This window comes from Schistocerca nitens, chromosome 5 (assembly GCF_023898315.1).
Source record: "Schistocerca nitens isolate TAMUIC-IGC-003100 chromosome 5, iqSchNite1.1, whole genome shotgun sequence".
NCBI classification, from domain to species: Eukaryota; Metazoa; Arthropoda; class Insecta; order Orthoptera; family Acrididae; genus Schistocerca; species Schistocerca nitens.
Window position 1 is genome coordinate 804172711 of NC_064618.1, and position 576716 is coordinate 804749426.

The 576716-nt window shown below is 42.7% G+C and overlaps 1 protein-coding gene and 3 non-coding genes across 4 annotated transcripts; 3 read left to right on the forward strand and 1 right to left on the reverse strand.

Annotated features, from left to right (window-relative positions):
• Positions 1 to 58912: 58912 nt before the first annotated feature.
• On the reverse strand, positions 58913 to 58987 carry Trnat-ugu (transfer RNA threonine (anticodon UGU)). The gene has a single exon. It is a non-coding gene; the product is annotated as a tRNA-Thr (tRNA).
• Positions 58988 to 62174: 3187 nt separating this feature from the next.
• LOC126260729 (JNK-interacting protein 1) lies at positions 62175 to 442326 on the forward strand. The gene is made up of 8 exons (XM_049958067.1): positions 62175 to 62324; positions 303018 to 303331; positions 318399 to 318551; positions 342289 to 342405; positions 352058 to 352237; positions 395341 to 395624; positions 418380 to 418558; positions 441868 to 442326. The coding sequence occupies exons 1-8, from the start codon at positions 62242 to 62244 to the stop codon at positions 441938 to 441940; spliced, it is 1383 nt and encodes a 460-aa protein (XP_049814024.1). The 5' UTR covers positions 62175 to 62241; the 3' UTR covers positions 441941 to 442326.
• On the forward strand, positions 354600 to 354672 carry Trnav-cac (transfer RNA valine (anticodon CAC)). The gene has a single exon. It is a non-coding gene; the product is annotated as a tRNA-Val (tRNA).
• Trnav-aac (transfer RNA valine (anticodon AAC)) lies at positions 354831 to 354903 on the forward strand. Its single transcript has one exon. It is a non-coding gene; the product is annotated as a tRNA-Val (tRNA).
• Positions 442327 to 576716: the final 134390 nt, after the last annotated feature.

The window sequence follows — 576716 nt, forward strand, 5'->3', positions numbered from 1 at the left end:
CCGCATTATCTGCAAATAGTGAGGGTGCGATATGGTCCTCCATGTGCAGAGGTAGGTTTTCGGCCTGGTTGAGTCTATTTTGAAAAAGTGGCGTTAGATTGGGGTGTAGGCGAAATTATATTCTCTCTCAGGACACGACCACGTGCACCCACTGCCACCCGCACTGCTTTGTGCGAGGGTTGGGGAGGGGGAGGTAAATTATGCTTCTAAGTTAGTCGTGTGAGATAATTTTTAACGTTTTGCTTCCTTATTTGCAGAAAAATTGGTCAGATGCGAGTTGGACTCGTGCACCGAGGATTCCGTACAAAATTAATTATGAATATAGACAGTTCATTCATTCCCGTAATCGTAAGTCTTTCCTGTGATATAATAAAAAATAGTAGTATTCGGATTTCTTCCTTCGGTTTTACTGTAAAAGGTTGCTTCATGCCAAATTACATGATTCTAGGCCAAAGGGAAGTACACTATAGATTTTGACAAGCGAGTTCGCGAGTGTTAAAGTATGTGACCTAAATCTCCATATCTTTTGGTTGCATTCACTTAGAAGCTTACATTTATTACACCGTCAAGGGCCTATAGACCGTAGTAAAAATGGTTCAAATGACTCTGAGCACTATGGGACTTAACATCGGAGGTCATCAGTCCCCTAGAACTTAGAACTACTTAAACCTAACTAATCTAAGGACTGATAATTAAATAGACACCCTAGCTGCAAGCAGGCGTTGATACAATGAAGTGTATCAACGCCTGCTTGCAGCTAGGGTGTCTATTTAATTATCATTTCATTTCGAGCAAAGCTGCATGGTCATCGACGGTGACTGTTCTTTCGGGAACAGATACTACCGTCATATATAGTTAATCTAAGGACATCACACACATCCAACCCCTAGGCAGGATTCGAACCTGCGACCGTATCGGTCGCGCGGTTTCAGACTGAAGCGCCTAGAACCACTCGGCCACAACGGCCGGCCAGACCGTAGTATGTGATACAAATTTGAACATGATAGGTCTAGCCATTCCTGAGAAAAAGAGGTTTTACCAGACAGACGAACACTCGGTCAGGTGAGAAATGACAAAATTTTTTTTTTCGAATGACATAATTACAGATTTACAGTATTAGGATTTTTTCCTTTTGTTGTATTGCTAAATTTTGCTTTTTTTTTACAAATTTCGTGATTCTAGTCCAAAGGAAAGTACCCTGTGGGTTTTGATGAGTGAGTTTGCGAATATCAAAATATGTAACCTAAATGGCAGTATCTTATGACTGCATTGACTTAGAAGCTTCAGTTTTTTATCTCGCCAAGGGTCCCTAGACCTTAGTATGTGACGTACATTTCATCGTGATATACCTAGCCATTTCTGATTTAAGGGGTCGTGACAGGCGGACAGACGACACAGTCGGATAAATGACAAAAAATTGTTTTCGTGTGTTGTAATTAAAATTTGCAGTATGCTGATTTTTTTCCTCTGGTTGTACTATGAAACGTTCCTTTTTGACGAATTTCGTGGTTATAGGCCAAAGGGAAGTACCCGAAACGCAGTTGCGAGCATTAAAATATACGACATAAATTGAGTTAGAAGCTTCAATGTTTTACGCTGTCAAGGGACCGTAGGCCTCAGCGTGTGACATAAAATTGAACTTAATACGTCTATCCGTTCCTCAGAAAAATGGTTTTTAGCAGTGGCATAGACAGACAGACGGACGGACAACAAAGCGGGATAACAGTCCCGTTTTTATGGAGTGAGATACGTAACTCTAATTAAAGCATTTATCCTTGAGATGGACACTCTCTATTTAGAACTAACGTAAAAGATGGTTCGGGCATTGAGAGAGGACGGACCGAAAGAGATAAACGAAATAAGTACAAAAGGCGAATGTAAGTGGGACAGTTGGAAGTGGGCGACCTCAGAACATGTGGCTCAATAAGACTGCAGATTTTTTAGCAAAGGCCAGCTTAGGAGTTCCCTAATTAAATTAATAACAATGTACCGACCAACATAAAGTTTTAACAAGTTGGTCCTCAAAAGAGAAATTTCAATCGTTGTTCTGTTGGTATTTGACTCTGTTCACTAACGAGTTTGCCGACCACTGCACTAGGTCATTTATACAGTGTGTTTCAAATAAGGGGTTAAACTAATAAGTGAACGGAACTTTTATTTACACTACTGGCCATTAAAATTGCTGCACCACGAAGATGACGTGCTACAGACGCGAAATTTAACCGACACAAGGTTGGCGCCGGTGTCGACATCTACAACATGCTGACATGAGGAACGTTTCCAACCGATTTCTCATACACAAACAGCAGTTGACCGGCGTTGCCTGGTGAAACGTTGTTGTGATGCCTCGTGTAAGGAGGAGAAATGCGTACCATCTGGTTTCCGACTTTGATAAAGATCGGATTGTAGCCTGTCGCGATTGCGGTTTATCGTATCGCGACATTGCTGCACGCGTTGGTCGAGGTCCGATGACTGTTAGCAGAATATGGAATCGGTGGGTTCAGGAGGGTAATACGGAACGCCGTGCTGGCTCCCAGCGACCTCGTATCACTAGTAGTCGAGATGACAGGCATCTTATCCACATGGCTGTAACGGATCGTGCAGCCACGTCTCGATCCCTGAGTCAACAAATGGGGACGTTTGCAACACAACAACCATCTGCACGAACAGTTCGACCACGTTTGCAGCAGCATGGACTATCAGGTCGGAGACCATGGCTGCGGTTACCCTTGACACTGCATCACAGACAGGAGCGCCTGCGATGGTGTACTCAACGACGAACCTGGGGACACGAATGGCAAAACGTCATTTTTTCGGATGAATCCAGGTTCCGTTTACAGCATGATGATGGTCGCATCCGTGTTTGGCGACATCGCGGTGAACGCACATTGGAAGCGTGTATTCGTCATCGCCATCCTGGCGTATCACCCGGCGTGATGGTAAGGAGTGCCACTGGTTACACGTCTCGGTCATCTCTTGTTCGCATTGACAGCACTCTGAACAGTGGACGTTACATTTCAGATGTGTTACGACCCGTGGCTCTACCCTTCATTCGATCCCTGCGAAACCCTACATTTCAGCAGGATAATGCACGACCGCGTGTTGCAGGTCCTGTACGGACCTTTCTGGATACAGAAAATGTTCGACTGCTGCCTTGGCCAGCACATTCTCCAGATCTCTCACCAACTGAAAACGTCTGGTCAATGGTGGTCAAGCAACTGGCTCGTCACAACATTCCAGTCACTACTCTTGATGATGTGTGGTGTCGTGTTGAAGCTGCATGGGCAGCTGTACCTGTACACGCCATCCAAGCTCTGTTTGACTGAATGCCCAGGCGTATCAAGGCCGTTATTAAGGCCAGAGGTGGTTGTTCTGGTTACTGATTTCTCAGGATCTATGCACCCAAACAGCGTGAAAATGTAATCACATGTCAGTTCTAGTATATCTGTACTATGAATACACGTTTATCATGTGCAATTCTTCTTGGTGTAGCAATTTTAATGGCCAGTAGTGTATATAGGTAAGCGTAAGAAACATCGCTGTTTCTGCGCAGCTATGAACACATTTATTTTACAGATAGTTATAACGAGTTATACTTTTTTTAATAGAATATTATTTTTTACTTTTTGGCCGATGAATTTAAACGAAGTGAAACTTCCTGGAAGAAAAAGAAAGCTGTGTGCCGGACCGAGACTCGAACTCGGATTGTTTGCCTTTCGCGGGCAAGTGTTCTACAAATCAATTTAAAACATATTTCTATGAATTTTAGTTATGGAGCAAGAAACGGTCAAAGTTTTAGTGGTGGATGCAACATACTCAACATAACTGGATGAGTTGAAATGAATATTCTGGCGGCGGAATGTTCATTTAAGTGGGCATGTCGGACGAGTAGCCATTTTACTAAATGCACAACTCAATACGCCTTCTAAACGACCTGCGGACATGTTGTAAATTTACTGGTATCACGGAGCGATGTCATTTAGGACTGTGGGTTGAGTGATATTAAACAATTCCCTAGATATTTGCACACGATTGCGTGTGACGATGGAAGCCATTCGTCAGGACTACAGCCTTCTAAATATCTTCCAGGAAATCAATGTTTAGTTCTTGCACGACACCATGTGCTGTACGATTGACGTGCTGCATCCCCGTACGGCCTCTGATAGCTAGACTGACATTGTCAAGGCTAGTACCTAGACTGTCGACTTTAATTATCGACGGTCCATCCGCAGGAAGTAACTTTTAGATTGGAATCGTTCCAATTAAGCTCCTGTGTTTGTGACAGGCGGTACGTTTGACGCTTTTGACCGTATACTATTCGCCACATGGATGCAAGCCTGATACCAATGACTGCAGCAAATTATCGTAAGCTGACACAAGGATCGTATTGTATTGCAGCCAAAACAAACAACCATGTCTTCACTTCTTGCTTGTCTTCGCATATTACTACACGACTTCTCAAACTACTTGTTTCCGGAAATTGTTCAGCACTGAAGGATGTACTGGCTGATGGACCTGTTCGACTAGTATATCTCACAGCATAAGCCTTGGCTGCTTTAGTGCCATCGTGTCAGCATTCGCCGAACATCAGTGTAATCGTTGGATGTGTGCGTCATATTGATTCCACTTCATAATCCGTCACATACCAAACCTCGTTTGTGCAGTCCGACCTTTCCTATATACGATAGAGTAAGGACACTTTCTACGATATAAACGAACACACTTCAGACGGTGCGTCGAGGAAGCTTTTTCCGTGATATCATCAACTTTACCTCGCTTCTGTAGATTGGCTCTGAGTACTATGGGACTTAACATCTGAGGTCATCAGTACCCTAGAACTTAGAACTACTTAAACCTAACTAATCTAAGGACATCACACACATCCATGCCCGAAGCAGGATTCGAACCTGCGACCGTAGCGGCCGCCCGGTTCCAGATGAAGCGCCTAGAACCGCTCTGCCACAGCGGCCGGCTTCTGTAGATTGTTTAGAAGCTGCACTAAGTTGTGCATTCAGGAAAATGGACACTCTTGCCCATCTCATTTAAATGAAAATTCAGCCACCAAAACATCCATCTTAAAATACCCAATCGTGTACAGTATTTTGCATCCACCCCCCGAAACTTTGAACGTTTCTAGTTTCTTCCTTTATTGTATGATTATATGATAGCGGAACAAACACTGGTAGCAGTTACTTCTGTAAAATATCTGGGAGTATGCGTGCGGAACGATTTGAAGTGGAATGATCATATAAAATTAATTGTTGGTAAGGCGGGTACCAGGTTGAGATTCATTGGGAGAGTGCTTAGAAAATGCAGTCCATCAACAAAGGAGGTGGCTTACAAAACACTCGTTCGACCTATACTTGAGTATTGCTCATCAGTGTGGGATCCGTACCAGATCGGGTTGACGGAAGAGATAGAGAAGATCCAAAAAAGAGTGGCGCATTTCGTCACAGGGTTATTTGGTAACCGTGATAGCGTTACGGAGATGTTTAGCAAACTCAAGTGGCAGACTCTGCAAGAGAGGCGCTCTGCATCGCGGTGTAGCTTGCTCGCCAGGTTTCGAGAGGGTGCGTTTCTGGATGAGGTATCGAATATATTGCTTCCCCCTACTTATACCTCCCGAGGTGATCACGAATGTAAAATTAGAGAGATTAGAGCGCGCACGGAGGCTTTCAGACAGTCGTTCTTCCCGCGAACCATACGCGACTGGAACAGGAAATGGAGGTAATAACAGTGGCACGTAAAGTGCCCTCCGCCACACACCATTGGGTGGCTTGCGGAGTATAAATGTGGATGTAGATGTAGATGTAAAGTGATGGAAACTTGTTTCATATTTATTTATACATAGTTTGAATCGTCTTCTACAAGACTAAAAAGTTATGTTCTATTTCAAAAATTTTAAGTCGTTGCTGTAGCTCTCTGGAAAATAAACAAATAGACTATGTTAAATATTCCACAGAAAGTGTAAAGTTTCATACGTTTACCGATCTAAATAAATATTCGCTTCACCTTATCTGAAACACTCTGGGGTTAATAATGACGTGCTGTGCTCCGTTTACTAGGAACTTTTCAATCGAATCACGAAGATTGCGCCGATATCTTCTTATTTCTAGATCTCGCGGACATGTTCGTTGTCCAGAAACGTTCAAAAATGGCTCTGAGCACTATGGGACTTAACATCTTAGGTCATCAGTCCCCTAGAACTTAGAACTAGTTAAACCTAACCAACCTAAGGACATCACACACATCCATGCCCGAGGCAGGATTCGAACCTGCGACCGCAGCAGTCGCGCGGTTCCGGACTGCGCGCCTAGAACCGCGAGACCACCGCGGCCGGCTGTCCAGAAACGTCATAATACGCGTGCGTAAAATGTGTTCTAAAGTTCTGCAACAGATTGACGTAAGCGGTGCAGACCTATGATTGTGTGTGTTTGTTCGACGATCTTTCGTGAAAATGAGGAAGACCTGCGCAGTTTTTCTAATCACTGGGAACGCTCCGTTCCTCCAGCCTAAGGTAGACTACTACCAGAAGAGAAGAAAGTTCTTTTGCATACTCAGTATAGAATCGTATTGCTTTCCCATCAGATCCAGTCGTCCTTCCTGTTTTAAGCGATGTTAGTTGTTTTTCTATATCGCGGTCATTTACTTCGAAAGATATCATTTTGACGTCCAGACGACGATTGAAAGGCGGTACAGTCTTCCTCAGTGAAACGATTTCGGAAAAAGGACCCCTCTGTCATCATCCGTTTCGATGTCATTATGAAAAAAAGGAAGATGAGAGTTTAACGTCCCGTCGACATCGAGGTCTTTAGAGACGGAGTACAAGCTCGGTTTAGCGAAGGATCGGGAAGGAAATCGGCCGTGCCCTTTCAGAGTAAACACACCGGAATTTGCCTGGAGCGATTTAGGGAAATCACGGAAAACCTAAATCTGGAGGGTCAGATGCGTGTTTGAACAATCGTCCACCAAACTGCAAGTCCACTTTGCTAACTACTGCGCTACCTTGTTCGGTGAGGTCGTTATTGTCACAGAGTCTGGACATCCGTTTGTTGATTGAACGTAAGACCAAAACTTCTTACGATTTTCTGTCAAATCGGTAAATAGAGTTTCATTTTCGAATTCTTTGAATGCTTCGCACCTGATTCTAGTTACATTAATTTTGTCTACTCGGTTCTGGCATCTTTTAAATCTGCGGGGAAACTCTCTGTACTTCTGAAGCAGCCTTCTAGCACGGCTGTCGATCCACCGTAGTTCTTTCCCGTCCCTCACAGTTTTTCTCTGCACATATGTATCGACATTGTATTGCTCACTGCTCTTAAACTTTGTCCATTTATACTCAAAACTTTCATTCGCACATATTTTGACTGCTCAGGTAACCATAATATATTTCTTGCCACGCTAAGCAGAAACATCTTCCTACATTCTTTACATTTCTATTTACAACTGCAGTCAGTGGGGCTATGTACATCTACATACATGCTCCGCATGCCACTGTGTGGTGAGTGGCGGAGGATACATTGTACCACTACTAGTTACTTCCTTTCTTGTTCTGCTCGCAAACAGAGCGAAGGAAAAACGACCGTCTCCAAACGAGGTCCTTACGCTGAGTGTACTTTGGCGGCAGTAAAATCATTCTGCTCTCAGCTTCAAATGCCTGTTCTCTGGTTTTCTTTTTCAATGGGGTTCCTCGAAAAGAACGTCGCCTTCCCTCCGGAACCGAGCGAGGTGGCGCAGTGGTTCGACACTGGACTCGCATTCGGGAGGACGACGGTTCAATCCCGCGTCCGGCCTTCCTGATTTAGGTTTTCCGTGATTTCCCTAAATCATTCCAGGCAAATGCCGGGATGGTTCCTCTGAAAGGGCACGGCCGACTTCCTTCCCCATCCTTCCCTAATCCGATGAGACCGATGACCACGCTGTCTGGTCTCCTTCCCCAAACAACCAACCAACCAGCCATCCCTCCAGAATTCCCACGTGAGTAACCGCAGCACCTCGGTAATATCTGTTGATCGAACCCACTGGTGACAAACCTAGCAGCCCGACTCTGAACAGCTTCGATGTCTGCCTTTTATCCCACCTGGCGCGGATTCCAACACACAAGCAGTACTGAAGAATGGGTCGCACTAGTGTTCTACACACGGTCTCGTATACAGATGAACCACGCCTTTCTAAAGTTCTCCTAATGAACCGAAGTCGACCATTCCCCTTCTCGACTACAATCCTTACATGCTCGTTCCATTTCATATCGCTTTGCAACGTTGTGCTTAGATACGAGGGTGAGTCAAATGAAAACCTTAAATTTGTAATAACAAATCGAAATTTCGCGCCGTTATCCTGTAACTTGGTAAGCGTGCTACAAACAGCGTGCAGAATGGCCTGTAAGTGGCAGCATAGTGCAGATGCACACATACCGTCGCAGTATCAGAATAAAGATGGCCGCCCCACTTGCGACTTGCACCAGGGAAGAACAGCGTTCTGTTATTCGGTTTTTGCATAGTGAAAGTGTGAAACCTACTGAAATTCATCGACGAATGAAAGGTTCAGTATGGTGATACATGTTTGTCACAGCAACAAGTCTGCGAATGGAGCAGGAAGTTCGCAAGTGATGTGACTACAGTGGAAGATGCTCCTCGTCCAGGTCAGGCACAACGAGTTGTGACTCCACAAAACATTGCAGCACTTAAAGCCATAGTGAAGGAAAACCGCAGAGTGACACTGAATGACATTGCAGCATGTTTACAGATTAGTCGTGGGCCAGCGCACCACATTCTGCGTGATGTGCTCCATTTTCACAAAGTGTCTGCAAGATGGGTGCCACGGCAGCTGACTCCTGAAATGAGAGAACGACGTGTTGATGCTTGTGAAGAACTTCTTTGGCGCTTTGAACGAAAAGGTGATGGCTTCCTTGCAAGAATCGTTACTGGGGACGAAACCTGGGTTCACTTCCACCAACCGGAGAGCGAGCAAGGAATGGCGCCATTCCTCATCACCAAAACCAAAGAAGTTTCGAACAGAACCATCAGCAGGGAAGGTTATGCTGACTCTCTTTTGGGAAGAAGAAGGCGTCATTTTGGAGCATTACATGCCTAGAGGGACCACTGTCACCAGTGCATCATACACAGATCTAAAGAATCATCTGCGGCCTGCAATCAAGTTAAAGCGACGTGGATTGCTGTCAGCAGGTGTCCTTTTGCAACATGACAATGCAAGGCCCCACACTGCCCGTACAACAGTTGCAACAATCACAGATCCGCATTTTGAGTGTCTTTCTCATCCACCATACTCACAAGACCTCGCCCCAAGTGATTTCCGTATGTCTGGACCACTCAAAGACGCAATGGGAGGAAAGAAGTTCCGTTCTGATGAAGAAGTACGCCGCGCGATGCATGAGTGGTTGCGCGGACTACCAAAAGAATTTTTTTCTAGAGGAATTTATGCACTTTGTAAGCGCTGGAGGACTTGCATTGAGCGTGTGGGAGATTAGGTTGAAAAGTGATACAGCTTTGTACCACTTCTGCACAATAAATATTATTTAAGAACATATTTAATGTTTTCATTTGACTCACCCTCGTATTTAATCGACCTGACTGTGTCAAGCCGCACTCTTATAATGCTGTGTTAGAACATTATGGAATTTTTCCCTTCTCATCCGCATTAGCTTACATTTTTCTACATTTAGAGCTAGCTGTCATTCATCGCACCAACAAGAAATTTTGTCCGTCGGGGAAAGTATCTGCTTTCGAACGAACATATCTGTATGGAATTTTCGTAACAGAGCCATTATGTACCTTTCAATGTGCTGTTGCGTGTCCTTTTCCTGTAAGACTTTGCTAAAGTGCTCTAGATGTCGCTGTAGAGGCCAAACGCAATGCAAATATCGTAAATATAAACTCGGGTGAGGACATTCATTAAAATGCTCAAAGCACTATGAATGACTACAAAATACACAGTGAAGAAAAGGAAGCAGGTCACATGTCACAAATGCACATGTATAACATCAGTGCTGAACGCCACGTCAATTTACATTTTCTTAGCTGTTCATAGGTTCATCAGTATCTTAGCCGGCGTTCTGCCACGTGTAACGAAGCACTGGTCCATATACTTCCGCAGAAAATTAATGGATTGTAAATGACAGGATGTATTTTCATGATAAAGAATCCGTCAGGCGATTTCGGTTGCATTTTCCTCGAACGTAGTTGAAGAAAAAATGGTTCAAATGGCTCTGAGCACTATGGGACTCAACTGCTGAGGTCATTAGTCCCCTAGAACTTAGAACTAGTTAAACCTAACTAACCTAAGGACATCACAAACATCCATGCCCGAGGCAGGATTCGAACCTGCGACCGTAGCGGCCTTGCGGTTCCAGACTGCAGCGCCTTTAACCGCACGGCCACTTCGGCCGGCAGTTGAAGAAAGCCTGTTATTCTTTTGGCATACATTTTATATTGGCTGGAGAAATACACAACCAGAGTTTGTGAATATTTTGCAATTCTAGGTGGAATGATTTTTAAAACTGCATCTTTTCCTCCCGAGGCTTCTAGTAGCACTTGTTCAACCTTATGTTCGGACCAGGGCTCACCAAGTAGTATTGACTTTGTCGGATGATATGTATTCAAAACTGATAGAAAATACGTCTTTAGATGTTCTTACGTCATGTTCCCGATCACACTTGCATCTAGGAAAACAATTGGAGGACATTGTTTTTCTGTTTCCCTCGGTACCAGGGTACAGACTTCCATTTGTTTCTTCGAAGTATATATAGCGTATGTATGCCAATCGCCTATCTATTGATCTAACAACATCGATCATGTAGCTGGTGTTGCACTGTTAACTGACTGCCACGTCGAAGCAGAGTTTCTTTCCCCTTTCATGAATAGCGTTCTTTCGCAAGGAAGCTCATACTTGTCCCGTTTAGATGTTTTCTGTCGTGAAAAGCGCATTGACGTCAGCAACAAATGTCTGAGTTCTTTTAATCATCTCTTCACCGTCGTTCATATCTTTCGTGGTTGGAGCATTGTTATACGGTGCTATATTATTCCAAGATCCTTTTCCAAATTATTAATAAATAGCAGTGACGCTGTAAAGTTTGTACATCCGAGATTTCTGGTCACTCCTAATGGCCAAAGCCATTACACGTTGCTTGATATTGCACTGCAGCTTACGATTACCTTCGAAAACTGTATTGCTATCTACATTGAATCGCCAAAGAAACTGATATAGGCATGCGTATTCAAATACAGAGATATGTAAACAGGCAGAATGCGGCGCTACGGTCGGCAACGCCTATATAAGACAAGTGTCTGGCGCAGTTGTTACATCGGTTACTGCTGCTACAATGGCAGGTTATCAAGATTTAAGTGAGTTTCAACGTGGTGTTACCGTTGGCGCACGAGCGCTGATACACGGCATCTCCGAGGTAGCGATAAAGTGGGCATCTTCCCGTACGACCATTTCACGAGTATTCAGTGAATATCAGGAATCCGCTAAAACATAAAATCACCGACATCGCTGCAGCTGGAAAAGGACCCTGCGAGAACGGAACGAACGACGACTGAAGAGAATCGTTCAACGTGACAGAAGTGCAACCCTACCGCAAATTGCTGCAGATTTCAATGCTGGGCCAACTATTGTCAGCTTGCGAACCATTCAACTAAACATCATCGATATGGGCTTTCGCGAGCCGAAGGCCCACTCGTGCACCCCTGGTGACTGCACGACACAGAGCTTTTCACCTCGCCTGGGCCCGTCAACACCAACATTGGACTATTGATGACTAGAAACATGTTGCCTGGTCGGACGAGTCTCGTTTCAAATTGCATCGAGCGGATTGATGTGTACGGGTATGGAGACAACATCATGGATCCTGCATGTCAGCAGGGGACTGTTGAAGATGATGGAGGCTCTGTAATGGTGTGGGGCATGTGCAGTTGGAGTGATATGGGACCTCTGATACGTCTAGATACGACTCTGACACCCTGTCTGATCTTCTGTATCCATTCGTGTCCATTGTGCATTCCGGCGGACTTGGGCAATTCCAGCAGGACAATGCGACGTGTCCAGAATTGCTACAGTTTGGCTCTAGGAACACTCTTCTGAGTTTAAACAGTTCCGCTGGCCACCAAACTTCCCAGACATGAACATAATTGAGTGTATCTGGAATGCCTTGCAATATGCTGTTCAAAAGATATCTCCACCTCCACGTACACTTACGGGTCTATGGACACCCTGCAGAATTCATGGTGTCAGTTCCCTCCAGCACTACTTCAGACAATACTCGAGCCCATGGTACGTCGTGTTGCGGCACTTCTGCTTGCTTGCGGGGGCTCTACAAGATATTAGACAGGTGTACCAGTTTCTTTGGCTCTTCAGTGTATTTTCTTTGCTACATAAACCGGTACACTTTCAATACTGCCTTTAGCCTACGGTTTATGGTATCTTCCCTCTCTCTAACAAGGGAACCTCCCCATCGCACCCCCCTCAGATTTAGTTGTAAGTTGGCACAGGGATAGGCCTTGAAAAACTGAACACAGATCAATCGAGAAAACACGAAGAAATTGTGTGGAACTATGAAAAAATAAGCAAAATATACAAACTGAGTAGTCCATGCGCAAGATATGCAACATCAAGGACAATGTGAGCTGAGGAGTGCCATGGTCCCGTGGTTAGAGTGAGCAGCTGTGAAACGTGAGGTCCTTGGTTCAAGACATCCCTCGATTGAAAATTTTACTTTCTTTATTTTTGCAAAGTTATGATCTGTCCGTTCGTTCATTGACGTCTCTGTTCACTGTAATAAGTTTAGTGTCTGTGTTTTGTGACCGCACCGCAAAACCGTGCGATTAGTAGACGAAAGGACGTGCCTCTCCAATAGGAACCGAAAACATTCGATCGCAAGGTCATAGGTCAACCGATTCCTCCACAGGAAAACACGTCTGATATATTCTATACGACACTGGTGACGGCATGTGCGTCACATGACAGGAATTTGTTGTCGACCCATCTAACTTGCGCACTTGGCGAATGGGTAAAAAGATTCTTCTACCTTGCCCGATTTAGGTTTTCTTGTGGATGTGATAATCACTTCCAAAAAAGTGATGAAAACATAAGAGTTTGTCACATAAACTGCAACAAATGAATGCAACAGTTTCACAGTCGCACAGTTTTCCCTGTGCTCTGTCAAAACATATGTTTTTTACGTTTTCAAATGTTTCCGTGTGTAGACCGTCAAATCCTGCATATGTCCAAGCAAATATGAAAATGTCCTGGAATTTTGGAGAGCCAAGTTGATTATGTGTGAGTGCCTGAACTTTGACAATTGTCTGAAAATAAAAAATTAAACTTTTCAATCGAGAGAAGATTTGAACCAAGGACCTCTCATTCCGCAGCTGCTCACGCTAACCACGGGACCACGGCGCTCGTAAGCTCGCACGTTCCTTGATGTTGCCTACGTTGCACATGAACTACTCAGTTTGTATATTTTGTTTATTTTTTTCGTAGTTCCACACTAAATTCTTCCTGTTTTCTCGATTGATCTGTGTTCAGTTTTTCAAGGCCTATCCCTGTGCCAAAATATAACTAAATCTGAGGGGGGTGCGATGGGGAGGTTCCCTTGTAAGTTGTTGTCAAGCACCGTGATGACACTTTCGACTTCAGACTTGTTATCAGTCAGGAGAAGGATGGAATTCACATACACTGCTTCCATCGCCTCGTGAAACGCCAAACTTAGGCTGCCTCGGCTACGGAAGCAGCCACCATACGTGTACCAACAATTTGGCCACGTTAAAATTCACTTACGTTCGACACACTGCAGTCACAACTACGCAGAACACTGTTCTCACCAACACTGGCTGTATTGCGCAGGTGCCGTTTGTGGTCAAATACCGCAACGGAACCTGCTAGCTCGGCTAGCATCTTATGATTTCTCTCGATGTTTCCATATTTTTGTCCAAATCCTGATGTAACATTCGTTCGGCCATACAACAAGAATTGTAAGAATAAACCAAGAAGTTGCTAGATGAAATCTAAGTATTGCTGCTACGGTCCTCTGACGTTATCTGAGTGTAGATCTAATGTTCATTACTGTACATTTCGTCTGAAAACATCTATAGCATGGTCGCGCGGAGTCACCGCGCGGTAAGAAGCGCCATATCACGGATTGCGCGGCCACTCCCGCCGGAGGTTTTGTTCTTAGCAAAAGTTAGTTTAATAGTTTAAGCAGTGTGTAAGTCTAGGCACCGAAGACCTCAGCAGTTTGGTCCCTTAGGAACTGACACACGTTTGAACATTTGAGCCTATAGCATGTGCTATACAGGGTGTTTCACAATTCCTCTTACTCGATTTGAGCGGTTGTAGATGGGACTTAGTAGGTGAAGTGCTGATAAGGAATCCATATCCGAAAATGTAAGTTGGAAGATCGGATCACATTTAAATCTCCCACTTCACGGTACGCACACAGGAGAGACAATGAGCTCTAACCTCTGTGCCCAATAGGAGCCCATAGCGTGGACAAAGTTTCAAGCACCCGTCCTCGGATTATCTTCTACGTGACGAAGGATCTAGTCTTTAAAGTCGCGAGTGCGGCGTGTTCGTGGAGTAACACCGCCAATCTTCCTAGTTACAAACGTAGCGGTTTATCGCAGCTGTTATTGTAGTCGGGCAAAATGGTGTGTAATGTCGTAGATACAACAGGGATTGACGAAGGCTTCCTCTTTGTCAGTTTGTGTGCGTACCGTGAAGCGGGAAATTTGAAAGTGATTTGATCCTCGAACTTATTTTATATCTAAACGGCACATTTCCGAACATGGGTTCCTTATCAACACTTTATTTACTGATGCCCCCCCCCCCCACCATCCTAAAGCCTTTAGGAACCTGCAATAGGAATTATGAAACACCGTGTAAAGGTAAACCGCGGCACCGCTTTGTGTACACAAAGCTTAATTATACTTTCTTTCGCTTACGCCATAGTCCCGCGGCGATCGCAGGGTCGGCGTGCTTAGAAGGGATGTGGCAAGGTTAGTTTTAAGGGCGCCTGGATGCCCTTCCTAACGCCACCCCGTACCCCCAGGGATGGAATCAGTGCACCCCAGCTGTCTGCATCTAGTGTAAATCGTGAAATAGTGCGAACGTGTTTCAAATGTCTGCGACGCGTGTAACTGAGGCAGAACGTAGGGACCAGCCCGGTATTCACCTAGCGGGATGTGGAAAACCGCCTAAAAACCACATCCAGGCTGGCCGGCGCGCCTACCCGAGTCCGGGAAGCTGCGCGTTAGTGCTCTCAGCTACCCTGGCGGGTTACAAAGTTTACTTCTATCTGGTGTCCAAAATTAAAGCAGAAACTGCTATTTCCCCTTCCTGTGTCTAATTCACGATATAATCATACAAACTGTCAAACAGATGTCCGTTCGATCGTGTTCTGCACGGAAGATGGCGTTCCGCTTAACGGATAACGGTGCCAACGATGACGTCAGGGCACCTGTGAAACGAGGTAGCGTTTGCCGGATAGCCCCACATCCACAATCGCTGTGTACACAGTCACAGACGGTGCAGTATGGCACAGAGAAGATGCCTACGAGACTCTCTGCGGTGGAAGGCCTTAGAAAGAAAGAAGCAGGGCAGTCGCAAACTGATTTGGCCCGATGGTTTAACGTGAATCTTTCTGTTGTTTCTCGGATGTGGCGACAGTTTATAGAGACCGAAACTGATCCCGAAGACAAGGGCAGGGCCGACCAAGTGTTATGTCAGAAGAGAGGACCGTTATTTGGTTGTAAGTGCACTACATGGCAACTGGCACGTCAGCTCGCAGCATCTACAGCACATGTTATATCGAGGCAAACGGTGTGCAGAAGGCTTCAGCAGAGTGGCCTTTGTCAGAGTCATTCTGTATGTCTGCCTCTGATACGTCTTCACAGAAGGGAATCGGCATGCGACCTGGGCGGTCGAGCAGTGGGCCTTTTCTCCTTTTTTTCTTCACAGACGAGTCTCGGTTTAGTCTGGAGAGTGACTCGATAGATGCGCATCTGGAAGGAACGTGGAACACAATTTCGGAACCTAAATATTGTGGAAAGAGACCGAGATCGAAGAGGAGCCCTAATGGTGTGTGCAGGGATTATGTTTATAACTCAAACCTCTCTTCATGAAATTGTATCCGTGAATCGATAAGGTTTAACTGCTGTCAGGCTCCGCGACGAGATCTTGGGACGTTATCTGCTGTTGCGAGGTGCTGTGGGCCCAGACTTTGTATTGATGGGCGACTATGCTCGACATCACAGAAACGGAAGATACTGCACGCATGGCGTAGCCTGCTCGCTCTCCCAACTTGAATCCCATAGAGCAGGCTGTTCCAGCTCGTCGGCTCCGTTGTGAGCCGCGGAGCGCTCCCTGCTCCAGGGAGCCGTGTCTCTCGCTGTGACCATTCAAATGGGCCGGCATGCCGGCACGTGGCACGGCTGGCTGAGGCAGGCGGCAAGGCAAGCGTTTTGATGTACCAGCTGCGTCTTACAAGATCGACAACCTCATACATTAGCTGCTAAGACGTGGTGACATGCTGCACCAGGAAATACGATGTTCAGGAAATAAATAAAGACTGCAAGCCCAGCATGTGCGGTGCTTTCGTCAAGCGCTAGCGAAAATGCAACAAAGCTCTGCGCCTTTTTCGTGAGCTGTGTCTCTAAATCCACTGCCATGTCCAGGATTCGACAAGACATTGTTTGCTTTGACAAGCAAACCCCTTCAGTTGCCTGCACCTCCCTTGAAAACAAACATTCTACAACTGCTGCCATTCAAGATTTTACGAGTGGTCCCGCCGAAAACGTCTTGCCACTTGTCGCAATGATGTGAGCGACCCTGTAGCTTGCTTGAATTGCAGATTCAGTAGTGTTTTCTCCGCTCTCGTTCACCTGAAAATTATAAACGCATTACAGAACACGAATTATGTTGCTTGTTTTGATACATGTGAGCGACCCTGTAGCTTGCTTGAATTGCAGATTCAGTAGTGTTTTCTCCGCTCTCGTTCACCTGAAAATTATAAACGCATTACAGAACACGAATTATGTTGCTTGTTTTGATACATGTGAGCGACCCTGTAGCTTGCTTGAATTGCAGATTCAGTAGTGTTTTCTCCGCTCTCGTTCACCTGGAAATTATAAACGCATTACAGAACACGAATTATGTTGCTTGTTTTGATACCCTCCGTATTACGAAACCGTTTTTAAACTTAGGTATCCTGGTATGTCGTTCTTAAGCCTGGCTACCAGTTCTCTGCGTGCAACGCCTTCTAACTGACCGTAGTGCGCTGCGTGAAGACGTGTATAATGTCGTTGTATATTGTACCTCTTCGCAGAATTAAATACTTTATAACATACAAGACACTGCGGACGACCATACCTCACAGTGAATAGAAAGGTATGCTCGAATAGAGGTACAGGGCTCCCGCGGCTAGTCATAGCTGTCATTGAACAAGGATTATTGCGTCACTTGCGGCTGCATGCGGCCAGGGGGCAGTGAGTACGCTTTCCCCCTCCACGCGGGCTCCGAGCTGCCGCAGTGAGCGCTCCGGAGCGCTCCGGCTCCATGGAGCTCGGTTGGAACAGCCTGCCATAGAGTATGTCTGGGATGCACTAGGGAAACGGCTTGCATGACGCCAGCATCCACCAGCCACTTTCCAAGACTGCGAGCAGCTCTGCGGGAAGAATGGGCGTTACTGCCTCAGCATGAGACTGATGACATCATTCACAGCATGCTCCGTCGTCGCCAGGCCTTTATTCCTGCCAGAGGTGGTCACACCCCATAATGAGCAAATTAACCAGTTGTCAGAATGCAGAATGTGTGTTCAATTCCGTGAAGCTGGAAAAAAAACGAAGAACATTTTTATCTACCGTTATGCCTGTTGAAGTCGTTTGCGTTCTGTATCCTTTATATTGTTTATGCTTGTAATGGTACTTGAACTACGTAACCATTACGGCACCTCAGATCAACCTCTCGATACCAGCAATATTCTACTGTGTTTCTGTAAAGTAGTTAACATATTTCTGAGGCAACATTCAGATTTGATTTCATTAATGTAGAGGTACTTTGATACACCGATATGTTTATATTGCAATGATATTATTCTTATGTGTATTCTTTCTTTTGTCACTATGATCTTTGTCGTACTTGTAACTCTGATTTTTGGGCGCGTAAGCGGTTATTAGAGAGTCGGACCTTTGGAGAGTCAAGTTTTGGACGTCATGTTGAAAAGACGCAAATTGTCAGTTTATAAAATGTAAACTTTAACATGAGGAAGTTGTTTTCAAGTATGTATTGTATTGTGAAGTGATGTTTTGTGACTTACGTGATACTGCAATAAAAGCAATAAAAGAGAAGTACTGATTACTTTTTTTACATCACCATTGTGCTAACTTTCAAAGGTTTAATCTTCAAGAATGGTTTGTGAAACACATCTATAAAACTTTTGAATATCGCAGAATAAAACCTAGGCCTCTTTGCATCCGAGCTTGGAATCATCACCACCTAGATTTTCGACGATTGAGCCACGAGTTTACAACGAGACCAGCGTGGGAAACACGAAAAGATGAGTGCCTAGTTTATCCATTATTTCATGAAATGACTTTATTAACTGAGCTCTAATAACACCTGCCACATAATATAACTTTGTTGTTGCCAGAAAATGCAGTATTTAGCAGCGTGAGCAACACCACAATCTTAATTATTTTTTATCTTCCTTGCGGTAGGGTTGTTAGATGCTTTACTGTCTCCTGTTTACACTGTTTTCTGGTAAAATAAACGCAGCCTTGTAAAATTTCCTTTTGTTGCTTTAATTCTGAACACCAGTGTACGTAGACACTCTTACGGAAAAGGTTTTAAACTACCTGGATTTACAGGAGAATGCGCTAGAATATATCGCTGCAGCGGCCAAAATTTGCGAATGACCATATAGTTTCTTATGCAGAGTTCGACAGAAAGGATTTCAAACCAACAACTATCTTGTTTTAAGGGAAAACTGTCACATACCAAATTAATGGGCTTCGTCTAAACTTTATACCAGAAAAACAAATTGTAAATTACTCTACAGAAGAAATTTTGTGGCAGTGAATAAATGCACCTGATGCAAGGCTCTGACAATTTGATGAAAATTTTAAAACCGGCGCGGATCCAAGGAAGGGAGAGTAGGTGAAAGGCAAGGGTGTCATGACGCTCCCCCCAATCCGCCAAAGAACATTTTGCTACAAATATTTACAATTTGTAGGTATATGAGTTCCCAACTTAATTAGATAATGGTAGCAAAACAAAGAAGCTTGGAGACAGTCTAAAAGGGCAAGGGATTCTAGAAAATTAAAACCTATGTTTAATACGGGAGACTTTCCATTTGCTCGCTTTGGAACTAGCTTGCAGACTTACCGGCTGCAAAGAGCATTCAGGGCAACCAATCACATGCTGCTCACACCTGTTGTCAACAATAAATCAGACACAATTCGATAGCCCACAGGTAGAACAGGCAAACTACAGCAATTGGAGTAAGGCAAGACAAAAAGTCAACGTCCTCCATGAACGAAAAAAAAAAAGCAGAAACACTGACTTTCCTAACAGTAGGAGTAAACGACTGAAAGAGACGACATTCACCTCATTTACAAACTCGTATTGCCCAAGTATGCAGAAATGTGAAGTGGAATATTGATAATGCATATTTCTATTTTATATCGTATAAATTATTATTCCTCTAAGTCAAGATAAAGTTTTAATGTGTGGAAGTTGTTATTACCATTTTATCAAAACCTTTTGTACACGTTCTTGTTATTATTGTTATTAAATCCTAGGCAACTGTGGTATGTTAAAAGCCAAGGTGGCAGCGAACTACACTCCTGGAAATGGAAAAAAGAACACATTGACACCGGTGTGTCAGACCCACCATACTTGCTCCGGACACTGCGAGAGGGCTGTACAAGCAATGATCACACGCACGGCACAGCGGACACACCAGGACCCGCGGTGTTGGCCGTCGAATGAAGCTAGCTGCGCAGCATTTGTGCACCGCCGCCGTCAGTGTCAGCCAGTTTGCCGTGGCATACGGAGCTCCATCGCAGTCTTTAACACTGGTAGCATGCCGCGACAGCGTGGACGTGAACCGAATGTGCAGTTGACGGACTTTGAGCGAGGGCGTATAGTGGGCATGCGGGAGGCCGGGTGGACGTACCGCCGAATTGCCAAACACGTGGGGCGCGAGGTCTCCCACAGTACATCGATGTTGTCGCCAGTGGTCGGCGGAAGGTGCACGTGCCCGTCGACCTGGTACCGGACCGCAGCGACGCACGGATGCACGCCAAGACCGTAGGATCCTACGCAGTGCCGTAGGGGACCGCACCGCCACTTCCCAGCAAATTAGGGACACTGTTGCTCCTGGGGTATCGGCGAGGACCATTCGCAACCGTCTCCATGAAGCTGGGCTACGGTCACGCACACCGTTAGGCCGTCTTCCGCTCACGCCCCAACATCGTGCAGCCCGCCTCCAGTGGTGTCGCGACAGGCGTGAATGGAGGGACGAATGGAGACGTGTCGTCTTCAGCGATGAGAGTCGCTTCTGCCTTGGTGCCAATGATGGTCGTATGCGTGTTTGGCGCCGTGCAGGTGAGCGCCACAATCAGGACTGCATACGACCGAGGCACACAGGGCCAACACCCGGCATCATGGTGTGGGGAGCGATCTCCTACACTGGCCGTACACCACTGGTGATCGTCGAGGGCACACTGAATAGTGCACGGTACATCCAAACCGTCATCGAACCCATCGTTCTACCATTCCTAGACCAGCAAGGGAACTTGCTGTTCCAACAGGACAATGCACGTCCGCATGTATCCCGTGCCACCCAACGTGCTCTAGAAGGTGTAAGTCAACTACCCTGGCCAGCAAGATCTCCGGATCTGTCCCCCATTGAGCATGTTTGGGACTGGATGAAGCGTCGTCTCACGCGGTCTGCACGTCCAGCACGAACGCTGGTCCAACTGAGGCGCCAGGTGGAAATGGCATGGCAAGCCGTTCCACAGGACTACATCCAGCATCTCTACGATCGTCTCCATGGGAGAATAGCAGCCTGCATTGCTGCGAAAGGTGGATATACACTGTACTAGTGCCGACATTGTGCATGCTCTGTTGCCTGTGTCTATGTGCCTGTGGTTCTGTCAGTGTGATCATGTGATGTATCTGACCCCAGGAATGTGTCAATAAAGTTTCCCCTTCCCGGGACAATGAATTCACGGTGTTCTTATTTCAATTTCCAGGAGTGTATATTAGGTTGAGGAGAAAATAGCGTAAGAAGCTGTGACCCACAGAATTATAATTATCGCCAACAACTGTGGTAATACAAATCTTCTGAATTAAAACAAGTGGGGGCTTATGTACAATTCAAAACCGTATGATAGCTGACATCGTCAGTCTCACGATCCGGCTACATCCGCTTATGAAATGTCAGTGAAACAGAATAATGTAATATCACCTGCGTATAACAAACAAAATAACTTGACTTCTTTCAGACACAACATTAATAAGTTTCAGGATATTCGAACTTGGTCATATGGGCTATAAGTTGTGAAGAAAACTGCCAGCCCAAATTTTCAGTGAACGTCTTTAAGACTACTTTTCCTGATTTTTGAATTTGTCACAGACAGGCACAAAGAAAAATTAATTGCTTACCGTACCAATTTGTCACACACAGAAAAGGAGCGGCGAAACAGAATTAATGGATTAAGTAAACTGGAATACCACATGAAAGTGTGCATGAAGCAGTGAAAGTGAACTTAAAAGGGGATTCTGACGGCTAACAAAACTATAGTTATTATGCTAATCAATGTACATTTAAGCTCTTGTCCTAATGGATGTGTCTAGAAAAAACAGCACCATATGGTCATTGTGTGTCAGTGGATATTTTACAGATAAAGAATAAAAAAATGCTCAGAGTATTAATCAATTTTTTTAACATATACATATATTGTAGTTCAGAGCAGTCTCTCCCAGAGATATACAGCTTTCCATTTAATTTTCATCGCAGGTATTGATAAGAGTGTATATTCTGAACTTACTTTTGGAATGGACTGAGAAGCTATTTTTAAACAATTGCAACATATTTCTGCTTATAATTTTGCTTCAGTGGTAAATAAGTTTCTACCTAGAAAGTGATATTCATAAACGTCCGCAAATGGACGGGGGTTGTCGGGAGCTGGGGGGGGGGGGGGGGGGGGAGCATTTCACATATCCTAGAATCTGAAGCAGATATTTTCTTCATTACAGAATTCTCACGCGTTTCTAGAAATAACTGTCTACGGTGCTATTAAACTTCAGAGTTGGCATTGCAAATCGCAACGAGAAATGTTGTGGTTTTATTTATCGCTATGTTAATGTGTTTGCTTGGTTATCAGGTTGTTCACGAGGAACTGCATCATTCTTTGATGTGGTGGCGTTTATAGCGATGTCCTGCGATATGGCGGATGTCAACGTTTGCAGAACATTGGAGAAATAAAGACTCCCAACCTTTACCCTTTCGCTGCCTCGTACAGCTCTTAACGATCTGCAGAAAGGGACATTTTCTTCAATTTTTAGGCCAGTCGACGTAAAAAAGCATTAAAACAATGCACTAAATCCAGTAACGTGATTTGACGTTAAGTTTTTTGATAGCATCGCAATTAAATAAACATTTTTTTAAAGTTTATTTCTCGTTTTCCCCCTCTGAAAAGTGTTCATCAATGGCATAATTAATGGCTGCTTTTGTTGCTATGAAGTAGGGTTTTCCTCAATCACTCTGACCTTTGTTCCGTTACAGATTTTTAATGTTCATTGTGAACCTAACATTACTGGTACATAAATAAAAACATATTTAGCAAATATTTTCTTGCTTTGTTTCCCAAATCGTTGGAAACACTGGATTTAATCAGATGAACATCTTATTTCAGATCATTAAATCGAGTAGGTAGTATCAATATTCATATTAATACTGTCCCTCTTTTCAATCGCAGGATTGAAAAGCAGCTACAATCGTTTAGTAGTGGAAAGGCTTCAGGACCATATGAGATACCTACAAGAATGTATAAAGATTATGCGAAAGAAGTTGCTCCCTTTCTAGCAGTAATTTATCGTGGATCGCATGAACAACGAAAGGTACCTAACGATCTGAAAAAAGCGCAGGTCATTCCTGTTTTTAAGAAAGGCCGTAAGACAGATCCACACAATTATAGACCTATATCGTTGACGTCAGTCTGTTGTAGAATTAGGGAACATGTTGCGAAACTCAGCTCGCTCTGTTTCTCCATGAGACCCACAGCGCAGTGGACAACGGCGCTCAGGCTGATGCTGTGGTCCATGATTCCAGTACAGCATTTGACACCGACCAGCATTGCCGTTTACTGAAAAAAAGAGCTTACAGAGTATCGGAGCAGACCTGTGATTGGATTCAAGACTTTGTGGAGATAGAACATCAAGACATCGCTCTTAACGGATCTAAATCGACAGATGTGAAGGTACCACAGGGAAGTGTGATAGGACCGTTGCTGTTTACAATATACACTCCTGGAAATTGAAATAAGAGCACCGTGAATTCATTGTCCCAGGAAGGGGAAACTTTATTGACACATTCCTGGGGTCAGATACATCACATGATCACACTGACAGAACCACAGGCACATAGACACAGGCAACAGAGCATGCACAATGTCGGCACTAGTACAGTGTATATCCACCTTTCGCAGCAATGCAGGCTGCTATTCTCCCATGGAGACGATCGTAGAGATGCTGGATGTAGTCCTGTGGAACGGCTTGCCATGCCATTTCCACCTGGCGCCTCAGTTGGACCAGCGTTCGTGCTGGACGTGCAGACCGCGTGAGACGACGCTTCATCCAGTCCCAGACATGCTCAATGGGGGACAGATCCGGAGATCTTGCTGGCCAGGGTAGTTGACTTACACCTTCTAGAGCACGTTGGGTGGCACGGGATACATGCGGACGTGCATTGTCCTGTTGGAACAGCATGTTCCCTTGCCGGTCTAGGAATGGTAGAACGATGGGTTCGATGACGGTTTGGATGTACCGTGCACTATTCAGTGTGCCCTCGACGATCACCAGTGGTGTACGGCCAGTGTAGGAGATCGCTCCCCACACCATGATGCCGGGTGTTGGCCCTGTGTGCCTCGGTCGTATGCAGTCCTGATTGTGGCGCTCACCTGCACGGCGCCAAACACGCATACGACCATCATTGGCACCAAGGCAGAAGCGACTCTCATCGCTGAAGACGACACGTCTCCATTCATCCCTCCATTCACGCCTGTCGCGACACCACTGGAGGCGGGCTGCACGATGTTGGGGCGTGAGCGGAAGACGGCCTAACGGTGTGCGGGACCGTAGCCCAGCTTCATGGAGACGGTTGCGAATGGTCCTCGCCGATACCCCAGGAGCAACAGTGTCCCTAATTTGCTGGTAAGTCGCGGTGCGGTCCCCTACGGCACTGCGTAGGATCCTACGGTCTTGGCGTGCATCCGTGCGTCGCTGCGGTCCGGTCCCAGGTCGACGGGCACGTGCACCTTCCGCCGACCACTGGCGACAACATCGATGTACTGTGGAGACCTCACGCCCCACGTGTTGAGCAATTCGGCGGTACGTCCACCCGGCCTCCCGCATGCCCACTATACGCCCTCGCTCAAAGTCCGTCAACTGCACATACGGTTCACGTCCACGCTGTCGCGGCATGCTACCAGTGTTAAAGACTGCGATGGAGCTCCGTATGCCACGGCAAACTGGCTGACACTGACGGCGGCGGTGCACAAATGCTGCGCAGCTAGCGCCATTCGACGGCCAACACCGCGGTTCCTGGTGTGTCCGCTATGCCGTGCGTGTGATCATTGCTTGTACAGCCCTCTCGCAGTGTCCGGAGCAAGTATGGTGGGTCTGACACACCGGTGTCAATGTGTTCTTTTTTCCATTTCCAGGAGTGTACATAAATGATCTAGTAGAAAGCGTCGGATGCTCTTTAAGCCTATTCGCAGATGATTCAGTTGTTGATACCAAAGTAGCAACGCCAGAAGATAGTAAGAATTTGCAGAACGACCTGCAGAGAATTTATGAATGGTGCAGACTCTGGCAGTTGACCTTGAACGTAAATAAATGTAACATATTGCGCATACACAGGAAAACAAATGCACTACTGTACTGCTACACTACTGTTGACAAACAGCTGGAGATAGCGTCTGCCGTAAAACATCTAGGCGTAACTCTCCAGAGCGACCTTAAGAAGAATGACCATATAAAAAAGATAATGGGAAAAGCAGACACCAGATTCATATTCATCGGAAGAACCTTAAGGAAACGTAATTGTTCCACGAAAGTAGTGACTTATAAGGTGCTTGTTCGCCCGATTCTCGAGTATTGTTCATGTATCTGGCATCCCTATCAGGCAGAACTGATGAGATACAGAAGATCCAACGAAGAGCGGCGCGTTGCGTCACGGGATCGTTTAGCTGGCGAGAGACCTCGGCCTCGGTTGGTTGGTTGGTTGGTTTGGGGAAGGAGACCAGACAGCGAGGTCATCGGTCTCATCGGATTAGGGAAGGATGGGGAAGGAAGTCGGCCGTGCCCTTTGAAAGGAACCATCCCGGCATTTGCCTGGAGCGATTTAGGGAAATCACGGAAAACCTAAATCAGGATGGCCGGACGCGGGATTGAACCGTCGTCCTCCCGAATGCGAGTCCAGTGTCTAACCACTGCGCCACCTCGCTCGGTAGCTGGCGAGAGAGCGTTAGATGTTAAACAAACTCCACTGGCAGACGTTACAAGAGAGACATTGTGCATCGCGGAGAGATTTACTACTGAAATTTCGGAACAGCTCTTTTCAGGAGGGCCGGCCGCGGTGGTCTCGCGGTTCTAGGCGCGCAGTCCGGAACCGTGCGACTGCTACGGTCGCAGGTTCGAATCCTGCCTCGGGCATGGATGTGTGTGATGTCCTTAGGTTAGTTAGGTTTAAGTAGTTCTAAGTTCTAGGGGACTAATGACCACAGCAGTTGAATCCCATAGTGCTCAGAGCCATTTTTCAGGAGGAGTCAGACAACATATTACTTCCTCCCCCCCCCCCCCCCCCCCCCCCCCACATACAACTCGCGTATTGCAAGAGGAGAAAATTCGAGGAATTAGAGCCAATACGAGGCTTACCGACAATCATTCTTCCCACACACTATTCGCGAGTGGAACAGGCTTGGAGGGATCAGATGGTGGTACCGAAAGTACCCTCCGTCACACACTATTAGGTGGCTTGCAGAGTATGATGTAGATGCAGATGATGAAAGTTCGATAATATCAATTAAGGAATTGCTAATGAAATAAGTAATTGTTTTCCTGCGAAAAGTTACCTACCTTTCAAAAAACTGAATTTGGCAGGTAACTATCAGTACTTTGAGACATAATAAAGTTTGTTTACGCCTTGTCAATTTTTTTTGAAGGAGCATGGGACATACACAAACTCACCGAATGAGTTACATCAAAAATGCCAGTTTTAGGACTTAGATTTATTTTTGCCGACTTCCTTGTGCATCACCGATATTTGTAAGGTATATTTCAGTTTTTTTTTAAGTATCTGTTGTCTTCAGTGGCGATTGGTTCTATTTTCATATTTTTCAAGTCTACTTTTTCGCAGGACAGTAGGTGATTTTACGTGATTATGTTAACTTCCAGAGAGTCGTATTAACTGCAAAATTGAAGAGCTGCTGAGGTACCCCAAACCGTCCTGGATACAATTAAAATAAGGCTTGTTGTCAGAGAAACGTTGTGTTGAAATTAACAGATTTGGATTAAAAAACCTTTCTAAAAAGAATAAAGTACAAATTTATACTCGAAAATTTATGTAAGCTACGCTTAAATGTTCCAGAAAGGACGCATCTTGAAAGAAATAGTTCTATTCTTCATTCGCCATATATTCGTCCTCCCAAATGAAATGAGTTTGAAATCTGAGTTAATGACTACAGTTTTCAATTTTTAATTCCAAATTACTTTGAAATTATAAAGTTTACAGCTATTTATTCGAAACTACCTTCCAATATCTATTTAAAAATATTATATGCGATTTATGCTGCTTATGATGAGTACTAAACAATAACAATAGTTAACAATTCCAAAGGTTTGTCATGTGTGAGTTGTCGTTTGCTGTCAGCATTTGTGAAAATATTGTTTGCGATGTACGCAGCTTCTTACGACAACGTCAAATAACAGTTAAGAGTTGAAAAATTTGTGTTGTGTGAACTGCCATTTTCTGCCATTTGTCATAAAAATTTGTTTAATACTTTGTTAAAGGACATCTTCCTGAATATCATGAGCTGCATGTAAAAATATTTAATTGCCAGACCTGTATTTAGACATATAGTCCATCATAAGTGGCATATATTGCGTACGTCTATATGAAATGATGCCCGTGTCAGGTATGAATATTCAGGATGTTAAAATTGGCATGGATGTCTGTGATACACAGGTTACCGTGTGTGTGTAAGTCATACAGGTATCAAACGCTAAACGTTCACTTCTTGGTCGTATTGGACGCTACTGTCAAGGATTTTAAAATCAACGAAGTTCTAGTTGTTGACTGGGACATACTCTGCGAGGTTATAATAGTGACGTTACACTACGGTTAAAAGTTATTTGTTAGTAGTTAGGTGAAAGTAAAAATATATCCATTGAAGCTGCCATATTCGTAAAATGAGTTGTGTTCGCAGCAACTACAGTTGGTTTGCTTTAATATTTTTCCTGTTATTTTTGACAGAGGATCCTCAAAGACAACGGTAAATCACATCACCCCTTGTTCTATTCATTACAAGCGTACGGAGCACGACGGCTCAGATTTTGTAACGTTGCATTAGTATACTAGAACGTAACAGCAGTGTAGTATCAGGCAGCTCTCACAATAAAATGCAGTATGAAAATGAAACTGACAGAAAGTGAACGACGATATGGACTTTGCTATCTAGCTCCCCAGTAATGGTATATTCAGTTGTCTAGTAGAGATATGGTAGCCTTCTGGTCTTTTTAAATGCTCATAATTAAGGATACTCTATGAAATTTAAACAAATAATGTACGATTATGAATATTATCACGAAGCTAAAAAAGCTTTGATTTATGACTAAATGTCTGCTACATTCCATTAACAACAATTACAACAATACTCACTTTTCCCTCCTATAAAGACTTCTCTTAGACACAGAAACCCGATTTAAAAAAATATATAATAAAAAATAAACGAAATTGAGGCCGATTTTTTTCTAATAGCCGATCCACCTCATGCAGCGGCCTGTAACGGAAAAAATTACATACGAACATAAAATAGTTCAAAACATATGCCGACGACAGTCAGTTATCTCTGCCAAACAAGTTAAGTTTCCCAGTGAATACAAAGAGGTTTACAAATTCGCTTTCCGACAGTTACCTTTTGCTAAAATTTTGCAGAAGAGGACATGACTCGTAAATGTAAAAAGCGGTATTATTTCGTAAAAACTTCTAAACATCACAAAGGTTCAGAGGTCTGAGGTCTGACAAATGTTTATCTTTGATGAAGTGCATCAAGGAGTATGATCGTACGCCTGCTATATAGTGCGCGAATAGTAAACTACAAGCAACAAAAAATGACCGCACTAATATTTACGTCTCATTTCGTACTCAGCCACAAAATTTCAGTTCACAGCACTAAATTACAAACTCAGTCTCGACAGTCATCCATACGATAACTCGTACATTGAAGAAAAAAATATCGCAACACAAAAAAAAAATGTAAAGAAATTTCAGGAATACATTTGTCTGCCTAACAGATTTAAGTAATTAACATTGCAAGATCACAGGTTAACGTAACAATGAGACAAGTCATTGAAAATGTAAAATGCTGGTACACTAATAACATGTGAGCGCCAGAATGCTGAATGCAGCATGTAAAGGTGAATGGGTTGCACTTGGTCGGTCAACACAGGGACGACTAATGCTGGTTGTGGATGACGCTCGAGTTATCGTACGATGATGTCCCATAAGTGCTCAGGTGGAGACAGATCTGGTGATCGAGGAGGCCAAGACTACATGTCGATAACTCTATAGGGCATGTTCGGTTACAACAGCGGTATGTGGGCAAGCGTTATCCTGTCGGAAAAGACCCCGTGCAATGTTGTCCGTGAATGGTAGCATAACAGGTCGAATCACTAGACTGACATACAAATTTGCAGTCAAGGTGCGTGGGATAACCACTAGAGTGCTCCTAATGTCATACGAAATCGCACCCCAGACAGGTTGGTTGCAGGGCTTTATCTGCCCTCTTTCTAAACAACACAGGGTCATCGCTGGCACTGAAACGGAACCAGCTTTCATCAGAAATCACAATGGATTTCCTTTCTGCCCTACAGTGAGCTCTCGCTTGACAACACTGAAATGGCGGTGGTTTGGGGTCAGTGGATTGCATGCTACAGGGCGTCTGGCTTGGGGCTGTCACTCAAGAAACAGATTTGTAACAGTTCGTTGTGTCAGTGTGGTGCCAACTGCTGCTCAGATTGGTACTGCACATGCAGTACGTCGCGCCAGAGCCATACACCAAACACATTGGTCTTATCTCTCGGTAGTGCCACGTAGTTGTACGGAGCCTGCTCTTCTCACGACCCCATTTTCCCCGTGACCATCACTGCCAGCAGTCACGTACAGTGGCTGCATGCCTGCCAGTCTTCCAACAGTACCGCAGAAAGAACATTAGCTTCTCGTAGCCCTATTACACGACATCGTTCAAACTCAGTGAGGTGTCATTGTCGCTTTAAAGGCATCAACTGACTACGTGCAGTATCAAAGGTGACTAACGCTCACGACCGTGTGTTTAAAGCAAACCTGATTTGCATCCTCATAGTGGCGCACCTGGTTTAGATTAGATTAGACTCAGTTTTCGTACCGGAGACCGAAAAAATGAGATGATTCTCGTGGGTGTGGAACATGTCAGAAAATATAACATGAAAAACATAAAACATTTGAATATACTACTTACTACCCTGATAATTTTTCAGGAGATTGACAAAATAGGTGAATACTTTACAGTAAACTGGAACTGCTAATATTTACAGGATTAATACCCTGTCAGAATGAAACACTGTTGTTGTTGTTGTTGTTGTGGTCTTCAGTCCCGAGACTGGTTTGATGCAGCTCTCCATGCTACTCTATCCTGTGCAAGCTTCTTCATCTCCCAGTATCCACTGCAACCTACATCCTTCTGAATTTGCTTAGTGTATTGATCTCTTGGTCTCCCTCTACGATTTTTACCCTCCACGCTGCCCTCCAATGCTAAATTTGTGATCCCTTGATGCCTCAAAACATGTCCTACCAACCGATCCCTTCTTCTGGTCAAGCTGTGCCACAAACTTCTCTTCTCCCCAATCCTATTCAATACTTCCTCATTAGTTATGTGATCTACCCATCTAATCTTCAGCATTCTTCTGTAGCACCACATTTCGAAAGCTTCTATTCTCTTCTTGTCCAAACTATTTACCGTCCAAGTTTCACTTCCATACATGGCTACACTCCATACAAATACTTTCAGAAACGACTTCCTGACTCTTAAATCTATACTCGATGTTAACAAATTTCTCTTCTTCAGAAACGCTTTCCTTGCCATTGCCAGTCTACATTTTATATCCTCTCTACTTCGACCATCATCAGTTATTTTGCTCCCTAAATAGCAAAACTCCTTTACTACTTTAAGTGTCTCATTTCCTAATCTAATCCCCTCAGCATCACCCGATTTAATTTGACTACATTCCATTATCCTCGTTTTGCTTTTGTTGATGTTCATCTTATATCCTCCTATCAAGACACTGTCCATTCCGTTCAACTGCTCTTCCAAGTCCTTTGCTGTCTCTGACAGAATTACAATGTCATCGGCGAACCTCAAAGTTTTTACTTCTTCTCCACGAATTTTAATACCTACTCCGAATTTTTCTTTTGTTTCCGTTACTGCTTGCTCAATATACAGATTGAATTAACATCGGGGAGAGGCTACAACCCTGTCTCACTCCTTTCCCAACCACTGATCCCTTTCATGCCCCTCGACTCTTATAACTGCCATCTGGTTTCTGTACAAATTGTAAATAGCCTTTCGCTCCCTGTATTTTACCCCTGCCACCTTCAGAATTTGAAAGGGAGTATTCCAGTTAACGTTGTCAAAAGCTTTCTCTAAGTCTACAAATGCTAGAAACGTAGGTTTGCCTTTTCTTAATCTTTCTTCTAAGATAAGTCGTAAGGTTAGTATTGCCTCACGTGTTCCAACATTTCTACGGAATCCAAACTGATCTTCCCCGAGGTCCTCTTCTACCAGTTTTTCCATTCGTCTGTAAAGAATTCGCGTTAGTATTTTGCAGCTGTGACTTATTAAACTGATAGTTCGGTAATTTTCACATCTGGCAACACCTGCTTACTTTGCGTTTGGAATTATTATATTCTTCTTGAAGTCTGTGGGTATTTCGCCTGTCTCATACATCTTGCTCACCAGATGGCAGAGTTTTGTCATGACTGGCTCTCCCAAGGCCATCAGTAGTTCTAATGGAATGTTGTCTACTCCCGGGGCCTTGTTTCGACTCAGGTCTTTCAGTGCTCTGTCAAACTCTTCACGCAGTATGTTATCTCCCATTTCATCTTCATCTACATCCTCTTCCCTTTCCATAATATTGTCCTCAAGTACATCGCCCTTGTATAAACCCTCTATATACTCCTTCCACCTTTCTGCCTTCCCTTCTTTGCTTAGAACTGGGTTGCCATCTGAGCTCTTGATATTCATACAAGTGGTTCTCTTCTCTCCAAAGGTCTCTTTAATTTTCCTGTAGGCAGTATCTATCTTACCCCTAGTGAGACAAGCCTCTACATCCTTACATTTGTCCTCTAGCCATCCCTGCTTAGCCATTTTGCACTTCCTGTCGATCTCATTTTTGAGACGTTTGTATTCCTTTTTGCCTGCTTCATTTACTGCATTTTTATATTTTCTCCTTTCATCAATTAAATTCAATATTTCTTCTGTTACCCAAGGATTTCTATTAGCCCTCGTCTTTTTACCTACTTGATCCTCTGCTGCCTTCACTACTTCATCCCTCAGAGCAACCCATTCTTCTTCTACTGTATTTCTTTCCCCCATTCCTGTCAATTGTTCCCTTATGCTCTCCCTGAAACTCTCTACAACCTCTGGTTCTTTCAGTTTATCCAGGTCCCATCTCCTTAAATTCCCACCTTTTTGCAGTTTCTTCAGTTTCAATCTGCAGTTTGTAACCAGTAGATTATGGTCAGAATCCACATCTGCCCCTGGAAATGTCTTACAATTTAAAACTTGGTTCCTAAATCTCTGTCTTACCGTTATATAATCTATCTGATACCTTTTGGTATATCCAGGATTCTTCCAGGTATACAACCTTCTTTTATGATTCTTGAACCAAGTGTTAGCTATGATTAAGTTATGCTCTGTGCAAAATTCTACAAGGCGGCTTCCTCTTTCATTTCTTCCCCCCAATCCATATTCACCTACTATGTTTCCTTCTCTCCCTTTTCCTACTGACGAATTCCAGTCACCCATGACTATTAAATTTTCGTCTCCCTTCACTACCTGAATAATTTCCTTTATCTCGTCATACATTTCATCAATTTCTTCATCATCTGCAGAGCTAGTTGGCATATAAACTTGTACTACTGTAGTAGGCATTGGCTTTGTGTCTATCTTGGCCACAATAATGCGTTCACTATGCTGTTTGTAGTAGCTAACCCGCACTCCTATTTTTTTATTCATTATTAAACCTACTCCTGCATTACCCCTATTTGATTTTGTATTTATAACCCTGTAATCACCTGACCAAAAGTCTTGTTCCTCCTGCCACCGAACTTCACTAATTCCCACTATATCTAACTTTAACCTATCCATTTCCCTTTTTAAATTTTCTAACCTACCTGCCCGATTAAGGGATCTGACATTCCACGCTCCGATCCGTAGAATGCCAGTTTTCTTTCTCCTGATAACGACGTCCTCTTGAGTAGTCCTCGCCCGGAGATCCGAATGGGGGACTATTTTACCTCCGGAATATTTTACCCAAGAGGACGCCATCATCATTTAATCATACAGTAAAGCTGCATGTCCTCGGGAAAAATTACGGCTGTAGTTTCCCCTTGCTTTCAGCCGTTCGCAGTACCAGCACAGCAAGGCCGTTTTGGTTAATGTTACAAGGCCAGATCAGTCAATCATCCAGACTGTTGCCCCTGCAACTACTGAAAAGGCTGCTGCCCCTCTTCAGGAACCACATGTTTGTCTGGTTTCTCAACATATACCCCTCCGTTGTGGTTGCACCTACGGTACGGCCATCTGTATCGCTGAGGCACGCAAGCCTCCCCACCAACGGCAAGGTTCATGGTTCATGGACGCACTTTTAATAAATTTAACACACACAAAACACCTAATCATGACTGTTGTGACCATGTGTCCTCAAAACCGAAATCTGACAGATATTTTTACTTAAGCTGGGCTAACAGTACCTGTTAAGATATTCATCTATAGAGTAGAAGGAGTTGCCCATTAAAAATGTTTTTCAAACTCTGTTTAAACTGTGCTTTATCTGTACCCAAGTGTTTAATGGTTGCTGGCAGTTTATTGAAAATATGTGTTCCTGAATATTGGAGCCCTGTTTCGACCAAGGTAAGTGAGTTTAGGACTTTCTGCAGATTGTTCTTACTCCTAATGTTGACACTATGTGTTGAGCTATTGGTTGGAAATAGAGATATATTGCTTGCAACAAATTTCATTAAGGAATAAACATACTGAGAAGCAGTGGTTAGAATACAAAATTCCCTAAACAGCTTTCTACATCATGTTCTAGAATTTACACCACAAATGATTCTTATTACATGCTTTTGCATGCTAGAAACTTTTGCTCAGTTCGATGAGTTACCCCAGAATATGATCCTGTATGACATAATAGAATGAAAGTAAGCAAGTTTCTTTATACTTATATCTCCTACATCTGACATCATTCTCACTGCAAATACAATCTCATTTAGGTGCTTCAGCAATTCTGAAGTATGCACTTCCCAACTGAATTTATTATCGAGTTGTAATCCCAGAAATTTAACACTTCCAACCTCTTTGATCTGCATGCCTTCATATACATTCTAGAAGGAAATCTCTTGCCTGTTCTGAACAGCATATAGTGGATCTTATCAAAGTTTAACGACAGTGAATTAGCTTTAACCCACTTATTAATGTCAGTGAAAATTTGATTAACAGCTATTTCTAAATCTGTACTTGACCTGAAACTTATTGCAATGTTTGTATCATCTGCAAACAAAACAAACTTAGCATGTGGCAGTTTAACAGACGAAAGGTCATTAATGTACACAAGAAAAAGCAATGGACCTAAGATGAAACCTTAGTGAACACCACAGGTATTTAATTACCAATCAGATGAAGACTGACTGCATACTGCACAAATATTTCGCGCCGACACCCTTTGTTTCCTGTTAGTTATATAAGACTCAAACCATTTCTCAACGTTGCCGGTAACGGCATAATGTTCTAATTTACTTAAGAGAATTCTGTGGTTCACGCAGACAAAGGCTTTTGACAGTCACATAAAATGCCCAGAAATCCAAATTGTGACTTCGACAATATATTATTTGCTTTCAGTGGCTTCAGGAGATGCTTGAACACAGCCTTTCCAAATATTTTCGAAAAAGCTGCAAAAGTGAAACTGGTCGATAATTTGATGGTATTTCTTTATCCCCCTTCTTGTAAATAGGCTTAACTTCAGCATATTTTAGCCACTCTGGAAATATTCTGCTGATAAGAGATTGATTAAACAAATAACTTAAGATAGAATTCAACTTGTATGAGCACTCTTTGATTAACTTTGTTGATACGTTATCATACCCTACTAGAATACTTAGGTTTCAAGGATTTTATGATGGATGCTACTTCTTTGGGAGATGTGTCATTTCCATTTTACTGAAGTTATTTTTAAAGACTGGTCTCAGATACTCCATTGCACTGTTCACCTAACCCGATAAACCCAAGATGTCAGTTAAGAAAATAAAGTATTTTTAAGAGTTTTGCAACACTACATGCACTTTTTACCAATGTCCCATTTATTTTTAGAGCAATCTGTTCCACTTCCTTTTTGATCCCACCTGTCTCTGTCTTCACTGTATCCCATACAGTTTTTATTTTGTTGCCTGATGCAGTTATCTTTTCTCATAATTAAAGCTGCTTAGATTTCTGGATTACTTGCTTCAATGTTTTGCAGTATTCTTTGTAATGCATTACAACGCTAACATCACAGCAGTTCATAGATAGTAGATACAGTCTCATTTTTGTCTCACGTGATATCTTCATTCCTTGTGTAATCCATGGTTTATTGTTTGACTGCTGTGTGATTCGAGTTACGTTTATATTTAGGGGAAAACAATTTTCAAAATTGGAAGTAACTTTATTAATGAATGCTTTGTATTTTCCATTTGAGACAGAAGTATTGTAAACATCTATCCAGTTCGTGTCTTTGAGCAATTCCCTGAATTTCTCAGTTTTGGACTGATTTATTATACTACTGTATTCAGATTTAATAGATTTTTTATCCTGACAGTTTTCAACATTTAACTCAAGATGCTGCATGTCATGATCAGATAGCCAATTACTATTGGTTTTGGGATCTGACTTTTTTCTCCAGATTTGTCTACCAAGATATTATCAATAGCAGCCTCAGAGCATTTACATATCCTACTTGCGAAGTTCACAGTAGGAAGTAAATTGAATGACAGTGTTCCTGATTGCAATTGTTCACTGACAGAGATTTTCAATAAATCCACTATAAAATCACTAGTAACCACTATTTCCTTGTTTTTTACTGTGAGATGGGACAACTGTGGTTTCAGATTTTTTATGAATGTGTTATAATTTCCTGAAGGCGATGTGTATATACTTACTACTATAAAGAACTTATCACGAAATACTAGTTCTGTTGCCCATGCTTCAATATTATTGAAATCAAAACAGTTTCTGACAAATGTGGCAACTCCTACTTTCTCTACACAAGCAAGAAGCTAACTTCAATCCTGTAACATTTAACGTATCTATACCAGTGGTCACATGATAGTCAGAGAGGCAGATTATATCAACTGGTTTGCTCAACTCTAATTCTTAAACACAAATAAGCAACTCATTAAGCTTAGTCCTCAGATATTCTAATGTAATAAGGATGACTGATTTTGTGCACTGGCTATATTACAACTGGATGACCTAATTTTCCTGTCAGTTTTTGAATATCTCTAGTTTCAATCAGAGGCTGTCTGCATGAATTGTGTACATTAAAATTTGCTTTCTGGCTGCCTGTTTTAGCAATGTGAATGTAATTTTCAGCCTGTCCTCTGAACATCTTTTGTTTCTGCCATCCCTACCAAAAAAACCTGCTGTTTTGTCACTTGCAACCACTGGTACTTTACCACTGGTGATAGTGCCCCGGTTCCAGGCGCTTCAGTCTGGAACCCCACGACCACTACGGTCGCAGGTTCGAATCCTGCCTCGGGCATGGATGTGTGTGATGTCCTTAGGTTAGTTAGGTTTAAGTAGTTTTAAGTTCTAGGGGACTCACGACCTCAGATGTTGAGTCCCATGGTGCTCAGAGCCATTTGATAGTGCCCCCCAGCCCTAATTTAGTTGCTATTAGCTCCACTCTTATGCGACTGGCGCGAAATTTGAAAAGACAACATCTTTCATATGTAGAAACACGCCTACCAGCTTTCATTTATGTCGCACAACTCCTTCTTGATGTTGCGATAATTTTTTAGTAAGTATATTTAGGACATAGCACTTCAGGTCAGTTTTTTGTGTTTTGTATTGTATTTGTGTAGCTGTCAGTTTGACGATAATTCTTATTTCTACGGCCAACTTGCGTTAAAGACCAGGTGTATTGGGAAGAGCGCATAATGCTTCGAAGATCTAGACGTGTGGTTATCTGTTTAACGCAATTTTGTTTTTACTCAAGCATTTAATAAAAATTAGCTTCATAGATCCAGGATATGATTCTCAAACAGGGAATCTCTATAACAGTAGCAGTCAACCTACTCCCTACCGCCCACTAATGGGTGTTGCAGCTTTCATGGTGGGCGGTAGGGGTTTTAAAAACATTTTCGTTAAGGTTTCATAAAATTTTGACATAAAGTATTTGTACTTAATGCTTTAACTTGATGTAACATTAACTGATAAAATTTGTGAGGTAAATTTGTTTTCCCACTTTATTAATTACCATTACTGTGGAACCGGTGGGTGATTAGAATGTTTTATTACTAACATTGATAGAAACAAATGCGTGAGGTAGGTTTAAACTGTTGACTACCCGTGCTCTGTAATATTGCTACTGTTATTGTCTTCAGAACGAAGGCTGATTTGATAGAGCTTCTGACACTATAATGATGGTTTTATGCTTCCTGTTAAAATTAACCGCTGTTTAAACGCCTTTTTTGCCCCACACAGAGGATACTAAAATATGTAACACTATCACAGCAGAAAGGGGAATAAACGTTCGAAACATCGTCTGCTACAATATGTATAAGGGGGCGCACTGTGATGCTACGTATGATAGTGCGTCCGCCCCCTACTTCTTGTAACTGAATTGTAGCCAATTTGCTTACCTCGCGCCTCGTAGATGTTGCTCTAATTGGTTTCTTCTCCATCGGTCGCATGCTCTAACGCTTGTAGAATAAACCGTGCATAACAATGTGACAATTGGGTTAGGTATAAATGCTAAGCGTAATAAGAACCGTAAAATGTTAGGATGCCAACTAATTTTGTTTTATTTCACAATCGCAAAATTAGCTATTCTATCGTTAACATTCATAACAAAATTCCCGGTTATTAATCATTAATTCCTGAGCACCGCAAAAGTCACAAAAATTGTTCACTCTGTCCTAGAATCAACGTGAGATCGCCCAAATATGTTTTGCGAGACAACTTTAGCAATTAATTCCACCATACTTCGCACACTAGCTCGCGTTTTCCCCCCTGAAAATCCCATCGTAGGTTCCCTTGGATTAACACAATCTTGCATAAGTAGTCATCCGAGGTAATTTTTTTTAACAATCTGTTCCGTTCTTACACGAAATCGGATATTATACACGGATTCACGTAATACCTCCTCGGAAACCGATCGTTGACTAGTCCTGAGCTGCTTCAGCAGTTTAGCGCCTGCCCCTCAGGGCGCACTCCATTCTCTCTATCAATTCTAATTATTATTTCCTGACGAATTGAGTAATATTGAAATTATTGTACAAGTTCTCAGTGCAGAGCTGTATATTAATATTTAATCAGTAAATATAAATAATAAGATTCGCTACGTGGCGCCCAGTGTTGTAAGTGAATCCCCACTGTCTCTTTGTGCCCCAGGACGATGCGGCTCTTGCTCGTCCGACCGTTCTCAGAGCTACGTCATCATCTGGCGCGTCGCTCGATACGTCTGCCATGTGATCCTACCTACTTGCTAGCCTACCGTAACACTATCTTCCTGTACTACACATTAAACAACAGCAACAAAAATGTAATAAACGTGGGCATGGACGTGGCATAAACGTCACAAGCTGTCCAAGCTAGTCCATTCTGTGCATGTTTCTTAATCTCGGCGAACTACTACACCAAAACGACTCGAACCTGCTTACTGGATTCAAGGCTTTGTCTCCCTTGACAGTTTTACTCGTTACGCTTCCTTACCAAACTCAACCGATCCCTTCTTTTACTCAAGTTGTCACAAATTTCGTTTTTTTCCCCGAGGCGATTCAGTAACTTTCCATTACTTGTTCGATCTACCTAAGTGATATTCAGCTTTCTTCTGTTGCAACACATCTCAAAAGCTCCTTGTTCCTTCTTGTCTCACCTATGTTTCACTTCCGTACATGTTGAAACGTCCCCTTAGAAAAATTATATAAGACTGTGCTTAAACTGACACACTATATTTTTAGCGCAACGCAATCTGACTTTCAAAAATCCCTACAAAAGAATGGCCCTGACTAACATTAACCTATACCTTTCACAAATCACTTACCTCACCAAAAATCTTCGTTACTCGAACTACTGCAATACAGCGAGCGCCACTAATGCCAGCTAAATAAAAGATTCAAACTACTGAAGGCACTAACTACTGATAGGCATAGTTAGCAAATGAAAGATTTTGATAGAGAACAAACAATGTATTTACCTTACTAGTGTTCAAAAGTCGTAATATATATAGCAGTTCATGACATCCAGTCTTACAAATTTCAAAACTCCGCCATTTCTCTCCCCACATCCACCACTGCTGGCGGCTCACCTCCAACTGCGCAACGCTACGCGCTGTTAACAGCCAACTGCCCAACACTAGAATGGCGAATATTAAAACAATGCCACCCAGCCACAGACTGCACACAGCACAGCCAGTGATTTTCATATAGAGCGCTACATGGCGTTACCAATATAAAAATCTAAACAGCCTACTTACATAGCCCCCATGGTCCCCCCAAAAAATTTTACAAATTGTTTTGGGCACTGGCCAATACATATTTGTTAAAATTTTTGCACAATTACAATAACAGAGAAATCAAATGCACACACTTATTGATACAATGTTGGTCAAAAGCTAAAATTTTCTCGCAGTCCATAAAGACAGTCCTGATCGTTCATCACAGTAACATAGCATTGTTTTTCTCAAAGTCTGAGCGGTAAAAGAAAATACACACGGAAGTAGTGGATTTCCATGCAGTCTTGAAGAAGTAGTGTTGTCCTTCTAACGGAAAGACAGTGCTGACTCTTGACATGCAGGCAGGTAATGGGCCACAACAGAGCAAACCCACAGCAGAGTCAGTCGAAGTTTTGAAGAATGTTGGTAGGTAGGTCATCACAGAGAAGACCCACTGCAGTCCTGGTAGAGATTATGGTATTGGTGGGCCATCAGAGGTGCAGACCTACTGCGGTTCTTGTAGAAATAATGGTATTGGTTGGCCATCAAAGATGCAGACCCACTGTAGTCCTTGTAGAGACGGCCAGCAACCATCTATTGCGACTGTGCAGGTGCACAATCACCATCGAAGAGTCTTGTGGACAATATAGCAAGTCCATAAACCACCACTTGTGTACTCACAAAATTTTTTGGAATGTCTTTAGAACCAGCAATGCTGTTATCCAGTCCCTTGCTGAATAATCAACACACGTGCAAACACTAACAGTCCCTACTTCTCACATATTGTCCATACACTATGATCAACAGAAATGTGTGCAGTGAAATGTAACTTACAAGTTACTTAATTTGATGAACTGGTGTCAATTACAATTTTATAACATAAGAATACAATAATAAAGGTACAAAATACATCATTAAAGAACATAACAATACAGATAACATTTGTGGTAATGCAGGCTTTACAGAAGAATAGAAATAAACATGTACATCAGTGTTACAAGAATTATGATATAAGTACATACATAAAAGATCAGAATAACATTTGAAACATCAACTTCACACATGAGCATTAAAACAAAACAGAATAAATAATGTCTAAACATCAGAAAAATTCTACAACGTAAATCTAATTAGCTAAACACATAAAGACAGAAAAAACACAAATTCACATAGCATAATAACACAAAGGTACAGGACAGAGTTTGTTTTCAGTGTGACATTTGGTACTGCAGTCCAAACCAAAACTTCATTCTGTAGAACTTTCCTCTTATTTCAACATTTGTTTCCACCAAAAAAATCCAATCCAAGCTTGCTTTCTGTATTTATATGTTCACATATTTCTTACCTCATTATTTATTTTCCATTATCTTACCTCATCATTTATGTCCAAGAATATCCTACCTAAATCTGTTGTCCCTAAACCCTACTTTTTTTATCATGTCCTCTTTCAAAATACTTTTTGGCCAAACCATTTTCTTATAGCTTCTCAATGCATTTCTTCCAATTCATCACAACTCGTTCTCTTATATAGCCTACCCCATCTTAAGCTAATTTAAATCTACTGAGCTCAGATGCTAAACTAAGGGACGAGGCAATGCAGCAGCACAAAACAATTAATACAAACAGCAATGAAAAAAATGGAAATTGTCAAAGCAAGCAGCAGTAAATGTAAATTACCAAAGCAATTGCAATATTACAACTAATATAAGGCAATGTGCAGCAAACAAGAAAAATAAATCTGTAGTAAAACTGGCTTAACAGAGTAATACAAAGTCAAATTCAGTAACACTATGCCTGGCAAACAGCAGCAGCAAATGCTATAACTTATACCTAAACATGACAAAGCTCAAGCAGAAAAAATATTACACTAAAGATGGCCATGTCTAATACCTATGTCACATCTTAATGTCTATGTAATTAAAATGGTGCACCACAACAACTTATTGTAAAAAAATATTACCATGTACTTGAAAAGAAAATTACGTATGCAGTTACTGTTATTAGTCCATTCTTATTGTTCTTTCCTTTCCAAGTGCTCCTTTTTTGAAGAATGTGGATCATAAATTTATTATCTAACAGATCTGTTGATAGAAAGTGTTCACATTAGCAAATGCACTTAATTTTATTTTATAACACCAATGCTGCAACATAGCTGTAAAACAGATATCAAATGAAATAACCAACTATGTAAATCAAAGCATAACAATATCATTCAATAGTCATGTGGCATTTCATAAGTAGTAAAAAAAATCTCTCATCTAGAAAGACAGTAGTCATAATTGGGTGTGTAGACATAAACTATTTCTCGTCTTTTCATTAGGCATTTCAGTAAGTACGATATATTTCCAAGTAATGAGCATGTCGTATTTGCAATACTTTCTACAAAGGAATGCCAGTAGCGAGGATAATGGCCTCCTTTTTTTTTTTTACCTAATAGCTTTCTTTTTTCAGACGTCTATCTCTCAGCAGGGCGCCCAAAACGCATTACATCAAGGTCACTTACGTTTCTTAACGAAATATTTACGACAGCAGTTTCCACTACAGTGACAGTCTCATATAAAATTTTCACAGGTCGAGAATTTGCGTTACAAATGTGTAGAAACAAAATCCTGTAAATATAACAGAGTCCAAAAAATTTTTGCTGGCATTGTGATACATTCACGCATTTACACACATTTTATAACTCTTAAAGTACGATTCTTGGTTTCCAACATCCTTTTTCACAAACCAGAGTCCTTAACCACTACTCATTATTCCTTACTTTATTGCACATAAACATGTTCGTTGACACTTCTTCAATATTTCATCATAATAAATACGTAGCATAATCAAATTCCTCATATAGCATCAGCTTATTGATCATAAACATACCTCAACAGCATAATACACATTGTAATTGTAATAATAACATCATAAAAACTCAGCCAAATCTCAAAAACGTCGTAGCTTTCTGCAATAGTTTCAAAATCTAAAAAAAGTCTCTGCTCATTTCAATAGTGTCATCTACCTCAATCGTACTTCAAAAATCGTCATCCCATACCAAATATATCATTCAAAGCTCTCATAATATCACAATGGTTCCGAAAAAATATGAACAGTTCACACAGTGCAGACAAAATACAATTTCATAAGTGTGAAGTTATCCAACTGTGTAATTGTGTAAACATGTGTCACTGATGTAGTAAAAAGATGTTTGTTTCTCTGTCAAATAATCAGATAGCTGTGTAATTCTGTTTTAGAGGAATATGGTACCGATGTGTAAAGTTGTATAAGCAAATACTATATTAGCTAGGGCTCCTTGTGTTTGCCACACACATGGTACACAAAGTAAGCGTGTACCCCACTGAGGATTAATGTAATTATACCCTCAGGTATTACAGATTACAGCAATGGAATGAAATGTATCACAGAAAACCTTTGTATCATTGTACTTCAAATATCTTTAAAAATAAATGTTTTAAGTACAAAATTAATCACTCAGATACGTGTACTGTAGCGCTAAACTGTGCATCTTGTTGTAATCTCTGTGGAAGTGTCGTAGTTATCGTCCTCCAAAAGCTAAGTTCTGCAGAAGTCAATGTACTTACCTCATGATAAACAAAAGTGAAATGTTTTACGTATAGATATCTTAGTTATTACGCTTCTTGCCGTAATGAAGAAAGTACTGTGCTGTAACGTATTGTTGTGCTATAGAAAAGGCTGTCTCCTTGTAGCTATACCACAAAAGTTACTACTAAAACATGTTTTACTTTCCAGAAGAATTCAGAAAAACTGTGCAGATATAAAACAGATACACCGCAAAAGCAACATTGTAAATTGTCACTCATTAGTAGCGTCGTGATAAAATCGTGTAACTGTCACATAAACTAACCACTGTGTCATCTGGTATCTCACAGAAAGTACTTTAAATCCAGAATGTATTTTCAAGTAAACCAAAATGTTGCATTAAAATCTCATTAGCAGTACTGGTAAATGTTCTAAGTATGTGAGCCTTATAGTCGTTACGTAATCGTGCAACTAACAAGCAAGAATGTACACACACAATAACACTGTGTCGTCTGTTCACAATAACAATGCATTCGTAATTTCTGTTTAAATAATTTCTCTTGGTTCTTGACTGGATATTTAACTTCAAACATTGTTGCATGTTAACAGATTCTAAGTCTGACAAAGCATACTAGTAATGTAAAGTGAAAAGTTATATGGCAAAGACAAAGTTAAAAAGCAGATTATCTCTCAATAAATGGTTTTACATGTGAAATGTGGTGCCATCCTTTACTCTTCCTAGTGCGCAGAGGTTCAACTTGAACGCAATTATCATGCGGTATACGTCGGTAAGGAATGCTAAAATTTTTCTCAAAGGTTAGCGTCTATGTTATTTTTCTCTGAGCCAGCCGGCGCAGGTGGCTGCCTGCGGTGCAAGTCATTGTCTGTCTCTTTGTTGGCGCGCGTCGTTCTTGGGATTTGGAGACCTAACTTCTACAAATTCACTTTGTCGAGAGGGACCAGCCCTGTTTGAATCCCGCCAGTTCTGATGAAATTCAGGTCTGTCGTCATGTCGGTAGTTGCTGTACTTTCTTTCTTGACGGTTAAGTGGTGAAGAATTTCTCCCTGAATTATCGCTGCACGGTGGACCGTTGCGTCTGAAGTTATTCTGTCTCCCGTGATAATAATAGTTCTGGTTGCCATATTGTCTGTTTCTATGATAGTCTCTGTCATATTCATTACTACGGAAATGCGATCTTTTTCTGTAACTATTACTCTGCCAGTGGTTGTCATATGGGTGGTGTCTGTTTTGTTCACGATTCGCGTTGTAAGAATAGCCTTGTCGTGTCCAGTTATTATTTCTTTCATCGCGGAATTGCGACGGATGTGACCTGTAATTGTTGTGTTCCTGTTTTCGCGTTCCGCGATTGTCAGTGACAATTTCCAATTCTTGTAACAGTCCCTGAAAAGATTCAATGTCGTCTTTGCAACGTCCTGCTAAAATAATATGTCGTAAATGTTCAGGTAGTTCGATTAAGCAAATGTGAATGAGTTCTGAGGGGCTGTATGGGTTTGACAGGTACTGATTCTTGTGCAACATGTCTTCAAAATATTTCACAAGACTGGAAAATTCAGATTGTTCGAAATGTTTCATCATTATGATGCTATATTTTACTCGGTCTTGTGTAGCTTGAGACCAATATGCTGAGAGGAAGGCATGATAAAATTCTCCTTCACTGTGACAATCGTGAATGACCGATCGCATTCTTTCAGCTGGTTCATTCTCTAAGTAGCCACACATAAATTCTAATCTGTGCTCTAATGACCAGTTGGGAGGAAAACAATGAGAGAATTGATGGAGCCACGCTTGTGGATGAATGTCGTTGCTAGAATTCTTAAATGTTTTGAATTTACGTGCAGTAATGAACAGCTTATAGTCAAAATCATCATGTCGGCGAGTAGCATATCGGTCACTGTTACGTCGTGTCGGCGGTTCCATTTCAAAATTCGGTGCACCTTGCCAATTTATTTCATAATTTCCGAAATGCCCTGTGTTATTATTTTGCGGCTTTTCCGTATTTCTAAGCCCCTCTTCCAGTGTTGGAGCGCGAGTGTCCTCTGAAATACGTAATTCTTGTATTACCTGTGTCAGCTGATCTACTTTCCGGATTTCTCTTTGGTATTGCGTATTGATTTGATTTTGTTTGAATTTCCTAATTTGTTTGTACTCTTCTGTGTCATTAAAGACTACCGGTCTTGCGTCATTCAGATTACCATCTACCTTCGTGGATAAATTATTTAGCTGATCCGAAAGTTCGACTACTTTCTCTGATAATGAACTAATTTCCTCCATGTGTCTTTCTGAACCAATTTTCAGAGTATCTACTGTGTCCTTTAAGTTTTCCTGAGTTTTTGCAGGTAGCGTAACCGAATCGGTAGATGCAACTGAGTCAATTTTAGCCCACAAGGTCTCATGATTTTCATGAACAATGGTTTGCAGTTTTTTGTGGCTGCTTCGTGATTCTGTAATGCATTTTCATGCCGCGAAAAAAAAAGGTTGAAAATGGTAACAAATTTGTGTTTTTGCGTCATTACAGACTTTTTGACATTTCGATTCAATGTTATGTAACTCAGTAGTTAAATCTTCACGTGTTTGTTCAAGTGTGGTGTCTAACTTCCGAAGATTTTGTTCCATTATGTCTAACTGTTGCTGTGTTTGTCTCTGGTGTTCCATTGTGTCTAACTTTTGAAGATTTTGTTCCATTGTGTCTAACTTTTGAAAATTTTGTCCCATTTGTTTCTGATTTTGTTCAAGCGTTGTGTCTAACTTTTGTAGCCTCTGTCCCATTTGTTGCAGTAACTGTAATAACAGTGCACTGGTGTCTGAAACATGTTCGTCAGTGCCATTCGGCAGTGCATTTGAACTGGCAATACTCGCATTTTGAAAAGCAGAAAATGTGTCTTGATTTATTTGAGAAAACGGTGAGGACGCAAAACCTGAATCTACAGTATTTGCAAGATTGTGTCCTGTCATTTCGGAATCCTGAGGCGAGCTGTTGCTGACCTATCGATCGATAATGCTTCCATGTTCACTAATTGTTTCACTGCCTACACCATTATTTGCAGATCGCTCCATTTCCCTATGCACAATTACCAAATTACTACTTTGAACATTAGTTTATTCATTACATGGTGGCGCTAACACACTGCTTTCGTCTTCACTGTCATTTCTCAGTTTACTTTGGAGCCTAGTATTACGTTTTTCATACACCATTATTGTCACAATATTTCATACAACAACATATATAAACACAATTTGAAGAGCAAAAATAACAGAACACATTAACATAGCACTGAAAATAATATCTAGTTAATTGCAAGTGCAGCTGCGAAATACTTGGTGCAAATTTACATGCGTGCCACACCCGTTTTAATGTACAACAATGAAAGACTGCAACTACAAAGGAGATTCTCTCTACAATTACGCGCTAGCAATAAACAAAAGCTACACTAATTGCACAAACTACAAGAAAAAATCAGAAGATTCCAGTGAGGTATCCTGGCCGGGTCGCCATATGAAACGTCCCCTTAGAAAAATTATACAAGACTGTGCTTAAACTGACACACTATATTTTTAGCGCAACGCAATCTGACTTTCAAAAATCCCTACAAAAGAATGGCCCTGACTAACATTAACCTATACCTTTCACAAATCACTTACCTCACCAAAAATCTTCGTTACTCGAACTACTGCAATACAGGGAGCGCCACTACTGCCAGCTAAATAAAAGATTCAAACTACTGAAGGCACTAACTACTGATAGGCATAGTTAGCAAATGAAAGATTTTGATAGAGAACAAACAATGTATTTACCTTACTAGTGTTCAAAAGTCATAATATATATATAGCAGTTCATGACATCCAGTCTTACAAATTTCAAAACTCCGCCATTTCTCTCCCCACATCCACCACTGCTGGCGGCTCACCTCCAACTGCGCAACGCTACGTGCTGTTAACAGCCAACTGCCCAACACTAGAATGGCGAATATTACAACTATGCCACCCAGCCACAGACTGCACACAGCACAGCCAGTGATTTTCATATAGAGCGCTACATGGCGTTACCAATATAAAAACCTAAACAGCCTACTTAGAATGTCTACGATCCAGCATAATACGAGTATCATATTCTGTGTTAAATGAAGCGTGTCATGCATCCTTGCTCATGAAAGTTTCCTTTGTGTCATCCCAGAAAGTTTCCTTGTGTTATCCCAGAATTTTACGATTTTTTTTTCAGTTGGAGTGTGCTATAGACTGTTATTTAACCTCATCAGATTATGGCCTTCAGGCCCTCTCTTACGTCTGACTTTGGTTTTAATATATAATACCTTTCAGACCACAGTTGCTTTAAGAATGATAGTAATTTTAATATGGTACACGAAATGACAGTAATAGAAATAAAAATGGTTCAAATAGCTCTAAGCACTATGTGGCTTAACATCTGAGGTCATGAGTTCCCTAGACTTAGAACTACTTAAACCTACTTAACCTAAGAACACTACACACATCCATGCCCGAGGCAGGATTCTAACCTGCGACCAGAACAGCAGCGCGGTTCCGGACTGACCGCCTAGAACCGCTCGGCCACAGCGGCCGGCAGAAATAAAATGATTTAGAATAAAACTTGGATCGAGCTACTGTCATTTGGAACAATAGGACTACCAGCTAATAACAATAATATTATCTATACTAATAATAGCTAATAGCCAACAATAATAACAATAATGACAACCGAATATACACTGAAGAGCCAAAGAAACTGATACATCTGCCTAATATCGTGTAGGGCCCCCGAGAACGCGCAGAGGTGCCGCAACACGACGTGGCATGCACTGGACTAATGTCTGAAGTAGTGCTGGAGGGAATTGAAACCATGAATCCTGCAGGGCTGTCCATAAATCCGTAAGAATACGATGGGGTGGAGGTCTGCCAGATACGCTCAATAACGTTCATGTCTATGGAGTCTGGTGGCCAGCGGAAATGTTTACTCAGGAGAATGTTCCAGGAGCCACTCCGTAGCAATTCTGGATGTGTGGGATGTCGCATTGTCCTGCTGGAATTGCCCACGTTAATCGAAATGCACAGTGGACATGAATGGATGCAGGTGATCGAACGGGATGCTTATGTACGTGTCACCTGTCAGAGTCGAATCTAGATATATCAGGAATCCCTTATCACTCCCAACTGCACACATCCCACACCATTACGGAGCCTCCACCAGCTTAGTCCCCTGCTGACACGCAGGGTCAATGCATCCATGGCTTGTCTCCATGCCCGTACATGTCCGTCCACTCGATACAATTTGAAACGACACTCGTCCGACAAGGCAACATGATTCCAGTCATCAACAGTCCAATGTCGGCGTTCACGGGCCCAGGCGAGACGTAAAACTTCGTGTCGTGCAACCATCAAGGGTACACGAGTGCGCCTTCGACTCCGAAAGCCCATATCGATGATGTTCCGTTGGATGGTTCACACGCTGACACTTTTTGATGGCCCAGCATTGAAATCTGCAGCTATTTGTGGAAGGGTTGCACTTCTGTCACGTAGCACGATTCTCGTCAGTCGTCGTTGGTCCCGTTCTAGCAGGATCTTTTTCCGGCAGCAGCGAAGTCGGAGATTTGTTGTTTTATCGGATTCCTGATATTCACGGTATACTCGTGAAATGGTGGTGCGGGAAATTCCCCACTTCATCGCTACCTAGGAGATGCTGTGTCCCATAGCTCGTGCGTCGACTGTAAGAGCACGTTCAAACTTACTAAATTCTTGATAACCTACATTGTAGCAGGAGTAATTAATCTAACAACTGCGCCAGACACTTGTCTTATATAGGCATTGCCGATCGCAGTGCCATATTCTGCTTGTTTACATATCTCTCTAATTGAATATGCAGTCCTATACCGGTTTCATTGGCGCTTCAGCGTATTTTCATTAGTTTTGCAACATAATTTTATTCTTTCGCTTGCGTTTGGTTGGGATTATTTAGAGGAAATTAGACGGGTGGGTATTATACCTACTTATGAAGATTTGTAAAGACACCTGGGTTAAGTGAACTACTCTGAATTTAACGTAAATTTACTTTTTTCAGTAACAATATTTTTGTAACCAAAGTATATCTAATCGTGTTAATGTTATAAACACAAAATTTTTGGAGATGCTGAATACTGAACGAATTTGGATGGAACTTTACAGTAATATAGCTTATACATCAGAGTAGAACAAAGAGAAAATATGTCATTCCTGTGGGTAGTTCGAATAACGTGGGAGTAGCTGCGGGGTGGAAAGCTTATAATACTTACATGGTATCATGATGAAACGTTTATTCTCTAACCCATTTTTAATTCAACGTTTTTATTTATCAGATTATTTTTTAAGTAATAGTTTGCGAATACTTTGCTTTACTTCGAATACTGTGTTTCCAATACAAACCTCCCCTATTTTTGTTACCTACTAACTAAATTATTTGAGTCTTACAAATTTCATGTAGCTATTTTTGTAAAATTGTTTTGGTAGTATATTTAATGATTCCAACTCGAAAGTAAAAGGGTAAAAGCATTATTGAGCCTGGCCTGGATTTCAGTTAATTACACCTACTTAATACTTTTTAGCGAAGCAGAGTAAGAAGAGCAAACAACCAGCTAAAAATAGTAGTGGCAAAACTGATAGCAGCGACAAGGGCCGAAGTAGAAAAACATATCAATTAATAGCGATGGTGCCAGTTCCTGTTTCCACTGCAACTGTGTCAAGTGAACTTGTGCTGCCATCTGGATCTGGTGCACAGATCAAATCTACTGTCATCATGACAAGGGACAATAGTTAATTAGAAATTCTTGAAATTAAAAAGCAGATGTGTGTATCCTCATGCCTATTGTTAATGAGCAAACACAATTAAATTATTCACCTCTTTTGGATGATATCACAACTCCTACCTCGGCCGTTTATCCATGAGTAGATAAAAAGCTCTAGGCTGATGCATAACTTTATTCCTAGGTATGTTTAGTCATGTTAGTGTAATTGCTCATTGGTATAATTCCATATGTAATTTGTCAAAAATGGTCATTGAAGTAATTTTACATTATGCAAAGGACTGATACAATAAGAGGTTGTTTATCTTTGCCTAGTTATCGTATTTATCTTTGCTTTATCATCTTTGGAATCAGTATTGCACTAAAAAATGGACGTACGACCCGAAATCTAGGTTGTGCAGTAACCATAACACATTTTGTGAACCAAGGCGAAATAGTCTATGTTTAGTTAGTTAGTAATTTCAACTGTGATGTTCTGTGGTACACATGACCTACCTCTAAGGGACAAAGACTTAAATGAAGGTGGTTTTGTAGACCTTATAGAACTTAAAATTGAACCTGGTGACCAAATTATGAAAGAACACACAGAAAGCTGTGCAAAAATGTCACATACTGCATCGATGATTTCAGCCGTAAATAGAAATATTAAAAAAAGTAGGAAGAATTTTCTGTTTAGCAAAAGTGACAAAAAACAGATTTCAGAGTACTTTACGGCTCAACACAAAAGTTTTGTCTCAAGTACAGATAGTGTTGAGGATCAGTGGACAAAGTTCAAAACCATCGTACAATATGCATTAGATGAGTATGTGCCAAGCAAGATCGTAAGAGGTGGTAAAGACCCACCGTGGTACAACAACCGATATAGAAAACTGCTGCGGAAGCAAAGAGAACTTCACAGCAAACATAAACAAAGTCAAAGCCTTGCAGACAAACAAAAACTACACGAGGCGAAATGTAGTGTGAGGAGGGCTATGCGAGAGGCGTTCAATGAATTCGAAAGTAAAGTTCTATGTACTGACTTGGCAGAAAATCCTAAGAAATTTTGGTCTTATGACAAAGCTGTAGGTGGATCAAAAAAAAAAAAAAAAAGTCCAGACACTCTGTGACCAAAATGGTACTGAAACAGAGGATGACAGACTAAAGGCCGAAACACTAAATGTCTTTTTCCAAAGCTGTTTCACAGAGGAAGACTGCACTGTAGTTCCTTCTCTTGATAATCGCACAGATGACAAAATGGTAGATATCGAAATAGATGACAGAGGGATAGAAAAACAATTAAAATCGCTCAAAAGAGGAAAGGCCGTTGGACCTGATGGGATACCAATTCGATTTTACACAGAGTACGTGAAGGGACTTGCCCCTCTTCTTGCAGCGGTGTACTGTAGGTCTCTAGAAGAGCGTAGCGTTCCAAAGGATTGGAAAAAGGCACAGGTCATCCCCGTTTTCTAGAAGGGATGTCGAACAGATGTGCAGAACTATAGACCTATTTCTCTAACGTCGATCAGTTGTAGAATTTTCGAACACGTATTATATTCGAGTATAATGACTTTTCTGGAGACTAGAAATCTACTCTGTAGGAATCAGCATAGGTTTCGAAAAAAGACGATCGTGTGAAACCCAGCTCGCGCTATTCGTCCACAAGACTCAGAGGGCCATAGACTCGGGTTCCCAGGTAGATGCCGTGTTTCTTGACTTCCGCAAGGCGTTCGATACAGTTCCCCACAGTCGTTTAATGAACAAAGTAAGAGCATATGGACTACCAGACCAACTGTGTGATTGGATTGACGAGTTCCTAGATAACAGAACGCAGCATGTCATTCTCAATGGAGAGAAATGTTCCGAAGTAAGAGTGATTTCAGGTGCGCCGCAGCGGAGTGTCGTAGGACCGTTGCTATTCACAATATACATAAATGACCTTGTAGACAACATCGGAAGTTCACTGAGGCTTTTTGCGAATGATGCTGTAGTATATCGAGAGGTTGTAACAATGGAAAATTGCACTGAAATGCAGGCGGATCTGCAACGAACTGAAGCATGGTGCAGGGAATGGCAATTGAATCTCAATGTAGACAAGTGTAATGTGCTGCGAATACATAGAAAGAAAGATACTTTATCATTTCGCTACAATATAGCAGGTCAGAAACTGGAAGCAGTTAATTCCATAAATTATCTGGGAGTAGGCATTAGGAGTGATTTAAAATGGAATGACCATATAAAATTAATCGTTGGTAAAGCAGATGTCAGACTGAGGTTCACTGGAAGCATCCTAAGGAAATGCAATCCAATAACAAAGGAAGTAGATTACAGTACACTTGTTCGCCCACTGCTTGAATACTGCTCACCAGTATGGGATCCGTACCAGATAGGGTTGATAAAAGAGTTGGAGAAGATCCAACGGAGAGCAGCGCGCTTCGTTACGGGATCATTTAGTAATCGCGAAAGCGTTACGGAGATGATAGATACACTCCAGTGGAAGACTCTGCAAGAAACACGCTCAATAGCTCGGTACGGGCTTTTGTTGAAGTTTCGAGAACGTACCTTCAAAGAGGAGTCAAACAGTATATTGCTCCCTCCTACGTATATCTCGCGAAGAGACCATGAGGATATAATCAGAGAGAATAGAGCCCACACAGAGGCATACCAGCAATCTTTCTTTCCACGAACAATACGAGAGTGGGATAGAAGGGAGAACCGATAGAGGTACTCAAAGTACCCTCCGCCACGCACTGTCAGGTGGCTTGCGGAGTGTGGATGTAGATGTAGATACACGTCACGAAAAATTCAGAATGAAATAATTAATTTATGCGGAGATGTCATTAGAGACGATATCACTGCAGACGTATAGGACGCACTTCCCTATATTGTCTTGGCAGACGAGAGCTGTGACGAATCAGGAAACGATCAACTTTCCCTTGGTGTTTTTGATGAGGAAAAGATGGTGGTTAGTGAAGAGTTTCTTGCTTTTGTGGAGTTGAGTGCAATGGATGCGAAATCTGCAGCCTCGAGCATTGACGATTTTATACTTAACATAGGTATAGATCCCGAAAATTGCGTAGGACAAGGGTGTATTGAATGTCTGACTACGTCAGGAAAGGGTGGTGGTGTTCGGAAAATTAAATGAGAGAAATATAAAAAAAGCGCTGTTCTTTCACTGCACTATTCAAACTGAACTTAGCTGTGCATGACTTACACTAAATACCAGTAACACGAAGTACACAGTAAGAAAAAATCCTTTGAGAGTCGACCCTTCGTCGAAAATGTGTACCTAATATTCCAATGCTCTGCGAAACCAAATGGTCCCAGAAATATAAAAGTATCATTACTTTCAAAGAGAATTACGTCCAGGTGGTCATGGCGCTTTTGACACTGTCGAAAGACAGTAACAGAAAATCCGCTTCTCAGTTGCATTGCACCGCTGTAAATTCTGAATTTATTGTTAGTGTTTGCCTCGTAGCAAAATATTCTATACTGCTGCAACCAATAGCAAATGCTCTGCAGTCGAAAAGGATGGTTCAAAAATGGTTCAAATGGCTCTGAGCACTATGGGTCTTAATATCTGTGGTCATCAGTCCCCTAGAACTTAGAACTACTTAAACCTAACTAACCTAAGGACATCACACACATCCATGCCCGAGGCAGGATTCGAACCTGCGACCGTAGCGGTCACGCGGTTCCAGACTGAAGCGCCTAGAACCACACGGCCACACCGGCCGGCCGAAAAGGATGGATATGCTTCAATGTCCATAACATATCAGAAGAATAACTGATATTTTGAGGAAACATCGTGAAAGTGCCGATGTTCAAAGCGAGAGTTTAACAGCCGAATCAGAGACAATCGCCAACGATCTTGAGATTAATTTTAGAATGTCACGGATCATATTAGCAGCCACATCGTGCCAATCCTGCGGCATAGACTGCTAGCGAGTTTTGGAAGAGTCCTTAGCCTAGATTCTTTCATTACGTCTCTAGAACTACGTTTTTACGAGGATAATTTTCCTGCGTACTCATTGCTTGCACAACAGCCTCAAGTAACGCTTCAAACAGTATATCAAAGCTTTTTGAGAAAAATAGAACATACTTGTAGTTATTACAAAATTGGTTCAAATGGATCTAAGCACTATGGGACTTAACATCTGGGGTCATCAGTCCCCTAGACTTAGAAGTACTTAAACCTAACTAACGTAAGGACATCACGCACATCAATGCCCGAGGCAGGATTCGAACCTGCGACCGTAACAGCAGCGCGCTTCCGGCCTGAAGCGCCTAGAACCGCTCGGAGTTATTTCAGTTTAAGTCGTTTTCTTGATGTGACTGAACTGTGGCACAATATGTGAGAACAAAAATCTGTGGCACAGAGCGAACTGAAGGAAATAAAGCTTGTTGCGCAAGTTAAAGAAACGTAACTGTTTTACCGTTCCATAAAACAGGCGCTTCACATTTCACTTGCGCAGCCCTGCACATGTACAGGGCTATTACAAATGATTGAAGCGATTTCATAAATTCACTGTAGCTCCATTCATTGACATATGGTCACGACACACTACAGATACGTAGAAAAACTCATAAAGTTTTGTTCGGCCGCACTTCAGGTTTCTGCCGCCAGAGCGCTCGAGAGCGCAGTGAGACAAAATGGGGACAGGAGCCGAGAAAGCGTATGTCGTGCTTGAAATGCACTCACATCAGTCAGTCATAACAGTGCAACGACACTTCAGGACGAAGTTCAACAAAGATCCACCAACTGCTAACTCCATTCGGCGATGGTATGCGCAGTTTAAAGCTTCTGGATGCCTCTGTAAGGGGAAATCAACGGGTCGCCCTGCAGTGAGCGAAGAAACGGTTGAACGCGTGCGGGCTAGTTTCACGCGTAGCCCGCGGAAGTCGACGAATAAAGCAAGCAGGGAGCTAAACGTACCACAGCCGATGGTTTGGAAAATCTTACGGTAAAGGCTAAAGCAGAAGCGTTACCGTTTACAATTGCTACAAGCCCTGACACCCGATGACAAAGTCAAACGCTTTGAATTTTCGGCGCGGTTGCAACAGCTCATGGAAGAGGATGCGTTCAGTGCGAAACTTGTTTTCAGTGATAAAGCAACATTTTTTCTTAATGGTGAAGTGAACAGACACAATGTGCGAATCTGGGCGGTAGAGAATCCTCACGCATTCGTGCAGCAAATTCGCAGTTCACCAAAAGTTAACGTGTTTTGTGCAATCTCACGGTTTAAAGTTTACGGCCCCTTTTTCTTCTGCGAAAAAAACGTTACAGGACACATGTATCTGGACATGCTGGAAAATTGGCTCATGCCACAACTGGAGACCGACAGCGCCGACTTCATCTTTCAACAGGATGGTGCTCCACCGCACTTCCATCACGATGTTCGGCATTTCTTAAATAGGAGATTGGAAAACCGATGGATCGGTCGTGGTGGAGATCATGATCAGCAATTCATGTCATGGCCTCCACGCTCTCCCGACTTAACCCCATGCGATTTCTTTCTGTGGGGTTATGTGAAAGATTCAGTGTTTAAACCTCCTCTACCAAGAAACGTGCCAGAACTGCGAGCTCGCATCAACGATGCTTTCGAACTCATTGATGGGGACATGCTGCGCCGAGTGTGGGAGGAACTTGATTATCGGCTTGATGTCTGCCGAATCACTAAAGGGGCACATATCGAACATTTGTGAATGCCTAAAAAAACTTTTTGAGTTTTTGTATGTGTGTGCAAAGCATTGTGAAAATATCTCAAATAATAAAGTTATTGTAGAGCTGTGAAATCGCTTCAATCATTTGTAATAACCCCGTACTATCGAAAGATCATGCAGTACTTTACGATGAGTCAAAACTTGGTTAGTTCGACAAAGACAGAAATCGTATTGTCGGCCTCTGCATGATGAGTATCCATATAAAGAAGGTTCTGGAAGCACAATAAAAATTTGAAAGTGGGATCTTAATCAGTTTTTGCCAGAAACCTCGTAGCTTATTGTTGAAGCAAAACTATAACTTAAATGAATAAATATTTTTTAATTCCTACAAATTATCGAGTTTTCATAATTTTGCCCCACCCCTAGGCAAACGGAAGGCACGCCCACGTCCGTAACCCCTGTCTACTATCAAATGTTGTTATGCAGGTTGATAGTTACGTTAGGTTTTATCAGTTGTTGCAGTTCATGTTTTCGCAGTCGCCTTCACAGTCGAGTTTTAATTTGTAACCATGGCAGATGTGAGAGGCCATAATTACATTGTAGAACGACAGCACACAGGGCAGACAATGAAAAGGAAGGGAAGGAAGATTGGGTTTAACGTCCCGTCGACATCGAAGTCGTTAGAGACGGAACACAAGCTCGGATTGTGTCAAGGATGAGGAAGGAAATCGGCCGCGCCTTTTCAAGGGAACCATCCCGGCATTTGCCTGGAGCGATTTGTGGATACCACGGAAAACCCAAGTCCGCATCTCGTGATCGTGCGGTAGCGTTCTCGCTTCCCGCGCCCGGGTTCCCGGGTTCGATTCCCGGCGGGGTCAGGGATTTTCTCTGCCTCGTGATGACTGGGTGTTGTGTGATGTCCTTAGGTTAGTTAGGTTTAAGTAGTTCTAAGTTCTAGGGGACTGATGACCATGGATGTTGAGTCCCATACTGCTCAGAGCCATTTGAACCATCTGAACGGAAAACCCAAGTCTGCATGGCCGGACGCAGGTTTGAACCGTCGTCCTCCCCAATGCGATTCCAGTGTGCTAACCACTGCGAAACCCCACTCGGTCGGCAGACAAGAGACAGATTATGGGAGTATTCAAGGAAGATTTAATAAGGCTCCACCGCTAAAGGCAACACTTTCTGGGTTGGAAAGGACGTGCTTTTGCTTTGGGCAGACAGGCCTAGGAGTGGAAGGAAGAAGACAGGAGAAGAAACGTGTGCCAGAGTCTCTGCTTCGATTGAACGATCTCCTATGAAGTGGACACGTAAATGTGCTTCGCAACTCCGTATACCGAGGACAACAATGCGAGATCACATAGAAAAAGATCTTAACGTCAGACATTTCCAACCGACGCTCGTAAACGAGTTGTCGGATACAGACCGGAATGAGTGCATTTTAGCAGCAGTGCTTTGTTATCTCAATTTCCAAATTCATTGAACCATGCCAAGGTTACGTTTTCAGATGCATGTGTCATTTATCGCAGCTCAAGTGCTAGAAACATTGGGCCATAGAGAATCCTCATTACATAGCTGAGTTAGAAAGGAACTCGCCTCCGTAATGATATGGGCGGCGGTGACACAACATACAGGGTGAAAAGTATTTAAACCGACAAACTCTGGGAGGTTGTAGGGGACATCAAAACAAATATTTTTCCCTTATGTCATTTTTTCCTATGAGGATTATTTAAACCGGTGGAGACCGTATTACGCTCTTCAGCTGTTAGAGGCCGTATTACGATCTTCAGTTGTTAGAGGGCGTATTACTATCTTCAGTTGTTAGAGGCCGTATTACGATCTTCAGTTGTTAGAGGGCGTATTACGCTCTTCAGTTGTAGGCAACTGCTGTCCACCAGTGTAACAGTGCATTGTCTCTGTTTAAAAAGTGGTTCAAATGGCTCTGAGCACTATGGGACTTAACATCTGTGGTCACCAGTCCCCTAGAACTTAGAACTACTTAAACCTAACTAACCTAAGGACATCACACACATCCATGCCCGAGGCAGGATTCGAACCTGCGACCGTAGCGATCGCGCAGTTCCAGACTGAAGCGCTTAGAACCGCTCGACCACTCTGGCCGGCTGTCACCGTTTACTAATGGAGCAATACACCTGGAGTGAGCACACTGACATGCTTGGTGCGTACTACGCCGCGCACCACGACGGACGAGCTGCACAGCGGGTTTATCAACAACAATATCCTAATCGCCGTATCCTGCATCATGCGACCTTTGCTGCTGTGTACCAACGTCTGGGTGAGACAGGGTCATTTGGCATATTACCTGGACAGGGACGCCGTCGCACGGTAAGAACGCTGCGATTTGAGGAAGCTGTCTTGCAGCATGGGGAGCGGGATCCTACAATCAGCACTCGTGCAATTGTACGTAACATAGGGACGAATCAGACGAATGTAAGAACAGTCCTTCGAGAGCAATTGTTCACTTACAGCGTGTCCACAACCTGGAACCAGTTGATTATCCACCCAGAGGCCGGCCGAAGTGGCCGTGCGGTTAAAGGCGCTGCAGTCTGGAACCGCAAGACCGCTACGGTCGCAGGTTCGAATCCTGCCTCGGGCATGGATGTTTGTGATGTCCTTAGGTTAGTTAGGTTTAACTAGTTCTAAGTTCTAGGGGACTAATAACCTCAGCAGTTGAGTCCCATAGTGCTCAGAGCCATTTGAACCATTTTTATCCACCCAGAGCACAGTTTTCTCAGTGGTACTTGGAACAGTGTGAAATGCATCCTACATTTCCATCCTCTGTATTGTTCACCGATGAAACAACGTTCGGGCGTGATGGAGTCTTCAACATGGACAATTCGCATGTTCGGAGTGAGGATAACCCACATGCCACAGTTACTAGCGCTCATCATGTGCGGTTCTTCGTTAATGTGTGGGTCGGTGTTGTTGGGGACTGTTTAATTGAGCCGTATCTGCTACCTATGCCGTTAAATGGCAGGCACTATTACAATTTTCTCGCTAGAGCATTGCTAGAATTGCCGGAAAACGCCCCGCTCCCTACAAGACAACGCATGTGGTTCCAACATGACGGGGCGCCGACACATTTCAGTCGTCGTGTGCGTCGATTCCTGGACCGACGGTTCCCAGAAACGTGGACTGGCAGAGGTGGTCCTGTACCATGGCCTGCTCAATCCCCGGATATGTCCCCTCTGGACTTTTTTGTTGGTTTAACTAATTTGTCGCCAGAGAAATCTTCCTCTACCGGTTTAAATACTCCTCATAGAAAAAAATGACATTAGGAAAAATAACTATATATGACGGTAGTATCTGTTCCCGAAAGAACAGTTACCGTGGATGACCATGCAGCTTTGCTAGAAATGAAATGATAATTAAATGAACACCCTAGCTGCAAGCAGGCGTTGATACACTTCATTGGGGACATGTTGAAAATGTGTGCCCCGACCGGGACTCGAACCCGGGATCTCCTGCTTACATGGCAGACGCTCTATCCATCTGAGCCACCGCGGGCACAGAGGATAGTGCGTCTGCAGGGATACCCGGGATCTCCTGCTTCTGCAGACGCACTATCCTCTGTGCCCGCGGTGGCTCAGATGGATAGAGCGTCTGCCATGTAAGCAGGAGATCCCGGGTTCGAGTCCCGGTCGGTGCACACATTTTCAACATGTCCCCAATGAAGTGTATCAACGCCTGCTTGCAGCTAGGGTGTTCATTTAATTATCATTTCATTTCTAGCAAAGCTGCATGGTCATCCACGGTAACTGTTCTTTCGGGAACAGATACTACCGTCATACATAGTTAAAAATATGGGTTCCCGGCCTTTGACCTTCTTGTGCGAACGCACACGCTATGCCCGAACTCGTGCGGGACTTGGTAGGTTAATCTTCCACGAGTAATGAGTATGATGGGCAAACATCTATTAGGCGCACTACGAATGTAATGTTGTGGACATGTTGGGAATGTGGATCTCACGGGGAGCGTGCAAGGGATAAGTCCCTGCAGACGCACTATCCTCTCTGCCCGCGGTGGCTCAGATGGATAGAGCGTCTGCCATGTAAGCAGGAGATCCCGGGTTCGAGTCCCGGTCGGTGCACACATTTTCAACATGTCCCCAATGAAGTGTATCAACGCCTGCTTGCAGCTGGGGTGTTCATTTAATTATCATTTCATTAGGAAAAATATTTGTTTTGATGTCCCCTACAACCTCCCAGAGTTTGTCGGTTTAAATACTTTTCACCCTGTATACTGGACAGTACTTTTTTGGAGGGACTGTGAATGGCCCAAATGTTTTACGGATATTACAAACATGGTATACTTCAGCTTGAGGAAAGGGGCCTCACAGAAATCATATGGTTGCAGTGAGGAGCGCCTTGCAGTGCGTCAGTTCCTAGATAAACACCCTCCTGTGGAGAGGTCGTGGTTCACCAGCAAACCTCACCATGCGTGACAACTTGTTATGAGGAGTCATTAAGGCGGATGTATCTGGACCTTATTACGCTACGAACGAAGAACTGCGCAATGCTATTGAGAATGCATTTCACACTGTAACAACTCACATGCTCAAAAATTTGTCGAGAAGAATATGAAAGGGGGTTGGGAACCTGTGTACAGCGTGATGGGGAACATACTAATATACTGGACACTTAATACGTAAGTAAGTACTTGTGCTAAAAGGAATCAAACGAATTAGCATTCGGTGCTAGGGAGTAATGCAACTTCTCGTCCACCGTGTACTTACACTACTGGCCCTTAAAATTGCTACACCAAGAAGAAATGCAGATGATAAACGGGTATTCATTGGACAAATATATTATACTAGAACTGACATGTGACTGCATTTTCACGCGATTTGGGTGCATAGATCCTGTGAAATCAGTACCCAGAACAACCACCACTGGCCGTAATAACGACTCAAAAATGGTTCAAATGGCTCTGAGCACTATGGGACTCAACATCTTTGGTCATAAGTCCCCTAGAACTTAGAACTACTTAAACCTAACTAACCTAAGGACATCACACACACCCATGCCCGAGGCAGGATTCGAACCTGCGACCGTAGCAGTCCCGCGGTTCCGGACTGCAGCGCCAGAACCGCGCGGCCACCGCGGCCGGCGTAATAACGGCCTTGATACGCCTGGGCATTGAGTCCAACAGAGCTTGGATGGCGTGTACATGTACAGCTGCCCATGCAGCTTCAACATGATACCACAGTTCAACAAGGGTAGTGACTGGCGTACTGTGAGGAGCCAGTTGCTCGTCCACCATTGAACAGACGTATTCAATTGGTGAGAGATCTGGAGAATGTGCTGGCCAGGGCAGCAGTCGAACATTTTCTGTATCCAGAAAGTCCCGTACAGGACCTGCAACATGCGGTCGTGCATTATCCTGCTGAAATGTAGGGTTTCGAAGGGATCGAATGAAGGGTAGAGCCACGCGTCGTAACACATCTGAAATGTAACGTCCACTATTCAAAGTGCCGTCAATTAGAACAAGAGGTGACCGATACGTGTAACCAGTGGCACCCCATACCATCACGCCGGGTGATACGGCAGGATGGCGATGACGAATACAGGCTTCCAATGTGCGTTCACCGCGATGTCGCCAAACAAGGATGCGACCATCATGATGCTGTAAACAGAACCTGGATTCGTCCGAAAAAATGACGTTTTGCCATTCGTGCACCCTGGTTCCTCGTTGAGAACACCATCACAGGCGCTCCTGTCTGTGATGCAGCGTCAAGACTAACCGCAGCCATGGTCTCCGAGCTGATAGCCCATGCTGCTGGAAATGTCGTTAATTTGTTCGTGCAGATGGTTGTTGTCTTGCAAACGTCCCCATCTGTTGACTCAGGGATCGAGACGTGGCTGTAAGATCCGTTACAGCCATGCGGATAAGATGCCTGTCATCTCGACTGCTAGTGATACGAGGCCGTTGGGATCCAGCACGGCGTTCCGTATTACCCTCCACAACCCACCGATTCCATATTTTGCTAACAGTCATTGGATCTCGACCAACGCGGGCAGCAATGTCGCGATACGATAAACCGCAATCGTGATAGGCTACAATCCGACCTTTATCAAAGTCGGAAACGTGATGGTACGCATTTATCCTCCTTACACGAGGCATCACAACAACGTTCCACCAGGCAACGCCGGTTAACTGCCGTCCGTGTATGAGAAATCGGTTGGAAACTTTCCTCATGTCAGCACGTTGTAGGTGTCGGCACCGGCGCCAACCTTGTGTGAATGCTCTGAAAAGCTAATCATTTTCATATCACAGTATCTTCTTCCTGTCGGTTAAATTTCGCGTCATCTTCGTGGTGTAGCGATTTTAATGGCCAGTAGTGTACTTAATGTACTGCGATCGCTGTAGAAGTGAACTACTGGCTGAAAGCTGCCATGGCGCAGCACATGTTTTACTGTGCGCAGTTACAGTCCGCTGCCCTTGTGTAAACAGCGCCGTGCAGTTGCAGCGAAGAGAACCGTCGCACTCGCGCATCGCCTGCATTGTCGGAAGATAAAGGTGAGACAGGGAAATGCCCGTAAGCGCAGCGACAGAGAATCGATAAAGTTCGGGCTGGGGCGCGCAACTTCGAGAGTCGACCGCGCAGTCGACTGCGGCGCCGCGGAGGCGTCGTCGGCAGTGGCGGCAGCAGCGGCGCCGACGGTGGCGCCGAATCAATACGCGAAAGACGGCGGGCGGTTACGGCGGGCGCAGGCGGGCCAGTGGAACGGCAGCCAGGGCTGCGTGCCACCGCAGCCGAAGATGGCCGACACAGAGTTTGAGGAGTTCCGCCACGCCTTCGAGCGGCTGCCGCAGCACATCAAAGCCCCGGCGCAGAGCTACACGTGAGTAGGGACGCTGGCCGCCGCTGCTGTCAGCTGCCGTGCCGAGCCGTGTCCGCCTAACGCTGACGTCGACTGCTCGTGCCTCCCCCCCCCCCCCCTACCACCGCCACCTTCTCGACCCACATCTTGGCTCCCACTGCCCGCCTCCCCCCACCTTGCGTTTTTGCCCTTACCACCTTGCCGATGCACCGCCGCTGCATTTCTTCTGCTTCTGTTGCTGTCACTTTCAGTAAATAAGCGTATTACCGTCGCAACGTAGTGTCTGTACATACGTAGTGCGCGGAAGTTCTCTGTGAATGTAGTGATATCTCTCTCAAAACGTTCAGTACACCGCTTGTCAAACGAAAGAAACCACTCGGAGGTTTGAAAGGAATCATGCTCTGCACTGTTGCGGTTCAGGTACCGGCTTAACCACAACGATCCACCTGTACAGGAAACGGAGTTCGAGTTTTGCTCTTTGCTAACATGCCAGGCTTTCTCTCTTAACCTTGCCGAGTTCTAGGAAGTGTTCTCTTTCCATAGCGTTCTCGACGTCATTGCAAGGTCAGCAGCTGAAAAAAATCTATTGGCTGACAATTCGATACAATTATCTACACTGGTGTTCTTGTTCGCATTCCAGAATGCTACTGTTAAATTCCCGAAATTTCGATACGCGGTTTTTACCCTTGTCATTCCATCTGATGGCTGTCATTCTGAACGTACTGGTGCAGACGATTGTTAGTTCGTTAGGAAAGGTGATCATTTGCGTCAGGGAACATTCGTAAGAGAATTCAATGTGAAAATCAACTGTAGCACACTGAGAAAAGAAAACCTAACTTCGAAGTCTAGAAACGATATGTCAGAAACGATCAAATTTACTAACCTTCGTTGCGTTGCAAAGACAGAAATATTGAGGCCCAGATGTTATATCACCTGTGGCGAACCACGTTCCGTTGACAGCAAAGTAACTGGTTGTCACGCAAAAGGGCGCAAAGTACAGAAATTCGTCTGCAGCGACACAGGAATGACGTAAATCATAGAGACCGCAGATGGGTTGTAACTGTTTTCCCTGCAGTTCCGTATTATTGCACCATTGCATTAGCTATGGACGAAGCGTGCTTGCAGCCTCAAGGCATGTGAGCGTGGAGACCACTTGCAGACCCCCCCTCCCCCCCAAATAAAATTGCATTCTGCTTCAGACTTTCATTCCATGACACTGTTACGCGAAAGTAACAAAAGGCATAGACCTAGGTAAAACAGCACACGCTATGGGGCACGAATGTAAGACAGAGAAGTAGCTGAATTCCTTTCAGATTACGGTAGGGTCGCAGGAAGCGAAATATCGTAATGTATCAACAGAAATAAATGATGACTGATAGCGATTTTCGTAGGTGCCTGTTTTGGTTCAAAATGGTTCAAATGGCTCTGAGCACTATGGGACTTAACTTCTAAGGTCATCAGTCCCCTAGAACTTAGAACTACTTAAACCTAACTAACCTAAGGACGTCACACACATCCATGCCCGAGGCAGGATTCTAACCTGCGACCGTAGCGGTCGCGCGGTTCCAGACTGTAGCGCCTTTAACCGCTTGGCCATCCCGGCCGGCGGTGCCTGTTTTCCTCCATTTAACTGTCTGAAATAAACTGGAAATGTTCTGTGTTAATTGCAACAGATGTCTGCTTCAACCCACCCGTGGTGAGCAAATAGACAACGTTGTTGTGCTAATTACGAAGAATATTTCTGTTGAAGTACCCCTTGAGCGATACACAATGCACAGCTATGGAACGGTAATTTAACCCCTTCCTCCTTCGTACGACTGGTTGCAGTTGGTTTCTGAACTTTAGTTAAAGGAAAGCATTCTGTAGGAAATGACCTATCACAGTAGGGGGTATGAATGTATAGCTCAGGAAGTTATGTCCATAATTCCTTGAATTTTGTATTGGAGATAGCGACTCTTTCCCTCTACAGTTCGTGTTTAGAACAGCATTCCGGACCAGAGAAGCTAGAAAAATTACCGGGGAGTAGATGCCAGAACGACCGCTGCGTGTGTGCGCTCAGGGAGTGGGGGATGTTTGTAGCAGGCAGGTATTCAGGGGAGAGGCGCGACACCGGAGATCGATAGCCATCAGGTGACTCCGTGGCTGACTCTGCCTGCCCACACCGCCGCGTTCTCGACTGAATTCCGTTCCCTTGCTGTCTCTTATCTACATAAAAAAACGAACTCTCGAAGTCGTCATAGCCTGTGGACAACTGTCAATGGGGAAGCTACATGACAAAAATGTGGCACGTGTCCAGGGGTAGCATGTAATGTAACTACAGTCCCACTTTCAGGACTTCAGCTGACTTCTGAAGGATCTTTGTTGCACTGTCAGAATGACAGAAATTACGTGGAATTTATGTACTTATCATCCATCTATGACTGTATTTAAGCTTTTCTCCATCTGACACCGCCATTAGCTTCTTCTTCAGCTTCCCTCCCTTCCCACCCTCTCTCTCTCTCTCTCTCTCTCTCTCTCTCTCTGTGTGTGTGTGTCCTGACAGTCACTCAGCACGTCATCAACAAATTGTAAACAACAGATGTTTTTCTGACTTGGAAAAAAAATCATTAATGGAGTTCCTCAATGTTTAACAAGGTTAGGACCACTGTCGTTTCTCATTTATGTAAATGATCTTCCATTTAATGCACATCGCTCAGACACACACACATATATTTCCATCAGTCCCAATAAACATAGAACAACTGCGAAAACTGCAAATAATGCCTTTAACAGAAGTATTGACTGGTTTTTACAAGTACATTCTCTCTTAATTATCTAAAAATATCGCATGTTCAATTCTACAAAAGGTATAATTTCAGTGATAAATTTAAATAATGGGGAACAGTTAGTAATATAGCTAGCATCTTTAAAATTTTTGATTTTATGGACTGATTGCGTTTAAAATGGATAAAAACCCATTTTAGATTTTCTTAAACAATCCAGTTCATCTGTTTTGCACCTCATATTATTGCAAGTTTTGGAGACCAAGAACTGACCAGTTCAACATACTTTGTGTAATTCGATTCAGTAATGCCGGAAAAATTGTACGGCTGCGTAACATATCTTCAGAAAAAGCTTTCATCGCACGAAAGTGTTTGTGGCTCTCATCCATGATCGCCAAGTGGACAACTGTACCTAGAAAACGTAACTACGTTTTCTCCACCAACGTTTGTCGTAAATAGCACTTCGGCGTTCAAAAGAAAACAAGCTGTCATAATTACAATACAATATTTACTTTTCATTAATATAAACTTTATCACGAAAAGGCGTGAATATTGCTGCTGCTAAAAACGTTGACAACAGCCCCCCAGTGCAGCAGATGACTGACGGAAAACAAAGTCAAATTTCAAAGTATTCTGAGAAATTACTTCTATTCCAAAGAAAAAATTTTACTTGCAAACTTGTAGCTTATTAAGTATTACATACATTCACCCGTTCCAATTGGTAACGATAAACACACAGACAAACACACACTGACATTCACATGCACGCACAAGTGCCCTCGCGCTTTTTGTGTTCTATTCATAGCGAAGATTAATAGGACGTCCCAGGAGGAAAAGTCACCCTTCTGAAAAGCTATACGACTGGTCACATAGAGCAAAGAATGTGCTGGTCACTTAGAGCAAAGAATGTGCCGCAGACATAAGCTCTAATTTGAATGGTTACCGAAATAAGTGCTTGTGAATGTGTGTTCCCGTTTTTAAGATGGCTTTATTTCATTATTGATCCGATCATTGTTAATTTCATACTTATCGAGTTAGAAATATAGAACAGTGAATAACATTTTTGCTATAGTTCATGAACAGTTCCCAAAATGCTGCAGTTTTGTACCTTTAGTGTTCTACTAGGACTCGCAATATAAGAAGTTCCCTACGTTCTATCAGCAGTATCAGTTATTAGTAGTTCACCTCAGGTATCCATTTTTCTTCTGTATACTTCTGTCTCCATTTAGTCACATAATGAAAAATATGGGTTAGCGACAGGTGTGAGTATTACTGAACCATCAATTCAACAATTCGTGGTTGCAAAATATTGGCACAAATCATACTCAGAACGTCGTGTAAAAGTCACCTATGACTTATCTTAGAAGAGAGGCTAAAGAAATGGAGATTTAGGAAATGGTTTTGACACTGTTGACTTGAATACACTCTCTGGCATTCAGGAGTTATCAGGGATAAAATATAGATAGTGAAAAGGCTGTCTACAAGTTCTGCTGCAGTTATAAGATTCGAAGAATATGAGAGGGGTGAGACAGGGTTGCTGTTTACCTTTCATATTGTACAATATGCACGTAGAGCTAGCAGTAAAGGAAACCAAGGAGAAATTTGAAAAGGGAATTGAGAGAAGAAGAATAAATGAGTGTTAGAGTATCGATTTGTGCGTCAGAGACAGTCGAATTAACTGATGCGATAGTATGCAACTGCTGATAAACACCACTCCATACTTCACGATGTAAATCGTCGCCGTCTCCAGTCATTTGAGATACAAGCCCGCTTCTAGACCTTTTGATATTACCGTGTTCAACGATATACGTCCTGCATTTTTCTGATGTCATCAACCTATGTCTTGCGTCTCTGTTCAACGTCTTTGAATTCAGGAAAGGGCTTCCTTGCTCCATCTACTTTCAATTTGTCTGGCTACATGTCCCACCCATTTCCACTGAAATTTCACCACATTCATAATTACGTCCTCCACTCCACTCTACTCCCCTAATCCATTTGTTTGTTTACCTGCATCTCTCAATAATTCCCAACCCTCTTCTCACCCTTATTTGGGATACTGACAGTTATTGATTGGCTCTCGCATTAAGAGTCAATGTCTCACAGCCGTAAATCAAAACTTGCAATACATACTAATTGTAAATTTTCCTCTTCAGACAATTTTGTTTATTAGAAACGTTCCTGGTCATTCTTACTACTATTCCTATCACTTGTGTTGTATATGTAGGCATTTTCCTCAGCTTGCCATAAAGACAGGTACAAACCTCAGCAGGTTCTGTGATCTAGTTGTTAACTTGTACAGATTATTTGTGATATGTTGGTTATACATTATCAACCTAGTTTCAAACTTCCTTTGTTAAGTTTCTCCTTCGTTGCTGAAGATTATCTGCACTAGAGGCAAACAGCAAAACGTCATCAGAAAGAAAGGGGTTGGATCACACATATCCCATTAACACACATTTCTGCTTTCTTACCAATATTTGTACTTGAAAACTAGCCCCATAACTGTAGATGGTAGTTTTGGTGATATGAATTCTCCTTGCCCGAGTCCTATCTCCATTTTAAATTTATCTTTTTCCTTATGAAGGCTAATGACAGCTTCAGCATTAACGTACTTTATTCTTCACCATAATAATATGTTGAATCAATGCCTCGTTCCATCACACGTATCATTACATTTTTTTTAATGTATAAGCGTTGACAAAGAGACGACTTCCACTCGTTGCTCCGTTCTAGTTTTCTTTGCGGCTTGCAAATGATCCTTTGTGCCATACTGGCTTTTAAGGTGAGCTTGTTCCTTTACCTGAATAACCTCTAACGTTATTTTCGTGCAGTTGGTGGTAATTTTAGTGAAAAACTCGTTCATTACATGTAGGAGGGTGAAAGGTCTGTAGTTTGTCTTCTCTGACCTATTTAGTTTTTGTGAATTGCTTTCGTCCGCATACATTCTAACCACAGTTTACCGGTTTCCTGTTGTATAACTTTTTCACCAGCTTCTACCATGTCTATTGAAACAAATGATCTCCAGGAGCTTTTCCTTTCTTCATTCCTAGAATAACGTGACATTTCCTCCAGCACTTATTCTCTAACGTAAATATTTCCTTTAAATGTAAATATTTTAGGTTAGGCTTGACCGTGACGAATATCAACGGAATGTACAAACTGCTGCAAGCAGTCACATTGATTACGTTAAACTTCCTACTACGTGTTTTCGAGGCTTTTAACTCCATCAGTTGGTCGATTTATGTCAGTTACTATGCCATGGATTTATTGTACGTATGTACGACTTTTGCCTAATATGCAGAGCTGTCTTTCAGTGCTGAAAGACTACTTGTCCAGTCGTATTTACATGACATTCCATACAAAGCCACAGGTTACTCCAGAATAGAACGTACGTCACACTCTGCCTCATAATCGCTTTGTGGAAAGTATAACATAATAAATATGACTGATTACTGCAGCTTGTATGAGCAGTTGGAAAAATACTCATTATTAACTGTTTCTGCTTGTAATTTATCACTTGATCTACACAAACATGTAAATTCTGTAAACCTTGCACAGTTTCTCATTGTTATTAATACGGTGTTCATACGATTTTAAGTTAAGGAATGTGAGGTCTACTCAACGAAACCTTTTTCTTCTTGTTCATACTCACATGGTTTCCAATTGATTCTCTTACAAAACATTCATTGCATATACCTACACTCTCTCGAAGATGTTTCCTTGTGGTTTCAATCATTTCAGCATAAAACAATCGTCCTCTTGGTATCGATTTATCGATACCGTCATATTCTCTTTAACAGATGCCTTGTGCCGGTTCGTTTTCCGTATCTTTGCACAAGTATCTTTGTTAAGTTACTGCCTGTTACCCCTATAGCTCTGTAACCTAACTTTATTTCCTCAGATGCTAAAGTTTTTGCTTAATCTAACGTGTTACATATTCTGAAATAAATTTTCGTAATCTGTGTTTCTGACCTTTGAAAATTTATTGTTTTCTTATTTTTACTAATTTCCAGGGTTCTGGGAGGCATGACGACAGCAATTGTGTTGTTTTCCAAATTATGTAATAAAGTTCAGACAAGAGTGCAAGTTACAATATTAATTTTCTTTATTACTTCAAGACTAGTTTCGAGCCTACGTTTATTATCAAATCATCTACTAAGCTATGCAGTAACAATCATTTTCTTTTTAGCTTTTCATCTATTGTTATTCTGCATCCATCGAGCCTATGATCACTCGCAGTTCGAAAGTAGGGTCGTCACAATCTTGCCATTTTCTTCATTTTTATATTAAATGTAGTCAATTTAAGATGTAGTTCGATTTGAACTTTGTCAAATCAATTTTTTGTTTATTTTCGTCTGGGAGCCGGAGTTCCCGGCTTATTCGTCTAACATATGACCTTAGTCGTTTCCGATACCTTCTCAAGTTTCTCATTGTAGAGTCTTTCTGTAATTTCTCTCCCACTTTAGCATTATAGTTTGCCTTCATGATTTTGTGATGGAATTTTTGTCATCGATAAGTTTCTGCATCTGTTGGTAGCGGTATTATACATCCTCGGTAGAACATGATAACATTGGTGTATAGATCTGAATGATATTCAGAGAAATTCTCATAATAAAACGATTTGATTTGTCTACCATTTATTCTTCCCCGCGCTTATGACAGTGGAAGGATACAAACATCAATTCTGTACCTGGCGGATCGAATCTACCGTGACGCTTCTTTGCTGCAGTGCAGCGGCATCGCTGACGGGGATTTCACATAGTTCTCGAAGGAACAGGTTGGAGCCTGGAAATCGTTTGGCGTGAAGGAGTGAGTCAGTCTCGCCAGAGCCATCAAGCAGGTAGGACGCGTATGTATATGAGAAAAGCGAACATGGTTAAAAAAATAATTTTGAAGCACAATATGAGTTCCGTATCGGGAGAGTTGTTATATAATTAAAAGGCGATTGCATTGTAAGGAATCGGCAATGGTAAACTTACACAAGCTCGTGATAGATGAGTGACTGTAATTGTAGTGCGAGTGCGATTTGAACAGTAGGGATGTGATACTTGAAGTTAAAGGGAAATAAATTAAGTATGTCGTGCAAAAGTGTTCACATATTGCAAGCTTTTAAGTATTATTAGAACATTTTTGAAAAGTACTGATTTACAGAATAGTGTGGGAGAATAGGCAGGGCATGCGTCATGGACTTACGGTTGGAATATAACTTGTCACTGCTTGTACCTTCGGAGTAGGTCCGCACTTCAAAACTGGCTACTTCTGAATGTCCGGTGACCCAGCTAGACTACACAAAGTAATGATCAAATATAAATCAATAAATAATACAGAGTATCGTCTTACGACAGTTATATACCATCCTGTTTGATACTAATTAATTTTCTCTTCCATCTTCACTAATCCATCTTAAAGTCTTCGCTTCTGTAATTTATTGCCGTCAAATACCTGTTATCATATATAAATTGCTCAACACGTGTTCACCATCTTCGTGACTCCTATAGTCTGTTCTTTTTCACGGCAAAAGCTCTTTCCTGACAATCCTTTGTTCACAATAAATCGCTATGTACATCCACCTGTTAAATAAATGTGCATTCTCAGTGGAGCTCGGTAGATTGTGCGGTGTGTCTAATCGCGACCGAGCGAGGTGGCGCAGTGGTTAGACACTGGACTCGCATTCGGGAGGACGACGGTTCAATTCCGCGTCCGGCCATCCTGATTTAGGTTTTCCGTGATTTCCCTAAGTCGCTCCAGGCAAATGCCGGGATGGTTCCTTTCAAAAGGTCACGGCCGACTTCCTTCCCCGTCCTTCCCTAATCCGATGAGACCGATGACCTCGCTGTCTGGTCTCCTTGCCCAAACCAACCAACCAATCTAATCCCGAACGGTGAATTGCCGCTCGTGTACAGCGTTCAGACTGTCAACACAGGAACTCATTCGCCAAACTGGCACACACCGTAATGGCGTCTTCCCATCTATAACCCTCTACTGTGAGGTGAAAACCACTGGAGACCTGCTTTCTAGTGGACAGCCGCGGTCGCAACCACGTAGCTACAGATTATCATTCGTAGGTTCTCCGAGGTGAATGAAACAGAAGGCGGCTGGGTGGGTTGTGTCGCCCCGGCCAGCACACGATCGTCTCCATAATGTGAATTTAGCCTCTAGGTTAGGGTGGATGAGTGGGGTGACACGAAAGGGTAGACTAAGGAATGAGTACATCGGGGGAACAGTGAAAGTGGGGCCCATAGGGAAGAAGATCCAAGAAAGTAGGCTCCGATGGTATGGACATGTGCAGAGAATAGGGGAGTACTACGTGGGGAGAAGAGTTGAAGACCTAGAAATCGAAGTATCAAGGAGAAGAGGAAGACCGAAACTTAGATGGAAAGACAATGTAGCAGGGGACCTATGGGAGAAAAGATGGCTCAGAGAAGAAGCACTGGATAGGCATTTATGGAAGAGAAGGATCCAGCAAAGCAACGCCGACCCCACATGACATGGGAAAAGGTTGAGATGATGGATGGATGGATGGTGTCCATTAGGACTAAGAGTAGAACACCATCCCTCCCCCCCCCCCCCTCCTTTCCCAGCACCGTCTTATGCTAAGGAGGTGGGTACGGAAACACTGTAATGGATTTTGGATCAGTGGCATTATTTTCTCTTCTGAGACGAGTGCGGCATTTGTCTTATGCCTGACGGTCGTCGTAGAATGTGTGGAGGCTGACAATCATAACGTCTCAGACCTGCAGTGTCACGTGTTCTGGAGGGAGGTGGGCTGGACACGGGTTGAACTGCTATCTTGTATGGGATCAGACGCCTCTCGTCGCTGTCGAGACTAATTTGAGAGTTGTGCAGAAAAGTGACAGGGTCCAGCAAGCTCCTGTTCAGCAATCAGTCAACATATAGACCATGGGTCTGCCACCTAAGACGATAACACACGAAGACACTGGGCTGACCTTTCTCCAAGTGACATGAATCTAGAGAATGGAGTGGCCTGAGATGTACGCTGATCTGAACCCCTTCGAGCGTGCTCGGGACCAGTTGGAACTTGCAATGTTTCATGCTGGAACACTCTTCACGCTCCATATGACTTCAGGAGGACTGCGCCTTCTGGACAACGCGTGAGGGTCCAAGACCGTTACAGAGCACACGGTGGAGCAACACCGAGCGAGGTGGAGCTGTGGTCAGCACACTGGACTCGGATTCGATAGGATGGCAGTTTAAATCCCTGTTCGTCGATCCAGATTGAGCTTCTCCATGGTTTCCCTAAATCGCTCGCGGTAATAGCCTAGATGGTTCCTTTGAAAGGGCACGACCTATTTACTACCCCGTCCTTCCGTATTCCGACCTTGTGCTCCGTCTCTAGTGACCGTATTGTCGGCGGGATGTTTGCCGAGCGGTTCTAGGCGCTTCAGTCCAGAACCGCGCTGCTGCTACGGTCGCAGGTTGGAATCCTGGCTCGGGCATGGATGTGTGTGATGTCCTTAGCTGAGTTAGGTTTAAGTAGTTCTAAGTCTAGGGGACTGATGACCTCAGATGTTAAGTCCCATAGTGCTTAGAGCCATTTGAACCATTTTTTAACTGTATGTGTCTATTTGGCTGCAATTTTATTAAATAAAATCTTAAGAGGTAGCACAATAAAGTGATAAACTTCCTATGTTTATTGTTGGACAGCCACGCTACGGCTCATGTCGAAGGGTACCAGCACCACTATCTTTTTACTCTTCTGACACACTTACGAAATGAGTTACGGGGTAAAGGCAAGCGCTGGCACGCCAGCCGGAAACTATAGAGCAGAGAAGGCTGTGAGAAGAAGTCAGCCAATCGCATACTGACCGGACCTGCCTTCAGGACGACGACGCGACAGCAGTGGCCCCTATCTGAAGAGGACATGAACGCCACAACCGACTGCAGACGGCCCAGTTTAATAGCAGCGTGAACTCTAGTCACTTTGCCTGTACTCTGTATGTAGCGCAGACTTGTGGTTGTTTATACTGAAAAAGGTCGATTATTTTGTATGTCGCCCTTTGCTTACGACACATCTGTGTAATTGTGAAAGTTAAGTACTGTAGCTTTTCTTATTGTAATAAAACTCATTAATACGACTTTTCCAATGTTTGTCTAGCGAACTGAGTATTCAGGCTTCCTAGACAACACAAACTGTGTACGGGATGAATTACTACCGTTCTGTCTCCAATTTCTTTGATATTACAGTCATATGGGTTAGAGGAACTAACACATTCTTTGACTCTTCCACAAGCTGCGACATCGTCGCGAAAAAACACAGTGACCCGTATATGTAATAAGTTTGTTTAATTTAGGTCTGTGGTCACAATCTTTTTTGTTTAACAGATTACCGGTTTCGGTCTTTAATGACCATCATCAGATCTGTTTCGTAAAAACAAACTCCTAATGTACTGCAGCCATAGTGGCATCGTCAAATGGCTGCAGTACTTTAGGACTTTGTTTTTATGAAACAGATCTGATGATGGTCATTAAAGACCGAAACCGGTAATCTGTTAAAATAAAAGATTGTGACCATAGACCTAAATTAAAGAAACTTTGACTCTTCTTATACTGTCGACATTGTGGCAGTGAGGCTTTCCGTGACGCACAATGCCTCATCTGTAGCGTCTGCCGTCACATGACGGGTCGTTTCTGTGAATCTCACACACTGATCAGGCGAACTCTTGAAGGAACGCACAAATATAATTTGAATCTGCGCCTGGCTACACTCCCATCGAACGACAAAAGAAACTTCCTTCTTAGACGAATACATTTTCGTATGAAAGTTCCCAGGAATCTGAGTTTCGATACTTTTAGTCTCACATGGTCGTTTTACCCATCAGTCTCTCCATGTGCGTACTCCTGTATTTCGGAACTAACAGTTTCCAGTGGTTGATCGCTCACATTATAATGAAAGTTGTGAAATTAATTTGAGTTATCTGTGCGCCACTAGTCCCTGCCCCAAAGTTCAATCTTCTTCAAGTGATTCCGTATTTCGTTACGATTTTCTGGCATTGTGAATTCCTTAGATTTAATGGCAACAACCACAAACAGCCTAATGGAGCTTGCACCACGTTACATCGGAACTGTTAAAGCTTAAAGTTGGTAACTGGAAACAGATGCCGGCCAGGGTGGTCGAGCGGTTCTAGGCGCTACAGTCTGGAACCGCGCGACTGCTGCGGTCGCAGGTTCGAATCCTGCCTCGGGCATGGATGTGTGTGATGTCCTTAGGTTAGTTAGGTTTAAGTAGTTCTAAGTTCTAGGGGACTGATGACCTCACAAGTTAAGTCCCATCGTGCTCAGAGCCTTTTTTTTTTTTTTTGGTGGCTGATCGTGCCAAAATCTCTCGCTAGCAATGTGAAACCAAGAGCTTTTAAATTCCTATTAGAATGTCGCCCTTCTATTCTTATGTAGAATAACATAATGCAGGCTGAGTTGGCATCCCTTCGCTCCCAGCGTCAGGCAGTGTTGGCTTCGGTCACACAGCTTGAGGCTGTTGCCAATGGGCATCACTGTGGGGGTCCGGATGGGGGTTTGTCGGGGACGGCCAGCTCGTCCCACGCATCCCCCGATCGGACTACGACTGTGGTTGCCCGGGATACTGCCCGCATTGAGGCTGATCCCTCACCTGTGGTAGAGTGGGAGGTCGCCTCAAGGTGTGGCAGGGGGCGAAAGACATTCCGGAGGGCTGAACGGAAGGCCTCTCCAGTTTGTCTGACGAACTGGTTTCAGGCTCTGTCTCAGGCTGATACTGATCTTCGGCCTGACATGGCTGCTTGTCCTGTTCCAGAGGTTGCCCCTCAGTCTGCAAGAGCCGGGCGGTCGCAGAGGGTGGGCTTACTGGTAGTTGGGAGCTCCAACGTCAGGCGCGTAATGGGGCCCCTTAGGGAAATGGCAGCAAGAGAGGGGAAGAAAACCAATGTGCACTCCGTGTGCATACCGGGGGGAGTCATTCCAGATGTGGAAAGGGTCCTTCCGGATGCCATGAAGGGTACAGGGTGCACCCATCTGCAGGTGGTCGCTCATGTCGGCACCAATGATGTGTGTCGCTATGGATCGGAGGAAATTCTCTCTGGCTTCCGGCGGCTATCTGATTTGGTGAAGACTGCCACTCTCGCTAGCGGGATGAATGCAGAGCTCACCATCTGCAGCATCATCGACAGGACTGACTGCGGACCTTTGGTACAGAGCCGAGTGGAGGGTCTGAATCAGAGGCTGAGACGGTTCTGCGACCATGTGGGCTGCAGATTCCTCGACTTGCGCCATAGGGTGGTGGGGCTTCGGGTTCCGCTGGATAGGTCAGGAGTCCACTACACGCAACATGCGGCTATACGGGTAGCAGGGGTTGTGTGGCGTGGGCTGGGCGGTTTTTTAGGTTAGACGGCCTTGGGCAAGTACAGAAAGGGCAACAGCCTCAACGGGTGCGGGGCAAAGTCAGGATATGTGGGGACCAAGCAGCAATCGGTATTGTAATTGTCAACTGTCGAAGCTGCGTTGGTAAAGTACCGGAACTTCAAGCGCTGATAGAAAGCACCGAAGCTGAAATCGTTATAGGTAAAGAAAGCTGGCTGAAGCCAGAGATAAATTCTGCCGAAATTTTTACAAGGGTACAGACGGTGTTTAGAAAGGATAGATTGCATGCAACCGGTGGTGGAGTGTTCGTCGCTGTTAGTAGTAGTTTATCCTGTAGTGAAGTAGAAGTGGATAGTTCCTGTGAATTATTATGGGTGGAGGTTACACTCAACAACCGAGCTAGGTTAATAATTGGCTCCTTTTACCGACCTCCCGACTCAGCAGCATTAGTGGCAGAACAACTGAGAGAAAATTTGGAATATATTTCACATAAATTTTCTCAGCATGTTATAGTCTTAGGTGGAGATTTCAATTTACCAGATATAGACTGGGACACTCAGATGTTTAGGACGGGTGGTAGGGACAGAGCATCGAGTGACATTATACTGAGTGCACTATCCGAAAATTACCTCGAGCAATTAAACAGAGAACTGACTCGTGGAGATAACATCTTGGACCTACTGATAACAAACAGACCCGAACTTTTCGACTCTGTATGTGCAGAACAGGGAATCAGTGATCATAAGGCCGTTGCAGCATCCCTGAATATGGAAGTTAATAGGAATATAAAAAAAGGGAGGAAGGTTTATCTGTTTAGCAAGAGTAATAGAAGGCAGATTTCATCCTACCTAACAGATCAAAACGGAAATTTCTGTTCCGACACTGAAAATGTTGAGTGTTTATGGAAAAAGTTCAAGGCAATCGTAAAATGCGTTTTAGACAGGTACGTGCCGAGTAAAACTGTGAGGGACGGGAAAAACCCACCGTGGTACAACAACAAAGTTAGGAAACTACTGCGAAAGCAAAGAGAGCTTCACTCCAAGTTTAAACGCAGCCAAAACCTCTCCGACAAACAGAAGCTAAACGATGTCAAAGTTAGCGTAAGGAGGGCTATGCGTGAAGCGTTCAGTGAATTCGAAAGTAAAATTCTATGTACCGACTTGACAGAAAATCCTAGGAAGTTCTGGTCTTACGTTAAATCTGTAAGTGGCTCGAAACAGCATATCCAGACACTCCGGGATGATGATGGCATTGAAACAGAGGGTGACACGCGTAAAGCTGAAATACTAAACACCTTTTTCCAAAGCTGTTTCACAGAGGAAGACCGCACTGCAGTTCTTTCTCTAAATCCTCGCACAAACGAAAAAATGGCTGACATAGAAATAAGTGTCCAAGGAATAGAAAAGCAACTGGAATCACTCAACAGAGGAAAGTCCACTGGACCTGACGGGATACCAATTCGATTCTACACAGAGTACGCGAAAGAACTTGCCCCGCTTCTAACAGCCGTGTACCGCAAGTCTCTAGAGGAACGGAGGGTTCCAAATGATTGGAAAAGAGCACAGGTAGTCCCAGTCTTCAAGAAGAGTCGTCGAGCAGATGCGCGAAACTATAGACCTATATCTCTGACGTCGATCTGTTGTAGAATTTTAGAACATGTTTTTTGCTCGAGTATCATGTCGTTTTTGGAAACCCAGAATCTACTATGTACGAATCAACATGGATTCCGGAAACAGCGATCGTGTGAGACCCAACTCGCTTTATTTGTTCATGAGGCCCAGAAAATATTAGATACAGGCTCCCAGGTAGATGCGATTTTTCTTGATTTCCGGAAGGCGTTCGATACAGTTCCGCACTGTCGCCTGATAAACAAAGTAAGAGCCTACGGAATATCAGACCAGCTGTGTGGCTGGATTGAAGAGTTTTTAGCAAACAGAACACAGCATGTTGTTATCAATGGAGAGACGTCTACAGACGTTAAAGTAACCTCTGGCGTGCCACAGGGGATTGTTATGGGACCATTGCTTTTCACAATATATATAAATGACCTAGTAGATAGGGTCGGAAGTTCCATGCGGCTTTTCGCGGATGATGCTGTAGTATACAGAGAAGTTGCAGCATTAGAAAATTGTAGCGAAATGCAGGAAGATCTGCAGCGGATAGGCACTTGGTGCAGGGATTGGCAACTGTCCCTGAACATAGACAAATGTAACGTATTGCGAATACATAGAAAGAAGGATCCTTTATTGTATGATTATATGATAGCGGAACAAACACTGGTAGCAGTTACTTCTGTAAAATGTCTGGGAGTATGCGTGCGGAACGATTTGAAGTGGAATGATCATATAAAATTAATTGTTGGTAAGGCGGGTACCAGGTTGAGATTCATTGGGAGAGTGCTTAGAAAATGTAGTCCATCAACAAAGGAGATGGCTTGCAAAACACTCGTTCGACCTATACTTGAGTATTGCTCATCAGTGTGGGATCCGAACCAGATCGGGTTGACAGAGGAGATAGAGAAGATCCAAAGAAGAGCGGCGCGTTTCGTCACAGGGTTATTTGGCAACCGAGATAGCGTTACGGAGATGTTTAGCAAACTCAAGTGGCAGACTCTGCAAGAGAGGCGCTCTGCATCGCGGTGTAGCTTGCTCGCCAGGTTTCGAGAGGGTGCGTTTCTGGATGAGGTATCGAATATATTGCTTCCCCCTACTTATACCTCCCGAGGAGATCACGAATGTAAAATTAGAGAGATTAGAGCGCGCACGGAGGCCTTCAGATAGTCGTTCTTCCCGCGAACCATACGCGGCTGGAACAGGAAAGGGAGGTAGTGACAGTGGCACGTAAAGTGCCCTCCGCCACACACCGTTGGGTGGCTTGCGGAGTATAAATGTAGATGTAGATGTAGATGTAGAACATTAGCTACCCTAGTTTTGATCATGAAGATTAACTGTGTGAATTGCTTTCAAAGTGTGTGAATTACTTTCAAAGTGTGTGACACCAATTAATCGCAACTGAATCTGACTGTTTTTAAATGAAACTGGATATAAAGAATGGTTATCAATAACGTACAGAATGTATTCCTCATCAAACACAACCTGTGACCTATTAATATTGTGACCTGTTGGAAAAACGCAGCTACTGAGTTATACGAAACTTTTTCCAATGAATGCAGTTCCTAATTTCATCAGAGGAAGTTACTTTGGGTTCTACAATTGTTTCTTACCTTAGGAACGGGTAACTCAGCTCTGCTCTGCCTTTTTTACCTGTAAAGAAGTGCTGAACTACGTGTACCTGAAATAAACCACTACGCCGCTATTTTCCTCATCTTACTTTACGCTGCTTTTGCAAATGAGAATTTTGTTATATTTCCAAAATGCAACTAGCTGTCTACGCAACAGCGTAAATCGGACCGTGCACTAAACTTATACGTTTCACACCAATAGCGAGGCTAAGTTTCAGTGGAATGTTTGCAAACGAATAAAGGAGGGTTTTGGAACTATATCAAAGTCCTTTTAATGACACAGAAGTGACTCGTACTAACATGAACTACGATTTTTTTCTTGGCGTTGTCAAACACCATAAAAAGTAACTCATACAAATACTATTTAAACTGCATAAAATTTTCTCTTTGCATTTCTGATGAAACACTTTGAACTGAAGGTGGAAGGTGAAGAATAATTATTAAGACTTGGAATACATGACTGATAGTTCGTCGTGGGGCGTGGGCACGAGAACGTAGATATTGTTAAACACAATGTAATCTTTACTCTACAATAATTACTCCGCTAGGGCTTGTGGCAAATAAAACTTAATGCGTATTGCCTTTTTCCAAAATTACCTCAAAAATTCATCCACTAATTCAATCACATCAGGGAGCATCTCAAATAAAATTCATTCTCTGTACGGCACGTCCGCCATCAAAGCTCCTCTTCGGCTTTTCCTCCTCTCTCTCTCTCTCTCTCTCTCTCTCTCTCTCTCTCTCTCTCCCTCTCGCTCGTGCTCTGCTCCTAATACAACATATGTCAGCCAAGAAACACGCGTCGCTCATGTGTTCAGGCATCCAAAGGCGCTCACGTTGGTAAACAATTCAAACAAACTGCTATTTCTCATTATATACACACCTTACGACTTAAACACGACGTGAAGAGTAACGTATCTACAGCAATTCATGAGGGAGTGTCCGAAGCTACTTTTATAATTGGCGACTTCTTTAATTGCAAACGAGAACTATTTGCTAGAAAGTTTTCTGTTACAGTCACAAAGCTGGTAAGATATTCATTAAGTCTGTGCCTTATTCAGCAGCGACAGTATGGATCCGTATCGAACGCAGAGCGCTTCATCCTAGGCGCCACTGCCCGCTACCCTCTAGGCCTCACAGAGAACCGAGCGTGTTCACTTTCACACGCTTATGAAATCCGTATTGATTTCTACAGAGGAGATTTATGGTCTCTAAGAAAGGAATAACACGCGAACATAATACATTTTCCGTAATTCTAAACGCACTGGGGGGCAATGTAGGCTACGCTCATCTGCCTAACGACCGTTCTTCAAAACGGGAATGACCTACACCGGGTGGGATGCGTCGTTGTTCTACTGATCGTCGGTAAAGTGCTATTTAACATAATGTGCACTGTAATGGCTCCTAGAGTTCACCGTTGAATCCTACCTTCTGCGTTATGTCTCCACATCAAAGACAAGCTGTGCACCGCTGACGACCACGCAGAAATCTCTGCGAACGGAGTGAAAAATCGTTCGCTGAAGGCGAAAGCGCTGTGTCAGTTCTTCGATGGAAAAAGAGAGAGCACAGGCGTCGTTCTGTGGCCATCAGGAGTTGTAACATGAGTATGTCCTATATAGTCGGATCTACTTTGCGTCACGTGAGTGTAGGGGAGTCGAAACCAGTAGTGACCCATGACGCCATATCAACTTGAGATTTTTTTTATACATGTCATTCATTTCTAAATTTTATTGATTATTTACTGAGTAAAGAATTTAATTATATACAACATTTATCAGGAGAAAGAAAACTGGCATTCTACGGATCGGAGCGTGGAATGTCAGATCCCTTAATCGGGCAGGTAGGTTAGAAAATTTAAAAAGGGAAATGGATAGGTTAAAGTTAGATATAGTGGGAATTAGTGAAGTTCGGTGGCAGGGGGAACAAGACTTTTGGTCAGGTGATTACAGGGTTATAAATACAAAATCAAATAGGGGTAATGCAGGAGTAGGTTTAATAATGAATAAAAAATAGGAGTGCGGGTTAGCTACTACAAACAGCATAGTGAACGCATTATTGTGGCCAAGATAGACACAAAGCCCATGCCTACTACAGTAGTACAAGTTTATATGCCAACTAGCTCTGCAGATGATGAAGAAATTGATGAAATGTATGACGAGATAAAAGAAATTATTCAGGTAGTGAAGGGAGACGAAAATTTAATAGTCATGGGTGACTGGAATTCGTCAGTAGGAAAAGGGAGAGAAGGAAACATAGTAGGTGAATATGGAGTGGGGGGAAGAAATGAAAGAGGAAGCCGCCTTGTAGAATTTTGCACAGAGCATAACTTAATCATAGCTAACACTTGGTTCAAGAATCATAAAAGAAGGTTGTATACGTGGAAGAATCCTGGAGATACTAATAGGTATCAGATAGATTATATAATGGTAAGACAGAGATTTAGGAACCAGGTTTTAAATTGTAAGACATTTCCAGGGGCAGATGTGGATTCTGACCACAATCTATTGGTTATGAACTGCAGATTGAAACTGAAGAAACTCCAAAAAGGTGGGAATTTAAGGAGATGGGACCTGGATAAACTGAAAGAACCAGAGGTTGTAGAGAGTTTCAGGGAGAGCATAAGGGAACAATTGACAGGAATGGGGGAAAGAAATACAGTAGAAGAAGAATGGGTAGCTCTGAGGGATGAAGTAGTGAAGGCAGCAGAGGATCAAGTAGGTAAAAAGACGAGGGCTAATAGAAATCCTTGGGTAACAGAAGAAATATTGAATTTAATTGATGAAAGGAGAAAATATAAAAATGCAGTAAATGAAGCAGGCAAAAGGGAATACAAACGTCTCAAAAATGAGATCGACAGGAAGTGCAAAATGGCTAAGCAGGGATGGCTAGAGGACAAATGTAAGGATGTAGAGGCTTGTCTCACTAGGGGTAAGATAGATACTGCCTACAGGAAAATTAAAGAGACCTTTGGAGAGAAGAGAACCATTTGTATGAATATCAAGAGCTCAGATGGCAACCCAGTTCTAAGCAAAGAAGGGAAGGCAGAAAGGTGGAAGGAGTATATAGAGGGTTTATACAAGGGCCATGTACTTGAGGACAGTATTATGGAAATGGAAGAGGATGTAGATGAAGATGAAATGGGAGATAAGATACTGCGTGAAGAGTTTGACAGAGCACTGAAAGACCTGAGTCGAAACAAGGCCCCCGGAGTAGACAACATTCCATTAGAACTACTGATGGCCTTGGGAGAGCCAGTCATGACAAAACTCTACCATCTGGTGAGCAAGATGTATGAGACAGGCGAAATACCCACAGACTTCAAGAAGAATATAATAATTCCAATACCAAAGAAAGCAGGTGTTGACAGATGTGAAAATTACCGAACTATCAGTTTAATAAGTCACAGCTGCAAAATACTAACGCGAATTCTTTACAGACGAATGGAAAAACTGGTAGAAGCGGACCTCGGGGAAGATCAGTTTGGATTCCGTAGAAATGATGGAACACGTGAGGCAATACTAACCTTACGACTTATCTTAGAAGAAAGATTAAGAAAAGGCAAACCTACGTTTCTAGCATTTGTAGACTTAGAGAAAGCTTTTGACAACGTTAACTGGAATACTCTCTTTCAAATTCTGAAGGTGGCAGGGGTAAAATACAGGGAGCGAAAGGCTATTTACAATTTGTACAGAAACCAGATGGCAGTTATAAGAGTCGAGGGGCATGAAAGGGAAGCAGTGGTTGGGAAAGGAGTGAGACAGGGTTGTAGCCTCTCCCCGATGTTATTCAATCTGTATATTGAGCAAGCAGTAAAGGAAACAAAAGAAAAATTCGGAGTAGGTATTAAAATTCATGGAAAAGAAGTAAAAACTTTGAGGTTCGCCGATGACATTGTAATTCTGTCAGAGACAGCAAAGGACTTGGAAGAGCAGTTGAACGGAATGGACAGTGTCTTGAAAGGAGGATATAAGATGAACATCAACAAAAGCAAAACGAGGATAATGGAATGTAGTCAGATTAAATCGGGTGATGCTGAGGGGATTAGATTAGGAAATGAGACACTTAAAGTAGTAAAGGAGTTTTGCTATTTAGGGAGTAAAATAACTGATGATGGTCGAAGTAGAGAGGATATAAAATGTAGACTGGCAATGGCAAGGAAATCGTTTCTGAAGAAGAGAAATTTGTTAACATCGAGTATAGATTTAAGTGTCAGGAAGTCGTTTCTGAAAGTATTTGTATGGAGTGTAGCCATGTATGGAAGTGAAACATGGACGATAACCAGTTTTGACAAGAAGAGAATAGAAGCTTTCGAAATGTGGTGCTACAGAAGAATGCTGAAGATAAGGTGGGTAGATCACGTAACTAATGAGGAGGTATTGAATAGGATTGGGGAGAAGAGAAGTTTGTGGCACAACTTGACTAGAAGAAGGGATCGGTTGGTAGGACATGTTTTGAGGCATCAAGGGATCACAAATTTAGCATTGGAGGGCAGCGTGGAGGGTAAAAATCGTAGAGGGAGACCAAGAGATGAATACACTAAGCAGATTCAGAAGGATGTAGGTTGCAGTAGGTACTGGGAGATGAAGAAGCTTGCACAGGATAGAGTAGCATGGAGAGCTGCATCAAACCAGTCTCAGGACTGAAGACAACAACAACAACAACATTTAATAGGTAATGAGTTTTAATGAGATAGATATAAATATGTTTTAGTAAAGAATTTAATTATATACAACATTTAACAGGTAATGAGTTTTAATGAGATAGATATAAATATGTTTTGACATAGCAAATAACCTTGTTGCATTATGCATGATATGTTTTCTCTTTGTAAGAAAACATTTCCGTGTTGCTCGTGTGCGCGATCAAGTAGTCGTAAAGTGCGAATCTGCTGTAACTTTCATGAATGGGCATAGAATTGTTAATTTACAACCCGCACTTGATTTAAAAATTATTCTAGGGAACCACGGCCCGACTCTGGTGCAATAAAAAATCGCGCGCGAATTCTCAAATATCGGCGCGGAGGTTAAGATACGCGGCTGCATGTCGGGCGTTATCGTCGCGTGTGTGATTCAGTTACATTAACCGCAATTTACGGACATTAGCTTGATAATAACTATTAAAGACTTATATGAGCGGCATAGTAATCGTCTTGATGCTTAAAGCACGCGAGAAGTGATTTACTGTCTGGATACGACAAATATTAATCATTGCATTGTCAGCTTGTTGATACGATGCTTAGCAACTCATAAACGGACAGTGATAGAATTACTGAAACGATCTTTTAAGTACCGTTGACCACTACACACACATCAGTAACTAATTACTCTGTGAGTGACTTCTGGATGGGACGAGTTTTTTTTTTTATTTCAACTAATTGGTATTAATAAACTTCTATCGAGGTTGAAGCTTCATCAGTGGTGTCGTACTCATTCAGTTTAGTAGAAAGATAGTCTTAGCTACGCTACTATTTATAGTTTTAAAAGAAAAGAGAGTACTTACCTGTTTTTCTTTTGAGAAATGTTCGTACTTCAGTCGTCAGTGTTCTCAAACCAGAGGCACGAGCGACGCTCCCTCACAGCACTGCGATATCGTGAACCACCACACACATGTGGCCCCTTCTCACTACATTTCTACATTGAAAAACCTGAGATACAGCCCCGGTACGAAGAAGTAAGAAAGGAGAGGAAAGATCAGCGAAAGAAGCGGAGCAAAGAGAGAAGGGGAAGTCACAAAGTGTCACCAGCAAGATTCACGAGGACGAGAGGATGACATTTCTCTCCATTTTCAAGATTTGCGTTAATTGCACAATGAGTTCGGTCTAGTGAAGCAGGGGATACAACCCGTCGGCTTTGAACAATGACGTCATTCCTTAGTCATAGATAGTAATGTCTTCACTTCGAGGCATAGATAATAAAGCAGTTCTGTGTTCTAATAAGCGGTATCATTAAAATAATTGAATGTGAATCTAAAAGCGATCGTTTATCTATATTTCACTATTTTACCATATTTCACTTTCTTATTCCACCAATATGCTTCAGTAGCTGATAAGTGTTTTTTGGCTTATTAAAAAAAAAAATCTCACGAGATAGAATAAACTGATCCTAAGATACAGATGCTTCAGTAGCTGATAAGTGTTTTTTGGCATTTAAAAAAAAAATCTCACGAGATAGAATAAACTGATCCTACGTCATTAAGCAATCAATAAAGAAACTAAACTAAAACATAACAGCTTTTGCTGCTATGTTTTAGTTTAGTTTCTTTATTGATTGCTTAATGAAGTAGGATCAGTTTATTCTATCTCGTGAGATTTTTTTTTAAAAAAGCCAAAAAACACTTATCAGCTACTGAAGGGAGCTACAACACTAAGAAGAATCGCTTCTCGGCTTTTGACAAGATCAATGTTTATCTCTCTCGCATTCCTTTGTTTCTCAACATTCTCCTCAGCTCTTTCATCTTTGAAATACATGCTCTCTGGCGACTTGTGACGTCATTGTTCAAAGCCGACGGGTTGTATCCCCTGCTACACTAGACCCATGAGTTCAGGCTATGTTGGTATCTTATTTGGTGAAAATGTAGGCTTGATTGGCAGAACAGTCAGGGCGTCCCGCTGCCACGTGAAGAACCTCACTTCAGTTCCTACTACCGATATGTATTTTTCTTTGTTTGGGGGAGTGGAAGGGTGGCCACTCAACCTCGCGAGGCCGGTTAAGGAGATCCTGGAGTGACGGCTCAAAATTCCACAAAACTGACAACTGCTGGAAGAAAGCTAATATGTTCATGTATCGCTCCATGTTGTTTTTGTTGCTGTTGTTGTCTTCAGTCCTAACACTGATTTCACACAGGGCTCCATGCTAGTCCATCCTGTGCAAGCTAAAACTCGAAGTGGAAAGCTCTGGTATATTTAGCGAGTTGTGGAACGTGTATCAAAAAGACAGATTGGAGGTCGTAAGAGTGCGAGTGTTCATTGCCGTTCATAAAAATATTGTCTCTATTCAGGCCGAGGTTGGGTGTAACAGTAAATTCATCTGGTCTGGTGTAAGTGAAACCTAATTAATTCTTTTAGCGGCCACCCGATTCCGCTGTGACAGTTCTAGAGTCATTCAAAGGAAGTCTACGGTCAGTAGTCCGAAAATACTCAGATCACGCAATACTAGTTGGAGGCAACTTTAACTTACCGATTGTAGAGTGTGATGTCTATGGATTTATTGCGGGGGTGTACTGGCAAACAGTCATGCGAAATACTTCTGAACACGTTTTCTGAGGACTGTCTTAAACAGTTAGTAGCTCTGCAGTCCACACAATGGAAATATCTTACACCTTTTAGCTATAAATAGGCCAGACCTTCTCGAAAATGTCGGTGTAGAAACGGGGATTAATGATCATGATGCAATTACAGCAATTATAGTTAAGAAAGTTAATAAATCAGTCAAGAAGGATAGGTGAATATTTCTGCTAGATAGAGCAGATAAGTAGATGTTAGCGTCTCCCTTAGATAGTGAACTGACATAACTTAGTTCCAGTAAGATGGACGTGATGCAATTACAGCAATTATAGTTAAGAAAGTTAATAAATCAGTCAAGAAGGATAGGTGAATATTTCTGCTAGATAGAGCAGATAAGTAGATGTTAGCGTCTCCCTTAGATAGTGAACTGACATAACTTAGTTCCAGTAAGATGGACGTGATGCAATTACAGCAATTATAGTTAAGAAAGTTAATAAATCAGTCAAGAAGGATAGGTGAATATTTCTGCTAGATAGAGCAGATAAGTAGATGTTAGCGTCTCCCTTAGATAGTGAACTGACATAACTTAGTTCCAGTAAGATGGACGTGATGCAATTACAGCAATTATAGTTAAGAAAGTTAATAAATCAGTCAAGAAGGATAGGTGAATATTTCTGCTAGATAGAGCAGATAAGTAGATGTTAGCGTCTCCCTTAGATAGTGAACTGACATAACTTAGTTCCAGTAAGATGGACGTAGAGGAATTATGGTCAAAGTTTAAGCAGATTGTAAATCGTGGTGTGCAGATTTATGTGCCTAGTAAGTGGATAAAGGATGGAAAAGACCCACCATCGCTTAATAACGAAATTCGGAAGATGCTGAGGAAGCAGAGGCTGCTGCATTCTCGATTAAAAAGAGAACGCAACGACAAGCAAAGGTTAGTGGAGATTCGTGCATCTGTGAATAGGTCTACGAGCGAAGCATACAACAGTTACCACTGTCACACCTTAGCAAAAGATCTGGCAGTGGACCCTAGAAAATTCTGGTCCCACGTAAAATAGCTAAGCGGGGCTAAGGCTTCCATTCGGTCTCTTGTTGACCAGTCTGGTGTGATCGTTGAAAGTAGCAAAACGAAAGCCGAAGTTTTAAATTTCACGTTCAAGAAATCATTCACGCAGGACAAGCGTACAAACATACCGTCAGTTGACTATCGGACATGCTCCCGTATGGAGGACGTAGAAATAACCAAATCTGCCGTAGAGAAGTAACTTAATGATTAGAAAACAAATAAATCACCAGTTCAGGATGGAATCCCAGTTCGATTTTGCAAAGTGTACTCTACGGCACTGGCTCCTTACCAAGCTCGCATTTAACGTGAATCTCTCGCCCAGCAATAAGTTCCAAGCGACTGAAGAAAGCGCAGGTTACTCCAGTAGATAAGAAAGGTAAAAGAACGGACCCACAAAATTACAGACCAATACCCCTGACTTCTGTTTGCTACAGAATCCTTCAATACATTTTCAGTTCGAATATGATAAACTTTGTTGAGGCTAAGCAGCTTATGTACACGAATCAGCAGGGTTTTAGACAACATCGCTCTTGCGAAACTCAGCTTGCCCTTTTCCCTCATGATATACTGTGAACTATGGATGAAGGGCAACAGGCGCATTCCACATTTCTAGATTTCCGGAAAGCGTTTGAAACGGTGCCCCATTGCAGGCTGTTAACGAAGGTACGAACATATGGAATAAGTTCACAGATATGTGAGTGGCTCGAGGACTTCGTAAGTAATAGAACCCAGTAAGTTGTCTTCGACGGCGAGTATTCGTCAGAGACAAGGATATCGACGGGAGTGACCCAGGGAAGTGCGACAGGACCAATGTTGTTTTCTATATACATAAATGATTTGGCGGACAGGATAGGCAGCAATCTGCGGTTGTTTGATGATGATGCTGTGGTGTACGGTAAGGTGTCGAAGTTGAATTACTGTAGGAAGAAACAAGACAACTTAGACAAAATTTCTAGTTGATGTGTTCAATGGCAGCTAGCTCTAAATGTGGAGAACTGTAAGTTAACGAGGATGAGTAGGAAGAACAAACCAGTAATATTCGGATGCGGTATTACTAGTGTCCTGATTGACACAATCACGTCGTTTATATATCTAACCGTAACGTTGCAGAGCGATATGAAATGGAACTAGCATTTGAGAACTGTGGTAGGTTAGGGCCAATGGTCGACTTTGGTTTATTGGGAGAATTTTAAGAAAGAGTGGTTCACCTGTAAAGAAGACCTCGTATGGGACGCTGGTGCGATCTATTCTTGAGTACTACTCGCGTGTTTGGGATCAGTACCAGGTCGGATTGAAGGATGACATCGAAGCAATTCAGAGACGAATTGCTAGATTTGTTGCCGGTAGGTTCGAACAATACGTAAGTCTTACGGAGATGTTTCGGGGACTCAAATGGGAATCCCTGGAGGAAGGGTGACGTTCTTTTCGAGAAACACTATTGAGAAAATTTAGAGAACGAGCATTTGAAGCTGACTGCCGAACTGTTGTATTGTCGCCAACATACACTGCGCGTAAGGACGACAAAGATAAGGTACGAGAAATTTTGGCGTATACGGAGGCATATAGACAGTCATTTTTCCCTCGCTGTATTTCCAAGTGTAACAGGAAAGGAAATAACTAGTAGTATTAAAGGGTGTCCTCTGCCACGCACCGTATGGTGGCTTGCGGAAATCTATGTAGATGCAGAAGCTTCTTTATCTCCGTATAACTACTGCAACCTACATTCATCTGTACCTGCTTACTTTATTCAAACCCTGGTCTCCCATTAAATTACCCCCGCCTCCCCCACCCCGCCCCTGCAAACACACACACACACACACACACACACACACACACACACACACACACACACACACACGCACACACGCATCCACGCACACATCCCTCCAATGCTAAACTGTGAATTCCTTGGTGCTTCAGAATGCGTCCTGTCAATCGATTCCTTCTTTTAATCAAATTGTACCACCATTTTTTGCCAAATTAGGTTCAGAACCTCCTCATGAGTTACTCAACCCGTGTATCTAATCTTCAGCATTCTTTCTGCATCACGATTTTTCAAAAGCTTTCGTTCTCCCCTTGTTTGAACGGTTTACCGTCCACGTTTCATTTTCGTATAAAGTTACACTGCAGACAAACACCTCCAGGGAACATTTCCTAACACTGAAATTTATATTAGATGTTTGGAAATTCCTCATCCCCAGAAATGCTGTTTTTGCTTTGGCAAAAAAAATGGTTCAAATGGCTCTGAGCACTATGGGACTCAACTTCTGAGGTCATTGGTCCCCTAGAACTTAGAACTAGTTAAACCTAACTAACCTAAGGACATTACACACATCCATGCCCGAGGCAGGATTCGAACCTGCGACCGTAGCGGTCTCGCGGTTCCAAACTGCAGCGCTTAGAACCGCACGGCCACTTCGGCCGGCTTTGCTTTGGCCAGAGCGGTTTTTATACCCTTTCTACTTTGGTCATCAAAAGTTATGTAGCAGGTCATCTGTGGCTTTTAGTGTCTTATTCCTAATATAACTCCCTCAGCGTCATCTGATTTAATTCGACATTGCGTTACCCTCCTTTTACTTATATCGATGTTCAGCTTATAACCTCTTTTCAGAATAGTATCCATTACATTAGAATGCTCTTCTAAGACTTTGCTGTCTTCTGCAGAACGACAATGTCATCGGTAAACTGTAAGCTCTTACACTACTGGCCATGAAAATTGCTACACCAAGAAGAAATGCAGATGATAAACGGATATTGATTGGACAAATATATTATCCTAGAACTGACATGTGGTTATATTTTCACTCAATTTCGGTCCATAGATCCTGAGAAATCAGTACCCAGAATAACCACCTCTGGCCGTAATAACGGCCCTGATACGCCTGAGCATTGAGTTAAACAGAGCTTGGATGGCGTGTACAGATACAGCTGCTCATGCGGCTTCAACACGATGTCACAGTTCATCAAGAGTAGTGACTGGCGTATTGTGACGAGCCAGTTGCTCGGCCCACCATTGACCAGATGACTTCAGTTGGTGAGAGATCTGGAGAATGTGCTGTCCAGGCCAGCACTCGAACATTTTCTGTACCCAGAAAGGCCCGTACAGGACCTGCAACATGCGGTCGTGCATTATCCTGCTGAAATGTAGGGTTCCGCAGGGATCGAATGAAGGGTAGAGCCACGGGTCGTAACACATCTGAAATGTAACGTCCACTGTTCAAAGTGCCGTCAATACGAACAATAGGTGACAGAGACGTGTAACCAATGGCACCCCATACCATCACGCCGGATGATACGCCAGTCCATACACGCTTCCAATGTGCGTTCACCGCGATGTCGCCAAACACGGATGCGACCATCATGATGCTGTAAACAGATCCTGGATTCATCCGAAAAAATGACGTTTTGCCATTCGTACACCGAGGTTCGTCGTTGAGTACACCATCGCAGGCGCTCCTGTCTGTGATGCAGCGTCAAGGGTAACCGCAGCCATGGTCTCCGAGCTGATAGTCCATGCCGCTGTAAACGTCGTCGAACTGTTCGTGCAGATGGTTGTTCTCTTGCAAACGTCCCCATCTGTTGACTCAGGGATCGAGACGTGGATGCACGATCCGTTAGAGCCATGTGGATAAGATGCCGCCGGCCGTGGTGGTCTAGCGGTTCTAGGCGCTCAGTCCGGAACCGCGCGACTGCTACGGTCGCAGGTTCGATCCTGCCTCGGGCATGGATGTGTGTGATGTCCTTAGGTTAGTTAGGTTTAAGTAATTCTAAGTTCTAGGGGACTGATGCCACAGATGTTAAGTCCCATAGTGCTCAGAGCCATTTGATAAGATGCCTGTCATCTCGACTGCTAGTGATACGAGGCTGTTGGGATCCAGCATGGCGTTCCGTTTTACCCTCCTGAACCCACCGATTACATATTCTGCTAACGGTTATTAGATCTCGACCAACGCGAGCAGCAATGTCGCGATACGATAAACCGCAATAGCGATAAGCTTCAATCCGGCCTTTATCAAAGTCGGAAACGTGATGGTACGCATTTCTCCTCCTTACACGAGGCATCATAACAACGTTCCACCAGGCAACTCCGGTCAACTGCTGTTTGTGTATGAGAAATCAGTTGGAAACTTTACTTGTGTCAGCACGTTGTAGGTGTTGCCACCGGCGCAAACCTTGTGTGTAAAGCAAATCATCTGGATACCACAGCATCTTCTTCATGTCGGTTAAATTTCGCGTCTGTAGCAAGCCATCTTCGTGGTGTAGCAATTTTAATGGCCAGTTGTGTATTTCTTAATCTACATAAACACACGTACTCAGAAAGCCATCGCACAGTGCATGGCGGAGGGTACATTGTACTGCTCCTAGCCGTTTCCTTTCCTCTTACACTCGCAAATATAGCGATGGAAAAGTGACTATCTATATCTCTTCGTAAGAGCCCTAATTTGTATTATCTTCGTAGTCCTTACGCGAAATGTACGTTGGCAGCAGTAGAATCGTTCTGCAGTGAGCTTCAAATGACGGTTCTCTAATTTTTTTTCAATAGTGACGCTCGAAAGCAATGTCGCCTTCCGTTCAGGGATTCTACCGGTAACAAATCTAGCTGCACACTTCTGAACTGCTTCGGTGTCTGCGACCTGGTGGGGATCCCAGACACTCGAGAAGTATTCGAGAAGAGGTCGCACTAGTATTCTTAATGTAGTCTCCTCTACAGTTCAGCCACAATTTCCTAAAATTATCCCAATAAACCGAAGTCGATCATTCGCCTTCTTTACCACCGTCATTACGTTCTCATTCCATTTCATATCGCTTTGCAACGTTACGTCTAATTATTTAATATACGTGACACTGTTAGTCAATAAACTGCTGATGCTATATTTGAAGATTAAGAGATTTTTGTTCTCTTATACTCATATCAATTAACTTACACTTTCCTACATTTAGTGGAAGTTGCCATCATCAGACAAACTAGTCGTTTTCTATCCTCCCACAATCACTCAGTAACGACACCTTCCCGTATACCACAGCGTCTATACCACATCCGCAGATTGCTGGTTATCCTGTCCGTCAGATCGTTTACACACCTAGAGAACATGAAGGGCCCATCAGACTTTCCGCAGGCTCTCCTGACGGTACCCTTGTGGCTGATGAACACTCGCCGTGGCGGACAATATACTGGCTTCTAATACTGAAAAATTCTTAGAGCCACTCACGAATCAGGGAATCTGTTGCATATGCTCGTATCTTTGTGAACAGTCTGCAGTGTGGTATGATGTCGAATTATTTTCCGAAATCTAGAAATATCAAATCTGCCTGTCGCCCTCCATCCATAGTTCGCAGTGTGTGACAAAAGGTCAAGCTGAGTTTCGCACGAGCGATGCTTTCTAAAACCGTGCTGATTTGCGCACAGAAGCTTCTGTGTCTCCTGAAAACTTATGTATTCGGCTTTACGATGGCGTGTCGAAAAGTAACACCTCTGAATTTTTATTTTTATTCAAAATGAAATTCTTCCAGCTATTCTTAAGATTTTATATTTACTTCGCTACTAGTTTCGATGTTGCGTCAACGCCATCTTCAGGCCCGTACACTTTGATGAAATCAGTTGTGTGTGGCTCAGTCTACAAATCCGCGGTGAGACCAACACGTGCTCCACATGGATGGCGGACAGTTACTAGTTATCCTATTATGTTTAATGGTCAGTGAAGAGTTGCGTTCCATTTAAAAGGCAAAGTGAATCGCCTCAGCGTAAGAATTTAGGGACCACAATAAAAAATGGTTCAAATGGCTCTGAGCACTATGGGACTTAACATCTGAGGTCATCACTCCCCTAGAACTTAGAACTACTTAAACCTAATTAACCCAAGGACATCACACACATCCGTGCCCGAGGCAGGATTCGAAACTGCGACCGTAGCGGTCGCGCGGTTCCAGACTGTAGCGCCTAGAACCGCTCGTCCACGAACGGCCGGCGGACCACAATCCCCTCATAGCATAGTCTAACACGAGGGAGACTCTCCAAAAGCTTCATCTACATTTCGACGTTTCTCGAGTAAGGATTTACGGTCCTTTCTTGTCGTGGGAAAGACAGCTATAGAAACTACGAGGTGTGGCTAGAAAAAAACCGGACTAGTACTGGTGAAACAATAAAACGAATGCAATAAGGCTGAAAGTCGCGTGGCCTGTCACGTGACTCTCGCTCCGCCTACTGCTCGAGTTTCATCTGCCTCCTGCACTCAGTCTGCCCGTGGCGTCTGTTTTAAGTAGTTGACGTTTTGTCTGTGCGTCGGAAAATGTTGAGTGTACAGAAAGAACAGCGTGTTAACATCAAATTTTGTTTCAAACTAGGAAAATCTGGAAGTGAAACGTTTGTAATGTTACAACAAGTGTACGGCGATGATTGTTTATCGCGAACACAAGTGTTTGAGTGGTTTAAACGATTTAAAGATGACCGCGAAGACACCAGTGATGACACTCGCACTGGCAGACCATTGTCAGCAAAAACTGATGCAAACATTGAAAAAATCGGTAAACTTGTTCGACAAGATCGCCGTTTAACAATCAGAGCAGTGTCTGAGTTAACAGGAGTTGACAAGGAAAGTGTTAGGCAGATTCTTCATGAAAGTTTCAACATGAACAAAGTGTGTTCAAAAATGGTTCCAAAGTGTCTCACAATTGAACAGAAGGTACGCCGAAGAATGATTTGTTCTGACATCCTGGAAAACATTGAAAGTGATCCCACGTTCTTACAAAATGTTATTACTTGCGATGAATCGTGGTTTTTTACTTACGATCCCGAAACTAAACGCCAATCGATGCATTGGAAAACTCCTGGTTCTCCACGACAAAAAAAAGCACGGATGCCAAAATCGAAATTCAAGGGAATGATGATTGTTTTTTTTTTGACATCAAAGGGATTGTGCACATTGATTGGGTACCAGAGGGACAAACAGTGAATCAGCATTACTACATTAGCGTCCTGGCTACCCTACGTGAGCGAGTACGGAGAAAACGGAACGATTTGTGGAGAAAAAAGTCATGGATCCTTCACCAAGACAATGCCCCAGCTCACAGTGCGTTGTCAGTGAAGACGTTTTTGGCAAAACACAACATTCCCATCTTAGATCATCCACCCTACTCACCTGATTTGGCCCCCTGTGACTTTTTTCTTTTCCCTAAAGTCAAGTCAGCTTTGAAAGGAACTAGATTTGAGACTGTTGAAGCAGTAAAAGAAAAAGCGACGGAAGTAATGTATGGACTTACCGAAAATGATCTGCAGCATTGCTATGAACAGTGGAAAATTCGTATGGAGCGGTGTAGAGACCGAGGAGGAGAGTACATTGAAGGAGATAACATGAAATTGTAAATAATTGTAAATAAATGTTTTTTCCAGCATCAGTCCGGTTTTTTTCTAGCCGCACCTCGTATGTAGTTGTCTGTCTTACAGAGCGTCAGCAGCGCGGAGTGGACGGAAGGGCACCATAAACATGCGCTGTATAACAGGCGACTTGAGGTGGGATAGCATTCGCCGAAGGCTGCTGCGAGCACTGTGGAGGTAGGGAGATGCCTCTGGAGAGACGAGACAATACGCAGCGGAGGGCAGTCCTTATCCCGAACCGGCAGGTGTTGGAGAAATTCTATACGGCCTGACCGTCGTTCGCACGTCCTGAAAATTTTTATAGAAATGTTTGTTATATGTTTCGCCTAGCAAGCAACAACAGGCTCTGTGTAGAAACGCAGAAGGACAACGGCGCCAGTCTCTCAACAGGAAGAGAATGCCTTTGTGAAAGCAACAGGGAGAGGTGGGAAGGCATTTACGACCCTACGCCCTCGGCAGAACACGCCATGTTAGAAGCGAGGTTTCCATAAAGTGTGAGACTGACTTCCTCGTCCCAAAATACTTGCAGTCGGGCACTCTTGAAAAAAGCCTACATGCATCTTAGAAGGTTTGGGGAAACATGCTGTTACGTTGAATAATAGGCTCATTTGAATCACCGACAGGGCAGAGGTGAAATACACTACTGGCCATTAAAATTGCTACACCACGAAGATGACGTGCTACAGACGCGAAATTTAACCGACAGGAAGAAGATGCTGTGAAATGCAAACGATTAGATTTTCAGAGCATTCACACAAGGTTGCCGCCGGTGGCGACACCTACAACGTGCTAACATGAGGAAAGTTTTCAACCGATTTATCATACACAAACAGCAGTTGACCGGCGTTGCCTGGTGACACGTTGTTGTGATGCCTCGTGTAAGGAGGAGAAATGCGTACCATCACGTTTCCGACTTTGATAAAGGTCGGATTGTAGCCTATCGCGATTGCGGTTTATCGTATCGCGACATTGCTAGTCGCGTTGGTCGAGATCCAATTACCGTTAGCAGAATATGGAATCGGTGGGTTCAGGAGGGTAATACGGAACGCCGTGCTGGATCCCAGCGGCCTCGTATCACTAGCAGTCGAGATGACAGGCATCTTATCCGCATGGCTGTAACGGATCGTGCAGCCACGTCTCGATCCCTGAGTCAAAAGACGGGGACGTTTGCAAGACAACAACCATCTGCACGAACAGTTCGACGACGATTGCAGCAGCATGGACCTATCAGCTCGGAGACCATGGCTGCGGTTACCCTGCATCACAGAGAGGAGCGCCTGCGATGGTGTACTCAACGACGAACCTGGGTGCACGAATGGCAAAACGTCATTTTGTCGAATGAATCCAGGTTCTGTTTACGCACATTGGAGGCGTGTATTCGTAATCGCCATATTGGCGTATCACCCGGCGTGATAGTATAGGGTGCCATTGGTTACACGTCTCGGTCACCTCTTGTTCGTATTGACGGCACTTTGAACAGTGGACGTTACATTTCAGATGTATTACGACCCGTGGCTCTACCCTTCATTCGATCCCTGCGAAACTCTACATTTCAGCAGGATAATGCACGACCGCATGTCGCAAGTCCTGTACGGACCTTTCTGGATACAGAAAATGTTCGAGTGCTGCCCTGGCCAGCACATTCTCCAGATCTCTCACCAATTGTAAACGTCTGATCAATGGTAGCTAAGCCACTGGCTCGTCACAATACGCCAGTCACTACTCTTGATGAACTGTGGTATCGTGTGGAAGCTGCAAGGGCAGCTGTACCTGTACACGCCATCCAAGCTCTGTTTGAGTCAACGCCCAGGCGTATCAAGGCCGTTATTACGGCCAGAGGTGGTTGTTCTGGGTACTGATTTGTCAGGATCTATGCACCCAAATTGCGTGAAAATGTAATCACATGTCAGTTCTAGTAAAATATATCTGTCCAATGAATACCCGTTTATCATCTGTATTTCTTCTTGGTGTAGCAATTTTAATGGTCATTAGTGTATTTTCCTTGCGTTAGTTGGAATCACGTAGCCCCCTGGGCGCGAAAATACGGGAATTTCATTGGACAGACTGCTGTGACGCAGAATTTTTTACAAAAGAAGTGGAGGACGTTCTCCAGCTGGATTCGCAGGCAGTTTTTTTTCTTATTGTGTGGGAGGACGCTCTAGCAAAATTGATCATCGTCACTGAATAACTGCTTGTAAGGTTTTTTTAATTTCTACGAAGGACGAGACGAGGCGCTAAGGAGCCACTTCAGCCTGTGCGTGCAGGAGAAATACTTCGAATTCTGCTCGTTGACTTCGGTTTCCGGCTTCAGAGTGAATAGTAGTTACTTCAGTTGCAGTTTCAACTGAAGCAAAATGTAAATTTTTGGGCTATGTAGCGTTTTGAGTTTCACAGGCATCGGATTCGACAGAGTCACAGCCTGGAGCAGAGCTCCGATGTTGCACTGGCCACGCTTATGCCAGCGCACCTGACGAGTCAAGAGCAGTATTGGCGGTCAACAAAACAACGCAGTTAAAAATGGTGGGCTCTGCAATCGGCTTCCGCTGGTGTAGGAAGTGAGTGTGCTCACTGAACTCAGTTTTTCATGAGTTGGATGAATACACCTTTCTAGCGTGCATATCATTAGAAACTCAGATTTATGGCAATGACTGTCGTCGGATTGCGGTAACGGATCGGTCCTGCTATGAGTTCCTGATCTCGAAGCCCCGCCTTGTAATTGTTTCATGTCCGTTGGAAAAACTTTGTAAATGCAAAGGATAAATAAAGATGTTCACTGCAACTACTGCACACTTTTATTTCAGGTTTTGTCATAAACAATAGAATATCTGGTGACCTTGGCTTTCATTACGCGAGAATCTTACCTGACCACAAAATTAAATAGTAGTGTCACTATTCCCTGAAGTATGTAAAGCAATATTTTACCGTTAATTAAATATCCTTGCTTAACAACTGATAATTAAGTCTTCATTGGGTATCCACATGCATATTCAGGCTACATATATAAAGCTACAGTCGGTGGAGTAGTACAGACTCAGTCTATATGTCTCCGTTTCCAACAATTACGTGTGCACAGTAAGAAGAGTGAATGCAGTAAGTCCACACTTGCAAAAGTATGGGACGGGTTTGACTGGCGGGTACGTACAGGGTGGTTATAATTTAACTTTCGTTACTTGACCCAGCGTAGACGGAAACCTATTTAGCGTATTGGTACCCAGCTTTATGGATATGGTGGTCAGACTGGCGCTGAAGGATCTGCGTTATTAGTAGAGTACCGTTAGGGGTAGTTATTGATACGGCGACGTAGTGCGTCAGTGCTCTTTCTGTGGTGTCACCGCCAGACACCACACTTGCTAGGTGGTAGCCTTTAAATCGGCCGCGGTCCGCTAGTATACGTCGGACCCGCGTGTCGCCACTGTCAGTGATTGCAGACCGAGCTCCGCCACACGGCAGGTCTAGAGAGACTTCCTAGCACTCGCCCAGTTGTACAGACGACTTTGCTAGCGATTCTACACTGACAAATACGCTCTTATTTGCCGAGACGATAGTTTAGCCTAGCCTTCAGCTACGTCATTTGCTACGACCTAGCAAGGCGCCATTACCAGTTTATATTGAGATTGTAATTATGTACCATCAAGAGCGATGTTCTCCAATTATGGATTAAAGTTAAGTATTCAAGCAACTCCGTACTTTATTTAGCAGACTCAACTCCTTTAATTGTTCCAGACCTCACGCCAGTCAGCGTGAGCTTAAACGCGTGCATTTCGGCCTCCTCTAGCAACACGGTGTTGGCTCTTCTGCCAACACATCACTTTCAGCTGCAGACAGACACATGGGTCTGTTCAAATGTTCAAATGTGTGTGAAATCTTATGGGACTTAACTGCTAAGGTCATCAGTCCATAAGCTTACACACTACTTAACCTAAATTATCCTAAGCACAAACACACACACCCATGCCCGAGGGAGGACTCGAACCTCCGCCGGGATCAGCCGCACAGTCCATGACTGCAGCACCTGAGACCGCTCGGCTAATCCCGCCCGGCTCACGTGGATCTGGAGAAGGTGAGCAGTGCGTTAGTCGTAATGCAGTTTTATCAATACAATAGCAATAGTGTTGCTGTTCTTCGCGAGAATTGACACATTAAACATGTTTCGGGAGTCCGAATTAAGCAGGGATTTGGGACTTGCTCTTGGAAGAGACCGATGGTCAATTGCGCCACAAGGTACTGTTGCAATGATTCAGAAGGCTGGACGCAATGTGCGATCTTAAAGCAATACACGATCTGTTTCACAAGAGCTGAACATTCCATGGTCCACAAATCGAAAAGTGCTGCGAACGATTGTCCTGCAGTCTCTTCAATGTTTACTGCTTTTCCAGGCTGTTGTGGTTGCAGACTATCGCTTTCGTAACCTAGAACGTAAACATGGTACCCAATTAACAAATGTTATCCCCTCTTATATAAATTAAAATGTGTTTCTTTCAATGATTTATTCGTAATTTTTCTCCCGCACGTCCTCACAAATATTTTCACAAAGTTTCATTGTCCCACGATCAATTGCTTGTCATGGGGGCCTTCTCAAGTTTCCACTGGAGGGCATATTGATCGTCTGTGATCGAAAGCGTGGAAACTGTCTAAGCCTGTAACTGCAATGTTCCTTTACCCGATTCACCTCTAAGGATTTTTTTTTCCTACATAGCTGGTGATAATTTTAGTGCATACCACGTGCCTTACGTGTTGGTACCTGACGGGTCTCTATTTTGTCGTGGCCCCTCTATCTCATTTCTTGCAATCTGGAATGCGTAATAATTTGCTCCCAGCAACAGTTTATCGGGAGTAACTGAAGCAATATAGTGTTCCAATGAATTGCAAAGAAAGCAGGGCATTCCTGTTTACAACGAGGAATGTCAACGCAGTTGATATCCGTTTGAACTACGGCAGCGCTATCTAGCAGGCCAACCATAGCGCCATCTGGTTTCCCCCTTCAAGATAGACGAGTTTCGTTTTTTGTAGTTTTTCGTTTGATGCTTATTTCGTGAGATATTTGGCCCGGTCACTATCAATGGACCACCTTGTATAACACGTTTTAAGCTCGTGCACTACGACCTTTCTTTTTCTTTTTTTCTTTCCCACGAGGCCGGATAGCAATAGTTAGCGGCACTGTTTGGTGTCTTGTTCCTTGTATTCCGGAAGGCGTTTGATGCAGTTCCGCACGGATGGCAAGCGAACAAAACACGAACTCACGGGGTATCGGACCGGCCTTGTCACGGAATTGAGGACTTCCTCTTAGACAGAAGTGTGTCGTTCTAACGAGGTGAAATCGTCAGGCTTAGCAGCTTCTGCAGTACCGGAAGGACGTGTTCCAGGAGCGTTACAGCTGCCGATTTACCTAACTTCGGAAGGTCCAAGAGGCGGTCCGCGGGTAACTCTTTTGTGAATAGCAACACCCTACAACGCCATGAAGTTGTAGCAAAATTCACGAAGACCGAGAGAGATATGATACTAGAGTACTGGCAGTTGAACCTTGCATTGTGCATTACGAGAGATTTTAAAGTGGAGTGACTACGTTAAAAGATGTCTAATTTCACTGGGATCCGTGTGCACCACGACTGTATTATTGTCGACATATTTTGGATAAATGGCAGCATCGATCGTAAATGTTGAAGCACTTTATTTTACAGGTCGATTTCGGTCGCTCTGTGACTATCTTCAGTGCAAATTATTTGAACATTGTAGGGCCATGTCATAATAAAATGTTCGAATGTGTGTGAAATCTTATGGGACTTAACTGCTAAGGTCATCAGTCCCTTAGCTTACACACTACTTAACCTAAATTATCCTAAGGACAAACACACAGATCCATGCCCGAGGGAGGACTCGAACCTCCGCCGGGATCAGCCACACAGTCCATGACTGCAGCGCCTTAAACCGCTCGGCTAATCCCGCGCGGCATGTCATAATAGCACAACAACTTTCTATGAGGTGTAACATGTACTGTGATGATTACTTCCAACCGATATCTTCTCTTTTATTGCATACAAAGTTACAGAAGAGCCTATCTTGTAACCTTAACAGTTAACCTTTAGCGGATGTCGATCCAACGTACAGACTGTACGTTGTGCTGTTATGATATGGGCCAACAAGTTTCGAATAATTTGCACTGAAGATGGTCACACTGTTATCGAGATCGATATGTAAATAAAGGATTTGTATGAAACTCCCTGGCAGATTGAAACTGTGTGCCGGATCGAGACTCGGAGACCTTTGCCTTTCGCTGGCAAGTGCTCTACCACCTGAGCTACCCAAGCACGACAGACGCGCCGTCCTCACAGCTTTACTTTTGCCAGCTGTGAGGAAGGGGCGTGAGTCGTGCTTGGGTAACTCAGATGGTAGAGCACTTGGCCGCGAGTCTCGGTCCGGCACACAGTTTCAATCTTTCAGGAAGTTTCATATCAGCGCACATTCCGCTGCAGAGTGAAAATTTCATTCTGGAAAGGATTTGTATATTTATGACCGATGCTGCCATTTATCCAAAATATATTTACGTTAAAAGAACTGCGGTAGATGCAGCTTGAAGGACTGTGGCAATCCGACGGATGGGATTGCCTTTAGCGAATGCCATCATGTGTAGAGTCAACAGTGACGTACGGATAAGGTGGTGTTACTTTATGGTGGAGTTTTTCGTGGTTAGGGTAGAGTTCCGTTTTTGCGCTTGACGAAGGAGTTAGCTTGATTCGTTCGTCTAGTGAATATTACAGCTTAGTCAGAGAGAGAGAGAGAAAGAAAGAAAGAAGAGGGGGGGGGGCAGAGAAAGACGAAGGGGAGAGACTTAAATGAGCAACTGTTTTCGTTGCGGCTTTGTCAAATGGTTCAAATGGCTCTGAGCACTATGGGACTTAACTTCTGAGGTTATCAGTCCCCTAGAGCTTAGAACTACTTAAACCTAACTAACCTAAGGACATCACACACATCCCTGCACGAGGCAGGATTCGAAACTGAGACCGTAGCGGCGGCTTTGTCCCATAGGAGCAAAAACATCACTGACATTCTCGCTCTAGGTTACTAGAGAAGCAATGTGGCTTACATAGCTTAATTACAAATTCCGAGAACGTAGGTCAAAAGAAGAATAAGGAACCATACACTAACTGGTCAAAAGTATCCGGACACCCCTATGTGATGCGGAATTGACCTCTATATGTCGCGATAGACGGGCCCGACAGTATAAAAGTAGGCAGGGAGTAACCAACCCTCAACACAACCGGCTCCCTTCCCTGCTCTGTACGAGTAAATGTGTATCAGGCACTTATACTGCCGGAGTACGCATGCCCTGTCTGGGGATATGCGGTGAAGTAGCATCTGAACAAACTCCTCAGGCTGCAGAACCGCTCCCTCAGGAGAACACTGCATTTACCTCTGCGATTCCCCACTGACGATCTGCACGCCGCAGCTGAAATCCCCTTCCTGAACGAGCGTTTCCAACAACTGGCAAGGGCCTTCTATAAGAGCTCTTCCAGATGTGGGATTGACCTCATGCGCTCCCTAGGTCGGTATGACAAGTCCTGCGACAAGCACAAACGCCCAATGACGATCTTCGACCACTAAGTCGAAGAGAAAATCCCTATCTCCAGTTCCTAATCCTGTTCCCTCCCCCGTAAAATCAATTACCTCACCAATCTCAGGCAAGTACCAGACACACACAGAACGTTCATCACGTTACACAGACATCAAAAAATCATAGAAAACAATCACACACACACAAGCAAACAAGCGGTGTAAAAGCCAAAAGGCTAAAAACACACTTCCTCATAGAGGCGAAAGTATCAGATGAGAGTGAGAGAGTGTTTGTCAGCAGAGAAGAAGTAACAGCAGAATGGGTCTGTCAGGAGAGCTCACTGACTTCGAATGTGGGCTAGTCGTTGGATGTGACTTGAGTAACGAATGAAATGCATCAGGTTCGTTTCAGACTTTCTAAGGCTGCCGAAGTCGACTGCTGGAGGTGTCCTTGCGAAGTGGAAACGCGAAGGAACAGCCAAAGCTAAAGCAAGACCAAGCGCACCTTATGTGATGACGGCCAGGGACCGTCGAGCATTGTGGACGGTGGTTGTAAGAAATCGTGCGAAATCGACCGACGGAATACTAGTGGGTTCCTAAATGCTAACAGCAAGCAAGCTAAGTGACTGTGCGTAGGGAGTTAAGAAGACCGAGCAGCTCCACATAAGCCACACACTTCTGTGGTCAGTGTTAAGCGGCGGCGCGGGAATAGCCAAGCGGTCTGATGGCGCTGCAGTCATGGACTGTGCGGCTGGTCCCGGCGGAGGTTCGAGTCCTCCCTCGGGCATGGGTGTATGTGTTTGTCCTTAGGATAATTTAGGTTAAGTAGTGTGTAAGCTTAGGGACTGTCACGTAAGTCGCATAAGATTTCACACACATTTGAACTTTTTTTATTTTTTGATAAGCGGCACTTCAGGTAACGTCACGTGTGACGCCACTGCACAATGGGTGACTGGAAACGACTGGTTTGGAATGATGAAACACGCTACACCCTGTGGCAATCAATCCGATGGATGCGTTTGGGTGTAGCGAATGCCATCGTGTGTAGTGTGAAACAGTGAAGTACAGAGGAGATAGTGTTACGGTCCGGAGGCGTTTCCTGTGGTTCGTGTAGGGTCCCGTTTTTGTGCTCAAGGAAACGCTAAATGTGGAAGTATTTGAACACGTTTCACAGCATTGTGGATTGCGTATAGCAGAGCAACAGTTCGGAGACGCATATTGTTTACATACGCATGACAACCCCCCCCCCCCCATCCCCCTCCCCGTCATAAAGCAGCATTGTGAGGAAATGATTTGCGGACAAAAACATTCCTGAAATGGACTGAACAGCCCAGAGCTTCGGCCTGAACCCAATGGAACACCTTTGGGATGAGTCAGAACGAGGACTTCTCCCCAGACCCCAGCGTTCGTCACTACCGTCTCTGCTTTAGTCTGTTGAGGAAGTCTGGGCTGGCATTCTTCTACACACATTCGGACACCTCGTTGAAAGTATCTCCAGCAGGCTTCAGGCTGTCCACTATTAAGTGTCTTGACTGTAGTTCTGGAAGCAGTATTGGTATGTCTGTTGTGTGGTGATTGTTTCCGCGGAAATACCTACGGCCATTAATATAAAATGCAAGACTTTGTAGTCCGGGCAGCCACAGCCTTGATATACATTTTGAAAATAAAATTGCTTCAGCTGTAACTCATTTATTTCCAAGCACGACAGTTTTTTAGTACTGAAGCTGCAAAACAGATGCAATAAAATTAAGTCATGTTCTGATCAGAAAAGTTAATGGGATGACACCACGTTCATACTCAGCACTTATCTACTTATCGAAAAAAATTGCTGACTAGGAATACTGGGTCATCCCATCCTCATTTCTGATCAGAACATGACGATTTTATTGCACTTGACGATGCACGATGCAGCTAAAATGACGCGAAACCGGTCGTGCTTATAAATAAAGTACTCAATGTAAAACGGTTTTATGATCAAAACAGTATAGGAGACATCTTCGATAAACATGAACAAAGTAAGAGCATATGGACTATCAGACCAATTGTGTGATTAGATTGAAGAGTTCCTAGATAACAGAACGCAGCATGTCATTCTCAATGGAGAGAAGTCTTCCGAAGTAAGAGTGATTTCAGGTGTGTCGCAGGGGAGTGTCGTAGGACTGTTGCTATTCACAGTATATATAAATGACCTTGTGGATAATATCTGAAGTTCACTGAGGCTTTTTGCGGATGATGCTGTGGTATATCGAGAGTTTGTAACAATGGGAAATTGTACTGAAATGCAGGATGATCTGCTACGAATTGACGCACGGTGCGGGGAATGGCAATTGAATCTCAATGTAGACAAGTGTAATGTGCTGCGAATACATAGAAAGAAAGATCCTTTATCATTTAGCTACAATGTAGCAGGTCAGCAACTGGAAGCAGTTAATTCCATAAATTATCTGGGAGTAGGCATTACGAGTGATTTAAAATGGAATGACCATATAAAATTAATCGTTGGTAAAGCAGATGCCAGACTGAGATTCATTGGAAGAATCCTAAGGAAATGCAGTCACAAAACAAAGGAAGTATGTTACAGTACACTTTTTCGCCCACTGCTTGAGTATTGCTCACCGGTGTCGGATCCGTACCAGATAGGGTTGATAGAAGAGATAGAGCAGATCCAACGGAGAGCAGCGATCTTCGTTACAGGATCATTTAGTAATAGCGAAAGCGTTACGAGGATAATAGATAAACTCTAGTGTGCAAGAGAGACGCTCAGTAGCGCGGTACGGGCTTTTGTTGAAGTTTCGAGAACACACCTTCACCGAGGAGTCAAGCAGTATATTGCTCCCTCCTACGTATATCTCGCGAAGAGACCATGAGAATAAAATCAGAGAGATTATAGCCCACACAGAGGCCTACCGATAATCTTTCTTTGCACGAACAATACGAGAGTGGAATAGAAGGGAGAACCGATAGAGGTACTCAAGGTACCCTCCGCCACACACCGTCAGGTGGCTTGCGGAGTGTGGATGTAGATGTAGATGTAGTGCACTCTCAGATATTTCATTCTGTTGTACAGAAGGATTCCCTTCTTTCACCAGGGCGCGATCTTACATGAATGATGTGTCTTATCTTCCCACGCAGCTACGAATGCCTCCAAATTTTATGGAGTAGCACAATCAGGACTTAAAAGTTCTTTCCCGGCTGCCAGCTTCTCACAGTTTGTACCGAACGGGACTTCAGTGGGAAATCTTCGTTAATGGCTGCTGAGTTACTCCTCCGCCACGACCCTTCAGCAGCTGTAGGAAACGCTCCGGACAGTAAACGTCGAGATGCCTAGTGGCTATCTAAGAGGACTCCGCAGAATCTCTTTGGGTGAATGTAGCTGCTGCGTAGGCGGCGAACGGTGATTACCACGGCAAATGTAGGGTACTAATATTAAGCGACTCGACAGCCCAAGGGCCTTTAATGTAACTGGAACCGGTAGCAAATTAAAACTGATGTTGTAATATAATTCTGTTGATTTCTCCGCTCATTTCCTCGTTTATATCGATCTCAGGCACTGTCTATATCTAATCGGTTACTTCCTTCGTCAGAAGATAAATTTTCGCGTAATATACACACAAAAGAAAAACCGCGACGCACCACGAAGGAATTATCCGAATAGGACGGAAATCGGTAAATGTGATGTACTTGTATAGATACACATGATTACAAGTTCAGAAAAAATTGGATGATTTAGTCAAAAGAAAGTTTCACAGATAGAGCTAGTGTAATGTATTGCGAATACATAGAAAGAAGGATCCATTATTGTATGATTATATGATAGCGGAACAAACACTGGTAGCTGTTACGTCTGTAAAATATCTGGGAGTATGCGTGCGGAACGATTTGAAGCGGAATGATCATATAAAATTAATTGTTGGTAAGGCGGGTACCAGGTTGAGATTCATTGGGAGAGTCCGTAGAAAATGTAGTCCATCAACAAAGGAGGTGACTTACAAAACACTCGTTCGACCTATACTTGAGTATTGCTTATCAGTGTGGGATCCGTACCAGGTCGGGTTGACAGAGGAGATAGACAAGATCCAAAGAAGAGTGGCGCGTTTCGTCACAGGGTTATTTGGTAACCGTGATAGCGTTACGGAGATGTTTAGCACTCTCAAGTGGCAGACTCTGCAAGAGAGGCGCTCTGCATCGCGGGGTAGCTTGCTGTCCAGGTTTCGAGAGGGTGCGTTTCTGGATGAGGTATCGAATATATTGTTTCCCCCTAGTTATACCTCCCGAGGAGATCACGAATGTAAAATTAGAGAGATTCGAGCGCCCACGGAGGCTTTCCGGCAGTCGTTCTTCCCGCGAACCATACGCGACTGCTACAGAAAAGGGAGGTAATGACAGTGGCACGTAAAGTGCCCTCCGCAACACACCGTTGGGTGGCTTGCGGAGTATAAATGTAGATGTAGTCAATAACACGTCGGTCCACCTCTGGCGCTTATGCAAGCAGTTTTTCAACTTGGTACTGACTGACAGAGTTGTTGGCAGTCTTCCTGAGAGGTACCGTGCCAAATGTGCAATTGGCGCGTTACATCGTCAAAATCCCGAGATGGTTGGAGGACCCACTCCATAATGTTCCAAATATTCTCAGCTGGGGAGAGATCCGGTTACCTTGCTGGCCAACGTTGGTTTTGGCTAGCACAGACAAACAGTAGAAACTCTCGCCGCTTGCGGGCATTACCTTGCTGAAATATAGGCCCAGGATGGTTTGTCGTGAGGGGCAACAGAACGGGGCGTAGGATATCGTCGACTTACTGCTGTCTTCTAAGGGCACCATAGGTGGCAACCAAAGGGGTCTTGCTAAGAAAAGCAGTGGCTCCCCATGCCAACATCCTGATTGTCGAGCCGTATGGAGGGAGATAGGTTGGTAACCCACCACTCTCTGGGGCATTTCCAGACACATCTTCGGCCTGGAATCTCATTAACTAGAGTAGAATTGCCTTCAGTGATGAGTCCCGCTTCCGAACGAGCCCCGATGAGCAGTGAGGACGTGTCTGGAGACACCCCAGCCTGCCGGCCAGGGTGGCCGAGCGGTTCTAGGCGCTACAGTCTGGAACCGCGCGACCGCTACGGTCGCAGGTTCGAATCCTGCCTCGGGCATGAATGTTTGTGATGTCCTTAGGTTAGTTAGGTTTAATTAGTTCTGAGTTCTAGTGGACTGATGACCACAGAAATAAAGTCCCATAGTGCTCAGAGCCATTTTTGAACACCCCAGCCAGCGGTGGGATACCAATGTGACTATCCGCCCGCCATACGGCGCGACAACCTGAAGTGATGGTCTATTGGTTTTCATCCACGGCATCCTTACCGCCCCGTTTTGTTGCCCTTCGTGGTAGTTTCAGTAATATTATGCTCGTCCACACATGGCGAGGGTTCCTACTACTTACATTCGTGCTTGCCAAGCCCTACCTAGGCCAGCAAGGTCGCAGGATCTCTCCCGAATTGAGAAAGTTTGGAGCATTACCAGCAGGGCCCTCCAGCCATCTCGGGGTTCTGACGATCTAAAGCGCCAATTGGACAGAATTTGGCACGAAATCCCTCTGGAGGACATCCAACAACTCTATCAACCAGTGCCAAGGCGAATAACTGCTTGCATAAGCGCCAGAGGTGGGTCAATGCGTTATTAACTTGCTCTATTTCTGAAACTCTTTCTCTTGAACGAATTATCCAGTTTTTCTGGTAGGAATTTGAATCTTTTGTTTGTCTGTACATTTAAATCACATCTACCGATTACCATTCGTATAATTCCTTCGTGATGCGTCTTTTTTTTTGCCTTAGAGCGTAACGTGATTCTAATGTAATATAACACACACTTTCGCCTACAACATGTAACTGCATGAAATTATTCGTCCCTTTTCATAGGCTACTAGACGTTTTTCTTACAATCGCTCTATTAGTTCATTGTGTGACCGAGTTTTCGTTCTTGATTTGTTGGTTTTGCGAGGGACAGCTTCCAGGAAATAATCACTTCAAGCCTGATGCGAGAAATCTGCATAACATATTTTGTGACAGTTCAAAAAAGCGTTTTAAGGCAACTAAAGAGTCGAAGTTTAAGCACTGTCAGTCGAGGTCAAACTACGTAGATTCAGACATCTTTTTGCACCTAAAAAACGATGTTTCAATTGCAGTTAATTATGACATCGATAACTTTCAAAATGCTGTGCCCTGAGGAAATCAGACTTCGGAATCATTCGATGTGCGTAACAACATTCTATTCAGTTTTTACTTTGGCATTTTAGTCACTTTTTTGTACATTTTTTAGCCTTTGTATTCTCGTGTCAATCCAGATAAATCACCGTATTATAAATATGAGAACGGCAACGTTTGAGGGGCTCCGATTTTTGTTCCGATGCACTGAGTTTGATACTGAAGGCTAATATTAAATATTAGTCTTCAGTATCATATGAAATTGTATGAAAGATAATTTGAATTAAATGTCTTGTAAGTCTATGACAAATAGCTTGGTTCTCACTGAAACAATGACGTTGCATGCAACCTTTAAAATGATCTCCCTTGGCTGATAAGGGTCGGTGTTTGCAGAGCGAGGGCCAGTGGTAGGTAGTGGTTAGGCCGACAGCAACAGGGAAGCTTAATACATACTGTACCGCACTTGAGATGCGCTGCATTTTCGTCTTGAATAATTTTATGGAGGAATGAAAGGTGGCAGCCATACTGGAGCGATACATATTCATTTTTTTTGTTTGTGCTGGAAATTAATAATAAAAAAACATCTTAGAATGTTGTTGTTTGTTATCCAAGTATCAGTTTTCACCTCATACACCAAAGGAAGACATAGTACCTGTTACTTAAGACATCAACTAAGATAATATCCACGGAAGTTCTGAATCTGGGTATCTGCTAGTAGAGACTTGGTTAAATACTGGAAATTAAACCTAGGTAGATCTCAGTGTCATGTGTAGCAGAGGTCTGCTCATCGTAGCTCTCGCAAGCTCTTACCCTGAGTTGTGAAAATCTCCATTGCTTCTGTAACACAGCGAGTACTTCTTACAAGGGAACCTCCCCATCGCAGCCCCCTCAGATTTAGTTATAAGTTGGCAGAGTGGATAGGCCTTGAAAAACTGAACACAGATCAATCGAGAAAACAGGAAGAAGTTGTGTGGAACTATGAAAAAAATTAGCAAAATATACGAACTGAGTAGTCCATGTGCTATATGCAACTTCAAGTGCAATACGCAGTCAGGTGCGCCGTGGTCCTGTGGTTAGTGTGAGGAGCTGTGGAGTGGGAGGTCCTTGGTTCAAATCTTCCCTCGACTAAAAATTTTAATTTTTTGTTTTCAGACAATTATTATCTGTCCGTTTGTCCGTCCGATGCGATCACTTTTTTGGGAGTGATAATCACATCCACAAGAAAACCTAAATCGGGCAAGGTAGAAGAATCTTTTTACCCATTCGCCAAGTGTACAAGTTAGGTGGGTCGACAACATATTACTGTCATGTGACTCACATGCCGTCAACAGTATCGTATAGAATATATCAGACGTGTTTTCCTGTGGAGGAATCGGTTGACCAATGACCTTGCGATGAAATGTTTTCTGTTCCCTTTGGAGAGGCACGTCCTTTCGTCTACTAATCGCACGGTTTTGCGGTGCGGTCGCAAAACACAGACACTAAACTTATTACAGTCAACAGAGACGTCAATGAACGAACGGACAGATAATAACTTTGCTAAAAAAAAAGAAAGTAAATTAATTGCTCGGAGTAGGACTTGAACCATGCACTTCTGAGTCCGCAGCTGCTCACGCTAACCACAGGACCACGCCGCTCCTGACTACACAATACCCTGGAAGTTGCATATGTTACACGTGGACTACTCTGTTCGTATATTTTGCTAATTTTTTTCATAGTTCCACACAACTTCTTCCTGTTTTCTCGATTGATCTGTGTTAAGTTTTTCAAGGCCTATCCACTGTTCCAACTTGTAGCTAAATCTGAGGGGGGTGCGATGGGGAGGTTCCCTTGTTAGCAGTTTCTGAATTGTCAGCAGGTGCCACCATAGCTCATTCCACAAGAAGAGCGAATTTAGGATTTTAGGATACTTTTTCCGTCAGATCGAGTACTTATTGGCTTCGGTTTATCAACATGAACTTTGCAGTATTCAAAACGAATAGAAGCCAGATCCAAGTTCTAGGTTGCAAAGATGTTTGTAAAATGTGGAGCAAAATTTCGCCTTCTATTGAACCAGTTCCTCTCTATATCCCTATTCATAAAAATAATCGTGTCGCAATATTTTGAGATAATTAAGACAAAAGTGATTAAATTGTGACAGACGGAAAAAATTTACTATTTACAAGAGGACATCAAAAATTAAGTTATTCACTATTACAGCACGGCAAGTAATTTTTATTGAGTACAGCACAGCAAAGTGGCACCGGTGCATGACACTAGTCTTCAAAGTCGTCACCAGCGTTCGGAACGTTGAACCAGTCGTTCAGTTCCCCGACGAAGGAAATCCGCTCCGTGGTCACTGACAAGGGGAGGCCGCCAATTGTGAAATTCAGATTCGATTCATACTGCGCATAATAAAAGATCATGGCCAGAGGTGTAATGTGGCAAAGCACCAAGATGCACTTCTCAGCCGTTGTCGAGAAAATCGACAGTTAAAAGAAACTGTTGCGGTGAAATACTCTCTACGATTATTAATTTTCTACAGCGTCGTGACGCAGCGGTAAGCGCTCGTGTTCGTAATCCGAAGGTCGCCGGATCGAATCTCCCGCCATGCAATTTTTTTTAGTTATTGTTTTTTGTAAAATATATATATATATATATATATATATATATATATATATATATATATATATATATATATATATATATATATATATATACTAGGATCGTAATTCCCTGACGGCCATTTTTTGCAGTCACTTTCCCGTGCTTTAATTTGGTCGTTACAATTTGTTTTGAAATTTCATTGCGACTTAGTCGAAGGGTACGAACCAAAGGAAACATTTTTGTTGTGAGTTTGCGTGCCAAATCTACATTGGTATGGCAGTTATCGGTACATAATGTATGCCCTTCACTGAACACATCTTGACACAAATTCTTTACTACATTGGTTCGTGTGGTATTTTCAAGTTCTTTGCCAGTGTAAGCTCGACAACTCCACCAGTATTCACTATCGCGGAACAGTTTAAACATACTGATGCCATATTTGTTTCTCTTTTGTTTCAAATATTGCCTGAATATAATTCGCTCTCGGAATGGTGTTAGAAACTCGTAGATACATGCTATTTCTGCAGAATCAATATATATTTTTTTAAATTTTTGTTCATCTCGTCGATGATGAATCGAACCTTTGAAAGACAATCTAAAACATTAACTTCTGTATTGTCTGCGAAGTGCAGCAATCTCAACACTATTTCGATACGATCCCTAATCATTACCTTTTGTGAGTATGCTTGAATAAACTGTGAATCCTGGGACAAAATTAAATGTATTGATGGAAGTTTCACCACTAAAGTCTACAAAGTAGGTGCAAACAGCCGCTTTATTTCATGCTAGTTTGATGCTTCCCATTGATTCAAACCGTTGTCGTTCGTGTAGCATAAGTATTCGTTTGTTCACTGATGTGATCAGATATTACATCTGTGACAAAAAATGCATAAAAATTTTCGGCTTTGGTACCCTTTTCACATTTTCATCACTCACTCTCGCACCATGGGCACTCGTAAAATGTGCAATATTCGGTTGGTTTCCTCGAGGATCAACCACGTACTTTGATCACTTATTGAACCATCAGACGAATTCTAACTTTCGGATTATGGCAATCACATTGCACAGCGCGGTTTGCGTAATTCAAATAACTCATTCGATGATTCAGTGTCTTCTGCTCGCGATATTTGTGCTTCTAAGGGCAACAAAGTTTTTTGAAAATAATTGCGCTCTTTACACAACTGTGGGTTTCTCTAAGTGGTCGATTTCTTACCATACCACTCCCGTTTATACAGCAACTCAACAACCGGCAGGTGAGATACTTATATTTTGTTTACTTACCAAGATTGACGGCAGTTGCAGAGTGAATTTTCCCACGATAACGCCTGTGTGTTATGTGGCAAGCACTGCACGGCCGTCTGATGGGTTGCCGGCCCGCAGGCGCACCAATAATGCCTGTTGAACTCAACACACATCAGGTGGTCGCCGGCACACGGGACTGGCGCTTCTACGGATCGGCTCCGAGCTCAATGTATTAAGGAAAATGTTCCAGAGTAAACTGTGAAGACAAGGCTTTGCAATCATATGAATCTTCGGCTCGCCTAACTCTACCAAATATGACGTTGTGGCTTGAAGAAATAACAATGGTTATGTAATACTTGAAACTGCAGCCGTCATTATCCTCTTGAGCACATTTACCGCAGCCACAGAAACGCACACGTTATATTAATTTCTAGGTTCGCCAGAGACGGGTGTGGCTCCAGTAGACGTTAAAAAACTACGTAACTTGGCACTAGCTGTTCACAAAGCATTCAACTTTGGCTGAATATGGAACCCTTTATAATGAAACTGCTTTGATACTCAGGCACTCAAAAACATTATTAATGAGATTATCCACTTCTACAATTCACAAATCACCTTATGTTACGTGGCTGAGGGTACCTCTGTTACCAAAATCATTATGCCCCTCCCCAGTGTCATTCGTAAATCGTGCGTGGGCAGCTCTAAATTCGATGATTTTCTCGCCGTGTTGATTTCACGAGACGAATATGGGAGGATGTAAAATGTTTCCCGACTGTTCTTAGGATGCACACTTTCGGAATTCCAGCAGTAACCCTCTCCATGGTACACATATCTCTTGTAGCACTGGAGTTTATTAAGCATCTCCACACTGCTCTCGCGACTTCTAAACGATTCCAGACGCCGCTTCGTTGTAATGTCTCTATCTCTTCTGTTAAAACTACTTGAAAAGAGTATCAGACTGATCAACAGTTCCCAAGAATCGATCTAACAAGTGTTTTACGAGTCACTTCTTTCGTGGATGGATTACATTTCCTCCCTTAAGATTCTCGCAATGAATCTCAGCCTGGTGTCTGCTTTTCCCACAATTTGTTTAATGTGCTCATCTCACTTAAGATCACTCATAGGTATTTTACGGTGGCTACTGTTTCCAATGAAATTATTTAAGAACGACGTATTACATTTATTTATGTTTAGGGTCAATTGCCAATTGCTGTACCAATCAACGATCTTTCGCAGGTCTTTCTGCATCTACACCTACATCTACATCTAACTCTACATCAATTTTCCACAAGGCACCTGAAGGCGTGCGGCAGAGAATACTTTTGCTACTACCAACTGCTCCACTCACGAAAAGCGCTTAGAAAGTATGACTGTCGGTAAGCCTCTATATTAGGCTACGAAGTCTTTCGCGACGTATTTCTTGAATAAAAATCTCTCGGTGTACATGCCGCGTCAATTCTGGATGAAACTCCAAGCTTTCGACCACTACCTCCATGGTCGTCGTCAGGGCTAAAACTGACTGTCGTGAACTAGCGAGGTTCCCACTTTTATATGCCAAGGACGGCTTCTGATTGGCTGGAATACGTCATAGCAACAGCGATATGGCGCGTAGTGAAGTGGTGCCATCTACTTCCATAGATGTAGTTTCTATGCTGCGTTGCTTGCAGCGCCATCCCTTGAATCAGGAGGTAAAGTGCGGGAAGTTTTTCTCTGCGATTTTTCTTTATCCAGTGCACTCTTCCAAGTGTTGCTAATGCACTTTAGCCCTGACGACGACCATGGAGGTAGTGGTCGAAAGCTTGGAGTTTCATCCAGAATTGACGCGGCATGTACACCGAGAGATTTTTATTCAGCCTCTATATTAGCTTCCATTTTTCTAATTTTCTCATCTTGGTCATTTCGAGCAATGTATGTTGGAAGAAGTAATAAGTTTTCCGACTCTTCCCGGAAAGTGCTGTTTCTAAATTTCAGTGGTAAGCCTCTCCGTGACGCACAACGCCTCTCTTGTAGCGCCTGCCGCTGGAGTTTGTTGAGACTGTCTGTAACGCTCTCGTGCCTACTGGGCGATTCCGTGACGAAACGTGCTGCTCTTCTTTCGATCTTCTCTCTCTCTTCTATCTGTCTTTATATGGTAAGCGTCCCAGGTTGATGAACGATTTCAAGAAGGGGTCGAACAAGCGCTTTGAAAGCCACTTCTTTCGTGGATGACTTACATTTCCTTAAGTGTCTTCCTTTGAATCTCAGTCTGGCTTCTGCTTTCCTTACTATCTGTGTCAGGCGGCCATTCCACTTCGGGTCGCTTTGAATACTTACTCCTAGATATTTTACCGTGGATACTGTTTCCAGCAATTAGTTATCATTAGTGTAGTTGTACAGTTGTGGATTTGTTTTCCTATGCCTGGACAGTATATTACATTTATTTATGTTCAGAGTGAACTGCCAGAGCCTGCACCATTTATCAGTCCTCTGTAGGTCATTTTGCACATCTATACGGTCTTCTGGCGTTGCTACTTTCTTATATACACAGCATAATCTGCGAATAGTCTTAAATAGCTTCCGACGTTTTCTACTAGATGATTTATGAACATTGTAAACAGTAAACATCCTGTTACACTTTCTTGGAATACTTGCGAAATTACGTTACATCTGTCGATTTTATTCCGTTATGAGCGACATGGTGAGTTCTGTCTGCAAGGAAGCCTTGAATCCAGTCACAAATCTGGTCCAATACTCGGTAAGCACGTATTTTCTTCACAGTGCGGGACAGTGTCAGATGCCTTTCTGTAGTCAAAGAATGTGGAATTAACCTGAGCATTGTTGTGTACAGCGATATGGATCTCATGGAGGGACAGGGGGAGCTGAGTTTAGCGAAATCTCTGTTTACCGAATCCATGTTGGTTTTTGTAGAGGATTATATGAATGCGTGGTGTCTGTACTTTCGGACATAACCGACGCATCTGTCAGCGGTGATCCCCTCCCTTTCCTTTTCTTTCTTCCCCTCTCCATCTTCAATTTACATATAATTTTTTATAGAGGAAATTTTTGTTCTCCAGATAAGTCATAATCCGTAAGCATAAAACATGGTCCATAATTCAACAACAGATTGATGTCGATGATATAGGCCTATAATTAGCACATCAGTTCGACGACCCGCATTGAAAACTGGAATAACCTGTGTTTTCTTTTTTCAATCGACTGGTAAACTTTATTATTCTAGCTATCTAAGATAAACTACTGCTAGAAGTGGAGCTAGTTCTTTCGCACAATATCTGTAGAAACTCAGTTATCTCATCGGGTGCAGATGCCATTCCACTACTGAACACACTGTTGATTTTATGTTCTGCGATCACTTTTTTCAGTATCTGACATCTCTGCTTTTGTCTGATGACTGAGAAGAGAGAACGTATTACGATCTTCCGCGGTGAAATAATTTTGAAATACTGAATTCACTACTTCGATCTTCTCTCTGTCATAATTAGTTTGGGTGAGCGACTGAATAGATGATGTAGTCCCGTTTGCTGGTTTTACTTATCACTGAATGCATTTAGAAAACTAAACATGGAAACTACATAACGTGTGCATCAAATAGATTGCAAGAGGCTGCTAATTTGCGTGCGCGGATTCAGCTGGTGAATACCAGGCAGCGACCACATTCTGCCTAATGAGGAAGCTAATAGTTCGTATTTTTTATCGCCAGAACGGTCGCTTCTACTTCCCTTCCAAAAGAGATTACATATTTACAATATTTTAATTACTGTTACTCATAAAAATTAAAGAGTGACACTAAGCACTTACACATACGTATTTAAAAGACAAAGATAAATGAAAAGTATTACAAACTACTGGCAGGTGATCATCGCAACGTTCTGTCCCATGTCGTGATTTTTGTGAATAAGTGCAAAGAATTCCGAGCCATATGATTTTGTGATTCTATGTTGTAGTTTTCAGTGTTACCTATACAGGGTGAGAGAGGAGGAAAGGTATGTGCCTTGAGGGGTGATAATATCAGTGATTAATGAACAGAAAACTTCATATCCTCGTACGCCTTATTCCGAATGGTTTCCGGCATGGAACACATTTAAAGGACATTGTTATTTATCTTCTGTATTATTAAGACATTTCCATTGTTTACAAAGTACCACAACAGTGTAGAGGAAGTTAAGGGGAACAATTAGGTACAGGAAAAAATATTTGTGGTTGTCAAGCCGGGAAACCACCTCAAATTGGCCTACAAAAATTACCTGAGCTGCAGCGCATGCGCGTCGCGCGAAATTTTTCAGTATTCTCGCGCCCTCTTCGCGCAAACTAGCAGTCCTACAGAAAAAAAAGTTGCAGGACTTTTTTTGTAGGAAACCCAATATAGTTCAGTCTTGTACTGCTACACATTTTCGCCGGAGGGTGCTGTTTTTAAGCTATTCCAGAAAAACATACAGAAATGGTATTAAGTTTGTTCTACCTCGGAAACTATTCGGAATACGGCATATGTCCGTTTCAAGTTCTTTGTTCAACATCACTAATACTATCACCACTAAGAGCATGTACCTTATCTCCTGGACTCACCCTCTATAATGGTTGGCTACATTTCTATGTAATTGTCGCTAAGGTAACCTATTTCTTTTTAAAGTTAATCCCTAGTTCCTAGAGTAATTGCACAGAATGAAGATATGTATACGAAATTTCGCCAACAGTTTTTACATGTTATTGTGGTTTTTGCTGAAGATAGCTCTATAATCACGTACTGTGCGCATTGTAGAAACACACATGCCGAAAACTACCTATGTATGTTGTTGTTGTTGTTGTGGTCTTCAGTCCTGAGACTGGTTTGATGCAGCTCTCCATGCTACTCTATCCTGTGCAAGCTTCTTCATCTCCCAGTACCTACTGCAGCCTACATCCGTCTGAATCTGCTTAGTGTATTCGTCTCTTGGTCTCCCTCTACGATTTTTACCTTCCACGCTGCCCTCCAGTACCAAATTGGTGATCCCTTGATGCCTCAGAACATGTCCTACCAACCGCTCCCTTCTTCTAGTCAAGTTGTGCCACAAACTCCTCCTCTCCCCAGTTATATTCAATACCTCCTCATTAGTTATGTGATCTACCCATCTAATCTTCAGCATTCTTCTGTAGCACCACATTTCAAAAGCTTCTATTCTCTTCTTGTCCAAACTATTTATCGCCCACGTTTCACTTCCATACATGGCTACACTCCATACAAATACTTTCAGAAACGACTTCCTGACACTTAAATCAATACTCGATGTTAACAAATTTCTCTTCTTCAGAAACGCTTTCCTTGCAATTGCCAGTCTACATTTTATATCCTCTCTACTTCGACCATCATCAGTTATTTTGCTTCCCAAATAGCAAAACTCCTTTACTACTTTAAGTGTCTCATTTCCTAATCTAATTCCCTTAGCATCACCCGACTTAATTCGACTACAGTCCATTATCCTCGTTTTGTTTTTGTTGATGTTCATCTTATACCCTCCTTCCAAGATACTGTCCATTCCGTTCAACTGCTCTTCCAAGTCCTATGGTGGGCGTACAGTGTCCTTTCGGTTTATCCTACAAAATATTTTACAAGGTTAGTATTGTTCGTAGGAATCGATAAGCATGAGCCAAAGAATTTAAAACAAACCATCAAGACTACAAGGAACAAACTACCTTAATATTTAATTATGAAGACACCATATTTAGACTACGATCATCTATTTACATAAAAAAATGGTTCAAATGGCTCTGAGCACTATGGGACTTAACATCTGAGGTCATCAGTCCCCTAGAACTTAGAACTACTTAAACCTAACTAACCGAAGGACATCACACACATCCATGCCAGAGGCAGGATTCAATCCTGCGACCGTCGCAGTCAGACGGTTCCAGACTGTAGTGCCTAGAACCGCTCGGCCACTCCGGCTGGCGCGTACGTTTTACTTATTGTGTATGGTCTCTTTCGAAATATTCTCCTCCACAATTGATACACCTCTCGCAGCGCCGTGTCCACTTCCGCATGCAGTCTTTGTATGCCTTTGCTGGATTGCGTGAAGCACCGTCTGTGAATTTTCCTTTTTCTCGTCTATCGTCGCAAATCTTGGTCCTTTCAAGGGGGTATTCAACTTTGGAAACAAATGAGTCCGAAGGGGCCAAATGAGTCTCTTAAGGAACATCTCGTTCTCATTCGCGCGATTCAAAGGCTCTTTACAGATTGTGGACCGGAGGTCTTACCGGCCTCGACTTGTGAGCCGTGGGACGCACTTGGCGGCAATACGATGCATTCCAAGATGCAGAGTCAGGATTTCATGACATGCTCCAATCTGAAATTTTACATTCTTCTGTAATCTCTGAGACAGTCAGTCTTCGACAGGCACGCACAGTTTTATTGACGTTCCTGACATAAGCTTCGTCGGTAGACGTCGAAGGGCGTCCTGAACGAGACTCATCCTCGACTTCCGTCGGGGCATTTTTAAACAGTGTGAACCACTCGTAACAGCGAGTACGACTTAGGGGGGTAGGACGTCAAACGGGCCGGCTTGGAGCAGGAGAGGCACCACAAGACATTTTAATTTCCACTGTCTATACTTTTACAAATAAATTCATAAAACTTTAACAGCATGACCAGGAAGGATTCAGGATTCACACTCGTAGCAGTGGAAGTGCAAAAACATAACAAAATACATTTTTTTTACATGTGAAATTTCATCATTTTTTCACTTACTACTGGCTGCATTTGTTGCTATAGGTACACTTTTCTTCCTAAGTAAGAGAGATTCCTCGATGACTTTTGCACAGCATACAAACCACAGTTACAGCTATATGAAACTCTAGAATTAATTTAATTTATGAAAAAATGAATGAACTGTTACATTTTAAACTTCATATTTAGAAAAAAATTCAAGTTTTCTAGTTAATTATCTCAATTTTTTCCACAGTTTTTTAATAGATTTGAAAAATTCGAGAGTTTCATACACCTGTAACTACTGTTTGTATGCTATGAAAAATTCATCGAAGAATGTCTCTTACTTAGGAAGAAAAGTGTACCTATAGCAACAAATGCAGCCAGTAATAAGTGAAAAAAAATGATCAAATTTCACGTGTACAAAAAGGTATTTTGCTACGTTTTTGAACTTCCACTGCGATGAGTGTGAGTCCTCAATCCTTCCTGGTCATGGTGACAACGTTTTATGAATTTATTTGTAAACGAATAGACAGTAGAAATTAAAATGTCCTGTGGTGACTCTCCTGCTCCAAGTCGGAGCGTTTGACGTCCTACCCCCCTTAACCACTCATCACCGTAGACTTCCTTTATCATTTGGTGTGTCTGTGTAAAAGCTTTCTTGAATTTCACCCAAAATTTAAAGCAGATCCGTTGCTCTTTTAGCTCTGCCATCTCGGAATTCGTAGACTGTGCGAAACAGCGTTCTACACAGTACGGCAGTTAACAACAACTAACAGACAGACAACAATCAAACTTACGGCAGTTACACATTAAACACAGACGTGTGCAGGGATGCCAACCGCATTTCGCCCCAAAACATCAGTGGCGCGAAATTACGAATGTTCCGGAAGTTTTCGAACAGACCTCGTATGGCAATGTAAGCCTCTGGCCCACCAGCGGTGAAACTGTCCCATCTAGCTCCAGTACACGATTTATCGCGCTCGTGTGACCGATTCGCTTAAAGATGCGTTGTCCAAGACGCGACGCATACTAGCGACTGCGACGGGTCGCTACGTGACGTCAGAAGTTGCCTGCTGGCGCATGCGCAGTTCGAGTTTGGGATGCAACGCGCGACTGTTGCGGCAGCTGCCGCAGCACTGCACCAGTGAGCAGTGTTGCGACGGAAGTCGCACGACACAAAGACGTACGGCTGCCAGAAAGATATCGAGCCAGTCAAGGAAAACTGAAATGAGCCACTCACAGGATGTGATGCTCTGTGAGCTGGTCTCGCAACATCCTTGCCTTTACGATTTGAAGAACCCTAAATATAGAGACACTATGTTCAGAGACAGAATTTGGGAAGAAATTGGTGCACAGTTGAAACTGGCAGGTGAGTGAAATATATAATATTTTCCCATTAATGTAAATTTTTCAGGCGTGTTATGAAAATCAGTATAATCCATGCAGATGTAGAATTAGAATGATGAAGATGAACTTGAAGGTCAATTTTCGCATTACTCTTTTTTGTGACAATAAAAATTGAAAACGGCAAGTACATTATAAAATGAGCAATCTAAAGTAGAACGAGAAAGTTACATTTTACAATACCTTCACTTTGAAAGTAAACGGTAGATTGGTGTCTTGATGATACCTTCTAGTTGTGAAAAACCACCACCAGATTGTTGTACAGCTTTCTGTAATCAATAGATGTTCGTTTTTGAGGAAGGCGTTTCTCAACAGATTGCGCAAACAGTATGCTGCAATAAGTAATTTGTCACATTCACTTCAATTCATTGGTAGAAGACGGTGCTCAGAAAACTTGTGCCAAAAGTGCACTACTGTTTTACAAGGCCATTCTGGTCTGACACAGTTCACAATTGAAATTCGTCTTTTGTAAATCCTGGAGTCATCTTTTGAGTGCAGCTTGGCAAGATTAAATGTTCATGTCATCCGTAACGATGTATGCTGTCAGAATATAAGAACATGGAAGTTCATTTGGATGGGAATAAAGATTCAGTCGGCTATGAAAGTTGCCTTAGCTTGTTCCAAAAGTTTCTGCATGGGAGAAACTGACAAGTATAATTTGGAGAAATTTTGTGAACAAGCACGGATATTATTTCTTCCACATTTCTGCCAGTGTATGCTGTAGACGTTCAGAATCAAAATTCTAGAAATGTTTAAGGTGTAACCCTATCTTGTTGTCAAGAACTTGAAACAATGCAATGACGCTAGCGTGCGCTTATTGTTAATAAACTTATCTTTCATTGGAATTTTAGGTGAAATGTGCAAAAACAGATGGAGGAATATTCGGGACTCGTATCAGAGAAATAAACGAGAAAGAAAGCTTGGAACAGGTTCAGATGCCTCAGCAAAATCAAGAAAATGGGTTCTGCTTGATCACTTGGCTTTAAGAAACCTACATTTCGTGGCATTTTAAATGAAATTGTCAAGAGCATATGGAGAAATATTAGTAACTCATACCGGAGAAATATGACATAAAATGGTTTCATTAGGTCCAAATGTGTCAGCGAAACAAAACAAATGCATTCTGTATCGTGTGATGACCACACGATTCTCGTTGCGCGTCGACAGAACTGGCGGGTAGTCGCGACGCTCCCGGAGATATATGAGCCCAAATCTCGGAATCGGAGATCGATATCATTGTGATCTCAACTTTAAAAATAATTTCGATATGTTAGCTTCTTTTCATCGGCAACGATGTATGACCTAACGTCAACCATACGTAAAGTAGCCAGCGACCACATTTTTCACTGTACACAATTCAAATTTTATGCAGTAGGTTACTTGTAAATTAAGTATCGGAATAACTGTGACGAATATCGGAAAAATAGACACCTCATTATCAAGCTGTGATGTGAAACTGTAAGATACGCAAACATCAATTTTTTGTGCCTTTTACTTTCCTCATAATTAATAGAGAAGTAATATACAGCGAAAAAAACACGCAAAACCGGAAGAGATACTTTTCAATTTTTTAAAGTAAAAGGAGAATCTGTATCGAAAAACTAACTCTGGGAGCCGATGTAACTTTGTTGCATTAACATACAGTATTTTTTACAGGAAGAAAATCGGAATTCTTATTTTTCTTATGTATTTGAATCCGCCGCCGCCGACCGGAGCTTGGGAAACAGCGACGACTCCAGTCGTGTTGCGGCCGTGTCGCCGTCTGCCAGGGTGGGAAAACAGGAGGGGGCAGCGTCGCAGTCGCAGCCAACTGTCGCGTCTTGCACAACGTAACTTAAGTCGGTGAAGCACCAGCTGCCTGTTTGGGGGCGGAAGATAAACACATTCCCGTAAATTACGCAAAGACGGAATAAGACAAACTATCGAGCTTCGCCTTGCACGGGCCATCTTCCACACGGTGTGTAAGAGTTGTCTTAGATAAAACTGAACAGTGTCACGTGCCCTTTCTCTTTGATAAACTACGGACATGTCTGAAATGTATCCAAATTCAATCCACGAGATTGACGCAGAGTCTGATGATCAGCAACTATACGCCACGACTTCTCCTACTCTTGCCAGCCAAATACTGGCGGTGGAAATTTCTACCGGTATCGGGATTCGAAGTGGCTACCTTTGAGTCAGGCGTGCGTTAGCGACCACGGCTACTGCTTTTACTCACTTTCAGTAATCTAATACGCTTATACAGCACTTAGCGAACAATGGCACTAAACTGGTAGCCAAGAGAAATTTCCCAAGCATTAACTTAAGATATCATTCTCATTAAGAAATTCAGCACGTCACTCGACGTATTTCCTGTAATTCCTAATACAAACTGATAAACTAGCTTTTCTTGTCATTTTCCCAGTCCCCAAGACCCAAGCTCAGATAATCAAAATATCCACAGGTGTGCTGCCGGTCTATAGTGTCCAACGGGCACAATATTTCGGCGATCATACATGTCGCCATCATCAGCTAACTGACGGACTGAGCTCCTGTGAACGTGCCGGCACGGAGATCCGTACGCTATGGCTGCTCAGAGGGAACTGGGTTTGGTCGCGGCGGCGGCCGATTTAAATACCCTCCGGCCGCGGCGCGCTCCCTCCGCCGTCCGCGCCCCGCGCCACGGTCGCGCGGTGGAACTGATTGCGACGGCGTCTGAGATGACGTCGGTGTGATGGCTCTGTCCGCCGTGGTCGTCACAACTATACGTTTGCTCGATTTACTCTTGATTAATCCAATCGCTGGTTCCCAAGCCTTGCTAAGATTATAGCCACAGTCACGGTTTATGAGGTCGTCATTGGTGCGAATTTCGATGGCCTCTCTAACAACGCTGTCCCAGTATCTCGACGTCTGTACCAGAATCCTCGTGCGGTCATACTCCATGGCGTGATTTTCCGACAAACAATGTTCAGCGACCGCCGACTTGCTCGGATACATCAGTCGAGTGTGCCTCTGGTGTTCACGGCATCGATCCTCGACGGAACGCATCGCCTGACCAATATATGACTTGCCACATTGACACGGAATCTGGTACACGCCGGCCTTCCTCAAACCGAGGTCATCTTTGGCGCTCCCCACCAGTGCACGAGTTTTATTTGGAGGACAAAACACAGTTCCGACCCGGTGTTTCTTCAGAATGCGGGCGATTTTCCCCGAGAGTGCGCCTGTGTATGGGATAAATGCAGTGCCTACCTCCTCCCTCGTGACTTCATCCATCTCAACAGGTTGTGCTGCAGTGGTTGGGCGGAGAGCACGTTGAATCTGCCACTCTGAGTACCCATTTTTTCGAAATACAGTTCTCAGATGTTCCAATTCCTGGGGTAGGCTCTCTGCGTCAGAGATAGTGCGCGCCCTATGTACTAGAGTTTTCAGTACCCCATTCCTCTGTGAAGGGTGGTGGCAGCTGTCTGCGTGCAGATACAGATCAGTGTGCGTTGTCTTCCGATACACTCCATGACCTAGGGTGCCATCAGCCCTTCTCTTGACCAAGACGTCAAGGAAAAGTAATTTACCCTCCAGCTCAGTCCGTCAGTTCACCTGATGATGGCGACATGTATGATCGCCGAAATATTGTGCCCGTTGGACACTATAGACCGGCAGCACACCCGTGGATATTTTGATTACCAAATACGCCGGGAGAAACTCAAGAATCACACCAAGCTCAGATGTTTCGTCATATGTCATACGACGCGTGAAGCGATTTGTCTACGTAAACTGATGGCGCTCTTCGGCGACCGACACGTCAGTCAGCAAGATCCTGTGAAACCAGGAGAACCTCTGAAGACGTCCAACGCACCTCTTGACGGAACGTTAGGAACGAAAAGGGTTCATGCACGACGACCTCACAAACGCTAAAGTTCACTTACAGGACGCTTGTTCTACCGATTCTTGAGTGTTGTTCATCAGTCTGAGATTGTTATGAAGTTGGATTAATAGAATAGGTAGAGAAGACTGAACAAAGAGCAGCGCGTTTCGTCACGAAATCGTTGACGAAGAAGACGCTGGAAGAGAGGCGTTATGCATCACGGAAATTCGAGTGTACGTTCACAGAAGAGTCTGGCAACATACAACTTCCTACGACATGCGTCTAACCAAACGATCGCTTAAAGAAAATCAGAGAAATTGGAAGACATACGAAGACTTGTCGACAGTCTTCCTTTCACCCACCATTCGCTACGCAAAAGGAGTACCGCAACTACCCTCCACCACGCAGCATAAGTTGGCGTGTGGAGTATAGATGCGGTTTGTAGAATACTGCAAAGTATTAAGGATACGTCCGGCTTCTGTGGATTTAAATTCTTATGACTGGTAGGCACTTGTTGAGCAAACTTAGAACATTTGCCATAAGTTTTGCGTTGCGGTTGATGGAGCAGCACGTTGGACATACGCTAAATTAATTTTGAGAGGAGTAATAACCCTATATCTCGAATAATGTACCACGGAGATAGAAAGGCAGAATTGCGACATCTAGGTGGGGTGTGATATAAATTACCATTTACAAAACTACCAATAGTGATATCCATTTAAATTTTTTTTTTAAAATTCAGGTTTTCCTCTCGTTAATAGCTCATAACATGGAGAAGAGTCCTGTGATTTTATTTGTTAAGGCACGTAGTCCTTATTAGCAACACATACGATCTACGGATGTGAACCCTTTTGTTGGTCCATCGATAACATGCACAAATTTTAAATAACTTCATTAGCAAAGAATATTATGGATCTTACATACTCCTCCAATGGCACTTTAACCAAAGTCGATTCCCTTCTAAATAGCTCAAAAGTCTGTTTTTTCTTGTGTTTAGAAAGTTCTGATATCTGCTTCTTTATCATTTTCTGTGTAATACAACCACGTTTTATACCGTATCAGAGAACGTAATCTTTAACAACATAACTTATCAGATGGGCAGTTTCTTTTAGCAGAATGTCCTGTTATCAACACTAGCTTCCTGAGAGGCGCCAATCTCGTTGGGACTCTGCGCAGTTCGTCTTTGTTCACCATTCTCGAACACCGCCCGGCGCGATCCTCGTTTCGATTTTCAGATACTCGATTCTCTCCGCCCTCGCCGTAGTTTCCGATAACGAGAAGTGAGCTGGGCTGTAACGGGCTCTATTTCGCCACGAAACGAGCTGGCGCAGCTGAAATCCAGCGGCGGAATATGGAGCGTTTGTCCGTAGCCATCACTGTTCTCCTATTCATTCTGGCAAACGCCTCGCACTGATGTGTTGTTTGCTTTTGTAATCTGGTACAATGAGAAAAACGCGGCGGTATTTTTGCACTTATACACCAAGCATGTAGTGTAAAGTCATTATCAAATGTTTTCACGCATCGGATCCTGATGCACAACACCCAAGCAGTTTAAAGCTCACCCGCTTAATACCGCTATTATTTCTTATCTGCTTCTAATTTAGGACCTTTTAAAAACAAGATTATTTTGTTCAGCCACATCTTTGGAATATGTCACCAATGTTTATTGTTCAATTATTTCCTTCTATGTACAACTGTGGTAATTTGTCTGTAGTTCACTAGTTAATGTGTCACACATTTTATATTAATTAAATAACCTTACATCGTATTTACACTTGTTTTATCCCTAATTCTAACATTAACATTTTTCTTCCCTGGAAACAGAGATACTCTTTAGATGCACTAGTTTAAAAACCCTTGTTCCAACAAAATATCACTGCACCACATACTTATGTCTATACCTGATGATGGCGTAACAGTCGAAAACCGGTTCGTGGACCAAATAATGAATACTGTAGGATATTACACCAGTGTTGTGTGTATTTCATTCATAATACACTCCTGGAAATTGAAATAAGAACACCGTGAATTCATTGTCCCAGGAAGGGGAAACTTTATTGACACATTCCTGGGGTCAGATACATCACATGATCACACTGACAGAACCACAGGTACATAGACACAGGCAACAGAGCATGCACAATGTCGGCACTAGTACAGTGTATATCCACCTTTCGCAGCAATGCAGGCTGCTATTCTCCCATGGAGACGATCGTACAGATGCTGGATGTAGTCCTGTGGAACGGCTTGCCATGCCATTTCCACCTGGCGCCTCAGTTGGACCAGCGTTCGTGCTGGACGTGCAGACCGCGTGAGACGACGCTTCATTCAGTCCCAAACATGCTCAATGGGGGACAGATCCGGAGATCTTGCTGGCCAGGGTAGTTGACTTACACCTTCTAGAGCACGTTGGGTGGCACGGGATACATGCGGACGTGCATTGTCCTGTTGGAACAGCAAGTTCCCTTGCCGGTCTAGGAATGGTGGAACGATGGGTTCGATGACGGTTTGGATGTACCGTGCACTATTCAGTGTCCCCTCGACGATCACCAGTGGTGTATTGCCAGTGTAGGAGATCGCTCCCCACACCATGATGCCGGGTGTTGGCCCTGTGTGCCTCCGTCGTATGGAGTCCTGATTGTGGCGCTCACCTGCACGGCGCCAAACACGCATACGACCATCATTGGCACCAAGGCAGAAGCGACTCTCATCGCTGAAGACGACACGTCTCCATTCGTCCCTCCATTCACGCCTGTCGCGACACCACTGGAGGCGGGCTGCACGATGTTGGGGCGTGAGCGGAAGACGGCCTAACGGTGTGCGGGACCGTAGCCCAGCTTCATGGAGACGGTTGCGAATGGTCCTCGCCGATACCCCAGGAGCAACAGTGTCCCTAATTTGCTGGGAAGTGGCGGTGCGGTCCCCTACGGCACTGCGTAGGATCCTACGGTCTTGGCGTGCATCCGTGCGTCGCTGCGGTCCGGTCCCAGGTCGACGGGCACGTGCACCTTCCGCCGACCACTGGCGACAACATCGATGTACTGTGGAGACCTCACGCCCCACGTGTTGAGCAATTCGGCGGTACGTCCACCCGGCCTCCCGCATGCCCACTATACGCCCTCGCTCAAAGTCCGTCAACTGCACATACGGTTCACGTCCACGTTGTCGCGGCATGCTACCAGTGTTAAAGACTGCGATGGAGCTCCGTATGCCACGGCAAACTGGCTGACACTGACGGCGGCGGTGCACAAATGCTGCGCAGCTAGCGCCATTCGACGGCCAATACCGCGGTTCCTGGTGTGTCCGCTGTGCCGTGCGTGTGATCATTGCTTGTACAGCCCTCTCGCAGTGTCAGGAGCAAGTATGGTGGGTCTGACACACCGGTGTCAATGTGTTCTTTTTTCCATTTCCAGGAGTGTATAAAACATAAAGAACACAGAGAGTAGTTTTTTCTACTCTTTCGTCTGCGCTTGGACGATATTACTAAACGTGCGCAATATTCTTTCAGGGACTTTGGCTTCGTGAAGATCATATATGGCATGCCCATAACAAGAGAAAAAAACGGTATAGCGCTACATTTTTAGATTAGTGATAAACATCTGAAGCCCGCCCCGTCGTTTATCACTACGAAGTGATACAAATGGAACGAACGCTTAAATTATTAGTACAGAAGGGGAACGGAAGAGAGAGGTTTGTCAGAAGCGCTCTGCTAAAGTACAGTGCATCTGTAAAGAGGAAAAACCGCAGATGAGGAGTAGTTTTGTAGTACTGCTCGAGCATTTGAAGTCCTTAGAAAGTAGGCATGGAGCGATTTCAGAAATGCATTGTTACAATTGTGACGGGCCAGTATTTTCAGTAGTGTAGGCTGGAGGTTACAAATTACAAGGGCACGGTTTACACACACACACACACACACACACACACAACTGCGTAGAACAACATATTGGCCGGCCGCGGTGGTCTAGCGGTAATGGCGCTGCAGTCCGGAACCGCGGGACTGCTACGGTCGCAGGTTCGAATCCTGCCTCGGGCATGGGTGTGTGTGATGTCCTTAGGTTAGTTAGGTTTAAGTAGTTCTAAGTTCTAGGGGACTTATGACCTAAGATGTTGAGTCCCATAGTGCTCAGAGCCATTTGAACCATTTGAAGAACAACATATTCAAGAAATTAAGTGGATCATCTCAAAATATGAACGACAAGGAGAAAATTAATCTGGTAAGTAAAAACATAACAACATATTCAATCCCTTAAAGATCTTTTATTGTACCATTTTCAAAAATGGAGTAGTAAAGTATTTCCAGAAATTATCTTTTAGAAAACTGCCAATTTACAGACCCAGCTAAAATGAAAATTGATCCATCATTACGTTCTTCACATTGCTTACCAAAATTGCTCCGCATACATCTACATCTACATCCATACTCCGCAAGCCACCTGACGGTGTGTGGCGGAGGGTACTTTGAGTATCTCTATCGGTTCTCCCTTCTATTCCAGTCTCGTATTGTTTGTGGAAAGAAAGATTGTCGGTATGCCTCTGTGTGGGCTCTAATCTCTCTGATTTTATCCTCATGGTCTCTTCACGAGATATACGTAGGAGGGAGCAATATACTGCTTGACTCCTCCGTGAAGGTATGTTCTCGAAACTTCAACAAAAGCCCGTACCGAGCTACTGAGCGTCTCTCCTGCAGAGTCTTCCACTGGAGTTTATCTATCATCTCCGTAACGCTTACGCGATTGCTAAATGAATCTGTAACGAAACGCGCTGCTCTGCGTTGGATCTTCTCTATCTCTTCTATCAACCCTGTCTGGTACGGATCCGACACCGGTGAGCAATACTCAAGCAGTGGGCGAAAAAGTGTACTGTAACCTACTTCCTTTGTTTTGTGACTGCATTTCCTTAGGATTCTTCCAATGAATCTCAGTCCGGCATCTGCTTTACCGACGATTAATTTTATATGGTCATTCCATTTTAAATCACTCCTGATGCCTACTCCCAGATAATTTATGGAATTAACTGCTTCCAGTTGCTGACCTGCTACATTGTAGCTAAATGATAATGGATCTTTCTTTCTATGTATTCGCAGCACATTACACTTGTCTATATTGAGATTCAATTGCCATTCCCTGCACCATCCGTCAATTCGTTGCAGTTCCTCCTGCATTTGAGTACAATTTCCCATTGTTACAACCTCTCGATACACCACAGCATCATCCGCAAAAAGCCTCAGTGAACTTCAGATGTTATCCACAAGGGCAATTATGTATATTGTGAATAGCAACGGTCCTACGACACTCCCCTGCGGCACACCTGAAATCACTCTTACTTCGGAAGACTTCTCTCAATTGAGAATGACATGCTGCGTTCTGTTATTTGGGAACTCTTCAATACAATCACACAATTGGTCTGATAGTCCATATGCTCTTACTTTGTTCATTAAACGACTGTGGGGAACTGTATCGAACGCCTTGCGGAAGTGAAAAAACACGGCATCTACCTGGGAACCCATGTCTATGGCCCTCTGATCTAGTGGACGAATAGCGCGAGCTGGGTTTCACACGATCGTCGTTTTTGAAACCCATGCTTATTCCTACAGAGTAGATTTCTAGTCTCCAGAAGAGTCATTATACTCAAACATAATACGTGTTCCAAAACTCTACAACTGATCGACGTTAGAAATATAGGTCTATAGTTCTGCACATCTGTTCGACATCCCTTCTTGGAAACGGGGATGACCTGTGCCCTTTTCCAATCCTTTGGAACGCTACGCTCTTCTAGGGACCTACGGTACACCGCTGCCTGCACCCGTTCAAGTCCAATTATCGATAATGTGTCTTCAGTTTCATTGCGGTATCTGTTACAAACAAAGTTACGCAAATTGACACAGGCTTTTGAAATATCTACAGAAAAATCAGGATCCAAGTTCAAAGATCTTCGAAAAATTCTTCATTTGTTGCTCAATATTCCGAAGCTACATTCTTCATAGGCTCGAGCTCTGGAAGGACGGTCACCTGACACTCTCTTTGCAACTGTCAGCATATTCCCTCCATATGGTCGAAGAATATGTCAATGCAATTTAAAAGCCTCACAGCCCAGGGAAAATAAGGTATCTCGGGGCCCCCTTCAGTTGCACATGTATTAACAGATTGTTGATACACTACTGTACTGTACTGAAAGAATTTCTCTGGATCGCTATGGAGTTTTTGAAATAGTACTCGAAACGCAGCACTTTTGTTCTTTTAAATGAACTGAATGAATACCCTGTATTCTGTTTCTCCTCCTTTCTAGCCGGTGGTAACCTAAAACCCTTGCAAACATTTGTTCACGTCCGATTTGGGTGGGACTGTGCTGAGGGATTGGGATGCAAGAAAACGAAAGGAGCTGTGATGCCGAGCCGTCCCGCGCATAACAAGAACCTGGTAGATGTGAAACCGCCACAGCGGTATGCCGCACACACGGTGCCGTTTAGGCGCTACTGGTCAAGTGTGAAACGGGCCAACAAGGTGTTGTCGCATTTCGACATCTTAAGGTGTCTTTAGATGGGCCATATTTTACGACAATGTTTGGGCACAATAAGTTTGCCGACAACGTTGAGGAAATGTGGCTGCAATACACGGCAGTTTTACGGTATGGCTGGGCAATGCTATTGATGTTGCAGGCAGTTGTCGATGTATTGCCGAGGGTCTGCCGGTATTGTCCACCATGGGTGGAGAGTAATTCGTATTGCAGCACAAAAAAATGGTTCAAATGGCTCTGAGCACTATGGGACTTAACATCTGAGGTCTCAGTCCCCTAGAACTTAGAACTACTTAAACCTAACTAACCTAACGACATCACACACATCCATGCCCGAGGCAGGATTCGAACCTCCGACCGTAGCAGTCGCGCTGTTCCGGACTGAGGCGCCTAGAACCGTTCGGTCACAACGGCCGGCTATGGCAGGACAGTATCTCTCTCTGTCAGTCTGTAAGTACGAGGGTCACTCCAAAAGAAATGTACACTATTTTTTTTAAAAAATCCATCCTTTATTCTACATGTTTCAAAGTTTTACAGTATGTAGATACATCCTTTAGGAACAATATTTTGATTTCTCTATATAATTTCCATCCCTCACAACTGCCTTACGCCATCTTGGAACCAGCGCCTGTATACCCGCACGGTAAAATTCTGGAACAACCTGTTTGAGCCACTGTTTGGCAGCGTGCACAAGGGTGTCATCATCTTCAAACCTTATTCCACGAAGAGAGTCTTTCAGTTTCCCAAAGAGATGATAGTCACATGGAGCCAGGTCAGGACTGTAAGGCGGGTGTTTCAGTGTTGTCCATCCGAGTTTTGTGATCGCTTCCATGGTTTTTTTACTGACATGTGGCCATGCTTTTCGTGCAACAGCAAAACATCCTGCTTTTTCCGATGTGGTCGAACACGACTCAGTCGAGCTTGAAGTTTCTTCAGCGTCGTCACATATGCATCAGAATTTATGGTGGTTCCACTTGGCATGATGTCCACAAGCAAGAGTCCTTCGGAATCGAAACACACCGTAGCCATAACTTTTCCAGCAGAAGGTGTGGTTTTGAATTTTTTTTTCTTGGGTGAATTTGCATGATGCCACTCCATTGGTTGCCTCTTCGTCTTTGGTGAAAAATGATGGAGCCATGTTTCATCACCTGTCAAAATTCTTCCAAGAAATTCATCTCCACCATTCGCGTACTGTTCCAAAAGTTCGCTGCATACCGTTTTTCTTGTTTCTTTATGAGCCACTGTCAACATCCTGGGAACGCACCTGGCACAAACCTTTTTTAACGCCAACAGTTTCAGTATTCTGCAAACACTTCCTTCCCCTATCCCAACGTAGCGTGACAATTCGTTCACTGTGATGCGTCTGTCGGCAGTCACCAATTCGTTAACTCTCTGCACATTGTCTGGAGTGTGTGCAGTACGAGGCCTGCCGCTGCGAGGACAATCCTCAATATTGCCGTGCCCGCTTTCATCACGTAACCTGCTTGCCCACCGACTAACTGTACTGCGATCGACAGCAGCATGTCCATACACCTTTTTCAACCTCTTGTCGATGTTTCCCACTGTCTCGTTTTCACAGCACAGGAATTCTATGACAGCACGTTGCTTGTGACGAACGTCAAGTGTAGCAGCCATCTTGAAGACATGCTTATGACGGCGCCACTCACGGGAACAGGTTGAACTAAATCTGAAAACAAGCGGGAAGGATATATCTACACACTGTAAGACTTTCACAGATGCAGAATGAAAACTGTATTTTTACAAAAATAGTGTGCATTTCTTTTGGAGTGACCCTCGTATTTCCCTCTCGCTCTCACCTTTGTTTCCTACTTCTCTCACCGACAGCACCGCAGTCACGTGTCTGAACAAAGACACTATCGATTTTGTTAAAAAAAATTGCGTGTTTACATAACTATAGCCACGTGTTCTGTAGTTTATTGTTTTAAGTCTGTTGTCTATAGCAATTGAAAAGTGGACGAACGAGAGAACTATGAATTGTATAAATGCTATTCATCTACGACCAGAGCTATGGCATTAGTACGTAATGTGTATGGAGTTGCAGTCTGAAGGAAAAAAAAGTTGGCAAGCTGTAGCCGGTGAGCTCGGAGTCAGATTTCATGAAGCACACAAAAAATTCCGAAGTCCTCGAACCTCTGCCAAACGCGAGGCAAAATCGGTTGCGTAGGACGAGTGGAAGCGCAAGTGGCTCTTGATCCACATTGTTTGCATTGGATGCTGTGAGCTTCAAACCTTCTCGAGACGAATGTAAAATGTATATGTAGACGTATGTGAAGTAGTGATCTGCGGCAGAAACGGTGGTCTGTGCTGTTGAACGAAAGTAAAATAAAAAAACTGTGTCCTTATTTGAAACTTTCCTTTATGAAGTCATTCAGTCGTTCCACCAAAGCTTTGTGTACCTCTAGTTCCCTGAGACTGATTGGTGAACAGTGAAATTTAAAGAAGTACTATTCATCGAATGTCTGTGCGAATCGCCAGTAGCTAAAAACTTGAGGTTAATCGTCAGTCGGGTTGCGATTGGTATACTTTCTCATACGAGGGCGGTTCAGAAAGTAACCTCCGATTGGTCACAGTGCGGGTTGTGGGGGGAGTAGCGACGCCATCTGTGCGTTCACGCACTCAACAGGTCAGTCGGCATCAAGCCGTGGTCGAGTGAACGTCGTACCTGCGCTAGTTTAGTTTTTGTGGCAGTTTGAAATGTGTGCTGCAATAGAAAACCCCGCCAAATGTGAAGTGCGTGCTGTCATAAGGTTTTTTACAGCCAAAGGATATTCTGCAGCAGCTATTCATCGTGAGCTTTGTGCCGGGTATGGACCAAGAGTTATGAGTGAAGGAGTTGTCCGTGAATGGGTACGTTTATTTAAAAGTGGACGAGAAAACGTTCATGATGAAGAGAGGAGTGGTAGACCATCATTGGTGACTGACGAACTCGTTCAGACAGTTGATGCAAAAGTTCGTGAAAATCGACGTTTCTCAATGTCGGAGTTGTCTACTGGTTTTCCACAGATTTCTAAGACTCTCTTGTACGAGATAGTGACAGCAAGATTGGGTTACCGTAAGTTCTGTGCACGATGGGTGCCCAAAATTCTTACCGACCACCACAAAACTCAAAGAATGGCCTCTGCATTAGACTTTCTGTCACGTTATGAGGACGAAGGAGAACCATTGTTAAACAGAATCGTGACCGGTGACGAAACCTGGATTAAGTACGTGAACCCTGAGACAAAAGAACAATCAAAGATGTGGGCACATTCAAATTCGCCTACCAAACCAAGAGAAGCCTCGCAAGATTTTTCTGCCAGAAAACTGATGGCAACGGTGTTTTGGAATGCCAAAGGGGTGTTGTTGGTCGAATTCATGGAACGTGGTACGACCATTAATCAAGACGTGTACTGTGAAACAATAAAAAAGTTACGACGGGCTATACAGAACAAACGCCGTGGTATGCTGACTTCCGGTATCGTTTTTTTGCACGATAACGCCCGTCCTCACTCTGCTCGCAGAACAACGGCCCTTCTTGAGTCCTTCAAGTGGGACGTTATCAACCATCCACCTTACAGCCCAGACCTGGCGCCAAGTGATTATCACCTCTTCATGCATTTGAAGAAATGGCTCGGGTCACAGCGGTTTGATGACGACGAAGAGCTCAAAGATGCGGTCACAGGCTGGCTCCAGGCACAAGCGGGTGATTTTTATGCAGAAGGAATTCCAAAGCTTGTGAAGAGATACGATAAGTGCCTCAATCGCTATGGAGACTATGTAGAAAAATAGTGCAAAGATGTAGTTGTAAGATGTATATATTAAAATATTTTTATTTAACCTGGTGTATTTTTTTAAATCAACCGGAGGTTACTTTCTGAACGGCCCTCGTATTAGTACAGGTCTTGCTTGTACGAGATACTCAAAATTATGTTCCGGCATTCTTTCTGAAGCATTCCGATTTCTTAAAAAAAAGGACGCATCCACGAAGCACGATTCCTTGTTTTTTGTAACTTGATTCCTTACGTGATGTAAAACTGGTAGATCAGCAGTCAGTCCACGAGCTCGCGTTCATACATTTTACGACAATAGTGTAGCCCCTTGTAAGCACTTCTGACCCGGAAATGTGTTGCCGCAAACTCTGCCACGCTATAACGGCCGGTAATGTTGTAGTACCTGTGGGCGCAATGTTGCCAGGCAACAATTTCGGAATTTACTGTCCGCAATATTCAGTTTTTACGGACCATCTGAAAGTAGCTCTACACCCTGAATGCTGCCAGGCCCGCTACGAAAAGTTCGGCTTGCGGTCCAGCAGCATACGAACTGTTTTTGCTGCTGAAAGGGTGGCCTAGTAATAGGCGTTAGTCCTTTTGACTTCGACACTGCCGGCCGAAGTGGCCGTGCGGTTAAAGGCGCTGCAGTCTGGAACCGCAAGACCGCTACGGTCGCAGGTTCGAATCCTGCCTCGGGCATGGATGTTTGTGATGTCCTTAGGTTAGTTAGGTTTAACTAGTTCTAAGTTCTAGGGGACTAATGACCTCAGCAGTTGAGTCCCATAGTGCTCAGAGCCATTTGAACTTCGACACTGTGCAGAGTTCCTGGTTGTCGTTCCCGGACAGGGGCTCCTACTTGTTGTTCCAGTCACCGTCTACAGTCCCTCGTAGTTTCTTGCTATACACACGAATGGATTAGTACGGAACATCGCTATTACACAGTTCGGTCCCTTGCAGAATGTACAGGGTGAGCCGCCCTACTTTTCCACTTAAAATTACTTTTGATGTGTTAAAGGCATTTGGAATCTGTTTTCACATATAAGAAAATGAGAAACAGCAAAGTGTTCTCGTAACTTCATTAATAACCGACTCGCTGGCATTAGTTCTTTTTAACTATGCAATTTTTTGCGGCCAAAATAGCAGATCTCAATGAGACAAATTCAAAGATATAACTCTTTTTAAACCTAACAATCACAGAGTAACAAAAAAATGTATGTAGGAATTCTTATGATGTTCTTGCAGTTCGAATGGGCCGACAATTGGATGTTTACGCCACTCCCCAAGGAAAGGTGCGCCGCCGGGTTAAGACGCAATGTTATGCTTGTTTGTTAGACATTACGGACGTTTACAAATGTTTCGTACCAAAGAAAATGTTATACCACTCGAAAGTCATTCAGCTGGCATAAAACTAAGAGAAACAATTTTCTTATCTCCCTCAACATTCAAGAAATCCTCAAATATCCGTGAGAACAATTGATGCTCGCAAGGAAATGTTTCTTAGTGACAACGTTCTTAGCATTTTCAGTACATTTGCACACCGGGAAAATCTTACATTAGAATAACACTTGAAATTATTGAAACTAAAGCTTGTGAACAAAACTGAGTGAAGACATTATGCAACTTCATATTGCCTTTTTTTCTGTTTTTCTTAAGAGTACACCTAAGTTATGTTATTTGTCATAGTAGAACTGGAGATAAGCGATCTGTGTTTATTAAAATTTTGTGGATTCAGAAAAATTCTTTATTAACGACATTCAGATATGGAGCGTAATTAGTAATAGAGTTACACAATGTATAATGGAGTCAACATTATACAATCGTTTATTAGCGACATTCAGATATGGAGCGTAATCAGTAATAGACTTACACAATGTATAATGGAGTCAACATTATACATTTGATCTGGTGCTTCGTCTTCAGAGTAACATACGCATGTCAGTTATCTTCTCAATATCCACATGTGGAGAATGTTTGATTTTGTTGTTATACACGGCACTCAACAATCTCATTAACTTGGGTTATGTAACAAATGGCACTCAACCATATCATAAATTTGGGTTATGTAACAAACGGTGCAGCTTAAACAAAATTATGAGGACGTGTCTCTCCAATTGGTGGTTTACGCTCCGTTCTTGACTAATAAAGGATTTTATGATACCACAACTTTTGAAACCAATCTGTATCACGACACTGTCGCACACGCAGAATCACTTCTGACCTCACTGTTGCCAACTGTCTGCAATACTCGCTTTGCGCTCAGCAATAATTCTCTCTCTCGTGTTCTCCACAGCTGCTGGATTTTCCGTATAGACCACGTGATTTATGTGACTCCGGAGGAGCTAGTCTTAATGGCATCAGGTCAGGCGATCGGACTGGGTACCTCTGAATACGTCTGTCCGTTTACCCTTACCTGTTTGGAAATAAGCGTTTTAATGCGTCTCTTGCCACTGAAAACTTATGGGTAGGAAGTCCATGTTGGAACCATTTCATTTGTTGAGCTCTCAGTTTTCTAATGACAAAGGTAAAGTATTTATAAAAATATGTGTACCCTTTCCCCTGTCAACATACCATCAATTAAATAAGTCAAATACATGGTGCCCGATTATGCGACGGCATGTTCACACTCCACTGTCGTTGGCTGAGTACAGGACGAAGTCAGTATGGGTTTTTCCGTTGACCACTTGTGTTTCTTTCTCAAATTTACATTCTCGTGATTTCTGAACGTGGCCTTATTCGTACCAATGCTTTCTCACCAAAACTATTGTCTTTTTAAACAGTATTCAGAACTACACTACTGGCCATTAAAATTGCTACACCACGAAGATGACGTGTTACAGACGCGAAATTTAACTGACAGGAAGAAGATGCTGTGATATGCAAATGATTAGCTTTTCAGAGCATTCACACAAGGTTGCCGCCGGTGGCGACACCTACAACTTGCTCACATGAGGAAAGTTTCCAACCGATTTCCCATACACAAACAGCAGTTGACAGGCGTTACCTAGTGACACGTTGTTGTGATGCCTCGTGTAAGGAGGAGAAATGCGTACCATCACGTTTCCGACCTTGATAAAGATCGGATTGTAGCCTATCGCGATTGCGGATTATCGTATAGCGACATTGCTGCTCGTGTTGCTCGAGATCCAATGACTGTTAGCAGAATATGGAATCGGTGGGTTCAGGAGGGTAATACGGAACGCCGTGCTGGATCCCAACGGCCTCGTACCACTAGCAGTCGACATGACAGGCATCTTATCCGCATGGCTGTAACGGATCGTGCAGCCACGTCTCGATCCCTGAGTCAACAGATGGGGACGTTTCCAAGACAACAACCATCTGCACGAACAGTTGGACGACGTTTGCAGCAGCATGGACTATCACCTCGGAGACCGTGGCTGCGGTTACCCTTGACGCTGCATCACAGACAGGAGCGCCTGCGATGGTGTACTCAACGACGAACGTGGGTGCACGAATGGCAAAACGTCATTTTTTCGGATGAATCCAGGATCTGTTTACAGCGTCATGATAGTCGCATCCGTGTTTGGCGACATCGCGGTGAACGCACATTGGAAGCGTGCATTCGTCATCGCCATACTGGCGTATCATCCGGCGTAATGGTATGGGGTGCCATTGGTTACACGTCGCGGTCAGCTCTTATTCGCATTGACGGCACTTTGAACAGTGGACGTTACATTTCATATGTTTTACGACCCGTGGCTCTACCCTTCATTCGATCCCTGCGACACCCTACATTTCAGCAGGATAATGCACGACCACATGTTGCAGGTTCTGTACGGGCCTTTCTGGATACAGAAAATGTTCAACTCCTGCCCTGCGCAGCACATTCCCCAGATCTCTCACAAACTGAAAACGTCTGGTCAATGGTGGCCGAGCAACTGGCTCCTCACAATACGCCAGTTACTACTCTTGATGAACTGTGGTATCGTGTTGAAGCTGCATGGGCAGCTGTACCTGTACACGCCATCCAAGCTCTGTTTGACTCAATGCCCAGGCGTATCAAGGCCGTTATACGGCCATAGGTGGTTGTTATGGGTACTGATTTCTCAGGATCTATGCACCCAAATTACGTGAAAATGTAATCACATGTCAGTTCTAGTACAATATATGTGTCCAATGAATACCCGTTTATCATCTGCATTTCTTCTTTTTGTAGCAATTTTATTGGCCCGTAGTGTGTAGAGAAATACGGAACGGGTCTATGAAGACTACGCAGAACACTTCTCTGACTGATAGCAGACTTCTTGTATCTGACGAGAACTGGCGTCAGTTTTTATCGTAGCAGCTGCAAAAACCGCCACTTCTGCAGTTATCGTGGCCCAAAACTTCCAGTGTTGCGGAGCCCTTAGATAGTATTAATGAAGGTGGTACAATTTCCTCCGCGTTTGACTGGTAACAGTTCTACATATGGTCCTGCGTCTCTAGATGTTTTTTGCTAACATTCGCCATAAATTAAGACCATGTTGATCACTTCTCCTTAGTAAATGTACTCCAAGAATGGTTCATTCATTGCCAACGATTCGACCATGTGGATTTTTTGCTAGCAACACACTATAAATAAATTACAGCTTTGTCCATAATAAATATGATCTACGTAGACGGTGGATCCACTGCACGTCAATTAACTCATGTGAAGGGCAACGCACAACTGACGACGTATCTCTGGCCTCTTCGAGACAGTCGTTATCGTAACATATCTGTGGCCTCGGCGGATTGGAGAGTCACGGAAAACTCCCAGCGGCGTGCCGCTACAACAGCACAAATATTCCCGTATTCATTGTATTTTTGCTCCGTGATTTCTCGTTAGATTTACAAAAGAACTATATCACTGAATTTTTCTCGTCGAAATCTGCTATTCTGGGAGCAAAAGATACCACAGTTTCAGTTTAAAAACTGAACCGATGACTGTATCTCTGTTATTGATGAAGTTGTGAGAACGCATTGCTGCTTGATGTGATCTCGGTCAATGTTCATGTCGGTGAAAACAGGTTACAAATGTCTAAATGGTCAATTTGAGGCGAAAATATTAGGAGTCTCATCCCGTTTACCAGTTGTAACAAATATTTACTGCCAGCATTATACAGTCGGTGATGTATACTAACTCGGCATTTCAAGATAAGAAACAATGCTAAGAAATAAATATTTCAGGCGATACGAAGTCTCGAATGAACAATGTGTGTTGGGCGCATGTTGTGCGCTATCTATTTTTCGGCACAAACAAATGCTTGCTGCATAGATAATGGCGGTGCTACCTTGAAAAAAAAATAATGTTGTGATGTGTCTATGGCGGAATGTAACACTGTTTACAGTTCGTGACTGGTTGCCGAAAGTGGAGCATTACATTCATTTTATATATGGTGCGGCAAGAATCAACGCCAGAAAAGCCAGAGGAAACATAGGGTACAGTTTCGCAATATATCTCATTCTAATTAGAAGATATTTATGACCATGTTAAGAAACATATGAAAAAACTGAATGACAACAAAGAATTGATCACACAGTAGAATTTGAGAAGATTATATTGGGGGAAGGTTCATCAAAAAGTATCCTTCAGCTCGCCCGTGAAACGCCCAATTAGAAGAATACCAGTGGAACAGCAAATACACCCTCGCCACACAGAACTCGTAAGAGGAAAGTGGCCAAATGGTTCTGAATGCAGAGTGCAGTACGTTCAATAGATTGATATTGGCGGTCGTCGCTTTGAACAGTTATCATGAGCTACCTTAAGTTGTTACTATGGTGTGTAAATTGTTTACGTGAGTAAGAAACTGAATATTCATTTCAGTGAAGATATTTCCGGTCATTAGCTCTTTGCCGCTTGTTACAGAACTTAGGATTCTATAGCATCCGTATAATTTTGACCCTGAAGGTTTGGGGCAAGTTACATGTAGGTGTGGTACTGCAGCAAAGTTCCAGCGAGTAGTCTATAATGAAGGTGACTTTACTGTGAATACACACAATTGGGATTAGTGGCTTTCACACCTCAGTTTGTAAGTATCCACTGCTTCGGTTGATGATGTTCTTAAAATACACTCCTGGAAATGGAAAAAAGAACACATTGACACCGGTGTGTCAGACCCACCATACTTGCTCCGGACACTGCGAGAGGGCTGTACAAGCAATGATCACACGCACGGCACAGCGGACACACCAGGAACCGCGGTATTGGCCGTCGAATGGCGCTAGCTGCGCAGCATTTGTGCACCGCCGCCGTCAGTGTCAGCCAGTTTGCCGTGGCATACGGAGCTCCATCGCAGTCTTTAACACTGGTAGCATGCCGCGACAGCGTGGACGTGAACCGTATGTGCAGTTGACGGACTTTGAGCGAGGGCGTATAGTGGGCATGCGGGAGGCCGGGTGGACGTACCGCCGAATTGCTCAACACGTGGGGCGTGAGGTCTCCACAGTACATCGATGTTGTCGCCAGTGGTCGGCGGAAGGTGCACGTGCCCGTCGACCTGGGACCGGACCGCAGCGACGCTCGGATGCACGCCAAGACCGTAGGATCCTACGCAGTGCCGTAGGGGACCGCACCGCCACTTCCCAGCAAATTAGGGACACTGTTGCTCCTGGGGTATCGGCGAGGACCATTCGCAACCGTCTCCATGAAGCTGGGCTACGGTCCCGCACACCGTTAGGCCGTCTTCCGCTCACGCCCCAACATCGTGCAGCCCGCCTCCAGTGGTGTCGCGACAGGCGTGAATGGAGGGACGAATGGAGACGTGTCGTCTTCAGCGATGAGAGTCGCTTCTGCCTTGGTGCCAATGATGGTCGTATGCGTGTTTGGCGCCGTGCAGGTAGAGCGCCACAATCAGGACTGCATACGACCGAGGCACACAGGGCCAACACCCGGCATCATGGTGTGGGGAGCGATCTCCTACACTGGCCGTACACCACTGGTGATCGTCGAGGGGACACTGAATAGTGCACGGTTCATCCAAACCGTCATCGAACCCATCGTTCTACCATTCCTAGACCGGCAAGGGAACTTGCTGTTCCAACAGGACAATGCACGTCCGCATGTATCCCGTGCCACCCAACGTGCTCTAGAAGGTGTAAGTCAACTACCCTGGCCAGCAAGATCTCCGGATCTGTCCCCCATTGAGCATGTTTGGGACTGGATGAAGCGTCGTCTCACGCGGTCTGCACGTCCAGCACGAACGCTGGTCCAACTGAGGCGCCAGGTGGAAATGGCATGGCAAGCCGTTCCACAGGACTACATCCAGCATCTCTACGATCGTCTCCATGGGAGAATAGCAGCCTGCATTGCTGCGAAAGGTGGATATACACTGTACTAGTGCCGACATTGTGCATGCTCTGTTGCCTGTGTCTATGTGCCTGTGGTTCTGTCAGTGTGATCATGTGATGTATCTGACCCCAGGAATGTGTCAATAAAGTTTCCCCTTCCTGGGACAATGAATTCACGGTGTTCTTATTTCAATTTCCAGGAGTGTAGTTTTTACAGCGGCGCTTTAATCATCTAATCAAAGACACCTGAAGTCTATAATATTACTTTGGTGTTGCTGTACCGGTGCCATTTTCTATTTGTAGCTATTGGTTACACAACTGGGCAGTGAACACGGTCTTTTTTTATAGTAGCATCTGTAGTTTTTAGGGCGATGTCGCCCTACGGTGTACTCCTTGGGTATTAAATTCTATGGCGGTGCTTTAACTGACATTGTGGATATTTTGCTTCCGTTAATTTCATTACGTAAAAGAAAAATTTACATAAAGCAAACCTTATTGATTCTTTCGTCGCTGGTTGGTAGAACGCATATTTACAAATAAAAAGCATAAAAAGTGTGGATGTTCCACAGTATTACATATCTGATCATAACAGCTGTCTCTACACACTGTATTTCCGTTAATGCAGTAAAGTATTCTTCGAGGGCAAAATTTTTGTGTCGTGGAAGACTCTTTTAAGATATACCAACATATTATACTCATATTAGGCCAATAATATGACCTTTCATCAGCTGCCACATAGTCGCGAATATAAACAGTGATCCAGATACGGTCAAATGTTTTTTATTCCAGTCTGTGATCACAATACAAATTCCTTTGACGATGACCGGTTTAAGTCAGTAATGACCATCTTCAGATCTGTTCTACACATGTCGTAATGTCATAAAGCCGTAATGGTATCGTCGAAACATATAAATACACTCAACTGGCGTTACTACGCCAGCTGCAAACTGACTGTGTGGACGATGTGGCCTATTTTACGCCATATTTGAGTTCTACATGACGATGCTTTGCTGAGTGTATTTATATGTTTCGACGATGCCATTACGGCTTTATCACATTAGGACATGGTGTAGAACAGATATGAAGGTGGTCATTACTGACTGAAACCGGTCATCGTCAAAGTAATTTACATTGTGATCAAAGACTGGAATAAAAATAACATTTTCATCTGAACTTTCAGACCCAAAAGTGTCAGAATGCTTTTTCCGGTTAAAAATTGATGATTATATATGATACTGCGTAATTTCTTGTATATCTGTTAATAAATAAACAATGTCGTATCTTGTTTTCGCTGTGCGATTATGTCAGCACACCGATCTGTTCCTCCTTGTGCACCAGTCAATTCCAACATATCTACGCATTCGACTCACTTTTGGCTTCAAACTCTGGAAACTGGATGAAAAGCTCCTTCAGGCAGCTTTAGCATTCTATTCTAGCAACATGTATGTCAAAAAGTACAAAAGAATGAAACGGGAGTGCATGTGGCATGATGTGCAGTTGGTATACTTTGCTTCTGCTGCATTTGCATGATAACACAAGGAAGTAATGGGGTATTTTATGATACATTGATATGTGTGAATACGTTAAAAAGTTTCTATAACCTTTCCCAGTATGAGTAAACACTTTGTATACTTGACATAAAATTTATGAGATGGTACCGCGTCATAATGGAAAAGTATACTGCAGAATCCAATGTTTCGGCTACGGTTACGGTGATCTTCTTCTAGGCCAGAGCCAGACCTAAAAGGAGGCCACTGCAACCGCGACCGGACCATTGGTTTCTTCAGTGTAGTTTTCCAGTATGATTCGGTACTATTATCAGAAAACTTTTATGCCAACTGACTGGCCACCGAAGCCTAAGCACTTATCCTTTATATACCGGTTCTCTCTTCACCATATCTCCGTCATCAAATAGAAGAGCAAAAGAAATTTTGAATTTACATCGAGAATTTCCCGCGACATAGTACGCTGGTATTATTGGCGTACAATAATGAGATAACTATGGGAGTTATTATGGCGGTGTGAAGTCTGCGAAAGATGCTTTGAATTCCCATGATCCTTTAGGACTGGGCGTAGCTGTAGATGCAAAACAAGGGAAAAGTGGGGAATACGTATATGAATATGGAAGACCGAGGGGATTGGAATCGCAAATGCTTCGTCCCACAGTCTCTCGTTTAAGCATTCCGTTGTCGCACGGTGAACACCAAATAAGTGCTGTCTTTGTCAGTTCTCGTTTGTGTTCCAGTTATCGCACAGACCAGCCCTCACCTCTTCGAGGAATTCGTGTAACACACCCGCTTGCATTCAACGTAGAGTTTCGGATAATTGATGGCGGAAGGCACTGAGTAAACCACAAAGAATTTGAGTCCGAAACTCTGCCAGCTTCATTCTCCAAGTTCTTCAAAGTTTACTATTGTCAAAATTCTTACTGTAGCTCTAATTTTCTGCGTTTATCTGCAGAGGTGCCAGTGCGCGTGCATTTGATGTCTTCTACATTGTGTAAACGGTGAAATGTTTACAGATTGCCCTTGTGCTTGAAGTTTCTGGCAGTGATTATGTGTTTAAGTTCGCTGTACACCAACATGAGAAAAATCTTTCCCCACAACATGGAAATGGCACCCTTTCAGCGCAGATATACTGAAAAGACATAAGATAAAATGTTTACTGCCATCCAAAAATGAAACCGTCAGAACGGAAACCGATGGAAACTTTTCTAAGATTACTTCAGCGGTGGCTGGTTGCAGTTGTTACATTCAGTAAGGAATTACCTTAGGTTAACCATAAATGAATGAATTTTCACCAACTTCTGAAATGTTTTTTCATTACGGTAATTCGATACTAACACTCCAAATGTGTAAGCAAGGTTCGCGCGCACACCTTCGTTACAAAGTAGAATGCAACATATTGTGTTAGTTCTGTCACACATTCACCTTCTTAAAAGCTCGTGTGTCTTCACATGCACACGGTGTAAGGTTTCCATACTTACCATCCGACCGCTCAGAACACACACACAAGAAAATGTCAGCACTATGTGGCACAAACTCGAGACACTGCAGTGTATAGCCGTTGCGATGCGGCACCAGCTGTCCCACGTAATGCGTACGTCTCTACATTCTTTATACGTGGCTCATTGTATGAAAACAAAATTTTTTATTCTACATATAATTTGTCAACTGTTACTTTCAGGGGTCAAGTGATAAACAACAATCATGTTCAATTACTTTTGATTATCAATAACAAAGTATTTAATTCTTGGACATATTGAAATGACGATTATTAAAATCGTTATCTCCACACATGAAAATTTTTTATCACATGAAAGAATAAAGATTAAAAATCCTCATCAACTCATTTAAATCCACATTGTCGTAGCTGGTCAGTGCACCGAGTTGGTGGAGAATAAGTTTATTTTTTGAACCAATGAAAAACTCTCATGTGTTCATTGTGAGGTAGGTTAGTATCCTAGCTTTTGATATTCAATGGTCAAAACGAATGCAAGTTGGAGTGAGCTAAATCTAGACTCAACATTTACTGTGGCCTAAAGCGCGATGGTACTCTACCAAGCGGCATCCTCAACGGCGTTGTCTCCATGCTGGAACTGAAACGCTAATTCCTTACTCTGGTCTTGATTGAATTCACTCAGTCGCAACTTTCATGCGTTCTGTAGAACGTTAATCTTTCTCTAGTCGAAATAATGGCTATTGCACACTCGCTATGGGTTGGAGCGACATGCACAATTTCTTTGCCCGCAAAAATTCTTGCAGAAATATTTAACTACCGCTTTGCTATCTGTTGCCACGATACGTGAAGCGTATCGTTCTCACTTCGCAGAAAGCAAACTCTCAACACTTTCGCTTATTTCCAAACACTTGTGCGGTCCGCTGCGAGACGAGAGAGCCTTAATTTTAGGTCTCAAAATGCTTTTACAGGGTTATTATAAATGATTTAAGCGATTTCACAGCTCTACAATACGAGGTGTGGCTAGAAAAAAACCGGACTAGTACTGGTGAAACAATAAAACGAATGCAATAAGGCTGAAAGTCGCGTGGCCTGTCACGTGACTCTCGCTCCGCCTACTGCTCGAGTTTCATCTGCCTCCTGCACCCAATCTGCCCGTGGCGTCTGTTTCAAGTAGTTGACGTTTTGTCTGTGCGTCTGAAAATGTTGAGTGTACAGAAAGAACAGCGTGTTAACATCAAATTTTGTTTCAAACTAGGAAAATCTGCAAGTGAAACGTTTGTAATGTTACAACAAGTGTACGGCGATGATTGTTTATCGCGAACACAAGTGTTTGAGTGGTTTAAACGATTTAAAGATGGCCGCGAAGACACCAGTGATGACACTCGCACTGGCAGACCATTGTCAGCAAAAACTGATGCAAACATTGAAAAAATCGGTAAACTTGTTCGACAAGATCGCCGTTTAACAATCACAGCAGTGTCTGAGTTAACAGGAGTTGACAAGGAAAGTGTCGAACAAGTTTACCGATTTTTTCAATGTTTGCATCAGTTTTTGCTGACAATGGTCTGCCAGTGCGAGTGTCATCACTGGTGTCTTCGCGGCCATCTTTAAATCGTTTAAACCACTCAAACACTTGTGTTCGCGATAAACAATCATCGCCGTACACTTGTTGTAACATTACAAACGTTTCACTTGCAGATTTTCCTAGTTTGAAACAAAATTTGATGTTAACACGCTGTTCTTTCTGTACACTCAACATTTTCAGACGCACAGACAAAACGTCAACTACTTAAAACAGACGCCACGGGCAGACTGAGTGCAGGAGGCAGATGAAACTCGAGCAGTAGGCGGAGCGAGAGTCACGTGACAGGCCACGCGACTTTCAGCCTTATTGCATTCGTTTTATTGTTTCACCAGTACTAGTCCGGTTTTTTTCTAGCCACACCTCGTAACTTTATTATTTGAGATATTTTCACAATGCTTTGCACACACATACAAAAACTCAAAAAGTTTTTTTAGGCATTCACAAATGTTCGATATGTGCCCCTTTAGTGATTCGGCAGACATCAAGCCGATAATCAAGTTCCTCCCACACTCGGTGCAGCATGTCCCCATCAATGAGTTCGAAAACATCGTTGATTCGAGCTCGCAGTTCTGGCACGTTTCTTGGTAGAGGAGGTTTAAACACTGAATCTTTCACATAATCCCACAGAAAGAAATCGCATGGGGTTAAGTCGGGAGACCGTGGAGGCCATGACATGAATTGTTGATCATGATCTCCACCACGACCGATCAATCGGTTTTCCAATCTCCTGTTTAAGAAATGCTTCTGCTTTAGCCTTTTCCATAAGATTTTCCAAACCGTCGGCTGTGGTACGTTTAGCTCCCTGCTCGCTTTTTTCGTCGACTTCCGTGGGCTACACGTGAAACTTGCCCGCACGCGTTCAACCGTTTCTTCGCTCACTGCAGGCCGACCCGTTGATTTCCCCTTACAGACGCATCCAGAAGCTTTAAACTGCGCATACCATCGCCGAATGGAGTTACCAGTTGGTGGATCTTTGTTGAACTTCGTCCTGAAGTGTCGTTGCACTGTTATGATTGACTGATGTGAGTGTATTTCAAGCACGACATACGCTTCTCGGCTCCTGTCGCCATTTTGTCTCACTGCGCTCTCGAGCGCTCTGGCGGCAGAAACCTGAAGTGCGGCTTCAGCCGAACAAAACTTTATGAGTTTTTCTACGTATCTGTAGTGTGTCGTGACCATATGTCAATGAATGGAGCTACAGTGAATTTATGAAATCGCTTCAATCATTTGTAATAGCCCTGTATATAATGGAGATTTCCTGACAGTGTCGAGTCTGCGTCACCAAGTATGGCTTCAGCCAATCACCGTCTCCCTTTCTGCGCTGAAGCTCGTCATTCTCTTGATAATGAGGGTCTTACGATATCATTAGCCACCTGCTCGGTTCATCTCCAAAATGCGTTTCGCATAAACTTGTTTGTTTCATGCCACTGATCATATATTGGTAGAGATTGTTTTGTTAGTTTTTGGGTATATGAGATTAACTGCAATTGCCTTTCGTTGATATAATGTAATTATTATTTTCTGAGGATCTCATACTGTATCGTACTGTCGTTATGGATAAAGTTCACGTAACGTCTGTCAAAATCCGGACGCCTTACAATATTCGATATTAAGTACGTATAAGAGTGCGTATAAGAGCGCTGCTCTATCGGGAGAAAGTTGTCATTGTCAGTAAAACAAAAATTAAACAATAAATACGGAAATATGAGTAAATATTCAAAACACGTTGATTATCTGGCAAAATAAACTGCCACTCAGCATAAAAAAGTAGGAAAGACTGACACTTGTGGAAAACGATTAAAAGGGCCTTCGTCTCTGCCGTCTACAAAGTATAACAAGAAAGTTTGCAAGTTAATTATTTTAGGACACTTCTTTTCCAAACAAGAAATTCTTCCAGAATGAGTCTTTCACTCTGCAGCGGAATGTGCGCTGATGTGAAACTTCCAGGCAGATTAAAACTGTGTGCCCTGTCTTATATAGGGGTTGCCGATCGCAGCGCCGTATTCTGCCTGTGCACATATCTCTGTATTTGAATACGCGTGCTTATACCAGTTCCTTTGGCTTTTCAGTGTATTAGCAGCGAAACTTACCTTTAAAGGTACGGAAATGTACTAAACTCGCAATTTGCAATAACAAACTTGATTGCGTGTTTTAATCGTCCAGGCCGGCCGCGGTGGCCGAGCGGTTCTAGGCGTTCCGTCTGGAGCCGCGCGACTGCTACGGTCGCAGGTTCGAATCCTGCCTCGGGCATGGATGTTGTGATGTCCTTATGTTAGTTAGGTTTAAGTGGTTCTAAGTTCTAGGGGACTGATGACCACAGATGTTAAGTCCCATAGTGCTCAGAGCCATTTGAACCATTTAATCGTCCAGAACTGTAAACGTCCTAGTCGAAAAAATGAGAGACAACTGCATTAAGAGCCTTTCATTGTGGAAACAGAAAATATGTGTATTATTTTGGAATGTCTGCTCTACTAATTTAATGGTAAGTTTTCCGTGATGAATAAATTCTCTATAGTAGTGTCTGAATGTCTGTCATGTATTTCTATAATTCTTAATTGCCGTCTGTTACCTCGAAACAACTGGCGCCATCTTTGCTGTACAATAAATTGCTGTGGACTTCTGTGTTACCTTGAAACAACTAACGCAAACTTGTTTTCCTTATGATTGGGCCGAAAGTCATAAAACATATTTTAAAAGAAGGCACGGTGCCAATGAGGCTGTATGTTATTTGAACAATATGCTTTATTCGCCACTAGACTGGCAGTGTACAGGTTAAATTTAAAGTCCATGGACAAAATTTTGGCTATTGCTGAGGGATATTTGCCGAGCATTTTGATAAAACAGATCCGTGGTTACTGATGGTACGTAACACAGCTACAATGGAAATATGATTTATTTCGTTTGTTAAGCCAATTAATTTCGTTAATGTGGACATATCCTCGCAACAGTGAAAAAACCTGTACTATGACGTCATTAAATGTACAACACAAAACACATAGTATTGCACTGATGCAAAAGTTCTGCTGTAATAGATAAGCATTTTGTGCCGCTCTTCCACTGCATTCAGTGAAACATACGCGAGGTCCATATAGACCATCTCTTCATGAGTAAACACGAGAACAGCCTATACCACCCGCATTCGTAGCTAATGCGCGCCTGTGCGGTGGATGAAATTTTCATTGCCAGTATCTGGCCAGCAAGCGGTGGAGGGGGGGGGGGGGGGGGTGGCCTAAAGTCCCCGATCACAAATTTTTGTGCCAAGCCCTCGCTTGAATTCCAAGCCTCTCCACAGTGTCTCGTGGAGTGAGGACATGTAATACTGTTAATGGTGATCCGTCGGATGGGATTGTTAAGCCCTGTGCCCCCACATCATCGTTATATACACTGAAGCGTCAGATGCGCCAGGCATGCGTATTCAAATACAAATATATGAAAACAGGCTGAACACGGAGCTGCGGTCGGCAAGGCCTATATAAGACAACAAGTGTCTGGCGCAGTTGTTAGATCCGTTACTGCTGCTACAACGGCAGGTTATCAAGATATAACAAAGCTTTAACGTGGTTTTACAGTCGGCGCACGAGCGATAGGACACAGCATCTCCGAGGTACCGGTGAAGGGGGAATTTTCCCGTAAGACCTTTTCACGAGTGTATCGTGAATAACAGGAATCCAGTAAAACATCAAATCTCCGATATTGCCGCGGCCGGAAAAAGTTGCTGCAAGAAAGGGACGAACGATGACTGAAGAGAATCGTTCAACGTGACAGAAATGCAATCCTTCCACAATACGCTGCAGATTTCAAAAAATATTCAAATGTGTGTGAAATCTTGTGGGACTTAACTGCTAAGGTCATCAGTCCCTAAGCTTACACACTACTTAACCTAAATTATCCTAAGGACAAACACTCACACCCATGCCCGAGGGAGGACTCGAACCTCCGCCGGGACCAGCCACACAGTCCACGACTGCAGCGCCTCTGACAGCTCGGCTAATCCCGCGCGGCTGCAGATTTCAATGCTGGGCCATCAACAAGTGTCAGCGTGCGAGCCATTCAACGGAACAACATCGATATGGGCTTTAGCGAGCCGAAGGCCTACTCGTGTATCCTTGATGACTGCACGACACAAAGCTTTACGCCCCGCCTGGACCCATCAACGCCGACATTGGATTGTTGATGACTGGAAACATGTTGCCTGGTCGGACGAGTCTCGTTTCAAATCGTATGGAGTGGATGGACGTGTACGGGCACTGATACAACCTCATGAATCCATGGATCCTGCATGTCAGCAGGGAACTGTTCAAGCTGGTGGAGATTCTGTACTGGTGTGGGGCGTGTGCAGTTGGAGTGATACGTGACCCCCGATACGTCTAGATACGTCTCTGACAGGTGATACGTACGTAAGCATCCTGTCTGATCACCTGTATCCATTCATGTCCATTGTGCATTCTGACCCAGTTGGGCAATTCCAGCAGGACAATGCGACACCCCACACACCCAGAATTTCTACAGAGTGGCTCCAGGAACACTCTTCTGAGTTTTAGCACTTCTCCTGGCCACCAAACTCCCCAGACATGAACATTATTGAGCATTTCTGCGATGTCTTGCGACGTGGTGTTCAGAAGAGATCTCCACCCCCTCTTCCTCCTACCGATTTATGGACAGCCCTGGTGTCAGTTTCCTCCAGCATTAGTTCAGACATCAGTCGAGTCCATGCCATGTCGTGTTGTGGCACTTCCACTTGGTCGCGGGGGCCCTACACGATATTAGGCAGGTGTACCAGTTCCTTTGGCTCTGCAGTTTACAACACAGCAAGGAAGTAAAAAAGGCAACAAGGGACCAAACTGCTGAGGTCATCGGTCCCTGGACTTACACACTACTTAAACTAACTTATACCTACGCTAAGGACAACACACACACCTATGCCCGAGGGAGGACTCGAACCTCCGGCGGGAGGGTTCGCGCAATTCGTGACATGGCGCCTCTAACCACGCGGCCACTCCGCGCCGCGGCAACAAAAAAAAAAAAAAAAAAAAAAAAAAAAAAAAAAAACTGACAAAATTTTCTGCAAAATAACATTACTGTTACTCGGATGCTGTATGGTCCTGTCCCTCAACTACAGGTGTAGTTGATGAATGACGGCTGACGTGTTGAGCATTTGTTATAAAGAACATCGTCTTTGCTAAAAATCAGTTGTTAACCAGAAAGAAATTTTCACTCTGCAGCGGAGTGTGCGCTGATGTATGCCGGGTTGACTCTAACCTGGGACCTTTGCCTTTCGCAGGCAAGTGCTGTACATCTCTCTCAGTTTTAATCTGCCAGGAAGTTTCACATCAGCCGACATTCCGCTACAGAGAAAGACTTTCATTATGGAAACATCCCCCAGTGTGTGGATAAGTCACGGCTCCGCAGTATCCTTTCTTCCAGGAGTGCTAGTTGTGCAAGTTTCGCAGGAGAGCTATGAAGATTGGAAGGTAGGAGATGAGGTACTGGCGGAATTAAGGTTGTGAGGACGGGTCGTGAGTCGTGCTTGGGTAGCTCAGTCGGTAGATCACTTGGCTGCGAAAGGCCGAGGTCCCGAGTTAGAGTCTCGGCTCGGCATACAGTTTTAATCTGCCGGGAAGTTCCGCCAATTGTTATGCTAATTTTTGCTTTTATATCGCTTGAAGTGCCATGGTAAAAAAATTGTTTTTTTTCAGGAGGCGTTAGTATTGTTATTGATGACTCCGTACTCTTTCATGAAACAAATACTTTAAGAGCATACTGCAACTTTGTTAAGGAAAAATGTTGCTGACAAATGGTACCAATACATGAGTAGTAGTGTTGATTGCAATGAATTGCTGGAAGTAGTACAATACTATTTTTCCATACCTGCACATAATGCAGCTGCTAAATTTTCAGTGGACGGATGGGCGGAATGATGAAAATGTAAAGCTGCTGTTGGTTGTACTGCACAACGTGAAAAATGTAACATGCTTCAGTAGTATGGCAAAATTATCTGTAAAAAAGATTTCCTAAAAAGTGCAAGGAAACGAGAAATATGTGAAGCAAATCACGTTATCTGAATCCTTCGCTTTTAAAAATTAAAATAAGGTAACTCTAAACATTGAACATAATGTGATTTACAGTCAACTGGATCACTCACGTATTTGAAACCCTCCTCGTCATTTTCTCTTTACTTTTGACTTCATGTGCGATTTATTATAGAAAACGTACGACCATATGTGAATTTCGTTCAGTACAATGATTTAAAAAGTAACGTCATGTTTATAAAGTCGTCTGTTGCATCGGGCGTAGCGCCGTACCCACAATTTCGAAAGCATTACAGTTCGCTTCAAGAAGAGGAGCTCAGTGCGCCGGGGGACACAGACGCTATAGACCTACCTAGTGCGCCACTAGATGGATTCTGTTTCCCTACAGCCCACTGTGCAGCCTGTGACGAGTGCAGGGGTCGGGTGGAGGCGTGTAATTGGCCGGCTGGGGTTCGCCACGAGGAAGGCGGCGGCAGTCAGCTGGGAGCGATCGATAGCTGGCGCCACCGCAGCGCCGCCGCGCCGTGGACCTCTGCCGTAGCTGCGCGGCCCTGCCCAGCCGCCGCCAAACCCTTCTCTTTCCTCTCTCTCTCTCATCCCGCGCCGTCTTACGTCTCCGCTCTCTCTTTCCCACAGAAAAAAGAAACCTTCTCTTATCTCTTCTCCAGCTTCTGCGACTCTTTAGCGAGATGGGTTTGGTCTTTAGCGCACTGCCTTCCCCCGCGTCGTTATAGCGGCAGGAGTTCTGGTCAGATGATGGCAGCTGGCCGAGCAACAGAAACCCAGTGCACTTGCTAGAAGCATTATCACTTATGACGCGAGCAGTTACATTCAAAAAGTGCAGTATAAGTTTTGAATCGAAACGGAACTTAGAGATTGTCCTGTCGACGATAAGTCAATTAAGGACGGAGTGCAAGCTTGCATTGGGAGAGCATGAGGAAGGAAAGCCGTACCCTTTTAAAGGAACTATCCCGGAATTCTCCTGAAGCGTTTTAGGGAAATCACGGGAAATCTAAACCTGGACTGCCGGACGGGGACTTGAACGGCCGTCCTGCTGAAGTCTTGAGTGAGGCCACAATGTATGCCCGTATGGCTCACATGATGGAGAATTGTCCATCATTTATTCACTCGCACATCACATTCCATAAATCTCATCATGGAGGAAAAGCCTCTAGAGATGTGTAACGAGTGAAGTTACATAAGCCCGCATCTCGTGGTCGTGCGGTAGCGTTCTCGCTTCCCACGCCCGGGTTCCCGGGTTCGATTCCCGGCGGGGTCAGGGATTTTCTCTGCCTCGTGATGGCTGGGTGTTGTGTGATATCCTTAGGTTACTTAGGTTTAAGTAGTTCTAAGTTCTAGGGGACTGATGACCATAGATGTTAAGTCCCATAGTGCTCAGAGCCATTTGAACCATTTTTTTGAAGTTACATAAGGAGACGTGAAAGTAGCGTCGTTCCTGCACTTTTCGATATTCGTTTGTCATTTATCATTGCGTGCTTCAGAATCGTGCCAAAGACACTTTAAGGCGAAAGTGACTTATTTACTCGTAAATAATTAAATCTTAATTTTTAAAATTCTTGATGAAAAGGCCAACCAAATAAGTTGGGAGGTACATATCCGGCACCATATGCTTTTTCAGTTTAGCAAGGATGTGTATTGTGTGTATTTAAACCGCAGACCCAGAGAGGCTTCGCACCGCCATATCCCTCAGTGGTTCACAATCCCACAACAGGCCAAAGCAGTCCACCTACCCCACCGCCGCCCCACACTCAAGCCTGGGCCACTGTGCGTTTCGGCCCCCAGTGGACTCCCCGGCAACGCCTCATACCAGACGAGTGTAGCCTCAGTGTGTGCGTGGTAGGGTAATTATGGTATACGTGTTGCGCAGCAATCGCCGACATAGTGTAAATGAGGTGGAATCAGAGGAACCAGCCCGCATTCGCCGAGGTAGATGGAAAACCACCTTAAAAACCATCCACAGGCTGTCCGGCACACCGGACCTCGACACTAATCCGCCGGGCGGATTCGTGCCGGGGACCGGCTCGCCTTCCCGCTCGGGTAGCAGCGCGTTAGATTGCGCGGCTAGCCGGGCGGGCTTAGCAAGTGTAGTACAGAATCAGTTGCTACCAAAAACATTGGCAATGCATTTACAGTTACATCTGACGTTCGTAAATGCCTCGGAGGGTTTTACTAATGCTGTAATTTTGATCTTTCGGACTTGTATTGATCAGGAACACTAGGAACGCCAACAAGTTTAGACAATGACATTTTCTGCATCTACATCTGTGTGGATACTCCGCAAGCCACAGTACGGTGCGTGGCGGAGGGTACCCTGTACCACTACTAGTCATTTCCTTTCCTGTTCCACTCGCAAATAGAGAGATAGAAAAAAGACTGTCTGTATGCATCTGTAAGAGTCATAATTTCTCGTATCTTATCTTCGTGGTCCTTACGTGGTCCAATGTATGTTGGCGGCAGTAAAATCGTTTGGCAGTCACCTTGAAATGCCGATTCTCTAAATTTTCTTAAAAGCGTTTCTCGAAAAGAACGTCACCTTCCCTCCTGGGATTCCCATCCGAGATCCCGAAGCATGTCCGTAACACGTGTTGTTCGATGCTACTGGTAACAAATCTAACAGCCCGCCTCTGAATTGCTTCGATGTCTTCCCTCGATCTGGCCTGGTATGCCATCCCAAACACTCGAGCAGTACTCAAGAATAGCAGCATATTGGTAAAGACAATCAAGCTAAGCGATTAACCATACGGAACTTTCTTCAGCGGCACAATACAGAAGCGTCTTTAACAGCCTGATTGCTGCCTATTTTTGTGCCCCACCACTATACCCGGCAACAGCCCCAGCTGCTAGCCCACAGACAAGACCCAAACGGCAGCCGCGTTAGGGAACCACGGCAGGCTGTGACGGTTCTGGGCATGCGACTCTGAGTGCAACATATCCAGAAGGCCCCGCAGCTGAGCTCATGTAAACATTCTACCAGACTACTCCCATTAGCTGTGATCAGCCAGTACGTAACTAGAAAAATCGACAGTGCGTTGTCTCGGGACAAGGAAGATACACTGCTTCATTTCTGTATAGAAACGTACACACGAAATGTTCCACATCCGAGTTAGACACCGGGACAAATGTCGTGGAAGGCAGATGATGAATACCAAAAGCCTTCAAACTACCTATGCCACAAATTTCCAGCAGTTTTCGCATACGAGGGTTCGCGACAGCAAACGATAAGAAAAAAGTGGCTGATAATGCACCAACATATATCAACAGGACAGCTTGGCAAATTACAGAAAAATTGCCAGTGCACCGACAACCACCAAATACGTTACTGGCCATTAAAATTGCTACACCACGAAGATGACGTGCTACAGACGCGATATTTAACCGACTGGTAGAAGATGCAGTGATATGCAAATGATTAGCTTTTCAGAGCATTCACACAAGTTTGGCGCCGGTGGCGACACCTACAACGTGCTGACACGAGGAAAGTTTCCAACCGATTTCTCATACACAGAGAGCAGTTGACCGGCGTTGCCTGGTGAAACGTTGTTGTGATGCCTCGTGTAAAGAGGAGAAATGCGTACCATCACTTTTCCGACTTTGATAAAGGTCGGATTGTAGCCTATCGCGATGGCGGCTTATCGTATCGCGACATTGCTGCTCACGTTCGTCGAGATCCAATGACTTAGCAGAATATGGAATCGGTGGGTTCAGGAGGGTAATACGGAACGCCGTGCTGGATCCCAACGGCCTCGTATCACTAGCAGTCGAGATGACAGGCACCTTATCCGCATGGCTGTAACGGATCGTACAGCCACATCTCGATCCCTGAGTCAACAGATGGGGACGTTTGCAAGACAACCACAATCTGCACGAACAGTTCGACGACGTTTGCAGCAGCACGGACTATCAGCTCGGAGACCACGGCTGCGGTTACCCTTGACGCTGCATCACAGACAGGAGCGCCTGCGATGGTGTACTCACCGACGAACCTGGGTGCACGAATGGCAAAACATTTTTTCGGATGAATCCAGGTTCTGTTTACAGCATCATGATGGTCGCATCCGTGTTTGGGGACATAGCGGTGAACGCACATTGGAAGCGTGTATTCGTCATCGCCATACTGGCGTATCATCCGGCGTGATAGTATGGGGTGCCATGGGTTACACGTCTCGGTCACCTCTTGTTCGCACTGACGACACTTTGAACAGTGGACGTTACATTTCAGATGTGTTACGACCCGTGGCTCTACCCTTCATTAAATCCCTGCGAAACCTTACATTTCAGCCGGATAATGCACGACCGTATGTTGCAGGTCCTGTACGGGCCTTTCTGGATACAGAAAATGTTAGACTGCTGCCCTGGTCAGCACATTCTTTATCTCTCACCAATTGAAAACGTCTGGTCAATGGTAGCCGAGCAACTGGCTCGTCACAATCCGTCAGTCACTACTTTTGATGAATTGTGGTATCGTGTCGAAGCTGCATGGGCAGCTGTACCTGTACACGCCATCCAAGCTCTGTTTGACTCAATGCCCAGGCGTATCAAGGCCGTTATTACGGCCAGAGGTGATTGTTCTGGGAACTGATTTCTCAGGATCTATGCACCCAAAATGCGTGAAAATCTAATCACATGCCAGTTCTAGTGTAATATATTTGTCCAATGAGTACCCGTTTATCATCTGCATTCCGTCTCGGTGTAGCAATTTTAATGGCCAGTAGTGTATATGCTTCCTAAGAAAGGGCCCACAAACTGGATGTAAACGCTGAACCAACGGTGCTCTGGGAATGTCCGTGGGAAAACCGACGCAGTGCCGCAGCCTTCTGTGCATAGGTCGCCCCAGCCGCGCACGAGGCTTTCGGTACCGCGATGCATTGTCAGCCAGTAGACGTGACGACGTGCCAAGGCCTTCATACGATACCCCAGTACGACATAAGCAGCAGCTGGAGTGCGGCAGGATGCAATGCCGGAGGGACGACCACTTGACAGCTTTGCTCTTCTGTGGCAAGCGTTAAGACCCCATGAACAACGATGCGTTGCTTACGTAGGTGGAAAGGCCTATACATTGCCGAATCCCCCCCCCCCCCCCGCCCCCGATTTAGCACGCTCTGGCTACCTCACCTGGACAGACGAAACGATTTTCTGGAAAAGCATGTCACGGTTGTATCGGCTGCGACTTCCGCCAAAGGAAAATCCAGAAAAGTGCTCTGCTAGGCATGTGCAAGCTGGTTGGTTGATCGGTGTCGAACGTCATAACTATAACTAGTGAGGAAGAGCACTCACCTTTGCAATCGACAGGCAGTCCTGTTTGGCAGCTTGGAACGAGGGACGAATAAAGAATCTAGCGGCTTGTGGTCGTGAAACTTTTTAATTCCGTAAATGAAAGCGAATGCCTCCTTTCACACCTGTGAATAATTATGCTGAACCGCGGAAAGCGTCTTTGATGCATAAGTAATGGGCTGTTCGGTGCCATTTGGCTTCTGATATGACAGGACCGCGACCGCACCAATGCCGTACTGATATGCACCACGGGCAGGGCAAAAATATACCCGGCGTAAAAGAAGCCAAACAGAGGACAAACACTGCTTGAGGAAGTGAAAAGCCCGTTGACAATCCTCAGACCAGAAAACAATGGCAGACGTGCGCATGTGTGTGGGGCGTGAACGGAGCAAAATACGGTATCTTGTCCAAAAAGGATTAGAGCCCCTTGAGACTGTTGGATGCCAGCAAGATGACGACGACGGCTCTGATGTGTTCGTCCTCAGGTGTGAGGCGATCTCTGCTGAGGACATGACCCCGAAAATGCACTTTTTACGGAAAAACTTCTTTCATTTTGCATCAAAGGCCGCTCTGCGAGAGGCATTGGAAAACACACTGAACATTCCGTAAATGCTCCTTCCGCATGGAGCCCATGACCCAGATGTCACTGAGGTAATTTATGCAACAACGAATGTCCTGAATCAACTGCACTAAATATCAGTGATACATTCCTGATGCAGAAAAAATTCAAAAAGCCTAGCGATGAAACTGATAAAGCCCAAAGGGGTTGTTGAGCACTAAGAAATTCCAAATTCCAAGAAGCGGCATTCAGTGCCAACTGCTATAAGCACCGAATGGACGAAACTTCAGCGACGACTCGTCCGTCCGCGGAACTGAATTTCATTCCACAAAACGTTGCACATTCACTGTCTGTTCAAAATCCCCAAAAAGGCACACGGGACGTCTGATTTCAGTATCACTACCAAAGGGGTCGCCCACTGACTCAATGAAATAGGAGAAACGACGCTGAGGTCCTACGAACGCTACAACTTGGAGTTGTTCACGCATGGCGAAGGGAATGAGGCTGGGCCACAAAATTTAGGTATCGCCGATGACTTAGGGCAGATGTGTGCCTCGAAATTTTCTGTGCATTCCAAGGTACTCCGAAACAGCTGGTCGCAACGACTGCAGTAAGAAGTCTAGAAAGGAGACCGATTCAGACACCAGACGTAACCTGTCAGCTATCTGGAAGCCAAAAACAGAAAAGACGTCTAATCAAAAATATTTTGTGCCTGCCGCGAATTTACCGCTAACCGTATAAGTTGCTATTTCACATTCTCATAAAGTACGGAGATGGACAACTGCCCCCTCAAAAGACGGATGGTGTGGCCGAGCGGTTCTAGGCGCTTCAGTCTGGAACCGCGCGACTCCTACGGTCGCAGGTTCGAATCCTGTCTCGAGCATGGATGTGTGTGATGTCCTTAGGTTAGTTATGTTTAAGTAGTTCTAAGTCTAGGGGACTGATGACCTCAGATGTTAAGTCCCATAGTGCTCAGAGACATATGAACCAAGCCCCCTCAAAGTAATACACTGTTTACTATAATACATGATTTGATAAAGTGGGCATCGCAATGCAAAGGGCAGCTGGAGAACCTATATATCTAGAATAGGCTGACTGTCGCTCCTCTGTCTAGGGTGAAACTTAATCAGTCGCTCGTGCACTGCCAACGACAGCAGAGGACGCTGGGGAGATACTTGTGCGGCGTCGAGGGCAGTCCACGGAAAGCACTTGGGTCTCCGACTATCTTCTCGCAGCTCACCCAATACCACAAACCGTTGCCAAGTGTCCTATTTTGCGGCAAAATTTACACATGGCCTCTATGTGAGGTCAGTTCTGTCGAACATGCACCAAATGACAATCGGGATAGGACCACTTGCTTGCCCAATGAGCAGAAACAGGTGCGGAAGGAGAGCGACCCAAAGAGTAGTGATTACGATGTGGGCAAGGACGGGCAGCGCCGTGTCGTCACTGCACTCGAATCGCCAACGGCATAAAAACACGGCGGTTCAGCGAAATAAAGGCCATCTGGCTGACCCCACGGGACGCTGGGTGCTGTTTATCATGTACGCCTAACTTTTCCACCTGGGAAGTACATCTCTTGCCTTTGCCACAACTTCGTGTGATTCAACAATCCCAGAGACTTCGGCTAAAGAAGAGTCGAACAAGCCTGGCGTCCTAGTTTGAACCTCTCGGTCGATCTCATCAATAATTAGAGCGTCCGCATAGGAGGTAGCACGTTGCCAACATTCAAACCAACATTTGCACATGAGACCTTACAGGCTGGCTATCCACGCCGAATAAGACTGCCCATTGCGCTGTAAGTGCTACTTAAATTGTAAGCGTACAGTCACCACATGGGTCTGATGACCAAAATACTGCGTCAGAAACTGACGAAGTTCTTCAAAGTTAATTTTCTTAGGGTCCGCAGAGGGCTTCTAATTCTGTACAGTTTAACACTGGTGGAAAACAATGAGGCAGTCTTGGCAGTGCAGCAAGAACGGACGCAGGTAATTCTCGCCAACTTTCCGTCGACTAGTAGAGGCCGGCAAACGGCGTCGGGGCGGTGAGAAAACTTCCCGGTGGGCGCATGGCCCGTCGCCAGCGTGGCGCAGGTACGAAGCAATTCCGCATCTGCTCCTGCTGCAGCATTCGGAGGCACAACTGCTCCTGCCTTCGTAGCAAAACTGCCGGGTCATGGTGGCCGCAACACTACGAAAAGAAAGAAAAGCGTCACCTGCGTCACCAATCGAGGCGTGTCTGCACGGGCGTCACAACGCCGCGGAATCGTCTCTGTTCACGCAGTAAGGGTTGTCACTAGTTCAAGTGTTTATGGCTATTTTTCAACGTAGTCCCCTAATAGAGCCACGCTCTTTTGCCGCCGGTGCAGCAGGCCCATTATACCCTCATTATACAGGGTGATTCAAAAAGAATACCACAACTTAAGGAATTTAAAACTCTGCAACGACAAAAGGCAGAGCTAAGCACTATCTGTCGGCGAATTAAGGGAGCTATAAAGTTTCATTTAGTTGTACATTTGTTCGCTTGATGCGCTGTTGACTAGGCGTCAGCGTCAGTTGATGCTAAGATGGCGACCGCTCAACAGAAAGCTTTTTGTGTTATTGAGTACGGCAGAAGTGAATCGACGACAGTTGTTCAGCGTGCATTTCGAACGAAGTATGGTGTTAAACCTCCTGATAGGTGGTGTATTAAACGTTGATATAAACAGTTTACAGAGAATGGGTGTTTGTGCAAAGGGAAAAGTTCTGGACGGCCGAGAACGAGTGATGAAAATGTAGCACGCATCCAGCACGCATTTGTGCGCAGCCCAGGAAAATCGACTCGCAGAGCTAGCAGAGAGCTGCAAATTCCACAATCAACTGTATGGAGAGTCCTACGAAAAAGGTTAGTTATGAAACCTTATCGTCTGAAATTGGTTCAAGCACTGTCTGCAGCTGATAAGATTAAAAGAATCGATTTCTGTGATTTTATCCTTGCTCAAATGGAAACAGATGAATCTTTCGTTTCAAAGATTGTGTTTAGTGATGAAGGATGTTAAGGATATGGTGTTTCGGCCACCTCTCCCAGCCACCATTGATGATTTGAAACGAGAAATAACAGCAGCTATCCAAACTGTTACGCCTGATATGCTACAGAGAGTGTGGAACGAGTTGGAGTATCGGGTTGATATTGCTCGAGTGTCTGGAGGGGGCCATATTGAACATCTCTGAACTTGTTTTTGAGTAAAAAAAACCTTTTTAAATACTCTTTGCAATGATGTATAACGGAAGGTTATATTATGTTTCTTTCATTAAATACACATTTTTAAAGTTGTGATATTCTTTTTGAATCACCCTGTAGAACGTTTCTTCCTGCGTGACAAAAAAAGTCCTCCATCACAGCCATGTCTCGTCATCTGACCGAAAATTGGTTCCAACTAGATGTTTGTTGAGCTTTGGGAAAAGAAAAAAAGTGCTGCCAGCGAAAATCGTGGTTTTTAGGGTTTTCTGGTTGGTTGATTCGGGAGTGGGGGGGGGGGGGGAGGGCCAAACTGCGAGGTCATCGATCCCATCGGATGAGGGAAGAATGGGGAAGGAACTCAGTCATGCCCTTTCAAAGGGGCCATCCCGGCCTTGGCCTGAAATGATTTATGAAAATCAAGTGAAACCTAAATCAGGATGGCCGGACTCGGGTTTGAATCGTCGCCCTCCCGAATTCGAGTCCAGAGGCCTGACCACTGCGCCACCTCGCTCGGTGGGTTTTCTCAGGAATAAAGGGGGCCTTTATAACCGCCTAAGGTCCACCCTGGATCACACTTAATTCGAAAGAAACACCCAATTTGCTCAATTTGCCTGGGCTAGCTGAAGTGTGTAATGCTTAAATTTTGACGCCGCACTGAAGGATAGGTACAGTATGGCAGCTCTTCCGATAGGTACGCAAATGGTCGCTAGGAAAATGGCTAGCCAAAATACTTGACCCGTTATCTCTGTGATCAACAGAACCAGAGACATCGCATTTTCGGTAACGGCTTTTTGGAATGTATTGGTACCGTACACGGATCGATTATTCGGTGCGCTGGAAGCGCAAGTCAGTCATGCACTGGATCAATACTCCGCGTTTTTCTTACTCCCACAGCCCACCTGTACACAGCATCCCAGTACTTTGAGTAAATATGGTCTGAATTAAACATAAAAAGAAACTCTGAAAGAGCACGAAGATTAAAAAACGCTCCAAAAGTTAGTCTACCGTGGGATGTTTGCTTTAAGAAGCAGCTGCCACTATGCATTACTCTACAGGTTTCCCTTTGTATCTGTTTCTCTTGTGGTGAATTACAATTTTGTCCTCTCGCTGCATCTCAAGCTCCCGAGACACCACAGTTAACGCCTGTAGTCCTGGGGAAGCAGTCCGAACCTTTGTCTGGACACGATCGCACATTCTAGCGAGCAGACACGTTAGTGGAGACGGGCTGTGCGGAGTAACACGTGTGTGTTGACACTCCCGGAGCGGCTATTGAGTGTCGACTCATCTGGTTCTCACTTCCTGGACAGGGGAGAGCTCGGATCACCTCAGCTGCCTGTCACGGGAGTCCCCTGTGGAGGTCGCCGGGCCTGTGGCGTGGTGAGCGGTGGGCCAGCCTGTATCTCTGTACAGCGAGACTGACGGAGCAAAAGTAAAGCATGTGCGGTTAGCGCCACCGTGTTATTATATATTCATGCAGTCTCAGGGCAAATGGTAAATATATCGACAGACTGTGCGATATAGCGTCCATGAACCCACGGCTCTCAACACTGACAAAAATGGTTCAAATGGCTCTGAGCACTATGGGACTCAACTGCTGAGGTCATAAGTCCCCTAGAACTTAGAACTACTTAAACCTAACTAACCTAAGGACGACACACACATCCATGCCCGAGGCAGGATTCGAACCTGCGACCGTAGCGGTCGCGCGGTTCCAGACTGTAGCGCCACAACCGCTCGGCCACCAGCGGCCGGCTCAACACTGACAGAACGATAACAAGGTATCGATCGATATCTAATTAAAAGTTCTTCGTTTGTCTAACAAAGATTCAAGTACACAGTTTTAATCTGGCAGGAAGTTTCATATCAGCGCACACTCCACTGCAGAGTGAAGTTCTCATTCTTGAAAGATTTTCAAGTAGTAAAAGTTGATGCTGTTGTAAGGTACTTTTACGACTACATATAAGACGGCATAGGATTTTCTGTTTCACTTACCAGACATTTTGCTTCAGTTGCCCTCATTTGATTCAAATTTCCTCATTCAATTTTTTCGTTTAAATTGTGTCTATTGATCGGTTGTTCGAGGCGAGGTAATAGGTTTCCAGGGAGACAGCGTTCACGGTCTAATCCCACCAAACGTGATATAAAATCACTGAATCAGTCGGTTTTAGATGGTTTTTGTCAACAGTTACCCAAGTAACTGAAATATTTCTATCGAACCTGAAGGTATAACTGAATCGATTCAGACAATATGTGAAAAAAAATTGGATTCCAGACTCATATTTCTCAGATCATTTTCTACACATGACAACAACATTCCATTCAGTTTTTAATTTAGTATTATTACGGTTAATTTTGTTTCTTTGTTAGTATTTCTAGCATTACCATCCTTACGCGGTATAGCTTGTCTGACGTTCGAACAATCGAGTCACCAACACTGGTAAATAGAAAGTGTCTGCTGAAGTTGCACACTGTTTTCAAGCACAGGTAGAAAACAGTGTGGTCTGAAAATGTATTACGTAAGTGTAGTATAGATTTCACGTTTTTCTGTAAAGCTGAAACAGCGACAGAATATCAGTATTATCGTCTGTTAGGTTTCGGAGTGACAAAGAAACACAGAGTTTCCGCAGTTAATCATTTACTGCACTCAAAACCAATTCAAAACTCGGAGTGGAGTTGTGGAACTGCCTCCCTGGACGAAACAACGAGCTAAAAAATTTCAAAGTAATCAATTTGCCTATATCAAAATTTAAATTCATGGAGACTAGAAATATTTTCCAATAAACGTTTGGTAGATCGCAACTGTAGCACGGACAATTCCTAGTTTAAAGTTTCATACACATATGTTTACACTATCCAGAAGGAATTTCCCCAACGAACGCAAACCCGGAAGGTACGTAGAATAGTATACCAAAAAATAATGGCTTAGAAATTTCATGTACACTAATTCCCAGGGGACCCTACTCAGGCTGGCAGAAATTTCAAATGAAGTGAAAGTGTGAAAGCTCGTTGCCTTGTTGACGATGCATAGCGTTGCACAGGACGCCCTTCTGCGATCTTGATGCGAGTGTGGACTCCAATCACTTAACAAGACATTGGAGTACCAGGTGACTCCATGTGATGGCAGCGTGGGATGGCCGTAATCCACCCACGGAGCGTACTACATCGTCTGCAACGCTCGCTCGACGCTACAACACTGCAGTCGTTGTGCGTCTCTTTGCATCGACCACTCTACGCCGTCGACTGGAGAGAAAGATTTGGTTTAACGTCCCGTCGACATCGAGGTCATTAGAGACGGAGAACGGGCTATGATGGCATTAAGGATGGGAAAGGAAATTAGCCGCGCCCTTTTCAAACTAACCATCCCGGCATTTGCCTGGAGCGATTTAGGGAAATCACGGAATACCTAAATCTGGATGGCCTGACGCTGATTTGAACCGTCGTCCTCCGGAATGCGAGTCCTCATCAACTGGAGTCTGGGCTGTGGCAGTGTGCCGTTATGAACGGCAAGTGTTACGTCACTCAAGTTCTAGAGCTACACATACAACCACTGGCCCGTGTGACGAGGAATGTTCGAAGCTTCTTCGGAAGGTAACGTGTTATATAATTCTAGAGAGTTCTCTGCTTTTTTTGCTCGTCTAAGACAGATTATATATAAAATATCTTTATTTAATCGATTCCTCCAGACATAAAGCCCTTTGCTCATCCTAACCATCATTTTCGCATAATAAAAGTTGATTCTGATGCAACATAACCGAAAAATTGCGTGAAATTGTTAGTTTCGTTTTGCATAATTCTTTTTACTTATATTTAATTTACCAGATCTCATCGAGTGATTCAGATTATCACAGTTGCTTTCAATTTTATAGTTTAATATCAAGACTGGAACTCAGAAGCACGTCTGATTCGTAGTGATGTAACATGTTTTGTGGTGGAAAGCACACATCAACTAATTCCAGAGAACAGAACACGATACCATCGCTCAAGTTGCTTTTCGACACTTCCTTGAAAAAGCATTCTGAGGCATCTGATGTATCTGAGTAGAAGCACAAGGTTAAAATAACTCGATACAGGTAACTTGTATCATCTAAGAGAGAATGTTTCAAGTAATAAAATTTATTTAAAATAGCGATAAGACGCCATCGAAATATTTCCTCATGGCGAACTCCGGGTCCAACCTTCTAATCAGCGAATCAAATTGAACCATTTACCACGCATATCAAGGAGACAGTTGAATTTTTATTGACTCTTTTATAGTAACATTCTTTTTTGTATGTTTCAGCCTTTATATTCCACGTCACGCGCGATCAATCAATATACACCGTTTGACAAAAAAAAGTGAAGTACTTGGAAGACGTGGTCGAATGTCAGCGTAACTTGGTAAACGTACGCAGCATCGGCGGTTGTGTGAAATGAGCAGGGTTACTATTGACTGTGACAGGTAAATGGTCCACCAGACTGCATCAGCGTTGTTTCTGTTTGTAGTTGGTACCAGGTCCGACAGGGTGTGTCACGGGCGTCTATTGAGTTACCACTGTGAAGGACACGGAGACGCGACGTACCCGTGTGAGGCAGCGTTAACAGCACCAGACAGAGTCTTAAACGGGCGTCACCTTGTGGGTCTCCATTTGGTCAGCTGGTCGAATCGTCGAATATCGAGATTTATGGGGCATTCGAATGTGACAGTTATGCCATGGTGGACCTCATGGGAACGCCAGGGCTCGCATACTCTTCGTAAAGGTTCCGATAATAGTGAAAGCTGGAGACATTGTGAGCAAGGTTCCAGTATCACTGCTTAAAACATTTATTTATTATTACGACAACTGTTTCAGAAGATTCCCATTTTCTGAGGCATCTCCTCTACGTTCTCCTGATGTTTATACACTGAAGAGCCAAAATAAATAAATAAAAACTAGTACAACTGCCTAAAATAGTGTAGGGCCCCAGCGAGCACACGGAAGTGACGCAGCACGACGTGGCATGGCCACGAATAATGTCTGAAGTAGTGCTGGAGGGAATTGACACCTTGAGTCCTGCAGGGCTATCCATAAATCCGAACAGTACGTTGGGATTGTGAGCTCTTCTGAACAGCACGTTGCAAGGCATCCCAGATATGCTCAATAAAGTTCATGTCTGGGGAGTTTGGTGGCCAGAGGAAGTGTTTAAACTCAGAAGAGTGTTCCTGGAGCCACTATGTAGCAATTCTGAAACTGTGGGGTGTCGCATTGTCGTGCTGGAATTGCCCAAGTCCGTCGGAATGCACAATGTACGTGAATGGATGCAGGTGATCAGACAGTATGCTCACGTACGTGTCACCTGTCAGAGTCGTATATAGACGCATCAGGGGTCCCATATCACTCCATCTGCACACGCCCCACACCATTACAGCGCCTCCACCAGCTTGAACAGTCCCCTGATGACATGCAGGGTCCATGGATTCATGATGTTGTCTCCACACCCGTACACATCCATCCGCTCGATACAATTTGAAACGAGACTCGTCCGACCAAGCAACACGCTCCTAGTCATCAACAGTCCAATGTCTGTGCTGACGGGTCCAGGCGAGGGGTAAAGCTTTGTGTCGTGCAGTCATCAAGGGTACACGAGTAGGCCCTCTGGCTCCGAAAGCCCATATGGATGATATTTCTTTGAATTGTTCGCACAGTGCCAGTGACCCAGCACTGAAATCTGCAGCAATTTGCGGAAGGGTTGCACTTCTGTCACGTTGAACGATTCTCTTCAGTCGTCGTTGGTCCCGTTCTTGCAGGATCTTTTTCTGGCCGCAGCGATGTCGGAGATTTTATGTTTTACCGGATTCCTCATATTCACGGTGACATCGTGAAATGGTCGTACGGACAAATCCCCCCTTCATCGATATCTCGGAGATGCTGTGTACCATCGCTCGTGCGCCGACTGTAACACAACGTTCAAACTCACTTAAATCTTGATAACCTGCCATTGTAGCAGCAGTAACCGATCTAGCAACTGCGGGAGACACTTGCTGTCTTATATAGGCGTTGCCGACTGCAGCGCTGTATTCTGCATGTTTACATATCTCTGTCCTTGAATACTCATGCCTATACCAGTTTCTTTGGCGCTTCGGTGTATAACATCTGCTCTGATGTATCTGGCGACTGTTCTCGTTATATTTTACGTGAAATTCTGAAATATCGATTTCACGTCGATTTTGTGCTGTTTTATACAGTGTGGCATAGTATTTTGATATAATATTGTAAATATAAAACATGTATGGTGTGCACTGTCAAAAAATTACATATTTCCTGTAATTTTTTGACAGTCCACATGACTGATGTTTTATATTTACAATATTATGTCAAAATATATCAAAATATTACAGGGAATATATATTTCCTCCAACTTTTTGACATTTCACACGATTGATGTCTTATATTTATAACATTATATCAATGTGAAATATTGTCAGGACAACGTACACGTACTTGAAAATGGAAATCTTCCGAAACACAGTCGTAATAATCAATAAATGTGTTAAGCAGTAATACTAGAACTTTACTTACAATGTCATTTCAAGGCCCAACCATCAAGCAACTAATGAAGGCTGGAGAAATGACACTAGCTGAAAGAAGATTGTGATAGCCATTTTGTAACATAGTTGGATATCCAAAGACTCCAGCCAGTTAATTGCTGCAGGTCCTGCGTCTACGAAGTCTTTCCAGGCACCCATGAATCTTCTTGTGGGTAGTCGTGCAAAATGTACTCCATTGTTTGTTCCGACGTTCGGTAGTTGCATTAGTCATAATCGCAAATTCCACGTTTATGTAGCGTTGTTTTGGTCACGGCTTGACCAGTTATAATACGGTTGAAAGAGCTCCATATTTTTCTTAATTGGTTCGTACCCGTGAGTTGGATGGTCTGATCTACTTTCCTAAATTCTTATGACCGTGGAAGGACATCCACTGATTTCTGCAATCATCTCTTGGATTGTAGCTTTCTGAGACGAACTGGCCACTTTTAGTCACACTGGTACTCTAGATTTTAGTCGGGTGCGTGGTAAGTTGTCCAGTGTTTCAGGACTTGTAAGTCTGTGGGGCACCTGAGTTTCATCAATTCATGTGTTACTAATTGTCGTCGGAGATCTGGAGGGGCAACATTGATGAGTTATGACAGCCATGGTATTGGTGTGGATTTAAGAGCTCCTGTCACGATCCTCATCGTGTCATTTAGATGGATATCTGTTTTCTTGAAATGATTACTTCTACTCCTGGCAGGAGAACAGTGTCCGGCGGTTGGATGCACAGGTGCTTCTGCTTTATTTCCATCGGCATAGCTAAATTTTATAGAATCAGTGGTGAATATCTCGATCGTATACAAGTTGAATAAAATAGGGGCAGAAATAGGTGTTTGCATTAGATCCGCCCAGCCAGTTTCTTTAATATGTTATTTGTCGATTTTAACCCCTGTCTGTTAGTTCCCGGTGGTTCTTAAAAGTCAGGAATCTGTCGAGAGGCACACCCAAATACATTCAAGTCTCTGTCTGCCATTCTGTTGGACCTTGCCGTTGGTGGGGAGGCTTGCTTGCCTCAGTGATACAGATGGCCGTACCGTAGGTGCAACCACAACGGAGGGGTATCTGTTGAGAGGCCAGACAAACATGTGGTTCCTGACGAGGGGCAGCAGCCTTTTCAGTAGTTGCAGGGGCAACAGTCTGGATGATTGACTGATCTGGCCTTGTAACATTAACCAAAACGGCCTTGCTGTGCTGGTACTGCGAACGGCTGAAAGCAAGGGGAAACTACAGCCGTAATTTTTCCCGAGGACATGCAGCTTTACTGTATGATTAAACGATGATGGCGTCCTCTTGGGTAAAATATTCCGGAGGTAAAATAGTCCCCCATTCGGGTCTCCGGGCGGGGACTACTCAAGAGGACGTCGTTATCAGGAGAAAGAAAACTGGCGTTTTACGGATCGGAGCTTGGAATGTCAGATCCCTTAATCGGGCAGGTAGGTTAGAAAATTTAAAAAGAGAAATGGATAGGTTAAAATTAGATAAAGTGGGAATTAGTGAAGTTCGGTGGCAGGAGGAACAAGACTTTTGGTCAGGTGAATACAGGGTTATAAATACAAAATCAAATAGGGGTAATGCAGGAGTAGGTTTAATAATGAATAGGAAAATAGGAATACGGGTAAGCTACTACAAACAGCATAGTGAACGCATTATTATGGCCAAGATAGATACGAAGCCCACACCTACTACAGTAGTACAAGTTTATATGCCAACTAGCTCTGCAGATGACGAAGAAATTGAAGAAATGTCTGATGAAATAAAAGAAATTATTCAGATAGTGAAGGGAGACGAAAATTTAATAGTCATGGGTGACTGGAATTCGAGTGTAGGAAAAGGGAGAGAAGGAAACGTAGTAGGTGAATATGGATTGGGGCCAAGAAATGAAAGAGGAAGCCGCCTGGTGGAATTTTGCACAGAGCACAACTTAATCATAGCTAACACTTGGTTTAAGAATCATGATAGAAGGTTGTATACATGGAAGAACCCTGAAGATACTAAAAGATATCAGATAGATTATATAATGGTAAGACAGAGATTTAGGAACCAGGTTTTAAATTGTAAGACATTTCCAGGGGCAGATGTGGACTCTGACCACAATCTATTGGTTATGACCTGTAGATTAAAACTGAAGAAACTGCAAAAAGGTGGGAATTTAAGGAGATGGGACCTGGATAAACTGAAAGAACCAGAGGTTGTACAGAGTTTCAGGGAGAGCATAAGGGAACAATTGACAGGAATGGGGGAAAAAATACAGTAGAAGAAGAATGGGTAGCTTTGAGGGATGAAGTAGTGAAGGCAGCAGAGGATCAAGTAGGTAAAAAGATGAGGGCTAGTAGAAATCCTTGGGTAACAGAAGAAATATTGAATTTAATTGATGAAAGGAGAAAATATAAAAATGCAGTAAATGAAGCAGGCAAAAAGGAATACAAACGTCTCAAAAATGAGATTGACAGGAAGTGCAAAATGGCTAAGCAGGGATGGCTAGAGGACAAATGTAAGGATGTAGAGGCTTATCTCACTAGGGGTAAGATAGATACTGCCTACAGGAAAATTAAAGAGACCTTTGGAGAGAAGAGAACCACTTGTATGAATATCAAGAGCTCAGATGGCAACCCAGTTCTAAGCAAATAAGGGAAGGCAGAAAGGTGGAAGGAGTATATAGAGGGTTTATACAAGGCCGATGTACTTGAGGACAATATTATGGAAATGGAAGAGGATGTAGATGAAGACGAAATGGGAGATAAGATACTGCGTGAAGAGTTTGACAGAGCACTGAAAGACCTGAGTCGAAACAAGGCCCCGGGAGTAGACAACATTCTATTAGAACTACTGATGGCCTTGGGAGAGCCAGTCATGACAAAACTCTACCATCTGGTGAGCAAGATGTATGAGACAGGCGAAATACCCTCAGACTTCAAGAAGAATATAATAATTTCAATCCCAAAGAAAGCAGGTGTTGACAGATGTGAAAATTACCGAATTATCATTTTAATAAGTCATGGCTGCAAAATACTAAAACGAATTGTTTACAGACGAATGGAAAAACTGGTATAAGCGGACCTCGGGGAAGATCAGTTTGGATTCCGTAGAAATGTTGGAACACGTGAGGCAATACTAACCTTACGACTTATCTTAGAAGAAAGATTAAGAAAAGGCAAACTTACGTTTCTAGCATTTGTAGACTTAGAGAAAGCTTTTGACAATGTTGACTGGAATACTCTCTTTCAAATTCTGAAGGTGGCAGGGGTAAAATACAGGGAGAGAAAGGCTATTTACAATTTGTACAGAAACCAGATGGCAGTTATAAGAGTCGAGGGACATGAAAGGGAAGCAGTGGTTGGGAAAGGAGTGAGACAGGGTTGTAGCCTCTCCCCTATGTTATTCAATCTGTATATTGAGCAAGCAGTGAAGGAAACAAAAGAAAAATTTGGAGTAGGTATTAAAATTCATGGAGAAGAAGTAAAAACTTTGAGGTTCGCCGATGACATTGTAATTCTGTCAGAGACAGCAAAGGACTTGGAAGAGCAGTTGAACGGAATGGACAGTGTCTTGAAAGGAGGATATAAGATGAACATCAATAAAAGCAAAACGAGGTAATGGAATGTAGTCAAATTAAATCGGGAGATGCTGAGGGGATTAGATTAGGAAATGAGACACTTAAAGTAGTGAAGGAGTTTTGCTATTTAGGGAGTAAAATAACTGAAGATGGTCGAAGTAGAGAGGATATAAAATGTAGACTGGCAATGGCAAGGAAATCGTTTCTGAAGAAGAGAAATTTGTTAACATCGAGTATAGATTTAAGTGTCAGGAAGTCGTTTCTGAAAGTATTTGTATGGAGTGTAGCCATGTTTGGAAGTGAAACATGGACGATAACCAGTTTGGACAAGAAGAGAATAGAAGCTTTCGAAATGTGGTGCTACAGAAGAATGCTGAAGATAAGGTGGGTAGATCACGTAACTAATGAGGAGATATTGAATAGGATTGGGGAGAAGAGAAGTTTGTGGCACAACTTGACTAGAAGAAGGGATCGGTTGGTATGACATGTTTTGAGGCATCAAGGGATCACAAACATGTACTCAGTCTTATTCTTAGTATGTGGCGATATACATGTGCATGGTTGGAGCAGTTAGCATATTATAGTGGCCTCTCTGTTCTCACAAGAAGAATTAACTAATTTGGCTGGTTCGTTTCTCCACAGTTGGAGCCAAACTTTGCTACAGCTAATCTCTAGCTGGATTGCTACCACTGTGAACACAGTGTCCACACAAAGTTTTTCTCTGCATCGTACAGAGTGTTAAGCGCTCCGTTCTGCACGTGACGCCAGTTCAGAGAAGAGTCCCTGAAAATTTCTCTCTTGTCCTACTCATGGCAGAACTTCCTCCCCCACCTGGGTTCACTCATTCTTCACGTCAGAGCCTTTTTCGACCAATATGAGCGTTCCCCTTATTTTGTGGAAACTCTCTCTACCAATCGCAATGTCCCTTCTATCAAAATGGTTCAAATGGCTCTGAGCACTATGGGACTCAACTGCTGTGGTCATCAGTCCCCTAGAACTTAGAACTACTTAAACCTAACTAACCTAAGGACATCACACACATCCATGCCCGAGGCAGGATTCGAACCTGCGACCGTAGCAGTCGCACAGTTCTGGACTGCGCGCCTAGAACCGCGAGACCACTGCGGCCGGCCTCCCCTCTATCAAAAAGCGTCGAAACTTCATTATTTTTCTCCTTTCTGGTGCGTTTCCGCCAATCGGACGTTTTGTGCCCGTTCTAGACGTCTAAAGTACATTGACCTTTCTGTGTGTTGCACTTGCTGGACACACGATCAAAATGCATTACTAGTTTTTGTTCGTATCCTGTTGGAATTCCGAAACATAGCTTTCTAAAGTTTTTTCGCTGCCCCTTGTACCGATGTCCCGCTACACACAGTCCTCCCTTCTGTATCACCTGGTCGGGATTGCTGGCCTCCCTCCTGCCACCCCTTTAAGTGGTTTCTGTCGTAACCCCTGCAGCGCACCTTCACCACGATGTTGTCCACCTGGCTTTTCAAACTAAAAACGACTCGCGTTGCCTGTTCCACTTTCCACTCAAGGACATGTATTGTATAGGAACGATGTGTAAATTACTGTCGATTGACTGTCATCCCGTTTTTCATTACATACTGATAGGCAAGCGTTCTCATAACTGCCGAATTACATTAGGTGTCATATTCACCTTCTCGTTGCCATTCTGTCACCTTACACTAATACTTTGTTCACTTCAGGATGACTTTTTGGGAAGTTTCTTACTTCTCATCTCGAATTTCGCGGGAAAATAACAAGGAAGGAAACTGTCAAAACGGTTCTTTCAAACACATTACTTGACTGGTTTCCCGAAATGAAGTTATCAATTCATATGTAGCTTTCCCTAGAAAATCTTTGAGGTCTGTTCACATTCTACGATAGACGTGTCTGATGGTGTGTATGTTTTTTTCTTAGAATGGCGTTGTTCATCCTCCACCACATGTAGCATCATTATGTCGATTGACTGTCATCCCGTTTTGCATTACATACTGATAGGCAAGCGTTCTCATAACTGCCGAATTACGTTAGGTGTCATATTCACCTTCTCGTTGCCATTCTGTCACCTTACACTAGTACTTTGTTCACTTCAGGATGACTTTTTGGGAAGTTTCTTACTTCTCATCTCGAATTTCGCGGGAAAATAACAAGGAAGGAAACTGTCGAAACGGTTCTCTCAAACACATTACTTGACTGGTTTCCCGAAATGAAGTTATCAATTCATATGTAGCTTTCCCTAGAAAATCTTTGAGGTCTGTTCACATTCTACGATAGACATGTCTGATGGTGTGTATGTTTTTTTCTTAGAATGGCGTTGTTCATCCTTCACCACATGTAACATCATTATGTATTAGATTTCAGCGATCTCTGTGGCCAAAGATTGACTTCGGTGCGCCTGACCCACCCGTCTGAGAAGGTCGATTTAGTTGACTTCTCTGATGGGTAGAATTTGCAGACACTCTGTATTAAAGCTCTGTCTGCTTAGAAATTCTGCCTGTAATCCTGCTCTCTCCCTGGTCAAACAGAGGGGCGGAGTCAGCACTACGCCCTCAGCGGTTCTTAATTAGTTTGTATCACTGTCAACAGCGCCTGATGTTGGCCATATTTGGTTACTTGATGGCGCTAGTTGTTTATGGTGTGCGATGTCTTTCCCCATATGCCGTCTTTTGATTCCTTGGGTGGCAGCCTACCAAAGGTTTCCGTTGCCAAGAACAGCGATCTCTCGTTTCATTTGTACAGGGTTATTACAAATGATTGAAGCGATTTCACAGCTCTACAATAACTTTATTATTTGAGATATTTTCACAATGCTTTGCACACACATACAAAAACTCAAAAAGTTTTTTTAGGCATTCACAAATGTTCGATATGTGCCCCTTTAGTGATTCGGCAGGCATCAAGCTGATAATCAAGTTCCTCCCACACTCGGCGCAGCATGTCCCCATCAATGAGTTCGAAAGCATCGTTGATGCGAGCTCGCAGTTCTGGCACGTTTCTTAGTAGAGGAGGTTTAAACACTGAATCTTTCACATAACCCCACAGAAAGAAATCGCATGGGGTTAAGTCGGGAGAGCGTGGAGGCCATGACATGAATTGCTGATCATGATCTCCACCACGACCGATCCATCGGTTTTCCAATCTCCTGTTTAAGAAATGCCGAACATCATGATGGAAGTGCGGTGGAGCACCATCCTGTTGAAAGATGAAGTCGGTGCTGTCGGTCTCCAGTTGTGGCATGAGCCAATTTTCCAGCATGTCCAGACACCCGTGTCCTGTAACGTTTTTTTCGCAGAAGAAAAAGGGGCCGTAAACTTTAAACCGTGAGATTGCACAAAACACGTTAACTTTTGGTGAATTGCGAATTTGCTGCACGAATGCGTGAGGATTCTCTACCGCCCAGATTCGCACATAGTGTCTGTTCACTTCACCATTAAGAAAAAATGTTGCTTCATCACTGAAAACAAGTTTCGCACTGAACGCATCCTCTTCCATGAGCTGTTGCAACCGCGCCGAAAATTCAAAGCGTTTGACTTTGTCATCGAGTGTCAGGGCTTGTAGCAATTGTAAACGGTAAGGCTTCTGCTTTAGCCTTTTCCGTAAGATTTTCCAAACCGTCGGCTGTGGTACGTTTAGCTCCCTGCTTGCTTTATTCGTCGACTTCCGCGGGCTACGCGTGAAACTTGCCCGAACGCGTTCAAACGTTTCTTCGCTCACTGCAGGCCGACCCGTTGATTTCCACTTACAGAGGCATCCAGAAGCTTTAAACTGCGCATACCATCGCCGAATGGAGTTAGCAGTTGGTGGATCTTTGTTGAACTTCGTCCTGAAGTGTCGTTGCACTGTTATGACTGAGTGATGTGAGTGCATTTCAAGCACGACATACGCTTTCTCGGCTCCTGTCGCCATTTTGTCTCACTGCGCTCTCGAGCGCTCTGGCGGCAGAAACCTGAAGTGCGGCTTCAGCCGAACAAAGCTTTATGAGTTTTTCTACGTATCTGTAGTGTGTCGTGACCATATGTCAATGAATGGAGCTACAGTGAATTTATGAAATCTCTTCAATCATTTGTAATAGCCCTGTACATTGAAAATGAGGGGCCGTTCGCCTGAGGAAAGAACTGCGGTTGTCTAGGACGTTTCCCAGCTGTACTCACGTAAGTTACTTGAATATCTGATGCACTACGGGACGTTCAAGTTTCGCAATAATAATACACTGTTCAAAAGAATTAGGAGAGCACATATATCAACGACCGGTATATTAAATTTATTTTGATACACGCTATACCTGTGCTGTTATTGCATGGCTTGAGACTTCACTTTCAATGTAAGCAACATGTAAAACAGTTCGCCATCTGTTGTCAGTGTTATGCATTACAGTGTCAGGCGACCCCTGACAAGGAAGTGAATATCGGTGTCCCACGTTCTAGTCAGGTACACAAATGGAAGCGTCATTTGTGGCACTTGCAATTCGTCTCTTTAATGCAGTGCAACTTGCAGGTGCGACCTGTTTGATCCAAAATGGATGGACTTTCGATCGTGTTGCTGCACATGCCAGTGGCTCTGTATATGTCATCCATGGGATGTGCATACGCTGCAGGGAGACGTGTTAGTACACAAGGACAGTTGGACAAGGCTGTCGATGCATTACAACCTCACGTGAAGACTGATACATGGCTATCTCTGAGTTGCGACGATTTCAGGATGGCCAGTCGAGCTGTCATTTCCGATCAGACTGTAATTAACAGGTTACGAGAAAGGACCTTATGATGCAGATGTCCCGTTCGAGTACCCCTCTTGACAGCCTACCGTTCCCATGTCAACTGGCAATCTTGTCACTGGCGAAACGTGTTATTCCCAGACGAGTCCACATATGGTTCAAATGGCTCTGAGCACTATGGGACTTACGAGTCCACATATCTTCTGATGCAAGTTGACGGTCGTATTCGTGTGCGGTACTTGCTAAATGTTGCCCAGGATATCGACAGATTTCCAAGGTTCTTAGGTACTGTGGAGATGACTCAGTGTTGGCAGCCATACGGATCTTGTCGTTGACCAAGGCTGCCTTACCGCCAGGCAGTATATGGAACAGATATTGTTGGACCATGTGGTGGCTGGTGCATACGGTGGTGGCCCTGAATTCCGTCTTATGTCAGGGTCCATGTGGTAGGTGTCAGCAGGACAGATGTGTTCGTGGTCGTCCTGTTTCACCACAGACTTTCCAAGAACTCTCATTGGCTTTGATTGAAGAATGGGACGGATACCACAAGATGACCTCTGTGGACTTATACGGAACATGCCACGTAGGTGTCAGGTGGTGATAAATGCTGATGGAGGGCACACACGGTACTGAAGCTTTCAGAGCCCAATGGAAAGCACCCAGGATGACGCGATGAATGACTGTTTCCATTCTGATTTCGGCACCTGTTGGACATTCCAGTTCATTCTATGTAAACGATTGAAGATGCAGTAATGTTTTTTTGTGTACTTAATTTTTTAAAGAAAAAGGTATAATTTGGTAACATGCCAGTTCTCAGTTATTCTCAGTGATGTATGGCAGACGCCCAAGGTCACGTTCCCCTAATTCCCTTGATTAGTGTATTTACGAGTGCCAACTTTGTCTACTTTCCTCCTAAGGAAAGGACAGCGATTTATTCTAGAGAGCAAAACTATGCGTGCTCTTAGAAATAAGTCAAAATTAAATAACTAAGCATACATTAGTGCTGTCTAAAATCTAAGATCACCAAAAGTAAAGGAAAATTTGAGCTTTTTCGTTACATCATTGCCCTGTTAGTTATAAATAACGCCAAATGACCGCCTTGTTGTTGGCAAAGCCTTTTGTTTGATGACCTTCGTAATATACAGAGAGCAAATGTATGGGCACAAAGCGTATCACTGAGTACGAAGTCCTTATCTCGAGCATGGGAACTCTTTCTGGAAAGAGCAGGTGAGAAGAGAAGCCTCTGGAGTTTCATTGTTAAAAGAAGAGTGCAATTTACAGGCCATCTATTAAGACATAAAGGACTCCTGAACACAATCATAGAGGGATATGTCGAGGGAAAAAGACCAAGAGGAAGACCACGACTGAGGTACATGGATCAAATCGTGAAAGATGTGGGATGTAACACCTATAAAGAAATGAAGAGAAGAGCTGAAAGACGCACAGAATGGAGACAAGCTGCCATTGTAGCTGTTGCAAACGAATCCTTGGATTGACCACTACAGAAGAAGAAGAGGGAACTATTCAAAGAACAGCATCCACAAAATCTCACTACGTCATCTGTCACACATATTCAGTAGTTTTATTCGCTGTTATTTACGATGGATTCATTTTGTTTTTTTCTTTTCTGGAAAGAGGTAAATTGGAGTCTAACTTCAGGTCGGCGTCGCATCGCTAGAGACAGAGAAACGGGGATGAGGGAGAGAATAAGTTCCCAGCTTTACTGATGGCTACGTTCCGCCATTCAGCCCAACCGATTTAGGGAAAATCCACAAAAAATATCTGAAATCAGGATTGCCGGTCGAGGATAAGAACCGTGCTCCACCTGCGCACCAATTACGATGAAACTGCCCAAACATGAACTGTATTAAAGAACTGATAATCGTTCATCAGTAGAACAACGTTCATTTCTATCAAAAAGTGTCTTCACTATAAAACTGCTTCGGCAGAAGGTACATGGATTGTGAATATCAATGAAAAATATACTTACTCTATATGTTTCTAAATCGATTACACACGTCTGATATAATTTACAGAATAAAAATCTGTCAGTTGTGATTTCTTACATCATGTGGTAGAAATTTTCGTAAATGGGAATACGCGTCTTTGTTTCTGGAGTGATCGATAAATTGCACAAAAAATAAAAAGGAGCATTGCAAAATTATAATTTCAATTCGTTAGCAACTAAAAATAAAATCGGAGCATCTAAATAGAAGAAAACAGAAGACATTTGTAACCTCCCAATAGTTAAAACAGTTATATAACATTCACATTTTAGTGTAACCTCCCCGCAGATAAGTTCCGTAACCTACCAGTAATACAATGTGACTAACCTCCTAACAAAAAATGTGATTCATATATAACCTTTCAATAATTAACTGACTGTGAATCTTCACTGGTAAATTTGCAAAATCAGCAGTGCTGCGTCATGGCCCTGAAAGATCATTCTGAATAAATTGAAAATTCTTACCTCAGTGAAGTGTATATCTGCTCCTATAAGAAATTATTCTGGCACAGCCCAGTGCAATGCTGGCCGCTAGATTTGTCATGTATAAAAGGAAACGACTGATTTTTCTTTACGATAATCTGGATGACCGTGGATTGCAGAAATTAGTAAATTCTTTAAATTCGGATGAATGATTGTCAAAAAGTTGATTTTATAAAAAGGATTATTATTAAAAGATTTTTTTGAAACATTTACATGGGACTTGATATAACAATAGTACAAATTTTGTTGTAACAAACTACATATGCGCGCGGCTGCTTTTACCTTATATTACATCGCTCAGTAACCGCCATCGCTCCCCACGACCGGCCCAGCCAACTCCATACACACGGCTGCTAGCTACTACTTACTCCTACTGCCACTGCTCTTACTGCAGCCAACACTGCTCCCTGGTCTGAGATTCTCTTATAGCTTACATATCGCAGGCAGCGCGTGAGCAATCCATCGAAATTACATCTGCTCGAGTGCACTAGCAATGAATTCCTTAGTCACGGACCTCTTACAAACTTGAAAAAATTCAGAAATTGCTATTGTAATTAAATGTTCATTTGAATTAATGTTTGGTTTGGCACCAAAGTACTGTCACTGGATAGTGGGGGATAAGTGTAAGATTTCGACGCCACACCACGTGCAGTAAGACGTCACCAATGGTCGCTTATGCTCTGTACCGATGCTGTAAATCTCAAGGAATATAATAAGAGAGATTGTATTGCAAATTATACAAATGAAACGATCGTAGTTTGAGAGTTGGAACTAACGGAATTCAGAACCTGGACAAAAATGAAGAATCATTCAGTCAGCATTAGTGCTTTATGATTAGAGCATATGCGCTGACATCGTGGCACGAAATTCATCATCTGCTCCGATTCCCAAAGTGCTCTACACGCTCTTGAACAGATGTACCCAGCAGATCGGATGGTGCAAGAGGTGAAGGACGCACTCCTGCTCTTGCAACAGCAGGGTAAGGATGTAATTTTCTGCTGGGTTCCAGGGCACATAGGGATTCCTGGAAATGAACTTGCAGACGCGGCTGCCAAGGAGGCTTGCTCCATCCCACCTCCTGCTCGCTGTTCCGTCCCCCTGCAGGCAATAACATCATTCGTGACTCGGAAGGTCATGCGTTGGTGGGAGGCTCAGTGGCTGGAAGTGAGGGATAATAAGTTGCGATCGGTGAAGGATTCTGTCCGACCGTGGCTTACCTCCTTCCGACAACGACGAGCTGAGGAAGTAGCCCTTACACGGCTTCGAATAGGACATTGTCCGTTGACACATGGTTTTCTGTTACAGCGTGAGGAGCCACCAACGTGTCAGACATGTGGGACACAGCTGTCGATACGACATATTTTAACTGAGTGTGTTTTATATGCGGGTTTGAGGGAAGATTTCAGTTTCCCACCAGACCTACCCTCTCTTTTAACTAATAATGAGGCGAGTATCGCTAGAGTTTTACGTTTTTGTGTGATGTCTGGCCTTCTTCCCAAAAAATTGGGATTGAAGTCTTAATGTGCTGTCCAGTGGTTTGGTCACCCATTATTTGTAAGTGGTCACTCAGCCACCGTTAATTATTTTTACCTGTTTGTACTGCTATTTTATTTTTAGTTTTATCTCCCTGTTTTGATGTGCTGTGTCCAATCTTGCAATTTGAACAATACCCATTCTCTCACAATTCGGCTCTGAATTGAACTTTTGGGAACGGGCGCTGATAACCTCGCTGTTGTGCGCCCTAAAACACTAATAATCATCATCATCATCATGATTTTTACTGTGCTCCTCAATCTCGTGTATTTCTCGTATTATGTGCATCGGATCGGAAGAAGTTTCAAATAATGCACTAATTAGTTACTAACGAATTTAGAGAATGTAGAAGTTTCACAGCCCAGTGTCCACTTACACCGTAGCGCGTCCCTCGCTCCGCTGTTAAAAATGTAGGAACTTTGGGGGGGGGGGGGGACGTGCAGCAGTGGTTCCGATCGGATCGAAGCCGGTTCGCGCACAGCCGCAGCTACAGAAGGCAGCTCCAGCAGCCCCGGACATTGTTCTGTTACGGGTAGAGCGGAGCAGATCAGGGACTCTTGTAGCGAGCCCCCTAGGGGACCACGACCGCTCCCGCCGGCGTCAATTATTGACGACCGACCCCGACCAAGACGCGCTCGCCGTCTGTGTTATTCGCGGGCCGTCTGAAATTTCCACTCGTGGCGTGACGTCAGCAGCGGCCCGGTTTGCGCGCTGCAGATTCGCTGCGACCGCAGCTAAAGGGGAACGCCCGCTGGCTCAGCCCCGCGGATCTTTCACTCGTTTCCGGCTGCTCGCTGTCGCTTGCTGTCACGGTACACTGAAAATCGATTCACAGGCAACAGTGCCGGGACAGTGTCGTGGCTGGCAAATGTCTCCATCGCCGTTGACCTCATACACTATGTCATCAAAAGTATCCGGACACCTGGTTGAGCCGGCCGGAGAGGCCGAGCGGTTCTAGGCGCTACAGTCTGGAACCGCGAGACCGCTACGGTCGCAGGTTCGAATTCTGCCTCGGGCATGGATGTGTGTGATGTCCTTAGATTAGTTATGTTTAAGTAGTTCTAAGTTCTAGGGGACTGATGACCTCAGCAGTTGAGTCCCGTAGTGCTCAGAGCCATTTGAACCAAGCCACACCTGGCTGAAAATGACTTAGATTTCGTGGCGCCCGCTATCGGTAATGCTGGAATTCAGTATGGTATTGGCCCATCCATCTAACTTGGAATGAAGTGGAAGAAGCCATAAAGAGGATGAAAGGGGGCAAGGCACCAGGTTGGGACGAAGTAACAGTGGATATGATACGAGCAGCAGGAGTAGTAGGAACCCAGTGGCTATACAGAGTGCTGAGGGTGGTGTGGAAGGAGAACAGAATTCCTGAGGATTGGAAGAAAGGAATTATAGTCCCGATCTTCAAGAAGGGGGATAAAAGGAGATGTGAGAACTACAGAGGAATCACTCTGCTATGCCACTGTGGAAAAATCTATGAAAAGATCCTGGAGAAGAGAATAAGAAGCAGTATTGAAAGTAGACTGCAAGAGGAGCAGTATGGTTTCAGACCGGGAAGATCAACAACGGACCTCATATTTGCGGTAAGGCAACTGCAGGAAAGGCACTATGAGTACGGGAAGGACTTAATCATGGCCTTTTTAGATATTGAGAAGGCGTATGACAGTATCTGTAGGGACAAGCTCTGGGATGTGCTGAACGCAAAAGGGATAGATGAAGAGATAACACGAAAAGTCAGAAAAATGTATGAGGGAAGTGAGAGTTGTGTGAAAGTGGGGAGGGAACGTACTGCATGGTTCAAGCTGGAAAATGGGCTGCGATAGGAAGTGCACTTTCCACCCTTATTGTTTATTATTGTTATGGATGAAATCCTACAGCAAGTATCAGATGCAATTGGAGATCATAAAATGAAAGCAGTGCTTTTTGCTGATGACCTGATGTTATGGCGAAATTGCGAGAAGGAGGTGCAAGAGCAGTTAGATGTATGGGAGCCAACGGCAGCACAATATGGAATGCATTTCTCTGCAAAGAAAAGTGAAATAATTGTCACAACAAGGAAGAAGAATAGGCCAAATATGGATATAACTTGTGGAGGGGAAAAACTACAAGTGGTAGAGAACTTCAAGTACCTGGGAAGCATGATTGAAAGTAAAGGGGGAAACGCAATGGAAATAAATGAAAGGTGCAGAAAAGCAGGGCAGTTCTACAAATGCATTAGGGGGCTTATTTGGAGCAAGGAGGTGCCACAGAAATCCAAGGGAATTATATACCGAACCTACTTTGTCCCCATATTGACATACGGAAGTGAGACATGGGTAATGCACAAAAGCGACAAAAGTAGAATACAGGCTAGTGAAATGAAGTTCCAGAGGAGTAGGTTGAGTGTAACAAGACGAGACAGATTGCGAAATGTGTATGTGAGGGAAAGACTAAAGGAGGAACCACTACAGGACAGGATAGAAAAATCGAGACTGCAGTGGTGTGGACACATGAAGAGAATGGATGAGGGAAGAATTCCAAAAAGGATGTTTGATCTGCAACTGGAGGGGAAGAGGCCCAGAGGAAGACCAAGAGATAGATGGGTGAAGGGAGTGAAGGAATGTGTGACGAGAAGAGGGGAGAACTGGACGAAGGTGGAAGAGGGGGAATGGTGGAAAGACAGAACACGATGGAGAGGCTTGTGTTCCCGACAGACCCAGCCAGAGGCTGGAAACTGTCCAAGATGATGATGATGATTGGCCCATCCTTATCCTTAATGACAGCTTCCACTCTCGCAGGCATACGTTCAATCAGGTGCTGGAAGGTTTCTTTGGGAATGGCAGTCCTTTTCACGGAGTGCTGCACTGAGGAGAGGTATCGATGTCCGTCGGCGAGGCCTGACACGAAATCGGCGTTCCAAAATATCCCAAAGGTGCTCTATATTATTCAAGCCAGGACTATGTGCAGGCCAGTCCATTACAGGGATGTTATTGTCATGTAACCACCGCCACAGGCCTAGCATTATGAACAGGTGCTCGATCGTGTTGAAAGATGCAATTGTCATCCCCGAATTGCTCTTCAACAGTGGGAAGCAAGAAGGTGCTTAAAACATCAGTGTAGTCCTTTGCTGCGATAGAGCCACGGAAAACAACAAGGGGTGCAACCCCCTCCATGAAAAACACGACCACACCATAACACCACCGCCTCCGAATTTTACTGTAGGCACTACACACGCTGGCAGGGGACGTTCACCGAGCATTCGCCATACCTACACCCAGCCATCGGATCGCCACATTGTGTACCGTGATTCGTCACTCCACACAACGTTTTTCCACTGTTCAATAGTACAATGTTTACGCTCCTTACACCAAGCGTGGCATCGTTTGGCATTTACCGGCGTGATGTGTGGCTTATGAGCAGCCGCTCGACCATGAAATCCAAGTTTTCTCACCTCCCACCTAACTGTCATAGTACTTGCAGTGGATCCTGATGCAGTTTGGAATTCCTGTGTGATGGTCTGGACAGATGTCTGCCTGTTACACATTACGACCCTCATTGACTGTGCGGCTGATCCTGGCGGAGGTTCGAGTCCTCCCTCGGGCATGGGTGTGCGTGTTTGTCCTTAGGATAATTTCGGTTAAGTAGTGTGTAAGCTTATGGACTGATTACCTTAGCAGTTAAGTCCCGTAAGATTTCACACACATTTGAACATTTTGAACATTAAGACCCTCTTCAACTGTCGGCGGTCTCTCACAGTCAACAGCTGAGGTCGGCCTTTACGCTTTTGTGCTGTACGTGTCCCCTAATGTTTTCACTTCACTATCACATCGGAAACAGTGGACTCATGGATGTTTAGGAGCGTGGAAATCTCGCATACAGACGTACGACACAAGTTCGAAGTCCGAGTTCCGCGGAGTGCCCGATTCTGCTTTGTCACGATGTCTAATGACTACTGAGGTCGCTGATATGGTGTACCGGGCAGTAGGTGGCATCAAAATGCACCTAATATGAAAAACGTAAGTTTTTTGGGGGGTGTCCGTATACTTTCGATCACGTAGTGGACATCCGCCGTTTGACTACGCATTTCAGTCGCCAAAATTGCGATACTTTCAGAGGATGAACTCTCGAGATTGCTGTGATTTTGAATGTGGGCCCATCAGGCATGAAAAAATCGAGCAACAGAATAGGCATTTGTTACTCAGTACGACGAATTTAGAGGCGATGGAGTTACGTTTTATAAATACTTTAGAATGTCAGTATTTTTTTAAGTTTATCGTTGACGTAATTGTAAGTTAATATGAAAAAGCTATCACACCCAAGAGGTTTGGTGTAAGTGCATAATCTTCTTCGTCCCTTAAACAAAATAACAGAAAACATTTTATTTTTGGCATTATGACTAAATTTTATACTTTACACTATACCGATTCAAGCTTGTCCAGAACAAGTAGATCTGAACCACGCACTTACTGCATAATTTTATTAAAAACATACACTTACGCTACTCAGCAAGTATGAGGATAGCACACGTCAAAATTTATATTTGTTAGGAAGGAACGCTACGACAGATGTATTTCGTTTAAGGAAAACAATCACTTAATAATTCTGATGCTAGGTCTCCATCTTGGTAATTAAATATCAACTCATGAGAAAATGTAAGTTTGAAATACGGCTTGAAATAGATAAGCAACCTTTAAAAAGATTTATAATCTTGCTTCGTAAGATGTTACCATTAAGACTGTAACGAATAAAACCACAAGTCAGCACGAATTTCACACCCTTTGTTTCCATTTACAATCCATTATTATTCCCGATAGTATTGTTGAAATCGGTGCCGCGTCTTTTGTATTGGACTGATCAGACAATGGAGGATACATGCACACTAACTCAATAACGTATTCCTCATTAGTGTTTCTGATGACAAATTTATCAATAAGCTATAAAACGACAAATCATAACTCCGACACACTATGAGTTTCACAGCCAAGGATGAAAAATATACTCCGCGGTCGCAAGAACGTTCATGCGCCGTGTGGTGTAGATTACAGCCACTCACATTCTGCCAAGAATATGTTAACTTTTCTAGAAGAAACACGCACATTTCATGGGCGTGTGTCAAATGCAGCGACAGCTATCGATGCGAAACGTCTAAATTGTCCCGACCGACGTGGAGCAAAGATTAAATTCGGTCAGATACTGGGACGGTACCTGTGAAGACCAAGTCCCCACCCCCTACTAGTCTTTCTCAGCTTATGCACTGTATCGGATGATACCGCCGTCGACTGAGAGTTAAACGTTACTCTTCCCTCCTGACGTTGAACTTTAAGGAGTACGAAGTGTGCATCGCAGTTGCGATGTAATTGCGTACAACATCGCAAAAGACAAAATGCGCACCGGGTATATGGCCGAGCGGTTCTAGGCGCTACAGTCTGGAACCACGCGACCGCTACGGTCGCAGGTTCGAATCCTGCCTCGGACATGGATGTGTGTGATGTCCTTAGGTTAGTTAAGTAGTTCTAAGTTCTAGGGGACTGATGACCTCAGATGTTGAGTCCCATAGTGCTCAGAGCCATTTGAACCATTTGAACCACAAACGTGTATTCCAGAGCTTACATAGCCGGAGAGGTGGAATCACGCCTTCTCACTGAACCATATGTACTGCAATATTCCTGCCCTCTGAGCAATAAATCGCTGAAACCAACGGTAAAACGTAATGCGTATGTCTTTGTCATTGACATTCACTTCCTGAACCACTGTAATCCTGTATGGATACATGCCAGCGCTCTTCGCAGTTCTGTAGCATGTGCTCCGTGACATTCCACATTCCTGAGATAAACGTTGAACAGACTTTGCAGGACAGGCCGCGAATCATTCTTTCACGTCAGTCCCTTTCGTCTGTTTATGACGGCCGTCCTCCGTCGTGAAGATCCAACACCGTTTCACTGCTCTCCATCCTGTTCACTAACTTTTTTATGCAACATTTAGACGGTTTAACGAACACTCGGTGCCATGCCTTAATGGAACTCGTTATCCAATACTGTTTCGCAATAAACGCGCGCTCTTCGACAAAATGGCACTACATTGTCACTGAGCACTGAACTCCAGCCTCAGCGATGCGCAGGAACACACTGTTGAGTCAGGTGATGTTGCAGAGTGCCACGCCAAATGTTAGAAATTATAATGTGCATTTTCAGCGGATTTACCACACATGTTTGTGGGGCCTCTTGATATAGATTAATGATATGAGCGTTACTTACCGACTTGTTTTTCGACCGAGCGAGGTGGCGCAGTGGTAAGACACTGGACTCGCATTCGGGAGGACGACGGTTCAATCCCGCGTCCGGCCATCCTGATTTAGGTTTTCCGTGATTTCCCTAAATCACTCCAGGCAAATGCCGGGATGGTTCCTCTGAAAGGGCACGGCCGATTTCCTTCCCCATCCTTCCCTAATCCGATGAGACCGATGACCACGCTGTCTGGTCTCCTTCCCCAAAACCAACCAACCAACCGACTTGTTTTCTGTTCTCGTTATCAAAAGTAATAGAATCAATCACTGAAGAGGAGCGTTATTTATATCGGTTCGTGCGCAACAGTACACGGTACCAATATCTTGCAAAAAGCCGCGAGTGAAAATTTTTCAGGGGCTCATATATCGGGTTCTATGAATGACAAAGATAAGGGGTCAAGTGTTTTGGATAGTCCTTGGCCTAGCGACCATTTGCATACCCGTAGCAAGAACGGACATACTGTACCTGTCCTACGGTACAGGGTCAAAATTTAAACATTACACACTTCATCCAACCCAGGTAAATTTAGCATTAGGTGTGGTCTAGCATGGATCTTACGTGGCTTATAAAATCATCATTTGTTCAAGGACTGTTCCAGAGAAAACTCCCAAAATACCATTGTTTTGCGTACGAAAAGTATCAATTGTGGGGAGGCCAATTCTATAATTTCTATTCGTGGCAGATCGTCGTAAATACAACGATATGTCCTTAAGGTGGGATTCCCGGGGAACTTCGAAACTTTCTTCAATATCGTTATCCGTTACCGAGATTCACAGATTCAAATTTACTCTACATATGCAAAAAACAGCAACAATCGGCTTTTAGCCATTTTTACACCATGAGCCACAATTATCAAAATAAGTAACCATAGCAAATGTGTCAGATTTTAACTGTAAATTCTTAAGACATTCATCAAGAAACGCCATTTTCCCGCTTTCCAAAACCTATTTCCGTTATAGAGATACACCCGAAAAACAATGATTTTTAGGTACAAAAAGTACCAGTAGTGGGAATGGCCACTTTTATAATTTGTATTCATGGAAAATTGGCGAAATTTTCACCACATATTGTTAAGGTGATATTCTCGGAGAAACTTAGGTTTTTTATATTATTATCCAATATCGAGGGACAGAAATTTAAAGTTACCATACTCATCCTCGTAATACCCTAATTGAGGCGTAAAAGTTCACTACTGGCCATTAACATAGCTACACCACGAAGATGACGTGCTACAGACGCGAAATTTAACCGACAGGAAGAAGATGCTTTGATATGCAAATGATTAGCTTTTCAGAGCATTCACACAAGGTAGGCGCCGGTGGCGACACCTACAACGTGCTGACATGAGGAAAGTAGCAAACCGTTTTCTCATACACAAACAGCAGTTGACCGGCATTGCCTGGTGAAACGTTGTTGTGATGCCTCGTGTAAGGAGGAGAAATTCGTACCATCACGTTTCCGACTTTGATAAAGGTCGGATTGTAGCCTATCGCGATTGCGGTTTATCGTATCGCGACATTGCTGCTCGCGTTGGTCGAGATCCAACGACTGTTAAAGGAATATGGAATCGGTGGGTTCAGGATGGTGTACTCAACGACGAACCTGGGTGCACGAATGGCAAAACGTCATTTTTTTGGATGAATCCAGGTTCTGTTTACAGCATCATGATGGTCGCATCCGTGTTTGACGACATTGCGGTGAACGCACATTGGAAGCGTGTATTCGTCATCGCCATACTGGCGTATCACCCGGCGTGATGGTATGGGGTGCCATCGGTTATACGTCTCGGTCACCTCTGGTTCGCATTGACGGCACTTTGAACAGTGGACGTTACACTTCAGATGTGTTACGACCAGTGGCTCTACCCTTCATTCGATCCCTGCGAAACCCTACATTTCAGTAGGATAATGCACGACCGCCTGTTGCAGGTCCTGTACGAGCCTTTATGTATACAGAAAATGTTCGACTGCTGTCCTGGCCAACACATTCTCCAGATCTCTCACCAATTGGAAACATCTGGTCAATGGTGGCCGAGCAACTGGCTCGTCACAATACGCCAGTCACTACTCTTGATGAATTGTGGTATCGTGTTGAAGCTGCATGGGCAGCTATACCTGTACACGCCATCCAAGCTGTGTTTGACTCAATGCCCAGGCGTATCAAGGCCGTTATTACGGCCAGAGGTGGTTGTTCTGTGTACTGACTTCTCAGGATCTATGCACCCAAATTGCGTGAAAATGTAATCATATGTCAGTTCTAGTATAATATATTTGTCCACTGAATACCCGTTTATCATCTGCATTTCTTCTTGGTGTAGCATTTTTAAAGGCCAGTAGTGTAGTTTTAACTGGTGTCGTGAACAAATGGCAAGGGTTCTAGTATCATCGAGGGTTCCGAGGTCACCAAACAATATTTCTGATAAGCATTTTTTCACCAACAAAACTTCATGACGTTCTGTCTCTGTATAATGGGCACTTCAGGCCTATGTAAATATGCCCAAAGTGGTACTTCAGTGACAAAAAATGGTTTTAAGATGCCTAAAAAGAACTTAAGACGATTGTTAAAGATTATGTGAAACTGAAAGACTGTAAATTCAGCAAAATATTTCTAATATCGCCTTTTCTCGTTTAAGATACAAATCATAGCCCGTGCGTTTCCGATTAATTGCAAAGTACCCAGAAAAAAGGTAAAGCAAAATATTTTGCCTTGACATTATATTGTGCGTACTTATTTGTTGTTTACATCTATCAAATTATATAAATGTGTTGAAGTATATTAGCAGCGAATACTTTATCGACCTACACAATTCGTTTTATATAAGCAATACGCCTTCCTGTTGCAGAAAAGAAGGGAATCCGCGGAAAAAAGGAGAAAATGTTCCTCATTAAAAGACTTCTACAGAAAAGTGGGAAACCGGCTGCCTCAATCCCCATCCCGCCCTAAATTTGGCATGTGAACATATTGGCGGTTTTTTGTGCTGCAAGAGAGTAGCAGAGAGATAGTAACGGTCGAAGAGAGACAGTTCCAGTGGGAGGGAGAGAGAGAGAGGAAAGGACGATGTTGGGCGAGGGAAGGTGGTAGTGAAAGACAAAGACAAAGGGATGAAGACAATAGCAGTGGCAGCTGGAAAGAAAGGAGACATTGACGGTCAGTGAGGAACAGAGGCAGCAAAAGAGAAAGAGAAATCGTTGGAAAAAATGGTTCAGATGGCTCTGAGCACTATGGGACTTGACATCTGAGGTCATCAGTCCCCTAGAACTTAGAACTACCTAAACCTAACTAACCTAAGGACATCACACACACTCATGCCTGAGGCAGGATTCGAACCTGCGACCGTAGCAGCAGCGCGGTTCCGGACTGGCGCGCATAGAACCGCTCGGCCACAACGACCAGCAATGGTTGGAGATTTCAGCATTGGGAGCAAAAGAGAGGAGACAGTGGAAATGAAAAATATAGACGAGCAGACATAGGCTTGGGGGTCTGCGCCCTCCCAGGCTGGAGACCTTGAACACATAGGTATACGGGAGGATGCATTTTGGACCCAAAATTAAACATGTATGTATATGGAAAATGGAAGAATTTTTGAACTGCCGAGGTATGGTGGGGACAGGTCCTGCCGCCTTGCTGCAGGTCTTATTACATTAGACGCCACATTGGGCGACCTGCGCGCCCGATGGGGATGAAATGATGATGAAGACAGCACAACAACGAGTCCCTGATCGGAGAAAATCCCTGACCCAGCCGGTAATCGAACCCAGGCCCGTAGGACGGCAATCCGTCATGATGATCACTCAGCTATTTTTTTTATTGTGTTTTTTTTCACCAGGAACAGGGTAAATGGACAAAAGATCTTTATTGGTACAAACTTAAATACAACAGAAATGCCATCATTCCGGCGAAAATAACACAAGACATTATACTCGTACAAGGCGAGCAATTTTATTTTATGAACAAGGTGTAGGAAAAAAAGAATAATAATAATGATGTAAGCTAAGAGGTGTGAAGCAATATACAGTGGAGTGAGGGAAAAACCAGTGTTTTCTGGTTAGTGCATAAAAGAAAGGAGGCGCGTGTCCATGCGCCTACTCCACTGTGGGTTACAATGTAGAAAGTAGAGCGGGGGGTCTCAGATGTCAGCAGGGGGGGGGGGGGCGGGAATGCTGTCGGCGTGTGGCACCATCCAACTGACCGGGGTGATGTAAAGATCGCATGTAGGTAATTGGCGAAGAAGGCGCAGCGCGGTCGGTGTTCGACTTCACTGTGGGCGGTTTGTAAGTACTGCCAGAAATCAAGACGTGATTTGTCGCCATCATTATACATGTAGGTGATCGTCCATCCCTTGACCCATACAATCGCTTGATTTTTGTTGGCGGGGAAATAAGTATTCTCAGGATGGATAAAAGTGCATAGGTCAATCGAGTCCAGCGAACGCGGAGGTAACAGGCAACGAACTGTCGGGCAAGTTTACAGACGTCACTGGTGGCAGCACAAGTCAGTTGATGGACATCGTCATCCACGAGGTGGCAAATGGAACAAAGTGGAGAGTCCTTTAGTCCGATGGCGTGAAGACGATGATTTGTGGCGAATTTTTCATTTGCGGCTTGGTACCATGTTGCCCGGACGTTGGAGGGAAGAAAAGTCTGGTGGATGTGACGCCAAACCGTTGGCCCCCGAGTGGATGGATGTCTCAGTTCGATATTGTTGCTGGATATGGAACGAAGGAGTGGGGTGTAAAAATCTTCAGGTCGAGGAGAAAGCGTGGTCGGTAAGTGTGTGCGAGCATAACTGAAGCCGACGATGAAATCAGAAATGTGCGTCAGATGGTGCTTGATGTGTCCGACTGGTACTGGTGGTGTTATGGTCGCGGGCACAAGAATTTCCAGCGAGCTGCGCGTAAGGGAGGTGCCCCCGTGCCACTGCTTGTGCATGGTGGACATGTACAAGGACGCCGCGCGGAGTCGCACATTGACAAGGCCGAGGCCCCCCGCTCGCGGGGGAAGGGTGAGCGTGTCGTAGCGGACCTTAAAGAGCGTACCGGCCGTAAGGAAGTATCCGAAGGCAGCCTGGAGGCTGCGTCTAATAGTTTATGGCAGCGGGAGCACCTGTGCGATGTGGACCATTCTGGACGCCACATGTTGATTCAGGTATTGGACACGTTGTAAAGAATCGAGTCGTCGGAGAAGATTTTGTCGCACCGTCGTGCGGATAGTTTGGAGTGCACGCCGAAAATTGATGGCAGCGGAGCGGTGCACGGTGGAGGTGAAAATGATACCAAGGTATCCTAGTTTTTGTACACACGGGAGAGGTGCTAAGTCGTCGTGTGAGAGGCCGCGTCCAATGGGCATCGCCGCGGATTTAGCCACATTCATGTTACTGCCCGCTGCAGTGCCGTACGTTGATATCAAATCAAGCACTGTGTGTGTTTCACTCCGTGAGCGGATCAAGAGGAGGAGGTCGTCCGCATACGCCCGACATCGAAAACTGTGCTGTCGCAGAGTGAGACCAGAAAGGTGGCTCGTCAGACTCCAGATGAGTGGCTCCAGGTTTATGGCATAGAGTAGGGTCGAAAGTGGGCAGCCTTGCCGTACCGAACGCCGGATCGCCACTGGTCCCGCCACACGGCCATTAACCTGAATCAGCGATTCGGCGGTGCCGTACAGGCGCCGGATCACGTCGATAAAGGCTGGTGGAAAACCCATGCGGTTCATCACTGAGAACAGAAAAAGATGCCGCACTTTGTCGAATGCGCTGTCAAAATCAGTGGCCGTTTGTATATTAACTGAACCGCCCGGAGTTGTCTGTTCCGGGGATAGAATGCTAAGCAGGACCTTGCGGCATCGCGTTGCCAGTAGGCGTGTAAAAATGTTACAGTCTGCGTTAAGCAGAGTCAGGGGACGGTAATGTGCAGTCGTCACACCTAGTGTCGGTTTGTGGATGGGTATAATAATTCCCGTGACGAAGGACGGCGGTACGGCGTTCCCCATCGTCAGCAGTTCATGAAACATCGTTGTCCACCGTGACGCCACTAGTGTGAAGAAAGCGCGATAAAATTCTATCGGCAATCCGTCGACACCAGGTGACTTATTCAGAGCACCTTTTTTGATTACATCGTGGATTTAGTCACGCGTAATGGGCTCCATCAGCTCGTCCGCTTCGTCGCTAGTGAGGGTGCGAGTTACGTGTGGTAACACAGACTCCTCAGCGTGGTTGTTGGTAGTCTCCTCCTGGTACATTGTGCGGTAGTGGTCGACAAAGGCACTGACGATTTCGGCCTGGCAAGTGACGTGCTGGCCGCGACAGGTGGTGATCTCGGTGATGAGTTGTTGTCGTCGATGTTTCCTATCGTAGGCGATATGATGCATGGTCGGATGTTCTTGTTCCGCCCAATCTTGACATCGGGTTCGCACCATAGCTCTCTGCAGTCTACGGCGTGTCAATGTTACAATTTGCGCCTTAATCCTGCTGCGTTCCCTCTGGGTGTCGGGGGTGGGTGGTTGGGCGTCCAGGTCGCGGAGAACGGCGTAGAAATAGTCGGTAGTGTGCCGGCGCCACATAGCAACTTCCTTTCCATACTGAGTCAAAGTACGTCGAATGGCAGGTTTGGCACATTCCAGCCACCAGGTCAAGGTCGCGCAGTATTTAGGTAAGCGATGTTCACAGGTGGCCCATGTCTCGGTAATACGTTGAAGACATTCGGGATCATGAAGATGGGAGGTGTTTAGCTTCCACGGTGCACGACTACGCCAGACCACTTGCTGGGGAAGGAGAATATTGCAGATGTAGGCACAGTGGTCCGAAAAGGCCAGGGGCCAAAGTTCTGCACCTTGGACTGCAGGTGTGAGTTCCCGAGAGACGTAAATTCTATCAAGGCGGCTCGCGGAGTGACTCGTCTGGTAAGTATGTCCAGGCGCGTCGCCGTACTGAACTTCCCAAGTGTCGCGGAGAAACAGATCTCGGACGACAAGACGCAGTTCTTGACAGGTGTTATAGAGGGAGACTTGATCTTTAGGGTGCAATACACAATTAAAATCACCCCCAAGCAAGTAATGGTCGCAGCGTCCAAGAGACAAAGGAGCGATTTCTTCTGAATAGAAGAGTGCCCTGTCGCGTCTGCGGGTGGAGCCTGACGGAGCGTAAATGTTGACGATACGCGTCCCCATGATGGTGACGGCCATACCTCTGGCAGATGGAAGGTATGTGATATCGGCCACTGGAATGCCTTCTCTGGCGTAGAGCCGGCCGGTGTGGCAGTGCGGTTCTAGGCGCGTCAGTCTGGAACCGCGTGACCGCTACGGTCGCAGGTTCGAATCCTGCCTCGGGCATGGATGTGTGTGATGTCCTTAGGTTAGTTAGGTTTAAGTAGTTCTAAGTTCTAGGGGACTGATGACCACAGATGTTGAGTCCCATTGTGCTCAGAGTCATTTGAACCACTTGAACCATCTGGCGTAGGTGGCTACGCCGCGTCCCAGGTGGTCACCAGGAGAAGGATAAGTGTTATATCCCGCGACGTCTGGAAGTGTGGCCAAGTGTACTTCCTGTAGTAGTGCGATATCGACGTCCGACGCCCATATCATCTCTCGCAGCAGTTGAAGTTTCACTGGTGAGCTAATGGTGTTAGTGTTGATCGTCGCTATTCGGTAGGTTTGGAGCCGTACCCCGCCGTGGAAGGGAACTCCACCGGCGGAGGATGAAGAGGGGCGAGGCAACGGCGAGTCGTGCCGTACGCCACCTGACGGCGTTATCAGCGGCGTAACGATGCTTCCGTCTGGTGTAACTGTCCCCAGCGTGTGGTCCGGGTCCTCATCGACGTCCTCACTCCACACCATTGAAGGCGCTGTCGTTGTGATGGTCGTACGTTCCACTATGGTCGTAGGGGCGGAGGACGTCTTGGCGGCAGTCGCAACGGTGGAGTCCATTGGTTCAGGAGCACTTGAGCGAGCCAGTAGAGTAGGCATCGACACAGCCACAGTCGGCGTCATGTTGTCGTCATTCGTATCGTCGTGTAGGTTCTCCGAGGCCTCGTCGGGTCGGACGGCCTCTGGAGCATCAGGGGAAGGTGATCCGTCTCGTTCCGAGACCGTACGGCGCCTCCTCTTGCGCCTCTTAGGTGAACGTTGGTTGCGGGTTCGTCCCTCCGTGTCGGAAGACGGAAGGGAGTCGCGTCGCTCTGAGAGGAAGCCCGTCGCGGGAACGTCAAATGAAGGGGCGTCCGTATGTTCAGGCGGGTGGGTGTCGGAAGTCGTCGCTGTTGGTAGTGGCGCCGGAGTAGCGTCAGGCTTTGAGCGCGACGCGTTGGCCCCGGCGGTATCCGTAGCAGTTGGAAGGGTCACCGGTACGTGGTCCGATGGGCGGCGGCCGGTGTGAGGAGAAGAGAGCGCCGATGCGTAGGTGATCGGTAAAACCGTCGTCGGAGCCAGAGGTGCCACGGTAGCGGCTGGCAATTGGGTGATTCGTCGCTGAAGACACTCAGATCTGAGGTGGCCTTCTTTGCCGCACGCGGAACAGGTCTCGGGTTGGCCGTCGTATATGACAACCGCGCGGCACCCGCTAATTTGCAGGTAAGATGGCACGTGGCGATGGAGGTCGATGGTGATCTGCCGTACACCGTTAAGAACGGGGTACGTTTGGAATTGCGCCCAGCGTTCGGCAGTGTGGCCATGTACAGTCCCATAGGGGCGGAAAGCCGCGATAACGTCTTCCGCTGGAAGCTCGAACGGGAGTTCGGAAACTCGTATGGTGCGCATTCCTAAGCCGGCATGGTCGACAGTGACCGCTCCGACATTGCCGTCGGCGTGGCAAAAGCGTAATCCATGGTTGGTGTCACGAAGTATTCTTTCACATACCGCGTCATTGACGACTTTGACGTACACAGTACTGCTTAATATGGACAAATGGATGCCCAAGATGTCGGAAGCGGGGATCTTAGCAACGTCGCTTAGGAAGCGTTCCACTTCCAAGGCCTTTGGTCGTGCGTATTCATTGCAGAAGTTGAATCGTAATGTTGATTTTCGAAAACGGTTGGCCATGGTTCTACTGCACGTAAGCGACACGTAAGTGACGGCCGCTGAAATGTAAACAACAGCGAGCGCGCGCGCTCCGTAGGCGGAAACAACAACACATCCGCACTGCACGGCGGCGAAAGCCGGACTGTTATTGGGGCGGACAGGGACCGATGGCCTTAGCCGTTTGGTCCCACAGAACTTACCACAAATTTCCAATTTCGTTTGGTTGGTTGGTTTGGGAGAGGGGACCAAACAGCGAGGTCATCGGTCCCATTGGATTAGCGAAGGAAATCGACCGTGCCCTTCCAAAGGAACCATCCCGGCATTTGCCTGAAGCGATTTAGGGAAATCACGGAAAACCTAAATCAGGATGGCCGGACGCGGGTTTGAACCATCGTCCTCTCGAATGAGAGTCCATTGTGGTAGCCACTGTGCCACGACGCTCGGTGCCCATCCTCGCGTTAATTAAGCACATATGTGGTGTCTGTTCTTTCGGGCATGTCGGAAAGAACAAACGCCACATACATTTTTAAACCAATAATTTATTTTGATGGCGTTAGGTGTGCACGTAAGTGATACATTTTATTACTGAAACAGACTTGTGTAAGTACATGGAGAGCACATAATAGTTGATAACAGACCATAACAACACAAGATCTCAAGAGGCACCAAATAAGCACATCAAACAGAACACTGTTCGCCCTAAGGAGAGTTCACGTAAGTACTGTGTGCCATCGCCACTAGCTTTCACAATGGCCTCAGTTCGACGATGAGGAGCGGCCACAGCCTTCTTCAGGTATGTCTTATCCAGTTGAAAGCACTAATTGATGATCAGATCCCGCAGAGCTACCAAACTAGGGGGTGTTAATTGGAACGTTTCGCTCGCTATTACAAAGAGAACCAGTCATTTTCTACGGGAATAAAAAGGGGTCAATCCGGCAGTGGTGTGACCGAGTATTGGTCGCTCCTCGAACTTACGCGTGCAACACTGTGAGTACGGCTTCTGTCAATCCACAGCAAATTCGTGAAGTGTAAGGAAGGGCAAAACTTGGTCACCGAGCATGTATACTGTAATATTCTGTAATCAAATTTTTGTTTACAAAATATGACAGTATGCATGTGATGTATTACGACAGTGAAAGGAACCTGTGACCACTGGAGACAGTGCCATAAGTTCCTCCAACAATAATAACGCAACGCACACACATGGCATACTAACAAATGAAAATCGACCTGACGATGGGGGTTCAAACTTTTGAGATAGATAAACAGTGACTGGTAACAGTAACATTGTTGTTTTATTTTATTTCTACAGGGTGTTACAAGAAGGTACGGCCAAACTTTCAGGAAACATTCCTCACAAAGAAAGAAAGAAAATATGTTATGTGGACATGTGTCCGGAAACGCTTACTTTCCATGTTCCATTGTTGTTTTATTTTATTTCTACAGGGTGTTACAAAAAGGTACGGCCAAACTTTCAGGAAACATTCCTCACAAACAAAGAAAGAAAATATGTGGACATGTGTCCGGAAACGCTTACTTTCCATGTTAGAGCTCATTTTATTACTTCTCTTCAAATCACATTTTCATGGAATGGAAACACACAGCAACAGAACGTACCAGCGTGACTTCAAACACTTTGTTACAGGAAATGTTCAAAATGTCCTCCGTTAGCGAGGATACGTGCATCCACCCTCCGTCGCATGGAATCCCTAATGCGCTGATGCAGCCCTGGAGAATGGCGTATTGTATCACAGCCGTCCACAATACGAGCACGAAGTCTCTACATTTGGTACCGGGGTTGCGTAGACAAGAGCTTTCAAATGCCCCCATAAATGAACGTCAAGAGGGTTGAGGTCAGGAGAGCGTGGAGGCCATGGAATTGGTCCGCCTCTACCAATCCATCGGTCACCGAATCTCTTGTTGAGAAGCGTACGAACACTTCGACTGAAATGTGCAGGAGCTCCATCGTGCATGGACCACATGTTGTGTCGTACTTGTAAAGGCACATGTTGTAGTAGCACAGGTAGAGTATCCCGTATGAAATCTTGATAGCGTGCTCCATTGAGCGTAGGTGGAAGAACATGTTGCCCAATCAAGACATCACCGACAATGCCTGCCCAAACGTTCACAGAAAATCTGTGTTGATGACGTGATTGCACAGTTGCGTGCGGATTCTCGTCAGCCCACACATGTTGATTGTGAAAATTTACAATTTGATCACGTTGGAATGAAGCCTCATCCGTGAAGAGAACATTTGCACTGAAATGGGGATTGACACATTGTTGGATGAACCATTCGCAGAAGTGTACCCGTGGAGGCCAATCAGCTGCTGATAGTGCCTGCACACGCTGTACATGGTACGGAAACAACTGGTTCTCCCGTAGCACTCTCCATACAGTGACGTGGTCAACGTTACCTTGTACAGCAGCAACTTCTCTGACGCTGACATTAGGGTTATCGTCAACTGCACGAAGAATTGCCTCGTCCATTGCAGGTGTCCTCGTCGTTCTAGGTCTTCCCCAGTCGCGAGTCATAGGCTGGAATGTTCCGTGCTCCCTAAGAAGCCGATCAATTGCTTCGAACGTCTTCCTGTCGGGACACCTTCGTTCTGGAAATCTGTCTCGATACAAACGTACCGCGCCACGGCTATTGCCCCGTGTTAATCCATACATCAAATGGGCATCTGCCAACTCCGCATTTGTAAACATTGCACTGACCGCAAAACCACGTTCGTGATGAACACTAACCTATTGATGCTACATACTGATGTGCTCGATGCTAGTACTGTAGAGCAATGAGTCGCATGTCAACACAAGCACCGAAGTCAATATTACCTTCCTTCAATTGGGCCAACTGGCGGTGAATCGAGGAAGTACAGTACATACTGACGAAACTAAAATGAGCTCTAACATGGAAATTAAGCGTTTCCGGACACATGTCCACATAACATCTTTTCTTTATTTGTGTGTGAGGAATGTTTCCTGAAAGTCTGGCCGTACCTTTTTGTAACACACTGTATAACAGTCACGGTACAGTCTAACCTAAAATGATCGCACTTAAAGATGGCAGTTACACGAGTCGACGGGCATGATAGGGCAGCAGTAGCTGAGAAGGGAGTGAGACGGGGTTGTTGTCTATCTCCGATGTAATTCAATCTGCTCACTGAGTAAGGAATGAAGGAAACTAAAGAAAAATTTGGAGTATGAATTAAAAGCTGAGAGAGTAGAAGTAAAAGCTTTAAGACTTGCCGATGGTATTGTAATCAGTCTTCGGACTGAAGACAACAACAACAACAAGCCACCGGAAAAAAATTTTCACTCTGCAGCGGAGTGTGCGTTGATATGAAACTTGGAAGAGCAGTTGAACGGAATGGACAGTGTCTTGAAAGGACAATATGGGATGAACATCAACAAAACTAAAACATCGGGATTTGAATGAAGCCGAATTAAATCAGGTGATGCTGAGGAAATTAGAGTAGGATACGAGAGACTGAATGTAGCAGATAAGTTCTGCAGCAAAATAAATGATGGCCGAAATGGACAGGGTATAAAATGTAGACTGGCAACTGCAGAAAAGAAGTTTCTGAAGAAGAGAAATTTGTTAATATTGAATACAGATTTAAATGTTAGGAGGTCTTTTCTGAAAGTATTTTTGTGGAGTGAAGCCATGTGTGGAAGTGAAACAAAGACGGTAAGTAGTTAGACAGGAAGAAAATAAAAACTTTTCAAATGGGGTTTGTAGCAGAATGCTGAAGATTATATGGTAGCTCGCGTAACTAATGAGAAGGTACTGAACAGAATTCGGGAGATATGAAATATGTCGCAGAAGTTTGCTAAAAGAAGGGATCGACTAACTGAACTTATTCTGAGACATCAAAGGGTCATCAGTTTATTACTGGAGGGAAGTGTGGGGGTTGAAAACCGTAGAGGGACAGCAAGAGATCAATACGGTGAGCACTACAGTATTTCTTGTGAGATGAAGAGGCTTGGACAGGATAGAGTAGCATGTAGAGGTGCATCAAACCAATCTTCGGACTGAAGTCTACAACAACAACAACAACAACGTAACCGGCTCTTAAAGATCCGTAACGGATAAGCTTAATGTATCGCGACTACTTTGACTAGTTACTTAGTTCCTCTTTGTTTACAGCTGTTCGTTCTGTAATAAAGTAATCTCGCTTTTCTACGTTTTAGTGCATATATTTAATTCAGTGGCTAATCGTCATTTTAAGAAGGGTGCTGACTGTCCAAGACAAACATAATGTTTCATTTACAGTCTGAGCTGGTGGTGGCACTTTAACTGCTATTATTTTCATTCATTGATCGCATATGCGCTTTTTATGATCACCGGTTTCGGTGTTAGCCAGCTTCAGATCTGTTACAGAAAATGTAAAAGAGAAATTAAAATTAACAAAAATGTGATTAGTACAAACATCATGAACTACCATTCACATTTCTATAACCTCTACGAGTAGTGTAGATGCGACGTCCTATTAGGCTGTACCAATTTGTCCCATTGCACAATACAAAATTTGTCTTGTAAGTTCTTCTGTATAGCATGTACACGCCAAAGTATTAAAAGTTCTGCAGTTGGATGGTACTGCCATCTTTATATATTATACAACATCTGATCAAAAGTCTTCAGATACATATTCTACACCTACACCATACTCCGCAAGTCACCTAACGGTGTGCAGCGGAGGACATTTTCGGTACCACTATCTGATCCCTCCAACCCTGTTCCACTCGCGAATAGTGCATGGGAAGAATGATTGTCGGTAAGCCTCTGTACTGGCTCTAATTTCTCGAATTTTCTCCTCGTGGTCAGTACTCGAGATGAATGTGGGGGAAAGTAATATGCTGTCCGACTCCTGAAAATTGCTGTCCCGAAATTTCAATAGTAGATCTCTCTGTGATGCCCGACGCCTCTCTTGTAACGTCTGCCAGTGGAGTTTGTTTAGCATCTCTGTAACGCTCTCTCGCCTGCTAAACGATCCCGTGACGAAACGCGACGCTCTTCGTTGGATCTTCTCTATCTCCTCTATCAACCCTACCTGATAGAGATGCCAGACAGATGAATAATGCCCAAGAATCGGGCGAACAAGCGCCTTATAAACCACTTGTTTCGTGAATGAGTTACATTTCCTTAAGATTCTTCCGATGAATCTGAGTCTGGTGTCTGCTTTTCTTACTATCTGTTTTATGTGGTCATTCCACTTAAGGCCGCTCTGGATAGTTACGCCTAAATATTTTACGGCAGGCGCTGTCTCCAGCTGTTTGTCTCCAATAGTCTAGCTGTACAGTAATGGATTTCTTTTCCTATGAATGCTCAATACATAACATTTATTTAAGTTCAAGGTCAACTTCCAGAGCCTGCACCATTCATCAGTTCTCTGCAGATCGTTCTGCAAATTCGTACTATCTTCTGTCGTTGCTACTTCGGTATAGACAACTGCATCATCTGGGAATAACCTTAAAGAGCATCCGAAGCTTTCTACTACACTCCTGGAAATGGAAAAAAGAACACATTGACACCGGTGTGTCAGACCCACCATACTTGCTCCGGACACTGCGAGAGGGCTGTACAAGCAATGATCACACGCACGGCACAGCGGACACACCAGGAACCGCGGTGTTGGCCGTCGAATGGCGCTAGCTGCGCAGCATTTGTGCACCGCCGCCGTCAGTGTCAGCCAGTTTGCCGTGGCATACGGAGCTCCATCGCAGTCTTTAACACTGGTAGCATGCCGCGACAGCGTGGACGTGAACCGTATGTGCAGTTGACGGACTTTGAGCGAGGGCGTATAGTGGGCATGCGGGAGGCCGGGTGGACGTACCGCCGAATTGCTCAACACGTGGGGCGTGAGGTCTCCACAGTACATCGATGTTGTCGCCAGTGGTCGGCGGAAGGTGCACGTGCCCGTCGACCTGGGACCGGACCGCAGCGACGCACGGATGCACGCCAAGACCGTAGGATCCTACGCAGTGCCGTAGGGGACCGCACCGCCACTTCCCAGCAAATTAGGGACACTGTTGCTCCTGGGGTATCGGCGAGGACCATTCGCAACCGTCTCCATGAAGCTGGGCTACGGTCCCGCACACCGTTAGGCCGTCTTCCGCTCACGCCCCAACATCGTGCAGCCCGCCTCCAGTGGTGTCGCGACAGGCGTGAATGGAGGGACGAATGGAGACGTGTCGTCTTCAGCGATGAGAGTCGCTTCTGCCTTGGTGCCAATGATGGTCGTATGCGTGTTTGGCGCCGTGCAGGTGAGCGCCACAATCAGGACTGCATACGACCGAGGCACACAGGGCCAACACCCGGCATAATGGTGTGGGGAGCGATCTCCTACACTGGCCGTACACCACTGGTGATCGTCGAGGGGACACTGAATAGTGCACGGTACATCCAAACCGTCATCGAACCCATCGTTCTACCATTCCTAGACCGGCAAGGGAACTTGCTGTTCCAACAGGACAATGCACGTCCGCATGTATCCCGTGCCACCCAACGTGCTCTAGAAGGTGTAAGTCAACTACCCTGGCCAGCAAGATCTCCGGATCTGTCCCCCATTGAGCATGTTTGGGACTGGATGAAGCGTCGTCTCACGCGGTCTGCACGTCCAGCACGAACGCTGGTCCAACTGAGGCGCCAGGTGGAAATGGCATGGCAAGCCGTTCCACAGGACTACATCCAGCATCTCTACGATCGTCTCCATGGGAGAATAGCAGCCTGCATTGCTGCGAAAGGTGGATATACACTGTACTAGTGCCGACATTGTGCATGCTCTGTTGCCTGTGTCTATGTGCCTGTGGTTCTGTCAGTGTGATCATGTGATGTATCTGACCCCAGGAATGTGTCAATAAAGTTTCCCCTTCCTGGGACAATGAATTCACGGTGTTCTTATTTCAATTTCCAGGAGTGTAGATCGTTTATGTATGTTGTAAACAGCAACGGTCCCATCATACTTCGCCGTGGTACTACGGATATTACATTATCTGCAAGAAAGTCTTGAATGCAATCGCAAGTGGATATGGGGTGAACGCAACCTTTGCCTTTATGACGACTTCAGTTCTGCTTCAATTGCAATGTGGTATCAATGTCTGGAGGCATTCCTCTGGAGGCGGAACAGGGGAAGGTTGGACGCCAGGGTCTGGGGAAAAGCCGACGTTCCAACTCATCCCATAGGCGTTCCATTGTGTTCAGATCAGAACTCTGGGCAGGCCTGTCCATTTCGGAAATGTTATTCACAACATACTGTTGCCTCACAGATGCTGCTCTATGGCGTGGTTCACTGTCACGCTGATACATACAGTAACCATCTCCAAACTGTCTCTGTACTCTGCGCACTACACGGTGGTGTAAATTGTGATCATATTCTTCCGCATTTACCGTTTTCTTAAGCACAACAAGGGGACTTCACTTTAACCACGAAAAACACCACCACGTCCTAGTACCATATAGTGTTTCTTATACGAATTTAATATAACTTAGCCTACATCTTTTGAAAATATTAGTATGAATTTGAACTGGTTGAACATGAAACAACATAATTTAATGGAACAAATCACAGCAGCAAGTCTACGAATGGAGTAGACAGAACATTGCAGCAGTTGAAGCCATAGTGAAGGAAAACCGCCTAGTGACACTGAATGACATTGCAGCATGTTTACAGATTAGTCATGGGTCAGCACACCACATTGTGCATGATGTGCTCCAGTTTCTCAAAGTGTCTGCAAGATGGGTGCCACGGCGGCTGACACCTGAAATGAGAGAAAGACATGTTTATGCTTGTGAAGAACTTCTTCGGCGCTTTGAACGAGAAGGTGATGGCTTCCTTGCAAGAATCGTTACTGGGCCGAAACCTGGGTTCACTTGCACCAACCCGTAACGAAGAGAGCGAGCAAGGAATGAGGCCATTCCTCATCACAAAAACCAAAGAAGTTTCGAACAGAACCATCAGCAGGGAAAGTTATGCTGACTCTCTTTTGGGGCGAAAAAGGCGTTATTTTGGAGCATTACATGCCTAGAGGGACCACTGTCACCAGTGCATCATACACAGATCTCCTAAAAATTCATCTGCGGCCTGCAATCAAATCAAAGCGACGTGGATTGCTGTCAGCAGGTGTCCTTTTGCAACATGACAATGCAAGGCCCCACACTGCCCGTACTACAGTTGCAACAATCACAGGCCTGCATTTTGAGTGTCTTTCACATCCACCATACTCACCAGACCTTGCCCCAAGTGATTTACATATGTTTTGACCAGTCAAAGACGCAATGGGAGGAAAGAAGTTCCGTTCTGATGAAGAGGTACGCCACGCGGTGCATGAGTGGTTGCGCGGACTACCAAAAGAATTTTTTTCTAAAGGAATTTATGCACTTTGTAAGCGCTGGAGGACTTGCATTGAGTGTGTTGGAGATCATGTTGAAAAGTGATACATTTTTGTACAACTTGTAACAATAAATAATATTTAAAAAATATATTTAAGGTTTTCATTTCACTTACCCTCGTAATTAAATCTTTCGCTTACATATAGTTCCGTATTATTTTCCACATTTATTTACACAGAAAAAAATTATTTATGATGCTCAAAGAATATCAAATAAGTTTGAGGGTTACTTTCATTCCTTGTACTTACGTAATACTTAAACCACGTCCTCCGTACTCCATCGCTGGCGCTGCGACATGTGACGTTCTCCAGGCATTTTTCAAACCCAAACGCTCCCGTCGGACTGCCACAGGGTATAGCGTGAATGATCACTCCAAATCAATCTCTTCCAAACATCCTGTGCCCAGTAGCGCTGCCTTTACGCCACCTCAACCGTCGCTTAGCATTGAGTACAGAAATGTTTGCCAGATGAGGAGCCGCTACACTGCTGTACACCAGTGTTTTGAACTCGCTGCGCACAGTGACTCTACTAGCTGGACCGCTGGTAGCTCTTAGAGTCACGAGTGATTTCTTCCGCTGATTTTCTGTGATTTCTTACAACCACCCTCCACAATGCTGGATGGTCCCTGTCCGTCAATACGTGAGATACGCCTGGTCTAGGTTAAGCTTCCGTTGTTCCTTCGCGTTTTCACTTCGCAGTCACATCATCAACAGTCGACATCGGCAGATTTAGAAGAGTCGAAACGTTCCTGATGGATTTCATTCGTTACTCGGGTGCTAATAAATTATATACACAAACCTTCCTCAAGAGTAAACTTATTTATAAAAACAGTATCAAAATCTCGACAGTGGTTCTTGATATTATCCATCACAGACAGAGAGAGAAATGCGATGACGGACTTTTGGTGAGCAAAACCTTAGAATGAAAGTAACTTTCGCATGATGTGTCACTCCCTCTGCCGAAACTTGGACCGTACGTAGAAAGAACTGCTGCAGAACGGTACAGAAGGTAACTCTATCGTCTACATCTCATCTACATATATACTCCGCCAGCCACCAAGCGGTGTGTGGCGGAGGGCACAATTCGCGCCAAAATCATATTTCCCCCGTCTGTTCGACTTGCGGATGGCGCGAGGGGAAAAACGACTGTCTGAACGCTTCAGTACGAGCTCTAATTTCCCTTATATTTGAAAGCTGATCATTGCGCGATTTGAAAGTTGGTCGTAATAATATATGCTCTACATCCTCGGCGAAGATTGGATTTCGGAATTTAGTGAGCAGCCCCTTCCGTTTAGCGCGCCGTCTATCTGCAATTGTGTCCCACTTCAAACTTTCTATAAGATTTGCAACGTTCCCCCGATGGCTAAATGTACCAGTCACGAATCTTGCCGCTCTTCATTGGACCTTCTCAATCTCTTGAATCAGACCCAACTGGTAAGGGTCCTATACAGACGAGCTACACTCTAAGATTGGACGAACTGACGTATTGTAAGCTATTTCCTTTGTTGAAGGACTGCATCGCTTCAGGATTCTACCAATAAACCGCAATCTAGAGTTCGCCTTGCCCGTTACTCGTGTAATCTGATCATTCCATATGAGATCATTTCGAATAGTCACACCTAGATACTTGACGGATGTTACTGCTTCCAAAGACTGGGCATTTATTTTGCACTCGTACATTAATGGGGATTTTCGCCTTGTCATACGCAATAGGTTACACTTACTAATATTGAGAGACAACTGCCAGTCATTACACCAGGCATTTATTTCCTGTAAATCCTCATTGATTTGTTCACAACTTTCGTGTGATGCTAGTTTCCTGTAGACTACAGCATCATCGGCAAACAGTCTAATGCCGCTGTCAATACCATCAACCAGATCGTTTATGTAAATCGTAAAAAGCACCGGACCTATTACACTGCCCTGGGGCACATCCGAAGTTACGCTTGTTTCTGTTGAAGTCACCCCGTTCAGGACGACGTACTGCTCCTTGTCTGTTAGAAAACTATCTGTCCAACCGCGTATGTCATCGGATAGGCCGTAAGCGCGCACTTTTGGTAGCAAGCGACAGTGCGGAACTGAGTCGAACGCCTTTCGAAAGTCGAGAAATATGGCATCAACCTGGGAGCCGGTATCCAGAGCCTGTTGTATATCATGAACAAAGAGGGCCAGCTGTGTCTCGCATGACCGCTGTTTCCTAAAACCGTGCTGGTTTTTGCAGATGAGCTTCTCTGAATCTAGAAAGATCATTATGTCTGAACACAAAATATGTTCCGTGATTCTACAACAAATCGATGTCAATGAAATTGGCCGTTAATTATGTGCATCCGATTTTCTACCCTTTTTATAGATTGCTATGACCTGGGCCTTCTCCCAGTCCCGTGGAACTTTCCGCTGTTCCAATGATCTCTGACAGACGATGGATAAGAATGCTGCTATATTTGTAGCATAGTCAACATTTCATCTTACGGGGATACCGTCTGGTCCAGATGCCTTCCTGGCGTCTAAGGAGCTTAACTGTTTCACAATCCCAGAGACGCTAAATACTATGTCAGCTATCCTTGCGTTTGTTCCATAATTGAAAGGGGGAATGGTGCTGCAGTCCTCTGCCGTAAACGAGTTTTTGAAAGCTAGGTTTAGAATACGCAATAATACGCAATAATACGCAATAATACGAACAGAAATGACATTTCCTTTATAAAGCAATAATGACACTGAAGTCAGAGAGATTCATGATGGTCCCCTGGACGCTAAAAGGCGAGACATGGCTCTCGATACAGTGTGCCATCACTACGAACGGCAATGCATGCTCTACTGTGTGCATACAACCTAACCACAAGCTTGGTAAGGTAGGGCGTTTCATTCCTCCCCCGCCGCGCTCGGCAGCCTGTATTTCGCTTTGTTTGTCCTTCTCGTCGCCGGACTCTTTATTTTGTTGTCGTATAAGTTTTCCTGGGAAACGCTGTGTAACTTTGCCCAGGCGGTTAGCGAGCCGAGTGATGGCGGGATTCGCCGTGTGCGAAACAGTTCGTGTGTTTCATACGGAAGTTCCTTGCGTGCTTAAGTTTTGCGCACACTGTATAAAGATGGTAGTTCTTAAACTGGAAACATATGGTTAAGTATATTGAGGATGTGAAATTGATTGTGAGAGGGAGCCTAATCAAAATGAAAATGAGAAAAAATACTTAACTACTGGTGTACATAAGTTAGATGTGTAACTAGAAGTAGGACAAATTAAGCATGTCTGCAGACGCAACCCGCGAGTAGCAAAGTAGCAACAAGTTTCTTGTGGTGACCATTGTTAACAGCACCTGTATATAAATTGCAGTAGTTTGAAGATAAACGGCTTTGCACGCGTCTAATCAATTTTTTTATTTTATTTCTGCGCTGAGGCGCGTTTTGTCTCTTTGACAAGGCATCTCCCGTGGGTGTCACGGAATATTACATGATTTTTCCGTTTTCAGGGATTGATTATATATTTAAAAATAGTTCGTTGACGTTTTCTGCAATAAAATGGAAAGAACAGTAAAACGTGTAATTCATTATTTGAAAACTATGCAGTCTTTCCTCGTATGGAAAACGGATTGAAAAATTCCACTATCTCGTGTAGCCCCTGTGGTTTCGTAACAATATTTCAACTGACGTTTCCGATGTCTATTGTCTCATATGCTTTTGTAATTGTTTCCAACTTTCCGGGATTTTTATTTAACTTTTTTTTTAGTGTATGTGTGTTGATGCAAGTGCGTGCGTGCGTGTGTGTGTGTGTGGCAGTATTTTTTATTATTTAGTAGGTGAATGGTATTAGTAGTCATCTATTGTGATACTAGACCTATTATATAAACAACTAGCGAAGTCAGTAAGTGGTTAGTCTTATTTACCTGGTCATTTAGTAGTTCTTTCTTTTCTGCCTTTGTTCCGTATAGCCGGCGGCAGTGGCCGAGCGGTTCTAGGCGCTTCAGTGCGGAACCGCGCGACTACTACGGTCGTAGGTTCTAATCCTGCCTCGGGCATGGACGTGTGTGATGTCCTTAGGTTAGTTAGGTTTAAGTAGTTCTAAGTTCTAGGGGACTGATGACCTCAGATGTTAAGTCCCATAGTGCTCAGAGCCATTGGAACCATTTTTTTGTTCCATATATGTGATAATTTCCTTTGAAAGTCAGCAAGTGTCTTTCATTATTGTTAATTATTTTCATGTCTTTCTCTTAGCTGGCTTGCGTTTCGTTTCTCTTAAATGTTCTGCAGAAGTAGTGTGGCTTGTCCCATAGCAAACTAGTACCTGGCGGAATCAACTGTACATTAAACAGTCAGTACCAAAGAACTGTAAGCCTTTGGAAAAAGGAACACCAACAAAACAAAAAGGCTGCGACGGTGAAAAGAGACGTAACAAATCAAGAAATACTTTGAAAAATGTTTTGTTTAACAATGAGGTAATTTCCAAGAATGATTGCCTATCGAAGTTGCGGTGTGCAAACCATACATATCGAACGTCCGATCGTAAATCGATCATGCGACTCTGGTGGCGGGCGTTGTGATCAATTATTCGTGATCGTCATTTTTATCTGTTTCCCGTCGTTCCCTTAGTTGCTCTAAATTACATACCTCCGCGAATTATTTGTGAGTTACTAGGGAATCCCAGACGATTTATGCCGTTAGTGAATGGGATGTCTGGCGTTCTTGACGTTTCTTCGGCGGATTCTCTCACATGGAAAAATCTAATTCCATGTTTATCCAACGTAGAAAATTGTTCAACTTTTTGTCGCAAATATGGAGTACCACGGGACGAGGAAAGAAGGGACTATGTTGACTGTGGTAGTGCAAAGTGAGTAAAACTTCGTAAGAACAGTTTCGATGCTGAAATACCGTTTACAATTTCATTGTGGACAGTGCGAAAAATGAACGAGTATCTCTTCCAAATTATCCATCCAGACCACCGTAATGGACTTTCACATGATGACAACACCGGCGACGAGTAAGGTAAGTCGTCTCCTTTGGAATTACAAATATTTTTGTAACGCTACTGTTTGGTCATTGCTGTAGCGACCACCGTAAACATACCATACTCATTACGCTCGCCACCAGTGTCGCATGATCGATTTACGATATCATGTTCGCAATGTATCGTTTGGACCCCGCGACTTCGATAGGCAATCATTCTTGGAAATAACAACAACGATATGGATCTTTTTTTATATTAGTGAAACTTCAAGCTAAGAAAATAAACATTTTTCCGAAGCAGTTCTGTCATAGTGCTCATATTCAGCGAACAGTGTCAACCAGGTAGGTTAAGGATAATCATTTCACGTGTCAGACTATAATCAGCGTAATAATCCCTTCAAGCGTGAGTAGTTCACAGTTCCAAAGAACGCTAATGGCGAAGTTAGTAATCTCCTTACGTGTGCTACACCAGTCCAGGAAAGGCGCTTCTGAGTTGGCTCTGTGCAGCGGTAAACGAGACCTGCCAAGAGGTCACTAATGATGCTGCACCTCCGCTCACCCTCGCGGCCGCTTTCGCTCCGCCAGCTAGGCTGGTGCCGTGCAGCGCCAAACGCTTGCCGGAGGCGACTCTGCACGCGTCTTTTGTCTTCACGCGGAGTGCTCCAGCGCTCCCACGAAAGGCCGCGTCACGCACGCGTGTACGTCACTAATGAGCACCTGTCGCTTAGCAACACACCGGCGCATGCTCACTGACAACTTGGCAGAGCGGAGGACCCTCCAAGGAGCTGCAACTGAGCTGACGGTTTAAGCGCCAGCTTTCGTTTACTTGCGAGCTCTGTAGTGCGGAGTGCATCCACTAACAATCTCTACCAACAGAAGATTGCAGTTACAAGAGTCGAAGGACAAGAACGAGAAGCAGTAGTTGAGATAGGACTGAAACAGCGTTGTACATTTACCCCTAACGTTATTCACACTACACACTGAACAGTAAAGGAAACCTAGGAGCAATTTGGAGACGTAATCAAAGTTCAGGAGATAAAAATAAAGGCTTTGAGGTTTGTAGATGACATTATTGTATTGTATCTACACATGCCACTCAGTAATTACAATAACACAATACAAGACCGTATTTTGTAAGTGTGAATAATCTGAAATTATCAGAAGCAGATTTACTAACCTTGTATGTATTAAAAACTGTGTTTTCGGAAATACTTTCACCTCAGAAAATAATTTTATTGTTTCTGACGAAAACTGGTAAAGAGAGTTACGCACTTTTCACTGTAACATCCTTAATCAAACAGATAATTTTCATGGCAGATTAAGGCAAAGGTCCCGAGTTCGAGTTTCGGCCCGGCACACAGTTTTAATCTGCCAGGAAGTTTCATATCAGCGCACACTACGCTGTAGAGTGAAAATTTCATTCCAGATAATTTTCAGTAAACAATTCTTGAACCACTTTGTCAAGAGGAAATTCTCTCTTACCACAAGTGAGTGACAAGAAATTCTATCTCGTCTGTTTCAGGAACGCTCAATGGATTCCTTTCTGTAAATTACATATTTAATTGATAACTTTTGCCTTGGTAATTCTGCATTCACCAGCACTGCATACCTACACTGCTTCATGCCTAAAATTGCGCTAAGACTGTTTATTAGCGAAATGCTGATCTTTGCATTTAATTGCTGCGTCTTGATGAAGAAACAGAGTCCGTACATCTGTGCCAGTATGGAGCAGTGTGTGGAGAGGGAAAGGGTTTTAAATATGTTGCACGTTAATTATAAAATCACGTAAAATCGCTAGGATCGTGGAGCACAATTCGACTAACGCATCATCCTTCACTCATCCATGTAAATTTCGGTGACGAACTCCGTTGAGGATTAAATATGGTGTTCAGGAAGTATAAGAATCATTCTTTAGACGTGCGATATACACTATGTGATCAAAAGTGTCCGATGACCCCCAAAAACATACGTTTTTCGTATTAGGTGCTTTGTGCTGCCACCTACTGCCATTTGCTCCATATCAACGACCTCAGTAGTCATTAGACATCATGAGAGGGCAGAATGGGGCGCTGCGCGGAACTCTCGGGCTTCGAACATGGTCAAGTGACAGGGTGTCACTTGTGTCATACCTCTGTACGTGAGATTTACACACTCCCAAATATCCCTAGGTCCACTGTTTCCGATGTGATAGTGAAGTGGAAACGCGAAAGGACACGTACAGCACAAAAGCGTACAGGTCGACCTCGTCTGTTGACTGACAGAGACCGCCGACAGTTGTAGAGCGTTGCAATGTGTAATAGGCAGACATCTATCCATACCATCACACAGGAATTCCAAACTGCATCAGGATCCACTGCAACTACTATGACAGTTAGGTGGGAGGTGAGAAAACTTGGATTTCATGGTCGAGCGGCTGCTCATAAGCCACACATCACTCCGGTAAATGCCAAACGACGTGTCGCTTGGCGTAAGCAGCGTAAACATTGGACGATTAAAGAGTGGAAAAACGTTGTGTGGAGTGACGAATTACGGTACACTATGAGGCGATCCGGTGGCAGGGTGTGGGTATGGAGAATCCCCGGTGAACGTCATCTGCCAGCGTGTGTAGTGCCAACAGTAAAATTCGGAGGCGGTAGTGTTATGGTGTGGTCGTGTTTCTCATGGAGGGGGCTTGCACCCGGTGTTGTTTTGCGCGGCACTATCACAGCACAGGCCTACATTGATGTTTCAAGCACATTCTTGCTTCCACTGTTGAAGAGCAATTCGGGGATGGCGATTGCATCTTTCAACACAATCGAGCACCTGTTCATAATGCACGGCCAATGGCGGAGTGGTTACACGACAATAACATTCTTGTAATGGACTGGCCTGCGCAGAGTCCTGACCTGAATCCTATAGAACACCTTTGGGATGTTTTGGAACGCCGACTTCGTGCCAGGCCCTAATGAGCGGCATCGATACCTCTCCTCAGTGCAGCACTCCTTTCCCCAAGAAACCTTCCAGCACCTAACTGAAAGTATGCCTACGAGAGCGGAAGCTGTCATCGAAGCTAAGGGTGGGCCAACACCATATTGAATTCTTACATAACCGATGGAGGGCGCTACGAACTTGTAAGTCATTTTCAGCCAGGTTAATGGATAGTTTTGATCACGTAGCGGAGATGCTAAGTCGCAGATAGGCACAAAAAAGAGACAGTCACAAACATAGCCAGTAAGACCTTCGTCAGAATTAGACGGCAGAGACACACATGCGGAGTGCAGTCATGTGAGTGTGTATGCGTGTGTTTGCCGTCTAATTCTGACGAAGGCCATACTGGCCGAAAGCTATATTTGTGACAGTCTTTTTGTTGTGCCTATCCGCGACTCAGCATTAACAGTTCACTCCCCCCTAATAACTTCCTTCAGAGTTGTTATCGTAGACGTGCCTCACTGGACGTATTTTATTAAGCTACAATTTCTCGTAGAATGACCTCCAAAAATACAATGCGTTACTAATATCAGTCTCGTTAATACATTTTTTTTCTAGTACGTTCCGTACCCAACCTCAAAAACAAGTCCCCCGAATAATGTCTTTCAATTGCCAATTTTCACTCCAAGGACTAACCCTCGTTCATTGTCCCGGGAGTATAAAGGTGTAAAGCTAACTTTGCGTAAGCAGTGTTATAACATCACTAGACACCTCAAAAACAAGTCCCCCGAATAATGTCTTTCAATTGCCAATTTTCACTCCAAGCACTAACCCTCGTTCATTGTCCCGGGAGTATAAAGGTGTAAAGCTAACTTTACGTAAGCAGTGTTATAACATCACTAGACGCGCTCTATAGCGTTGCGCAAATTTGCATGAAATATTGAAAATGGAACGTTCTCAATAAAGTTGCACATTCTGTGTATGTCAGTTCAAACAAATAACCAGATACATATGAAATAAAGTTCACTGGGCGATGGAGATAGCATAACGCCAAATGAAGAAGAAAATCAGTTGACTGGAACATATAATGTCTTAAAAAAATTCATAAGATGAAGTCAATAAAAGTAAAAGATGAGTAATTGAATTAAGACGAATCGTATCAGGCGATGCAGAGAGAATTAGATTAGGAAACGGAGCACTAAAAGGAGTCGCTGAGTTTTGCTAATTGGCGGAAGTAGTGGGTATGTAAGATGCGGACGGGTACCAGCATGGAAAGTGTTCACAAAAAACAGAACTTTATGGACATCATACATAAATTAAAGTCTTAGGAAATCTTTCCTGGAGGCATTTCTCTGGAGTATAGCCTTGCACTGAAGTGATATATGGAGGGTGAACTGTTCAGACTAGAAGACTACATAATCTCTTGAAATGTGGTGTTACAGAGAAATGATGAAGATTAGATGGGCAGTTGTGTTTTCACCAGCACTGTACTCTATCGTTAGATCTGCCACAAATTGCCGGCTACCCTGCTTCAGAGAGCGTGCAAGCCTGTGATGGAGGCGTGGACATCCGATGCCATGTCGCCCCCTCGTGGATTCACCGCCCTCCAACCAGTTTCCATACATGCTCACAACAGTAGCCAGCGATCTGCCCACCAGCTTCGTTGTTTCCGAGATGCTGGACGCTGGGCTGTAACAATCTTCCCTTTGTCCAGACTGCTTACGTAAGTGGATTTCCACATTTGCGGTCCGTACCATTCCCGGAAGTGTTCCCCATTGGTCTCTGCTCCACCTACACACCTACCTCACCGTGTCACGTGCTTGCGACACCACTGTAGGCGGCAGTGACTTTCACGTTGTGCAGTTGTCATTATGTTTAGGCTATCAGTGTTTATACGTCTCTGCAGTACAACGAGAAAGAGGCGAGCCAACAGCTGTCCGGAAGCAAGTGACAAGCAACACGTCGTCCTGGTGTACTGCGCTGGACACTCAATACCACTCAGCAAGAATACCGACAGTATCAAGATGTAAGTGACGCAAACCTTATTGAGGAACGCAGTGCACCGAGTTGAACATTCAGCTTAGCGCTGTCGTAATTATTGATGATTGGATGCATAAATAATAAATAACTACTAACACAGATCAGGACAGCTCTTAGTCTCCATATGCATAAATTATCTGACGGACAGGGTGAACAGCAATTTACGTATGTTTTTGCTGCTGGACGAAACCTCCTGTCGTTAAATGATGACTCGTCACAGTCCCCTTGACCGATATTTGTCCTGTGACCGCATGGTCATGCTTCCATCAAGCTCAATTTGCAGTCTGAAACGTGGTGGTTACTTCGCGCTCTTCGTTTCACAGACTGTAAGAGATAACATTCACATTAAACAGAATATTATTTAATAACTGCTTACAAAAAATATTTTTCGATCGATTGTTGTTTCTTGCAATACTACTACTCAACAAAATTTTTTATTTCAGCGGCAACTGGAGCCGAGATTCTCAGATAAGCCAAATACCAATGTTCACCGTGTAAACTCCACGACCTGCGCGTGCAGCGAATAGTGTCGGTGTTGTGAAGCCTGAGTTTCTTCCGATGTAGACGATGTTCAAATAACGCAGGAAATGCAGCCGGGTGATGTCTTGGACAACCGCCTATGTTTCGACAGGTGCACTTCCAAACATTTTCAACGCACAAATGCAGGAGGAAAACAGTATGAAAGGGTATTTAAAACCTCGGTATGCAGAGTACGTCCGAAAAGATAATACTAGTGCAGTCATACAAGCAAAGATGATTTCAATGAAATGATAATGAAATCAAGACCCCAAGCTGCCGACAGACGTTGATATACATCATCGGGGACAGTTGAAAATGTGTGCCCCGACCGGTACTCGAACCCATGATCCCCTGCTTACACGGCAGACACGCTATCCATCTGAGCCACCGAGGGCACAGAGGATAGTACGACTGCAGCGACTTATCCCTTGCACGCTCCCCGTGAGACCCACATTCCCAACTTAATGTCCACACACTACATTCGTAGTGCCCCTGCCCATTATACTCATTACTCGCGGCAATCTTACCGAGTCCCGTAAGAGTCCGGGCAATGCGTGTGCATCCGCACTGAAGAAGAAGGTCAATGGCCGGTTAGCCTTAACAGTATGAAGATGGTATCCGTTCTTTCGGGCATGTCCGAAACAACAGATACCATCTTTATAAAGATGATTTCCGTCAGAAATTACCTATAGTAAATATTAAAAACTTAACGGATGAGGTAGCATTATTTCTGTTCCCCTCCTTATTGACAAGAGAGAGAGAGAGCAGGATTACATGCGGAATTTAAGTAAAAATCTCCGTTTATATTTATAAGGTCTTTGCTAATTTAAGTTCAACTGCTTCCCCGGTAACACTATCGCAGTACCTGGAAGTGCACGCAATAATCTCGGCGTTGTTAACATTCCATACGATGATCGGTGCCAAGACAACGTTCTGTAATAGCAGATTTGCTCGGATGTTATAAGCTTATGCTCAGTCCTCCACGGTCCTAATAGTCTGACCAATAAATGACATTCCACACCTGCAAGGATTACGATACACACCTGCCGTACGCAAAGCGAGATCATTCTTTACGAATTCTAAAGGGGACCTAATCATAGTTGGAGGTCGGAAAAATACATTTCACACCGTATTTCCACAAAAGACGACCAATTTTGTTGGAAATACTCCCTGCGTAAGGCAAAAAGGTCGTAGACATTGGTGCCACCTCGATATTATCATCACCCACCCGCCGTATTGTTTGATGATAGCGCAACCCATGTCTGATCTGTCTTTCGCTTAAAAAATTCAGACGGACGGTGACTTTGGAACGGGCTAACCCGGCTGACAACTTTTAAGGTCTGAAATGCTGTCGGCCCTGTGAACTAAGGCACGAAGTACCCTATCACGCTGAACTGAATGGTGACAGCTACGAGGTGCATTCAAGTTCTAAGGCCTCCGATTTCTTTTCTCCGGACTGGGAAGAGATAGAAACATACGCATTCTTTTAAAATAAGGCCGCGTTCATTGTCAATACGTCCCAGAGATGGCAGCACCGTACGGCAGATGGAATTTTACCGCCAGCGGCGAGAATGAGAACTGTTTTAAATACTTAAAATGGCGACGTTTCCCTTACTTGAACAGCGTGCAATCATTCGTTTTCTGAATTTGCGTTGTGTGAAACCAATTGAAATTCATCGACAGCTGAAGGAGACATGTGTTGATGGAGTTATGGATGTGTCGAAAGTGCGTTCGTGGATGCGACAGTTTAATGAAGGCAGAACATCGTGTGACAACAAACCGAAACAACCTCGGGCTCGCACAAGCCGGTCTGACGACATAATCGAGAAAGTGGAGAGAATTGTTTTGGGGGATCGCCGAATCACTGTTGAACAGATCGCCTCCAGAGTTGGCATTTTTGTGGGTTCTGTGCACACAATCCTGCACGACGACCTGAAAATGCGAAAAGTGTCATCCAGGTGGGTGCCACGAATGCTGACGGACGACCACACGGCTGGCCGTGTGGCATGTTGCAAGCAATGTTGACGCGCAACGACAGCATGAATGGGACTTTCTTTTCGTCGGTTGTGACAACGGATGAGACGTGAATGCCATTTTTCAATCCAGAAACAAAGCGCCAGTCAGCTCAATGGAAGCACACAGATTCACCGCCACCAAAAAAATTTCGGGTAACCGCCAGTGCTGAAAAAATGATGGTGTCCATGTTCTGGGACAGCGAGGGCGTAATCCTTACCCATTGCGTTCCAAAGGGCACTACGGTAACAGGTGCATCCTACGAAAATGTTTTGAAGAACAAATTCCTTCCTGCATTGCAACAAAAACGTCCGGGAAGGGCTGCGCGTGTGCTGTTTCACCGAGACAACGCACCCGCACATCGAGCTAACGTTACGCAACAGTTTCTTCGTGATAACAACTTTGAAGTGATTCCTCATGCTCCCTACTCACCTGACCTGGCTCCTAGTGACTTTTGGCTTTTTCCAACAATGAAAGACACTCTCTGTGGCCGCACATTCACCAGTCGTGCTGCTATTGCCGCAGCGATTTTCCAGTGGTCGAAACAGACTCCTAAAGAAGCCTTCGCCGCTGCCATGGAATCATGACGTCAGCGTTGTGAAAAATGTGTACGTCTGCAGGGCGATTACGTCGAGAAGTAACTCCAGTTTCATCGATTTCGGGTGAGTAGTTAATTAGAAAAAAAAAATCGGAGGCCTTAGAACTTGAATGCACCTCGTATAAGACTGTAGATACACGTCAGTGTGAGTTACCTTCCTATAAATGGTGTGTCCCAACGTACCATCATCCTTCCTCCTGACCAACACATTAACGAGGGGGCAGGAGCCGTCATTTTCGACCTCCATCGTGAAACGAGTTTTCGGGTAGATAGAATTCAGTTGGTCTAAACAGCCGTTTCAGTTCTCACTTACATGAGGGCGAACATTAAAAATAACGTCTACATATCTGAAAAAAATATACGCAGGTTTCACTGTTGCCAACTCCGAGGTACGTTCCTCGAAATCTTCCATGAACGGATTGGCAGTAATAGATGACAACATGCTTCCCATTGAAACTCCAAATGTATGGTGATAGTGCTGGTCACTGAATAAAAAATAGGTGGAAATTAACACGGGTCAAAAGAGGCTCGTTAATTCAGTACCAAACCTAACTTCAGTTAACCGTAACGAATGAGACAGACGAATGCGACTGAAGATAGAGGCCACATCAACACTTGCTAAAATACCGGGGCCATTCAAACGCTCTGATCGACGGAAGATATCCGCTGAGTTATTCATGTGATGTTTACGCCGTCCTGCTACTGTGCTCAACAGAGTATCAAGGTGTTTTGCTACACGATGTGTCGACCTCCAGTGTTACTGACGATAGGTCTACGAGAAACCCCTCCCTGGTGGATTTTTGGAAGGCCATATAATGTAGCGGGAACACGACTGTAAGGGTTAAGACACTTGATAGTCTTCTGAGACAAGGGACGTTTCTTCAGGAGGTTGTTTTTCTCTCAGCACCTTTTGTAGGATCAGTAGTGATGATGCGGTAAGCTGAATCAGATAGCAAACACTACGTCTTTTGAAGTCATCTGCTCATCCGACACAACTGCAGTGTTACCCCTGCACATGGGTAAAATAATAAGAGGAAGTTTCAGTTTTCTTCTTGTGCGAACTGCTTTATCGTCCATATTTCGCTTCCGTAAAAGGCTATGCTCTACACAAATACCTTCAGAAAATACTTCGATGTGAACAAATTTTTCTTTTTGAGATATTCCTTCCTCGCTGTTTCCAGTCAGCGTTTTATGTGCTTTCTACTTCTTCCATGGTCAGGTAATTTGCTCACAAAGTAAAAAAAAAAATGTATCTACTTCTTGCAATGTTTCATTTCCTAATCTAATTTCCTCTGAATCGCCTAATTTGATTTCACTGCGTTCTTGGTTATTGGCATTTTGTAATAATGGTTTTATTCACTGTAACCTTTTTAAAAAATTATTTGAAAACTTTTTAAAGCCATGAAAGTAACGGTAACAGCTGCGGTGAGTTACATAAAAAAGCAGAGCTTTAATGCAATAAAAGCAAGAGAATAAATATTTCTTCCTACAGACTGTATGGCAAGAGTAAAATCTTTTTCTAAGTGGTGCGGCAAAGACGAGCTGACCGCTCTGTGACCTTTTAAGTCCCGCAGAGAGACTTCGCTCTCTGACATTTACTTGGTCTACAAGCTTCGTCAACCTAGTAACCGTCTTAATGGAATTCAGCAAACTCAATTCGCGTCTGAGATCATAAACTTTACCCTTTACGGCAGGAAATAGCAACAATTCGTGAGAGAAATTACCTGAACCAAACGTGTGCGCATTATGATTGGTCACTGTTTATGAATGTGGAAGCTGAACTGAAAAAAAAAGACCAGTCTAATGGATGCGTCATAAAAGAAAACGGTGGCGATTTAGTGCACATGCTGACTTAAGAACAGTGGATAAAAAATTAATTACCCCCAGGAGTCAGCCGTGTGCTACCGTCTCTAGTGTTGATGGTCTTAGGTAAGCGAAGAAGAAAATTCAAAAGTTTTTATAGGTACGACTCATCCATCGGACGTCATTCGTTGACTGTTAGATCCCTTAGAAATACCAAACTCTGGGGGTGTTGGTACTTTTCATCCTCTGCTCCAAATAGTCCCAGATATTTTCTATGAGATTAAGATCGTGTGATTCAGCGGGTCAGTTGAGGTATATTAAGATATCTGAGTGGTCGCCAAACCAAAAATATATGCGCGCAGACCAGTAAACACGGTGTTGTCATCTTGAGAGTGTCCATAGCATACTCATCATGAACCTGTAGAAGAAAGGGTAACACTTGGTCACAGAAAATATTAACATTACCTCTTTCTTCATGTTCACGGTATTCGTAATGAATGGTACCAAGTGATGATACGATAATCGCTATCAAAACGCTACAGAGTCAACTTCGTCCTGAACTACACCCACCACACACTGCGGGGATGACGCCCATTATGCACTCAGTGTCTTGCATCACTTGAAAAGAGACAATATAGCGACTCGTCGACCCACACAACATACCTCCAATCACATTCTGTCCCGTGAGCAATGACGTCCTGCGAGGCTGCTTCTATTTCCAGCTGTTACAGCCATATGACATTCAACGCGCCCACCACAAATACTTTTATTGCCCCAACCTCTTCATCTCAGAGTAGCGTGCGCATCCTACATCCTCAATAATTCGTTGGAAGTATTCCAATCTTCCCCCACAGTTTTGATCCTCTACAGCTTCCTCTTGTACCACTGAATTAATTCCCTGATGTCTTAAAACATGTACTATCATCTTGTCAGTGTTTCCCAAATGTGTCTCTCGTCCTTGATTCTGCAAAGAACCTCCTCATTCCTTCTTTTATCAATGCATCAATGCGTCTTATCACGTCTCAAACCCGTCGTTTCGATTCTCTTCTTTTCCAATTTTCTCAAAAAAATGGCTCTAAGCACTATGGGACTTAACATCTGAGGTCATCAGTCCCCTAGACTTAGAACTACCTGAATTTAACTAACCTAAGGACATCACACACGTCCATGCCCGGGGCAGGATTCGAACCAGCGACCGTAGCAGCAGCGCCGTTCCGGACTGAAGCGCCTAGAACCGCTCGGCCACAGCTGCCGACTCCAATTTTCTCTCTGTCCCTGATTCACTACCATACAACACTGCGCTTCAAAATTACAGTTTATGTTTCCTTTCTCAGATTAAGCCCGATGTTTAATACTAGCAGACTTCTCTCGGCCAAGAATGATGTCTTTGCCTGTGCTAATTAGCTTTTTTATGTCCTTCTTGCGTCATGTCTTTGCTTACAGGGTTGAATGATTCCTTAACTTCGTGGTCCCCAAGTTTCACGTTGAGTTTATCGCTAATCTCATTTCTGCTACACCTCATTAGTATCGTTTTTCTTCGGTTTACTCTTATTTTATTCTTTACTAATTAGACTGTTCATTCCATTCAGTTCGTAATTCTTCTTCATTTTCAATGGCGATAGCAATATCATCAGCGAATATTAACAATGATGCCCTTCCACCTTGCATTTTATCCACTCTTGAGCCTTTCTTCTCTTTGCGTCGTTGTTTCTTAGACATAGATTGAACATAAGAGGCGAAAGGCTGCGTCCCCGTCTTGCACCATTTTTAATCCGAGCACTTGGTTTTTGGTCTTCCATTCTTGTTGTTCCCTCTTGATTCTTGTATATATTGCATATTATATGTCTTCCCCTACAGCTTGCTCCCATTTTTCTTGGAACTGTTACGTGTCTTGATTCTCCTAAAGTCTTGCTTCCATTATCAAGCGCAGCGTCAGAACCGCCTCCCTGGTGACTTTTACTTTCCTAAATCCAAGCATTTTATCCACTCTTGAGCCTTTCTTCTCTTTGCGTCGTTGTTTCTTAGTCATAGATTGAACATAAGAGGCGAAAGGCTGCGTCCCCGTCTTGCACCCTTTTTAATCCGAGCACTTGGTTTTTGGTCTTCCATTCTTGTTGTTCCCTCTTGATTCTTGTATATATTGCATATTATATGTCTTTCCCTACAGCTTGCTCCCATTTTTCTTGGAACTGTTACGTGTCTTGATTCTCCTAAAGTCTTGCTTCCATTATCAAGCGCAGCGTCAGAACCGCCTCCCTGGTGACTTTTACTTTCCTAAATCCAAACTGATCCTCACCTAAGAGCTCTTCGATTTTGTTTTCCATTTTTCTGATATTATGTTTGTCAGCAACTTGGATACATGAGGTTAAGCTGATTGTGCGACAGCACTTGCACTTACCTGCCATCGCTATCTTCGGGAATACATGTACTGTATTTTTCAGAAAATCTGATGGTGTGTCTCCAGACATAGATTCTACACACTGACTTCAATAGTCGCTTCGTTGTCACTTCTCCCAATGATTTCCCAAATTCCGAAGGAATGTTCTCTATTCCTTCTGCCTTACTTGATCTTAAGTCCTCGAAAGCTTTATTAAACTCTGACTCTAATACTGGAGCCTCTCGGTCTTCCGTATCGATTCCCATTTCTGCCTCACTCATGTCGTTAGAGAAGTCTTCTCCCTCGTAGATGCTTTCAGTATTCTCTTTCCACATATCCGCTCTCTCCTTTGTACTTAACAGAGGAATTACCATTGTACTCTTAATGATGCCGCCATTGCTTTTAATTTCGCTGTAGCTTGTTTTGTCTCTTCTTCCTCCAGGCGGTCCGCAGCTCGTGGTCTTACGGTAGCGTTCTCGCTTCCTGTGTACGTAGTCCCGGGTTCGATTCCCGGCACAGTCAGCGATTTTTTCCTGCCTCGAGGTGGCTGAGTGTTGTGTTGTCTTCTTCATCATCTTTCATCCCCATTACGGTCGGAGGAAGACAACTGCAAATAACCTCCGCTTGGACCTTGCCTAGTACGGCCTTGTGGGTCTCCCGCACCGTCCCCTACGCTCCCTGGAGTATGGGACATCATCATCCTACAAACGACCACTACTTCTTCGTATTTTTCCCGCGGCCATTTCACAAGGTTTTTTCCTGCACTTCCTATTTATTTCATTCATAAGAAATGGTTCAAATGGCTCTGAGCACTATGGGACTCAACTGCTGAGGTCATTAGTCCCCTAGAACTTAGAACTAGTTAAACCTAACTAACCTAAGGACACCACAAACACCCATGCCCGAAGCAGGATTCGAACCTGCGACCGTAGCGGTCTTGCGGTTCCAGACTGCAGCGCCTTTAACCGCACGGCCACTTCGGCCGGCCATTCATAAGAAACTTGTGTTGTTGTGTTCCTTAACTTTCTTAAACATTTGTCTACTTCCTCCCTCCGTCGATCACTTAAAGTATTTCTCCCGTTACCCAATACTATCGTTTTACCTGTTTGCCTGTCGACCGTCAGCGATTGCTCTTTTCCGAGATATGCATTTCTCTTCAACTCAGTTTCCTGCGATGGTACTCATGATGGCAGTATCTACAGCCTTGGAGAATTTCAAATGCATCTCTTAATTCCTCAGTAGTTCTTCCCTCGTTGATACTTCCGGACGGTTTGGTTCAACTTTAGCCTACTCTTCGTAATTAATAAATTGTGACCAGAGAGTCTATCTTCTGCGCCTCTGTACGCCTTACAGTCCAGTATCTAGTTTCGGAATCTCTGTCGGACCATGATCTAATCCAGCTTGAATTTTGCAATCCAGCTTGAATCTCCCCGTGTCTCCGATCATTTTCCGAGTATACCTCCTCTTCTTCTGGTTTTTGAAAGTGTATTCGCTATTAGTAACTGAAATTTGAAATTTATTGGAAAACTAGTCTTTATCCTCTCTCATTCCTAACAGCAAGTCCATGTTCTCGTGTAACTCATCTCTTTCTTCCTCCACTACCGCGGCCCAATCGGCCATGATTGCTAAATTATCGTTTCCTTTTATACACCGAATTACCCGTTCATTATCCTCATATGCTTTCTACACTCCTGGAAATTGAAATAAGAACACCGTGAATTCATTGTCCCAGGAAGGGGAAACTTTATTGACACATTCCTGGGGTTTTGATACATCACATGATCACACTGACAGAACCACAGGCACATAGACACAGGCAACAGAGCATGCACAATGTCGGCACTAGTACAGTGTATATCCACCTTTCGCAGCAATGCAGGCTGCTATTCTCCCATGGAGACGATCGTAGAGATGCAGGATGTAGTCCTGTGGAACGGCTTCCCATGCCATTTCCACCTGGCGCCTCAGTTGGACCAGCGTTCGTGCTGGACGTGCAGACCGCGTGAGACGACGCTTCATCCAGTCCCAAACATGCTCAATGGGGGACAGATCCGGAGATCTTGCTGGCCAGGGTAGTTGACTTACACCTTCTAGAGCACGTTGGGTGGCACGGGATACATGCGGACGTGCATTGTCCTGTTGGAACAGCAAGTTCCCTTGCCGGTCTAGGAATGGTAGAACGATGGGTTCGATGACGGTTTGGATGTACCGTGCACTATTCAGTGTCCCCTCGACGATCACCAGTGGTGTACGGCCAGTGTAGGAGATCGCTCCCCACACCATGATGCCGGGTGTTGGCCCTGTGTGCCTCGGTCGTATGCAGTCCTGATTGTGGCGCTCACCTGCACGGAGCCAAACACGCATACGACCATCATTGGCACCAAGGCAGAAGCGACTCTCATCGCTGAAGACGACACGTCTCCATTCGTCCCTCCATTCACGCCTGTCGCGACACCACTGGAGGCGGGCTGCACGATGTTGGAGCGTGAGCGGAAGACGGCCTAACGGTGTGCGGGACCGTAGCCCAGCTTCATGGAGACAGTTGCGAATTGTCCTCGCCGATACCCCAGGAGCAACAGTGTCCCTAATTTGCTGGCAAGTGGCGGTGCGGTCCCCTACGGCACTGCGTAGGATCCTACGGTCTTGGCGTGCATCCGTGCGTCGCTGCGGTCCGGTCCCAGGTCGACGGGCACGTGCACCTTCCGCCGACCACTGGCGACAACATCGATGTACTGTGGAGACCTCACGCCCCACGTGTTGAGCAATTCGGCGGTACGTCCACCCGGCCTCCCGCATGCCCACTATACGCCCTCGCTCAAAGTCCGTCAACTGCACATACGGTTCACGTCCACGCTGTCGCGGCATGCTACCAGTGTTAAAGACTGCGATGGAGCTCCGTATGCCACGGCAAACTGGCTGACACTGACGGCGGCGGTGCACAAATGCTGCGCAGCTAGCGCCATTCGACGGCCAACACCGCGGTTCCTGGTGTGTCCGCTGTGCCGTGCGTGTGATCATTGCTTGTACAGCCCTCTCGCAGTGTCCGGAGCAAGTATGGTGGGTCTGACACACCGGTGTCAATGTGTTCTTTTTTCCATTTCCAGGAGTGTATATCTCTTCATCTTCTGCTTGGTATGTTAGCATGTACACCTGAACTTTTGTTGTTGGCGTTGGTCTGACGTCATTTCCGATGAGAACAACCCTAACAATGAACTGTTCGCAGTAACTCACTCGCGTCCTACTTTAGTGTTCATAACGAATCCTATTCCCATTATTCTATTTTTGTTGAGTTTGATATTGCCCTATATTCATCTGCCCAGAAATCCTTTTAGAGTTTCAGTTTCACATCACTGACGCCACACTATATCTAGAGTGAGACCTTTCATTTCTTTTTTTTTAAACTTTCTACCTCTTCTACCACGTTGAGACTTCTGACATTGCGCGCTCCGACTCCTAGTATGTTACCCTCTCATTGTTTGCTAAAAACTAAAAACTAAACTCCTCCCGAACAGGCCATTAAGACCCAACAGTACCGACCGGCCGCCGTGTCATCCTCAGCCCACAGGCGTCACTGGATGCGGATATGGAGGGGCATGTGGTCAGCACACCGCTCTCCCGGCCGTATGTGTTTCCGAGACCGGAGCTGCTACTTCTCAGTCAATTAGCTCCTCAGTTTGCTTCACAAGGGCTCAGTGCACCCCGTTTGCCAACAGCACCCGATAGCCCAGCCCGTGAGCGCTTAACTTCGGTGATCTGACGAGAACCGGTGTTACCACTGACGTAGGGTCGTTGGCCTCATCGTTTACTATTCAACCTTTTTCTCTTGGTTGTCTCTCCCTGTTTGCACTTTCCTCGCGGAGATCAGAATGAGGGACGGGGGAAGCGAAATTAACCTGAAACCTTTGGCAATGGAGAGAATATCATGACACTTTTTCAGTTACCGTCACAGGCTATATGTCCTGTGAATACACATTGTGTGTCTTGAATGCAGTGATTTCAATTGCCTTCTGCATCCTCATGGTGTTGGTTATTGCTGACTCTTTCGCCTTTTAGGGGCAGTTTCCCACCCCAACGGTAAGAGGTTGCGCTGGAATTCTTGTTTGTTCCTCCGCCCCCTTTTACGGGACCGATGGCGAACCTTTATACCGTGAGCCTTCGCCGCTCCCCCACCTCTTCCCACTGCTGATGATTTTTATTCAAAATTTAAGCAGTTACTTGATTCGAGCCCAGAACTGAGATCGATTTGATTACTAGTTAAAAACGTTACCCTTTTGCCACAATACTATAATTTGACCGTCAACCAGCACATTTCCGCCTTGTTAAGGCCAGTGACCGTGCCCTACCTTCGAGGTGTCCTTGATGTTTTTCCTACAAGATATCGCAAGACCATACACTATACGTGCTGTACTGACCTACATCGATACAGAGGGCATTGCCAGCTGACCTAGTCACTACTCTCGCTCTCTGAAAACATTTGGTTAAGGGTTACCGATATGGGTTCTGTGTGTGTGTGTGTGTGTGTGTGTGTGTGTGCGAAGGACTATCCTGTGTCCTGTGGATAAGAACTCGTCCCATCCTGCCTTGTCATAACAACTGGGTAGGTAGTAAATGGAGAAGTTGTGCCTCGAGCTGGAAAATCAACAGAAACAGCCGGGAGAGCCGTGGGTTTCGTAACAGTGACGTCTAGTGCAATATCAGCGCAAAGGACAAAATTGCTAACGACGTCGCATCTTACTTTGGGTCTATTCACAGAGTTAGTTCCCTTGGTTTTATTGGCCTGACGCTTAACTGTTATGCTTCCATAATGGTTAATCACATACTACGTAAGTTGAATACCTTTATAACATTTCCTCCATTAGAATATGTGTAACACCGTGGAGAGATGATAATGATCCATATGTGTACGTTGCTACATTTTCTAACGAAGTACTCTTTAAATAGAAGACACCCAGGTAATTTTTATTTGTTATAATCCTTCCAAGCTTTCCGTTTCGTTTCTCATGGCATAAAAACTACTGGTGACAATTCCCAAGAATATAATTATGTGTGCATGGATACAGCAATCGACTGCCTGAAGTATCTGAACCGAAATTACTATTAAACTAAACTTTATGCATTCAGAGAAACCACTTTTTTGGAAAAGGCTAATACCGTACGCTTTTTCAGTGGCGTCGTTTGACGCTTGCCGCTTCCAAACCTTGTAATGAAAAAAAAGTTTTAGTTCCAAGTATTTGGGTAGCAAGGAGAAGGGGAGTGACGCCATCAAATTCCTGACAGTAAGACTTTGTGGCCGGCCGCTGTGGCCGAGCGGTTCTAGGCGCTTCAGTACGGAGACACGCTGCTGCTACGGTCGCAGGTTAGAATCCTGCCTCGAGCATGGATGTGTTTGATGTCCTTAGGTTAGTTAGGTTTAAGTAGTTCTAAGTCTATGGGACTGACGACCTCAGATGCTAGTGTACTGTGTACTACTCCCAGAGAGGGTACGTTACAATATGAACGGTGATCTATCCGTCGGATGTGAACGTGAAGTTCGGCAGCCCCCTTCGTGTTTTTAGAGCGACATGTTCCATGGCGAATTGAATCCCCTCGCCTGTTGACAGCACTACGATGTACACGCAATCATCTGTCAACAACACGAGACACCTGGCGAGCAAGCTCAAAAGTGAGTTAAATTTCGGTTGCAGCGGAACTTGAGCCACACAAGTTAACAAACTTGAGAGAGAACTCAGATGCGTACTCCACACCAGATAGCAGGGAAGAATCTAAAACAATTACTGGTGTTTTGTCAGAAAATAGAAACTGGGGGTTCAATTGGCACCAAACGACGCTATTGTCTTCTTCATCCAGCCAGGTACTCTGCAAGTGTTCGCTCACTTGTATCGTCGCCTCAATGAATAATAAATAAAAAGTACCAAAATACAGTAAGCATGCTGATGAAGCCGAACCAATATAGAGACGGTGGTTTTATTGTACTACTTCTAAAAAATGCGTACAACTGCCCCGAGCAGATGAGTGTGTCTCTGGAAACTATGGACGTTAATACCGAAATTTATAACACATGCAACGTGTGAACAGTACTACAGTTTCGGTAACTTGCATTCCATTCTGATATTGTACATTATACTGTTATGTGCGAAACAACGGCCGGCCTCGGTGGTCTAGCGGTTCTAGGCGCTCAATCCGGAACCGCGCGACTGCTACGGTCGCAGGTTCGAATCCTGCCTAGGGCATGGATGTTTGTGATGTCCTTAGGTTAGTTAGGTTTAAGTAGTTCTAAGTTCTAGGGGACTGATGACCACAGATGTTAAGTCCCATAGTGCTCAGAGCCATTTGAACCATTTGTGCGGAACAACGGCAGTAAATAACTACAATAACATCAACATTTACCATTAATATCAGTTTCACAGTGCGTAACACGTACTCTATGCCTTTTTCTGAATTTATCGTTCATGAATGAGCTGTAGACACTTCTAATTTCGTCAAGGGAAACAAGTTCTTACTTTTTTTCTCGCAGGCAAGTATGTTTTGTCGGGACGTTGAATCGAACCGATCTTGAGGATCTTGTTCGAGGGAACGCCCTCTGGATGTGGAAGCGTAAACATTTCTATAACATTCCGAACCCCCCGATACATTCTCGTCAGAAGTGATTCAGTATGTACCAAGAACACTTAAATTTTCCATTCGTGCTAAATCAGTGGCATCTCACTCTTACAAGGGAACCTCCCCATCGCACCCCCTTCAGATTTAGTTATAAGTTGGCACAGTGGATAGGCCTTGAAAAACTGAACACAGATCAATCGAGAAAACAGGAAGAAGTTGTGTGGGACTATGAAAAAATAAGCAAAATATACAAACTGAGTAGTCCATGTGCAAGATATGCAACAAAAAAGATAGCGTGAGCTCAGGAGCGCCGTGGTTTCGTGGTTAGCGTGAGCAGCTGCGGAAAGAGAGGTCCTTGGTTCAAGTCTTCCCTCGGGTGAAAAGTTTACTTTCTTTATTTTCGCAAAGTTATGATCTGTCCGTTCGTTCATTGACGTCTCTGTTCACTGTAATAAGTTTAGTGTCTGTGTTTTGCGACCGCACCACAAACCGTGCGATTAGTAGACGAAAGGACGTGCCTCTTCAATGGGAACCGAAAATATTTGATCGCAAGGTCATAGGTCAACCGATTCCTCCACAGGAAAACACGTCTGATATATTCTATACGACACTGGTGACGGCATGTGCGTCACATGACAGGAATATGTTGTCTTCCCACCTAACTTGTACACTTGGCGAATGGGTAAAAAGATTCTTCTACCTTGCCCGATTTAGGTTTTCTTGTGGATGTGATAATCACTCCCAAAAAATTGATGAAAATATAAGCGTTTGTTACATAAACTGAAAATAAAAAGTTAAAATTTTTACCCGAAGGAAGGCTTGAACCAACGACCTTTCGGCCCGCAGTTGCTCGCGCTAAACACAGGACCACGGTACTCCTGAGCTTGCTCCTTCCCTGTTGTTGCCTATCTAGCTCATGGACTACTCAGTTTGTATATTTTGCTTATTTTTTCGTAGTTCCACACAACTTCTTCTTGTTTTCTCGACAGATCTGTGTTCAGTTTTTCAAGGCCTATCCACTGTGCCAACTTATAACTAAATCTGAGGGGGGTGCGATGGGGAGGTTCCCTTGTTAGCAGGCAGGGAAGTGTGTTGTGTAAAGAATTAATCTAGTAGTGAACACAAGCCTTTGCCTCGAGTTATTTCTAGGCTCGGCTCGGGTCATGCCCCGCCATTAAAAAAAAAAAAAAAAAAAAAAAAAAAGAAGGTCGATGCCCTGGTTCACGCTATTACAGGTCGACATTGTCTCGTCATGGCGTCACAGTTGCGTGACACAACGTTATCTCCGTGACATTACTTAGCTGCGCGCAAATTCACTTTGCAAACTGATAGTACGCCAAACCTTCCAATTAATTTCAAACTTTATTTCACTGTTATCATCTGCACATTATGTCTGTCAACACAAGGGGAACAGTCATTCTCCTAGTTTATTATGTCTGTGTCCGAACTTGAGTCGTGTGAATGTCGCTGTGAGAGGAGGACGAGAAGGGGATGAGATAATGTGTAACGTCCCGTCGACAACGAGGTCATTCGAGACGGAGAACAAGCTCAGATTAGGGAATGATGGAGAAGTAAATCGGCTGTGCCCTTTCGAAGGAATCATCCCGACATTTGTCTTCAGAGATATTAGGGGAATTACGGAAAACTTACGTCAGGATAGCCGGACTAGGGTTTGAACCGCCGTCCTCCCGAATGCGAGTTCAATGTGCTAACCGCTGAGCTACTCCGCTCAGTAAATCGGCGTCAGACGCCGTATTAGTAACTTAGTTACTTGGTAATTTCAGAGATCACCTGCAGGCGATATACATCGTTTGCCCAACTGCCATGAGGGCAGATATCGATTTTGTTTAAGCTGCTGACAACGACGACGACAAAAGATGACAATAATTCAAATTACGTAACTCGTCGTCTAGATCATCATCATCATCATCATCATCATCATCATCGAACAGTAACTTTATCGTGCCGGTAGGTTATTGATCATTTCTTTTTTAATCCTTTTCTTCTTGTACACTTAGTTTATGATTGTTGAGATCAGTAGCATAAGACGTCTTTAAGGGTAGTTCAGAGACAGTGTAGCTTTCTCATTATTTCCGGTACAAGCTATTATCGACTATAATTTTGTGTACCTAAGGTATTGGAAAGTCATCGATTCCGAAGAAAATAAACCGGAATGATGTGGAAAGCTGTGCAACTAATTGTTAAGACTAGTGTATACACTCCCCAAATAACGAATGAGTGCAAACATTTGTAATAACAGAGATTAATTTGGAATAATAGGTCGAATTTGTTATTAATGAAAAAAGTGCAGTTAAATGAAATGTTAATTATGTAAAGAAAAAAACGGTCGCCAGTCCTAAGGTGGAGAACTTATTCTCGAAATCTGTTGGATTAGGGTGAATGTAAGTTGAAGCTGTTAGGAATACGTGTGTGGACAACAACGATTATTATTCACAAGGGAAATAATTTTTTGAGGTAACTGATCACAATATTAGTTACTCAGATCCAAGTATGTATTCAAAACTTTAGAGTTATAAAAGAAATTACCAAAAAAAATCAAAACTCGAATTATTGCATTAAGTGCAGCGGTAATGAGTACATAGCGTAACTTCACGGTTGTCTTCACTGTTGCTAATTTTTGCTAACCAGTCCTTCCAGATATTTACAATTGACTCTCAAGAATATAACAATTAAATCCGAGAGACTTCAAAACAACAATACCAAGGATACTCTGAAACACGATAGCCAAGACGTACATACACAAATTTTTCAAAACAGTATAGTTGAACAAAAGTTGAAATTCACTATATTTTGTCACGCTCAATAATTTCAACAGCTATCAAATATTACTTTCAACGGTAAATTAAGATTGTTGCAGTTCAAATCTTTCCTAATGTTTCTAATTAAGCAACAAGAAATGAACTTTAGGAGAGTATTTAAATTCACTGTCTGGCAAAATTATGTATTGTTATGTTAATATTTTTCATTCGAGATATGATTTTCGCAACTCAGGGCAATGCGACTTGGACCGTGTTTATGGGACAGTGATGTGGTTTAATGACCACTGTAAAATTGTGATTTAAGCTCATAAAATTAATGTAAGGTCCAAAGGAAACCCTAAGACACTGGCAAGTCTTTTATGGGACTAGATTTATGAAATGGTCTTACTTTCTACGAAACTGATGGCGCGGCTATTAGCTCGGTTGCAACAGTTATAATAATTACGATTCATCTTCACGTTGCATGTATACTGGTGTCCAAACTTAAAGGAACAAAAAGAAACAAAACAGTGTAAATAAGTGATAGTAAGATAAAGGGGCAGAAATCCATTCCAGTACGATTATGCCATAGGTGGTAAATCATTGGAAGCGGTAACGACCGTAAAATACTTAGGAGTTACTATCCGGAGCGATCTGAAGTGGAATGATCACATAAAACAAATAGTGGGAAAAGCAGGCGCCAGGTTGAGATTCATAGGAAGAATTCTGAGAAAATGTGACTCATCGACGAAAGAAGTAGCTTACAAAACGCTTGTTCGTCCGATTCTTGAGTATTGCTCATCAGTATGGGACCCTTACCAGGTTGGATTAATACACTCCTGGAAATGGAAAAAAGAACACATTGACACCGGTGTGTCAGACCCACCATACTTGCTCCGGACACTGCGAGAGGGCTGTACAAGCAATGATCACACGCACGGCACAGCGGACACACCAGGAACCGCGGTGTTGGCCGTCGAATGGTGCTAGCTGCGCAGCATTTGTGCACCGCCGCCGTCAGTGTCAGCCAGTTTGCCGTGGCATACGGAGCTCCATCGCAGTCTTTAACACTGGTAGCATGCCGCGACAGCGTGGACGTGAACCGTATGTGCAGTTGACGGACTTTGAGCGAGGGCGTATAGTGGGCATGCGGGAGGCCGGGTGGACGTACCGCCGAATTGCTCAACACGTGGGGCGTGAGGTCTCCACAGTACATCGATGTTGTCGCCAGTGGTCGGCGGAAGGTGCACGTGCCCGTCGACCTGGGACCGGACCGCAGCGACGCACGGATGCACGCCAAGACCGTAGGATCCTACGCAGTGCCGTAGGGGACCGCACCGCCACTTCCCAGCAAATTAGGGACACTGTTGCTCCTGGGGTATCGGCGAGGACCATTCGCAACCGTCTCCATGAAGCTGGGCTACGGTCCCGCACACCGTTAGGCCGTCTTCCGCTCACGCCCCAACATCGTGCAGCCCGCCTCCAGTGGTGTCGCGACAGGCGTGAATGGAGGGACGAATGGAGACGTGTCGTCTTCAGCGCTGAGAGTCGCTTCTGCCTTGGTGCCAATGATGGTCGTATGCGTGTTTGGCGCCGTGCAGGTGAGCGCCACAATCAGGACTGCATACGACCGAGGCACACAGGGCCAACACCCGGCATCATGGTGTGGGGAGCGATCTCCTACACTGGCCGTACACCACTGGTGATCGTCGAGGGGACACTGAATAGTGCACGGTACATCCAAACCGTCATCGAACCCATCGTTCTACCATTCCTAGACCGGCAAGGGAACTTGCTGTTCCAACAGGACAATGCACGTCCGCATGTATCCCGTGCCACCCAACGTGCTCTAGAAGGTGTAAGTCAACTACCCTGGCCAGCAAGATCTCCGGATCTGTCCCCCATTGAGCATGTTTGGGACTGGATGAAGCGTCGTCCCACGCGGTCTGCACGTCCAGCACGAACGCTGGTCCAACTGAGGCGCCAGGTGGAAATGGCATGGCAAGCCGTTCCACAGGACTACATCCAGCATCTCTACGATCGTCTCCATGGGAGAATAGCAGCCTGCATTGCTGCGAAAGGTGGATATACACTGTACTAGTGCCGACATTGTGCATGCTCTGTTGCCTGTGTCTATGTGCCTGTGGTTCTGTCAGTGTGATCATGTGATGTATCTGACCCCAGGAATGTGTCAATAAAGTTTCCCCTTCCTGGGACAATGAATTCACGGTGTTCTTATTTCAATTTCCAGGAGTGTAGAAGAGATAGACATGATCCAGCGAAAAGCAGCGCGATTCGTCATGGGGACATTTAGTCAGCGCGAGAGCGTTACGGAGATGCTGAACAAGCTCCAGTGGCGGACACTTCAAGAAAGGCGTTACGCAATACGGAGAGGTTTATTATCGAAATTACGAGAGAGCACATTCCGGGAAGAGATGGGCAACATATTACTACCGCCCACATATATCTCGCGTAATGATCACAACGAAAAGATCCGAGAAATTAGAGCAAATACGGAGACTTACAAGCAGTCGTTCTTCCCACGCACAATTCGTGAATGGAACAGGGAAGGGGGGATCAGATAGTGGTACAATAAGTACCCTCCGCCACACACCGTAAGGTGGCTCGCGGAGTATAGATGTAGATGTAGATGTAGAACAATGTAACGAACGCAGAACGTAGAGAGTAGTCAAAAATGTTCCGCGTTTTTTTCCAACTTAACTGATTTACACACACATTCCGACAGCAATACAGGCCTCACAACGACAGGGCATGCTGTGAATGATGTCATCAGTTTCATTTTGAAACAATAACGCCGATTCTTTCTGCAGAGGTGCTCGCCAGTTTGCAGAGTGATTGGTGGATGCTGACGTGGTGCAACCCGTCTCCCTAATGCATCCCAGACAACCTCTGTGGGATTCAAATCGGGAGAACGAACAGGCCACGCCATGTGTGCAGTATGTTCCGCTTCCAAGAAAACATCCACCACCTGTGCTCCATGAGGTCGAGCATTATCGTCCATCAGTAAGAAGTCTGGGCCTATAGCACCTCACAGAGCCACATGTAAGGTCCCAAGACCTCGTCGCTATACCTGACAGCAGTTAAGCCTTACCGCGTCACCCGTACTATTTCATGAAGAGGTATTCAGATATTCGAGTGGTCAAAATAACCCCTCCCCCCCCCCACCCCATTAACGATCCTTCTCACTACGGGTCTCTTCCATAATGTTTTGGTCCCAAAATTGTGTTACCTGTTCCCTGCAGATGCGACCCCTTCGAGAATCACTCTCCAGACCAAATCGGGACTCATCTGTTATTATCATTATTCGACTATTTAGGTGCCTTGTTGACGGCTCCACTCTAGATGTTGCCTTCTGTGAAAACACGTCCGAGGTACACATACAGCAGGTCTTCAATAAAAAAGGCCATTCTCCTGAAGCCTTCAGTTCACCGTTTGCCTCGATACAACACCTGCAGTGGTTGCTGTGAGGTCAGATGCCAAATGCCGTGCAGTACCAAGGAGGTACCATCGTGCTCTTACAATCAAATAAAAGTACTCTTTCCGATGTCACACGTGGTCGGCCCTGCCCTGGTCTTTGGGATACAGTTTCGGTCTCTATAAACTGTCGCCACACCCGAGAAACAACAGAACGCTTCACATTAAGCCATCGGGCTACATCAGTTTGCAACTGTCCTACTTCCAGTTTTCCTTTTACCCTACACCACAGAGAATGTGGGAGGTGTCGTCTCCGTGCCATACTGCACCGTCTGTGAATGTGTACGCCGCGATTGCGGATGCGGGACTACCTGGTAAACACTATTCCATTTGAAAGGTGCCCTGACGTCATCGTTGGCGTTGTTTGCTGATCGGAGTGCCATCTTCGTGCAGAAGACGATCGTACGGACGTCTGTTGACAGTTTGTACGATGATATGGTGAATGAAACCCAGGACGGGGAAAGAGCGGTTCATTTCTTTAATTTTGGACACCAGTGTATTTCTTATGCGTGCATTGGCCAAACAATACTCTTCTTTTATAATCCTCTTGAAACCTCCTCATAAATTATCTCTGTAATTTGGCATACAGAAACTGTATTGCTTCTCACAGCCACGAGGCACTGCTGCACGCGTAGACACTATACCAGAGATGCACACTGCCTTGCATCCGCTTTCACTGGAAGCTAAATGATGACCACTCCCTTTCTCTGCTCCGCACATATTCCAGGCAGACTCTTTTACTATTTAGACAATACCGCAGACCTCATACAAAAATATGCCTGACATTGCCAGTGCGCCTACTTTATAAAAGTTACAATAAATGTTCTTAATCCCTTGTAATAAATTAATTTCACAACATTGAAATTGATCACATATAAAAAATGGAACAATGAAAAAATTTACGTTCGTGAAAAGGAATAGAATATGATAATGTAAAGTAATTCCTTGTTACAGTGTGACATACAGTGGCATAGTGTCAGAACAGTAACTAAAGATCTTACGGTATTCCAAGAATTTTGGAAGTTTTCCAGTTATGACGTCTTGTGCTATAAACAAAATGGTAAAAACGATCTAGTCATTTACATGTCACGTTGGTCACAACTACGACATCACGCTATGATATGGGACGAGTCAGCTTACAATTCAAATACTTCACTCAGTGAAAAAATTGTCCATTTTTTCCCCCACTCACAGTGACTTATTTTACGCGTTAGCTCAGTGGTTATGGGTGGGTTGGGTTGTTTTGGGGAAGGAGACCAGACAGCGAGGTCATCGGTCTCATCGGATTAGGGAAGGACGGGGAAGGAAGTCGGCCGTGCCCTTTGAAAGGAACCATCCCGGCATTTGCCTGGAACGATTTAGGGAAATCACGGAAAACCTAAATCAGAATGGCCGGACGCGGGATTGAACCGTTGTCCTCCCAAATGCGAGTCCAGTGTTTAACCACTGCGCCACCTCGCTCGGTTCAGTGGTTATGTACCAGATAATTTAGTCACAGGTCGGCGGTTCGGTCCTCGGCCGATCCTAGGATTGTTATCTTTCACATCTGACAATGTTTGTCAGTATGACCACTACAGCGTTTCACCACGGACGGTAGTCTACGTTAAGCTGCAGGTCCTCAGTAACAGTCAGTCCTACCGCCTATAGGATCATGTCTAGAAAATGACAGTTTTACTTATATTCAGTCTCACTCATAGTATAGCAGAAATTGCGTTGTTCAACACACAGAATGTTATGAAAATGAAATGAGCTAATCTTCGTTACTTTGGTGCCACTTAATCAGAAATTGTCGAAATTCGCGACTTAACTATATGTTTCCAACTGCAGCCGTCACCTGCAATATTTTAGCCAAATAACGTATCCCACGTATAAACATCTAACAGCACAGTCTGAGACTACTGTACTCCCCACAGCATAGAATCGTAAAGTGATCGCATACGTATTCTGTACGTGATCAGTAGCGTTGTGGTCAGGCTTTAAAAATAAAGTGGTCATGTTTTGAGTTTCTTAAGATGATTACGTGAGAATTTTGTTTTTACTTCAATCTGGCATCTTCTATTAATAGATGAGCACAACCGTGTTTGGTACATGTTTTAATCATGCAGAGTACTATTACTATGTTTGCCGTGAAGTGACGTGTCCTTCGAGGAAGTGTTCAGTTACGCTATCTATAAGAGAGGGGCCAGCCGTATCAGCCGAGCGGTTCTAGGCGCTTCAGTCTGGAACCGCGCGACCGCTACGGTCGCAGGTTCGAATCCTGCCTCGGGCATGGATGTTTGTGATGTCCTTAGGTTAGTTAGGTTTAAGTAGTTCTAAGTTCTAGGGGACTGATGATCTCAGAAGTTGAGTGCCATAGTGCTCAGAGCCATTTGAACCATTTTTTATAAGAGAGGGTATAAACACCAAAAAAAGGGCACGGCATGTCCATTTTGACGGCGTATGATTTAAAGAGAGCCCATGGACATGTTCGATAATTATTATTCCTGTAAGGTGCGTCCTATAAACAAAGGCGTCTACGTGAAGAAAACACCAAGTTCACACAACGTCATACGGTGTTCACACTCGCTTATATACTTTATCAGTCCTGATAACAACACCGATGAAGAATAACTAATGCACCCTGGTGGCCGTTCTACCTATCAGAGAACTAAACTCTACTCATTTACACAGCCAACGATGGCTTGTAACGGAGAACAGCAGCGAACGGCGAAATGAATTTTCGGGAATACATTCGTCGAGATAACATATTTAAGTGATTAACATTGAAAGATTACGATTTAATTTACGCGCGAGATAAGACATTGCAAATGTGAAATCCTGAGCCGGCCTGGGTGGCCGAGCGGTTCTAGGCGCTACAGTCTGGAAGCGCGCGACCGCTACGGTCGCAGGTTCGAATCCTGCCTCGGGCATGGATGTGTGTGATGTCCTTAGGTTAGTTAGGTTTAAGTAGTTCTAAGGCTAGGAGACTGATGACCTCAGATGTTAAGTCCCATAGTGCTCAGAGCCATTTGAAGCCATTTGAAATCCTGGCACATTAATAAACAGTGTAACGACCAAAATGTTGAATGCAAGCATGCAAAAGCGCATGCACTGTGTCATTCAGATTCCGGATGTCAGTCTGTGGGATGGTGTTGCATACTTGTTGCACCTAGCCAGACAGTACAGGGACGGTAAATGCTGTTTGTGGGTGGCGCTGGGGTTGTCGTCCGATGATGTCCCATATGCGCTCGATTGGAGACAGATCTGGTGATCGAGCAGGCCAAGGTAACATGTCGACACTCTGTAGAGCATGCTTAGTTACAACAGTTGCAGTGGGCGAACGTTTTCCTGTTGCAAAAACCCCCTGGAATGCTGTTCACGAATAGCAGCATAACACTTCGAATACCAGACTGATGTAAAAATTTGCAGTCAGGATGAGTGGAATAACCACCAGAGTCCTCCCGCTGTCATTCGAAATCTCACCCCAGACCATAATTTCAGGTGCAGGTTGTGATGTAACCGGTGACTTGTGGCGCCCTGAAAACATTCTAAGTTCGGAGTTGGCGTGCTCGTGCAGGCCGCTCGGCGGGCTGACGCGTGGTGCCGGACAAGAGGGGTAGCCCCAGCGTGTGGTCAAGGGACTGCGTGTATGGGAATTCAATGGTGACGCTGTGTCGATGAAGGAGACATGCCGGGAGTGCCAAAGATGGCAGACTTTGTGAAGCCTTAATGGCAGATATTTCACAGTTCGTATAGAAATTAATAGTAGCCAGATGAATCGTGATACCTCAAAAAGAGACATGTACATTACCATTATTTTCATGACGATTCTGATGGTGTAATCAGATTTTTAGTATCTTTATTAGTTTAAAGTTTAGTATCTGATGATAAGTTATACACGTAACACCCAGCAACGAATTTCCAAAATCTAAACGGTTCATCCGATTTTGTCGATCACATATCTTTAGAAAGCTATTAGTGTTAACGTAAATTGCTATAAATTACAGGCATGTAACTTGAACAGTATGTGAGTTATTGGAGGTCAAAATGGCCGATTACTATGAATCGCGTCAGGCCATAAGTACTCCACTGTTACACGAAACAGCGTTAGCAGCATGCTTACATATATATTTATTCATATAATGAAATTTTCACTCTATAGTGGAGTGTGCGCTGATATGAAACTTCCTGGCAGATTAAAACTGTATTCCGGACCGAGACTCGAACTCAGGACCTTTGCCTTTCGTGGGCAAGTGTATACCAACTGAGCTACCCAAGCACGACTCACGCCCCGTCCTCACAGCTTTAATTCCGCCAGTACCTCGTCTCCTACCTTTCAAACTTCACAGAAGCTCTCCTACGAAACTTGCAGAACTAGCACTCCTGGAAGAAAGGATATCGCGGAGACATGGCTTAGCCACAGCCCGGGGGATGTTTCTAGAATTAAATTTTCACTCTACAGCGGGGTGTGCACTGATATGAAACTTGCTGACAGATTAAAACTGTGTGCCGCACAGAGACTGGAACTCGGGACCTTTGCCTTCCGCGGGCAAGTGCTCTAGGACGGGGTAGCTCAGTTGGTAGAGCACTTGCCCGCGAAAGGCAAAGGTCCCGAGTTCGAGTCTCGGTCCGGCACACAGTTTTAATCTGCTAGGAAGTTTCATATTTATTCATCTATGTGTTTGTTTATATCCGATATATACTATTCATGAAGAAATTGGTCAATTAATTACTGTGTTTTAGAAAACACAGAGACATTAGGCCGTTGGCTTACTTCTGTTCTATTCTAGAGCGTGTTTATGGTCCAGCCGTAGGAATATTTATTTAATTTCAAGTTATTTAAATGTAAATCCAGTATTTCGAATGTGTTTCATTATGTTTATGAGTGTGTGTTGGCGGGAGCGGTCTAGCCAATCGTAGCGATCGTTCCAAAAAGGACACGTGGAGAGACTGTATGGACGTGGGGGACGCAGTGCTGGACAGTCGCACAGGACACGGAGAGAGTTCTGAACAGGGCGGCGCGAGGGACAGAATGGCACAGGACACGGAAGGTGCTGGAGGAGAGAGTTCTGGACAGGATGGCGAGACGGACGGACAGTCCCGGGAAATACTTGGACAGTGGAGCAGTTTGCGCGTGGGCGTGGGAGATAGAAATATTTCGTGGTGCCGACTTGTGCACTTGTGAGATTTCCGTGGCTTCTGCAGTGAAAACGCAGTATACGTTTAGAAGTGAATATCTCGCGAGCCATGTTGTCGCTCATAACTGATTACGTGAAGTAGCAATCTATTGTTTCCCTGTTATTCAACTTATATTTTATTTAATTGCTGGACCATTGACACCAATAAGTGTTTTGCAGTAATAAACAGCATTCTAAAAGGTACATCTGCTATAGTGCTCATCATTTAAAGTCGTTAAGATAGTAAATGCAGTAAATGAAGCAGGCAAAAAGGAATACAAACGTCTCAAAAATGAGATTGACAGGAAGTGCAAAATGGCTAAGCAGGGATGGCTAGAGGACAAATGTAAGGATGTAGAGGCTTGTCTCACTAGGGGTAAGATAGATACTGCCTACAGGAAGATTAAAGAGACCTTTGGAGATAAGAGAACGACTTGTATGAATATCAAGAGCTCAGATGGCAACCCAGTTCTAAGCAAAGAAGGGAAAGCAGAAAGGTGGAAGGAGTATATAGAGGGTTTATACAAGGGCGATGTACTTGAGTACAATATTATGGAAAGGGAAGAGGATTTAGATGAAGACGAAATGGGAGATAAGATACTGCGTGAAGAGTTTGACAGAGCACTGAAAGACCTGAGTCGAAACAACATTCCATTAGAACTACTGATGGCCTTGGGAGAGCCAGTCATGACAAAACTCTACCATCTGGTGAGCAAGATGTATGAGACAGGCGAAATACCCTCAGACTTCAAGAAGAATATAATAATTCCAATCCAAAAGAAAGCAGTTGTTGACAGATGTGAAAATTACCGAACTATCAGTTTAATAAGTCATGGCTGCAAAATACTAACGCAAATTCTTTACAGACGAATGGAAAAACTGGTAGAAGCGGACCTCGGGGAAGATCAGTTTGGATTCCGTAGAAATGTTGGAACACGTGAGGCAATACTAACCTTACAACTTATCTTAGAAGAAAGATTAAGAAAAGGCAAACCTACGTTTCTAGCATTTGTAGACTTAGAGAAAGCTTTTGACAATGTTGACTGGAATACTCTCTTTCAAATTCTGAAGGTGGCGGGGGTAAAATACAGGGAGCGAAAGGCTATTTACAATTTGTACAGAAACCAGGTGGCAGTTATAAGAGTCGAGGGGCATGAAAGGGAAGCAGTGGTTGGGAAAGGAGTGAGACAGGGTTGTAGCCTCTCCCCGATGTTATTCAATCTGTATATTGAGCAAGCAGTAAAGGAAACAAAAGAAAAATTTGGAGTAGGTATTAAAATTCATGGAGAAGAAGTAAAAACTTTGAGGTTCGCCGATGACATTGTAATTCTGTCAGAGACAGCAAAGGACTTGGAAGAGCAGTTGAACGGAATGGACAGTGTCTTGAAAGGAGGATATAAGATGAACATCAACAAGAGCAAAACGAGGATAATGGAATGTAGTCAAATTAAATCGGGTGATGCTGAGAGAATTAAATTAGGAAATGAGACACTTAAAGTAGCAAAGGAGTTTTACTATTTAGGGAGTAAAATAACTGATGATGGTCGAAGTAGAGAGGATATAAAATGTAGACTGGCAATGGCAAGGAAATCGTTTCTGATGAAGAGAAATTTGTTAACGTCGAGTATAGGTTTAAGTGTCAAGAAGTCGTTTCTGAAAGGATTTGTATGGAGTGTAGCCATGTATGGAAGTGGAACATGGACGATAACTAGTTTGGACAAGAAGAGAATAGAAGCTTTCGAAATGTGGTGCTACAGAAGAATGCTTAAGATAAGGTGGGTAGATCACGTAACTAATGAGGAGGTATTGAATAGGATTGGGGAGACGAGACGTTTGTGGCACAACTTGACTAGAAGAAGGGATCGGTTGGTAGGACATGTTTTGAGGCATCAAGGGATCACAAATTTAGCATTGGAGGGCAGTGTTGTTGTTGTGGTCTTCCGTCCTGAGACTGGTTTGATGCAGCTCTCCATGCTACTCTATCCTGTGCAACCTTCTTCATCTCCCAGTACCTACTGCAACCTACATCCTTCTGAATCTGCTTAGTGTATTCATCTCTTGGTCTCCCTCTACGATTTTTACCCTCCACGCTGCCCTCCAATACTGAATTGGTGATCCCTTGATGCCTCAGAACATGTCCTACCAACCGATCCCGTCTTCTGGTCAAGTTGTGCCACAAACTTCTCGTCTCCCCAATCCTATTCAGTACTTCCTCATTAGTTATGTGATCTACCCATCTAATCTTCGGCATTCTTCTGTAGCACCACATTTCGAAAGCTTCTATTCTCTTCTTGTGCAAACTATTTATCGTCCATGTTTCACTTCCATACATGGCTACACTCCATACAAATACTTTCAGAAATGACTTCCTGACACTTAAATCTATACTCGATGTTAACAAATTTCTCTTCTTCGGAAACGATTTCCTTGCCATTGCCAGTCTACATTTTATATCCTCTCTACTTCGACCATCATCAGTTATTTTGCTCCCCAAATAGCAAAACTCCTTTACTACTTTAAGTGTCTCATTTCCTAATCTAATTCCATCAGCATCACCCGACTTAATTCGACTACATTCCATTATCGTCGTTTTGCTTTTGTTGATGTTCATCTTATATCCTCCTTTCAAGACACTGTCCATTCCATTCAACTGCTCTTCCAAGTCCTTTGCTGTCTCTGACAGAATTACAATGTCATCGGCGAACCTCAAAGTTTTTATTTCTTCTCCATGTATTTTAATACCTACTCCGAATTTTTCTTTTGTTTCCTTTACTGCTTGCTCAATATACAGATTGAATAACATCGGGGAGAGGCTACAACCCTGTCTTACTCCCTTCCCAACCACTGCTTCCCTTTCATGTCCCTCGACTCTTATAACTGCCATCTGGTTTCTGTACAAATTGTAAATAGCCTTTCGCTCCCTGTATTTTACCGCTGCCACCTTTAGAATTTGAAAGAGAGTATTCCAGTCAACATTGTCAAAAGCTTTCTCTAAGTCTACAAATGCTAGAAACGTAGGTTTGCCTTTCCTTAATCTTTCTTCTAAGATAAGTCGTAAGATCAGTATTGCCTCACGTGTTCCAGTGTTTCTACGGAATCCAAACTGATCTTCCCCGAGGTTGGCTTCTATTAGTTTTTCCATTCGTCTGTAAAGAATTCGTGTTAGTATTATTGGAGGGCAGCGTGGAGGGTAAAAATCGTAGAGGGAGACCAAGAGATGAATACACTAAGCAGATTCAGAAGGATGTAGGTTGCAGTAGGTACTGGGAGATGAAGAAGCTTGCACAGGATAGAGTATCATGGAGAGCTGCATCAAACCAGTCTCAGGACTGAAGACCACAACAACAACAACAACAACAAGATAGTACCTGCAGATTTTATTTAATTGCAATATTTCATTTATAAATTACTATGTTGCATTAAAAATTCTCAATTGCCGAGTGATAGGAACCTTCGACCATTCGATTCATATGTCTATTCATACTGTATACTGTAGACTCAGCGGTATTTGGCTTGTAATGCAGCAACTACGTATCCCAGTCCCTAGACAACGAAACCAGCCAAAAATTTTAATATTTGACCTCTGAGTCAGAGGGTACCTAGTTGAGGGCCATCACATCATCATTTCATTTTATTTGAAAGCTCACAAGGTTCAGTGTGTCTAGCACGCAAACAGATTGGTTGCAGGCCTTCGTCTGGTCTCCTTCTAACCAATACGCGGCTGTCACTGGCGCCGAGGCAGAACTTCGTTTCATCAGAAAACATAGACGTCGACCCGTCCTTCCAGCGAATTCTCGCTTGACACCAGTGAAGTCGCAAATGGTGGTGGTTTGGGATCGATGGAATTTTTCTGGCTCAGAGCTCTCCTTAAAGTGGCCGATTTGTAACGGTTCGTTGTTTCAGTGCGGCGCCAACTGCTGCTCAGATTGCTGCTGCAGATGCAGTGTGATGCGCCAGAGCCATACGACGAACTCGCTGGTCTTCGCCTCAGTAGTGCCACGTGGCAGTCTGAAGCCCGGTCTTCTTGCGACCCCATACTCTCGTGATCGCCACTGCCAGTAATCATGTGGAGTGACTACATTCCTGCCACGGCTTTCTGCGGTATTGCAGAAGGAACATCCAGCTACTCGTAGTACTCATTCAAACTTAGTGAGTTGCTGATAATGGTGTCTTTCGTGCGTTACAGGCATTCTTGACTAGCTTCAACTCACCACTTCCAATCTCAAAGGTAACTAACGCTCACGGTCGTTACAGCGCGAGTTTAAAGCAAACCTGATTTGCATCCTCTTATGCCATCTGGCGCGAAATTTGAATAGACATCATGTTTCAGATATGGAAAGATGCCAACCAACTTCCTTTTATGTTACACAACTCCGACACCCTGCGTACAACTGCTATTAGTTGGTATCCACTTACTGTTATGGGTTTCGTGAAACTGATATGGAAACGATTTTCTCTCTGTGAAGTACCACCCATTTATTTGGCCACATAAAGAAAGATTATCACATGTTCCGACTCCAACAGCCTCTACAAATACCTCTGAAATTAACTGAGTTACCAACCTCAAGATAAACTGTAGTGTTCTATCTACGAACCATCAGGCTCCTCTAACTCGAAAACCGATTATCCATTTATAGGGTCCGCGAACTGCAGAGATATCAACTCCGGGAGATCGACAACAATAAAAATTGGATAAACATCTCTTCCGGTCACTTATATCTATCACGCGTAAAGATTACAGCTGAAACGCTACTGTAAACTCCATTTCGTAAGCTGTGTCATTTGGAATTTTACGACCGTGTTCCCAAAACGTGAGTCACATCGGACGTGCCTCTTTTGCTGTGGTGGCGAACCTCAAGAGGAATTGTAAGCGGGAAACTTTATTATTATGTAATTTTACCTATTTGATACACATCCTTTTTCGTGTACCCTGCTGGGTGGTTGGATGAATCAAAGAGTCTATTTTGAAAGCTCCGCAGCGAACCAGAGAGTTAACCACCGGATGCCTCAGCGTTACCGATCTCACAGTCGGATGCAGCAGTGAACTCAGGGCAAGCCAGAGATGTACAATTTGTCTTTAAGCGCTTCTGAACTGTAGTTAGCACTAGCTAATGACTGTGTCTTCTCTTCCGCTTTCCGAGAGGACGCGACCGGCCAAAACTGCGAACGGTCGGACAATGTTCTTCTGGGACGTGTGAGTATCAGGATGGTGGCTCTTCAGATCTAACTGTTGTATTTTATAGCTAGATAACCGCTCGGTTCATTTCAGCATGTAGTCGATTTCAGTCTGTTTCAATGATGACTATAATCCAGTAGAATATTTGAGGTCTTTTTCTGCTTTTATTTAAATTTTACTTGCAGAGTGTGGTTTAGTGTGATAACCTTTGTCCATAATGAGATGCAACCACTTTCGTCTGTATTTCAGTGCTCTTATGATTTCCTTCGTCCATACTTCCAAAGCATATAAATTACCAAAGTTTTCGGGTATTTCTATTTCAAAACTCTCGTCATTATTAGCATGTTAAGCAGAAGTTTAGACTTCGGTCCTTTACCTGTGATTACTCCACGTGGTACTATAAACAGACTAAATTCATTCTGAATTGATTAAATGTAAAGCTAACGCATTCAGCGACCTAATTTACTTATTTCGCATCCCTCTGCTTTACATATTTTATGCGAGTTAAGGTGTTACCTTTCAATGTTGAACATCAATGATTTTACTTTGATGTGGAGCTACAGTCACATTAAACTTTTTGAAAGATATAAATGCCATTTGACTGTAGAATGGTTGAAATGGCTCTAAGCACTATGGGACTTAACATCTGAGGTCATCAGTCTCCTAGACTTAGAACTACTTAAACGTAACTAACCTAAGGACAGCACACACATCCATGCCCGAGGCAGGATTCGAACCTGTGACCGTAACAGCAGCGCGATTCCGGACTGAAGCGCCTAGAACCGCTCGGCCACCATTTGACTGTACAACAGGTTTTATTGCACAATCTACATTTCAGCCTTAGACCATTATTAAGTGTTACAAGTACCACAAATCATTAGACTTGAACACAAAGTCTTCGTTAAAAATTTATTTCCTTTATTGTGTTTCAATGCCCCATATGGGGTGGGTTGGCAGCAGCATATGAGCTGCTCTACAGCTAAAAGACAGTAAGTATACAAAGAAGACATTTAAAATAACAGAATGGAGAAAATATGGAGTACATAGAAATATAAAAATGCAGTAAATGAAGCAGGCAAAAAGGAATACAAACGTCTCAAAAATGAGATCGACATGAAGTGCAAAATGGCTAAGCAGGGATGGCTAGAGGACAAATGTAAGGATGTAGAGGCTTATCTCACTAGGGGTAAAATAGATACTGCCTACAGGAAGATTAAAGAGACCTTTGGAGATAAGAGAACGACTTGTATGAATATCAAGAGCTCAGATGGAAACCCAGTTCTAAGCAAGGAAGGGAAAGCAGAAAGGTGGAAGGAGTATATAGAGGGTCTATACAAGGGCGATGTACTTGAGGACAATATTATGGAAATGGAAGAGGATGTAGATGAAGATGAAATGGGAGATACGATACTGCGTGAAGAGTTTGACAGAGCACTGAAAGACCTGAGTCGAAACAAGGCCCCCGGAGTAGACAACATTCCATTGGAACTACTGACGGCCTTGGGACAGCCAGTCATGACAAAACTCTACCATCTGGTGAGCAAGATGTATGAAACAGGCGAAATACCCTCAGACTTCAAGAAGAATATAATAATTCCAATCCCAAAGAAAGCAGGTGTTGACAGATGTGAAAATTACCGCACCATCAGTTTAATAAGTCACAGCTGCAAAATACTAACACGAATTGTCTACAGACGAATGGAAAAACTAATAGAAGCCAACCTCGGGGAAGATCAGTTTGGATTCCGTAGAAACACTGGAACACGTGAGGCAATACTGATCTTACGACTTATCTTAGAAGAAAGATTAAGGAAAGGCAAACCTACGTTTCTAGCATTTGTAGACTTAGAGAAAGCTTTTGACAATGTTGACTGGAATACTCTCTTTCAAATTCTAAAGGTGGCAGCGGTAAAATACAGGGAGCGAAAGGCTATTTACAATTTGTACAGAAACCAGATGGCAGTTATAAGAGTCGAGGGACATGAAAGGGAAGCAGTGGTTGGGAAGGGAGTAAGACAGGGTTGTAGCCTCTCCCCGATGTTATTCAATCTGTATATTGAGCAAGCAGTAAAGGAAACAAAAGAAAAATTCGGAGTAGGTATTAAAATACATGGAGAAGAAATAAAAACTTTGAGGTTCGCCGATGACATTGTAATTATGTCAGAGACAGCAAAGGACTTGGAAGAGCAGTTGAATGGAATGGACAGTGTCTTGAAAGGAGGATATAAGATGAACATCAAACAAAAGCAAAACTAGGATAATGGAATGTAGTCGAATTAAGTCGGGTGATGCTGATGGAATTAGATTAGGAAATGAGACACTTAAAGTAGTAAAGGAGTTTTGCTATTTGGGGAGTAAAATAACTGATGATGGTCGAAGTAGAGAGGATATGAAATGTAGACTGGCAATGGCAAGGAAAGCGTTTCTGAAGTAGAGAAATTTGTTAACATCGAGTATAGATTTAAGTGTCAGGTAGTCATTTCTGAAAGTATTTGTATGGAGTATAGCCATGTATGGAAGTGAAACATGGACGATAAATAGTTTGGACAGGAAGAGAATAGAAGCTTTCGAAATGTGGTGCTACAGAAGAATGCTGAAGATTAGATGGGTAGATCACATAACTAATGAGGAAGTACTGAATAGGATTGGGGAGAAGAGAAGTTTGTGGCACAACTTGACCAGAAGAAGGGATCGGTTGGTAGGACATGTTCTGAGGCATCAAGGGATCACCAATTTAGTACTGGAGGGCAGCGTGGAGGGTAAAAATCGTAGGGGGAGACCAAGAGATGAATACACTAAGCAGATTCAGAAGGATGTAGGTTGCAGTAGGTACTGGGAGATGAAGAAGCTTGCACAGGATAGAGCAGCATGGAGAGCTGCATCAAACCAGTCTCAGGACTGAAGACCACAACAACAGATATAAAAAATGGGGAACAATATGGTAGAGAACAGACAAAGAGGGGGGCGACCATAAATTGGAGATAAAAACAGTAAAAATATAGTGCACACAAAAAAACCACACACTGGGACAATTATAGAACACAAAGCGAAGTATGACCGGAGCATAAGAGTATCGACGGGCCGCGTAGTACATAACAATCACCGATAGTAACACTGTGTACAAGACGAGCACACAATTAAAATCACAGCTCTTGATACAATCTTTAAAATATGTAGCTTCCATTGTATAAACCAAATTTCTCAAAAGTAATTGCGAGGACATTTGTGGAATAGACTGTAATAGGCTAATTTACTGGAAATTAGAATGACTTCTTCACATGATATGGTTGTGGAACAAAATAGATGTCCAAATAAAAGATTTTAAGCTTCGCTACGCTGTATCTAAGTGGCTGCTGTGAAATTATGGGTGTAACGAGTACTAACACGCGTAAAGAATTCTTTCTCATTTTCGACTCAACTTCAATGAATTTTTTTGCCGCCACGGTATCTGGCTGGTAATATGCCTATGTTCACCCTGCTCATATTCCAATGGGTTTAATTGTAATTGTTTAACGCCCATAGCATGCTAGGGTGTTTGTCTCTGACAATTTGTATAATTATTTCTGTTGTCCTTGTTCCATACCACCCACTCCACGTCCGCCGCTCACTTGAGGCTAAGCATATCTGTAGTAGATCTCCCATGACCATAAACGTGTTATGTTAACTACTTTAAGGTAACATTTAATCCATCCTTTATTAATTATGTGTCCTTATGCTAAAGATGTTCTCCCTACATTTTGTTAATATTCATGTTGATATCATGTTTTAAATTAAATAAAGTGTCATTTTTTCATATTACCGACCCACCAAATTTTATTGTTATCACGTATGGAGCCAAACTTGATCCCTTCCCATATATTTAATGTGCTCCAATGACGTGATAAATGTTTTAGAAAAAAAGAGTGAAGTTGATTTATCGTAAAGCGTATCAAGCCATTCCATGCATTATCATGTACCACTGAGCTCGCGTTTTAACATCAGTGTCATCCACTGCTCGTGTATAATCAATATCAATGTCTTTACTGAGCTGATACAGTTGTGTAGAGTCAGGCTGTCGATACGAGCCCAGTAGGTCGTGAATGGAATGAGAGCAGATTGATAAGATCTTCCTGAAACCAACCCTGCTCAGTAAGCATTAAATTATCTTGAAAACACCCCATTTTATTGGCTTCCGGGCCTAGGTTTCTTTCATCATTGCGAAATATTTTTAACGCAGGCAGACACCTTTTATACCGTACAATCGAAAAAACAACAACCTGTACACACTTAAAGAGGTAAAGTCTAACAATCAAGAAGGACATGCCAGTGTCAATCAAAAGTGAAACTCATTTATGCATCTTAGATAACTACCGTCTCCATACTTCACAGATCGACACATAATTTTTAGTTTAGGCTCAGTGACATCCTCAGAAAAACCAGTGTCCCTCCTAGAAGCTATTTACCATAGCAGAAAACTACATGTCCTCCAGTCTTCTACAGCACAAAATTCCTCCCTCCCACCCGTAAATAAACTATAGCGATTTCCCACTGTCACTTTAACTCTGCTGCGGAAACTGTGTCTCTCTGCTGATCCAGGTAGAACTCACAGGCTCTTGTCCTTCGTTCTGGTTGTCCCTGTCTCCTCTCACCGGAGTCCGCATTCATCATCCGCACTTGAGGCAGCTAACACCAGTCTATAAACGAAAATTCCGATCACGCTCGCACCCGTCGTACTCCCCCGACACACCTTCCTCCTTCTTACTCTTTTGATTGATTGTCTCTCGAAAATGCATACGACCGAGCACCCATTGTCACGAAGATTCCTTGCCTTTCATAATTTTGACTACAACTGAATGAAAGAGAAAATTACAAAGCATAAGTACAAGTTGCTTAAGCTGTGTTCAGAAATTTAGTGTCACACACTCTAAGACAAAAACGACGCACCACGACGGAATTATCTCCATGGGACTGAGTTAGATAGACGTGATGTACATGTACAGACAAACAAATGATTAGAACGGTTCTTAGAATATCGTCGACGTACAGCTGGTCCGAAAGGGTGCCGCGAATGACGACCAAAGGGGTCCTGCTATGAAATGAAATGAAACCTCGACCAGTCTCGCGGATGCAAACGCCGTATGGCGAGCAACAGTGAGGTTGGTGTCCCACTGGTGTTCGGGGCGTCTCCACAAAGGATATGGCTGGTCATCGAGGTTCAGTGGAGGAAGGAGGACTCATCACTGAAGACAATTGTACTCTAGTCATTGAGAGTCCAGGCCGAAGACTTGTGCGCAAACTCACCGGGCAACGGTGCTATAACAACCTGACTGACGCTCGCCACGCGGCCCACAATCCACGAGAGATGGGCTGGGGTTTCATTTCATTTCATAGCAGGACACCTTTTGTTGTCATCCGCGGAATCCTTACAGCACAGCAGTACGTCGACGATTCTACGCCCCGTTTTGTCGGCCTTCGTAGAGAGCTATGCCGGGCTTACATTTCAGCAAGATAATGCCCGCCCGCACAAGGCGAGAGTTTCTGCTGCTTGTCTTCTTACTTGTCAAACCCTGCCTTACCAGCAAGGTCGCCCTATCTCTTCTCAGCTGAGAACATTTTCACCATTATGGGCATGGTCCCGCAACCAGGTCGAGATTTTGACGATCTGACGTGCCAGTTGGACAAAATGTGTCACGATATTCCTCAGGAGAGCTTCCAACAACTCTGTCAATCAATGCCAAGGTTGCAAAAGGACCAGAGGTGGACCAGTTGACTCGTTCATTTTGTGAAGCTCATTCTCTTGAATAAATCAACCAATTTTTCTGAAATTGTAATCATTTGTTTGTCTGTACATGTACCGGGTGATCAAAAAGTCAGCATAAATTTGAAAACTTAATAAAACACGGAATAATGTAGATAGAGAGGTAAAAATTGACACACATGCTTGGAATTACGTGGGGTTTTATTAAAACAAAACAAAAAACCAAAGTATTGCTAGAAGCGTGAAAAATCTCTTGCGCGCGTCGTTTGGTGATGATCGTGTGCTCAGCCGCCACTTGCGTCATGCTTGGCCTCCAAGGTCCCCAGACCTCAGTCCGTGCGGTTATTGGCTTTGGGGTTACCTGAAGTCACAAGTGTATCGTGTTCGACCGACATCTCTAGGGATACTGAAAGACAACATCCGACGCTAATGCCTCACCATAACTCCGGACATGCTTTACAGTGCTGTTCACAACATTATTCCTCGAGTACAGCTATTGTTAAGGAATGGCGGTGTACATATTGAGCATTTCCTGTAAAGAACATCACCTTTGCTTTGTCTTACTTTGTTATGGTAATTAGTGCTTTTCTGATCAGATGAAGCGCCATCTGTCGGACATTTTTTGAATTTTTGAATTTTTTTGGTTCTAATAAAAGCCCATGTCATTCCAAGCATGTGTGTCAATTTATGCCTCTCTATCTACATTATTCCGTGATTTATTCAGTTTTCAAATTCATACTGACTTTTTGATCACCCGGTACATTGCATCTACCGATTTCCGTCCCTTTCGGATAATTCGTTCGTGGTGTGTGTGTTTTTTTTTATCTTAGTGTGTGTACAACACAGTAAGGAAGTAAAATACGACAGCAGAATATTCAAAGGACATCCTCTGCTGCCCTTGTCTCGGAAAAAAAAATGCATCAAACCGAGCATCCATTGTCACAAAATGCCTTGCCCCTCATCATACTCCCCTCAATACAAATGAATAAATATGAAAATTACAAAAAATAAGCCGATGTTGCTTCCATGGTGTTCAGAAATCTGTGCATCACATATAACACAGCAAGGAAGTAAAATACGGCAAAAAAAAAATCAAAACACATATTCTGTTGCCACACTCACAAAATTTTCTGCAAAATAACGTTACTGTTACTCGATTGATGAGAGCAAGTATTTCTCGCTACATTGCGGAGACGTGCTGTCAGGCTATGAAGTATACCAAATTCAACACTCAAGTGACTCACGACAAGACGACGGGATCGCAACAATAAGAAATCTACAGTCTTATGCCTAAAATAAAAAACTTTGAAAACTAGCGAAACATGAACCAGATTCGTACAGATAAGGTGAAACTCGCAGAAGATGATACGTAGTTCGCTTGGCGTGCCTTCCACAGAGTGCTATTGTACTGTTTACGGTCGGTGAGCCGCCTGAGAAAAACGTTCATCGGCGTGCAGTCTCGGCTGCTGCAGAGGCTTGTGGTAACACGCACTCGCCATGCTCCGGAGGGGACAGCCACGTGGATTAGGCTTAGATAAACAGTTGCGGCGTGGGGGCCACCTTGGACGAAAAACTCTTTGATGTGCTGGTGATATTGACGATACCGTGAGGAAAGATGCCGTGATCATGTGGCCGCGGGTCGTTCTGCCTACTGCTGCCGGGTCAGCTGAAGGAGATGTAGGAGGCCAGACCGCATTCTGCTCCAACGCCACTCAGAAATATCTTGTCGCTAGTTTTGAAGCATAGCCTTACCGATGACGTAAAACGCAAATGCAGATATTTTGTCCACATTTTCCATGTTACTGGCAGAGAATATCAGTGAACACATTACTTTTGAGAGTAAAGTTTCTTTTAATCAAAAGACCACGTAAATTATTTAGTTTTTGTAATCGTTTCGACTGCACTATAAAACATAAGAAATCATGTACGTGTAGACACATAATGGCATTACACTGAAAAATTATATACCACTGATTCATCAAATTAGCAGAAAAAGATAAACACATACTTGTTGAGACATGGGCCATTCTCTCCTACGATAATCATCCGTCTGTGTGGTTATCACTCGTCATTAAACGTCCTTCAGCCATGCTTCTCAAGGAACCATGAACTCGTGCGAACACACTTGGCTGCCCTCAGTATTAGTAATGTGCATGATACACACGCTCCTCTAGCTTGTGCATGTTGTCGATGGGTTCAGAACAGGCGAATATCTTTAAATGCCCCAGTAGCTTTAAACATAAGGCATTAGGGTCAGGTCATGCTACTGGACCCTCATCGACTAATCCGTCGTTCGTTGAAGGTTTGTGTAAGGTCCTTTCGTGCCAGGGAAGGTCCCCGTTGTGTGTGAACGACATCCGTTGTCATTCTCTAGCGGTAAGTTCCTCAAATTGCGGGCGTAATTTCTCGCTCGAAATCGGTGATAAGCAGAGTCTATTGATTTGTTCGGCAAAGTGTGTGGCCGATAAGTCTGTCATCCAAAATTTCTGCCCACACACTGATACTAACATCAGCTTGATTGTCTCGCCTCCATTGTTGCACGACAATTTACATCTTTCTACGCATCGCTACTGTGGTAATTTATTACCTCACCCAGTGTGAATCACACCTTACCCGAAAATAAATGGCAAGTTCTAAATAGCTGATCTTCAGCAACTCGTTTTGGAACTTCCTGGCAGATTAAAACTGTGTGCCCGACCGAGACTCGAACTCGGGACCTTTGCCTTTCGCGGGCAAGTGCTCTACCAACTGAGCTACCGAAGCACGACTCACGCCCGGTACTCACAGCTTTACTTCTGCCAGTACCTCGTCTCCTACCTTCCAAACTTTACAGAAGCTCTCCTGCGAACCTTGCAGAACTAGCACTCCTGAAAGAAAGGATATTGCGGAGACATGGCTTAGCCACAGCCTGGGGGATGTTTCCAGAATGAGATTTTCACTCTGCAGCGGAGTGTGCGCTGATATGAAACTTCCTGGCAGATTAAAACTGTGTGCCCGACCGAGACTCGAACTCGGGACCTTTGCCTTTCGCGGGCAAGTGCTCTACCAACTGAGCTACCGAAGCACGACTCACGCCCGGTACTCACAGCTTTACTTCTGCCAGTACCTCGTCTCCTACCTTCCAAACTTTACAGAAGCTCTCCTGCGAACCTTGCAGAACTAGCACTCCTGAAAGAAATGATATTGCGGAGACATGGCTTAGCCACAGCCTGGGGGATGTTTCCAGAATGAGATTTTCACTCTGCAGCGGAGTGTGCGCTGATATGAAACTTCCTGGCAGATTAAAACTGTGTGCCCGACCGAGACTCGAACTCGGGACCTTTGCCTTTCGCGGGCAAGTGCTCTACCAACTGAGCTACCGAAGCACGACTCACGCCCGGTACTCACAGCTTTACTTCTGCCAGTACCTCGTCTCCTACCTTCCAAACTTTACAGAAGCTCTCCTGCGAACCTTGCAGAACTAGCACTCCTGAAAGAAAGGATATTGCGGAGACATGGCTTAGCCACAGCCTGGGGGATGTTTCCAGAATGAGATTTTCACTCTGCAGCGGAGTGTGCGCTGATATGAAACTTCCTGGCAGATTAAAACTGTGTGCCCGACCGAGACTCGAACTCGGGACCTTTGCCTTTCGCGGGCAAGTGCTCTACCAACTGAGCTACCGAAGCACGACTCACGCCCGGTACTCACAGCTTTACTTCTGCCAGTAACCGTCTCCTACCTTCCAAACTTTACAGAAGCTCTCCTGCGAACCTTGCAGAACTAGCACTCCTGAAAGAAAGGATATTGCGGAGACATGGCTTAGCCACAGCCTGGGGGATGTTTCCAGAATGAGATTTTCACTCTGCAGCGGAGTGTGCGCTGATATGAAACTTCCTGGCAGATTAAAACTGTGTGCCCGACCGAGACTCGAACTCGGGACCTTTGCCTTTCGCGGGCAAGTGCTCTACCAACTGAGCTACCGAAGCACGACTCACGCCCGGTACTCACAGCTTTACTTCTGCCAGTACCTCGTCTCCTACCTTCCAAACTTTACAGAAGCTCACAGCCCAGGCTGTGGCTAAGCCATGTCTCCGCAATATCCTTTCTTTCAGGAGTGCTAGTTCTGCAAGGTTCGCAGGAGAGCTTCTGTAAAGTTTGGAAGGTAGGAGACGAGGTACTGGCAGAAGTAAAGCTGTGAGTACCGGCCGTGAGTCGTGCTTCGGTAGCTCAGTTGGTAGAGCACTTGCCCGCGAAAGGCAAAGGTCCCGAGTTCGAGTCTCGGTCGGGCACACAGTTTTAATCTGCCAGGAAGTTTCATATCAGCGCACACTCCGCTGCAGAGTGAAAATCTCATTCTGGAAACTCGTTTTGGATTTGTCAGAATAGTAATCTGAAATGATGGTCGTTTGGTTCGAGAACGTTTACACGCTATAAATAATGTGGATAAACTAAATGCTGGAGTAGAAATGGCAAAGAGAGAGCGTCACTTAAGTCTTCAACAGGTCGAGTTCATCTCTCACTTTTTTCAGCATCAGTACCTACTCGGAGCAGCATTCACTTCTCCGTATTGGGCGTGCGAACTGTGCGAAGTCTAAAGTGACCCACTTGTCCTTGTGGCCTGCAAGTCGCAACCTGCTGATCATTTTCTCAGATGAAAGCCGGCGTTAATGATTCCGCGTCTGCAAGTCTCTGGAACAATCTGCTGAACATTTCGTCAGGTGGAACGTGCCGTTGCTGGTTCCGTGTCTGCAAGTCGCTGGAAGAACCTGCTGATTATTCCTTCCGATGGAACAAGGCGTTGATGGTGTCATTCAGCGTAAATTACACGCGCCTTTCGATTAACGCCACTGGATAACTGTAGCATAATGTGTACCAATTTTCCCGTGGAACAATAGGACTCCATTTCACAGTTTTCGTTGTTCATACTCAAGGAATTATTAATTTTGTTCTGATGCTAGCACAACCTCAAAATGTACGAAATGGCTGATTTATACAGTTGTAAATGCTGCGCCCGACGACAGCAGTCAGAAGATTAAGTACAAAACAATGACAAACACAGCCAATGAAAATTGAGCACTGAATATCAACAGGAAGACAAGCCCACACATCTGAGTACTAACCTCTCTCGACACAAGTATAATGTCCCACGTCTCAACAAGCATTTGTTTCTGGACATGTGTTTTCAGCACTATTCTCTTGTTTGACTAATACTGTCTCCTGTAAGAAAAGGGGATAAATGTTTTATGTACCCTCTACAGCAAGAGCAGGAGTGGTCCTGATGCTTGATGCTTCTCCCGAAGATAATTCATCTGAAAATTGTATCATCTTTTGCTCGCTATCAGTACACAAAGTGAACCACTTACTCGTTGTACCCTGAAAGCCATAAAGTTTGAGTTTCTCCAGAACAATGTACACTGGTGTGCAAAACTTGAGAACGAAAGTAACGTAGTGTACGGAAAGGTGTCGTTGTTGAGTGGCTGTAGGAGGATACAAGATGACTTGGACAGGATTTGTGATTGGTGTGAAGAATGGCAGTTGACTCGAAATATAGATAAATGTAAATTAATGCAGATGAATAGGAAAAAGAATCCCGTAATGTTTGAATACTCCATTAGTAGTGTAGCGCTTGACACAGTCACGTCGATTAAATATTTGGGTGTAACATTGCAGAGCGATATGAAGTGGGACAAGCATGTAATGGCAGTTGTGGGGAAGGCGGATAGTCGTCTTCGGTTCATTGGTATAATTTTGGGAAGGTGTGGTTCATCTGTAAAGGAGACCGCTTATAAAACACTAATATGAGCTATTCTTGAGTACTGCTCGAGCGTTTGAGATCCCTATCAGGTCGGATTGAGGGAGGACATAGAAGCAATTCAGAGGCGGGCTGCTAGATTTGTTACTGGTAGGTCTGATCATTACGCGAGTGTTACGGAAATGCTTCAGAATTTCGGGTTCTGGAGGAAAGGAGGCGTTTATTTCGTGAATCGCTACTGAGGAAATTTAGAGAACCAGCATTTGAGGCTGACTGCAGTACAATTTTACTGCCGCCAACTTATATTTCGCGGAAAGACCACAAAGATAAGATAAAAGAGATTAGGGCTCGTACAGAGGCATATAGGGAGTCATTTTTCCCTCGTTCTGTTTGGGAGTGGAACAGGGAGAGAAGTTGCTAGTTGTGGTACGAAGTACCCTCCGCCACGCACCGTATGGTGGATTGCAGAGTATGTATGTAGATGTAGAACTTTAGCATCATGTGTCACTGCTAACTAACATAGCTCGATGAAAATTGGACCACAGGTAGAAAGAACTGCTACAGTGTAATACAGAAGGTAACTGGAGGAAATACTCAATGAGACGAATAGAAATGACCATTTTATTCAAAGACAATAATTCACTGAAGCCTCCGCGATTTATGATAGCCCTCTGGACGTTAGAAAAGCTGGACGTGGTTCTTAACAAGGCATGTAATCTCCACGGATAGTAATGTGTGCTCCGCAACGTGCTCCTATGCTGCCTACAAGGATGGTAAAGAGAGGCCGGCCGGTGTGGCCGTGCGGTTCTAGGCGCTACAGTCTGGAACCGCGCGACCGCTACGGTCGCAGGTTCGAATCCTGCCTCGGGCATGGATGTGTGTGATGTCCTTAGGTTAGTTAGGTTTAAGTAATTCTAAGTTCTGGGGGACTGATGACCACAGAAGTTAAGTCCCATAGTGCTCAGAGCCATTTGAACCATTTTTTTTTTTGGTAAAGAGAGCCCTCGTGGTAGGGCGTCCCATTCCTCCGCCTGCGAAGTAGTCAACTGCGGGACGATCGTTGGCGCGTGTGGAGGCACTGCAATACGTTGGCTGGTTGGTTGGTTTGTAGGGTTTGAAGGGACCAGTGCAATACGTCTCTCCAACGCAGCCCACATGCGCTCGACAGGACTTAAGTCGGGGGAACGCCCCCCCCCCCCCCCCATCTGCCCTTGGCTATGGTGTGTCATTTTTGTGACATTTTAGTTCAGTGTTTACAGTGAGTGTTCAGTGTTGTGTGTCTTTTCCGAAGTGTTGCGAACGGAAATTATACTGTCGCTGGGTGTGATTTTTATATCTCTTGCGAACAGAAACCAGACTGTCGCCATGTTTTTTAATTGTCTGTCTACTATTTTACCTGTCTGCTTCATGTGTATTTTATTAGCATTGCCAACCCTTTGTTTTATGTTTTAACTTTCCACAATTTTCCGCCGTTTTACAATTTAAGTCACCGTTTTATCGCCTGCTTTTATTGTTTGTTATCTTCTTGTTATGTTTTAAAAAGACTGTAGGCTGAAGAGCAGCGTATTAAGCTACTGCCGGCCTGCCCCCTTAGGGGGCAATCGAAATTCAATGAAGGACAAAAAAAAGTCGGGGGAACGGGTAGGTCAGTCCATTCGCCGAATATCCGCCAGTTCCTCCACCTGCACAGTTCGATACGATCGCGCATTAGCATTCATAAAAGTGAACTCGGGGCCGAATGCAGCTCTGAAAAGACGCACTTGTGGAAGGAGTACAGTGTTACGTTCAGTTGTAACTGTACTGTATCAAAGATTTGGAGGTCAGTATGTCCACGCAACATTGTGCCTGTCACACCATAACACCTCGACCACCAAAAGATCTACAACATACTCCGCAAGCCACCAAATGATGTGTAGCGGAGAGTACTTTCTGTACCACTAACTCTGCCCTCCAACCCTGTCCCACTGGAGGACAACGCGTGGGTGAGCCTCCGCACTCGTTCTAATTTCTCGAATTTTCTCCCCATGATCATTAAGCGAGACGTATGTGGGGAGAAGTAGTATGTTGTCCGACTATCCCCTGAAAGTGGTCTCTGGAAATTTCAATAGTAAATCTCTGCGCGATGCACAACGCCATGTTTGACATTTCTGGCCATAACCTCATATAGCCAGACATGGGAACACGTTTCGCCGGCCGCGGTGGTCTAGCGGTTCTAGGCGCGCAGTCCGGAACCGCGCGGCTGCTACGGTCACAGGTTTGAATCCTGCCTCGGGCATGGATGTGTGTGATGTCCTTAGGTTAGTTAGGTTTAAGTACACTCCTGGAAATGGAAAAAAGAACACATTGACACCGGTGTGTCAGACCCACCATACTTGCTCCGGACACTGCGAGAGGGCTGTACAAGCAATGATCACACGCACGGCACAGCGGACACACCAGGACCCGCGGTGTTGGCCGTCGAATGGCGCTAGCTGCGCAGCATTTGTGCACCGCCGCCGTCAGTGTCATCCAGTTTGCCGTGGCATACGGAGCTCCATCGCAGTCTTTAACACTGGTAGCATGCCGCGACAGCGTGGACGTGACCCGTATGTGCAGTTGACGGACTTTGAGCGAGGGCGTATAGTGGGCATGCGGGAGGCCGGGTGGACGTACCGCCGAATTGCTCAACACGTGGGGCGTGAGGTCTCCACAGTACATCGATGTTGTCGCCAGTGGTCGGCGGAAGGTGCACGTGCCCGTCGACCTGGGACCGGACCGCAGCGACGCACGGATGCACGCCAAGACCGTAGGATCCTACGCAGTGCCGTAGGGGACCGCACCGCCACTTCCCAGCAAATTAGGGACACTGTTGCTCCTGGGGTATCGGCGAGGACCATTCGCAACCGTCTCCATGAAGCTGGGCTACGGTCCCGCACACCGTTAGGCCGTCTTCCGCTCACGCCCAAAATCGTGCAGCCCGCCTCCAGTGGTGTCGCGACAGGCGTGAATGGAGGGACGAATGGAGACGTGTCGTCTTCAGCGATGAGAGTCGCTTCTGCCTTGGTGCCAATGATGGTCGTATGCGTGTTTGGCGCCGTGCAGGTGAGCGCCACAATCAGGACTGCATACGACCGAGGCACACAGGGCCAACACCCGGCATCATGGTGTGGGGAGCGATCTCCTACACTGGCCGTACATCACTGGTGATCGTCGAGGGGACACTGAATAGTGCACGGTACATCCAAACCGTCATCGAACCCATCGTTCTACCATTCCTAGACCGGCAAGGGAACTTGCTGTTCCAACAGGACAATGCACGTCCGCATGTATCCCGTGCCACCCAACGTGCTCTAGAAGGTGTAAGTCAACTACCCTGGCCAGCAAGATCTCCGGATCTGTCCCCCATTGAGCATGTTTGGGACTGGATGAAGCGTCGTCTCACGCGGTCTGCACGTCCAGCACGAACGCTGGTCCAACTGAGGCGCCAGGTGGAAATGGCATGGCAAGCCGTTCCACAGGACTACATCCAGCATCTCTACGATCGTCTCCATGGGAGAATAGCAGCCTGCATTGCTGCGAAAGGTGGATATACACTGTACTAGTGCCGACATTGTGCATGCTCTGTTGCCTGTGTCTATGTGCCTGTGGTTCTGTCAGTGTGATCATGTGATGTATCTGACCCCAGGAATGTGTCAATAAAGTTTCCCCTTCCTGGGACAATGAATTCACGGTGTTCTTATTTCAATTTCCAGGAGTGTAGTTCTAAGTTCTAGGGGACTGATGACCACAGATATTAAGTCCCATAGTGCTCACAAGGGAACATCCCCACCGCACCCCCCTCAGATTTAGTTATAAGTTGGCACAGTGGATAGGCCTTGAAAAACTGAACACAGATCAGTCGAGAAAACAGGAAGAAGTTGTGTGGAACTATGAAAAAATAAGCAAAATATACAAACTGAGTAGTCCATGCACAATATAGGCAACATCAAGTAACGTATTATCTGAGGAGCGCCGTGGCCCCGTAGTTAGCGTGATAAGGTGCGGAACGAGAGGTCCTAGGTTCAAGTCTTCCCACAAGTGAAAAGTTTAATTTTTTTATTTTCAGTTTACGTGACAAACTCATGTTTTCATCACTTTTTTGGGAGTGATTATCACATCCACAAGAAAACCTAAATCGAGCAAGGTAGAAGAATCCTTTTACCCATTCGCCAAGTGTACAAGTTAGGTGGGTTGACAACATATTCCTGTCACGTAACGCACATGCCGTCACCTGTGGCGTATAGAATATATCAGACGTGTTTTCCTGTGAGGAATCGGTTGACCTATGACCTTGCGATCAAATGTTTTTGGTTCCCATTGGAGAGGCACGTCCTTTCGTCTACTAATCGCACGGTTTTGCGGTGCGGTCGCAAAACACAGACACTAAACTTATTACAGTGAACAGAGACGTCAATGAACGAACGGACAGATCATAACTTTGCGAAAATAAAGAAAGTAAAATCTTTACTCGAGGGAAGACTTGAACCAAGGACCTCTCGATCCGCAACTACTCACGCTAACCACGAGACCACGGCGCTCCTTTGCTCACATTTTCCTATATGTTGCTTATCTTGCACATGGACTACTCAGTTTGTATATTTTGCTTTTCTTTCATAGTTTCACACAACTTCTTCCCGTTTTCTCGATTGGCCTGTGTTCAGTTTTTCAAGGCCTATCCACTGTGCCAAGTTATATCGAAATCTGAGGGGGGTGCGATGGGGAGGTTCCCTTGTCAGAGCCATTTGAACCATTTTTTGGGAACACGTAATGCACCCAGGAACATTACCGAACACGATCGTTTTGGTGGTCCAGGAGGCATAATGTACATAGGCCAAATCTTTGAACACGCTACACTCATCGGTTAATGTTATTGTGATAACGCACTCCTTCCCCAAATGCGTCTTTTGGGATGCATTCGGCCGTGAGTTCATTTTTATGGATGACAATGCGTGACCACATCGAACAGCACAGGTGAAGCAACTCTTGGAACGAGACGATATTCGGCGAATGGATTAGCCCCGACTTTAGTCCCGTTGAGCACGTGTGGGGTGTGTTAGATGTACGTATTGCAGCAAGTCCACGTGCACAAACGATCATACAACAGTTGTCAACCACGCTGGTGGAGAAATGGAACGCCCTACGCAAGAACTCATTACTAGCCTAGTGGCCGACGTTGGAGCGTGTTGCAGAACACGCATTGCCTTCGTGGTGATAACATACATTACTAAGAACCATGTCCGGGGACAATCATGCCTCGACGTGAATTAAATGTAATTATCGTCTTTAAATAAAAGTTCCGTTCGTCTCATTGCGTAATTCTTTCAATTACCTCCAGTTACTCCCCGTTACCTTCTGTACTACATGTAGCAGTTGGTTTCTATGTATGGTCCAAGTTTCACGGAGCTGTATTACTTGGCAGTGACATCTTGCGAAAGTTACTTTCGTACTTAAGTTCTGCACACCAACGTAGTTTTTGCAGTCGAATGCTTAATACTCGTACATATTATGGTGAAATGGTGAAATTCTGTCATTCGGATGGTGGAGAAATGTGTAACAAGTGGTTCAAATGGCTCTGAGCACTATGGGACTTAACATCTGAAGTCATCAGTCCCCTAGCCTTAGAACTACTTACACCTAACGAACCTAAGGACATCACACACATCCATGCCCGAGGCAGGATTCGAACCTGCGACCGTAGCAGCAGCGCTGTTCCGGACTGAAGCGCCTAGAACCGCTCTGCCACAACGGCCGGCAATCTATAACACTTACACAAGAAAAATATCATGCGAGTCAGTTCATTTCGATCGGTACCGTGGAAAAGTCTAGTACAATAATGCAAGTACCTAACGTATGAAGTCACTTATCAGATTGCTACGCTGGGCCCCTTAACTACCGCAAAGTAGGCAGCCCAGTTAAACACATGTGGGGCCCCACATACCCGAGGCGAAACTGTTACATTCGTAGCCTGCCTGACGAGCAGCTTTGTGGGTTCTTGTATTTCTTGAGTCTCTGTACACCACTGTATGTAACACGTCTTAGAAATTTATGATTGCGGGTGTCGTTTAAGAATGTCGTTAACATCAGAGTCGAAAACCGTTGCAGTAAAATCTACTCTTACAATCGCTCACCAGCTGACAGGATGTCGACTGTATCGTTCCTGCCCAGGTGACTACCTCGCGAGTCCATGATAACGCTGCTAGTTTGTCTCTACACAGTTAACTATCATAGGGGACTTGCATCGTGTAAAGCCACTCCACGTACTTACTTATACAAGTAAGCTTCAATCCTGCATCCGTCCTCAAGTCTGTTGTTCCGTTTGGTTTATTTATGATTCCGTACTGAAGCTCCATTGCAGGGTGCTGGTAGTGGCAGGTAACAACATCGCAAAAAGTCCGGGATGGCTTTCTTTTAAATCGATTAATGTACTCTCAAAATGCCTATAAAATGTCCAACATTCAAATTAGTAGAAAGTTATATTGAACTAGTAACAGTTAATGCCATGAATTGTTTTATATTTGAAACTTGTATCGATCGTAACAGATCACCATCAAATGGCTCTGAGCACTATGGGACTCAACTGCTGTGGTCATCAGTCCCCTAGAACTTAGAACTACTTAAACCTAACTAACCTAAGGACATCACACACATCCATGCCCGAGGCAGGATTCGAACCTGCGACGTAGCAGTCGCACGGTTCCGGACTGCGCGCCTAGAACCGCGAGACCACCGCGGCCGGCTAGACTTGTTTTACTCGTATAATCTCAATTTTTGCTTATAGTTCCAACCATGACGTACAAATAAATTTATGCTACGAGGAAACGTCACAACCAGATACAAAAACATCTGTAATATCTGACAAAAGAAAACATGACGCTGTATCAGAAATACACCAACGATGGCAATATTATCAAAATACTAGCTGACAAATCCACCATTGACTGCGTATTCATTTGCCAATTTTCTATTAGAAACAAAAACAAAAAAACTGTGTTTGTAGTGTAATACCGAAAGTATTCCAAGTATTTCCAAGTATTAGTGGAAACGCCTTTGAAATTATGCAGTAGACTCTGTGTGAGATGATGCTGACAGTTTCTGTACGGTGGACACAGCTGTTTCGTGTGCCTACAACACGATTTTGTAAAAGTCTCTGTGGCAACGCCTCTTCATAGCTCCATAGACGCCTAGTTTCACCTGTAGCTGTTTGCGCTTCCAGTTGAAAGTTGTCATCAGCGCTGCCAGGTGTCAGAGATTTCCTTAAGTTAACTCGACTGTAGGAGTGTCTTAGTAGTAAAGAATAAGTATATTAAAACTTCTTACAAGATGCGGCAATTTCTCACATCTCAATGCATATGACGTCATATACAGGGTAATTCGAAAATGACCGGTATATTTGAAACGGCAATAAAAACTAAACGAGCAGCGATAGAAATACACCGTTTGTTGCAATATGCTTGGGACAACAGTACATTTTCAGGCAGACAAACTTTCGAAATTACAGTAGTTACAATTTTCAACAACAGATGGCGCTGCGGTCTGGGAAACTCTATAGTACGATATTTTCCATATATCCACCATGCGTAGCAATAATATGGCGTAGTCTCTGAATGAAATTACCCGAAACCTTTGACAACGTGTCTGGCGGAATAGCTTCACATGCAGATGAGATGTACTGCTTCAGCTGTTCAATTGTTTCTGGATTCTGGCGGTACACCTGGTCTTTCAAGTGTCCCCACAGAAAGAAGTCACAGGGGTTCATGTCTGGCGAATAGGGAGGCCAATCCACGCCGCCTCCTGTATGTTTCGGATAGCCCAAAGCAATCACACGATCATCGAAATATTCATTCAGGAAATTAAAGACGTCGGCCGTGCGATGTGGCCGGGCACCATCTTGCATAAACCACGAGGTGTTCACAGTGTCGTCTAAGGCAGTTTGTACCGCCACAAATTCACGAAGAATGTCCAGATAGCGTGATGCAGTAATCGTTTCGGATCTGAAAAATGGGCCAATGATTCCTTTGGAAGACATGGCGGCCCACACCAGTACTTTTTGAGGATGCAGGGACGATGGGACTGCAACATGGGGCTTGTCGGTTCCCCATATGCGCCAGTTCTGTTTATTGACGAAGCCGTCCAGGTAAAAATAAGCTTCGTCAGTAAACCAAATGCTGCCCACATGCATATCGCCGTCATCAATCCTGTGCACTATATCGTTAGCGAATGTCTCTCGTGCAGCAATGGCAGCGGCGCTGAGTGGTTGCCGCGTTTGAATTTTGTATGGATAGAGGTGTAAACTCTGACGCATGAGACGATACGTGGACGTTGGCGTCATTTGGACCGCAGCTGCAACACGGCGAACGGAAACCCGAGGCCGCTGTTGGATCACCTGCTGCACTAGCTGCGCGTTGCCCTCTGTGGTTGCCGTACGCGGTCGCCCTACCTTTCCAGCACGTTCATCCGTCACGTTCTCAGTCCGTTGAAATTTGGCAAACAGATCCTTTATTGTATCGCTTTTCGGTCCTTTGGTTACATTAAACCTCCGTTGAAAACTTCGTCTTGTTGCAACAACACTGTGTTCCAGGCGGTGGAATTCCAACACCAGAAAAATCCTCTGTTCTAAGGAATAAACCATGTTGTCTACAGCACACTTGCACGTTGTGAGCAGCACACGCTTACAGCAGAAAGACGACGTACAGAATGGCGTACCCACAGACTGCGTTGTCTTCTATATCTTTCACATCACTTGTAGCGCCATCTGTTGTTGAAAATTGTAACTACTGTAATTTCGAAAGTTTGTCCGCCTGAAAATGTACTGTTGTCCCAAGCATATTGCAACAAACGGTGTATTTCTATCGCTGCTCGTTTAGTTTTTATTGCCGTTTCAAATATACCGGTCATTTTTGAAACACCCTGTATCTTGAAATATGTGACGAACAACCGCATATTTCCGCAGGTACATTCAGAGGCATATGTGGATACTGTCTGCGAAATATGTTGTGAATAGAGTCAGCAACAAAGAAGAAACAAATTTAAACGGCATCCATAATGCGGGAGTTTTTCACGAGTCTCATTGCTAATGACAATATCTCGTGATCTATGTCTCACATAATGAAGTAATAAATGTAACCGTCATGAAAAATGCGGCGGCTTTCCACTTGTCTTATTGTTTATGGCGTCATATGTACTGAACTATGTAGGCAGATGATTCTTCCCCCCACAGCGATTGTTCCCTGACGCTAAGGGATATGTGTATCAAGTTTGGTTGAAAACTGCCCATTGGTTTAAGAGAAGAACTATAGCATGCACACACACACACACACACAAACACATTTTTATTGTATGTCTGGATTGTGTCCCATCCTATATAACTCGCAACTGCGTCGAAGTAGTTGACGCTAGCACGGAACGAGCTGTAGTTCTTTATGACCAAATCCTGTAAATAATTTTATGTCATGTATCGATATTTGTCAAAGACATGTGGTGTTGCTATAGCGAAAGTAAAAAAATGACAGATGTGATAGAAAAGAGTCACATTCTGTCACTGAAAAAAAGAGGTCGGGGCTATTTATTTATTTATTTATTTTTAAATCACAAAGTTACGCTTCCACATGGGCTTACTAAAGAAGTTGTTTTACTATCGGTGGAGTATGATCAGCTTTGTCTCTTATGTAAAGTTAAAACTGGTAGACATGAGCATAAAAATGCAAGTCTAAGTCAGCGGACTTTGTTTACAGTGATGACGTACCTGTGTGCTGGATCTCGAACGTAGTGAATTCCTGCGCAAATGTTCTTACGTTGTCGTAAACAGTAACTACTATCCAAGCTTGCCCTGCATCTGTAATGACTAACTTGTCGATTGATGTAGATCCCGATTAACACTGAGCGTAAAACTCTAATCTTCTTTAGTTCTCTCAAGCAGTGTAAAAGGACATATGTTTTATTCCCATAAAAGCAGACTGAAGGAACGGATTTCAAAGCTCATACTCGTTATGCTGATCATGGTACCCAAGAGTTTACCTGTTTGCAATGGGAATTTTTCATCAAGTAGCTACCTCAGTTTATTTCCAGATATGTTTCGAAGTGATATAACTTCTGTTTCAATGCAACAGTTTGTATAATTAATTTAATACTTGACTAATGTCATGTTAGAGCACTTACCGTCGCTAATCACGAGCAACAGAGGATGAACCGTTGACAATGCCAGCCACTCTTGCTGATGAAACGTTAGAAAAAAATCTTTAAACAAACGTCAGCCGAAAATCCCGAAACAAAAGCTAACAGACACTATGTAACAAGTGGCGACAAAAGTCTCGACACTTTTGTAAAGAGTTCGAAAGTGAATAAATTTTAGTACCTGCTTAAGAGAAAAAAAAAGTCCCTCATTCAATGAATGCGGACAAAGTGGAAAAGCCTAAAATTTTACTTCTATAGCCTCAGGGGTTTCTGGCGTTCTTGAATTAAACTAGATAACTAAGGAATGTTAAACTTTTCAGTAAAAAAGGGAAAATATAAACATTTCACAGACCGTAAATTAGATTACATGACACTGTCGTTTCTCTGGTGTCAGGAGCGCAACGTGAAGTGCCACCTACAACCGAGTCGTAGTAAGTATATCCCTGGCAATTAGCAGCGCTGTTGACAACTTTCAACTGCGAAGTGCAAACGGCTGCGAGCTTAGAACTAGTTAAACCTAACTAATCTAAGGACATCACACACATCCATGCCCGAGGCAGGTTTCGAACCTGCGACCGTAGCGGTCTCGCGGTTCCAGACTGCAGCGCCTAGAACCGCACGGCCACTTCGCCTCGCTGTTCGAACACAATATATGTCCAAAAATCCTGCTGCATATCGACTTTCATGATACGGACCTGCAATTTAGTGTATTACTCCTACTACCTTTCTTGAATATTGGTGTGACCTGTGGAACATTCCAGTCTTTAGGTACGGATCTTTCGTCGAGCGAACGGTTGTTTATGCAATTTAGTGTATTACTCCTACTACCTTTCTTGAATATTGGTGTGACCTGTGGAACATTCCAGTCTTTAGGTACGGATCTTTCGTCGAGCGAACGGTTGTTTATGATTGTTAAGTACGGAACTATGTCATCAGCATACTCTGAAAGGAACGTAATTAGTATACTGTGTGGATTAGAAGACTTGCTTCACTACTCCGAGGATATCTACTTCGACGTTACTCATGCTAGCAGCTGTTCTTGATTCGGATTCTGCAATATTTGCTTCGCCTTCTTTGCTGAAGGCATTTCGGAAGGCTGTGTTTAGTAACTCTGGGCTCTCATTCGGGAGGACAACGGTTGAAACCCGCGTCCGGCCATTCTGATTTAGGTTTCCCGCGATTTCCCTAAATCGCTTCAGGCAAATGCTGGGATGGATCCTTTGAAGGGGCACCGCCGACTTCCTTCCCTAATCGGATGGGACCGATGACGTCGCTATTTGGTACCCTACATCCAAATCAACCAACCAAACTTGTCTAGCAATATAAATTTGTTATTAGTTTAAATATTGTCTGTAAGTAGCTAAGTTAATTATGGGTTTTGAAGGCAATCCTAACATTAAATATGCGAAACAATACAAGGAGTTTGGAAGTAAAGTTCCCATTAAAGGAAACGACATGAGTTTTATCCTTTCTGCAGCAGCGTCACCCTGTTGTCTCTCTTTTGAAGCATCACGAGTTCAGACTCGTGTATTATCTTATCATTTATGCAAAAATGATTGCCACTTTTGGAGGCAGTTCGGTGCAATATATTCAGATCTTTCTTAGTTTCTATATTATCAAGCCGTAACTTAAGTAATCATCTTATCATTGCTTGGAAAAAGGCTTTCCTTTGCTGCACATAATGGGAAGAATTCCCATAAACAACGGCGTCGTTGTAAGCTTGCGATAAAAGTTAATGCATTACTAATGTCAACGACAGTCTTTCTTTATCAGTCTGTCATCTGTCTTTCGTCCGATTAAGTTACCGTGGTAGTTTCGTTTTAAACTGTTCCGAGCTCACGCTCCTAGATACACTACTGGCCATTAAAATTGCTTCACAACGAAGATGACGTGCTACAGACCCGAAATTTAACCGACAGGAAGAAGATGCTGTGATATGCAAATGATTAGCTTTTCAGACCATTCACACAAGGTTGGCGCCGGTGGCGACACCTACAACATGCTAACATGAGGAAAGTTTCCAACCGATTTCTCATACACAAACAGCAGTTGACAGGCATTGCCTGGTGCAACGTTGTTGTGATGCCTCGTGTAAGGAGGAGAAATGCGTACCATCACGTTTCCGACTTTGATAAAGGTCGGATTGTAGCCTATCGCGTTTGAGGTTTATCGTATCGCGACATTGCTGCTCGCGTTGGTCGAGATCCAATGACTGTTAGCAGAATATGGAATCGGTGGGTTCAGGAGGGTAATACGGAACGCCGTGCTGGATCCCAACGGCCTCGTATCACTAACAGTCGAGATGACAGGCATCTTATCCGCATGGCTGTAACGGATCGTGCAGCCACGTCTCGATCCCTGAGTCAACAGATGGGGATGTTTGCAAGACAACAACCATCTGCACGAACAGTTCGACGACGTTTGCAGCAGCACGGACTATCAGCTCGGAGACCATAGCTGCGGTTACCCTCGACGCTGCATCACGTACAGGAGCGCCTGCGATGGTGTACTCAACGACGAACCTGGGTGCACGAATGGAAAAAGTCATGTTTTCGAATGAATTCAGGTTCTGTTTACAGCATCACGATGGTCGCATCCGTGTTTGGCGACATCGCGGTGAACGCACATTGGAAGCGTGTATTCGTCACCGCCATACTGGCGTATTACCCGGCGTGATCGTATGGGGTGCCATTGGTTACACGTCTCGGTCACCTCTTGTTCACACTGACGGCACTTTGAACAATGGACGTTACATTTCAGATGTGTTACGACCCGTGGCTCTACCCTTCATTCGATCCCTGCGAAACACTACATTTCAGCAGGATAATGCATGACCGCATGTTGCAGGTCCTGTACGGACCTTTCTGGATACAGAAAATGTTCGACTGCTGCGCTGGTCAGCACATTCTCCAGATTTCTCACCAATTGAAAACGTCTGGTCAATGGTGGCCGAGCAACTGGCTCGTCACAATACGCCAGTCACTACTCTTGATGATATATGGTATCGTGTTGAAGCTGCATGGGCAGCTGTACCTGTACACGCCATCCAAGCTCTGTTTGACTCAATGCCCAGGCATATCAAGGCCGTTATTACGGCCAGAGGTGGTTGTTCTGGGTACTGATTTCTCAGGATCTATGCACCCAAACTGCGTGAAAATGTAATCACATGTCAGTTCTAGTGTAATATATTTGTCCAATGAATACCCGTTTATCATCTGCATTTCTTCTTGGTGTAGTAATTTTAATGGCCAGTAGTGTATTTAATGTATGTGACTGTTCCTGGCGATTGTTTGGCAATGTTGGAGTTATACAGTAACAACTTATGGTAATGGAGCCACGTGAAGTCTTCGAAAACAGTGACTGTCGTAGGTGCCAACCGGTTGCATTCCATTAATTTGTTAGGACATATTATACGCCGCCAGGGACTCAAGTTTCACGTTTAACAGTAACTGATATTTTCACCTATTCATGGAGAGTAACGTGAGATATTACAAGCATAATAAGGAATTAACACTTGGTTTAAGAATCATGAAAGAAGGTTGTATACATGGAAGAACCCTGGAGATACTAAAAGGTATCAGATAGATTATATAATGGTAAAACAGAGATTTAGGAACCAGGTTTTAAATTGTAAGACATTTCCAGTGGCAGATGTGGACTCTGACCACAATCTATTGGTTATGACCTGTAGATTAAAACTGAAGAAACTGCAAAAAGGTGGGAATTTAAGGAGATGGGACCTAGATAACCTGAAAGAACCAGAGGTTGTACAGAGTTTCAGGGAGAGCATAAGGGAACAATTGACAGGAATGGTGGAAAGAAATACAGTAGAAGAAGAATGGGTAGCTTTGAGGGATGAAGTAGTGAAGGTAGCAGAGGATCAAATAGGTAAAAAGACGAGGGCTAGTAGAAATCCTTGGGTAACAGAAGAAATATTGAATTTAATTGATGAAAGGAGAAAATATAAAAATGCAGTAAATGAAGCAGGCAAAAAGGAATACAAACGTCTCAAAAATGAGATCGACAGGAAGTGCAAAATGGCTAAGCAGGGATGGCTAGAGGACAAATGTAAGGATGTAGAGGCTTATCTCACTAGGGGTAAGATAGATACTGCCTACAGGAAAATTAAAGAGACCTTTGGAGATAAGAGAACCACTTGTATGAACATCAAGAGCTCAGATGGAAACCCAGTTCTAAGCAAAGAAGGGAAAGCAGAAAGGTGGAAGGAGTATATAGAGGGTCTATACAAGGGCGATGTACTTGAGGACAATATTATGGAAATGGAAGAGGATGTAGATGAAGATGAAATGGGAAATACGATACTGCGTGAAGAGTTTGACAGAGCACTGAAAGACCTGAATCGAAACAAGGCCCCCGGAGTAGACAACATTCCATTAGAACTACTGGCGGCCTTGGGAGAGCCAGTCCTGACAAAACTCTACCATCTGGTGAGCAAGATGTATGAGACAGGTGAAATACCCTCGGACTTCAAGAAGAATATAATAATTCCAATCCCAAAGAAAGCAGGTGTTGACAGATGTGAAAATTACCGAACTATCAGTTTAATAAGTCACGGATGCAAAATACTAACGCGAATTATTTACAGACGAATGGAAAAACTGGTAGAAGCGGACCTCGGGGAAGATCAGTTTGGATTCCGTAGAAATACTGGAACACATGAGGCAATACTGACCTTACGACTTATCTTAGAAGAAAGATTAAGGAAAGGCAAACCTACGTTTCTAGCATTTGTAGACTTAGAGAAAGCTTTTGACAATGTTAACTGGAATACTCTCTTTCAAATTCTAAAGGTGGCAGGGGTAAAATATAGGGAGCGAAAGGCTATTTACAATTTGTACAGAAACTAGGTGGCAGTTATAAGAGTCGAGGGACATGAAAGGGAAGCAGTGGTTGGGAAGGGAGTAAGACAGGGTTGTAGCCTCTCCCCGATGTTATTCAATCTGTATATTGAGCAAGCAGTAAAGGAAACAAAAGAAAAATTCGGAGTAGGTATTAAAATCCATGGAGAAGAAATAAAAACTTTGAGGTTCGCCGATGACATTGTAATTCTGTCAGAGACAGCAAAGGACTTGGAAGAACAGTTGAACGGAATGGACAGTGTCTTGAAGGGAGGATATAAGATGAACATCAACAAAAGCAAAACGAGGATAATGGAATGTAGTCGAATTAAGTCGGATGATGTTGAGGGTATTAGATTAGGAAATGAGACACTTAAAGTAGTAAAGGAGTTTTGCTATTTGGGGAGCAAAATAACTGATGATGGTCGAAGTAGAGAGGATATAAAATGTAGACTGGCAATGGCAAGTAAAGCGTTTCTGAAGAAGAGAAATTTGTTAACATCTAGTATAGATTTAAGTGTCAGGAAGTCATTTCTGAAAGTATTTGTATGGAGTGCAGCCATGTATGGAAGTGAAACATGGACGGTAAATAGTTTGGACAAGAAGAGAATAGAAGCTTTCGAAATGTGGTGCTACAGAAGAATGCTGAAGATTAGATGGGTAGATCACATAACTAATGAGGAGGTACTGAATAGGATTGGGGAGAAGAGGAGTTTGTGGCATAACTTGACCAGAAGAAGGGATCGGTTGGTAGGACATGTTCTGAGGCATCAAGGGATCACCAATTTAGTATTGGAGGGCAGCGTGGAGGGTAAAAATCGTAGGGGGAGACCAGGAGATGAATACACTAAGCAGATTCAGAAGGATGTAGGTTGCAGTAGGTACTGGGAGATGAAGAAGCTTGCACAGGATAGAGTAGCATGGAGAGCTGCATCAAACCAGTCTCAGGACTGAAGACCACAACAACAATAAAGATTTGCTTTGGTCATTATCCGCAGAACTTAATACGTAACATTTAATGTGTATCGATTACGTCAGAAGGCGCCACAGCTGTGCAGCGCCTGCCACCTCGATTTCTGGTGGTGCCTCGAGTTTCCGGTGAGTCAGCGGCGGTGCAGAGCTGAGATTATTCCGTAGTTCCTGGGAGGTGGCAAAGCGGGCCGCAGCCGCGGAGAAGCCATAGCCGTACAGCATGTCTCAGACGCCGGGGCCCCTCGCCGACTCAGCGTTGTGCAGGAAAACACGCCCGAGCCAGGTCTAGCAGTGCACTGGCGCGAGCCTTGCGAGGACTTAACACTGGACCTCATGCGAGGGAACGCGACGTTAGAACGTCCCACAATGCGCTTCAAATGGCGGCAGCCGCACAGACCGTCAACGGAACGAGACGTCAACGTGTTTCGGGAAGAAAAGTCTTGACTTCGTGCGTCCTCTGGTAGCATCGACGGTTAGCCTACAGTCAGCGTGCTTACTCATACTATAGTAGTGGGTTTTTTGTGATTCTGAGCGTTCTGCTTGCTTAGCTTTCGTGACAATTTGTAAAGGTTCCGTAACGAATAGGATATTTTTACTATGAGCGTTCTTCCACATAAGAGGTCAAATATATGAGAGGGGAAAAAGATTTAGATTTTAAAATAGTTGGCCAAAGAAAAAACCTACACAGTGCATAAAAAAGAACATAAATGGATGAAACAATTTTCATTTAAAACCTTTTTTAACCGTGAATAAAACCAGCTGCATTGAAGGAGGAAAAGTCAGTTGATTTTTGGGGTTATTTGGTATAGACACCATTAGCTGCATTATAAAAATTTATCGAAATATGCCACCAGTTTCGGTCTACGTGGACCGTTTCCTGGCACTTGGCAAAAATTCTTTTTCGCATCTCGCTTTCTGATTTACATTCTAAGACAAAAAAAGGAAAAAGAACATACCTCGAAGGAATTATCTGAATGGGGCGGAAATCAGACGTGATGAACATGTACTTACAATTTCGGAAAAAGTGGATGATTTATCCAAGACAAAGAGATTCACAAATTGAGCAAGTCAATAACGCGTTGGCCCATCTCTGGCCCTCATACAACCAGTTATTCGGCTTGGCATTGACTAGTAGATTTGTTGGATGTCTTTCTGCAGGATATCGTGCCAAATCCTGTTCAAACTGGCGAGTTAGGTAGTCAGTCCCGACCTGGTTGGAGGGCCTTGCCCATAATGCTCCAAAAGTTCTCAATTGGGGAAAGATCTGGCGGCCTTGCTGGCCAAGATATTTTTTGGCAAGTACAGAGACAAGCAGTAGAAACTCTCGCAGAGTGCGGGCGGACATTATCTTGCTGAAAGTTAAGCCCAGGATGGCTTGCCATGAAGGGCAACAAAACGAGGCGTAGAATATCGTAGACGTACTGCTGTTGTGCAAGGGTGCCGCAGATGACAACCGGAGGGGTCCTTTTATGCAAATAAATGGCTTCCCAGAACGTCTCTCCTGGTTCTCAGGCCGTATCACGGGCGAAGGTCAGTGTCTGGGGCATCTCCTGACACGACTTCGCTGGTCTCGGGGCTCATTTCGAAACGGGACTGAAGAAAATTCTACTGCAGTCAATGAGATTCCAGGCCGAAGGCGTGTCTGAAGACATCCCGAACAGCGGTGGGATACCAAGCTGAGTGGCGCCCATCATATGGCCTGACAACCAGGAATTATGGTCCAGGGTGCCATTTCTTTTAATGGCAGCACCCTTACAAGACAGCGGTACATCGACGATATTCTACGCCTAGTTTTGTTGCCCTTCATGGCAAGCCATTCTGAGCTTACATTTCAGCCCACATGCACGCGGCAAGAGTTTCTGCTTCTTATCTTCGTTCCTGCTAAACCCTAATTTGACAACAAAGTGTTGCCGAATGTCTAGCCAGTCGAGAACGTTCGGAGGATTATGGACAGAGCCCTCCAACCATCTCGGCATTCTGATGACCTAACGTGCCAATGGAATAGTATTTAGCGCGATATCTCAGGACGACGTATAGCACCTCGTCATCAATGCCAAGCCGAATAACTGGTTGCATAAGGGGCCAATGCATTATTGACTTGCACAATGTGTGACTCTCTTTCTCTTGAGTAAATTATCTAATTTTTCCGAATTTGTAATCATTTGGTTATCTGTATGTGTACATCACATCTAGCGATTTCCGCCACTTCCGCATAATTCCTTCGTGGTGCGTTCCTTTTTTTTTTCATAGAGCATCTTAAACACAATTTTCTTAATAATGACGTAAATATGTATTTATCACCTCTAAATACTGTTAAATCCAGCCTAGTCGTCAAAAATGTGGTGTGTCTGCGAAACCTGCTTTCTCGGATCGCTAGACAATATTCAAACAAATTGTATTAATGAGTTTTATTACAAAAGGAAAAGATTACAATACTTAACTTTGACTATTACACAGAAGTGTCGCAAGCAAAGGGCGACATGCAAAATATGCAATGTTCTTCAGTATAAACAATCCTAAGTTCGTGTTACATAGACAGTACAAGCAAAGTAACGAGCGCTGACGCTTCCATCCAAGTCGCTAGTCTGGAAGCTACTCTTCAACTGGACAGTGATCTTCGGGCGCGGCGCTTGTGTCCTCTTCACGTAGGGGCCGCTGCTGTCGCGTTGTCGTCCTGGAGAGGGGTCGGCCGGCGTGCGATTGGCCGACGTCTTCTCACAGCCATCTCTCCTCTATCGTTCCCAACTAGCGTGCTGGCGCTTGACTTTACGCCGTAACAAATAATATATATCACTAACACTCTTTTGGTAACTGGACACGTCTGTACGCTTCTTGAAAATGAGATATATAAACTTCTCGCAAGACTTGTCCAAGTTACTCTTGTTACGCTCACATGGCAAATATTTTGACTTATTTTTAAAAAAGAAAATACAATGGATCGGGTAAAAAAGGGCGATATTTTGGAATGTATTGAAGACATTTTTCCCAGTCTTCCAGCACTCACCAGCGTGGAAAATGAACAACAAAACCTTTCTCAAGCTTTTGCTTTGGCCAGTCACTATCTTTATTAATTCTGCAACAATATTTACCACAGATGACGTCATATAACCTGAGTTTCACTATTCGACGCCGAGCTAAGAAGGGCGACGTTATGTTGGGAGTGTTCGCTTTATCAAACGTAAATCTACAGATACCAGTCTTCGAATTCTGGCCCCTACTTTGACAGGGACCGACGTTGGAGTCTTCCTACACGCCGGTCAGGGGGCCTGAAGATGGCGTAATAAATCGCCGAAACTGGTAGCCCAATAAAATAACAGCTTGGAAATTAGACGGCTGAAAGGTGTTTGGTTTGACAATCAGACAACAAAGCGATCCTCTAAGCGTTCCGTTTTTACCGATTGAGATACGGACCCTGGAAAACAAATTCAATTGTTGATCGTTTAAATTAAATGAAACCATTAAACGGCAAATAAGACATTTAATTTCTCAATCTAAATATTTTCAGTGAAATATGTTTCCAGTGCGAAACGTCGTTTTACTTCGGGGAAACCATGCAACAATATGTCCAAGATGAAAGCGGATCTATGTCAGTAATGTGTATATTCAGACAAAGAGAAACATAATTTTATTTCAGATTAGAAAATACTCTCAACAATTACAATAATTTAAAAATTACAGCTTATGTTGAAAACGTCCGCTGTGCATCTCCACGCATATTTGTGCTCACGATATCACATTCCGCAGACTTTGATTTTCTGAGTACTCGTATGTATACTATCTGGTTCAAATGGCTCTGAGCACTATGGGACTTAACTGCAGTGGTCATCAGTCCCCTATAACTTAGAACTACTTAAACCTAACTAACCTAAGGACATCACACACATCCATGCCCGAAGCAGGATTCGAACCTGCGACCGTAGCGGTCGCGCGGTTCCAGACTGTAGCGCCTAGAACCGCTCGTCCACTCCGGCCGGCTACTATCTGGTCAAAACTATCCGGACACCTGTCAGTGGACATTATTATCGGTTTAGTCCACATTTCATCTTTATGCCGGCCCGAAGTCCACTGGGGAAACTTCCACTGAGATGTCTGAGTATCTGTTGAGGAATGGCAGCCCATTCTTCTTCAAGAGCAAAAGGCAGAGAGAGAAGTGACGTTGGATGCTGGGCTCTGGACCTAAGTCGACATTCTATCTCATCCCTAACGTTTTCCACTGGGGTGAGGTCGGAACTGTGGGCAGGCAAGGCCATTTCATAAATGTTGTTGTCCACAAACCACTGCTTCATAGAAGCTGCTTTACAAGCGGGTGCATCGTCATCCCCATAAAATCACCGTCTCCGAGTTGTTCCTCCACTGCACGCAGTACACATTACTGTAAAATGTGTTCTTATCCTTCAACATTTAACGTTTTCTAAGAGGCAATAAAAGGGAGTACAACCTAATCACGGAAAACACTACCATACCGTAACACCACCTCCTCCATACTTCGCTGTTGGTACTACACTTGATGGCAGATAACGCTCCACAGCCATTCGCCAAACCCAAACGCTTCCATCGGATTGACACATGGTATAGCGGACTCATGACCGCTGCGCGGGATTAGCCGAGCGGTCTCAGGCGCTGCGGTCATGGACTGTGCGGCTCGTCCCGGCGGAGGTTCGAGTCCTCCCACGGGCATGGGTGTGTGTGTTTGTCCTTAGCATGATTTAGGTCAGGGCTTAACAACTGGCCGGTTTTGAGCGCGAGTACTCGCGTCTGCTCAGGCACATGCTCGCGAGCAGCTGCAAGGTCGCGGAGTAGGGAGGGAGGGGAAATGCGCGCGCACGTTTGAACGTCATCTCGCGTTCTTAGCACATTTAACTAGCCATCTGAATGCTTTGAACATTTCACTACAAGGTAAAGATCTGCTGATTACTCATTTCATAGATCGAATACGAGCTTTTAAAATGAAATTGACACTTTGGGTGAGTCAGCTGGAAACAGGAAACCTAGCTCATTTTCCTAAATTATCATCCATGCAAGATGTTCACAAAGACTGTGGACGTTATTCACGTAGTTTAGTTGATCAGCGCTTTCAAGATCTGACACCACTAGACAGTGATTTTCATCTGTTCTCCTCTCTATATTCACCGAATATTGAAGAGATTCGTCCTGAGCTGCAGCAAGAAATTATTGACCTGCAGTGTGACAAAGAATACAGAGACAAATTTCAGAACAAGAAAAACATTTTGGAATTCTACAGACACTTCCCTCAGGATAGATTTCCTCGTTTGCACAAACTGGCGGCTACAATAGTATCAATGTTCGGTTCCACGTATGTTTGTGAACAACTGTTCTCTGCAATGAAATGTAACAAGACGCACCTGAGAAACGCATTGTCTGATCGAAATTTAAACTGCACGCTGCACCTAAAATGCACAAGAACAATTACTCCGAACATAGACGCAATTGTAAAGGGCAAAAAGTACAAGATAACCGAGAATCTCACACTTCAGTGACACCATTTATTGTGTAACAGTTCACAAATTAATGCGAATGTAGAGGCATACACTAAGCTAATAAAATTATGTGGCATGTGTACATTCTCCTTTATTTGTTTCATTTGTCGCAGTAATAATTCGTGAGTGATATCCCTGCAGGTGGCCGCGGATTTACATTGACTGGCGGCAGCCGTTGTGTGCCCCACGTGATTCTCCCAACTCTCCTCTCTAGTCCGGTAGTGGGGGTAGCGTGCTCGCGTTGCTCCGTGCTCGCGCCTTGCTGCTCACAGCTTGCTCCGCGAGCACGTATGTTGTGAAGCCCTGATTTAGGTGAAGTAGTGTGTAAGCTTAGTGGCTGATGACCTTAGCAGTACTGAAGTTCGGCAATTATTCACGAAATATTTCACGCGTCTTCTTAAATCAGGGCCGGCCACGGGGTGCCAAACTTCAAACGTGCAACTCGAGCGGGCCGCGTGCGAGACAACGCTCGGCCTGTCACTCGGGTCTGCTCGCTCCTTCTCGGAAGTTCCCGGAGCAGCGCGGCATTTCATTTAGCATTGCGTTGCGGTATTTTTCGGTCGGCACAATTCTCTAAGTTCGGTAGATTTGTGGTGTCAGCACCGTCTACTCTTTGCTGTTTGTTCGAGGTATGAAAGACGTTCAAGGTCCTCCGGCAGTTTGTACAAAAAGATGCAGTCTAGCGATCTATCAAATCCTTTAAAATGAATGCAGAGTACTGCACATAAGATATGAAACCACAGCATGCTGTTACCTTGGACCTACTGTGTTTCAGAAGAGATTTGTTCCTGTAGGCCATACAACCATCTCTCAGTGTTTTAGGAAATTTTTAGGATTTTATAGGCAGTCTTCGAACCCACAGGCGTTGAACGTAAATCTTGTGATTTTGCTCTTAAGTCCTTACACCTGTAAGATTGAAAAGGTGTCTACAGTTGAATCTTACATACGTAGTGGTTCATTTACGAAGACTTGTGAAACATTATATCAATAATTCCCAAACTGCTGCAAAAAGTAATGTTCAGGGGTTGAGAACAAAATGATGATGTAGTGATGGTGTGTCTAATTTAAGCGTGACTGTAAGCTGGTGATGTCTGTAATTCTAAGAATAAAACCTTTAAAAACATTTTTAAAATTAATTTATTATCTTGATGAAGGAGAATAGCTACATTGTTGGGTAGTGGATGACGATATCTGATCAGTTGTTGCAAGATATCCATTTGCTAGTTTTAAACAGTCTGCATGCAAAGAAAGTGTGGTTTATATCTCCTACAGATACTCTGTCACATTGACAGTAAAACGATTATTTCGCACGTTTATTCGGTGGGGATGGCTGTAGAACGACCCATCACGCGTGTTGTGCAACTTAATGAGTACTTTTTTTATTCGTCGTTCTTTATTCTGTGTCGAACCAGGACTTCGACGGAATTTTCAGCTTTATTTGACCACAATATTTCCATTTATTGTGTTTCGTTTGTTCATATTCTTCTTCCCATTCATGTCTTACTATTCTATATTACGTATTCTTCTCGTATGACGGTGGCAGCTTTATATTTTTTCAGTGCGTTGTTGTTAGCGGCGGTCCTCGCTAAGTAATGAACTATTTGGTTGTATTTAATGTTACCGTGTCGCTTGACAACGTAAGTTTTACGTTAGTCCAGACATTTCAGATTTACTTGGTGGCGTTAATAATACTACTACTACTGCATTAGTTTTTCTGGCGTGGACTGGAAGCTGCATATCTTGGACTGAAACAAGGTTTTACACCACGATAAATTTTTTTTCCACTGAAGCTCTGCAAGTAATGTGAAGTTGCAAGCATAGCTGGGAAAAACGAGATGTGTCATTGGAAAGAAATGTATGCCTCCAACATGCTGCTGGAAAAAAGCAATCATGCAGTTTGCTCTGCAATTTGTATGAAAGTGCTATGAAAAGAAGTGGCACTTCAATACTTTCAGATATCCTGAACACACTTTATTTTATTTCCAAAATCACCCTCCGAGTTTCGACATTGCGTTATATTCAAAGGCTACAGAATGTAAAACTGGTGTTTTTCAACTTACTACTGTTATGTCAATCATAGAAGTTTTTTCAGTAGACACACACTGTATCTTGTCAACATTCTCAACGAGGAGACAACTACAAACGGCTACCAAGGAAAATATACACACTTAACAAAAGTTTTGCATCACCCAGGTTTCCAGAACTCCTGAAGATAGACGTTGACTGTGGATATTGTGTCACAGACACAGTCCCTTTGACTGTTCAGAGATGTCACTAAACCCGCCCAAGGATGTAAACAACCATGCATGTACAGCGCCTATTAGACGGAGGGGGTCCGACAGCCGATCAGTTCCAGTCATTCCATTAGGAAGGAGGTACACGGCTCGTGTTCTTTGTAGTTCAACCATGCCTAGACGGTCAATACCGCGGTTCGATCGCGTCCGCATTGTTACTTTGTGCCAGGAAGAAAAAAATGGTTCAAATGGCTCTGAGCACTATGGGACTCAACATCTTAGGTCATAAGTCCCCTAGAACTTAGAACTACTTAAACCTAACTAACCTAAGGACATCACACACACCCATGCCCGAGGCAGGATTCGAACCTGCGACCGTAGCAGTCCCGCGGTTCCGGACTGCAGCGCCAGAACCGCACGGCCACCGCGGCCGGCTGTGCCAGGAAGGACTCTCAACAAGAGAAGTGTCCAGGAGTCTCGGAGTGACCCAAAGCGATGTTGTTCGGACATGGAGGAGATACAGAGAGACAGGAACCGTCGATGACATGCCTCGCTCAGGCCGCCCAAGGGCTACTCATACGGATTATGGCTCGGAGGAACCCTGACAGCAACACCACCATGTTGAATAATGCTTTTCGTGCAGCCACAGGACGTCGTGTTACGGCTCAAACTGTGCGCAATAGGCTACATGATGCGCAACTTCACATCCGACCTCCATGGCGAGGTCCATCTTTGCAACCACGACACAACGCAGCGTGGTACAGATGGGCCCAACAACATGCAGAATGGACCGCTCAGGACTGGCATCACGTTCTCTTCACCGATGAGTGTCGCATATGCCTTCAACCAGACAATCGTCGGAGACGTGTTTGGAGGCTACCCGGTCAGGCTGAACGCCTTAGACACAATGTTCAGCGAGTGGAGCAAGATAGAAGTTCCGTGCTGTTTTTGGGTGGCGTTATGTGGGGCTGTCGTACGCCGTTGGTGGTCATGGAAGGCGCCGTAACGGCTGTACGATACGTGAATGCCATCCTCCGACCGATAGTGCAACCATATCGGGAGAGTACTGGCCAGGCATTCGTCTTCATGGACGACAGTTCGCGCTCCCATCGTGCACATCTTGTGAATGACTTCCTTCAGGATAACGACATCGCTCGACTACAGTGGCCAGAATGTTCTCCAGGCATGAACCCTATCGAACTTGCCTGGGATAGATTGAAAAGGGCTGTTTATGGACGTCATGACTCACCAACCACTCTGCGGGATTTACACCGAATCGCCGTTGAAGAGTGGGAGAATCTGGACTAACAGTGGCTTGATGAACTTATGGATAGTATTCCACGACGAATACTGACATGCATCACTGCAAGAGAATGTGCTACTGGGTATTAGAGGTACCGGTGTGTATAGCAATCTGTACCACCACCTCTGAAGGTCTCGCTGTAAGGCGGTACAACGTGCAGTTGGTTTTCATGAGCAATAAAAAGGGCGGAAATGATGTTTATGTTGATTCTATTCCAATTTTCTGTACAGCTTCCGGAACTCTCGGAACCGAGGAAGCGCAATTTTTTTATGTGTATACTAGGAACCAGGTGGACGTAAACTGATAGGCGGGACTGGGTACGTGATACACGCCGGATTTGTTTGTTAACAACTACCTTCGTCATCATTATACCGTATAAAACAATTTCATCCTTAAACAATTCATGGAAGTAACTTTATGTTGTTTTACAAATAGGTAATTTTTTACAAAACAATGCGCAACGGTGTTTATTATTATTATTACTATTCGATAATGATACAGTGGGCGCTACGAAACAGGAGGAAAATTGCCTATTGAAAATACGCTTGCTTTTTTCTGTATTTCATACACTGTAAGTTGTCAAGAATTATGCTTGTTAACATAGAATGTGCCTAATATAACATGGCGCCGCCCAGCGGCCCCTTTCACTGTTATTTTCGGCCGTTCAAAAAAATGTGTTACACGTTGTTTTCTGAAAAATACCATTTTGTAAAACATTATAAAGTGATATACATGAATTACTTAAGGATGAAATTGTTTTATACGATGTAATGATGGAAAAAATTAGTTGTGGACAAAGACATGCAGCGTGTACCACGGCTAGCGATTTACTCCCCTCGGTTTCTCATTTGTTCCCTGGTAGCAGTTTTCAGTTATCTCATGATTAAGAATGTTAACTAGATACAATGTATCTACTGAACAAACTTTTGTGACTGATACGACATTGGTAAGCTAAGAAACCATATTCTATTCACTGTGCTATGTCTTTAATCAGTGATGAAATTATCATATTTTCATATCTTTTGATACCAGTTCTATATTGCATTTTACAGCCTTAGAATATGACGCAGTGTCGAAATGAGTAAGGCGATTTTGGAAATAACAAAAAGGATGGTCAAGACGGGTGAAAGTACACTCCTGGAAATTGAAATAAGAACACCGTGATTTCATTGTCCCAGGAAGGGGAAACTTTATTGACACATTCCTGGGGTCAGATACATCACATGATCACACTGACAGAACCACAGGCACATAGACACAGGCAACAGAGCATGCACAATGTCGGCACTAGTACAGTGTATATCCACCTTTCGCAGCAATGCAGGCTGCTATTCTCCCATGGAGACGATCGTAGAGATGCTGGATGTAGTCCTGTGGAACGGCTTGCCATGCCATTTCCACCTGGCGCCTCAGTTGGACCAGCGTTCGTGCTGGACGTGCAGACCGCGTGAGACGACGCTTCATCCAGTCCCAAACATGCTCAATGGGGGACAGATCCGGAGATCTTGCTGCCCAGGGTAGTTGATTTACACCTTCTAGAGCACGTTGGGTGGCACGGGATACATGCGGACGTGCATTGTCCTGTTGGAACAGCAAGCTCCCTTGCCGGTCTAGGAATGGTAGAACGATGGGTTCGATGACGGTTTGGATGTACCGTGCACTATTCAGTGTCCCCTCGACGATCACCAGTGGTGTACGGCCAGTGTAGGAGATCGCTCCCCACACCATGATGCCGGGTGTTGGGCCGGCCGGAGTGGCCGAGCGGTTAAAGGCGCTACAGTCTGGAACCGCACGACCGCTACGGTCGCAGGTTCGAATCCTGCCTCGGGCATGGATGTGTGTGATGTCCTTAGGTTAGTTAGGTTTAAGTAGTTCTAAGTTCTAGGGGACTTATGACCACAGCAGTTGAGTCCCATAGTGCTCAGAGCCATTTGAACCATTTGAACCGGGTGTTGGCCCTGTGTGCCTCGGTCGTATGCAGTCCTGATTGTGGCGCTCACCTGCACGGCGACAAACACGCATACGACCATCATTGGCACCAAGGCAGAAGCGACTCTCATCGCTGAAGACGACACGTCTCCATTCGTCCCTCCATTCACGCCTGTCGCGACACCACTGGAGGCGGGCTGCACGATGTTGGGGCGTGAGCGGAAGACGGCCTAACGGTGTGCGGGACCGTAGCCCAGCTTCATGGAGACGGTTGCGAATGGTCCTCGCCGATACCCCAGGAGCAACAGTGTCCCTAATTTGCTGGCAAGTGGCGGTGCGGTCCCCTACGGCACTGCGTAGGATCCTACGGTCTTGGCGTGCATCCGTGCGTCGCTGCGGTCCGGTCCCAGGTCGACGGGCACGTGCACCTTCCGCCGACCACTGGCGACAACATCGATGTACTGTGGAGACCTCACGCCCCACGTGTTGAGCAATTCGGCGGTACGTCCACCCGGCCTCCCGCATGCCCACTATACGCCCTCGCTCAAAGTCCGTCAACTGCACATACGGTTCACGTCCACGCTGTCGCGGCATGCTACCAGTGTTAAAGACTGCGATGGAGCTCCGTATGCCACGGCAAACTGGCTGACACTGACGGCGGCGGTGCACAAATGCTGCGCAGCTAGCGCCATTCGACGGCCAACACCGCGGTTCCTGGTGTGTCCGCTGTGCCGTGCGTGTGATCATTGCTTGTACAGCCCTCTCGCAGTGTCCGGAGCAAGTATGGTGGGTCTGACACACCGGTGTCAATGTGTTCTTTTTTCCATTTCCAGGAGTGTATTAAAGTTTAGTTTGCTTTTTTTACTTGCTGCTCTTCGATGAATACTTTTGTTTGAAAGTAGAGAACGTCGTCTGCTGTAATTATTTCGCGGTACTGATAAACGGGATGAAAGATTATAGCGTGCTTTAGGGTGTACAGCCGAGTTGTGAGTTCCATTTTTACGCACGACATTTCGACTTTGTGAGCTGTGTTGGTAAGCGTACTGGCTGGCTGTGGGCTGCAACCAGACAGTGCAGCACAGCTGGCGTTCACACCAGTATTTGTAGCCGAGTTCGACTCCCGCCACACGACCTTTGACGCTAATTCGTTATTTGGAGTCCCTACTGTTATTCCATGAAACGCACATTCTCTCAGCGTTTTCTGGCTCTGCTGGATGATACACCCGGCAAGACCTTAATAAACTGCATGCCACACTTCAAGCACCGCTTGGTGTGTAACCTCCTCCTTCTCATGTTAGGCTTCCCAACATCTTCATTTCGATGGACTTCTTAATTAATTTGTCCAAGAACTTGAGTTTTGCACTATGATGTTGGTCTCACTGCATTTCGTTTCAACATTATATTCCAAGCAGCACTCGGCGACAGCTTGAAACTAATCAGGTTGAAACTTGTTATCTAAAAAACTTGTAATTCAAAACTGTGTGACTTTTAAATTCCGACTACAGAGTCATCTACGTACTCTGATCTGAATTGACCTTTATTACTCACTTTTTGAAAAGGACATTATCTGTGTAAATCACGTTCGCCGTACATGGAGGCAATTACTCTAAACTGAATCTATCTGTAAATGAAACTGAAGTGAAATAATGGCTATCAACAGTACACATAATGGCTTCATCGTCAAACAATCACCATAGATTGGCTAAGTGCTGCGTTTTGAAAGTGTGCGCTGTTATAAAATGCATCTGCTGAATTGTTTGAAAATTTTAAATATGAATACAATGCCTAACTTCATCTCACAAAGTCTGTTTAGCTGTTTGCCACGGATAACACAGCTCTGCTGTGTAATATGGAATGATGAAACGCCTAATATGAAGTGACGAAATGCGTCCACTTGAAATAAATCGCTGAGCGGCAAATTGCCTTACTAATTGGTTTCGGCTACTTTTGGCAAATTAGCTCGAACGCTGTCAGACAGGGAGAAGCTCGCCGAAAAATAACAACACCTACAAACAGTGTTCCGAAGGAATGGGTACTCAGTTAGCCAAACGAAGTGGACTTTGCAGTCGAAACCAACATCGTCCGAGGAAGACGCTGAGACTGAGAAAGAATATCAGTAACCAAGAATTGCGTATCTGCCATATGCCGCCCCAATCTCCGGAAATATCGATAGGCTCCTACGGAAACATGTAAGCTATCGTATCTCATTTTCGTCAGCAAAAATGAGAGTCTTCTTTGTAATGTCAAAAACGACAACGGTTTCCGAGAACCGGGTGAGCACTGCACTGCATGCTAATGTGGCATGTCTTACGTGGGGCAGACCATCGAAGAGACGTGCAAGGAACATCACCGACACAACCACTTATAACAACCGAACAACTCAGCTGTGGTCGAGAACTGCGTCGAATATAATCATGAAATGAAATATGATGATGTATTTCTACACAACTTTCTACAAGAAGTGTGACTGAATGAAATTTAAAATGTTTGACACCACAAACGGCCGTCAAGCCAAAGTCGATAAAACAATGAAATTTTGCAGTGAACACATGGTGTGTTTTGGGGCGATCACTCTGTTTTTAAAATAATTTAAAGCCACGATCGCTTCAACATCGTTTACTAGATGACCGGTTTCAGCACTCTGAAGGAGCCATCATTGGATCTGTGAAGGTATAACATAGCAGGTTTGACGGAGGGCTTACATGAGTTAACTATATACATTACAATTATTACAGAACCACATACCTGAAACGTGGTTTCACATTTATAAAACCATATGGAAAATTAAAGAGACCTTTGGAGAGAAGAGAACCACTTGTATGAATATCAAGAGCTCAGATGGCAACCCAGTTCTAAGCAAAGAAGGGAAGGCAGAAAGGTGGAAGGAGTATATAGAGGGTTTATACAAGGGCGATGTACTTGAGGACAATATTATGGAAATGGAAGAGGATGTAGATGAAGACGAAATGGGAGATAAGATACTGCGTGAAGAGTTTGACAGAGCACTGAAAGACCTGAGTCGAAACAAGGCCCCGGGAGTAGACAACATTCCATTAGAACTACTGATGGCCTTGGGAGAGCCAGTCATGACAAAACTCTACCATCTGGTAAGCAAGATGTATCAGACAGGCGAAATACCCTCAGACTTCAAGAAGAATATAATAATTCCAATCCCAAAGAAAGCAGGTGTTGACAGATGTGAAAATTACCGAACTATCAGTTTAATAAGTCACAGCTGCAAAATACTAACGCGAATTCTTTACAGACGAATGGAAAAACTAGTAGAAGCCAACCTTGGGGAAGATCAGTTTGGATTCCGTAGAAATATTGGAACACGTGAGGCAATACTGACCTTAAGACTTATCTTAGAAGAAATAATAAGGAAAGGCAAAGCTACGTTTCTAGCATTTGTAGACTTAGAGAAAGCTTTTGACAATGTTAACTGGAATACTCTCTTTCAAATTCTAAAGGTGGCAGGGGTAAAATACAGGGAGCGAAAGGCTATTTACAATTTGTACAGAAACCAGATGGCAGTTGTAAGAGTCGAGGGGCATGAAAGGGAAGCAGTGGTTGGGAAAGGAGTGAGACAGGGTTGTAGCCTCTCCCCAATGTTATTCAATCTGTATATTGAGCAAGCAGTAAAGGAAACAAAAGAAAAATTCGGAGTAGGTATTAAAATTCATGGAGAAGAAGTAAAAACTTTGAGGTTCGCCGATGACATTGTAATTCTGTCAGAGACAGCAAAGGACTTGGAAGAACAGTTGAACGGAATGGACAGTGTCTTGAAAGGAGGGTATAAGATGAACATCAACAAAAGCAAAACGACGATAATGGAATCTAGTCAAATTAAATCTGGTGATGCTGAGGGAATTAGATTAGGAAATGAGACACTTAAAGTAGTAAAGGAGTTTTGCTATTTGGGGAGCAAAATAGCTGATGATGGTCGAAGTAGAGAGGGTATAAAATGTAGACTGGCAATGGCAAGGAAATCGTTTCTGAAGAAGAGAAATTTGTTAACATCGAGTATAGATTTAAGTGTCAGGAAGTCGTTTCTGAAAGTATTTGTATGGAGTGTAGCCATGTATGGAAGTGAAACATGGACGATAACTAGTTTGGACAAGAAGAGAATAGAAGCTTTCGAAATGTGGTGCTACAGAAGAATGCTGAAGATAAGGTGGGTAGATCACGTAACTAATGAGGAGGTATTGAATAGGATTGGGGAGAAGAGAAGTTTGTGGCACAACTTGACTAGAAGAAGGGATCGGTTGGTATGACATGTTTTGAGGCATCAAGGGATCACAAATTTAGCATTGGAGGGCAGCGTGGAGGGTAAAAATCGTAGAGGGAGACCGAGAGATGAATACACTAAGCAGATTCAGAAGGATGTAGGTTGCAGTAAGTACTGGGAGATGAAGAAGCTTGTACAGGATAGAGTAGCATGGAGAGCTGCATCAAACCAGTCTCAGGACTGAAGACCACAACAACAACAACATGGACATCATGTGTATGAAGGCAGAACGCTTGTGTTTTTGGTATCTCAGTAATATGGGTTTTCATTATTCCCCATTTGGTGAGGCCTATGGGCGAAACGAGTGCCATGCCGATTGGAGCGTACGTGGAGTCACTGTACATCTTGGTCCGCATGTCATTCCCCCCCTCCTGTTTCTGTGTCCTTCGGTTTGCTTCTGACCTGGCGTTCCTTAATTCCATGTGGCTATGCTCATAACGAATGTATAGATGGTGAGAGACTTTACAGCAAGTTAATACATTCTTTTTTAGCGCTTACAATACCTAAGACCATAGTGCCTAGACAGGTAAAGCCCAGCTTACAGGTTTTAATCACTCGTCACATTGTACCTAAGTCGTGTTATGAACAGCTTTCTGTGTGCACATTCCTGACGTCCTTATATGAATACAGGTAAATTATATGTTGTTTTGTAAGGCGCTAATGGATAATGTCCGTGCCTCAGATGCTTTTACTTTGCGTTAGACGTACTTTATAGTGATGATAGTATGTACAGGAACCGCTAGAATCACAGCAGGTGAGCCTGCGCGGAATAGGGCAGTGATGATGCCGACCGTTGTTAGGCGAGCAGGGGTAGTTTCATCTGGCGACTTCAGCTTTATATTTTGTGGAAAGAATGACCATGAGAGCAGTTTTTTATTTTTTTATTATTTTTTATTGGTTGTGACAATGATTTTTGCCAGATGGTCTGCCTCATGTGCCATGATGTCCATAGGGATTTATAAATGTTAATCCACGTTTCAGGTATGTGGTTCTGTAATAATTGTAATGTATATATTTAACTCATGTAAGCCCTCCCTCAAACCTGTTACGTTATACCTTCACAGATCCGATGATGGCACCTTCACAGTGCTGAAACCGGTCATCTAGTAAACGATATTGAAGCGATCGTGGCTTTTCAATTATTTTAAAAACAATGACAGGTTCAAATGTACATAACAAGTTTCGACACACTGAGTTGTTATTTTAAAATGTAATCACAAACCTGGAAAACTGCATTAATAATTGCAACCACATTTTTTCAAATATTACGAAAAATACACTAAAATGGCTCTGAGCACTATGGGACTCAACTTCTGAGGTCATTAGTCCCCTAGAACTTAGAACTAGTTAAACCTAGCTAACCTAATGACATCACACACATCCATGCCCGAGGCAGAATTCGAACCTGCGACCGTAGCGGTCTCGCGGTTCCAGACTGCAGCGCCTAGAACCGCACAGCCACTTCGGCCGGCACTAAATGCTTCAGTTTACTGGTTCTAGCGTATTTTTCGTAATATTTGTAATAAGTGTTGTTGCAATTATTAATGCAGTTTTCCAGGTACGTGATTACATTTTAAAATGACGACTCAGTGCATCGAAACTAATTATGTAATATTGTAAAAACTTCCTTTTTTAGTGACTGTGCCTTGACGACCGTTTGTGGTGTCAAATAAACGTGTGAATATGATGAGACCAGCGCAGTGGTGCAGACACCGAGTTTCCGGGACTGCGGAATTAAAGAGTCCGTCGAAATAAAATGTCGGAAATACTAATACAGTGGGGCAGAGGTTGCAATGTGAGCAATGCTTGTGTTCCGACACTGCCTGTTAAGATATCTGGGGCTGTCTCACCGCCGAGTGGAAGTGCGTTTCGAAGTGTCAGTCCGGGTTCTGAAAAACAAGAGAATATCAAAGCGCGCAGTGAGCGTCAAATGTCCAGTTGTGTGTAAGTAGCGTCGCGAGACCAACCGTAGTTCACAATTAGGTTCAAGTCCAGGCAGCGGGTACACGTAACACAACTCCCAGCACCTGAACAATTGTGCATCGTCGAAAATTGTGCACAAAACGAAAACAACTCGGCAGAACACCTGGAAGCACATCGTCAACCAATCACACCAAGAAAACCTAACGGATCAAAGTTGTTCGCTTCCTTCAGAGATTCTGTAAAATTGCAATTAAATCTGTGAAGGTGGTACATGATTCTGGCTTCTGAGGAGAGTTTTTTCTCTGTCCATTCGTATCGCCATAAAACTTTTCGCGATCTTGTCAACGGCGCAACTTGTGGGAGTGTCGCGGAACGCAGCTCTGGTCGGAGCAGTAGAGCGCCTGAGAGACAAAGGGGAAACAGCACGGGGCGCTGCGACCACTGCATACTGCATGGGCTCTGCAGAGGCCGACTCTAATCGCAGTGAGAGTTCTTACGCGCAGCGGCATCGATCTGTTCATAGGATATTGCCTGTCGGGTTACATCGATCCGAACCGACCGTCTACTAGCGCTGTCTACACATGCGTATTGATGTGAGCCCCGTCAATAGGTTCCGTTCAGCGACCTATCTAGCAAGCCAGCAGGCAGTTGTGTTGCTAACAAGGGAACCTCCCCATCGCACCCCCCTCAGATTTAGATATAAGTTGGCACACTGGATACGCCTTGAAAAACTGAACACAGATCAATCGAAAAAACAGGAAGAAGTTGTGTGGAACTATGAAAAAATAAGCAAAATATACAAACTGAGTAGTCCATGCGCAAGATAGGCGACATCAAGATTATTAGAGCTCAGGAGCGCCGTGGTCCCGTGGTTAGCGTGGGCAGCTGCGGAGCGTCAGGTCCTTGGTTCAAGTCTTCACTCCAGTGAAAAGTTTAATTTCTTTATTTTCGCAAGGTTATGATCTGTCCGTTCGTTCATTGACGACTCTGTTCACTGTAATAAGTTTAGTGTCTGTGTTTTGCGACCGCACCGCAAAACCGTGCGATTAGTAGACGAAAGGACGTGCCTCTCCAATGGGAACCGAAAACATTTGATCGCAAGGTCATAGGTCAACCGATTCCTACACAGGACAACGCATCTGACATATTCTATACGACACTGTTGACGGCATGTGCGTCACATGGCAGGACTATGTTGTCGACCCACCTAACTTGTACATTTGGCGAATGGGTAAAAAGATTCTTCTACCTTACCCGATTTCGGTTTTCTTGTGGATGTGATAATCACTCCCAAAAAAGTGATGAAAACATAAGAGTTTGTCACATAAACTGAAAATAAAAAATTAAACTTTTCACTGGAGGGAAGACTTGAACCAAGGTCCTCTCGTTCTGCAGCTGCTCACGCTAACCACGGGACCACGGCGCTTCCGAGCTCAGCTTAGCCTTGATATTGCCTATCTTGCGCATGGACTAGTCAGTTTGTATATTTTGCTTATTTTTTCGTAGTTGCACACAACTTCTTCCTGTTTTCTCGATTTATCTGTGTTCAGTTTTTCAAGGCCTTTCCACTGTGCCAACTTATAACTAAATCTGAGGAGGGTGCGATGGGGAGGTTCCCTTGTAAGAATGTGTGGACGATAGTCAAGTGTGGCATAGCCTGGCAGCTAGAAAAATAAGAAAGGATGTTAGGCTGTAGCTTTAAGTCCAGTAAAGGTCGAGGTCATTAGAGACGTAATACGTATTGTCAACTGGACGAGAAACGGGAAGAAAATCAGCCTGGGGCCTAGCGTAAAGAACCATCCTGGCATTTGCCTGAAGGGATGGAAAGAAGAGATACGAATATTTAAGAGACGTACGTTTACAGGTGCTGTAATTGATAAGACCACATGCCACGTCCTAACGTAAATTAACATTCTTCAAAAATTCTGTACACAGAGCTAATTCAACCCGCTGAGTTCACAGAACAAGAACGAAGAAATGAAACCTCCTAGACAAATAGCGATGGAAAATGGTTTTCACGCAGGATTAATAGAGGGAATGGATGCAGTGGTAGGGCACACAAACCAATAAAACGAAAAAACGCATAAATGTAGAGTAATGCAATTTTGAGGAACTATCTCATAAAAATTGGTGACGTTATTTAGCAACAAAGGGGTGAAAATTGCACTCAGGACGGATAACAAACTGGAGCAGATGCGCAAGCATAAGACTGCCACAGAGGAGAAATGGACGACGGGGAAAACTGGAGTTTATGAAAATGATAGTACGTGTGAAAAACAGGGAGAAACTTTACAGTAAGAGCTTAATAATGAAGAGAGTGATTCATCGGCGGTGGCGATGCACCTCAAGAGCGAGCAGCATTCGCTGGGCTACATCACAGACAGCATGAGGATATTACACTTGAGGATAAAGAATGATTCTTTAATTTAGAGGAAATGGTGATTTTTAAAATTTTGTTCTTGTGTTTTGAGATTGAAAATACGGTCCAAGTAGGCTCTATTCTGTTTATTATCAGTGCATTGGCCAATTTCAACGTTGAATAATTCTCAAAGACATATTTTAAGCTTCACGCTTCATTCCATATTATGATACATCGCTGCTACGTGTGGACAGGTATACATTGTATACGTATTACGAGAAGTACGATGTATACCAGTCCATATGTAGCAGCGATGTGTTAGAATGTGAAATGAAGCGTAGAGCTTAAAATATGTGCTTGGAAATGACTCACGGTTGAAACTGGCCAATAGCACGTATAATAAATAGAAACAGCCTACTTGGGCCACGCTTTCATTTTCAAAGTGGAGACTTTTTGCGCATTAAGAAAGAAATGCGTTAGTGTGTTAAATTAGAAGACTGAATTGTCGAAGGGACATCTCTGGGCTCGCTTTAGTGATATCCTGCTTGGGAAGCAGTTACCAACTTATATGAAATAGCAACCTTAGGATTCGTCTCTTCTGTCGGCCATTTTATTTGGATGCATACGTTGCAGCATTGGTGTCGTATTGGTTTTCAGAATTTACTAGGCGTTGACAAATAATGTGCACATATTTTATGACTAAGCGTTCATCGTTGGGAACCATGACATATACGTAGCAGGAAAGTTATACAGGATGACACAGAATAAAGGTAATGTTTGAAATGAGTAGTGGCAGCCATAGGCAAGTGGCAGCACTGAGGGTTCGTGACAGTTAACGAGTAAACAGTCCGCCATTTCAATAATCATGAATCAGTGGAATGGACAACAGCGTGCGTTAGCCATAAAAATGTTTTATAAGAACAATAATAGTTTGGTAGCGGCGCATAGGAAGTTTCGACGTTTTAATCATTTAGGACGTCATGATGCCATTCCGTCGAAACAAGTGATAAAATGTTGGGTTAATAACTTTGAAGAGACTGGATCTGCCCTCAAGAAGAAAACGACAGGACGTCCAAGAAGTGTGCATTCTCCATCGAACGTTGATGTTGTATGCGAGTCTGTCTTACTGAGCTCACGGTGCTCAATTTGTAAGGAAGCAGCAGTGGTTGGAATGTCCCAGGAGAAATCTTCATCTTGATTTAATATTTCGTCCGTACAACCTACAGATGGTGCAATAATCGAAGGACAACGATTACCGGTTACGATTAGGATTCTGTCAATAAATAATAACAAAAATAAACAATGATAAATTTCTAAACAAGTTGTGGATGTCAGATGAGGCTCATTTTCATCTCAAAGGTTATGCGAATAAACAGAGCTACTGTTACTGGGCAAACACAAATCCTAATGACGTTTATAAGCGCTCTTTACACGCTAGTAAAGTGACAGAACGGTGCGGTGTTTGTGTTTCATCACATGGGATTATCGGACCGTATTTTTTCGCAAATGAACAGCAAAACACAATAACTGCCAGTGCCGATCGTTACTTGGAGATGTTAAGAACTTTCGTTACACCTGCTTTGAACAACTTTCCAAACGTTCAATAAGCCTGGTTTCAACAGGACGGAGCGACATCACACACTGCGCGGCAATCAATGGCATATTTGCGAGAATTGTGTGATCTCACGATTCTGTAGCATTCCCTGGCCCCCTAGATCGTCAGATTTATCCGTTTGTGGTTTTTTCTTGTGGGGCTACCTCAAGAGCAAAGTCTACACGACTCGACCAAAAACCCTGGATGAGTTAAAACAGAGAATTCCGTATGCAATCACAGAATCCCAGCTGAGATGTTGCAGCGATCAATGAGGAATCTCAACAGCAGATTCCACGATTATATTCATACAGGAGGACGCCATCTAAAGGACGTAATTTTTTAAAAATGATAAATGCCATCAATGTTTCGTAAATGGCAAAGTTGGGAGGTTTCAATTATTATGAATGCAATTCCTTTCCTTCATCACTTCTAGCTTTATTGGATTGTGGAAATGGTCCCGTTTTTCTGTGTCACCCTGTATTTTTGGTCGGTGAAAGCGACTGCCTTTAGTTTTGAACTGTGCATTGAGAGTACGAGGTGCATTCAAGTTCTAAGGCCTCCGATTTTTTTTCTCGGGACTGGAAAGAGATATAAACATGCGCATTGTTTTAAAATGAGGCCGCGTTCATTGTCAATACGTCCCAGAGATGGCAGCACCATACGGCAGATGGAATTTTACCGCCAGTGGCGAGAATGAGAACTGTTTTAAATACTTAAAATGGCGACGTTTTCCTTACTTGAACAGCGTGCAATCATTCGTTTTCTGAATTTGCGTGATGTGAAACCAATAGAAATTCATCGACAGTTGAAGGAGACATGTGGTGATGGAGTTACGGATGTGTCGAAAGTGGGTTCGTGGGTGCGACAGTTTAATGAAGGCAGAACATCGTGTGACAACAAACCGAAACAACCTCGGGCTCGCACAAGCCGGTCTGGCGACATGATCGAGAAAGTGGAGAGAATTGTTTTGGGGGATCGCCGAATGACTGTTTAACAGATCGCCTCCAGAGTTGGCATTTGTGTGGGTTCTGTGCACACAATCCTGCATGACGACCTGAAAATGGGAAAAGTGTCATCCAGGTGGGTGCCACAAATGCTGACGGACGACCACATGGCTGCCCGTGTGGCATGTTGCCAAGCAATGTTGACGCGCAACGACAGCATGAATGGGACTTTCTTTTCGTCGGTTGTGACAATGGATGAGACGTGGATGCCATTTTTCAATCCAGAAACAAAGCAGCAGTCAGCTCAATGGAAGCACACAGATTCACCGCCACCAAAAAAATTTCAGGTAACCGCCAGTGCTGAAAAAATGATGGTGTCCATGTTCTGGGACAGCGAAGACGTAATCCTTACCCATTGCGTTCCAAAGGGCACTACGGTAACAGGTGCATCCTACGAAAATGTTTTGAAGAACAAATTCCTTCCTGCATTTCAACAAAAACGTCCAGGAAGGGCTGCGCGTGTGCTGTTTCACCGAGACAACGCACTCGCACATCGAGCTAACGTTACGCAACAGTTTCTTCGTGATAACAACTTTGAAGTGATTCCTCATGCTCCCTACTCACCTGACCTGGCTCCTAGTGACTTTTGGCTTTTTCCAACAATGAAAGACACTCTCCGTGGCCGCACATTCACCAGCCGTGCTGCTATTGCCTCAGCGATTTTCCAGTGGTCAAAACAGACTCCTAAAGAAGCCTTCGCCGCTGCCATGGAATCATGACGTCAGCGTTGTGAAAAATGTGTACGTCTGCAGGGCGATTACGTCGAGAAGTAACTCCAGTTTCATCGATTTCGGGTGAGTAGTTAATTATACAAAAAATCGGAGGCCTTAGAACTTGAATGCACCTCGTATAACGAGCTGTTCTAGGCGAGGTTTATGTTTGTACGTTTTTACTTCCGACGGTGTCTAGTGGTAAAGAAGCTTTAAGGTATGTTAAACCGCAGGACGATATATCTTTATATGGTTGCCAGTATTTGTAGTACTGCGATTTATTGATCGGTTTCCTTGTTTTACATGAAATAGCGTAATCCCAGAACGTATTGTGCTAAAAATTTCACACAGTTGACAACTGGTGGCGTAACGTTCTCAGTACCGCATTAAGTACAGCGCAGAAAAACTTATTGAAATATTCCGAGCTAATGTGCCATTCTACGAATGTCCAATTTGCACCGGACTCGCTACCGACTGAAGTAAAATTTAATTTCCGCATGTTGCCGCACTGAGCACAATTGGCCATTGTCGGTTTCTCTCGTCGACTATTGCTATATGATTGCTATCAGCTTGACTTACTCGATCAGCAGGCATGTAAGAAGCCGACTAAGGATCTCAGCAGCGGAATCATCTTATATGGTTGATTTAAAAAAAAAGCTCCTCACTCGAAGGGAGCGCTAAGAAAAATCTGTTCAACTTATACTACAACGGAGGTCACATGGGTTGCCGAGGAAATACAAGAACATCCTTCCGCTAATTAGTCAACTTGGTGCCGGTATTTCTATTCTCCGTGGGGCTCAGTCTCTTCACTGACTTCGAGGTGCCTTCCGAAAGTATATTCTGTTCGGTAATAAAAACAAAACTAATACAGATACCGAAAGCTATTTATCGGAAAAAACTGCGAATCTTAAGCTGTCTGTCTTCATAGCTCTCACCATTTTGTAGGCACTTTCCATGGTGTAGCAAAAGTTTTAGTGTGCCTTAGTCATAGAATGTCGCCATTTGTGTTGTCAACAGTGTGCTAACATATTCTTTGAACTCTCGTCATCGATACTGAATTTCTTACCACCAAGGACAGTTGTCAGGTGCAAAATGTGATGGAAGTCGCTAGGGGCGATATCAGAGCAGTACAGAAGACGGCCAAGACACAAGTTCTGTGGAAAAGTTGTCGTCTCTTGTTCGCAGCGTGAAGTCGCACATTATCGTGAATTTAAAAAATACCGTTTGTGAGTTTCCCATAGGGCTTATTTTGTGTTGAGCAACATACGAGTAGTTTCATAAGCGTTACATAATAAACATTTGCATTGATTGTTTCACCTCGCAACAAAAAAGCACCAATAGAAAAACGTGTCCAATCCCGAAAGATAGTGCACGCAACTTTTCGCCGTGTTAATATTTGCTTAGCTTTAATCTTTACTGGTGGTGCAGTACATTTCCATTGCGCTGATTGTTTCAATTGAGGGGTTTCATAAGCGACCCAAATCTCATGTCCGGTCACTGTCTTGCTTAGAAAATCATCGCCATCTTTGTTGTAATGTATAAAAGGCAGGAAGCTGTACAGATACTGTTTATTATGCTGTTCTGTAAGAGTTTTTAGCCCCCAACGAACACACAGTTTTCGAAAATTCTGTTTTCCACAAATAATTTCATTAAATGACCTTGTAATTTGCGGAAAGTTCTTAGAAACATCAGATACTGCACACTTACCGTTCAACTACAGGAACCATTTCTTCACTAACCAACATGAGTGCCAACTCCTTTCGTCGTCGTTCACTCGATCTCTCCTTCACTGAACTCTCGGACCAATCTCCTTACCTCTGAATCACTCATCGTCGCATTTTCTTTGAGAACTTCGAAATCTATACATATTATAAAAAATGGATGTACATATATGTGTCTCACATCTCCTCCTAAACCATTGGACTGATTTCAACCAAACCAAACGTGCGTGGTACACACACCACTTGCTGTCTGGAAAGAATCGTTGCGGGGGTAAGAACCACCTACCTATTAAAGAGGTGGGCTTGGAAAAGCAGAGTAGCCCACGACTCACGAATAACGTTACTTTAGTCATCGAGTATTTGAGAATGAGGGCGATTAATGACTTGCAACAAACTTTGCACATAATTTCGAACCTTCCCAAACTATTTCTCGCTAACAATCCCTACAAAATGATGAAAAGAAAGAAGTTTATCGCTTACTACGTTTTCTCTGTTCAAGCAGGCAAACTGCCCTGCGTTTTAATTTATTACTTCTTTAATATTATCTATGTTCCCGACACATTTTGCAGACAGTTTTCACATGCGGCACTAAATGTACCAGCGAAATTATATCATTTTAAGACACATACATTGAAGCGCCAAAGAAAATGGTATGGGCATGCGTATTCAGATACAGACATATGTAAACAGCCAGAATACGGCGCTTCAAGTGTCTGGCGCAGTTGTTAGATCGGTTACTGTTGCTGCGATGGCAGCTTATCATGATTTAAGTGAGTTTGAACGTGGTGTTATAGTTGGCGCTCGAGCGATAGGACACATCATCTTCGGGGTAGCAACGAAGTGGAGATTTTTCCGTACGACCATTTTACGAGTGTACCTTGAATGTCAGGAAGCCGGTAAAACATCAAATCTCCGACATCGCTGCGGCCGGAAAAAGATCCTGCAAGAACGGGACCAACGACGACTGAAGAGAATCATAAGTGCAACCCTTCAGCAGATTACTACAGATTTCACTGCTGAGCCATCAACATGTGTCAGGGTGCGAACCATTCGACGAAACATTATCGACGTGGGGTTTCGAAGCCGAAAGCCCACTCGTGTATCTTGATGCCGCCTCTGTATTAGCTATAATATCCTCCATAGGAATTTTAGATGGAGTAATTGCAACATTTCCTCCTTTCGAGAGAACATAAATTTTTTTCTTAGATAATTGCCTTTCCGACATATTAATAACCACGCGAGAATCATCTGTAACTGGTGTTTCCTGTCTGACCTTCTGTAAATTCTCGAACTTCTCCTTCTGCCTGTTAGAAGACACTTCCGCACTTAGTTCCGTAGATTTAAATGTTAGTCTGTCCACCTTATTCCAATCAAACTGCATTGCTAATAAAATTCCGTGTAGCTGTGGGAAGGTTCATATTGGAACAACGAAAAGAAGTGTCAATACCGGCTTAACCGAACACAAAGGAACTGTCGTCTGGGACATACCGACAAATCAGCTGTAGCGGAGCATGTTTTTAAAGACGGAGACCATGAAATAAAATTTAGTGAGATGAGCGCGATAGCCAGTACATTGCATTATTATGCACGTATATATAGGGAAGCTAAGCGATTCAAAAACACCACAATAATTTTAATAGAAAAGAGGAAGGCTTTAAGTTAGACAAGATATGGTGGGCGACTCTGCACTAACGACGTGACAATCGATTACATAGGCCAACAATGGAAAAACATTTTTGCTAAAAATACCTTAAACTTATATTTTTTATGGTGGGATATCCAAATATGATGCTTAAAAAACTGTATCATCCACCATTTCTTCACATTTTACAGTTAAATTTGTTAAATTCAGCGATTTTTAAAGAATATAACAGCTTCTATACAGTTGGAATAATTTAAAAAGGAGGTGTAATGAATGTAGATGACGTTGGTAGCACTACTGAAAAACACTTGCTGGCAAAGAAATTTCGATTCTCCTTTCGTGTTAATAGATGGTGTTTTGTTTACTGTCTACCTAACCTCACTTTCCCGTTTCCTGTACATGTGCTGAGTACAATGTCTAATCGTGGTTGTAAAAACTCTGCTGACAGTTTTTGTTATATTTGTAATTAAAAAACACCAAATAAACATTAAAGATTTTGTGCAAAAGGTTTATGTATCATACTTTGGATTTAAACTTGGTGATCAAGATCAATCTTGCGTGCTGCATAAGGTATGTTATGTGTGTGTTATAGATCTGAGAAAATGGTCGAAAAAGTTGTTAGGACATGAAAAAGACCCAGAATATGTTTATATTATAGCTACAATGTTAAAGAAGTTGAAAAATTTAGGATGTTTAATGAGCCTGAAAGTTAACTTTTTGAACAGTCTCCTTGATTACTTCCCAGACAACATGGGATATGGGAGCGTTTTCACCAGGACATTAAAGTAATGGAAAACCGCTACCAAAGCTGCTAGAACACCAACATGATGGGGGACTACTGTTGGTCACTTCACTGAGAAGTTCAGCAAGCGACTCATCATAGAAAAAGCTACAGAAGAAGCCTCAAAGAAAAAAGAGAAAGAAAGCACAAACCAATTCCAGCTAACAAGTGAAACCTCTATTAACACATATCATTGTTTTAAGTAGCTTACTGTAAATACAAACCATGTTTATGTTGTAACAAAGCATTTCATTAATTTCCCTGTTTACTGTGTAGCATAGGATTTTTATACTATATAATAAAAAAGCATATTCCTCGAAAACTATGGGTGATACAAAAAGAACTAAGGCTAGATTTGGATTCTGCTCATAAAAATCTATAAATATCAGCTATCAAAGTAAAAAAAAATGTTTTTAAAAAGAAATTTTCTTTGGCCTGTGTTACCTTCAATCGAGAATAATGACATTGGTCAGAGATAGACTTACAGTCGGCCCCACGTGACGTATGGTGGTGCCCTCTATGCATGCTCAACAGCCTCGCAGTCAGTCGTTGACTCACCTCGGAAGACGTTGCCCGCAGTTGGCAACGAAACGTCAGGAAGAATAAGTTTAACAGGTCGACCACGGCCTCTCAGCCCGTAAGTTATAACTAATGAGTACCCACATACACCACTGGATGTACCTGCAACATTATATCACTCTACAGTGTACAGTTCAGGAGATGCAGCTTCATAAACATCGAGCTACGTGAAAATGAAACTGCAGGGTGAATTTCGGTGGAGATACAGGTGAAATATGTGTACAAATACGTGTGAAATAAATTCTGAAGGTGGCAGGGGTAAAATACAGGGAGCGAAAGGCTATTTACAATTTGTACGGAAACCAGATGGCAGTTATAAGAGTCGAGGGGCATGAAAGGGAAGCAGTGGTTGGGAAAGGAGTGAGACAGGGTTGTAGCCTCTCCCCGATGTTATTCAATCTGTATATTGAGCAAGCAGTAAAGGAAACAAAAGAAAAATTCGGAGTAGGTATTAAAATTCATGGAGAAGAAGTAAAAACTTTGAGGTTCGCCGATGACATTGTAATTCTGTCAGAGACAGCAAAGGACTTGGAAGAGCAGTTGAACGGAATGGACAGTGTCTTGAAAGGAGGATATAAGATGAACATCAACAAAAGCAAAACAAGGATAATGGAATGTGGTCGAATTAAGTCGGGTGATGCTGAGGGAATTAGATTAGGAAATGAGACACTTAAAGTAGTAAAGGAGTTTTGCTATTTAGGGAGTAAAATAACCGATGATGGTCGAAGTAGAGAGGATATAAAATGTAGACTGGCAATGGCAAGGAAAGCGTTTCTCAAGAAGAGAAATTTGTTAACATCGAGTATAGATTTAGGTGTCAGGAAGTCGTTTCTGAAAGTATTTGTATGGAGTGTAGCCATGTATGGAAGTGAGACATGGACGATAACTAGTTTGGACAAGAAGAGAATAGAAGCTTTCGAAATGTGGTGCTACAGAAGAATGCTGAAGATAAGGTGGGTAGATCACGTAACTAATGAGGAGGTATTGAATAGGATTGGGGAGAAGAGAAGTTTGTGGCACAACTTGACTAGAAGAAGGGATCGGTTGGTAGGACATGTTTTGAGGCATCAAGGGATCACAAATTTAGCATTGGAGGGCAGCGTGGAGGGTAAAAATCGTAGAGGGAGACCAAGAGATGAATACACTAAGCAGATTCAGAAGGATGTAGGTTGCAGTAGGTACTGGGAGATGAAGAAGCTTGCACAGGATAGAGTAGCATGGAGAGCTGCATCAAACCAGTCTCAGGACTGAAGACCACAACAACAACAGGTTAAATACATGTGAAATATATTTTACATTTGCGTATGCAGGCAAAGCTAGGGGTAAAAAGCGCATCCTAAGCTTCTGGAACGATTGAAACAGGAAAGGAATACTGTGGGGGAAAGAACCATCAGCCTGCTATTTGGGTGAGGAGGGTGATGTAGAGAGAGGATGGCGAGGAAGAGATGGGCAGAGAGGGCAAAGGAGGATACAGGCACAAATAGGGCGGAGTAAAAGATGGAAGAGGCAGGTAGGAGGGTATGGACAGAGAGAGGGGAGGAGAGGAGGTAGCTAGAGAAAGGAAAGAGGAGGAGATGGACAGAGGGAGAGGGGAGGATGAGATGGACATAGAGAGGGGGAAATGTCTAAAGAGGAGGAGGAGATGAAATTGGAGAGAAGAGGAGGAGGAGGAGGATGGGATGGACAGAGGAGCCGATTTACAGAGGAGGAGGAACTGATGGATAGAGAGAGAGAAGGAAGAGGAAGCAGGTGAATAGAGAGAAGGCTAGGAGGAAATGGACGGAGATGGGCAGGAGGAGATAGAAACAGAGTGGAGGGTGGCAGCAGTGGACAAAGAGGGGGGGGGGGCGGAGGTGGACAGGAAGGGGGTGAAGGAGGAGATGGATAGAGAGAGGGGGGGGGGGGAAGGAGAAGATGGACTAACGGAAGTTTGGAAGAAACTAATATGCAGGCAATGTCACGTGTTCGGCTAGTCTGTCAGGAAACATCGACTGGTTTAGTGTTCTTTGCATCCAGAAAACGAAATGCGGATGGAATCTAACAAGTGGCGAGAGTTTGAATCAACTCTGCCATTCTAAGAAAGTACTGCACAGTATAAACAACATACAGAGGATTCAAAATGCTGTCATCTCCTTCTGCTTGACCAAAAGCAATTACTGCGTGTGCACTGTGCTGCGACTGTAGCGCGTAAAGAAACTTACCTTATGGGCTTGCATGCAAATCCCATCCCAAGTGACGTCACTCGGTCAGCATTTTAGATGCACTTGGTTCCTGGCAGTCTCCAAGATAGGTACAGTGCACGTGTTGAGCAATTCAACGTCTTTACTTTCTTACTAATGTGAATATTCAGACAGGCATTAGACCTTCATATCTTTATTATTCTTGGAGAATCAAGTTTGCCTATATCGCTAGCACACTAGCAATTTTTTTCTTTATTACTATAACCGGTTTTGACAGATCTGCACTGTCATAATCGGATCTTGAAATAATATTAGGAATGTCACAATATGATTCTGTATCAAATAAAACATGACAGGGAACATCGGTTTTGACAGATCTGCACTGTGATCATCGGATCTTGAAATAATATTAGGAATGTCACGTAATCATTTTGTGTCAAATAAAACATGACAGGGAACATCAGCATTTCAGAAATAAAACACACAGTCAAACATACAACATGTTGTGCTGATGTCCCAGCAAAAACTACTAGTTTCCCGTCATAGTAATAATAAAAAGAAATGCTAGTGATCTTGGCAAACTTAATTCTTCAAGAATAATATAAGTTTCAGATCGCCCCCAATTTCAAGCACATACACTGATAAATCAAAACATAATGACAACATGCTTAATACCTTGCTTGTGCGGCTTTGGAACGAAATACATCACTGATTCTGCGCATGAAGGATCCGACAGTTTATTGGCAGATGTGTGGGGGTATGTGGCATTAGATGCTTACTCACAGGTCACGAAATTCGCGTAAATAACTGGCTGCTGATTTGCGTACGTGGTGATGGCGCCCGATAGCGACCCAGAAGGGTTCCATAGGATTTACATCGGGTGAATTTGGTCGCCGAGACGCTTCTCAAACCACTGTAGCACAGTTCTGGCTCCGAGACACAGTTATACTGCTGAAAGATGACATCGCCATCAGGGAAGAAATCAGGCATGAAGGGGTGCAGGTGGTTCGCAGCTTTCAGCGTGTATTCGATTACTACCACAGGTCCCATGCAAGCGCAGAATGTCTTCCACAGCATAATACTGCTTGCACCAGCCTGCGCCCGTTGCGCACTGAACGTTTCGAGCCGCCGCTCACCTCGATGACGGCGATTATGGAGACGACCATCGACCTAGTGTAGTAAATGTGATTCATCCGAAGAGCCGACACGTTCCCATTGACCGACGGTCGAATCCAGATGGTCAATGCGCACTGCAATAGTAATTGACGGTATCGTTGGGTCAACGTGTGAACACGTAGGGGTGGTCTGCTACGGAGCTCCACGTTCAACAATGTACGATGAATGATGTGCCCCAAAAAACTTGTGCGTGCACCGGTATTGAACTCTATCGGCAAAGATGCCACCAATCACCATCTATTGTACTCTACAGAGCAGGCAAACCTCCGAACCACACGTTCTGCGAAGAGTCTGTCCTAGTAGATGCTCGTGTCTGTAGCACGTGAACATTCGACCAGCCTCTCTGTTTTCGAAATACTCGTTCACAGGCTCTGCTTAATAATAATCTGCCCTTTGTCAAAGCTGCTAATCTCAGTGGATTTCTCCGTTAGCAGTCCGTGTCTGCGCCGCTTACATACTTTCGTTACTGCGTCACGCGCCCGCAGTACCACCAGGGACATCCAACGTCGCGTTGGTCAGTGGTCATAATGTTTTGGCTGCTCAGTGTACTTAATATTTTTGTCCAAACAGTATTGTCGCAACGCTAAATTAAAAAGATGGTTGTTAACGGCAGTTTCGATCAAGGCTACCATTCCTAGGCAACCAAGCGGGAAGTGTGTTGGGAAAGGTTGAGAGCAGTCGGTCTGGCTAGAGGTACGTCGCCGCTACACAGGGCTGCCCTGTTTGCAGGCTGGTGCACGATGTCGCGCTGGACGACGAGTCTGCGTCATCGCGCAGCGACGGCGAGGACGACGGCTCGGCGTGCGGCAGCCCCGGAGAGCAGCCCGCCGCGCTCGCGCCGGCTGCTGTCGCCGCCCCCGCCCCCGCCCCCGCCGGCGCGACGCCCGCGCCCGGCGCCGCCCCCGCCGCCGCCCCCGGCTCGGCACCTCAGGACTCGCCGCCCACGCAGCCGGTGAGCGGCGCGCCGCCCGCCCCCTGGACGGACGCCCACCGACCCGAGCGCCGCCGACGGCGCCTGCCCGAGATACCCAAGAACAAGAAACGTGAGTCCGCCATTGCGAAACACGTTTTGCTGTGCGACTGCGCAACGCTTGAACAGTAAAAAATGGCTGAGTCCGTATTCTAGCTATCGAGAAAAACTCAGTTGTGTATTTTCATTATTCAATCGCATATAATGCAAATAGCTTGTATGACAACATTTATTTTATTACGATCTCCCAGATTTTCTCTTTGTCATTGATTAATAGATTAAAATACTACATTTAAAAATTGATGAGCCTCACCGAAATTTTAGAAAAATGTTTAAAGTGAATACCTGGATTGCTGGAAAATAACTTAAATATATTCAACACTCGAAAAAATCAATATTAAACCCACAAAATTATGAAAACAGTCCCAATTGAATGTGAAACAATAGGTCGTTGCCGAATGTAGTCCCACAGCTACATCGAAAAAATATATCGGTGTACAGTTGCGATGAAACTGGATAGTATAGGATATCTTAGCACATGTTCCAAAGACATTCTATTCCAAAATTACTAAAAACAAACAGAAATTGCTTTGTTCATCGAAGACGTGCTGCCACTGTGATAAACAGCTTTTTATAAGCGCATGCTGCTACCTACTGGGAACATGCAGAAACGGAAGCAAATGATGCACAGAAAGCACGTGGTGCAAAGTTTATCCCACAACCACGCACATCGAGTTCGGTTTATTCACTGACCTAGAAAATAATGAAGTTTGGATTTAGTATACCTGCCACAGAAAGACTTGATGTTTCGACGGCCGACAGAGTCGCCTTCATCAGGTGCTGCGAGTTTTGCTGTCACGTATACTCGCTGCCTGGACCCCAACCAGACTGCAAACTACTGTTGATCTCACGCTGCTGTTTATAGCAGAGTTCGGTTCCTCACATCCATTACGCCCTTTCATGCTTTTTTGTTTCTCAGAACCTGCACAGCTATTCCGAAAATTGCAAATTTTGTCAGCATCTCCCAGCTCTGTTGGGATGTTAATGAACTGAGTGCTGGACCTCAAGCACTGCGTAGTTTGTAACCTCTGTCCAGGTTTATTAGGTTTTCAGACATCTTTATTTCGATAGACCCCTTAACCCTTTCAGCCGGCCGGAGAGTGGCCGAGCGGTTCGAGGCGCTACAGTTTGGAACCGCGCGACCGCTACGGTCGCAGGTTCGAATCCTGCCTCGGGCATGGATGTGTGTGGTGTCCTTAGGTTAGTTAGGTTTAAGTAGTTCTAAGTTCTAGGGGACTGATGACCTCAGCAGTTAAGACCAATAGTGCTCAGAGCCATTTTTCTTTAATCTTAACCCTTTCAGACCCACTGACTACAATTGTGTACATTAACTGTTACTGTGTCCTTAGCGACAGCAGAAATATTCTTTCTCTAGGGAAACCTGATTTACACATATTGAATGTTCAATCTTTTCATCATGCACAAGTGCCTCCATCCGTCGGGCATCACTACATAACTATCGGCATGTGAATGTAGCAATGTACAGCAGCTTATGACTCCCACTATACAAGTAAATTCCGTTGCGTAATTGAATGTTATTACTGTTCTTTTGCACGGTAATTATTGAATGATCATTCTGTTTATTGTAGCAGTGAATATTACAACAGTAATTACTTTGTCCATAAAATGAAGCGTTGTGTACAAAATATATTTTAACAATGGGTACATATATTTGTATTAATCTTGCTTCTGCAATGATTTAAAAAAAAACACCTAAGAGGATTAGAGCAAAAACAAAAATTATCCTTTCTCTTTCTGAAAGGGTTAATTACGCTGCCCCAGAAAAGTGGTATTTGCGCATCTGTATTGGTCTCCTTGTGCTTCGTTTCATGATTATGTTCAAGGCAATGCTCAATAACAGCTGATCTGCTTGCTTGTTTTAATCGGTTGCGTCGCTGATATGCAAGGAACATCTCGACTGTTCTGACAATGTGCCCCACGTAGGACAGGCCACATTCGCATGGAATGCGGTGCTGGCCCGGCTTTCGGAGTTGCTGGTGTGCTAATCTTCATTTTCAGCAACGTTTCTCTTGTATCTTCCATTAGCTGCAGTCTCTAAGTTAATTCAGAAAGAAACCATGGCCCATGTGAGCTGCCAAAGGAAGATGTTTCTCGGTGCTCTTTAGGTTTGTTCAAACGTGTGTGAAATCTTATGGGACTTAACTGCTAAGGTCATCAGTCCCTAAGCTTACACACTACTTCACCAAAATTATCCTAAGTACAAACACACACACCCATGCCCGAGGGAGGACTCGAACCTCCGCCGGGACCAGCGCTCTTTAGGTTTGCTGCAATTGCAGCTGATGAGTACTTTTCGGGGTTTACCTTAATTCTTCATATGCAATATGTTTATTAATTTTAAATTGATCACATACTTGTCACGTGATTTTTGTGTGTGTGTAAAGACAGATTAGCCAATGGCCGTGCTGCTGTGATAACACCTGTTCCGTCAGGTCACCGATGGTAAGCGCTGTTGGGCTGTGTTAGCACTTGGAGGCCGACCATCTGATCTGCCCAGTGCTGTTGGCAAGCGGGTAGCACTAAGTCCTTGTGAGACAAATTGACAAGTAGCGGCTCCGGTCTCCGATCTCTGACACCGGCAGGGAGAGCGGTGTGCTGACCACACGTCCCTCCATCTCCGCATCCAGTGACGCCTAAAAGCTGAGGATTACACGGCAGTCGACCACTACCGTTAGGATCTTCCGAGACCTGTTAGGACGGGGAGTGAGAGAGGAAAGACAGATTGCATTATACGCAAAGACAGATTGCATTATACGCAATATACGAGTGCAGTGAAACATTGTGGGTCCTTCCCTTTTCAGAAATTCTAGCTTCCTTACCACAATCAGACTTCTGACATTCCACGCTCCGACTCATAGTGATATACCCCTTGATTGTTCCATCCCGGAGATACGGTTAGGGGACTAACACGGAATCTTTTGCTAATGGAGAGATCTTCATGACTTTTTTTTCATTTCTGGGCCGCACTTCCAGTGGATTCGCTTATTTGTCTTCAATGCAATGGTTTCCATTGCCTTCTGAACCTGCATTGCGACCTGATGGTTGTCACGTCCAGAGAGAGAGTAAGGAGGACATGTTCTGACTCAAAAGGGCTTACCACGATCGATGTAAACGAAGAATGACTTTCATGTAGGCAGATTGCGGGACTCCACCCTGTAAAGAACCTAGAAGCTAACGAGCGTTTCAGTGACTCGGCGAAACTCATCGAGGAAACTCGGTACCAACTGAAACTCCGAACAACCAAAGTTCAATGGAGTTCTTCTGCCGGCACTACCGAATAGAGTTGCTCTGACTGGAGACCTGTTATTACCGTATGCGGTGTGAAAAACTCTACTAATCAACTGCCTGCGCTCTCGCGGTCCCGGCTCTGTCTTCTCACAAGGGAACCTCCCCATCGCACCCCCCTCAGATTTAGTTATAAGTTGGCAGAGTGGATAGGCCTTGAAAAACTGAACACAGATCAGTCGAGAAAACAGGAAGAAGTTATGTGGAACTATGAAAAAAATTAGCAAAATATACTAACTGAGTAGTCCACGTACAACATATACTACCTCAAGGGCAATGTGCAGCCAGGAGCGCCGTGGTCCTGTGGATAGCGTGAGCAGCTCACGAGTGAGAGGTCCTTGGTTCAATTCTTCCCTCGACTGAAAATTTTAATTTTTTGTTTTCAGACAATTATTATCTGTCCGTCTGTCCGTCCGATGCGATCACTTTTTTGGGAGTGATAATCACATCCACAAGAAAACCTAAATCGGGCAAGGTAGAAGAATCTTTTTATCCATTCGCCAAGTGTACAAGTTAGGTGGGTCGACAACATATTACTGTCATGTGACGCACATGCCGTCAGCAGTATCGTATAGAATACATCAGACGTGTTTTCCTGTGGAGGAATCGGTTGACCTATGACCTTGCGATGAAATGTTTTCAGTTCCCATTGGAGAGGCACGTCCTTTCGTATACTAATCGCACGGTTTTGCGGTGGGGTCGCAAAACACAGACACTAAACTTATTACAGTGAACAGAGACGCCAATGAAAGAACGGACAGATCATAACTTTGCGAAAATAAAGGAAGTAAATTTTTCACTCAGGGGAGGACTTGAACCATGGACCTCCCATTCGGCAGCTTCTCACGCTAACCACAGGACCACGACGCTCCTGACTGCACATGACCCTTGAAGTTGCATATGTTGCACGTGGACTACTCAGTTTCTGTATTTTGCTTATTTTTTCATAGTTCCACACAACTTCTTCCTGTTTTCTCGATTTATCTGTGTTAAGTTTTTCAAGGCCTATCCACTGTTCCAACTTATAGCTAAGTCTGAGGGGGTTGCGATGGGGAGGTTCCCTTGTCAGTACCGCAGACAGCCGCTCAAATATTCCAAGTCCGCAGCTAGGCGACGACCGACACAGAGGTAGCGCCACAGACGATTACCAGACTGTGTTTGTGTCTCGTTTTAGGGCGGGTCCACTGTTTATAGCGTCCCTCAAGTTTCTGGAAGATTCCCTCTGAGGTCCATAGTGAGCCTGTGTGTGAACATTGGCGCATTAGGTCAAATCACGAGGCGCTTACACTGCGGTGACACGCTCAGTATGGAACCCGAGTCACGCGCGCATGCGCGTGCATCGCCTGTGTGCAGTACGGCGCCGTGCCGACACTGCGTGAGAAACGATGGCGCCAACACTTCCTCTGCCTTCCCAAGACAGAACTTATGTACAATGTCAATTTAATGCAATATTTCAACTCTAAAATCACATTCACGACAGGGGGTACAGTGAAACTCTGTTCCACCATCCTCTTCAAGGCTGTTGGCAGAATGAAAGTGACTCCTACTGGAAGTCATTCTTTTATTAACAAAAACTGCGGTAAGACGAACCAAGATGTGACAAGGCCCACAGCAGGTCTGTTACAATTACAATGATGTGTTGCATTAAATGTAGATTTTAGACAGCAACAGGTACCCATTGAAGAAAACTAAGTGGCATCTAAAGGTAAAGGTAAAATCTGTGGTGGAAGCTCGTGACCGGGCTGTCGGCCTGACTACAAGTAGAGTGCAGCATTTCTACTCGCCGCACCACTAGGAGGCAAGGGCGACGATCCCATCGCCCGCCGCCTTTTACCTCCAGGAAAAGTACTCAGTACTCATTTTCGCAGTAGGCTCAGTGGATCCGGGGTCGTCCTGGAGGGAGAAAAAATCTCCACCACACCCACAATTGAACTTCAGACCTCCAGAGGCAGATTCTAGTGCTCTACCTGTTAGCCCACAGTGGCCACCACAACTTAGCTCGACATGTTTAGGTAAACACAAACTTGTAACTCTGTTTTGCTATGGCTATGAAGAAAACCCTTTTAATACGAGGGCAGTTCAATAAGTAATGCAACACCTTTTTTTTCTGAAACAGGGGTTGTTTTATTCAGCATTGAAATACACCAGGTTAGTCCCCAATCTTTTAGCTACACAACACTATTTTTCAACGTAATCTCCATTCAATGCTACGGCCTTACGCCACCTTGAAATGAGGGCCTGTATGCATGCACGGTACCATTCCACTGGTCGATGTCGGAGCCAACGTCGTACTGCATCAATAACTTCTTCATCATCCGCGTAGTACCTCCCACGGATTGCGTCCTTCATTGGGCCAAACATATGGAAATCCGACGGTGCGAGATCGGGGCTGTAGGGTGCATGAGGAAGAACAGTCCACTGAAGTTTTGTGAGCTCCTCTCGGGTGCGAAGACTTGTGTGAGGTCTTGCGTTGTCATGAAGAAGGAGAAGTTCGTTCAGATTTTTGTGCCTGCGAACACGCTGAAGTCGTTTCTTCAATTTCTGAAGAGTAGCACAATACACTTCAGAGTTGATCGTTTGACCATGGGGAAGGACATCGAACAGAATAACCCCTTCAGCGTCCCAGAAGACTGTAACCATGACTTTACCGGCTGAGGGTATGGCTTTAAACTTTTTCTTGGTAGGGGAGTGGGTGTGGCGCCACTCCATTGATTGCCGTTTTGTTTCAGGTTCGAAGTGATGAACCCATGTTTCATCGCCTGTAACAATCTTTGACAAGAAATTGTCACCCTCAGCCACATGATGAGCAAGCAATTCCGCACAGATGGTTCTCCTTTGCTCTTTATGGTGTTCGGTTAGACAATGAGGGACCCAGCGGGAACAAACCTTTGAATATCCCAACTGGTGAACAATTGTGACAGCACTACCAACAGAGATGTCAAGTTGAGCACTGAGTTGTTTGATGGTGATCCGTCGATCATCTCGAACGAGTGTGTTCGCACGCTCCGCCATTGCAGGAGTCACAGCTGTGTACGGCCGGCCCGCACGCGGGAGATCAGACAGTCTTGCTTGACCTTGCGGCGATGATGACACACGCTTCGCCCAACGACTCACCGTGCTTTTGTCCACTGCCAGATCACCGTAGACATTCTGCAAGCGCCTATGAATATCTGAGATGCCCTGGTTTTCCTCCAAAAGAAACTCGATCACTGCCCATTGTTTGCAACGCACATCCGTTACAGACGCCATTTTAACAGCTCCGTACAGCGCTGCCACCTGTCGGAAGTCAATGAAACTATACGAGACGAAGCGGGAATGTTTGAAAATATTCCACAAGAAATTTCCGGTTTTTTCAACCAAAATTGGCCGATAAAAAAAAATGTGTTGCATTACTTATTGAACTGCCCTCGTAATATGCAACGACATACCTAAATTAAATGCTAAGTGATCATTCGAGAAATGTTACACATTATCTACTTTGTATGTGTAGTTAAACAGCGTGAATGAGCGAATGAATTTAATAGGTATAACTTGAAGCTTTATCCTTTATTTCAGCCCATAAAGAAACGCCGTAGAGAAATATTGAAAGATGTGCTTGAAACGTTGTTCCTATGAATGGCCTACAAGTGACACTGAGTCGAGCATTGTTAGATGTAAGAACAGAAGACCTGTATGTTTGTTATCAAACTTCCGAGATCCGGAATTAACAACAGTGGTACTGCGGAAATAAAAGGATTGAAAGCTGCCTAACCCTCGGTGGTGCGACTGCAATGGAGATATGTGGATAAGTACCGGGTGATCAAAAAGTCAGTATAAATTTGAAAACTTAATAAACCACGCAATAATGTAGATAGAGAGGTGAAAATTTACACACATGCTTGGAATGATATGGGGTTTTATTAGAACCAAAATGCAGGATGACGCTCCACCCCATATTGGTAGATGCGTGAAAGATCTCTTACGCGCGTCGTTTGGTGATGATCGTGTGCTCAGCCGCCACTTTCGTCATGCTTGGCCTCCCAGGTCCCCAGACCTCAGTCTGTGTGATTATTGGCTTTGGCGTTACCTGAAGTCGCAAGCGTATCGTGATCGACCGCCATCTCTCGGGATGCTGAAAGACAACATCCGACGCCAATGCCTCACCATAACGCCGGACATGCTTTACAGTGCTGTTCACAACATTATTCCTCGACTACAGCTATTGTTGAGGAATGATGGTGGACATATTGAGCATTTCCTGTAAAAAACATCATCTTTGCTTTGTCTTACTTTGTTGTGCTAATTATTGCTATCCTGATCAGATGAAGCGCCATCTGTCAGACATTTGGTAGTTTTTTGGTTCTAATAAAATCCCATGCCATTCCAAGCATGTGTGTCAATTTGTACCTGTCCATCTACATTATTCCGTGATTTATTCAGTTTTCAAATTTATACTGACTTTTTGATCACCCGGTACAATAACAGAAAGTAAAGATATAAAAGTGGCAGGAATAGTTGCTAATGACAGGCTCACATCTTCCGGTTGCAAGCGTTGCGAGGGCTTTCGTACTTCACGAGAAGCTTAAGTTAGAAAAATGTCAATGAAGAATATCCGGGGATGGTGGGCTGGAGAGTGGGGGGGAGGGCGGGGGGACTTTCCAGAACTCGTATGAGCAGTGTATTGGTTGCTTGAAAAGAAAAAAAAAGCAAAGCCACTGAGTGAGCCAGTACAGATAACCTTAAGGAATGCTTGTGTTCTTAAAAGTGTGTGAGCCGATAGCTTTTTCCATTTCAACAACGATCCAGACGGAACTGTGCAGATCGGAACACAGAGAAAAGGCAGATAATAAAGCACGACTGGAAGACAGACAATTAACTAAATAAAATCTACCCTACCATAAACGGGACCCGACATACCACAGAATACCGCAGCCAACACCCATCCAGACGACATGGAAGCTGCTGTGGACTCACTGGAATTACATGGACTGCTTACAGATTTGGACTGACTCTCGCGAGTTCACATCCAAATAACTAACAGTCCGAAACTCAAAAAGACATGGACACTAGAAAGACCACAGACCCATAGTGACAGTCATCGGAAGGTAATAACAACTAATGCTTCTCTATGCTCTTTAAAGGACCGAACGAAGTAATAGCAGTGAAACTTCCTGGCAAATGAAAACTGTGTGCCAAACTGGGATTTGATAACGGATTGTTGCCTTTTTCGCGAAAAGCTCTTACAGACTAATCGATCCTTCCTCACAGCTTCACTTCCGCTAATGCCTTTGCGTTCCAGTCTCGCCTAGCGCCGGCCGCGGTGACCGAGCGGTTCTAGGCACTTCAGTCCGGAACCACGCGATTGCTACTGTCGCAGGTTCGAATTGGGCATGGATGTGTGTGATGTCCTTAGGTTAGTTAGGTTTAAGTAGTTCTAATTTCTAGGGGACGAATGACCTCAGATGTTAAGTCACATAGTGCTCAGAGTCATTTGAACCATGTCGTCCAGCACACAGTTTTAATCTTCTAGTTTGACAAGGATGGGACTTGTAGTCGGCCTTGGCCTTAGGGCAAGTACTTTACGGAAATCGTGGAAAAGCTAAAGTAATGTAGCACGATGTAGATTACAGCCTGCACTCTCCCGAATAAAAGGTCAGTGTGTTAAAAACAGCCCAGTAACTACAGTTTATCGCTAGCAACCAATAAAACTTGTTTCTGGATAGGATCTGCTCTGAGCAAACATGAGTACGCCCGCCAAGTTAGCCGTGCGGTCTAACTAACTGCTTTCCGGGCGGGAAGGCGTGCCGGTCCCCGGCACGAATCCGCCTGGTGGATTAGTGTCGGGGTCCGGTGTACCGGCCAGTCTGTGGATGGTTTTTAAGGCGGTTTTCCATCTGCCTCGGCGAATTCGAGCTGGTTCCCCTTATTCCGCCTGAGTTACACTGTTGTTGTTGTTGTGGTCTTCAGTCCTGAGACTGGTTTGATGCAGCTCTCCATGCTACCCTATCCTGTGCAAGTTTCTTCATCTCCCAGTACCTACTGCAAACTACATCCTTCTGAATCTGCTTAGTGTATTCATCTCTTGGTCTCCCTCTACGATTTTTACTCTCCACGCTGCCCTCCAATGCCAAATTTGTGATCCCTTGATGCCTCAGAAAATGTCCTACCAACCGGTCCCTTCTTCTCGTCAAGGTGTGCCACAAACTCCTCTTCTCCCCAATTCTATTCAATACCTCCTCATTAGTTATGTGATCTACCCATCTAATCTTCAGCATTCTTCTGTAGCACCACATTTCGAAAGCTTCTGTTCTCTTCCTGTCCAAACTATTTATTGTCCATGTTTCACTTCCATACATGGCTACACTCCATACAAATACTTTCAGAAACGACTTCCTGACACTTAAATCTATACTCGATGTTAACAAATTTCTCTTCTTCAGAAACGCTTTCCTTGCCATTGCCAGTCTACATTTTATATCTTCTCTACTTCGGCCATCATCAGTTATTTTGCTCCCCAGATAGCAAAACTCCTTTACTACTTTAAGTGTCTCATTTCCTAATCTAATTCCCTTAGCATCACCCGACTTAATTCGACTACATTCCATTATCCTCGTTCTGCTTTTGTTAATGTTCATCTTATATCCTCCTTTCAAGACACCATCCATTCCATTGAACTGCTCTTCCAAGTCCTTTGCTGTCTCTGACAGAATTACAATGTCATCGGCGAACCTCAAAGTTTTTATTTCTTCTCCATGGATTTTAATACCTACTCCGAATTTTTCTTTTGTTTCCTTTACTGCTTGCTCAATATACAGATTGAATAACAATGGGGAGAGGCTACAACCCTGTCTCACTCCCTTCCCAACCACTGCTTCCCTTTCATGCCCCTCGACTCTTATAACTGCCATCTGGTTTCTGTACAAATTGTAAATAGCCTTTCGCTCCCTGTATTTTACCCCTGCCACCTTTAGAATTTGAAAGAGAGAATTCCAGTCAACATTGTCAAAAGCTTTCTCTAAGTCTACAAATGCTAGAAACGTAGGTTTGCCTATCCTTAATCTTTCTTCTAAGATACGTCGTAAGGTCAGTATTGCCTCACGTGTTCCAATATTTCTACGGAATCCAAACTGATCTTCCCCGAGGTCGGCTTCTACCAGTTTTTCCATTCATCTGTAAAGAATTCGCGTTAGTATTTTGCATCCGTGACTTATTAAACTGGTTGTTCGGTAATTTTCACATCTGTCAACACCTGCTTTCTTTGAGATTGGAATTATTATATTCTTCTTGAAGTCTGAAGGTACTTCGCCTATCTGATACATCTTGCTCATAAGATGGTAGAGTTTTGTCAGGACTGGCTCGCCCAAGGCTGTCAGTAGTTCTAATGGAATGTTGTCTACTCCTGGGGCCTTGTTTAGACTCAGGTCTTTCAGTGCTCTGTCAAACTCTTCACGCAATATCGTATCTCCCATTTCATCTTCATCTACATTCTCTTCCATTTCTATAATATTGTCCTCAAGTACATCGCCCTTGTATAGACCCTCTATATACTCCTTCCACCTTTCTGCTTTCCCTTCTTTGTTTAGGACTGGGTTTCCATCTAAGCTCTTGATATTCATACAAGTGGTTCTCTTTTCCCCAAAGGTCTCTTTAATTTTCCTGTAGGCAGTATCTATTCTACCCCTAGTGAGATAAGCCTCTACATCCTTACATTTGTCCTCTAACGATCCCTGCTTAGCCATTTTGCACTTCCTGTCGATCTCATTTTTGAGACGTTTGTATTCCTTTTTGCCTGCTTCACTTACTGCATTTTTGTATTTTCTCCTTTCATCAATTAAATTCAGTATCTCTTCTGTTACCCAAGGATTTCTACTAGCCCTCGTCTTTTTACCTACTTGATCCTCTGCTGCCTTCACTATTTCATTCCTTAGAGCTACCCATTCTTCTTCTACTGTATTTCTTTCCCCCATCCCTGTCAATTGTTCCCTTATGCTCTCCCTGAAACTCTCTACAACCTCTGGTTCTTTCAGTTTATCCAGGTCCCATCTCATTAAATTCCCACCTTTTTGCAGTTTCTTCAGTTTTAATCTACAGTTCATAACCAATAGATTGTGGTCAGAGTCCACATCTGCCCCTGGAAATGTCTTACAATTTAAAACCTGGTTCCTAAATCTCTGTCTTACCATTATATAATCTATCTGATACCTTTTAGTATCTCCAGGGTTCTCCCATGTATATAACCTTCTGTTATGATTCTTGAACCAAGTGTTTGCTATGATACTAACAGACGGCTTCCTCTTTCATTTCTTACCCCCAATCCATATTCACCTACTATGTTTCCTTCTCTCCCTTTTCCTACACTCGAATTCCAGTCACCCATGACCATTAAATTTTCGTCTCCCTTCACTATCTGAATAATTTCTTTTATCTCATCACACATTTCATCAATTTCTTCATCATCTGCAGAGCTAGTTGGCATATAAACTTGTACTACTGTAGTAGGCATGGACTTCGTGTCTGTCTTGGCCACAATAATGCGTTCACTATTCTGTTTGTAGTAGCTTACCCGCACTCCTATTTTTTTTATTCATTATTAAACCTACTCCTGCATTACCCCTATTTGATTTTGTATTTATAACCCTGTATTCACCTGACCAAAAGTCTTGTTCCTCCTGCCACCGAACTTCACTAATTCCCACTATATCTAATTTTAACCTATCCATTTCCCTTTTTAAATTTTCTAACCTACCTGCTCGATTAAGGGATCTGACATTCCACGCTCCGATCCGTAGAACGCCAGTTTTCTTTCTCCTGATAACGACGTCCCCTTGAGTAGTCCCCGCCCGGAGATCCGAATGGGGAACTATTTTACCTCCGGAATATTTTACCCAAGAGGAAGCCATCATCATTTAACCATACAGTAAAGCTGCATGCCCTCAGGAAAAATTACGGCTGTAGTTTCCCCTTGCTTTCAGCCGTTCGCAGTACCAGCACAGCAAGGCCGATTTGGTTATTGTTACAAGGCCAGATCAGTCAATCATCCAGACTGTTGCCCTTGCAACTACCGAAAAGGCTGCTGCCCCTCTTCAGGAACCACACGTTTGTCTGGCCTCTCAACAGATACCCCTCCGTTGTGGTTGCACCTACGGTACGGCCATCTGTATCGCTGAGGCACGGAAGCCTCCCCAGCAGCGGCAAGGTCCATGGATCATGGGGGGAGTCAGTTACACTATATCAGCCATTACTGGGCAGACACTGTCTCCACGTACGCGTATACCATAGTTACTCTACCACGCAAACATTGGGGTTACACTCGGCTGGTGTGAGACGTTCCCGGGGGGTCAACAGGGGGTGGAACCGGACAGTAACCCTGGATTCAGTGTGAACGGCGTGGGGTGAGTGGACTGCTGTAGCATGTTGAAGGGTTGTGAACCACTGAGGGCTAAGTGGGGACGAAGCCTCTCCATTGTTTCTAGGTCCTCAGTTCAATACAATACAATAGAATACGAAGATGGCCGGCCGTTGTGGCCGAGCGGTTCTAGGCGCCTCAGTCTAGAACTGCGTGACTGCTACGGTCGCAGTTTCGAATCCTGCCTCGGGCATGGATGTGTGTGATGTCCTTGGGTTAGTTAGGCTTAAGTAGTTCTAATTTCTAAGGGACTGATGACATCAGCAGTTAAGTCCCATAGTGCTCAGAGCCATTTGAACCATTTGAACAGAGTGAGCTTCAACCTCAAAATGAATATTTCAACGTCGTACCAGGCATTTCGGAAAATAAAGTAAGAAACCCACTGATGATGCTGTAACTTCAGCGCAACATGTCTGTATGAAAAGAAGAAAAAAACTTTGAATGCTCAAGATGGACCCTATCCAAAAACAAATTTATTTTAAATCAGACACGTACACAAGAGTGAGCTTCAACCTCAAGATGAATAATATTTTATTTCATAGTCTTGCAAAGGCGTCATTTAATAATGTAAAGTTTTCATTCATTTGTCAACTCCGATCACCGCGTATTGTGAATTGTGGTTTATTATTCTCATAACGTACGTAATCTAAATCATTTGATTCAGGTACAGGAGACACGTCAAAATTTTGGTAAAGTTTTACCATATACATACAACACCTGATTTTAACAAATGGTATCATAATGATAATATATTTTTGTTACACATACAATAAAAGACTAACAATTAATTACCCCTTGCTCAAATTATCATGTCATACTCTATGAATTCTTCTACTGAATAGTAGCATTTCTCTCACAGAATCTGCTGTAGCCTTATTTTTAGACTCTCTGGCTTCATATTAAACATATTTTTGCCCATTAGCTTGTTATATATTGTCATCCCCATATACTGTGGAGTTCGTGCATATAATTTCAAATGGTGTGTGGGTAACATAAAATTATTTTTATTTCTTGTGTTGTATGTGTGGTAAAAATGATTTTCCTCAAATAATTTTTGTCTGCTGTGTACAAAGATTATAATTTCATAAATGTATATGGAGGGAACTGTTAGGATTTGCAGGATCCAAAATAATGGGCGACAAGATTCTGTTTGTTGTGCACTATACATGTATCTTATAATTTTCTTTTGCAGTTTCAGTATTTGAGATACTTTACTTGAATTTCCCCAGAAAATGATACCATACCTAATGACAGATTCAAAATAACTATGATATGCTATTTTTCGTGTACTCATGTCAGTAGAGTTTGCTAGTATTTGCATTGCAAATGCAAAGATGCTTAGTTTATTTGATAGGAACTCAATATGTGTACTCCAGTTTAAGTTGTTGTCCACATTTAGTCCTAGGAATTTGACTGTGTTAACTTCTTCCATAGGATGATTGTGATGATGTATTTTAAGATCCACACATTTCAAATGTTTGGTTTTGAAATGTACCAAATTGGCTTTTGCAATGTTCAGTTTCAAGCCATTTAACTGGAACCAGTTTCAGAGAGTACCCATTGTGCTCACAATGGAGCTCTGAATTTTTTTCTGCATCAGCTTCAATTAAAACAGAAGTATCATCCACAAACAGAAGTGACGGGGAATTTATATTTATGGGCAAGTCATTTACATAGAATAGGAACAGAATTGGCCCCAAAATGGAGCCTTGAGGCACACCTTGTGATACTGTACTCCATTTAGAATAATAATTCACTGCATTTGATGTGACACTTACCCTTTGCTTTCTGTTGTGCATGTATGATGTGAGCCATTTCAGAGCTTTGTCCTTAATCCCATATTTGTTTAATTTGTAGATAAGCAAGTCATGGTTCACCGAGTCAAATGCTTTTGAAAGATCACAGAACATACGTGCGACTTTACTCCTCTGATCCAATGATTTGCATATATTCTCAATAAAGTTATTTACTGCATCCAGTGTGTTTTTTCCTTGATGGAATCCAAATTGGTTACTTACAATAATATCATTTTTTACGATAAAATTTTTGATCTAATTTGCAGCTACTTTCTCTAACACTTTTGACAGGATTGGGTGAATAGAAATAGGGCGATAGTTTCCCATACCTTCCCTCGACCCTTTCTTGAACAGAGGTCTCACTTCGTTGTATTTTAACACATCAGGAAAGCACCCCTGTTCAAAAGATTGGTTGATTATTTTAGCTAGTGGGGGTGCTATTATGTCATATACTGCTTTAAACACTTTACTTGGTGTCCCGTCCCACCCAGCAGAAGTGCGCAGAAGAGTTATATGTGTGTACGAAACATAGCAGGGACATAAAGTTACCTCAGTTTGCTCGTTCTCTACACTGGTGTTTTTGTTTCCTGCAGCTGCCGTGATGGCGATGGTGCAGCCGTCGCTGGCGGACGAGCTGGGGGAGGCCATGGAAAGGCGGGACTCCGTGGCGCCGGAGTCGCTGCAGTTCGCCATCGGCGGGCGCACGCGGCCACTCATGGTGCTCAAGTGCCACAGCTACCTGCGGGGTGAGTCTCCACTGAACCAAGGGAGTCACGCCTCCTGCTCTCACTTCGTGCAGTGTCTCAACAGCAGAGGACATCACTGTGCATACAATGCCTGCAAAAGAGGTGAAGCGCCCAGAAGACATGGTCAGATGTCAGTGTAAAGGCGCGTTTACACCGAGTTCGCAACATTGTTCGCAATATTGTTCGTGGCTAGTTATGGACTACTGATGTTCACAACATGTTCGCAACACAAAATCAATGTTCCACGGCTGCGTCGGTAGAGATCAAAGAAATATTGTTCGTGGCCTGCTACCACTGAATTCCGTTACGCAGCGCTAGTGTTCGTTTGCTCTGAGTGAGTGTTCTGGTGTTTGCTTTGCTGGAGTGTAGTGGTGCGTTTATTTTATGTCCCTAAATTTTTATTTGAAATGGAGTGGTGACGAGACAAAATTTTCCAATTGATATCGCTCTATGAGGCAGAGGAGTCCCTGTGGAATGTACGTTGCGCAGGTTACAAAAATACTAAAATCAAACGTGATTCATTACAAAAAGTTGCTGCGGCGCTTGGCACCAGCAGCAGTGACGTGGACAAAAAAAAATATATCTCTCTTGTCTCAGTACCGACGAGAGAAAAGAAAAGTAGAGGAAAGTAAAAAATCTGGATTTAGTACTGACAGACTTTACGAAACGAAGTGGTTTGGATTTAAATATCTACGTTTCCTGGATGATATGGAACTATTTGAGGTATGGCTGGCTTTGATAGGAGTCTCCTGATGCCAGAAAACGAAGAGTAACAGCAAGTCTTTGGTTCACAGGGATTGCTTTTCTGAAATTTATGTCTTTATTTTAAACAACTGGTCCTATAATATTCAACAACATTTCAAAATCTGACGGCGACATCCTAGTGAAGTCCATCTTCCAAATTCAGCTCACAAAGCACGTCATTCCCAACACGTCTTCTATAGTATGTTTTGGTCCACCAACGACAACTACGTAGTTTTCTTCGTCTGTTCATTTCGTTAAGTATTATTAATGCAGCACCAAATGTCATTAATTCTTTCTCTTCAGTTGACATAGCGTATCTCTTGGTGTGAATACACCAAGTAACCTATCAGTTCACCGCAGCAGACTATGCGAGTATGTAGAAATGTTGGTCACTAGTGTAAACTGGAATGCGAACAACAAACAATGTTGCCAACATGTTGAGCGAACAAGTTGCACACAATGTTCCCAACAAAAACATGTTCTTAGGTCAATGTAAACGCGCCTTAACACATCATTGGGTGTAAACGATTGGACTTACAATACTCTCTGACAGTTAGAACAGCCGGCAGCCAACATCAGCGTTTCTCATGTTTAATGTTATTACCACGCCTGGTAGGTTACATAAGGGACGTGAACAGCCTCAGAATTTGAGTAATCGCTGTGGAGGACACGGAGATCCCACATACTCGTCTGAGAAAGTGTGACAGAGTGAGAAAGAGGCCTCATTGTAGATCTCCATTTGGCTGGCAGGTCGATTCGTGCAGCATCCAGATTTATGGTGCATTTGGATGTGACAGTGGACCAATGTTGGACTGTACAGAAATGTGAGGGCAGGCGTAGCCATCATCGAGGTTCTGGTCGACCACATCTGACAATCACAATGGAAGATCGCTGCCTCGTGCACACAGCGCCTTGTAACCCCTTCGGATCGTGGGGTCTCCCAAATCAATTCCCAGCTGGGTTCAGGATTTTCTCTGCCTGGGGACTGGGTGTTCGTGTTGTCCTCATCATTTCATCATCATGGTCGTCCTTGTTATTCATGACAGTCACTATACTGGACTGTGTAAAAAAATTGGACTGTGTAAAAATTGGAACTTTGTACGGGTGCTGAGGACCGTGCATTTGAGCACCCCACAAACTGAACATCATCATCATCATAACCTCTTCACAGAAGCGCCTGCCATATGGAAACAATTAATGGCCTGTGATTCTTGAAGCTTTCCCAACAAACTGAATGTTTGATGAGGTTCCGGGATTGCAACTGGATCATGTTGACTTCTTGCCACGATATTTCGGCTGGCAATCGTCCAGCCATCTTCAAGTGAGTGTCAATCACTGGAGACTGCAAGTTTTTTTTTTATTGGATTTTAATCCCCCCCCCCCCCCCCCCAGAGGGGACTTGGGCGGCTGGCAGCAGCGTAGTATACTGCTTTACAGCCTACAGAAAAGTTAAAAAACATAATGAGAACAGAAACAAACAAGAAAAACCGGCGATAGAACGGTGACATTGTGAAAAACTGTAAAATGGCGGTAAGTTGTGGAATTTAGAATATAAAAACGCTGCGGTGATGATGCGGATGAAGAAGTAGACAGTCACAATTCGAAAACCTGGTGACAGTCTGGTTTCTGTTCGCACGAAATGAAAAAAAAAACACAACTAGTGACACTATGGTGGCTGTTCACAACACTGACAGGGGACGCACAACACTGAACACTCACTTATAACAGCACTATACAGTTGACACGGCGGCAGATTGGGGGGGGGGAGGGGGGGGGAGGGAAGGACCCGGACCTATGACAGGGAAAAGGGGGGAGGAGAGGAAAAGAAAAAGGGGGCAGCCGATGGAGGGATGGGACATAGAAAAGGGGGGGGGGGGCTGAGAAGATGCGAGAAGGAGTGGGAAAGGCAGTGAAGGGGAGAGCAGAAAGGACTCAGGGGAGAGAAGGGAGGCAGAGAGAGGATAGGCGGCGAAAAAAACAGGATGGAATGGGGGGGGGGGAAGAGGGAGTCCATGGAAAGGACAAAGGAAAGGATGGGGAGGTGAGGATCAGAGTTGATAGGAGGGATAAATGGAGGGAGAGAGGGCATAATCCTGGAGGGGGAGTTGATGGAAGGAGATGAAGGGTGTAGAGATGGAGGGTAGGGGGGACACAACAGTGAAGGTGCGGCAGAGGGCGGGGGTTGGAGAGGACAGGAGCAACCAGGGTATGAGGGGGATCAAGGCGGCAGGAGGTGTAGAGTATGCGGATATGTTCAATGAAGAGGAGCAGATGGGGGAAAGGAATCAGGTCGTAGAGGATCCACGTTGGGGACGGGAGGCGTATTTGGAAGGCGATGCGGAGTGCATGGCACTCGAGGATCTGGAGGGACTTATAGAATTGGGGGGGGAGGATATCCAGGTGGGACTGGCATAACAGAGGATGGGACAGATTAAGGATCTGTAGGTGTGGAAGATGGTAGAGAGGTTCAACCCCAATGTCCACAGGATGGGTGCAGATGGTAAAGGAAAAATCAAAGAGCCAGAAGGAGCGAGTGGTAAGACCTACAATGATTGCCTGGGTCTCGGAAGGATTGATTTTCAGGAGCAACTGGTGACACCATGCGGCAAAAAGGTCAAGGTGATTCTGGAGAAGGCGTTGGGACTGTTGGAGGGTAGGAGTGGGGGCAAGGAATGCGATGTCATCGGCATACTGCAGGAGGTGTACTGGAGGGGGGGGGGGGTTTGGGCCATGTCCGCCGTGTACAGGAGGTAGAGGAGAGAGGAGAGGACAGAGCCCTGGGGCACACCTTCAGAGGGGTAGAAGGTGCAGGAATTGGTGCTATGGATGGTAATGTAGGAGGGGCGGTTGGAGAGAAAGGAGGCAATCCGATGGACGTAGTTGACAGGAAGACGTAGGTCTAGAGTTTAAACAGGAGACCGTGATGCCAGACATGGTCATAGGCCTTTTCGAGGTCGAGGGAGACAAAAATGGCGGATCGACGGGAGTTAAGCTGGAGGCACAGGAGATGAGTGAGGTGTAGGAGTTGGTCATTGGCAGAGAAGCAAGGTCAAAAGCCACATTGGGTGTTGGAGAGGAGGTGGTTTCTGTGGAGGTGATGATGGACGCATCGGGTAAGGATGGATTCCAAGAGCTGCTGAACACTGAGGTGAGACATATAGGGCGATAGGAAGAGGCATCAGATGGAGGCTTGTTGGGTTTGGAGAGCATCAGGATACAAGAGGTTTTCCACAGGTTGGGGTAGAAGCCAGCAGCAAGGATTATGTTGTAGAGGGTGGCAAGGACCGCGAGGAAGGAGGGAGGGCAGTGTTTGAGGTGGCGGTAGGTAACGCGGTCATGGCCGGGAGCAGTGTTGCGTTTAGTGCGGAGTGTGAGGCTGATGGAAATGTTAAGTTCAGGTGGTGGTGTGTGGCCCAAGTACTGGAAGCTAGGAGCAAGGGAAGGAACAGAGGTATTCGTACGGTCGATGATGTCAGGGAAGAGGGAATAATCAAATTGGGGATCATCTGGGATGGAAAAAACATCAGATAGGTGAGAGGCAAAGTGGTTGGCCTCACTAAGGTTGTCAGGAAAGGGACTGTCATCAAAGAGGAGAAGGTACTGGGGGGTGGGGCAGATCCCAGTAAGGCGGTGGAATACAGACCAATACTTGGAAGAATTTATTGGGAGCGTGGTGTTGAGTTGTGTACATGTCTGTCACCATGCCCGTGTTTCTTCACAGTAAGCAGGTTGCGGAGGTGTTGTTGTAATTGCCGGTAGCATGAGAGTGTGTCCCAGTCACGAGTGTGGAGAAAAGAGCGGTAGAGGCGGCGGGATTAACGAGGGAGAAAGACGGCTTTTAGAAGCAGGGCTGGGCGGTGAGGGTGGATGGTTTAGGTAGGGATATGGGTGGTGACGGTGTCAGAAAAGGTCTGGTGCAGGAAGGCAGTAGTGCAGCAGATGTCATCAGGAGATTGGAGGGTAAGGTCGTGGCCTTTGACCCGGGTGTGAATTGAGTCCCGGTAGGCATTCCAGTTGGCATGGGAGTAATCATGGACAAGTTTAGGAGGGATGTCAGGGCGAGGAGCGCGGCAGGGATGGCAACTATTAGAGATAGTGAGGAGAATGGGGGCATGGTCACTGCCAATGAGGTCAAGGACATCTGTGGTGATGCACCCAAGGAGATTGGGAGAGGCAAGGATCACATCGGGAGTGGTGTTGGATTCGGGTCAGGTGTACTGTAGCAGGGGAACCAGGTCTCTCTGAAGGGTGGTGAGAAACCGATGCCACTGCTGGAGATTGGCAGGAGCATGGCTGTGGATACTGAGCTCGGCGGCAATCACGTAGGTGGAGAAGGTGCGGTCAATGTGGGCCAGGAAATCGTACGTGATGGGGGTGTGAGGGCATAAATGGTGGCACAGGTGACTGTAAGGGTGGCGAAGAAGAGGCTGAGGGTGAGATGCTTGTCAGGATTGTTGAGGAGATGTTGGGGCTGAACAGGGAGGTGATTGAGGCGGCCTATAGCAACCCCACCACGCGCCAGAGGGTACGGGTTATCGGTGCGGTGAAGGGTGTAAGGAACTGTGGAAATGGAGATCCGGGGTTGAAGGAAGATTTCATTTAGGATGAAGGCATCCACATGGTGCTGATGGAGGGTGTGGAGGAAGAGAAGTTAGTGGGTGGGCAGGGATCGAATATTATGGTACAGGAAACTGTAGTGTTGTTGCGCCATGGGAGGGGAGAGTTAGACGAGGGTGGTGAGGGGGTTGAAGGTGAAGTCAGCCTGGTTGTCGGAGTAGATGGCATAGGTGGTAAGATGGAAGATGGAACGTGCAGTGAGGGCGATTTGGGAAAGGGTGTGGGAGTGCTGGAAGGGGTGAATGTTTGGGAGCACAATGGTGATGAAACGAATGATGTTCTATGCAGTAGGAGGAGGACGGAGCGAGTTGTTGGGGTGGATGGGGTCATCAACGGGACGGACAGGGATGGTGAGCTCAGGGGTGATTGGAGGAGGTTTTGCTTTACACTTTGAGGAGTAGGTAGGATGGGGTTCATTGTAGGTGTTGCAGGAGGGGGGAGAGGTGAGGTTGGGGCAGTTCTTTAAGAAGTGTGAAGCTTTGCAGTGGGGACAGGTAGGGGGGTTCTTGCAGGTGGAGGTAACATGGTCATTGTACTTGAGGCAGCGTTGGCAGTGGTAGAATTGGACTGGGGAATGGGAGGGGTCCACTTTGTGATGGCGATTGTATATCAGGGCTCTCTCGGTAAGGAGGTGGTCAGTGGAGGAGGAGGATTCAGTGAATATCCACATTAGACAAGTCGGCCCGGCATCATTAAAGATGCGACGGGCCGAGTGGATTTCGATGTTGGGCTGGGAGTTGAGTCCTGCCAACACCTCAGCCTCTGTGACCATGGAACTAAGCTTCGTGTTCATGGCGGTGAAGGTTGGTGGACGTTGGGGGGGTTGAGGATGATGGGGAGAGGACGGGATGTGGTAGGGGGTGAGGGTGGCTCGTTGGCCAAATTGGATGCATGGGATTTGGGAGAGGAGATCAGTGTGGAAGGAAGCATTGGGGGATTTAATGAGGAAAGAGTCCTTGCGAGGGATAAGAAGGGAGATGGGAGCATTGGGGAAGTATTTACTGATGGCCAGGGTTAGGGTGCGGGCATCGAGGAATTGAGGGAGACTGCAAGTTTCTGCCATTGGCTTTATAGCAAAAATTGGCACATAAATGCATGGGCATTGGCACCCATCACAGGAGTGTCCTCTATAGAAATCTGCGACCTCTGGAAATACTGTTCTATCTGTGGTGCACAGGCGCATGCGTAAAGGTGAAAACTACATGTCTGCCCTCTGTAAGAATGCGCACTTGCATCACCAAAAACAGACGTCAGATGTCGCCAGACATGTCATTATAAATAAACTGTCTTCTCTCAGAAGAAATTAGACAGATCACCGGGTCCCAAGCCTTGTCCTGTTGAAAACCGCCGTCACGATTTATAAGATTTTGTGCTAGGCATATCTCCACAGATTCTTTAATTACTGAATCCCAAAAGCTTCTCGCTGGGGCAAAGATTTTCGTTGCGGAAAAATCCATAGCATGTCCTGTGGTGATACAATGATCAGCTACGGCTGACTTACGGGGCTGCAAAAGGTGAGTGTGGCCCTCACGTTCAATGCACCTTTCATGTACTGTGTGTGTCGTCTGACCAATGCAAGCTTTGCCACACTTGCAAGGAAGTTTGTAGATCCCAGCCTTGTGCAGACCCAGATCGTCTTTTACCAAACCGAGAAGGCACTAATCTTCGACAGTGGCTGGAAGATTACTTTAACTTGATGCTTCCTTAGGATCCTGCCTACTTTAGATGAAAGATTGCCAATGTATGGAAGGAACGCCCTGGAACTGAACAGCTCCTCATCTTCTTGACATTATGAGTGGCCACGTTTCTTCCTTCTTCCTTCCGTTATGGCCGATCGTCAGTAATATCAATGACCCCCATGTATGATTTGGCAATACATCTTGCCCCTCTACTGAGACCTTTTGTGAGGAAGTGCACGTATCATGTTTGCAACTTGGCTGACTTTATTATCGATAGACTGAAGTGACTTCAACTCAGTGAAACGGACTTACTAGTGAACTAAAATGTCATCTCACTTTTCACTAAGGTTCCTCTTATGGACTTTTTGTCACTGCCACGCTAGGGAATTACAATCCCGTGTGTAGGCTGTGGCTAACGTTATGAGATGTTGTGGTCATGCCTCACTGTGGTCAGTAGTGAATCACAATTCTGCACTTCCCCAGATGACCACAATTAGGGAGTATGGCGCTGACCTGGGGTAGGTCCCATTCTTCCAGTGTGTCAAACTGGAATACTGTGAGACTTCAAAATGTGTAGGAGTGACACTTCATAAATCACTTGCTTTCAAGAAGCACTGCACGAACTGCAAGTCAGAAGTTTCCACCAGGAACAATCTTCTATGGAAACTGGACAGATCACAGTTAGATAGTCAAACTGTTGCAATGGCACTGTGCTATTCTGCGACAGAGTTTACGTCTCCTGTTTGGTACAATTCAGCACATTCCATACAGGTAGATATAGTCTCAATGATACCTGAAGAATCAAACAGGTTGTTCAAAATCCTGTCCTGGAAAATTGCTGTACCACCTCAAAGGAATAGCACCAGCTCCTGTTTGAAAGGAATCAGCTGTGAATGAGTAAAGAAAGAAAGTGGAACAGGAGAAAAAATGTCCTCTGTATGGTCACGAACCCCACCCCAACAATTGAAGTCAAGGAGGAGTTTCCTGGCAACACTGACAGCGTTTAGATCCACTTTGAAAAACTAGGTTGCAGCTGTGCAGGCCGATGACCTACCTTCCTCCTGGCTGGAAAAGAGTTTCCTGGCTACGATGAGAAATGAATGACTTGGAAGTCAAAGGTTAATTTGCCAGGATCTAGGCTACACCGATCGAGATGATATTCAGTGTGACTGTGGAGAAGACCGAGCTGTTCATCATATGCTTCAATGCCGACTGTGTGCAGCCTCCAGCACAGAAAATGAACTTTGTGAAGGAACAGAAAATGCTTTAGAAGTCTGCAAGGTTTGCACAGAAGTATTATAGCCATAACTATGTATAATATGTATGTTTATGATGCAGGATTAAATAAATAACTGGATGTTTTGCAGAGGAACAGCCATGTTATTCCTGATGTCATACCAAGTGAGGTGGTGCAGTGATTAGCACACTGGAATTGCATTTGGGAGGATTACAATTCAAACCTGTATCCAGCCTTCATGATGTCCCTAAATCGCTTCAGGCAAATGCTGGAATGGTTCCTTTGAAAAGCCAGAGCCAGATTTGTTCCCATCCTTCTCTAATCTGAGGGGACCGATGACCTTGCTGTTTGGTCCCCTCCCTCAGACCGACCAACCTGACATCACGTTGTGGAGAGGCATTAGTTATGACTTCAGGTTGTGGCTGAGAGACCTCTGGTGGCACAAAGGTGCAGCACAGAGATCCTGTGGCCTTACATGTTATTTCTCATGTCACAGTGTCATGGTGCCTCGTTTCAAAGCCCTGGACAACATCCGTTCAGAGATCTGTGAGATCTGCTGAGAGGTCAGCTCCATCCAGTGCTATTATTCAGAACCTCAAGGACCAGTTACAACAGTTATGGACAAGATTACTCAGGAAGGCTTTAATATACCCTTCCCCAAAGAATCAATGTATGCATCCAGGGCAGAGGGGATGTAATGTCATGCTGACAAGTGAGTTCATATTGCCAAATTCTTTTTAAATTTTACATTACGTCCACTCTCAACCCGTGAAGCTACATTTTGTTCCCTCCTTCCCTTCTGAGTGCTTCACATTTTTGGTCAGTGTATTTGCTTCCTTGGGAACTACACAGCAAATAAGCACACTGGAAGAGAATGGGTAATTTTTAGGATGTGTCACGCTAACACTATTTAACACCACATGTAGCCTTGACGGTGGTCTCTATTCGGTGAGGAAGAGAGTCCACAAATTTCTTCAGCTGTGCCATATCCAGCTGAAGTCACTCATTGATGATTAGATCCTGTAGAGCTGCTGACTTGCTTGGCTGTTGATTGTTAGGTTTCACACACTGTTGTAAATAGCACAAGACATTCTTTGGGATTAAGGTCATATGATTTTGCAGACTACTCAAGGTGTGATAGGGTGCCCGAGTGTTCATCAACGTAAGTGCACAGGCCTACGGTCACAGCTGTTGTCCTCTTGAAAGACAGGAGTGTCCACTTCATACTCCACCAGCAACACATGACAGCTAACTGTGTAAAGTTTTTTAAGGTAGTGCTGCCAATGCCAATATGACAGACATGTCTTATGACACATAATAGCTTAAAAAGACATGATTCATGCATTTTGTTCATTCAAGGCCTTATACTGCCCAAAATATTAATTTTCAGCTATTGGTTTCCTGGCTGAAAATATAGAGTTTAGGACTTCATAAACTCTATATAATTCTAATCCTCACGATTTTGGACACTCAATTTGTGATGAAATTTTATGCAATGGAAGCTATAGGAATGTTCAATTGGAGTCAGTCATATCATGTAGAGACCTGGCAGTAATAATACATGCCAATATTAAGTGGAATCATTAGCTACTCTCTTTTCTGTTAAAATAAAATGGCAGGCTCCATTTCATTGATAGGGTACATGCAAACTGAAGTTCATCTGAAGAAAATATTAACAAAACAAGTCCTGGATTCATTCTGGTACAATGCTAGAATGTGGGCAGTCCATGTTAAGTCAGACTAAAGGTAGAGTGAATGGGTGCAAAAAAAGGAAGGAAGGAAGATCAGGATCTAACAGACTATCAAGGAAGAAACCATCCTGATGTAGCAGAATCACAATACTGAAAAAGAAAAAAATTGCTAAAGAACTGGTTTGGCTCTATGCAGTGCCAGCACTGCCTACCATATGCATGATATCACAAGATATGCCCACATTATCTATAACTTCATTCACAAGGACTCACACGTCCTTTCTTGGTACACTGGTGGTCATTGAAACAAAACAGCCCATCATATCCCAGTACTTTACATAAAGGGTGTAACTTGTACTATTTCTGCATTTAATATAAGTAAGCTTCATTATCAGCAAAACACTACACACAGACATGCCCACATTATCTATGACTTCATTCACAGTCCAAGAAATCACACGTCATTTATTGATAAACCAGTGGTCATATAAACAAAACAGCCCGTCATGTCCCAATACTTTACATAATGGGTGTAACTAGAAGTATTTCTGCATTTAAAATACATAAGCTTTACCAGCAAAACACACAATGACTAACCCATGACTGTGTACTCTGAACATTCTAAGCAGGTAGCTGATATTACATTTTTAGGCCTAAATGAGGTTCCGTACAAAACAAACCTGATGAAGTCCATAACTGCACAAGGTACATGTTGACTAAAATACTATGCTAAGCAGGCAAGCAGAAAACAAATGGGAAATCTGAACTACTATCAGCTGCTGGAAGAATGCAATTAATGTGATTCTAAACCTAAAAGAGAGTATAAACAGAAACACATCTAAATAAGCACAATTTTAGAAGGGAAGAAATAACAACATACACAAAGTGACACAGCATTATTTGCTTATTTAAAATGTCCATCAGACAGACTAAAATTGCATTTTTATTATATTTCGTCTAGGAATACTTGACTTTGTGTACAAAAACACTCTCAAGGATGACTGTGACATTTACCAATTGGAATTATGATGCCAAGGCTTTCTAAAAAGTTTCTGGACTTGTTTCCCATAATCAAATACAAACTAATACCATGATCTGATCATAATGCTCCAAATTATGCAATTTGAAAACATCCAACATGGACAAAGACAAATAAATTGAACAAGTATCATTTTAGGGAATTAAGAAGACATTTTGATGAGATCATTATTGTATTGTAATACTTAAATGGCATAATACATATATGGGGTATAGGTAGGTACTATAATACCGAATAATACACCCATTACTAAAAACACTGATTTATTATACTTGATGGCACAATGTATACAGCACAAAGACAAAGAAAGGGGCACCAAGACGTGGGTCTCTGCTTGACGCTCCAAAGAACATGGCAAAGAGAAATCAAACCCGTAGCTGGTGACGGTCGATGTTTAACTACATCTGTGAATGTTGCCACGCATAGAATACAAATGGAAACACAGTCAAAGTTATTTCAGCATGGAATTTTGGCAACTCTTTGCACCACAGATCTCTGATCCTAACAAAAATTCGATTTTTGCATGAGTACAAAAACACATATACAGGTTGCTTATTGTGATGTGCAAGTATAATTACAGGTCACTGATCATCAACAAAAATTTGCTACTTACACCAGAATAAAAATTATTTCTCTAGATACATAAGTTTTGGTGCATAAAACACATATGGCACTACCATCATAACTGAATTTTTCTGTGCCTGGCAGAAAACAAAGTTCAATTGCTGTACCACACTTTGCAAGGCACAATGGACCCTCAAATTAAATATTTCTACATTTAAAATGTCTGTAATACTTATCAAAATTTGCATGGCTCACTTATTGGCACTTTTCAGATAAATTATAAGTTAATTGATTAGCTTAATTCGATGTGCCTACCATACACTGAATTTATGAAAATACATAAAAATTGGTTCAATAATGTCACAAAACACACATGGAGATTACAGCTAACCAAAGTTACAGCTTAAAGTGCAGTTATCAGCAAGAGTAGTTTGATATTTATACCAAAGTAAACAATGTTATTCCTAGTTCTAAATTAGTGAAAATCTTATAATCAGCTGGCTAAAACCTATATCAAAATTAACCAAACATTATAGTGACTCCCACACTAGAATATTAACTTCATATTACACTGCAAAATATTTGTCATCTTCTGATGATAACACCAAATAATGATTCCATACAATGGAGGTTACATGACACTGAGGTGGCAGGTACCACCAAACAATGGAAAATCCAGGATGGAATGTAACAATATCATGAAAAGATAAGTTTCTACTCACCATGTAGTGGAAATGCTGAATCGCAGATACTCGCAATAAAAAGACTGTCACAAATAAAGCTTTTGGCCCGTAAGGCCCTCATCAAAAACAGATCACACACAAACACACACACACACACAAACATCTACTGATAAAACTTGCAGATTATGGTACACTGGAGATGACCAAAGTTTGATTATTGGACCACACTTTTCAAGGCACAATCGACCTTCATAATAAATATTTCCACATATATATTATCTGTATTATCAAAAAACACACAGCTCACTTTTGGAACTACTAATAAATGACAGGTTTCTTGCTGAACTTAATTCGTTATTGTAGCCCTAATTAAATTTATAAAAATACACAAAAATTGGCTTGTTAACATTAACAAAACACATGGACATTATAAGTTGCAGCGTAGGCTTGTTAACATTAACAAAACACATGGACATTATAAGTTGCAGCGTAATGTTCACTTATCGATGGGAATAGTTTGATCTTTGTACAGAAGTAAACTATGTCAATCCCATGTCTAAATTTGTAAAAAACTTGACCTAGTACAGCTAAAACTGATGCCAAGTTAACCAAACATTATAAAGATCGACATGCTAGAAGATTACCTTTATTTTGCTGTACAAAATGTTTTTCATAATATGCTATTGCATAGCAAAGATTACATGGCAGTTACATACATCATTTTACAGCCAAATAGTGACAAATTGGCCAATGCATTATCCCATTGTAACAAACTGGGACAATTATGTCAGATTATTAGTCAAAAAACTGGCTAAAATTGGTAAAAAATTAGCCAAAACTGGTTACAGCAAAATTGTTACCTGAACTGGTCATTACTTTGTACAAAGAATGGTATAAAATTCCCTTGAAAACCAAGCAGGACGCATATTTACCCATTTGGAGACAACTAGAAGCTGTATTGGGAGCCAACACTGTATGTTGTGTTTTTGGTATTTCCACATCTCTGTCCACTCCCTATGTCTGCCCAACCAACTTTTTATTTGTCATGATCACAAAGTTTTTTTCAAAAGAGGTACTGGTCTTGGCCATACAATAGCCATTTTCAGAATCTACAATAGATATAAAAGAAAAAAAAAGTTACTGTTGACTGCAATAAGAAATTAAAAACAAAAGACAGAAAATATATCTCTCATTCTGCTGCTCACCAACAAGTCATAACCATGTAAAAATAATCTCAATCTAAATTTCCATACCAGCTTCAACACCAGATATTTATAGGCTGCAAAGCTACCCTAGAAGTCACTGATGTATGATATGAATAACATACTCATAACTGTACCAAGTTGTTAAGAGATGGTTCATTATAAAATATGGTTCTTTAAAATATTTTCAGCTGTATTTAAATAAGCAAAAAAAAAATATATTTAAACATCCGAGGAACCTATTTGTCTTCTGACCACTTAAAGCTGTCATAATTTAATTAAATGTTCAAAAATAAAAACTGATTACTCAAACAATTCTAAAACTGAATACTTTGCAATGGCCCTAGAATTAGTATTATGAAGGAAGAAGATGGAATAAACTATGAGAACATGCCTCTCATTTTAGTAAATCATGCATGCATCAATGAACTCTGGATGTTTTTGTATCATATATATACAAACCCAGTGGAAGCATGAAGCATTCATGGCAGTTTAGACTTATACTATGCTTACATGATTATGACTTGCTGCTGTGCAGCAGAATGAGAGGTATACCATTTTTATATGTTTTGGCATTTGTTTTTAATCTACTGTTGTAGTACTGGTAGATAGTAATGCTTTTTTTTTCTTTCCTTTTACTTCTATTGTAGATTATGAAGATTCCTCCTGCGTAGCAAAAACCTGCTGTAGTGTTCTACTATACGTGGGATGTGGAATGCACAATAAAACAACTCATATCTGAATAAGTGTGCCCTTTATTACAACAAAGTCAGTACTACGAAGCTACTTATTCAGTGGTTGAAGCTATTAGCCAGGCTGTCTGTCAGAGATCACTCATGTGTGGTCTCAGTCAACCACCAGCAACACTGTTCATTGTCATGGAGGTTCTCTTGAAGTGACGGTTGATAGACCCATCCATGGTCTGGTGGTCTGAATGCTGCCTCTCAGCCTGAAGATCACTGATGATGATTAAGGTCTTCAGGAAGGAAATAGTGAACTTCAAGGTGTAACTTGAAAGCTGTGGGGACATAAATAGGAGTGGGTGAGCGGTCTGATGGAGTATTGGAGGGCAGTTGGAAAGGGTCAACACCTGTAAAGACTCTAGCAGAGTCCACACTAGCTTAAGGAGATTGATAGACACTGTCTTGTGAATTATATTTTATTCATCTCATGACGTACATTTGCAATCCATTTGGTTTGCATACAGGAGACATGTCAAAAATTTGTAATGCAATTACAATGATTTTTATATTAATAAATAATAGCACTACAATAGCTAAGAACACAATAAGGATATTTCTTGGAATGTGTAACACATTGTATCCAGCTCAAATTTCCATTTTGTCCTGCATGAATTCATCCACTGAGTAATAACACTTCAGTGTCAGTACCTCATATAGCTTTCTTTTAAGTGAACCTAAATTCATCTGCATCAACTTGTTCCCTTTCAATTTATTACAAATTTTCATTCCCATGTATTGAGGTCCTTGGGCATACAGTCTGAGATGGTGGCTGGGGAGCATAAAATTTTCTTTTATTCTAGTATCGTGTGAATGGACAAAATGGTTTCCCTCAAATAATTCATGTGTGGTGTACAGAAATATAATAATCTCATATATGTATAAGGATGGCAGAGTTAATATTTTAAGTTTTCTAAATAATGGTCAACATGGTTCTTTGTGATTTGCAGTGCACATATTTCAAATGATTTTTTTCTGTATTTTTAGTATCCACACTATGTTTGTCGAGTTACCCCAAAAAACAATATTATACCTAATAATGGATTCAAAGTTGCTTGTATATGCTACTTTTTGTGTGTCCATGTCAGTTGAAGTTGATAATATTTGCATTGAAAATGCAAAGCTGCTCAGTTTGTTTGACAGGTATTCAATGTGCGCCAGCCAGCTCAAATTTTTGTCTACATTTAAACCTAAGAATTTGACTGAGTCAACTTCTTCTATATCTTGGCCAGCTGGAGTGGCCGAGAGGTTCTAGGCGCTACAGTCTGGAACCGCGCGACTGCTATGGTCGCAGGTTCGAATCCTGCCTCGGGCATGGATGTCTGTGATGTCCTTAGTTTAGTTAGGTTTAAGTAGTTCTAAGTTCTAGGGGACTGATGACCTCAGAAGTTAAGTCCCATAGTGCTCAGAGCCAAGTTCTATATCTTGGTTGTTGTGTACAATCTTAATCTGCTCACTTTTTGACTGTTTGGTTTCGAACTGCATCACATGAGTCTTAGATATGATTAGATTCAACCTATTTAGTTGAAACCAAGTTTTGTACTGAGGGTACTGATCACAGATTTGGGAATTTTTTCCGGATCCTGATTTTCAACTAAGACAGAAGTATCATCTGCAAACAGAACTGATGGGGAGCTGATATTTAATAGTAAGTCATTAAAACAGAAGAGAAATAGGACTGAGCATAATATGGAGCCTTGTGGAACACCCTGAGATATTCGTTTCCAGTCAGAAAAATGATATGTGCCATTTGAAGAGATGAGAACTCTTTGCTTTCTGTTGGATAAGTAGGATTTAAGCCATACTTTTCAAGTTGGTAAACAAGCAATGCATGGTATACAGAATCAAACACCTTTCTGAGGGCGCAGAAAATTCCTGCCACCTTATTTCTTTTGTCCAATGATGTACTTATTTTCTCAATGAAATTGTTTACTGCATCTATCGTGTTTTTCCCCTGCTGAAAACCAAACTGATTGTTTAGAATAACAGAATATTTTGCAATGAAGTTTTGGATTTGTGCAACAGCAAGTTTTTCAAGTATTTTAGATAGGACTGGGAGAATCGAGATAGGGTGATAATTTCCCATGATCTCTCTTGATCCCTTCTTGAAGAGTGGTTTGACTTCAGCATATTTCAGTACCTCTGGAAAACAGCCCTCTTCAAAACATTGATTTATTATTTGAGCTAGTGGGTTTGCAATTCTATTGTGTACCACATTAATAACTTTGGTGGATATTCCATCCCATCCTCCACAGAAACTTTGAAGAATTTTGTAAAATTTTCAGAATTTTCACCTAGGCCAAAGGGATTTACTTTGTTGTGATAATCTGTTACATCTACATCAGACTTTGCTACATTTATAAGGAATTCATTGAAGTACTCTGGTATTTGAGTTGGATTTACAAGAGTATTTCCTTCAGTGTCAATTTTTGAAATTTCTTGGTTACAGGCTTTAACACCTAACTCAGATTTAATGACTGACCACACAGCCTTTGTCTTATTTTTATGATTTAAAATTAGCCTGTTATTAGCCAGTTGTTTTGCTGCCTTGATAACTCTTTTAAATATGTTTTTATAGTGTCTAACATATTTAATGAATTCAATATCTTTATTATATTTTAGTTCTCTGTCCACTGCCTTTTCCTTACCCTGGAAATTTTTATGCCCTGGCTAATCCACTTTACTTTATTTGTTATTTTATTGCTGCAGAGTCCAGGTGGAAATGTTTCATTAAAGACACCAAAAAAACTATTTAGGAATTTCTCAAAGTTACTTGAGTTACAATGATCAAAAGGCCATGTTTTCTGACTTAGCTTCTCACTAAATGTTAGCAAGTTTTCTTTGCTAAAGTCCCTGCTCCTATGAGTTCTCATACATGAAACGTTCCTGTCTGTCTGTGGCAGCTCAACAAACAATGCACAATGATCTGAATTACCTAGATCTAGACAAAATTTAGACACATATTCATAGGTGTTCCACATAACAGAATGTCAAAGGTACGGTCATTCCATCAAAGTACTGTATCTTAAGGGGACCCAAGATTGGGGGTTACAAGGCTGTTCAGATTGTGTCATCATGTAACATCACAAACTTGCAATCTTTCAGAGCCTTGTGGAGGAATCCATTAGGTGCAGTATGAGGAAGAGGGTGATGTATGTGGAGACAGGTGATGTGCCCTTTTACTCGCAAGACCAGATCAAGCAGGTTGGAAGGTGTAGTAACAATTGTTGGAACACAAAGTTAGTAGGCAACAAGAGCACTTTGCCATACAAAATGTCAGGAAGCAAACCTCCAAGACCATGTTAATGAGCCTTACACGCCTCCAGGAGTATCCAGAGTAGTGCCTCTGTCCAGAGTCTGCTATGGCTTATTGAGAGCTGCCTTTAAAGTGTGATGCTACTGCTCAACAAACCCATTGCTCCATGGATGATATAAGAGGTGATCAAAGAGTTCTCCATTCAAATGCTGTACAGTCCAGAATTGGTATGCCAGTCAGGCAAAAATCCTGTGAGCTTTGAGGCAATAATCCGACTGATGCACTAGGCTGAAAACGCCCAGTTAGTAAAACACCGTGTCCTGCTGCATTAAGAAGTCTGTAACTGCCTGTTATCTGACAAGAATCATTGACCCTTCAAGGCCTTTTTTAAGAGGCCAAAGGCATGATAATCACATGGGGTGATTTCAGGACTATAGGACAAGTTTTGAAGTGTGTGCCACTTGTCCCTAATGGATGAGGCTGGTTTCCCAGTTTGACTGGAGTCTTTTTGTCAAACTAAGAACTACAAGGAATTTGTTGCACGATTCCACAATAATGATAATAATAATGAGCATATAGCATTGGTGGCCGGGAGACCCCTCGGGACCCCGAGCATGGGAAGCGAGAACGCTACCGCAAGACCACGAGCCGCGGACATTCCACAATGGTAGTTTTTGACAGACATGCTGTTTTGTACACGTTCTTCATTCTCCAGTGGTGTTTGTCCTTCAGAAGCCAGGAAAATGGTAATAGCATGTTGCTCCCATTTGGACGCATTTGATAACATCATCACCATAGTTTACATTTCTGCATTTACTGCACACACATCTGGAAATCACGAATACCACACTAATCCTTGTCTATACGTTGGTGCATATATATCCACATCAGAGTCATGCTAAGATGCATATATGCTGCATAAGTGCCCCAAAATGGAAACTTTTTGATCACCCCTTATATGCTTTCATTGTAACTCAATAGGTAGCACAGATCAATGAAAAGGTCAAAGTCAAACTACTGACCTTAGTCAGCCGTTATGGACATGGGACATATGAAGAGCAAAATCCATGTTTTGATAAAGGTTTTGAGAGTTTATTCTACTGTAACATCTTTACATGGTACAGCTTCTATCTGTCGAGTGACATGATCATTTGCCAACGGCATGTACCAATAGCCATCAGATATGGGTAGTGGGCCCACAAGACTGACATGCACATGTTGGAAACATCCTTCTGGGACTTCAAAGCAATCTATGGGTGGTTTAGCATGCTGTGAGATCGTCTTCCTTTTGGCGTGGAATGCACATACAAATCAAGAGCTTACAATCCTTCTTCACATCAGACCATATGAATTGGTCCTTCACCAAGATCATGGTTGATTGTATGAGGGTTGCCCAGAAAGTAACACACTGCAATTTTTTCTTAAGCAACTCCTTCTTGAACATAGTGAGAATAAATGCGTTGACAAATGCTTCTGAATTAATGGCACTGCCTCTTGGCATGACATCAGTGAGAATCACACCTTCACAGTCCCAGGACATGGTGATTACCAAGGGAAGCAGTTGCTCTGAATTTTTTCTTCTGGGGGAATGGGAATGTTGCCATTCCATTGACTATCATTTTGTTTCGGGCTCAAAATGGTGAACCCACGTTTCATTGCCTGTCACAATCTGGGACAAGAAGGCCTCCCCCTCAGCTTCAAAACTTTGCAATAAATAAAGACAAATGTTTTTTCTGTGCAATTTGTGATCCACTGTTAGACACCATGGGACCCATCTTGCACACACTTTTGAATATCCAAGGGTGTGGATAATTGCATCCACACTTCCTTTGCTGATTACCAGATGCATCACCAACTACCAAGTCATAATGCATCTGTCCTTCTGAATGACAACATTAGCTCACTGCAACATGTCAGGTGTGACAGCCTTGGATGGTCTCCCTGACCGCTGCAAATTGTAGAGCTCCACCGAACCACCTTCTGATGGCCTCACCCTCCATGCCCAGCAACTAACCGTACTTCTGTCAACAGCAGATGTTCCATAGACTTTGCACAAGTGTTTTTGAATATTCCCCACAGTTTCTTTCTCTGCAGTGAGAAATTCAATGACGGCACATTGGTTGTAATGTACATTACCTACAGACGCCATTTTGAAGCTGTCGTGCAGCTTTGCTATCTGTCGGATGGAAACTTGGTGCACTCACTCAGGAGACTTCAAATAGTATGTACATAATGTGTCACATTCATTGTTTTTGCCTGAGCAAAAAAATGCGGTGCATTACTATCTGGGCAATCCTTGGATGTTGGTATGTGCCAAGTTATGTAACTGGTTGAAGATGACGTGGCAGAAAGGTTGAGAAACAAGGGGACGTCCATTTTTGTGAGACATCACAGACAGAAGTTCAGAGGGGTCACACCAGGAATAGCTGAAGTTCGACCTGGAGGTTCATGGAGGAGTCATAAAGAAAAGCCTGAAACTGCTGGTCTTGCTGCTGTTCTACCGTGAACCACTCATAGATGAAGGGGAATGACATAGCGTTGATGCACAAGAGGTAATCTGCCATCATGTTTTCTACACATTTCTTATGATGGATGTTGGCGGTGAACTGTGTGACATTATTTTGGTGACAAAACCATCATGGGCAAATGTCCTTGTATGGCTTGCACAGAGTCTGTAAGCAGTCAGTGGTCCATGTAAATAATCAGGTGGCATCACCTGATGTCTTGCCAGAAATAATGCACTGCTTCATAAACAGGTAGAAGCTCTCTGTCATATACTGACCACTTGCATTGAAAAGGTGGGAGCTTCTATAAGAAAAAAAGGAGTGGCTGTTGAACATCCACTACCTCTTGTTGCAGGACAGAGCCAATAATGGAGTCACTTGATTCTGTTGTTATGACAAACTGGATGTCAGAGAGAGGGTACACCAGAGTAATGACTTGGACAAGACACTTTTTAACACATTCAAAAGTGGACTTCATTTCCAAAGTCTAAATAAGTTTACATCTGCCAGTATTGTACATGTACATCTGCATCTACATCTACATCTGCACTCTTCAAACTACCATGAGCTGCACAGCAAATGGTATGCCCCATTGTACCAGTTATTAGAGTTTCTCCTTGTTCCATTCACATAAGGAGCATGACAAGAATGGTTGTTTGAATGCCTCTTCGTGTGCAGTAATTATTCTAATCTTATCTTCACAATTCCCGTGTGAGTATTATGTAGGGGGTTGTAATATATTCCCAGAGTAATCATTTAAAGCCAGTTCTTGAAACTTTGTTAACAGGCTTTCTTGGGATAATTTACACCTCCCTTAAAGAATCTTTCAGTTCAGTTCCTTCAGTGTCTCTGCGACACTCTCCCATGGATTAAACAAGCCTGTGACCATTTGTGTTGCCCTTCTCTGTATATGTTCAGTATCCCCTGATAGTCCTGTCTGGTTCGTCTTCCACACACTTGAGTAATATTCTAGAACTGGCCACATGAATGATTTGTAAGCACTCTCATTTGTAAATTGATTGCACTTCCCCAGTATTCTACCAATAAACTGAAGCCAACCACCTGTGTTACCCATGACTGAACCTATGTGATCTTTCCATTTCATATCATTATGAAGTGTTACAACCAGGTATTTGTATGAGTTGGCTGGTTCCAACAGTGACTCACTGATATTATAGTCATATGATACTGTGTTTTTTTTCATTTGTGAAGTGCAAAATTTTACATTTCTGAACATTTAAAGCAAGTTGCCAATCTCTGTACCATTTTGAAATTTTATTGAGATCTGAGAAAATATTTATGCAGCTTCTTTCAGATAGTATTCATTATAGATAACTGCATCATCTGCAAAAAGGCTGATTTTACTGTTAACATTGCCTTCAAGGTTATTATTATCAATGTGAACAGCAAGGGTCCCAACACGCTGCCCTGGGGATTACTGAAAGTTACTTCTAAATCTGGCAAAGACTCTCCATCCAAGATAACATGCTGTGTCTTCCCTGCCAAAAAGTCCTCAATCCAGTCATAAATTTCACTTGATACCCATATGATCAGACTTTCAACAATAAGCATAAGTGTGGTACTGAGTTGAATGCTTTTTGGAAATCAAGATAATATGTGAAGTCAGGGATGATTGGGACTGGGTAGCTGTCCAACATGGTACAAGCACTGACAGCTCTGTAATCACCACACAACCTGACATATCCATCTTCTTTTGGAACTAATATGATTGGCAAAGCCCAAGAATTATTTGAGGCCACATGATGCCAACTGGTAGGTGTTTCTTCATCACTGCCTTCATGAGGCCAAGTAGATTGGCAGTAGTTTATGCAGTCTGTGACACATCAAGCGGATAGATGTATTGTTGATCTTATGAACCATTCTCTTTTTTAATGGCACTCAGCACCAACCACCCTAGTGGGGAAGAGCACACACCAACATCAGGAGAACAAGCAGAAATTGTGGTACTGACCTTTGTGCTAGCAGATGATCATGATGCTGTGGGAGTATACACAAATGAGTCTGCCCCTATAATGATTAGTTCCTTTCTGAAAAACTCAGCCAATATCCTTTACTAGGCTGGGCTTATGCTCAGTCTCTTGCCTGGTACAGGTCTTTTGACTGGATGCCACTTCAGTAACTTTTGTGTCCCTAACCTGCTCCAGTAATTCTCACCCTTTAAATATTCATCTACAATGAAGATTTAAGGACAGGTCTCCATCGCAAACATTGTATCAGTTATGCACTCAAATAAATTTGCACCTCATGCCCAACCACATGTTATGGACATTATAGGTTGTCAGGCTTCCTTTGCAATTTCAGCTGGCCATCATTACATATGAGCTAGGGCCGCTGGATACCCATCTTAAATATGCAGATAGAATATTCTCCATCATTCAACACTGAAAATTTCATTAATAATGCTGATGAGAATGCCAGTCTTATCCAACCTCTGCTGACCCTGACATCACTACTGCCAGCCAGAGTGACAACTTGTGGGCTGTCACAACAAACCCCCATTCACACAACAGTCACTGGTATCTTCAGGACTGCCTTCTTGCCATCAACTGCATTCAGATACTACAACAGCTTTATTTTGACACAAATGATGAACAGCCATCTGCAACACAAAAATGATGCCATCCAGCACAGAATTCACATAATTGAGGAGGATCTCCACATGGCAGAGCCATCTCGACCAACTTCGTCTACTACCTCCACCTGATTCCAATGTACCCATTGTCCCTCTGCCACAAAGCCATCTCAACCAGCTTTGTCTACTACCTCCACCCGATTCCAATGTACCCATTGTCCCTCTGCCACAGTCCAACCTTGAAGCCCTTTTGTCATGCCCCTACACACCGTAGGCTCAGGCCTAAGGCACCAAGAGAATTAGATTGGCAATTGCATTTCTGATATACAAAAAATATAGAACTGCATGATACTTGAAAACATGGAAAGCATGTTAGCAGCATTGTTGTTAGTATAATGTTTGGTTCATTGTTGTATTCAGTTAGAACCAGGGCAATTGTCATTAGTGCTGGTCTCAACTGCCCATGCTTCACATAGACTCATGATAAAAGATTTGGTAATTTTTTGTGGCGTCATGAAGTATTTAGAGAAATCTTGTGTGACTATGGTCACTTTCCATGTCTTTTTAGATGCATATAAGAACACAACTGGTAAATGCCAGTGTAGGATTCTCTCTCGATTGCAATAATCAGCATCTGGTTGGTGACTTATGCTGACTAATGGGAAATTTTTCCTATGTGGACTCTAAAAGTACTTTAACATGTACAGGAAGGTTCACCAAGAGAATTTTGTTGAGCAAAGACATTAATCCTCTTGTTACACAACATAAAATCTTTTTTTTATGAAGGAAAGTGCTAAACATTCTAAGAAGTTTGGTGGACCCCATGCACAGTTTGCATATGCTGCAGTGTTGAGGACCGATAGTTGAATCTGGTGACGGATTTCATCCCACACTGAATTGTTGCCAGGACATTTATGTGATTGAAATTATGACATAATCCATATTTTAGATTTATCTAGTTGCCTGACACTTTCAACTCTTTTCAGAAACTGGGACACATTGCCATCAGATGAGTAATACTACAAAAATAAATATTTAAGATATTCACAACAGACAGCTTACATAATAGCAGATTGCTTTAGTTTCAATCAAATTTAATTGATTTGTACAAGGTGTTTACAGTTAATTGTGTAAAACTTCATCTTGACATGCCTGCAACACAGACTGATTTTTTATCTTTCTTTTTAGATGAAGATAGTTCACCTGACTCTGAACGTTTCCACAGCACTGACGTTGATTCAGGCAATTCAACAGCACATTCCCCAGATGGACCGAAGTCTACATCACCACAACCTATGCTCAATGGTGAGTTTTGCAGTAATATTTAAGGTATTCTGATGTATTCATTGTTAATATTACACAGAAAGAGCTAATTATTCACTGAACATAGTACCAGATTTCATTACAATGATGTAATACAACTTAGTAAATTAGGAATTGCATCTATTTGTTTTGAATGTGAGTGCATTACCTGGCATGGCCTTCCTTCTTTTACCTTACCTTAAACTGTGGACTGGTTCAACAGGGCAGCTGTAATAAGATGTTAGTTTGTTTATAGATTCATCCATGCTTCATCTTAAAATTATATAGGATTTTTCATCATAATAGATTGAAAATAAATAGCTCAAAAATATACATACATGTAAAATATACAAATATCCTTTTATGAGAATAGAGTAGGTGTTTGGCTGTGGCCTTAATGAAGGAACCAAAATGGCATTTGCCTAAATTTTTGATTTAGGAAAAATCATGGAGAACTTAAATCAGGATCACCAAACAAAGCAAACTGGTTCCTCCTGAATATGAGATCAGTGTTTTAACAACTGCACTGTCTCATCTGGTTGGTTCCTGTTGTACAGTGTTCTTTGATGTATTCATTATTTGCTCCAGATAACTTACAATATAAATGTAGTTTCACACTTCATTGTTGCATGTACCAAGTATACATGCTAGTGACTCCTCAACCACAAACACACTGCTGTGCACCTTGCATGAGCTTCAGTCTGTTCAGAAAACTGATTCTATGCCTGTAAATGTGCCACTGTGCCTCATGTACATCATAATGTTCTCCCTTCAGTCCACCTGAAAACTGAGTCAGCATCCCGTATGATGAGTGAGGTGCTGAATTCAGGAGAATGAAAAGACATTACTATTATGCACTACAGATCTTGGCACTTGATTTTCTTGGAAAAGCAATGTAATGTGACAAGGTTGTTGCAATTAATCTGTTTAATTATTAACCATGTGTTTTAGTAATCTTTCTCATTACCTTGGGCAGTTTGTTATACAATTTTGTTTCCTAATAGAAAATGCTCTTCAGAGCTTTATGTTGGTTTTTCTTCAGTAAATGTACATCCAAACAGGCACTTATTCCTTGATGGTGTGTTGAGCTATTTCTGAAACATTTATTAATGCTTCCCCTGATATGCAGAAGAGATTGGTAGATGTACTCATTTGATGTAATAAAGATACCTTTTTTTAAACAGTTCTTTACATTGGCCCCAACTACTACATCTACTAATTATTTTTGATTTAGGAATATTTTGTTTCAATTTCTCTGCAATACTAGGTAAATAGTCGTTTACAAAATTCACCAATTCTTGAGGATTTTCTTTTATATTACCCCCACCTTTGTTCGGTATGTCATGATACAATGTGTGCCTATAAAATGACGGGACTATTGTTATAAACAGTTTATCTGAAAAACATACATATTTAATTATAGTCACTCTCAGCATACTCTCCTCCTCAACCCCTACAACACTCCATGTGAATTTTCCATTGATGGAAACAGTGCTGGAAGTCTTCTTCTGTGTCTTCTTCTGTGTTCTCCTCAATGACATATGCCAGTTTCACTTTCACTGCTTCAATGGACTGAAATCTTGTTCCTTTTAATGCAGATTTGACATGGGAATAGATAAGTCACATGGTGCTAGGTCAGTTGAATAAGGTAGGTGGTCTAACACTGGGATGCTGTACTTCACTAAAAACCTCTTAACAGACAATGTGGTATAATCCAGAGCATTGTATTGAGGCAGAACTCATGACTTGTTCTTGTACAATTTAGGCCATTTTTTTCTTATTTTCTCATGGAGTTGAGCAAGAATCTTGAGGTAGTAATGTTAATTAATAGTTTGATCTTCATGAGCCCACTGAAGATACACAATTCTATGAATATTTTCAAAAAAAGAATTGTCATTTCTTTGAATCTTGATTTGTTCATTAGAGCTTCTTTCGCTTTCAGCGAAGTTGGGCCCTATCAGTGCACAGACTGAGACTAAGTTTGTGTATTATAAGAGAAAAACCAAGCCTTATGCATTCTTTGTCAATTCCTATAGTTGCAGCAATCAATCAGATACTTAATTGCTGGCCAGATCAAATCAGGTTACCTACTTTTTCAATATTTTCATCTGTTTTTGATGCTGTAGGGTGTCCTGGGTGTGTGTCACCTTCAACATCTTTTCGGCCATCTTGGAAAAACTTGAAACTCTCAAAAATTCACATACATGATAAATAGTCTTCACCATACACTTCTTTTAGTGAAAGGCTGGTTTCAGTAGCAATTTTTCCAAGTTTCACATGAAACTTCATGACAATTCCTTGCTCTGTTATTACACTTATCATTTTTCCTGCATAACAAAATAACTACTCTTACAAAAACAAAGCTCATGGCCATACTGATTTGTTTACAGACACCCAAGATGTATTTGACTGAGAAGGCTTCATACTTCACAGTTACTGGTCTTTCATCTTTGGTGCATGCATACTTACTCTGTGACAGCATCAGTCACATTATTTTATAGCCACACATCATACTTGTCTACCCTTTCCAGTCTATTTTTTTTTATGCCATGCCACACTATTTCACTTTTATTTTCTGAATTATATATTATTTTGTAATTAATTTTTTTTACCTGCAAGGAGTATGGTCCTGTAGTTTTTTATACCTGTTATAGTAATACAAGAACTTGATTAGTCGGTGTTGGCTGCTGTGTAAGAGCTCAAGAGCATGTGAACACCCTCATTTTTGGCATATTTCCAATTTATTGGTTATTTTTCTTTGAAAGCTCTTAAACATAACATAGATGCTGTGATCTTAAAGATGCAGCACTTAAATCTACTGTACTACTACTACTCTAGACTCTGTGAAACTTGGCATCAGGGTCGCAATCACACCTTCAGTTGTGCACGGTTTAAGGAGCTTTTTGCATGCACAACTCATGTGATGTAATTGTCTTATGGGCAAATACATACAGATTTGATAAACAATGTGCAAGCATCATGATGTGCACAGCTAGCCCTTGCCACTCAAAGAGAAGTTTTATGTCATTGCCACCAGGTGATAGCACACTGTGTCCGACTTTTATCTCTGTTCGGTCAGCATAAATCCTGCTAGGTGACAGCACACTCCTTGGATATGTTAATTCACTCACTAAATAGTAGAATTAAGTCAGATGTCAGTATACGTTAAAATTTTATTGACAAAAAACCTATTTTGAGGGTTTCTGAATGAGTTACAGTATATTATGTCACAAATTTTATCATACAGTAATCCATTTGGGGTGGTGAGAGTCATAAGGGCCTAAAGCACATCCCTGTTGATTGTGAGACTGTAGCATTTATTTATGCTTCTGAAATGTGTTGATCCTATGGTGAGTCAAGTTTATCAGTGCTGTAGGCCCACATAGTATATATGAAAACTAACAAAAAGCTGCATCACTGATTTCTCTGATATTCACTTAACCTTCCTTTGCTAACATGGCATTATTTTCCACAGCTGGTAACACAGCATCCAGTGGATCCCTATGATATGTTAATTAATGTAGAATATTAATAACTACGTTATTTAACACAAAATAATGTAGAGGCAACCATATAAATTATGAAATTGAATCAGTTAGTGCTTGTTTGAAGAAATAATGCATTTTATTACATTAGAAACCAGGTAATACCTACAGCTATGTTTACACAATATAAGCTGAACATTCAGTGATTCAACAGTCTTCTTCTAATGACTCTTTATGATTACCACTCAGACACTGATCACAGACAGTAAACAAATGTTTCATGCACTTACGTCTTCCACACTGATGACAAGTAAATCGAGGTTTTACATTCTTATTTCTATGGCAGATGATGTACCTTCTTTTAGCAGTTGACACTTCTTCTTCTGCTGCTTTACCATTGACAGCAGATGTTGATCCACTCATTTTTGCTGCCCTTTAGTGTGTTTCTCTGGGTAAGCAATCCATTGTTGCCCTCTTCTTTTGCTAGTCTTGCACCAATCCGAACACAGTTTACCAAAGAAAATCAATCCTTGCCATTTTTTCAGGGTTATTGCTTATAAAAATTGCAATACTGTTGATTCCAGCTAGATCAATTATTGAAAAGAATCTCGTCAGAGGCTGTCTACTGCACTTCCTTGCAGTTGAGTATGTGGCACACAACTTGTCCACTACATCATCACCCCCCCCCCCCCCCGCCCCCCCCCCTTTGTATCATTGTAGAATGTGATATGTTTGGCTTCTTGTTTGCACCAGAGGTAGGGTCTATTGATGTATCTTCAAGATGGATAGAAGAAATTAACAGCACATTTGTATTCTTCTTTGGGACAGAGGAGAGCAAAGTGAAGTGATTTACAAAGCCAAACATTGTAGATTTCACATCTCTCTTCTTAGCCACAAATTGGGGAAGGACCTCTAGCTCATTCTCACTGTACTAACATATGTCAGATTTTCCTCCTTTTATGGGACATTATGTTGATTTCCAATGTAAATATTCAAGGAAATAATGTACCAAGTTTTCGCATCTGTTAGAGAGAAGACCTTGAGGCCATACTTGGCTACAGTGACCTCTGAATGGAACAAGTTGCTCATCTACTGTTAAATATTCATAAGGTATGTAATTGGCTCTGAAGTTGTGTATGACATGTTCAAATGTAAACTAAACTGGTGCCAGTTTGTCTTGTTGTTTATGTTGTCATTGAGTACTCGTCATTGAAATGAATGTACCTCAGAAGAAACTGAAAAAGATTCAAAGTGATTGTTGTCGTAAAAAAATTATTCAAAATGATTGTTGTTGGAAAACTTGAATTCCCATTCCCTGTGTATTCCACAATTTGGGCAAGTTTTGGCGACCTGAGCGAATAGATCATTATAACACCAGAAGTCCACTGATGGCTTTTACTTCAATATCATCAGTGAAATATGCAGTCCTATCATTTTTATTATTTTCCTTGTCTGTATGAATTTTTATGTTTTTATGACTGTAATAGGATTAATAAGGGAGGTATCTTTTAGTGCAGAGAAACAGTCATTGGGAGATTTACAAGTCTTTCCCAATCCCTTTACTCTGGAGGGATAAGTTATGATATTTCTCATTCTATGTTTGACCCTCTGACTGGCAGGAACCTTCCTCCATTTTGTACTCTTCTCTTTACCTATAAAAAATTAGACAGGTCTGTATCTGCACCATTTGAATCACCAGACTGCTCACTAATGGTATTATGCTCAGACTCGATACAGTAGTCTGACACAGAATCAGAAGACACTCCATCTACAGGGGCATCTTCATCTGAAACTTCCTCAGTGAAGCAATTGGAAGCCTTTTCTTTCATTGTATGGTGCAAAAATGAAATCAGTTAATGAGAATTCCAATCTTAAAAGCTTCAAACTGACAGGAAAGTGTGAGTATGGAAATTTATACCTAACTGTTCACCACTATCTTCTAAAGGAATTGATGTGGGGGTCTAGGAAATCCCCAGCCACTAAATAAGTTTCAAACACTACCAACAATGAGCAACACAAGAACTGAAAACTGCTGACAGAAAGTAAACAAAAGTGAGGGAGGATTGCTAGATGGCAGGCAGTCTTACCAACTTTGTTCATATAAATTTAGCTAAACTAATGTGCTGGGGATTTGTCGGACCCCATGATAACAATTAGAGGTTAAGTATGGGATCAACAGTGGTGTGCTTTGGTCCCTTATGGACCTCGGCACCTCATTTGTATTCTAGTTGGTAGACATTACTACTTGAGTTTAATCACTTCCACAAATGGCAGTTTGTATTGTCAGTTTGTTGTTTACTGTGTGGGAATTGGATTTTGTGAGCAGTGTAAACATGAAATACATTAAATTTATTTTAAAAGCTAACAGAAAAGTAAAGCTATAAGGACAGGTTGTGAGTCGTGCTTGGGTAGCTCAGTCGGTAGAGTGCTTGCTCATGAAAGGCAAAGGTCCCGAGTTCGGGTCTTGGTCTGGCAAACAGCTTTAATCTGCCAGGAAGTTTCATATGAGCACACACTCTGATTCAGAGCGAAAATCTCATTCTGGAAATAGTAAAGTAAATTACCAGTAAAAGGTAGCCACAAAGGCCTAGGGCCTCCGGGAACAGATCCTTTGATTGAGAGAGTGACAAAATCAAATAAGCATGACTACAAGCAAACATTTAATAAGAAAGTTTATAGTTGGCACAAGCTGTTGTGTGGGTGCAGTGTAATAATATCTGATTTTCAACCCAGAAGTAAATTCGTGAACTAATACATCTGTTAGGGATCTCGTACATTTGTCCAAAAAAATGGAAAAGCATGAAAACTCCCACTTTGACAAAAATGCAAAATGGAGAGTTCCAAAAGCTTAGCATTATTTTGTTATTGCTCTAAATTGTACTTATTTATGTACAAAACAATAAAAATCCACCAAACAAGTCTTTCTTTTGTCAGATAAGTTATGCATATAATAATTATTATTATTATCATTATTACTGCTCTTATTATTATTGGCAGTGGTTGTAGTTGTATAAACTTATTGATAAGCATAACTGTTATACTGCAGATGCTATTAATTTCACAATCTCAAATTTATCTGAATCTAAAAACTTGTGAACACCCAGAATATATACTCATGGGGTGCTACTGAGATTAGTATAATGTTTTTGTGAAGAACTGAGAAATTTAAGAACCTCGGAGGACTTTCTAATATCCATAGTTATCCATCTATTTCTCTTAGCTGCTGCTACTGAAGTGGCTATCTATGTATATGCCTCCTCAAAAATTATGAATTTTGCATTGATAAGAAAGTACTTCTGTGTGGGTTTTACCAAGCTTTAATATCTGACAGTAATGGCCAGAAAGGCCAAGATCTCTTATAAGAACTTTTCAGTTTTCCTTATTGATATCTATAAGTATGGTCTAAGGCTGACGCTGAGCTTTTTGAAACCCAAGTAGCAGTGCTCAGCACTAGTGTCACGCCAAAAGTGCTCAAAATGTTTAAGAACTTAACATCGATGTCACCCTCAATACCTGCATTTATTTCAATGTCTCCATATATTATTTCGTTAGTTTTAGGGTTTAAGACTCTTTCCAGGACTTCCAGTTAATTTGTTGGAGAAAGTATTCACATTACCATAGGTGTGCACTACATGCACAGAATGATTAACTTCTTACAGATGTCTAGTTATGTTAGTTCAACAATTGCTAATCCAAAATGCTTATCTACACTAACTGTGAGCAGATCTTCTCTGGTTTTAAAATGTGTGTCACCTCTGTAATAAGTATATGATTTCCCAGCCTGCAAGATAGTTCTACAGTAGCAACTTTATTCTTTTATCACTCTGCAATGCATATGACCATGTTGTTCAAAGACCATAATTCAACTTCAAGCTGGTGTACTTTATTTTTAATGTTAATATACTAAACATTTTGATGAAGAATAGATAATTCTGAGCATACTTCTGTTGTGTTTGTACATCTCAGTCTGGTACATTCCATCCTCCATGCACACTGAAGTAATTTTTAAAATGATTGAGACACAATTAAGGAAGAGGAATCATGATTTATCCTAAAAAGGGTCTAGTCGTCCTCCTCATGACAAAAGGTATCTGACTATGTATGACCCCACACACCTGCTACAATCTCACTAATTAATGCTACCAACCTCCCCTTCCCAGAAATGCTTAGGTGCCAACCATCCTAGCATAGCCCCATCTACCAATAGTCACTGCCTACTCCAGCCCAATGTGCACCTGGTCTGTGGTCATCAGTACCATCTCCAGCTCCTCATTGACTTTCCATACAGCATTCACAAGACGAGGCTGATCATGCCACCTGAACAGCTCAGTCATGTTCATATTGCTGCTACCAGTTAGGGAAGCTGTCTTACTCAGTTCACCAACTATGTTGTATTCTCTGTCCCTGTCTGAACTGTTCCTCACCCCACCCACTATTACCACCTGCTCATCTTATGTCAAAACTTTACACAAGGTCCCTAACCCCTTAATTACTTGATTCGGCCCAGCACTCAACTTGAAATTGCAGTGCAGTTTAATGTGGAATCTGAAACTTTACACAGCTTGGAACTTTCTGCAAAAACAAAGTATTGGTGCAGCTAAAAAGTTGTTGAGCAGATGAGGATAAAATAATATTACAAAACAGACTGCATGTCTTCTCCTCACAATTGTCCTATTATGTACATAGTTCTTCTTAGCTGAATTTAGTGGAAGATAAAGTGCACATTGACTGCTGTGTGGAGAGCAATGGTGTACAGGCACTCAAGCTTCATACTCAGAACTATTTACACTGTGGATAATTTTCTTTCTTTTCAAATAAGAAGTTATTGTTAGCACCCATGGTGGACCATGATTGTATCATTATTCATTTCACCAAAAGCAGCTCAAACAGAGCACAAAAAACTTAATGAATACATTATTCATGAAAGACAACTGCTTTACTATTGCAGACAGTCATGAGATCTGCAGCAACTTGACACAAAACACTGATCAGTAATATATGACCTCAAGTTATCTTATTTGTAATGATTTGTAACTTGGGAGCTGAACTGCCAACAAAAAGTGAGCTTCATCTTCATACCAAGTTGATATCTTGGGATGGTAATCTATCTTGAAGGAATTGCTTAAGTGTTAAAATCTCTTGAATTTTGTAATCCACCCTTGCACTCAATGTATCACTTTTTACATGAGGTCATGTGAATCTCAGATATTCATTTCCCCATTCTTAAGTATGGGCAATGGTCTTTATAATACTTTCTGAGTAAATGCTGATACAGATGGAAAAAAATCACAACACAAAAAAAATAATAATGAATGTAGAGCAATGAAATTTCAGGAATATATTTGTGTAGGTAACATTTGTGAGTGATTAACATTGCAAGATCACAGGTTAATGTAAGTATGAGATAAGCCATTGCAAATGTGAAATGCTGGCACAGTAATATGCAATGTAACCACCAGAATGTTGAATGCAAGCAAGAAAATATGCACGTATTGTGTCATACAAGTGCTGGAAGTCAGTTTTTAGGAAGGAATTCCATGGCTCTAGCACTTGGTTGGTCAATACAAGGACACTTAATGCTGTTTGTGATGACACTGGGTTGTCTGATGATGCCCCATAAGTACTCAGTTGGAGACAGATCTGGTGATCAAACTTCACTATCAATAAGTTGATCACCACTACTCACTTGTGTCAGCAGGGCCTTTAATTACCCTACTCACAGAACACTAGCCTGCCAGGACCTGCCCCCTGACAGTTTGTACTGGCTAGCCATTCTATTCGTAATTTTACAATACTGTAAACTGGAAGTTAGCTAGTCCCCATGATACATCTAGCCCATGATACATCTAGTTGAAGGTTAGTTGACTTGGATTCACCACACAGTCTGTAATGTGGGTTATAAATTAGTCCATTCATATTGGTTCCCTATAAGCATTCCTCCGAGATCCTTACCTTGTGGGTACTTACAATTACATAGTGCAAACTTGGGGACTAGACACTGTTTGGTTCCTGTAATTATTACTTTTGTATCTTATGAAACCTGATGTAGTTTATATTTACGTCAGACATATAAAGTATGTGTTGTATTTTCAAATTTCTGTATTGAATAATGTTATTAAATCAGCAAAATGGATGCAAATTAGATTAGTTAAATGTTCATACTTTTACAGACAGTCTCTCGCCAGAATCAACAGGCAGTAGTGGAGGAGTTCCATTCACACAAGTGGAGCTTCTAGAAGCAACACACAGAGGACTGCATAAATTTATACCTCGACACCATGATGAGATAGAGGTGGAAATTGGTGATCCCATATATGTACAAAAAGAGGCTGATGATCTGTGGTGTGAAGGTATTAAACTCTCTTAACAGTCACTAAATTCTAAGAAAATCTTAATATTTTTTGGGCCTAGTATATGAAGTTCCCTCCATGATTTTCAGTGTGGAGGCAGGACATAGTTGACATAGTGAAATGAATTTTTCCTTGTAATTCACTACCAGTAAATTTTTATTGCTTGAGATGCATGCATTTTACTGCTAATGTTTATAAACCATACTCATGCTGAAAGATCTAAATATGTTGACAGGATTTAAGATTTCTCTAAATACATGGTTTATCTTGTGAAACTACTTTGAACTACTACCAATGAATAATAAGTAGCTCTTTCACAAAGATTTTTGCTAATTTTACTCTAAAAGTGTGCCACTCCTACAAATGCCTAATCTACTATCAGATACCTTCTTCATAACAATAACAGTTAAGCAGTTCCATAAAATTAGCATATTTTTTTTCAATTATTAGGCTCCAATTGCCTTTGCTGATGTGCAAGATGAGACATATTGAAAATGATGAAAGTAAAAAGTAAAATTTAAAGTGGTCTCTTATCTCCAAACACGTTGACCTGCACATTATGAGCACCTGTCTTGCCATTAAGAAATGCAGTGGTAAGTATTTGATCAACAGAGTTTGCAAGCCCTCAGATGAAAAGAGACCACTGAAGAACTATGAAACCTAGAACAGATTTCTAAAAGACATATACTCTGATTCACAAAACAATGGACATTTTAGCTAAAAATGACAACACCTTTGGAAGAAATCAATACCAAGAAATAAAAAGAATAACCACAGGTTGCTTTCTAATTGTGTGCTGGTTCAGTACCAAAAATATTGGTAGATATCTATGGAAACATGGAATCAAATGCATTTCTTTCCCATAAATAAAGACAAATAGTCATTCTGTAATGTAAAAGGGAATTTAGACTGAGTTAACTGCAGTATGTGACAATGTGTCATGAGAGATAACAAAAGAAGTGGGGTCTGATGCAAAGAAACTCAACCACATTGAATCAGTCATTAAGATCTGCTTTATACCTTATAATATACTGAAGCAGCCAGGCACCAAGCATTGCCCAGACCCAAGAGAACACCCATGAAATGAGGTATGGCATGATCAGTACTGATATTCACACTCCAGGTGTTCAGGACAGCACACATAACGAGAGAACTGTATGAATAGAGTCCATGTTTTCCATTTAAGCAAACCTTGGGATCAATGTTTTATTATGGGATTTATTATGACCTCACTAACAGTATCATTTGTCAGAGCCAGAAAACAATGCAAAGATGTGTCTAGTTGGATTAAGGTATAAATGAGCTTTTAAGGCCATAGGGGATGCTCACCATCAAACTCAGATATAAATATAGGCAAAACCCTAACAATACCTTACATTTTAGTTGGAATTTAGGCACCAAAGTGCACACAATACAACTGTTCACAGCTATTGAAGCAGTAGGTCAGCTGTAAATATTGTGTACAAAAATGAAATAATCAAGATGGCTAGAAATCCTAAAACATAGCATCCATCAATGTGATGAAAAAACCTCAGAAATCACTCAGTCAGTGTGGAGAATAAAGGAATTTCAACAGTATACCTCCTGAATATAGGTCCACTTATTTCTCTAATTTGTTTATTTATTTATTTATTGTTTTGGTGATCCATGCTGTGACAATATCACAGGATATGGAAGTTTCAGAAATCTGTGGTAGCACATAAAAGGAAAACAAAATGATTTCATATTACAGTAAACAGTTACTTAGGCTCTACTACAGAAAATCAATTTTGAGAGATAAATAAATATTACAAAATAATAAGGTTATAATAGAGGGAAACATTCCACGTAGGAAAAATATATCTAAAAACAAAGATGATGTGACTTACCAAATGAAAGTGCTGGCAGGTCGACAGACACACAAACAAACACAAACATACACACAAAATTCAAGCTTTCGCAACAAACTGTTGCCTCATCACGAAAGAGGGAAGGAGAGGGAAAGACGAAAGGATGTGGGTTTCTGTCAAAAGAACTATGGTGTGTGCATGCGCGGACGAAAGAAAGGCTGAGGCGCCTTCGAGTGTACAAGGATGGACTGAGCGTGTCCGTCGTTTCCGTTTTCATGCAGCTGGGCTCGCACTGCCTGCTGCTAAGGAGGAGATTGTTTTTGCTAATGTGACTTGCAATAACGACTGCGCGAAACGCCACTATCTCGTTCGGGATGCTACGACAGACACCCTCTCGAGCACCCCGAAGACTTGTTGAGCCCTCGGCAGCGATGGGTTTCAGGCTGTCAAAAGAACTATGGTGTGTGCATGCGCAGACGAAAGAAAGGCTGAGGCGCCTTCGAGTGTACAAGGATGGACTGAGCGTGTCCGTTGTTTCCGTAGTGTAGCGGTTATCACGTCCGCTTCACACGCAGAAGGTCCCCGGTTCGATCCCGGGCGGGAACAGTATTTTCCTGCCTATGTCGCATACTACTCCAGTGAGCCACGTCATGTGTGGATCTGCTGCATGTATCTTCGTCATGCAAGTGCCGCATTTATTGAATTTTTAAGTTACGATGGCAACCTTGTTACAAGTTCTCTGTGAAGCAAGCCTAAAGGCAGTAGTTTCCATGGTGTAGCGGTTATCACGTCTGCCTAACACGCAGAAGGTCCCCGGTTCGATCCCGGGCGGAAACACTTTTTTATCACTTTAAACCGACAAGCATTTGCTACAAAATAATAAGTGTTACACAAAATAAATATTGCAAAATATGTGTTTACAATACAGAATAGTTAGGAATACAAATGTAGATTTGGACATATATTTGCAGTTAACAATACAAAACATGCTAAACACTACAGTTCAGGAACTCTTCTATCATAGAAAATAATCCTTTTAATAGGAACTGCCTTAAAAGTTTTGTAAACATGAGCTCATCTTCTACCAAACACTTAAATCTTGAAGGGAGGGTGATAAAAACCTTACAGCCAGTGAAATGGACTCCTTTCTGTACCATACTTAGATTTGCCTGTTCATAGTAGGTATCATGTTTTCTTCTCATCTCATTACTATATTACTCACTGTTCAGTTTAAAAATGAATTTTTCTTTCCTTATCAAGCACATCAAAGAGAATATATATTGTCCAGTGGATGTAAGGATTCCAAGTTTCTTAAAAAGATTCCTGCATGTGGCTCTAGGATGGACTCCATACATGATCCTTATGGTTCATTTTGTGTACACAGTACTTTTTTAGCCAGTGACTGAGTTCTCCAAAATATAATTCCATAGCCATAATGGTGTGAAAATAACCATAATAGGCTGACTTCATGGTTCCCATATTTCTATAAGGAGAAACAATGCATAATGTGTAAGCTGCTGAACTCAATCTTTTATACTGATGCAGGATGTGGTTTGACAAATTCAGTTTGCTGTCAATATGCAAGTCTAGATATTTTGAGGTATCTGCCATGGTTATCTATTACCTGCTCACCTATTTTTATTACTATTTCTTCATCTTTGAATGTTGTGTGGAACTGAATGTAGTTTGCTTTAGCGTAACTTAAAGAAAGGCCATTAATGTTAAACCAGTTCACTGTTTCACTTAAAAACTTATTTGCTGTTTCCTCAAGTTTATCTGCTGAATTATCAATAGTGTAGTTTCATCAGTAAAAATGATGAATCTACAATAATCTCAACAGAGAGGCAGATCATTTACAAAGATAATAAAAAGTAGGGGGCCCAGCACTGAGCCTTGGGGCACTCCACATGTCATGGTACCCCATTCTGAAGATAATGGGACTCCATTTTGACTATCCACTACGACTTTTTGTTTCCTGTTTGACAGGTACAAGTGAAGCCATTTCCTTGATGAACCACTTATACCGCAATGTGTAGCTTTTTGTACAAGAATCTGGTGACACACAGTCAAATGCTTTTGTTAAGTCACAAAAAATCCCAACCACCTTAAGCTTTCTGTTGAATTATTCCAAGACTTTGCCAGCAAATGCAAATATTGCATCTTCTGTTGACAAACCTTTCTGAAATCTAAACTGACTTTTGCTCAGGATATTTTGATCCCTGAAATGCTTAACTATCTCAGCATGCACTAGTTTCTCTAAAACCTTTGAAAAACTTGTAAGTAGTGATATTGGCCAATAGTTAGTAGCATCCATTTTATCTCCCTTCGTATACAGTGGTTTTACAACAGCATACTTAAGCCTACCAGGAACTATTCCTTCCTTAAGTGATGCACCAAAAATGTGGCAAAGGACTTTACTTACATGGCTGCAGCAGTATTTTAATAATTTGTTAGAAATATTGCTAATTCCAGTAGAGTTTTTACTTTTCAGGGATTTAATGGCTCTTTCAATTTCTTGAACTGTGACTCTTGTTACCTTCATGTGTTCTACTGAGCTAGGTACTTTGGCTTTCAAAAGATTGATGGGTTGGTTCATGAAGCCTTGTAAACCTATTTTTTCTGTTACTGTTAAAAAATCTTTGTTTAGTGTGTCTGCAACTATTTTTGCATTGCTAACAAGATGACCCTCATTTTTTATTTTGATATTTTCACAACAATCTGCATTTTTCCTTGTTTTCTTCTTTACAAAATTATGACTAGTTTTTATTTTATTGCTCAAGTAATTAATTTCTGCCCTCAAGCACATGTTCTTTGTTGCTTGTATGGTCTTATTCAACAAAGAACATGTGCTTGTATGGTCTTATTCCCTACCCCCCATGAACCATGGACCTTGCCGTTGGTGGGGAGGCTTGCGTGCCTCAGCGATACAGATGGCCGTACCGTAGGTGCGACCACAACGGAGGGGTATCTGTTGAGAGGCCAGACAAACGTGTGGTTCCTGAAGAGGGGCAGCAGCCTTTTCAGTAGTTGCAGGGGCAACAGTCTGGATGATTGACTGATCTGGCCTTGTAACATTAAGCAAAACGGCCTTGCTGTGCTGGTACTGCAAATGGCTGAAAGCAAGGGGAAACTACAGCCGTAATTTTTCCCGAGGACATGCAGCTTTACTGTATGATTAAATGATGATGGCGTCCTCTTGGGTAAAATATTCCGGAGGTAAAATAGTCCCCCATTCAGATCTCCGGGCGGGGACTACTCAAGAGGACGTCGTTATCAGGAGGAAGAAAACTGGCATTCTACGGATTGGAGCGTGGAATGTCAGATCCCTTAATCGGGCAGGTAGGTTAGAAAATTTAAAAAGGGAAATGGATAGGTTAAAGTTAGATATAGTGGTAATTAGTGAAGTTCGGTGGCAGGAGGAGCAAGACTTTTGGTCAGGTGAATACAGGGTTCTAAATACAAAATCAAATAGGGGTAATGCAGGAGTAGGTTTAATAATGAATAAAAAAAATAGGAGTGTTGGTAAGCTACTACAAACAGCATAGTGAACGCATTATTGTGGCCAAGATAGACATGAAGCCCATGCCTACTACGGTAGTTCAAGTTTATATGCCAACTGCCTCTGCAGATGATGAAGAAATTGATGAAATGTATGATGGGATAAAAGAAATTATTCAGGTAGTGAAGGGAGATGAAAATTTAATAGTCATGGGTGACTGGAATTCGAGAGTAGGAAAAGGGAGAGAAGGAAACACAGTAGGTGAATATGGATTGGGGGAGAGAAATGAAAGAGGAAGCCGTCTGGTAGAATTTTGCACAGAGCACAACTTAATCATAGCTAACACTTGGTTCTAGAATCATAAAAGAAGGTTGTATACATGGAAGAATCCTAGAGATACTAGAAGGTATCAGATAGATTATATAATGGTAAGGCAGAGATTTAGGAACCAGGTTTTAAATTGTAAGACATTTCCAGGGGCAGGTGTGGATTCTGACCACAATCTATTGGTTATGAACTGTAGATTAAAACTGAAGAAACTGCAAAAAGGTGGCAATTTAAGGAGATGAGACCTGGATAAACTGACTAAACCAGAGGTTGTACAGAGTTTCAGGGAGAGTATAAGGGAACAATTGACAGGTATGGGGGAAATAAATACAGTAGAAGAAGAATGGGTAGCTCTGAGGGATGAAGTGGTGAAGGCAGCAGAGCATCAAGTAGGTAAAAAGACGAGGGCTAATAGAAATCCTTGGGTAACAGAAGAAATATTGAATTTAATTGATGAAAGGAAAAATATAAAAATGCAGTAAATGAAGCAGGCAAAAAGGAATACAAGCGTCTCAAAAATGAGATCGACAGGAAGTGCAAAATGGCTAAGCAGGGATGGCTAGAGGGCAAATGTAAGGATGTAGAGGCTTATCTCACTAGGGGTAAGATAGATACTGCCTACAGGAAAATTAAAGAGACCTTTGGAGAGAAGAGAACCACTTGTATGAATATCAAGAGCTCAGATGGAAACCCAGTTCTAAGCAAAGAAGGGAAAGCAGAAAGGTGGAAGGAGTATATAGAGGGTCTATACAAGGGCGATGTAGTTGAGGACAATGTTATGGAAATGGAAGAGGATGTGGATGAAGATGAAATGGGAGATACGATACTGCATGAAGAGTTTGACAGAGCACTGAAAGACCTGAGTCGAAACAAGGCTCAGGGAGTAGACAACATTCCATTGGAACTACTGACGGCCTTGGGAGAGCCAGTCCTGACAAAACTCTACCATCTGGTGAGCAAGATGTAAGAGACAGGTGAAATACCCTCGGACTTCAAGAATAATATAATAATTCCAATCCCAAAGAAAGCAGGTTTTGACAGATGTGAAAATTACCAAACTATCAGTTTAATAAGTCACAGCTGCAAAACACTAACATGAATTCTTTACAGATGAATGGGAAAACTGGTAGAAGCTGACCTCGGGGAAGATCAGTTTGGATTCTGCAGAAATATTGGAACACTTGAGGCATAACTGACCCTACAACTTATCTTAGAAAATAGATTAAGGAAAGGCAAACCTACGTTTCTAGCATTTGTAGACTTAGAGATAGCTTTCGACAATGTTGACTGCAATACTCTCTTTCAAATTCTAAAGGTGGCAGGGGTAAAATACAGGGAGCGAAAGGCTATTTACAATTTGTACAGAAACCAGATGGCAGTTATAAGAGTCGAGGGGCATGAAAGGGAAGCAGCGGTTGGGAAGGGAGTGAGACAGGGTTGTAGCCTCTCCCCAATGTTATTCAATCTGTATATTGAGAAAGCAGTAAAGGAAACAAAAGAAAAATTTGGAGTCGGTATTAAAATCCAGGGAGAAGAAATAAAAAGTTTGAGGTTCGCCGATGACATTGTAATTCTGTCAGAGACAGCAAAGGACTTGGAAGAGCAGTTGAACGGAATGGACAGTGTCTTGAAAGGAGGATATAAGATGAACATCAACAAAAGCAAAACAAGGATAATGGAATGTAGTCGAATTAATTCAGGTAATGCTGAGGGAATTAGATTAGGAAATGTGACACTTAAAGTGGTAAAGGAGTTTTGCTATTTTGGGAGCAAAATAACTGATGAGGGTCGAAGTAGAGAGGATATAAAATGTAGACTGGCAATGGCAAGGAAAGCGTTTCTGAAGAAGAGAAATTTGTTAACGTCGAGTATAGATTTAAGAGTCAGGAAGTCATTTCTGAAAGTACTTATATAGCCATGTATGGAAGTGAAACATGGACGATAAATAGTTTGGACAAGAAGAGAATAGAAGCTTTTGAAATGTGGTGCTACAGAAGAATGCTGAAGGTTAGATGGGTAGATCACAACTAATGAGGAGGTATTGAATAGAATTGGGGAGAAGAGAAATTTGTGGCACAACTTGACAAGAAGAAGGGACTGGTTGGTAGGACATGTTCTGAGGCATCAAGGGATCACAAATTTAGCATTGGAGGGTAGCATGGAGGGTAAAAATCGTAGAGGGAGACCAAGAAATGAATACACCAAGCAGATTCAGAAGGATGTAGGTTGCAGTAAGTACTCCCTGCCGCCGTTGGAGAAGCAGCTGCAGCAGCAAGTCGTATACTCTTAGCTCACTTATTTGTTACATAGTTTAATTCTTAATTTCTTTGTGTGTTTTTGGGTACTTACATTGTTTAATTCATAAATTTCGGGCATATTATAGTATTTGAGAGTTGTAGCATCGCGTTTTAGTACCTGAATAGTGTAAATTCGCGTAGTCATCTGTCTTCTGTTTTTGTTTTGAACGGCCAGTGTCGGTTGGTCACAGCCAGTGTGCTCCCTGCTGCCGTTGGATAAGCAGCTGCACAGCAAGTCGTATACTCTTAGCTCACTTATTTGTTACATAGTTTAATTCTTAATTCCGTTGCGTATTTTTGGTATTGGCATTGTTTAATTCATAAATTTCGGGCGTATTATAGTATTTGAGAGTTGTAGCATTGCGTTTTAGTACCTGAATAGTGTAAATTCACGTAGTCTCCTTCCGCTGCCGAGCAGTGTGTCAGCAGTGCGCAAGTAGCAGCATCACTGCATTTACTAGGCAATCTTGTATTTTAATAACTGTTTAAATTTTGTGTCAAATTGTTTGTGCTCTCTGTAGATTAGTTCAGACGTTCTTTGCACAATAGTTTATAGCATGGATAGGGACTGCAACTGCTGTGTTCAGATGCAGGCTGAGTTGGCATCCCTTCACTCCCAGCTTCAGGCAGTGTTGGCTTTGGTCACACAGCTTGAGGCTGTTGCCAATGGGCAACTGTGGGGGTCCGGATGGGGGTTTGTCGGGGACGGCCAGCTCGTCCCACACATCCCCCGATTGGACTACGACTGTGGCTGCCCGGGATACTGCCCACATTGAGGCTGATCCCTCACCTGCGGTAGAGCGGGAGATCGTCTTGAGGTGTGGCAGGGGGCGAAAGACATTCCGGCGGGCTGAACGGAAGGCCTCTCCAGTTTGTCTGACGAACCGGTTTCAGGCTCTGTCTCAGGCTGATACTGATCTTCGGCCGGACATGGCTGCTTGTCCTGTTCCAGAGGTTGCCCCTCAGTCTGCAAGATCCGGGCGGTCACAGAGGGTGGGCTTACTGGTAGTTGGGAGCTCCAACGTCAGGTGCGTAATGGGGCCCCTTAGGGATATGGCAGCAAGAGAGAGGAGGAAAACCAATGTGCACTCCGTGTGCATACCGGGGGGAGTCATTCCAGATGTGGAAAGGGTCCTTCTGGAAGCCATGAAGGGTACAGGGTGCACCATCTACAGGTGGTTGCTCTTGTCGGCACCAATGATGTGTGTCACCATGGATCGGAAGAAATCCTCTCTGGCTTCCGGCGGCTATCTGATTTGGTGAAGACTGCCAGTCTCGCTAGCGGGGTGAAAGCAGAGCTCACCATCTGCAGCATCACCAACAGGACTGACTGTGGACCTTTGGTACAGAGCTGAGTGGAGGGTCTGAATCAGAGGCTGAGACGGTTCTGCGACCGTGTGGGCTGCAGATTCCTCAACTTGCGCCATAGGGTGGTGGGGTTTCGGGTTCCGCTGGATAGGTCAGGAGTCCACTACACGCAAAAAGTGACTACTCTGGTAGCAGGGGTTGTGTGGCGTGGGCTGGGCGGTTTTTTAGGTTAGATGGCCTTGGGCAAGTACAGAAAGGGCAACAGCCTCAACGGGTGCGGGGCAAAGTCAGGACATGCGGGGACCAAGCAGCAATCGGTATTGTGATTGTCAACTGTCGAAGCTGCGTTGGTAAAGTACCGGAACTTCAAGCACTGATTGAAAGCACCAAGGCTGAAATCGTTATAGGTACAGAAAGCGGGCTGAAGCCAGAGATAAATTCTGCCGAAATTTTTACAAAGGCACAGATGGTGTTTAGAAGGGATAGATTGCATGCAACCGGTGGGGACATGTTTGTTACTGTTAGTAGTAGTTTCTCCTGTAGTGAAGTAGAAGTGGATAGTTCCTGTGAATTATTATGGGTGTAGGTTACACTCAACAACCGAGATAGGTTAATAGTTGGCTCCTTTTACCGACCTCCCGACTCAGCAGCATTAGTGGCAGAACAACTGAGAGAAAATTTGGAATTCATTTCACATAAATTTTCTCAGCATGTTATAGTCTTAGGTGGAGATTTCAATTTACCAGATATAGACTGGGACACTCAGATGTTTAGGACGGGTGGTAGGGACAGAGCATCGAGTGACATTATACTTAGTGCACTATCCGAAAATTACCTCTAGCAATTAAACGGAGAACTGACTCGTGGAGATAACATCTTGGATCTACTGATAACAAACAGACCCAAACCTTTTGACTCTGTAAGTGCAGAACAGGGTATCAGTGATGATAAGGCCGTTGCAACATCCCTGAATATGGAAGTATATAAAAAAAGGGAGGAAGGTTTATCTGTTTAGCAAGAGTAATAGAAGGCAGATTTCAGACTACCTAACAGATCAAAACGAAAATTTCTGTTCCGACACTGACAATGTTGAGTGTTTATGGAAAAAGTTCAAGGCAATCGTAAAATGCGTTTTAGACAGGTACGTGCCGAGTAAAACTGTGAGGGGCGGGAAAAACCCACCGTGGTTCAACAACAAAGTTAGGAAACTACTGTGAAAGCAAAGAGAGCTTCACTCCAAATGTAAACACAGCCAAAACCTCTCAGACAAACAGAAGCTAAACGATGTCAAAGTTAGCGTAAGGAGGGCCATGCATGAAGCGTTCAGTGAATTCGAAAGTAAAATTCTATGTACCGACTTGACAGAAAATCCTAGGAAGTTCTGGTCTTACGTTAAATCAGTAAGTGGCTCAAAACAGCATATCCAGACACTCCAGGATGATGATGGCATTGAAACAGAGGATGACACGCGTAAAGCTGGAATACTAAACACCTTTTTCCAAAGCTGTTTCACAGAGGAAGATCGCACTACAGGTCCTTCTCTAAATCCTCGCACAAACGAAAAAATGGCTGACATCGAAATAAGTGTCCAAGGAATAGAAAAGCAACTGGAATCACTCAACAGAGGAAAGTCCACTGGACCTGACGGGATACCAATTCGATTCTACACAGAGTACATGAAAGAACTTGCTCCCCTTCTAACAGCCATGTACCGCAAGTCTCTAGAGGAACGGAAGGTTCCAAATGATTGGAAAAGAGCACAGGTAGTCCCAGTCTTCAAGAAGGGTCGTCGAGCAGATGTGCAAAACTATAGACCTATATCACTGATGTCGATCTGTAGAATTTTAGAACATGTTTTTTGCTCGCGTATCATGTCATTTTTGGAAACCCAGAATCTACTCTGTAAGAATCAACAAGGATTCTGGAAACAGCGATCGTGTGAGACCCAACTCGCTTTATTTGTTCATGAGACCCAGAAAATATTAGACACGGGCTCCCAGGTAGATGCTGTTTTCCTTGACTTCCAGAAGGCGTTCGATACAGTTCTGCACTGTCGCCTGATAAACAAAGTAAGAGCCTACAGAATATCAGACCAGCTGTGTGGCTGGATTGAAGAGTTTTTAGCAAAGAGAACACAGCATGTTGTTCTCAATGGAGAGAGATCTACAGACGTTAAAGTAACCTCTGGCATGCCACAGGGGAGTGTTATGGGACCATTGCTTTTCACAATACAAGGTGTGGCTAGAAAAAAACCGGACTAGTACTGGTGAAACAATAAAACGAATGCAATAAGGCTGAAAGTCGTGTGGCCTGTCACGTGACTCTCGCTCCACCTACTGCTCGAGTTTCATCTGCCTCCTGCACTCAGTCTGCCCGTGGCGTCTGTTTTAAGTAGTTGACGTTTTGTCTGTGTGTCGGAAAATGTTGAGTGTACAGAAAGGACAGCGTGTTAACATCAAATTTTGTTTCAAACTAGGAAAATCTGCAAGTGAAACGTTTGTAATGTTACAACAAGTGTACGGTGATGATTGTTTATTGCGAACACAAGTGTTTGAGTGGTTTAAACGATTTAAAGATGGCCGCGAAGACACCAGTGATGACACTCGCACTGGCAGACCATTGTCAGCAAAAACTGATGCAAACATTGAAAAAATCAGTAAACTTGTTCGACAAGATCGCCGTTTAACAATCAGAGCAGTGTCTGAGTTAACAGGAGTTGACAAGGAAAGTGTATATAAATGACCTAGTAGATTGTATCAGAAGTTCCATGTGGCTTTTCGCGGATGATGCTGTAGCATATAGAGAAGTTGCAGCATTAGAAAATTGTAGTGAAATGCAGGAAGATCTTCCTCGGATAGGCACTTGGTGCAGGGAGTGGCAACTGACCCTTAACATAGACAAATGTAATGTATTGCGAATACATAAAAAGAAGGATCCTTTATTGTATGATTATATGATAGCGGAACAAACACTGGTAGCAGTTACTTCTGTAAAATATCTGGGAGTATGCGTGCAGAACGATTTGAAGTGGAATGATCATATAAAGTTAATTGTTGGTAAGGTGGGTATCAGGTTGAGATTCATTGGGAGAGTCCTTAGAAAATGTAGTCCATCAACAAAGGAGGTGGCTTACAAAACACTCATTCGACCTATACTTGAGTATTGCTCATCAGTGTGGGATCCATACCAGATCGGGTTGACGGAGGAGATAGAGAAGATCCAAAGAAGAGTGGTGCGTTTCATCACAGGGTTATTTGGTAACCGTGATAGCATTATGGAGATGTTTAGCAAACTCAAGTGGCAGACTCTGCAACAGAGGTGCTCTGCATTGCGGTGTAGCTTGCTGTCCAGGTTTCGAGAGGGTGCGTTTCTGGATGAGGTATCAAATATATTGCTTCCCCCTACTTATACCTCCCGAGGAGATCACGAATGTAAAATTAGAAAGATTCGAGTCCGCACGGAGGCTTTCAGACAGTTTTTCTTCCCGCGAACCATACGCGACTGGAACAGAAAAGGGAGGAAATGACAGTGGCACGTAAAGTGCCCTCCGCCACACACCATTGGGTCGCTTGTGGAGTATTAATGTAGATGTAGATGTACTGGGAGATGAAGAAGCTTGCACAGGATAGAGTAGCATGGAGAACTGCATCCAACCAATCTCAGGATTGAAGACCACAACAACAACAATGGTCTTATTCAGAACTTTTTTGTAGAGTTTATAGTGCATACTTCTACTGGCCCTCCCACGAACCATGGACCTTGCCGTTGGTGGGGAGGCTTGCGTGCCTCAGCGATACAGATGGCCGTACCGTAGGTGCAACCACAACGGAGGGGTATCTGTTGAGAGGCCAGACAAACATGTGGTTCCTGAAGAGGGGCAGCAGCCTTTTCAGTAGTTGCAGGGGCAACAGTCTGGATGATTGACTGATCTGGCCTTGTAACATTAACCAAAACGGCCTTGCTGTGCTGGTACTGCGAACGGCTGAAAGCAAGGGGAAACTACAGCCGTAATTTTTCCTGAGGACATGCAGCTTTACTGTATGATTAAATGATGATGGCGTCCTCTTGGGTAAAATATTCCGGAGGTAAAATAGTCCCCCATTCAGATCTCCGGGTGGGGACTACTCAAGAGGACGTCGTTATCAGGAGAAAGAAAACTGGCATTCTATGGATCGGAGTGTGGAATGTCAGATCCCTTAATCGGGCAGGTAGGTTAGAAAATTTAAAAAGGGAAATGGATAGGTTAAAGTTAGATATAGCGGGAATTAGTGAAGTTCGGTGGCAGGAGGAACAAGACTTTTGGTCAGGTGATTACAGGGTTATAAATACAAAATCAAATAGGGGTAATGCAGGAGTAGGTTTAATAATGAATAAAAAAATAGGAGTGCGGGTTAGCTACTACAAGCAGCATAGTGAACGCATTATTGTGGCCAAGATAGACATGAAGCCCATGCCTACTACAGTAGTACAAGTTTATATGCCAACTAGCTCTGCAGATGATGAAGAAATTGATGAAATGTATGACGAGATAAAAGAAATTATTCAGGTAGTGAAGGGAGACGAAAATTTAATGGTCATGGGTGACTGGAATTCGAGGAAAAGGGAGAGAAGGAAACATAGTAGGTGAATATGGATTGGGGGAGAGAAATGAAAGAGGAAGCTGCCTTGTAGAATTTTGCACAGAGCATAACTTAATCATAGCAAACACTTGGTTCAAGAATCATAAAAGAAGGTTGTATACCTGGAAGAATCCTGGAGATACTAAAAGGTATCAGATAGATTATATAATGGTAAGGCAGAGATTTAGGAACCAGGTTTTAAATTGTAAGACATTTCCAGGGGCAGATGTGGATTCTGACCACAATCCATTGGTTATGAACTGCAGATTGAAACTGAAGAAACTGCAAAAAGGTGGGAATTTAAGGAGATGGGACCTGGATAAACTGAAAGAACCAGAGGTTGTAGAGAGTTTCAGGGAGAGCATAAGGGAACAATTTACAGGAATGGGGGAAAGAAATACAGTAGAAGAAGAATGGGTAGCTCTGAGGGATGAAGTAGTGAAGGCAGCAGAGCATCAAGTAGGTAAAAAGACGAGGGCTAATAGAAATCCTTGGGTAACAGAAGAAATATTGAATTTAACTGATGAAAGGAGAAAATATAAAAATGCAGTAAATGGAGCAGGCAAAAAGGAATACAAACGTCTCAAAAATGAGATCGACAGGAAGTGCAAAATGGCTAAGCAGGGATGGCTAGAGGACAAATGTAAGGATGTAGAGGCTTGTCTCACTATGGGTAAGATAGATACTGCCTACAGGAAAATTAAAGAGACCTTTGGAGAGAAGAGAACCACTTGTATGAATATCAAGAGCTCAGATGGAAACCCAGTTCTAAGCAAAGAAGGGAAGGCAGAAAGGTGGAAGGAGTAAATAGAGGGTTTATACAAGGGCGATGTACTTGAGGACAATATTATGGAAATGGAAGAGGATGTAGATGAAGATGAAATGGGAGATAATATACTGCGTAAAGAGTTTGACAGAGCACTGAAGGACCTGAGTCGAAACAAGGCCCCGGGAGTAGACAACATTCCATTAGAACTACTGATGGCCTTGGGAGAACCAGTCATGACAAAACTCTACCATCTGGTGAGCAAGATGTATGAGACAGGCGAAATACCCACAGACGTAAAGAAGAATATAATAATTCCAATCCCAAAGAAAGCAGGTGTTGACAGATGTGAAAATTACCGAACTATCAGTTTAATAAGTCACAGCTGCAAAATACTAACGCGAATTCCTTACAGACGAATGGAAAAACTGGTAGAAGCGGACCTCGGGGAAGATCAGTTTGGATTCCGTGGAAATGTTGGAACACATGAGGCAACACTGACCTTATGACTCATCTTAGAAGAAAGATTAAGAAAAGGCAAACCAATGTTTCTAGCATTTGTAGACTTAGAGAAAGCTTTTGACAACGTTAACTGGAATACTCTCTTTCAAATTCTGAAGGTGGCAGGGGTAAAATACAGGGAGCGAAAGGCTATTTACAATTTGTACAGAAACCAGATGGCAGTTATAAGAGTCGAGGGGCATGAAAGGGAAGCAGTGGTTGGAAAAGGAGTGAGACAGGGTTCTAGCCTCTCCCCGATGTTATTCAATCTGTATATTGAGCAAGCAGTAAAGGAAACAAAAGAAAGATTTGTAGTAGGTATTAAAATTCATGGAGAAGAAGTAAAAACTTTGAGGTTCGCTGATGACATTGTAATTCTGTCAGAGACAGCAAAGGACTTGGAAGAGCAGTTGAACGGAATGGACAGTGTCTTGAAAGGAGGATATAAGATGAACATCAACAAAAGCAAAACGAGGATAATGGAATGTAGTCAAATTAAATTGGGTGATGCTAAGGGGATTAGATTAGGAAATTAGACACTTAAAGTGGTAAAGGAGTTTTGCTATTTAGGGAGCAAAATAACTGATGATGGTCGAAGTAGAGAGGATATAAAATGTAGACTGGCAATGGCAAGGAAATCGTTTCTGAAGAAGAGAAATTTGTTAACATCGAGCATAGATTTTAGTGTCAGGAAGTCATTTCTGAAAGTATTTGTATGGAGTGTAGCCATGTATGGAAGTGAAACATGGACGATAACCAGTTTGGACAAGAAGAGAATAGAAGCTTTCGAAATGTGGTGCTACAGAAGAATGCTGAAGATAAGGTGGGTAGATCACGTAACTAATGAGGAGGTATTGAATAGGATTGGGGAGAAGAGAAGTTTGTGGCACAACTTGACTAGAAGAAGGGATCGGTTGGTAGGACATGTTTTGAGGCATCAAGGGATCACGAATTTAGCATTGGAGGGCAGTGTGGAGGGTAAAAATCGTAGAGGGAGACCAAGAGATGAATACACTAAGCAGATTCAGAGGGATGTAGGTTGCAATAGGTACTGGGAGATGAAGAAGCTTGCACAGGATAGAGTAGCATGGAGAGCTGCATCAAACCAGTCTCAGGACTGAAGACCACAACAACAACAACAACAACAACTTCTACTGGGATCATTTGGTCTCTTGGCTGCTGCATATAGTTATCTTCTCGTTTTATAAGAAGTTTTGATGCCTTTAGTAATCCAAGACTCGTTTGCAGATTTTAACAGGTTTTCTCTCACTGACTATTTTGGAAAGGTTTCTTCAAAAAGACTTGTAACTTCATTGATAAATATATAAAATTTTGTGTTAACATCAATTGTTATATCCTTATCTACAAATACATTATCTATTAAAGTATTAGAACTACTATAGTTGGAGTGTCCACCACTGGTACTAAGTTGTAACAATACATCAGGTGTTAAAAGTCCATTTTGTTTCTATTTTCTGTCAAAAGACCACATTGAAGTCACTCGTAACAATGGTTTATTTAGCTTTCTTACATAGGTGGGACAGAAGTGATTCTATTTGACTCAGAAATACATTCAGATTTCCAGTAGGTGCCCTTTAAATAGCCAGTACAATAACTGTTGCAATGTCTGCTGTTAACTCAATGCCACACACCTCAAAATGCTGTTCATCACAGTATTTGCTTAAATCTAGAGATTTATGCACTACATTGTTTTTTACAAATATTGCAATTCCACCTTTTCTCATAATAGATCTACAGTAATGTGCAGCTAAACTCAAGTTCTCAAATTGTAACATGTGGATTCCACTCATAACATGATGTTCTGAGAACCACAGTATAGCTGGCTCACTTTCACACTCATCTTTTAAATTTATTAGCAACTGGTCCATTTTATTCTTGAGACTACATATATTTTGGTGGAATAAAGACAAAGTTTGATATTTCCTCATCCTTGCATTTGCATGATGTTTGCTAGGAGTGGCTTTTTCCAGTACACTAGTTGATAATATTGCTTGAGGTGTAGAAGACTCGTATTGAACACATGAGAGTGATGTTTTGTGCAACTTGGAAACATTTTCTCTCGTGTCTCTCACCATAAAAAACACTGGGTCTGCTTTCTTTGCATGCAGGACAGGCAACCGTTTCTGCTGCATGTGTTGATGTTTCAGCTGTTGGTCCTGCCAGTGATGATTCTGTTCCTTTTGATCATGCTGCTTCTTCTGCTGCTGAGACTGGTCACATACCAGTACATGGAATTTTGCTGTTCGCTCTCTCTCTCTCTCTCTCTCTCTTGACAATGATTTCTTTTATCATTTTACACACAGATTTTTTTCGTTCATAATTTGGCTCTAATACGCCCTGTGTCACAAAAAATGAATTAGGAGCTACACTGTTGATGTAATCTCTACATCAAAATCCACATCTGCATCAACAGCTAAATGACTACTCTGCAGCTCATGCTTAAGTGCATGGAAGAGGGTTCATGGAATGACCTCCAGTGTATTTCTCTAACATTCCACTTTCTAACAGCAGTGGAGAAAGCAAACACTTAAATCTTTCTATACAAGCTCTGATTTCTCTTATTTTCTTATGATAATCATTTCTGCCTATGTAGATTGGTGACAATAAAATATTTTCACATTCAGAGGAGAAAGTTGGTGGTTGACATTTCATGAAGACATCTCACTGCAATGAAAAATTTCTTTGGTTTAATGATTGCCATCCAAACTCATTTATCAAACCTGTTACACTCTCCCCTCTTTCACGATAACACAAACTGAACTGCCCTTCTTTGCACTTTTTTTATGTTCTCCATCAATCCTGTCTGTAAAGGATCCCATATGGCCCAGCAACATTCTAGCAGAGGACAGACAAACTTGTGTAGGTACTCCCTTTAACAGACTTGAATCTTCTCAGTGTTCTGCTAATAAAATGCAGTATTTGGTTTGCCTTCCCTACGACATTACCTAGGTGATCATTTTATGTATTTATCCATCTGTAGACAATAAATATTGTATGGATGTTATCCAAAAGTACAGGTAAATTTATGGGAAACAATTTGTGCAAAAGGAACACACAAAATTAAACATTAAGTAGTACAAAGAATAATACATATAAAATTGTACAAAAAAATGTACAAAGAATAATATTTGGTCATGCAAGACACAGTAATACAACTTTTTATACATGTATACTAACAGTACTGTAACTGCATAGTCTGTTTGCCCTAAGGCTTTACTTTTGTCTTCTCTAAACAGGAAACCCTTATATTCACTACAATAATTCAGTAAAATTTTGCCACACTCAACAGCTGTCCATCAGATTTAAAAAATTAACAGAAACTTTTCAGTTTTGTCTTAATATAAACATCAGAACTATTTATTGGCCTAAATAGTCATTTACTATGTAAAAACATTGTTCAAGTAGAAATTATTTAAATTCTACTTTAAATCTTTTTTCATCCTCTAACTTTCTGAAGTTGGCTAGCAGTATGTTGAATAATTTTGTACCAATACAGCTCACATGCCTTTGTGTGTGTGTTCTTTTTGTTCACTGAGTATGGAGTGCTGTGATATTTTGAGTATTGTAGTTATGCAAGTTATCATTTGTCTGAAAATCTGCAAGGTGGGACCTAACATATAAAACACGTTTGTATATATATGAGGAAGGTATTGTTAGAACTTCAAGCTTGTTGAATAAAGGTTTGCATTCTGTCTGTGGATGACTGTGTGTTATTATTTGGATGGCCCTCTTCTGTAACAGATACATTTGTTTTAGACGACAAGTGGTGGAACCCCAACCATTATTCCATATGTTGCAAGAGACTGAAAATAGCCAAAATATGTCATCCTGGCACCCTCTGCAGTACAAACATTTGGAATAATTCTAATAGCAAAACAGGCTGAGTTACGTTTCTGCACAAGTTTCATTACATGATCATTAAAATTAAGATTTTCATTTATGTGAATCCCGAGAAATTTTGTTGATGCCACTTTGTCTATGGCCTTGTCACCCAACAACAAGTCAAGATTTACATTTTGACATATTTTCCCAAACTGCATATAATTAGTTTTATTTGCATTTAATGTCAACCAGTTTGCATTGAACCAAGTGTGGACATTCTTTATTACTTGATCAGCAGTTGTTTGCAGCATTTGCTTTGGTGCACCTATTATCACACTAGTGTCACCTGTGAAAAGTGTGGCCTTTGCTGCTCCATCTGAGGTGTGAAAGTCATTTATGTAGACAAGGAACAATAAAGGACCTAGAATACTGCCTTATGGCACTCCTATTTCCACTTTTTTAGCATCTGATACTAAATTTATTTTTTGGTCGGAGTAATCTGACATCAGTCCTACAATCTGTGTTCTGTTTCGTAGGGATGGTTCAAACCACTTTTCCATGACCTATGAATACCTAATGCTTGCAGTTTTTCTAAAAGAATACCATGATTGACAGTGTCAAATGCTTTGCAGAGATCTAAATTTATTTCTGCTATGCTGCTGTCTTTTTCTAGATTTTTGATTATTTGTTCAGTGTAGCACATTAGTGCTGTTTCTGTATTTTTACCTGCCTGGAAGCCATGCTGATTTCTATTTAGTAACTTATGGTCATTTAGATATTTGTTGATTCTGTGCTTCATTAATTTTTCTATTATTTTGGAAAATGGTGGAAGGAGGGATATTGTCTGATAGTTTTCTACATTATGCTTGTCACCATTTTTGAATAATGGCTTCACTTTTGACATTTTCATCCTTTCTGGAAACAGTCCTTCACTAAATGATAAGTTGGCTGTGTATGCCAAAGGCCTTGTGATTTGTGCAGCTGTCACTGTTATGATAATCAGGCACCTCATGTATTCCTACTGACATTTTAGGTTTCAAGCTTTTTATTAATTTAAATACTTAATGTTCATCCATTGGATCTATCCTCATGCTACAAGCAGCTTTCAGAAATTCAGGTTTTCCTTGGTTTGTAAATTTTGTGCTTAATGAAATAATTGTTTATGTAATTTGGCAAATCTTTTATTTTATTTTCTGTGTTTTTGAGAATGGTATCCTGATCTTCGCATCCCTTTGCTGTTTCAGTGATGTGATTCTTGACAACTTCTTTGGGAAGCACATTTCGAAACATCCCGTGAAAATTGAAGAAAAAGTGTTATATGCATCATTTGTAGGGACAGCACTTCTGCTCAGGACTCACTAGTTAGGATATTTGTAAATTCTACACAGCTTTCAGTGGAAAATTTTCTTTTATATGTGAAATACACTCTTTTTCTTGCAGTGGCATTGAAGGAATTTTGAGGACAAGAGCATTATGATCTGATAATCCCAAATCAGTATTTGTTACTTCTACTTCTGCAGATTGTACATTTGAAAATGTACTATCTATAAGACTGTTTGCATTACATGTTAGGCTTGTGGGTTTGTGTGTGTGTGGAAACAAGATTGAAACTCCATAATAGATTTAGGAATTGATTTTTTAGCCTACTTTCATTCATAAGATTTATGTTGAAATCCTCACAGACAACTATAGTGGCTCTTGCAGTAAAAAAGATATTAAGCAGTGTTTCTAATTGATTAATGAATATGTCTGTGTCCCCAGTAGGTGGTCTGTATATTGCTATGACTATGACTTTTCCCTGTATTTGATACAACTGTATAGCTGCTGCTTCAAAATGACTTTCCACACTCAATAATTCAGCTTCACACCTACTTTTGTACCTGATACTTGATTTAGTAAAGACACATATACCTCCATTTCTGGCATTTTTTTCTACAATACCAACTTGGCAACTTATATGGATGAATATTAATGATACTCAGTTCAAAAGGCCTGCACCAATGCTCCATGACGTGCATGCAGTCAATATTTGCACCATTCATTGCTACCTCAAGTTCTAGTGATTTATTTCTAAGGCTTTGAATATTTAGGCTTAAAATCTGCAGGTGACTAGGGTGAGAACTGGTTACAGTTTTATTTACATTTTGTGCTGTCATATTTGTTCCTGTGTCCTGGTGAGATGCCAAAAATCCTTGATAAGGACAGGTTTCCTGCACCTCTCAGGGCGTACCTGTACATTGGGATTTTGTGAGTTGCTTGTTGTTGCAATTGGTGCTGCTGCTAATGTACTTAATACTGCAATTTCTGTTGTTGTTGTTGTTGTTGATGGTGATGCTGTTTATGACACTTCAAATGTTGGTTCTGCCACTACTGCTGTGCTTTCCTGTGAACTTGGAGTCTTTTTGTTTTTCATGTTTTCATCTACAATAATATTTGAATGATGAGGAACTGTAGTTCTCTTGTCATTCAGATCACTGTCCACTATTCTTTCTGTTAACACTACATCTTTTTTTATATGCTTTGATGGTGCGGATGATGGTTCTAATGCTTTTACCTATTTTTGACGTGCCTTTGTTATGGAGTCTGGTAATGGCAATGCAATTATCATTTTGGTTTTGTATTTATTTTGGTAGTTTTTTATTTCCTTGGTTATCAGGTTTGCCAGATATTCTTTCCCCAAGCCATTCAGGTGAAGTCTGTGTTGTGTGTGGAATCTATGTCCAATATTGCTTATATCAGCACATTTTGCATTTTTAAAATGTCTGCACATTTTTGCAAACTGATTGTAGGCACTTTTTATTTCTGTATTAACACATGACCGTCTTACAAGATCATAGCAATGTGGAATATTGACCATTACATGTTTCTGTGAGTGAGGTTTCTCAGACACTGTTTAAGATCGCGCATTGTCCTCACTGTTTCATTTTTGTAGACATCGTTTGCGCCTCCCAGAAGTACAACAAAGTCTTTATCTTACAGATTTTTTACCTCTGCAGATGCAGTCACTTTTTATTATGTCGGCAAGGGGGCTCCTGGTTTCACTATACCACATGGATATGTTTTAGTTGTTTCTTTTAGCTTACTCGCAAGTTCACGACCATGGCTGTCCGAAAGCACAGGCAGTTTGCTGTTATTGGAGTTAACAATATGGGAATTGTTTTGTACTGTTTTACTAAACACTTTGGCACAATTTTTGGTCAGAATACTTACACTGACCTCATCCATGCTTGTTTGTGTCAATAAATTTTCTTCTCCTACCTTATTCACAGTGCCTTTTTGCTTTTCCCATCGTTCATTTGAACTGTATGTTGCATTTTCACTATTGGCAGTTGAAGGAACTTGAAATGTGTTTTCGTGCACAAAGTTTGCATCACTTTCACAGGTTTTCCGATTTTGCACTTTGGTCTTGCTATTATTGCACTTCACATTTGTCCACTTTTCTGTAATGGACGAACCATCTCACACAAGTTTTAGCATGTTCAGCTCACCATTTTCTTGTTGTATTTTTGAAAATTCCATTTTCAAACTACCAATTGTGAACTGTAAGCTCGTTATGCATTCATTTAGTTTTGTGGTTTCGTCCTTACAGTTTTCACACGACTTCTTTTTTCTGGAAGGACACTTGCTTAAGTTTTACTCTAGCTGCCATCTTACCAAAGAGCTTACAATTAAAGGTAATCATAATTATAGTTCCTAGATACATAGTTGAATTAATGACCTTTAGATTTGTGTGATTTATTGCATAACTGAAATGTAACAGATTTCTTTCCATACTCATGTGGATTATGTTGCAGTTTTCCTTGCTCAGAGACAATTTCCACTTTTTGCACTGTACAGATACCATGTCTAAGTCATTTGTCAATTTGTTTTGATCTTCTGATGACTTTACTAGATAGTAAACAATAGCATCATCTGCAAACAGTCTAAGAGGGCTGCTCAAATTGTTTCCTAAGTCATATATCAAAGAATGGAAACTTCAGGTAGGAATATCAAAACTGTAGGAAAAGACAAATTGCTCCTTACCGTAAAAAAGATATGTCAAGTTGCAGACAGGCACAATTAAAAGACACCTACGTATAGCCTTTGGCCACAGCACAGCCTTTGTCAGTAAAGACACACACACACACACACACACACACACACACACACACAAAACAAGCAAGCATACCTCATGCACACAACCGCCAAGTCCAGCATCTCGGGCCAGAATGCAACGTCATGTGGGATGCAAGCAGCAGTCTGGAGGGGGTGGGGAAGTGGAAGGGGAGGGGAAGCAGAAGGGAAATGGGAGGGGGAAGGAGAAGGGATAATAGTGTGTGGGTGGGGAGAGAGACAAACACTATTTGGCGGAGTGTATGGGGACTAGATTGCAAACAGGTGGAGCATCAGGAGGTTGTGGGGCAGGGAGGTGGGGAAGAAAGGAACAAAAAAGGAGAGCAGCAGGGAAAGACAGGCAGATGCATTGGCAGAGGCCTGCAAATAAACAGGTTGGGAGATGAGAATGGGGAGGAGTTGATAGGACAGATGAGGTGGAAACTGTTGGGTGGAGGGTGTGGGGACAGTATGTTACTGTAGGTTGATGCCAGGATAATTATGAGAGGAGAGAATGTGTTTTAAGGATAACTCCCATCTGAACAATTCAGATAAGCCTGTAGTGGACAGAAGGATTCAGATGGCTTGGGAAGTGAAGCAGCCACTGAAATCAAGTGTGTTATGTTCACCCGCATGCTGTGCCACAGGGTGGTCTGCTTTGCTCTTGACCACAGTTTGGTGGTGGCCGTTCATCCTGGTGGACAGTTGGATGATAGTCATACCAGTATAAAAAGCTGTGTAATGATTGCAGCAGAGCTGATAAATTATATGGTTGCTTTCACAGGTGGCCCAGCCTCGATGGAGTAGGACAAATCTGTGATAGGACTGGAATAGGAAGTGCTGGGTGGGTGGATTGGGTATGTGTTGTGCTGGGTCTTCCACAGTGATATGATCCTTGTGGCGAGGGGTTGGTATTGTGAGTGGTGTAGGGATGGACTATGATGTTGTGGAGGTTGGGTGGGTGACAGAATACCACTTTAGGAGTGATGGGAAGTATCATAGGTAGGATGTCCCTCATTTCAGGGCCTGAGCAAAGCCCTGGTGAACGACGTGGTTTAGTTGTCCCAGTCTGGGGTGGTATTGGGTGATGAAGGGGACACTCCTTTGTGGTTATTTTTTGGGGGTGGTGGGAGGATTGGGGTAGTGAGGGGAAATGGCATGGGAGATCTGTTTGCAGACTAGGTCTGGGGTGTAGAGCTAGCCTGTGAAGGCCTTGGCGAGACCCTCAGTGTACTGAGCAAGGGAGTTTTTGTCTCTGCAGATACACAGTCCCCAGGTAGCCAGGTGATGTGGGAGGCATTTTGTGGTATGAAAGGGATGACAGCTGTCAAAATGCAGGTACTGCTGGTGGTTGGTGGGTTTAATGTGCACAGGGGTGTGGATGGAGTGACCAGAGGGGAGGAGGTGAACATCTAGGAAGGTGGCATACTGGTTGAGGAGGACCACATGAAGCAGATGAGAGAGAAGGTGTTGAGGTTGTGAAGGAATGAAGGTAGGGCGTCTTGGCCCTGGGTCCAGGTCATGAAGATATCATCAATGAACCTGAACCAGATAATGGGTTTGGCGTTTTGGGAGGCTAGGAGGGTCTCCTCTAGATAGCCCATAAAAAAGATGGCATAGGAGGGTGCCTTGCGGGTTCCCAAGGCTGTCCTGTGGATTTGTTTACGATAAAATAAAAAAGTTTTTCCAAGTCATTTATATGAGGGCGGTTCAGAAATTAACCTCCGATTGGTCACAGTGCGGGTTGTGGGGGGAGTAGCGACGCCATCTGTGCGTTCACGCACTCAACAGGTCAGTTGGCATCAAGCCGTGGTCGAGTGAACGTTGTACCTGCGCTAGTTTAGTTTTTGTGGCAGTTTGTAATGTGTGCTGCAATAGAAAACCCCGCCAAATGTGAAGTGCATGCTGTCATAAGGTTTTTTACAGCCAAAGGATATTCTGCAGCAGCTATTCATCGTGAGCTTTGTGCCATGTACAGACCAAAAGTTATGAGTGAAGGAGTTGTCTGTGAATGGGTACGTTTATTTAAAAGTGGACGAGAAAACGTTCATGATGAAGAGAGGAGTGGTAGACCATCATTGGTGACTGACGAATTCATTCAGACAGTTGATGCAAAAGTTCGTGAAAATCGACGTTTCTCAATGTCGGAGTTGTCTACTGGTTTTCCACAGATTTCTAAGACTCTCTTGTACGAGATAGTGACAGCAAGATTGGGTTACCATAAGTTCTGTGCACGATGGGTGCCCAAAATTCTTACCGACCACCACAAAACTCATAGAATGGCCTCTGCATTAGACTTTCTGTCACGTTATGAGGACGAAGGAGAACCATTGTTAAACAGAATCGTGACCGGTGATGAAACCTGGATTAAGTACGTGAACCCTGAGACAAAAGAACAATCAAAGATGTGGGCACATTCAAATTCGCCTACCAAACCGAGAAAAGCCTCACAAGATTTTTCTGCCAGAAAACTGATGGCAACGGTGTTTTGGGATGCCAAAGGGGTGTTGTTGGTTGAATTCATGGAACGTGGTACGACCATTAATCAAGACGTGTACTATGAAACAATAAAAAAGTTACGATGGGCTATACAGAACAAACGCCGTGGTATGCTGACTTCCGGTATCGTTTTTTTGCACGATAACGCCCGTCCTCACTCTGCTCGCAGAACAAGGCCCTTCTTGAGTCCTTCAAGTGGGACGTTATCAACCGTCCACCTTACAGCCCAGACCTGGCGCCAAGTGATTATCACCTCTTCATGCATTTGAAGAAATGGCTCGGGTCACAGCGGTTTGATGACGACGAAGAGCTCAAAGATGCGGTCACAGGCTGGCTCCAGGCACAAGCGGGTGATTTTTATGCAGAAGGAATTTCAAAGCTTGTGAAGAGATACGATAAGCGCCTCAATCGCTATGGAGACTATGTAGAAAAATAGTGCAAAGATGTAGTTGTAAGATGTATATATTAAAATATTTTTATTTAACTTGGTGTATTTTTTTAAATCAACCGGAGGTTACTTTCTGAACGGCCCTCGTAGATTATGAACAGCAGAAGCCCTATAACACTTTCTTGGAGACTACCAGATATCACTTCTGTTTTACTTCCTTTCTGACAGGAAATCATGGATCTAGTCACACAACTGAAGCAATACTCTGTAGCAGATTAGTAGTGGTATAGGGAGAGGGGGGCGGGGGGGGGGGGGGGGAGTTGATTTCAATGGGTTCTAGGTCTATCATGCCCCAGGTACCACATTCTGAGAGGCACCAAAAGCTCTCCAAGAAAAAACAAGTTTTTCCAGGAATTGCATTGTTGTTAGAGCAAATTCTGTATATTGTATTACTATATGTGTATTTGGAGGGGGCAGGGGTACCAATAAAGTGTAGTGTCAGTAATGTCATGTCCCAGGCATCCAAGAAGGGTTGTAGGACAGTAAAGTTATGTGACTTGGCCACACATGGGGGGAAGAGGGTCGCCAATAAAGTGTTGTATCCCGGGTGTCACTTATATTCGCTAAGCCACTGCTCCATAGGCACACAATTTGATTAGAAGTTGCTTGTGAGAAACAGTGTCTTGGAAATCTGTAAATATCCAGTCACTTTTAGTTTCTTGAATCATACCTCTTTACTTTGTAGATTTGTTTTTTAAATACAGATAGATAGCATGAAAACCAATCTCTAGACACCATCACAGCAAGCACATTATCCTGCTGCCAATAACACATATTCAAAGTAGCAGGAAATGACATTCAGATTTTTCTGGGTCTGTCTCATTTTCCAATCTCACAAGCTAGTGCTCTGTATTCTGAGGAATATAAGCAGAGCTTAATGACTGATTTTTGTGTTAACTCTTAATCTTAATAAATCCTGTCTTGTGCAGTGCTAAATAAATAACAGTAATTTACAGGGCTCATAATACCATTGATCATGTAAAGGATAAACTCCATTTTTTAAATTTCTTGGTGTGTAAATGAACAGTAAGTTAAAATGGAATCAAGACATTGATAAGCTGGTCAGGAAACTTAGTTAAATCTCCTTTCTTCTCTGTAATATTTTCATTGTCCGGTCATCCAGACAAGAACAGTTTCATCTCCTGCTGTGTTGCATGATAATCTTGTGGGGCAACAAATCATTTATTCTGCAAAAATAAGCCAAAGGAATATTATATAGACTTTATAGTAAGCATCCACATGAAAGATGGACTTTGTTCAGGTGAGGCAGCTTGTGTGCCTCTTTGATACAGGTAACTGTACTGTAGGTACAACCACAATGAACATAGTCCATGATTCACTACCATATAACCCTGTGCTACAAACATACATTCTTAGAAATGTCTTCTTCATATTAAGGTCAATAGATGTGTGGTCAGCATGGCTGACTGCCATACAGGGGATCAAGATTCACTTTCTGGTACTTATAGGGATTTTTCCTTGCTGGGAAGACTGGTACAGCATGCACCCAGCCTCGTGAGGTCAACTGAGGAGCTACTTGATTGACTGATAGCACTTCCAAAGTCTAGAAACATAGCAACAACTGCGGGAGCAGTGTCCTGACCACATGCTCCTCCATACCGCACCCATTGATGCCATTGGCAGAGAATAACACAGAGGTCATCTATGGTCAGGCCATTAAACTTTCATTAAGGCCGATTTCTGATATTATTGGACTTCTTTTAGGCCAGGAATGCCTTCTTTGCTTGTGATAGTTTACTTTTTATGCCCTCCTTGCTTGGTCCATCATGTACTGTTTTGATTCTGAGGTAACAGACTTCCTTAATTTCATGTACTTCATGATCCCTAATTTTGTTGTTGAGTTTACAGCTAATTTCATTTCTACTACCTCTCATTAGTTTTGTCTTGCTTTGGTTTACCCTCAGTCCATATTTTGTACTCATTATACTGTGTATTCCATTCAACATGTTCTGTAATTCTTGTTCAATTTCACTGAGAATAGCAGTGTCAGCTGCATATTTTATCATTAATATGTTTCCACCCTGAATTTTAATCCCACTATTGAACCTTTTTATTTACACTATTGCTTCTTTGATGCATGGATTGGAAAGACTACATCCCTGTCTTACAGCCTTTTCAGTCCAAGCACTTAGTTTTTGGTCTTCCATTTTTATTGATCCCTCTAGGTTCATTGCCAAATACTTTTTCCAGGTCAACCAATCATTTTCACTGTGTCTTGACTTCTCTTAATCTGGCTTCCATTATCAGTCACAGTGTCAGAACTCTCTCTCTGGTGCCCTTACCATTCCAAAAACCAAACTGATAATCATCTAACAGAGCCACAATTTCCTTTTCCTTCTTTTGTATATTATTCTTATCAACAAATTGGATGCATGATCCATTAATCTGAATGTGCAATATCCCTTGCACTTACCTGCCCTTGTTATCTTCAGGACTGTGTGGATGATATTTTTCCAAAAGTACAATGAGATATTTCCAGACTTACAGATTCTACATTCCAACTTCAAGTCACTTGGCTACTGCTACTCCAAATGATTTCAGATATACCAGAGGAATGTTATGTATCCCTTCTGCCTTATTTCACCACAAGCCCTTCAAATCTCTGTTCAGTTCTGCCTCTAACATTGGCTTCCATATCAACTGCCCTTTCTTACTCAATCACTTCTTCAAACATGTTATCCACCTTTGGAGAGGCCTTCAGTGTACTCTTTCCATATATCAACTCTCACCTCTGAACTGAACTGCACTGAACTGTGGAATTCCCATTGCACTCTTAATGTTGATGTCCTTGTTTTTAATTTCACTCAAGATTGTTTTGGCTTTTCTGTAAGCTGACAAACCCCTTCCAACGACCATTGAATTTCAGCTTCATCATGGTCATTTCACTTTGCCTTCTGTGCACTTCCTATTTATTCCATTCCTAAATGACTTACAGTGTGGTATTCCAGTTTTTCCCTGAGTATTTTTATATTTCCTTCTTTCATGGGACATCGACATGGACCTCCATCTGTCCAATGGCCAGCTTAACACATCCGTCCACATCAAACCCACTAACAAGCAGCAGTACCTCCATTATGACAGCTGCCACCCATTCCATAGCATACGTTCCCTTCCCTACAGCTTAGGTCATCGTGGCAAATGAATCTGCTCCAGTCCTGAATCCCTGAACCATTACACCAATAAGCTGAAAACAGCTTTCGCATCCCGCAACTACCCTTCCGACATGGTACAGAAACAAATAGCTAGAGCCACTTTCTCATCCCCTCAAACACAGAACCTCCCACAGAAGAACCCCAAAAGTGCCCCACTTGTGACAGGATACTTTCCGGGACTGGATCAGACTCTGAATGTGGCTCTCCAGCAGGGATACGACTTCCTCAGATCCTGCCCTGAAATGAGATCCATCCTTCATGAAATCCTCCACACCCCACCAAGAGTGTCTTTCTGCTGTCCACCTAACCTTCGTAACCTCCTGGTTCATCCCTATGAAATCCCCAAATCACCTTCCCTACCCTCTGGCTCCTACGCCTGTAACTGCCCCCAATGTAAAACCTGTCCCATGCACCCTCCCACCACCACCTACACCAGTCCTGTAACCCGGAAGGTGTACACAATCAAAGGCAGAGCCACGTGTGACAGCACCCACGTGATTTACCAACTGACCTGCCTACACTGTGAAGCTTTCTATGTGGGAATGACCAGCAACAAACTGTCCATTCGCATGAACAAACACAGACAGACAGTGTTTGTTGGTAATGAGGATCACCCTGTGACTAAACATGCCTTGGTGCACGGCCAGCACATCTTGGCACAGTGTCACACCGTCCGGGTTATCTGGATACTTCCTACTGACACCAACCTATCAGAACTCCGGAGATGGGAACTTGCTCTTCAATATATTCTCTCTTCCCGTTAGCCACCAGGCCTCAACCTCCACTAATTTCAAGTTGCCACCCCTCGTACCTCTCCTGTCATTCAACAACATCTTTGCCTCTGTACATACACCTTGACAGACATCTCTGCCCAACCTCTTTGCATTTACATATGTCTGCCTGTGTCTGTGTGTGTGTGTGTGTGTGTGTGTGTGTGTGTGTGTGTGTGTGTGTGTGTGTGTGCATGTCCTTTTTCCTCCCTAAGGTAAGTCTTTCGACTCTTGGGATTGGAATGACTCCTTACCCTCTCCCTTAAAACCCACATCCTTTCGTCTTTCCCTCTCCTTCCCTCTTTCCTGATGAAGCAACCTTGGGTTGCAAAATCTTGAAAGTTTTGTGTGTGTGTTTCTTATTGTGTCTATCAACAGACCAACGCTTTCTCTTTTGGTAAGTTACAGCATCTTTGTTTTTTATCAATATTTATTTAAATAAACCAACCAATAAATTTAAATAAATCTATGGGTACTATTATCCTCAGTTGAATAAAGGTGTTGTAAGTCCTATACACATTATTATTTCAGTCTGCAAAAATCAAGAAACAAAAACTCAGGAGAAAACTAGGGAGATAACTCAAAGAAAGTCGTTAAACATAACCAAAGATGCTGCTACATCATCCATCAAGTGCCACAAAGATAGTCCACACTTCCAATTACAGCTTTACTACTTACATCACCAAGCAAGTCTCCCTTTCCCCCTCCTCCTGCAAAGTGGAGCTCATGGGATGAAAGGGAGGCTGAATTGAATTGTCCTGCTTGCTCTCACATGGACCAGCACCAGTACTGTCGAGTAAGAGCACTTGTTGGTGATGAGTGTGTGAACAACTGTGGCAGCTGACTCCATTGATAATAATGGCAGGAGGTGGGTGGGGCTGGCAGAATGGAGGCCTGGTCAGCAAGGGAAGGTTTAGAAGCAGGCATCAGCCAGTTGGGAGGCTGCCATTGCACAGTGTCATCTGATGGGAGCAGGTATGCGGGTTTTACCTACTCAGTGGAAATCATGTTTGGTTTGGCATTAATTAAGATTGTAATTGTGTGAGCATCTCTTTCTAGGACTGGAAAGGCACCAGTGTAAGGCAGTTGCAAGGATACTCTAATGACATCTGTGAAGAGCATGACATGGGTGCAGTGAGTGGGGTCTTTATGAATAAAAATGGGTGAGTTTGCATAGTAAGAGACTGTTGAAGGTCAGAAATTTGAAATGCAATTCCTCATTTGTAACACCAATAAGCAAGGACCTTCACAGTGACCTTCTTGCTGCATGTAGAAAAAGTCTGACAGAAGCCAAAGGATTACAACGCACACTATTTCTACTTCTGAAGCACTGAGGCTGGCTTTGAATGCAGTCCACAGCCCAAATGACATCAGTGGCAAGATGGTCAACCAGGAAGACTTTTGGCACATTAATGCTGACTCCAGTGTCCTGTGCTAGTGCTCCAACGTGCCATTGCTCGCCACATGGCAGCTGATAGAATGATGACGAGTGAACCTACATAAAGTAACTAGTTTGCAGGACAAAGAGGACTCAAATTGTCAGCTTTGATCTGTCATTGCATCTGTTGGGCACTCAAACCTTGAGATACATGTAGCCAAACAGGCTCATGCAACTGCCTCTGCAGGAATGTTCATAATATGTGTGGCTTTGACCCAGCACATAAATTTGTCAAAGCCTTGAAAATATATTTGAATTCTTGCAATGAGTGTAGTGGCATTATGAGGTCTATGTGGGCATGAAAAATGCAGCATGCTGGTTTTCAAAAGGAACTGGGAGGCTTGTGGATGTAGTGTCCAAGTTTAGCTGACTGACAAGGTAAGCAGGTGTTAACCTACAAATGATGATCAGCTCATACTCTCGGCAAAACATATCTGTCTGTTACCACAAATAGTTGTGTTGCTCCAAAATATGTAAGGCTGTGAATTTCATCAAAAACATGTTTCCCACAGTGGAAATTTATGAAAGATTGGAGTTAGTTCTGAGAAATATCACACCAGATGAGGAAGCTCCCCATAGGTAATTACTTTTGCCCCAATCCCATTTTTTGTTTTGCAAGAAAATACATGTTTCAGCGAACATAGGTCTTGCTCCTTTCAAACTCACCACAGACTGTCATAAAATGGCTTCCAACAAGCTACTTTTACAAGTTTACAATCACTAGATCTAAATTTAGCTACTGTTGTTTGCTAGACCTTTTAAGTTTCTGAATAACTGAATAGCTGAGGTAAATTCAATTTAAAAAGGACTTTTAGAAACAACAACAATTTTTATGGAATAACACTGGGTAGTTTGCCTAAATTTGGGATTATATTTGAGTAACAATGTTTTAAATGAGGACCTTAATTAGTCCATGATTAAATGAATGCAAGTGTAGATAACATATTTTTGTCATTCGTTGCCTTATTTGTGTATCATTTTCATCTACTTTATCAGGAAGTCAATAACAAGGAATATGTTTACAAATGAACAATGACAATGAACCTTGAAATTACTAATGTTTCATAATCAGCACATTTTTAGGTAACCTACTAGCTCATTAACTCCTGATACCAAAGGAATGTTATAGATGATGAAGTTAAGTAGATAAGCCTTGAGTCAATATTCAAAATATTTAGGTATTGTGCATAGGTCCTATAAATAATAGTATTGAAATTATTGAAATTATCACTGAATTTGAAAAATAAAATAATAATAACTTTGGGGGGAAGAAAAACATAACAGCTAGAAAGTGTCCAAATGAAATGGTAGTGGTACCAGAAATACCCTACCCTTTATCACCCACTGTAAGGTGGCTTGCAGAGTGTAGGTGTAGGTATTGATGCTCAGCCCATCTTATGCTTGTTGATTTTACTACTTTTCTGATTTGTGGATCTATATATATGGTAGAAAGCTCATTATTATAATTTCTTCATCTTCCTCCTTTGCAGCAGTTGTCTGTTATCATATGGAGTACCTCACTGCCAATGGCGTCCAGCATTTTGATATTCCTTAGTGTTAGTGGCCAAGTTTCTGAGGCCTTAAGTGAGCTATAGCTGATTTATAGAAGATTAATTTAGTTAGTGGTGCAAGATAGCTTTAAGGACAGTAACTTTGTTAGGAAACAATAAGCTTTATTAACTGCCACTAGTTATTGCTTAATTTCATATATGACCATGATTGATCCCAGATGTCTGTACTGCTTAGCTTTCTCAAATTCCAATCAGATATAGTTACTGAGATTGTGTATTTAGTCTTAGACTCACTGATAGTCAGTCCCATAGTCTCGTCAGCATGTTGTAATGCAATAAATGACTAATCCATTGCCTTCTGACTTCTTGTTATTATGTCTGCATCATTGGTGTGAGTAGCCCACTTAATTCCCATACACCATCTATGACAATATTCCCTGAACCCTTTCTTTGCGTCTCACACATACTTTACCCTTAGGCAATTTATAATCTCTCCCTATTCACATTAACATTACCAGGTTCACTTTTAAAATCAATAAAAATAGGTGTATACCAATTCCAAATTCAGTTTTTTTTATTTGGGGGGTGGGGGGGTGGGGGGTAGGAACTTGTCTCCGGATTGAAATCTAGTCTGTTGTTAACTTTTGTAGGAGGTATTCATATTGATACATACCTGTCTCTGTCCAAATTTATTGATTGAAGACACTCAATTTGGAGAGGCCCTAAAACATCTTATGCCTCTGGTTTAAGAGTATTACACCTCCATAATTTGCACACTCCATTTCATCTCCTTTTTGTAATGCCTACATATCATTACTAAGAGGGACATTCAACAAATAATACAAAACTTTTTTTTCAGCCAATTTCAATAGAAAAAATTTGTAATTTGTTGTGGGATATTCCTGCATCAGCCCTGTGGTTTTATGAAGTCTCAATAGGTTGTGGCACCACACATAGCCTTCAAAATAGTATCTGCAACTAAGGTGCATCCCAAGCAGAGAGCTGTCATTGAGTTTCCTTTTGCAGAAAACCAGAGCACTACAGATATTCATAGGCACTTGCAGGATGTCTTCAGAGACTTGGCAGTGAAAGAAAGCATTGGGTGAGGCATCTGTCATCACCGCAACAAGTTCACACAAATCCATCGGCTCTCTTACACACTGGCTGGCTGCACACAGCTGTGACTCGTACGATGCTGGAATATGCACACAGTCTCATTTGAGGTGATCATTGGATTACAATAAAACACCTTTCCACACATTGGAGCTCTCTGTTAGTAATGCTGTCACACTTGCCCATCAGTTCGGGTACTCAAAGGTGTGTACTCACAGTATTCCTCACCACCTAACAGAGGAGCATAACAAGCAACAAAGGATCATCTGTGTGAAACTGCTTGCACATTATGAGGCTGATCATGACAATATTTTGTCACAGGCAATGGAACATGGGTTCATCCCTTCAAACTGGAAACCATACAGCAGTCCATGGAATGATGCCACACCACCTGTCCTCCAAAGAAAAAGTTCAAAGTCACATCCTCAGCCAGTAAAATCATGATGATGGTCTGATTTGATGTGATTTTATTAGGGAAACAAAAACAACATTGATCAAGCCCACTGCTCCCCACAGTGAAACAGAGTTTATTGTGTGATATCATTCCCTGTGTCTCTAGTAAAGCCAACCAATGCCCTTTAACAGTGCAAGGATATCCTTTACCAGTGTTTTGCTAGACACAATTTCTTCAGACCTGGTTGATCTGAAATTCTGTGTCTTTTAATCTCCAATGCCTCACATTCAAAGATCAAATGTGATGCGATTTCCTTGCCCACAGCACACATCCTACATTTGGGGTCTTCTTCTATTACCCCCTTTGTATGTAGGTGTGTTTTGCAATTCCCATAGCCTGTCAATAGTCCAACCATGAGTTTCATTTTTCTCCTGTTCAATCCCAGGATTGAGAAACTTCTCTTAGAACATGGCTTTGGCATTAGTACCTTGCCATGTTTTTGCTTTTGGACCTTAGCCCAATATCATACATGTGTCTCCTTGTCCAGTCTCATGGTTTTATTTTGATCATTGCCTTGGTGATTGTCAGGACAGGCTCCAGTCCAATAAATGGTGTCATTGCCCCTACACTGGCCAACCTATCAGCTCGCTCATTACCACTAATCCCTCAGTGAGCAGGGACCCACAGTAGGTTTATCCTATTGCTTTCCCCTAGCTCCATAAGGACTTTGTGGCATTGTGCCACCATCTTTGATCTCATTGCAGAGGCTGCCAGTGCTTTCAGGGCTGCTTGGCTGTCTGAATAAATGAAAATGCTATGACCTCTGTAGCACCTCTGAAAATTATCCTCCACACACACACTGTTAGCAGATATTTCTGCTTGAAACACAGTGGCCATCTTCCCTAGAGAGATTGTACTCTCCAGCCTTGGCTGCACTTTGTATATCCCTGGCCCCAACACCTTGGTCTGTTTTCGAACTGACAGTGAACCAGGCTATGTCCCAAGTATGGTGTCAAAATTTGTTCTCCCAGAGCTCTCTACTTCCAATACTACATTGAAAGGTGTGTTGAAGCAGCTGGGAGTTGTTATATACTTGGCCAGCATTTACCCAACCATACCTCACTCAGTATTTATATCAATATAATAGAGGGAAACATTCCACGTGGGAAAAATATATCCAAAAACAAAGATGATGTGACTTCCGAACGAAAGCGCTGGCAGGTCGATACACACACAAACAAACACAAACACACACACAAAATTCAAGCTTTCGCAACAAACTGTTGCCTCATCAGGAAAGAGGGAAGGAGAGGGAAAGACGAAAGGATGTGGGTTTTAAGGGAGAGGGTAAGGAGTCATTCCAATCCCGGGAGCGGAAAGACTTACCTTAGGGAGAAAAAGGATGGGTATACACTCGCACACACACACATATCCATCCACACATATACAGATACAAGCAGACATATTTAGAGACAAAGAGTTTGGGCAGAGATGTCAGACGAGGCAGAAGTGCAGAGGCAAAGATGTTGTTGAATGACAGGTGAGGTGTGAGTGGCGGCAACTTGAAATTAGCGGAGATTGAGGCTTGGTGGATAACGGGAAGAGAGGATATATTGAAGAGCAAGTTCCAATCTCCGGAGTTCGGATAGGTTGGTGTTAGTGGGAAGTATCCAGATAACCCGGACGGTGTAACACTGTGCCAAGATGTGCTGGCCGTGCACCAAGGCATGTTTAGCCACAGGGTGATCCTCATTACCAACAAACACTGTCTGCCTGTGTGCATTCATGTGAATGGACAGTTTGTTGCTGGTCATTCCCACATAGAATGCGTCACAGTGTAGGCAGGTCAGTTGGTAGATCACGTGGGTGCTTTCACACGCGGCTCTGCCTTTGATCGTGTACACCTTCCGGGTTACAGGACTGGAGTAGGTGGTGGTGGGAGGGTGCATGGGACAGGATTTACACCGGGGGTGGTTACAAGGGTAGGAGCCAGAGGGTAGGGAAGGTGGTTTGGGGATTTCATAGGGATGAACTAAGAGGTTACGAAGGTTAGGTGGATGGCGGAAAGACACTCTTGGTGGAGTGGGGAGAATTTCATGAAGGATGGATCTCATTTCAGGGCAGGATTTGAGGAAGTCGTATCCCTGCTGGAGAGCCACATTCAGAATCTGATCCAGTCCCAGAGAGTATCCTGTCACAAGTGGGGAACTTTTGTGGTTCTTCTGTGGGAGATTCTGGGTTTGAGAGGATGAGGACGTGGCTCTGGTTATTTGTTTCTCTACCAGGTCAGGAGGGTAGTTGCGGGATGCGAAAGCTGTTGTCAGCTTGTTGGTGTAATGCTTCAGGGATTCCGGACTGGAGCAGATTCGTTTGCCACGAAGACCTAGGCTGTAGGGAAGGGACCGTTTGATGTGGAATGGGTGGCAGCTGTCGTAATGGAGGTACTGTTGCTTGTTGGTGGGTTTGATGTGGACGGACGTGTGAAGCTGGCCATTGGACAGGTGGAGGTCAACATCAAGGAATGTGGCATGGGATTTGGAGTAGGACCAGGTGAATCTGATGGAACCAAAGGAGTTGAGGTTGGAGAGGAAATTCTGGAGTTCTTCTTCACTGTGAATCCAGATCATGATGATGTCATCAATAAATCTGTACCAAACTTTGGGTTGGCAGGCCTGGGTAACCAAGAAGGCTTCCTCTAAGCGACCCATGAATAGGTTGGCATACGAAGGGGCCATCCTGGCACCCATGGCTGTTCCCTTTAATTGTTGGTATGTCTGGCCTTCAAAAGTGAAGAAGTTGTGGGTGAGGATGAAGCTGGCTAAGGTAATGAGGAAAGAGGTTTTAAGTAGGGTGGCAGGTGATCGGCGTGAAAGGAAGTGCTCCATCGCAGCGAGGCCCTGGACGTGCGGGATATTTGTGTATAAGGAAGTGGCATCAATGGTTACAAGGATGGTTTCTGGGGGTAACGGATTGGGTAAGGATTCCAGGCGTTCGAGAAAGTGGTTGGTGTCTTTGATGAAGGATGGGAGACTGCACGTAATGGGTTGAAGGTGTTGATCTACGCAGGCAGAGATACGTTCTGTGGGGGCTTGGTAACCAGCTACAATGGGGCAGCTGGGATGATTGGGTTTGTGAATTTTAGGAAGAAGGTAGAAGGTAGGGGTGCGGGGTGTCGGTGGGGTCAGGAGGTTGATGGAGTCAGGTGAAAGGTTTTGTAGGGGGCCTAAGTTTCTGAGGATTCCTTGAAGCTCCGCCTGGACATCAGGAATGGGATTACCTTGGCAAACTTTGTATGTGGTGTTGTCTGAAAGCTGACGCAGTCCCTCAGCCACATACTCCCGACGATCAAGTACCATGGTCGTGGAACCCTTGTCCGCCGGAAGAATGATGATGGACCGGTCAGCCTTCAGATCACGGATAGCCTGGGCTTCAGCAGTGGTGATGTTGGGATTAGGATTAAGGTTTTTTAAGAAGGATTGAGAGGCAAGGCTGGAAGTCAGAAATTCCTGGAAGGTTTGGAGAGGGTGATTTTGAGGAAGAGGAGGTGGGTCCCGCTGTGACGGAGGACGGAACTGTTCCAGGCAGGGTTCAATTTGGATAGTGTCTTGGGGAGTTGGATCATTAGGGGTAGGATTAGGATCATTTTTCTTCATGGCAAAGTGATACTTCCAGCAGAGAGTACGATTTGTTTTTGGATATATTCACTCAGTATTTAGTGTGAGATCCTAGATACCCCATTGAGTTCCATTTTCTGCCAGTCTTTTACCTGTGTGCTCCAGCTGCTGCCTCCATCTTTACCCACAGGTGTAATGGTGGCATGTCCAGCATAGTTCCATCCCAGCAGTAGGTGTGCTGCTAATTCCACCTGTAATGGCTAAACAGGCCAATTTCTGCACCTTAGTAAGCTCCTTAGCTGCTACCTGCTGTTCTACCTTTTCCAACACACTGTAGCCCCATAAGTGAGCATAGGTCTTACTACCATCGTGTATATCCAGTACATACTCTCAGGGCTTAAGCCCCAGTTTTTACCACAAGCTTTTCTGGTACTCATGAGAGTACCTTTCGCCTGGAACAGGTGTGCCTTACGTGAGGGGTGCGTGACAGTTTCTCACCCAGGGTTACCTCAAAATATTTCACTATCCCCTTCACTGGCAGAGTTTCATCGAGAAGTTAGAGATTCCGATATGTGTGTTGGATCTGCTTCCTCATAAATGGTACTACAACAGTCTTCTTAGGACTGACCCTTAGATCCTGTTTCCTGCACCAATTTTGCACAGTGTTCAGTGGTCCTTGTGCCATAGCTCTGACTGTACTTGAAAATTTGTCAAGTATTACTAAGACAAGATCATCTATGGGTCCCTGGCAAAAGTACTGTCTAGAGTTTAATTCTACAATGAGTTCATTCACCACAAGGTTCCACAGTAGAGGGGACAAGACCCCTCCTTGTGGACAGCCTCTGGTGGTGATGATTACCATTTTTTATCGCATCATGATGGCTTCTACCTTTCTACCACTAAGCCTGTCTCTAATCCACCTGCAAATGGTGGTCTCCAAGCCATGCACCTCTGCTGCCTTAACCATGGATTCAAAGGCCATGTTGCTAAAAGCCCCTTCGATGTCCAAGAAAATGCAGAGAGCTATTTCCTGAAAGTGTTGTGCTTTCTCCACCTTCCCAACAAGTTGGTGGAGTGCAGCTTCACACGATTTTTGTGGTTGGTATGCATGTTGATTTATGTGTAGAGGGACCCTAGTTAACCTCCTCTCCCTAACATGCACATTTACCAGTTTTTCTAATGTTTTAAGAAGAAAGGAGGGCAGACTGATTGGTCTCATATCCTTGGGCTTGGCATGTTCCATTCTCCCTGGCTTTAGAATGAAGACACCCTTCACTGCCCTGCAGACATTAGGAATGATTCATGCTGCTAGGCTAACCCTAAATAACCTGCATATGAATCTTATTAAGTTCACTCCTGCTTGTTGCAGGAGCTCAGGAAAAATTCAATCTGGGCCAGGTGACTTGAATGGTTGGAATGTTGCCACTACCCATTGGATTTTACTATGGTCAACACATTCTATGGCAGATTCCCAGTTCTCCCTTCGAATACCTGAAAACCGATATCTCACAGGGATCTCATTCTGGTCTATGTTGTCTGTCAGAGTATACTGAGGAAAATGTGTCTTGAGAAGCACTTCCAGCATTTCATGTGCTGTCCTTGTATACTCCTCACCCTCTTACCTTAAAGTTCCTCCTGGATTAGCTGGTATCCTAGTGAGGTTTTTGTGAAGTCTGGTCCAGATAGCATGATGATGGTCTTCTGGCATTTTGAAAGGGTTATTATGTTTGATGTCCTCCACCATGGTGCAACAATCAACTCTGAAATGTACTGTGCTACCTGCTACCATCAGGGAACTGAAGAAACAACTCCATGATGTTCATCACCACAAAAATGCAAATGAACTTTTCCTTCTCCATGACAATACAAGGCCTGACACAAGTCTGCATACCCAATAGGAGTTACAAAACTTCATTGGACTGTTCTTCCTCTTCCACCATACAGCCCAGATGTTATACCATGTAACTTCCATTTGTTGGGTACAATGAAGGATGCACATCATGGGAAGCAGTACACAGATGGTTTAGAGGTTATTGATGTGACAAAATGTTGGCTCCAATGTTGACCAGTAGAGAGGTTCTATACAGACATACAGCCCTACCAGTCAGCATAAGGCCTTCGCATAGAATGGAGAATATTTAGAAACATAGGATTTTGTAGCCAAAAAAGTGGGGAATAATATGGTGTAATGGAATCCTGAAGAAAACCAACCTGCTTTCAGGAAAAAAGTGTTGCATTACTTAATTAGTGCCACTCTTACCTTCCAGTATTATGGCATTTCCACTTTTTCACAGATAATCATCATCATTTTTATGAAGAATTGTTCCAACTTATTATCATTCTCATTTATCTGGCAGTGGTTTGTCTGTCCTAGATCTCTTGTTATTTTCAGTCATTACAGGGAAGTCTTCACTACTCTAACTGGTGGAGGAATGCTCTTGTTGTTGTTCATCAATACGGCTCCTTGTGTCAACCTTAAGGGGAGTAGGACGTCAAACGGGCTGACTTGGAGCAGGAGAGGCACCACAGGACATTTTAATTTCCACTGTCTATACTTTTACAAATAAATTCATAAAATTTTGTCAGCATGACCAGGAAGGATTCAGAATTCACACTCATAGTAGTGGAAGTTCGAAAACATAACGAACTTTTTTTTTTTTTTTTTTTTTTTTTTTTTTTTACGTGTGAAATTTCATCATTTTTTCACTTACAAATGGCTGCATTTGTTGCTATAGGTACACTTTTCTTCATAAGTAAGAGAGATGGTTCGATGAATTTTGCACACCATACAAACCATACTTAAAGGTGTATGAAACTCTAGAATTTTCCAAATATATTAAAAACTGTGGTAAAAATTGAGGTAATTAACTACAAAATTTGTGTTTTTTCTAAACATGAAGTTTAAAATACAACAGATCATTAGTTTTTTCATAAATTAAATAAATTCTAGAGTTTCATATACCTGTAAGTATGGTATGTATGCTGTGCAAAATTCATCGAAGAATCTCTCTAACTTATGAAGAAAAGTGTACCTATAGCAACAAATGCAGCCATTAGTAAGTGAAAAAATGATGAAATTTCACACATAAAAAAAAATTAGTTCGTTATGTTTCCCAACTTCCACTACAATGAGTGTGAATCATGAATCCTTCCTGGTCATGCTAACAAAGTTTTATGAATTTATTTGTAAAAGTACAGACACTGGAAATTAGAATGTCCTGTGATGCCTTTCCTGCTCCAAGTTGGCCCATTTGATGTCCTACCCCCCTTAAACTGAGAAGCTTATCAAAGTGCCTGTACCTTTGTCTGTAGATTCCTTACCCTTCTCTTATGATTTTTTTCCAGTTTTATCCTCAATTTAGCTGCTTTTAGGGACAAATAACTTACAATACAGACACATCATTCTTTATAAAATTCTGTAAGAGGATAACATAAGAGGTGAGACTGGAAAGAACATGACAGCTATTGCATTATTTCTGCCCTCTTTCACCTGTGGGTAGAGGTATTGTAGCATGTTAGGTTTTTGGACTATGTCAGTGATTTCAACAATGAAAAATGGCATACAAGCATTTTGGCTGGAAGTTAAAGAAACATATTGAGTTTTGGTGAACTGTGTTTATGTCCCAAGAACAGGTCAGTACTTTCTCATCCTCAAATCTATATGTTATGTGTGTCTTCCCAGTTGGAAATGAGCAAAGTCATATTATCATTAAAATCTATTTTTCCACAGAAACCATCTCCTTCTACTACTCTGAATATATACATGCAAGAAGACTGAAAGGCCTTTGACAATGAATACATAATACAAGAAGACTCAAAGGCCTTTGACAATATTCAGACACAAAGATCTTTGACAATATTCTTGCAGCCTGTCTCAAACGCATCAACAAACATCTCTGTAACACATTCAAAATTGTTTTCTATAGCATAACCAAATCTTAGCTAATTAGTGCATGGATTTGTGAGGGCTTGTTAAGAATCTTCCATGGATGTGCACAATTCCTCTTACAGCTATTAATGAAAACACACTATTATGAATACAGCTTGTTTATTCTTTCCAAATTACTTGTCCTGTGCAGATATATCATGGATTTAGTCCAGAAATGATAAGACATCATACCAATTGAATTATTTTGTGAAAATCAAGAACACAGAATGCTTTTTGCTCCCCACTTTTCCCATTTTCTTAGTCACACTGTTAGTACTACACAGCCCAAACTACAAGCAAATGGACACACAAAGGATGAAATAAGAAACCACAGTTGGTACTGCCATACAGTAAATGTGAAGACAATCCTCATATCATTTGTTCATCCACAGTCATAGCTAATGCTACAGTGTATTACATTGTGATGGGTTTGATTATCAGCTGATATGTGCCATGTGACATAATGTGTGCAAATTTAAAATTTTTAATGTTTGGTGATTTTTTCTTTCTTTCACATTTAATTTCTACTTCTATCAATACCAGTTTTACTGTGTCTAACTTTTCACATGAATAATTTTATCTATGAAGCAATGAACATAATTTTGGTTCACCTTTTAACGTAAGATTGCTTTTCTCTATTATAGAACTGTCAAACTCCAGCTCATTAACAGGATTAGAATATAATCAGATCCATTTATTTGTCTGGAGATAAAACTGCTGTTGCATGAGACATGATCAGTGTAAAAGTCATTTCTTTAAGGAAAATAAATTGATCACAACGTTACATGTACATTACATGTTATATTGCTTTCATTATACAACATTTGGGTCATATCACATTTAAATTATTATGTAATTTACCCTGCCATACAATGAACTCAACATTATAGAGGGGATATGTTTTTCATCAAGTTGCCATCACCATTTCAATTTTGTTGTCTGGCAGCTTGTATATATTTTGTGGTATTTTGTTAAGAAGAAGTTGATCAACATGTGCAGAATTGTTTTTGGTTTTGGATACTCTTCTCCAGGGTATATTTATTAAAATTGTTCACTGCTACAATTTTCTTTAAATTTTTTATAATAATCATTCTTAGCTGTAATTATAATTAACATTATTATATTATTTTACAGGTGTAAATCTGAGATCTGGAAGGCAAGGTATTTTCCCTTCAGCGTATGCAGTTGATATGGATTATAGTGATTTTGATCCCAGCACACCGAAAGTTAAACGAGAACGTTATTTGCTGGGTTACCTTGGTTCAGTTGAAACAAAGTGCCACAAAGGCAATTCAGTGTTGTGCCAGGCAGTGAAAAAGATAGTGGGCAGTGGGAATACACCAAAGCACAAGCCACACTCCTGTATCCTAGAGGTTTCTGACCAAGGACTTCGTATGGTGGATCGCAGCAAACCTGCAGTGAGTGTATTACAAAATAGTTCAGTTATGGATTCTATTAATAATTACAGTATTATGGAATACTATCTTTGCTTGTTGTGTATTTTGTAATGCGCAAGGTAATCATTAATCCTGCGCTCATGACTAAGTTGCTAGTATTGGTTCGTTTTGAGGTATAAGATTGCTGATTGTGGTAGTTGATACTGGACTAGGTAAAACAGACTTTTAATACATAAAAAATAAAATACTTTCATTGTCACCTCATAATGGCTCTGTAAGATGAGAAATGGTTTAAAAAGTGACACTTTTTTCATTCTCAAAAATTATTCATGTATGTGCAGAGTTATTCCAGATATCATAATTGACTATTAGGCCACTGCTGTTATCTTCTTGTTTAGCTTGACCCTTTAATTATTTTACTTTCAAAACTAAAATACAAGTTACTCTATGTTGTTTTAGTGTCAGTCCATATGTTATTACACCAGTTTTGTGCTCTGCAAGGCTTTCCTTTCATTTCAGTTCGAAATGATCTTATATATTATCAGATACAAACTTCAGGCAGTATGATTTCTTATGATTCGTGGAAAAATGAAAGTAATGGGTACTGATCTTCAGAAATTACCAAAATGGATTACATCAGTATCTGCAGCCATTTGCAGCATAGAACTGAAATGAAATGAAATGTCGTGTGGCTAGGGCCTCCCGTCGGGTAGACCGTTCGCCTGGTGCAGGTCTTTCGAGTTGACACCACTTAGGCGACCTGTGCGTCGTTACATACATGGTGGAGGGTACTTCCCATGTACCATGAATTAGGGCTTCTTTCTCTTGCAGTTGCTAGGAGGAGTGGAGAGAATGACTGCTTAAATCCTTTTGTGCACTCTGTAATTGGTCTAATATTGTCTTCATAGTCTCTAGAGGAGCCATGTTTTATATATTTAGTCATAAAGCTGCACTAAAATAATGGATGACTAAATGATGAATCTCAGGTTGAGTAGTCAGTACACTTTATTAGAGACCATACAATTAAGCACAGTTCAAACATAATGCAGACTGGTCACAATGGTCAGCACTGGGCACAAGTCTTACTGGGTTAGTTTCACCCCCAATGGCTGCTGGAGTAATTTCACAATACAGTGCGGATGAGGTCCCCAGGCTGGTTTGTCAGTTGGAGGAGCTAACGAGCTCGAGAAGGCATGGCCATGGGGAATGGCTGGTGTGGGCTCTGCATAGACTTGACAGTAGCCCTGCAGGGGCTTGGCAGGAGCTGGTGAGTACTGCAACAGGTTGGCCTCTTGAAGTGGCCAGCATTAAGACTGGAGCTCTGAAACTGTCTGCTGGAGGTTGAGCTGTGACTTCAATATGCAGCAGGCAGAGAGATATCCATGTTGCTTGCCAGGCAAGTGACCTCTGGATGCAAACTAGTCCGCTCGGTTGCAGCACTGCCATTGGTGATGCATGCACTGCACATAGGCAGTGATGGTGCCCTCTGGTTGCACCTGTTTGTGATCTACACTGAAGTGTTCATAACATGTGATGCACCTGTCATAATTATGAATGTCTTTGGATATAAAAGTGCCTGAGGTATTGAAATCAGGTTGTCCATAGGCTGCAAGTGTAGTTCTGAAAGCTGTCATATGGCCAGATGTAATATCACTTGCCTTTAAGGAAGAGCTGGTGAAGCCATCTTGACAGTGGCTGCAGATTCTGCATCCCTTCTCCCTGTGGGGGAATACAATGGTGTGAACTTGAAGATAGTGAGACAGTGGGTGGCCACACAGAGGGTGAACCTTCCACAGATTGACACAGGAAATGTCCAAGGTAATGGGGAGCTCAGGGTAGCTGCAACCCTATTCCCCGCAATCTTGGACCTGAGGTTGTGATGCAAATACTGGTCTCGAGCAAACCTATAAGGAAACAAGTAATGTAGAATAGGCATTGTGGCTGGCCCAAGCCCTATTGGAGTGGGTCAGCTGGTGGTGAGGAGCAGTCCTTGAAGGAGCAGATGCAGGACCAGTGAAAACCAGCTGGTGGTCCTTGGAGGGGAGTTCCGGTAACCAACTTTAGCAAGTGGTAAGGTGCAAAATGTCCTATGGCTAATCGTGGCACTAGCAGCTGGAAGACTTGGACAAGACCAGTGCAGCACATCACAGATGCACGTACATGTCTAAGGAGTATGTCAAGCAGAATCCCCCATCCAGAAGACATGAAGTCATGTGTGATGTGGTCCCCACACTGAAGAAGGAGCTTCTGCTGGATAAAAATGGGTGAGGGCATAGAAGACACCCTCAGTGTGATGAATGTCAGATGTGTAATGATGCTATCAATGCACTGGTGGCCAACGGGAGATAGGGCTTAACTATTGATGGTAAGGCAATGGTGACCCCACACTGAAGAAGGAGATTATGCTGGATAAAAATGGGTGAGGGCATAGAAGACACCCTCAGTGTGATGAACGTTAGATGTGTAATGATGCTATCAATGCACTGGTGGCCAACGGGAGATAGGGCTTAACTAATGATGGTAAGGCAATGGTGAAGAATTGTGTGGGGCAGTGATCACCAGTAGGAAAAGCATGAGAGCCCTGAATACAAGAAAAAAACATTCCCAGAGGGCCAGAAGAAGCCTGGGATGGCAGGAAAAGTGGTGCAGGTGTTGAGAAGAAGGATAGTCAGAAGGCCAAAAGGCTGTGGACAACAACACAGAAAGTGATGTGTGTGAATGAGCATAGTTGCACCTGGAGGGTGGGCAGTGGGCTGTAGCAGCAGAAGCTGTAGGCTGCAAATCCATGTGTGAGGAGCTCAAGGAAAGACTGCCAGACTTCCCAGGATATGAGAACCGCTTGTAATGTGTAGTGTGAAGAGGAGTGAGCAAACAAAAAAAGAGCTGACAGGAGCTCAAGACAGTGGGAATGATGTTACCAGATACATAGCACACATAAGAGCATGTGAAGCTAACATCAAGAGGGCTAAAAATGGTGTGTATCAGTAGGTGCCAGGATGTACACTGCAAAAAATGCAAGGAAGAGGAGAGACAAAGCAGCAGAGGAAGTAAGGTGTAGCAGCACAGTGTTGCAAGATGCCCCAAAGAATGAAGACACAAAGTGCTGCATCACCCCCATGAGGAAGGATGACCAGGCTGGAACTACAATGGTGAAACTTCCTAGTAGATTAAAACTGTGTGCCAGACTGAGACTCAAACTCAGGACCTTTGCCTTTCGCGGGCAGGTGCTCTACCATCTGAGCTACCCAAGCACAACTCACGTCCCATCCTCACAGCTTCAATTCTGCCCGTACCTTGTCTCCTACCTTCACAATCGTGAAGATGAAGGTAACAGGCAGTGTCAGTTCTGGGCATGATTGGCAATGCCCAGTTGGTCCCAGTGACAGTTGGGATTGGATGCAGTAATGCCAGATGGAAAACTGAAAAGACAGGCTATACAATCATCATCAGTGTTTATGTCCCAGATTGTAAGCCTGCATGCAAAAAATTGATGATTCAGGAATGATGATTGCCACATGGTATTGCCAGGACACTTTATTATGGCACCACGCAATTAAACATAGTGCAAACATTATGCAGGTTTGTAACACAACTAAAGAGATCATTCTAGTTAGATACACAGTCCAGAGTCCATGGACTGGTCCTGACACTCAGAACTAGGCACAGGTCTCACTGGGTAAGTTCTATCCCTGGTGGCTACTGGTGTGAAGCCACAATGTGGTGCAGATGAGGTCCCCAGGCTAGGTAACATCTGGAGGAGCTGATAACATTGATGACGTGGGGCTGTGGGAAATGGACAGTGTGGGTTCAGTGAGAGCATGGCATGAACTCAGCACAGGCTAAGTAGGAACCCGGCATGGGCCTAGTGGTGGCTCAGTGCAAGCTTCAACAGATGGGCCACTGGAAGTGGCTGGTGTTAAGCCCAGAGTTGCAAAGAGACTGCTTGCTAGTGGTTGAGCCATGACTTAAATATGTGTCACGCAAAGGGGTTCCATGCTGTTTGGTGGGCACATGACTCATGGATGAAACTAGCCTCTCAACTGCAGCACCATCATTCCTGGTTCCCTGTGATGGTGCCTGCTAGCAATAGCATGTCATAGATTGTTTATGAGCACAACAATGTCAATAACATGCAATACACCTGTGATACTTGTAAATAGTCTTTGGAAGGAAGAGTGCCTGTGGCACAGAAAGCAGGCTGCCCATAGGCTGGGGGGTGTACATCTACATCTACACTACATAGCTACTGTGCAACTCACACTTAAGGCCCTGGCAGAGTGTTCATCGAATGACCTTCACAATAATTCTCTGTTGTTCCAGATTCAAAAAGTGCACAGATAAAGCAAACATCTGTATCTTTCTGTGCAAGCCCTGATTTCTCTTATTTTATTATGATGATTGTTTCTCCGTATGTGGGCTGATGGCAACAAAATATTTTCACGTTCAGAGGAGAAAGTTGATGATTTCATGAGAAGATCTTGCCACAATGAGGAGAAAGTCCTCTAGCATGTCTGTGACACTCTCTCCCATATTTCTCAATAATGCAAAATGTGCTGCCCTTTCTTGAACCTTCTCGATGCACTCTGCCAATACTATCTGTTAAGTATCCCACAATGTGCAGCATAGGCGCTATAAAAGAGGACAGACAAGCATAGTGTAGGCATTCTCTTTAGCAGATTTGGTTCATCTTCTAAGTGCTCTGCCAATAAAATGCAGCATTTGGTTCACCTTCCCCACAAAATTTTCTATGTGTTCTTTCCAGTTGAAGTTGTTCGTAATTGTAAGTTCCAGGTATTTAATTGAATTTATGGTCTTCTTATTTGATTGATGTATTTTGTAACTGAAGTTTAACAGATTCCTTTTAGGACTCATCTGGATGACCTCACACTTTTCATTATTTAGAGGCAATTGCCAATTTTTGCACCATACAGATGTCTTACCTAAATTTGTTTTGCAGTAGCTTTTGATCTCCTGATGACTTTACTAGGCAATAAATGACAGCATCATCTACAAACAACCTAAGATGGCTGCTCAGATTGTCTCCTAAATCATTTATATAGATAAGGAACAACAGAGGGCTGATAACACTACCTTGGGGAACACCAGAAATCACTTCTGTTTTACTGAATGACTTTCCTTCAATTACTATGAACTTTGAACTCTCTGACAGGAAATTACAAATCCAGTCACATAACTGAGATGATATTCCATAAGCACACACTTTGATTACAAGTTGCTTGTGAGGTACAGTGTCAAAAGTCCTCAGGAAATCTAGAAATATGAAATTGATTTGAATTCCTTTGTCAGCACACTTGATATAAGTGTGATACACTTCATACAAGTAAAGAGCTAGTTGTCTTTCACAAGAACAATGTTTTCTAAATCTATGTTGACTGTGTGTCAATAGACCATTCTCTTTGAGGTTATTGATAATGGTCAAACACAATATATGTTTCACAATCCTGCTGCATATTGATGTTGATGATATGGGTCTGTAATCTAATGGATTACTCTTATTGCCTTTCTTGAATATTGGTGTGACCTGTGCAGCTTTCCAGTCTTTTGCTATGAATCTTTCATCAGATGAGTAGTTGTAAGTGATTGTTAAGTATGGAGCTATTGCATCAGCATACTCTGAAAGGAACCTTAGTGGTACGCAATCTGGAGCGGAAGACTTGAATTTATTAAATGGTTTAAATTGCTTCACTAGTCCGAGTATGTTTACTTCTAAGTTACTCATGTTGGCATCTGTTCTTGATTTCAATTCTGGAATATTTACTGTCTCCTTTGGAGAAGAAATTTCAGAAGGCTGTGTTTAGTAAATCTGCTTTAACAATGCTGTAATCAATAGAGCTTCAATTGCTACTGCGCAAAGAAAGCATTGAATATGTCTTACTGCCAGCATACTTTACATACAACCAAAATCTCTTTGGATTTTCTGCCAGGTTTTAAGACTAAGTCTCATTGTGGAATCTATTATAGGCATCTCACATTGAAGTCCTTGTTACATTTTGAGCTTCTGTAAAAGATCGCCAATCTTGGGGCTTTTGTGTTCATTTAAATTTGGTATCCTTTTTTGTCACTTCTGCAACCTATTTTGTGTACCATGGAGGATCAGCTTTCAGAGTCTATAGCGATTTTAGCATTAGTGCTTTCTATTAGCACTTGGAGCTCTTGTACTTCCCCAACACAGCTATGACAATTTACAACTGTCTTATTGATGGTTCAGAGATCTATGCTCTTCCTGTGTCCATCTTGCACCCTTTGAGACAGAAGGCCTTTCTGTGTGTCCTCAAGCCTCTGAAACCTAAAAAAACACCCAGTCCATGGCACACATCCCCCATCACCTATGCAGCCACCTTGTGCATGTAGTGGACTCCTGACCTGTTTAGCAGAGCCTGAAACTTTACCACCATATGGTGCAAGTAAGGGAATCAGCATCCTACGGGTCATCTGATACTCTGATTCACACCCTCGACTTGGTGGTGTACCAGAGGTCTGTAATTTATCCCACCCTCTGTGACTACCTAGATCTTGCAGACTGAGAGGTTTCCTCAGAAATAGGACAAGCAACTGCATCTGGCTGAGGAACATTGTCGGCCACAGATAGCACCAGGAACCTGTTTGTTGTCAGATTCACCGGTGGACCTGTGGGTCATACTGCACATCCATAAGTTTCCCATGGCCAGAAAACAACAGTGATGCCCATCCACCGCAACCTCAAGCTGAGTAACCAATGCCAACACAGCCTGGAGCTGAGATGAAGCATCATCAACTTAGCTTGCATCTATGCACAGCAATCACACCAATATCCATACTAAAGACAGTGGAAAACTGCACTACACAGACAAACAAATGATTATTGACAAATGCTATGAAACTCTATTACAGACACTGACAAAAATGCAAGAACTGTGTCTAGTAAATTACATTAACATGCAGACATTCAGAACTAAATACAAAAGCACACAGGTGAAAGTAAACAGTTGGCTCCTCATTAGGAACTTGTAGAAGGCCACAAAATTATTTACTTTCTGATGCAAAGGAATATGCAAGAACTTTGTCCTGTAAATATTAAATTATCATGCAGAAATTCAAAACCTAAACTACCAAAACATACAGATGAAACTATATAATTTGCTTCTGGTTACAAACCTATAAAATGTCACAAAATTGGTTACTTCCCTGTTGCTGCTCTGTCTTGGCTGGCAGCTGCTGCCTGCCTGACTGATGTCAATGAGCAATCACTAGTTTTCAAATCAATTGAACAATGACTATCAACATGAGCTACAAAACTCTACTGTAGACACTGACGAAAATGCAAGAACTGTGTCCAGTAAATTAGATTAACACTCAGAAATTCAAAAACTTGACTACCAAAGCACACATGGGTGACTAAATAATTTGCTCCTGCTCAGCAACTTGTAAAATGTCACAAGGTCAGTTACTTCCCTGTTGCTGCTCTGTCTTGGCTGGCAGCTGCTACCTGACTCACTTGCTCACTTGCCACTAGTCACTGAAAGGACAAGCCTTACCCAGGCCTGAGGTGGCATAGGCTAAACAAGAGTGTGCTATTCCTGCTTGTCTTGTCTAGTTTATTTGTCATGGCCTCTCTTGTAGAATCAGCACGGATTGATCTGAAATCAGATTATGACAAAATAAATGGTGATGAGCACCCAGCTTAGAGCCTCATCGTCTTCTTCTTTTTCCTGTCCTTAGTAGACCATCTGAGTGGCTGCTTAGAAAGTTTAGCTATGGAGGTGGCCTCCTCCCCCTCCTGTACATGGACAGTCTCCTCCACAACACCAACAATGTTTTGCCACTACACCAGGGTGAAGATGGCCCTGGCATTGATTAACTTGATGGATTCAAGGAAAAGGAAATTGGAGCAATGTTTCTTGCTGCTCAGGGGTGAAAGAATAGGGATGATGGGGAAAGGAGGTGTAGGTTGACCAGGAGGGATGAAAGGTTAGGGATTGAGGAGATGGGGATAGATGCCATCCTGTAGGGATGAAGCTATCTTGTCAGCCACCGGTACCAAACTGCCGATGCCTGGAAAGGAGGCAGGCACGTGGTACTGCTGCAACTCACACTCCGTGGAGCACTGACAACCAGGCAGCTCTACGAGCTGCCTCCACTGATGTTACTGGCTCTCGGGTGCAGATTGCATCAGGAGCAGTCTGCTGCATGGCCACTGGCCCCTCTGGGGAGGCTCAAGCAGGCATCTCTTCTTCCTCTTCTTCTTTTGTGATAACCTCCACAGCTTCCTGCATCTCTGCAGTGGCCACAGAGACATCCACTGCACAGTGACATCCACCCCACCCCCAGCCCTGTCGGGAGTGAGATAGCGCAAGTGAGTGTTTCTTCTTTTTGTGCCCTCAGCTCCTCCTGCAGCTGGTGTTGAACTGCTTTCACATCTGCCTTCAAGGCAGCCCTCTCTGCTGCAATGGCAGTTTGAGGGTAGTGGCCCCCTCTCGAGTGAGAGGGGAGAGGGCAGGGGAAAGGTGGCAGCAGCTATCTCTTCCTGTTTAGTGCCACTGGCAGCCACCTCATTTTCACTGATAGCCTTGCGAGTGGGTCTTCTTCATCTTTTCTTCTTTTCACAGCTCCAGTTTGTGATGTGGCTGCAGCTGCCACAGTTGACTCAGGTTGGCATATTGTCACGTGTTTCCACGCACTTCGTACATGCCACGTCTCCTTTGCAGTACTGGCGGTAATAGCACTTCACCTTCCTCTTTGCATTCGTCTTGTTCCAGTCTGCAGTGCCAGTTGGCTCGAGAACCTTGACTGCCAGGTGTTCCACAATGGCAGCAAGCAATTGAGACTTTGGCTTCTCCTTCACTTTGCCTTCCTTTCTGTGTCCAGACACGTTTGAATGTGTTGGAGAGTGAGACAAGGATACAATGATCAGTTTGAGCAGCAGTTTGTAACTGACATAGTCAGCATATGGCCATGTATGGTACTGTGTGTAGATGGATGAAGCACCTGCCTCATTTAATATTGGTTCTTGAAATTCTGTATATAAGTTTCATGGGATAGTTGCCTTTTATCTACCAGTTCATATTTTCCAGCATTTCTGTTATGTTCTCTCATGCGTCAGACAAACCTGTGACTATCTGTGCTACATTACCTTCTACGTGTTCAATATCTCCTATTAGTCCTACCTGGTATGGGTTCCAAACACTCAACCAATATTCTTGGGGGGGGGGGGGGGGGTGTGACACATGTATTTTGCAAGCAGTTTCCTTCATAGGCCAATTGCATTTTCCCAGTATCTTATAATTCTAGCAAAGTCTGCAACCTGTTTTGCCTATGACCGAGCCATTGTGTTCATACCATTTCATATCCGAATGGATTATTAAACTCAAATATTTTTGTGAGTCAAATGATTCCAACTATGCCAGTGAGATCATATCATTTTATATTCACACACATTATTACGCACAGGTGTTTGTATGAGTTGACTGATTCCAGTTGTGATTCGATGACATTACAGTCAAAATATTAAAAGACATGTTGCAGCAGCCATTTACAATTTATTTTTAGACCCAAAACCTACAGTGATTTACCTGTGAAGCCAGTACTCAGTGGTTTATCCAGCATTGGTGGTCAAATATTAACAGTAATATGTGTTCACCAATAAGGTACAAATTACTATCTCAGACTCAGTCAAGTTGTTTACAGATAAATTACAGGAAGAACACTGGGGAAAAAAACTATGGAGCAGAAAATGTAAATGGAAAATTTTAACCTTTCTTATATATTCCTAAAGCACAATGAGTCTTGTTTTCCCTCAAAACAAACAAGGGAAAGCTGAAACAGAAACAGAGATAAGGGATCAATAGCAACTGGGATTAAGGTACTTTGTGCTAAAAAGAGAAAGCTTAAACATTTCAGAACACAAACAGCATACTCATGGGCATCTGCACGGCACCCTCCTATGCCGATATTTTTTGGTCCATCTAGAGGAAACTTTCCTAGAGTCTCAAAATCCCAAAGCCCTTGTCTTGTTAAGGTCCATCAATGATATCTTCATGATCTGAAGTCAGGGCCATACACTGTATCCTCATTCCTTCACAATCTCAACACCTGGTCCTCAACACAATCACCACTTTACTGGAGACTGATCCCCCCCTCTCTACTGGCTCCACCCTCACCTCTGCTCATATTAAATCACTAACTACCAAATGTATCTGCATATCGACAGCTTCATCCCTTCCACACCAAAAAATCCCTGCCGTACAGTTTGGCCTTCTGTGGATGGTGTATCAGCAGTGACAAGAACTCTCTTGCCCATTATGCTGAAGGTCTCAAGAGGGCCATCTCATACAGGCACTATCCCCCCAAACAATAGTCTGCAAACAGATTTACCATGCCATATCCTCACATACACCTAATTCTCCCACTACCCCCCAAGTATCAGCTACAAAGAAGAGACTCCCTCATCACCCAGAATCACCCTGGACTGGAGCAACTGAACTACATCCTTCACCAGAACTTTGATTATCTATCATCATGCCACAGATTGTATCCCTGTGGAAGACCCAGATGCAAGACCAATCCAAACCACCCACCCAGCACTTCATACTCCAGTCTATCACAGGCTTATCCTACCCATCAGAGCCTGGCCACCTGTGAGTGTAGCAATGTCATATACCAACTCTGCTGCAATCACTGCACATCCTTTTATGCCAATATGCCTGTCCACCAGAATGAGTGGCCACCATCAAATTCTGGCCAGTAACAAAATAGACTTCGTAGTTGCCTAACATACAGGTGAGTGCATCATGCTCTATTTCAGTGGTTGCTTCATGACCCAAGCCATCTGGAGTCTTTCCTCCATCATCAGCTTTCCTGGACTACACAGATGGGAGTTATCCTTGCAAAATATCCTTCACTCCCAAAATCATCATAGCCTCAGTCCCCGTTAACTTTGTGCCCTACACCCTCTACCCAATGGCTACTCCTTCCTGTGTCCTATCACACCTTCCAATTCACATCTCCATGTCACTTTCATCATGCACTGCTCCCCGCTGACTCATCACCTGCACATCACATGCCTAGCCCATGCAGCTGCCAATACTCTCTCTCACATTCGTAGCCAACAAACTGGCTGCCTCCCTCAAAGCTGCTAGCTACCTGCCCCCAAAACCCACTTCATGCCTACTGCCTCTCTTTCCCTCTACCCATGCTATCCACAACAATATCCAACCCCATCCTCATCCATCAGCCAAACTGCTCTCTTAGCATTGTGCACCCAGCAGGCAGTATGTGTGTGTGTGTGTGTGTGTGTGTGTGTGTGTGTGTGTGTGTGTGTGTGTGTGTGTGTGTGTGTGTGGGGAGGGGGGGTGGCATGCACATACGCGCCCAAGCGCGCACAAGCCTACATGCAGACACATGCACTCACACGCCCATGTGCATGATTGTGTGTGTACGTGTGTCCTTTGGCACCCTCTAACTCAGTAAAAGATTTGTCCAGAAGCTAGCAAAGTTTTCATTATTGTCCATCTGCCTGTGTTTGACTCAGTGCCTCTACTATTCTGTGAGTTTTTATCTATATGCCTAAATTATTTACATTCTACCAAAACTCTCCATTACTAAAAATAATAAAGTACATATCAATCAGAAACAAACAGTGAGAATATTGCATAAGGTATATCTCTACACATTTTACAAAAACTTTTTTAATTATATTGGAATTCTTACTCTCACTTCCCAATACGTTTACTCCTTAATTATTTTGGTTACTGACAATAAAAATCAGTTTCAGCTGATCTGTGATTTACAAAATCATAATGCAAGACATGAGAATGATTTTCATGTAGAATTTGCTATCTTGTATAGAATTTGGAGTGTTGTTATGTACTCTGTTGGGAAGATAATCAACAAGCTCCCAACTACCACAAAGCAAGAAATTGGGAATATCTTCCAAATCAAAAAAAAAAAAAATTAAAAACAAATCTTGTTAGCAATAATCCCTCCAAATTATCTATATTGCTAGATTCAAGGACTCAAAAGTTGTATTGGCTACACGGCAAGTATCAGGGTTCATTTTAAAGCTGCGTGATGAGATGTAATGTACTGTAATCTGAACCCTGTGTTTCCATATGTAGGTTAACATTTTCTCTGAAAAATAGCATTGTAGTCAAGTAAATATGTAACTACCAACAGCAGATAAACAGCAGCTATTTAGTGTTTCTAAGAAGGCAGGCATTTTTTTTCCCAAAACATCAGCTCTCTTTCAAAATTTACATGATTCAAATTAGCTGGCATAAGCATGAATAACACTTATTATATGGATAGGTTGTTGTTAATGCAATATACAGAAAAAAGTTTCTATAATTAAATTTGTTTTGTTAATGCATACCTTGACCTGTTCCATATCCCTGAAGGTTCTTCTTGATGGGATTTACAGATCATGATGAATGATTGAGTGAACGAGTTACAACATTTTTGCATTCAGCAAATCTTGAGCAAGTTAAGAATGTTTGCACCACTTTCAAATCTAATCAAGCTCTGACTAGATATTTGTGCTGCTTTCTTCAATTCAATATAGATCATCACCTCATGTGCAAAATTGTCTGTCAAATCATTAATATACAATGTGAACAGCAAGGTTTCCAAAACATTTCCCTTGGACATGACTGAAGTTACTTCTACATCTATTGATGCTGTGTCCTTCCTACCAAAAATATACATCACAAATTTCATGTGATACTGTACCCCTTATGATCACAGTTTTGTTAATGATTTTTAGTGGTATATTGAATTAAATACTTTTTAGAAGTCAAGAAATACATGATCTACCTGACTGCTGTGATCCATAGCTATCTGTGTGCTATCTGAGAGAAGTACGAGTTGCATTTTGTATGGTCGATAACTCGATTTCGTGCTAGTTGACATGGAGGAGGTCATTATCTTTAAAAAATCTCATTACGTTTGAGCTCAGAATATTGTTCTTCGATTCTACTCAGATGCGTGTCAATGGAGCTGTATTGTGGAAGTGACATATTTGACTAATTGATGTGTGATAAGTGCAATCACCTCCCCTCATGAACCATGGACCTTGCCGTTGGTGGGGAGGCTTGCGTGCCTCAACGATACAGATAGCCAAGCCGTAGGCGCAACCACAACAGAGGGGTAACTGTTGGGAGGCCAGACAAACGTGTGGTTCCTGAAGAGGGGCAGCAGCCTTTTCAGTAGTTGCAGGGGCAACAGTCTGGATGATTGACTGATCTGGCCTTGTAACACTAGCCAAAACGGCCTTGCTGTTGTGGTACTGCGAACGGCTGAAAGCAAGGGGAAACTACAGCCGTAATTTTTCCCGAGGGCATGCAGCTTTACTGTATGGTTAAATGATGATGGCGTCCTCTTGGGTAAAATATTCCGGAGGTAAAATAGTCCCCCATTCGGATCTCCGGGTGGGGACTACTCAAGAGGACGTCGTTATCAGGAGAAAGAAAACTGGCATTCTACGGATCGGAGTGTGGAATGTCAGATCCCTTAATCGGGCAGGTAGGTTAAAAAATTTAAAAAGGGAAATGGATAGGTTAAAGTTAGATATAGTGGGAATTAGTGAAGTTTGGTGGCAGGAGGAACAAGACTTTTGGTCAGGTGAATACAGGGTTATAAATACAAAATCAAATAGGGGTAATGCAGGAGTAGGTTTAATAATGAATAAAAAAATAAGAGTGCGGGTAAGCTACTACAAACAGCATAGTGAACGTACTATAGTGGCCAAGATAGATACGAAGCCCATGCCTACTACAGTAGTACAAGTTTATATGCCAACTAGCTCTGCAGATGACGAAGAAATTGAAGAAATGTATGATGGGATAAAAGAAATTATTCACGTAGTGAAGGGAGATGAAAATTTAATAGTCATGGGTGACTGGCATTCGACAGTAGGAAAAGGGAGAGAAGGAAAAATAGTAGGTGAATATGGATTGGGGCTAAGAAATGAAAGAGGAAGCTGTCTGGTAGAATTTTGAACAGAGCATAACTTAATCATAGCTAACACTTGGTTCTAGAATCATAAAAGAAGGTTGTATACATGGAAGAATCCTGGAGATACTAAAAGGTATCAGATAGATTATATAATGGTAAGACAGAGATTTAGGAACCAGGTTTTAAATTGTATAGGACATTTCCAGTGGCAGATGTGGACTCAGACCACAATCTATTGGTTATGAACTGTAGATTAAAACTGAAGAAATTGCAAAAAGGTGGGAATTTAAGGAGATGGGACCTGGATAAACTGAGTAAACCAGAGATTGTACAGAGTTTCAGGGACAGCATAAGGAAACAATTGACAGGACTGGGGGAAAGAAATACAGTAGAAGACAAATTGGTAGTTCTGGGGGATGAAGTAGTGAAGGCAGCAGAGCATCAAGTAGGTAAAAAGACAAGGGCTAGTAGAAATCCTTGGGTAACAGAAGAAATATTGAATTTAATTGATGAAAGGAGAAAATATAAAAATGCAGTAAATGAAGCAGGGAAAAAGGAATACAAACGTCTCAAAAATGAGATCGACAGGAAGTGCAAAATGGCTAAGCAGGCATGGCTAGAGGACAAATGTAAGGATGTAGAGGCTTATCTCACTAGGGGTAATATAGATACAGCCTACAGGAAAATTAGAGAGACCTTTGGAGAAAAGAGAGCCACTTGTACGAATATCAAGAGCTCAGATGGAAACCCAGTTCTAAGCAAAGAAGGGAAAGCAGAAAGGTGGAAGGAGTATATAGAGGGTCTATACAATGGCTATGTACTTGAGGACAATATTACGGAAATGGAAGAGGATGTAGATGAAGATGAAATGGGAGATACGATACTGTGTGAAGAGTTTGACAGAGTACTGAAAGACCTGAGTCGAAACAAGGCCCCGGGAGTAGACAACATTCCATTAGAACTACTGGCAGCCTTGGGAGAACCAGTCCTGACAAAACTCTACCATCTGGTGAGCGAGATGTACGAGACAGGCGAAATACCCTCAGACTTCAAGAAGAATATAATAATTCCAATCCCAAAGAAAGCAGTTGTTGGCAGATGTGAAAATTACCGAACTATCAGTTTAATAAGTCACAGCTGCAAAATACTCACGCAAATTATTTACAGACGAATGGAAAAACTGGTAGAATCCGACCTCGGGGAAGATCAGTTTGGATTCCGTAGTAATGTTGGAACATGTGAGGCAATACTGACCTTACGACTTATCTTACAAGAAAGATTAAGGAAAGGCAAACCTATGTTTCTAGCATTTGTAGACTTAGAGAAAGCTTTTGACAATGTTGACTGGAATAATCTCTTTCAAATTCTGAACTGATGATGGTCAAAGTAGAGAGGATATAAAATGTAGACTGGCAATGGCAAGGAAAGCATTTCTGAAGAAGAGAAATTTGTTAACATCGAGTATAGATTTAAGTGTAAGGAAGTCGTGTCTGAAAGTATTTGTATGGAGTGTAGCCATGTATGGAAGTGAAACATGGACAATAAATAGTTTGGACAAGAAGAGAATAGAAGCTTTCGAAATGTGGTGCTACAGAAGAATGTTGAAAATTAGATGGGTAGATCACATAACTAATGAGGAGGTATTGAGTAGAATTGGGGAGAAGAGGAGTTTGTGGCACAACTTGACTAGAAGAAGGTATTGGTTGGTAGGACATGTTCTGAGGCATCAAGGGATCACAAATTTAGCATTGGAGGGCAGTGTGGAGGGTAAAAATCGTAGAGGGAGACCAAGAGATGAATACACTAAGCAGATTCAGAAGGATGTAGGTTGCAGTAGGTACTGGGAGATGTGGACAGGATAGAGTAGCATGGAGAGCTGCATCAAACCAGTCTCAGGACTGAAGACCACAACAACAACAACAACAACAACAAGTGCAATCAGTCATGCAAAACTCAGCATGCCCTCTTCTCACATGAAATCCTGTGAACCATGGACAAAGGGCAACAGTCAGATTCCATATTCCCAGATTTCCATAAAGCATTGGACATGGTGCCACACTGCTAACTGTTAATGAAGCTACAAGCATACAGAACAGGTAAGCAGGTATGTGAGTGGCTCGAAGACATCTTAAGTAACAGAACCCAGTACGTTGCCCTCAATGGCAAGTGTTCATGAGAGACAAGGGTATAATCAGGAGTGCCCTGGAAAGTGTGTTATCTTCTGCATACATAAATTATCTGGCAGAGATAGCAAGCAGTAGTCCACAGCTGTTTGCTGATAATGCTGTGGTGTATGAGAAGGTGTCATCATTCATTGGCTGTAGGGGTATACAAGATGACAGGCACAATTTCTAGTTGGTGTGATGAATGGCAGCTAGCTCTAAATGTAGAAAAATATAAGTTAATGCAAATGAGTAGGAGAAACAAACCCATAATGTTCAAAAGCAGTATTAGTAGTTGCTGCTTGACACTGTCACATTGATTAAATATCTGCGAATAGTGTTGCAAAGCAATATCAAATGGAATGAGCATGTAAGTATTGTAATAAGGAAGGCAAATGGTTGACTTTGGTTTATTGGGAGAATTTTAGGAAAGTGTGGTTCACCCATAAAGGAGGCTGCATATAGGACACTAGTGCAACCCATTGTTGTGTACTGCTTGAGTGTGTGGGATCCACATCCATGTCAGTTTAAAGGAAGACATTGAAGCAATTCAGGGTCAGGCTGCTAGATTTTATACCAGTAAGGTTCGAACAATGCAAGTATTATGGAAATGATTCGAGTATTCAAATGGGGATCACTGGAGGGAAGGTGATATTCTTTTTGAGGAGCACTGTTGAGAAAATTTAGAGAACTGGCATTTGACTGGAAAATGATTCTACTGCTGCCAATGAACATTTAACATAAGAACCATAAAAATAAGATTAGAGAGATTAGGACTCAGACAGAGGCATATAGACAGTCATCTTTCCTTTGAACTATTTGCAAATGGAACAGAAAGGGAAATGACTAGTAATGGGACAGGGTATCCTCTACCACTCACCATGTGGTGGCAAAATATGTATGTAGATGTAGATGAAGATCAGTTAAGGTCAGTGCAACAGAGGTTATCTGACTACAGAATTACGCTCAACAAGGACAAGCGCATCATTAGTGAACCAATGGTGGCCTTTGTCAGCTATAAAGCATCAGTACTTGGCATCACACCCTTACCTGGGAAGTTTAATACTTTATGTGCCCTTCTGCAGTCACAGGATTATTGACAACTGAGGTGTTACAATGACATGGCTAACTTTTACCCGTGCCACCACCCAGGAACTGCACCAACGCAAATGGCTCCCAACAAACATGCTGGCAGGCCACAACATGAAAGGCAAATGCCCCTCTGGTGGACACGAGAGCTGGAAACCACTTTCAAGGACTCGTAAGAGAGTCCCACTGATAGTGTAGCACTTTCTTATCCTGTTCCTGGGGTGCACTCGGCTTTGGTTATTGACGCCAGCTGATACACTGTCAGTCCAGCATTCCACCAAACAGTGAATGGACATTGGCAGCCTCTGAGTTTATTTTCCCAAAAACTGCATCCCAGTCAAATCATGGTGGGACACTTATGACATGGCACTTTTAGCCATCTATGAGAGGATCCAAAATTTCTGACCTCATTTCAAGGTCCAGCCTGTTACCATATACACTGACCATAAACGCATCATGTCAGCATTGCAAAAGAACAGCAAGTGACTTCACCACTGTTCAATATTCATATCAACTACTTCAATGGTTATTGAATCACTCCTCCACTGGCTTCTGCATCCAGCTGTTGGGTGCACTTGCTGGTGTGGCAAGTTAATGGTAGGATGAGGCCTTACATCACATATCAGTATAGACAGACAGTTTTCAACAGCATCCATAATCTGGTGCACCCCAGGGCCAATGCATGGTAAAATGATGACTGATCAATTTGTGTGATCTTCAACCAGAAAATATGCACGCACTTGGGCTTGTGTACATACAGAGCCAATGCAGTGAGACTGAACTTCAGATGTGGGACATTTTCCAGTGTCAATGAGGAGGTTCAGGGGCATCCACATTGACCTAGTTGCCCCTCTTACCTCTTCTGAAGCTACAGAGATATATTCATGGTGGTAGGCAAATGCACACAGTGGGAAGAGACTGTTCTGATCAAGGATATATCTACTGAGGTGATTGCTAAGACATTTGTAAAGACCTGGTTCACACATATTGGTTGCCCTCTCCATATCACTACAGACCAAAGCCAACAGTTTGACTTCAACCTTTTCAATGAACTGCCAACATTTTGTAGTTACCATCACCATTGTACCACAAGCTGCCACCTGGCAAGCAGTGGAATGATTGAGGGATGGTACTGCACTATAAAGACCAACCTAATGTGCCACAGTGATGTTTTTGACTCACATGTTGCCCCAGTTCTGCTAGGACTGCAAACAGCCTTCAAAACAGGCCTCTGTTCCTTGTCAACAGAGATAGCAAGCTATTGCACATTTCAGTAGACTATCTCGCCCCTGCCAGATGAGTCACAGCTTCCCCATCTAGTGCAACAAGTGTTGGACAATGTGGCATGAATGCATCACCTTCCTGTGTCATGCCACAGACTCATTCAATTTTTGTGCATAAGGCAATATTAGATTGCTCTTATTTCATGCTTCACATGGATCTTGTCCACCCACCACCACAATCTCCCTAATCTGGACCCTTTGCAGTTCTAAAGCGAGGGGAACACAGAGTGGATAACATACAAAATGCCAAGTGCACCAAAGCCTCCAAGAGGAGGTTAAGACAATCTGTATTTTACCAGCAACTTCTAAAGGCACTATGCCAACACCAGGGAACCACTAATTCACACTTCTCCCCTGCTGTCTCCTACCGATGGTGCACCTTCCAATCTCCACTCCCCAAAATCAGCTGTGTCACCTATTACAGTAATGTGTCCACTGCACCCAGCCATCCACAAATGAACTAGCTGTGTAGTCAAGTTCAAATCCCCATTTATCCCTGATGCTCCACACCTTAGAGCCACACCTTAGAGAGGGGGATTCAGGGTGGGGGGCTGTGTGTGAGAGTGACATAATAGCCTATAATCAGTATGTGACAGTTACAGCGTTTCTTTAACTTTGAGGTTCTCTTTAATCTTTATGTGCTTGTTAGTCTGCTAATGCGTTTGCATCATGGTTTTTGGTTTTATGTAATAAAAGTTAATTTTATCACACCAATAATACATGTATGTGTTTTATAAGTAGACATATATGTGTTCTTATACTGTGGTAGTTTAGTGAAGCACTTCTAATACTCATCTTGTAGATGAATATGTCCTGTGCTTTCTTCCAACTACTGGGCAAAATTTATTATTCAAGGGATCTGTGCTATATTATGTATAAAGGAGAGACCAGTTCAGCTTGAAATCCTGTGTCGCATGTGACAGCAATTTCATCATGCTCTGGAGTCTTCTACAATTCAAGCAATTTCAACTGTTTCTCAAGGACACTGACATTAATATCTATCTCACTCATTTTGGCAATGCTGTGAAAACTTAACTTGGCACTCCTACTGAATCCTCCTTTGTAAAGAAACATTTGAAAACAGAGTTCAGCATTTCTGTTTTTGCTTTGCTACCTTCAGTTTGTATTCATGTGTCATCCATGTGTGTCTGGACACTAACTTTTGTGTCACTGACAGCCATTACATCTGACGAGAATTTCTTTGGGTTTTTTGGGAAAGCTTCAGTAGCATATTTCTACAGTAGTCATTGAATGCTTTATCAGTTACCACTTTGATAGCCAAATGTGTTACATTTAGCACCTCTCAGTCTATTGCTCTAGGACTTCTTCTACATCTATTGTGCAGTAGTCATTTACCTTTAGAAGTTTCTGTACAAAGACTGTATACTATGTAGGGGCCCTGCCATCATGAACTGTTCTGCACTTTGATAATTATAGTTGCTGCCAGTTCTTCATGGTCATTGACACCAGCTCCAATGCAGACATCCCCAAAGAGGTGATGTCTCTTTACCGCCATTACATCTAATTAGATTTAAGTTTTACTTTATCTCATAAGAGCTGGTTATTTCCCAGATTTTCATAAAGATGATAGTTAGATGTGTGTTGCATTTTCTTCTTTCTACTTTTGACAAATATGGGTGAAAATGAGTGTGCAGATGAACCTGATAGTAGCACAAAACTGTAGCTGTTTTAATCTTGTTATCTATTTTTAAATTATACAGATATAGCTTAATATAAACTAGATACAAACTATAAATTAGTCAAGTCGATCGTATCTCTGGAAAATTGAAAAGATTCTAAACATCCCAGCAAACAGATTTTATTTTCATTTACTAACATTTTACCTTTATATTGGAGTTCAACACTTAAAAGATAACCATGCTATATTTTCCTCTCACCTGAGTTACAGAATAGAAATTTGAGGAATAACAACTAAAACAAATGTAAATAAGCTACTGCTACTTCAAAAAAGAGCTATAAGACTCATCTGTGGATTAAAATATAAGTAATCATGCTGTGGCTTCTTTTCAAGAACTGGTATGCTAACCGTAGTAAACATCTCCATTCTAAAAGCCATATTACTTGTTAAAAGACTACAGTCCAACAATTGTTCTGATTTGTATCAGTACAATACCAGAAATAAAGAAAAATTTTACATCAGCAGCCACAGAACAGCACTCTATAAAAAAAGAGTCCTCAATATGCAGGTTTAAAGTTATCCAATGCACTGCCCAGTAAAGCTATGATCCTAGCCACAAACAAGCTTAAATTTCAGGTAAATAAATTCCTGTTACAAAATCCCTTTCATTAGAAGAATACCATACTTACAGTCCTTTTCAAATTATTAGACTAAAGACATTTTTTTCCAAAACTTTACATTTGTTACACATTATAATCCACATACAGATTATATTTGTATGTTCAATACTTTGTATGCATGCCTTTGTTCTTAATCAACATTTTTATCCTGTTTGGCATAGTTTTTATTAACTTCTCAAATGGCATTTTAATATCATTGTCATGGTACCAAATTTCCTCTAGTTTCTTCATGAGATCTTGTTTGGTGGTTATAGTAAATTTCCTAATCCCGTGTTTCACAATAGCCCATAAATTTTCAGTTGGGTTCATATCAGGGCTATTCTCTGGCCAGGGCAACACTATATTTTGTTTTTCTTCCAAGTACTTGGAAACACTTTTGGCTTTGTGGCAAGGTGTCCCATCATGCATAAAAATGGCATCTTGATTAGGAAACCACTCATTAATTTGGGGGAAAAGTTCCTTTTCAAGGATTTCTTTATGTTGTTCTTGCCTCATTGTCCCTTCAACAATGTGTAATCTGCCAGAACCTTTCATGTACATCACACTCCATACCATAATGAAAGCTGGATGCTTCATACATTGCTGCACACACTCAGCTTTGAACTGTCCTCCAGGTCTGCGGTGAACATACGGGCTGCTTTCTTCCACCACAGTGAATACAGATTAATCACTGAAGCATACCTGAAGCATGTGTACAAAATTGCAAGTTATAAAAGTTGGGAATAGTAGCATAGCAGACCTCAACAGTACCAAAATTCAAATGTGCATTTCTTAAGTATCAATAAAACATCACAATTTCAAGTAAAAACTCCTAACTTTAGAGATCAGACCAACTTAATTTACCATTAGCCCAGTTCTCATTTGTCCAATCCTGAAGTTTTTTAGCCCACTGCAATCTTTTGGTTTTCATGGCAGGTGTGGTTTTGTTTTTTCCTTGATTGGCACACCTTTAAACTACATTCAAACAGCCTCCTCTTCATAGTCACTGAAACCTTTCAGCTTATGGCTCATGTCTGTAGAAGTAAGTTTATGGTTCATTGTTGCCATGTTTTTAAGTCTTCTCATTGTTCTAGGACTGATTTTTCTTTTATGTCCACATTTTCCTTTCCTGTTCGGCTTGTATTCACCACCTTTCTGCACTGAAAGTTTAATTCTGCTGACACTTTTCTGTGATATTTTCATTCTGTCAGCAATTTCTTGCTGTGTATAACAATTTTCAGCAAGAAGTGTTACCACAGCTGACACTTTCCGAGGTGAAACATCTTTTGTATTCCCCATAACCTCACTTTCTTTGTAAACTCTATGATTTATTCCTGTAGCTAAAAACATGCAAGTTCACAACCTACATAATGTCTTGTTAATGTAGTAAGATGAAGTACACCACAGAAATATAAAACATTACTGTAAACACAGCACCAACACGATTTTGAGGGAAAATGACAAATGTTACCAACTGTGAAAAATTCAGTGATCTGTGAGATGCTTGAAAGGGAAACTTTGTGGCATGAATCAAACCATTAAAACAAATCAATTATTACATTTTTCTCTCCTATTTTTGCACCATGAAACTTAAGAGTATCAAAGATAATCATTTAGTCTAATAATTTGAACACGTCTGTACAAGAAGAATAAGAAGTGCTTTGAAAAATATGTAAATAGTGTTAAGCAAACCATTTTACTTGGAATTTAATCATTTTGTTAATGGATGACATATTTAGAAGAATGTATTATTGTGCTATGTATCAAGAATTGTAACCTGTTTCTATGCATACGCAATGAATCATTCAATTTTGAATAAAGGATTATTATTATTATTATTATTATTATTATTATTACTAACTACACATGTGCCTAAAAAACCTCCTGACAACATTATGCCTTTCATAAGATAATAATATTGGAGAACTGTAAGTTTTCCATTATGGTTATCCTTCTTTCATGTACAACAAAATAAAAACTAATTAATCTTCTTACAGCCTATGGATTCACCATGTCATGACTATTTCTATTCTCTGAAGAATGTCTCATTCTGCGCTTTTCATCCACGAGACCATCGGTACATGGGATTTATTACAAAACATCCGCAGCTGCAGCGGTTTGCTTGTCATGTCTTCATGGGTCAAGAGTCAACAAGACCTGTTGCTGAAGCTGTTGGGTAAGTACTACAAGTGAGTAATAAAAAGGTGTGATGTATTAGGTTGGTGCATAAGTTCATAGCACTTTTCTTTTTCATGTGGTATTCTGGTTGCTATGAGCTTATTTAATGCTTGTCATTTTTTATTTGTAGTCCACTGTTGCTATTTGAGTCTACGTATTGTCATTTTGTCATTTGGAGATGGTGGGTGGAGCTGTAGATTTAGAAAATGGAGTGCCAAGTGGAGTAATTGGAACATTTCCAACATATTTGTCTATTTGAGTTAATAGAGGGGTGACAGCAGTGGAGACTGCCAGAAACATTTGGTTGGTTGGTTGGTTGGTTTGTTGTTCGGGGAAGGAGACCAGACAGCGTGGTCATCGGTCTCATCGGATTAGGGAAGGATGGGGAAGGAAGTCGGCCGTGCCCTTTCAGAGGAACCATCCCGGCATTTGCCTGGAGTGATTTAGGGAAATCACGGAAAACCTAAATCAGGATGGCCGGACGCGGGATTGAACCGTCATCCTCCCGAATGTGAGTCCAGTGTCTAACCACTGCGCTACCTTGCTCGGTCAGAAACATTTGCAACATGTGTAGCGATAATGCTACTGGACACAGTGTGGCAAGAAAATGCTTTCCTCAATGAGGATAATGCTACTGGACACAGCACAGAAAGAAAATGTTTTTCTCATTTTGATGTGGATTGTTTTGACATTAGTGATTCTCCATGTTCATGAAGACGGTTGGGGTTTGATGAAGATTGTTTAAACACATTATTCCACAATGATCCATGTTAGAGTATCAAGAACTGGCAAATATGATGAACTGTGATCATTCCAGCATTGTACAATATTTGCATGCAACGGGGTAGGATCAAAATTGCTCTAACAAGTAATCCGAAGTCACAAAACCCAGTGGATGGACATATATGTATCATTGTTTGCTCATCGTCAATTGGCTCATGAACTATACCAACCATACCTATCCTGTATCATTACTGGTGACAATAAATATGTCTTTATGCTGATATAAGGGAAAGGAAGGAATAGCTGAGCCCAAACAAAGCAGCAACTCCCCATACAATGACCTGTGCCCATAACATTACACATCTGGTGGAACAGGAACAGTATGGTGCAGTATGGAGTGCTTCCCCAAGATGTAACCATCACTGCTGACATTTATTGTCAACAATGGAATGTGTTGCAGACACATTACATGAACAATGACCAGGAAGAACTGCGTGAAGTAATGCTACTCCACTGCCTTCTGCTAGACTGACAAAAACCTCTATGCAGGAGCTGGGTTGGGAAGTCATTCTGCATCCACATTATTCACCCGAACTTGTGCCTTCAGATTTTCATCTTTTCCATTCTCTGTCAAACAACCTTCAATAAAATTCCTTTCAAGATGAAAATGCACTGCAAACATAGCCTGATGAGTTCTTCGCCCCAAAACCATGTAGTTTCTACAGTCACAGAATCGAAAGTTAACCTAGCATTGGCAGACTGTTGTAAATAGTAAAGGGGAAAGTATTGCTGATGACTAAAGTCTCTGTGTGTGTATATGTTGTATTTATTGAGCATATGCAAAAATGCTATGAATATATTCCCCAACTCAACACATACAGTTGTAACTAAAGAACCAAGAGCAACTGTCATATAAAATTAAAAAGTGCTTTCTGAAGAATAATTCAAAGTAAAAATGATAAAATAATATGCACTGGCTGTACACATATTTCAGCAAACTGGGCCAAATGTAAGTTTTAATAGATGTAGTAATGAGTAATGCACAGTAGTGAATAACAATATGATAAAGAATGATCTCAGTCCCACTGATGCTACAGGGTGCATGCAGTTATTGATGTTTACTTCCTGGCTTGGTATTTCAGCTGGTCAGCTTCAGTTAAGCTATCAGAAAAATGTGACAGACTTCCCTCATTGCACTACTTATTGGTGCATTGTATGTATATTGTGTGTATGTCTAGGCCATACTAAAAAGACTGTCAGCATCACTGATGGTGTAAGTCATCTGATTTGTTGCCATACATTATGACCTTTTACACACTTTCACTGAGAGCAAACAGTGGAAATGACAAGAATCCATTCATTATCCAGTTGGTACCTACTATCACAATTAAAGAGGTTTTTCACCATACATATCCCTACAGACTCTAATAACAGAGTCTCAAAACAATGTTTTCATAATCAAAATTGTATGTCCTCTTCCACATAACATCGGACAGAAACATTCCTTGATGAAGGCATACTGGATGGGTTGCAAAAGGCAAATTCAGTTTTGATGTTTACTGCACAGTGCATGTGGTCTGACCTATACAAGTCAAATCACATGGGGAAGATATTACATGAAAAATCCAGCCTAATAGCAAATAATTCTTCACCAATCCAAGAGGGGCTGCATTTGGGCAGAGAACCTCTTCAACTTGGATTTTCTGTAGGAGTCTGGCTCTCATGAGCAAAATATTTCCAACTCATTGAAGGAAAGCTGTGGTTTTTGCCAGTGTACCATCCTGCTTACCCACTGGCTCTCCTTTCCTTTAGTTGATTGTGCCTTGTTAATCTGCTAAATGTGATACAAACAATGGAAAATCCAGGTTGGAATGTAACAATACGAGAGAAGGAAAGTAAAGTTGCTACGCACCATATAGTGGAGATGCTGAGCCGCGATAGGCACAATAAAAATTTTCACACAATCATAGCTTTCAGCCATTAAGACCTTTGTCAGCAGTAGACACACATAAACACACACACTCACACAAGCGCAACTTGCACACACATCTGCAGTCTCAGAGAGCTGAAACTACAGAAAATTGCTTGTATTGCTAAATGTAATACCTATTTTTGCTAAACACACTTAGTAAAGAGGTGAGCTTCTTAGGCAAACCATCCCAGTCAAAAACTATGTGCCCTAAGAAGAAGTGTTTTAAGCACTTTATGATTTGGGCTGAGTGATGAAAGCTGAAAACAACATACAACTCATCTGTAGTGAACTTATAGTAAACTGAATGCCCTAGAGAGCCACTATTTTTAGTTGACCCTCAAAGGAGGTAGTTATCAATTTGCCATGTTTAATTGTTTTTGTTTGTTCTTTCAAAATTAACTCAGTGGGCTGACCAATTTTAAAGATTCTGGATGCAATTCACACAAGATGCACCCAGGGTGGTCCTGCACCATCATGAGCTGTTACTGGCTAGAACAAATGAGAGACTACTATTTAATTTTTCGCTAGAGCATTAAATGCCTTCTGTGAGTAGAGCCATGAGACAGAGTCACCTTGTGAGATGCCTGCTTGCCAAATTGTTGTTGAACTCATTTAGCTATGTTGTGAATGACTTAGTATTTAATTGAAGGCACTGAAAGTTAAGAAGCTCAATACCATTATAACAATTTATTATTTTATTGGTAGCTGTTATTTTTCAGCAACTCTACCACATATTTTGGGGGTAAAATTCAGTTGTTACTTTTATTTTGCTTTACTGGTTTTGACATATTAATTTGTGATCTTCAGAAGCTTAATATTGGTTCAGTACATCTTGAGATCTTCTTAATAGCTTAATAGCTTCTACAGCTACATCTACATTTACATCTATACTCTGCAGACCACTGTGGAGTGCATGGCAAAGGATACATTCCATTTTAGCAGTGTGAAAGTAGAGGAGCAGGGAATCGGAAAGGATGGGTGGGTACTTTGGCAGTGGGCAGCACATAACAAGGATCAGGAAATGTGGAAAAGGAGGAGATGATAGGACGAGGGGGCAGATATTGTTGGGTGGAGGGTGTGAGCAGAGTAGGTTACTGTAGGTGGAGACTGGGATAATTTCAGGAGCAAAGAATGTGTTGTAAGGATAACTCCCATCTGTGCAGTTCAAAAAGCTGGTGGTGGAGTAGGGGATCCAGATTGCCCAGACCTTCGGTAACTGTGCCCACACCCTCCACCCAAAAGGTTTTGCCCCCTTGTCCCATCACCTCCTCCCTTTTCCTGTTCCCTCTCCCTTTCTGTGTGCCACCCTCTGCCATTATGCCCAGCTGTCCTTTCCCCTTCTCTGCTCCTCTCCTTTTCTGTTCCTCTCCATTTCCACTCCCCATTTTTCTCCCACACCCCACCTCCTGACTCTGTGCCTGTCAGTCTCGAGTCCCTGCACACCCTCCCATGCCCTGCTGCCCCTAGCCCTCCCTGCCCCACTCCAGATTCATGTGACAGTTGCATACAGGCCACAAAAATCACCCAGAACCATAGGTCAGGGAAGACTTACCAGATGGGATGAGAAGTAAGTCTTTCCCATTTGGCAAGTCTCCCCCGACGCAGGGTTCTGGGCAACATTTCTGAAATCTACCCCTTTTCCTAAACCTTACCAGTTCTTTTCCTTTACCCCTCTTCCTTCCCTTTCAATGATTATGTCTGAAGAAGGAGACACTGGCTCCAAAACTTTGCAAACTTTAATACCTTTTATAGGTGTGTTCTCCTTCCACCTGCAGATTTGTGTATGTATCCATTTACATTATAATCACATACAACCAGAGTTTATTTGGATTCTGTGAAAGACTGTTTGACAATATTCAATGAAGGCTTCTAGCATTACTCTCTTGATAGCCAAATACATTTTATTCAGCGTATCTCTGTCTATAATCCTATGCTTCGTTTTACACCTGTTATGCAATTGTGTCTGTTTCTTTTGAATTGTCTTTGGATTGGCTGTATACCATTATGAACTGTTCTACTGGGTGCGCAATCAACTGTTCTTTTAAACTTAAGCCATAATTCCTATACACGCTCCTGCCTTGTACTGAAAATTTCAAGTTCCTCATTGCAATATGACACTACCGATTTTTTTACATAGTTTACTGAACATATAAACCTTCTGCTTGGTTTGGTTGTTCTTTGTACATTGGTAATCATGTGGGCATCCTCAGAGAGATCAGATGTATTTGTTGCCATTAGAGCCAATATATTTCCATCATCAGTAGGGTTCTGAACTATCTGTCCCAGGTAGCTTTCAGAGAAGGCATTTAATAATGTTTCACATGATGTCTTATCACATCCACCACTAACAAAACTGTAATTTTCCCAACAGTTTTTTTTTTTTTTTTTTAAAAAAGGGCTATGGGACCAAACTGCTGAGGTCATTGGTCCCTAGGCTTACACACTAATTAATCTAACTTAACCTACCTTACGCTAAGGACAATGCACACACCCATGCCACTACCTCACGGGGCCCCAATTGTTTATTGGATTATTAATGTCTGTAACAATTTTTTCAGTATGATTAGGGAACTTACATACAGTAAACTGAAATCTTCTCTAACGTTAGTCCATCCCATTAGCTGAATGGCCTGTGCATTGGAATGCCACACACGGGGCACGGGTTCAATTCCCAGCTGGGGTGAGAGATTTTCTGTCCTCAGGGACTGGGTGATGTGCTGTCCTCATCATTATTTCATCCCCATTGTCGACGCGCAAGTCGCCCAATGTGGAGTCGCACTCAATAAGACCTGCACTTGGTGGCTGAACTTCCCGCCTGGGAACTCCCAGCCACTGATGACATGCACTTATCTTCCATTTCTCTAACATTTTTGGCTACATCAGGAGATGAGTCTGATGGGCAATAGAAGGATCCAACCACCATCTGATGCCCACCTATGATACTGAGTCTTGCCCAAACAATTTCACATGCACCGTCAATTCCTGTTTCAGTGGATCTGAGTTTCTTGTCTACATAATGCCACAAAATGTCCAAAATGTACACATTGTATGTAATTATTGTCATCACAAAGCTTCGGATGATGACAAATTAATTTGTCAAAACCAGTAAAGTAAAGTAAAAATGTATTTGCAACTGATGACTGAATTTCGTTTTGAAATAAAAATTTATTCTTTTAAACAATGGAAAATCCAAGAAGGAATGTATTTTTTTCTTATATTCTAACATAGTTATTTACATGGATAATGATTTGCTGTGTTATGAATATGATGCTGATCTGCAGTTTCTCCTATTTCTGTCTCTGCTTCTGTTATATCAATTATTTTGTTTCACTTTTTCTGTATTAATATGAAATTATTATAATTTTGTGCTTTACAATTATTCTGGTTTGATGCAACCAAAGTATAAGTGGTTCAGCAGTTTCAACTAATCTTTTTCCAATTAATAAACTTGTCCTGAGCAATTTGAGCCTTATTTTGCAAACAATTATTTTTCTTCCCATGCGTTTCATGCTCCATAATCTAGTAGTTATGGTTTCATGCCAGAGTTAATTGGTGTAAGTTGTTTTCATCAGCTGTGTACATTAGTAATCTTTTATGCACTAAATTCAGATGATAACATTGCTCAGCAGTTTCATATGAGAGTATTTGTGTACCAAACTGAGTCAATGAGTACATTGCTCAGTAGTCTCATTTGAAATATTTGTGTGTTAAATGAAGACAACATGATTTTTCATGCCTAGATTCTTCACAGAACTTGGAATTTACTTATATCTACATTCCAGAGAACCTTTGTGCATGAATGTAGCAACTTTTTGCAGTATATTTCATTGCTTTTCTTTTCTTTTAAGCCATACCTTTTCTTTTAAGCCATGCTTTTTTTTTTAAGCCATGCCTTTTTTTAAGCCATGCCTTTTTTTAAGCCATGCCTTTTCTTTTAAGCCACATATTTCTCATTAATTGTGTTACTTGCAAAATAATTGTTCTTGCAAAACAGTTTTTTTATATTGTCAGGGTAATAAACAAAAATATATGAAAGCTAACATAACAATGATAAATACAAAATAATAAAAATTTGAAATAATTAAAACTAACTTCCAAAGGCAGATCACAAAAAAAGAAAATAGAAAAAAATTGTACAGCTTGTTGAATGTAATAGTTCAGCCAGTCTGAAACTGTAGTAATTAATTGGAAAACAAAAACAGCACCAGTTGCAATTTTATTTTCAGACACAACCACCGGTTTCAGCTACCAAGGCCATTTTCAAGCTGTTATGAGCCTAGTGTCATGGAGGTACACAGATGAATGTGCATCTGTGTATCTCCATCTTAACACTTGAAGAAGGCCTTGATAGCTGAAACTGCTCAGGTGTCAGAAAATTAAATTAAAACTGGTGCTACAATTTGTTTGCAAAAGAACAAAAAGTCAACAAACAATAATTTTGTTCTAAAAGAGGAAAAAAACTATTTTTTTTTTAATGTCATGTCATTATTTATTACACAGATTGGAGGGAACTAAACTTTTGGGAGTTTGCACCAAATTTAAAGGAAAAAAACTGATATAAAATGAACTAACGCACTAAGCAGTTAAACATCACAGTCATGTGAAATTTTAAAAATGGATGGTTCATTCGATAACTTAACAAACTGATTAAGCAGCACATGAAAATGCAGAACCTACCATAAAATGCAGATGTGCCTCAATTATTACAGCCAACATATTTGTTGAAAGAGAACAGCAACTGTACTGATACTTAAAACTATGTTAATATGTAATTTATTTTTCAGTCCCAGTTTCACATTTTTAATACATATATGGCATATGCCACAATGTCATCTGCAGTCATCATGAACAATGGTTTTGTGGCACAATTGTTCATTGTTATGATTCTGTATCAAGTATTGTAGCAGGTGCATTGTGCCTGTCAAACAGTTCTGTGTCCAACTTCCAGGAGCACTATGTTTATTTCTCTGTGCAATCTCTGTTACTCCTTGTTTAAAACACTCCTTCCTTTGATATGTGTGCTCCATGTAATTACTCTTTCCTAGGTATTCTTTTTAACCTGTTTACTGTCTACCGTTCTTCACATTTTTGCTGTTCTGAATCATTTGGTGTTGTGAGAAAACAGAACTATATCATCAAAGAATTTCACGGCAATTATAGCTCTGAGCCTAATAAATTTGTTCCCTCCAGTGTGACATCTGATTACTAAACATAAGGACACATCTGTACAGAAGTTGCCCAGCCAAAAGTCATGCTTTAACTGATGCATAGTTAGTTTCAATCTCCATGTATCAGAACCACAAGACAGGCTGTTGATACAACTACACAAATATGAAGATGATCCAAGGAGAGTGAAACTACTCATGTTTTTAAAAACGTGCAACCTGGACTAAAAATAAGCAAATGTATAAAAATTGTTTTTAATGCCTCAATTAACTCGACAACTATGTAGCTCATTCCTATACAGCAAGAAATTTCATATACTCACACAACACTACCTTTTGGTCACCTCCTAGTGGATAATGTAATCGCACAAACATAATGCAGCAGGTGATATAACAATCACATAGGGAGATCTCAACAGTTGGGAGATGTGGATATTTTTAAGAAATTTCACCACTGACAGCAGATCATCTGCACAAAAGAAGTGGTGCTACATCACATGAAAATCAATTGTTTGTAGTTTGTGAAACATTGAAGATATACTGGTTTAAAACATAATCAGAGTCATGAAGTATCTGTTAAGAGGTATGGGTGGATGGAACATAAGCTCAACCATATGAAATATGATATTTTGCAAGTGGCAATGTTGAGTTGCAGACAGCCATTATTCCATCCTGGAATTTCCATTGTTACATTTTGCGGTTTTCACATATTAATATCCACATTCATAATATTCAAGACCCACTTATTTGTATTCTTTGGAGGCTAGGAATGGCAGGAACTGTTACAGAAGTTGTGACAAGTTCATAGATTGTGCTTGGCTCCATCTCTAGGATACTGGTGTGATTCAAGGAGGTACTGACATATGTTAAGTTTTCCCTTAACTTATGTTGTGTCATCCTAATGGCTTTTATTGCCCTTTTTTAATTTTGCTGTTAACTCCTAAAAATTTTATTTGATCCAGTCATAAAGAATGACACAAAACAGAGAAATACCTTTTTCTTTTCAGAGCAAAATTATCGTTTGTAGCCTTTTTTATAGCCAGTTTTAATTTTTGCCAAAGAATTTTTATCTGTCTTATCATACTATCCATAGAGGCTGCAGGAGACAAGCAACCATCTTTTACTGTTTCCATAGTGAATTTGATACCCTTAGAAATAGAGTCAAGACTCTAACAGCTTGGACGACGATTTAAGTGTGAAGTAGATATACTAACTTCCACTTCTTTTCCGAGTTGACTTACTTGAGATGCTCAGCCAACCTTCGTTGCTGGTTATCCTGCTGCTGCAAACCCTCTTTAACTTCTTCTCCAAAGTATGCTGCTAGGTACAGGAATTCCTTAAGACTCTTTCTACTTATAAAAATAAGTAGACATACAAAGTTTCATTTCCTTCAATTAATGACACACAGGGTGAGTCACCTAACATTACCGCTGGATATATTTCATAAACCACATCAAATACTGACGAATTGATTCCACAGACCGAACGTGAGGAGAGGGGCTAGTGTAATTGCTTAATACAAACCATAAAAAAAAATGCACGGAAGTATGTTTTTTAACACAAACCTACGTTTTTTTAAATGGAACCCCGTTAGTTTTGTTAGCACATCTGAAGATATAAACAAATACGTAATCAGTGCTGTTTGTTGCATTGTAAAATGTTAATTACATCCGGAGATATTGTAAGCTAAAGTTGACGCTTGAGTACCACTCCTCCGCTGTTCGATCGTGTGTATCAGAGAGCACCGAATTACATAGGGATCCAAAGGGAACGGTGATTGACCTTAGGTACAGAAGAGACTGGAACAGCACATTACGTCCACATGCTAATACCTTTTTTTGGTCTTTTTCACTGACGCACATGTACATTACCATGAGGGGTGAGGTACATTTACACACGTGGTTTTTGTTTTCAATTACAGAGTGGAATAGAGTGTGTCCCGACATGTCAGGCCAATAGATGTTCAATGTGGTGGCCATCATTTGCTGCACACAATTGCAATCTCTGGTGTAATGAATGTCATACACGCCGCAGTACATCTGGTGTAATGTCGGCACAGGCTGCCACAATACGTTGTTTCATATCCTCTGGGGTTGTAGGCACATCACGGTACACATTCTCCTTTAACGTACCCCACAGAAAGAAGTCCAGAGGTGTAAGGTCAGGAGAATGGGCTGGCCAATTTATGCATCCTTCACGTCCTATGAAACGCCCGTCGAACATCCTGTCAAGGGTCAGCATAGTGTTAATTGCGGAATGTGCAGGTGCAGAATCATGCTGATACCACATACGTCGACGCGTTTCCAATGGGACATTTTCGAGCAATGTTGGCAGATCATTCTGTAGAAACGTGATGTACGTTGCGGCTGTTTGGGCCCCTGCAATGAAGTGAGGACCAATGAGGTGGTCGCCAATGATTCTGCACCATACATTTACAGCCCACGGTCGCTGTCGCTCTACCTGTCTGAGCCAGCGAGGATTGTCCATGGACCAGTAATGCATGTTCCGTAGATTCACTGCCCCGTGGTTTGTGAAACCCGCTTCATCAGTAAACAGGTAGAACTGCAACGCATTCTCTGTTAATGCCCATTGACAGAATGGCACTCAGTGATTAAAGTCATCACCATGTAATTGCTGATGTAGCGACACATGAAACGGGTGAAAGCGGTGACGATGCAGTATGCGCATGACACTACTTTGACTCAGTCCACTGGCTCTCACAATGTCCCGTGTACTCATGTATGGGTTCACGGCAACAGCAACTAACACACCAACTGCACCCGCTTCTCCTGTGATGGGCCTGTTACGGACCCGTTTGCATGCTACGACCATACCTGTTGCAATGTGCGGCACGTTGGATGCTCTCTGTCCGGGTACCATTCTGCATACACCCTGCAGGCTTCAGATGCATTTCGTTGACACTCGCCATAGATGAGTATCATCTCCGCCTTTTCAGAGTTCGAATACACCATGGTCACAGTTCCTACAACACTACACTATCACAGACGTCTGGTAACACGGTGTACTACAGTTGGTCTGCATGCAGAGACGAATGCAGAATAACAATAGCAGCAAGCACTACATGCGGACACTGCGACAGCTAGACCAAACCACAACAGTGCACTACAGCCACACTCGTAAACACGGTTGTCATCATAAAAATGTCCCTGCAGATGCTGCTCGCCGACCGTGGCCCATGTTTGTTACAACACGCAACTGAACGTCGGAGGTTTCAAGCGTCAACTTTAGGATACAATATCTCCGGATGTAATTAACATTTTACAATGCAACAAACAGCACTGATTACGTATTTGTTTATATCTTCAGATGTGCTAACAAAACTAACATGGTTCCATTTAAAAAAACGTAGGTTTGTGTTAAAAAACATACTTCCGTGCATTTTTGTATAGTTTGTATTAAACAATTACACTAGCCCCTCTCCTCATGTTCGGTCTGTGGAATCGGTTCGTCAGTATTTGATGTGGTTTACGAAATATATCCAGCGGTAACGTTAGGTGACTCACCCTGTATATTAAACTTCAGACATGTTACAAATCCCACTCTTCACATAAATATATACTGCTTCGTAAGCCTCTCATGTCTCCAAATGTTAGGAACAAACTAACTTAAATATAAGAGAACATTGGCTTAAACACCATATCCTTTCTCAACATGAATCAGAATACACGTCTTCCCTTCAACAAGGCTAAGACAAGAGTTTTTCTCAAAAGTACCTTCTCAGCTGTTCTTGTTATTATAACAATGGTCACTGATACAATCAGCACAGAATAACATAGAAGCTCCATGGTTCTTCCGTACACTTTCACTAATACTTCCATGGATTGCCCAACAAGTACTTGTTGTTGCTATTCGACCGCCATGTCTACATTCTTCCTGCAACTGAATTTAAACCTGCACACACAGACATGTTATGCACAGTACATAGGATTCTATCATCCCACACTCACATCTAAAATATTGTGTTTGAGATGGTAGAAGGCCGAGTGGTTCTAGAATTTACACCAAAATTCTCGAATCACTGCAAGACGCTAACCAATACAGGTTCCTCGTCTGAAACTCGGCCCTGGACTGACTGTCTTGGGACCAAAAATCAGGCCCTTACATACCATCACAATAATAGGCACTAAAACCACACATTTTTTTATGTTTAATTTACAGACAATTTAAGTGTGAAGTAGATATACTAACTTCCACTTCCTTTCCAAGTTGACTTACTTGAGATGCTCAGCCAACCTTTGTTGCTGGTTAGCCTGCTGGTGCAAACCCTCTTTCACTTCTTCTCCAAATTCGATTAACTGAAAACATAGAAAAATTCTTTCTTTTTAACACTTTCTTCTACTGCAAGGGTTAAGCCAAATTATTTGTTTGAATAATGAAATTAACTTATGATGTTATACAAAGAATACTTTTGACCAAACTGGTATTTACTTTGGAATTAATTAAGCGCTAGCTGTGCAAACATGTTTTTGAATAGAGCCAAGTAAATACTTGAAGAATGCTAGTGTATCGTCTTCCAAATGTTTATAATTAGTTCAGATTTTATTTTTGTTTATGAGTCAACAATAGAATTAAAGTTACAAAACAATTACTGATTTCACCCTATAATGAAAGTATTAACAAGGAATATTAGAAAATCAATTACGTACATAAAACTAAGCACAAAATTATATCTGGTGTTATATTTTTTAAAACTGAGGGCCAACCTTTCTCTTTTGTGAAAATGCAGATTATACTCACGTATGTTAACGGTAATTAGCCAGACATGAAAAAATGAATTTTTAGGAGGCAGATGGCAAAATAAGATGGGAAGTAAAAATACCCCAGTTTGCTTCATCACACAGTCTAACAATAATAATAATAATAATAATAATAATAATAATAATAATAATAATAATAATGTGTTCAGCCTTATGTAGTTACTGCAGTGTCATGCTGTCAATCAATTAATTTACCTGCTTGGAAGTGAGTAATGAAGCAATTTCTGCACAATGGCACTTACTATTTACAACTTGGAGAAGACATTTTCTTGAGATATGTAACATTTACGTATGTGTCTACCTTTCATCATGAGCAATGTATGAGACAATGCACAACAAATGTGTCTAGTGGCTGGACTATATGAGGAACCTGTAATCTCCGCCTGAATAATGCTACTAATTGAGAAAAAGTAATTATTGATAACTTATATAAACAATATTAAAGCCTTACAAAACTGTGATAATAGTTATGATCTTTTGAAAATAATATAGTTTTACGACTGAAACAGAATCATATCATTTAGTTTTTACCCCTCAGGTTGGAAACCAAATTCCCTATCTTCATTGTTCCACAACCTCAACATCTCCACTCCAATCTGCTTCACTTGGTCCTCCTCAGTCCAATGTGCTATTTTCCCAAATGTTGACTACCACCTCTGTGGTGGTTCCATCCATATTTATGTACATTTGAAGCCTACTAGCCATAAAAATTACTGCATTTTGATAGCTGTCATCTCATTTATGGATGGTACATCTGCAGTGATGACAGATCCCTTGCCCCATATGCTGAACGTCTTACTAAGGCCTTTATAGACAGATACTATCCTCAAATCTAGTCCACAGACAGATTTCCAGCACCATATCCTCACACAATCCAATCCCAAGAACCAGTTGCAAAGGAACACCCCACAAACCTTTCAATGTCATCTCAGACTGGAACAACTGAACCATTTCCTTTGCCAGGGCTTTGACAATTTATCATAATGTCTGGAAATGAGGAACATCCTATCCACAATCCTTCCCTGGCCCCTCAAAGTACATTCTGCTATCCATCCAGTATATGCAATATCCTAGTCCATCCTTATGCCACATTCAGTCCTAACCCATTGCCACATGGATCATACCCCTGTGAAACACCAAGGTGTGAGACTTGTTGCACACACACACACACACACACACACACACACACACACACACACACACACACACACACACACAGCATGTGTCACTCCAGTCTCATCACAGGTTTATGCTACACCTTCCTAGCCTGGCATGTCAGAGGTAGGGCTACCTCTGAAAGCAGTCCTATCATATACCAGTTTTACTGCAGCAGTTTATGTAATTATTACCACTAACCAGCTGTCTACCTGAATGAATAACCACTTCCAAACTGTGGTCCTGAGCAGAGTTCACCATCCAGTGTTGGAACATACTGTTTCGTACAGCATGCTCGATATCGATGGCTGCTTTTAACCTGTGCCAAACTGGCCACAATGGCCAGAGTCAGTGATGTGTGTGTCAATTGTGCTTGCATGAATGTGTGTGTATCTTCTACTTTAGAATAAGGCCTTTTGGCTTAAAGCTCCCATGTTTAGCGGACTTATTGTTGTGCCCATCTGCAGCTCAGCATCCCTCTATATTGTGAGCAGCAATCTATCCTTTCCACATTATTGTCATTATTCCATCCTGGATTTTCCACTGTTTGATTTTACCTTTACTCTTTAAATTACTTAATGTTTTTATTGGCAGACATAGGTAGTCTTCATCATTCATGCTGACACAATTTATACAGAACAAGAGCAGATAAAGGAAGAAAATAAATTTCTATCAAGGGAAATATGTGTGTCTGAGATGGATAGGCTTGCCTGTCTCAATGATTAGTCAAGTAAAGATCTCAGATGCTCCATTTCTAGTTTGAGTGTACAAGTGTCAAAAAGTTCAAACATTAAACTTAATTCAGAACATTGTTGTATTGTTTGCAGAAAAATACAATGGAAATTAGCACATTGTGAATTAAATAATCTTGTGGCAATTGGCTTGTTGCTACAGAAATATCATGTGAAGGTAATTCTAATCTTCCAAAAGGGGAAAGTCATGATGTAAACAATTATCATCCTATTTCGACATTCCCAGCTATATCAAAGATATTTGAGAAAGTCATATACTATAGAATCACAGCACTTGTAGGGAAAAAAATGGAATTGACCAGACATTGCTTTGGATTTAGTAAAAACAAGACTGTTAATGGTGACCAAATTCTTAAAATCTTCAATAAAGAGGATTCTTCTTCTGGACTTTTAAGTGGCCTTAGTAAGCCTTTTGATCTCAATAGTCATTCACTGTTGCTTTGGAAGCTAGAATTATATGGCATCAAAGGTACAGCAAATAACGGGGTAAATATAATCTCACCAACTGAAAGCAAATCACAAGTCCTGAACCCATAAAAATTTATCTGACGAAGCCCTGATAAGCTGCATAGCCCCATAGGGCTTGGTACTGGTTCCTCTCCTTTTCCTACTGTTCATTAAATACCTCCCTCAAATCTTCCTAATAGTTCCTTTGTGTTGTTTGTAGATGACATAAACTTTCTCTCCAAGTCAGACTCAGCCCTGAAATTGAAGCTCAAAATTAATGATACAACTGAAAGACTATTCTCAAGGCTACACTGTAATAAATTACTGTTAAAAACAAACAAGATAGCTTTTATGCTCTTCTACCCATCCTGAAACTGTCATGTATATCTGGAACTCTTGCAGACAGGTGCCCAGTTGAAATATCGTGCAAAGTATTGAATGATGACCGGCTGCAAGCCCGAAATTTGTTTGAACAGATGGCAAAGAAGTTTAATTAGTTACAGAAACAGGGTTTTTGGGAGTCTGGATGACAGTTCATTCCAGTGGAACCATTACAGTGCACAACTGTTACAAGAGCTTGGTGGTCTCTGCTATGTTTTCAGAATTCTCAGGCAGTCATGTGATATTCACACACTAAAAACTGTTTATTATGAGCTTGTGCAATCAGTGATAGCATAAGGCATCCCTTTCTGGGGGGCTACTCACAGAAAAGTTTCCTCATGCAAAAACAAATAATAAAAGTAATGAAGTGAATACCAATATGATCTGCCACCAAACAGATTTTCAAAGAGCCTAATATATTGGTAGTCCCATGTATTAATATTCTAGAAACAGTTTCTTTTGGAAAAAAAAGAGAGAGAGAGACCACACACCTTTACAACGAATGGAGAAATCCACAGCCATGACACAAGAATTAAGCCAAATATTCATCTGGTAAGACAAAGATTAAGCAGAAATCACAACATGGTGAAAAATATGGGCAGCCTACAAAAACAAAGGTATTATCAGAAGCAGTAGCAACAGCCGAAACAGCAATGTCAAGTTCATCCCAGTCAACAACAGAACCACAACCACCATTGGCAACAACAGCAGAGCCACAGCCACCAGCGGCAGCACCATTCCCAGAAACACAGGCAGCAAGAGAAGAATCAACACCAATAACTGAAAATGCAACATCAACACTGGCAGAAGTAATAGGAGTCACTCCTCCCCTTAACAAAACAAGAATTTCGCCACCATGCCATCTGAAGGAATGGTTGTATACTGAGGAAGAGGGAAGGAGCAGTTCCATTCCACCACAATGATTTTTTGCTAAAGGACTACAGGAAGACCACAGTAAGATAAGTACATGTGTAATGTTCTTATATACTAATGTGCAGTCTCTTAAGAACAAACTTAATGAACTTCAGTATTGGCTGGAAAACTTAAACTGCACTGTGATTTCAATAAATGAACTCTGGCTTAGCAATGAGGAACTAAAATTAAGTGTACCATTTGGATAGTAATTGGCAACCAGCTTCTATAGAACTAGTATTAAACATGGTGGAGTATCTGTATATGTTAAAAATAGTGTGAAACTAATCAATGAACTTATAGATGTGAGTGGACTGCGCATAGAAACAAAATTTGAAGCTGCAGCCATAATGTTGCCAAAACAGGAAATTATAATAATTTCAGTATGCTGTCCCCAAAAACACAATGAAGACCTGTTTGTGGAGTTTCTGGAGAAACTGATATTCCCACTACTCAAATACAAAGATTACAGAATACTAATATTTGGTGATATCAATATGGACATTACGTTTAAGAATAGAAAGGTTGATCACTTGCTAAATACATTAAGATCCCTTAACTTCAGTTGCATAAATGACAAACCCACAAGACAGGAAGCATGTCTAGATAACATAACGTGTAATTTGTATCTAAACAAAACAGAATTTGACACATTTCAGATCATGAGGGGCTATGGCTCAGACAAACTCTTAACAGTAAAGCAACTGAAACTTCCACCGGCTGTAAAAAAATTATAAGACCAATTAATGAATCAAAGATAAACAAGTTGATAAGTAAATTGAATTTAATAAAATGGGATGAAATAATAACCACTGCAGGTGCAAATGAATCACCAACAATTTTTTAGAACTGTTAACTGAAAATTTTGAAGCATGTTGTCCTAAATGATGCAAGAAAATATCAAAGCAAAATTGTTACACCAAACCACAAAATCTAAAAAGCTGGTATACCCCACAAGTTGAATAAGAATCATAATGCTACTCTATCATGATAGATCCAGGCACAATAATGCTCAATAGGAAGTGTATATGAAAGTGAAATGGCCATACAGAACTCAAACAATAAAAGCAGAGCCATTTTGAATATAGTAAAACAAGAAACTGGTAACTCAAAATCAAAGCAGATGGACATAAAAATTAGAAATAAAGGTAGATTAATAGAAAATCCTAAGGGCCTGGCAAACTTTATAAACAACTACTTTAGTAATATAGCAATAAAACTGCAAGAAAAGCTTCCTAAAACACAACACACAATGGCAAATAACTATGTATCTCACACAGTGCTACTACTACCCACCAATGGAGATGAAATCAGTAGCATTGTACATAAATTCAAGAGTAAATCATCCACAGGTTTAGATGAATTTCCAATATGTATACTAAAAGACTGCATTAGCAGCATAAAAGAACCCTTAGCAGACATTATAAATGAGTCGCACTCATCAGGTTGCTTCCCGAATTATCTAAAGCATGCAAAAATTCTTCCCATACACAAAAAAGGTGATACAGAACATAAAGAGAATTACAGACCAGTTTCATTGCTGTCTTCTTTTTCAAAAATAATGGAAAGTATTATGAAAAACAGGCTTATGGACTACTTAAATAAATACCAACTCCTAAGCAAAGAACAGTTTGGTTTCAGGACTGGAAAGGGAACAGAAGCATCTATAGAAAAATTTACAATAGTAGTTCTAGAAGCCCTAGATAAAGGAGAACAAGTAACAGGCATTTTCCTAGATCTCAGCAAAGCATTTGATACAGTTGACCATGAAATACTACTAGGTAAACTTGATGCACTAGGAATCAGGGGGGTTGTAAATAAATGGTTTAGATCTTACCTTGCAGACAGAGTGCAGAGGGTGAAGATATCTCAAATTTCAAGTAGCTCAAATTATTTTGTGAAACATCTTTCAGATGAAGAATATTTGAACATTGGAGTACCTCAAGGGAGTGTGTTAGGCCCAATACTATTTCTTATTTATATCAATGACTTCCCACAGTGGGTAACGCAAGGAGAAACAGTGTTGTTTGCTAATGACAGCAATATAATAATTACAGACAGGACACCAGAAATGTTAAATGTAAAAGCTGAAAAGGCACTTATGGGAGTTCACAACTAGTCAAATAACAACAAAGTAGCCCTTAATGTGAAGAAGACTAATAACATAAACTTCTATATAAAGAAAAAACCGAATATGACAAAACTTAAAGTTCAAAATGAAACTGTAGAGTGTGTAGCCAGCACAAATTTTTTGGGTATGATTGTTGATCAACAATTAAAATGGGATGGACATATTAGGATGCTTGGGGAAAAAAATTAGCACAGCATGCTATGCCTTACGAATATTAGTCACTGTGTGCAATAGTTCATGCCAGAGAATGACATACTTTGCACACATACAGTCTATAATAAGTTACGGCATAACATTCTGGGGTGCAAATGCCCAAAATGTGAAATATGTGTTCAGATTGCAAAAATGAGCTATCAGAATAATGAGTAAGAGTCACAAAAGAGCACACTGCAGTGAGCTATTTAAAAAGTTGGGTATTCTGACTATCCCAAGTGAATATATCTAGCAAACTACAGTTTTTATTCACAAAAATATTGAGCAATACTTAGAAAACAGCTGCATACATGATCACCAAACCAGAAACAGTAATTGCTTGCACCTAGACAGAATGAATAAAACTAAAACCCAAATCACTATGTTTTACCAAGGTGTCAAGATATACAATAAATTGCCAAAAGAAATCTAAAGCATAAAGGAACGCTGTAAATTTAAAGCATTCCTTAAAGAATATTTATTAAAAAATAGTTTTTACTCGATTAGAGAATTCATGCAGCATAAAATTGGCATAAATAAGTAATCAGGTTAATCAATTATAAAGTGAAAATTCTAGATTGTAATTTACCCATACAAGTATTACAGGAGACTTGTGATATATTTCTTTTGATTGAAGCAGGTTCTTCAGCATTATGTAATTCAATGATAAATTGTGTGTGTAATATACATATATGTATTATGAATTTATTATATATAGCTTGTATTTCATTATCTTATATGACAAAATAATATACATATGCATGTGTAATGACGACATCCATACAAAGAAATTTGTTTACAGATGACTAAATAAATAAATAAATTTACAGGTTCTGAGATCAAAGCAGCTAAGTGCAAAGCAAATGATACATATATACTGAATTCAGTGAATTAATTCAAAGCTGCATATGAAATTATTAAAACAGAAATAAACTATGGTGATAAAGTATACAGGCACCAATTCCACGTGATATTCTAAATGCACATTTTGTCAGTCCTCAATCACATAACAGCATAATGGACAATATGAGTAAAGAAGAGGCACTGCTGCCAGAAAATAGCAGTAAGCAGACAGACAGCTTTTACTGCACTCGTGTAACTGAGAAGATAGTTAATGAACCAATAGCTATTCTAGAGCAGATGACTGTATGGTCTCCCAAATTATGTTATTAAATATATATGAAATCAAATTGTAATGCCACTGACTAAAATAATCAACAAAATTTTAAATGAAGATAATTATCCGGAATGTTTAAAAATATCTGTAGTTCAACTAGTACAGAAGAAAGGAGATATAGCATCTCCAGATAACTATTGACCAATATCACTTATACCTGTAACATCAAAAATAATAGAATACTGCATGCATAAACAGATGAGTCAATATTTTGAACGTAATGATATACTTACCTCCTCACAGTATGGTTTTAGATCCAGCCTTTCTACAGTCAAAGCAGCTGAAAGTATCATAGCAAAAATATACAATTGTTTTGAAAATAAAGATATTATCTGTGCAACACTGTTGGACGTCAGGAAAGCTTTTGATATAATCTCCCACAATATTGTCATAAGAAAGCTCTACCACTATGGAGTGCGAGAGAATGCTCTGTCCTAATCCAATCTTACTTTAACAATAGAAAACAGTTAGTTAAGGTAAATAATCAAATATCAGACTGTCTTTCATGTGTAAAGGGTATACTTCAAGGATCTGTTCCTGGACCTTTCCTTTTCATTGTTTATATAAATCATTTACCTGCAGTTGTACTATGTGATGCAGTGCTATATGCTGATGACACAACACTTATCACATTGATACCAACCCTGAAAATGTGCAGCATAGCATGGCAAAGTTGTGGAGCAAATTGGCAGTGTCAGTAAAGAACTTCTGTTATATGCATATTTTGCATTCTTCATTCCCACCTGAGTTATGGAATACTATTATGGGGAAATTGCATAGGCTCAAAATCAGTGTTCAAATGGCAAAAGAAAGCCATAAGGTGCATAGAAGGAGTTAGCCCATATGAATCATGTCAAGATTATTTTAAGGAACTATAAATAATGACAGTGCCCGGCCTGTATATTTACAACTGCCTTGTCTTTGTTAAAGAGGATCTGAGTAAATTTGACTTAGGAGGACAGTTCATGACCATAACATAAGAAGTGGACATAAATTAATGTGCCATATGCTAGGCTTGCAAAGACATATAACAGTTAAAATATCTTGGTCCTGTCTACTTCAACAAATTACCTTGAAAATTCCTACACAGTGCCAGTAAATAAACTTAAAACTACTCTTTCAAATTGGATGAAAAGTAAAGTAATTTACTCTGTTCAAGAGTGACAAGTGACCCACTTTCCTTATGAGAATGAACAATAAATTAACTACAAACTATACATATGCCCCAATGGGGAACCATTTTATTGCAGTTTCATGTACTTATTGGTAATTATCTGTTTGATTATTTAATTGTCGTTCACTGAACTATGTAGTTCATTTATCTTGTAATTAATCTTTTACAAAACATCTTGTTATTATTGACATTTGCATAAATATGTATTGTATCCATCTTGGATTATTATATTGTAGATAATGACATTTGTCATGTCAAAGTTTATATTATTATTATTATTATTATTATTATTATTATTATTATTGTGTTAACACTGATGACACCAATTGCATGTAAATATGCTCAAAGGTGGAATAAAACATTTGTGTTTGTATTTGTACTCTTCAACAAACTACTCCTATCAATTTGAAACAAAAGCAGTAGCTTCAGAAAGAAAGTTAAGGATTTACCAAAGAAACATACTTTTTATCATGTCGATGAGTACCTGAAGCCAAACTTGCATTAACTGCCTGACCTTAACCTCTCCCACTCAGTGTTCAGCAGTACTTATAATCGCTTTTTATGCTTGCCTCCTACTCAAGGCAGAATTTCTATTTGTTAATGTTTCATAGAATTGTATAGAAATCATATGCTTGCACTCATATATAAGAAGATACATCTACCACGTATCTTCTATATTTTAGTATATTAAAATAAGCATGGCATCTTTTGTCATTCCTGTTATTGTAGTCACTGTTATTTGTGTGCTAGATTTCCATGTATATTCTAATCTACTTAGCTGTTTAAGATAACTTTAAGTTTTTTGCCGTGATTACTGGATATCTGCTATTGTAGACAAATTTAATATGTGAAAATCTGTTTAACATCAGTCCCATATCTTTGTAGCTACATAGGGAATCACACAGTTTCTGGACTTCAAATAAACAAATGAACAAAAAATAAATGTGTTCCAGTCCATTCTAGGGTGCTCTGAGCAAAGGCATTTCATTTTATTTAGATATTGTGAACTTTATTTTGTCAGATCCATTTAAAGGCTTACCAAATATTTGGAAAAGGAAGTCAGTGAAAATGTGAACCATAAATATTTCCATTGCTGAAGAAAAAAGATTCACTTTGTCATTGTGCAAAAATATTTTGTTTTATAGGATAAGTTTAACAGTCATTACTGGTACCTCCACAAGCACTAACTTCTTGCTGGTTACAGTTATTCAATCAATTTTTAGTACATTGCAGAAAGGTGATTTAGTCTATGTTTCTATGGCGAGTGTTATACTTATAACACAGAAAACACCATTTACTTTCACTATGTAATATTTTTATTAGCACAAGATAAATCAAAACACCAAGAAATAGTTTCCGAACATCACGGTAAAAGTCATGACGATGTCTCACTCCAAATAGTCAACAACCAAAGTAAAGTAAAGCGAAGTACAAAAAAGCAAAGATATTAATATTTATTGGCAGTTCTACCACAGAAACCACCATTTACTTTCACTATGTAATATTTTTATTGGCACGAGATAAATCAAAACACCAAGAAATAGTTTCCGAACATCACGGTAACAGTCATGACGAATGTCTCACACCAACTAGTCAACAACCAAAGTAAAGTAAAGCGAAGTACAAAAAATCAAAGATATTAATATTTTCTGGCAGTTCTGCCACATTTCTGAGGGCATTTTATAGCTGTTGTGGTGACTATTCAGTTGTAGAAATGTTAGTAAAATAGGCCACGGGCATCCACTAATTACAGAAGTTACAAAATAAAATTAATTGGTTTAATACTTTTGGATAAACTCTTTTCTTCAGGATTTGTCATATCTGTATGGGAATTTACTAATGATAGACAATCACACAGCCATGATTTGGCAATTACTTCTATTTTAATTCTGTGACAGGAAGGCCTTCCTGTTGCGACAACTTAGAGTTGGTGCACCACCTGTCTGTGAATTGTGTAAACAATTTTTGTGAGTATTTATGTTTTAACAAAATGTATGTTGTGTTTCTGAGGCAGAGGTGGGAAACCAGGCTTTCTGAGAGAAGCATGGAAAGTTACCCAAAAACCATACTTACATGGGTCAGTGTACCATCTCAATATTTGTTAACCTGCCTCACTGATTCAGTCCAGCTCTGGCCCTCTTCCCTGTCCACATCACAGCATGCTACACGTTACACTAAATGAAGAGATCTGTGATACCTCAAGGCATACATCTAAATCCACAGTGACCATTTAATTTACTATCTGCATTTTGTCACCATATGCTGCTTGATTAATTTTTGTATGTATAATCTTTCTGTAAGCTGTATCACATGCCATAATGTCTTTTTTTTCTTTTTAAATGTTTCAGGCGGGCATTCCACCGATTCTACACAAAATTCATTGAGACTGCTTACCCTGTAGAAGATATCTACATTGAATGAAAAGCTTTGTTACTAAGTACTTCCAAAGTAACAAAACAAAAACCATATGTAACTGCTTCTTGGCTTCATTTAGAGGCTCCTATTCTGCTGTTGCCAAGTAGCAGTATCAGGACTGTGTAAAGATCAACAGGGAGCTGTGAACTGTACAGAATCTGTGTGATTGTAAAGAGATCATTTCCACACTAGTGTAATAGGTAATTTATTCGACATGCTCAGACTGGTTTACAACATCTGTCATTGTTTTAGTTTAGATACTGTAATATTCCTGACAATTCATACAGGTTCTTACCCCTGTACATAAAGTGCCCTTTACAGATGCCAAATAATTTATTCTGAATAATTTTTTAAGGTTAATCTTTATTTGTATGAACACTTGTGGTCCTGTCATAATTCCAAAAATGATGTTTATATTAATTAAAAGAGTTTCCTAAACTAAAATGTTGTTCACCAGTTATTAAGATGGGAGTGTTGAAACATAGTCACCTACCTCATTTTCATTAAATTTTTAACTATTCCTACACATCAGTTGAGTACTGCTACCATGGAATAATTTTTGAGGATTTTTTTTGCTGTTATAGTGTTTTGAAACATAATGTTAAACAGGCATTATTTTGCACAGTAAACTGATGGTGAATCCTTTGTACCAGACAAAAATACATTCCTCAGTACAGTGGTGTGTTCTTTACTTCGGTCCAAGAGGAGAATGAGGGGATGATATAACACATATTACTTTATTATAACATAGATGAGAAGAATTACTTAACTTTATACAATCTATTTCCACAGGAACATCATGAGTGTTTATAACTGTCTCTAAACATTAATGTACCACTTGATACAGACAAAATACAAATCTCTCACGCAGACTACATTTACCAGTAACTTTCATGCAGAATTCTGCCTCATACAGTGATCACACAGCTGGAGTACTAGAAGACGAATGTTGTCATCTTAGTCAACGATCATGGACTGGGGCTGAGCACTACTGTGCTCAGCTGCATGTCAACAGTGGCTGTAGCCACATGGCAAAATAAATTGACAACTGAATTTTATTCTGAAATATCACTACAACAGGAATTAAAGGCAATACTTATATCCATTGATCTATGTATTCATTTTATTTAAATATTGGCTAGGAATTTTTTTAATGGCTCTGGTACTGTGTTCTACTTTTGTTGTAAATTTTAATGTGCTGAAATTTCTCCCATAGTGTCTACCAATAGGGACAGGAAAATTTTGCATTAATGTCGGTATGGTATTGGGAGTTTTTAGCCGTATAATGCAAGACCACTGGTGTCTACAAAACTTGCTTTTTTTTCATTCCCAGTTAAAAATGTTGTAAATTTGAGGGCAGTAGTTCATTAACACTGATAATTGATAGTTATTGAAACTGAACTGGGATATAGACTGTTTTCTCAAGGTTGTAAATTTCATATAATCTTAAAATAAGAGGCCATTTGCCACACAAAGCACCATAACTCTAGATGTAATGTAAAACAAAAATACTCTACTTCCCATGGATTCTATTCTAATATCAATTTTAGTCACTGCCATGACATTTCCCAATATTTTTACACAACTAATAGTACCAAACATAAAACGATTTTGAGAGATCCTCAATATGTACAATCAAATAAACTGCACATTTTCATAGTATGCAAGTATATATGTGAAAATCACAACTGGGGCACATCTGTTTTTCAAACATGTAAGTCAACATGGTATTTGCTCCCTGTGCTTGTAACAATGAATGACAGCACAGGAGACATGACATGGTGCAATGCTCACTGACTTCACAGAATTTAAATCATGCTGCATAACTAGTATGACTTCTTACAGAATCATAATCATATTCATTAGTTTGTCAACTCACATCCTACCCTGGATATCAGGTTGTGCCATATATTAGTCTGTCAACACAAAATTCATACACAAAATAGTAAAAATAGCATTGACATGCACTTAATCAAAGTTCTGCTTTACTGCTAGTAATATATTTGCATGAAGTCTTGTGTCCAGTGCTGTGATTTGCTGTTAGAAGAAAATGGAGCAAGGGCAATGTTGATTCACTTGTTTGTAAAGTAATGTGCCATGATTAGTGGTGTTCAGTTTTATATTTATGTACTATGAAAATATACAGTTTAATGCACTGTATTACAGATCTCTCCCCAACTCATCAGTTTTGTTATTATTTATCCTGTAAAAATATCAGAAAATATGACATTGCTGGATAAAACCGTTTCCTCCATTCCATCTTAAATTGCTTCACTGTTGTGGGAACGGTAATTGTGATGAAACTGGCAAATATTCAATAAATATGAAAGAAAAATAATTTAGGTTGAGGTAAAGAAAATGCCAGAGAAGCCTGGGTTGTATCTGGGCTAACAACACTCATGACCAGAGATCTATGCAAGTCTTTGGTTACAGCCCAATGTTCTTATTTCAATCATAGCATGATAAGGCGAGCACTATTAATACTGACATGACAGATAGTATGTTCTGTATCTATACAGTGGCAAGTCTCAGTCATGCAGGTATTCTTGAAAGGATTCAAATCCCTTCATTATTTTGTGGAAGAGCAAGTGTCCATGTCATCACGAAATGTGGATTTGTTTATATGTTTGTTAGCTATCCATATAATAATCAGTTTCAGACATTTTCATAGATTTTAGTTCACATGTACAAAGGTTTAGTTAACATACATAAGTGCATACACTGATACAAATAGTGAAGGTCAGAAATTATCATTTTCTTCTTGCGAAAATGAACTTTTGCTAAATACAGTGTTTTACAGAAAGACACTACAATTCAAAATATAAATGTGTACATGAAAGGGAAGCAGTGGGTGGAAAGGGTGTGAGACAGGGTTATAGCTTCTCCCTGATTTTATTCAATCTGTATATTGAGCAAGCAGTATAGGTTGAGCAAGCAGTAAAGGAAACAAAAGAAAAGTCGGAGTAGGTATTAAAATCCATGGAGAAGAAATAAAAACTTTGAGGTTCACCAATGACATTGTAATTCTGTCAGAGACAGCAAAGGACTTGGAAGAGCAGTTGAACGGAATGGACAGTGTCTTGAAAGGAGGATATAAGATGAACATCAACAAAAGCAAAACGAGGATAATGGAATATAGTCGAATTAAATCGGGTGATGCTGAGGGAATTAGATTAGGAAATGAGACACTTAAAGTAGTAAAGGAGTTTTGCTATTTGGGAAGCAAAATAACTGATTATGGTTGAAGTAGAGAGGATATAAACTGCAGACTGGCAATGGCAAGGAAAGCATTTCTGAAGAAGAGAAATTTGTTAACATCGAGTATAGATTTAAGTGTCAGGAAGTCATTTCTGAAAGTATTTGTATGGAGTGTAGCCATGTATGTAAGTGAAACATGGATGATAAATAGTTTGGACAAGAAGAGAATAGAAGCTTTCGAAATGTGGTGCTACAGAAGAATGCTGAAGATTAGATGGGTGGATCACATAACTAATGAGAAGGTATTGAATAGGATTGGGGAGAAGAAGAGTTTGTGGCACAACTTGACTACAAGAAGGGATCAGTTGGTAGGACATGTTCTGAGGCATCAACGATCACCAACTTAGTATTGGAGGGCAGCACAGAAGGTAAAAATCATAGAGGGAGACCAAGAGATGAATACACTAAGCAGATTCAGAGGGATGTAGGTTGCAGTAAGTACTGGGAGATGAAAAAGCTTGCACAAGATAGAGCAGCATGGAGAGCTGCATCAAACCAGTCTCAGGACTGAAGACCACAACAACAACAACATTGACATAGTGTGTGAAAATCAGAAACTATCATATTTTTGCTATACACATTGTTTTACAAAGGGATATTTCAACTTGAAATATTTTACTGAATAACAGCTTTTCTCTATTGATAAATGTTTAAGTTTATTCTTTAAGATGTTTAAATTAGCTGTCTTGAAGTCAGATGGTAGTCTGTTATAAAACAGTGTTCCTCTTGTATGTGGACTGTGGTCTGCAGCCCTTTTTTTCCTTGCAATTCTGTGAAAGTTTTCCCTTCACCGTGTATTGTACCTATGTACATTACAGTTTGTTACATTACATTCTGGATTTTGTTTCATGAATATTATTGCCTGGAGGATGTACATAAAGCAGATGGTTAGTATTTTGTATTTTCTCTGTCCTGTTTACCTCAGCTACCACTCTTACTGCTTTTCTTTGTATTCTGAAGAGTCTTTCTATATGACCAGCTGGTACCTCACCCCATATCTCAGTAACATACTGAAGATATAGATACATCACTCCAAAGTATGTTTGTCTCAGGCTATCATGGTCCAAGAAGGCTGAGGCTCATTTCAGTAGAGACACAATTTTACAGATTTTCTTACAAATACGGTCTATATGTTCTTTCCATGACAGGTGTTCATCAACAATTATAACCAAAAATTTGCATTTGCTAAGGGCCTATGGAGGCACAAATGAGTACTATTTATGTTCTGATTATAGATAAGAATAAAGTGCATTGTCACTGTCCTCTCTTTATTTGCAAGTAGCTTACTTTCAGTAAGATAATTTGACAGAAATTTGTAATTGATTCTGCTACTCTTTGTAGTAGTTTGCATACCATGGATCCAGATGACAAAATATGTGTCATTAGCATAGCCAACAACCTTGCAGTTTTGGGGTTCGGTTAAATCATTAATGAAACAAGAAACACCGCCGGAGTCGACGGAGCCAGTCAAGATGCAGCCCCATATGATACACTCACACCATCACAGCCCAGAAGGGGAGTCATCTGGTGGACCTTTTGGAGTACAGAGCAGGTCTCCTCTCAGTTGTGATGCTGTTACTGTGACAGAATTTACAAGAGATAAGCTTTGGCTGTGGACCTGGACACAAGTGATTACGCTGAGTTTCACCTTGTTTCAGAATAAATCTTCTGAGTTGTAATTAATTGTGACTTTCCATTTGGTAGTTTGCATCTGGGACACAACACATACCACATTGAAGTGTCTTATGAGTTTATTTGGTTGTTGCCGACTATTCATTCCTTTTATGAGTTAGCTTGGCACACTGTGTCTTATCTTGCAAATAAGAGGTAAGCCTTGCATTGTCCCTCTGAATGCTCTTAGGGAGATCAAATGTTAGATGATCTACTGTTTGCTGCTTTTCATCACAGCGAATTCAGAGGAGGACTTCCATAACTATTGGTGCAGCAATGCTCCACAACTGCCCTGGTCGATTATGATCCAATTCAGTGTGCACCAGTGTTGCTGGGTTAGATGAAAACTGACTGCTCCTAGGGAGTTTTGATTAGTTGGTGATGCTTCGTAGAAGATTGCTCATACCATTGATTTTCCAGGTTTCTTGCATGTTGAAGTTACTGTCCTGTAGGCTTGTTGCTGTGCACCATGGTGGTCTTCTGAGCTGCAGTCACTGGCTTTCTGACAATATAATACCTGAATTAATTGGTTATTTTTTTTCCCTCTCACACATGAATGATGACCACCAAACTGGCCAAGAGACACCTGAATTACCCAGTTGCTGAACATGCCATCCACTACAAAGGGCTTCATTTGTATAACTGCATCACAGCCTGTGCCATCTGAATACTTCCTACCAATAGCAGATTTTCTGAAGAGCACAGGTGGGAACTCTCCTACAACATATCCGGCTTTCATGTAATGCCAGCCTCTAGTCTCAACCTTCACTAGTCCCTCATTGCACCCCTTCCCTAGTTCTCCAGTACATACACAACTCCCATCTTGTCAATGCACCTACACTCCTGGAAATTGAAATAAGAACACCGTGAATTCATTGTCCCAGGAAGAGGAAACTTTATTGACACATTCCTGGGGTCAGATACATCACATGATCACACTGACAGAACCACAGGCACATAGACACAGGCAACAGAGCATGCACAATGTCGGCACTAGTACAGTGTATATCCACCTTTCGCAGCAATCCAGGCTGCTATTCTCCCATGGAGACAATCGTAGAGATGCTGGATGTAGTCCTGTGGAACGGCTTGCCATGCCATTTCCACCTGGCGCCTCAGTTGGACCAGCGTTCGTGCTGGACGTGCAGACCGCGTGAGACGACGCTTCATCCAGTCCCAAACATGCTCAATGGGGGACAGATCCGGAGATCTTGCTGGCCAGGGTAGTTGACTTACACCTTCTAGAGCACGTTGGGTGGCACAGGATACATGCGGACGTGCATTGTCCTGTTGGAACAGCAAGTTCCCTTGCCGGTCTAGGAATGGTAGAACGATGGGTTCGATGACGGTTTGGATGTACCGTGCACTATTCAGTGTCCCCTCGACGATCACCAGTGGTGTACGGCCAGTGTAGGAGATCGCTCCCCACATCATGATGCCGGGTGTGGCCCTGTGTGCCTCGGTCGTATGCAGTCCTGATTGTGGCGCTCACCTGCACGGCGCCAAACACGCATACGACCATCATTGGCACCAAGGCAGAAGCGACTCTCATCGCTGAAGACGACACGTCTCCATTCGTCCCTCCATTCATGCCTGTCGCGACACCACTGGAGGCGGGCTGCACGATGTTGGGGCGTGAGCGGAAGACGGCCTAACGGTGTGCGGGACCGTAGCCCAGCTTCATGGAGACGGTTGCAAATGGTCCTCGCCGATACCCCAGGAGCAACAGTGTCCCTAATTTGCTTGGAAGTGGCGGTGCGGTCCCCTACGGCACTGTGTAGGATCCTACGGTCTTGGCGTGCATCCGTGCGTCGCTGCGGTCCGGTCCCAGGTCGACGGGCACGTGCACCTTCCGCCGACCACTGGCGACAACATCGATGTACTGTGGAGACCTCACGCCCCACGTGTTGAGCAATTCGGCGGTACGTCCACCCGGCCTCCCGCATGCCCACTATACGCCCTCGCTCAAAGTCCGTCAACTGCACATACGGTTCACGTCCATGCTGTCGCGGCATGCTACCAGTGTTAAAGTCTGCGATGGAGCTCCGTATGCCACGGCAAACTGGCTGACACTGACGGCGGCGGTGCACAAATGCTGCGCAGCTAGCGCCATTCGACGGCCAACACCGCGGTTCCTGGTGTGTCCGCTGTGCCGTGCGTGTGATCATTGCTTGTACAGCCCTCTCGCAGTGTCCGGAGCAAGTATGGTGGGTCTGACACACCGGTGTCAATGTGTTCTTTTTTCCATTTCCAGGAGTGTATGAGTCCTTTCCTCTTCTCTGCTTCTGTCTTCTCTGTGTCTCCCCCCACCCCCCACCCCACCACCACCTTTCCTCACCCCCACCTCCACCCCCAATCACAGATTCCGATTCTGCACCTAGCAGCCATATCGTATTCCCATCACATACCTGCAGGTTAACACGTACAGCACTAGTGTCTCACCCCACCCCTAACCTGTTATGCCCCCCTCTGTGCCATACTTTCTCCTTACCCCCACCATCCAACCCATCTACATTACTGCTCACATCTTACATAGTGGCAGTCAGTCCTTAGCAGCCAGAGACAGTGGTGTTGAGTGTGTACATTGTTGTTGTGTGAATGTGTGAGCAATCTAATTCTGAAGAAGGGCTTTGTCCAAAAGCTGAAAATATTTCTAGTGTTGTTTTTCATTGTGTCTGGCTGCAATGTAGTGTTTTTTCTCTAATGAACTGCATTTAACAAATTTAAAGTAAATGTCTTTTTCCAATAATATTATGATAAGTATAGATTGCTACTGACCACATAGAAGAGACATTGATTCATAGACAGTCCTCTATATGGTGAGTAATAAGCTATCCTTTTCATAATATTGTTTTTATTCCATCTAGACTTTCCATTGTTTGTTTTTTCCCCTATAATGTAAATGAATGTAATACTGATGTCAATAAATATCATGCGAGTGGATGGTACATTTTCATTCTCAACATAATACTGTAAAACAATGAAATAAGGCAAAAGTAAAGAACATTTAAAACAACACACTAGGCTATGCAGGCCCAAAGGATGTCTTCCAGGCACCGTGTCATCCTGTGCCTTGCAGCATTGTGTGAATGTGGTAAGTAAGGACACATGGCCAGCACACTGCTCTTCTGGCCATTTTGCAGACTTTTCAGACTGTGAGGCCGCTACTACTGTTTCAAGTAGCCCCTCAATTGGACAGGAGGCTGAGCGCACCCTGCACCAGTCCTCCAACCCAGGACAAATTCTTGGTAGTACTAGGAATCAAACTTGAGTCCTCCTATGGCAGCCATCTTAACTGATCACTCAGCTTAACTGATTACTCAGGTGAACATAAAGAACATATGGCACTTAAAAATTAAGTTTTCAGGAACTAGTATCAAATTTGTCAAAAAAAAAAAAAACTGAAACTGTGAAAAACAGTAAGTCTGAAAACATCAAAAAATACTACTGAATTTGGAAAAAAGTAACATCGAAATTGGCAAAAAATAACGCTGGTATTGGTGAAAAATAACACCAAAATTGGCCAAATATAAAATGATTTTTTCTGTCCATGTCTATTATAGTCTGATGCAGCTGTCTGTGCTAGTCTACCCTGTGTATGTCTCCATAACTATTGCAAACTACATCCACTTGAATCTGCTTACCATAGGCACCCTCTACAGTTTTTACCCCCAACTCTTCCCTCTGTTATCAAGCTAAACTATTCCTTGCTGTCTCAGGACATGTCCTATCAATCTCCAACTTATTTTGATCTGTAACAATATTGTGAAAAGGGAAGTTGCTACTCACCATGTAGCAGAGATGCTGAGTGCAGTGTGGCCTGAGTTGTCAGAGACTGCAGTCATGTGTCTGAGTTGTGTTTGTGTGAGTGTGTATGTGTGTTTGCCATCTAATTCTGATATGGTCTTATTGGCCGAAAGCTATATTTGTGACAGTCTTTTTTTGTTGTGCCTATCTGTGACTCAGTATTTCCGCTGTATGGTGAGTAGCAACTTTCCTTTTCACAATATTATTACATTGCATCCTGGATTTATCATTGTTTGATTTTATTTTGATATATTTGTCCCATAATACTCTTCCCTTTCCAGCTTGATTCAGTGCCTCTTCATTGGTTGCCTGATCCACCCATCTAATCTTCAGCATTCTTCTGTAGCACTTTAGTAATGTGAAATGACTCTCACTACACCAGAGAAGGTAGTGTCCATCATAAAGACTTTAAAATAAAAAGTCTAGTGATTGTGATAAAATATCAACAAATTTAACTACAGAATGTTCTTCCAAGTTTAGTACTATGTTTAATTATTTGTGTAACCAGCTATTTATCACTGGAACATTTCTTGATTGACTAGAAAGTGCTGAAGTTAACCTCTATTTATGAAAGAAGATAAGGAAATACCATCAAACTTCCATCCATTTTAACTTTCACCAACCTCCTTCAATATTTGAGTAAAGGCAGTACACAGATGCTACTTAAGCATCAGACTACAAATAATATACTGTCAGAGTTGGGAGTCCTAAAGCTTTTAGATACTAGGAAGCCTATTTATACAGTCATCAAAATGTACCTAATTCATTATACAATAAGTAATATATTATATGTGAAAACAAAGATGATGTGACTTACCAAACGAAAGCGCTGGCAGGTCGATAGACACACAAACAAACACAAACATACACACAAAATTCTAGCTTTCACAACCAATGGTTGCCTCGTCAGGAAAGAGGGAAGGAGAGGGAAAGACGAAACGATGTGGGTTTTAAGGGAGAGGGTAAGGAGTCATTCCAATCCCGGGAGCGGAAAGACTTACCTTAGGGGGAAAAAAGGACAGGTATACACTCGCACACACACACATATCCATCCACACATATACAGACAGAGATAGATAGAGAGAGAGATTTAGTTTTTTAAGTGTCGGATGATTACGTTTTTAACTGACTTTTCTTTTTTCTTTTGTAATGAATATAAACATGCACAGAGTCATCCACAATCACTGATTTGATAGAGAAACTTGGGACAAGTCCTATACACTTTACTAGAATGAGTTCTTCAGCTAGTGAAGTGAAATATTGATTGAATTTTGTTACAACAGATATTGAGTCTGTGACTCTTGAACCCTCTTTGAGCCTGTGATGCCTTTCTTTTTTTCCCCTCATAGTCCTCATTTTGTTAGATGAGTTGCTTACCTGCAAATTCTTGGGTGACTCTATATTTCTTACAACAAAACTGCAGAAATCTGTTTCTCTCACTGGAAATTTTTATGCCTTTAGTTACACATTACTTATTGTTCTTATGTTTTATTGTTTTTACTTCTTTTGGAAATGCTACTTTACAATATTGGAGAAATATATTATGAAATCTCATGTACATGCTATCAACACTGTTCTTAGCCAGTAAGAAATTAAAAGTTGTAATGTTATCTTCAGAAAAACGTCTTTTTTCAACTACTTTTTCCAGTGGTGGCTCTAGGCAAAAACTGAACATCAGTGACGAATCAGCTTTGTGAGGCTCCTTTCACTTTCCAGTCAGAAATAAAATGTTAAATTAAATTAGCTGAATTATACAGTAATAATAATTACACACACATTTTATTATTATAATATACAAGGATTAACAAAAGCAAAACGAGGATAATGGAATGTAGTCGAATTAAGTCAGGGGATGCTGAGGGAATTAGACTAGGAAATGAGACACTTAAAGTAGTAAAGGAGTTTTGCTATTTGGGGAGCAAAATAACTGATGATGGTCGAAGTAGAGAGGATATACAATGTAGACTGGCAATGGCAAGGAAAGCGTTTCTGAAGAAGAGAGATTTGTTAACATTGAGTATAGATTTAAGTGTCAGGAAGTCATTTCTGAAAGTATTTGTATGGAGTGTAGCCATGTATGGAAGTGAAAAAAGGACAATAACTAGTGTGGACAAGAAGAGAATAGAAGCTTTCGAAATGTGGTGCTACAGAAGTATGCTGAAGATTAGATGGGTGGATCACATAACTAATTAGAAGGTATTGAATAGGATTGGGGAGAAGAGGAGTTTGTGGCACAACTTGACTAGAAGAAGGAATCAGTTGGTAGGACATGTTCTGAGGCATCAAGGATCACCAACTTAGTATTGGAGGGCAGCGCGGAGGGTAAAAATCGTAGAGGGAGACCAAGAGATGAATACACTAAGCAGATTCAGAGGGATGTAGGTTGCAGTAAGTACTGGGAGATGAAGAAACTTGCACAGGATAGAGTAGCATGGAGAGCTGCATCAAACCAGTCTCAGGACTGATGAGCACAACAACAACAACAATACAAGGATTATTGAAATGACAAAAATTACATTAAACAATTACACATTAAAATAAACAAAACTTCTGGCTTTTCGCCTCACTGAATTTTTTTAAGATTATGTCATAGTTAATACCAGCTGCTGTTTCTGCTTCAACTGATAGTATTGACAATGCAGATAGTCTTTCTTAGCATATTGTGCTTCTGAAGTATGTCTTGGCAGAATCACGAATCAAGATTGTCATACAGGATGTAGTTGTACATACATAATAATAAAATAAACTAATGTCAATACATTGTGGTATACATTTTAAGCATGTCAGTGCACCACATTACACCAGGATAGTTTCTAAAAGTTAATGCAATAACTATACTATACCATAAATATTATAATACAGTGTAGTATAATATACTATAGTATAGTGTACCCAGTACATAGTGTATTGTGTATTGTATATGCTATGTAATTATACACAATAATATGTTTAACTACAGAAAACTTTTAAATGCTAATATCCTCCCCAGGCATCTCAAAGAATTCTTTAATGTCATAAAATGGATGATCTGACAGCCTGATGAACTACTTAATTTTAAAAAATTTTATATCCATAGACCGAACATGAATAGGCAGTTTATTGAACATTTTGACTGGGTTTACTTTGTGGGAATTTCCTTTTCTTGCTAATCTGTGGCATGGTATGTCTAAATTACCCTTAGTTCTGGTGTTGTGTTCATATACTTCCACAAATTCTGAAATATTATTTTAATTTAGAGTACAGACACAAAAATGTATAAATTTATAATTGTGAGTATTCTGAGTCTGTAAAAAAGAGGACCACAGTGCTCCCTATGATGTCTTTTACATATTATGTGTAAGACGTTTTTTGTGATTTCTATTATGTGGATCCTATTATCCCCAAATAATGAAACTCTTCAATAATCATTATTGATGTAAATGTTCAAAGTGAATGCTCGCCAAAATTTGATGTTAATACTCATCAAACGCCATGCTAGTAATGATATAAGGTCTGTCCTGTGGTGACACATGAAAATATGACATACATGAACTGAGAATAAATTACTGAGGTCATTCCACAATTAACACTTTACTCCAATGCGAACTCACTGTTACGTGCATTCCGAGTTACGTAATACAGCATCCAAGGCTGTTCCTTGCAACTGCACAGATGTGACGCAGCTTCTGACATGGAGTGCACGCTGATATGAATCTAGAAGAGAACTGGGGCCTGGTCCTAGATCGCAGTGCTCTTATTTATATGGCTGCAGTGTGGACCGCAGAAAGCGCAGCTGACAAAATTTGCCTTCCTGACTAGCTGCTGGGGCTAGTAGAGCACCACTTCAGGTTCCTAAATAATTAATTGCTTCATTTGCTGAAGGCCGATGAAGCTCTCAAAGTAATTGTGCAATCAACACACAGGTAAGTATCTATAATAAAATTCTGATGTGGCTAGGTTAAATACTTTAGGCGAGAGAATTATTTTAGTTGCACTGCACGCAGTAGATGAGCTCTGAACTTGCCCTCTGGAAAGACGCTACAGCTATTGTTTTATAGATACCTTTTGGAAACTTCTCACATATTTGTTATTATAGCGTATCTTCATTGTACCTAAATCTAAACATCCTAGCTTTATCTAATCACTTACTTTATCTATCTTGCTTCCACACTTTTAGGACACAAAAACAGAAAATCATTAATTTCAACCAAAATATTACTTTGTGAGATCCAGCATGCTGTTTCCATTAAATTACAATGAAAAAGGAATCTGAATATAAATTTTGAAGTTTCTAGCTCCTTCCTGTTGTGCTGATGATTTTTACGTAAAACATCCAAATTTCGAAAACTGTTAAAGTTACTAAACTGAAACTTAACACATTATAATTTTAGCATCACTTCTGACATGCTATTAAATTTTCAGATTATTTACTTTACTTGTAAGGTATTGAGCCACATTTGTGATGTCATAGCTAGTTACAGCGGACTAGGCTGGCACACAATGGAAAGCATATGGCGTGAGTAGGCTGCTTCCCTACAACTTCTTCCAAATGATTTTCTAATATGTACTGAATAAGTTGTTTTGCATCTTTGATTGAGTCCTGTAGGCTGAATTTTAACAGTTGGAGTTCCTCTTAAAGTCCAAAAGGCTGTATGTTGCTACTTTCGCCTTCTCGAAATATTGTACCTAAATTGTTGCAATGTTTGCTAAGGTCATCCTTGGATAATGATTTAAAATAATTCATATCGTACATAAAACCAAATCTTTCAAAATATTTGTTGAGCACTTTGAACTGACATTCAGTGTAGACTATTACAGCATCTACCATTGTGTTATAAAAGCTAACGCTGTACTCCATTTTATAGGTTTAGCAGTTTGTTCATAACTGAACATTCATTTTTTCTGTGCTATTCTTTTATTTTTAAAATGAGACTCAATTTTGTAACTACTTTTTTCTACAAACAATTGAGCTTCTGCAACACTTGTTTCAGACCCTGTGTTACAGAATTCTTGAATCCAGTCATGAAATAAACATAAGGATCAATAGCAAATTTCAAGTTCACTTGAACTGATTGCCATAGTTTACTTATATTGTTGATACATAGTAAAATCTCATACCACACATGAATTGCAACAATACATTCAAAAGTTAATATTTCCTGCAAGATTGCTTCACAGTCACTAAGAGTTTTGGAATCATCAGTTCTATTTTTCAGGTCACTCACACTTTGCAAAAATATTGCTTTTACAGTTCCAATTCTACTTTCCCATAATGTTTCAGACGGAGGTTTCAATGTCAATTTCAATTTATAAGTTCAGAATGCTTCCTTGATTTCGAAAGCACATAAACTTTATTGATGAAGCTAAAAACTTTTTAGCTGTTGTAGAAGTGTTAGCAGCATCCAGCAAAAGGAAATTCAACAATTGCATCTGCACAGCATGAATATAGCTCAAGGATTAATATTGAGTATTCCTGTTCTAACACCTTTATTAATGCCAACCATATTGGCATCATTATTGTATCCTTTTCCTCAGCAGTTTTGGTATTTTAGACCATTATTTTCTAGTTCCTTTAAAATGGCATTTGTTAAATACTCTCCCTTTGTTTCTGCAACAGCAATAAACCCAATGAAGTGTTCCTCTATCTCTCCAGTTGAGGAATTACAAAATATTAATATTATTATTCCACATGGTTTGGATCCCTGGTACAATTGAGCTAGGAGTCATAATATTTTTTCTTGTTTGACTCTGTTTATAATTTCATTGATAACAGATTCAGACATTAATGTAATTAATTCACTTTGTATGTCATGGCTCAGATATACTTTTTCTTAATATGTTGCAAGTGCTCTTTTAGTATTAGATCATATTTGGATAACCATTTAAATAGGTCTATAAAATTTCCTTTATTTCCACTACTGTTCTGGTTAAGGGAATGCCCTCTAAATGCCAGATTGTGTGAAGCTACATATTTTATAATATGATCAGTCTTTCAAACAAGCTACACCAATACTTTTGTGATTCTCTAATCAGTCCCTTGTTTTCTTTATCTATTGTTTTTCTGTATTTGATTCCTTTACAGAATTCCATGCACTCCATGTGTCCTTGACTTTGTTCATGCCTTTGCAATATCCTACTCAGATCTTTCCAGTCACACTATCCTTCTTTTACCATTTGTGTCTGCAAATGTGAAAAAAGTCGACCTTTGTCTTGACATATGGAGTAAGCTAAACATTTGCAATGTTGCATTTTGCCATTACTCAATTTTCTAGTAAAATGAAATTTAGTAAAATGGCTTTTACTTGCATCTTTGGGGTAACTTTCATTAGGTTTCTATAGGTTATGTTGGGGACCATTTTGTATTAAATCATCATGCTGCAAATCTGTTACTGGAATTATCCCCTTTCCTGGATCTAATTCTATAAATGACTCTCTTATATGAATGGTTTGCTCTTGATTATCATTTCTGAAGTATTTATTTGGCTCATAATCCTGGATCACAGCAGTTTAACCCAACTCTGATGCTGTATAAGAAAGAGTCACAGATTCATTTGACTTTTATTAGTCAAACTAGCTATGTCAATTAATTTTGACAGGTTCATTATTTTGAGGAGGATTATCGGGTTGGTTGCACCAATAACAACACCCATGTAGCAATAGTTCATTTATTAACCTTAACACATACAAGGATCACAAAGAACTGAGTCCAAAGATGAATGCATATCGATGTTGGTGTCGATTTCATCGGCACCACATAGCCTCCCCCCCCCCCCCCCCCCCCCCGCAGTACGGAGTAGTCTTGAGAGGCTGAAGGGGGAAGGAGGGGGGGTGACTATGGCATTGGCAGGGTTGGTCCGTGGGAGCCGGACCACGGTCAGCTCAACAACGTCGTCGGGGAGCTGTGTGGGTGGATGTCGTGAAGGAAGGTTCGGCCGATGAACCTGGAAGTCGTTGAAGTGAGCCGGGCATCATACTGGGCGTGCTGGTCGTGCAGCGACAGGTAGGCCGGCAGTTTGTGGGTGGGCGTGTCGAACACACGAAGCATGTCCAGGTCGACGTCAGCAGGAGGGGAACACATTTCACCAGGTGGCAGGGAATGGCGGAGTTTGTGTCATGAGCACTGGATGAAGAGGAACACAGGACAAACAGTGTATAATCACACAGTACTATCGAGATGTCATGGATTATGTCCAGGCCCGGCGGCGAGGGTGTGACCGTAGGTAAGCTTGATGTGGGGAGCATGTGGGCACACGACGGAGTGCGTGAGACCGGAGTAGAGGGCGAGGTCAGAGGAGAGCTCGACGATTGGAGCTGGAAGTCACTCATTCGAGTGTGTAAGTCTGACGTGGAGGGAGTGGTTGGAGCCACGACAGTGAGTGGCGTGGTCAGGTGTTGGCTGAGCGCCAGAGAACTCGGTACTGGCCAGTAAATGGAGGTCGGAGGGGAGTACGGACAGTGTCATCTCGGAGCATGACGTACTCGCAATTGTCCAGAGATTTCAGGACGTGAACCTTAGGGCGGGAATGGCTGGCAGGTGGAGGGATATGGAGGTTGATGAAGTGGCATCTGACATGGTCCACGAAGGAAGGTAAGTCAGACTGAGGGAGAGAAGCGGAAGGGCTCACAAGTTCGCCAGGGAGAACAATGTTCTGGCCGTATACAAACTCGGATATTGTGCCTTTGAGGTCTTCCTTATATATTGCATGTATGCCGAGTAGCACAAGGGGAAGGGCTTCTGTCCATAGAGAGTCGTGGTATCAAAGAGCCACCTTGAAAGTATGGTGCCAGCACTCGACTAGCCCGTTACTTTGCGGGTGATATGCTGTGGTACAGATGTGCCGGATGCCACAAATGTTACAAATCCCGTTGAACAGGGCCGACTCAAATTGTCTGCCCTGGTCATTCGTGATGATAGCTGGACATCCAAAATGCGATACCCATGACTCGATGAAAGCTCGAGCAACACTTTCTGACATAATATTGGGGAGGGGGCAGCCTCGACGCAGTGAGTTGTTTGGTCGATAGACGAGAGAACATAACGAAAGCCATTAGAGGGGGAGAGAGGGCCGACAATGTCAATATGAATATGCTGGAAACACCCAGGAGGGATCAAAAAGACGCCGGGGGGGGGGGGGGGGGGGGGGGTAAAGTGTACCTATGTACTTTGCAGCGTTGGAAAGCGATGCAGGAGCGTGCCCATTGCTGGCAGTCCTTGTTGACATTTCTCCACGCAAAGCGCTCCACTATGAGGCAGGTGGACGCACGAACACTGGGGTGGGCTAAATTATGCAATGCATTGAAGACAGCTCGACGGAGCATGGTTGGGATGAGGGGGTGTTACGTCCCCGTACTGTCATCGCACCGGATCTCACCAGAAATGCCAGGGAAGGTGGTGCGGACGAAGTGTAGTGAAGAAGTAGAGTCTGAAATAAGGTTTTGTGTTTCCTCATCAGCGGGCTGGAGGTTAGGCAGTTCAGAGAGGTCTAACAGCAAATGGACGGCGTCGACTCGTGAAAGGAAATCAGCAACTATATTGTAAGCACCCTTTATGTGTGTGACATCGGTGGTGAACTGAGTGGTATCTGAAGCGGCAAGGAGGTGTGTCAGCTGGCGGGTTTGTAATGGCCGCAGCCAGGGGTTTGTGGTCCATTAAAACATAGAAAGGGCATCCCTCAATGTCAGTCTTAAAATGCTTAATTGCTTCATAGACCACGAGCAACTCCCTGTCAAATGCGGAATATTTCTGTTGTGCATTGGTGAGCTTGCACGAGAAGAACTGCAGAGGCAAAGTTTGGCCGTCGATTGTCTGGCTAAGGACAGCGCCGATGGCAGTATCACTCATGTCTGTGATGGTGGAAAGCTGCGCATTGGGATGAGGATCTGCAATGGTGCAGGACACGGCAAGAAGATTTTTGAGGGCATTGAAAGAGTCAGTCATAGCAGGGGTCCATGGAATGGGCCGAGATCCAGAAGTGTTGGTGCCTGCCAAGGCATCCGTCAGCCTGAATATCTGCAGCCTGAGGTAGAGGTCGGCAATAATAATTAACCATCCCCAGAAAGCACTGGAGCTCTTTGAATGTCAAAGGTCTGGGTAGGTTTAGTATTGTTTGTACTTTCTCAGGGGGCAGTGAAATGCCTTCGGCAGAGACCTAAAAACCAAGAAAAGTGACAGCAAATTGATGTAGCTGCAATTTGTCCTGGTTGGTCTCGATGCTTGCTGCCGTGAGAGCGTTCATAACAGTTTGCACATGTCGAATGTTATCCTCGACGGAGGAGCTGAACACAATAATGTCATCAAGATATGCAAAGCAGAATTTTAGGTCGAATATCACTTCGTTGATGAAGCGTTGCCAGGTCTGGGTTGCATATTTCAGACCGAAGGGCATGAATCGAATCTGAAATAACCCAATCGGGGTGGTGATTGCTGTCTTCTCGATGTCTTCAGGTGCCATGGGGATCTGGTGGTAACCCGTTTGCAATCAATGACAGGGAACATGGTCGCATCTGTGAGGGAACTGGTAAAGTTGGCAATATTGGGAATGGGGTAGGTGTCCATAATTGTTCGTGCATTTAGTTGACGGTAGTCTCTGCACATGCGCCAGGACCCGTCTTTCTTGGGTGTCATATGTATGGGTGCAGACCAGCTACTGGCAGGGGGTTCAGTGACGCCAGAGCTTAGTAGTTCAGAAATCTGATTTTTAAGGTCGGAGAGGCGCTCGGGACAAAGTCGACGTGGTTTACTGGAGATCGGGGGACCTGGCGTGAGGCGAAGCTTGTGAACCGTGCCATTGGTGACGACAGAAATGTAGCCGGCAGCACGGGAGGCAGTTTGTTTACAATGTGTGGCAGGCGGGGCAGGTGAGGCGTGGTCGTGGTGTTTGGAGCCACTCAGCAGATTCGACGGGAGCCGAGGCGGCAAAGTGTCCCAGGAGTCAACGTGACAAGATGGCCGCTGGCCGAAGCAGTGGCACCATGTTCGGGTGAGCTCGGTAGAGCTCGTGAGCCGTTAGTGAGTCCATTGTCTGATGGCGTGGCCTGTGGCAGCACGGTCACGGGCGAAATACTTGGCGTGAGTGCACTGTTTGTGCTGTCAGTGGCAGTCGCACGGCGGAGCGTAGGAGTCAGAGTTGCATAGTTTGAGGTGCTGTCCGCGAGGGGCGGGGTAGACGTTGTCAGTTCGGGAACACGTGACGCTCGTCGCGCATGCTTACTTGTGTCCGGCCGAGTGCCAAATGCTGCCATGTTAGGAGGGTGTGGCCCTGCGGAACTGTCAGTACACGTTATGGCAGTCTTTATAGCACAGTTGCGAGGGGTAGCAGGAGGTAAAAACACGGAGGCTCGATTGCTGGTTTTGCAAGCAGATTCGGTGCACTTGCTGACCTTGCTTTGTCCTTGCTGTAGTGTCTGTAATTCCTTTGCTGCATCGGAGAGCTGGAGCTGTGTTTTGTGGTGCCAGAGGGAGAGCTCGAAGTTTTCCTTGCGTAGGCGAGCAACGTGTTCAAGCTTGACACGGCACTTGTGCATGGGTTCTTGTAACGTCATCGACAGAGACGAGCATGTATGGATGGGATGAGCCCGGACTGATGTGTCATGGGGGGGTTTGCTCGATGAAGCACAGGGGAAGCGAGTCTTGGACGGATGATAAAACACAGTGTTTCACACTAGGTCTAGTGAAAGTTTATGGTGTCACAAGAAGTCAATGCCTAGTCCACTCGAGTTTGCAGTTTGCGGAGAGTGAGACGACGTGGGAAGTTGAACCTGAGCATTGTAGTTTGGTTGAATTCACGGTTTGCAGTGAAGTATGATGAGGGCGGATGTTCAACGATGCTAAGAACGTAGGCAGCAGCGAAACATCGCCGCCTGTGTCCACTAGGAAAAGGTATCTCAATGAAATGTTTTTAACGTAAAGTTGTCTGCAATTATCCGGTCATTCCCGAACAGAATGGAGCATTGGGGTGGGGTGCCTGTCATGTTGTGCGCAGGAGGCGGCACCCGGCCCTACCTGCAATTGGCGTTTGGGAAGTAGCAGGGTGGTCTGCAGTTCCGTGCCACCTAACCAAACCTTGTGTGGAAGTAACAGTATGGGTAGTGCAGTTGCATTTCCTGCAGAAAGTTCGTTGCCAGTGGTGGTGGCTGAGGTTCAGTGGCCACAGCAAGTTCAGTTGCAGAAGGGGGCGTGACCGTGGGTGGAGCCAGTGACGTCCCAGTTGCTTGTTTACTGCTTCCCGGAGCAAGCGGAACAGTCGGCACAGTACGGCCCGGCCGCGTCCGGCCGCATGGCGATGAGCCTGAACCTGAGACTTGTCAGATAGGAAGTGGCTGGCGAAATAGAGCAGTGATGCATCGTGTAGCTTGTCAGCAACTGTCATTCTTTGCTCGACAGGTTCAGGAGACCTTTGAGCCAGAGCAAAGCGGATGTGAGGAGATAGTTTATCTGACCAGATGGCAAGGAGAGTTGTGTCAGAGAATATATTGGCGCTGACCAGGGCATGTAGCCGTCTCCTGAGCTGGGAAGGTTTGTCATTGCCTAGTTGCTTGACGTGGAGCACTTGCCATATTGCTGCTTCAGTTGAGCGTGCAAGCCGACGTAGAACTGTCTTTTTGGCTAGAGTGTACCAGGTAGATGAGTCTGGGGCGTCAACCAGGTCAGCAATCAAATCCTTCTGGTCGTGCAGGTGGGTGATGAGGCACAGAAACCTGGTTGCCTCGTCGAGTTTGTAATGGTCAAACAGTTCATCCGCAATTTTGAACCAAGTTTTTGCTCTGTCGGGATTAAATAGCGGCAGCATCACTAAGCGTTGTAGAATGTTTGGAAAAACAGGTTGAGTTGATTTTGGTGGGGCACTGCCTGAATTGAGCTGTTGTTGCTGTAGTATTCCAGGGGAGTGTGCCTCCAGGCGATGTGGTAATGACGGCTGTTCGGGTGGCAGCGTGAAGGTGACACTTCGTGGTTGAGCACGATCCATCATGACGCAGAAGGCCAACACAGGTGAGACACTGTAATGCATTGATTGCGGTTGTGGAAGCTCAACACATTGCGGGTGTGTTCAGATTGATGCGTTGCAGAACATCAATGCAGATGAGGCACTGAGATGTGCCGAGAACGGTAGCGGAAGCTCGACTGGAGCCAGTGCGTGGGCGACAGGTGAGAAAAATTTCAAAGTTTGAGAATGCGTGTTAGTCCACAGAAAGCTTGACGTATGATCTGAGCCGAGGCCACCTGTGTTGCAGGGAGGCTGTGGAGGTGCGGGCTGTCCAGAAACACAGTGTGGGAAATGATGTTGAACGTGGGACAGAAGGTGTGAATGTTTACTGTTCATAGTCACTCCACTCAAATCGGTGTGTGGATAAGGTGAATGTCGTGGCACAAAACACTGAGGCATAGCAGTTGGACGGAGATGGAGGTCAGGCACAGATAACAAGTTATTGTTCCTGGGCCGAGGTATCAATGTAGGAAGGCACGTGCTGATGCTGAACCGAGGCAGGCGCGGGCGTGGTCAGATGCTGAGGAGGTAGACCTGTGAATGAAGCAGTTCGGCCACATGGCAGGTAACTGTGTGGTACTGCACGGATTGAGGCATGGCAAATCGTTGTCCTGGCGGTAGTAGTTTGTCTGATGACGCATTTGCAGAAATTGGCATTGGTCCTGCACTGCACGGAGATCTGTAAGAGGTAACTGCACAGTCGATGAGGGAGGGCACATATGGCGGGAACAAAGGCATTTGATAGTCGGAGTCATGTGCACTCCTAACCTTGCTTATTGTTGCAGTCTCGAAAATGTCCGGAGGAATCATCAAGTGAGAGGCATCGTGTTGCAGTCCCACCCAACATGCAAATGAAATTTCTGAGTGGCAAACCCACTGTGTAATCTCGCCTTAGTTTCATAATATAGAGAGCACATTTGTGGTGTAGCAATTTTAATTGTCAGCAATGTAGTATCAAGATAACAGCACATCAGACCTCATTCCCACCATCAGGAGATACCCCTACTGTACCAAACGGAAGCAAAAGTATAACTCAGGTAAGGATGATATTTTTGATATTATCAGGGTAAAATTTTGGCTTTTGAGTATTGGTACATTATATACAAAAATTCTGGGGGACACAATACTGCACTTTGCATGCCATGTGTCTCTATGACTACACCGGCCCATTTTATACAGCATTATGTCTTTGTGAGTCATGAGTGTTTACTTGTAGATCTTCTGCTTCAACATTTCTCACAGATTTGTGAGTCATCACTGTTTCCTTGTAGGTCTCATGTCCCAGTTTTTCCCACAGATAACAGTCTGTAGATTATTTGAAAGTGGAAAGACACACAATGCCACCAGAAACATGGATAGGCTCTATGTTGACATCCCTGGGATCAGTGAGATGTGCCAGATCAATTCAGGAAAATGCAACATTAATGGCCATCAAGTATATTATGCAGGCAACAACAGTTCACTCTGTTTCAGTGGAACAGGATTCATAGTATACCCAGTTATCAACAGAACTTCAAGAAATTTGTTGCTGTGTCTGCTAGGGTCATTTTTTTATAATTCAATGGAAAACCCAGTCTGTTGAATGTTATGCAGGTGAGCACCCCAAATAGTGATGCATCAGATGGAAATATTGAAAGTTTTTACACCCCAGTCAACACAGCTCTTGAGATTACCATGGTACCAATGTAGCCCTCAGTTGACATGCTTGTGTAGTAGATAATTGGTTGAGGAACTGACAATGATCCAGGTGGTCACCTGATCCAGTTATGCCATAATGACAAACACTCATTTTCAGATGACTCCATGTAATCTCTACACATGAACCTCAAACATTGATATCAGGTACGAAACTGACTACAACTTTATCAATAAATGCTTCAGACATTCCATTAGCTGTCTGAAGACTTATCCTGGTTCCAATGTTTACTTTGATCACAACCTTTTACTAGCCACAATGTATATGGAAAAGAAGAAATGTTACCCATTGGAACAAAGCAGTCGAAATGCGGTCCATTAAGATTCAGTAGTGGAGAATGTTAAATCTGGAGAACAGTGTACTTAAAAGCACATAATTTTTCCTGGTTGATTTTTCAATCTGATGACCAATATTGAAATCACATGGAGGAGTGTGCACTACCAATGGCATAAGCAGTTTCAATATTTTCTACTGTTTTTGTTGTTGTGGGACATAGGTTGTTTTTTGTGCAGAACTGGTAAATATCGCGAATTCTACATATCTAAGAACTGTATAATATATTAAAGCTATTTGGCAGATATTGTTAATCCTTCAGTTAGACAGTTTTATGCTGAGTAAAATTTTGGCTATTTTTAAAACTAGTTACATAACATGTGGACAGTTAAACCATACTTCATCAGATGTGCACCGTCCTGCACCTTGAAATATTCCCTCATGTAAAATGTATGTGTTTGAATAAAAATTTATGATTACTGTCAATCATTAATTCTTACCTTCTAACTTTTTGACTCAGTGATCAGAATATGACTATTTCTTTGTTGTTATGGACTTACGTACCTATGCATCTTCTTCTGCACTAATGGCTGAAATATTTTCTCAATTGCTGGCCAGGATGGCTGAGTGGTTCTAGGTGCTACAGTCTGGAACTGCGTGACTGCTACGGTCACAGGTTCGAATCCTGCCTCGGGCATGGATGTGTGTGATGTCCTTAGATTAGTTAGGTTTAAGTAGTTCTAAGTTCTAGGGGACTGACGACCACAGAAGTTAAGTCCAATAGTGTTCAGAGCTATTTTCTCAAATCTAAAGCTCTATTAAATGGTCTAAACCATTACTCCAGGAACACTCATGTACTGACTTTTGCTTAAAACTAGGAAACACTTCATAATATTCATACTAATGCATACATCATAGTATTAGATATGTTGAGTTTGATGTGAGTAACAGATCTCTAGATTCATAATGACTGTTCATCTTCGTTGGTTCCCATGATGTAATGCCGATTATCGCAGTACTCACTGCTCCATGGTGTGTGGCAAATCCCAGAGCTGGAACAAGACTGCGTGGACTAAAACTCCCAAACATCGGGTACTATGAAGCATGATAAAGCAGCTATTGTTGTAGCCCAATTGGATCCCTATTTTAAGTAACAGTTCTTCCATTTCACAGAATAAATATTCACTGCTTCATTGTGCTCATTAGGCATGCAGCAATTATAAATTTTTGTTATCTATTTGACAATGTTTTTAGATCACCAGGTTGTCACTGGTATGTTTGTTACTGCTATGGAAATTCTGTGAAAACAGATTCTAACACATGGATAAGAGAAGAGTTTCTGCAATGGAAATTACTGAATTTGGAAAGAGGGAGGATAGGCATGGTACTCATGATGGAAAAGAAAGACCAGGAACGTTAGTATCGAAGAGAGAAAAAGACAGACCACGAAGATGGGTGCCCATCCTACCCCCCATCCTAAGGATCCCTCCCTGAGAAGTACATCACTGGTGGGCTGGATGATGATTGTTTGCCACTCCTACAGATTTATCACTGCTGGATTCACCTCCACAGACGTCAAAAACTGGTTCTAACACCCTACTATTGACAGCCTATGGATAGAGTAGCAATACAAATAATAACTTCCATTCAGTTAATCCACTACACTTCCAAGAAAACTATGGCTTGTGGGCTATACCTCTTACTTGCCCTACATTGCATTCAAGTAAGACAGATAAGCAGGTATATTTACTGCTTAAACTAAGTTAAGCTAATCTCCCCTACAAAATTTCTTATCTACCCAATGATATGGCTTAATGAATTGCAAGCAAAGGTGTAAATATCACTAGCATAAAACTCTTAACAAAGCAAATTTCTGCCAACCAGTAGAAAAATCTATGAAACTTTCAAAAATACATAGAAATATACACTCCTGGAAATTGAAATAAGAACACCGTGAATTCATTGTCCCAGGAAGGGGAAACTTTATTGACACATTCCTGGGGTCAGATACATCACATGATCACACTGACAGAACCACAGGCACATAGACACAGGCAACAGAGTATGCACAATGTCGGCACTAGTACAGTGTATATCCACCTTTCGCAGCAATGCAGGCTGCTATTCTCCCATGGAGACGATCGTAGAGATGCTGGATGTAGTCCTGTGGAACGGCTTGCCATGCCATTTCCACCTGGTGCCTCAGTTGGACCAGCGTTCATGCTGGACGTGCAGACCGCGTGAGACGACGCTTCATCCAGTCCCAAACATGCTCAATGGAGGACAGATCTGGAGATCTTGCTGGCCAGGGTAGTTGACTTACACCTTCTAGAGCACGTTGGGTGGCACGGGATACATGCGGACGTGCATTGTCCTGTTGCTGTTGGAACAGCAAATTCCCTTGCCGGTCTAGGAATGGTAGAACGATGGGTTCGATGACGGTTTGGATGTACCGTGCACTATTCAGTGTCCCCTCGACGATCACCAGTGGTGTACGGCCAGTGTAGGAGATCGCTCCCCACACCATGATGCCGGGTGTTGGCCCTGTGTGCCTTGGTCGTATGCAGTCCTGATTGTGGCGCTCACTTGCACGGCGCCAAACACGCATACGACCATCATTGGCACCAAGGCAGAAGCGACTCTCATCGCTGAAGACGACACGTCTCCATTCGTCCCTCCATTCACGCCTGTCGCGACACCACTGGAGGCGGGCTGCACGATGTTGGGGCGTGAGCGGAAGACGGCCTAATGGTGTGCGGGACCGTAGCCCAGCTTCATGGAGACGGTTGCGAATGGTCCTCGCCGATACCCCAGGAGCAACAGTGTCCCTAATTTGCTGGGAAGTGTCGGTGCGGTCCCCTACGGCACTGCGTAGGATCCTACGGTCTTGGCGTGCATCCGTGCGTTGCTGCGGTCCGGTCCCAGGTCGACGGGCACGTGCACCTTCCGCCGACCACTGGCGACAACATCGATGTACTGTGGAGACCTCATGCCCCACGTGTTGAGCAATTTGGCGGTACATCCACCCGGCCTCCCGCATGCCCACTATACGCCCTCGCTCAAAGTCCGTCAACTGCACATACGGTTCACGTCCACGCTGTCGCGGCATGCTACCAGTGTTAAAGACTGCGATGGAGCTCCGTATGCCACGGCAAACTGGCTGACACTGACGGCGGTGGTGCACAAATGCTGCGCAGCTAGCGCCATTCGACGGCCAACACCGCGGTTCCTGGTGTGTCCGCTGTGCTGTGCGTGTGATCATTGCTTGTACAGCCCTCTCGCAGTGTCTGGAGCAAGTATGGTGGGTCTGACACACCGGTGTCAATGTGTTCTTTTTTCCATTTCCAGGAGTGTATTTGCCCACTATGTCTACTTTAAGCATCATAGGAGAGATACAGGCACGTAATATTTTTATCCATTTATGCCACTGTCCTTAAATCAGAGGAGTTTAAGATGAGTAGCAACCTTTTGCTGGTTTTATTAACTTCATTATACAAAACACAGAAAACTCAGTCACCTGCATCGTTATTATTCATTTATTACACCTGCATTAACAATGGACTGAGTTAAGGTAGGTTCACCTATTCTGTAACCTTGGAGTGAGCCTCAAAATCAGTGGTATCTTGCCCATATATGCATCATCAAATACACCTCGTTCCACAGAAGGACACTCCCTAAACCAACATCAGCTTACACAGTGAAAGTGTCCCTACATGTACACATATACTTTCATTCCCATTTTGGAGTTGGTTATCCTGTCATTTGTGCTCTAATAATTTCACACATTTATATATAGGGATATACTGTTTAATATTACATACTACTCCACTCTCCAATTTCCTCTTATATTTTGAAGAACTCAATCCTCATGTATCCATGTTATTCAACTTACATACAGATGACAAAAGTCATTGAATAGCAAAATCCACATAAACTGATTGTGGCAGGGCCATGTACACTTGGTATAAAAGGGCAGTACATTGCAAGAGCTGTCATTTGTACTCACAACTCAGGTGATTCATGTGGAAAGGTTACTGACATGATTACAGTTGCTTGATGGAAATTTACAGATTTTGAACGTGGAACGTGGAATCATTAGAGAATTCAACATTCTGATAGCCACAGTATGAAGAGTGAGTTGAAAATACCAAATTTTAGGCATTACACGTGAGCCATTCTATTTCAGAAATCATTAGAGAATTCAACATTCTGATAGCCACAGTATGAAGAGTGAGTTGAAAATACCAAATTTTAGGCATTACCTCTCACCGCAGACAATGCAGTGGCTGACGGCCTTCACTTCTCGACCGAGAGCAGCGATGTTTGCTTACAATTGTCTGTGCCAACATACAAGCAGCACTGTTTAAATAACCACAGAGTCAATGTGGGATATACAATGAACATATCTATTAGGACAGTGCAGTGAAATTGGGCATTAATGGACTATGGCAGCAGACAATCGATGTGAGTGCCTTTGCTAACAGCACAACATCTTCTGCAGTGGCTCTCCTGGACTCGTGACCATATCACTTGGACCCTACATGACTGAAAAACCATGGCCTGGTCAGATGAAGAACATTCAAGCAAATGATTTGGCCACCTAGGTTGGCCTATGTGAATCCCATCTAACAATTACGGGGCATAATTGAGAGGTCATTTCATGCACAAAACCCTGCACTGGCAATACTTTCACAATTAGGAATGGCTACAGAAGCAGCAATGCTCAGGCGCCTTCCACCTACTTGTTCAATCCATGCTATCTCAAGTTGCTGCACTATGCTTGGTCTGACATGATACTAGGAGATATCCCATGACTTTTGTCACACCAGTGTAATGTAACTAAAGCTTTTTTTCTTTTTAAACTTTTCTTTTTAAGTTCGTTACAAATAGGTTGCTGATGCAGATTTCAGTGTACCTACACAGCTCTCCTCTTGATCTGTCTGGGTGTCAGTGCATCATGTAATGAATATACATAAATGTATAAGGATAACTTTCCCTTTCTTCCCTCATTCGAAATGACATTGCTAACAGCCAACATCTGCAACATTGGACCTCCAAATAAAATTTATATTTGTTAATGTATTTTTTCTATGGTCATGTAGAAGTGTACTATACAGTGTTTTTGATTAGGCTATTTTATGTATGTTTCCAAAGAAGTTACACTCACAGCATGTGTGCAATGTTAAATACACTTTAATCAATATACAAAATCATTGATAGTTAGTATTCCTTACTTACAATCTTCAACTACTTATACTAAATACAAGAGGGATGACTATTTTTCTTAATATTTTGCCATTTGAGCATTTCAGTTCTGAGTATGACACACCTCACATTCTTTGGTTTGTTAGTATAACAGCACATAGCAATTAAGTTAATTATATTTCAGTGGTTCACAGGCATCATGTTGGATAATGTTGTGAAAACTGCACTATATTTCAACAGGACAGCTGTCTGTCATTTTCAGGTGCTTGCTATTATGTTGATGTAGTTTCTTGCTAATATATGCACTCAGTTATTAGAAAAATGCAGGCACCAAGGGGTGGTGCTATAATGTAATTATAGGTAAATCACAGAGGGCATCAATATGCACAGCCCCATGCCAGAAACATTTAAGTTTCTGAACGTACGTGGATGACACCTTTGGGGTATGGCCACATGAGACAACGTTGCTTCCTCCATCAAATCATTTGCTTCCCCAGAGCATTGGATGAAAATGGAGACCACCCATTTTTAGATACCTTCATCTGTAGAAAAGAAAACAGTTCCTTGGGTAATAGTATGTTCTGTAAACAAACACACTCTGATCTATATCTATGAGCTACAAGCCACCATCACCCATCTCAATACAGTGATGTATTATAGACTCATTCATAGGATTGAAGTTACCTCAGACCCAAAGAGCTTATCAGCAGAGTTTAGCCATCTTCACTCTATGATTGTGTAGATGGGTACTCTGATAAGCAGATTCAAAATGCATTTCTACCAGCATACACTAAACCTCAAGAACAGCCAGAAGAAATAGAGAACTCCATGAAGTTGGTTTTTCTACACTATGTTGGTGACATATTCTTTAAGATCAACAGGCTATTCCAGAAAAATCAACTAAGTGTCTCTTCGCACTCAGTGTGAGTGCAAACAATGCTGGGTTCTATTAAAGACAACCAATGTCTCTGGATGACCACAAATATATAAAACCCCTTGGCAGTATGGGAAATCATACATTGGCCAGACCTGTTGCTCTCTTAAAGATGGATGTGATGAATATAGATGTCACAACAGATGAGGTCCACCAGAAAGGTTTGTTGTTGCTAAACACTGTCTTGATACCGGGCATAACCTGAACTGTGAAGAGACAAAGATACTTTTGTCTGCCTCCACATACTGGGACTCCATCATAAAAGAAGCAGTCAACATTAATATTGTAGAGGCAACTTCTCCCACCAAATGTATCAGGATGACCAAATGTAGTGGGAAGAGGTAGAAGTTACCGTATTAAGACTCATCTGAGCTTTCCAAGTGATTTATTGTTTCCATCTACAGTGTCGTGTTCCCCTCGGTCTGCATCACCAGGTCCCGCAATGCTGAGAACACCACTTCACTGTCTGCGAAACGGCTTGGCGCGAAATGGCTGCCTCACTGACCCGTGCACACACTGTGTGTCAGCCTTGTGTGCCAGGGGAGTTGCAGCATCATCAGGATGCCGGCAATTGACTCAGCAGTCTGCGTCCCTGCCGACTCAGTGCCACTCGGTGTGAGCCTCAGGCAGTCAGCTGCGTACTTCAAGCCAGCATGGCTAAGATCGTGGTGACAACAAGCACCCATGATACGGCATGCAAATCTGTGGCCCTTGCCTCAGGATGCCTCTGGCATGTGTTGGAAGCCAAGAGACTGCCCAGAGTAGCGAGCTGTGGAGTGGCCCACCACTGGCTGGCTACGGGCCCCACGTTGACCTCAGAGGGTCGAACCAGCGACCCGCCGTGGACTGGAATGCTGGTGTCCCATCTGCTGCTGTGTGTAGCTGGTGGTGTGACATGCCCCACCATCCAGGAGAGCTGCCACACTTGAATGAATCTTGTTAGAAACCTGCACCTATTTATATGCAGCTGTGCACCTCTGTTTTGCCATATGTGCTGCTTCGCATCACATACTCATAACATGCTAGGTTGGCCAGTGGGCCCCTTCTGCCTGTGATTTGTGGCATGCAAAACCGCTATGTATACTCTTTCAACAATTTGATGGCCCTGTGGCCTCTATTCTACTTCGCAACTGTTGGTACATGTAACTCACTGCAGTCTGGCCCGCACCTGGCTATAACTTGTGCTCAGAATATTGCACAAAACTAACTTTCCCTATCCTGAAGGGTGGTGCCGCTACATTATTCCCCTCTATGGATAGTCCCGGTCCCCAGGTCGACCCTTAAGTAGCTCTTAACTTGTTTGGGTCAGCACCTATGGCATATTAGAAAACTTATATGTGGTCGTGCGCCCCTTAAAACCATGACATGAAACAAAATGTAAAAATTCCTTACTGGATAACCACTGCTGATCAACCCCTTACCTGCTCGTCTCATGCCCTCAGTATCCAATCCACTGGGACTTGGACTACTCTTGGTTCCCTCTTGGAATTACCTCTCCCCCTGATCAGAAAGAAAACAACACATAAAAAAGTTAAGGCTGCAATGACACTAGGCACAGAGGTGCTCAAAATGATCATTATTTGTTGTTCCTTTTCCTTTTGCACAAGCTGTTCATCTGATATGCACTCCTCTTGCTCTAAAATGAACTGGTTTACAGATCTCAACAGACCTGGCTCCAGAGTTTGATTTAACAAGGTCAGATTCTGCCTTGAGAAAAACTCTAAAGTGGCTTCTGGTCAGTACAGCTGTTGATGTGTAACATTCAATTGCATAATTTCTGAAATTGACACTGGCAGGTGGAAGGGTGGTCCTATTATGTTACACTTAGTTCCACTGATTAAAATTCTGCTCCCCTCAAGCTCTATATGTTTCGCTTCTGCAAATACTCCCCGCTCAAAACAACTTGCTACTACTACCAAATTCTCATAGGTGGAGAAGATCTAATGCATCCTGACCCACTGCAAGCTCAATTTTGGCTCCACTGTGTCTATTCCTTTCCCCCTGGCTAAAAATAACTGCACCGTTCATGTGTCCAGATTGGTACTTACCACCCTGGCTTCCCTCTATGGCAGCTTCATAATTCCTCCCTTGTGATCTTGGCATACCGGTTTCTAGTTGCCGAGATCAGCAATACCTCTTTGGTTTTCACTTCCACAAACTTGCTCAGTGCTCCCCACTTCACTGGATATGAGTGGCCCGTGTAACACTGAAACCTCATGTTCTTCCCCATAACCGGAAATTGGACCAACTTGATCAATGCTCCCAACTTCACTGGATATGGGTGGACCGTGTAACACTGAACCCTCATGTTCTGCCCCATAACTGGGAATTGGACGAAAATATACACTCGTGCGCGGTCAGTTGTTACCCTTACTGTTGCAACATGGTAGAAAAACAGCAAATTTTGCTCACTGGGCTCCGTTATTAAATATAACCCTGACGTAGTTCCTTCGGTGCCTTGCGCAACCCGCATAAATATTGGTCTGGTGGTAACAAATCGGTACTTATCTGGCCTTGCAATGCATGATGCAGTGCTTCTTACAGATGTGTTATTACTCCCTGCACATCCCACACACTGTGAGCTACTCCTTGCAGAAGTCTGGTTAACACCACTCTGCTATCTAGCACTTCTAGATGCCCCTGTAGGATTCCAAGGTTACAATTTATTATGCCTGCCAATGCCTTTGCGTATTCCACTACCTGCCCTCCTAATGTGCGGAGCAACTGTGTGTTATTCAGGACTTCGCCCTTTCAGTGACCTGAGGACAGGGATCACCATCACCCTTCCTCCCCCTTCAAAAGGACTGCTGTCTGCAGCAGGCTATATTCAAAAATACATACAACATATGAAGATGCAATGCCTAATTACTCTACGCAAACCCAATGATACATGACATGAAAACAAAAAAACTACAAATACTCTACTACTTTCTGGATTGCAAAGCATACAGTACTTCATGCTGTACCCTGTCTTCCTGCTTTTCTCTGTGTTAGCACCTCTGTTCACTCTCATTTTCTTCTTCTTTCCTTCCTGTGACATGCCTAGAATCACATCGAGGCAACCTTTAAATGGCCATAATTGCCCATTCTTCTAGTTGGCAGCTGCAGCTTAACATTAATGGGGGATGTGGTTTCAACAACTTGGTATGGCCCTTGATACCTCATGAGGAACTTCTTCATTTTCCCTTTTTGCATATAGGGGCTGGACAGCACTACCCGATGCCCCACTCTATACTGCGGTAAACTTCCTTTCCACTTTCCTGCATCTTCCTGCCTTTCCAAAACCTTTGTATTCACCTTTTGTACCTGTTTCCAAACATCCCAAATTGTCCTTGTGAATTGACGTACAGATTCACCAGTCCTTCCTTTCTGTAGCCTCACCAAACCAAACGGTGATGGCATTTTTCGCCCATACACTACCTCATATAGAGATAAACTGGTACTTGTATGGACTTTTGCATTCTATGCACATACACTATTATTCAATTACTCGTCCTATATGAGAGTGCACATAAAAACTCAGCATCTTCCCAATTGTTCTGTGTTCCCATTCTGTCCTTCCGTTGGTTGGCCTGTGGATGCAAAGCGCTCATCCTCAATTTCTTTACATTCAACAATTTACACAGTTCGTTCATTAGATCTGACATGAAGTTGGTCCCTCGGTCAGTAATTATTGTCTCCGGAACACCAAACTTCAAAATCCAGTTGTTTACTAACGTTTGCATGACCATTGTTGCCTGTTGATTTGGCATGGCCACCATCTCCACATACCTTGAAAAATGGTCTATTATTGTGAGAATGAATCTGTTCCCCAATGGTGTTTGCCTGAAAGGTCCTAAGACATTGATCGCAAAAAAAAAAATAAATAAATAAATAAATAAATAAAATAATAATAATAATATGGACATGTCGCTTCTGGTAATTGTTGTAGCTGTATTTGTTTCTGACTCAAATTTGCTCTCTGCGGACATGTTATACAATTCTTAACATACTGATCCACATCTCCTTTCCTACCTCTCCACCAATACCTCTCTGCCACTCTCCTATTTGTCACTTTACACCCAGGGATGGCTAGAGGACAAATGTAAGGATGTAGAGGCTTATCTCACTAGTGGTAAGATAGATACTGCCTACAGGAAAATTAAAGAGACCTTTGGAGATACGGGAACGACTTGTATGAATATCAAGAGCTCAGATGGAAACCCAGTTCTAAGCAAGGAAGGGAAAGCAGAAAGGTGGATGGAGTATATAGAGGGTCTATACAAGGGCGATGTACTTGAGGACAATATTATGGAAATGGAAGAGGATGTAGATGAAGATGAAATGGGAGATACGATACTGCATGAAGAGTTTGACAGAGCACTGAAAGACCTGAAAGACCTGAGTCCATTGGAACTACTGACAGCCTTGGGAGAGCCAGTCCTGACAAAACTCTACCATCTGGTGAGCAAGATGTATGAAACAGGCGAAATACCCTCAGACTTCAAGAAGAATATAATAATTCCAATCCCAAAGAAAGCAGGTGTTGACAGATGTGAAAATTACCGAACCATCAGTTTAATACGTCACAGCTGCAAAATACTAACACGAATTCTTTACAGACGAATGGAAAAACTAATAGAAGCCAACATCGGGGAAGATCAGTTTGGATTCCGTAGAAACACTGGAACACGTGAGGCAATACTGACCTTACGACTTATCTTAGAAGAAAGATTAAGGAAAGGCAAACCTACGTTTCTAGCATTTGTAGACTTAGAGAAAGCTTTTGACAATGTTGACTGGAATACTCTCTTTCAAATTCTAAAGGTGGCAGGGGTAAAATACAGGGAGCGAAAGGCTATTTACAATTTGTACAGAAACCAGATGGCAGTTATAAGAGTTGAGGGACATGAAAGGGAAGCAGTGGTTGGGAAGGGAGTAAGACAGGGTTGTAGCCTCTCCCCGATGTTATTCAATCTGTATATTGAGCAAGCAGTAAAGGAAACAAAAGAAAAATTCAGAGTAGGTATTAAAATCCATGGAGAAGAAATAAAAAGTTTGAGGTTCGCCGATGACATTGTAATTCTGTGAGAGACAGCAAAGGACTTGGAAGAGCAGTTGAATGGAATGGACAGTGTCTTGAAAGGAGGATATAAGATGAACATCAACAAAAGCAAAACGAGGATAATGGAATGTAATCGAATTAAGTCGGGTGATGCTGAGGGAATTAGATTAGGAAATGAGACACTTAAAGTAGGAAAGGAGTTTTGCTATTTGGGGAGCAAAATAACTGATGATGGTCGAAGTAGAGAGGATATAAAATGTAGACTGGCAATGACAAGGAAAGCATTTCTGAAGAAGAGAAATTTGTTAACATCGAGTATAGATTTAAGTGTCAGGAAGTCATTTCTGAAAGTATTTGTATGGAGTGTAGCCATGTATGGAAGTGAAACATGGACGATAAATAGTTTGGACAAGAAGAGAATAGAAGCTTTCAAAATGTGGTGCTACAGAAGAATGCTCAAGATTAGATGGGTAGATCACATAACTAATGAGGAAGTACTGAATAGGATTGGTGAGAAGAGAAGTTTGTGGCACAACTTGACCAGAAGACGGGATCGGTTGGTAGGACATGTTCTGAGGCATCAAGGGATCACCAATTTAGTATTGGAGGGCAGCGTGGAGGGTAAAAATCGTAGAGGGAGACCAAGAGATGAATACACTAAGCAGATTCAGAAGGATGTAGGTTGCAGTAGGTACTGGGAGATGAAGAAGCTTGCACAGGATAGAGTAGCATGGAGAGCTGCATCAAACCAGTCTCAGGACTGAAGTCCACAACAACAACAACAATCCACCATGACCAGATAACATGTGATCATGTGCTTCCTTTACAACCTCAGCTCTCAGCTTCACTGGCACTACTACCCTTGTTCCTAACTTCATTTCCCTGCACAGAAGACCATCATACATATTAAATTGTGGCTGTATCTGACACAATTTACAATCATTGTTAGTGGTTGGTTTGTGGGATTAAAGGGACCAGACTGCTATGGTCATCGGTCCCTTCATTGATAGTGTCCTGTAATTCTTGCCATACCGTTAGGTCATAACCTATGACTTTTACTTTTGCCACCTTCCTACGTGGTGCATCCACATTACAGTGCTTCTTCCCAGGCTTGTGCACCACCTTGCAATAGAATCCAGTAAGCCTCACACCCCATCTAGTGAGTCTAGTGGATGGATCCTTCAATCCCAACAACCACTCCAATGCAGCATGATCTGCCACTACCCGAAATCTTCTCCCACATAAATAACATTTAAAATATGTGATTCCATAGATTACGCTAAGCATCTCCCTCTCTGTTGTTGAGTAATTCCTCTCTGCTGCATTCAGCTGCCTACACACATAGGCTACAGGATGTTCTTTTCCATTAACTTCCTGACTAAGAACACACCCTAATGCTTGATCCACTGCATAGTATGCTAGTATAAACTCCTTTTCAAAATCTGGGAACACAAGAACGAACTTGATGTTAACACTTCTTTCAGTTTGTAAAACGCTTTCTGGCACGCTTCTGTCCACTCAAATTTCACACCCTTCCGTAACAATTGTGAGAATGACTGTGCTAAATCTGCAAAACCCTTCATGAACTTTTGATAGAAATTGCCAATTCTGATGAATGAGTGCACTTCCTTAAATGTTTTCATTTCCCAAAAAACCCTTACAGCCTGTACCAACCTCAGATCTAGAATGAAATTTTCACTCTACAGTGGAGTGGGCGCTGATATGAAACTACCTGGCAGATTAAAACTGTGTGCCAGACCGAGACTCGGGGCCTTTGCCTTTCGTGGACAAGTGCTCTACCAACTGAGCTACCCAAGCACGACTCACTCCCTGTCCTCGCAGCTTTACTTCTGCCAGTACCTCGTCTCCTACCTTCCAAACTTTACAGAACCTCTCCTGCGAAACATGCAGAACTAGCACTCCTGAAAGAAAGGATATTGCGAGACATGGCTTAGCCGCAGCCTGGGGGTTGTTTCTAGAATGAAATTTTCACTCTACTGTGGGTCTCAGCTCTATGCTGCAACAGAGTGATACAATGAAAGTTTATTTTATTATTGGTTAATTAAAGTCATTTAGCTCATATAAGCATAAGCTTATTTTATTGTTTTTTAATTAAACTAAGATTAAACTGCAATTTTACTCACACACATTTACCTTGGTAACATAAAGTCAGCAATTCTTTACATGTGAACAAAGTATGCTGTGCACCTACTCATGTTATTAAAATTAGCTTGCCTGCACAAGGATTAATCAGGTCATTAATTATATTGTAGTGGCACCACCATTTAGGATAGGGAAAGTTAGTTTTGTGCAATATTCTGAGCACAAATTACAGCCAGGTGCGGGCCGGATTGCTGAGTGTGCGATGATATGAAACTTCCTGGTAGATTAAAACTGTGTGCCGGACCGAGACTCGAACTTGGGACCTTTGCCTTTCGCAGGCAAGTGCTCTACCAACTGAGCTACCCAAGCACGACTCACGTCCCATCCTCACAGCTTTACTTCTGCCAGTACCTCGTCTCCTACCTTCCAAACTTTACAGAAACTCTCCTGCGAACCTTGCAGAACTAGCACTTGGCAAAGCACTTGCCCGCGAAAGGCAAAGGTCCCGAGTTAGAGTCACAGTCCGGCACACAGTTTTAATCTGCCAGGAAGTTTCATATCAGTGCACACGCTGCTGTAGAGTGAAAACTTCATTCTAGAAGCATCCCCCAGGCTGTGGCTAAGTCATGTCTCCGCAATATACTTTCTATCAGGAGTGCTAGTTCTGCAAGGTTCGCAGGAGAGCTTCTGCAAATTTTGGAAGGTAGGAGATGAGGTACTGGCAGAAGTAAAGCTGTGAGGATGGGGCGTGAGTCATGCTTGGGTAGCTCAGTTGGAGCACTTGCCCGTGAAAGGCAAAGGTCCCGAGTTTGAGTCTCGGTCTGGCACACAGTTTTAATCTGCCAGGAAGTTTCAACCACAGATCTGTTCGCACCCTATCCTTACTGATAATATGACCCAAATATTTTACTTCTTCTAATGCAAAATGACACTTCTCCAGGCTCAATGTCAAACGAGCTGCTCTTAAACTCATAAAGACTTCCCTAAACCACTGTCTATGTTGCTCCATACTACTTGACAACACTACATTGTCATCCAAATAGACCAGGCACTTCCGTGGTTTCAAACCCCTCAAGACACTGTCTAGCAACCTCTGAAACATTGCCGGAGTGTTTTTCAAACGAAATGACATTCTAATGTACTGGTAATGGCCTCCAGAAGTAGAGAAAGCAGTTTTTGGAAGATCCTCTGGAGCCACCTTTATCTGATGAGAACCACCTGTCAAATCCATCATAGAGAAGTACTGGCACTGTCCTAAGTGATCCAAAGTCTCCCATATGTTTTTAATGGAGTATGTGTCCATTACTGTCTTATTATTGAGGAATCAGTAGTCACAAAGGTACAATGTTGTGCCCACTCCCCAGCAACCATTACTATGGTCTGTAATACCGTCTGCAAGCTGCTGATCAAAGAAATCCTCTACAATCGGCTGCAAATACCTCAGTATTCTGTATGGTTTATGGTAAACAGGTGCTTCATTTCCTGTTGGTATCCTATGTTGAATTAATGGAGTTGCTGGCAACAGCCCTTGTGGAAAAAATAAATCCTTAAATTCCCACAATAATTCTTCCATATGCTTTCTTTCTCCTCCTTTCAAATACTTAATTTTATCACGCAATGCAGTTCTATCAGCAGTTGGTGGTTGATTGCTTCGCCTACCTCTCGAACACCAGTCTTCATCATCTGGCACATCCAAATTTGCTACTAAAACTCCTTTCCTCAAATTCGCATCTACAGCACTAAAATTATCCTTGTTTGTGGGAACTACTCACCCATCGTTCCCCTCCTGTACGCGTACAACACTACATTTCACAAAACAACCCAATGGATCCAAAAATTCATTATCCTCCAATGGTTCAATAACACATACTGTATCCACAGGTAGATTTGACTCCACACTTACCCAGAGCGACTTCCTGGTGCCGCTAGACACACACTCATGCAAATTAATCCTTAATGCTAATGTACGCAGTTCAGTTCGTTTATTCATTATGTTGAACACCCCTCGCGACAGCTCTGCATTGACAACAGTTTCCCCTAGCTGAAATAACATTCCACCAAGATCCACAGTTCATTGTCCAAGGTCAATCTTGGCATTATATTGATGCAAGAAATCTACTCCTAGGATCATGTCATAGCCCTCGCTTACCCATGGTACAACCTCCATGCATGCATCAAATCAGACTTTCTCTATTCGAAAGTCAACTGTCTCCGACCCCAAAGGCATGACCTCCTTATCCCCTACTCCACACAACCTGTAATGTGGTGGGTCTAACTTCCTAAGTCTCATTATATTCTTAGTAGCCACTGACACTTGCGCCCCTGTGTCCAACAAAATCTTAAACTTTTTAGTTCCTATGGATCCTACCATTGAAAATTCCGCTTCTGCATACATATTCGTAGCATTGAAATTAAATGGGAGCTCCTTTAGGTGGGTTTGGACCCCCTCTGTCATTTAACACTTGTCCACCTCTCCTATCTCCACTTCTCCATCCTCCCTGCTGCCTATTTCCACCCCTTCCTTTATTCCTCGGTGACCTGGTACATTGCCTCTGCACATGTCCCATAAGACCACACTTAAAACATTTCACACTTGCTGCAAACACTGTTTGCCTCTCATGTACCCCTGTTGCCACATCTATTTCCTCACATTGAATTGCCAGCTGAATGGCCAAATACAAATCTTTCGGAGCCCCTTCATGCACTTTCCGTGACATATACGCCGGTAACCCTCTCAAAAATACATCAAGTGCCCTTTGCTCAGCCTCCTGCAACAGAAAATTATTCACTTCATCGCTCTGACCAAACTCGTAAGTACACTCATTAATTTCTCTTACCCTGTCCACAAATTTCTCCATCGTCTCCCCCTGTCTCTTTGACATTGTACTTAAACTCTCTCTAAAGTACTGAGCACTATTCTGTTTTTTGTACCTTTGTAAAAGTCCCTCCTTCATCTGCTTAAACTGCCCTGCCTTCCTTAAGGCCTTCGGAACACCTTACATATGTTTCCGCTTCACCCATTAATATAATCTTGGCTATATGTAACAACTGCTCATCAGACCAACCATTCATCACAGCTGAAGTCTCCAAGTCCTCCACAACTGAAAGCACATCCTCAGATGCCTTGCCAGAAAATGGAATAATCAAACTCACAGCAGCTGGATCAATCTCCAGCACCCTAGGCAACAATGACTGATCAGATGCAGTTTCCTGCTCACTTCTAAATGTAAATTCTCTTCTCAACTGCATATTGTCTGCTGTCAACTGTGCTAGTTTTTCCAACAAAATCTGTACCGCTTCTGGTTACGACAAACCTCACGTCCCTGACTCTGCCATTGTGTTGCTTTTGTTTCCAGTTATTCCCAAAACAAAACATTTAAGTACAAGAAAAACCTGACTCCCTACACCTCAGTATCATCATACTCGGTAACATCATACTCAAACCAATACAAAAGTAATTAAATAATAAATCTTACTGCCCCAAATACACTAACACTTATCCTGACAAAAAAAAATCTATGCCCCAGCCAAACATCTACAATGGCCTGCCAAGAGCCATACTCAAAAACACAAAAAAGAAAGAAAATGTCCAACACTCAAAAGAAAACTGGCCAAAACTCACCACATCATGTGAACGTAATGCAGGCGGTGGGCTCGAATGTCATACTGTACAGATGACGTCTGCTATTCTGACACCAAATGTAGTGGCAACTTCTGCCAGCGAATGTATCAGGATGACCAAATGTCGCGGGAAGAGGTAGAAGGCACTGTATTAAGACTCGAACGAGCTTTCCAAGTGATGTCCCACAATGCTGAGGCCACCACTTTGCTGTCTGCAAAACAGCTTGATGCAGAATGGCTGCCTCATCGACCTGTGCACACACTACATGTTGGCCTTGTACACCAGCAGAATTTTGGCACCATCAGGATGCCGGCAGTTGACTCAGCGGTCTGCGTACCTGCCAACTCAGAGCCGCTTGGTGTGAGCCGCAGGCGGCCAGCTGCGTCCTTGCTGCCAGTGTGACTGAGATCACGGCAACAACAAGGGCCCACAATCCGGCATCCAAATCTGTGGCCCTCGCCACAGAATGCCTCTGGTGTGTGTTGGAAGCCAGGACAACTGCTCGTGGTACCGAGCCATGGAGTGGCCTGACGCTGGCTGGCTACGGACCCCACGTCAGCCTCAGACGGTTGAACCAGTGACCTGCCATGGCCTGGAATGCTGACACCCCATCTGCTGCTGCATGTAGCTGGTGGTGTGACATGCCCCGCTGTCCAGGAGAGCTGCCACACTTGAATGATCTCGTTAGAAACCCGCACTTATTCCTAATTATATGCAGCTGTGTGCCTCTGTTTTGCCATACGTGACACTTCGTGTCACGTACTCATAACACACTAGGTTGTCCAGTGGGTCCCTTCTGCCTGTGATTTGTGACATGCAAAACTGCTATGTATACTCTTTCAACAATTTGATGGCCCCGTGGCCTCTATTCTACTTCGCAACTGTTGGTATGTGTAATTCACTGCAATCCGGCCCGCACCTGGCTGTAATTTGTGCTCAGAATATTGCTTAAAACTAACTTTCCCTATCCTAAATGGTGGTGCCACTACAAGATAGTTAATTACCTGATTAATCCTCGTGCAGGCAAGCTAATTTTCATAACATGAGTAGGTGCACAGCATACTTTGTTCACATGTAAAGAATTGCTGACTTTATGTTACCATGGTAAATGTGTGTGAGCAAAATTGCAGTTTAATCTTAGTTTAATTAAAAAACAATAAAATAAGCTTATGCTTATATGAGCTAAATGACTTTAATTAACCAATACTAAAATAAACTTTCATTGTATCACTCTGTTGCAGCACACAGCTGTGACCCACAGTAGTGACCCACTAGGAGAATTAAACAGCACAGTTGCACCAGATCCCAGCCAAACATTTATTTGAGTCCTAATTATGTATTGTGGGACTGTGCTGCTATCTCGGAATCTGTGACATCTTGCATGGATCATAAACTTTTTCTCACCTAGCTCAGTTTATATTTTATATTATTGCTCCTCACTTGGACATACAATAACACAACTTATCATTTTGTCAGCCAAAGCAATATGAAGGAATAGGTGTGGCCTCAAAAAACAACAAAATGGTACAAGACAATTTTATTTGTGGTTGGTGCACTTTATACATAGGCACACCTGCTCGATGGTTAACAGAAATGCAGGATTTCAACTTAGCAAGGCATGGGAACCAGCATTGGCAGTACTAAGGTATCATCTGCCACAGACAAATGAATAAAAAAGTCAACACTGATGGGGAATCACAGTCAGGACCCTCAAACTGGGTGCCAACACACCGTGCATGTACTGGGCCACGGCTTGTGGCCATGCTTTTCCCACATTGCACCTTCGAAGACTGTGGTCTGTTTCTCCAGGCTCTGGACATCAATATCCCTTATGATTCATCTGTAATGATGTTATAGCTCTATGCCTTGGTGCCAGAACTTTTCTAGTGAGCTTGCATGTATATTAGTGAACTACAGCAGCAACACACCAGCAAGCACCTGAAGATGACAAGCTGCGGTCTCATTAAAATACTGTGCAGCTTTCATGACATTATCTCACACAATGTCTGTCAACCAATTAAGAAGATGTTATGTTAGGGAAGTCATGAACAGCACATATGTTAATTATGTAATTAATGCAAAATATCCTGAAAAGCTTTATTACCACACCTTTCCTCATTTCCAAGTATACTATTACTTTATTTGTCAATTATTTTGCATGGGCAGCTTTTGTGTTCTTTTCAAAAATTTATGGGGACCAGGTAAAGGCTGTTAATCCATCATCTTTGCTGGTGAAATGTGCATAAGGCATTTGTGGCCAAATCCATCATCTGGGGAACAGACACCTCTTGTAAGTCTTCTTTAGTTAATACCACTTCAGTTACTTGTGTATCAATGATGATGAAATAATCATGAGGACAGCACACACACTCAGTCCCAAGCAGAGAAAATCCTCAACCTGATCGGAAATGGAATCCAAGCCCCAAGGTCGAGAGTCAGCAACACTAACCACAAGGCCACAAGTTGCTGACATCTTTGGTGATTGGTTAGTTAGTCTTTATGCATAGAGCATTCGAATGATTCCTTTATTGAAACGATCTGGAATGAGTCAATTTACAGTATATGATTACTGTTAACATTAATGAATACTTTTTTATTAGCTATCAGTTTTTAAGTAAAAATTCACCAGTGGAATAGAATGAGCTGTCCAGAAGAAACTTCCTACACTACATGTCAGACATTTTCTATTAGTGAGGAAATGATCAAAAACTTTTATTGGTGTGTACTGAACTCCTCTCTGTGTCACTGGCGGCTTTAACAATGGGTAATAAAAGTTATTTTTCTCTCTAGAGCTGTAGGTATGTATATCAGCATTCTTCTCAGGTTGTAATGGATCATTTACAATAAATTTCATTAGTGAAAATATGTATTGGGACAGTGCAGTTAAAATTCCGAACTACTTGAAGAGTTACCTACATGGTGCCTATGGGTGAACACAACATATTAATCTTACTGCCCACTTTTGTGCAATCAGTACTTTATTTCTAAGTGATAAGTATCCCCAGAGAATTATTTTCCTTAAGACAAAATTGAGTGGAAACATACAAAATATGTCAGTAGGGTGATATGTTTGTTTCCAAGATTAGCAATTTTTCAAAAAGCAAAAGTAGCTTAACTTAATTGTTTGAGAAGCTCAATAATATGCTTCTTCTAGTTCAAGTTGGGGCATTCTACCCTACTTACTGACTCCTGCTCAAGTGCTACATCAATTGCTGGTATGGCTCTATTTGTTGTACAGAACTGAATGTAGTGCAATTTTTTTTTCAAAGTTTAGGGAGAGAGTCACTTAATAATTCTTTGGGAAATGTCACTTCCTGACATTTCTGTTGCTTTCTCCCTAATAGAATTTATTATAACATTATATATCTAAAAACAAAGATGATGTGACTTACCAAACGAAAGCACTGGCACGTCGATAGACACACAAACAAACACAAAACACACACACAATTCAAGCTTTCACAACAAACTGTTGCCTCATCAGGAAAGAGGGAAGGAGAGGGAAAGACGAAAGGATGTGGGTTTTAAGGGAGAGGGTAAGGAGTTATTCCAATCCCGGGAGCGGAAAGACTTACCTTAGGGGGAAAAAAGGACAGGTATACACTCGCACACACGCACATATCCATCCACACATATACAGACACAAGCAGACATATTTAAAGACAAAGGGTTTGGGCAGAGATGTCAGTCAAGGCGGAAGTGAAGAGGCAAAGATGATGTTGAATGACAGGTGAGGTATGAGTGGCGGCAAATTGAAATTAGCGGAGATTGAGGCCTGGTGGGTAACGGGAAGAGAGGATATATTGAAGAGCAAGTTCCCATCTCCGGAGTTCGGATAGGTTGCTATTGGTGGGAAGTATCCAGATAACCCGGACGGTGTAACACTGTGCCAAGATGTGCTGGCCATGCACCAAGGCATGTTTAGCCACAGGGTGATCCTCATTACCAACAAACACTGTCTGCCTGTGTCCATTCATGCGAATGGACAGTTTGTTGCTGGTCATTCCCACATAGAATGCATCACAGTGTAGGCAGGTCAGTTGGTAAATCACGTGCGTGCTTTCACATGTGGCTCTGCCTTTGATCGTGTACACCTTCCGGGTTACAGGACTGAAGTAGGTGGTGGTGGGAGGGTGCATGGGACCGGTTTTTCACCGGGGGCGGTTACAAGGATAGGAGCCAGAGGGTAGGGAAGGTGGTTTGGGGATTTCATAGGGATGAACTAAGAGGTTACGAAGGTTAGGTGGACGGCGGAAAGACACTCTTGGTGGAGTGGGGAGGATTTCATGAAGGATGGATCTCATTTCAGGGCAGGATTTGAGGAAGTCGTATCCCTGCTGGAGAGCCACATTCAGAGTCTGGTCCAGTCCCGGAAAGTATCCTGTCACAAGTGGGGCACTTTTGTGGTTCTTCTGTGGGGGATTCTGGGTTCGAGGGGATGAGGAAGTGGCTCTGGTTATTTGCTTCTGTACCAGGTCGGGAGGGTAGTTGTGAGATGCGAAAGCTGGTGTCAGGTTGTTGGTGTAATGGTTCAGGGATTCCGGACTGGAGCAGATTCGTTTGCCATGAAGACCTAGGCTGTAGGGATGGGACGGTTTGATGTGGAATGGGTGGCAGCTGTCATAATGCAGTTACTGTTGCTTGTTGGTGGGTTTGATGTGGACGGACGTGTGAAGCTGGCCATTGGACAGGTGGAGGTCAACGTCAAGGAAAGTGGCATGGGATTTGGAGTAGGACCAGGTGAATCTGATGGAACCAAAGGAATTGAGGTTGGAGAGGAAATTCTGAAGTTCTTCTTCACTGTGAGTCCAGATCATGAAGATGTCATCAATAAATCTGTACCAAACTTTGGGTTGGCAGGCCTGGGTAACCAAGAAGGCTTCCTCTAAGCGACCCATGAATAGGTTGGCGTACGAGGGGGCCATCCTGGTACCCATGGCTGTTCCCTTTAATTGTTGGTATGTCTGGCCTTCAAAAGTGAAGAAGTTGTGGGTCAAGAGGAACCTGGCTAAGGTGATGAGGAAAGAGGTTTTAGGTAGGGTGGCAGGTGATCGGCGTGAAAGGAAGTGCTCCATCGCAGCGAGGCCCTGGACGTGCGGAATATTTGTGTATAAGGAAGTGGCATCAATGGTTACAAGGATGGTTTCCGGGGGTAACAGATTGGGTAAGGATTCCAGGCGTTCGAGAAAGTGTTTGGTGTCTTTGATGAAGGATGGGAGACTGCATGTAATGGGTTGAAGGTGTTGATCTACGTAGGCAGGACGGACGTGTGAAGCTGGCCATTGGACAGGTGGAGGTCAACGTCAAGGAAAGTGGCATGGGATTTGGAGTAGGACCAGGTGAATCTGATGGAACCAAAGGAATTGAGGTTGGAGAGGAAATTCTGAAGTTCTTCTTCACTGTGAGTCCAGTTCACAAACAGTTCCTTTCACCTTTTAAACAACCATTTCGGCTAGTTCTAATAACTTTCGCTTTATTTCCATTTCCGTTTTTCCCACATCACTAATAATTTTTATCCGCTTCCCACAGGTTTTAACGTCATTATTTCCTCGTCAGACAATTGTTAGCCTCATTTTCATAATCTGCCACCACAAAACCACTCCTTTTAATATATTACACGCAGTTTTTTCGAAATTTTCCCGAATTTCTCCGTCCTTTAACGTGTTTTGGCGGCAACACAACCACCTAACCTTAGTGCACATCACTGTCTACCAACCCAAGTCCAACATAGCCCAGCTGTAACCAACACCTTCTCACCCTTTTTCACACCAGATCTCCAGTTACTTTCCAGTCCACCTTTATCTCTTCCCATATATTTTTATTTTCATTTTCATTTCAGCCTCATTTTACACTTTCCACCTTCTAATACCATGTCACCCTCACAACACCCCCACAACGACCCCATTAAGTTTTATTTACATTCCCTCCGCAAACATGCCTTCGCCCTATCCAGATTACGCTCCCATATTCTATTTTCTCAGGCTTGTCTGACATTTGGCATTACCCCCAAAGGCCTCACACTTAAAGTTCCCATCTCTGGCTGCAACCCTTCTTTCCATCAGTCCCTATACCAGTTCCAAACTGAACAATCCATTGCCCTCACCCACCTAATCCTTCACCTACACATCAACTCAGCCAATGAACACACCCGTCAACTCCTATCCTTAATAAAAGTCCTTAATCTTGCCTCTCCCACATCCACACCGGCTGTTCAGAGCATCCTCCTACAGGCCAACCGTAAATTAGAACAGCATGCCACCCTCCACCTCAAAAAACTATCCAATCTCCTGGTTTCCCACCTCCGGAAAGGCAACTCACTCACCCTTTACAACCTTTCCAGCAAACCTCAACCTCCTCTCATTGCACACCAACCCAGTCTCTCCCATCTACTCAATCTCCCACTTCCAGCTCCACTCCCTCCAAAACCTCAAAATTCCAATCAACACAACCTGGTACCACAACACCCCAATTCAGTAGTTAACCTTTCCTCCAAACCTCTCTCCCAATCCGAAACCTCTGTCCTATCCAAAGGCCTCACCTTCAGCCCCACTCCCAGATTCAACCAAACAGCCCTCGTCAAAGATTTACTGTCCCGAACCCGTACTCTCTGCTGGAAATATCACTTTGCCACGAAGAAAAATGATCCTAATCCTACTCCTAATGATCCAACTCCCCAAAACACCATCCAAATTGCACCCTGCCTGGAACAGTTCTGTCCTCCGTCGCAGCGGGACCCACCTCCTCTTGCTCAAAATCACCCTCTCCAAATCTTTCAGGAATTTCTGACTTCCAGCCTTGCCTCTCAATCCTTCTTAAAAAACCTTAATCCTACTCCCAACATCACCACTGCTGAAGCCCAGGCTATCCATGATCTGAAGGTTGACCGATCCATCGTCATTCTTCCGGCAGACAAGGGTTCCACGACCGTGGTACTTGATCGTCGGGAGTATGTGGCTGAGGGACTGCGTCAGCTTTCAGACAACACCACATACAAAGTTTGCCAAGGTAACCCCATTCCCGATGTCCAGCCGGAGCTTCAAGGAATCCTCAGAACCTTAGGCCCCCTGCAAAACCTTTCACCTGACTCCATCAACCTCCTGACCCCACCGACACCCCGCACCCCTACCTTCTACCTTCTTCCTAAAATCCACAAACCCAATCATCCCGGCTGCCCCATTGTAGCTGGTTACCAAGCCCCCACAGAACGTATCTCTGCCTACGTAGATCAACACCTTCAACCCATTACATGCAGTCTCCCATCCTTCATCAAAGACACCAAACACTTTCTCGAACGCCTGGAATCCTTACCCAATCTGTTACCCCCGGAAACCATCCTTGTAACCATTGATGCCACTTCCTTATACACAAATATTCCGCACGTCCAGAGCCTCGCTGCGATGGAGCACTTCCTTTCACGCCGATCACCTGCCACCCTACCTAAAACCTCTTTCCTCATCACCTTAGCCAGGTTCCTCTTGACCCACAACTTCTTCACTTTTGAAGGCCAGACATACCAACAATTAAAGGGAACAGCCATGGGTACCAGGATGGCCCCCTCGTACGCCAACCTATTCATGGGTCGCTTAGAGGAAGCCTTCTTGGTTACCCAGGCCTGCCAACCCAAAGTTTGGTACAGATTTATTGATGACATCTTCATGATCTGGACTCACAGTGAAGAAGAACTTCAGAATTTCCTCTCCAACCTCAATTCCTTTGGTTCCATCAGATTCACCTGGTCCTACTCCAAATCCCATGCCACTTTCCTTGACGTTGACCTCCACCTGTCCAATGGCCAGCTTCACACGTCCGTCCACAGCAAACCCACCAACAAGCAACAGTAACTGCATTATGACAGCTGCCACCCATTCCACATCAAACCGTCCCTTCCCTACAGCCTAGGTCTTCGTGGCAAATGAATCTGCTCCAGTCCGGAATCCCTGAACCATTACACCAACAACCTGACAACAGCTTTCGCATCTTGCAACTACCCTCCCGACCTGGTACAGAAGCAAATAACCAGAGCCACTTCCTCATCCCCTCGAACCCAGAATCCCCCACAGAAGAACCACAAAAGTGCCCCACTTGTGACAGGATACTTTCCGGGACTGGACCAGACTCTGAATGTGGCTCTCCAGCAGGGATACGACTTCCTTAAATCCTGCCCTGAAATGAGATCCATCCTTCATGAAATCCTCCCCACTCCACCAAGAGTGTCTTTCCGCCGTCCACCTAACCTTCGTAACCTCTTAGTTCATCCCTATGAAATCCCCAAACCACATCCCCTACCCTCTGGCTCCTATCCTTGTAACCGGCCCCGGTGTAAAACCTGTCCCATGCACCCTCCCACCACCACCTACTTCAGTCCTGTAACCCGGGAGGTGTACACGATCAAAGGCAGAGCCACATGTGAAAGCACCCACGTGATTTACCAACTGACCTGCCTACACTGTGATGCATTCTATGTGGGAATGACCAGCAACAAACTGTCCATTCGCATGAATGGACACAGGCAGACAGTGTTTGTTGGTAATGAGGATCACCCTGTGGCTAAACATGCCTTGGTGCACGGCCAGCACATCTTGGCACAGTGTTACACCGTCCGGGTTATCTGGATACTTCCCACCAACACCAACCTATCCGAACTCCGGAGATGGGAACTTGCTCTTCAATATATCCTCTCTTCCCGTTACCCACCAGGTCTCAATCCCCGCTAATTTCAAGTTGCCGCCACTCATACCTCACCTGTCATTCAACATCATCTTTGCCTCTTCACTTCCGCCTCGACTGACATCTCTGCCCAAACCCTTTGTCTTTAAATATGTCTGCTTGTGTCTGTATATGTGTGGATGGATATGTGCATGTGTGCGAGTGTATACCTGTCCTTTTTTCCCCCTAAGGTAAGTCTTTCCGCTCCCGGGATTGGAATAACTCCTTACCCTCTCCCTTAAAACCCACATCCTTTCGTCTTTCCCTCTCCTTCCCCTCTTTCCTGATGAGGCAACAGTTTGTTGCGAAAGCTTGAATTTTGTGTGTGTGTTTGTGTTTGTTTGTGTGTCTATCGACCTGCCAGCGCTTTCGTTCGGTAAGTCACATCATCTTTGTTTTTAGATATATTTTTCCCACGTGGAATGTTTCCCTCTATTATATTATTATAACATTAGTATCATCTGCAAAAACTACCAATTTTGCTTGATAGTTGACCAAAAATTGAACCATGTGGGACTCCCTTTGTGATTTTTACCCCAGTAACTACAAATTTCTACCTACCTGACTGTCTGAATTATTCAGCACAACCTTTTGCATTCTGTTAGTTGAGTATGATGCAAATCATCTGCATGTAATGCCATCAGTTCGATAAAACTTGACTTTCTCTGAGAGAGTATCACAATCTTCACAATTGTAGACCTTGCAGAGATCACAAAAATACCAACTAGTGATATATTACTGTTTAAGGCTTGTAATATTTCAGCAGTGAATGTATTACTAGTATTCTCAGTCAAGCAACGTTTCTGGAATCCAAACTGTGATGCGCTAAGTAAATTGTTTCCCCATAAGTGTCCGACTACTCCTGAATACATCACATTTTTGAATATTTTGGGAAAAGATGTCAGTAGGGAAACTGGATCATAATTGTTTAAGTCTGTCTTGTCACCTCACTTATGAAGTCATTTAACATGTCCAGAAAAATTCCCTGAGCCAGTGATGCACTACGTATATCTCTAAGGACATTAAAAGTTGGAGCAACTTTTCAGAAGTCTGTTTGAAAATACTATCAACCCCACAAGAACTTTTGTTTTTCACAATTTTTATAACTGTATTAATTTCAGTGAAGGATGTTGGTGCTGCTTCTAGTCACTTAAAGTTTTGTGGAATGACATTTTTAATATATTCTCTTGCTTCTTCAACTGAACCATGTCATCCTATATTTGCTGCTACATTTAGAAAGTGAATGTTAAAAGTAATTATAGCTTGTGAATCATCAGTCATAACATTGCCATTTAGCCTAATTGTTGTGGAATCTTCTACACTGTCTGTCTCCCTATACAGTTTTAATCTTTTTGTCTGCATTATTTATTTCTGTCAGGACATAGATACATCTGAACATTTTAGTGACTTTCCTTAAAATACCACAGTATTTTTTGTAGTATGCAAGTAATGTAGGATCTTGACACTCTGGCCTTTACCTAAATTTATCTCTTCCTCTTATGTGAGATTTTAATTCCCTTAATTATCTACAGCTTACTTTTTTTTACTGGATCTTTTGGATATGTTTCTAGGAAAGCAACTTTCAAATATTGACAAAAATTTACTATGGAATAAATTGAAGTTGACGTTAGCATCCCTTTCTGCATATACCTTGTCTTATACCACCTCTCTTAGCTTACTCTTAACATCATATCCTGTTCCCATGAATAAGCCTCACTGCTTTGTGCAAATCTGCTTCTAGGTTGTAAGGTGCCATAGTTCCTATTTCCATTAATTATGCATCATGATCACATAGTCCATTAGCAATTGGGTGTATATGAATTGTTTCAGACTGAACACTGTCAGTAAAAATGTTATCAATTAGTGTGCTACTACTTTGCTGCACATGAGTTGGAAAATTGACTGCTGAAATTAGATTCAAACACCCAAATAAGTAATTCTAGTTCATTTTTCCCATCTGTATCTTTTAAGACATCTACATTGAAATCCCCACAAACTATTAAATGTTTCTTCTCACCTAATTAGTAGCTCAGTAATGCATCTAGGTTTCTGATAAACAGTTCAAAGTTTCCTATAGCAGATCTGTAGACTGTTACAATTATCAGAGAAGTATAACTCACAAGCACATGCTTTTAGGTTCTGATTGACATAAAAACATTTGTTTCAGTTTTTTTACTTTATGTCCAACTTTAACATTAAAACATTACATAACAGACTTTTACAATTATCAGAGAACTATAACTTGCAAGCACATGCTTTTAGGTTCTGATCAACATAGAAACATTTGTTTCAATATATTTTACTTTATGTCCAACTTTAACATTTGTTGCAACTCCTTCTTTTTCCATGTTAACTCTACACAGAAATGATGCAAGTCTATATTCTTTGATATTTAAGTTCTCCATCGCTGTGATTACATGGTGTTCGGAGAGGCACAGAACATCTATCCCTTCAGAATTTTCCACATCTTCTAGGCATACAATAAGCTCATTATCTTCTTTTTCAACCCTCTAATGTTCTAATGGAACAAATTAATTTTATTTTTCTGAAAACTGTTACATGTATTATCGTCTTGTACTCCTCTAATTTCTTTCAATACCCTCTGTCTGTAACCAGACTCTAACCTAAACAAGTGTGCTCTTTTGATTCCAGTAATCACAGGGATTTTGTCTTATGTGCTTGTGGTCCCCCTTACACTTCCTGCAAGGTGCTCGGCTAATCTTTCCTCCCCCCTCCTATTTAGGTGTAGGCCATGATTAGTGTATCCCTATCTCCCAACTGCAGCAACAGGCATGGCACTTGTATGAGACTTTGTTTCAATCAGAATCAACTTGCTCAGCTCTTTGTTCACATGGCTAATGGCCATTTAAACCAGTGCTGGTCATGTAGTTGCAAGACTTTGACAAACCCCACATGACTGTGTTCTGATGCTGCTTCTGTTTTTGCCAGGTCTCCTTCAATGCTGTATTTATATTTAGCCAGGTTGTTTCCTGCTTCTCCTTCAATAAGTATCTTATTATAAGTACCTTATTATGGCAAAATAGTGAAAGAATCCTTCTGATATCACATCACATTGAAGGTACTTCTATGCACTGTGGTAAGAAACAGCAGCAGGAGACCTTATGTAAATAGTGCACTTTTAGTGGAATGGCAGTCAGCCCATGGTTGTCGGTTGACATTTATGGCTTACATCATTTGGTTGAGTCAGTTTGGTAGGGTTGGTGGCAAAAAAAGTGTTTCCGCTGTGGGGACCAGGAGACCTTCTCTCCTTCTCCCAGTTCCTACAGTGGAAACACTTTTTTGTCTCAAATCCTACCAATCAGACTCAACCAAAGACCAATAATGAACCCTGCCTAACTCAATTCAATCTTCTATCCAATTGTGATCCACATGCACTGCCCCCAAATCACCCTTTGTTAACTTTCCAGAATTTCTTAACCTCGAACCTTGCCTCACCATCATTCCCCAAATCCTTCAACATGCAAACTAACCTTACATCCACAGAAAGAACAGCAGCCCACCAGCTAATTACTGATCCTAACCTTACAAACCTACCTGTGGACAAAGGTTCCACCACTGTTGTTTTGAACCACAACAATTACCTGGCAGAAGGACTCCACCAGCTGTCATATACTTCCACCTACAAACCTTGCCAGAGTTACCCCATTCCAGAAATCCATAAGGATCTCCAGTCACTCCTCAAATCCTTTGGCCCATCCCAGAACCTCTCCCTGGAGTCCATCCCTCTACCCTCCCCTACCACTCCCAGCACTCCTACCTTCTACATGGTTCCTAAAGTGCATAAACCTATCCACCCAGGATGCCCCAATGTGTCCGGTTACTGTACTCCCACTGAGAGAATCTCTGCTCTCATAGACCAAATCCTACAACCTATTACCCAGAACCTACCCTCCTATATAAAAGATACCAACCATTTCCTCCACTGATTCTCCACAGTTACTGTCCCTTTACCACACAGTGTCCTGCTCATTACTATTGATGCCACCTCTCATTACACTAACATTCATAATGCCCATGGCCTTACCACTATTGAACATTACCTTTCCCTACACCCAACGGATTCCAAACCAACAACTTCCTTCCTGGTCACCATGACCAACTATATCCTCAGCCACAATTATTCCTCCTTTGATGGTATTACCTGCAAACAAAACCAAGATACAGCTATGGCACCTGCATGGCACCATCCTATGCCGACCTATTCATGGGACATCTAGAGGAATCCTTCCTAAAAATCCAGAATCCTAAACCCCTCACCTGGTTCAGATTCATTGATGACATCTTTGCATTGTGGATTGAGGGTGAGGATATCCTATCCACATTCCTCCAGAACCTCAACAACTTCTCCCCCATTTGCTTCACCTGTCCTACTCAACCCAATAAGCCACCTTCCTATATGTTGACCTCCACTTCAAAGATGGCTACATCAGTACCTCCGTCCATATCAAACCTACTAACCACCCTGACAGCTTCCATCCGTTCCATACCAAGAAGTCCCTTCCGTACGGCCTAGCCACCCATGGTCATCACATCTGCAGTGATGAGCCGTCCCTCTCAAAATATACCAAGGGCTTCACTGAAGCCTTCACAGACCATACTTAACCTCCCAAACTTGTACAAAAACAAATCTCCCATGCCTTATCTTTCCAGTCTCCCTGCACCTCCTAAAGTACCGCCATCTAATGACAGAGGAGCATTCCCCTTGTAACTCAGTATCAGAGAGGACTGGAACAACTGAATTACATTCTCTGCAAGGGTTCTGACTACCTCTTGTTATGACCTGAAATGAGAAGTATCCTGCTCACAATATTTCCAACCCCACTCAAAGTGGTATTCTGCCATCCACCGATCCTACGTAACATACTCATCCATCCTTACACAACCCCTTCTTCCAACCCCTTACCTCATGCCCCATACCCCTGTAATAGACCTTGATGCAAGACCTGTCCCATACCACCTACTCCAGTCGGGTCACAAACATCACCTGTCCCATCAAAGGCAGGGCCACCTGTGAAACCAGTCTTGTGATCTACATGCTAAGCTGCAACCACTGTGCTGCAATTTATGTGGGCATAACTTCCAAAAAGCTGTCTGTCTACATGAATGGCCACCAACAAACTGTGGCCAAGAGACAAGTGGACCACCCTGTTGCTGAGCATGCTGCCAAACATGACATTCTCCATTTCAATGACTGCTTCACAGCCTGTGCTATATGGATCCTTTCCACCAACACCAGCTTTTCTGAATTGTGCAGGTGGGTATTTTCCCTCGAATACACCCTATGTTCCTGTAACCCTCCTGGCCTCAAACTTTATTAGTCACTGTCCTCACCCCTCCAACCCCTTCCATGTACCCATTCCAGCACTACACAGCAGTCATTCCACCATCACACCCGGTCTTTTTACTTCTCTCCTTGTCCACTATTTCCCTCCCCCCCCCCCCTCCCTACCTCTCCCCTGCCCTCTGATAACTGCAGCACTTCACTGTCTGCCACCCCTACAATACCATCCTGCCCCTTCCCCACCCCAGCCTCATCCTTACCCCAACCAAGTCGCCACTACCATCTTGCACTGGTGCTGCTGCTCGCAATGTGGTTTCAGTTGCTTGAGACTGCAGTTGTCATGTGTGTTTGTTGTGTTCATATGTGTGTGTGTGTGTGTGTGTGTGTGTGTGTGTGTGTGTGTGTGTTTGTGTGTGTGTGTGTGTGTGTGTGCGTGTGTCTGTTATCTACTGTTGATGAAGGCCTTACTGTCTGAAAGCTTTATTTGTGACAGTGTTTTTGTTGTGCCTATCTGCGACTCAGCATCCTTAAAGTGCAGTTACTCCCTTCCAAAACAGGACTTTGTGAGTCTTATTGTTGTGCCTTTCTACCATAATCTTTAACCCTAAAGTGGGTGTGCCTATGAATAAAGTGCACCAATAAAAAATTACATTCTTTAGTACTGTTCCATTGTTGTTTTACAATTTTCAGCCCTTACCTATTGCTTCATTAGTGTTACACCAAACACAGTGATAAGTTGTGTTGTCATATAACCAAGTGAACAGCAACAATATAAAATAAAGATCAAGCCAAGTGAGAAAGAATTGATGACCTGTGCAAGAAAATTCTAAGCTAGCAGCACAATCACACAGTGATGCAGTTATCTATGAGATAATTAGTTATCAAATAAGTGGTTGGCAGGTACTAATGCAACTGTGCTGTTTAATGCTTGAACTGGGTCATTAGTGTGGGGTAACAGTTGTGCGCAGCAACAGAGTGATAAAATGAACTTTTGTTTTATTACTGTATGAATATCAAGAGCTCAGATGGCAACCCAGTTCTAAGCAAAGAAGGGAAGGCAGAAAGGTGGAAGGAGTATATAGAGGGTTTATACAAGGGCGATATACTTGAGGACAATATTATGGAAATGGAAGAGGATGTAGATGAAGATGAAATGGGAGATAAGATACTGTGTGAAGAGTTTGACAGAGCACTGAAAGACCTGAGTCGAAACAAGGCCCCGGGAATAGACAACATTCCATTAGAACTACTGATGGCCTTGGGAGAGCCAGTCTTGACAAAACTCTACCATCTGGTGAGCAAGATGTATGAGACAGGGGAAATACCCACAGACTTCAAGAAGAATATAATAATTCCAATACCAAAGAAAGCAGGTGTTGACAGATGTGAAAATTACCGAACTATCAGTTTAATAAGTCACAGCTGCAAAATACTAACGCGAATTCTTTACAGACGAATTGAAAAACTGGTAGAAGCGGATCTCGGGGAAGATCAGTTTGGATTCCGTAGAAATGTTGGAACACGTGAGGCAATACTAACCTTACGACTTATCTTAGAAGAAAGATTAAGAAAAGGCAAACCTACGTTTCTAGCATTTGTAGACTTAGAGAAAGCTTTTGACAACGTTAACTGGAATACTCTCTTTCAAATTCTGAAGATGGTAGGGGTAAAATACAGGGAGCGAAAGGCTATTTACAATTTGTACAGAAACCAGATGGCAGTTATAAGAGTCGAGGGGCATGAAAGGGAAGCTGTGGTTGGGAAAGGAGTGAGACAGGGTTGTAGCCTCTCCCCGATGTTATTCAATCTGTATATTGAGCAAGCAGTAAAGGAAACAAAAGAAAAATTCGGAGTAGGTATTAAAATTCACGGAGAAGAAGTAAAAACTTTGAGGTTCGCCGATGACATTGTAATTCTGTCAGAGACAGCAAAGGACTTGGAAGAGCAGTTGAACGGAATGGACAGTGTCTTGAAAGGAGGATATAAGATGAACATCAACAAAAGCAAAACGAGGATAATGGAATGTAGTCTAATTAAATCGGGTGACGCTGAGGGGATTAGATTAGGAAGTGAGACACTTAAAGTAGTAAAGGAGTTTTGCTATTTAGGGAGTAAAATAACTGATGATGGTCGAAGTAGAGAGGATATAAAATGTAGACTGGCAATGGCAAGGAAATCGTTTCTGAAGAAGAGAAATTTGTTAACATCGAGTATAGATTTAAGTGTCAGGAAGTCGTTTCTGAAAGTATTTGTATGGAGTGTAGCCATGTATGGAAGTGAAACATGGACGATAACCAGTTTGGACAAGAAGAGAATAGAAGCTTTTGAAATGTGGTGCTACAGAAGAATGCTGAAGATAAGGTGGGTAGATCACGTAACTAATGAGGAGGTATTGAATAGGATTGGGGAGAAGAGAAGTTTGTGGCACAACTTGACTAGAAGAAGGGATCGGTTGGTAGGACATGTTTTGAGGCATCAAGGGATCACAAATTTAGCATTGGAGGGCAGCGTGGAGGGTAAAAATCGTAGAGGGAGACCAAGAGATCAATACACTAAGCAGATTCAGAAGGATGTAGGTTGCAGTAGGTACTGGGAGATGAAGAAGCTTGCACAGGATAGAGTAGCATGGAGAGCTGCATCAAACCAGTCTCAGGACTGAAGACTACAACAACAACAACAACTGTTTGACTACCTGTGATTTAGCTTATATAAGTTGATTTTATCATTGTTTAATTAAACTAAGATTAAACAGTGATTCTGCTCACATATGTTTACCTTGGTAATGTAAAGACAGCTATTCATTTCAGGTGTACAAAGTATGTCATATATCTGCTAGCATTATAAAAATAGCGTGCCCACTCGACGGTTAAAGTTTTAATTAACAATCCACAATGCCCTTTCCAGGTTTTGGAAACAAATAGCAGAGCATCTACATATTTAATTAACTCTTGTACTTATTGACTACCCAAGGATTTGTCTAGTGTATGTATGAAAAGAGCTATGATGTATTGAACCCAAAGGGTAGTAACAAAACTGATAATATTTTCCTTTGAACTGGACTGCCATGTAAGGTCTAGAGTTTCCATGTAAGGGCACCTGTCAATTCAAACTGAGGCACTCATCATACCCTGGCACAAGTTTTCAATATTGTCTCTATAGAAATCTGCCATCTGCAATTTGTAAGAGCATGCAGGTCAGCATGAGTATCAAATCATTATGCAGTGATCCATATCTTCATTGCTAGGAAGAGGTGATAGTAACTTGGGACCAAATCCAGGCAGTGTGGTGGATGATCAAATATCTCTCAACCAAAAGTCTGCAGGAGCTCTTTGGTATGACTGGTCATGTGTGGATATGTATTTGTCATGAAAAAAAAAACAGAACTTTTGCTCTATGTTTACCCTGACCCTTGTTTTCTTATTGCCCACATTAACTTTGTCAGTGTTTGACAATATTTCTCAGAGTTACTCATAATTTTTGTGCCACATTCAAGGAATTTAATGAGAATCTTTCCCTTAGAGTCCCAAAACACAGTAGCCACAATCTTTATTACTGACAGCATTTGCAAAGACTTCCTCGGTTTCTTGGGAGAATTTGTGTGTCCCCATTCCATCCTCTGTCTTTTTGTTTCACAACTTCACCCAAGTCTCATCCCCAGTTGTGATATGATTGATAACTTTGTCTCCATTTTTCTCATTCTCTTCAAGGAAGGTCAGTGCTGCATTCAGTTTCTGCTTTTTGATGTTGTCCTCCGTGAAATCTGGGGAAATGTGTGAAAGTTCCATAATCATAAAATGACAATTTTCACAAATCTTTTCACTGATTTTTATCACCAGTTGGTCAGTCACAAGGCTAAGTCTACCACTGTGGTCCTCATCATGAACATTGGTATGACCATTTCTTAAAATCAGTGCAACCTTGCCTCATCCAACGTTCACTCATTATTCCTTCTCCATACACATCACAAAAGTCATGGTAAATTTCGTTTGTTTTGCAGTTTTTTCCAAAAAAAAAAACCTAATCACAGAACACACTTAACAAGTGGCAGGATTTTCCATTGTAATGCACATTTTAATGTCATAGAAAGAAAAGTGGCACAGGCACACACCAGGCACTATCACCACTGGATGCATGTTGAGCATAGCAATGTTATTGTACCAAGATGGTGGCTATAGCCTCACCCACCTCCATGACAGACCAAAACATCTGTTCCTTTCTGGAAAGTCGTCACACCATTTTCAATCATATTTTGTATCTTTTCCTGGACAGTAGCATGAAGTCAAAATAGTATACGGGTTGCAAAAAGAATGCTTTTTATCCTTTATCTTAAATTTATGTGCATAGTCACCACCTACTCCTTCTTCTGCTCCAGGGGTGTATTTTAGATTCCCATGACCTTACCTTAATAACTCCTACTAATTCTTCTGGTGCTGAATGCTGATTCTCCATTACTATTATATTAACCATAGTAACCTATTGAACATGATCTACCCTTTGTAGTTCTTGCTTAAAAAGGAGACTAAATTATTTTAAAATCACACTCTGTTATTAGTATTTCCTTCTTCTGACATATTCTAACTGCATCAATCCCAAGGGATGCTTTATTGATGAGTAGCCAGTCTAGACCTAAAAGTGCTTCTATATTTAGATTTGGCACAATTAACAATGTTTGACGGAAAGTAAGGAGGTCTTATGGGTAATCTCATTTCTTCCTTTGCAGGCTTTCCTTTACTTTCAGTTATACCTACAACATAGATTCCTATTACATGTAGTGTCAGGTAAAATACTTATTAATTCATGCAATATAATGTATATCTCACTTAGCCTAAATGAATATCCACACCCCAATTCAAAAACTTTCCGTAAGACTATGAGTTTTATTTACTGTTGTTAAACTGCTTTCTTCTTTAAGTAACCACTCACAAGTAGGCAGAGAGTGGCTGAGGGCTTCTAGCTTCTCTGTATGCAGGCCTACTGCTCCACTGTTACATCCTGAAGTCTGGCTGCTGCCTCTGAATGTCCACTGTATTCTGACGACCGATGCAATACTGACCAATCCATCAGTATACTAGTACTAACATTGTTAGAAGCAAATGTCTGTTTCTGATTACACTCTTGATTACTTCTCCTATTATTATTATTGGTGATTTCTCCCCACAAATGGAAAGCATTAAACTAATAACTCGATCAATTTTTCTTTGAGTTCTTCTTGTTCTTCCCATAGGCTTTCATTCTTGTTTACACTCATCTGACCAGTTTGATCTGTACTGTTTTTCTTTTGGTTGCTCTGATATAACTTCCCATTTGTCTACTTTGTGTCTGAAGGTGTGTCTTTCTAGAATGTCGGCTGGTCTTATGTTTGCATTATTTAGGTCCTTTCGAATTTCAACTAGCCAAGGCGTGGAATTCTTAATTGAGGTTACATAATCTATTATTCTATTCAGCAATCGATTTTCTGGTAGTCACTGAGATGACCAAAGAATTTCATTCACCTTTTCCTAATATCAGTTTCAAAGTTTGAAAACTTTTCGGTTGTTTACTTCTCCTATTATTATTATTCTATTTCATCTTACAATATTCACTTTCAATTTTTTCTGAAATTGGAGTAGATTACAGTTTCAATTAGTATTATTCGCTTGTCAGCTTTCTTCTCATTTGTAGTCTCAATGTTCTTAGTGTAATGTGTACAAAGCTTCAATAAACATTAATAGACAATTTACCATTGTCCACCCATGATACTATGCCTCTCTCCTTACATGATACAGGAGCCTATGAACCATAACTTTAATCAGGTGACTCTCTTCTATGGGATCATCAGATGTCATTCAATATATGTGTTGTAACCACCCCAGTTACCATTGTAATACAATAGGTCGAGTACAGTACTTCTACTTAAACTTACCCTGGAAATCATTTCAAGGAGAGAATTCTTCTGAATCGGTCATTCTGCTTTCAGTTATATCCCTTCTTGTAACTTAAGGTGGAATCAATCCTCTTGGAGTCACCCTACAATTTGGGTAATGACTTTGGAAATACTCTTAAAATGTGTGTAGGATACGCATTCCTTTCAGGCTTAAATTTTGGAAACTGCTTAGATAGCATTGTTGCTCCCACTAACTGTAGTTCCTCTATTAATTCAAGTGGAATGTGAAATATAACAGCCCATTAAGACCCAATTAAAAAGAACATTTCCCAGTCTAATTCAGGATCGCATCTGTAAACAAAATATGTAACTTGTCTAGAAAAAATTATAACTGAGATAATAACTGATTAATTTCTTTCAGTTCAAAGTGTAGAAGCTCTGTAAATGAAAGGAACAATTCCCGTGAAGGGAGTCTCGAGTAATTAATAAAAGATGTAAATGTATTATTGTAATTTTTTATGTGAGAGTTTATTCTCAAATGAAATAACAGACACATACTAATATCATAGTGTACTTACTGTTCTGGAGCAGACATATGTTTATATATGTATTTTCAGTTTTTATATGTCAATTTTAATTGTTAATTAATCAAAAAATGATTCTAAACAATGCCAAGGATTGTTCAGGATTGTTTAGAATATATCTAAAAACAAAGATGATGTGACTTAACAAACGAAAGTGCCGGCAGGTCGATAGACACACAAACAAACACAAACATACACACAAAATTCAAGCTTTCGCAACCAACGGTTGCTTCATCGGGAAAGAACCATTGGTTGCGAAAGCTTGAAGTTTGTATGTATGTTTGTGTGTCTATCGACCTGCTAGCACTTTCGTTTGGTAAGTCACATCATCTTTGTGTGTGTGTGTGTGTGTGTGTGTGTGTGTGTGTGTGTGTGTGTGTGTGTGTGTCTATATATATAAAAAACAAAGATGATGTGACTTACCGAACGAAAGCGCTGGCACGTAGATAGACACACAAACAAACACAAACATACACACAAAATTCAAGCTTTCGCAACAAACTGTTGCCTCATCAGGAAAGAGGGAAGGAGAGGGAAAGACGAAAGGATGTGGGTTTTAAGGGAGAGGGTAAGGAGTCATTCCAATCCCGGGAGCGGAAATACTTACCTTAGGGGGAAAAAAGGACGGGTATACACTCGCACACACACACATATCCACCCACACATATACAGACACAAGCAGACATATTTAAAGACAAAGGGTTTGGGCAGAGATGTCGGTCGAGGCGGAAGTGCAGAGGCAAAGATGTTGTTGAATGACAGGTGAGGTATGAGTGGCGGCAACTTGAAATTAGCGGAGATTGAGGCCTGGTGGATAACGGGAAGAGAGGATATATTGAAGAGCAAGTTCCCATCACCGGAGTTCGGATAGGTTGGTGTTAGTGGGAAGTATCCAGATAACCCGGACGGTGTAACACTGAGCCAAGATGTGCTGGCATTGCACCAAGGCATGTTTAGCCACAGGGTGATCCTCATTACCAACAAACACTGTCTGCCTGTGTCCATTCATGCAAATGGACAGTTTGTTGCTGGTCATTCCCACATAGAATGCATCACAGTGTAGGCAGGTCAGTTGGTAGATCGCGTGGGTGCTTTCACATGTGGCTCTGCCTTTGATCGTGTACACCTTCCGGGTTACAGGACTGGAGTAGGTGGTGGTGGGAGGGTGCATGGGACAGGTTTTACACCGGGGGCGGTTACAAGGGTAGGAGCCAGAGGGTAGGGGATGTGGTTTGGGGATTTCATAGGGATGAACTAAGAGGTTACGAAGGTTAGGTGGACGGCGGAAAAACACTCTTGGTGGAGTGGGGAGGATTTCATGAAGGATGGATCTCATTTCAGGGCAGGATTTGAGGAAGTCGTATCCCTGCTGGAGAGCCACATTCAGAATCTGATCCAGTCCCGGAAAGTATCCTGTCACAAGTAGGGCACTTTTGTGGTTCTTCTGTGGGAGGTTCTGGGTTTGAGAGGATGAGGAAGTGGCTCTGGTTATTTGCTTCTGTACCAGGTCGGGAGGGTAGTTGCGGGATGTGAAAGCTGTTGTCAGGTTGTTGGTGTAATGGTTCAGGGATTCCGGACTGGAGCAGATTCATTTGCCACAAAGACCTAGGCTGTAGGGAAGGGACCGTTTGTTGTGGAATGGATGGCAGCTGTCATAATGGAGGTACTGTTGCTTGTTGGTGGGTTGGATGTGGACGGACGTGTGAAGCTGGCCATTGCAAAGGTGGAGGTCAACATCAAGAAAAGTGGCATGGGATTTGGAGTAGGACCAGGTGAATCTGATGGAACCAAAGGAGTTGAGGTTGGAGAGGAAATTCTGGAGTTGTTCTTCACTGTGAGTCCAGATCATGAAGATGTCATCAATAAATCTGTACCAAACTTTGGGTTGGCAGGCTTGGGTAACCAAGAAGGCTTCCTCTAAGCAACCCATGAATAGGTTGGTGTATGAGGGGGCCATCCTGGTACCCATGGCTGTTCCCTTTAATTGTTGGTATGTCTGGCCTTCAAAAGTGAAGAAGTTATGGGTCAGGATGAAGCTGGCTAAGGTAATGAGGAAAGAGGTTTTAGGTAGGGTGGCAGGTGATCGGCGTGAAAGGAAGTGCTCCATCGCAGCGAGGCCCTGGACGTGCGGAATATTAGTGTATAAGGAAGTGGCATCAATGGTTACAAGGATGGTTTCCAGGGGTAACGGATTGGGTAAGGATTCCAGGCGTTCGAGGAAGTGGTTGGTCTCTTTGATGAAGGATGGGAGACTGCATATAATGGGTTGAAGGTGTTGATCTACGTAGGCGGAGATACGTTCAGTGGGGGCTTGGTAACCAGCTACAATGGGGTGGCCGGGATGATTGGGTTTGGGAATTTTAGGAAGAAGGTAGGAGGTAGGGGTGCGGGGTGTCGGTGGGGTCAGGAGGTTGATGGAGTCAGGTGAAAGGTTTTGTAGGGGGCCTAAGATTCTGAGGATTCCTTGAAGCTCTGCCTGGACATCAGGAATGGGATTACCTTGGCAAACTTTGTATGTGGTGTTGTCTGAAAGCTGACGCAGTCCCTCAGCCACATACTCCCGACGATCAAGTACCACGGTCGTGGAACCCTTGTCCGCCGGACGGATGACGATGGACCGGTCAGCCTTCAGATCACGGATAGCCTGGGCTTCAGCAGTGGTGATGTTGGGAGTAGGATTAAGGTTTTTTAAGAAGGATTGAGAGGCAAGGCTGGAAGTCAGAAATTCCTGGAAGGTTTGGAGAGGGTGATTTTGAGGAAGAGGAGGTGGGTCCCGCTGTGACGGAGGACGGAACTGTTCCAGGCAGGGTTCAATTTGGATAGTGTCTTGGGGAGTTGGATCATTAGGAGTAGGATTAGGATCATTTTTATTCGTGGCAAAGTGATACTTCCAGCAGAGAGTACGAGTGTAGGACAGTAAATCTTTGACGAGGGCTGTTTGGTTGAATCTGGGAGTGGGGCTGAAGGTGAGGCCTTTGGATAGGACAGAGGTTTCGGATTGGGAGAGAGGTTTGGAGGAAAGGTTAACTACTGAATTAGGGTGTTGTGGTTCCAGATTGTGTTGATTGGAATTTTGAGGTTTTGGAGGGAGTGGAGCTGGAAGTGGGAGGTTGAGTAGATGGGAGAGACTGGGTTTGTGTGCAATGAGAGGAGGTTAAGATTTGCTGGAAAGGTTGTGAAGGGTGAGTGAGTTGCCTTTCCGGAGGTGGGAAACCAGGAGATTGGATAGTTTTTTGAGGTGAAGGGTGGCATGTTGTTCTAATTTATGGTTGGCCTGTAGGAGGATGCTCTGAACATCCGGTGTGGAAGTGGGAGGGGAAAGATTGAGGACTTTTATTAAGGATAGGAGTTGACGGGTGTGTTCATTGGCTGAGTTGATGTGTAGGTGAAGGATTAGGTGAGTGAGGGCAATGGATTGTTCAGTTTGGAACTGGTTTAGGGACTGATGGAAAGAAGGGTTGCAGCCAGAGATGGGAACTTTAAGTGCGAGGCCTTTGGGGGTAATGCCAAATGTCAGACAAGCCTGAGAAAATAAAATATGCGAGCGTAATCTGGCTAGGGTGAAGGCATGTTTGTGGAGGGAATGTAAATAAAACTTAATGGGGTCGTTGTGGGGGTGTTGTGAGGGTGTCATGGTATTAGAAGGTGGAAAGTGTAACATGAGGTCGAGATGAAAATGAAAATAACTGGAGAAAGTAACTGGAGATCTATTGTGCAAAAAGGCGAAAAAGTCTTGGTTAAAGTTGGGCTATGTTGATGCTGTGCTGAACTTGGGTTGGTAGAGAACGATGTGCACATAGGTTAGGTGGTTGTGTTGCCGCCAAAACACGTTAAAGGATGGAGAGATTCGGGAAAATTTCGAAAAAACGGCGTGTAAATGTGTTAAAAAGAGTGGTTTTGTGGTGGCAGATTATGAAAATGAGGCTAACAATAGTCTGGCGAAGAAATAATGACGTTAAAACCTGTGGGAAGCGGCTAAAAATTATCAGTGATGTGGCAAGAACGGAAATGGACATAAAGCGAAAGTTATCAGAACTAGACGAAAAGGTTGTTTAATAGCTGAAATGAACTGTTTGTGGACTAGAAACGGTGGATTTCATAGCAGCGGTAGTGTTGAAAGCGGAAAAAAATTTTTGGTTATGGTTTGGAAGTGGGTGACGTATTATTGAGTCTATATTGGCGGGATAAAAATGTATAGTAGATTACGGTAAAAAGGGGAAGGTGAATACAAAGTGAAACTACTGGCACAAACAAAAAGAGAAAATAAGATGACAGAAAAGATTTCGAAAGACAACAGTGACAATAACAAACGTAATTGTTGGGTTCAAATTAATGATATAAATTAATAGAGGGAAACATTCCACGTGGGAAAAATATATCTAAAAACAAAGATGATGTGACTTACCAAACGAAAGCGCTGGCACGTCGATAGACACACAAACAAACACAAACATACACACAAAATTCAAGCTTTCGCAACAAACTGTTGCCTCCTCAGGAAAGAGGGAAGGAGAGGGAAAGACGAAAGGATGTGGGTTTTAAGGGAGAGGGTAAGGAGTCATTCCAATCCCGGGAGCGGAAAGACTTACCTTAGGGGGAAAAAAGGAAAAAAGGAAAAAAGGACGGGTATACACTCGCACACACACACATCCATCCACACATATACAGACACAAGCAGACATATTTAGAGACAAAGAGTTTGGGCAGAGATGTCAGTCGAGGCAGAAGTGCAGAGGCAAAGATGTTGTTGAATGACAGGTGAGGTATGAGTGGCGGCAACTTGTACTTCTTCACTTTTGAAGGCCAGACATACCAACAATTAAAGGGAACAGCCATGGGTACCAGGATGGCCCCCTCATACGCCAACCTATTCAAGGGTCGCTTAGAGGAAGCCTTATTGGGTACCCAAGCCTGCCAACCCAAAGTTTGGTACAGATTTATTGATGACATCTTCATGATCTGGACTCACAGTGAAGAACAACTCCAGAATTTCCTCTCCAACCTCAACTCCTTTGGTTCCATCAGATTCACCTGGTCCTACTCCAGATCCCATGCCACTTTCCTTGATGTTGACCTCCACCTGTCCAATGGCCAGCTTCACACGTCCGTCCACATCAAACCCACCAACAAGCAACAGTACCTCCATTACGACAGATGCCATCCATTCCACATCAAACGGTCCCTTCCCTACAGCCTAGGTCTTCGTGGCAAACGAATCTGCTCCAGTCCAGAATCCATGAAGCATTACACCAACAACCTGACAACAGCTTTCGCATCCCGCAACTACCCTCCCGACCTGGTACAGAAGCAAATAACCAGAGCCACTTCCTCATCTCCTCAAACCCAGAACCTCCCACAGAAGAACCACAAAAGTGCCCCACTTGTGACAGGATACTTTCCGGGACTGGATCGGATTCTGAATGTGGCTCTCCAGCAGGGATACGACTTCCTCAAATCCTGCCCTGAAATGAGATCCATCATTCATGAAATCCTCCCCACTCCACCAAGAGTGTCTTTCCGCCGTCCACCTAACCTTCGTAACCTCTTAGTTCATCCCTATGAAATCCCCAAACCACCTTCCCTACCCTCTGGCTCCTACCCTTGTAACCGCCCCCGGTGTAAAACCTGTCCCATGCACCCTCCCACCATCACCTACTCCAGTCCTGTAACCCGGAAGGTGTACACGATCAAAGGCAGAGCCACGTGTGAAAGCACCCACGTGATCTACCAACTGACCTGCCTGCACTGTGATGCATTCTATGTGGCAATGACCAGCAACAAACTGTCCATTCGCGTGAATGGACACAGGCATACAGTGTTTGTTGGTAATGAGGATCACCCTGTGGCTAAACATGCCTTGGTGCACGGCCAGAACATCTTGGCGCAGTGTTACACCGTCCGGGTTATCTGGATACTTCCCGCTATCCGAACTCCGGAGATGGGAACTTGCTCTTCAATATATCCTCTCTTCCCGTTATCCACCAGGCCTCAATCTTCGCTAATTTCAATTTGCCGCCACTCATACCTCACCTGTCATTCAACAACATCTTTGCCTCTGCACTTCTGCCTCGACCGACACCTCTGCCCAAACTCTTTGTCTTTAAATATGTCTGCTTGTGTCTGTATATGTGTGGATGGATATGTGTGTGTGTGTGCGCGAGTGTGTACCCTTCCTTTTTTCCTTTTTTCCCCCTAAGGTAAGTCTTTCCGCTCCCGGGATTGGAATGACTTCTTACCCTCTCCCTTAAAACCCACATCCTTTCGTCTTTCCCTCTCCTTCCCTCTTTCCTGAGGAGGCAACAGTTTGTTGCGAAAGCTTGAATTTTGTGTGTATGTTTGTGTTTGTTTGTGTGTCTATCGACGTGCCAGCGCTTTCGTTTGGTACGTCACATCATCTTTGTTTTTAGATATATTTTTCCCACGTGGAATGTTTCCCTCTATATATATACATATATATATATATATATATATATATATATATATATATATATATATATATAGAGAGAGAGAGAGAGAGAGAGAGAGAGAGAGAGAGAGAGAGAGAGAGAGAGAGAGAGAGAGAAACATTCCACGTAGGAAAAATATATCTAAAAACAAAGATAATGTGACTTACCGAACGAAAGTGCTGGGGCAGGTCGATAGACACACAAACAAACACAAAGATACACACAAAATTCAAGCTTTCGCAACAAACTGTTGCCTCATCAGGAAAGAGGGAAGGAGAGGGAAAGACGAAAGGATGTGGGTTTTAAGGGAGAGGGTAAGGAGTCATTCCAATCCCAGGAGCGGAAAGACTTACCTTAGGGGGAAAAAAGGAAAAAAAGACAGGTATACACTCGCACGCACACACATATCCATCCGCACATACACAGACACAAGCAGACAAAGGTGATGTGACTTACCATATGAAAGTGCTGGCAGGTCTATAGACACACAAACATACGCACAAAATTTTGTGTGTATGTTTGTGCGTCTATCAACCTGCCAGCGCTTTTGTATGGTAAGTTACATCATCTTTGTTTTTAGATATATTTTTCTCGCATGGAATGTTTCCCTCTGTTATATTCATATATATATAGCGGTAGCCATATTGGCAGGGTTTTGAGCAGTGACCATGTAGCTGCTCCTTTTGTAATGTAGGTATTGTTTGCCTTTGTAATAATAATTTAATTTTGTTTTGAAAGTATAATAAATGTATTTAAAACATAATACAAGATTAATTTTAAATTTAACTTTTCCGAAGTTAAATGTTACAGTTGCTAAAAACTTAGGACTTCAGCTGTGACAGATCATCAGGAAGGATGAGTACACAAACCCCAATATAAATGCATAACTTAAGAAAAGGTACATTTTAAATGCCAGAGTTAGCATTCCTTCTCATTCTACCAACCTCTACTTTAGTTTTGGCTAATTCATCGCAGATCTTTTGGAGCTCCATTTCCATTCTCTCTGTATCTCCTGAATAATGAGACATACCAACAGATGATACAGTTTTCTGCTGAAGTTTTCGTTCAGTTAACACACTAATCTGCTCCTCCAAACACATTAGTATAGAGCCTGAAACAGCTGTAAGTCAGAATCTTTCCTCTGCTCTAAAACATTTAATTGAACTGTCATAAATAGCTCTTATGTCAGAATCTTTACTGTGTTCCAAAACATTTAATTGGACTCTCATGCCTGAGATATGTTCCAAAAACATCTGTTCAGCAATTAATCTGTATTGTATCCTTATTTACAACCTTGAAGTGGTTAACCAGTCAGAACATAACTCCTCATACTTGCATTTAATTCCTCACCTTTATTTTCAATACCTGCACTAGTAGTGTCTAATCTAGTACTGAACTGTTTTGTAAAGGTTTCAGATAATTCCTCTGTATATGAATCCATACTCCTAGTTACTATTAGGATACATTAATAGCAATAATAAGTTTATAACTAATCTCAATGTGCTAACAATTTTCACAGTATGTTAAGAACTTTACTGAACAAATGATAGACTTCCCATTGTAAATACCCACTCTTAACTCCCTCACAATACACATACCACCACCACAATCAATCAAAAATCAGCCTGGATTAAATACAGCTTGCAGAATAACGCTTGTGTGGATTTCTGCAACACAATTGTAATAGGAAGCTTGAATAATGATAAAGGCCAACTGTTTTGCTGAAAGGTAGTGTGTGGCTAAAGCTGCTGCTGTTGCAGGCAGATAAGCTGCACAAGTGATTACTGCCCACAGCTGGAATGTTGTTGTGGAACCCACAGTTGAGCATCTTCTGATTCACAGACTTATTAAATTCTTCTTCAGTGTAATTGTAGCCAATGGATTGAATGATGGATAACTAACAGTTGCTATTAATGCCTTTACAATACAGTGATGATGATGCCTTTTGTATTGCCGTAATGCTTGTTGACCCCATTGTTAAGTACACCAACAATATGTTTCGCTGAAAGTTTTCTTCAGCAATATTATTTGCCTCTTAATTAGTATTTACTTTATTCTTCTCATGCCATTTTGATCACTTTTTCAGCACAGGAGTATTCTTGGCGCCACCACTTTGGGTGCCAGAATGAGGTGTTCTCTCAAGTAAAATGAGTAGCGCTGGGATAAAAATTACAACCACCATTAGTTATTAATTCTGACCTAAAGAGTGCCAGAAAGAGTGCCACTCGGTTCCTGACCACCTTAGAGCCACTTCACTGCTGACATGCAGCTTCCACTAACTCAGGCTCTAGCCAACAAAGACAAATCTGGAAAAAAGGTGGTCCCATGGACACCCCACATGCTGCATGATTTCGATGATTGGAGACAGTGCTTTCAACAAGCTGTCACTTTCACACTATTGGATCCCCAGGTCCACCTTATTATCACATCCATTGTGAGTGACACTGCCATCAGAGACAATCTCCAACAACAACTTGATGGAGACCAACGTTCCTCCACTTCTTCTCATCAGAAGAAGAAGTCAGCATGTGTTTGGGAGCTCCTGGCATCAAGTTTTTTTTTCAGGAAGATGTAGAAGGATGACAACTAACTTTATTTGCCAATCACCGTCCACTGGCAGAGTTGAGTGACAACCTGCCCTCTAACTGCTCACTGTGGGGGTTTAGAAATTTAGACTTTATTTCTTGATTCATGTCTGACACATGAACAGTGCTGACAACATTTTCACAGATTATCTGTCCTGAGTGTCACTGATCAACAACGACCTTGACTTCATCATGATAGCAAAGGCCCAAATCACAGATACAGAACTGGAACCTCCCATCTCAGACCCAATTTTTAACCTTAATATCTCACATCATCAACTGCATAGCACTGATGATTATCTTCTCTGTGATGTTTCTACTGGTAGGACATGCCCTCCGATCCCACATGATTTCCAGTGCCTGGTGTTCAACAAGAAGGCTGGTTTAAGAAAGTTTGGGGCCCCTACGAAGTCTGAGTTTGGGGCCACCACTCCTTTTCTGGAATTTAATTTTGTTTACACTTTGTATGATGTTTCATTATTATATATGATCATTGTGTGTGTGTGTGAAAAAATTCATAGACTGAGGATTCTTTGAATTTATATACAAAGAGGCCAGGAGTTTATTAAATACTAGCTTACTTGCAGTTTCGCATGCAAAGTCAGGAGTAAGCTAGTATTGTTGGTACAAATGCATTAAGTTATTTTTTATCTGGAGTGTAGCATGTTAACATCAAGTTGTGAGAATACCAGATAGTGTATATTTCACAATATCTTCATTTGTCTTTCTTTTTAAAATGGAAACAGATGGTGCTGCTGCCCCAGCTAGGTCACCAGTTGGCTTTGCTGTGACAAATGTAAGCACTTATGCATTAAAATATGTACAAAAATACCAGAAATATACACTAAAACAAGGAAAATAAGCCCCAAAAATACACTAATATGCACTTAAAATGAACATACCTGCACCTAAAACAACGTCAGATAGAATATGAAAAACAAAATCTAAAAATTTACTAGGCTTTTCTGAGATTAACATTAATATTGAACCAATTCTGAATTTATTTTAGTTGTGTCTGTTTTTCCAAATCTTGCAGAAAGGCCATCTTCACATCTGTCAAATCAGATTTCACATTTGGAAAAGTCCCCTATGTGTCATATTATGGAAGGAAGTAGAATTTCAGTGTTGCAACGTCACTTGCAAAATTGTTCTTCAGAAAGTAGGTCTGGAATCATAATGCCTGATATAATGTTTTTCTTTAACTCACAAATTTAATGGCAACAAGTGTATGGTGATTTTGTAATGCATTAAAAAACTTACTGACAGTATTTCATATAAACTGAGAGAATCACATATTACTATGAATATTGCAGTGGCTATAATAAATGAGCATTTCATCATAATTTTTACTTTTTAAGAAGCAGTAGAAGCTGGTTCAACACTGGGTTTCCAGATTGCATTAAGCATTGATCTGTTTCTACATTCGCCAGTGAGAGCTGTTACAGAAATAAACTGTATTTGTATGCTTTCTTGAATTTTGTTTTTGTGATCCTTTATCACTGATCACCACACACTAGTGTTCACAATAGCTGCAAGCAAAGCCTGGCTGACTTGGCAGTAATAACTTTTACATGCACCTCTATAACCATGCAAAATTAGGCATATAATTTAATAGATTGTGTCTAATGATAAATAAAACAGGGTAAATCCTACTAAACTGTAAAAATGTTATTTTATGAGGTGCATACAAGTTCTAAGGCCTCCGATTTTTTTCTAATTAACTACTCACCTGAAATCGATGAAACTGGCGTTACTTCTCGACGTAATCGCCCTGCAGACGTGCACATTTTTCACAACGCTGACGCCATGATTCCATGGCAGCGGCGAAGGCTTCTTTAGGAGTCTGTTTTGACCACTGGAAAATCGCTGAGGCAATAGCAGCACGGCTGGTGAATGTGCGGCCACGGAGAGTGTCTCTCATTGTTGGAAAAAGCCAAAAGTCACTAGGAGCCAGGTCAGGTGAGCAGGGAGCATGAGGAATCACTTCAAAGTTGTTATCACGAAGAAACTGTTGCGTAATGTTAGCTCGATGTGCGGATGCATTGTCTTGGTGAAACAGCACACGCGCAGCCCTTCCCGGACATTTTTGTTGCAGTGCAGGAAGGAATTTCTTCTTAAAAACATTTTCGTAGGATGCACCTATTACCGTAGTGCCCTTTGGAACGCCATGGGTAAGGATTACGCCCTCACTGTCCCAGAACATGGACACCATCATTTTTTCAGCACTGGCAGTTACCTGAAATTTTTTTGGTGGCGGTGAATCTGTGTGCTTCCATTGAGCTGACTGGTGCTTTGTTTCTGGATTGAAAAGTGGCATCCACGTCTCATACATTGTCACAACCGAAAAAAGAAAGTCCCATTCATGCTGTCATTGTGCGTCAACATTGCTTGGCAACATGTCACACGGGCAGCCATGTGGTCGTCCGTCAGCATTCGTGGCACCCACCTGGATGACACTTTTCGCATTTTCAGGTCGTCATGCAGGATTGTGTGCACAGAACCCACAGAAATGCCAACTCTGGAGGCGATCTGTTCAACAGTCATTCGGCGATCCCCCAAAACAATTCTCTCCACTTTCTCGATCATGTCGTCAGACCGGCTAGTGCGAGCCCGAGGTTGTTTCGGTTTGTTGTCACACGATGTTCTGCCTTCATTAAACTGTCGCACCCACAAATGCACTTTCGACACATCCATAACTCCATCACCACGAATGATTGCACGCTGTTCAAGTAAGGAAAACATCGCCATTTTAAGTATTTAAAACAGTTCTCATTCTCGCCGCTGGCGGTAAAATTCCATCTGCCGTATGGTGCTGCCACCTCTGGGACGTATTGACAATGAACGCGGCCTCATTTTAAAACAATGCGCATGTTTCTATCTCTTTCCAGTCCGGAGAAAAAAAATCGGAGGCCTTAGAACTTGAATGCACCTCGTAATAATCTAACCTAACTCTTCACTTTTCACACTTTTTGAGCAGTGAAAACCTTCACCAGTTTTTCCAAGTCGAGCAACCTGTCTTTCCACTGCTATTATGGCAAGACCTCTTAGCCGCTTATTGCTCTTTGAAGATCTGAAGTAGTTTTTAATGATCCTTAACTTGGGAAAGCTACAACCTGCAGAAGCTACAAACACTGGCGTGCACAAAAATTTTCTTAATGCAGTTGTTAAATTTGGGAAAACATCTTCCACGTTCACTTTGAAGATGTACAGAAGTACTTCTATGCATGTGTTCAAAGTTTATGGAAGCACAGGAGCCAACAGTTCCATTTGTTTGCAAGATCCTATGAATTTATGCCTCCTGACTGCTTTTTAGGATCTCTCAAAGTTTTTTGCATTTTTCTGGGTAGACTGAAATATGCTACTGTTAAACCATTGCATAAAATTGGGGATATATCTGATGCTAACAACTAACACCCAATCTCACTACTGACAGCTTTATCCAAAATTCTTGTAAAAGTAATGTATGGTATTCAAGAGTAACTACATATATTTGTAAAAATGAAGTACTAACAAATCACCAGTTTGGTTTTCAGAAAGGCTTTTCAACATAAAATGCAACATTGATCAAGTATTAAATGCTCTCAATAACCAAACATCACAAACTGGTATTTTTTGTGTTCTCTCAAAGACTTTGATTGCACGATTCTTGAAATTCTTCTAGATAAGCTTAAGTGCCATGACATGAGTAGGACAGTGCACAATTGGTTTCAGATTCAGAGTCTTTATTCACCATTGACCACCTGAGGTGGAATAGGCAATTTACATGGATATCATATAATATTTTCCTTGACTAGTACCTTAAAGCTAAATGGGCATTGCAAATAGTGCCCGTAGCTGATAGCATACACCATAACATAAGATAAATACATTCAGTGACATCACATGATGAAATCCTTAAAAATTAATGTCAATTGATCTCATTTCATAAATTCTGTTATATTGTAAAAAGGATTCATTAGTAACCAGTTTAGTAGCTTGCTCCTGAAGCTACTTATGTGAGCCGACTGAGAAGAAAATGAAAGTTTATTAAATATTTTTGGACTATTGATTAGATGGGAATTCCCTGTTCTTGTCAGCCTGTGCCTAGGTATGTCTAATTTTGTTTTGCCTCTGGTATTATGGTGGTGTATGTTTTCCCTCATTTCAAAATCTGCGATATTGTTTTTTTGCATACAATGCTGCGGCATATATAAGTTGTTGTTGTTGTTGTCTTCAGTCCTGAGACTGGTTTGATGCAGCTCTCCATGCTACTCTATCCTGTCCAAGCTTCTTCATCTCCCAGTATCTACTGCAACCTACATCCTTCTGAATCTGCTTATAGTGTATTCATCTCTTGGTCTCTCTCTACGATTTTTACCCTCCACGCTGCCCTCCAATGCTAAATTTGTGATCCCTTGATGCCTCAGAACATGTCCTACCAACCGGTCCCTTCTTCTCATCAAGTTGTGCCACAAACTCCTCTTCTCCCCAATTCTATGCAATACCTCCTCATTAGTTATGTGATCTACCCATCTAATCTTCAGCATTCTTCTGTAGCACCACATTTTGAAAGCTGCTATTCTCTTCTTGTCCAAACTATTTATCATCCATGTTTCACCTCCATACATGGCTACACTCCATACAAATACTTTCAGAAACGACTTCCTGACACTTAAATCTATACTCGATGTTAACAAATTTCTCTTCATCAGAAATGCTTTGCTTGCCATTGCCAGTCTACATTTTATATCCTCTCTACTTCGACCATCATCACCTATTTTGCTCCCCAAATAGCAAAACTCCTTTACTACTTTAAGTGTCTCATTTCCTAATCTAATTCCCTCAGCATCACCCGACTTAATTCAACTACATTCCATTATCCTCGTTTTGCTTTTGTTGATGTTCATCTTATATCCTCCTTTCAAGACACTGTCCCTTCTGTTCAACTGCTCTTCCAAGTACTTTGCTGTCTCTGATGGAATTACAATGTCATCGGAGAACCTCAAAATTTTTATTTCTTCTCCATGGATTTTAATACCTACTCTGAATTTTTCTTTTGTTTCATTTACTACCTGCTCAATATACAGATTGAATAACATTGGGGAGAGGCTATAACCTTGTCTCACCCCCTTCCCAACCGCTGCTTCCCTTTCATGCCCTTCAACTGTTATAACTGCCATCTGGTTTCTGTAAAAATTGTAAAAAGGCCTTTTGCTCCCTGTATTTTACCCCTGCCACCTTTAGAATTTGAAAGAGAGTATTCCAGTCAACATTGTCAAAAGCTTTCTCTAAGTCTACAAGTGCTAGAAATGTAGGTTTGCCTTTCCTTAATCTATTTTCTAAGATAAGACGTAGGGTCAGTATTGCCTCACGTGTTCCAACATTACTACAGAATCCAAACTGATCTTCCCCGAGTTCGACTTCTACCAGTTTTTCCATTCGTCTGTAAAGAATTTGTGTTAGTATTTTGCAGCCGTGACTTATTAAACTGATAGTTCGGTAATTTTCACATCTGTCAACACCTGCTTTCTTTGGGATTGGAATTATTATATTCTTATTGAAGTCTGAGGGTATTTCGCCTGTCTCTTACATCTTGCTCACCAGATGGTAGAGTTTTGTCAGGACTGGCTCTCCCAAGGCCGTCAGTAGTTCCAATGGAATGTTGTCTACTCCCGGGGCCTTGTTTCGGCTCAGGTCTTTCAGTGCTCTGTCAAACTCTTCATGCAGTATCGTATCTCCCATTTCATCTTCATCTACATCCTCTTCCATTTCCATAATATTGTCCTCAAGTACATCGCCATTGTATAGACCCTCTACATACTCCTTCCATCTTTCTGCTTTCCCTTCTTTGCTTAGAACTGGGTTTCCATCTGAGCTCTTGATATTCATACAAGTGGCTCTCTTTTCTCCAAAGGTCTCTTTAATTTTCCTGTAGGCAGTATCTATCTTACCCCTAGTGAGATAAGCCTCCACATCCTTACATTTGTCCTCTAGCCATCCCTGCTTAGCCATTTTGCACTTCCTGTCGATCTCATTTTTGAGACGTTTGTATTCCCTTTTGCCTGCTTCATTTACTGCATCTTTATATTTTCTCCTTTCATCAATTAAATTCAATATTTCTTCTGTTACCAAATGATTTCTACTAGCCCTCGTCTTTTTACCTACTTGATCCTCTGCTGCCTTCACTACTTCATCCCTCAGAGCTACCCATTCTTCTTCTACTGTATTTCTTTCCCCCATTCCTGTCAATTGTTTCCTTATGCTCTCCCCAAAACTCTGTACAATCTCTGGTTTAGTCAGTTTATCCACGTCCCATCTCCTTAAATTCCCACCTTTTTGCAGTTTCTTCAGTTTTAACATACAGTTCATAACCACATCTGCCCCTGGAAATGTCTTACAATTTAAAACCTGGTTCCTAAATCTCTGTCTTACACTTATATAATCTATCTGATACCTTCTAGTATCTCCAGGATTCTTCCATGTATACAACCTTCTCTTATGATTCTTGAACCAAGTGTTAGCTATGATTAAGTTATGCTCTGTGCAAAATTAAACCAGATGGCTTCCTTTTTCATTTCTATCCCCCAATCCTTATTCACCCACTATGTTTCCTTCTCTCCCGTTTCCTACTCTCGAATTCCAGTCACCCATGACTATTAAATTTTCGTCTCCCTTCACTACCGGAATAATTTCTTTTATCTCATCATACATTTCATCAATTTCTTCATCATCTGCAGAGCTAGTTGGCATATAAACTTGTACTACTGTAGTAGGCACGGGCTTCATGTCTATCTTGGCCACAATAATGCGTTCACTATGCCGTTGGTAGTAGCTTACCCGCACTCCTATTTTTTTATTCATTATTAAACCTACTGCTGCATTACCTCTATTTGATTTTGTATTTATAACCCTGTATTCACCCGACCAAAAGTCTTGTTACTCCTGCCACCGAACTTCACTAATTCCCACTATATCTAACTTCAACCTATCCATTTCCCTTTTTAAATTTTCTAACCTACCTGCTCAATTAAGGGATCTGACATTCCACACTCCGATCCGTAGAACGCCAGTTTTCTTTCTCCTGATAACGACGTCCTCCTGAGTAGTCCCCGCCTGGAGATCCAAATGGGGGACTATTTTACCTCCGGAATATTTTACCCAAGAGGATGCCATCATCATTTAACCATACAGTAAAGCTGCATGCCCTTGGGAAAAATTACGGCTGTAGTTTCCCTTTGCTTTCAGCCATTCGCAGTACCGGCACAGCAAGGCCGTTTTGGTTAGTGTTGCAAGGCGAGATCAGTCAATCATCCAGACTATTGCCCCTGCAACTACTGAAAAGGCTGCTGCCCCTCTTCAGGAACCACACGTTTGTCTGGCCTCTCAACAGATACCCCTCCGTTGTGGTTGCACCTACGGTACGGCCATCTGTATCGCTGAGGCACACAAGCCTCCCCACCAACAGCAAGGTCCATGGTTCATGGGGGTAGGGGCACATATATAAAGATTAATAACTGTTAATATTTGCAGCTGAATGAACAGTGGCCAGCAGTGCTCTGATCTACCAGAATTGCTCATTGCTCGTATCACTTTCTTCTGAATTTTTAGAACTTCATTGATGTGAAGAGAGTGTCCCCATATCAGCAGTCCTTACTCTATACGTGACTGAAAGAGTCCAAAATAAATAACTCCTAAATATTCTTTTGTCATCAGGCTTCTCAGTTTCCACATTAAATACGTAACATGAGACAATTTTGTGCAGGTATGGTTGATGTGTGTTTCCCACATTAACTTAAGAGTCTACATGAATCACTAGAATTTTAATTGCTTTCACGTCTACCTCTTTTGACAATTCTAGTATGATCTGTTGGTTTTTATCAGGATTGCAAAGCAGTGTATTTGATGAGAACCAATTTAGTGCTGCTTCCAGGCATGCTGCTCATGCTGAGCAAGCAAAGTTGTGTCATCAGCATAACAAATAACAGTATTGGGGATACAATGGGGTAAATTATTGACTGCAATTATAAAAAAGAAGGGCCCAAGGACAGAATCTTGTGGGACTCCTGTCTTAACTTCTAGCAATTGTGAGTCTTTGTTTCTGACAGAGGCAAACTGCTTCCTATTGTTTAGGTATGATTCAATTATTGACAATGCAGAGTCTTGTACACCATAGAATTTGAGTTTAGCAAGTAAGATATCATGAGAAATACAATCAAATGCCTTACTTAAATCACACAAAAGAAGTGAGGCTTTATTTTTATTCTCAAAGGCTGTTATTACTTCATTCACAATTGAAAGGACAGCAAGGGTGGTATTTCTTCCCTTGCAGAAGCCAAATTGACTATTAGAGAGTAAGTTATGCGACTCTAAGTAGCAGTGTAGTTGGTTATAAATAAGAAATTCAAATATTTTCGAGAAAATGGAAACTATTGAAACTGGTCAGTAATTTTTGAGATCATGTTTTTCCTCTTTTTTATACACTGGGATAACGTTCAATATTTGTAGAGTTGTAGGATAGACTCCAAACTCCAGACACCTATTAAGCAAAAAGGCCACTGGTTCACTAATTATATGCACTGTTTTTATAATTATGTAATTGGACAACCGAGAGTAGTCCATGCTCTTGGAGTTTGAGAACTTTGCCACTACCTTTGTAATCTCAGTGGGTGTGATTGTCCTCTATTTAAAGGTATTGTTTGCAGGTTGTTGTTGCTTAAGTAGATCACTTGCATTAGTGTTTGTTGTTTCAATTTTGTTCCTAATATCACTTACAGAGTCCATGAAAAAACGATTAACTTTAACCGGGTCAAGAGCTATGCTATGTTCATCATTCCTGCAATGCTCTTGTGCAACAACATTCCATGCAGCTTTGCAATTATTAGGAGCCCCTTCAATGTATCCTACATATGCTGTTCTTTTTGCCATTCTAAGCTTAGTTCTGTAGGTTCTCTTATATTCAAGATATGCTTTATACAATTCATCTTTCTGCTCCGTTCCTTATTTAAGAGAATTTTTACACATGTGGTACAATGATAACATATTTTCCCTCATATTGGTAAGTTCATCTGTGTACCACTTAATGTTTTTCTTTATAGGTTGGCCTTTATGATTGATTTTTATAAGAGGAGAACAAGAATACCACAAATCTAAGTAAAGTTTAATGAAGTTCTCAAAAGCAGTTTCAGCTTTATTTATTCCCACTTAACAGTTATATATACAGTCCCACTTTAGTTCATATTTAACTAGGAGAATGAAGAAGGTTGAAATTGACAGTACAGGTAGTGTGCAAAAATCAGCAGAATCATCTTTCTGTTAAGTCCCATAGTGCTCAGAGCCATTTTCAGAGCCAATCATCTTTCTGGGGATGTATCAAGAATAGTGTTCAGTCTAGGGTCCCTCATTGTTCTTAATATATATTAATGACTTACCATTCTGTATTCATGAAGATGTAAAGCTAGATTTTTTTGCTGATGATACAAGTATAGTAATCAGACCCAACAAACAAGAATTAGATGAGGAAATTGCAAGCAGTGTCTTGCAGAAAATTATTAAGTGGTTCTCTGCAAATGGACTCCCACTAAATTTTGAGAAAACATAGTATATACAGTTCTGTATAGTAAATGGCATAACACCATTGACAAATACAGACTTTGAACAGAAGTCTGTGGCTAAGGCAGAATATTCCAAATTTCTGGATGTATGCACTGATGAGAAATTGAATTGGAAGAAACATGTTGATGATCTGCTGAAACGTTTGAGTTCAGCTACTTATGCTGTTAGGGTTGTGGCGCCGATGAGGTCGACACCAGTATCCATCTGAGCACCATCTTTGAACCAAGCAAAACATTATCTTTGTGTAGTTCTGCCATCCAGGTCTTTATAAGCCTTACATGTGTAAAGAGGTGAATAAATGAACTCCTGATTATAATGTGTTGTTTGGTGCATCTCATCTGAGCATCCACCTCACTGATGACCCCGAGTTGCAACGTCTTCCATTTTCGCTGTTTTACTGTATCCGCAGCCTCTGCGTTGGTTATTTTCGCGTGTATTACATCAACACAACATTCGAACAATTGCTTCGGCCCAAAGCCTAATGCTGGATTTTGTGATCAACATGCATCATGATGCTGGCGATGTACACCCACGAGGACTGCAACACACTGCCTCTCACTCGTCGATTATGCCGATTTCGCTGGACGTTCTCGTGCCTGCAACAATAAGTGAGGTTAGGAGTGTGCATGACTCCGGCTATCAGATGCCTTTGTTCGCGCCACATGTGTCCTCCCTCATCGACGGCGCAGTTACATCTTATGGATCTCCGTGCAGTGTGGGATCAATGCCGATTTCTGCAAATGCTTCATTGGATAACCTGCAATCGCCAGGACAAAGGTTTGCCAAGCTGCAATCTGTGCAGTACCATGCGGATTCCTGCCACATGGCTGGAACTGCTTTGTTCACAGGTCAACTTCCTCAGCATCCGACCATGCCCATGCCTGCCTCGGTTCAGCATCAGCACATGCCTTCCTGCTTCAATACCTCGGCCTGTAACGGGAACAATGGCTTGTTATCTGTGCCTGACCTCCATCTCTGTCCTACTGCTATGCCTAAGTGTTTTGTGCCGTGACATTCACCTTATGTGCACGCCGTTTTGAGAGAAGTGACTATGAACAGTGAACATTCACACATTCCACCCAACGTTTGACATCATTTTCCTCACTGTGCTTTGGGACAGCCCGCACCTCCGCAGCTTCCCTGCAACACAGGAGGCTCTGACTCTGATCACACGTCAAGTTTTCCATGGACTGGCACGTGTTTTCAAACTTTGAACTTTTTCTCACCTGTCGCCCCGCGCCGGCTCCAGTTGAGCTTCCGCTCCCGTTCTCAGCACATCTCGGTGCCTCATTCACGTCGGTCTTCTGCGACACGTCAGTCCGAACACACCCGCAACATGTCGAACTTCCGCAACCGCAATTGACACATTACGGTGTCTCACCCACGTCGGCCTCCTGTGTCATGATGGATCGCGCTCAACCACAACGCGTCACCTTCACGTTGCCACCCGACCAGCCGTCGTTGCCACATACCCTGGAGACACACTCTCCTGGAATACAGCAGCAACAAAAGCTCGTTTCAGGCAGTGCCCCGACGAATTCAACTCAACCTGTTCTTCCAAACGTTCTACAACCCCGACAGGGCAACAACCTGGCTCAGAATTGTGGACGAAGTGTTCGACCATTTCAAACTCGACGAATCAACCAGATTTCTGTGCCTTATCACCCACCTGGACGAGCAGGAGGACTTGATTGCTGACCTGGTCGATGCCCCGGACTCAGTTACTGGGTACTCTCTAGCCAAAAAGACAGTTCTACGTCGGCTTGAGCGCTCAAGTGAGACAGCAATATGGCAAGTGCTCCATGTCAAGCAACTAGGCAACGACAAACCTTCACAACTTTGGAGACGGCTATGGGCCCTGGTCAGTGACGATCTACTCTCTGATGCAGCTCTCCTCGCCATCTGGACAGATAAATTACCTCTCCACATCCGCTTTGCTCTGGCTCAGAGGTCTCCCGAACCTATTGAGCAACAGACGACAATTGCTGACAAACTACATGATACTTCACTGCTCTATTTCGCCAGCCACTGCCTACCTACCAAGTCTCAGGTTCAGGCTCCTCGTGCCGTGGCGAGGGCCGCACTGTACCGACTGTTCCGCTCGCTCTGGGATGCAGTATACAAACAGCTGGAACGTCACCGGCTCCGCCCTTGGTCATGCCCCCTCCTGCAACCAAACTGGCTGCAGCCAAAAAACCTCAGCCACCGCCTCTGGCAACGAACTTTTCCCAGGAAATGCAGCCACACTACCCGTACTGTTACTTCCACACACGGTTTGGTGAGGCGGCACGGAACTGCAGACCACCCTGCTGCTTCCCAAACGCAAATCGCAGGTAGGTCCGGGTGCCGCCTCCTGCGCACAACATGACAGGCACCTCCCAGTGCTTCATTCTGTCCGGGAGCAATCAGATAATTACAGATGACTTTATATTAAAGACATTTCGTCCGGATACTTTTTCCTAGTGGACACAGGCGCTGATGTTTCACTGCTACCTACGTCCTTAGTGTCATTGAACATCTGCCCTCATCATACTTCACTGCATGCTGTGAATTCTACTAAACTACAAGGCTCGGGTTCAACCTCCCACGTCGACTCAGTCTCCGCAAACTGCGAACTCGAGTGGACTTTTTTAGTGTGCAATATTGAGGAACCTATACTAGGCATTGACTTCTTGCAACACCACAAACTTTCACCGGACCTAGTGCAATACACCGTGTTTCATCACCCGTCCAAAACTCACTTCCCCTGTGCTCCGTCGAGCTGTCTTCAATGCACTGCATAATTTAGCCCACCCCAGTGTTCATGCATCCACCTGCCTCATAGCGGAGCGCTTTGTGTGGAGAAATGTCAACAAGGACTGCCAGCAATGGGCACGCTCCTGTGTCGCATGCCAACGCTGCAAAGTACACAAGCACACTTCACCCCCCCTCGGCGCCTTTTCAATCCCTCTTGGGCGTTTCCAGCATATTCACATTGACATTGTCAGCCCTCTCCCCCCCTCGAACGGCTTTCGTTATGTTCTCTCGTCTATCAACCGAACAACTCGCTTGGTCGAGGCTGTCCCCCTCCCCAATATCACGGCAGAAACTGTTGCTCGAGCTTTCGTTGAGTCACGGGTATCACGTTTCAGATGTCCAGCTATCATCATGACTGACCAGGGCAGACAATTTGAGTCGGCCCCATACAATGAGACTTTTAACATTTGTGGCATCTGGCGCATCCATACCACAGCATATCACCCGCAAAGTAACAGGCTAGTTGAGCGCTGGCACCGCACTTTCAAGGCGGCTTTTCGATGCCACAACTCTCTTTGGATGGAGGCCCTTCCCCTTGTGCTACTCAGCATTCATTCGATCTATAAGGAAGACCTCAAAAGCACAATAGCCGAGTTCGTATACGGCCAGAACATTGTTCTCCCTGGCGAACTTGTGAGCCCTTCCGCTTCTGTCCCTCAGTCTGACTTACCTTCCTTCGTGGACTGCGTCAGACCTCCACATCCCTCCCCCCACCAGCCATTCCCGCCCTAAGGTCCGCGTCCCAAAATATCTGAACAATTTCGAGTATGTCATGCTCCAAGATGACACTGTTCGTGTTCCCCCAAACCCCCATATACCAGCCCGTACTGAGTTCTCCGGCACTCGGCTAACACCTATGACATCCAGATAAAAGATTCAGCTATTACAGTCTCTCTCAACAGACTTAAGCCTGCTCATGTTGAGCCCGCTTCTACCCCCCTTTAGGCCACGACCACGCCACTCACTGTCGTGGCTCATGATGCTCTGACCACTCCCTCCACGTCAGACTTACTCACTCAGTCGAGTGACTTCCAGCTCCAATCGTTGAGCTCTTCTCCGACCTTGCCCTCTACTCCGGTCTCACGCACTCCATCGAGTGGTCACACGCTCCCCACGTCGAGCTTACCTATTATCACACCCTCACCGCCAGACCCTTCTCCAGTCCCTTTGACCTCTCCCCCATCACCTGCCTCACCCTGTTGAGGTTTCTCACACCCCCCCCCCTCCCTCCATCTTGAACATGCCCTCACTCGAGGTGTTTGTGCCTGTCCCCCCGGACATGATCCATGACATCTCTATAATACTACACGATGACACTGTTCGTCGTGTGTTTCCCTTCATCCGGTGCTCATGACACAATCTCCGCCATTCCCTGCCACCTGGTGAAATGTGTTCCCCTCTCGCCTGATATCGACCTGGACATGCTTCGTGTGTTCGCCACGCCCACCGGAGGCACCGTCGTCGTCGCTCCGTTCCTCCCGCAAACTGCCGGCCTACCTGTTACCTCATGACCAGCACGCCCAGTATGACAACCGGCGCGCATCAACGACTTCCAGGTTCGGTGGCCAGATCTTCCTTCACGACATCTACCAACACAGCTCCCCGACGACACTGTCGAGCTGACCGTGGTCCGGCTCCCACGTGGACCACCCCTGCCGACGCCATAGTCACGCTCCCCCCCCCCCCTTTCAGCCTCTCAGGATTACTCCGTACTGCAGGGGGGGGGGGAGGGAGGGAGGCCTGTGTGGTGCCAATGAGGTCGACATCAGTATCGATCTGAGCATCATCTTTGAACTAAGCAAAACATTATCTTTGTGTAGTTCTGCCATCCAGTTCTTTGTAAGCCTTACATGTGTAAAGAGGTGAATAAATGAACTCCTGATTATAAGGTGTTGTTTGGTGGATCTCACCCGAGCATCCACCTCAGGGTCATAGCAAATTTTGGTGATACACATATTAGTAAATTAGCCTGGTATGCCTATTTTCATTCATTGCTTTCATATGACATCATATTCTGGGTAATCATCATTAAGAGAAAATTGCTCATTGTACAAAAGCATTTATTCACGATAATAGCTGGAGCCCTCCCAAGATCACCTTAAAGACATTTATTTAAGGAACTAGGGATTTCACAGTACCTTCACAATAGATATTTTCACTTATGAAATTTGTTATTAATAACCTTCCCTATTCGAAAACGACAGCAAACTGTGTACCTACAGCACTAGAAGAAAGGATTATTTTCACTATTCTGGATTAAATCTAGCTTTGTCACAGAAAGGAATGAATTATGTTGCCCCAAAAGTCTTTGGTGCATTGTCAAACAGCACTGAACGTCTGACAGATAGTCAACCAGCATTTGAAAATGAATCAAAAGAATTTCTGAATGACAACTTCTGCTACTCAACAGATGATTGAACAAGGTGGCGCAGTGGTTAGCACACTAGTTGGGAGGATGACAGTTCTGATGTGATTCATGACGCTTGTAATGAGTTACTTGAATCTCCTAGTTATGTGGCTAGAGTTGTGGGCTTAATGTCTAACAGACTTCAGGCCATTTTGGTAGCCGAAGGAGGTTATACACGGTACTAAGCAGCATCAGCATTTTTATAGACATATATTTTATATAATTTTAAGGAAACACGGTAAGTGGAACCTGGACAAACAAATTAATTCACAACAACAAATTAATTCACAACAAGATATGTAATATTTAATTTGCTAAGAGAAGAAATACTCATGTTATATATTCATGCAGTCTCAAAAAAATACATGACACATGTGTATATGCAAGAAGGGTAAAAAGCAATTCAGCACAAAAAAAATATCAAGGAGAAGCTTGCTGATGAAGGTGTAATTGGAGAGCGAAGGTTGGGCTAGAAGGGGAGGTAAGGAGGCCTGAAAAAGAATAGTAAAATCAAATACCCAATAGACTTCGAGTTGCTGTCACAGCAGATGGTGGTTGGTATATGTGATTCGGAACAACAGTAGAAGAATAGTTTTATTTACTGATTTTTGAGGCTTTATTTTGTGACGGGTAAACAGTGCTGCTTCATGAGACCCATTATTTGTTCACATGTGGCTAAACATCGGAGGTGTAACAAATTTTGAGAGGTGCCGAAGTTCTCTGGAACAGTAACGTGTTTTAGACAAGAAGGTGATTTTTAGTTCATTTCATTTTCACCATTCACAGTATGCTTTTGAGATTCTAATCTATGATTTTATTTTGTTATTATGTATCTTTTCTTCAGTGAAAGTGAATGGTAGTAAGTTTCAAGATATAAAGAATAACTGGAAGTTTTTAATTTGTGGAATAGCATATTTAACGGTTAATAATTTCAAAAAACCTATAGTCATAGGCCAAATTAAGAAGCAAGACAAAAATGACATTGTGGAAAGATCAGGTTTGTCTCTAAAGGGTGACAACGGTCAAATAGCAAATACAAAATTATGGGTAACAACTATTGTTGATGGTGAGGAGCCATAATCGATATGCCACTATTCCGTAATTGTATTTCTGAAGTTTATCGTCGATCCTAGGACTGAAACTGATACTCTGGAGACTGTACTCACATTTGGGAGGATGACGGTTCAATCCCGAGTCCAGCCATCCTGATTTAGGTTTTCCGTAATTTCCCTAAATCATTCCAGGCAAATGCCGGGATGGTTCCTTTGAAAGGGCATGGCCGGCTTCCTTCCCCATCCTTCCCTAATCTGATGAGACCGATGACCTCGCTGTCTGGTCTCCTCCCCCAAAAACAATCCAATCCGATACTCTGGTTTACGTAAAGAATATAACCTTTAAAATTTTCATAGCATTGAAGAATATTAATACACAGTATATAGATCAGGAACCTAACCCCACTGCCTTTAATTTTATTCTCACAGATGACAGTGAGACAGTAAATAACAAGAGGAATAATAAAACTCTCAGAATCAATATAGAGAATTCAAGTGTCCAGTGGATTCAAAACTTTGCTATAATAGTGAATAATTGCTTTCACTGACTCCTTCATGCCTATGTTTTCACAGTCAAGACAATGTTTGAAACTAGGACTAGCAAGGTAAAACATTTTTCCACAAATTGTCAAATTGGAAGTCGAAGAGCAAGTTACATAAATTACGATGACAACAAACATTTTTCAAGTAGACTGATCACTGTAGGCATCCAACGCTTTTATTGTGTGTTACATGTGCAGTATGTAAACTGTCAACACCACCAACACACAATACCACTAAGCTATGAAACAGCTGTAGCAAAACAGAGCACCCTCGTTGTCCTCGTGATGGATAAGACGACTTATTTGTAACATAAATGTCAATGTAAGCAGCAATTTCTGTTGGAAAGTGCTTCCTGGACCAAATAACAGACATTTCCTAAATCTTCAGTGCGAATAATGTAGCAAATGTAATTTAAAGGACATAAAAATATTGAATGGTTTTACTAACATAATTATGAACCATTCAAGAATGTAAATCGATGGTCACATAGTTGTCAAACGTATTCTATTGTGTTGCCATTGTCCATTAGACTGGCAGCAGGATGAAAATGTTCCCTCAGCTGATGTGCTGGCGAAGCTCATGCTTCGAAGACGCCACAGCATCATCTGTCACCACTTCATGGGAAACAAAATACCTCAAGTAAAAGCCAATGTGTTGTATTCTCATATCTGTGACTACGACTTGGTGCTTAAGTGTGGTTATGGATAGTATGTATGCTCAGATTGTGAATCTAACATCATAAAATAAATAAAGACAAGGAGAAATGAAATAGGCATCCTTCCTCTTATGTAACATCAAATATATTTTAGTTATTCTATCTTAAATGAACTGTGCAGAAAATCATTCACCAGAAGTGAATAACTTTTTAGCAACACCAGATGATATTAACAGCTTGCTGGCACAGGTTAGCTGTGCGTTACAACGGCGTCATATTGTGGACAGCGCGGCTGTTTGCGCTGTCAGTTCGAATCCTTCTGCGGGTGTGGATACGTGTTAGGTTAGGTAGGTTTAAGTAATTCTAGGTCTAGGGGACTGATGACCTAAGCAGTTTGGTTGCATAGTTCTTAGAGCCATTTTTTGACCTTACGTGTAAATTTTCTTTACATAAATGGCCATGTCTTTAGATCACGTTGACATAGAAGCTCACTTTTTTACGCCACTAAGGGACTGTATACTGCAGGAAATGTGATACATTTATGCTTATTATGTCTACCTGTGCTTGAGGTGAATGGATTTTAAGGGTTGGGTAGACAGATAGACTGTCAAGAAAGTGAGACTAGTAGGGTTCCGTTTTTACCGACCTAGGTGACGAAATCCTAACAACGAAAATAGCTATGACAGTTACTGAAGATGAGAGCCGCATAAATAGTTCCCCCTACTCTTTATTCGAAATGTTCTAGTCGCAGTTGATACAGCAGCATATTAATCGTAGCTACACTTTCAATCCAAATCACGTTTACAGAAATGCAAATAAAATCCATTTGCCTATACATGTGGTAATTCAGATCCCAGTATTAATGCCATTGCGTTTTAGAAGTGCAAGCATTCCCATTGCTAGCTAGCTTAAGAAACACTTCGACTAATGAACATTTTCTGGCTGTCGCAAGTGTAACGGAGAACTCGAAACAATGTAGAATAAGTTTGGCAGCGATGTCGCCGTTTATTTCTTGGGGTGGTGCAGAATCATCCTACTAAATTTACTCACTAATAACAGTGTTTGTTATTTCAATAAACATCCTAGATGATTGTCACATAAGCAGCCCACATAAAGGTAGAAAATTCATGTTTTTGAGTCCAGAAAGCTCTATAGCACAGAAATTGCAAATCATTTTGCCATTTGCATTGTGAAATTGCCAGCCCATTCATGTCTGAGGTAATAATAGAGGGCTGTTTGCCTGGGTTGTCTGCTAGTGTAGTGGGTGTTTGCTACTACAAGGGAGGTCTGGTTTGGTTTTGGTTCTAATCTCAATGGAGGCAGATAGACTATCAGTAAAGCAATTTTAAGAAATTCTCGTGCCCCCAATACATTTTATTGCTACCTTTATTCTGTACCAATGCCCTGTGGATGTCAATATGAAACTATTGTAGAATTTCATACTTGTTACTGCGTACTTTTTGTGCTTCTGCCAATAATTGAATTGACTTAAGAATGGCACTGAATGATTTTTAACTGAATTTCGTTATGAATCTTCACACATTGCTAAATTTGCACACTTTCATGGTAGGTCAGCAATGCTAATCCAGTATGACTGGTTTGAACGTTGACACAGACCATTTTATGGCCAAATGCGCATAATATTTTGCTAATTCGTAAAGATTTCGAGTACTTTGTCTTACTAAAACACTTATGTTATCTCGATAAGCTGAAATTCATTTTTATTAGTACAGTTCATACTAATTAGTGTTTCTTCTTTCATTTGTATTTTATATTTACATGTTGTGTTTAACACAGTAATCAGCATTAATATAGTCTTAGACATGACTGAAAACAGTCTGACAAAGTTCGGATAGTTTCTCAGTTTCACACCTCCGCATAGTATGTTGGTAGCACTTTGTCGCCTTGCCTGTTATGCTGTGTAGCAGACTTTAAACCTGTGTGGATCAGCATAATGAAAAGGTGAGGGGTCTCACTCATTTTGTCCATGACTGTACATTGAAAAACACTTTTATTAAATAAGTGAGGCACATATACAGAAAGTGGGAACTTTCACGAGAATAACTGCATAAACGTTCAAGTCATACTCAAAAATGATGTTTTTTGTGTTCAATAGTCATCACACAGTCCTGTGAAACACATTCTATGACATAATGGATACTCATTTAGCTGAGAAGAACTTGTTATCTTCCTGTTTGGCTTTTATAAAGAATTCTCTACAGAGAAAGCAATACATTACCTCAGAAATGAAGTGCTAGTAGAGATAAACGAGAAAAATTATCCTGGTGGTACATTCTGTTACCTTGCCAAAGTGTGGATCAAAAAATTTTACTTGGAAAACTTAAGTGTTATGGCATTGATGGTATCCCTCTCACACTGATGGCATCTCATCTTCATAACAGAAACTTGTGTGTTTCAATGAAAGATTGTATCACAAGCATAAAACTAACCTCGTAATGGGTGAATATGACATGTGGCATCACACAAATTACTTCAAAGGGTAATTCAAAAACTGTAATGGTTGTTGATGACACAGGCTTACCAATTTGAGGGTCCAAATTAAACCTTACCAGACAATGCATACATGATAGCTGAACAATTTTTAGAGATACAGAATAGAGTGATCACGTAGTCTCAGCCTTAGGTGAAGTGGGTGTCAGACTGTGATTCGTTGGTAGAACACTAGGGAAGCTGGAGTCAGTCTACAAAGGACACTACCTACAAAACATCCTGGAATATTGCTCAAGTTTGTGGAACCCCTATCAAATAGGACTAACAGGGGATACTGAATGACCAAGGGTCACAGGATTGTTCAACCCATGGGAGAATCTCACAAAGATGTTGAAAGAACTGAAATGGAAAATGCAAACTATCTCATGAAAACTTATTTAGAAAGTTTCTAGAACCAACTTTAAGTTAGGAATATATTACAGTCCCTACGTATCACTTCCACATGGTTTGTGAATACACAATTAGACTAGTTACAGCAAGCACAGACACATTTAACCACTTGTCCTTCTCATGAACCAAGTATGTATATAATGGAAGAAAGACCTAATAAATAGTACAATGGAATGTACTATCTGCCATCCACACAGTAGTTTGCAGAGTTTAGTTATAAATGTAGATATAGAACATGCCTACATATGGTTCACATGGTCAACAGTCTTAATCTCACAGAGACTTTTATTTATATATCCATCCATCTTTAAGCTTTTCCGTGCATATTGTGTGACTTAAAACAAGTACCAGAAGTAAACATTAATGACCATATGCTGGATGAGGCATCCTGCACAAATTTTTTAGCATTCATCCAGATAACTTACAATGGAATGCACACAAAGACGAACTAACAAAAAAGGTTCAGTTCAGCTTGTGTTGTCCTGAAGGTCATATTTTCATATTCAGAGAAAGTTGTAAATACTCAGAACATTCCTATGGGAATGGATTATACAAAGTTAAATAAATCTTCATATCCATCCTGTAATCAAATGAACCAGTATTTTTTTTTTTTTTTTTTAAGTTCCGGTTTCTGCTTGTTATTGCGCTTATTTTCACTGTTGTCCTATGGATTTATTTTCTGGTTAGTGCATATAAGGTAAGTAAAGTATTTACTCAGCAAAAGCAAATAATGAGAATTTTGGGAAAAGCAGACAATCTTACAATCTGCAGAAGCCTTGTTATGGGATCTTTTAATTCTTACACTAACTTTACAGCACATTTACTCCTTAATTGTGTTTGTTGCTGACAATGATAATAAGTTTCACTTGAAATGTATACAGAATCAAAATATAAACATACACAAAATTTTCATGCAGATTTGTCTCCTTTTCTCGGATTGAGAGTGGAGTTCAGTACTCATTTTTGATGATGCTCCCATCTAACATAATGCAAGGAATTGGGAATCCCTATCAGTTCAAAATAAAATTTAGGAAATACCTCATTAGCCACCCTCTTTACAGATTAACTAACTACCTATATTCATGTATAGAAAAGTTCTGTTAGTTACGTGATATGAGGGTGGTTTAAAAAGTTCTCAGAAACACCATGAGAGGTCAGCAATGAGTTTTTCATGTGATATTCATTGGACTGTTACCTGTAAACACATGCCACATCAGTGGTCTTGGAAGAGACATGTAGTGGTGAAAAAATGGCTCAATTGGCTCTGAGCACTATGGGACTTAACATCTGAGGTCATCAGACCCCTAGAACTTAGAACTCCTTAAACCTAACTAATCTAAGGACATCACACTCATCCATGCCCAAGGCAGGATTCGAACCTGCGACTGTAGCGGTCGTGCAGTTCCAGACTTAAGCACCAAGAACCGCTCAGCCACACCGGCCGGCTGTGGTGGTGACATGGTTTTGTTGTGGTTCCTGTGAAGTGATTTGCGAAGATGGAAAAAATTGAGATCTGAGCAGTGATCAAGTACTTCGTAAAGAAAGGTATGAAAGCAAAGGACATTCATGCCAATTTCCAGAACACACTGGGGGACTCTGCTCCTTCATATTCAACTGTTTCCAAGTGGACAAATGAATTTAAATTTGGTCAGGAGAGTTTAGATGATGATCAATGCAGTGGTCAGCAAATATGTGTCACTACTCCAGAAATCATTGCAAAAGTGCACACAATGGTCATGGAGGATAGCCGATTGAAAGTGTGTGAAATTGCTCATGCTTGTCAGATGTCATCTGAAAGAGTATATCACATTTTAACTGAAGAATCAAAAATGAAAAAATTATTTTCAAGATGGGTGCCACGACTCTTGACACTGGATCAAAAATGCATGAGAATGGGTATATCGGAACAATGTTTGGCCCATTTTCGAAGAAATGAACAAGACCTTTTGCACCAGTTTGTGACCACAAATGAAACTTTGGTGCACTACTATATCCCAGAGACAAAACAACAGTCAAAGCAGTGGAAACATGCTGATTCTCTGCAACCAAAGAAAGCAAAGACAATTCCTTCGGCAGGAAAGGTTGTGGCATCAGTGTTCTGCGATGTGAAGGGGATTCTGTTTGTAGGTTATCGCCCCACTGGGCAATCAATTACTGGAGAATACTGTGCTAACCTCCTGGACAAATTGCAACAAAAGATACATGAAAAAGGGTCAGGTTTAGCAAGGAAGAAAGTCACCTTCCATCAAAACAATGCATGCCTGCACACAGGTGCCATTGTCATGGCAAAATTGCATGAACTAAGTTATGAATTATTGCCACACCCACCTTATTCACCTGATATGGCTCCATCAGATTTCCATCTCTTCCCAAAACTGAAAATTTTTCTTGGTGGACCAAGATTCACTTCAACCAAAGAATTGATAGCCAGAGTTGACAACTATTTTACAGGCCTGGAGGCAATGGAACATCATTGGACCAAGTGCATTAATCTACAAGGAGACTACATTGAAAAATAAAAGTACTTTTTTTCTATTCCATTCCTAGAACTTTTCAAACCACCCTCATAAGTGGGAGCATTCATTGTAAAGCTGTATAAAAGTAGTAAACAGGGCACTGTTTTTACATATGTAGATATTTGTTTTCTTTAAAAAATACCAGTTGATTAAGTGAATATTAAACTACCAATAGCAAACAACCAGCAGCTACTTTGCAGAACTGAAGAGATAACATCATGTTCAAAGTAACAACTTTGTCTAATTTATTTGATTAAATTTAGCTGGCATAAGAATGAGTAGCATTTAGTAGTGTAGTGAAAGCATTGTTAATACAGTGTACAGATTAAGTTTCTCTGATTTATTTATCCTTTATTAATGCATATGTGTTGTATCATCCATAGATTGGGGTGCCATAGCGAGGCTGGCACCTCCCATCAATACCACAGGAGATAATGATGTCTTGTTGCATACTGCAATGATGAATGGGAAGCGCTGGTGAAGCCATACCATCTCTCAGCTTCACAGCACCACTGTATTGAGATGCCGATGTACAGCCAAGCAGAGGAAGGCTCAGCCCAGTTCATGCTATGGTAATTTATTTTCTTGAGTTTCTGTGTGTTAATTTAATATTTAATAGACATAGTTCTCATGTTTTCACTTCCATCAGAAAGTAAACCAATTTTGTGACATATTACAAGTTCCAAATCAGGAGCGAACTATTAAGTCTCACCTGTGTGCTTTGGCAGTTCAGTTTTTGTATCTCCGCATGTTAATCTAATTTATTGCACACAGTTCTTGCATTTTCCTGTGTGTCCACAGTAGACTTCCATAGCATGTGTTGATTGTCCTTGTTTGTCTGTGTAACGTAGTTTCCCACGGTCTTTAGTATGGATAGGGACTGTGATGGCTGTGTGCAGATGTGAGCCAAGTTGGTGACACTTCGCTCTCAGCTCCAGGTTGTGACGGCTTTGGTTACACTGCTTGAAGCTGCAGTGGATGGGCAACACTATTGTGGGTTGGCCATGTGGATCCAAAGCCCATCCATCATGTCTGAGTCCACCAATCGGCCCGCACCAGTCACCAGCCCAGTTCCTGCTTGCACTGAGGTTGGCCACTCACCTGTGGTCAAGTGGGAGGTCACTTCAGGGTGTGGCAGCAGGCAAAAGACTTCCCAGGGGGCCGCACATAAGGCCTCCCTGGTTAGTCTGACAAACTGCTCCTCACCCAGATGCAGTCAGTTGTCCCTGTTTCAGGAAGAACCTCTCAGCCTGCAAGATCCAGGTAATCACAGAGGGTGGGAATATTGGCAGTTGGGACCTCCAATGTTAGGCACATTATGGGGCCCATTAGGGACATGGATGCCATGGAGGGGAAGAAAGCCAATGTGCACTCTGTGTGCATACCAGGTGCAGTCATTCGAGATATGGGAAGGGTCCTTCAAGATGCCATGAAGAGCACAGGTTGCAGTCAATTGCAGGTGGTGGCTCATGCTGGTACCAATGAAGTGTGTCACTTCAGATCAGAAGAGGTTCTCTCTGGTTTCAAGTGGCTACAGGAGTGGTAAAGACTGCCAGTCTTGTTTGAGAAATGAAAGCAGAGCTCACAATTTGCAGCATATTGACCAGACCAATTGCGGACCTTTAATACAGAGTCAAGTGGAGGGTCTGAATCAGAAGCTCAGACGATTCTGTGACCATATAGACAGCAGATTCCTTGACTTGTGCCATAGGGTGGTTGGATTTTGGATTCCACAGAATAGGCCTAGAGACCACTACATGGAGGGGGCAGGTAACAGGGGGAGTGCAACGTGGACTGGGCACTTTTTAGGTTACAGGGTCTTGGGAAAATACAAAGAGGGCTTCAGTCTCAAAGAGTGCCAGTCAAACATAGGAAAAATACAGATACAGGAACAATTGACATAACAGTTGTAAGTTGCTGTAGCTTGTTGGGATAGTGCCAGAGATCCAAGTATTGATAGACACTGAAAGCTGGCTAAAGCTGGAGCTAAGTTCAGCTGCAATTTTTGCAAAGAACCTAATGGTATTCCAAAAGGATAGGCTAAACACAGTTGGCAGTTTGTTGGTGTAAGAAGTAGTTTATCCTGCAGCAAAACTGAAGCAGATAGTTCCTGTAAATGGGCAGAGGTCATTCTTGGCAAACAGAATAAAATAATAATTGGATCCTCTTACTGATCTCCCAACGCAGATGATACAATTGCAGAAAGTTCAAAGTTACTTGAGTTTAATTTCAAATACATACACTACTCATACAATCAGAGTTGGTGGTGACTTTAATTCACCCATGATATGTTGGTGAAAATGCATGTTCAATCCCAGAGCTACACATAAAACATCATCCAAAATTGTGCTAAATGCATTCTCTGAAAATTATTTAGAGCATTTAGCTCATGAACCCATGCAAATAGTAAATTGTTGTGAAAACACACTTGACCTCTTAGCAACAAATAATCCTGAGCTAATAATGAGCATCAAAACAGAAACAGGCATTAGTGAATACAGGGTTGTCATCACAAGGAGGATATAAGATGAACATCAACAAAAGCAAAACGAGGATAATGGAATGTAGTCAAATTAAATCGGGTGATGGTGAGGGAATTAGATTAGGAAATGAGACACTTAAAGCAGTAAAGGAGTTTTGCTATTTAGGGAGTAAAATAACTGATGATGGTCGAAGTAGAGAGGATATAAAATGTAGACTGGCAATGGCAAGGAAATCATTTCTGAAGAAGAGAAATTTGTTAACATCAAGTATAGATTTAAGTGTCAGGAAGTCGTTTCTGAAAGTATTTGTATGGAGTGTAGCCATGTATGGAAGTGAAACATGGACAATAACTAGTGTGGACAAGAAGAGAATAGAAGCTTTCGAAATGTGGTGCTACAGAAGAATGCTGAAGATAAGGTGGGTAGATCACGTAACTAATGAGGAGGTATTGAATAGGATTGGGGAGAAGAGAAGTTTGTGGCACAACTTGACTAGAAGAAGGGATCGGCTGGTAGGACATGTTTTGAGGCATCAAGGGATCACAAATTTAGCATTGGAGGGCAGCGTGGAGGGTAAAAATCATAGAGGGAGACCAAGAGATGAATACACTAAGCAGATTCAGAAGGATGTAGGTTGCAGTAGGTACTGGGAGATGAAGAAGCTTGCACAGGATAGAGTAGCATGGAGAGCTGCATCAAACCAGTCACAGGACTGAAGACCACAACAACAACATCACAAGACTGAATACTGTAACTCTCAAATCCTCCAAAAATAAATGAAAAACATACCTATCCAAAAAAGCAGATAAAACTTTACTTGATGCTTTATGAGAGAGAATCTTCACCCCTTCCAAATTAACAATGTAAGTGTAGGACAGTCAAAGAAATAGTACTGACAGCAATTGAGAGATTTATATCAAATAAATTAACAAATGCTGGAGCTAATTCCCCTTGGTACACGAACTGTGTCAGAACACTGTTTAGGAAACAATCCTAAATTCAAATGAACGCAAAACCTCCAAGATTGGCAGTCTTTTACAGATGCTCAAAATTTAGCATGGTCATCAAAGCAAGATGCTTATAATAGATCCACAATGAAACTTTATCTTGAAACCCGGCAAAAAATCCAAAGGGATTATGGTCGTATGTAAAGTATGCTGGCGGTAAGACACAGTCAATACCTTCTCTACAGTGGTTTAAAAACAGAGTTACTAAACACAACCTTTCAAAATAGCTTCACCAAACAAGATGGAGTAAATACTCCAGAATTTGAACCAAGAACAGCTGCCAACAAGAGTAACTTAGAAGTAGATATCCTCAGAGTAGTGAGGCAACTTAAATCACTTAATAAAAGCAAGTCCTCTGGTTCAGACTGTATACCAATTAGGTTCCTTTCAGAATATGCTGATGAAATAGCTCCATATTTAACAATCATAAACAACCACTCAATCAATGAAAGATCCATACCCAAAGACCGGAAATCTGCACTGGTCACACCAATATCCAAGATAGATAGTAGCAGTAGTTATTTACTAAGTTACAGGCCCATATCATTAATGTCGATATGCAACAGGATTTTAGAACATACAGTATATTGTGTTTGAACATAATTAATTACCTTGAAGAGAATGGTCATTGATACTCAGTCAACACAGATTTAGAAAACACCATGCTTGTGAAACACAACCAGCTCTTTACACACAAGAAGTGTTGAGTGCTATTGAAAGAGACTTCAAATTGATTCCATATTTCTAGACTTCCAGAAGGCTTTTGACACTGTACAACACAAGCAACTTGTAATGATGTGTTGCTTGAGGCTTTCCCGACGGACATGTTGCATGTATGATTCTCGGGCGAGACGTCGGATGTTATAGTGAAAACTCCACAATATTTCGTCAGCGCAACTGGCCGACATCTTCAGGTGCGACGAACACACTGCTAAGGCAGCACCAGGGCCCCCTATTTATGCCAGTTTTAGGCAGGAAGTGCGCATGCGTGGAGGCGCCAAATTCGATGGCCAATAGCGACGATATCAACTGATAGCTGGAAGGACAGTAACGCCACCTACAGGATGAAGGACCAAATACTTCGGCGCACGCGCGGAGGCTGCCGCCGATGCTCTGCACTGCCATCGGCAGCCCCAGCGACCTCTGTTGGAAGCCGCAAGGGCGGAGGCTGCCGTTGTTACTCTGCACTGCCATCGGCTGCCCCAGCGACCTCTGTCGGAAGCCGCAAGCAAAACTGCGCGTCCACGTAGGCGCCTTGATTATCCTCCCGTTGTCAACAGAATATTTATGTTGCTGGCGAATCGTCGTCCGTCTTATGAGCAATAGTATTCCTCTCTGCTTGAAGCAACTTCAATATGGCCAGTGCAGGATCCCATGCTGAACTAAGCTGAAAGCCCGTGTCTCTGTTTACAAGATTCGTCGAGCTACGTATTTCCACTGCTTCCTTAATAACACTGTCCCAGTACGAACTCGTCGATGCGAGAATTTTTGTATGTTGATAATTCATAGAATGTCCTGTACTGAGACAATGCTCGGCCACTGCAGACTTTTCTGGTTGCTCCAGACGAGTGTAGCGTCGGTGTTCAGTGCATCTCTCTTCCACAGTGCAACAAGTTTGTCTGATGTACGACATACCGCAGCTACAAGGAATCTCGTAAACACCGGGTCTTCTTAGGCCAAGGCTGTCCTTAGATGAGCCCAAGAGAGCTCTGAGTTTTGCTGGCGGACGAAAAACACATTTAACTTTATGCCTCTTCAATAGTCTTCCTATTTTTGAAGAGACACCGCCGATGTATGGCAAGATGACCATTCCCCTTTGTTCTTCGCCTTCTTCCACTTCCTCACATTGGGTAACCCGCTTTGGTTGTAAGGCACGGCGAATCTCCCGTTCGGAATATCCATTTTGTTGGAAAATGGTACGCAGATGGAGTAGCTCATTGGATAAGCTGTCTGAGTCTGATATGGCTCGTGCTCTGTGGACCAACGTCCTGAGTACGCCACTTCATTGTGAAGGATGGTGACAGCTGGTGGCCTGTAAGTATAAGTCCGTGTGCATTGGTTTACGGTACACTGCGTGACCTAATGTGCCATCTTCTTTTCTCCGTACCAACACGTCCAGGAATGGAAGTTTGCCGTTTTTCTCCATCTCCATCATGAACTTGATGTTGGGATGAAGTGAGTTAAGATGCTCAAGAAAAACATTCAGCGATGCAATGCCGTGAGGCCAGATAACAAAGGTGTCATCCACATATCGCCAAAAACACGTAGGTTTCAAATCCGACGTCTGGAGCGCTCTCTCCTCAAAGTCTTCCATGAAAAGATTAGCCACAATGGGTGACAGGGGACTACCCATTTCTTATATATAAAAGATTTAGGAGACAATCTGAGTAGCAGTCTGAGATTGTTTGTAAATGATGTTGTTGTTTATCATCTAGAAAACTCATTAGAAGATCAAACCAAATTGCAAAATGATTTATAAAAGATATCTGAATGGTGTGAAAATTGGTATTTGCCACTAAATAATGAAAAGTGTGAGGTCATCCAGATGAGTGCTTAAAGGAATCTGTTAAACTTCAGTTACTTGATAAATCAGTCTAATCTAAAGGCCATTAATTCAACTAAATACCTAGGGATTACAATTACAAACAATTTAAACTGTAAATAGCACATAGCAAATGTTGAGGTGAAGGCAAACCAAAATCTGCATTTTACTGGCAAAACACTTAAAGAGATTGCCTACATTATGCTTGTATGTCCTCTTTTTGAGTACTGCTGCACAATCTGGGATCCTTACCTGATAGGATTGATGGAGTACATCGAGAAAGTTTAAAGAAGAGCAGCTTTTCTTTTTTTTTTCTATTATCATGGAATAGGAGAGAGAGTGCCATGAACATGATACAGGATTTGGGATGGACACCATTTTTAAAAACATGTTTTTCATTGTGGCAGAATCTTCTCATGAAATTTCAATCACCAGCATTCTCCTCAAAATGCAAAAATATTTTGTTGATGACAACCTACATAGAGAGAAATGATCATCACAATAAAATAATGGAAATCAGAGCTCACACATAAAGATACAGGTGTTCATTTTTTCTGTGCTCTGTTCAATAGTTGAATAATAGAGAATTATTGTGAAGGTGGTTCTGCCAGGCACTTAAGTGTGATTTGCAGCATATACATGTAGATGTAGATGTAGACACAGATGTGATAAACGATGAAGATGACAGAATCATCTTAGATAGGGCACCAGTGAATTTCATGTCTTATACTGAACTTTAACTCTGAATATTATGTCTACATACTCCATGTAAAGATCCTTGTAAATTCGCCTGTATCCAGTGATACTTTCATATTCAAGTTGTATATCACAGACTGTTTCATATTCAGAGACAGAGACAGGAATAGATTCATAATTCATTCCTGTGGAAATAGATTATACAAGTAAATCTTCATGTCTATCTTGTAATAAACTGCACTAATATTTTTAATGTTCTAGTTTCCTCTCAGAAACTGAAACTTTTCTTTTCATCAGGTACAATAAATTGCTAACAAGAATTAATAACTTGTTTACCTACCGCAAGGCCTCTGTGTACATGTTGTACATGTCATTTCACTGCCTGGCATTGCCAGGCTTCTGTTTTTGAATTTTTTGTATATAGTGTTTCACCATGTCTGATCTGCAACAGAAAATGTCTCTAACTAAAACTGCTCAGTTTCAGGTGGAGCAGACTGAACGCCTACTACTCAGTGAATAGAACCTGGCATCAGTCTCTATGTCATTTTGATGATGTACTACAAGGACGCTAACAAATTGAATTGAATTGAATCACTGTCATGGGTTACTGCACCTACATTTTGCCCACTCCACAGTCAGGAAGAAGAATGACCAGAATATCAGGCATAATTGGAGACACATTTTGTGAACCTGGCATCAGTGTCTATGTCATTTTGATGATGTACTACAAGGACGCTAATAAATTGAATTGAATTGAATCACTGTCATGGGTTACTGCACCTACATTTTGCCCACTCCACAGTCAGGAAGAAGAATGACCAGAATATCAGGCATAATTGGAGACACATTTTGCTGCTTACAGCATAACTGGTGGGTAAAGTTATGTCCAGACACTAGTCAGGAAGAAGAATGGCCAGAATATCAGGCACAATTGTAGACCCATTTTTCTGCTTACAACGTAACTGGTGGGTAAAGTTATGTCCAGACTCTAGTCCTGAATCAGTCACATACACTGACCTTGTTAAACTGCTCAACAAACATTACAGCAGTGAGGTCCATGTTGCAGCAGCAAGGTTTCAATTTTTTCATCTCAAACAGTAGCCTGGTCAAACACTAAAACAGTGGATAATGGAACTCAGAGGGCTCACAAGCCATTGTAAGTTTTAGTGTTCTTGTGGTATCAGTTACACTGATGTCACATTATGGGATTCAATCACCCAGAATGTCTCAGATGCATGCATTCATACTGCAATTCTAAAACCACCAGATTCTCATTTAAAAACAGTTCTGTCTATTGTGGCATCTCAGACAATAGTGGACTCAACAGATATTGATTTTAAGGCTCCATGTGTTTCTGTTGTTAAAAGTGCACAAGGCACAAATGGATCATCCAGACTTAAGTAAATCTTCTTATCTATTTAGTAATAAAGTGAACCAATGTTTTATGTGTTCTAGTTTCCACTCACTCTCCTCTCAGAGCAAGTAAAGAACCCACCATTGTACTGATGATTATATTTTCATCAGATACAACAATACCTTCATTTGTCCCAATTATGCCTAAAAGTTAAAATCAAACGTTTCTTCTTTTATTGGTTTTTTCGGCCTTGGGTCACATAAGTGGTATCACAACCAGTTTTGACTTCTTAGCAAGTCATTATCAGACAATACAAACAGAAAATAAATTACTAAGAACTCGCAAGTGGCTATGGTACCAATTGCAGGGCACAAAGCTAAAAAATAACATAAAAGAATTTCATTTACAATATGGTCAGTGTGTTCCCCCAAAGGAATTATGCTTAGGCTATGTGAATTTCTTTTATCCACAGGAAATAATTATTTTTGTTAGTTCTACACAGTAGTTCCATGAAATCATTAATCATTTTAACAAACACTAGCTAGTCTTCAGTTACTACACAAACCAAAGCAGTCTAATTCAAACAAGTTGAGTGACTTACATTTTACATATGGTCAGAAATTAAGTTCTAATGCACAATGATATTAGTTTCTTCTTTGGATGTGGCTATAAAAAATATACCTCATTTCAAAATCATGTATGTAATTTTTTAAAATTTGTGTATAAAGTTCACTGTATTATGTCTTCTGTTTGTGTCTTTTCAATATTATTTACTGAATCACAAATTTTTTTCATCTCATTTCATACGCTAAATTACAAAATTAAACAGATAAATTTCATATATACTTATGTCAGTTCAGTAAGTAAAATAAGGGAAAGGCAACCTCTCACCTGCAGCAGGCTGATGTGTGGTGCTTGGACTCACTGAACAGAAAACAGTAGTCATTAGCTTACAAACTATGGGCCTTTTCCTAGCAAAAGTACACACTTTTCACTCACAACCACACAGACACCCAAACACTTATGCCTATGGCTACAAAGGGACTGATTATTCATTAGCAGTTACTGAGAACAGTAACTGGGCTGGTGGACATGGAGAGAGGGTAGGGAAGGATACACAAGGCAATAAGGGAGTATCAAAATAGCACAAAATGAAAGGTGTTCAAAGTGTAGAGCATATAAGAGATATGTGGGACAGAGGGAAGGGCAATAAAGAGAGGAAGGCGAGGATGAAGAGGAAGACAGGGAGGGGAAGCAGAATGTGAGACGGGTTGAAAAGAAGGTGTGTGTGTGTGTGTGTGTGTGTGTGTGTGTGTGTGTGTGTGTGTGTGTGTGTGTGTGTGTGTGTGTGTGTGTGTGTTTGAGAGAGAGAGAGAGAGAGAGAGAGAGAGAGGGGGGGGGGGGGGGGTAGGAGAAGACAGTACATGGTCTGGATGGAGAAGGAGATAAACAGACAAGAGAAGGGAAAAGATAAGGCAGTGGGAAACAAGTTTGTGGAAATTTAGGCCAGAGGAATTCCAAGAACATAGGCTTTTCTGGAGATACAATTGCCATCTGCATAGTTCAGAGAATTTAGTCTGGAAGGCAGTATCTGAATGGCTCAGCTAGTGAAGCAGCTGTTGAAGTCATTTGTGCTATGGCATGCAGCACGTTCAGCAACTGGATAGTTAAGTTTGCATCTTCTCACAGTTTGACAATGACCATTTACATCAGTAGACAGTCAGTTACCTGCAGTGCCCACATAGAATGCTGCACAGTAATTGTAGCATAGCTGATAGCTGCAAGTAACATGTCTGATACATAAATGGATGCTTGCACACATGGCCCTGCTTTTATTAGGTAGGAAATGCCTTTGGCTGGATTGCAGTAGGAGGAGATGTGCAGGTGTATGGGAGCGGTCTTGTACCTGGGTCAGCCACATGAGAAAGACCCATGGGTGCAGGACTAGGAGCAGGATCAGAATAAGGATAGATAAGGATATTCTGTAGGTTAGGAGGGCAGCAAAACGGTACTTTGGGTGAGATGGGTAATTTATTGGGTAGGATATCACTCATCTAAGGGTACAAGAAGAGATAGTTGAAGCCATGGTGAAGGATGTGGCTGAGCTTTTCAAGGCCAAGGTGATAGTAATCAGAAAACTGCTGGTTGGTGGCTGGTTAACACGTTTACTGGTGTCAGAGGAGGAGATAGCACAGGAGATACATTTTTGGGTGTTTTATTTATTTATTTACTTATCATTAGCCAACATTTGTTGAAATAGACAGTTTCGACATTACATTTGATAGTGAATCTAAAATTGGGGAACTATGAACATTTAGATTACATTACATGAGGATAAAGAGTTATTCTCTACATTATAATTATATAATTCCTTAACATTATAGTTACTCTCTACTAAATTCCAATTCCTCAATATCATAGTTACTCTCTACTACATTGCAATTCCTTTACATCATAGTTACTCTCACTCTCTACTACATTCCAATTCCTTAACGTCATAGATACACTTATCAGCTAACAATTTGTGCAGCTGCTTCTTGCAGGCATCACCTTGTAGGTCTTTCAGTGATGGTGGTAACTTGTTATATAATTTTAATCCTGTTTGTTTAAAGCTACTTTGGACCTTAGACAGCCTAGTAAAGTCTCCATCAAGATTGTTTTTATATCTGGTATCATGTGAATGAACATCTGTTCTGGAAGGTAAGGTATGTATTTGTTTTTTATGGAAAGAAGACACGTTTTTATATACAGAGAAGGTAATGTTAAGATGTTAAGTTCCTTAAAGTCCTTTCAACATGATTCTTGGCTTTCAATACCCGTAATTGCTCTAATTGCTTTCTTCCGCCACATGAACACTGTCTGAGCACCAGATGAGTTGCCCCATAATTTTATTCCGTACTGTAAGTGAGATTCAAAGAAGGCATAATAGGAAGATAAAAGTTGTTTTCTGCTAACTAATGTTTTTAGTTTCCTTAACAAAAAGACTACTCTAGATAGTCCGGTACATAACAGTTCCGTGTGGGTGTCCGCTCCTGGTAGCTGAGTGGTCAGCACGACGGTATGTCATACCTAACGGCCCAGGTTCAATTACCGGCTAGGTTGGAGATTTTCTCCACTCAGGGACTGGGTGTTGTGTTGCCCATATCATCATCATTGCATCCCCATTGACACGCAAGTGCAGAAGTGGCGTCAACTCGAAAAACTTGCACCAGGCGAACGGTCTACCCGATGGGAGGCCCTAGACAAACGGCATTTACATTTTTTTCTGTGTGGGTGTTCCATGTTAATTTCGGGTCCAGGTGGATTCCTAGAAGTCTTACAGCGTCAGACTCATTTAATTTTTCCTGTAGATTGTGCAAGAAGAAATACATAGTTTCAGTCTTGCTACTTTGAGTATCAGCTTGTTACTATGGAGCCATATGGCAGACTTTTCAAGCATTACTTTTGTTTGTTTCTTCCCTTCCTCCAATTTGTTAACTGAGGTAATCAGGGTTGTGTCATCAGCATATATTATTGACTTGTGAAGCATGAAAGTAGGCAAGTCATTCATGTATACCAGTAAGAGAAAAGGTCCAAGCACTGAGCCTTGTGGCACGCCTCTTACAACTGGTAGGGCATTTGATTGCTGGCTATTTACTATAACTACCTGAGTTCTGTTTGTCAGGTATGATCTGATTAGTGCCAGTTCGTTATTTTTGACACCATAGCACTCTAACACTTGGTTTAAGAATCATGATAGAAGATTGTATACATGCAAGAACCCTGGAGATACTAAAAGGTATCAGATAGATTATATAATGGTAAGACAGAGATTTAGGAACCAGGTTTTAAATTGTAAGACATTTCCAGGGGCAGATGTGGACTCTGACCACAATCTATTGGTTATGACCTGTAGATTAAAACTGAAGAAACTGCAAAAAGGTGGGAATTTAAGGGGATGGGACGTGGATAAACTGAAAGAACCAAAGGTTGTACAGAGTTTCAGGGAGAGCATTAGGGAACAATTGACATGAATGGGGGAAAGAAATACAGTAGAAGAAGAATGGGTAGCTTTGAGGGATGAAGTAGTGAAGGCAGCAGAGGATCAAGTAGGTAAAAAGACGAGGGCTAGTAGAAATCCTTGGGTAACAGAAGAAATATTGAATTTAATTGATGAAAGGAGAAAATATAAAAATGCAGTAAATGAAGCAGGCAAAAAGGAATACAAACGTCTCAAAAATGAGATCGACAGGAAGTGCAAAATGGCTAAGCAGGGATGGCTAGAGGACAAATGTAAGGATCTAGAGGCTTGTCTCACTAGGGGTAAGATAGATACTGCCTACAGGAAAATTAAAGAGACCTTTGGAGAGAAGAGAACCACTTGTATGAATATCGAGAGCTCAGATGGCAACCCAGTTCTAAGCAAAGAAGGGAAGGCAGAAAGGTGGAAGGAGTATATAGAGGGTCTATACAAGGGCGATGTACTTGAGGACAATATTATGGAAATGGAAGAGGATGTAGATGAAGATGAAATGGGAGATACGATACTGCGTGAAGAGTTTGACAGAGCACTGAAAGACCTGAGTCGAAACAAGGCCCCCGGAGTAGACAACGTTCCATTGGAACTACTGACGGCCTTGGGAGAGCCAGTCCTGACAAAACTCTACCATCTGGTGAGCAAGATGTATGAAACAGGTGAAATACCCTCAGACTTCAAGAAGAATATAATAATTCCAATCCCAAAGAAAGCAGGTGTTGACAGATGTGAGAATTACCGAACTATCAGTTTAATAAGCCACAGCTGCAAAATACTAACACGAATTCTTTACAGACGAATGGAAAAACTAGTAGAAGCCGACCTCGGGGAAGATCAGTTTGGTTTCCGTAGAAATACTGGAACACGTGAGGCAATACTGACCTTACGACTTATCTTAGAAGAAAGATTAAGGAAAGGCAAACCTACATTTCTACCATTTGTAGACTTAGAGAAAGCTTTTGACAATGTTGACTGGAATACTCTCTTTCAAATTCTAAAGGTGGCAGGGGTAAAATACAGGGACCAACAGGCTATTTACAATTTGTACAGAAACCAGATGGCAGTTATAAGAGTCGAGGGACATGAAAGGGAAGCAGTGGTTGGGAAGGGAGTAAGACAGGGTTGTAGCCTCTCCCCGATGTTATTCAATATGTATATTGAGCAAGCAGTAAAGGAAACAAAAGAAAAAATTGGAATAGGTATTAAAATCCATGGAGAAGAAATATAAACTTTGAGGTTCACCGATGACATTGTAATTCTGTCAGAGACAGCAAAGGACTTGGAAGAGCAGTTGAACGGAATGGACAGTGTCTTCAAAGGAGGGTATAAGATGAACATCAACAAAAGCAAAACAAGGATAATGGAATGTAGTTGAATTAAGTTGGGTGATGGTGAGGGAATTAGATTAGGAAATGAGACACTTAAAGTAGTAAAGGAGTTTTGCTATTTGGGGAGCAAAAGAACTGATGATGGTCGAAGTAGAGAGGATATAAAATGTAGACTGGCAATGGCAAGGAAAGCGTTTTTGAAGAAGAGAAATTTGTTAACATCGAGTATAGATTTAAGTGTCAGGAAGTCATTTCTGAAAGTATTTGTATGGAGTGTAGCCATGTATGGAAGTGAAACATGGACGGTAAATAGTTTGGACAAGAAGAGAATAGAAGCTTTCGAAATGTGGTGCTACAGAAGAATGCTGAAGATTAGATGGGTAGATCACATAACTAATGAGGAGGTACTGAATAGGATTGGGGAGAAGAGAAGTTTGTGGCACAACTTGACCAGAAGAAGGGATCGGTTGGTAGGACATGTTCTGAGGCATCAAGGGATCACCAATTTAGTATTGGAGGGCAGCGTGGAGGGTAAAAATCGTAGGGGGAGACCAAGAGATGAATACACTAAGCAGATTCAGAAAGATGTAGGTTGCAGTAGGTACTGGGAGATGAAGAAGCTTGCACAGGATAGAGTAGCATGGAGAGCTGCATCAAACCAGTCTCAGGACTGAAGACCACAACAACAACAGCACTCTAGTTTATTTATTAGTATTTCATGGGATACAGTATCAAATGCTTTACTCAGATTTAGTAGTACAGCACAAGTGATGGAATTGTTCTCGAAGCGATCAAGTATGTCTGTCACAAGAGTTTCTACTGCATTTATTGTAGACAATCCTGGCCTAAAACCAAAGAGCGAGGAGGAAAACAGATTTTGTTCAGCAAAGTAGTTGCAAAGTTGTGTTTTAATGCAACATTCTATTATCTTGGATAATATAGGTATGAGGGATATTGGGCGGTAGCTTTCAGGTTTGTTTTTTTCTCCTTTTTTATAGATTGGGATAACAATAGTAGCCTTCCGGACCTCAGGAAATTTTCCAGCTGTAAAAGTACTATTGATCAGAAAGGTAAGGGGAGCAACAATAATGTCAATTATTTGTTTCAAGATGGTGTTGGAGATGTCATAGAGATCTTCACTGTATGAGCCATGAGGTTTGTGACGACTTTGTATACAGTTTGGCAGGTCACCTGTTTCCATTTAAAGGATAAGTTATTTAGGTCAGGAATGTTGTAGGTAAAACTTTCAGAAGTTGCATCATCTGGTGCAGAGGTAGCAGTAGCTTCAAACTTAGTACTGTTAACAAAAAATACATTTAATTTTTCTGGCACTATTGGAATTTCTTGTCTGTTTTTATGCTTCCCTGCTATTTTGTTTATTACCTGCCAGGCTGCTTTGCATTTGTTGCTGGAGTTTTCAATGAAAGCATCATTGGCCCTCTGCTTTGCTGTCTGTATTTCAGACCTATAATTCTTCCTGGCTTCTTTATACCTCTGCTTCGATTCTAGGTTACCAGTTTTAGCCCTTTTATGTAGGGCAATAAGTATGTTTCTCAGGTAATGCAGTTCAGGAGTGAACCAGTTGTGCTTCTTTTTTCTATTTGGTGCACCATCTATTTTCATCTTTTTGATTATTTGTGGGCAACAGTTTTGAACTAAGCTCGTTAGTATGTTCATGAATAAGTTAAAAGAATTATCGTTGTTATTACAATTATATACTCTGTCCCACTCAAGTTCTGATAATTTTAGCCTTAACTTTGTAATGTTGTCAGGATATAATAATCTGATCCTCTTAATGTGTTCAGGTTGCTGAGTAGGATAGTTTTCACAGTTGACCATTAGCCATAGACTGTCATGGTCGGATAATACTGGATTTATCACTCCATACTGACACTCACTCGTCTTTTGTCAAATTGGAGATTATGTTATCTAGGCAGGCATCTAATATGATTGGCTTGTTATTCATACAGTACAAGTTTTTAGACCTTAACATGTTTTGAAAGTGGGTGAAAGTTGGTGTTTTTAGTCATATGTCTATATTAATGTCACCAATGTATGCTATCTTGTGGTGTCTGTATTTTACCAGCAGGTACTTATTTAAAGTCTCCATTTGGTCAATAAACTGATGAATGTCAGAGCTAGGAGTGCGATAAATAGAGATGATCAGTAATTTAAGTTTGGGAAGCAACAATGCAGCAATTTCAAAAAGTTGCTCTTTGCAAAAATGATCGACTTTTTGTGCTACATATTCAATGTTAGAGTTTCTCTTTATAAAAATAGTGACTCCTCCATGACTACTTTTGGTTCTACAATATGAGCTTGCCAATTCAAATCCTTCTGGGGTATACAGAGCAATTTCAGCTGGTGTGAGCCAGTGTTCATTTACACAGAAAATGTGGCACGGGTTTGAACTTAGGAACACATCAATTTCATCTATTTTGTTTTTGATTGATTGTACATTTAGGCGCATAATTAAAGTTCTGTTTTCGAGAAGGACAGGCAAAGAATTAGATGCTTCTATATTTACAGTTTTTGTGGCACTGGCTGGGGGATGATAGTCCATAAAAAATCTTCACTGCAGCTACTCACATTATTACTGCTGGTAGATAAGCAAGTGGCAGCTCTATTGTTCCTTGTGGTTGTTGATGTGGCTGTATCCGCAGTTCTAGATGGTGCACTGCTGTTGTCCTCTGTTGAAGGGGCTGCTGTTGTTGATCTTACACAAGGTTCATACCACCCTAGTTCTCTGACTGTCTTTTGGGACTTACTTTTAATTAATTCGCTTATCAGTTTTCCTAATTTGCACTTTCCTTTACGATTCAAGTGAAATCCATGTCTGGTGAAGCATGTTCTGTCAAGTGAGCTGACATCTATTAGTTCACATTACTGAACATCTTACACATGCTCTTGCGTTTATCATTTGTTCTGCGAATTTCTTTGTTTATGGGTGAGTATTCAGGTAGGTCATGTCTGTGGCTGAGGTTCACGAGTATGATATTTGTGTTTGTTAGGAGTAATAGAAGTCTCACAAGCTGGATAGGACACTGTTTGTCAATCAAGCCTCTGGCAAAGTTTGTCAATCAAGCCACTGGCAAAGTTATTGGTATGTTTGGACAGCTCCTGCTTTCCACTCCAGATGTGGCCTCCACAGGTGTTGAAACAGTAAGGAAGAGAATGTTTGACATTGACTGGATGACTGCTGTCAGAGTGGAGGTACTGTTGGTGTTTGGTGCACTTGATGTTGTTGTTGTTGTGGTCTTCAGTCCAGAGACTGGTTTGATGCTGCTCTCCATGCTACTCTATCCTGTGCGAGCTTCTTCATCTCCAAGTTACTACTGCAACCTACATACTTCTGAATCTGCTTAGTGTATTCATCTCTTGGTCTCACTCTAAGATTTTTACCGTCCACACTGCCCTCCAATAATAAATTGGTGATCCCTTGATGCCTGAGAACATGTCCTACCAACTGATCCCTTCTTCTAGTTTCTTCTAGTCAAGTTGTGCCACAAATTCCCCTGCTCCCCAATTATATTCAGTACCTCCTCATCAGTTATGTGATCTACCCATCTAATCCTCAGCATTCTTCTGTAGCACCACATTTTGAAAGCTTGTAGTCTCTTCTTGTCTAAACTATTTTATCGTCCATGTTTCACTTTCATACATGGCTACACTCAACACAAATACTTTGAGAAAAGACTTCCTGACACTTAAATCTACACTCAATGTTAACAAACTTCTCTTCTTCAGAAATGCTTTCCTTGCCATTACCAGTCAACATTTTATATCCTCTCTACTTCAACCATCATCAGTTATTTTGCTCCCCAAAAAGCAAAACTCATCTACTATTTTAAGTGTCTCATTTCCTAACCTAATACCCCAGCATCACCTGATTTAATTCGACTACATTTCATTGTCCTCGTTGCACTTGATATGAACAGACATATTGTGAGGTAGTGGCCTACTTCAAGCTTTCTCTTCACATTTTAACCTATTTTCATACCAAAACTGCATGCAAGAGTCTCTTTCTTCATTTATTTTCTGATTCAGTTTATATTTGTTGACTTGCCACTCATTTTGTGCATTGATTACATGAGTGATTATGGTGTAGCTTTTAGCAATGTGAAAAATACATGTCTCTGTACCTAATCTAACATTTAATTCTTGTAGTAGCTTTTCCCTTTGATATATCTGGTCTGGATCGTGGAAACTCCTCTTTGCCATGGACAGAAACAGGTGGAATGTTGTGCATGCTCTTGAGGAGCTGCCTGCTGCTCAAAGGACGGGTTTCATGTTTGCAGACCATGGGGGCAGCCAAGCAAAGCTTTCAGGAACTATGCAACAGGTATCTCAAATAATGGGTAGTAGGTTAATGGGCCAGCATCCTGTATAGCAGAATGGGAAACCAATGGTGGAAGGGGTGAGACCTCCACTTGTTACCAAACTTTTGGTGGGGACCTCAGCTGTCTACTTGCCATTAGCCCATTGTGTTCTGGTCTCCAGATGCCATTTCCAGAAACTAAATATATCATTGCACATGGCTCTGAAAAATTTCCAAACTCTGCCCTTTCTGTGGGAACACTGTGAATCTCTACAAAATCCCCAGAATATCCAACAAACACATCTGACCATGGGAATGAGAAACACTCAGTTCTTGTTTCCAATAATAAGAATCACATTGGTGGATACATATTTTATGTGATGATGGGAGCTAGTAAATGGACATCCAGATGGCTCATTGGTCAAAAACACTCAGGCCCTTTCTGAGACTGGCTCGGAAAGTTGTGCCAGGTACCTTTGTAAGGTCTGAAAAAGTTTAGAGAGGATTCTCTTTCTGGGTCTGTCTGATTCTGGTTCTCACATTCTATGCTATTTCAGTGTCTCATTCAGATGTTCATTCCATTCCAGATTCCAAACTCATATGCACCTTTCTTGACTTCATGATTCTGCCAAGTGTACAAAGTTTCACTTTCAACTCATTCATGTCTGTGACTGGTAATCAGGAAGACAATGAGATCCGTGATTCACAATCACATCTCACTGGGCCACACCAGCAACACTTAGCAACGTTCACGCATCTGGTGATGATGTGTTCTGTTCAGATTCTTGCTCTCCTTTTTCACACTATTATAAAGTTTTACAATCATGGTTGAAAATGTATTTTGTGTCCTTTATGTGTCTGGGCACCATGTCAGCTGTAATCATGCTAGTGGCAACCCTAAGAACCATTCTTTTTCTAATGATTGTTTTATTTTATTTATATACAATAAATTCTCTAGTTGTTTATTATCTTGACATTAATGTGTTTTGAGAAAAATTGTACATTGATTCAATATATCAAATGTTTACTAGATCAAACTCTGCCATTCAGCAATGATTAAAGTAAATTATTTAACTGAAATGCCCAAGTCTTCCAACCATAAGCAACAGTTGAAGTCCCTGACAAATTCAGTATCTCATCAAATCAAGTTTACAATGTGTGTGGCAATTTATTTCCAAAGTAGCCTATTAACTTTATAGGGATAATCTATAATTTTACTTGATCTGTGGTGATAGAATTTGCAACATTCTAATCTGTTTACCCCAGAGCTTTTGATAAGTAAGTGCTCATGTTCACAGCACACTCAGCTGCTGTCATAATTTGGATATTCCTGCCAGTTCTTTAATTTTAATATTTGGTGGAGTGCTAATTTGGTGACACTTTGTCATTGCTTCAAGTTTTAGATTTTGGTGACATGCCAGGAAAATCTTGTGATGTGTCAGATAAATAAATGTATGGACTGAATACTCAGTTGACTAATGAACATTAGTAAATAACTGTTAATGAACATGATTAAATTTTTGGGGGTGTATTTCACATTAGCTCATAGTACAGCACTGTTCATATTCAAGTGAAATTTTTCATGCAACTTGTAAGTCTTGGCCAAAAATTCTTTTTTTGTATTCTTTCTGTGTTAGCAACTAAGGGAATGAGTGTTCCTGCACACTGTAAATCATAGGCATAGGTAGTTGCATTGGAGCTTCTAGGGAATGGGGACTAGAAGCCAGATGAGAAAACTAGGCAATATGGAAATGGTGACCACATTAGTTCACGTAGGAGCAGGCAATACAGTAGATAAGACTATGAATGGGGAGCCGTTCCAGTGGGAAGATAGTAGTAAAGCAGAAGATCCCTACTGAGTGCAGATCAGGTAGCCCCAATGAACGATAATAGTGGCAAGATGGACAATGGAGCTGATGGGAGTCAGGAAGAATTGTTAGGTGACATTGATAGCCTGTAGGAGGGCAACAGCATAGAAAACACACAGGGTACAGAAACTCAACTGTCTCAGCCAGCTGGAACAGTCTGACCAGCAGCAGGAGCAGTACACAGAAGTGTGGTATAGAATGCAGAGATACAGTCCAACAAGACATCCTCTGCACTAAGCATTTGGCATGGAGGTTGGTACCAGTGCAACCGCATGCAGCATAATGTCAGTATTCGATGTTACCGTATGTAGTGACCAAAATGGATCACTCTCCAGCAATAGGAGCTTGCCATCACAAACACCAAGTGGTGCATGCTAAGACCCATATCCAGCTTTCAATGAAGCTGTGAGGTGGGCAGAAGCGGTAGCTTTTGACCTTATCTCCTTCCTGAAACTTTGCAAATTTCAGGTATTTTGGGAAAATAATTCAAATCTCCAGCCCAAACCTTGGGCAGTACAGTTTGCTTATTCAGTCCCACCATCATGGCCTGTACACTTTCAACTAGACTTTGTGTGCAGTTTTCTCAAAGGTGAAGCTGCAACAAAAATGTGAACCGGCACAGAATTCCCAATCTTACCGAGATTTTGAGGAGAAGTTTCTCATGATGTATTGGTTGCAGGAGATTAACATGAGTCTTAAAAATAAGAGCATGTTAGAAAGAAACTTTGCACACTTGGGTATACACATTCCCATTAAATTTTTCAATAAAATGTGTCAAAAGAACCAGTTCCTTGACAGTCCTTTTACACCATCTCATCTAATCCTGCTCAGCTAAGGCAAGCTGCCACACTCTTATTGACAGCAACTAATAGGACATTGTGGAGACAATGAAGAAACATTGAAGACCCTGTTACAAATGCTTTAATACATAAATAATGAGAACAGTAATAACAACGCAAATCACAGCAACCAACGACATGTTGCAAGGTTGTAACGTAATCATAATGGATGTAGAGATGATAGGTTCTACTCACAAGTGAGATAGCCATTCTACAGAAATCATCGCAATAGGGAAAACTAGCAGAATAGTTATGTAACAATAATAACAACAGCTGAGGAGATGAAAGGGCATAGGGACATAGTCATAAGAGGCAAGATGCCCAGATTATTGAGGTGAGAACTGTAATGTAATAGACCGTCGGAGATATGGTTTATCTGAAGCGAAAAGTGCGATCCCACAGTAAAGAATTAGGTAATTTTATTATAGTATTATGTTGCCAGAAAACGTGTTTAGTTTATTTAATTATGAATATGTCCTTTTATGATAAATAATGGACTTGTAAAACAAAGATGATGTGACTTACCAAATGAAAGTGCTGGCAGGTCGACAGACACACAAACAAACACAAACATACACACAGAATTCAAGCTTTCACAACAAACTGTTGCCTCATCAGGAAAGAGGGAAGGAGAGGGAAAGAAGAAAGGATGTGGGTTATAAGGGAGAGGGTAAAGAGTCATTCCAATCCCGGGAGCGGAAAGACTTACCTTAGGGGGAAAAAAGGACGGGTATACACTCGCACACACACACATATCCATCCACACATATAGAGACACAAGCAGACATATTTAAAGACAAAGAGTTTGGGCAGAGATGTCAGTCGAGGCAGAAGTGCAGAGGCAAAGATATTGTTGAATGACAGGAATCCCGGGAGCGGAAAGACTTACCTTAGGGGGAAAAAAGGACGGGTATACACTCGCGCACACACACACACATATCCATTCACACATATACAGACACAGCAATATATATTAATAGAGGGAAACATTCCACGTGGGAAAAATATATCTAAAAACAAAGATGATGTGACTTACCAAACGACAGCGCTGGCACGTCGATGGACACACAAACAAACACAAACATACACACAAAATTCAAGCTTTCGCAACAAACTGTTGCCTCATCAGGAAAGAGGGAAGAGTTTGGGCAGAGATGTCAGTCGAGGCAGAAGTGCAGAGGCAAAGATGTTGTTGAATGACAGGTGAGGTACGAGTGGCGGCAACTTGAAATTAGCGGAGATTGAGGCCTGGTGGATAACGGGAAGAGAGGATATATTGAAGAGCAAGTTCCCATCTCCGGAGTTCGGATAGGTTGGTGTTAGTGGGAAGTATCCAGATAACCCGGACGGTGTAACACTGCGCCAAGATGTGCTGGCCGTGCACCAAGGCATGTTTAGCCACAGGGTGATCCTCATTACCAACAAACACTGTCTGCCTGTGTCCATTCATGCGAATGGACAGTTTGTTGCTGGTCATTCTCACATAGAATGCATCACAGTGTAGGCAGGTCAGTTGGTAGATCACGTGGGTGCTTTCACACAAGGCTCTGCCTTTGATCATGTACACCCTCCGGGTTACAGGGCTGGAGTAGGTGGTGGTGGGAGGGTGCATGGGACAGGTTTTACACCGGGGGCAGTTGCAAGGGTAGGAGCCAGACGGTAGGGAAGGTGGTTTGGGGATTTCATAGGGATGAACTAAAAGGTTACGAAGGTTAGGTGGACGGCGGAAAGACACTCTTGGTGGAGTGGGGAGGATTTCATGAAGGATGGATCTCATTTCGGGGCAGGATTTGAGGAAGTCGTATCCCCGCTGGAGAGCCACATTCAGAATCTGATCCAGTCCCGGAAAGTATCCTGTCACAAGAGGGGCACTTTTGTGGTTCTTCTGTGGGAGGTTCTGGGTTTGAGAGGATGAGGAAGTGGCTCTGGTTATTTGCTTCTGTACCAGGTCGGGAGGGTAGTTGCGGGATGCGAAAGCTGTTGTCAGGTTGTTGGTGTAATGCTTCATGGATTCTGGACTGGAGCAGATTCGTTTGCCACGAAGACCTAGGCTGTAGGGAAGGGACCGTTTGATGTGGAATGAGTGGCAGCTGTCGTAATGGAGGTACTGTTGCTTGTTGGTGGGTTTGATGTGGACGGACGTGTGAAGCTGGCCATTGGACAGGTGGAGGTCAACATCAAGGAAAGTGGCATGGGATTTGGAGTAGGACCAGGTGAATCTGATGGAACCAAAGGAGCTGAGGTTGGAGAGGAAATTCTGGAGTTCTTCTTCACTGTGAGTCCAGATCATGAAGATGTCATCAATAAATCTGTACCAAACTTAGGGTTGGCAGGCTTGGGTAACCAAGGCTTCCTCTAAGCGACCCATGAATAGGTTGGCGTATGAGGGGGCCATCCTGGTACCCATGGCTGTTCCCTTTAATTGTTGGTATGTCTGGCCTTCAAAAGTGAAGAAGTTATGGGTCAGGATGAAGCTGGCTAAGGTAATGAGGAAAGAGGTTTTAGGTAGGCTGGCAGGTGATCGGCGTGAAAGGAAGTGCTCCATCGCAGCGAGGCCCTGGACGTGCGGGATATTAGTGTATAAGGAAGTGGCATCAATGGTTACAAGGATGGTTTCCGGGGGTAACGGATTGGGTAAGGATTCCAGGCGTTCGAGGAAGTGGTTGGTGTCTTTGATGAAGGATGGGAGACTGCATGTAATGGGTTGAAGATGTTGATCTACGTAGGCGGAGATACGTTCTGTGGGGGCTTGGTAACCAGCTACAATGGGGCGGCCGGGATGATTGGGTTTGTGAATTTTAGGAAGAAGGTAGAAGGTAGGGGTGCGGGGTGTCGGTGGGGTCAGGAGGTTAATGGAGTCAGGTGAAAGGTTTTGTAGGGGGCCTAAGGTTCTGAGGATTCCTTGAAGCTCTGCCTGGACATCAGGAATGGGATTACCTTGGCAAACTTTGTATGTGGTGTTGTCTGAAAGCTGACGCAGTCCCTCAGCCACATACTCCCGACGATCAAGTACCACGGTCGTGGAACCCTTGTCCGCCGGAAGGATGACGATGGACCGGTCAGCCTTCAGATCACGGATAGCCTGGGCTTCAGCAGTGGTGATGTTGGGAGTAGGATTAAGGTTTTTTAAGAAGGATTGAGAGGCAAGGCTGGAAGTACCTCCATTACGACGGCTGCCACCCATTCCACATCAAACGGTCCCTTCCCTACAGCCTAGGTCTTCGTGGCAAACGAATCTGCTCCAGTCCAGAATCCATGAAGCATTACACCAACAACCTGACAACAGCTTTTGCATCCCGCAACTACCCTCCCGACCTGGTACAGAAGCAAATAACCAGAGCCACTTCCTCATCCTCTCAAACCCAGAACCTCCCACAGAAGAACCACAAAAGTGCCCCTCTTGTGACAGGATACTTTCCGGGACTAGATCAGATTCTGAATGTGGCTCTCCAGCGGGGATACAACTTCCTCAAATCCTGCCCCGAAATGAGATCCATCCTTCATGAAATCCTCCCCACTCCACCAAGAGTGTCTTTCCGCCATCCACCTAACCTTCGTAACCTCTTAGTTCATCCCTATGAAATACCCAAACCACCTTCTCTACCCTCTGGCTCCTACCCTTGTAACTGCCCCCGGTGTAAAACCTGTCCCATGCACCCTCCCACCACCACCTACTCCAGTCCTGTAACCCGGAGGGTGTACATGATCAAAGGCAGAGCCACGTGTGAAAGCACCCACGTGATCTACCAACTGAACTGCCTACACTGTGATGCATTCTATGTGGGAATGACCATCAACAAACTGTCCATTCGCATGAATGGACACAGGCAGACAGTGTTTGTTGGTAATGAGGATCACCCTGTGGCTAAACATGCCTTGGTGCACGGCCAGCACATCTTGGCGCAGTGTTACACAGTCCGGGTTATCTGGATACTTCCCACTAACACCAACCTATCCAAACTCCGGAGATGGGAACTTGCTCTTCAATATATCCTCTCTTCCCGTTATCCACCAGGCCTCAATCTCCGCTAATTTCAAGTTGCTGCCACTCATACCTCACCTGTCATTCAACAACATCTTTGCCTCTGCACTTCTGCCTCGACTGACATCTCTGCCCAAACTCTTTGTCTTTAAATATGTCTGCTTGTGTATGTATATGTGTGGATGGATATGTGTGTGTGTGCGAGTGTATACCCGTCCTTTTTTCCCCCTAAGGTAAGTCTTTCCGCTCCCGGGATTGGAATGACTCCTTACCCTCTCCCTTAAAACCCACATCCTTTCGTCTTTCCCTCTCCTTCCCTCTTTCCTGATGAGGCAACAGTTTGTTGCGAAAGCTTGAATTTTGTGTGTATGTTTGTGTTTGTTTGTGTGTCTATGGATGTGCCAGCGCTTTCGTTTGGTAAGTCACATCATCTTTGTTTTTAGATATATTTTTCCCACGTGGAATGTTCCCTCTATTAATTTATATCATTAATTTGAACCCAACAATTACGTTTGTTATTGTCACTGTTGTATTCCGAAATCTTTTCTATCATCTTATTTTCTCTTTTTGTTTGTGCCAGTAGTTTCACTTTGTATTCACCTTCTCCTTTTTACCGTAATCTACTATACAATTTTATCCCGCCTATATAGACTCAATAATACGTCACCCACTTCCAAACCATAACCAAAAATTTTTTTCCTCTTTCAACACTACCGCTGCTATAAAATCAACCGTTTCTAGTCCACAAATAGTTCATTTCACCTATTAAACAACCTTTTCGTCTAGTTCTGATAACTTTCGCTTTATTTCCATTTCCGTTCTTCCCACATCACTGATAACACTTCTACGAAAACCTGATAGGCATTTGTCCACGTATAAAACATAATTGAAAAGTTTCTCTATAAGTATATCATTTTCCGTCCATGACGAACCGCTTCCTGCACGCTTTCCTTTTATAGGTCTCTTCAGAACAGTCACGTTGCAGATTCCAGCAATAATCTGCCATTATATGCCTGTCCCATCTTCCTTTATATCTTTCCTCTATTCCTTTCATATCTTGATGGAACCGCTCTCCTTGTTCCTCACTGAAATCACCTAGATTACGAGGAAATCAATCCAAGTGGCTGTGAAGGAAGTGCAATTTTATGCTCATGTTAGCTCCTAAGTTTTGAAAGTTAGTGAGCATGTTTTTGACCAGTTCCTCATAATTGGGAGCTTTATGATTGCCCAAAAAACATTTTACAACAGCGACAAAACTGTTCCAGGCCGATGCTTCAGTGACAGTCATGACACTTGTAAAATTGGTATCGTTGATGAGCCTGCGAATTTGAGGACCATCAAATATTCCTGCCTTAAGTTTTTCACTACTGAGTCCATGGAACGTATTGCAGATGTATGTGAAGCAATTACCATTTCTGTCTAAAGCTTTGGTGAATTGTTTCATTAGTCCTAACTTAATATGTAATGGTGGAAGAACAATCTTGTCCCTACTAACCAGAGGTTCATTAATGATGTTTGCTTCACCAACAGCCATATGTTCCCTTGGAGGCCATGTTTTCTGCTTCCAATGTTCGTGCTTTGCCCTACTATCCCACATGCAGATAAAACATGGGTGCTTTGTGTATCCACTTTGTTGTCCAAGCAAGAAGTTCACCATTTTCAAATCAACACAAATCAACCACTGGTGCTGCATATACTGAATTTTCTGCAGAACCATCTTGATGTTAGCATATGCTTCACAAAGTTTTGTTGAGTGGGCAATTGGAATAGATGCGTAACGATTGCCATTGTGTAGGAGAACACATTTTAAACTTCTAGTGGAACTGTCTATGAAGAGACGCCAGTCCTCTGGTCTATATTCCGGCAGCCCCAATTCAAGTAAAAGTCCAGGTATATTGCTGCAATACACTATAACCTCTTCTTGGTTGAAGTATGGAAGAAGCTTTTCTTCTCTCGTCCGGTAAGCTGTTATTTTAACACTTGGATGAAGACAGTTCTTTTCCTTAAGCCTGGATGCTAAGAGTTCTGATGCTTGCTTTGAAAGATTGAGTTCTCGTATCAAGTCACTGAGCTCCTTCTGGTCAAACTGCTGGGGTTGTGTCTCACGTCCTTCGTATTCCGAACCACTACTTGTACATTCCTCGCCGTGCACATCGTCATCTGATGATGTTAGCGTGGGTAATGTTGTGAAGGTTGGTACAGGAACATCGTTGCTCTGCACCACCGGTCTTCTTGCTGACTCCAAATCGGGATATTCCCACTTTTGTTTTTTGAACCTATTAAAACCTTTCACATTAACAATGCAAAAATAGCAATCATCTGTACGGTTCTTCTGCTCTCGCCATACCATAGGCACTCCGAAGTTTAAGCTTTTCCTTTTTCGTTTTGTCCACTGCCGTAAGCACTCCACACAGCATTTACAAACTTTATGGGGTGCCCACGCCTTGTCTTGATCTCCAAGTTTAATTCCGAAATATGCCAGATACGCTTCCTTCACAAAAGGAGTGATATTCTTCCTGTTCTTTTGAAGAACGTATTCACCACAAATGTAGCAGAACTCATCTGGATGGTTCACGCAAAGACGGCGTGAAGAACTCATGTTTTCCTAAAACAAGATTGCACAAATACTACATATTATGCAGAACTTTCTTGTATTTGCATGTCAATCACATCCAACAAACATCATTAATTGTTTTGTGTGAAATGAATACTCACCTCTTATTTGCTACGTCACGATGAAAAGGTTCTATCTCCTTGAAGCTGCACTGCACATGTGTGTGACTTTCGACCATCGCCATTTTTCTTGTTTACACTGAACGCTACCTATCGGCTGTTGCGGGGATTACCTCGGCCAACAAATGAATGTCGAGTACCGCCGAATTCAAATCTGCACAACCCTCAATATCTTCAACACACGCACCGCACAACAGGACTCAACACATGCTGACAGTGTGATGTTTGCATGATGTAATCCTCAACCACACAGATGCACTCCCTGAGCACAATTGTTTAATAAAGATAGTACAATATCACTAATTAAAAAACAGGTAGCAAATACATTACACCATATATGGACCCTGCAGTCGATATTATCCACATGAAACTCTCATTTCCACAAATAACCTATATCTCAAAAACCAGAGCCAATTTGGAAAAAGTACAAATATACTCGGAATGAGTACACAGCTCTACAAAATAAATTTTTTTTTTTCGTTGCCAAGGAAGTTTGAACGAAAATGGGATATTGTTATGATACTCATTCCGAGTATACCTGTCCTTTTTTCCCCCTAAAGTAAGTCTTTCCGCTCCCGGGATTGGAATGTACTCCTTACCCTCTCCCTTAAAACCCACATCCTTTCGTCTTTCCCTCTCCTTCCCCTCTTTCCTGATGAGGCAACAGTTTGTTGCGAAAGCTTGAATTTTGTGTGTGTGTTTGTGTTTGTTTGTGTGTCTATCGACCTGCCAGCGCTTTCGTTCGGTAAGTCACATCATCTTTGTTTTTAGATATATTTTTCCCACGTGGAATGTTTCCCTCTATTTTATATATATATACACAAGCAGACATGTCTGCTTGTGTCTGTGTATATGCGGATGGATATGTGTGTGTGTGTGCGAGTGTATACCCGTCCTTTTTTCCCCCTAAGGTAAGTCTTTCCGCTCCCGGGATTGGAATGACTCCTTACCCTCTCCCTTAAAACCCACTTCCTTTCATCTTTCCCTCTCCTTCCCTCTTTCCTGACGAAGCAACCATTTGTTGCGAAAGCTAGAATTTGTGTGTATGTTTGTGTTTGTTTGTGTGTCTATCGACCTGCCAGCGCTTTTGTTTGGTAAGTCTCATCACTTTATGATGTGACTTACCAAACGAAAGCGCTGGCACGTCGATAGACACAAACAAACACAAACATACACACAAAATTCAACAAACTGTTGCCTCATCAGGAAAGAGGGAAGGAGAGGGAAAGACGAAAGGATGTGGGTTTTAAGGGAGAGGGTAAGGAGTCATCCCAATCCCGGGAGCGGAAAGACTTACCTTAGGGGGAAAAAAGGACAGGTATACACTCGCACACACACACATATCCATCCACACATATACAGACACAAGCAGACATATTTAAAGACATGAATGGGGAAACCAGATGGCGCTATGGTTGACTTGGTAGATGGCGCTACTAGAGGTCAAACAGATATCAACTGCATTTTTTTTTATAGGAGCCCCCATTTTTATTACATATTTCTGTAGTACGTAAAGAAATATGAATGTTTTAGTTGGACCACTTTTTTCGCTTTGTGATAGATGGTGCTGTAATAGTCACAAACATATGGCTCACAATTTTAGACTAACAGTTGGTAACAGGTAGGTTTTTAAATTAAAATACAGAACATAGGTATGTTTGAACATTTAATTTTGGTTGTTCCAATGTGATACATGTACCTCTGTGAACTTATCATTTCTGAGAATGCATGCTGTTACAGCATGATTACCATCTGGTTTCCCCCTTCAAGCTAGACAAGTTTCGTTCTTTGTGGTTTTTTGGTTGACGCTTATTTCGTGAGAGCTAAGACATGTTGTCAACAATAATGAATTATATGGAGGGAAAATTTAAGACAATTGATGACACTAACAGACAAAATGGGCAGTGGTTAGGAAATATTAAAGACAGACTTGATGCTAATGAGATTCGTTTGGAACAAATGGAGAGAAATAATGAGATTCATTTTAATCAAATGGAGCAAAACAATGTTGCTCAGTTAAACCACAATCTTAAGGACATTAGTGATAGATTTGAAAAACCGTTCAAAGAATATGAAAAGAAAAATGACTATCACTTTCAAAAAGTAGAAGCAAAAATTTCCAGTTTGATTCGTAATATGGTTAAGATCACGGGTAAGGTCAATTATGTTGGGAGAAAGGTTAAAAATGTAGATGCAAAAGTAAAAAATCTGAAATTTGAAATTAACATAGGTAAAGAGAAAATCTGTAAAGCGTTTAAAGTTGTGCATGCAGATATCAAACACGTGGAAGATACAGTATCTGATCGTATTTCTATTGCAGATGATAAAATTGTTCAAGTAGAAGGCAAATTTGAACAAAATATAGCAATCATTACTGAAAAAATATATGTAAATAAGCAAATAAGCAAAGATGAAGTCAAGAGTTTAGAAAATAGTATTAGTGACATCACTAAGAAACTTGAAAGTGTTAGTAGCAATATGGTCACCAATAGTTTGGCAAACAATATTGGCACTATGTAGTGCAACATTCCAGTAAAAAACTTTTCAGATGAGGGAAGTATGCATCCGGTAGCTTTCCTGCAGAATTGCAAAGCTAACTTTTTTCCAAATATGAATGATAATTTGAAAATTCAATTTGTGGTGGGAATAACTTTTGCAGAGTTTGAGGAGAGGTTCTTAAGTAAATTCTGGCCAGGGACAGAACAAGCTAGAATAAAAAGTGAATTCTTGAATGGACCTGTATATAAACAAGAGTTTGGTAGCATGAAGCAATTTTCCAAAAATCAGTTAAGGAAACTCACTCACCTAAGCAAACCTTTTGATTAACTCACTCAAATCAATGCACTAAAAAGAAGGCTGCCATATGAATTACAGTGGGAATTAGCTTATGGACCTGATGACACAATAGATCAGTTTTTGAAGAATGTAGACAAACTAGAAAGAATTATTGAGAAAACAGGTAAATCACCACACCATAGTTGAAACCATTTTCAAAAGACAGGACATACATTGGGGAAACACACAACATGATAAAAAGGAACCACTGAATTTTGGAAGTAGTGATTCTCATCAGAGAAATCACCAGTACAACTTCAAGGGATCACAAGGAAACAATTACCATTACAAGGGTCAATATGGAAATAATCGTAATCAATTTGGTAACATACACTTTGGAAAGAAACCAAAGGAGTGGCTTAGTCATAATGGTCTGGAGAGAACTGAACAGGCGACTATACAGGAGTTAAAAAACTGAATAGGGCTCCATTGCTGGTCTGCAAGGTAGGAGCTACTTATTCACAAATGGAAAGTGCCAACCCAAACTGTCAAACTAAACAGAAAAATACCAGTGACATAATGGTAATTATTTTAAAGAGAAGTGTTATCCCATTAATGTGGTATCTGTTACAAATAATATATGTCATACAAATAAACCAGAAACAAAAGGTAAGTTATTTAAAGACACTGATTGCTTAGAGAACTGTGAAGAAGAATTAAACTTAGATTATTTCTATGAGTGGGCTGAGAGGGACACCTAGCTAGAAAATAGTTGTTCAAATGATCAAAGTGTGTTAGGAATTAGAGAACTTATGGAAGAGTCTCGTTGGCTAGGAATGAAAATTGCACCTAGTAAAGATGAATTAAATGTGTATCTGCATACTGAAGGTGAGGCTGCAGAGGATCAGGAGGATAATTTTTGTGATGTTGATTGGGAAGAAAAGGAAATTGAGGATAATAGTGAAGAAAGATGTTTTATTGGTGTAAGTGAGGAGTTGAAGACTTTAGGGATTACTAATATAAAAGAGGATAGTAATGAAGTTAGTGAGGTACACATGAACACAGTTGACAATTTGAATGATACGGATGCCAGAATTTTAGTCCATGAGCTATTTGATCTTAATGCATGTAAGAAAAACAATGCGAGGGAATTGACAGCAGGTAATCTTAACAGCATTAGGGGAGTAGATGATGAAATGTCAGATAGTGAGCAATTTTTGTTTAACGAATGGATTAACAGTAGTGCCATTAAGGGTGATGAAAATTTCAGAAAGGTAACACTTGATATATATGAAACTTTGTATCCAGAATGGTGGCATAGAATTAAGTACCACATTGCTCAAATGTTAAGAGATAAATATAAAGGAGAGACACACAATAGCACAAATGAATGTAGTTGGATTAATGAAATATTGAGGAATAGTAATCAGGCCATAGAAAATGCAATTAGGGTAATAACAGCATATAACTCTGGTAGTAATGATACAGGTAAGGACACTAGAAAGGGATATGGATTTAGTGAAACTGAAGATGACTTATTACATGAGAATATTAATAAAAAATTTGACATTGATGTAACCAGTCCGTTTATTGATGTACAGATAGGATCATGGAAAGGAAAGTGTTTAGTGGACACAGGAATCCAAGTATCTGGGAAATCAGAACCATTAAGTAAAAAGCTGAAAACTAATAAGGATTATGTTGAGTTACCTGTAGTAGGAATTAAAAGTGCTACTGGGAGGCACAGTAAATCAGTAAGGAGTCAGGCTTTTATTACTTTTGAAATTGAAGGAGTATTATGGCCACATGGGTGTCTCATTATTCCTGATCTCACAGAGGATTTTATCCTAGGCATGTCTTGGATAACAAAAGTAAGTGCATCATTTGATTGGGTAGGACAGAAATTAATGATGACTCTACCAAGTGGTGAAGTCATTGCTATGAAACTTCTTACATCAAATGTGTCATGTATGAACAGTATTGAATTTACAAAAGAAGGTAAGTACATTGAAAGCCATGTCACAGATTTTGATACAGATGAGATAGATTTTGAAAACTTGGTAAATGAAAAAGTAGCCGAAGCTAGAGAACTAACTGAGAACCAAAAACAAGAGTTGAAATTATTTTTGTGGGAATATAGTGATGTATTTAGCAACATACCAGGTAAAGTAATTGGATACCAATGTACTTTGCAGTTGAAGCCACATGAACATTTCTTTACAAAACCGTACAGTATTCCAGTCTCGAAAAGGGTAGCAGTGGAGAAAGAATTACAAAAGATGGAAGTGTGTGAAATCAGTGGGAGGAGTATAAGCCCTTATAATAATCCCTTGGTCATTGTAAATAAACCTAATGGACAAGTCAGATTAGTTCTAGATTCCAGACAGTTAAACAGATGTTTATACAGAGAAACCGACAACCCAGAGAACATCAATTTAAAAATATCCAAATTATGTCAAGCCTTGACCTAACTTCAGGTTTTCATCAAGTACCTCTTGCAATTAGTACTAGAAAGTACACTGCTTTCCTATACAATGGGAGGTGTTACCAATATTGTGTAGTGCCTTTCAGATTAAACTCATCAGTCGCAGAATTTATAAGAGCACTAGACTATGTACTTGGCCAAGAAGTTGTGTCAGAATTAACCATTTATGTAGATGATATATTAGTGTCAAATCAAAGTTGGGAGGATCATGTGAAGTTATTGAAAAAGGTGTGTGAGAAACTCAGAAGAGGAGGAATGATATTAAAGCTAGAAAAATGTAAATTTGGTGTGTCAAAACTCAAATTTTTATGTCATGTCATTACTAAGGAAGGGATAAGTGCAGACCCCGAGAAAATAAAATCAATTGTAAACTTTCCATCTCCTAGAAACCGAAAACAATTGAAATCTTTCTACAGAATCTGTGGATTCTATCGAAAATAAATAAATGGACAATGCCTTAATATAACATATTTAAGCAACTTACTTAGAAAAAATGCTACATGGAATTGGCCTGAAGAGTGTCAGAAAGCATTCGAGAAAATTAAGAATGAACTTTGTAAGAACAATCTTTTACACAGACCAGATTTTAGTTTGCCATTTTGTCTTCACACAAACAGTAGTGATTATGGACTAGGAGCAGAACTATTTCAGGAGAAAGTTGTGAATGGAAAAACATCTTCATTGTACTATTGCATTTGCCAGTAGAATGTTACTTAAACATGAGAGAACTTACACAGTCACAGAAAGAGAATTACTCGCAGTACACTGAGCGTTTACAAAATAAAAGTGTATTCAGACCACAAAGCTTTAAGTTATTTACAGGAGTTTAGACTATATCATTATAGATTAATCAGGTTGGTAATGTTCATGCAACAGCTTGACTATGAAATTGAGTACATTAAGGGGTCAGAAAATGTAGTAGATGACGCTTTATCCAGATTACCAGTAGGTAGAGATGAGGAAATGTTTGATCAAGAGGAAGAAAAAGAATTTAAAATAAGATACATGAAGGGAATCATAGATGAAAAGCTCATACGGACACTTTGCAATAACATCAGGAGGGGACAAAATAACGATCCTAACTGGAAATTGGTTAAGGACTGTTTAGGCAAAAGAGGATATGATAAACTTGACAAATACTATAAGGTCTTTAAGGGAACACTCTTTAGAAGAACAGATGTGGACTCTGACAATTGGAAGCTATGTTGGGCAGAGTGTGAGGCAGACAAGTTAATAAAGTACACCCATGAAAGTTACGGTCACTGTGGAATACAGAAATGTGTAAAAATGTTACAAGGAAACATCTACTTTTATAACATGGTAAAGAAGGTGAGGAATGAAATATCAACATGTGACAAATGTCAAAGAGTAAAAGTAAGTAACGGAGCATGTCAGGGAGAAATGCAGAACATTATTCTGAATAAGCCATTAGATTTAGTAGCTGTAGACTTTTATGGTCCTTACCTGAGAGCAAAGGTGGTCATTGTTTTATATTCATCATGGTTCATGTTGTGACGGTTATCGACAGCAAGAGTCGACCGCCTCATCTTTGAGGATGAACTTCTTTGAAAACTGTTGATCTCAGTGTGTTCCGAACTCTGTATTCGAGAGGATGTGTTTGTACCGATATGATCAAAATAAAGTTAATTCACTATAAACAAGCAAATACTTAATGTTGGGTTTGATATTATCATACGTAACATCTTGATCCCCACACTGGTGACTCCGACGCTCACGAACGCCACTTACGACGCCAGAAATGTGTACTGGACCATCGCCATGGACAAACAATGCAGCAACCCTTTGTCAGATTTCTACATCCATCGACTTCACATCGCGCCGCATCTGGATGCAGTGTACAGGAAGTGTAATTAGTGTGTAAATTCCCGACTCTTGTGTGAATCGTGCTTTTTGGTAACTTTCATCACCTTCTCACACATCAACAATGCGACCGAGGCGCACACGTCGTCTGCCGATTAATTTGGACTATTTTGACTTGCTTTTGTGTAATGAATTAACTTTTTGCAGTGCTTCGATACCGGACAATCACACCAAACAATGGACTGCAACAAACAGGGACTATGTTGCAAATCCCAGTTCGCACGAACTCTGAACTACGGCTAAATTGCATGCCTGGTCGAATTCACAGGAACAATTTCATCAAGGCATCCGATCGATCAACGACAATGCACTACGCAGCACCCGAGCCACACCGACTCTGCCCGACCGCTACCGACAGCGACGTCACGGCCGCCGCCTGCTGGCTCACTGATCTCGACCCAATCAAAACAAACAGCTGCACGACATACGATATCGCTACGGCTATCGCACCCGCATCTTGTCAACAACTCGCCGACACTATGCACGCTTACCGCCCGGCCGTTCACTACTCGATCGTGCCCACAACTTGTTCACCCACCCCAGAAGACGATTTCAGCTGCATCAGTGCTTCATACAGCAGTGAACGTGTTCTCACTCCGCCGCCGCTGAGTACTGAGTTTCACATTCGCGATCGCACACACGATCTTTTCTACTCGAACTGTTACATCAATACTGTGCTGCCGACCTTGTCTTGTATGCCAGGTTACCCTTTGATAGAGACAGATTCTGATTTCGACCCCATCTTACTCAGTGATACACAGCAGACTGCTTCACGACATACGTTTTTGCCTGAACAACTGCAACAGCTACATGAGCAAATTGCGACATACAACTTGTTGTTACAAGATCAGTTACACATGCTGCAGCCAACACCGACCGAGCATGACATGCAACGAGATGCTCCTGTCATTGTTCCACCTCCAACTGCTTCCGATCCTTCACCGTTACTACCAGCTACAACTAATACCCAGACGATCACACTACATGGATCTATGTCCCAGATGTCACAACTGTCATCATCAAGCCGCCTCAAGTGGAAATTCTACAGTACTGATGTGATACAAGCAACTTATTTACGCCACTGCCACCTTTTCTTGGTAGTTCCAGACACTTCGTTTCTGTACCACGGCATAACCAGCTGCATTCCAGTGCCACTTGCTTTGCCGCCCTCTTCACTACCTCCGCAATGTACGACCGACACATCTGCCATTTCTGCTTCGACGAGTGAGCATCTTTCCGCTCCGACACACAACCGTGCAGCAGTTTTGCGCGAGCAGCTTGCAGCCTTATGACTTGACAGTGGTGCAACAGCGACAGCACACACGCAGCTCCAGTTCCATCAAACTGTGTCGCCTCTCCGCCACGGACCAGTAGTTCATCCGCTGATTCGACTTCTTCACGTTCACATTACGTCTCATCGCCTTCCTGCTCCAACCACGGTTTCTCTGACCACGTCCACCTTCCACCATCTCTCACCGTTGCCATGCCTCATGCACAGGGCTCACGGCCATGCCCCCCAACCTTTGATCACGGCTATTTCGCACATCAAAACACCGACACTGTCAACTCCGCTCGGAACATCCTGCCATCTACCACTGTAACACACTCACCATCCACGGACTCTGAGGTGATGCTTCCATCTACACCAAAGTCATTTGCAGCTTGCTATTTCCTCCCCTGCTGCAACATCAAGCACCTCTATAACTCCATCGTTACCGCAAATGTTGCTCATCCGGCATCTCTTATACAACCTGTTAAGCCACAGCATGCTTGCTCCTTTATGTCATACGGCCAATAACAAACTGTTACCGGACACATTGCACTTACCACAGCACTTGCCGGCAAATACTTTGGTAATACATCGCATCGCATCTTCGACGCACTCCACGCCTTTGATCAGATCAAAACCCCGCTGCGCCGCACGGCCTCGGCATGACGATGTTCTCCCCACCGACACGCCGCCATCTTCTGCTTCCACTGTGCGATCAGCAGCATGGCACGGTCAACCTGTGGATGCCTTCCACGCCTCCTTCCCTCCACTGGTCGCGCCTACCAAGACATCGAGAAATGGTCTGATCACGCCTCGTACTAGCGCCTGCCATGACACGATCGGTCATGCACACCTGCACCGTCAGCCGGCCAGGTGCACACACGTCTCTCATCATCCTTACTGTGCTCTGCACTACTGGTGGGGCCTCTGTGGTGGTTATCGACTACAAGAGTCAACCGCCTCATCTTTGAGAATGAACTTCTTTGAAAACTGTTAATCTCAGTGTGTTCCGAACTCTGTATTCGAGCGGGTGTGTTTGTACCGATATGATCAAAATAAAGTTAATTCATTATAAACGAGCGAATACGTAATATTGGGTTTGATATTACCGTACGTAAAATCTCGATCCCCACAATGTATTTTCCAAATTAATAAAACTTTATCCTGTTTGAAAAGCTACGAGTAAAGAGATCATTACAAAGATTGAGAGAGATTACTACAAGAGCGTAAGGAAACCTAAAGCCATACTATCTGATAAAGGTTCACAATTTGTTTCAAAAAACTGGAAAGCGTTCATGGAAAAAACTAACACAAAACACATCTTGATATCTGTGTGCAACCCATCTTCAAACCCAGCAGTAAGGTATGTGAGAGAAATAGGGAGACTTTGCAGGACATATTGTAGTCACAAACACCCTAGTTGGGCCGACCACGTAAACAACTTCGAGGACATCATGAACAGCTTGCAGCATAGCTCTACTGGATTTTCACCATATGAAATTATGTTTCATCTCAAACCAGCGAATCTTATTTCTGAATTAATAGACTTTCCACAATGTGCCTTAATATCGTTGAAAGAATGTGAAGAGATTGTAAAGAAAACCATGAAGAAACTAAGTGAAGCTAGGAAAAACAGACATGATAGGAAAATAAAGGCTACCACATTCAGAGTAGGCGACCATGTCTTAGTGAAATCCCATGAACGATTGAAGTTACTAACAGCAGAACTCAAGAAGTTTTTTCATGTTTACATTGGGCCATTTGAGATTATTGAGAACCCCCACCCAAATGCATACCGATTAGTATATCCCAAGTCAAGAAAGATGTTTGGTCTTAGGAATGTTGTTTCTTTGAAGCCGTATACTGAGAAAAGGACAAATTGAGCCTACAAACATGCCTTTATCTGGAAAGAATTTTACTGAAAAAATGAAATGCTGTGAGATATAGTCACAGGAACAAATTTTAATCACCATACTAAGCCATGTAACATATCTCATGCAAAATGATGTTGTATCTAGGCTGATTGTCACTTAATTCTGTTATAAGATTAGATTTCATGATTCCAATGTTCTTGTTTAAGTAATTGTACAGTATTTAATGAATTGCAATATATGTAAACTTGATAAATGAGGGATTTTATTTTCATGATGATGCTATGAGACTATACATGTCACCCACCCTGACAGTTTGAGAATAGCAAATCTCATCATTTTGGAAATCTTGCTCATACACTTAAATAGGCGATAATGCATATAAAAAATGCTCTATATTTAATAGACTATAACTTCTTGTATATGCAAGTGTGCTTTTGTTTTACATCATGCTCACCATGAATAACCATTTTTATTCAGCTGTGTTGAACACACAACACAGATACTTTGTGTTGGCTTATTTCACCTCTTAATAGTAATATCTATCACATAACATACAGGGTTCATGAGAGAATAGTATTGTTGAACTGAAATAATGATGTAGCATGAGTGATGATATAGGAGTTAGTGCTATGTTTATTCTAATATAAGAAAATGTTTTAACTATGGTATTTTTTTTAGTAAGTTTCTGGACAACAAACCAATATGTGTTTATGTAATTTATGTTGAGAGACAAAGCAGGGAGTCAATGGATGATGTAAGACTGAACAATTTACTAGAGTTGTGATAAAAAGTTGTATACAAGCCAAGGCAGTGATACAATTTCTGTATCGGACTGACAAGTGGACCAGGGTACACTTGTAAGTACTGGTGGGCTATTGCAAAGTAATCGACCGTCGGAGATACAGTATATAAAAATAGTAAAGAGTTAGGTAATTTCATTATAGTATTATATTGTCAGAAAATGTGTTTAGTTTATTTAATTATGAATATGTCCTTTTATGATAAATAATGGACTTGATTAAGATCTTAAATGCTGTATATTTATACATGTATTTATATGTACCTTTGGAGTTTATAAGGTCAGTAGACCAAAGAATCTAGGAAGTGGGATTGTCTGCAACTTCCGGGAACATGTTGGCTTGCCTGCCACTTCTTTGTCAGTACTGGAGAAAGACGGATATGCTTATGTGACAAGTGTAGTATAATGGATTTAGATTATCAATGTTGATAGTGAAAATGGTGTAGTTCCTAACAAAAAGTATGAATAAATATAATTTTTATCTGAAAGTATTTCAGATCCATTGGAGTTTATCTCAAACAGAAGCAAAGCCAGGACATGCTTGTTGGAATGATTATTTTGCAGACCAAACTACAAAAAACCCCTAGACAAACGAGATGTGCAGTGTGTAATCTTTCAGCAGCTACTAAAAAATAATTCTTGCTGAAACTGTGCTGGAACTGGTCGTATTATCCCCATTCAAAAACACGTGGTCAGAGTGGTCCTACCACAATATACCATGTAAGATTCCACAAACAATTTTTCATTTATCTAAGAAATGAGGAAGATAACAACCAGTACAGAACACACGACCCAAGCTGTGATCAGTCACAATACAGTAGAAACAAACAATAATGAAAATCATTCATGGGTGCAGAGTCCACATATGAACCCATAGAAGAGCTTATAAAATCATCTGAAACAGTGAGAAAGAGATAGACAGGAGCAGCCTCTTTCAGTTTGGGTTACCATAATATTCAGGAGGAGCTCCTGGAAGAAAAAGAAACAACAGAGACAAAGAACCTACATCCTTCCATAACCAACACTGTAGGTGGGATTCATTTAAACATGATACGGGATAGCAGCAGCTACATCTCCACAATTGCAGATAGAAAAATGTATGTAAATGGTTGCTTGGCCAATTTGTGATTACAGGAGACAAAGGTAAAAGGAGCTATTGTGGGAAAGACCACAGAAGTCAAGAGGCAGGTTCACCTTAAATCTGAGTGCTAAGGTCACATACTGAAGCAAAACTCCTTCATCATTAGCAACCTCTCTGTCGATGTAATACTGGGAATGGACTTCTTGTGAGGTTTTCAGGCCTTCTTGGATCTAAGTTGTGGCAAAATTATCCTGCCAAAGAAGTTCCTATGAGCATACCTTTTGAAGAGCATGTGATATGAGCACAAATTCTGTCAACCTGCCTCAAACTTTGCCCAGATGCCAATGGGTCAGGTGCAGAAGAAAGGTGATTGATCATCAGCCACACAAATAACAGGCCGGATAGAATCATGCTCAGTGAAGAGGAAGTAGTAGTTACCATCACGGATCAGACTAACTGCACCAAAGACTTCAGCAGTAAAGAGAAGGTCGAACTGATGAATACACTGAGGGACAATGCCGAGATGTTCCCATCCTCACTTGGAACAATATTAGCTCACAGTGAAAGATCAAGAGCTGTTCTTCATCCAACCATAATCCATACTGACAGCATACAACTGCGAGGTGTTCGGAGAAATATGGCCAATGCTCAATTGAGGTATAACTGAGCCAGCCATAACAATGTACAACAACCCTCTCCTTGTTGTCTCAAAGTCAGACAGTACACTTCACCTGGTACTTGACTCCAGACAAATAAATACTATAATTGAACTGGAAACAGAAAAACCAAAAAGTCTTGAGGAGTTACTGCAAAATTTCCACAAAGTACAAGTGTTCTCCTAAGAGGACTTGCAGTTGAGCTATTGGGAAATAGAGTTTGCTCCGTCTTGCCACAGTTATACAATCTTTCTTCTGTTCAGTCACTGTTACCATTTTTGGTGTTTGCTGTTCAGGCTTAACGTTCCTTCAGCAGCCTTTGTCAGAGCCCTAACCATTTACTAAATGAGTCACTATGGAAGAACATCAACTGTTATGTAGACGAGATCTTGATAGTAGAAAGCATATGGGGGTACCACAGCGTTGAGCTCCACCAGCTCTCTATGCACGGGTTATAGTGACCTTGAGGAAATCCAAATTTGGGGTTCAAAAGGTAAAATTCCTTAACCATATCATTTCGAAGGAAGGGATCCCACCTGACTGAAAAAATAGAAGCTGTACAAGAATTCCTGATGCCCACTAAAAAAAAAAAATTAAATAAAATAAAATAAAAAAAAATTTGACAGGATATGTAGGTATTGTAAATTTTTAGAAGTGTTTTGTCTCAGTGGAAAGCTTAGCTACACCCCTCCTGTGTGACAACATGAGGATAACAGCAGCCTGGATCTGGGAAATAAATACTATAACTAAACTGGAAACAGAGTCATTGTTCCTCAAGGTCACCATAACCTGTGCATAGAGAGCTGGTGGAGCTCAACACTGTGGTGACCCCCATATGCTTTCTGCAATTTAATACTGGTCCTGACTGCTGATTTCTGTGTTCTAGTGTGTTAATGGAGTTTGGGGTGGTTCTATTTCAGGAGATGGTGCAAGATGGCCAATTCATGCACAAAAACATTGTTTTTAGTAGTCATTCACTACAGAAATCTGAACAAAACTAGTCCCTCACAGAGCTGGATGCCCTGGAAATCATATGGGGATTCCAGAAGTTCAGATTCTTTCTGTTTGGTAGGAAAATGAATATTCTAATATATCACAAGGCACTGCAGTTTTTACTTATGGCTGGCACACTGAGTACTCTTGAGTCAGGAAAATGATTTCTCATTACAATGTGTCTGTGGCAGTTTCAACATCATTGCAAATGCTTTGTCACATCCCCCCATGTGTCTAACGGATGGTGTCAGGGAGGATCTCAAAGAGAACCTCTTTAGCCTGTACCGCAAAAACATTTTTGAGAAACACATGACAGTGTCACTAAAGGACATTGTTGCTAAACAATACAGGCATCCAGAATTGTGGGAAAACAAACTGGGTTGTTATGATCAAGACAACATAAGGCTAAGAGAGCTCTGTCTCAGCAGGAAAGAAGTGCTATTTAGACATAGGACAATAGATGACAGTGGTTGGTGTGTATTCCGGAAGCACTTTTTGATAAACTGGTTTGGTTCACACACCAAAGTTACATGCACTTTGGTGCTTAGAAAGTTTTTCTCAAAATGAAAATGATGTGCCATTTTAAGAATATGGAGTGGCGAATTTGCAAGCTACTTGCAACATGCAAGGATTGACAGAAGACAAAATGGCCATTAACATTGAATCCATCAATCCTATTCACAATTGTTCTGTTACAGTTGCAGAAACTGCTGCAACTTATCTTCTGACCTGCTTCCACGCAGGAGTAGGGGCTACTGCTATGTCGTAATGCTGACTGAACTGACCTCCAAGTATAAGGTGCTCATGCCTCTGAAAAAAGCTATGGGGAAGACCATAGTGGATGCATTCAATAGTCGCTTCCCCCTTTAAAGAGGTACGGTGGATTTGCAGAACCAAACTGGAGAATGGGCCACAATTTGTCAGGTCAGTGTGTGGAGTGGGGTGGGGAGGGGATAAGTATATCAGCCCACCACCTTTCCTCAATCCTGCTGAATGTGTGACGTGGAATTTGGGTAGTTTATGCAGATTATACTGCTCCAAACAACATGCCTCCAGGTATGTGTTCATACACAATTTCCAAGATGTTATCAATGAACTCAAACACCCCAGAACCAATCGCTTCCAGATAACATCAGAGAAGTGACCCATTTCACATCACAACAGCAGTTATGGCACCAGGAAATTGTGCAGTGAACTATAGATTGCACCCAGCTGGCCATGCGCAAGCATAAAGAGAAGGCTGATAGCATAGCATCTCCCAGGGTCTACTACTTGGGTGATAAAGTTCTCGTCCATGTATGCAGGCTACCTAACAAACAGCAGAAACAATGCCAGAAGTTCTTATTCCCATACATGGGTCTGTCAGAGGTGGAAAGGATTTTACACCAAAATGTCTTAGAACTAGAACCTTTCAAAACAGGGAAAATCTTTGGGCATCACCATATTGTGAACATCAAACCTTCTTTGGAAACCTTCTTTGGAATAGGAGCATGTAGTATAGAATATATGAAAATGGTACTTTGTGTCAACCTAGAAAATAAGTAAGTTCTATGGACCACTCTGTAGTGGCACCTCTGTTGGGGGGTGGTGTACGTGTAGTGAAGCCATAGGCAGTGGAGAACCAATGGAAACGCTGTGGACAATTTATCAATATAACTTTATTATACCTTCAATTCTACATGAGCAGGCATGCCTCTCCTTGTGAGCTCTGGACAGTGCTGCAGCATCAGGATTCTAGCCTGGCACTGAAGGCAGACCACAGCCAGCTGTAACAGCAGAGCTCCCCATTGTATGACATGCCAGGCAGTGGCCCAGCTGATTTTCATTCCACAGTGGCGGAGGCAGAACTAGAAGATAACAAAGTATCTCCTCAATTTGACCGCATTAGGCTCTATATTCGGTCAATATATACCTATTCCCTCATCACTCTTGGCAGTTCTATCAATTTGAGGTCAGATCTATATATGCGACTATGACATAACATCTCGTTCTGTGTTCTAAAATTGATTGTAAGTGTAGCGCAGATGCCACCACCTGTCCCAAATGCATTGATCGGGACGTGTAATATAGCACTGCACTCAACTGTATCCCACCACCTCCACATTCGGAGAGCATTTGCTCTGCTTTCTGTATGTCTTCATAGATGCACACCTCGTCTGTGTATATGCAGCAGCTGTGCACAGGTCTCAACCCGTGCCCCTCAGACAGGTGGCAGATGGCAGCTAGCACTGTGACACAGAGTCCCTCCCTGGGCCTCAGCATCAGCGGCAGCAAGTGCAG

Bases quoted from the DNA above. Each gene is read 5' to 3' on its own strand.
- LOC126260729 (XM_049958067.1), top strand. From the start codon at position 62,242: ATGGCCGACACAGAGTTTGAGGAGTTCCGCCACGCCTTCGAGCGGCTG. The intron at 352,238-395,340 runs GTATTAAACTCT...ATTATTTTACAG, and splicing joins TGATGATCTGTGGTGTGAAG to GTGTAAATCTGAGATCTGGA. The intron at 418,559-441,867 runs GTAAGTACTACA...TAAATGTTTCAG, and splicing joins CCTGTTGCTGAAGCTGTTGG to GCGGGCATTCCACCGATTCT.